At 45.2% G+C, this 465000-nt stretch overlaps 4 protein-coding genes and 5 long non-coding RNA genes across 43 annotated transcripts; 3 read left to right on the top strand and 6 right to left on the bottom strand.

The window, feature by feature from the left end:
• Window positions 1-32462: 32462 nt before the first annotated feature.
• On the bottom strand, window positions 32463-104287 carry LOC311604807. Of its 5 annotated transcripts, none has more exons than XR_014781688.1 (7): window positions 103767-104287; window positions 88877-88953; window positions 86674-86713; window positions 85795-86041; window positions 57680-57763; window positions 49484-49612; window positions 32463-34509 (listed from the first exon to the last, which is right to left on the bottom strand). It is a non-coding gene; the product is annotated as an uncharacterized lncRNA (long non-coding RNA). The 5 variants fall into 5 exon arrangements; XR_014781691.1 differs by having other exon boundaries at window positions 103999-104287; XR_014781692.1 differs by lacking the exon at window positions 32463-34509 and adding an exon at window positions 43876-44124.
• A 25749-nt stretch (window positions 104288-130036) lies between these two features.
• LOC311604808 lies at window positions 130037-132517 on the bottom strand. The gene is made up of 2 exons (XR_014781693.1): window positions 131767-132517; window positions 130037-131119 (listed from the first exon to the last, which is right to left on the bottom strand). It is a non-coding gene; the product is annotated as an uncharacterized lncRNA (long non-coding RNA).
• Window positions 131364-307143, top strand: RREB1 (ras responsive element binding protein 1). 20 transcript variants are annotated; one of them, XM_084794886.1, is made up of 15 exons: window positions 178319-178407; window positions 211720-211810; window positions 217436-217512; window positions 243379-243480; window positions 246621-246725; window positions 247889-248101; window positions 252577-252666; window positions 253624-253787; window positions 274616-274760; window positions 275356-275492; window positions 287783-287972; window positions 289299-292218; window positions 298625-298786; window positions 304249-305052; window positions 306021-307143. In XM_084794886.1, the coding sequence occupies exons 6-15, from the start codon at window positions 247931-247933 to the stop codon at window positions 306497-306499; spliced, it is 5262 nt and encodes a 1753-aa protein (XP_084651012.1). In that variant the 5' UTR covers window positions 178319-178407; window positions 211720-211810; window positions 217436-217512; window positions 243379-243480; window positions 246621-246725; window positions 247889-247930; the 3' UTR covers window positions 306500-307143. The 20 variants fall into 20 exon arrangements, with proteins under 20 accessions (XP_084651004.1, XP_084650997.1, XP_084651002.1 ...); XM_084794870.1 differs by lacking the exon at window positions 178319-178407 and adding an exon at window positions 178422-178702; XM_084794884.1 differs by lacking the exon at window positions 178319-178407 and adding an exon at window positions 178726-179334.
• Window positions 257821-274085, bottom strand: LOC311604809. The gene is made up of 2 exons (XR_014781694.1): window positions 266005-274085; window positions 257821-257884 (listed from the first exon to the last, which is right to left on the bottom strand). It is a non-coding gene; the product is annotated as an uncharacterized lncRNA (long non-coding RNA).
• A 5190-nt stretch (window positions 307144-312333) lies between the features above and the next one.
• LOC311605265 lies at window positions 312334-315638 on the bottom strand. Its single transcript, XR_014781872.1, has 3 exons — window positions 315467-315638; window positions 315198-315245; window positions 312334-312475 (listed from the first exon to the last, which is right to left on the bottom strand). It is a non-coding gene; the product is annotated as an uncharacterized lncRNA (long non-coding RNA).
• A 7300-nt stretch (window positions 315639-322938) lies between these two features.
• LOC311604806 lies at window positions 322939-333542 on the top strand. 2 transcript variants are annotated; one of them, XR_014781687.1, is made up of 3 exons: window positions 323598-324970; window positions 325563-325636; window positions 326029-333542. It is a non-coding gene; the product is annotated as an uncharacterized lncRNA (long non-coding RNA). The 2 variants fall into 2 exon arrangements; XR_014781686.1 differs by having other exon boundaries at window positions 322939-324970; window positions 325563-333542.
• Window positions 333543-336095: 2553 nt separating this feature from the next.
• SSR1 (signal sequence receptor subunit 1) lies at window positions 336096-354691 on the bottom strand. Its single transcript, XM_084794908.1, has 8 exons — window positions 354534-354691; window positions 352539-352651; window positions 348350-348437; window positions 345980-346242; window positions 344402-344478; window positions 343463-343541; window positions 341784-341877; window positions 336096-336853 (listed from the first exon to the last, which is right to left on the bottom strand). Exons 1-8 carry the CDS (start codon window positions 354610-354612, stop codon window positions 336786-336788), a joined length of 861 nt encoding a protein of 286 aa, XP_084651034.1. The 5' UTR covers window positions 354613-354691; the 3' UTR covers window positions 336096-336785.
• A 2447-nt stretch (window positions 354692-357138) lies between these two features.
• On the bottom strand, window positions 357139-396622 carry CAGE1 (cancer antigen 1). Of its 10 annotated transcripts, XM_084794895.1 has the most exons (13): window positions 396456-396575; window positions 392376-392631; window positions 388249-388336; window positions 381309-381829; window positions 378167-379219; window positions 373082-373228; window positions 370850-370960; window positions 369153-369233; window positions 368446-368553; window positions 365191-365295; window positions 363965-364035; window positions 359866-359934; window positions 357825-357958 (listed from the first exon to the last, which is right to left on the bottom strand). In XM_084794895.1, the coding sequence occupies exons 2-13, from the start codon at window positions 392481-392483 to the stop codon at window positions 357874-357876; spliced, it is 2547 nt and encodes an 848-aa protein (XP_084651021.1). In that variant the 5' UTR covers window positions 392484-392631; window positions 396456-396575; the 3' UTR covers window positions 357825-357873. The 10 variants fall into 10 exon arrangements, with proteins under 10 accessions (XP_084651022.1, XP_084651030.1, XP_084651028.1 ...); XM_084794896.1 differs by lacking the exon at window positions 396456-396575 and having other exon boundaries at window positions 357139-357958; window positions 392376-392498; XM_084794904.1 differs by lacking the exon at window positions 392376-392631 and having other exon boundaries at window positions 357141-357958; window positions 396456-396622.
• Window positions 396623-396884: 262 nt separating this feature from the next.
• RIOK1 (RIO kinase 1) lies at window positions 396885-421515 on the top strand. Of its 2 annotated transcripts, XM_084794905.1 has the most exons (18): window positions 396885-397149; window positions 399318-399516; window positions 402953-403043; window positions 404261-404330; window positions 405582-405624; window positions 406924-406980; window positions 407318-407410; window positions 409192-409304; window positions 409388-409468; window positions 410602-410688; window positions 411033-411170; window positions 412173-412276; window positions 412798-412904; window positions 416271-416336; window positions 417001-417120; window positions 418819-418872; window positions 420027-420179; window positions 421091-421515. In XM_084794905.1, exons 1-18 carry the CDS (start codon window positions 397079-397081, stop codon window positions 421199-421201), a joined length of 1758 nt encoding a protein of 585 aa, XP_084651031.1. In that variant the 5' UTR covers window positions 396885-397078; the 3' UTR covers window positions 421202-421515. The 2 variants fall into 2 exon arrangements, with proteins under 2 accessions (XP_084651031.1, XP_084651032.1); XM_084794906.1 differs by lacking the exon at window positions 406924-406980 and having other exon boundaries at window positions 396888-397149.
• The last annotated feature ends 43485 nt before the right edge of the window (window positions 421516-465000 follow it).

Here is a 465000-nt window from a genome sequence, read left to right as displayed (position 1 = left end):
AATATCTTCCGGGCCGGTTTGGGCGAGTAGGGCTCCTTCTCACTGGGCCATCTATAATGCACCTCTCCCTCAGAAGCCCAGGAAGTGATTTATCTACTGACTCCCACCCTGGTTCCTGCAGGCCCCGGGGCTCTTCATCAATCCCTCAGCATCTCCAGGTTTGCACATGCCCGGAATGGCTCAGCAGGCTTTCCAAGTCACCCTACCCGTAGAGTGGAGGAGCCTGGGGCAGAGGAGAACACTGGGGCAGCCCAGTGAGGTATGGCTCAGGCTCTACCTGTGCATAGCTGGTTTCCACAGCAACGCTGGCCTAAGAGAAGCGTTAGCTTTGTTCTCCACAGCATCTAGGCCAATGCACCCCAACCTGAGTGCATAGACCTGCTACAGCAGACCTGTTCCCCACCTCCCCACAGAGTCCCTGGTTCAGTGGGACAAGAGAAGGAGTGAGAATTGGCATGTCTTGTATGTTCTCTACATGGGCATAAAAGCCCTTAAGATTTCTTTTTCTTTTTTTTTTTTTCTTCTTTTTTTTGGGGGGAAGGGGCTTGTTTTTGTTTTTGTTTTTGTTTTTGAGACAGGGTTTCTCTGTGTAGCCTTGTCTGTCCTGGACTCACTTTGTAGACCAGGCTGGCCTTGAACTCACATCGATCTGCCTGCCTCTGCCTCCCGAGTGCTGGGATTAAAAACATGCAGCACCACGCCCGGCCTAAGATATTCTTTACGGTTTATATTTATATGTCCCCTAGAGGCTCTCATGCTAAAGGCTTGGTCCCCAGACTGCAACACCACTGAGAGATGGTAGAACTTTTAAAAGGTTGGGTACAGTGGGAGAAAGGTAAGTCATGGACAATACCGTCAAAGGAGTTATTGGGGCCCTGGCCTCTCTCCTTCTCTTTTCTTTCTTCTTTCCCTCTCTTCCCTTTCACCTTTCTTCCTTTCTCTGTTTTCCCTCCCTCTCACCTCTCTCTCTGTTCTCCCTCCCTCTCACCTCTCTCCCTGGAGGTAACAGCCTTTCTCTGTCTCATGCCTCTGTACTATAACGCCCTGACTCACTACAGACCCAAAGACGTGGAGTCTAATGGCTATGGTCTGAAACCTCTGGGACTCTGAGACAAAATAAACCTTTCTTATTTCTAATTTTATTTTCTCAGGCATGTTGTCACAGCAACAGAAATCTAGTGCTATATGTATCTGCCCTGTATACACTGATCAATAAGAAGAATTTCTTCGAAAGGAGAATATATATATATAAACATATAATAATTATATATTTAAAATAATAAAAATAGAATTGGCATAAAGTCACCACTGAAAGCCAACAAAGAACTGCTCATATAATGGCAATCTACTGAGACATCTCACAGCCCAAAATGAAGAAGCTGATGAGGAAGCTGCTGTCTGTGCCCTAACTAGGTCTCAATCCATAGCCATTCTCAGCTCTTCCCTGGACCAGAAATCCTACAGTCTCTGGAATGGACCATCCGTACGGGACCACCAGAGGTACCATCAGGTAATCAAAGGGCAGGAGAAACAAGAGGGTACTCATTTCCCCCGTTTCTTCCGCCCTCCCACAGTCCACAGGTGCTATGCTCCCATAAGTCAACTTCCTGTGGGAGGCTTTTCCAGCATAGCTCACTTCTTATCAGACTCTGACTGTGTTGCCTTCAGGCCTCAGCGTGGTAAAGGCTGCACTGTTTCTGGTCCCAGGTACCTCAGCATCCCTGGTGCATTCCCCGGTGCTGACGAAAGCTCATCAGCCTTGTTTTCCATTCAGCCTTTTGCCTTCATCCTCCTCCTATCCGGAGTGATAGCAGGTGCCTGAGAAAAAGTAGAGCCAGGTGCTTAACTAGGTTGATGCTTCTGGGGCTTTTAAAATGAAAAATAGCCCTGTCTACACTGAAGATGATACTGAAATTTTAAGACTGACTTATGGGATCAGATGAAATATAAGATGAGTAAACAGATAAGTAACACATAAAAATAAAGCTGGGGCCTCGAGATAGATGATCACAGCAATTAAAATATGTCCAAAGACTGAGAGGAACGTGACGAGGATGGATTTTTCTTCCAAACCATAAAGAATTTGCTATAGGCAAGGGAGAGGCCCTAAAGGTGCTAATTTGTGCTATATAAAACTTTCCCCCATCTGCCTGCGCTCTGGGAACATGGAACCCTGGCAGGAGAAAAGAAAGGGCCGTGAAGCCATGGGCACGGAACCTTTCCGACTCATCTTGGGAAACAGCAGATAAGATCAGCCCAGAAATTGAATAATCCAAGAACACACTGATAACGTAGAGTGTTGCAATCAGTTTAAAGTTCACATCTTGCTTGATTTATGCATCCATAATAAAATCAATCATAAAGCCAGTGGTGGCTGAGTCACCTGACTCTATTCCACAACCCTCCCCCAGCCTGGGCCCAGAGCTCTTCTTTCTGGCCTGTCTCCAGGTGGCACAGGATGCCTTCATGGTGCAAAAAGCATGGGCAGTTAGTTGCCTCAGACCTTATGGAGACTTTTCAAGTATGGTGCTTAAATTAGAGAGTGGGGCTTTCATGAGAATGGCTTGTTTGTTTGTTTTAACCTCAAAGGATTTCTAGAGACCCTCTGTTCTGTTTTGTGTTGTTGTTGTTGTTGTTGTTTTCATTTTTACTGTTTATACTGTGCCCTGTGGTTTTCCAGACTTCCAAGGCTTAGTCCAGAGCCCCTAGTATAAGGCTGAATCCTTCAGAATTCTGGAGCTTCACTGAGAATATTCCAGTGTGTCTAGGGCTTTTTTTTTTTCAGCTGGTCACTTATGTAGGGCACATCAAGGCTTCTGTTCACCACATCGGACTGCTTCTCCAGCCATAACATAAGGTGGGGTATGGGCCTTTAATCTTCTTATCAAGGAGTTAATCCACTTTATTGGCCACAGTGTTTTACTTCAGGTGATGAAATATCATTATCTCCTCCAAAATAATCCATGTACTAGGTGATTCCTACGTTCCTACATTCCTACGTACTAGGTGATATTTAAGGACTTAATCTTATGACTTGTTTCATGTGTCCCGGTATGTGTTTTTCATGCCTAGAATAAAATGCCCGACGCAACCTACTTATAAAGAAGAGAAGTTTATTTAGCTCACAGTTCGGGAGGTTCTAGGATAGGGTGCCTTCCTCAACCCAGTTCCAGCAGGAACCTTGTGGTGATTAGTGAGCGGTGGATGGCAATGTCAGGGAGGGTGTGTCAGAATGAAAAATCACATCGCATTCCAGGATGCAGAAAGTAGAGCCCCATAATTCCTTCTAAGGATACACCCCCCCCCCAATGGTCTAAGCTGAGACACACCCAGCCTGGATTAGCAGTGCATGCCTTTAGTCCCCTCACAAGAACGGAAACGAATATCTCTGTGAATCTGAAGTCAACTCGGCATTGAGTTCCAGGCAGCCAGGACTAGGCAGAGAGAGACCCTGTATCAAAAACAAGACACGAGCTGGGTGTGGTGGCACACACCTGTAATCCCAGCACTGGGGGAGTCAGAGGCAGGAGGATTGCTGTGAGTTTGAGTCCAGCCTGGTCTACAAGTCCAGGACATCCAAGACTACACAGAGAAACCCTGTCTCAAAATAATGAAGAAGGAGGAGGAGGAGGAAGAGGAAGAGGAGGAGGAAGAAGAAGAGGAAGAAGAGGAAGAGGAAGAGGGCTATCCTCCATCACAGCAGGGCAGGCATGGCAGGAAAATGAGGCACCTGGCACATTGTGTCTCTGTCTGAAAACAAACAGTGGTGTCAGGAAGTGATGCCAGACAATAAAGGGTCAAGGTCTGTCCCCAGTGACCCACTTCCTCTTGCTAGGTTCTTTTTGCTAAAGGTTCTATAACCTTCCAAACCAGCACCACTGACTGGGGACCAAGTATTTAAACACATCTATAAGAACACATCACCTTTGACCACATTCTTACTCTGCCCCTGATAACCTCACAGCCACCTCATAACGAAGAGTATACTCATCTGAACTTCAAAAGTCCTGTCGTCTTTAACAACCCTACAACTGTTCTGAAGTCTCATCTCTTCTAAGAAGCACTAAAAAGAGCTAGCCCCTGTAGAGTCAAAACACAAGTTACATACTTCCAACACACAAAGTGGGTCCCACCTCCTACAGGTCCACACCGTTCTCCAGTACTGTCACCCTGGACAGCAAGCTCCCTATATAATAACTTTTGGGGGTTGGGACCACAAGCCACATTCAAGTAGTAGTACCCTGTCTCTGAGGATGAAAATACTGAGCTCAAGAGAGGCCAAGAGATTGCCCAGCATGGTAGAGGAGCATGCATCCAGCTAAGCCAGTTGTTCTCACTTGTTTTTCTATTTATTGTGATTTTTTAAAAAAAAATCTGACAAAAAGCAAGCTGTAGAGGAAAATGGCTTGTTTGGCTTATACTTCCAAGTAACAGTCCATCACTGAGGGATGTCAAGGCAGGAACTCAAGGCAGAAACCTGGGTGCAGGAACTGAAGCAGACTGTTGAGGAATGCTGCTCACTGGCTTATGTTCAGCCAGCTTTCTTATACAGGCAAAGCCTACTGCGTAGGGATGGTGCTACCTACAAGTGAGCTGGGCCGTCCCATATTAATCATCAGTCAGGATAATGACCCAAAGGCATTGTCTTAGACGGTGTTCCATTGGTGTAAAGAGATGCCATGATCATGGCAACTCTTCTAAAAGAAGGCATTCGATTGGGGCTGGCTTACAGTTTCAGAGGTTTAGTCCATTATCGTCATGGCCAGAAGCATGGCGGCCTGCAGGGAGCTACGGTGTGGCAGAGGTAGCTGAGAGCTCTACATCTGGAGCAGCAGGCAACAGGAAGAGAGGCAACGGGCCTGGCTTGAGCATATGAAACCCCAAAGCCCTTCCCCATGCCACACTTCCTCCACCAAGGCCACGCCTCCTAATCCTGGTCAAGTAGCGCCACTCGCCAATGACCAAGCATCCAAATATATGAGCCTATGGTGGCCACTCCTATTCAAACCACCCACAGGTTAAACTGATCTAGGCAACTCTTCTTCGGCTGAGGTTACCTCTTCTCAGGTGACTCTCGATTATGTCAAGTTGACAATGGAGACTAAACAACCCAACAATTCTTTGCAGGGATCTCTTTGTTCCCTGCCCTGGAGCCACTGACATATCTAGAGAGATATTTCATTCTCATAACTGAGACACTAAACATCCTACAGGGACATCTCTACAACACACACCATGACAGAATTAGCATCCAAAGTGACAAGCCAGATGTACCTGCTACTCTGTGCTTTAACCCTTTCCTTGCTTGCAGTAATATCATTCTACTTGGCCAGATGTCTTTGTTGGATTAAGTCCTAAGTGTTTGTTCAGATTTACCCTTGACATACTAGGGTGGGAAACTCTCCCTCACACCCACACCCACTTTTCTTCATCTCTCTTCCTCTCCCTGAGCTTGCAATGAAGGGATGATTAACTTTTTGGCAGAGCGCTCAATCTAAGAGAACAGAGTGGCGAGCTTAAATGTTCTGTGGTGAGCTGCCAGCTGCAAGATTGAGATACACCCAGAGAGCTTTACTGAGCAATTTTTTTTTAAATTACCACGTAAAGCTAAAGAAAGAAAACAAATCACTCAAGATTTTTCTGGCTTTTTCGTATGCAGTGCCATGCCATGCCATTCTGCGGTAGCTGGAGAAAAGTGTAAGGGTAAGGCTACGGTCTTCGATGCCATCTTAATCAATTGCTGTTGCTATAACAAAACACAGAAGACCAAGCTAGTAAGAGAAGCATATTTGAATTGCTAGAGCTAAGGAAAGTGAAGGAGATGGTACCGGTACCTGCCCATCATCTGAGAAGGGCCTGTCTTCAGAGATGGAGGAAGCTGCTAGCTCAGATCTCAACTCCTCTTTTTATAAAGTTACAAATGCAACTGAGGCGGCCCTACCCTCCCGACCTCATCTAAAGCCAATCCCCTCACCAAGGTCCCTCCTCTCCACACCTTCATTATCAGGATTTTTCAACACAGGAGCTTTTGCAGTGCACATTCAAATCATAGCAGAGAGAGGTTCATCCACTTGGGGCAGTGTACTTGATAGCTCTTCTGCCTTGAACTTTGGGTCTCAAGCAGGAAACAGGAAACTCAGACATCAGGTTGTAGGCCACGCAGTGATGTTTCTCTCTGCAGCTAACTTCCTGGGAAAGGGAAAGCTTTTGTTCCCAAATTGAAGTGGTGTTAGCAGACTAAAAAGTTTAAAGATCTTGCCTTATCCCCACACAAAGAAGGTTCCAAAAACTCAAGGTTGCGAATGGAGCCATTTAGTGAAACGCAGAAGAAATCTCACAGGACTCAGAACTTTGAGAGCAGAGATTTACTTGAGATGTGGCCCGAGGCTGATATGATTTTTAAGCCCCTCATGACCAGAAGCATCTTGAAGCACGTCTGTGTTCCCACGGTAGGCACAAGCACCCGAGCCGAGATGCACCCGCGTAAGCTGCCCCCATGTTCCAAGACCAATAGCCTTTCTACCAGCGTTTCGCCTGATCAACCTTTGACGGCATCACCACTAGCACTTCTGGCTCCAGCAGCTCAGCTCAGAACTTAAATACACAGCTTCCAGCAGGCTCCTTGGACCCTCCTTTACCGGGAGCTAAGTCCCGAGGGTCGTGCTAGAACACGGCTCCTTGGCAGATCTGGGAAAGGGCCTGAGATCTCATGAGCCTGACGGGCTTCGGAGCAGGGCTGGCCTTGCTGGTCCTCAGCCCTCTCTCTGAGCACCAAAGATAGAATAAGGAAACCAGTCAGCCTCTGGACCCCACCCCCACCCCGTGACAGTCTCTCTAGCCCCATTTTCTGCCCCACTTCAGAATCTTCTCCAGCTACCGTGAACACTGAGACACAGAATCTGATCGTTCCTCACCTCTGCCCTTCACTGTCAGGGTGAAGTTCAAATTCCCAGTTGGCAAGTGCAGGCTCTGGGAAGCTGGTCTAGGAGATCTCTCCTTTACTTCGCGCCAGCCTGGACATTTGGCTATGAGCAACTTCTGTTGCCAGCCAGCCACCTAAGATCTTTCACACATTTGGTCCATTTCCCTACCCCTAGCTGCTGCCTTCCTCTTCAGCCTGGGATAACACAGACACACACACTCACACGCACTCATATACACATACTCACACATTCTCACATACACACACTCACTCAGACACACACACACACACGACAGTATTTGTTTAATATTCCCCTTACCCTCACTTTTGCCTTCTGTATTTTGTTACCTCTTTCTATGACTAATTTATGTTGAGTGTTAGGGAAAAAAACCCTGTATTTATGGGGGTTGGGCCTACAGGCCATCATGCCCTGGTACTTTAGGGAGGTTTGTGTGCCCCTAGTTGAACACTGAGTCCTCTAGAATAGACACTAGACCTTATTTAGTTAATCCCACTTATTTGCACAGTACCTCCTACAAACTACCAAACAATGTAATTTTAAGAAATTAAAGGTCACATCTATTCCCATCTGGTCATATCTTCTTTTCTTCTTCAAAGGCACCTAAAGTCTTAAGTGTATAGGATTGGATATTTTTTAATTGTTTATGCATGTGAGTGTTCTGACTCTATGTAGAGCTATGCATCACATGCATGCAGTGCCCAAAAAAGCCAGAAGAGGGCATCAGATCCTCTGGAATTGGAGTTTCAGGTGTTTGTGCATGGCCATATGGGTGCTGTGAATTGAACCCAGGTCCTCTGAAAAGTAGACAGTACTCTTAACCACTAAGCTATCTCCCTGACTCCTAGCGTTAAATAATTTCAGCAGTTTAAAAATCATTTTAAGAAGTAATTATACAGAATGTTTGTCATGTTAGACATTATTCTATATACCTGAGTCTTCAGGGATTCACCAGGGCTCACCCCAGTGATGTACTTCTGCCAGCCAGGGCTGATCTCCTAGACAGTCCAGTCTCCCAAAATAGCACCATAAGGGTCACATCAATTCAAAAAAGCCTGTGGGAAATGTTCCAGACTCAAGCCATCCATCAGAGGAATCACAACTCTGATCTGTCCCCCTGTCTTTCTTGGGGCACACCCACATTATAAACAAACAGCCCTTGGATCTATTCACAGTCAATTCACACTGGAGCATGGCCTGCCACTGCCTACAGACTCCTCTCTGCCCTCCTTTTTTTTTTTTTAAGATCTATTTATTTATTTATTATTCATACAGTATTTGCCTGCATGTGTGCCAGCAGACCAGAAAAGGGCACCAGATCTCACTATAGATGGTTGTGAGCCACCATGTGGTTGCTGGGAATTGAACTCAGGACCTTTGGAAGAGCAAGCAGTGAGCAGTGCTCTCAACCACTGAACTATCTCTCCAGCCCCCAGAGATTTCCTTAAGGATCATTGATACGCTAAAGTCTCACCCTGATGAGTGATTCTGTGTGACAGCAAGGCTTGGGGAGGGAGGGACCTGCACAAGGTCAGGGGCAGAGGCAAGGGGTGCCACCTTGCGCCTCATGGACAAATCCATCCTCCAGGTCCTAACTGTACCACCACCTAACTACGGATAAGCTGGTCCACAAATTTCACGAGGTGACTCTGGCCATGGCTGGAGCTTGATCTAGGTGTGGTTACTGCTCTCACGTTCACAGAGAGCGCAGTGAGAACAAATGCATCATCGGTTCATGCCTCCACCCCTAGACTGTTCCTCTAAGAACTTTGAGCGGTTGGAAGTGCTGAAGGGGGCTGAATTCACAATACGCCAGTAGATGCACTGTTCCAGTCCTTCAGCCAAGAGGAGGACCAAGTTCTCCAGCATGCTGCCTGAAGCTTAGGTGGAGAAGGTGGGTGTGAGTCATATTCTCCTCCGCCCAGACACACACACACACACACACACACACACACACACACACACACCCCTTTTTTTTTTTGCCTGGATGGCTACGAAACACCATGCATCCAGCTTCATCCAGGCATCCCAGGAGCATAGTTGTTCTCTGTTAAACAAAGCAAGAATGTTTAGGGGAAACCTTTAAAGAGTCCTTTATCTTCAGCTAAGCCTTGAACTTTAAACCGTGTGTGACAAGAGCACACCAAGAGGCATCTGTCCACCGTTCTAGCTTCTCAAACATGTGTTCAGACACGTGCCTCTCATTTTTCCTTCTTAAGTGATGGGCTTACACTGAGCATGCTCAGGAATGTACCCACCCCTCATGTGCTTTCCCAAATCAAACCGCCATGCCTCTCTCATCTGTGGAGGGCTTGCTTTGGAAATAAATTCCACGCTCTCCATACCTGCTGCAGGCAATAAATCTTTCTCAACCTTTATATGTCTTGGCCATGTTCGTTAGGCTTTGAGCACACAAAGACACAAGCTCTGTGTACTTAGTTACATACCCTGTGATAGTCTGTTCTCCCCCCCCCCCTTTCCCCCTTCCCCCCCCCCCCCCCCCCCCCGTCTCCTCTCACCTCCTTCTCTGGTGAGCCCTACACGTCAGACTCTTTAAACCACACAGAACTGTCTGCGCCAATGAGAGCAGACATCACATGCCCCTGCTTTGCTGTTGGTATTTTCCCTGCATAAGATGTCTTTGCCTTTCCTTCCCTCACCAGCCACCTGGTCACTCTCTAACCATCTTAGGAAAAGAAGGCCAGCTCCCCCTTAAGCCGAAGTGTGTCACACTATCCCTTACCCCACAGCATCTTCTGCACCCCACCTCACAGTGCTGTTCTGTGCTGCTCCACTCTCCTCTCAGGGAGCCTGGCTATTTGGCAGCAGGTTTTGTTTTCCACTCATCTGTGCAGATGCCACCGGGTACATGCAGGCACATATCATGGCCCATATCCTGTTGCAGGCTCCATAACTGAAAATGAAGGTTTGTTCAGCTCATGGTTCTGGAGGCTGAGCTGTTCTGCTCAGCGTCTTCTGAGGGCTATTTTCCTACATCGTAACACAGTGGAAGGCATCAGACGGTCAAAGTGAGAGTGCTATCGCAAGTCTTCTCTACCTAGCAAGCCACCACAGGCTGGGTGTGGGGCACAGGCCTTAGGGGGCAGAGACAAAGGATCTCTGTGAGTTTGAGGCCATCCTGTTGTACATTGTTTGTTCAAGGACAGTCAGGACCACATAGTGAGATCTTGTCTCCAAAAGGAAAAACCAGCATGGATCCTACATTCCCGACTTCCTGTAATCCCAATCATGTCCGCCTCCAAATACAGATATTATTGTGGGGGTGGGAAATACGTTTTCAGCAACTGGACATTTGGAGCACATGCCTAAACCACAACAGACTAATCAGCGCTTATTCAACCGACTGTATTTAAATCCATGGAGACTGTGACTTACATCCGTATGTGACTGACTCACCCCAAAGACACTGGCTTCTTTAAGCCTCTCTCAGCTGCCATCCCCAGGACTAGGCACCCACAACAACAGAGGTTTTGTTTTTGTTTTTAACTAAATCATGGAGATTGTATATACGCATTAGTCATTTTTTAAGTTTTTTGCCTGTATGTATGCATGTGTGCCACATACGTGTAGTGCCAAAGGAGGAGAGAAGAGGATGTTGGATCCTATGAAACTGGAGTTTAAACAGCTGTAAGCCAACATGTGTGTCCTGGGAACTGAGCCCCAGGTCCTCTGCAAGAACAGCAAATGCTCTTAGCCACTGAGCAATCTCTCCAGCTCCATATTCACTAGTCTTTACCCAAATGCCATCCTTTTTAACATTCCATCATGTCATCATGTCCCCTGCTATGTAAGGAGGAGAAAGGTCAGGACCTTTAACCATAGCCTGGAGACAGTAGGAGACATGGTTTCTCTAGACATATGGGGATGCTTCTGGAATGTGACTTTAGAGACAGGAGGGGAAAGGCAAACACTAAAGATGGAGTGCTTGAGTTGCCCCCAAAACTGGTACAGTGAAATCCTAAATCTCATGGGAGGTATGGCCTTTGAAAGCAATTATGTCATAAGGGTGGAGCCCTCATGAATGGACCACTGTCCTTATGAGAGAGTTATCTCTTCTCCATGGGTGTGAAGACAGGAGGCTTGATCCACGAGCCAGAAAGTGGCCCTGATACACACTTAACCACCAATACCTTGATTTGTGAACCTGTCAGCCTCCAGAGCTGTGAGCAATAAATGTCTGTTACAAAAAGTTCGACAATGTAGACCCGCAAAATTGCTCAGTGGGTAGAGATACGAACATCAAAGCCAGATGACCCGAGTTCAATCCTCAGTGCCCACAAGTTGGAAGGAAATAACTGACTCCTGCAAGTTGTTCTTTGGCCTACACACATACACACACACACACACACACACACACACACACACACACACACACACCATATGAATAAAATATTTTAAGCCATTATGACCTAAGGGATTTTCACTATACAGCCCAAATAGACTGAGACAAGAGAGAGCTAGACCTAGAGAGATGATCAGGACTGGTTTACTGTTAAGAGATTTGAACACCTGCATTGAAGTACACACATTTGGGGGTCTGTGGCCTGGAAACAAGATTATGGCAAACAAATACTGAATCAGTTCAGCATGCCACACACAGATATAGGCATAGAAGTGAAGGCAGATGCTCAGAGCAGTGGTCTTCTACGTTCGAGTCAAAACCAATCTGACACCCGAAGCTCTCCTTCTTTACCATTTGAAATAAAAGCACCATGAGGGGGTGTCCATTCATTAAATATACCTCATTTAAAAATACTTCATCTCTTACACAGTAACCATTCACATACAACAATTTCTTCAAATCTATACCCACAACTTCAAATACCCAACACCCTACCCCTACATCACCCATCCTTGTAATGCAGAGAATTAAATTTACAGATAACTGAATCCCTGAGTCAAAAAGGAAGGAAACCATCTGAAACTATGCTTGAAGGAAGAGAAAGGAGCCAGGCGAGGTGGCACACGCCTTTAATCCCAGCACTCGGGAGACAGAGGCAGGCAGATCGCTGTGAGTTCAAGGCCAGCCTGGTCTACAAAGCAAGTCCAGGACAGCCAAGGCTACACAGAGAAACCCTGTCTTGAAAAACCAAGGGGGGCAGAGTAAGGAGGGGAAAAAGAAGGGGAGGAGAAATAGAGGAGAGAGGGGGAGGGAGGGAGAGAAGGAAAGAGGGAAAGGAAGGGAGGGAAGGAGAGAGTGAGTGTGTGAGAGGAGAGAGAGAGAGAGAAAGAGAGAGAGAGAGAGAGAGAGAGAGAGAGAGAGAGAGAGTTCTTAGCAGACATCCCCTCTTGAGAACGATGACTCCAGATGGTGTTTATCAAGCCTGTTGGTGAAGAGGAGTTCCACTGTTTATTGCAAGGAGACAAAAGATCCTTTATCACTGTTTATTGGCCCACTCCTGACACATCAGCGACCAATGTGTACTTTATCATTTTGTTGGATGGATGTTAATGTAAAAACAAAACTCATCAAAGACTAAAGAGCTGACTCTGTCTAAAGCTTTCAAGGCTGGCTTAAAATAGATAACACGCTTTCCCATGCATTTTCCTCCACCACAAATGAGTGAGTAGGACAGCTGATGTTCACCCCTGGATTTATGGTTTATAAGAAATAAAAAGACAGGCCAGGCAATGGTGGTGCACGCCTTTAATCCCAGCACTTGGGAGGCAGAGGCAGGTGGATCGTTGTGAGTTTGAGGCCAGCCTGGTCTACAAAGGGAGTCCAGGACCGTCGAGGCTACACAGAGAAACCCTGTCTCAAAAAAACAAAAACAAAAAAACAAAACAAAACAAAAAACCCTCTGGATCCTTCTATTTCCCCATTTTCCCATACTTCTCTCACCTAGAGTTCCAATAGGAAGTCGTCTCATCTAACCCAATCTCCTGGTAAGTGAGATCTCTCATGGGACATGCTCCTTGGGCTAGTGTCCAACTATAAGTGAGTATATACCATTTCTGCTCCTGGGTTAACTCACTCATTATGATCATTTCTAGTTCCATCCATTTGTCCACAAATTTCAGGATTTCCTCATTTTAAATAGCTGAATGTATTTATAGCCATAGTGTAAATGTACCGCAGTTTCTTTATCCATTCTGTGTCTAGTGAGGGACACTTAGGCTGTTTCCAGGTTCTGGCTATTGTGAATAAGGCTGCTATGAACATGGTTACGCATATATCCTCTACTGCACCAACCAAGGACAATACATGCAGTAAACATCAAGCCCCTACCCAGATCTAGCCAATGGACAGGACATTCTCCACAGTTGAGTGGAGAGCAGGAACTGACTCTCACATGAATTCTGGTGACCCATATTTGACCACATCTCCTTGATGAGGAGGCCCGGTGGCACTCAGAGGAAGGATAGCAGGCTACCAAGATGAGACTTGATAGCCTATGATCATATAGAGGGGGAGGAGGTCCCCCTCAGTCACAGACATAGGGAAGGGGAATAGGGTGAAAGCGGGAGGGAAGGAGGAATGGGGAGATTCAAGGGATGGGATAACAATCGAGATGTAATCTGTTTAATTTTTTAAAATCCTAATTTAAAAAAAGAAAGAAAAAGACAATTATTGCTCACCTTCCTTCTACCATCAAGAAATGTCTTTTGGGGGCACTGGGGTTGGAGCTCAACGATAGACCACATATCTGCACCCCATGACTGAACAATGTATTAGGTATTTGTTTGTTTGTTTGTTTGTTTGTTTGTACTACCTTACCATCCCATACCAGTAAAAATGGCTACATTTATTGGATTAGTCCTTCGTACAACACACAGTGCTGACTCTTTCCCATGGAATGCCTCTGGCAGTGTCCACAGGTTCTGTAAGATCTGTTGTCAGCCACACTTGATGATGAGCAGTTACATGCAGTGGCTTACCCACCCCATGTCTCCTGGCTCTCCCAGGAGCCCCATTACCAGCCTGACTGGATGTCTCCACCTCCTGGTGTTCACATTCCAGCCACCATGTTGTTCTGCACCTCAGGAGAAGAAATAGGATCTCTGTTCTTTCTAGAGACATTTGATGACAATTCATAGTTAAACTGCCCATGTGTCAAACTCTACCGGGTGAACCCAACAGCTGGCCTCTTAACATGAGGATAGAGCATGGCTGTTACTAGCAGTATACCAGAGGACAACAGTTTGCCTGGATCCTGGAGCTTTCTAAACAGTCATGGTTAGAAAACTGAACTCAAAATCCAAGTTCTAGACCAGTCATGGTAGGTCACACCTTTAACCCCAGCACTCAGGAGGCAAAGGCAGGTGGATCGCTGTGATTTTGAGGATAGCCTGTTCTGCATAGTGAGTTTCAGGACAGTCATGGTGAGACCCTGTCTCAAAAACACAGAGGAGAAGAAGAAGGAAGGAACAAAGGGAGGGAAGGAGGGAGGGAGGGGAGAAGAAGAGAAAAGAAGAAAAGAAGAAGAAGAAGAAGAAGAAGAAGAAGAAGAAGAAGGAGAAGGAGAAGGAGAAGGAGAAGGAGAAGGAGAAGGAGAAGGAGAAGGAGAAGGAGAAGGAGAAGGAGAAGGAGAAGAAGAAGATCATTGTCGTCATCCATGCATCTGGTGTTTCTAGATTATTCTTGGGCACATGGAACCTCTAAACATGGTAAACCAGGCAGTTTCTATTTGCCACTGTGAAATTGATATAACTTCATTTTAAAGGATCACCATATTTAAATTTCTGAATAAGTTAAATGTTAAAAGAAAAGATTTTGCTTTTCCTATTAAATATATTCGAAAGATAAGCTAATTAATAGTTGACAAGTTATTAAAATATTATTGCTGTGAAAATATAAATCACGGTAACATGATTTTTCTTAAAATTATATTATGATTTTGAGACAAGGTCTCTCTGTAGCCCTGGCTGTTCTGCAACTCACTCTGCAGACCAGGCTGGCCTCAACCTCCCAGAGATCCACCTGCCTCTGCCTTCCAAGTGCTGTAACTTAAGGCGTGCACCACTCACTATACCTGGTTTCTATTTCATTTCTAATACTTGATTCTGAATATTTCAATTGCTTAGTATCTGTACTTAATAGAATGTGCAAAGTCAAGCCAGTTCCTACCCATGATAGAGATACGTTTACTCTGAACTTAGAAAAAAAGGGACACAGAGAGAGAGAGAGGGAGACAGAAAGAGGGGGAGAGAGAGAGAGAGAGAGAGAGAGAGAGAGAGAGAGAGAGAGAGAGAGAGAGAGACAGAGACAGAGAGAGAGAGAGACAGAGAGAGAGAGAGGGAGACAGAAAGAGGGGGGGAGAGAGAGAGAGAGAGAGAGAGAGACAGAGACAGAGACAGAGACAGAGAGAGACAGAGACAGAGAGAGAGGGGGGAGAGAGAGGTGTGAAAACTTCTTGAAACATTAATGTTGAACTAAGTCGAAGAGGTGGTTCATTGGCTCTTATTCATTTTAAACTATAATTACATGGCTGGAGAGATGGCTCAGCAGTTAAGAGCACTGGATGCTTTTCTAGAGTACCCAGGTTTGAGTGCCAGCACCCTAACAGTAGCTCACAGCCATGCGTATGTCCATGTGTATGTTCTGGAGACCTAACATCCTCTGCTGGCCTCAGTGGGCGCTGCATGCACTCGGTGCACATACGCACACACAAGCAAAACATCCATACACATGAAATAAAAATAAATAAACCTTTTAAACTCTAAGTAGAATTACAGAAGTAGTTTAAATAGTCAAGGCGTGTGCGACCACGCTGCTATTTTCCTCCCCTCCAGATGTATATAATTTCACGCATCTGCGGCCATGCATTGTGCTTCTAATCCTGATGAAGAAAACTTGAACTTGTTTTTCTACACATGATTTGGAAGGCTTTGCTTTTGGCTTTGTTTTTCGTTCTATGTGCAGCAATACCTAATGGCTGGATATTTGTGCATCTGACATTCTTTTTCAGGACAGTTGGATTAAGAATGTGTGCATGTGCCTTTATGTTTCTCAAAACCTTTTCATAGGGTTGCAAATGTGAGCACATGCCTAGAACGCGCAAGGCCCTGGGGTGAACTCTAAAACCCAGGGCTTTTATAGTCCCTGTGTCGTCTCATTCTGGACAGTAGTTCAATGTGGTAGGATGTTCTCGGAGATGCAGGAATTGAAGAGCTGTGATGGGGCCACCAGAAGTCAGCACACTTTCTCTCTAAAGCAACAGATAGATCTTTGCAGGCTGCGTGGACTGTTGCAACCGCTCAGCAACTCCATTCACTGGAAAGACAGCTATAGACAATACGCAAGTGAATGTGCACGCTGGTATTCCAATAAAACTTTATTTGGGGCCCCTGAAATTTGAAGTCAGATTATCATGAATCATAAAATAAGACTTTGTTCTTGATTTTTTTTTTAAACCATTGAGAGCTGTAAAAGTCACACTCAGCTTGTGACAGGATTGGTCCACGCCGAACGGCAGTTTGCCAAGCCTCTGCCTTGAGCACACAGTCTTGAATTAGGAAGGACGGTTAAAGGGCTCTGACTTAATTGCCTCTGCTTTTGGGGGTAGAATCTGATGCCTTCAGAAGTTAGGTCACTTTGCTGTGGTCTGGTGGGACAAGCACCCTGATAGTTTGGTGCACTTTGCACCAAAAGGCTTTACTTAAAATAAAAGCAAATGAGATGCCAATTAAAGAGATAACTGTAAAACCTGCTCGGCAGTCTGCCCAAGACGAGAACAGCCCAGGCTGCTGCTTAGCCGGCCGTGGCTTCTGCAGGCTGCTCTTGGCTCACTTTCAGAGCACTTGAGAAATGGTAACTGGTTATGCAGAACTTGTTCCAAGCAATAGCCAGGGTGACTTTTGCTCTGTTACTTCCTGGCACTATTGCAGTTTAACTCCTCTTCTGCCTGAGCCATGAAATCCACAAAATAAGAAAATCCATCTTTGCCATTTAAATACATAGTTTTTTGGTCTTTTGTTTGTTTGTTTGTTTGTTTGTTTGACAAGAAAGTGTTTTATTAAGTACTTTAGCTTTCTCCAGCATTTTGTAACTGAATTAGATCTCTTTCCCAGACTCACCCAGGTGAGTGAGTTTTATTTTTCCCCATAGAAAGTCCATCTCTTCATTTTCAAGCTGTCATACCCTTTTTATGCCAGCTTGACCCATCTGAAAATAGACCACAGCCATCAAGCCAGCTTTAAGCCAAGCCCAGCAAGTAGCTTTGATGCCTCATTACCAGGAAGACCGTGGCTCTCTCCTTCCTTCTGTGTGCTTGAACTCCGTGTTTTCCTGGCTACTTTCTAGTTTGCTTTCTGTTGCTTGAATATGGATAAAGCTTTGTGAAGGAGGGGGGGCCTGCACAAACTGTTGCACCAATCAAGGACAATGCATGCAGTAAACGTAGACACCCCCCCCCCCCGTTCAGATCTAGCAATGGGGAGAGTGCTTCTGACATGCCTCTGACCCCCCCTCCCGCCCCTGCCTGCCCCCGATTTCATCACTTCCCCTTGGTGGGGAGGCCCAGCAGCACACAGAGGAAGGGGATGCAGGCTATCCAGATGAGACCTGATAGGCTGTGGTCATATGGTGTGGGAGTAGGTCCCCTTCTGTCATAGACCTAGGGAAGGGGAAGAGGGTGGAAGAGGGAGGGAGGGTGGGAACAGGAAGATACAAGTGAGGGGATAACAATCGGGATGTAATCTGAATAAATTAAAATAAAATAAAAAGCTTCATGAGCAGAAGTGACACGGCAGCTGCCCCAGAAGCCACAGCTGAAAAAGGAAATGCAGCCTATCCCCACATGGGACATGCTGTGTCTGAATGAGCGTGTGTATGTGTGCGCATCCATGCACGTGTCGATGCACCTGCAGACGTGTAGAGGAAAGGGAGGGAAAGTCAAATTCTTGTAGAAAGGGGAACAGAATAAGCCAGACAAAAGGGACAGTAAAGCTAGCTGGGCTCAACGTTCCATGTTACCCCACGGGCAAAGGCTAGAACATTCTACATGCTCTTTCTTCTTCTCTGGACCGATTCCTCCAACAACAACACTCAGCAGCTCCTTTCAGGCACGGTCTCTGCCACTGTGACCTGTCTGTCCTCAGTCATCAGCCCCTGTCCCAGCACTCTCATTTGCATTCCTGCTGCCCCATCTCTACAGCTCAGTAGCAAAATGTACCACCCGACTAGGAGTTGAGCTCGGCTTCTTGAGCACCTTCTGACCTCACCTTCTGACCTGGAAGCCTTGGGGCCAGAGCACATGGGAGGAGTGGAAAAGAAATTCAAGAGACTAGTGAAAATGAAGCAGTTTTGGTACACAGGGACACCACTGTGGCATGGGAGGTGGCAAGGCGGGGGTGGGGGGGGCAAAGATGGTCAGCATGCTGATTGGCACAAGGCTGTGATTTTTTTTAAGTACCCCCACCTCTGCCCATCACAAGAAATTCCTGTCCTCTGTTTCTAGGTCAGGGCTCACCCCTGTCTTATTGGTTGACAACACACTGCGATCTTATCTTTTTAAAAATATTTTATTAATTTATTCATATTACATCTCAATTGTTATCCCCTCCCTTGTATCCTCCCATTCCTCCCTCCCTCCGGCTTTTCCCCTACTCCCCTCCCCTATGACTATGACTGAGGGGGACCTCCTCCCCCTGTATATGCTCACAGGGTATCAAGTCTCTTCTTGGTAGACTGCTACCCTTCCTTTGAGTGCCATCAGGCCTCCCGATCCAGGGGACGTGGTCAAATATGGGGCACAAGAGTTTGCGTGAAAGTCAGACCCCACTCTTCACTCATCTGTGGAGAATGTCCTGTCCATTGGCTAGATCTGGGTAGAGGTTCGAAGTTTACTGCCCATACTGTCCTTGTCTGGTGCCATAGTTTGAGCAGGACCCCTGGGCCCAGATCCGCCTCTCATAATGTTCTTCTTGTAGGTTTCTAGGACCCTCTGAATCCTTCTATTTCCCCATTTTTCCTTGCTTCTCTCACCTAAAGTCAGCTGGCAAGAAGGTATGTTTTTCCCAGATCCTAAGTCCTCTCTGAGATGGTTCAGTAGAGCATACTGCATGACTTCTGAGGGGACTTCCAAAAGTACCCAGGAAACTAAAATGAGAAGTAAATTGCAAAAGACAAGAACTGGTCCGCGACTTACTGTCTTCTCCAGGTTCCTCACCCCTGAGGATGGGCAACATTTCAACCATTCCCCCAATCTAATTCCCTGATTTGAAATACATGGTCTGGTACATTTGGTGTTGCTGCTGAATATGTGCATTTCCTCCCAATGTTACTTTCAACATTTACTGAGCATATATTATGTGACAGACAAGGAAGAGATATATACCATATTTTTCGGACCATGAGATGCATTCCCCCTCCCCCCAAAAAAAAGTGGAAGAGGGGGAATTAGGGTGTGCCTTATTGTCCTATTGCTGGTTTCTTTTTTTAAAAACTGGTTTTTCTTGTTTTACTGCTCTAAAAACTGGGCGTGTCTTAGGTCAGGTGCGTCCTATAGTCTGAAAAATACAGTATTCTAAATGGCTCCACCTGGTTGCAATAAGTGGTATAAGGCAGAAAAAAAAAATGTTTTGTTTGGAGGTTGGGAAATCTCCACAGTATAGGGTTTTACTCGGACTTTGAATGGATAGGGAGCACTGAGGAAGGGTGGAAAGGAGGAGGAATCTGGGAGGAGGGACCTTCACCCGGATCCGAACCCTTCGGTACCTTCACAGCATTGCCCACACTTGCTCACAGAGAGCTGGCTGGCAGAGCAGATGAGAAGGGCCAGTCTTTCTGGGATGGGGACTCATTCACAGTGTGCCGAAAGGAGAACCCAGAGCACAAAGACACCACAACTGCTCACCAAAGAAAAGACCATTCATGGCTGACAGGTGTGTGACATTTGCAACCCGGACGTTTGCTTTCAGCAGGCACCCAAACATTCCTACTTGTCCATCAAAAAGAAAACTAACAAAACAAAGAAATTCCACAAGTCTTATCAAATACACACAGGCCATGGTTATTAGGATAATCAAGATTTATTCTTTAGCTCTGAGGCTGAAAAAGAACGAATTCCATATCATTGTCTGTGAACAGTATTGTTCCATCATAAAGCATGCGGGTCTTGAATGAGAAAGAACGATGCAGAGCCAGTCACTGGGCTTCCACCCAAAAGCCAAGCACTAGTGAAGGACCTTGGTCAGATCACAATGAGACTGAAGCTCGGTAACACATTATAACGACTGTAAGTTATTAATATGATGGGATCGTTAGAGTTAACTAAATGCTCAGTGGAGTGTTGTAAAAAGCAAAACAGTCTCTAAGAGCACTCACCGTGCAAGTGGAAGGACTAGAGTCCCAGCATATACTTAACAAGCCAGACATGGTTCCAAGCACACACTTGGTACCCCAGAAAGGAGTGGAGGGAGACAGGATTATTGCATCTTGCAGACTGCCAGCCTATCCGAACACCGCAAGCAACAGGTTCAGTGAGAGACCTTGCCTCAAAGAAAAAAGACAGTGAGTGATACAGAAGGACTTTATGCCCTCCTCTGGTCCCTACACCTATACACAACATACACCACACGTATGCCAGATACACACACTGACAAACACAATAAACTTGAGTCACACAATAATAAGTTGATTAAATAATTGCAAAATATGGTAGGCACTCACAATCCTCCTGCCTCAGCTTTCTGGGATTACAAACACGCACCACCACCCCTTGCCCATTATTCCCTCCTTGGACGAACAGTCATCTCAACAGTATGTTTGAACCTACCATTGATTCCTTCCCATTACAAGTGTTTGCTGGTCACCACGACGCTGCATCCTTGCAAGGCTCCAGAGACCTGACCTGACTGGGGAGGGAGCAGATGAAGAAAATCCAGACATGGGGGATACACAGAAAAGCTGGTATCTGGTGGACGGGGCTCTCTGATGAAGAAGCTACCTCAGCTCAGATGTTCATTATGCTTGTTATATACAGTGGAGCAGGAAGGTGAAGTTATTGCATACAGATAAACAAGGAGGCAGGATTATTATAACATCTGAGCTAGGAGGCAGGGTTAGGAAATCTCAGAAGAAGTATTCTCTGTAGGAGATCAGTTTGCAGGCCACATACATCATAGGGGCGTGGAGCATGGTGGATAGTTTTTGTATAAACTGTCAACATTCACACTTGGAACAGAGGAGGGCATTTTCATCCTGAGCCTCGTGGTGAGAATGCGGAGGGCAGGCTTTGCCAATTGCCCGTGGGTCTGAGACTTTGACACTGAGACATATGACCATGGCCATGTCAAACAACACACATTGGCTCAGGATTTCACATGCTCAGCACGTGCTCCAATCCCCACACGTGATGCATTCGATACAGTAAGCTAAGCACCGGGAGACTCCGGAGAAATGTTTCTTTCTATGGAGTTCACATCCCAGCAGTGTTTCAGAGATCTGAAGTTGTCACACTATCAAAACAATGTACATTAGTGTAATAGTACTGCAATTGCACATGATAGTCCCATGTGGTAAACGCCGAGCTAAGGGTTCAGCTATATCTCAGGCACAACAGTGGGTCAGCCTGAGCTCTGCCCTAACACACACACACAAACACACACACACACACACACACACACACACAAAACATTCTTCTTCTTAACCTTCCTTAGCCAGGAACCAGCTTAGCCTGCTACCCTGTCCTCCTTGGGTTTTATGTCAACTTGACATAAGCTGGAGTCTCCTGAGAAGAAACCACAATAGAGAAAATACTTCTGTAAGACTGGCCCTAAAATAAGTCTATAGAGTATTATTAGCTTGATAATGAGTGATATGGGAGGGTCCAACCCACTGTGGGTGGTCCTGGGTGATGTGGGAGGGTCCAACCCACTGTGGGTGGTCCTGGGTGTATTAGAAAGCAGGCTGAGCAAGCCAGGAAGCAGCATTCCTCCATGGTCTCTGCTTCAGTTCCTGCCTTGAGTTCCTGCCTTGGCTTCCCTCAGTGGACTGCAACTCAGGATGGGTAAGCCAAATAGCCCTTTTCTTCCCAGTTTGCTTTTGGGTATGGTTTTATCCCAGGAATAGAAACTCCAAGACACACCTCCTTCAAAAGCCCTCCATAGAGAAGTTCCTAACCTTCAACTAAACTTCTCAAAGATTTTGCCCAAAGCGTCCTCATGCCCTCCTCTACTGAAGCAAGCCCCTAAGGAGGTCAGCATCTGAAAGTCTAACTAAGCCTTGGAATTAGTCAAAGCAAAGGAGAGTTTATTCTTTAATATTTGGGCATAAACAAACAAACAAAAAAAGCAAACCAGAAATTGGTTGTCTTCCAAGACAGCCAGGAAGCAGATCTTGACCAAAATAGGCTGTCAGAGCTCAGCCACATCCAAGTTCCCCAAAGAATCTCAAATCTTGTGCCCAGTGGGCAAGCTCTGAGCTTCCTGGCAAAGCACTCCTTTGATATAGGACCTAACACTCTTTATGTTTCAGAATCCCTGAACTCATCTCAAACACAGTGGCCTGTGTCGGTGTGTGTGTGTGTGTATGTGTGTGTGTGTGTGTGTGTATGTGTGTGTGTGTGTGTGTATGTGTGTCTGTGTGTATGTCTGTGTGTGTGCATGGATATGTGTATGTGTATGTGTGTGTCTGTGTGTCTCTGTTTGTGTGTCTGTGTGTGTGCATGGATATGTGTATGTGTATGTGTGTGTGTCTGTGTGTATGTATATGTGTGTCTGTGTGTGTGTGTGTGTATGTGTGTGTGTATGCATGGATATGTGTATGTGTGTCTGTGTGTGTGTATGTATGTCTGTGTGTGTGTGTGTATGTGTGTATGTATATGTGTGTCTGTGTGTGTGTGTGTATGTGTGTGTGTATGCATGGATATGTGTATGTGTGTCTGTGTGTGTGTATGTATGTCTGTGTGTGTGTCTGTTTGTGTGTGTGTATGCGTGTGTGTATGCATGGATATGTGTATGTGTGTGCTCATGTGCATGTGGTTTGACATGCTTCTGTTTTGTCCTCACCCATGCTTTTGTGATATTAGTTCTCTGTATTTTACATGGCACAGGTTGTCCCATCTCACCCCTGCTAGCTGCACCCATCATCCCTCTAGGGCTGCTTCCTCCAGCCCATCCCCCCCCCCCAGCACTTCCTTTCAGGTGCACCCCACCCCTCCTTGTTCTCTGTTCTGTGAGTCGACTTTCCACAGTGCAGAACCTTTGCCCACCCACCCCCCTCAGCCTACACAATCCTCCTTCAGTGTTTTCTCCCTCCCACCATCCAGTGGCAATTACAGGTATAGGCGGCCTTTTCTTTGAAGAGAATACTGCTTGTGAGCCATTATAAGCCACCTGGCCCTCTCCGCTCCCAGCCACATGAGTGACACCAGAATGTCTTACCTCACTCCCTGCTTAGCTACAGGGAAACCTCACCCAAGTCTAACCAGGCCCCACTCCATCTAATCACGACCTTTCCAAGGAGTATATCCCCACAGAGGCATCTGCCTCCTAAAAGGGCCCCAAACTTCTGATCTTGCCTGTCCCTTAATTTCTCAGCTGATTTACACCTCCAGTGTCCCTTTAATGTACAACTGGCTATACCACTATTGCTCCAAGCCAGTGCCACATCCTGACCTCTTTAGATCCTCATAAGCCCCTGGAACCAGAGTCAGTACAGAAAGATCCCATACATGGCATCACTTACATACACCCGCCATTACAAAGCTTTCATACTACAAATGTCTGTCATCCCCTCCATCTTACCATGTTGACTCCCACCCTCCCCCTTCTCAGAGAACCTCCCGATGGGGACAAGCCAGAGATGGGATGCTCACCCTCCGGCCACACTTGCTGGCTCCAGGTGATTAGAACCATACGAGCACCCATCTTAAAACTTCCTGAAATACAGCCAGCAAGATGAGTCAGCAGGTAAAGGAGCTTGCTGCCAGGTCTGAAGACCCAAGAGAGCTAACTCTCCCACGTTGTCCTCTGACCTCTACATCTGTCCTGTGACACACCACCTTCTCTCTCTCTCTCTCTCTCTCTCTCTCTCTCTCTCTCTCTCTCTCTCTCTTAATTTTTTTTTAACTCCTAAAAGAGCCCATCTTCCTAGCAAGTACTGAATGCCTCCCAGGAGAGTATTGGGGCCTCGTTGGAGAATATTGAGTGGCTTGCTAGAGACTAGTAAAGGCCTTCCTGGGTATACTGGGTCCATCACTGGAGAACAGTGGACTACATTGAGGTGGAAGACTCCTGGGCACCATGGCAACCCCAATCCAAATACACGCCCAAGTGATAGGCGAGAGGCCTTGGAAAGCAGTATCCTGCCAAGACAGAGGAAGGAGGCTGACATACCCAAGAGGTGAGAGGGCAGGGTCAGGGAGTAAGGAGCTCTTGGAGAGACCTCCAGTTCCCATGATGTCAGCCTCACCTTCCTTCCATGTTCCCTGCGAGTCCCCTGACTCCATCAACAGATCCCACTTCTACCCAGGCTCAGGAGGGTTTAGTTTCTTGCGACCAACCCATTCTCAACTGAGATACCTTTCAACACAGCTGCTGCATTGTCCCCACCACCCACTTTCCATTCTTTTCTTCTGCCGGAATCTGTTTGCCCGTGACTATTGATGCAGTCACACAGCACACAGCCTTGTTCTTCCCTTGAACAAATGCTGCCTGGCGTCGTCCCAAAGACAACAAACGGCAGCTCATGGCTTAATCACACAACAGGTGAGCGGGGCCATGCCAACACTTACACCAATGTGTCTCAGACCCACTGGAATTCCTTGCCTGCTGGAGTTCCCCAGCAACAGTCCTGACCTCGCGGATTTGTGGCATCACCAGAAGTGTGGAGCACCTGCGGCCCCCAGCTGCAGGAGGCAGTCCAGCTGTAAGGGTGGAGATTTACACGGAGGAAGCCCAGGCAAAACTTATGCTGAGGAGCACTCTTCCTCACAAGTCACTTAGACCTTCTACAACAAGATTATGGTTCCCATAGCAACCAATAAACCTAAGAGCCCTCCAGAATGGAGCATTCTGTCTCCTCTGGAACAAGGCTTACCCACCCGCTGAAGCAAGCTCCCTGCTGCCACAAGCCAGCCTTTTTCCCTTTTGCTTTGATTGAGAGTGACCTTCTTCCAAGTTTTAGTATGACTGTCACTAGGACAAACCATCTGTGGTTCTAAACTACTGTGCTGTACTGGAAGTCAGGAAGGTCTAACCACTAACCATTCTAGAATGGTCTGCGCGTTGCTGCTGTTTGGAAATATGATTGTTTCATATGAAGTACTTGAAGTCACAGAGCTCATGAGTCCTTTTGGGAACATTTCCAAACAGGATGGACGTGCTGTGCCCAGTACTCTAACAAATGGCACGTATGTTTTCCCTTTGGGCAAGGCCCACGGCTTTGACAGGCTTTGCGATGCCCTGTCTGTCCTTCCTTGAGGTTTGCTCTTTCAAGGGCTACTGTTTGCAATGGAGACTGGCACTCCACATTAGAAAGACCAAAAGCATGTTCCTTTTGTTCATTTCATTTTTTTAATATTTTAATTTTTCACTTTTAACTGATTTGTTAAGACATAAGAACTGTGCAGACTTATAGGGCGCCATATGCTGTTTGTTACATACATATACTTTGTAATGTTAAAATTGGGATAAGCATATGTAACTACTCAAATATCCCCTCTCCTCCTCCGCCTCCTCCTCCTCCTCCTCCTCCTCCTCTTCCTCTTCCTCCTCTTCTTTTTCCCTCCTCCCTTCTTCTTCTTCTTCTTCTTCTTTTTCTTTTTCTTCTTCTTCTTCTTTTCTCTCTCTCTCTCTCTCTCTCTCTCTCTCTCTCTCTCTCTCTCTCCTGGTGCTGGACATCAAACTCACATCCTGCACTTGCTAGGCTGGGCCTCGGCCCATTTTCTTATGATGAAACTATTCCACGTACTTTTTCTCCCTTTTTGAGAGACTTTATGCAATGCACCATTGATAGCTTTAGCCACCGCCACCTCCACCTTACTCCAACCCCACTGTGGCCCAGGACCCATTGAGCAATGCATGCCCCTTAATGCTGATTGGTTCAGAAGTGGCAGTCACCCCAAGAAGACCACCCCTCACATTCCACCTAATTCAATCAAGCTCTGCTGTTGTTTTGTTCTTTGAGTGGGTTTTTTAAAGTTTTGTTGTTGATACTGTTGCCATGCCTGGTTGGCCTGGAAATCACTATGTAGACCAAGCTGACTTTGAACTCACAGAGCTCTGTCTGTCTTTGTCTCCTGGGTGTTGGCATTAAAGGCATGTACCACAGCCCCCAATGAAGCTGACTTAGTTAATGAAATATTTGTATTTGTTCTTAGGCAATCTCATACTTTATTTGGTGTCATATCCTCCGTCACCATGTCTTACCATCCCATTTTAACCCCTACTTTTCAGCAGTCTTTCTTCTTCTTCCGTGTCTATTTTTTCATGAACATGGGTATAAAGTTATTTATGAGAAAGATGACTCCCCCTTCTCCAGCAGCTATTAACTGCCAATAAACCCTCATCAATGGGTGTGGCTTTATACATACGTAACGGTGCCATTGAAGATTAAAAGGTGCCAGATCCCGTAGTGTTGGAATTACAGTATTTGTGAGCAACATGGGTACTAGGAATTGAACCCCAGTCCTCTGTGAAAACAGCAAGCAGTCTGAATTGCTGAGCCATCTCTCTCTTGCCCTAAAGTTGTTCTTTTGTAAAAACAAATGAACAAACAAAAAACCCAATCCCATTGTAATGGCATTAATCCAGTCGTGACAGTGACCCCATGACCTTCCACTAGACATGATTTTATTGGAGGTGAGTTTCCACCTCACACATAAACTCTGGGGGTGCATTCAAATCATGACACTTGTTATACTTTGTTTTTGAAGGATCACATCACGAACTGCTACCAGAGGAAGAGAGGAAGCCACAGGCACCCTTGGCTTCAGTGGTCCATTGCCCAGGTGCCATCTTGCCTCTCTGCTTACCATCAGCAGCCTTGAGCTATGCAACAATTTATTTTCCTGATTCATAAATAAACTAATTACGCTGTTCATCTTCTATGCTTCACAGACTTTCTTCTGTAACCACAGGGTTGCCTTTGTCAGTTTTGATTACAGACTTCTATAACTAAATAAATTGATGGTCTTTATTATGAAAATATCTATAAGAATCTTTTTAAAAATCATGAGTATGTTAGCTTTCCATTACTAAGCAAATGTTGAAAATAAACAGCCATAAGGAAAAAGAGTTTTACTTTGTAAGTTCTAGAAGTTTCACCCTGTGGTTGATTAGCCATATTGCTCCGATCATAAGGTGAGGATGGAAACATGGTGCAGCAAAGCTTCTCACCTCATGGTCAGGAAGTAAAAAGAGAAAGGAGGGCCAGGGACACACACCCTTGTTCCAAAGACTCTGAAAGCTGTCTCTTACCTTGTCTACAACCTTCCCATAGTGCCACAGTGGAGGTCACCACGTCCTTAATCATGAGCTTCCAAGGTCATTTCAGATACAACTATAGCAAGATGTATACCTTCCTACTACTCTTCAGACACTCCCAACAATAACTTTGTAATTTAGCTTTTTATATCCCAAGACCTCTTAGGAATGTGACTATAGTCCTACCATTAAACCAGTGAACAATAGCACCTGTTAGCCAGAATGGCTGTCTGATTAGGCAAGCTTCAGATGTGCTGGATTCCCAGAGACTGGGTTAGAAGTCTCTTTACAGTCTGCCAGGGCTCCACTGTTGGGTGAAACATCCCCTGCAGATATGGTAGTACTTTATGTTCTAATTCTCTGTGTATTCTGTTGCCACCTGCCCTCTTCCTCAGTGCAAAACACCACAACCTACCCACTCAGAGGGAGGACCTTTGGCAAATGGTTGGCAGTGATTCCCAAGCTATTCCTGGCCCTTCAGTACAAAAAAATAACTAATTGAGGGCCTAAAGAAATGGATCCTCGGTAAGAACCCTGGTTTGATTCCTAATACCCACATTAGGTGGCTCACAACCACCAGTTAGTTTATCTATAGGAGGTCCAATGCCCTCTTCTGGCCTGTGTGTCCACTGCTCACGTGTGGTACACATATAGGCAAACAGACGTGCATGTACACACACACATATAAATATTTTTTAATATTTACTTAGAAAAATAATTTATTAACAAGAAAGCCCAAATGTATTGTTAACTAAATTTGGCTTTTATAAAAGATGCCCTGGGATTGGATTCAGGAGAGAGGTTGTCAAAGATGGATAAGGAGGAAAGTGCAAGAGAGTGGCCTGGGCCAGTGCCCTAGAGGCAGAAAGAAAGATACACCAGACAAATTCTGATTAGTTGGATTACAGGTCATTGAGTTTTTGCATGGAGTAGATAGGAAACCCTACTTCTCTTTCACATGCTTGGGACTAGAAGTTACCAATCACACCGAGAGTGAAACAAATGTATTATATCAGGATATCCTAGGTTGTATATGTAACAAATAGCTCCCACCTCTTTATAGATTAAATAGCAAGTGTATTTGTCTTTCCTTCTTCTGCCCAACGCAGTTTATAACAATCATTTGGGAACACAGACTGATAGAGCTGATCTCAGCACACACTTCCATAGTGATGACCACAGAGGGAAGGAAAGATACTTGGTTCACCACTTAACTGTCTTATCAGTTGGCTTGCCAGCAGGAGACCAGCCCCCAGCAGATAACATTTATCTGCTAAAAATCTAATTTCAGAACCAAAGAACTTCAAGGTTCCATTCCTGGAAATGTAACCAGCCAGGAAGGCTCAGGAGTTCACGGTCATCCTCAGCTGCATAGTGAGTTTGAAACCAGCCTGGAATACATGAGTCCCGTCTTAGTTAAGGTTTTATTGCTATGAAGAGACACTATGATTGAGGCAGCTCTCATAAAGGACACCATTGAATTGTTGCTCGCTTACAGTTTTAGAGGTTTAGTCCATTATCATGATGGTGGGAAGCATGGCAGCATGCAGGCAGACATGGAGCTGGAGAAGGAGCTGAGAGGTCTACAACTTGACCTGCAGGCAGCAGAAGGAGACTGTGACACTGAGAGTAGCTTGAGCTTATATGAGACCTCAAAGCTCACCTCCTCAGTGACATGTTTCCTCCAAAAAGGCCACACCTACTCCAACAAGGCCACACTTCCTAACAGTGTCACTCCCTATTAGCCAAGCATTCAAACCCGTGAGTCTATGGAGGCCATATCTATTCAAATCACCACAAGATATTTTTTTCCAAAAAAACCAAAAGGGAGTTGAGGAAGATGATTCAAAATGTGATGGTTTGAATGACTCCCATAGTCTTATACATTTGAATGCCCAGTCATCATGGAGTGACACTATTTAAGAAGGATGAGGAGGTGTGGTCTTGTTATAGGACACGTGTCACTGGGGTTGGCTTTGGTTTCAAAGGCCCATGCCGGGCCTAGTCTCTCTCTCTCTCTCTCTCCTTCTCTCTCTCTCTCTCTCTCTCTCTCTCTCTCTCTCTCTCTCTCTCTCTTGCTCTCTTTCTCTCCTTCTCTCTCTCTCTCTCCCTCTCTCTCTCTCTCTCCCTCTCCTTCTCTCTCTCTCTCTCTCTCTCTCTCTCTCTCTCTCTCTCTCTCCCTCTCCTTCTCTCTCTCTCTCTCTCTTGCTCTCTTTCTCTCCTTCTCTCTCTCTCCCTCTCCTTCTCTCTCTCTCTCTCTCCTTCTCTCTCTCTCTCTCTCTCTGTCTCTCTCTCTCCTTCTCTCTCTCTCTCTCAGCCTGCAGGTCAGGATGTAGCTCTTAGTTACTCCTCTAGCACCTTGAGAGCTGCCACGCTTCCTACATGAGTAAGAGTTGTCTTAGTCATGGTCTCTTAACAGAAATAGAACAGTGACTAAGACAGCAGGTCAAAGTACTTACCTGGTAAGTCTTACCAGCCTTTCTGTCGCCAGAATCCATGATGGAAAGAGAGAAATGATTCCCTAGAATACACACCTGCCCCCAACATGCACATCATGGTATGTACATGTATGTATGCACACATACAAAGAGTTATAATAATATTAATGGTAAATAATATTAATATAATTAATATTGTGCTAATTAATTTGTAGAATATAATTATATCCTACATAATTATTTGTGTATCACATGACTATATGTTAATTATATGTTATATTAATAATTATATAATGTTACTATTATGTTAAAATTATATTAAGTCTCTATTAATATAATAAATGGTATGGTGTTACTATTTATATGTTATTAATGTTAATAATAAATTTAAAGACAAAAATTAAGAAAGGAGGGAGACTGGGAGGAAAGTTAGGAAGAAAAAAAGAAACATATGGGCCTCATCCTCTCTGTCTAATCATTGCCATGTAAAATGCACACCATTTCTACCATGTTGTCCAATAAAGAGCCTAGAAATAGTATGGGCAGTCAGCAAGATATTTTGTTAGCAAAAAAACAGTATTAGCATTATCTTGGTTTTGTTTGTTTGTTTTTTGTTGGTTTGGTTTTGTTTTGTTTTTTCAAGACAGGGTTTTTCTGTGTAGCCTTGGCTGTCCTGGACTTGCTTTGTAGACGAGGCTGGCCTCGAACTCACAGTGATCTACCTGCCTCTGCCTCCCCACTGTTGGTATTAAAGGTGTACCACCATGCCTAGCTGGGTTTTTTGTTATTGTTTGTTTGTTTGTTTGTTTGTTTGTTTTTAAGGTGGTATACATAGTCATTCCCACTAGTCAACATTTCTGGCTAAATGCTGTATTTAATATTTTCCAACAACTTTATTTTTAAAAATATACTAGCATTTAAGGACACTGTTGGTTGTGGTGTGGGGACACACATCTGTAATCCCAGCGGTTAGAAGGTGGAGACAGGAGGATTATGACTTCAAGGAATCCTCTACTACATGGCAATTTGAGGCCATCCTGAGCCTCCCAAGATCTTGTCTCAATAAACAAAACAAGAAAGCAAACAAAACCAAGACACCCTCTCTGCGTGCCGAGCCCTAGGACAGTTCCAGCTGTGTTTGAAGAGCCATGGATTCTGTTGCTATACTAAGGCGGGTACTTCCACTCTCATCCACTAAGCCCCAGGATCTGTTCCATTCGCCTTCCATTGCTGTGATAAAGCCCATAACCAAAGCAACTTGTGGAGGTATGGACTCGTGTCACCTCACAGGTTACAGTCAACCACAGAGGGAAGTCTGGACAGAAACTCAAGGTAGGAGCCTGGAGACAGGAAGTGAATCAGAAGTTATGGAAAAATGCTGCTCACTGGCTTGCTCTCCAGTCTCAACTTTCTTCTGTTCCCCAAGACTACCTGCCCAGGGGTGGCACCTCCCACAGTGGGCTGGGGCCCCACCCATCAATCATTAATCAAGAAAGAAAAAATGTCCCCACAGACTTGCCTATAGGCCAGTCTGATGGAATCATTTGGTCAACTGAGACGTCTTCTTCTCTGATGACCCTAGTTCATGTCAAGCTGAGAAAAACTAACCTGTGCAGGATCACAAACAAGCTTGTACTTTAGGAGCTACTTACATACTACACTAAAACATCTCATTTTGGAAACTGAATGAAGATTTTTTTTTCTTAGTCACTATTTTTTTTAAACAGCATGCACAAAAACCCATGTACACCCAAGCCAAACCAAATCCCAGCACAGGAAGGGAGTTTGGCCACACAAGCCCACTCCAACTGTGGAGCAATGGGTAGTTGTTAGCAGCAGGGAGAAGAGTCCGTTTTCTTTAAGAATGAACCCTGGGGCCGGGCGTGGTGGCGCACACCTTTAATCCCAGCACTCAGGAGGCAGAGGCAGGTGGATCACTGTGAGTTCAAGGTCAGCCTGGTCTACAAAGTGAGTGCAGGACAGCCAAGGCTACACAGAGAAACCCTGTCTCGGATAGATAGATAGATAGATAGATAGATAGATAGATAGATAATGAACCCTGGTAAATCAAGCAAGTTCTGGAGGAAGACCACCCAGCCAAGACGATTTGGACAGCACAATTTGGTCTTGAAGAGTTTAAAGTAAAAAAAAAAAAAAGGAAGAGGATGAAGAGGAAGGAGAAGAAGAAGAAGAAGAAGAAGAAGAAGAAGAAGAAGAAGAGGAGGAGGAGGAGGAGGAAGAAGAGAAGATGGGGTCTGGGAAGAGTTGGGAGATGAATATGATCAAAAAACATTATGTGAAATTCAGAATTCTCAAAGAAATTTTTTAAAAATCCACTCGGGAAATGAACCCATTCACTATTGGTGGCTCAGATGTGGAGAGATTATGCATCCTGTGATACTAAAAACCTGCCTTTTCCTTGAATTTTATTTAGTCCTTTACTAGGAGTCGTCACTCATTCTATGACATAAGCAGTCCTCCTGTCTTAGTTCACTTCCTTCCACCAAAATCCATGTGATAAAATCCAGCTCCAGAGCCGAAGAATTAGATGGAAGGCTCTGCCTGTAATGGACAGCATTCCACGTGTGTAAGGAGACACGGCTGTGTGTGTGTGTGTTCTGATAGCAACCATCCAGTGATGTTCTGGGTGGCAAGACAAGGTTCCCTACACTACGGTGTCTTATTGCACCTCTCACAGATGGCTGAATCTGATGGTGAAACATTACAACGTCCAAATTGCAAACTCTGTGTTCTACCCCTGAACTACATCTCCACAACATCCAAATTGCAATAATGCTTTCTGCTCTGAGTTTCTATTCCTAAAGATGCAACTCTAAATCTAGAATGAGCTAGTCTCATTCTGCTAGTCAAGATCCATGAGTATCCAAATAAGAGTGGGGGGAGGGGAAGGGGTTTCACTAGTGCACTAGTAAGATCCACCTGCCAGCTACGACCATCTTGGATCTTCTCAGTATGTGGTCTGTGGGTGACTTTTGTGGCTGTTGACAGAGTACACATTATTCTAACTCTGTGAGAGATTATATCATGTTCTATTTAATATTATAGTTTTAAAAGGCACAAGTTGTTTAGTATTATAACTAAACTATTTCAGATTTTCTCTGACCATTAATAGAGACAAGTTCAAACTTCATACGACCACATGGAAATATTTAGTGGGCACACACATAAGTGGCACCCACTAAAATGGGTCAGAAAGGGAAAAGTAAATAGGACTAACTTCTCCCTAATCTGCTGTTTTATTTCAGACTCTAGTCATCCCCAACTGGTCAGATCAAGGACCCCTGGATTTTGGGTGATTGTTGGTGAGTATATCTGTTGGTTTTTATCAAAGGTTTCTTTAGTTGATCAGAAATTGATCAGGTATGCCCCAAGAGTCGTGTTACATTAATGTTCTTCTCATGGGTCTCCTGAGAAGAGCTACAAAAGATGCCAAGCTAACAGGTACATGCAGGGATGCAGACAGATTACATCCGTCAAGGGGAACAGATGAAGGGCTCCTAGGCAAGCCACTCTCTTCAGTGTCTTGGATCTCTTCGGGTTGGACTGAAGTGGGGGGTTTTGTCCAACAAAATCTCTTTATAGGCTCCTGGGTATTTGTTCTACTGCTCCCCAGTCTGACAGTGCCCAGTCAAAGCTCAGCTGCTTCTTACTCCCTATGAAATCAAAAAAATTTAACTCTCCACAGCGGCACATGATGAAATACCCACCTAAGGTCTCCTTACTATGCAGACATTATTCTCCAGACCAGTGGTGCTCTTTGAAGCTCATTGTGAAGGAAAATATATTTGTCTTTCTTTTCCTCCTTTTTTTTTTTTTTTTTTTTTTTGTTCTACCAATAGGCACAGGCTTACTTAACTAATCTATCAAACATGATTTTTCTTCCTTCCTGGATAAACCCAGAAGTCATTTTCCATCTCAGAGCCTAAAGCTTATAGTCCATAAGCCAAGACAACCAGTTCCTGCTCCGCCCACCTCACATGCAGGAGGCATTAAATCAGATGTGAATAGGCCCCTGTGAGCTGTTGGCCCCACGCATACTTCACACTTTATTACTCGGGTTCCATATGGGCAGTGTTGCGTGCCTTTTAACCAAAATGTCTACAAACGTGTAGGTTGCTTTAGTTAGGAGCTAACTTCCTAGTGAAACAAAGACTTCAAGATGGGGCTCAAGATGGCTTCCTGCCTTTGAAAGCTCAGACTGTCACGTGTGATTAAGTTTCCTCATCGCTAGTCCTGGCTCACCTGGAGGAAGCATTAAGATACAAGACCTCTCCAGTCTCCTCCTCTGCTTTGTCTACAATGAGACCCATGGGATGAAAATCCTGTCCCCTCACATAGGCTTCTGACAGGTAGCCCATAATTTAGATAAGTGCCAGTTCAGAAGGGGTTCCATTTGCTTCCTTGAATTAGCAAAATTGAGCTGAGGAAGACTCCTTATGACCCTTCCATCCTTAGTCTACTAGGCAGCTGAAGTGTGGACTTCCCTGACCTTGTTGGCTAGTAGTCTGGATTCCCGACCCTACATCTAACAGTCAGTGAGCGAGGCACATCTGCCTGATCTTCAAGGATAGTGACTGCACAATTTGAACGTGTTCCTCCCATGTGTGTGTTCCAGCCAACCAGCACTTCTGCAGAAGGCAGAGCCGTAGCCTCTGGCCCACGAGAAAGATGAGCACATTTCTACCTTGCAGCAGTTCAGCCAGGAAGAGGTCATGGCACTAAAAAAAATTAATTAATTAATTTTTTAAAATGTGCTTATGGCCCCCTCTCCATCTGGTTTTGAGAGTATACAATTGTCCCTTCAAACCCACAAGTCCCACATCTGTGGCTTCAACCAACCATGGCTCAAAAAAAACATTTGCGGGGGAGGGGGGAGAGAAAGCTGCATCCGTGTTGAACATGTACACACAATTTTTTATCTTGTCAATTCCCAAACAATACAGCAGACAGCTAGCCGTTCACTCGGCTTTATCTTATTTATACTATGTTAGGTAGCCACCATCTCTAGACGATTCAATGTGGAGAGATGCATGCAGGTTCTCTGATGCTACTACACCACATTAGGCAAAGGATGTAAGTGACCATTGATTTTAGCATCCACCAGAGTCCTGAAACCAATCCCCCTAGATAGCAAGGGACAACTATAGTAGACAAAATCCAGGCCCCTTGGCCTGATTGTAGATGACTGTGTTCATTCCTGAATTGGCCTGATTGTAGATGACTGTGTTCATTCCTGAATGTTGGTTTGAGGTTAATAAATAGACCCAGGTTGCTAAAGTGTCAGCACTGAGCAAAGCTCTCCATGGAGCACGACACACACACACACACACACACACACACACACACACACACACACACACACAAAAACAAAAAAACAAAAAACAAAAAAAACAAAAAAAAACGGGTCCTTTCCCAGAAGGGTTTACAGAATAAAACATATATGGCCAGGAGCAATTTTTTCTCATGTGGCCTGCTTTTGAGGTCTTTCTTTTATTGGTATAAACCTCTGAAAAATCCTCCAGATTGAAATATGAATAGGGGAAACCTCTTTATGTAGCAGGAGGCATCTCAGGCTGCCTACAGATAATGTGACAAGCCCAGAGATCCATGACAAGGGGAACCACATGAAGGCACCTGCCAGGCCGGCAAGCACAGCTGCTATTGAAGACTGTCCCTTGCACAGTCCTCTCTGACAGCCACTAAGCCGAGGCAGCCGCCCAGCCTACAGCCCACTTCCAGGCATGTGCCTTCCCTTCCCCAGAGGAGCCTACCTCGGCGGCAGCTCCAGCTTTAGTGAGATTAAATTTGACTCTGTATTCCAAGTGCCCTACATCAACCAAGTCCACATTGCTGTGCTAAAGATTTATCTCATGATCAAATAAGTTAACTATCATACCTGCTAAAAAAGCTCTTTCGGGCCCTTGAAAGAACTCTGTCCCAGCTCAGCCCTGCCTGGAAGGAAATCATCCTCAGCCCCTTCCATCACCACCCATGTTGGAATTGCATCACGCTCAAAGCATGTGCTCGCCAGTCTTAGTTGGTTCGGGCAGGATGAAGTCTCAGACATCAGCTCTCTGACCATTTCATTCCATCCACATGAATTGAGATCAGTCCCATCAGGTGAGGATTATCTTAAATACCTGCTAAAATCTGACCTTAGCAACCCAAAGGGAAACACTTTTCCACACACAGCCTTAACTCTGGCTCAACCCCATGCTCCTGTTCAGGACTCCTTCCCAGAGCTTTCCTTCGTAAATCTCATTTTGTTGCAAATTCAACAAGGTTAAAGGGGTGTGGACAGAGAGGGGAGAAAGATCAGCTTGGAGTTTTGCTGTTGTTTGTTTGTTCATTTTTTATTTTATTTAAGGTCATCAAAGCATACCTAGCCATAAGATATCATATTTCCCCAAAAGCTATTTTTTTTAATACTCTCAGACAAGTACTTCTGCCTCCACAGTGCTCTGCTTTGTGAGCAGCCACACAGCTATGTAAAAATGATCTTGATTTAAAAAAAAAAATTGGACCACAGCATCTACTACACTAAAGGAACACAGCTCAGAGAGAAAAGGAACTAGGTTTGGCCCAGCTGATACACTGGGAGATGTGTAACTCAGCCTTGGAGGTGGGTGAACATTCATCAGAGGGATAGAAGAAAGCAGAGACATAGCAGTAGCTAAATCAAGGGGTAGACATCAACTAGATGTTTAGCATTCAAAAGCTGCATCCTTGGTTTATACTCACAATAACCCAGGAGGTTAGGGACAGCAGCCTCTATTGCTCACAGGAGGAAAGCAAACCTTGGGGAGTTTAGTAATGTGACAGCTGAGGGTCAGGGTTCTGTTACTCACATGGGGCAGAGTCAGGATTCCAGCCCCTGCACTGTTGGCCCCAACACCACTGTCCGTCCTACTTTCCAAGACTGCATGCAGGTCAGGGAAGAAAAACACTGCAAGGCATATTGTAGGGACATCAGCTGAGTGTGACCAGACATGACCAGGAGCAAAAGAATGAGGAAGACACTAAAGAGTGGAGAGACAGAGGAGGAAGACCGAGGAAGGGGCTCTGTGGTTGTTCCTTAAAACGAAGGGGATTAGAGAAAATGCAAGATTATGGGGTCAGAGCTAAGGGAGGCTGGAAATTACAAGAAATGATAACTGAGCCAGGTCACAGTTGCAGAGATGGCGAGTTAGAACTTCAGGCAGAAATCTAGAAAAAAAAAAAAAAAAGCAAGGGGCATTTCTTCCCCCCAGACAGGATGACAAGAGATAAGAAAGAAATTATCTGTTTTAAAAGAAAATCAAAAATGAAAATGTCAGTGGCATGTTGGGACTGCTCTCTCCTCTGTTTCAGAGATGAGGCAGGCAGGGTCAGCCCGGGCTGGAGCAGAGTGGAAAAGATTCAGAGCAGCTGTTACTGGAATCTGATAGTGAGCTAAAAATGGAGTTGAAGGGAGATGCCTGCCGGCACCGGGAGAGTCGAGGCAGAAGCACACAGGGGTCCGGTTACCGCCGGGGGTCCAAGTCCCTTCAACAGGTTTCAGCAGTTTGAGATCAGGAAGACATGAAAGGGATGTCCAAGGAGACTCAGTAGAAGGTCAAAGAGTGAAGAATGAGGGGCTTTTGAGAACGTTGCCAAATCACCTCACCAAGGAATCCAAGTTCCAAGACGGAAGGAGCAGATATGGCGGCGAGCAGGAATCCAAGACACCTCAAACTAGGGAGAAGTCATCAGGAGACTGAACAGGAATGGGTGGGGCTGGGGGAGGGGCCAGGAGATGCGGCTACAGAAGGCACTTCAGGGATGGAAATCCAGAAGACAGAGCCTTCTACAAGCAATAGGGGCCAAGGATGTGGCTAGGCATTGAATGACAGATTCGGAAGATGGGGGGGAGGTCACTAGGGATGAAGAGGCCAAGGAGATGAGGGACCAAAAGAAGGACAAAAAAAAAAAAAAAGGAGTGATCTGATATGAAAGCAGAACAAGATTCATGGGAGGAAAGGGTCACAGAAGACAAAAATAGGGACAGCTGCCAAGCTCTCTCAGGGGAAGTGACTGAACGGTCACAAGACAAACATGGAAGAGGGGCTTCCCTTATGAAAAAGGAAGCCATCTTGATTTCTAGGGAATTGTAAACCATTTCTCCATATCCAGGACAGGTTGGCTCCATTAGTGAGAAAATACCCAAATCTGTGGCTCTCCAAGTCTCTTCCATAATATGACCCAGTATCTGAATGGTCTCACGTGACACAGTCAACCTTGTCGTGCGTGGGTGGATGGCTTTGCTGGAACCCTTCCACTTCAAGCCTTTGTTCTTTCCTTCACAGCCCTGCAGAATCAGCCATCCCCCCTCCCAACCCCCACCTACCCCCCCCCACCCATCCGAGAGGGGGCACCATGTTTAAAACAAAGTCCTCTCCTCCCAGGAGAAGCATCCCCTTGAGGCCCTCGCTGGGGTTCCTTGGCCATGCTGCCCACCTCACCCCACCCCACCCCCCACCCCGAGACCCCGTGGATGTCCTTCTTAAACATGTACTCCTGAGCATCACAAGTGACAAGGACCTAGAGAGCACTGGCTTGTGACAGCCACCCTTTCATTCACCTAAATCCCCACACTATATAGTAGTCGCACTCTTCGTCCCACTTCACATACGAAGAAACCGAGGTGGAGAATGGGAAATAACTGACCAGCAGCGCAAAGCCAAGCACAAGTCATCAGAATGTGCTCAGAACCTCATGCCACCCTTCATCCTTGGCAGCATCAATCAAAGTCACTAGGGAGTTTTCAGCACTCCTGAGCTTGGGACCCCACCCTTAGAAATTCTGATTCGCTTGTACTGCGCGTGATCTGATCATCAGAGCTTTTGGTTTGGTTTGGTTTGGTTTTTCAAGACAGGGTTTCTCTGTGTGGCCTTGGCTGTCTTGGACTTGCTTTGTAAACCAGACTGGCCTCAAACTCACAGCAATCCACCTGCCTCTGCCTCCCGAGGGGTGGGATTAAAGGTGTGCGCCACCACCACCCAACCTGATCATCAGAGCTTTGAAAAGGCATCTAAGGGACACTTCTGAGTAGCAAAGGCACTAATCAGCCCTAGGGTGCTATGATCAGTCCCCAGTGGACTAGAGGGATATGATGGACATTTCCAAGGTTCTCTAGTAGACAATAACACCTGGCAGGTTCAGACACCAGTGACAAGAGCAAGTTTCTCGGGAAGACTAAGTAAATAGCTGTTGAGGTGGTGTGAGTTCCGAGGGTGTCAGAGGGCCTCATTCTCAAAGGAAAGGAAAGAATCCATGAAATCTTGTTCTTATTGGGCACATGGCTCCCTGGTCTTCCTCTGGAAAGGGTATGCTGATTGGAAAGCCCACCTAGCCACAGAGCCATCTCCTCAGGTTAGAGACAACCTCCATAGGGACCAGCATCACTTCTTGGCCTCCTTCCAATAGCTGGAGGAAGACGAAGAGGGTCTTCAAAGTCCACGCTCTCTTCTTATTGACTTTGTACATTATTACAGGGTGAACCCTGAACTGCCAGCTCTGTAGGCTGAGGATGGGGTCTCTGCGGCTTCTGCCTGAGGGGCTTACAGCTCGCTTCTAACTTGAGGGTAGCTGAATTTGGGCTCTTCAGCTGTGCTTCACTTCCCTGCCTTCCCCAACACCCTACCCATCACACACACACACACACACACACAACTTTCATTTGAGATTAACCATAGGCTGTTGCTTTTAAAGCAGGAGGGCATTCCTTTGGTTAAACAGGACAAGAGCAGAATCCTTTCCTAGCACGCGTATAGACAAGCCTGGGTGCCTTCTCCAGCTCTGTAGAAAACTGCCCATAATGGTCCACAGTTGTCATACCAGGACTCAGAAGATGAAGCAAGGAGAGGCTCAGAAAGTTAAGGCCATCCTCAGCTACACAGCTAATTTAAGGCCAGCCTGGGCTACATAAAACACCCAAAACTTCCAGTCCATAACACTTGCTCTTAGCAGTCTAAGCCTCAGCGCCAGGGCACACAATGGTATGAACACATGATCTTGAACTACTGAGCAGAGTGCACTACCTTTGCCTAAGCACCCCTCACCCCCAGCCAGAGTCATCCCTCAGACAAGCTCAGCCAGCCATGGCAACCTGTACATGACTAAAGGGAAACTACCCTCCCCACTGCACCTGCTGTGGTGCTGCTAGAATCCTGGCAGGGGCTGTCCCTCTCCAGCTGTCCATCAAACAGCTCAGTAGCAGCACCAGGCAGGAAGGAAGAGGAATGAAGGGGGGGAGAGGGAGGGGAGGGGGGGTTGGGAGGAATGAGACACGGTGGAGCTAGAAGAGGGCAGTTGCGTGGGTTATTCTCAGATCTCTGGATCTACAAGTTACAGTTCAAAATCATCCCAGCCCAGCTGGAAAGCACATGCAATAATAAAGGCTACTCAGGCAGATGGAAACTGGATTTACATCTCACAACGTGATTAATGGGAGAAGAAGAAGAAGAAGAAGAAGAAGAAGAAGAAGAAGAAGAAGAAGAAGAAGAAGAAGAAGAAGAAGAAGAAGAAGAAGAAGAAGAAGAAAAAGAGAGAAGAAGAAGAAGAAGAAGAAGAAGAAGAGAAGAAGAAGAAGAAGAAGAAGAAGAAGAAGAAAAGAAGAAAAAGAAGAAGAAGCCCCAGACTGAAACCACCTTGACTGTGACCACAGTAGAAATATATTCCTTGCTGACTTATACAAAATCAGAATATTTCAGCAGAAGGGGGATGCCTGATGGAGGCTGATGGCAGCAAGAAGAATGGATACTGTTTCCTTCTATAAGAGGCTCATTTTGCAGCAAGACTTGCTTAGAATAGTTCTAATCTCAAGCTTTGGGAACAATAGAAACAAAACAAAACAAAAACAAAAACAAAAAAACACCCAGCAACTGCTAGTATTCAAACCGGAATGTCCCCAAGGCTCACGTGTTGAAGTTTGGTCATCAGCTTGGCAGTACTGAAAGATAGCGGAGCCTTTAAGAGGTGCAGCCTAGAACATGATGTGGTAGCGGATGCCTGTCACCCCAGCACTCTGGAGGCCGAGGGAAACCCATCTCTGGGTGCTCAAGGCCAACTGGTCTACACAACTACACAACAGTTTTAAACTGGTCAGTGCTAACCTGTCCAAAAAAAAAAAAAAAAAAAAAAAAAAAGAAAAAGAATAAAAGGCAGTGAGGGAATTGTGCAGGTTTCTGCCTCTCATGATGGGGAACATCACAGTTCTACCACATGCTCCCTCCATGGCACACTGCCTTAGCGCAAGCCCAAGAGAAACAGGTCAACTGATTATGGACTAAAAATTCACAAAAGTAAGAACCAAAAATGCACACACACACACACAAAAAAAAAAAACCAAAAAAAAAAGGCCTTTATTCTTTATAAGCTGGTTGTCTCTAGTATTTTATTACAGTAACAAAAATCTTACTTGATGGGGGTGGGGTGAGGGGGGGTGGAAGGGATGGAGGGGTTGGTGGCTTATATCTTCTATGGTTTCAGTTGGAACATACCAGCCTACTATATATTATTTGAAATTTTACTTTATTAAGCCTATGTAACTCCCCCATAGGATAGGGAAAAGATTCATTAAGTTAGAGGGATTCAAGAAAATTTTAGGCTTCTCACTTGAAAATAATTTGAGAGATACAACATGATAATTTAAAAATTCGCTATACTAAGTATTAAAAATTCACTATACTAAGTATTAAAAAGATTGGGTATGTGTGTGTGTGTATATATATATATATATATATTTTTTTTTTAAACCTTACTCAACACTATAGTATGTGCTAGGAATGTTCCAGGTACTGATTTGAGAACAGAGTACTGAGCCATCTTGCTGGTCCCAGGTTAACTACTTTTAAAACATGTGTCTGCTTCTGCTGCTGCTGCCACTACATGTGCAGCCTTTCTGTCCCGTGTCACCTTTTCCCTTACAGATTGAGGAATGCCTCTGCCTGAGAATCCCACAGTCTTCTGGATTGTCCATCAGTTTGTTTTGGTTTGGTTTGGTTTGGTTTGGTTTGGTTGTTTTGTTTTGGGTTTTGTTGTTGTTGTTGTTGTTGGTTGGTTTGGTTTGTTATTGTTGTTGTTATTGTTGTTTTTGAGACAGGGTTTCTCTGTGTAACAGCTCTGGGTGTCCTGGAATTCACTCTATAGACCAGGCTGGCCTCAAACTCACAGAGATCTGCCTGCCTCTTCCTCCCAAGTGCTGGCATGAGAGGCGTGCGCCACCACCGCCCAGCCTGTCCATCAGTCTGAGAGAGCTGGCTGCCCTTTACTCTCTAGAGACTGTTCTCGAGCCAATCAGTCCTCAGTTAAGAGCACTAGCGCGTCTTCCCATAGGATCTGGGGTCAATTCATATAATACACATGGCAGCTGACAACCATCTGCAACTGTACTGCCAGGGCATCCAGGGTCCTCTTCTGGCCTCTACAGGCACCAGGCATGCACATGGTGCACAGACTTATACATCAAATAACTACATAACTTTTTTTAAGGCATGGGGAAACCACAGGCTCCCCGGGACTTAGAAAAGCAGAATGCTCATTTCTTCTTGCTCTGTGGGAGATTCTTACGCACATAAAAGTTGCTGTACCTGCAAATAGACTCACCCCGGTCCCACCAGAGTGTGTCTCAAAGGGGGCTTTGTATCCAAGGAGATGTTTGGGGTGCCCAGAAAGGTTGAGAAAAACCCTTCGACTACTCTTGACATAAGGTTAAATAAGCTGTCCACCTCCTTTTCATACTGTACAGACTCAGTACTTACTATCCTAACTACTCTTTATTATTTTCAGGACAAATTCTGGGGAAAGTTTGCTACTGTCTCTTCCGGATAGGACTTGACTCTTGGCCCAGTTTTCCTTAGTCTTTACTATATAGACCGCTGCTTTATATGCTGCAAATGTACAGCGTTTCCTTTTCCACTTGCTATTGCGTAATTCCAATTTTTCCTGTGTGTGATGGCTACTGTTTGTTGTCAGCTTGACTATATCTGGAAGGAACTACAATCCAGAAATGGAGGGCACACCTGTGGCCTGGATCTTGAGGCAGGGAGACACACCTTTAATCTGGGCCACACCTCCGCTGGAAGTCTATTTAAGGACACATGGAGAAAAGGTAATGGCTCTTGGCCTGCGTGCCCTCCTTGCTGGCATATTCATTCCATCACTGCCAGTGAAGTCTTCTTCTTCTTCTTCTTCTTCTTCTTCTTCTTCTTCTTCTTCTTCTTCTTCTTCTTCTTCTTCTTCTTCTTCTTCTTCTTCAGGATTCCAGCATATACAAAAGACCAGCTGGGACACCCAGCTTTGTGGGAATGAGCCACTACTGGATTCTTGGACGTTCCACGGACAGCTGGCCATTGTTGGATTAGTCGGACTGCAGCCTGTAAGTCATTCCAACAAATTCTGTAAATTCTGCGAGTCTAGAGAACCCTGACTGATATACCGTGTTAACAAAGTCCACCGACAAATCTTTGCTTTCTTTTCTTTTCTTTTTCTTTTTTCCCCCCTATGTAGTCAAGGCTGGCCTCAAACTCCAGATCTTCTGACCCCAACCTCCTGAGTGCTCAGAGTACAGACAGGCGTACACCACCACACTTGGTTCCCATGAATCTCTTTGTGGCTGCCCATGAATGACTGGTCCTAGCTTGCCGTACTGGCCTCCTTCCCTATTTGGGGGGTAATTTTTCATTCTTCATTATTATAGATATAGATTTGATGAATAAGAGCAAATCTTGGCCTCTTCAAATAGTTTCCTAGAGGCACATTACCCCCCAGAAGTTAAGGTATGGTTACTGGAGTCAAGGATCTTAGAAGGACATTTGGGAGCCCAAGATGGCACCATGCAGGGTCACACACATGGGCAGGTGCTGGACACGCTGTCTGCCTTCTGGGAGCACCTCCACCCCGGAAGACCCCAGACACTGTCCTTCATATGCTGTGTAAAAGGACCCCTCTCAGCTTCTTGGCTTCCTATGGGGTTGACCAGGAGGCAGCTCCAGGGAGAGAAGGAAGAGGGAACAGAGAGGCTTCTGTCAGAAGCCCTCAGCATGTAATGGCTATTAATCCATCTCTTCAGGCTTCGGAGCTGGCCCTGATGTTCCCACAACCTTCTCCATGCCTTGTTTTCAAGGACAAGCCATGGAGTAAAAGTTCATGACCTGTTTAGACTGTGCCCTTACTTGCTGCAGGAGCCTGAGCGATAGGCCACAAAGTCATGGGATCACAAGCAGAGAGTCTAGTCACTGGTGATAGGGCCAGGGAGTCTAGCCATTGTGGGAAGGGAAGGGCAATCTTGCCAGAAATATCTGCTAAGCTGGAACCTAAAAGGCAAAAACAAATTAACATGGCCTGTAGGACCCACAGAAGTATAGAGGCAAGAACAAAACATAAGAATGGGAAGGAGAACCTTCTAGAAATTGAGGATGATCAAAGCAAGGGAAGGCAAATGGCTTGGTATAAAAGGAACAGGCTTAAAAAAGAAAAAGAGGAAAAAAAAAAAAAGAATAAAAGGCCAGGACTGGTGGCACATGCCCTTGCCCTTAATCCCAGCAATCTGGAGGCAGAGGCAGGCGGATCACTGTGAGTTCAAAGCCACCTTGGTCTACAAACCAAGTCCAAGACAGCCAAGGCTACACAGTGAAAGCCTGTCTCAAAAAAAAAAAAAAAAAAAAAAAAAAAAAAAGGAGCAGGCTATGGCAAATTCTTCTATAAACTGGGGCATTAAACAGAAGCAATTGCATATATCTGTTAAAGCGATATTCATGAAGACCTAACGACTTATTGCATCTGTTCAATGAAAGGCTAGCACCCTCAGCCAAAGGCAACCCCATTCCTTGTTATCAATCTGAATATGAGGAAGGATCAGTGATGAATAAAGAATTGTGAAAATAAAATAGCTGGTTATCTATGTACATGTTCTGTGACTTCAAATCATTGGAAGTAAATACACTATAAAGATGGCTAAAACTTTCATCAAAAGATGAAATTATTACCATTATTTTCCTTGCATTTCTGTATTTTCCAGATGATATTTTTCTCAATATTTTACTCCTCTTAGAAAGGAACATTATTTTTAAGCATGGACGCTTAAGATAAATTTTACTTTTGAAAGAACGAAGGTACAAGCTCTACCTGGGGAGCATTGCAGTGTATCTCTTTCATTGTCGTGTAGCCTGTTATTGAGAGAGAACCGTCTAACTCTTAATCTTTAAGATGCTTTAAGCCAGGTGCGGGGACACATGTAAGTAGTAACTGGCTGAGGCAGGGGGATTGCTTAAACTCATAAGTTGGAAATTACCTTGGGCAATACAGTAAGACTTTGTCTCAAAAAGAAAAAAAGATGTTTAAAAACCTAAAAAGCTTAAAATATTATTTCAGAAAAAAAAATATATTCCTTCAGTTATCCAAGGATGACAAGAAAGCACACTGGCTCTGACTCCTACGAGCTTGCTCACTCTGGCCTTGACCTTGACTGTGGTTCACATCCACATCACTCCCCAATGCTGAGTGAGGTTTCTGACAGGCTTCCACCCTCCACCCTACCCTTCCCTGCCTACCAGCTCCATGCTGTCACACTGACTGACACTGGCTGGTAACCCAGCTCCTCGCCCTTCCCTCAGAAGTGGCACACTCCATCCTGACTGTAAAGCTCCAGTTTCTGTCTTGCTCTGTCCTGCCCTGCTGTATGCAAATGAGATCTAAAGCTATTCAGAGCCTCTAAGGGGTACATATGGCAGCATACCTAAGCTTGGCATCCATTCAGTACCTGACAATGGTAACAGCTGTTTGTTTTGTTTTGTTTTGTTTTTGTTTTTGTTTGTTTGTTGAGGCAGCTTTTCTCTGTGTGTAGCCTTGCCTGTCCTGGACTCGCTTTGTAGACCAGGCTGGCCTTACACTCACGGAGATCCACCTGCCTCTGCCTCCCGAGTGCTGGGATTAAAGGCATGTGCCACAGCTTTTAAAGTGGGGCTTTTTGGAAGAGATTTGTCTTTTTTTCTTTCTTTCTTTCTTTTCTTTTCTTTTGTTTTGTTTTTGTTTGTTTGTTTGTTTGTTTGTTTCCGAGGCAGGGTTTCTCTGTGTAGCCTTGGCTGTCCTGGACTTGCTTTGTAGACCAGGCTGGCCTCGAACTCACAGCGATCTGTCTGCCTCTGCCTCTGCCTCCCGAGTGCTGGGATTAAAGGCATGCGCCACGATGCCTGGTGAGACTTATCTTAAAAAGAAGAAAAATAATATTAATTTTAAGTAAAGGCAAGCATTCGACATGTGCTGATCTGTGCCTGCAGGAAGATGAGAAGCTGAGGAACAGCCTTGGCTGTGTGGCTAGATCAAGGCCAGCCTGCTCAGGAACTCGGCAGCAGGAAGAAAATAGCAACATGAGAAAGAGTAAACATCTATCCTAGATGTTTAAGTATGATTTTAAAAGCTGTAAAACTGGCTGGGCATGCTGGCACTCACCTTTAATGCCAGCAGTCAGGAGGTAGAAACAGGCAGGTCTCTGTGAGTTTAAGGCCAGTCTAGCATACATAGTGAGGCCTGAGCTAAGACATAGTATAAAATAGCCACATATAACAGGTAAAAGCCTCACAACTGAGTACAATCTCTGAAACCCACATAAAGGTGAAAGGAGAGAATCAACTCAATACACTTGTCCCCTGATCCACACACATTTGCCATGGCATGGACACACCCACACGAGCTCACACACACATACACACACACACACACACACTTTCACATATGCACAGCACTTTAATAAGAATATATAAAAATAATGTTTAAAAACTCTTATGCCAAGCATGATGGCACACGCCCGTAATCCCAGCACTTGGGAAGCACAGGCAAGTGGATCTTTATGAGTTCAAGGCCAGCCTGGTCTACAAAGTGAGTCCAGGACAGCCAAGGTTACACAAAGAAACCCTGCCTCGAAAACAAAAATAAATAATTAAATATATACCAGTAAAACAATAGTTTAAAAAGAAAATGAAAAAATAAACTTACTCGCCAAAGAAAAGAAAAAACGACAAGCCAGGCAGTGGTGGCGCACACCTTTAATCCCAGCACTCGGGAGGCAGAGGCTGGAGGATCTCTGTGAGTTCAAGGCCAGCCTGGTCTACAGATCGAGTCCAGGACAGCCAAGGCTACACAGAGAAACCCTGTCTCAAAAAACAAACCAAAAAAAAAAATGATTAAAATACATTAAAAGTGCTCCTAGGTGGGGAAATGTAGTGAAAGTGTGTGCACCTTCCAAAGCTAATAGCATCTGCTATGAATTCCAGTCAGATACCAGGAAAGTGTTTAGATGTCAACGAGATCACCTTCACACCCCATAGAATAAACATGAGAAGAATCGATAACCTTCTTCAAAACTGAAGTGACGAGAGAGCGTGCCCTCTGCCCATCAGCACTAGAGACAAAAGTCATGGCAAACTGTACCACTGACTGCAGAATGCACAGGGCCTAGAAGCAGGTCCCAGGAAATGTGGAGACGCCGTGTACGGGTAAAGAAGGCGCATACCTTCAAACAAGGAAGAGATTATTTCATGTGCACTTTTGACATAACTCAGAAGAATCTGGGCAGAAGGATCTCATTACGTATCTCCTTTCTCACCTCACATTGAACAATAAATCCCAAGGCCGGGGCTGTGACAGAGCATCTGCCCGTACACAGGAGGCCCAGAGGCCCAGGTCCCAGCACTACTGAAAAGAAAACACAGTAACTCCAACGAAGACTAAGAGTTTTGTTTTTGGTTTTGTTTATTTGGGATTTTTGCTTGGTTTGGTTTGGTTTTTGGTTTTTAGGTTTTTTTTGAGACTAGCTTTCTCTGGTAGCTCCAGCTGTCCTGGAACTCTCTCTGTAGACCAGGCTAGCCTCGAACTCACAGGGATCCTCCTGCCTCTGCCTCCCAAGTGCTGGGATTAAAGGCGTGTGCCACTACCACCACCCAGCTTATGTTTTGATGCTATCAAATATAATTATCTAGGAGTTTTTGATGATATTAAAAATAATTACAGTTTTAAAAGAAAATACAGAGAAGAAAGGGGGCTACTTGAACTAGAGAGTTTGCATCTCTGACATTTTTAACCTTATAAAGCCAGTTATTAAAAGAGAAATGTGAAAGAACTTTGAGGATTAACATGTAGAGGGACAAGTCCCCAGAGAGGATCCGGAGTGACCGAGATGCCCCTCTGGTGCTGGTGGCTGTGGAAACCGCCACCACCTTTTGGTGATAGTTGGGTGCACATAGCAACCTCAGCTCAAGGCACACATTCTATAGATGTCCGGGCTTTGCTGTTTGCATGTACTCTACTTTGCTTACAGCTCTGCTCATGAGAGTAGAGATCTGGGGACAGGTTGGAAGTCTGTCAAATATGCCTGCAGGTGTGGCTAAGTGAGAGAGCACCCACCCAGGGTGTGAAAGCTGCCAGATGCCATCCCCCATACCATGAGAAAAAAGTTCTGAGTCTGTCAAATAAGGGGTGACTAAATTCTCAAAAGCAGTTTTCATATACTATTACGAACCTCGTGAGAGAGTTTTCTCTCTATATTGCTCTAGGAAGATTGTAAGACACTCTACATTGAAAAACAATTTGCAAATTAACAGACACCCACTCAGTGGGCCTCGTAACCAAAACCCTTGGTGGATCCTGAAATTATGGACAGTACTGAGCTTTCTTATATAAAACCTACAAGTGCTCTTTTACTTTTTCAGGATTTTTTTGTTTGTTTGTTTTTAATTTTTGTTTTGTTTTGTTTTTAGCATTTTCAAGATAGGGTTTCTCTGTGTAACAGCCCTGGCTATCCTAGACTCATTTAGTAGACCAGGCTGGCCTTGAACTCACAGAGATCCACCTGCCTCTGCCCCCCAAGTGCTGGGATTACAAGCGTGTGCCACTGTGCCTGGCACTTTTTTAAATTTTTAAAAACATTATATGCATTGAGTTTATCTATGTGTAGGTAGAGTTCATGAGTGCACATGCCTTTGGAGGCCAGAAGAGGGCATCGGATCCCCTGGAGTGGGGTTACAAGCAGCTGGGAGCTGCCAGCTGTGGTGCTGAGCACCTAACTTGGGTCTTCTACAGAACATTACTCCTCTTGAGCATGGCGCCATATCTCCAGCCCCTACTCTCTTATGCACTCATGCCTATTTTAAAATTGACTGTATAGATCAGGCATAATGAGATAAATGATAAAAAAAAATTATGACAATATACTAAAGGTCGTCTCTTTGCATCATTTCTCTCCGGAAACCACTGCTTGTTGCACGTTCACCTTTCATGTCATGGTGAGGGAACAAGTAAGATAAATGAATCATAGGTGTTGTAACACACTATGATGTCACTCTTGGCCTTGTAATGATGTCAGTAGGAGGCTCTTCCTGACAAGGTGATACCTGTTGACCATGGGTGTCAGAAACCACAGAGAACAAACCCCTGAATATGGGAACTATTGTGCTGTGACTCTAAGTCTTTATTCCCATTCATACACAACGTGTTTCTCCGTGTGTGTGTGTGTGTGTGTGTGTGTGTGTGTGTGTGTGTGTGTGCATGTACATCTGAATGTAAGTGGGTACGCTTGTGGGCAGGTATGTGTGGAAGCCAGCGGTTGGCATTACTTTCCACAAAGCCCAGTCTCTAAATGGACTTAGACCCTGCCCCTCCCCACTCCCTTTTTTTTTTAACCTAGTGTAGCCAGAGGATCTCCGGACTTTGCCTCTGGAGGGCTGTGAATACAGGTGAGCTGCCACTCTCACCCACATAGCTTTGTATGTGAGCACGGGGAGCCATCTACTTAGCCCGCACAGTCTGTGTCTGCATAAAACAGAAAAATAAGAGGATTTTCATGCCATTATAATATAACAGAGCCTGGATGGGGAGAAACCAGGAGGAGGGGAGGGAGAGACCCCATGCTTTCTGTTTGTTCCTCTGGTTTGTTGACCTTTTTCTTTTCTTCATTTTTCACAGGGTTTCCCTATGTAGCCTTGACTGTGCTTTGTAGACCAGGCTGGCCTGGAACTTACAGAGATCCACCTGCCTCTACCTCCTGAGTGCTGGGATTAAAGGTGCCACCACACTGGGCCTCTTTTTTTGTTTGTTTGTTTGTTTGTTCGTTTGTTTGTTTTAATTGATCAACAGTACTCACATTTCCTTTTCTTCTCTTCTCTCTGTCTCTCTCTGTCTCTGTCTCTGTCTCTGTCTGTCTCTCTGTCTCTCTCTCTGTCTGTCTCTCTCTCTGTCTCTCTCTGTCTCTCTCTCTCTCTCTCTCTCTCTTTCTCTCTCTCTCTCTCTCTCTTTCCTTTTTCTTTCTTTTTGAAGTCATAGTCTCAATATGTAGATCTCTGAGCGGGGAGATCTCCCACGGCTCTCAAGATCCAGAATGCACTTTCCAGGACGAAGCAGACACAATCATCCCACCAAAGTGAATGTGCTGGACCCCACAAAACTGAACTGCTCAATAGGCCCCCACAAAACTGAGCTGCTCGGTAGGCCCCCACAAGACTGAGCTGCTGGGTAGGCCCCCACAAGACTGAGCTGCTGGGTAGGCCCCCACAAGACTGAGCTGCTGGGTAGGCCCTCACAAAACCTACTCTCTGGCTCCTTGGTCTCATGAGCATCATGAATGAGACATGAATAAAACCAAGCTGTTTTAGGTTGATAGGGAGAATAAGCCTTTCTTGAGCTGATGTGGTCTAGCTGCATTTTCTAAATGACTCCTTAGCTAGTTGGCTGCTTGGGGCCTTGAATGCTGAATCTGAAATGCAGGAAAGGAAGTGACAGAGGGTGATGGAGCAGGGCAGGTGCCAGTTCGAGGGAACATGTGTGGAGCATCATGAAGGCAGGGAGGAGCTGGCAGGAGCCCCACTATAGAGCCACGGCCCCCGGCATTCTGCACAGCCTCCCAGAAAAACCACCTGTTGGCCAGAAAGGCCAACTGCTCGATGTGATGGAATCGCGAGCAGGTGACTTTAAAAAGTGATTGAAAACAAAAGCGGGGAAGTTATTTTCAGGAAGGTGGTTCCAACCTCTGTTTCTCTGCTTTATAAGGTAATACAAAAAAAGAGGACCCCAAAATGCTGTTCTGAAGACAAGAAAGAGTATGAATTTTCAGTGTTTACAGTGACAAAGACCACACAGATGAGAAGGCAAAGTTGAAACTAGGAATCTGAGTGGCTACTCACACGCCTGCGTTTACGTTTATGGTGACACCACGGACAAGAGGCAGTCACTAGGAGGAAGCAACTCGCAGGCAGGCTAACATGAAAGGGTTCAAAGCGGGGGATATACAATAAAATTATTTATCTTTGAAAAAGGAATACCCATTGTGAGCTACACTGCGGATGGTGCTGAGTGAAGCAAGCCAGTCACAAAAGGACAATGCCTGTCACTCATGTGAGGTACCGAGGGTAATCAGATCCATAAAGACAGGAGTGGGGGGGAGAAACTAGTGTTTGCTGGTGTAAGAGTTTCAGTTGGATGTTGAGGAAGTTCTAGAAGGATGAGGTGATGGCCAGCAATATGTGTCCCCAGTCCCATGATACTGTGCATTCTGAGTGGCTAGAACAGTAAATTCACCTTGTGCAGTTTAAAAAAAAAAAAAAGCAGCAGCCAAGGCCATATTTTGAAAATTAGTTTTTTTTCCTGCTTGGTTTTGAGGGGGGTTGTTTTTTGTTTTTGTTTTTGAGGTGTGTGTGTGTGTGTGTGTGTGTGTGTGTGTGTGTGTGTGTATGTGTGTGTGTACATCTGAGTGAGTGTATATACACCACATGCTTGCAGGGACACGCAGAAGCCAGAGCAGGCATCAGATCCCCTGGGGCTGAAATAACAGGAGCTTGTAAGCCACCATATGGGTGCTGGGAATTGAACCAGTGTTTTCTGCAAGAGCCGCCAGTGCTCTTAACCACTGAACCACGTCTCTAGACCCACAAGACTGCATGACTCCTGAAGCCTCTAAGCCTCACTTCAGTGCCCATTTCTTGTGAAGTACTTGCATGCAAAGCAGGCCGCGCATGAAGAAGCAGGACTGATAATCTGGTTCAGGTTTGGCTCAGATGCCAAACTTTTCAGTAAAAATGAAAGGAAGCAAGCACACTCAATTCTTCAACTATTCCCGCTCCCCACCTCACTCCTCCGCCCCCACAACTTTAGAATCCAAAAGTCTGATCTCCCTCTCTATAAACTTATCCTGCGGCCAAAAATACAAACACAGATACTAATTACAGTGTTTTCAGGGCAGCAAGCACATTCTGTATTAAACGAAACTGTGAACACTGGGGAAGACCTTCAACCATCCATCTTTTCCAGCCCTGGGGTATGTGTGTGTGTGTGTGTGTGTGTGTGTGTGTGTGTGTGTGTGTGTGTGTAACTGGGTTTCTAAGGGAACATCCTTGAAAGCAGAAGAGACTGGAAAGGATAAACCGTCTTGGGTGATCCGGAAGGTCAACAGTGAAGTTAAAGATAAACCCAATTCTCTTTTCAGTTCCAGGCCGTGAAAAGCATATGGCAGTGTGTGGTAGTGGCAAACTCTAGACAGCAGAGGTTTAACTCTTAACTCTGCCTGGTACTTAATCATAGAACTTTAAACTGGAACACAGTTCTAAATCTTTTAAGTCCCAATTTCAAATGAGGGAAATATCCCTGGGTATCCAAGAGGGATGCATTCCAGGCCCCTCTTGGAGATCAAAATCCCATGATGCTCAAGTGTCTTATATAAGACGACATTGCATTTGCCCAGAACCTCCCGCACACTTTTAATCACCGCTAGAGAACTTAGACTACCTCACACAGTGTGTGCCTAGACGCTGCGCTGTATTGCTCAGAGGATAAACATTTTTTTAAAAAATCCTGTATATGTTTCACACAGATACAAATAGATTGTTTTGGGTTTTTTGTTTGGTTTGCAAATAGTTTGATTCACAGTTGGTTGAGCCCTCAGAGCCTACCAGGACAAAGAGCTGCATATACACCCTGCCATTTCATAGGGCAGAGTTCAAAACAGGTGGAGGCCAGGAAGAGGCGCTGCACTCTCTCCTGGGTGCCTCTCTGTGCTTTCCCAGAGTCTCACTGAGCATGCAGGGCAGACTGCAATTGGCACTTGTAGTTTTAATTACCCTAGTAATTATAATATTCTGCATGTGGCTTTGGAAAGATTTAATGAGGACAGGTATTGACTGCATCTGCCACAGTCCATAATGGGGTTGCTGCTGCTGTTGTTGTTGTTGTTGTTGTTGTTGTTGTTGTTGTTGTTGTTGCTTTTGTTTTCAATGCCAGGGCCTGGGTCTTCACACTACTCGCCAAGAGCCCTGACACTATGCTAAGGCTCTATTCTCTTTTTTTTTTTTTTTTCTTTCAAGGCAGAGTCTCCCTAAGTTTCCCAGGCTAACCTTGAACTTGAGATCTTCCTGTCTCAGCCTAACAAGGAGCTGGGATTATAGACCTGTTCTTGTGATTTGTTTCAATTGTCTATTCTTACACAATATTATTATTAGATTTTCAGGTCTCAAAACAAAATACTTTAAGGTAGGTCTTCTAGTTTCTACAATCCTACTTGGATCATTTCAGATTTCTGAATTCAAAACCACCTCTGTGTTCAAGAATGCGCATATTCAGTCATGGACAGTAGTCACCCACAGGTGATTTTGTTTTCAGTGCTTAGAATTGAACCCAGAATTTCATCCATGTTAAGCACGTGTTCTTCCACTAAACGCCATCCAACCCCTACAAGTGATATGTTTTCTTCTTTTTCTTTTTGTTTTTTCCAGACAAGGTTTCTCTTGTAGCCTTGGCTGTCCTGGCCTTACTTTGTAAACCAGGCTGGCCTCGAACTCACAGTGATCCACCTGCCCCTGCCTCTGCCTCCTGAGTGCTGGGATTAAAGGTGTCCACCACCACGCCCGGCCCACTTACTCTTTTGTAGCCATAATTCTGTCTTTGTGCTCTTGGGTGGCATAGAAATAAACAAAATTAAGGATAGGGTGAACAGAACCCAAGAATTGCTTCTTGCCTGTCATTGACCCAGAGCTGAGCACAGGCCCATGGGGATGAGACCTCTGAACAACCTGAGGACGTCACTTGGAGTCTTGGTAACAAACTCATGTAGCATGCCAGCAAGACTAGGACCTTTACACTAGCCATGTCACACCATGTCAGGGTGACCCCAGCAAAAGGACTTAGATTTCTTGGGCCTGGGTTTCCTCATCTATTAAGTAAAAAAAGGAAAAGGAAAAAACAACTAACAGAACTTGGAAATGTTAGCAGAAATGAAGCACACTAAACAAAACTTAGCATCTAGCAATTGCTTAATAGACAACATCAAGCTGGGCGCCTTTAATCCCAGCACTTGGGAGGCAGAGGCAGGCAGATCTCTGAGTTCAAGGCTAGCCTGGTCTACAGAGCAAGTTCCAGAGGATACAATTTTTTGTTGTTGTTTTTTTGTTTTGTTTTGTTTTTTGAGACATGATTTCTCTGTTTTCGCCCTGGCTGTCCTGGAACTCACTCTGTAGACCAGGCTAGCCTTGAACTCAGAGACCTGCCTGTCTCTGCCTCTCCCAGTGGGATTAAAGGCATGTTCCACCACCACCAGCTAGAGGATATGATCTTTTTAATAAGGAAAAGGACCAAAGTTTAGCAAAGCCAATATGCTGGTTAGTTTTATGTCAACTTGACACAAGTTAAGGTAATCTGAAAGGAGAGAACCTCAGTTAAGAAAACGACTTCATAAACTCACTGTGAAGCATTTTCTTAATTGGTGATCCATGGGGGATGGGCCAGCCCATTGTGGGTACTGTCATGGTGCTGAGTCCTATAAGAAAGCAGGCCAAGCAAGTCCCTGGGGAGCAAGCCAGTAAGCAGCACTCCTCCATGGCCTCTACATTGGCTCCTGTCTCCAGGTTCCTGCCCTGCTTGAGTTCCTGTCCTGAATTCCTTTAATAACAAACTATGATGTAGAAGTATAAGCCAAATAAGCCTTGTCCTCCCCCAAGTTGGTCATGGTGTTTTATCACAGCAATAGTGAGCCTAACTACGATGTCCAATTAGCCTGTCTAAAACTCCAGATGGAGCAGTGAGCAGAGGCAGGAGGGTTCAAAACCAGTATGTATACTCAAATACACGATTCCATAAGACCTGAGGCAACATCCTATCCCACAAGTATATGTGATGACAATGCCCACTTGGCCTTCATCGATGTCAAATGACCTGCTATATTCCTACATTCCACATGCAAAGCAAAAACTATGTTCAAAAGAGGGTCCTACGCCAGGTGTGGTGGTGCACGCCTTTAATCCCAGCACTTGGAAGGCAGAGTCTGGCAGATGTCTGTGAGTTCGAGGCCAGCCTGATCTACAAAGAGAGTCCAGGACAGCTAAGGCTACACAGAGAAGCCCTGTATCAATCAATCAATCAATCAATCAATCAATCAATCAATAAAAAGAGGGTCCTAAATACATCAGAATCTGGCTGGGTGGTGGTGATGCACACCTTTAATCCCAGCACTGGGATTAAAAACCTGTGCCACCATGGTTTTTGCACATCTTTAGATTTCCAGCACGTCATCCATTTTGTTGTCTTTGATATGCATGAGTCTAATGCTGTGCCAACTTCAGCTTTTATTTCAAACTGAATACATCCCTTTTGTATCTCCAGTTTCAGAATCCTTCAGCTGAAAATACAAATTAAGCAGCCCATCAGTTTCAGTGATTTCATTTGTTTTCTTCACAGTTAGGTTATAAGATCTCTCCCATCCTCTGCTTCTGCTCCTGAAATTGTGCTTGATCTGGAATATTGGCTCCCTTGCTCCCCAGAGACCACAGCAGGTCAACTTTTAGAATGACCTTTTTCTGGTAAGAACGGCACCAACCTTTACCTACGAAACAGTTGTTTCCAATCTAAGACATGGTCCAAATATTTGTTTTCTTTTAGGTTTCATGAGTCACGTTTGCCAGCCATTGTCAAAACTTGTACTTTCCTTTTTTTTTTTTTTTTTTTAGTAGAACTTAAGGAACTGTCTCTGATGACCCGAGCTCACAGTTGGCAGTCTGTGTTCTACCAGTAACACACTGTCCCAAAGAGACAAAGCAATACCAGCCGACTCTGTCAGAAGTCGGAGATGAAGGTCTGCAAACCACGTGGTTTTCCTGCTTTTGTTGGCAGGACAATGACACTGGCTCATTTTTTTCTCATTTCTGGCGGTGATGTCACCTGGCTGCGGCAGAGTTTCAATATTCCTTCTAGGATGTGGCTTTTCCTGAACACATCTTCTCTTCCTCGTGTTTTTTTCTAATGATAGATGGCTCTCACTGCTTCTAATAGCCGTGTCTAAAGCTGCCCTCCAGACTCTGCAGTAAATGCAATGTCTTGTATACATTTTCTACCCTGTCTGGACACATCAATGACTCTTTTGTCATGTGATAATTTTTTAGTTCAGGTAAGGACTCCAGCACACTTTCAAAGGTCGGTTTCTGACATCTAAGCAAAAGAGCCCCCAATTTTGAGTGGTGGTCATTGTTTCATTGTCTTGGTTCAACCACTGAAATGTTTGAACACCTTTAGATTTTTTCCTGAGTTTCTTTTATGAGACTCTGGAACCCTTTGTCCAAAATTTCCATCTTATTTTCACACAGGCTAAGCTAAACTGCAATGGTAAAGTGTCTTCAGTGACTTGACTAATGTGTCTCCTCTCTCCTGAGAACTGTGCTGCCCCATGGGTGGCTCCCCACACTATGCACCTCAGTCCCTGAGACTGTTCCATACTCACTTTGAATTACTTTTACGATTCTATTGAGGCATAGATAATTAACAAATAAAAAACTAGGTGTATTTTAAATATAAATCGTGACACAGTGTTAAGCCGTCCCCTGACAGATTTACCCAATCTGGAAGGAAAATGGTCACAAAAATCTGCATCTGTAGCAAGCAGCTTTAGACCTTTTTCCTGTCTTTTTTTCCCCAGACAACATAAATAATTGTTTACAAAAGATAACCAATTTTTACATATTATTTACATTATAGGTGGTATTGTAAATATGCTAGGGGTGATTAAAAGGGTGTGAGAGTATGTGCCTAGGTATATGCTAACTCTGAGTTTTTATATAAAGGATTTGAGCAACTGAGGATACTGGTACCATTGGATGGTACTGCTGACTATACATTTTACTATAAAGTGATGGCCACATCCAGGCTTCTTAGCACATCGGCCACCTCACAGAGTTATCACTTGGTGGCAGGGTTTAAGATGGTCAAGCACTCAGTAGAGCACTGCTAACTCTGCCACTGTCCTGAGCCTCAGCTCTTCAGAGCTTAGTCAATTTAGGACTGAAATGTTACACCTTTCGCCAGCATCTCTCCGTTTCCTCCCCCTCTGCCTCCAGGAGCTACCCATTTATCTGTTGCCTCTGGGCTTCTGACTTATTTGGATTTCACATATAAGCAATACCATAGAGTATGAGACCAAGGACTTTTAATAACCAAAGCAATCTTGCAGAAAAAAAACAAAGCTGGGGACACCATAATCCTGATTTCAAACTCTATTGAAAAACTGTAGTGGGCCAGGCAGTGGTGGCACATGCCTTTAATCATAAGCACTCAAGAAGCCAGAGGCCCATGAACTCAAGGCCAGCCTGGTCTGCAGAGTGAGTTCCAGGATAGCCAGGGCTACGTAATGAAGCCCTGTCTCAAAAAAACAAAAACAAAAACAAAAACTGCAGTGATCAAAAACAACAAAACATGGTCTGTCATAAAAACAGACATGCCATGTGGATCAATGAAACAAATTACAGAGCTCAGAAATAAACCTGGGATACATACTGTAGCAAAGCTTCAAAAAATACACAAAGCAGTCACTTCAATAAATGGCACAAGGAAAGTATGTGATGACGTACACACCTGTAGTCCCAGCACTCAGGAAGCTGAAGCAGGAGGCATGCCCTGTGTTTGAAGGCAGGGCAGGTTACATAACAAGATCTTCTCCTAAAGAAATGCAAATATGAGTCTTTTTCTTCACAGCCCCAAATTTACCTGGATCACAATTCTTTAGAGGCAATTGGGAATTGGGTTGAGTTTCCATTTGCCTTCAGAACAGCTGAAAAATCAACAGGGCAGTGTTTTCCAAGCCCCCTCCCGCCCCTGGCGGAGAATACTCTGTGATGCTGCAGCCTAGAGGGTGTTAAAGACCATGTCTCCAACCCCTAGCCCTCTCAGGCTGGGAGAGCTGGACAGATGTACACCCTTTAGTAACCAATTGCCCTTCTCATGTGAAGCTGTAGTCACTAGCCTTCGGCTTCTCAGCATGTGACCTAGTTAACTCCCCAGGAAAAGATTCTAGGTGTGGCTTGAGATGGTTACAGATTAGGCGCTTTACCTGCACTTGGAATTGACAAGAACGGGATTCTTTTTTTTTTTTTTTTTTTTTTTTTTTTTTGGTTTTTAGAGACAGGGTTTCTCTGTGTATCCTTGCCTGTCCTGGACTAACTTTGTAGACCAGGCTGGCCTTGAATTTACAGCGATCCGCCTGCCTCTGCCTCCCGAGTGCTGGGATTAAAGGCGTGCGCCACCACGCCCGGCAAGAACGGGATTCTTATTACGTGCAAACAGGCTCCAGCTGCGATCATTATGTGCAAAAGCTCCTCGTCTGTGCAGGTGTGTTCTGCTAGGTGGCTTCACGCTGGACCCCCTCCGCTTTTCTGCTGTGACTTTGGTCAGTCCTTGTCCAAAGCCCGACTAGTCTAGCAGCTGAAGTCTGCAGACGACCCCTTGAGGCCAGTCACCTGCAGGATCTAGAAAGCCAGGCTGGAAGGGTTTAAGACGGTCAGCAACTCTAGACACCATCGGGCCCTCCTTCCTCCTCGGCTGTCACTCTGCCTGCTAGGGGCTTTTGTCCTGTTCAAACCCCTTCACTTACACTCTCTTGTCTAGTCATTTCTGGAAAATACATTTTGTATCCTAGGCCTTCTAGATTCCTGTTAAGCGTATGGGCTCTGCTTTACTTCAGTAAGCGTCTGAGGCGCACCCCTGAGGAGCTGTCACGTCCACAGCACTCCTGAACTGGTACAGGTGGCACCAGACATCACCATGTGCCATTCACCTTGCCTCTTTGGTCTTGGCTTACTGCTATCAGATATTACCCACAAGTAGCCCCTGCAGGGCAGCTGAAGAGTGGGTTTGCTCCCAGTCCCATGGCCATGTTCAGGCTAAGTCTGTAGTATCAGGACGTTAAGTAGGAGGAACAGAGAAAGGATTCCCAGGTAGTGGAGTGCACTCAGGAGGTAGAGGGCATATGCAAACAGGAGCCACGAAAGCAGCAGGAGTCTTAGGGAAGGCTATTACAGCCAGATTTGTTTTTTGGACAGTGATGGACTAACGAAGGCCACAGTAGGCAAAGAAGGGTCCACCGCAGAGGGAAAATAGAGACCAAAGCAGAGAACAGATCTACCCTTGACAAAGCAGTTAGTAGAGGGAGCCACGCCCAGCCTCTCCCACTGTGAAGGGAAAACAACCAAATGTTAAGGCAGTACACACCCTGGGCCATGATCTGTAACGTCCTTGCCTATCTTGTTTTCCTTGTATCTTTCCCATCACCCATGGCAACCTGCCCTCAGCTCTGTTTCTCCATCAACTCAAACCATCAAAGGAACTCAGGCAGGATTCTCTCCAGGGTCTAGGGTCCATCCCAAGCAACAATTTCATACCTGAGTCACATTTGCACCTGTTCACAGAGCATGACATAGTGACCCTCATCAATGGCCAATACAAGCCACAGAATGGAATGCCTTGCTGCAGCTGCCCCAGCCTCAGTACGCCCACTAGCTATTCTCACTATCTAGGAGTTCGCAGGAGGATCAAAGGACCCTGGAGGGCTCTGGGTTTGAATAGCAGTTCTGTCAACCAATAAATAGCGCTGGGTCTGTGATCGGCTGATACCTGCCCTCAGTGTCCCAGTGTCCCCACAAGGCTGAAAGGCTCCATCTATGTTGTTAGAGTTCACACGGCGTAACTATATAATAGATATACAAATCACACCACATGACAGGACCCACGTAGGAGGCTTTATTGTGAGGGGTATACAGAGGTGGTCTCTGGGGAGACACAAGGAAGCAAGAAAGCAAAGATGGGGTGAGCCCCCTTTATAAAGTGACCTGGCGCATGTGCAGAAAGTGCACAAAAAGTAATTCAGGGGGACCTGAATCCTGGAAGCTGACGGTGACATGCATCTGGTGGCAGTGGCATGCTTCTGATGACAGAGACATATATTAGGGTGGTCCTGAGGTTTCCTATTTTCCCATGGTCCTCGGGGCCTTTGGGATGGCTTGTACCACTGCCTAATTACAAACACATGTCTTGCCCATCCTCACCCTTCAGCCCTGACTGAAACACCAAGGCTCCTGCCTTGCCCTTTATCCCCACAAGGCCAGTACACCTGCCCACGGTGGCAAACCATTTCATAGCCGGGGACAGTCACCCCTGCCTCTCAGAAAACCTTCTTCCTTGCTGTATCTCTCATCACCTTGCAGAAGTTTGTCTCTTGCCTTCAAAATTCTAGTTCTCTTCAGTCAGCAAACACCATTACCCAGAGAGCCAGCAACTTCTTCTTTCCCATGGATAACACAGGAGAACATGAGAAATTGGTGTGGGACTCTACCTTGAGTGAATCAGATGGCCACTTTTCCGCTGCGCTAACCTCTAACTTCTTCGCTAACTGCACTTGGATGAGCACCCAGTAGCTCCTCCCACTGGCCTCATTTTCCTTCCAGCAAGCTACAGACAGCTACTAACTCCTGGAGGTTCCTCCAGGCCATCAGTACAAGCATCCCCTAGGGGCCTATGAGAGAAGCAAATTTTCATATCTAAATTTGAGTTGGGGGTTGGAGTCCAGCTCTCTGGCCTTAGCCAGACCCTCAGATGGTTCTGGTGCAAACTCGAGTTCGAGAGCCACTATTGGACACCATCAAATGTCTCTGATCGAAGCCTCACCGTTGCTCCACTGGGAATAAGGCTTCAGGGATCAGAGGGGCCTGCTCAGGCCTCCTCTAGTCTGACTTTAACCATGCTCAGCGGCCCCCTCCCTGCCTGTGCCCCTGAGCTCCCATCCTTGCCCTTACTTCCAAGAAAAACAAAGTCTTCCTCCCTAGAAATGCTTCTGGTGGCTGGCCTACTCCTCTGAGTGTAGGAGCTCCAGGCTTCATCTCTCTCTGGTTTTGTTTGTTTGCTTTGTTTTTCAAGACAGGGTTTTTCTGTGCAGTCTTGGTTGTCCTGGACTAGCTTTGTAGACCAGGCTGGTCCCAAACTCACCTGCCTCTGCCTTGCAGAGTGCTGGGATTACAGGCCAGCTAGATACCACGCCCAGTTTAGGCTTCACCACTTACTGGCATGTGGACCCAGGAAAGTCAGTTAGATGGACAAGAGATAAATCATATCTGCCTCTGTGCTGTGAGGATCAGCCAGCACTGCACTCCGGCACCCGCCCTGCCTGCTCACTGATGTGGGCTTGGACACATCTTTCCACCACTTGATTTGATCTCCTCTCTCCAGACGTCTGCCCACCCCATCCTTGTCCCTTGCCAGTTCCACCAGTGGGTGGTCCCTGCTGCAGCAGGAAGGTACTCCACAATGAGACAGCTATTCTCTCCCCACCCAGCAGTCTTTCTGATGCAGAAATGCCACAGCCTCAGGACCAGCTGGGTTGAGAGCCTGCTGGGAAACTCTGGCAAAAGGTGGTTTACAGGCTGAAGAACTCACTCTCTGCGGCTGGGTAAACAATGGAGGCTTCTTCAAGGAACACTGCCTTAGCCACGAAACAATAGATCAAAGGGAGCCCTGCTCAGCCAAAGGGCTGGCTAAAGGAAGAAGAAAGCTGTTTCTGTTCTAGCTGGGAAGCATCTATACCATGGAAGGACCGGGAACCTGAACAGGCGTTTTCCCTTCGTGATCCTCGATCTGGAAGGAGGTTCAGCCTGGAACTGAAACAGAAGAGAGACTGGACCAGAGAAGATGCGCAGGCGTCTTAGGGAAGCACAGAGGAGTGTGCCACGGGCTGGGTCCTCAAGCTGAACCAAAGAATGAGGAAGTCATCGCCTTGCTGAAGCCGGAGGACAAGTGGAAAATTACTGCCCAGTGCAACCCCTCCCTCACCACACCCCACCCCCACCCCCACACTCCTATAGCCTGCAGGTAGGGTCAAGTCCTAGCAACGAGACTTGAAAATACCCTGACTAGGGAGCAGAGGGGAGGGGAGAGGAGAGGAAGTTAATCAGATTGCAAATTAACACCTGTGATTTTAAAAGAAAAAGTCTGCAACCCCCCACCGTGGAACACTTGGGTCCACCTGCAGGGCCAGAGGATGAGGTCAAGTTTATGGCCCCAAAATTCACTTTATTGAGATTAGGGAACCAACAGGCACCCTTTTAAAAATCTCCAGGCAGAAGTATGGGATGATCCTATTAGACAGCATGCAAATCTTTTTTTTTTTTTTTTTTTTTTTTTTTGCAGCCTGGTAAAAGCCTAGGGTATTCCCGAATCACTCTGAAGGGTAGAAACGGGATGATGTGACATGCTATACTCAAATACATCAGTAGTAAGACCACTAGTAAAATTAAACATGTTTTCTAGTGCAATGACATAGAATTCCTCTTATGTTTACCGCTCTCTCTTTTTCTTGGTGGTGATGCTGGGGTTTTGAGATGCTATCTCTTTACTGTGTCCCTGACTTACTGATGTCATCAGCTTAGGCCCCGGCTCACCATCACCATGGCCCTGTTTTCATGGCCTGACTTGTCTCCCTGACCTTGCTCCTGCTTCCTGGAGTTTTAGAGACTCTGGTTGCTCAACAGATGGAGTCCCCAGATTGCGCTGCAGCAGGGCAGCAGAGGAGTGTAGTCTCCTCACTGTCCAGGGGCTGCTCATCCTGTCATCACTCAGCCAGCACCCTCCCAACACCAGCCACTCTGGCCAGTGCCTTTCAAGGCTTCCCTCCCCCGACACCTCCCTGTTCCTTTTCTGAGTCACACAGCAGGAAATCTACAACTTAACAGTTGAGGGTGAAGAACTCAGTTTCCTACAGAAACACGGTACAGAAACTGGATGCTCTGGTTCACAAACAGAGAGCTTATGACAGTTATTTATGTCAACTTGAGTATATTGAGAAACACCTGGGGGTGGGGGTCAGGAGGCACACTCCGAGTGTGGCTGTGATGGATTTCCAGAAACAATTAGATCACCGGGGCTCTGACTTAATCGATGGACTCATGACACAATGCCATTATTAGGAACTGGTGAAAGATAGTAGGTGGGGCCTACGCGAGAAGTAGGTAAATGAGGGTGTGTTGTTGGGGTTACATCTCACCCCTGATTCCTTTTCTCTGCTCCCTGTCTACCAGGAAGAAGCTCCTGTACTCCATGCCCCTGCTGCCAGGCTGTTTTGACCAACACATGGAGTTGAGCAACTGCCGACTTAAACCCCATGAGGCTGTGCCAAAATGAATCTGTCATTCTTCCTTGTCATAACAGCACAAAACTAACTGGTACGTCGTAGCCTAGGACCAGAATGGAGCCAGGCGGCAATGCTGATGTCTCGCCCTCCTCTCAAGGCTCTAGGAGGCACGATACTCATATGAATAACACATGACTCCAGGATCCCACAGCTCAGTGAAATCTCTGTTCTACATCTCCCCGTACGGTGCACAGGAAAGGGAGGCTACCCAACCCTTTCAAACCAGAGCTCCAAGGATGAAGATGCTAGAAGAGATCTGGCTTATAGAGAAAGCCAAACCGCAAGAAAGGAGGTGAAAATCAAGGTTGGGTGAGGGAGAGGGTGAACCACGTCATAAGATGGACCAAACCTTAGATGAGCATACGGGCAATGCTGGCGCAAATCCATCTGTCAGAATTGGCCAGTGGCAGGGAGGCCAAGCTTTACACCCTTACATGACCAGTCATCACAACGGACAGCCCAGTATGTTCATGACCTCAAGCAAAAGGTCAGCTGTTGGAGCTGTAAGTACCAGATCTCCATGACTACCACACTTGCTCCTAGAAGCCTAGAAGACCCACCCGGGGTTGCCTGTGATGATCAAATGAGCCAAGCGCTGGACATGTGGCATGCTTGGTGCTCACAAGTATGTGCTGTCCTGTTCTCTGTCATGACAGGTAGAGGAAGAGTTAGGAACATTCAGGTTATATTTACTAGCCACCTGCCATAAGTCAGAGCATGTTTTAGAACCAATGTTAGGTATTCAGTAGGTGGCTATGGCAGGCATTATAAAAGTCAAGCAGAAGACAGGGAGGAGCACCCCAGGCCCACAGAGGGAGCACTCAGAAAAGGTCAAAGCCAGAGGGGGGTGAAAGTGAACCAGACCGAGTGAGGAAGGAGGAAAAGTCAAAGAGGGGCTAAACAGAGAAGACAGGACTGTGTGCTGAACCATTAGACTCAGGTCAGGTGACAGAGGGACAAGGCACACATTACCCTGGGCAGGTGACCAGCAAATGTAAAAGTAGAATAAATTCCATGGGAAGAAGGGCCTAATGTTCTTTAAAGAGGAAAAAAAAAAAAGGATGAGTGTTTCTGAAGATTAAAAAAGACAAATATATAGAATTTATATACTATACTGGAAATAAACTTTTTTTAGATCTCAATTTAAGCATGCAAACCACCTGTTGGGCATCACATTATAAGTGGGAAAATGTGAACAGTGACTAGGTAATTGATAACAATTTATAACAATAACAATAAGGAATTGAGGCAAACAGTCTGAAACATCAAAGTGAACTTGAATTGTTCCTCTGAGTTTAGAGAGAGAGATATACGGAAATCCTCATGGATAAGATGGCATAATATCTGAAATCTTCTGAAATAATTATGGGGTGAGGGAGGCATGCAGAATATAGATGAAAACAGACTTCAGAAGCAGAGGCAGGGAGATCAGGAGTTCAAGGTAATCCTTAGCTACATAATGGCTTCTAGGCCAGCCAGGGCTACATAAAATCTTATCTCAAAAGCAAGAGTCAAAACATACCATATCAAAAAAAATCTAAAGGGGTAGTGGACTGCTGGGGAGCTGTCTCAGAGGTTAAAGTGCTGGCTACAAGGGACCCAGGATTGACTCCACGCACCCACATTTCACAGTCACCTGTAACTCCAGATTTTGGAAGATCCAATGTCCTCTTCTAGGCTCCTAAGGCCAAAGACATCCACATGGTCCATAGATATATATGCAGTTGATACACAGACATAAATGCAGGCAAAACAACCATAGCAAAAGGTGGGTTTTGTTTTTTGGTTTGTTTGTTTGTTGTTGTTTGTTTGTTTGTTTGTTTTATTCTTTCAAGACAGTGTTTCTCTTGCAGTCTTGGCTATCCAGAACTCACTTTGAAGTCCAGGCTGGCCTCGAAGTCACAGAGATCCACCTACCTTTGCTGGGATTACAGGCATGCGGCAACATGGTTTGGTTTGGTTTTGTTTTATTTAAGAAAAACTGAAAATGGCAGTTTAGCTATATTCGCATTTGGATTTACACAGAGGAAGTTCCCTTGCTGCGCATGAACCTGTTCGGTGTTTATCGTTTATTTCAAGGGTTAAGTGCCCTGTTGGCTGATTCTCAGCTCCTCTGCTGGCTTTTGTTGGATGTTGCTGACTTTTTATATAGAAACAATGTGGCAGCTGGAGCTACTGCTGCATATAGTGTACTTCCCTGGTACAAGGCACCGATCTTCAGCACAATTCAAAGAAAGAAAGAGAGGGGGGAAAAGAAGGGAAACAGGGAACCAAAGGAACCTTGGCTGTACACACAAGACTGCCCTGTTCTCCCAGGGATGGCTGGCCACTTCCAGGAAGACACTCTTGCAGTTCTGGTGGCCACATGGCTCAGGGGAGGGAGACTGTGGACCTGAAACATCTCAGAAGGCAAGGAACCCTCTGGTCCCAGCATAGCAGCACATATTTCCACATTTCCAAATTCCTGTCCCCTCCTTACTGGAAGCTCAGCCCCAGGCTACACTGTCAAGTACAGCTAACAGGCCTGGGAACATTCCTGCTCTCGCCCATCTTGGCCCCCTTCCTTGTGAGAGATTGCATGAGAACAAGACAGATCGCCCACCTCTAATTCCAGCCCCTTGCACATGACGAAGCACTGTTCTTAAGAAGCTTTTGATCACAGGGCTCAGCTCATGCACGCATCTGGAAGTTTCCCCACATTGGTCTCTCGGACTTGAAGACTGAACCATTCATAAGATTCACACTCCATCTACTTTGCAAGTCAAATGCTTTCACAGCACAGCCCCAGATCGTGCGGCATACTTTTCATTAAGTAGTACAAGAGGGAGGTTTGTGAATCTGATGGCTTTTACTGATACTCTGATACAAGTTCAGAAAGAACTGGAAAGCTGTACACTCGCCCTGAAAGCTCCGTGTGGCAGTGAGGTGCTTTAGCTGTGAGCCCATGAACTATGTTCACACTGTAGCAGCGGGGCAGGGGAGGTAGAGGGAAAAGAGCTGTACACAAACTAGTTTTCTACAGGACAGTAGGTTAGAATATGTTTTACCCAGAGACTGGGTAAACGCAATTAGCTTCTCTTTGCAAATCTGTTCCTGGGGCTTGACTATTAGAGAGAGAGAGAAAGAGATCTTACCCAGAGACTGTAATTTGCATCTGGCAGCATCCCTGAGCACAGCTGTCCTCCCTCCAACACCTGGATGGTGTTTCAAGACGGAAGGAAGCTTGTTTCTCTACCTACCCTGCTGCCCTTCAAAATAGGATGGAGACACTGGAGGAAATCAGACACACAAGAGGAAAGGGTCCTATAAAGGTATGGACTCCCTGAGTTGACATCTTCTTTCCTGTCTGTGAGGCAAACACAAGTAATCCAGGCTGAGAAACCGAACACCCTGAGCAATGGGAGGAGGCCACGTGTCTCCCTTGCTGGTTAACTTCCTTCTGAGGGTCAGTATTTCTTAGGGTCTAAACGAGGAAAAGGTAGGATGGTGAGGGAGGTGGTGACGGGGAATCTCAGGTCAGCTGTAGCACAAGGGAAACAAGCCCATTAGTGTGTAGCGAGCTATTTGCCTTCAAGTCTAAACAAGACCTGAGCTCTGAAGAGGGGGCCACTGCCTGACGAAGAAAGCAAGGTACTCAGGGGAATCTCAATCCTTACAAGAAAATGCACTTCAAAGTACAGGTGAGTGGCCAGTGAATTTGAGAAAAGAGACAGTTCTGGCACAACACATAAACTTTACCTGCAAGCATGCAGGTTATCTGAATTAACAAGAATTAACAAGAAAAAGGAAATGTTGGGTTGAGCCCATCCACTTTCCATGTTGGAAGTTTTGTTGACCTTAAATTTTTTACCATGCAGCTGGATGTGGTGGCGCACATCTTTAATCCCAGCACTTGTGAGGCAGAGGCAGGTGGATTGATGTGAGTTGGAGGCCAACCTGGTCTATAAAGTGAGTCCAGGACAGCCATGGCACAGAGAAACCCTGTCTCGAAACAAAAAAAACAAAAAAAAAAAAATTTTTTTTTACCATGCTCATCCCTGTATATAAATCCAGACATACCTAGGAGACTTTCTAACTAGATGCAACCAGGGAGCACTTGCATGTAAATAAAGTGCACAAAGATACTAGGTCAAATGGTTAACCCTTAAATATACACACAGGTACCAACACACAGAGCTGCCCATACCGGGGACTGTTCACTTGACAATCCCAGGCTGTTCCTAGAGGCAACCACTAACCCCATATTCCAACAATAAAGAGTGGGACACCAAAAACCAAACCAGCTTGCTGGAAATATGCCATGTCTGCAAGACAGGCCACACAGAACAATTCTATCTGAGCACTTCCACATCCATGCTGGATGTACCCTGATCTCGATGGGTGCCATGCTGGATGTACCCTGCTGTGGATGGGTCCCATGCTGGATGTACCCTGCTGTGGATGGGTCCCATGCTGGATGTACCCTGCTGTGGATGGGTCCCATTCTGGATGTACCCTGCTGTGGATGGGTCCCATTCCGGATGTACTCCTGCTCTAAGATACACAGCAACAGAGCTGTGGCTTTGGTTCTGAGAAGGCTCTTTGATGCAGAGAATTCAAAACTGGTTTGCCCAGACTCCTAGTTCAACGGGTGGGAGGAACTGCAAAGCTGGGCCCAGGGCCTGCCATCAGAGCCAACTCACTGCAAAATCCAGTCCTTGGCTTCTCACTCTGTGCTAATATGGGTGTCAGATTAATCCCTACTCTGAGGAGAAGCCGGAACCTCACACTCAGTGTCAACAGCAAGCGACCAATGAAATACCTGTGGGGCTTCCACAGTGATTCCTAAAATTTATTGCTCCTTCATCCCTAAAAGGTCACTCAGGATCATGCCCCACCTCTTGGCCCTGGTTGTCTTGAGTGAATATTCTTCCAGAAAGGGTTCATGTTTCCTAACCCATGGGCTTTTGTTCTATACTGCCCCACCATGCGTGTGTGTGTGTGTGTGTGTGTGTGTGTGTGTGTGTGTGTGTGTGTGTGTGTGTATGTGCACGCGCACTCGTGTGTGATTGTGTCTGTCTGTCTGTCTGTCTCCCTCTCTCTCTCTCTCTCTCTCTCTCTCTCTCTCTCTCTCTCTCACACACACACACACACACACACACACCTGTTTGTTTCTCTGTATAACCTTGGCTGTCCTGGATCTTGCTCTGTAGGTCAGGCTGTCCTCCAACTCAGAGATCTGCCTCCTTCTGCCTCCCTAGTGCTGGGATTAAAAGCACGGGCCACCACTGCCTAGCTACCCTGCATCTCTATTCAAGCTAATTCTGCATGTTTCTCTCCTCTATATCCCTCATAACCTATCCCCACTCATCCCTCATTTTATAAGCCACCACCTCCTCTAGGAAGCCATCTGATCTCTTATGGTTCTATGTTTCCATGTCACCCCATTCCTCCCCTGTCATCGAACCTAAAATAACATCTCATATGGTATTACCTAGTAATTTTTCTGCATCCCCAATCAGACCATGAAATCCACGTGGGCCTGGCCCTAGCAGAGTGCTCAGGTGTTAATTAATAACTGATCAAACGAATATTTGAAATCATTAACACAGCTTTGATTATGGTAGGCCATAATACAAGACACTGCAGATAGATCAAGAAATTAGGTCACTGCCTTGGTATGAGTTATAGTCTGTTCATCAACAGCAATTTTTATGCAAACAGGTTTTTTACATAATCACAGATATGGGGTGACATTTGAGGGGTGTCTGGGCTACATACAACTAGAGCAGGACATCCCTTCAAGGCTTCTGCAGCGCCAGATTCAGGGGTGGCCTTGCAGCTGCTCCTTCATGAGAACAAATAGACATGAAAAAGTCTCTTGGCAAAAGAGAAGTAGCCCTGCCATCTTAAGACAACCTACAAGAAGACCCCAAAGACATTCTGAATAGTGACAAAGCAGAGGGAGAGGGGAGAGAGGTTTTCCTTTTCTCTGTCCTTGGCCTCAAAAGAACTACAAATAAATGCAGCCTCTATCCCTTTGACAATATCCTCTTACATATATGTACACAATTGTATATACACACATATACACAAACACACACACACACACACACACACACACACACACACAAATCACCATCCATATTGGCAGCCTCTAATACCATCACCCTGAACATCATAATCCCCTGACACTGTCAGCCTCTAGCACCATCACCCCATACATGCCATCACTCTCCAAACCATCAGCCCCTCACACCACTACACACACCATCACCTCCTCACATACCACCACCATTGCACATACCATCACCCCTCAACATCATCATCCCCCCCACACCCCACCCCATACACACACACACACACACACACACACACACACACTCATCATCCTGGCTCTCAAAGTTGGTCCAGGATCAGTAGCAACTACGTAACCCAAAGACTTGCTGGAAATGCAAATCCTGGCCCCACCCTAGACACATGGAACCAGAATCTCTGGGGGGTGGGGCTTGGACACCTGCGTTTTCTCAAGCTCTCCAGGTGACTTTGATGCGTGCTCAAAGTTAAGAGCCACTGCCCGCCTCTTTATCTTTATAGCACTTGCTGCAAGCTGAGTTCTCTTGTTTATTTATTAAAACACCTCAGTTCTTTTCCTTCCTCCTGGAGGGATTTCAGTTACATGTAAACAGATACCTATATGCTCTCTGCAATGTCTAGAGTCTCATAAATATCCATCCAGTCATAAACAACTATATCTACTTGTTTTCCCCAGTTTTCAGGAGCTGGCCCTGAACCGTCCAAGAAGGAGTTAAAACCTCCTTGTGAGTCATCTAGGCAAGCTCTGGTTATCTCAGTGAAAGATAAGGCTCCAAGGACAGGAGATGAGACACAACAGTTTGGGGCAACGTTTGCTTAAATCCCAGAGGCTGCAAGGCTCACTTAAAACCATTGTGTGCCCACCGTTCCAGACCTCAGGTACTTGCTATGAGTCCACAGGACGGACATCTCAGGCTCACAGTCAGACCCATGAATCCCATGGGCCAATCTCTCTGTGTTCCTCTCTTCCTCCAACCAATCAGTCATCCAGGAAGCAGAACTCAAGGAGGTAGGAACCAGCTGTCATCAGAATATGTACAATCTGATTTGAAGGTGCCCAGCAGCAGGATTTAACAGTCCTGTCTTCATAGGTTGAAGGAGCAGGAAAGATAGGTTTTAGGAAGAAGCAAAAGAAATGACCATTCTTAAAAGAAAGGTAAGAGCTGCCACTAGCTCCAAGCCACATTCCCTTTGTCATATGTGATCTCACTACAACTGAACACCTAAAATATCTAGATAGGAATTCTGTTTTCTTCACACAAAGAAACTTGAGGCTCAGAGGTCAAACAGTGTCCTTTGACCTCTAATCCAACTCTGACCCTGAAGCCCCCATCCCCAGTTTTTGAGACAGGGTTTCTCTGTGTAACTAGCCCTGGCTGTCCTGGACTCTCTTTGCAGACCGGTCTGGCCTCGGACTCACAGAGATCTGCCTGTCTCCGCCTCCCAAGCGCTGAGATTACAGGTGAGTACCACCATGCCCGGCCCCTGGAGCCTTTCTTTTGTTGTTTTGTATTGTTCTTGTTCTTGTTTTGTGAAAACAAGGTCTCACTATGCAGCCCTGGCTGGTCTGGGACTTCCTATGTAGACCAGACTGCCCTCAAACTCCCAGAGATCCACTTGCCTCTGCCTCCTGAATGTCAAGATTAAAAGCAAATATTGGGCTAGAGAGAAGGCTCTGCAGTTAAGAGCACTTGGCGCTCTTCTGGAAGCCTCAGTACTCACATGGCAGCTCACGGCCTGTTCTAATTCCAGGCCCAGAAGACCAGACATTCTCTTCAGGCCTTCACAGGCACCAGTCACACAAGTGAGTTTTCTCCTTCTGTACACAAATATGAAGGCAAAACACCTCAACACATAAAAGTTAAGAATCAAGGCAAAGCTAGGTGTGGTGGCATGCACGCCTGTGATCCGGGCACTAGGGGAGCTCTGTACAGGCAGGCAGATCTCTGTGAGTTCAAGGCCAGCCTGGTCTACAAAGTGAATCCAAGGACAGACACGGTTTCACAGGGAAACCTTGTCTCAAACAAACAAAAAAGAATCAAGGTAATATAGTAATAGTATAATAGTAATAAAGGCATTTGCCCTGGGCCTTCTTGGCACAGTTCAGATCAAGCCAGGCTGTGGAGCACCCTCACAGCCTTCCCAGACCTCCCAAGAGGGCAGGATGTGAGTCCCTGCCAATGTGACCACTATGTATGGGCTGCCGTGTCATTTCCTCTCCATAATTCTTGTCCCAGCAGCCAACGGCTGGCCGTGTCCTCCGAGCTATCCATCGGGGGCCCCTCTGTTCCATAGAGAAAAGGAAGTCGTTTTCCCGGTGCTCCACCAGCAGGATGGAGAGAGAAGGAGTTCCAAGCAGCTGCAAGAAAAGCTCTCCTAATAGATCTCTGTACCTTTCACATTTCCACCAACTGACAGCCAGAGGAGGTGGCCTACTGCACAAGGCCACACAGGAGGCTGGAACCGTACGTTCACCCCTGTAGAACCCTCCAGCAAGCCCCAGGGGCCTGCAAAGGCCACGGTGCCCTTCCTCTGCACCCCTGCTTCCCACTCCTACAACCCCCTCCCATCCGAAGGCCACCTTCACCTCTGCCCTGAGGCTTCACCACCTGGAGTGTGTTCCCAGATCCACTGGAAAGATGGGGAAGGCCAACTTGTACACCTTTCTCCCTGCCCCACCTCGCCTCTTGCCAAAGTGAAATTAAAAAAAAAAAAAAAAGAAAAAAAAGAAAGAGTGACATGTAGCAGGATTGCATAACCCACAGTGACAAACTTCACACCTGTGTGGAAATAACCAGAGATGGGGTAGGACCTGCTAGTGATAATGGCACTGTCCTAAATGGAGCTTCATGAGATGTCGTTAAAACTAAAAAGATACAGAAATGCTGAAGTGAGTTTGGGTACGTAGGCTAGGGACAACCATCCTGCTAACTTGGAGAGCTTAAAACTTCCATACATTGGAAGAAAGGCATGTGCATCCCTGAGCTAAAGATTCAGGAGATGGAGGAGGAGGAGGAAGCAGCCTGGCAGAGGGGTAAAGGAGGACCACAGGGTAGTGCAGAGAAGAAGGACCCCGGGCAGAAGCAAAGGTGGAAGTACCTGCCGGTGGCAGCCAGGACTCAGCTAGAGCTCCCAGCTCCTGTACAGCGCATGCCTGCATGCTCCGCACCGTGGACGCTGGGCAATCAGTCACCTTATGATTCAGTATGATGAGTAATCAGGCAACTTGGGCAGGAAGGAAAAATCATCTAAGGACAAAAGCTGTTGGGGGGGGAACCAAGAGCGCACACTCAAGGGCACACAGACACATGAGTCAATGACATGACAGCCCATCCAATCACCCCAAATGCTGTCAACCTCTAAGCCTGGAACAGAGGGAAAGCCTAAATGGAGGGCTCAGGTTCTCTGAACTGCACTGCTTTCTCCAGGAGTCACCGGTGTCTCGCTGATGTCCAGGCCTTGTTTATACACCAGAACTAAGCCACAGGCCATGGCACCCCTCACAGCCTGGGCCAGGTGCAGTCAGAGTCTAGGTTACCCTTGCTGGGGGCCCAGATCCCATGACTCCCACGCACGCACGCATGATCCTGGTTGCGACAGTAGGTTAAAGTTCAGAAGCTGCCTGGTGAAAACATCCCAGGGACCAGCTGCACCTTCACCAGTTAGCAGAGAAAACACTTGACAACGCTTCTGAGCTGTCTTCCTTCCAACGGTCTGGCTCGCCAAGGCCCCCAACCAGTCTTTCCAGTACGGAGCCCCAATTGCAACTGGATTAACGGAATCTTAATACTTTTTCCAAAGTAAACAATGACCCGGAGATCTACTGCCCAACATGAGGAGTCACCAGCTAACTTTTTTTTTTTTTTTGAGACAAGGGTTTCTCTGTGTATCCTTGGCTGTCCTAGACCAGGCTGGCCTTGAACTCATAGCAATCCACCTGCCTCTGCCTCCCAACTGCTGGGATTAAAGGCGTACACCACCACACCCAGCCTCATCTAACTACTTTTTAATAAAATAAGCCACTGACCATCTGACGGTTTTAAAGACAAGCTCACAAAAAAATGGCCCCTTCCAGATTTCTCTCAGAATCAGGGTTTAGGATCCACCAAGCAAACCCAAGGCATGTTGACTTACTGAGTCACTCCTGAGCCCCGTGTTGACAGGGAGGAAATGGATTGTGGACTCTTTCTAGGAGACCTGAGCTTTGTCCTCTAGTCAAAACATTCACTGGACCCAGAATATTTAACTAAAGATCCCATAGCAGGGTCCACCAAAACACTCAGAGGGAGGGTTTGTGCCCAAGGTTAACTGATTTAGAGGAAGCAGAAACAAGCCCCCAGAATGAAACCCACGCTTTGCTTTTTTTTTTTTTTTTTTTTTTTTTTTTGGTTTTCAAGACAGGATTTCTTTGTGTAGCCTTGGCTGTCCTGGACTCGCGTTGTAGACCAGGCTGGCCTCGAACTCACGGCGATCTGCCTGCCTCTGCCTCCTCAAGCTGCTTTAATTAAATCTAGCAACAGGCTTCAAAGGCAAAAAGCAAAACTCAGCAAAGGGAACAGAAATAGCTTTGCTGGTGGCTCCAAGGCATCTCAGTGTGGTCACACATTAGGTGGAACTTGAGGAGAGGCTCAGATCCCTTAGAGGAGGGTGTCAAGAGTGGCACAGTGACTATGGGTTATGGACAAAGGACTTAAGTGGAATGGAAAACAGCTGTGGCTCCTTCAAGTCTTCACATACCCTCTCTGCTCCGTCTCCTTCCACACAGTCCCCTGGGCAATCTCACCCACAGCTTCAACTGCTACCTGAATAGCATGACTCCCAGGCCTTATCTCCAGACTCGCCTCTTTAGCCTCAGCTCCATGTTCCAAAACTGCAGTCATTTTCCTCCACAGTCCCAGCTAGCTACCCAAACCACCACCTTCTTCTCTCCTGCCCATGTCTGCTCTGTTCTTCCCTCCTTCTCAGCCTGTGTACCTACCAGAAGGTGATGCCCAAACCAGACAGCCTGGGCTCTCTCTGACTTCCTCTTCCCCACCTACAGCCAAGACCAACCGGTTATAGTGTCTAATCATCTCTTCCTCACTCCGCCATGCGTTCCATCTTAGACCCGGGCCCTTATTATTCCTGGTACCTTTTACCCCGTCTCTCAGACCCTAGCCTTGGCACCTGCTGGGCTTTCATAGCAGGTGGGTCCTGTTAAGACAGCCTTCTGCAGAAGGGATTCTTTGCTAATCAATGCACATGGAAACCCTCTGTCTCAAACAGATCCACGAACAAAAAGAAAGGCTTCAGCTTTTGCCCCAAGGCCTTGAGCTTTTGTTGTGGAGCATTTTAAAATGATGATTTTAAGAGCTCAGCATGTTCTTAGCAAGACCAGTTGAGAAAAGAAGGCACCAGATGGTCCCTGTTGTTAAGTGGCACCACGGTTGAGGGCACCCAGTAACACCTGACTTGGAATACCACCCTTCACCCACCCTCGGGCACCCCGTTTCCCTGCACAGGAGACTTTGAAGAGGAAGCCTACGGTACTTCCAGCCTTCAGCTTAGAGTTCCACTGAGGTCTGGACCACTGGAGGGCAATTAAATAGATGTACGAGCGCGCACACACACACACACACACACACACACACACACCTCTACCTCTCAGTGTCCAGCCTTCTGATCTCCTAGTGATACCAATTCTCCACCCGAGGCAATTTTGTTCCTCAGGGAATATTTGGTGGTATGTGTTGACATTTTTCATGGCCATAACCTGTCGGGGGAGGGGTTGCTAATACTAGCACATAGTGAGTAGAGGTCAGAAAGGCTGTGAACATCCAAACATGATGAAAACAGGACCCACCCACCCCAGGACTGTACAGCCCAAAGAGTTCAGTGCTCAGACTAAACATCCTGATCTCAGCCCTCCCCAGGTATGCCCAACACTTTTCTTTCCTCCATGACAGAAAGGAAAGCAGACATTACCTCCAGTTCCAGGACCTTTTGGTGATTGCATGTCACCGTGACTGTTGAGCCCCTTTCTCAAGCTCCTTAAAGGTCATTGATGTCCCGTTATGAGACTACAGTACCCCAAACCCTAAGCTCTCAGTGATGAATATGTAAGTAAAAGGGCACGCACACACACACACCTGCCTGTAACTGCCACAGGCTTCCTACACTCAAATACACAAGCACATAACCATAATTAAAGTATTTTTAAGCTGGGCACCATGGCACATGCTTTTGCTCCCAGCAGTTGGGCTATAGAGGCAAATGGATCTCTGTGAGTTCAAGGCCAGCCTGGTCTACAAAAGAGTCTAGGACAGGTAGGGATGTTACACAGAGAAAACTTGTCCCCACACAAAAACAAAAACAAACAACAAAAAACCCAAAATACACCTTAAAATCTGACTTTCAGACATGATTGACCTTTGGTTCAGCTTTCTTAATAAAAAGTAGCTAGGGAGGCATAATGCTCACACCTTTAATCTCAGCACTTGGGAGGCAGAGGCAGGGTGATTTTCATCAGTTTGAGGCTAGCCTGGTCTACGTATCAAGTTCCAGGACAGCAAGGCTTACATAGAGAAACCCTATCTTATAACAAACAAACAAACAAACCAACCAACAAACCAGGTGAACAATGTATGAGGTAGCTCAGTAGTAGAGAATTTATCCAGAATGCCTGAGGCCCTGGCTTCAATCCCTGGTACACACACACACACACACACACACACACACACACACACACACACACACACACGTGCATGTGTGCACACATGGGTACATGCCCAATAATAAATGTTATCTTAATTTTTATTGTCAAATTGACACAACCCAGAATCACCTTTGAAAAGGAAACCTCAAGTGAAAAATTGCCTCAGTTGGATTAGGATGAAGCCGTGTATGTCTGTGGGAGATTGTCCTGACTGATGGTTGATGCAGATGGACCCAGATCACTGTGTGCATTCCTAGACAGGTGGCCCTGGGCTGAAGCAGCAAGCTAGCTGAGCAGAAGCCAGAGAGCCAGCAATAAGCAACATTCTTGCCTGACTTTTGCTTCAATTCCTGCTTTAGCTCTTGCCCTAATTTCTCAGTGATGGACTATGGCCTCGAAGTAAGAGCCCAAAACAAACAAAAACAAAAAAACCCTCCCCCCACCCCCAGGTTGCTTTTGAAAAGTTTTTTATCAAGGCAACAGAAAAGCACTAGAACAGAAATTGGTACCAGGACAGTGGCGTGTTGGTGTGAGGGACCAGGCTGTGCTGTTTTGCTAGAATACCGTGGAAATGTTTGAAGCTTTGAACTCGAAAAGCTGTTCGGTTCTCAGAGCTTAGCGAGGTGTGGCCTTACTGGAGGAAGTGTGTCACTGTGGGTGAGCTTTGAGATCTCACATGTTCAAGCCATGCCCAGTGTGGTTTTCCTTCCTGCTGCCTGTGGATCCAGATGTAGACCTCTCAGCTACCTCTCCAGCACCATGTCTGCCTGGACACTTCCAGGCTTCCCGCCATGATGATAATGGACTAAGCTTCTGAAACTGTAACCAGCTACAATGAAATGTTTTCCTTTATAAGAGCTGCTGTGGCCATAATGTCTCTTCACAGCAATAGAAACCCTAAGATAGGGTTTCTTTTGTGAGGGCTTGAAAGCTAAGAATGTTGAGAGAAATGCAGAAAATAGAAGCCTAGCTTGTGATGTTCACAAAAAAACAAGGATTCTACCAGAACCATATTTGTGTGATATTTTGAATTAAGAGTCTGTGGTTGCAAGAATCAGCAGTGATTGACAAGAGACCACCACTGAAGTGAACTTTCTATACTTTACAGGGACATTGGATGCTGGTCAGCTGGGGCTGCAAAATCAGTTGTGATCAATTAAAAATCAGCATCCTTGAAGTATAAATTTCTGTGACTCATTGGGACAGTGAGAAAGTATTTCTCAAGATCGGCGTACAGAAGCTGTGGTCCAAAGGGCCCAAAGCTGTACATCAAAGTGGCAGTAGGCAAATGATGTATAAGCATCTCCCACGTGATGCTGGTTTTCAAGACATGAAGGGGTCATGTAGAACCCCCGAGACTTGCCACCTTGTAGCAGTGTTGGAGCCCCTGCAGAGGCGCCCTAAGAGGCTACTAGAGAAGATCAAACCTTGGTTGCTATATAGACCCTAGGATATTAGAGATGCCAGAGCCATATCTACTAAAGACAGTAGTGGGTGTGGCGTAGAGCCAGTCTGAGTCCACAAATGTATACTATGGATGGCAGAGCTGGAGAGGTGAGACTGCTGGGGTCCTGTGGAGCCCAGAAGATCATGAGTGATCCTCAGATGCCAGACAATGAGCTATGAATTTTATTTACACTACTGATTTGGGGGTTTTGTTTTAGCTTGATTGCTCCTAGGCTCTGGTCCTTTCCTTTTATAATAAGGAGTATGTAATTATTATTGTTGTTGTTGTTGTTGTTGTTGTTGTTATTATTATTATTATTATTATTATTATTATTATTATTATTATTTCATAGGAGCCAATCATCTGTAACTCCAGTTTCTGGGCAATATGGGCACCAGGCATGTATATGATATACATATACATAACAGACAAAATATTGATATGTATAAAATAAAAATAAATCTTTTTGCTGGGCAGTGGTGGCACAAGCCTTTACAGCACTTGGGAGGCAGAGGCGGGCAGATCCCTGTGAGTTCAAGGCTAACCTGGTCTACAGAGCAAGTTCTAGGACAGCCAGAGCTGTTACACAGAGAAACTCTGTCTTGGAAAAAAAAAAATCTTTCTCAAAAAGTTGTACTATATTTTATATTATGGTATTATTGTAATAACATGAGGTCTTGGAGGCAAGAAAGGAAAGGTTATGATTTAACAGTGATATCTTTGTGTATCAAGTTAACATGGAGTAGAGTGAATATGTTTTTATTGTCAGCTTAATAAAATTTAAGAGTCACCTAGGACTGGGCCATGATACTGCACACCTTTAATCAGCACTCTGGCTGCAGAGGCAGGTGGATCTTTGTAAACTCAAGGCCTGCCTGGTCTATAAGAGCAAGTTCCAGGAGAGGTTGGACTACACAAAGAAACTCTGTCTCAAAAAAAAAAAAAAAAAAAAAGGAAGGGGAAGGGGGAAGGGAAGGAGGGGCGGGGGAGGAATCAGTGGGACTAGGGAGCCTCATTGAAGAATTACCTAGATCAGATTAACCTATGGTTCTGTCCATGAAAGACAGTCTAGACTGATGATTAATGGGTGGCTCAGCTTTACTGGGGGCAGCACCAGCCCGAGCAAGCGAGCCTGAGCTGTATAAGAAAGCTAGCTCATCATTAGTCACAGAGCAAGCCAGCGAGCAGCATTCCTCCATGTTTTCTGCTTCTGCTCCCTGTTTTGAGTTTCTGCCTTGATTTCCCTCAATGATGGACTATGGCTTGGAAGAGTACGATGAAATAAACTCTTTCCTCTCCTAAATTGTTTTCAGTCATGGTTTTTGTTACAACAGAAAGCAAATGTAATTTTAAATACCAAAATTTGTAATAATAATAATGATGGTAGTGGTGGTGGTGATAGTGATGGTGATGATGATGATGAAATAATAATAATAATAATAATAATAATAATAATAATAATAATAATAATAATAATAGCCAGTGTAGTACCACATGCCTTTAATCCTAGCACACAGGAAGCAAAGACAGCTAGATTCCTGTGGTTCAGCCTGGTCAATATAGAAGATACCCAAGGCTACATAGAAAGACCCTGTGTCAAAATTAATAAGTAAAACGTTGGCTGGATTGCCAGGCATGATGGTTTATATGTATAATCCTAGTCACTCATGAGGTTGAGGTAAGAGGATTTCATGTTCAAGTCCCAGCTTTGCAGCATAGACTGTCTCAAAATAATCAAATAGCCTGCAACGCTCTCTTCCGTGAAGTGACTTCATATGATTCAGGGAGAACTCAAAGGCAAGCACGTGCATGCAATGAACTTGACCCCGAGTTAGGTGCCCTCTACGTAGGAGGACTGTCCATGTCATCATTCAGCTTCCTCTGTCCTCTGAGGTCTTCTTGTTCTCTAGCCAGCGAGCCCGCCCTGAAGACAGTTGCCAACCATCACCTTAGAAGATAGCCACAGTTCTCATAGACCTTGGGGAAAGCTTTTCAGACCAGGCACTCAAAAACAAACAAACAAACAAACAAAAACCACACACATGCTTTGGGCATTTTTAGTAAAGATCGCAACAAAACAAGGAAACCAGGCAGGCTTCCTCCCACAGGACTTAGCCTGCACTGCCTTGCGGGGCCCATGCCCGTGGCACTATAGGTAACATGCTCTCCCAGGACACTGGCTGGCACAGGGATGACTGGGTCACTTACTGAAAGGACTGGATGGGTGTCTGTAACCTTATCTGCAGGAGGTGTGTGACAGCAGTGCGACCTGGACCACTATGGTGAAAGAACTAATGAAACTTTGTGTGCAGATGTGTCAATTTTAAAGTGTTTCCCCTAAATGGTTTGTGTCCCTCCAAAGTATATTAGGGCCACAGGGAAAAAGGAACATGTTGGAATATACCAGGAAAGGGTTAACCAAAATGAAAAAAAAAAAAGGAATTGAGGCATGGCGGTGCATAGCTGCAATCCCGAAGGTCCAGAGACAGACACAAGAGACTCTTGTCTGCACAGTGAGTCCCAAGCCAACAGAGCCACATAGGAGATTTTGTGTGTGTGTGTCTCAAACAAGAAAAGGAGGGTCAGTCATGGAGACCTTCTGCAACATGGAGGACAGGAGCTACTGGCTGCTGAGCCTGCTGGGGGCCAAGCGAGTGGAAGCTGCTTGGCTGTGGACTGGCTGCAGATGCTAGAATGCTCTGCAGATGCAGGAAGGCTCTGACCCGCAAGCAGCTTTAGAGGAGGAAGTGGCTCGCTTGATGCTCTGTCCCTCCTAGGTATCTGCACTCCTTCAATTCAAGAAGGCATAGCAAAAGGAAACTGCCATGGACAACAATTAAACCCATTTCTCCCAGTGCTATGCTTTAGATCTGTAATGTCCCCCGCCCCCTAAAGACTCACTGTGAAAATTATTGTCTCCCGCCCACAATACTATCAGGAAATGGTGGAAACAAAGAGTGAGGCATTGTTGGTGGCAGTTAGGTCAGTCGAAGCTTGTCTTCAGAATGAACTATGGGAGCCCTTCCCTTTTTCTTTTTTACTTCCTGGCCTTAAGCAAGCAGCATCCTCTTCCTTGTGCTCTGAGGTGGTTTAAATGAGAATAGCCCCCCCCCCCAAGACTTAGTCCCAGACACAAACTGTTTGGGAAGGATTAGGAGGTGTGGTCTTGTAGGAGGAGGTGTCTCCCTGGGCTTGAGCTTTGAGGTGGTTTCAAAAGCCTTTGCCTGGCCCAGTGTCTCTCTCTGCCTGCTGCCCATGGACCGCGATGTAAAGCTCTCAGTTCCCAGTACGATGGTGCAGTTTCAGTACCATCATGCCTGCCTGCTTCTAACTCTATAAAACTGTAAGTGCGTCCCCAGTTAAATGCTTTCTTTTATAAAAATTGCCTGAGTCATGGTGTCTTTTCACAGCAATAAAACAGTAACTAAGACATGTTCCCACCGTAAGGCACCACTGCGTCACCCCAGGCCTGAAAACAATTGAACCAACTGACCATGGCCTGAAACATCTAGAACTAAGAGCCAAAGTGTCAGTCTCTGTCTCTCTGTTTCTCTCTATGTGTCCTCTCCCTCCCTCCCTCCTTCCCTCCCTCCCTCCCCCTCCCCCAGCCCACCCGCCACCCACACCCACCCCTGCTCTGCGCTTATGCATATGTGTTATGCACATACACATGCATGTGTGCATTCCCAGGCCTCCACAAACTGTCAAAAGGAGGACATTGATGTCCTGCTCAGCCATTCTCTGCTTTACTCCCTTGAGACAGGGTCTCTTGCTGAAGCTGGGGGGAGGCTCGTGGCTAGGAACCCCGGTGATCTTCTCATCCCTGCTACCACCCTTGCCAGCCCCTCTGACCCTGCCCTAGGATGACTGGTGCCTGACCATGCCCCGCTTTTTACGTGGGTTCCAGGGATCTGAACATGGGTCAGCAGGCTTGCACAACTAGCGTTCTTACCTCCTGAGCCATCCCCAGCCCACAATCAACCTTTCTTATTTATAAGCCAATTACCTCAAGACTTTGTTACAAATGATGGAGAGCTGACAGATAGCCCAAAATATAAGAAATCCAAGCTCATGAGGATGCATTTCCTGCAAGGACTGATGGGTCTGGGAAGTCCCACTTGTGTGAAAGGGAGCTTGTAGGAATGGAAGCAAAGCTGAGGTGGAGAGAAGATTAGGAAAAAGAGACAGAGAGACAGAGAGAGAGAGAGAGAGAGAGAGAGAGAGAGAGAGAGAGAGAGAACAAAATCAGGGAATCCCAAGAAACTGGGCAACTGTATTTCTAAACACTACATAAGCGCAAAAGAAGATAAACTTAGGGTATTCTGAATGATGCTCCTTTGAAAGGCCACTCGCTGATTTTTAAAATGCTATAGTGATCACAAAAAGGTCAAAATCAAACCCGTATGACACCATAAGAAGAAAATAATCTCTATCACTATGTAGAACCTTTCAAAGAGGAACGGAGAGATGACCTGGTGGTGAAAAGCACATACTGCCTTGTAGGAGTACCCACATCAGTTCCCAGATGCAAGTCAGAAAGCTCACACCCACCTGGAAACACACACACACACACACACACACACATACGCACACGCACACACACACACACACACACACACACACACACACACACACATGCCCCTGCTGAGATCTAGAAACAATCACTGAAAGTAAAAGTTGTCAACAGCCAGGTACCAACACTGGGAGGGTGGTTCCTGGGTCTGGCTGGCTAGACAGTTGGGTTGAATCAGTGAGCTTTATGTTCAGTGAGAGACAATATCTCAAAATATGAGGTAAAGAGTGGCTGAGTTAAACACTGTACAGTGTCCTCCACATGTGTGTGCATGAACATACATATATATACACACACATGTGAACTTATACACAGACATATATGCACATACACACACATGAAAAGAAAGGACAAGAAGACAATCAGGAGGGATAGAAGCCAGTGATTGATAGACTCTATTTGGTTTGGTTTGGTTTTAGTTTTTCCGAGACAGGGTTTCTCTGTGTAGCCTTGACTGTCCTGGACTCACTTTGTAGACCAGGCTAGCCTCTGCCTCCCAAGTGCTGGGATTAAAGATGTGTGCCACTACCGCCTGGCCAGTGACAGACTCTATACATGAACAAAGCCCCGGGTTAAATCCCCATCACTAAGGTGGAGAAATAAAATATAACCAGGTGTCATATGGCTCCGGCCAAGACAACTTTTACAGGGGTGCTGTGTGTGTCACAAAGCACCGCTTTGTGAAACGTGAGCTATCAGATTCTGTCACATTAGGGATGCTAAGTGCAATGACCCTGTGAGACTTGAATTTTGGGGAGGCTGTCACCCAGGATGATCAAGAAGGGAGGCTCTAGAGCTGGCAGTGGTGCCTGGAGCACCAGGGCTGACAAAAGGCTTCCGCTAGAACAATCTGGTCATACAATGGCTACGGGTCACTCATCGTTTCTGAGTACAAAGCTCTCCTGGGAGCTCTCTGAGCTGCTAAACTGTCATTACCAGGTTGTTGCTGGAAGGGATTTTTGTTTGGTTAGTTTTTAGCTTTTTTCTGGAAAAGATATGTTCTCTGTAAGTAAAAGACCCTGCCATATGCAAAAGATGTGGGGGGAGGGGAGCCGGTGCTCTCACCTAATGTCTCTGAAATGCTACTAATTTTTCCAGATTCATTTTTAAAATCTAGATTGGCTGACCAAAAAGAAGTTGTTTGCCTCTGCCTCCAAAGTTCTGGGATTATAGGTACCACTAGGCCTTGGCCCTGTTACCCCTATTTGTGAGCCATGCCATCGCTTTCTTAGAAACTCATTGTGACGTATGTATTTTCTTCCCCACACTACAGATGAAAAAGCGAGAACAGCCGAGGTTCCAGAGCTTGACACCTCTGAGCTTGGTCGTGCACGCCTAAAATCCTAGCACAAAATACAACTACTACAACAAGTGAGCTCAATGCCTCATTAGAAGCCTGGAGAGATGGATCTAAGACAATTGAATGCCTCAGATTCCTGTGTGTAAAACCAAGGGCAGATTGGAAACCTCTTCACAGATATGGCCCACATCCCATGTGTCTTTCATGGCATGTGTAAGTTCTTCCCTCAAGTCACAAACAAACTCAGCACATTTTAAAGACAGACTGACTGCTGTTGAATGTCTGAAGGAATAAATGCTTGTGAAATGCTAGCACACAAGTTGTGTGCTTAGTTATTTCTGGCCTTTCATGAAACTCAATAACATTTATACCATCCCCCCAAGACCAAATAAAGAAGAAACAAGATAGATGTAAGATTTAGAAGATTTAAAAGTAGGAAGCTTTGGCGGTAGAATATTAGAACACGAGTCCGAGGGACTAAGTTCCATCTGTGTGATGTCCTAACTCCTCCGGTCTTGTATGAGCAAGATACTACTAAAGCCATATATGAAATGGCACCACCATACTGAACAGATCCATGGCCAAACACTACTCTGTTATGCAGGCATAGACACCAAGGCTGAGAGAGACTACTGGTCTACCCAGGTCTCGTTCTTGGAAGTGCAGTGTCAGACTCCAGCAGTCCTCACATCCCTTCCTGGAGGACTTGCCAAATACAACAAAGACACAATAGACAGCAAGTTCCCTCTTGCTCATACTCTATTTAGGTTACTCTGCACCTGAACCTTATCTTCTCAGCCCACATAAGCCTATTGTGTTCCACCCCTAGTCTTGTATCTAAAGACAGAGTGTGGCCACTGGTGTCATCAGACTTTCCTTATATTACAAGTAGGTGAAATGGTTCGGTGTGTAAAGGGGCTTGCGATGCAAGGCCAGTGGCTGAGTTTGATCCCAGAACCCACGTAAGGGTAGAAGGAGAGAACTGACTCCACAGAGTCCGTCTCTGACCTCCACATACATGTGCATGTGCACATGTGAGCATGCTTGCTTGCACACACACATTTTGTGTACTCAAAAAGCTGATGTGTTAGTAATTTAATCCCTGATGTGTCAATGTTAAGAGATGGGACATACTAAGATATGTTCAGGTCATGAGGGATCCACATTCATGAATGCATTTACACCATTATAAAAAGAATACTTTTTATACCTTTTTTTGTTTGTTTATTTTTTGAGATAGGGTATCTCTGTGTAACAGCTCTGCTTGTCCTGGAACTCTCTTTGTTTACCAGGCTGGCCTCGAACTCACAGAAATCCACCTGCCTGTACCTCCCAAGTGCTGGGACTAAAGGCATGTGCCACCACGCCCGGCTAATTTTTTTTTATACCTTTATACCTTTATTGTCATTCTCTCTTTTGTTCCTTGTGTGTAGACACAGCATACCTCCATAGTCCATAGCATCCAAGACACCATTTTGAAAGGACAGATCAGTCCTTACCAGCTGCTGGCCCCCCAAAAAGAGACTTTCCAGACTCAAGAAAATTTTGGAAACTTTTCTGCTCTTTATAAGGTACCTAGTCTCAGTATTTTGTTATAGCAACAGAAAGTGGACTAAAACAATATATGAATCACTTTAAATTCCGTGATGTTTGGTTGGGCATGGCGGCACATGCCTTTGACCTCAGCAGTTGGGAAGCAGAGGTAGATGGATCTCTGTGAGGTCAAGGCCAGCTTGATCTGCATAGTGAGTTCCAAGCCAGGCAGGAAAAAAATATTTTTGAGACTCAGTCAAAAAAATGTTTTTCCCATAACGTGTTGAAATGCCCAAGCACAGGTTCAGTCTATACAGGTAAGTAGGCAAGTTCTGAAATCTGGAAGAATTCCTAATCCAGGGGTCAACCACCACCACCACCACCGCCACTACCACCACCACCACCACCTCCACCACCACCACGACCACCACTCTCCACCCACAGCCTCTTAATGCCCTTCTACTGCTGCAGGGCTCATGGAGACAAACACAGGAGGTTTGAGTACTGAGATCTCCCTTTTGGAAAGCATCCAATAAATACATTTAAATTTTTTGTTTAAACTTCCTGGTCTAACAAACTGACACTCTAATTCTAATGATCTCTAATCATAAGAGATTAAGGAACTGCTAAACTAGAGGCATTTCCCGTACAACCTAAAATCCAGAAGCCCTCGTTGCTGGACATAGCGAGAGGTCACCTCTCCCTGCCCCCCTGGAGAGCCTCGAGACTAATATGTAAACGTAAACACACTGTGCACACATGTGCATTTGAAGGCAGGGCAAAGAGCATGTTGTGTGTGCTGAGCTTCTCAACCTCTTTTGCCCTATAAGGCCCGGCATGGACTTTGTGCTCAGGCTATGGATTCTCACTGAGACAAATCAAAAAGTAACTCACAGTTACTGAGTCCTCTCGCAAAGCCGGAAACTTGACATTAGTTATCTTCGGTGTGTGCACCAAATCTTCAAGCTCTGGAGAGAGGATTGTGAAACTTGCCCAAGGTCACACAGCCGGCAAGTGACAAACACTTGAAATCCTAGTTTTTCTGATCCCAAAGTTCAGGGTCTGTTCACCAGACCAGCAGTTGGCAAACTAAAGTCTCTGGGATAAATCTTGTGGGATGCCATTTTAATTTTTCTACTGGCTGTGAAAACAAACAAACAAACAAGCAAACAAACAACGTTTTACTTTTTAAAAATAGGAATATTTTAAAACAAAATAGAAATTACTTATGACTTTCAAAAACTGCATGAATTTTCTTGCCTTTTTTTTTAACTTCAAAGATTCTATCAATAAAACTTTATTGTTATGTGGCCCTCCTGTTTGTTTACATATTGTCTGTGGTTTTTATACTTCTATAGCTGTAACTGAAAGTGTTAAATTTGGCAAAAATCTACTATATTTCACTACATGGACCTTTAGGGAAAGGGTTTGCCATGCTCAGCCCTAGACTTTATGTCCTTTTATGGAATCCTTTGATAGATTAAAAAACAGAAGTCCTCAAAGATTTAACAATTGTGCCCAAGCTAAACACATTGGTCTGCTCCTATCCATGGTTCTACTTTATAGAATTTCAGTCACCAGGTAAAGGCAAAAGACACAAACAATTACACCTCAAAGGACCCCCAGTAAGAAGCAGGACCCTCAGCATTGCTCCACAGGGAGTCTGGCAGCCCCTCAGGCAGGGTAGGGAGTGTGAGGAACGTTAGATGAAAGAACACAAGTCCCACCATCCGTTATAAACTCTGAGACTGAGTTGAGGAGCTAATGACTGACCTTGGAGTACAAGCTGAAACAGCAGATGCCGATGAAGTACCTAAGAAAATATGTCAAATAAAATGCCTTAGAACTTGATTTTTCCCCTCTCGTGTAAAAACAACAGCAACTCAAAATCTTAAAATTAAAAGGAGAAACTTCTTTTTCTTTGAATTTCTTTCTATAACCAAACTCCATTTAGTATTAAAAGGAATCTGAGTCAAATTTGATAGCACACACTTTTAATCCCAACACAGAAGAAGTCGGATCTCTGTGAGTTCAAGACCAGCTTGGTTTACATAGTTAGTTCTAGGACAGAAGAGCTACAACAAAGACCCTGTCTCAAAAATAATTACAATAATTTTTTTTTAAGTAACCGGGCATGGTGGCACACATCTTTAATCCCACTCAGGAGGCAGAGGCAATAAGATCTCTGTGAGTTCGAAGCCAGCCTGGTCTACAAAACTAGTCCAGAATAGCCAGGGCTATTACACAGAAAAACCCTGTCTCAAAAACACCTTTTGTTTGTTTGTTTGTTTGTTTGTTTTTCAAGACAAGGTTTCTCTGTGTAGTCTTGGCTGTCCTAGACTTGTTTTGTAGATCAGGCTGGCCTTGAACTCACAGTGATCTGCCTGCCTCTGCCTCCCAAGTGCTGAGACCATTAAACATTTTGATGAGAGAAAAACAACTAAAGAGAACAATTCAGTGAACAAGAACTGAGATGTTCCTTTGGGAAGACTGTTTACTGGTTTGCTCTATCACAAGCTGGGTGGCTTCTACCACAGAAACTTACTATCTCCTTGTTTATAAAATTGAGATGTAGCTGGGCAGTGGTAGCACACGTTTTTAATCCCAGCACTCGGGAGACAGAGGCAGGTGGATTTTTATGAGTTCAAGGCCAACCTGGGCTACAAAGCGAGTTCAGGACAGCCAAGGCTACACAGAGAAACTTTGTCTCAAAAAACCTAAATAAATAAATAAAGCTGAGGTGTTGGCAGGGTTGCTCCGGAGGGAAAAATGGTTAAATTGAATGATGTCTACTTGAGCAAAGAACCTTTCACATCTCAAGCATCACTCGTGGTGGAGGACGCTGATAGAACTCCACACAAGAAGCCAGCAGCGTTTTTATAGGGCATAGGAGTAACTAGAGAAATCACCTGATTGGCTGGCCACAGCCAGGCATTTGCTATATTGGGGTGTGGTATGATCAGCTGGATGCTTGTGATTGGCTGAAGTACAGCTATTTGTGATTCGCTGAAGCTCAACTGTTTATGATGAAAGTTACACTAAGTTTTGTTATAGTTTCTTACCCGGAGTATAGCACTCAGCGCAATGACCTGCTGGTGCATGCTGCCCATGCCTTTAATCCCAGCAGGACAGACAGGAGGCAGAGGCAGGCAGATCTCTGAGTTCGAGGCCAGCCTGGTCTACAGGGTGAGTTCCAGGACAGCCAGAGGTAGCACAGAGAAACCCTGTCTCAAGAAAAACAACAACAAAGGCCAACTCTTTGAGGGCCTCCTTAGAAGGCAGCTTTATCACGGAAGACACTGGGTGTAGCCTCCCCTCTGATGACAAGTGTTGGGAAATCTAAGCTAGCCATGGAAGCTGCTTTAGCTGCATGCTCCCACTCTGAAATTCACAAGAGTATAACAAGCCGCTGTGCTGCGCTCACGTTCCTTGGAAGGTGGATGACCAACACTCCCTCTGGCTGTGTGGGAACCAGGACAGGAACCCAGACAGATTCTTCTTTGCCTGGCACTTTCTCGGGAGTACCTGTATCGCCCTGAGACGCCAAACTCAGCCTTTCAACACTAAGTACAGGCTTTGAATCCAACCTTCCCTCAAAACCCCTGACCCACCTAAAGATCAGCAAGTCACCCCGTAATCTTTTCAGGAGGCCTGGTGGCTAGGTAGCCTGTAATTTCCTTGACTCGCATTGCCCATTCCCACAAAGCACAGATAGGCTCTGGGCGGGACAATTGCTGGTATTTAGGAGGCTCTGGATTTGCTGGGCTGATGGTTTTCCACAGCCACAGTTGACAGAAGGCTGTCTGGAGAGCCTGTGTTGAACCAGGCCAACATGGGCAGTTTTAAAGGGTTGGAGGCAGATCCTGTAGGCCGAGTTTTGTTCCCCACCCTTTGCCAAGCCCAACCAGGATATCCACAGGGGTCCTAGGCATCTGAAAATGGGGGAAAAAAATCACTAAAAATCTTAACCAATTACCTTTCCTTCATTGTTCTGCTACACAGCACTCACGGATAACACAAGAGACCCTTTTTCTTCCTGCTTGTGAACACTGCCTGAAAATGGTTAGCACAGACACAGATGACTGGTTAGCCTGAGCCACAGGGAGGGAGCCGTAGGATGTTAATGTTGCTTTTTTTTATATGGAGCATTACAGGAGTATTAATAAACACTTATTTTTCAGGGTCAAACACCACAATGTGTACCTATCCCTAAAAGTGTCTGCAAAATAGGCAATAACTGCTTTAAATAGACGGTCCTTGAATGGCTAATAAATAAATAGAAATAAGAAAATTAACAACAGGAAAAGGGAGTTTTGTGTGTGTAGGCTGACAGGGGTGGGAGGAGGCCACAAGGGGGGCTCGTGACTTGTCCTCACTGGTACCCTTAACACAGCAAGGCGGCAGGGCCACTCCAGAGTACTGGCAAGAGCTTAAGGCTGCAGCGCAGACCCTGACTGGAAAGGGAAAGCCAGGGAAATTCCAAATGTTAGACAGGCAATGAAGGTCTGTGTCCCTTTGAACTCTAGTTTGCTGGTCTTCACTCTGCAGCAACTTGTCCAAGGTCGGACAAGGTAAAGGAAGAGAGGACCACCAGACCCCTGTAGTCTAAGGGCATGACGCTTTGGGGAGCTGGAGAACCACTAGACCCCTGCAGCCCAAGGACATGACACTTCAGGGAGCTGGCCTAGAGAACACTGGCCTCACAGCTGGGCAGCCAGTGTTTCCACATCCGCTCTGCTGCTGTGTGACCCGGGATAATTGCTATGTTGTCATGCCCCCGCTCCCCTCAGGATGGTTCTGTTCTCCTCTGCAAACAGAAGCAGCCGCATCTCCTTCCGTGGGATCACAGTAGACTCCGACACGCCATGACACATGGACTGGAACTTGGGAACTTGATATGAAATGCATCAAGGATGATGGGAGTAGGGAGAGGGGAGCTAAGCTACACATGGGGCTCCTGCCTGTAATTTTAGCACTTGGAAGCTGAAGAAAAGATCAAGAATTGAAGGCTATCCTTGGCTACAGAGTAAGTTTGAGTGAGGGTAGCCTGGACTATTTCTTCACGAGACTCAATCTCAAAAAATAGATAGATAGATAGATAGATAGATAGAAAAAAGTATGTTTTCCAAGTGACCCTGTTGACAATGGTTCAATAGTTTAAAAATCTGAAAAAGCCTATGGCTTTCCAAGTCAGTAAACATCTTCATCTTTATGCTACAAATTAATTGCCCATAGAGTAATAATAACACTAAATGTTTAATTTAGACCTTCCTTAGCTATCAACTATCTTTAATACAATCATTTGAATTGTCTCTCGGTACAGAAAACAATAGTGAACCAAAGCTGAAAGGTCCCCAGGGTCCCAAGCCGAGGAACAGCAAGATGTTCCAGTGCTCAGTGACACATTCCATCAACAAAATCACTTGCCTCTAAAAAGAAATTTCTTGGGCTGGAGAAATGTCAGCCACCATAAGCATTGGCTGCTCCTCGTTCAGAGGATCCAGGTTCAATTCTCAGCATGCACACAGCAGTTTAGAACAGTTTCTAACTCCAGCTCCAGGGGATCTGACACCCCCTTCTGGCTTCTGAAGACACTGGGCATAGAAGTGGCGCACAGATGTATGCAGGCAGGCAAAATACCCATACACACACACACACACACACACAAATAAATGAAGAAGAAGAAGAAGAAGAAGAAGAAGAAGAAGAAGAAGAAGAAGAAGAAGAAGAAGAAGAAGAAGAAGAAGAAGAAGAAACAAGAAGAAACTGCTCAATGTTAGTAGGCTGGTATCACAAAGCTGCAGTCCATTGTTGACAAGAACTCATCAAGGCCAGGATCTTCACTAGGCTGTTTGCTTCATCATGTGGGAGGTCCCCAAGAATGGGCCAAACATCCAGATACAGCCTGGACTTCCCACAGTCACTGAGGTTGAAGATGGAGAAACACCCTTCTGGGTTTGTGCTCAGTGCAGCCAAAAGTGATACCAGGCCCAGCCATCACCACAATCTGTAAATCCACACGATGCATTAGTTCTGATCCTCTTCCATTTCCAGATCCCAAAACCCAATATGACCTGCACATATAAACAATAATTCTATCTCTGGAGGACAAAAAACACTCAAGGCATCAAATCCCCAGTAGAACAAAACCAAGTTTCCAGATGTTTTATTGATCTAGTACCAAGTGTGTACACATGTGATACAATTCCACTACAAGTGGAATTTAGGGATTTTTAAAATGTATTACTGTTTTATTGTTATTATGTGTATGAGTATTTTTGTTGCAGGATATTTGATCCGATTGTGAGCCCTGAGATTGTAAAATGTAAAAACTCTTTCTAGGCTGGCTTGTGGAGACACAGGCCTTTAATCCCAGCACTCGGGAGGCTGAGGCAGGCAGATCTCTGTGAGTCCAAGGCCAGCCTGATCTACAGAGTGATTTCAGATCAGCCAGGGCTGCACAGAGAAACCCTGTCTCAAAACAAACAAACAACCTCTTTCTAGTTGTAGAATGGCTCAGCCTCTAGCACATGCCTTTAATCCAAAAGCTTTCTGTAAACATGATTAAATAAAGTTTACCCAGGTCAAGAGATGGAGCAAGTAACCATCTGACAGGGATTAAACAGAAAGGAGGGACTTTGAATTGAAGGATATTTAAGACAGCATGGAGAAGAAGAAAAGGTTTTTGGCTTTTGGCTTTTGGGCTTTTTCCTTCTGGGATGTGTGCTGAGTAGGGTTTTTCCTTTTGGGACATTGGCTTAGTAGGAAGGTCAGCTCCGTGCTTTCTCTGACTCTCCCGGTTAGTAAGTTTTCACCCCAGCATGTGGCTCTTGAGTTTTTATTGGTAAAAATCAAATGATTGGGATTTTACTGTTTTAAAAACAACATCTTTTGCCTTCATGTATGGCTGTTCACCACTTTTAAGCCTGGTGCCCATGGAGGCCACAACTTGGTGATGGATCCCCTGGAACCCAAGTTACAAACAGTTGTGAGCTGCCCTGTGGGTGCTGGGAACAGAACCAGAGACCTCAGAACAGCAATCAGTAACCAGTGCTCTTAACCACTAAGCCATTTCTCTAATCCTGATTTGTATTTCTTTTTTTCTTTCTTTCAAGATTTAGTGTGTGTGTGTGTGTGTGTGTGTGTGTGTGTGTGTGTGTGTGTGTGTGTGTGTGTATGGTGGAGTTACAGATCTCTGTAAGCCCCCATGTGAATGCTGGGAATTAAATTTGGTCCTTTGGGAGAGCAGTGTGCTCTTAACAATTGAGTCATTTCTCCAATACTTAGATTTGTTTTTCAACATAATTTCCACTGTGAAAAGAGAAACAAAGGAAAACTTTCTATGCCTCAATTTCCTTGCGGTAAAACTACAATTATTTTGGGAGTCACATTGATACTTTTTTTTTTCAAGACAGGGTTTCTCTGTGTAGCCTTGGCTATCCTGGACTCTCTTAGTAGACCAGGCTAGCCTCGAACTCACAGAGGCCTCCCAAGTGCTGGGATTAAAGGTGTGTGCCACCACCGCCCAGGCACTTTGACATTCTTTATTAGATTATTTAAAATATTTATACCCACCAGGCATGGTGGCACACATGCCTTTAATCCCAGCACTCAGGAGGCAGAGACAAGGGCAGGTGAGTCTCATGAGTCTTTATTCCAGGAGCTTAGAACAGGAGGAAAATCCACCCAAAACGTAATGGCTTTTACCACAAGTCAGGGCAGAGACTCAAGCAGGAACCTGGACGATAGAATTCTCCAAGAGGCCTTGGAGAAATGCTACCTACTACCTACTTTTCAATGACTTATTCTGCTGTCTTACACAACTCAAGCTCAAGATCACTTGCCCAGGTGTAACACCACACACAATGGGCTGGGCCCTCCTAAGTCAATAATTAATCAAGGAAATGCCCCTACAGACTTACCTACCAGTAAATCTAATGGAAGCAATTCTTTAATCCTTCCACTGACATTCTCTTTTTCCAGATGATTCTGGACTGTTTCAATTTGACAAAAAAAACTAACCAGCACATGTATGTATATGAACGTGTGTAAGTTTATGTATGTGTGTGTATATGTGTATGTGTGCATATATGCATGTGTGTGTATATATGTGTGCATGTGTGTATATATGTTGTGTATATATGAACACAGTATTGGCTTATTGTTTTTAACATAGACTTGAGCTGTCATTCATGTTATAGTATATGTCTGATTTTCTTCCTTTAGACCCATGAATTCTATTGCATGTATTTCTCACGTTTTATTTGTCCATCCATCCTTTAATAGAAGTTTGGGTTGCTTCCGTTTTTCAGCTATTGTGAGTTATGCTGCCATGTGCCTGGGTATGTGGATGTTCAATGGGAATTATAAGAACTGGTGAGTTCAGAGTGTCCAGAAACATAAAGGAGGTGACTTCTCTCTCACCAGTACTGAGAAATCATTTATTTCATGGAATCAGAGATGTTAGAGCAGGAAATGATTATAAAACCATCACTTCTATTTATTTATAGACAAGGAAATAGACATGAAGCAACTGAGCTAGGATGGTTTATAAAATGTGCAGTCTCTTGCACAGGGAGGGGTGTTGTAAAGGACCCCTTCTCCCAGGCAAAATTATCTACATGGCTTATTGTAGAAGAAGTTTTGGGTTGTTTATTTATTTATTTATTTATTTATTATTTTATTTTTTAGGGGGGCAGGGGGTTGACACAGGGTTTCTCTATGTTATCTTGGCTGTCCTGGACTCACTTTGTAGACCAGGCTGACCTCTAACTCACAGCGATCCACCTGCCTCTGCCGCCCGAGTGCTAGGGTTAAAGGTGTCACCATGCCTGGCTAAGTTTTGGTTTCTTTTACAACCCAGTTATGTAATGCTTTTGTTTTAATCCCAAGTGTGGTATATGGGCTGCTTTAGTTTGGCCATAGCTGATAACAGCCTCATGAGGCTCAGAGAGGGGGTGGGCTTTGCCAGCTGAGATAGTTGAACTCTGAGGACTCTGAGAGGAATAAATATCAGAGCCCTGAGACAGAGAGGAGCTTGGAGAAAATGCTTTGAGGAGGAAGAAGGCTGCTGTTGTTTCATCCTACTGATGCATTTGCAGTGTGGTTTGCTGATTAGCTGGACTGTTAGATACCCAGACAACTGAGATTGATATTACCCAAAAAAAACATGATGACCCTAATCAGCAGGAACTACAAGTATAAAGAGGTCTATTTCCCTGTCCCTTCTAATCTTCTTTCTCTCCTACCTAGTACTGGGGGGTTGGAGGGAGGTAGAGGTGTAGGACACTCTAAAATAAAAGATTTTTAAATATGCACTACAGCTAGGGGCAGTAATGCATATCTGTGATCCCAGCACTCAGGGGGGGCAGAGGCAGATGGAGCTCTGTGAGTTTGGGGCTAGCCTGATATATATATTATAGCTTATTATGCCACATACCTCAAATTCCCTGCACTGGAGAGAAATTAACTTAAATGAAGACACTGGTAATATTACCAAGAATCTCCTAGTAAAATATATAAACCTCTGCGGGAAAGCCATTGCTGACCCACAATCCCTTGTCTGGAAAGACTGATTTTCTACAGAATAGGAAGCTTAGAGTGGGTACTGAGGGAGCAGAGCTGTACCGATTGTGGAGGCAGGAGATGTGTCGTGTGTAATCCTGACTGCAGAAGCTCCACAGGAGCATCCTTCATTCAGGGTCCAGGCATCAGGCAGTCACCAGTACCAAATTCAGAGGCTAAAGATGTAAAAAGGTGTGGTGGGGCATGCCTTTAATTCCAACACTTGCAAGGCAGAGGCAAGTGAATCTCTCTGAGTTCAAGGCCAGCCTGATTCATTCCAGGTTGGCAAAGGCTATATAGCGAGACCTTGTCTCAAAGGGATAGATAGATAGATAGATAGATAGATAGATAGATAGACAGACAGATAGATGAAAAAAGATTTAAGAGTAAGGTAAGTGTGTATGGTGGCATATACTAATCATCCTAGCATTTGCTATGCACCATGAACTGCATAACAAGACCTCTGTCCTTCAAAAGGGAAGTAGTGTTGGATGAGGTAACTTTTGTCTTTGATCCCAGCACTCTGGAGATGGGTGGATCTCTGTGAGTTCAAGGCCAGCCTGGTCTACATAGTTAAGTTTCCAGGCTACATAGACCCTGTCTCAAAAAAAAGGGGTGGGGGGGAGGACTGGGGGAAGGGAAAACTCACAGAGGCAATTTAACAGTATATTGTGCTTCATTTCAATGTATGTGCCTTCCATAAGTGACTTTGAGCTGTGACTCAAATCTAGGTGTTAATTTTGCAGGTCTTTCTCCACCATCTAAGGCATACTCATGCTTTTCTTTAGCAAATTTGTTTTCCTTAACAAAGTGAAGAAATAATTTTGCTTCAACGGGTTCAAACTTCCACATCCCATGGAAGGTGGAGGGTGATGGCCATGAGGCTGTTCTGTCAGTGGAATGCAACTTTCTCGGACCAAATAAAGTCCCGTTTTTGATGTAGCACAAGCCCTGGACGAATCCTCCAATCAGGAGCAGCTTCCCGCCAACACTGCCACCACCTGAACTCAATAGCAAGAGTGAGTCTTGACGGGGAGCGTCACTTCCACCTCTGATTCCAGCTGATTCCCACCTATGCTGGGAACAACAGTAAGTTCTGGAAACAGATTAAGACACGAAAAAGGAAAAGGAAAGCATGTGTCTACCGACATACTGACAACACCCACAAACCTTGAGCAATAGTGTGCCATCCCCAAAACCAAGTGAAACTAGAAACCGTCCTGGCTGGGGGATAGCTAGCTCCGTGTAGGGAATGCCTCCCTAGCATTTTCAGAGCTGAGTCCTGTTCCATCCCTGGGATGGAGGGAAGGCAAGGAAAAGGAAGTCACACAAGAAAGTAGTCAGGCAATGAAACATGAAATCTACTTCCGTGTTTACAGAGAAGCCGAGAAGATGTGGGAAATGAGTAATTAAAGCCAGAGGTCTGAGTGATCAAGGGCATTTACGTACTTCAGTTATATGTTTAAGGAACTAGGAAGCATACTCTGATCCAGAAAACAATCAGCGTTGGTTCATATTTTGTTGTTTCCTGTTTTGTTTTCTTTTTTGTTTGTTTGTTTGTTTGTTTTTGAGACAGGGTCACATGTATCTCAGGCCATCCTATTAGAGCCTACACCCTAGCCCACTTTGAAATCCTGATCCTCCTCCATCCAGCTACCATTTGCTAGGATAGGCATGCACCACCACGCCCAACCCTGAAGACAGCCTGTAGGCCCTGCAGGTATGTAGATTCTACTCGCAAAGATCCAATCATCCAAAGATGGAAAATACTTGGGGGGGGAGGAGTTGGGGAGCAAGCTCTTGGAGTAAACGCATGGGCTTTTGTTTCTTTTCATTCTTCCTTAAACAGCACAACAGCAGTGTATATAGCCCTTGCACTTATTGCATTTATAAGTCATCTACAGATTATCTAAATGATAAGGAAAGATATGAATAGATTGTATGCAAATACTATGTCATGCTGGTATGTAAGCTTTATGGATTTGATTGACTATTCATAGATTTTACTGGAGGGGAGGGAATCTTGGCATATTCTCTAGTAATAAAAAGGGTCTTGCTATCGTGTACTATCTGATAAGCATAATCTACAGCAGCAAAACAAGCTGGTACTAAATTAACATAAACAATAAATCAATAAATGTAACTCCTAACACTCCTCCAGTTCCCTTTGCGGTTGTGCTTGGTTTATGTGGCAAGTTAACCAAGTCAACAGCACACACCACAAGAGGCTAGCCTCATGTTGTCTTTCGCCATCTTCCCCGAGGCCTTTTAACCTGTGTCTCCCTGGGCCTAAGAAAGCACACCAGACATTTGAAGTTAATTAACCCTCATGGACAGGGCCTATCATACAATGCTTTTATAGATCCCACTGAGCCAACATTCTAAGAACTTTCCTGGGATTGTTAGATACTGTTAAAGCTCACCTCTCCAGCCTTGAAAGCTCCATTTTACCTTTCCGCTAAATACACTACAACACACACACACAGACACACACATACACACACACAGGCTTGAAGAGATGGCTCAGTGAATAAAGCACTGCTGTGAAAGCTTGGAACCTGAATTTAGAGCCCCCAACACATGCAAAAGTCAGATGCAACAGCGTAAGCCGTGGTGGTTGGTACACACAGCTAGGACTTGCTGAAGGAGGCAGAGGCAGGAGGATCAGGAGTTTCAGGACAGCCTGGGCTATACATTTTTACTCTTTGAGTTCGAGGCTAGCCTGGTCTACAGAGCAAGTTCCAGGACAGCCAGGGCTACACAGACAAACCCTGTCTCAGGGGGTGGGGGTGGAGTGGGAGTGGGTGGGGTGGGGAGTGTCCAACGAGAGAAAGTGCATGTCAGGAGGACTTTGGAGGAGCAGAGTGCTAAAGCTGGTGTGTAGAGCAGCCATTAGAATTGGGCGCTATTGTGCACGCCTGTAATTCTAGCGCTTGGGAGGCAGAGGCAGAGGCAGGTGGATCACTGTGAGTTCGAGGACAGCCTGGTCTACAAAGAGAGTCCAGGACTCTCTTTTCATCTTGGAAGCTGCTAACCTGCACTTTCAGTTCACTCAGGTATTTAAGTTTTATTCCTTCTCAAGTCTTTGATGGGGTTGCAGACTAGATAGTTTAGTCTTACAATTAAGCTTAGTTGTTTGAGGTTAAGATGTTTTTAGATCAAGATAGGTGTTTTAACTTACTAGATATGAGATATGGTAGATATTGATGTTCAGAAACTTGGACCCAACAAGATAGGAAAGATATTTACTTCAAGTTTGCCAAATACAAATAGCCAAATCACTATGAATGTAACATTTATATAACTCATGATTGTCTCTTGGTTCTTCCTGCTGAATGTAGTTTAATTTATTTATGTGTAATAATATAAATGTTTAGGTTAAAAAAGAAACATAATACAGGCCTTTAATCCCAGCACTTGGGGGGCAGAGGCAGGCGGATTGCTGTGAATTCGAGGGTAGCCTGGTCTTCAAAGCTACTCCAGGACAGCCAAGGTTAACATAGAGAGACCCTATCTTGGAAAACAAAACAAAACAAAAACATAATATTAAAAAAAGTTTTTGCAACAGTGGAACTCTTTTTTTTTTTCTTTTTTCTTTTTTTTTTATATGAGAGAAGGCATGAAGATTGACAGATTGAATCAATAGAGTCTTTGTACTGTTCCTGTTTGGTTTGTTTTTTGAGACACAGTCTGGTTATGTAGCTCAAAATGGCCTTGAATTCCTTGCCCTCCTGCTTTGTCCTCTAAGTGTCAGGACTAGAAGCCGGTGCCTTAACCACTCACTGAACATGGATCATAAGTGGCACCATGCACAGGTCGCTATGGGCACCTGAGCTCAAGGTCAAACATATGACTCATCTGACCAACAAAGCTAAGTGCTTGACCAAGATCACTGTCCACTTTAGTAAGGTCTTGCACAATGACAGTCCAGACTAAGGTACTTAGTCAGGACAAAGTAAACAAGGGAGTGTAAAGCAGGGGAGATGGTAACAATGCTTTTGCTTTTAGGTATGCAGTTGAAGAGTGGCAGACCAAAGGAAGGTTCTGTGTGACATCATGTATACACATCAGCCAGTTCCCCCAAATTCTGTGACATCCCATCCTGCCCATAACTTCTACCAAGTGTACAGTGGAAGGGGCTTATTATTTGAGAGGTTTGGGGCAGTGGGCAGTGGTGGGACTGCATACCGTCCTAGGCAGTCATCCACTGGTGTCTACAGGACTTGTTTCAGAACCCTTTGGATCCTCAAGTCTCTTATATAAAAATGGTAATACAGGGGGCTACAATCAGGATGTGAAGAATTTAAACTGCAGAACAAGTAGGTAACTTATATTGCTAATCCCACCATATGGGAGAAGCTGAGACTGGCTGAAACGTGAGTGTCTCAGCATAGACAATGCTTCTTGTGGACTACAGAACCCCTATGAATTACTATTAGATGCTATTCTTCATATGGCATGAATGAAGATTTACAGATGTGTTCTTTTCCTGCTCATACAAAGAGCAGAAGTCCAGCCTTAATTTTTCTATACATCACGCACACCTTTTACACACATAATTTTAGGACTGTATAATGCTTGTGAGAAATTATATGCTTTCAGAACAAAAGAACCAGACACTGACATTGGATCAGACCACACAGGATGCATTCCTCACAGCAAACTGGACATTGACATGCTCTTTGGAGAAAGTAGTTAAAAAGAAAAAAGTGGGAATATAGAAATGTACAGGGAAGATAGAACAAAAAGTAGATGAGTGAATCTACTCCTCAACTTAATGCCTCAATTGTCACTCAGAAAATATTTTTAATTTGCTGATATGGAATTTTATATATAGTTGCAAAATAAGTTCTAGATACAGTGGTATAGAATTCAAATGTAAGATTATTCTTCACATACATTATATATATATATGCATACACACACACACACACACATATATATATATACTCTAATATGACTTATTGCACCCATATAACTCAATTATAACACAAGGTTTACTTCCAATGCTTTGAAAGTGCTATCAAGCTGTTTAGGAGAAATAAGTTACACAAATTGAATGTTAGTAGATTAAATCATGGTCATGTCAATTGCTAGTCTACTTTTATCACAAGAATATACATCTTAGGTACAGCAGATAGATACGACTCTATAGAAAGACAAGGTCTCCAGAAACCCCAGAGACATGCAGAATATGGCATTTTAAAAATGTGTTTATTAATTTAAAGATTCATTGATAATGAGACAGGTTAACTCCTGGCAACATCCAGCCTACCTCAAAGAAGATGATGAGCATCAAAGTACCTCCTTAAGGAGTTGGCTTCAAATGTGGAAAATTAGTCACTGGGCAAAAGGTCCTCATATCTACCACAGATAGAATTCTACCTAAAAATAGGCAAGCTTGGATGCAGGCAGAGTTGATGGCCAAACTCTGCCAAGACAGGGTAAGCAAGTCCTCAGTAGTTCCGGCCTCACAAATATGTCTGTCAGATATATTGGGCCAGAAGGCTGAAGAAGATGCTGTAATGTTATAGAGAGTTTTGGGTCACTATTCAGGTAGAAAACTGTCTCTGTCATCTTTTCATTTGGAAAGCTACTAACCTGCACTCCTGGCATACTCAAAAAATCAAGTTTACTCCTTCTCAAGTCCCTGAGGGAGTTGAAGACCAGGTAGCTTAGTTTTACAATGAAGCTTAATTGTTTAGGGGTTAAGATGTTTTTAGGTCTAGATAGGTGTTCTAAGTTGATAATGACAATATGTGATGGAGATTGATTTACATTAAGAAATTTAGATGCATCAAAATAGGAAAGACATCTTCTTCAAGGCTGTCAAATATCAATAACCAAAACACTAAGAATGTAACATTTATATAATTCCTGATTGTGTCACAGTTCTTCTTGCCATAGGTAATCTATTGTATATATGTGTAATAATATAAATGTATATGTACAAAAATAAAATAATTTTTAAAAGATAATAAATAAATAAATATGAAAAGTTAACAGAGAAATACAATCTGCTGAAGAGAATTAGATCATTTTAGAAAGGATATGTATAATATGAGAAATTAAGGAGTTGGAAAAAATAAAATAAAATATTTTTTTTTAAAAAAACTGGCAATACTTCACAGAACTTACACAAAATTGCCTATGTGCTGTAGATCATCTCTAGATGATTTACACTACCTAAAACAATAAACATGCCATGTAAGGAATTGGCAGAGATCATGCCCCACCCAGGGCACCCAGGAGGCAAATAGGCCATGGTGGCACACACCTTTAATCCCAGCACTTTGGAGGCAGAGGCAAGGGGATCACTGTGAATTCGAGGTCAGCCTGGTCTTTAAAGTGAGTCCAGGACAGCCAAGGCTACACAGAGGAACCCTGTCTCGAAAAACAAAAAAGCAAAAAACAAACAAACAAAAACAAGCAAAACAAGTTGAGATCTAGTCCTAGAACCTATGCTAAAAGCAAACAAGAAACTGGACATGCTAATATGTGCCTGTGTAGTGTGTGTTTTTTTTTTTATCTGTTTTATTGGGCTCCTTAAACCTCCACCTCCCTTCCAACCCTTGTCCACCCCAATCCCTTCCAACACCCCAACACCAGGTAGGAGAGAAAGAAAGTTAGTGGGAAGACGGGGCGTAGTTCTCTTTAACCACTTTCTGCTGGTTAAGGCTGTCGGGTTCCTTGGGTCAAGTCCAATATTTGTTTCAGGCTACCTTCAACTTCGCCTCATCCAACTGCAAGAGCAACTAGAAGCCGCAGCCCCCTTCTTCCTCAGAGCCCACTGCTCTCTCTGGGATCTGACATTTATTCCCTCTCCAGAGTCCTCAGAACTAAACTCTCTACAGCTGACCACTGTCATGCCCCTCTCAGAGGAGCCTGCACAAGGCAAATCGTCTGCTGCTGTGGACAGTCTGAAGCAGCCCCATGTCACACAACTGGGATTAGAACAAAAACATGACTGAGTTTTTAAAAATACACCAAAACTTCCACTACATGCCTATAATTGCAGAACAAGCGAAGCAGAAAGGAAGATCCCCGGGGGGTCTCACTGGTCAACCAGCCTACCCTTGTGAGTCCCGGGCCAGCAAAAGTCTCTGTCTCAAAAACAGAAAAAGAAGAAAAAAAAAAAAAAAGCAAATATCATGAGGAATGACATCTGGCTTCAACACACACACAAATGCATATAAAGATATGTTAATCTTGTTGGTTTGGTTTGGTTTGGTTTGTTACCACCACCACCACCACCACCACCACCGCCACCACCACCACAACCAACACACACACACACACACACACACACACACACACACGGTTTCTCTGTGTAGCCTTCTCTATCCTGGACTCACTTTGTAGACCAGGCTGGCCTGAATTTACAGAGATTCATCTGCCTCTGCCTCTCGAGTGCTGGGATTAAAGCTTTTCTATCACAAAGCTCCCTCCAGCTACAAACCTTCCCCCTTGCTTCTGAACTCCAGCCTCAGAGGCGACACCAGTGGAATCCAGTTTGAACAAGGATGTGTGGCTTAGGATCAGGTGTGTGGAGTTGGGGATGGAGTGAGAGTTGGAAGGTTGTAAATGTGGGCCATGGGGCCTGGAACAAGAAAGGCAACAGGACACTGGTTTCATTAACTTTGCCTCATCTCTTTTCTCATGTGCTCTGTCAGAGTGTATTTCTCCTCAGCCCTAAGAACCAGATCTTTCCAGGCCACAATTTAGTTAACAAATCACTGCCTTAATCCTCGCCTCTGGGGCCTACCAGGCAGTAAGGTGAGCTAGAACGCCAAAGCTTAGCTGAATTCATTCTTAGAATGTGCTTGCCACTTTCATCCAGGAATTTGATTTTTCAAGTTTTCATAGTTACTTCACCCAAATCAGGTTGAGTAGAAACTCCTTTTGGCCAGAATGGTTTTTTCAGACAGCCATTACTAAGCAATTGCATTGTTCTGTTTCACACTATGCAATCTTCACTGAAAGGCACATTGATAAACATCAGCCAGGCCAGTTTCTGGGTACCTCTCTCCCTCCCAGAGGGCAAATCTCCCTGTTGGCTGATCCTCATGGGAACACAGTGATGGCATGGCTCTGCTGGAAAGTTTGCAAGCAGGCCAACCAAAGAAAATCAGAAATGAGGCAACAAGGGGTAGAGGCTGTAGCTTTCTCTTTGGAAGGGTGGTGTCTCCTGCCTGTGCCACAAAGCAGGCCTAGAGTTCCAGGGATAGGAGACTTCTTCTCTCACTATAGCTGCCAATTCCCTTCTTCCTTGTTCACTCAATAGCCAGTAGACATTGGTAGCAGATTTATACTGGGCAAGGAACTCTGCCAAACTTTTGAGATATATAAGCTACTTGGATGGGCCTCCAAGCTCAGGGACGGTGAGCAGTCATTTGCAAAGACGGTTACAAGCCAACATAGAAAAGGCTGGACCCAAGAGAGGCCCAAGTTCTCACTGAGCACATGAGAGCAGGCCCTAAATGGCGCAAGAGGCAGATCACTTATTGCCAGGGAAGACTGCCTGGAACAAGTGGCTCCAACCCCGATAGTCAAAAACCGATTAACTGAGCAGTTACTATGTCCCTGGAACTTCTCTGAATGTTAAGATAGAACAGTAGACCAGACACACAGTCTCCTCAACAGCTCCTCCTACTTCAGAGAGAAGAGGCCCACTCCCATGCACAGTGTATCAGCAAGTGACCAGGTGACCAGGGAGAACTGAGGAGGTGATGGGCCAGGTGAGATGCTAATGAAAACATGGAAGGAAGAGCTTTGAAGGTGAGGATGATTCCGTGTGGTGCATCAAGGTTTTCAGCTGACACTCCAAGCCCCATAGCTTCATCCTAAAGGTTGTAGAGGGGATCTGGTGGAACCGATGTGCTCACAGATTACAAACTCACCCACTGGCCTTTGGATTGTGGGTAGCATTGATTCAATGGAGTCTCTTCATATCAAAGACCAAGTACCTCTCTTTAAAAATTCAAAATATATCCTTGAGTTTCAGAGATCTGAAAACGTATTTAAAAGTCTCCAGATTCTTATACAAGTCCCTCTGGGGGGCATATTTTGCCACACCACGCCGGTTGTGAGGTGGGTCCAGGCACTTGCGTCCCTGGCCTCACTGGTCCCATCTGTAAAAGGAGATGCTCTCTTAAGGCTTACATTTAGGAGAATGCGTGGATCAGAACCATCAGTCTAGCGCTGCGAGGTACTGTACTGCGGCAGTTCGCACTACCCATCGCCCACCCGCCTCCTTCTCCTCCTTCCATCAGCTTCTGTGGCTTTGTAGTAGTCTGGCCCACCTTCTTTACACTTGCCTCTTCTTCCTCTCACGTCCTTAGAGTCCTTCGGAGCCCTCAGAAACCCCATCCATATGCCCTGTCATCAGCTATCGCCTCAATGTAGAGTGGTCCTAAGCCTGTCTCTGAGGCCCGACCTCTTCCCGCCGTGGGACCTCACCCACTCTCCAGCTTTGTCACTCCCTCCCCCTTGTCACACCAGCATCTCAGACCCCACTTGCCCTCTTCCCCAGACCTCGTCCTTCTTTAGAGATGTTCTTTGACAGCATCTTCCTGTGTGCTACCCACATGAAGACCCTTCTCTCTGGAGCAGTCACACCTAGGGAATCAGCTAAGTCCAACCCGAAGCCTCCTCGCCAGCTCCAGAACCATCATATTCATCCCTTACCACCCCCACATCTTATTATGACCATTGTAGCCACGGCAACGCCCTCACAAGGATCTCTTTGCCTCTGGTATTTGTCTGTTATCTCTACTTCCCTTTGCTCAAAGTCTCACCCACCACTGTAAACTGACCCCACACTGCCCAGAGTTGAGAAAAGCCATTCGGCTTAAATCCTCCCCACCTTCCACCCCACCAAGCCTCCTTCCGTGGCTGCTGGCACCCCCGGTTCTCCTATTGGCCAGCCTAACCCCCCTCTTTTGAACTCCATGTTCAAGCTTGTTATCTGTACTCCAGATCTTCCTCTCACCCACACTTGCCCCTCCCCTAAACACGCTAAGCTCCAATTTCCCGTCATTCTTACCGAGGGTCGGTGCCCAAGGCAAAGAGATTCCCACCAGGACTGGAAAATAAATGCGCTAGCTGCCGGCAGCGACCTCCAGACCTTCATTTGGCACCTAAACTATAAGCAGGGACCACAGCCCATCTGAGAAAGCCAGCAGTGAAATAGCAAACACTAAACTCAATGCACGGAGGAAATTAGGCCCTGGGGAAAGAAACACTGCAGGAAAGAGGAGAGTGTTAAATTAAGTATAATTAGTGTCTTGGGAGAGGTGCGCAAGGATGCTAAATCCATGAATGACTGGCTGCTCCAGGGAAGAACCCACCAGAGGGCTGGGAAACGGAGCCCATAATTGCTCAGTGAGAGCTCAGATGATGGAACCAATCGCGGAAGAGTGCCCTGCGCGATGAGTCGAATGAAAGGATGGGTTCATTTGCCCAAAATAAAGTTCAAAAGTTAAGAGATTTGACGTGCTGGTTACAAAGTAAGGGAAGCCTGATGAGATGGCCCAGCAGATAAAGACACCGACCACAGGGATGAACAACCTGAGTTTGATTCCCAGGACCCACATAATAAAAGGAATGAACTGACTCCTGAAAGTCTACACATACCACAGCACCATAACATGCACATATAAATAACATTTAAATTGGTTTTTTGAAGCCGGGCGTGGTGGCACACGCCTTTAATCCCAGTACTCAGGAGGCAGAGGTAGGTGGGTTGTTGAGAGTTCGAAGCCAGTTTGGTCTACAAAGTGAGTCCAGGACACCCAAGGCTACACAGAGAAACCCTGTCTTGAAAAAGCCAATTAATTAATTAATTAACTAATTAAAGTGGTTTTTTTTGAGACAGGATTTCTTTTTGGAGCTCTGGATATCCTGGAACTCACTCTGTAGATCAGGCTAGCCTTGCACTCACAGAGATCCACCTGCCTCTTCCTCCCAAGTGGCGGAACTAAAGGCATGAACTACCACCACCTAGCTCAGTTTTTTGTGTTTTTTTAAAGAAATTAAAGGACGTGAGGGTATGAGCCTCGTGTCACAGCCACTGGCTTACAATAAGCCAGGACCAGGTAAGACCTAGAAGAGAAATATATTTAACAAGAAAGACTCAAGCCTTTTTTAACCTTTCTGAGCCAAGGTAGTTTTGAGATTTGCTATCCAAAAACTACTGGAGAACCCATGGTAAGTAGCTGTCATTTTCATTATTAGAAAAATTAACTAATTTATTAATCTTCCCCATCTGTAGAGGCAAGCTCTGACTCTGTAGCCCTGGTTGGCCTTGAACTTACTACTTTCCTTCTTGCCTTTGCCTCCAAGTGGCTTGCAGGCCTGCACTACCACATCTGGTGAGCATCCTCCAAGTAATACTGTCTGCTTCGTGCAAAACAAATGGATTCCCTTCTCAGTCTTTCAGATCTTCTTCTTTCTCTCTCTTGAGGAAACATCCATAGCCTTTCAACCCCCATCACACAGCCTTTCCACCCACTCAGCAGCCTGCGCTGCTTGCCGGCTGTGGGTGATTCCTCTTGGAAGGCAGTCCAGCACACACCCAGAGCAAAGCTCAGCAAACAAATGATGAGTGTATGAAATCTCAACCAGGCAGCCTCTCTCCCACACCTCCACCCCTCTGGTGTGTGTGTGTGTGTGTGTGTGTGTGTGTGTGTGTAGTCTGATCTAGGGTATCCCTGATGAAATCTCAACCAGGCAGCCTCTCTCCCACACCTCCACCCCTCTGGTGTGTGTGTGTGTGTGTGTGTGTGTGTGTGTGTGTGTGTGTGTGTGTGTGTGTGTGTGTCCTGATCTAGGCACCCCTGGGCTGAAAGGCTCTTCCAGTAAGAGATCTGACTGTGCTCTGCTGGAGGCAGGTCCCCTACAGTTGGCAGAAAAGAGGAGGAAGAAAGTAAGTAGGCGGGCAGCAATAACAGGAAGTAGAATCAATCTCACAGAAGTACTAAGAAGGACCAAGGCGTCTCCCCAGGCCAGAAAAGCCCCAAGAGCAGGCCCTGGTCATAGTGAAAAGGCAGAGCCAGATCCTGAAAAGCAGATTTAGGAACCTAGCTGGGCACTGGCCACATCCCACCAGCCCATGCCCCGTCTGTTCCTCTCTGTCTAAAATGCCCACACCCTAAAAGGAAAGCCTTGGGGAAAAAGAGGTCTGAGCACCAAGCCCAATCAGGAACTTTATGTTCCCAAGATAATCTAGAGGAGGAGGACGAGGAGGAGAAGGACGAGGAGGAGGAGCCCAAAGCAGCTGGACTGCAAGCCAAGGTCAATGCCATGGGGCTGAGTGTCCTCTCCTTAGGGTTAAGTTGCGAGATTGGAAGTTGACAGCGAGAAAGGGCCAAGCAAGAGGTTCACCCGGCTGGCTGCTCAGAGTTCCCGAGGTCCAGGACAATGCTGGAGTTGGGAGATGTAAGTTGGCACCTACACTCAGAGAGGTACCTCTAGCCACTGCAGGCCTTCTGCCATTGTGAGCATTCATGCCTCCCACAGGCCTTCCCTGACCCTTCGCTCAGTGTCATTCTCCTGTCTCCTACCACGAAGCTGGGCCATGTGAAACTTCCAACAGTCTATCCTCTTTGTCCTTAAAGACACAGGCAGTTTCATGTGGTCCAATAAAATGCTTCAACAGAATTCTGAATGCAGACTTTGCCCGTTTCTTTGAAGGTTGTGCCATGCGGGAGATAAAAGAAATACAGACCACAGAGACTGGTGGTTCTGTGAATTTATTTTCTCTTTGCCAAGTAATTCACCACTAGTTTCTTAGAAAGTTCCTCTACAGCCCGTAAGTAAAAATTAGTTTGCAAAATCTTTCGTTACTAAAACAGGGCCCTTCTGTAGTCCGGGCACCATAACTACACAGAAGAAAAAAAAATACTTAAAAAATTGAAAAACAAAAACAGTGCTTTGGCTAAAACCTTCTCTGTTGCTCCCTAACAGAGTAACCAGGACAATCTTAAAAGGAACATACTGTTGGGCTTATTTCAAAAAATTAAGAAATTCTTCTTACAGAGTTTTGGAGGTTTTGTTTGTTTGGTGGTGGTTGTTGTTGTTGTTGTTGTTGTTGTTGGGGTTTGTTGGTGGTTTGGGGCTTTTTTGTTGTTTTTGTTTTGTTTTGTTTGTTTGTTTGTTTTGAGAATGCTTCTCTGTGTAGCCTTGACTGCCCTGGAACTCACTGTGTAGACCAGGCTGGCCTTGAACTCAGGGATCTGTCTGCCTCGGCCTCTTGAGTGCTAGGATTAAAGGTATGTGCCACCATACCAGCTGTTATAGACTAATTTTAACCTGCACTCAGGTGTTTGAAGCAGGAAGATCAAGAACTCAAGGCCAGTCTGGTCTTTATAGCAAGCTCCTGTCTCAAAAAGAAAGGGAGCTGGGACCGTTAATCAGCATTAAGGAAGCAGATGCAGGCGGATCTCAAAATTCAAGGCTAGCCTGGTAACCTCATCTACATAGGGAGTTCCAGGACAGCAAGGCTACACAGAGATACACTGTCCTGGAGAAATACTATTCTGGAAAAAGCAAAAAGGAAAAAAAGGAAAAATAAAAGAAAGAAAGGAAGGAGTGAGTATGTAACTCAATAAGTAAAGTGTTCACTGTGCAACATGCAAACCTGAGCTGGAACTCCTAAAAAAAAAAACCTAAAGCTGGCTATAGTAGTGTGCCTGTCAGCTCAGTCTCCTAGATGGCTGTGGGTTAGTGGGCCACCTTGGCTGGTGTATGAAGAAGCAGTAAATAAGAGAGGGACTCTGTTTCAAACAAGGTAGAAGGCAAAGACCAACACATAAGGTTATCCTCTGACCTTCACACACACACACACACACACACACACACACACACACACACACACACACACGAGCGTCGAGAGGCCGGAGGGGGAACTGCTCAGCACTTCTAAATGCACAGATGCAGGGTCACAGTTCTACAGCACATCTGCCACTCACAGGCAATAGCAAGGCTCTGCTAGGGGAGGAGTCTGACACTATGTGCAAAATGAGGCCAAGCTCCTGGTCCGCAAACTAAGCTCATCAATGTGACAATGAACATCTTAACTGCATATTGGAAGAAAAGATGGGAGCCAGGTGTGGTGGCACACGCCTGCAATCCTAGCACTCAGGAGGCAAAGGCAGGAGGATCTCTATGAGTTCAAGACCAGCCTAGTCTACAAAGTGAGTCTGGGACAGTCAAGGGTACACACAGAAACCCTGTCTTGAAAATTCAAAACAAACAAACAAGAAGAAGAAGAAGGGGAGGAGGAGGAGGAAGAAGAAGAAGAAGAGGAAGAAGAAGAGAAGATGCTGGTCCTGGCAGGGGAATAACGAATGACAAGAGAAATTGGGCAAAATTTTGGAACTGAGACTCTTCAATTAAATGCGATACAGATGTGAGTGAGCCTTGTACATTACACCAGAGCAAGGTGATTTTTTTTTCTGGTTTTAGCAATAATCTATTTGCTATGATACCAGAAGTATAAACAATAAAATGAAAGAATGTTAAAGTATAAAAAAAGTTAAAGTGTTTTGCAAATCAAAGAACACTGTGAAGGCACCGAGAAGGTTGCACACAGGATGGGGGGAAATGTAGGATGGGATATTTGTTTAAAACCAGATATTTTTCATTTTAGCTTTTGTTTTTGTGAGATTAGGGTCTCACTGTGTAGCCCTGTCTGGCTTGGAACTCACTATGCACACCAAGCTGGCCTCGACAGAGTTATGCTTGACTTTGTCTCCCAAGTGCCAGGATTAAGGGTGGGCGTAACCATGCTTCAGCACTAACATGAGCCCTCCCAGGATGCGGCTGCTTCTCAACATCTACGTAGGTTTTGTTTGTGAGCTTGTCTTCCATGGATGCATTTGTTTGTTTTGTTTGTTTTTGAATGATGTGAATAACTAGATGTGAATAAACTGCTTCACAAAACAAATCTTCTGGGGCCGGGCATGGTGGCGCATGCCTTTAATCCCTGCACTCTGGAGGCAGAAGCAGATAGATCACTGTGAGTTCGAGGCCAGCGTGGTCTACAAAGCGAGTCCAGGACAGCCAAGGCTACACAAAGAAACCCTATCTCAACAAAACAAAACAAAACAAAAATCTTCTTAGTGGTGGGGTTGGAAGACTCTGGTGGGCCTAGAAACATATAGACTTGAATTAGATTTCTACTGTTTACAATAATAGCTGTGTGATATTTTATGGATTTCATGGCCTCTGGGCTCCTTGGTTTCTTATTTTCTCCCTCTTTCCACTTCCCTGTCACTCCCACCTTAATTTTCCCTTCGCTTCTTCTCTCCTGCCCCCTCTGTTCACTTCTATTTTCCTTTTCCCTCTCTTGTCTCCTTTATCTCTCCTTCCTTCCCACCTTCTCCTTTTTCCTTTCTGTTGTGTGTGCATGTTTGTTTAAATGTTCTTGATCCTGTGTGTGCATGTGTGACATAAGTTAGACTCCTTCAAGAAATGCCCCCACCAGATTGGCCTGTGTGTACCTCTGTGGTAAATTTTCTTGATTAATTATTAATGTAGGAGGGTCCAGCTCCCTGTGGGCAGTGTCACCCTAAGCTAGTAGTCTTGGGTGCTATAAGAAAGCAGAAAGCACCATACAGTGGGGGTGCACGTCTTTAATCCCAGCACTTGGGAGGCAGAGGCAGGAGGATCTCCATGAGTTCAAGCCTAGCCTGGACTACAAAGTGAGTTCCTGAGTTCCAGGACAGCCAGAGCTGTTACACAGACAAACTCTGTCTTGCGGGCGGGAGGGGGGGGGGAGAAAGAAAGAGGAGAAAGCCAGCAAGCAGCACTCCTACAAGGCTTCTGTATTAGCTCCTGCCTCCAGGTTCCCTCCCTGCCTGAGTCCCTGCCCTGGGTTCCTTCAGTAATAGACCATGATGTGGAACTGGAAGCTGAAATAAGCCCTTCCCTCCCTAGGTTGCTTTGGGTCAAATGTGGGACTGTGCTCAGGCTGCGCCACATGAGGCATTTTATTGGGCTGCACCTGTCTCAAACCTGGGCTGCAGGTTTGAGACACTGGATCACACCGGCCTCTTAACATCCATTGCCCACACAGATGTGAGAGACAGAATTTACAGATAAGAAAGTAAGGTAAAGATTAAGATCACACAACTGAGCAGGGCGGTGGTGGCGCACGCCTTTAATCCTAGCACTCGGGAGGAAAAGGCAGGTGGATCACTGTGAGTTCGAGGCCAGCCTGGTCTACAAACTGAGTCCAGGACAGCCAAGGTAGCATAGAGAAACCCTGTCTCGAAGAAGAAGAAGGAGAAGAAGAAGAAGAAGAAGAAGAAGAAGAAGAAGAAGAAGAAGAAGAAGAAGAAGAAGAAGAAGAAGAAGAAGAAAAGATCACACAACTGAATGATTCAGCAGTGTTTTCAAGGCAAGAACTCTTCCTTAAGGCAGGTATGGTGGGGGATGCCCATAATTCCAACACTCGGGGCACTGAGGCTGGAGGATCAGGAATGTGAAGATCTCCTGGCTATAAAGCAAGATCCTATCTCAAAAGACAAGCTCCACAAATCACAACCCAGGAAACCCTCACTAACAGCACATTCATGTTTGGAGAACATCGCCCTCTGCGCTTGCTGGACAGAAAGAAGCATGCGGCAAAGTACGGTGGCCAGCCCGAGAGCACCCTCAGGAAAGAAGGGCCACCACTGGGTGACAATGTGGAAGAAAGGGAAATCAACACCTCAGCATTTTAAAAAGTGGAAACACAATCATGGTCTATGTGTCTCCAAGATCACATTGAGTTGGGAGGTGATGGTTCATCTCCACAGCCAACTTGACTGGGTTTGGAATCGCCTAGGAGACTCACTTCCGGATGTGGCTGTGAGGGTGTTCTGAGAGAAGTTTAACTGAGGAGAGAAGACCCACCCTGCACACGAGCAGTGAGATCCCTGGGGTGAAAACCTTAAGACTGAATAAAAAAGGAGAAAAGAGAAGTTGAGTGCCACCGTGTGTCACTCTTTCTCATTGTGGATGCAGTGTCACCACCTACCTCGTATTCCAGCCACCATGACAGACCCTGTCCATTCTTAAACTGTGAGCCAAAAGAAAACTACTCTGGGAAATGGAGAGCTGGCTCAGAAGTTCAAAGCGCTTGTTGCTTTTCCAGAGGACCCAGGTTCAATTCCCAGCACCCACATGGAAGCTTACAACTATTGGTAACTTCTGTTCCAGGGGATCCAACACCTTCACACAGATATATGTGCAGTCAAAACACCAATGTACATAGCATAAAATTAAATAAATTAGAAGAAAAAAAGCCTTTTTAAGTCTTTATCTCTGTCTCTGTCTCTGTCTCTGTCTCTCTCTCTCTCTCTCTCTCTCTCTCTCTCTCACACACACACACACACACACACACATACACACACACACACACCTTCTCTTATATTGCTGTTGTCACAGCAACAAGACAAGTAACTAATAGAAATGGCTAAATATAGATACCTAATGGGGATGGAGAAATGGCTCAGTGGTTATAAGCATATTTTGACCCTGCAGAGGACCTTTCTCTCCACTCTTTACCCCTGCAACTGGCTGGCACCAAGCTTCCAGCTATTTCCTTCTCCCAGAATGAAGATTCTGAGGGAAATTCCAATTCCTTGAAGTCTATTGTTTCTAAGGTCTCAAAGTCGAAGGAGAAGCATAAGGGTCTTTGCAGACCAGGCTGGCCTCGAACTCACAGAGATTCACGTGCTTCTGCCTTCTGAGTGCCGGGATTAATGGTGTGTGCCACCATGCCCGGCCCACATAAGAGCCTTTTAAAGCGTCTTTATTCTTGCCAGAATGGTTACAGCTTGATCCTAGACCTATTTCTGGTACTAGCCACTAGCTTGTCCTAAGAACTTGATGGTCCCGCCCCCAGCTCCTGTGTAGAACTTCCTAGGACTTCCACACCTCAAGTCTGGCATCCATGAATCTTAAAGGATTACTGGGAAGGAAGGAAGCAAGGTAATATTTGCAAAGTGACTTTTAAAAATAGAAAAGGCTGTGTCTGGAGTCAGCAAACTAGCAAAGGAGCAAAACTCAGGTCTGATCTTTTGCCTATGCCTGTGGGACAGGACTAGGGGTGAAAGAGGGATCATAGTGGGGGTATCTCCAGCTTCCCTGAAATGACCACAATGCTATTGTTTGATATACAATCTCATGGGCACAACAGATGGACCGTATATATAGTCTGGCAACATTTACACAATGGTCCATGGGTGTAAAGCTCATAATGCTTCTTGACTTTGTCTCCCAAGAGATGAATACACAGATTAACCAGAAATAATAATTTATGTATTATTTTTTAAAATAAACAGAAATAGCTGGGCAGTGGTGGCACACGCCTTTAAACCTAGCACTTGGGAGGTGGATCTCTGAGTTTGAGGCCAGCCTAGTATACAGAGTGAATTCTAGGACAGCCAGGGCTACACAGAGAAACTCTGTCTCAAGAGAGAGAGACAGAGAGACAGGGAGACAAGGAGACAGGGAAGAAGGGAAGGAGGGAATGAGAGAGAGAGAGAGAGAGAGAGAGAGAGAAGGAGAGGGAGAAGGAGAGGGAGAGAAATTGAACAGGTGAGAGGAGATACATAGTAAACACTATAAAGACACAGTGTAGCATGTGAATTTGGACCATTATCAATATGAGGAGAACAGATAGCACTGGGGTCAGGTCATTCAGAGTCTTACAAGCCAAGCTTAAGTGTTGCCCCTAATATAAGAACAATAAGGACCAGTGACATCACATCCTGAGAAGTCATGTGTTATCAGGAGGAAGATTTCACATAGGGAAGCAGTAGACTACATGATGGAAGGGGAGAATTAAAAGACTTAACTCATGAGCCAGACATGGTGACTTACACCTGTATGCCTACCACTCCAGAGGATGAGGAAAGAGGACTGACAAGAATTCTAGCCTGGGTGACATATTAAGTTCCAGTCTAGTATGGTCTACAAATAGATACAATTAATTGGGGCAGGTGTTGTTTGTTTGTTTCTCTGTGTAACAGCCCTGGCGGTCCTAGACTTGCTTTGTAGACTAGGCTGGCCTTGAACTCACAGAGATCCACCTGCCTCTGCCTCCCAATCACTGGGATTAAAGGGTACAATTAATTTTGAAAGAGGACTTACAGAAATAATATCATGGGGAAAGAGAAAGAGAAGAATGAAAGATAAATGTCCCTGGCTTGGACAAAGAAGGTTAGTGGTAAGTATCCCTCACAGGCAGAGGAAAGCAAAGGCTGTGGGAAACAGGGCATGTTACATAGTGTATACTATCTATCTATGGCTTTCTGAAGCAAATAGCCTAAGCTCCTCTCAAAGTGGTGAGCCTCTTGCCTCAGTCTCCTGAGTGGCAGGATTCCAGGAATGCACAGCCATAGCCAAGTATGCATTAGATATTTGGATCATTTGAGTTGGTGTCTATAAGCTGCATGGAGTAGTTGGATTATGTCCCAAAGCTGAAAGGAAAGATGGAGTCGGAAGAGAGACATGGAAAACCATCCCCAGCACATGGAGCTCCCATGGGAAGCCGTGACAAACAAATGAGATATCTGCAAATGAGAGTTTCCTAGAACTAGAGCATATATGTGGTTTTGGATAGTACCAGTCCTGAGGAAACAAGCAAAATACCATTCCAAAGATATGAAGAAAACTAGAAAGTCAGGGATGGAGAGATTGCTTGGCAGATAAGAGTGTGTACTTCCTGCAGGTGACCAGAGTCCATGTCTTGGCACCCACAACCACCTGTTCCTCCAACTCCAGGCGTGGGTAGGGGCTGACACCTCTGGCCTCCACAAACACCTGTACCCATGCGCATGGGCTGCTACACATATACATAAAAAAATAAACATTAAAAAAACTAGGAGACTAAGAGACTGGGTTTATTCAAAAGATGATAGTCAGCAGCAAATGATGCTGAGAATCCAAATGGAAAAAACTAAGACGTGCCCTTTAAATATAGCAACAGGGACATTGCCCAAGACCTTGGCAAGCATGCCAATCTCCAGGATGCTCTTTTGGAGCTGACAGGGCCATTTTCATAGTTTTAGATATACTAGGAAGAATTTCCCCTTTTATGAGTAGAGACTTGGTCACTGGTATCTCTCTCTCTCTCTCTCTCTCTCTCTCTCTCTCTCTCTCTCTCACACACACACACACACACACACACACACACACACACACACACACACACACTCATCTCTTTCTAAGGAGGTGTCCTCTATTGGATTAGCAGAAGCCCAAAGCTTTCCTTAAGTGCATCAGGAAACTGACTGATTCAGCCCAGAGCCAAGGTCACCTGGAAAACCCTTGAAGGCTAAGGAAGCAAAGAACAGGCATCAGCCATTTCTTCTAAGCACAACTAGCTCCGCCCATGTCCTTCTAGAACAGGGAGAAACAAATCCTTTCTTCAGGGAAACATGAAAGGACTTATTTCTAGGACTTTCTCTAGCACAGGCAAAAAGGGCCTTTCTCTGAACTGCAGAGCTTCCGTGTCCAAGTGTGAATCCAGCTGGCTCGCTGCACTCACTTTACCTCCTCATGGCTGTCTCCTCATCTGTCAAAATAGCTGAAAATACAAGTCGCCACAAAGGGTGGAGTAAAGTTCATACCAATTGGTGCTTGGCACACAGGAAGATAGGGGGAGTGTTCTTGTTCGGTGTGTGTCTGTGTATCTGTGTGTTTGTGCTCGCGCACGGGCGTGCTTTTGTTCCTATTACACAATATTATACTGTGAACATTATGATATAATTATCATCAAATATCTTTGAGGAGTGAGTTAATAAGATCCAAGGGTCTCAAGTGGGCATGGTGGCGCACGCCTTTAGTCTCAGCACTCGGGAGGCAGAGGCAGGTGGATTGCTGTGAGTTCAAAGCCAGCCTGGTCTCCAAAGCAAGTCCAGGACGGCCAAGGCTATGCAGAGAAACTCTGTCTGGGGCGGGGGAGGGGGGTGGGGAGACCCAAGGGTCTCCACCAAAATGTACTTATATCAGAGCAAAAAAAGTGTTGTTCCCAAGAATGAAAAAATATCACATGTAGGGGGACAGAAAAGGCTACTAAGTAGGAAGTAAAGAGTACCTGAAGTTTGCACAGTAGTCTGTGGAAAGGCCTGGAGATCCACTCTGAATGGGCCTGATAATAAGTCCTGTAACAGAGCAGCCTGACCGCACAGCAGGGGCAAAAGATAACAGCCCTGTGGCTTTGTTGGCTTTTTTATCCTTTCAGGGGAACTACCTTCATAGGCAACAGAAGTGAGAGGGTAGTTTTAAAAGAACATATATCTCTTGTAAATGCCACAGACCACCTTTCTATCATGCCATCAGTCTGGGGCTAGAGGTGGTGAAGGTTCTGGGACTGGTGACAACAAAAACAAAACAACAAACACCGGACATAATCCAGCAAACCCCAACAAGTTACATGACTTTTCAAACCCAACAAGAGACAAACACAGATCCACCCCCAAAGAGGAAGTGAAGTGTTCACCCTGGCCAAACAAAAAAGTCAACACTTTGAAGGCTGGGGGGTGGGGGGAGCACATAAGGGCAACTGAAATACCTTAAACAGCACAGAGAGCTGTGACCAAAACTGTCTGTGGCTAGCATCTACTATATAACTGGCCCTGGCACTCAGATTTGTAAGCTGCCAGCTTCTGGGATGAACAAAGAGAAATCAAAAGCTCTCATCTTTCCTTTTTTTTTTTTTTTTTTTTTTTTTTTAGACAGGGTTTCTCTGTGTAGCCTTGGCTGTCCTGGATTCACTTTGTAGACCAGGCTGGCTTCGAACTTATAGAGATCTGCCTGTCTCTGCCTCCCAAGTGCTGCCCACCACCACCCAGCTCTCCTCTTTTAAAAGCAAAACTTTACATCAATGACATAATAATGAAGAGGCGAGGAGAGGTACCATCAGTGAGTGGCAGTTAGTAAGATGGCCTGAAGGACCTCAAATGGTATTTATTCAGACCTGTGTTAAGGAGCTGGCCATAAAGATGTAATCTTCCATGTAATGAAGCCCCATGGATTATCTAAAAATAAATAAATAAATAAATATAAACAGGCTGTGGAAGTGCATGCCTATAATCGCAGCACTCTAGGAGGCAGAGGTAGGTGGATCGCTGTCAGTTTGAGGCCAGCCAGCCAGGTCTACAAAGCCAGCACAGCCAAGGCTATACAGAGAATCCCTGTCTCAAAAAAACAAGCAAACAAAACAAGACAAAGCAAAAATCGTAGAGATGAATGAGAAACTGAGGTACAGAGAAATGAAGGAAACGGCCTGAAGCACGGCAGTGTGAGTCAGCAGTGCCATCAGGAAGCCGGGGCTGTGCCTCCCCACTTCCTGGTTTCCTCTATAAATATTAGTGTACATTGCCTTCCTCTCAGACTTGGGTTAGGGGTAGCCGCTGTGTAGCTTAGACCGGGAACTTTTCTAGCAGGGAATGCACAGACTTGAGCTATACTAGGGTGGGACCAGATATCTTGACGTCAGGCCCACGGGTTAGCAGAAACCAGAATAACTCCCCAGATGGGTCTTTCCCTTTCCTGTGCCTGTAAAAGCCATCTCCGCCGATGCGCTAACATCCTTTCTTAGAGGAGTGTCCTCCCAGCTCCCAGGCTCTCAGGCAGTTGCTGCACAAATTAGCAGCTTTCTTTGTCCCCGTAGCTCCAGAATTCAATTGTGCTCCAGTGCGTGCCAAAAGCTCTCAGAGTGTGCCGCGCATGGTAATAAAGTTGGCACGTGCTCTAGCAAAGAATTTTGTTCTGCTTAACGGCCCCCCGGAACATTTGTTTGGTCACCCGTCCCTCTAAAGCAAAATAAGGGAAAGAAAGGGAAGAATAGGCTGCAAACTGCTTACGCGACGCTTCCAAAGCCTAAGTGGAAGTTTCACTAACTTCAAGGAAAAGCGAGAGAGCACCGCACGCCCCAGCTGTTGGAGGACTTTCTACTTCTTGGTGCACCGGATTCTAGAGCAAAGGGCAGCAGCGATCATTCTGGAGGTTATGTCATGGATGGCGTGACATTACCTTCTTCTGCCCACTGGGATCTTATCACCCCTCTGTTCCTGGTCTATTTTGAGACCCAACCGAGCCTGCTACCTGGGACATGGGTAGTGTTAACAAACCAACGTCCAGCTGTCAAGAGGTGAACGTGTTCCGTCTGGAAAAGATCGGCAGGGCAAGCCATCTCTAAGGCAGTTGGCCTTAGGCTTCACAACACTGCTTCTTTGTCATGAAACTCGGAGGGATGCTGTGTGTTTAGAGTTACTTTGCACATTTAGAGGTATACTGTCAATGTGTGACTGGAATCCAACCCAGCAAAGTGGGTGAGGGAAAAAAAAAATACAGATGCATTTTGTTTCTTAGATTTCTTTGGGGATTTTGTTTGCTTGGTTTGATTTGGTTTGTTTGAGACAGGGATTCTCTGTGTAGGCCTGGCTGTCCTGGACTTCCTTTGTAGACCAGGCTGGCCTTTAATCCCAGCACTCAGGGAGGCAGAGGTAGGCAGATCTCTGTGAGTTCCTGACCAGCCTGGTCTACAAAAAACGAGTCCAAGATAGCCAGGGCTACACACAGAAACCCTGTCTCGAAAAACTAACCAACTAACCAACTATCAAAAAAAAAAAAAAAACCCCAAAAGCCAAAAACAAACAAAGGAACTCTCTTCTTAAAGCAGAGTTTGGTTTGGTTTGGTTTGGTTTTTCAAGACAGAGTTTCTCTGTGTAGCCTTGATTGTCTTAGACTGGCTTTGTAGACGAGGCTGGCCTCAAACTCACAGCGATCTGCCTGCTTCTGCCTCCCAAGTACTGAGATTAAAGGCATATGCCACCACTGCCCAGCAAAGCAGAGTTTTGAGACAGCATTCTACACTGGAAAGTCAAGTCCACCCTGTGTTTAAGTCTTCATTCAAGGCCAGACAGTGGTGGCACACACCTGTAATCCCAGCACTCAGGGAGGCAGAGGCAGGTGGATCTCTGAGTTCAAGGCTAGCCTGGTCTACAAAGCGAGTTCACGACAGCCAAGGCTACACAGAGAAATCCTGTCTCGAAAAAACCAAAGGGGGCGGGGGGGGGGGGGGGCAGGGCGGGAAGAAACCCTGTCTCAGAACCAAAAGAAAAAAAAAAGAAAGAAAGAAAAAAAAAAGGCTTCATTTGTGGCCATGATCCCATGGGCAGCAGACAGGCAGGCAGCTTAGCAGCCTAACTGACCTCCTACTGTCCTGTTAGCTTTTCACAAACATGTGCAGCTTCTTGTCCATGACTAGCATCTGTTTTGTTTTGTTTTGAGACAGGGTTTGTCTGTGTAGCTTTGGCTGTCCTGGACTCGCTTTGTAGACCAAGCTGGCCTCGAACTCACAGAGATCTGCCTGCCTCTGCCTCCCAAGTGCTAGAATTACAGGTGAGCACCACTACACCTGTCCAAGGCTAGCTGCTTCAAGAGGCAACTATCTGTTCCTCTGCCCGTCCCTCATGCCCCTGCCGCAGGGCTGGCTGCCTGGTACCGCTGCTTTCTTGCTCCCTCACACCCAAGACTGGAATCCCTTGCTTCTGACCTTGCTGAGACACTCCCCTCCCTCCAACCTCCCAATACCAATGGCTTCCTCACATTTCTCCATTGAGGATGCTGGGCAGAACATCTTGGAAGACCAGAGGGCCTTATTGGTGGTATGAAGTTTTTTGCTTCCTGGGGTTTTTAGAGGGGGCTGGTTCTAGTGGACAGTCTTTGGGGATTTAAGGTGATTGGCTGGGCTTTGTCTCTACCCATGTGAAAAATTATTAGTGCAGGGTAGAGATATAGCTTCTTGTCCCAGCTTACCCAGAATGCCTGAAGCCTTGGGGGGTGGGGGTACACTGAGAAAACAACCATTAAGGTCACCAACAGATGGTAAAATGGCTTAGGATCTTGAAAAGATGGTAGGAAGTGAGAGATAAGTTCCCATCCACGCATGTAAGAGAGGCGGGGCGGTCAAGCCAGAAGGATGCCCTACTTTTCGAGCCACATATGTGTGAAACAGCGAGTTCTTCAGCTTCCACATGGTACTCGTTGAGTTGTGTGCAATAGGCTCTGAATTGACTTCTAAGACAATAATAAACAAAACGTGTCTCCTATGGAAAGGCCATAGGCGCCTTTGCTTTTAAAATAATTTTCTTCTCTTTGTAAGATACTAAGGGCTGGATAAATCTTTAGAAGTCTCCCCTTCTTGATGACCATGTCTAGCTGTGAAAAGGCCAGAATAATTAGGTTAAGTCACATCGAGTCCTGGTACCATCTGTGCACTAAATTTAAGGATGAGCTGGTGCGGTTAAGCCACTTACATGCCCGCTAGTCCCTGGGAAGGGTAAGCAAGAAGTGATAAATGACAGCGAGCTACGGGAACAGCTGTCAGTATCTGGCTTCGGTTTACAGCAATTCTTGCCTTTCCAAAGATAAGAGCAAGCAGGTGCTTACGGCGTTAGACCTGAGCTGGCCAGGAGACCCCTTCTGTGCTGGCCAGGAGACCCCCTCTGTGTTGGCTAAGGTTGTGTCCTGTGTCCTGATGCCACTCTCTGGCTACATGACACCATGTGAATCAGTCAGCCTCTTAACATGACATATCTCTTCATCTGAACAATGGAAACACAATATTTGCTTCACAGAGCTGTAAAAAGAACCAGGACATGTTTCGTACAGAGTGAGAGCTTGGCAAGACTCAAGTAATTACTAGAAGAAGATCATTGATCAAATCATTACTCAAGTAATGAAAACGAGTAACATGAAGAGAGTTTGCTAGTAAACAGGTCTCCCCCTACTAAGCCCATCTTGGGTTATGATTCAGGAGCTCATCCTTTGCACTGGCTCCTCGCTCAGCAAAGATGCCATCTGCTTGCTGGCTTGCTGTAATAACCCAAGAGTAAAGTCCCTTCCAAAAGTAACCCAATGAAAAAAGAATTATAAACAGGGAGCAGAAAATGGGGGCTGGGGGCAAGAATGAATCCTGGGACAGGAACCTTCTGAGGCACTCTGAACAGTAACTGGGGTTCTCACAAGAGCACCACTTTTTAAGCTTCTATGGCTGTAAGAAAAAAAAAAAGCTGTAGCAGATTACTGTATCTTGGGTATTTCCAGTCTGGCAGCACATACAGATTGTGAAAGCTCTTCTGGGTGTTGGGTATTAAAGTAAATGCAGGCATCCTCCAGCATCCCAAGGGGATTGTTCTCAAATTCCCTGCAGAAAGCCAAAGCCTCAAATGCTCATCTTCTATAAAATGGCAATGTATCTGCATAGAATATATTATAAACACACACACACACACACATATATATGCAAATCATCTTTAGAATACTTAAAAACAATGTAAGCGCTGAGTCAATAGGTGTTATACTTTTATATTTGGGTACTAGTAACAAAACTTATTACATGTTCAAAATACAGATTTTAAAATATTATCTCTGTGTGTGTGTGTCTCTCTCTTTCTCCTCTCCCACACCACCCCAGCGTGTTTGTGTGTTTTTATCATGAATATGAGCATTTCCTGCATATGTGCATGTGTACCACGTACATGCCTGGTATCTGCAGATATCAGAAGACGGCACCAGATACCCGGAAACTGGAGTTAGAGCTGGTTATGAGCTACCATGGGGTGCTGGGAACCAGACCTGAGCCCTGAGCAAGAACAGGAACAGCAACCGCTCTTAACTGCGGAGCTGTCTCTCCAGACTCCTAATATATTTTCTATTTGTGGTTAAATGTGCAGACATGGAATCCCTGAACGTGGAGAGTGAATTGAATTAAGTATAAAGAAGTAGCAAAGACTGGAGACCCAGAGCTTCCAAAACAGTTCTGATACCTATGAATGGTCCCTGATGTCATTTCATCCTTCATATCATTGTTGTAGGTCAGATGTTGACTGTCCTATCTCCAGATGTTGAAAGCACTCTAGCTCATGGGGCTTTGGGAAGGTGGTGGGACCTTCTAGAGATGGAGCCTAGAGGGGAAGTTATGGGCACACTTTTGAGGGGGTAGTGAGAGCCAGGGTTAGTTATTTTTCTGGGTGCTGTGAATACAACAAGCAAACAAAATATCTGACCACGGCCACTTGAGGAAGGAAGTGTGGGTTTTAGGATCATGAAGTGAGGATGCAGCCCATCATGGCTAGGGAGGGAGTGATGATGAAAGCAGCTATCACTGTGACCACAGGAGTGAGAGCTGGCAGGTCACACTGAGTCCCACTCAGGGAATGCAGAGAGATGAGAGCTGTTGCTCAGCTCAGTCTGGGGACCCCATTCCATGAGAAGGTACCACCGCATTCTTCCCTCCTCAGTTAATCCTTTCTGGAACCGTCTTCACAGACGCATGCAGAGGTGTATCTCCTAAGTGATTCCAAATACAGTCAACTTGGCCATGAAGACAAGTTATCACCGACTCTAGCTCCTTTCTCTGCCACCTCCCTCTTTGTTTCTCAGCCTCCATGATGTGCGTGGGTCTCATCTACCATCTCCTGCTGGGAGATGCTGTCTCGCCACAGGCCCAAAGCAATCTGGACTCACACATGTTCCGAAACCATGAGCCCAAAGCAAACCTTTTTGCTTTTTAAGTTAGTTCTTTTGGGCATTTTGTCACAATGACGGAAAAGTGACTAGCACATTAATACACTATGCTATCAACTTACAAAAAACGTTATGTTACTTGAAGTGAAGCCACACTGGGAAGGAGGGAAGGCGAATGGCAAGGGTAAGAGAGAACGGTGGGGAGAAGGCGTTGGTTTTACCACATTTAAGAGCTTCTCATCCAGAAATGGTCTGCTTTTATTTGCCCCCTCCACACACAAGGTAACAGTTGAACTTTCAGGTTTTGTCAATTTTGTTTCTTTGGTTTTAGCTTTTGTTTGTTTGCTTTTCTTCCTTTTTTTTTTTTTTTTTTTTTTTGAAGATTTATTTATTATTTATACAGTATTGTGCCCACATGTGTGCCTGCACGGCAGAAGAGGGCACCAGATCTCATTACAGATGGTTGTAAGCCACCATGTGGTTGCTGGGAACTGAACTCATGACCTTTGGAAGAACAGCCAGCGCTCTTAACTCCTAAGCCATCTCTCCAGCCCTGTTTGCTTTTCAAGACAGTGTTTCTCTGTGTCACAGGCCTGGCTGTTCTGGAACTTGCTTTATAGACGAGGCTGGCCTTCAACTCAAAGAGATCCTCCTGTCACCACACCCAGCTAGTTTTTGTTAATTTAGAAGATACATAAGAATAGTGAGAAAACAGGTGTGGTGATGCATTTGTACAATCCCAGCATTTGAGACGTGGAGGCAGGAGGGTCTCTGCTTCAGCTATATAGAGTTCTCAGCTAACCTGGGCTACATGAGGACCTACATGATGGTTAATATTGTGTGTCAATTTGACAGAATATAGACTCCCCCAGTAGACAAATGTCTAGGCATCCCTGTAAAGAATTTTCTAGATTAGCTTAATGAAGGTAGAAAGGCCATCTTGACTATGGGTTGCACTGTTGTATGGGCTGAGGTCCAGGCCTGAACAAAAAGGAAAAAATGAACCCAGAATACTCCACACTAATCTCTCTCTGCTCCTTACTATTGGTGCATTGGGACCAGCTGCCCAAAGCTCCATCACTTCATCCACTACGAAGCTGTGAACTAAAATAAACCCATCCTTCCTGGAGTAGCTTCTTGTCAGATAGTTTGTGGCAACAATGAAAACAGTAACGTAAGTCACCATTTCTAACAAAGAAAAGGTATGATTATATACATTTAGAAACATTTCTAAATAAATTTATTGACTAGTGACACAGCCATCCACTTGCATATGATGCCTTTATTTTATTATTATTGGCCTTGACACATGTAAGACTTTGCAGACACTGCAATAACTCAGGGTCAGGCAAGAGTATTCCCTCACCAAGAAGGAGCCGTAGACTTGGAGCAGAAACACATTGTCTCAGTTTGGGTCACTACTCCTGTGATGAAACACCATGGACAAAGCAACTTAGGAAAGAAAGGCTTTATTTTGCTTAGAGTTCCATAGCAAAAGAGGTGAGGGCAGGAACTCACACAAGGCTGAAACCTGGAGGCAAGGGCTGATGCAGAGACATGTTCCTCACGCCTTGTTCAGCCTGCCTTCTATTTTAGAGACAGGGTTTCCCTGTGTAGCCCTGTTGTCCTGGACTTGTTTTGTAGACCAGGCTGGCCTCAAACTCACAGAGATCCATCTGCCTGTGCCTCTGCCTGTGACTCTGCCTATGCCTGTGCCTGTGCCTCTGCCTCTGCCTCTGCCTACCAAGTGCTGGGATTAAAAGTGTACACCACCACACCCAGCAATCACTCTGTCTTCTTATAGAACCCAGGACCACCAGCCCAGGGATGGCACCACCCACAACAGCCCCTCCCCTAGCAATCACTAGTTTTTAAAAATGCCTACAGCTGCCAGCGGTGGTGGCACACGCCTTTAATCCTAGCACTTGGGAGGTAGAGATAGGTGGATTGCTGTGAGTCTGAGGCCAGCCTGGTCTACAAAGCAAGTCCAGGATAGCCAAGGCTACACAGAGAAACCCTGTCTCAAAAAAAAAAAAACAAAATAAAACAACAACAACAAAAATGCCTACAGCGGGATCTTTCAAAGGCCTTTTTTCTCAATTGAGGTCCCCTCCTTTCAGATGACTCTAGCTCCTGTCAAGTTGACATAAAACCAGCCAGGACACATTTGGAAGCAGAAAGAGGTGCTTGACACATTGCTAATGTGGTTTTGGTGATTTAAGCGAAGTGGGACAAAATGCTTGCCCCTCTGGTGGTAGCCTCTGCTTGTACTCCCAGCCAATCAGGAACCTGAAGCAAGAAGATTGCTGGAGTTCAGGAGTTTAAGACCAAGCTAAGCAATATAAGCAACCTTCATCTAAAACTAATAATAAATGGTTTAATTAAAAAAAAACTTTCATCTAAATATCTGAATCCATGTGGTCAGTCTTTGCTTCTTTTCTGTGTGCTTGGAAATCCCACCCATGTCCCAGTTTTCTGGATCTCTATACCATATCACCAAATATTTACTGAATGATAGGGAGCTCGCTTATAACCCCAACTGTATCTATAACTTAGATTAACTGCACTCATTGTGTTGTCTTTGTGATATTTTGATGATTTCCAGATGCAGATATATCATATGAATTGAAAGGAGGTGGGGATACAACAAACTCATTCAAAATAGAACCAGAACCTCCGCTACCACATGTGTTTTAAATATATTTACCCACACAATTAAGAATACAGTATTATAAACCAGCTTCATAAATCTTAGGATAAAACCAATAACAGAGAAAGGCTTCTTAGCCACAAAGAATTTCTTAATAATATTGATTCCATGATGATACATTTTGAATAGTCCTGAATATTCCAAAGCTTCCTAAAGCAAGACCTGCACGTTCCTTTCTGTGCAAAATGAAGGGGGACATAATACACACACACACACACACACACACACACACACACACACACACATATATATATATATATATATGCATGTGTCCATTTTATTTTGGAAAAATTTTAAACGATGACTTTTAAAATACAAAATAGGTTCAGCATGGTGGTGCATACCTTTAATCCCAGCACTCAAGAGGTGGAGGCAGAGGCAGGTGCATCTCTGTGAATTTGAGGTCAGCCTGGTCTACAAAGTGAGGCCAGGACTACAGGAGAAACAAAAAAATACAAAACAAAACAAAATAAAATAACATACAAAACAGAGCCTAGATATAATGGCACACACCTTTAAACCCAGCACTCTGGAGGCAGAGGCAAGCATCTTGACCTCAAATTCAAGGTCAGCCTTTGTGGGAAGCCGCGCTCACATTCGCCATTACAAGATGGCGCTGACATCCTGTGTCCCATGCTGACAAATAACTAATCTGCGCATGTGCGAAGGGATTTTCCACTTGTTGTGCTCTGCCTCTCCCGTGGCGTCATCTCGCCCGATGAGCAACAGCCAATCAGGGACTGACACATCCTAAGCGGAGGACAGTTTCCTATTTAAGGGATGGGTTTCTGCTGTTTGGTCTCTCTGTCTCCATTTTACTCGCTGTAAGCTTATGCTCTCCCTCTCAAGATGCATTAAAGCTTTACTGCAGAAGGATCCTGTTTGTGTGTGCAGCGTCGTTCTTGCTGGCGAGACGGTAACGCTAGCCACAAGCCTTGTCCTCATAACAAGTTACAGGATAACCACAGCTACACACACTTAATTTATATTTACTCCCTAACTCACCAACAAAAAAGTAGATAATTTTAGTAACAGTCAACACAGCACTCCATTGCAAATATTTCACTGATTAAGACATAAGAACTGGGCCAGGCATGGTGGCACACACCTTTAATCCAGCACTTGGGACGCAGAGGCAGGTGAATCACTGTGAGTTCAAGGCTAGCCTTGTCTACAAAGCAAGTCCAGAACAGCTAAGGCTTCACAGAGAAACCCTGTCTCTCAAAACACACACTCACACACACACACACACACACACACACACACACACACACGCGTGGAGAGAGAAACTTATAAGTTGTCTGTGTGTTTTGTACACAGGATAAATAGGTACAAATGTGTACGTGTGCATATGGAGATCAGCAGTCAATACTGGGTGCCCTCGTCGGTCTCACTCCACCTTACATTTTGAGACAGGACCCCTCACTAATGACCAGCTGGCCAATAAGCTTCAGTGATACATCTGTCTCCACACCTCCCCTCAGTGTGGGGGTTACAGAGGCATACCCACTGTACTCGGCTTTATTTGTTTGGACTTTGAGGCAGAGTCTGCCTGTGTAGCCCTACCTGGCCTGGAACTCACAGAGATGAGATCTGCCTGTCTCTGGATCCTGAGTGTTGCCAGGACTAAAACCCATGTGCTGGTGGTCCAAACTCATGGCAAGCACTTGGACAACTGAGCCATCTCCTATACTTGATCTTCCCCACACCCAACCCCTGCCATCTGCTCCTTTTTTTTTTTTTGGAGACAGCAACTCATTTTGTAGCTCAGGCTATCCTGAAACTCAATGTATAAAGTAGGCTATCCTGGAACTTGTAGCTACCTTCTTGCCTCTGCCTCCTGAGTGCTAGCATTACAGCCTTGTATCACCTTGCCCAGCTTCTATCTTCAACTGTTTTGTTTTGTTTTGTTCAAGATAGGGTTTCTTTGTGAAGTCCTGGCTGTCCTGAACTAGCTATGTAGACCAGGCTAGCCTCAAACTCACAGAGATCCTCCTGCCTCTGCCTCTCCCATGCTGGGATTAAAGGCATGCACCACCACTACCAAGCTCTATTATCAGCTTTTAAGGATAGTAGCTGGGGTTTGGTTTTGGTTTTTGGTTTTGTTATTGTTGTTTTGTTTGGTTGGTTGGTTTTTTTTAAGAGGGTGGGGGTGGGGGATTGTTGTTTTCTTTTGGTTTTAGATTCATTTCATTATTTTATGGGTATGAGTATTTTGTCTGCATCGATGTGTGTGACCCATGTGCCCAAGGAGGCCAAAAGTAGACATCAGATCCCCAGGAACTGGAGTTACAGACAGTTGTGAGCTGCCATGTGGCTGCTTTAAGGAGCTCACAAAGCTGAAATCCCCTTGCAGTTCCTCTTAGGAATATTTCCTTAAATAAATGTTTAGTCATGGAATATTTTACCACTGAGACGGGCCTACGCTCTATACAGCAGTAGAATCCCAACTGCAAGGAGGTGTTCCTCACTGCTACCAGGGGAGCCCCTGAGAACTGATTGCCGGTGGGGAGATCTTGATACTAATTCCAATTAGCCATTGTTTAACTCTACAAAGTAACTTTGAGCAAATGCTTCTTCTATGCATCTGTGCAAAGGCTGGAAAAGGAGTAGGTTAGCTAAAAAAAAAAAAAAAGAGATGGGTGGAGCTTGGCTGGGGAGTGTTTGTTTGGCACACATGAAGCCCTGGGTTTGATTCCCCAGTACAGGGTAAACAGGGAGTAGAGACACCAGAGCCCCGAAGGTGGAAAATAGAGGATCAGAACTTCAAAGTCATTCTGATCTGCATAGCTTAACAGTAGCCTGGGCTACATGAGACCCTGAAATGAAAGAAAAAACAAACAAACAAACAAAGCATATAGGAAGATGTACCTATGACCTGGTCAATATCATACCATTTTACATGTGGATTTAGCGGTATTCAAAGGAAAGAGGCTGGGACCAGTCCTCTTTAGGTACTGAGGAACTGACACAGAGACAACTATAGTCATGGTATTATCTGCAAAGATAAAAACACATCTACCATCTGGTGCATGCCTTTAATCCCAGCACTTATGAGGCAGAGGCAGGCAGATCTCTATGAGCTCAAAGCCAGCCTGGTCTACAAAGTGAGTCTAGGACAGCCAAGGCTACACAGAGAAACCCTGTCTTGAAAAAGAAAGAAAGAAAGAAAGAAAGAAAGAAAGAAAGAAAGAAAAAACAAAACCAAAAATAGTTTAATGGAGCAATACACATTCAGTAGAAACTGTCCTTTGGGGGGCTGATAAGGTTTAGTGGGTGATGGTCCTTACCACTTAAGCCTAGTGAACTGAGTTTGATATCCAGAAACCATCTAAATGTGAAAAGCAAGAACCAGCTCCACAAAGTTGTCCTCTGACCTGTAGCATTTGTGCCCCCCCATCATGCATACATATGGACACACATTCACATCATGTGTGTATACACAATTGTAATAATTTTTTTTATCTTGAAGAAAGTGTCCATTAACCGGGAGCAGTGGCACACGCCTGAAATCCCAGCACTTAGGGAGGCAGAGGCAGGCAGATCTCTGTGAGTTCAAAGCCAGCCTAGTCTACAAATCGAGTCCAGGACAGCCAGGGCTACACAGAGAATCCTGGTCTTGAAAGAAAAACAAAAACAAAATACAACAACAACAACAAAAGGAAGAATGAAAAAAGAAAAAAGAAAGAAAGAAAGAAAAAAGTTGACCACTGCGTCAGGATCTTTCCCTTAAGCTAGCAATATGAAATCTGGTCTTTCATGGAGAAACAACCCAGACTGCATTGCACTGTATTGTTGACATTATTTGAATACTGTGCTTGAACTGTTTACATCCCATCATGCATACAAAATGGCTATTAGTGAGTGTACACTTTGCCATAAGATAGGTTTAGTGTTGGGTGACTTGGCCCAATTCTAGTCTAAGTCTTATGATGTTCTGTAGGGTTGGTGTGTAAAAGGCATCTTTGGAAGACTGTTAAGATGACTCAAGGGATAAAGATGGCTGCTATCAGCTCTGATTACCTGAGTTTGAGTTTGACCCCTGGGACCCACACAGTAAAGAGGATCAACTCCTGATAGCTGCTCCTCAGACTTCCATGTGCATACTGTTGCTCCCCATGTGCGCCACATGCATGCCTGATTCCTCAGAGCTTAGAAGAGTGTGCCAGATCCCCTAGGACTAGAGCTAGCAACATTCGGTGCTGGGAATAGAACCCAGGGCTTCTGCAAGAGCAACGGGTGCTCCTCACTTCTAAGACTACTGTACAGCCCTCTCCCATTTAAACAAGAAATGTAATAAAATAAACAAAGCATCTTTGAGGGCTGGGCAGGGCTTGTCTAGCATGTCTACAAAAACTGCTTTTTTTATTGATAATTTGCAGTTTACAATAGATTTATTGGGAACCAAATCTAAGTAAGTCACTGCCATCTGCAATTAGCTTACTGCCAGTCTTTTTTTTTTTTTTTTTTTTTATTCAGATGATCAGACTCAGGGTGACATATGCTAGGCAAGCATTCTACCACCAATCTACACTCTTGCTTTAATAAGCCAGCCAAATTTAAATAAAGCATTTATTTCACCTTCCCCCAGTTAAAATAAGGCAAGAGGCAGCATAGCATTGATTGTATACGTGAGAATACTGAGAGCCCTGACCTGCCATAAACTCTCACAGCTGCTAGCAGATGACCCTGATGGGAGACGAGTGGGAACAGTTTCTTCAAAAGCCCATTCCCTTCCTACTTATTTTCTTGTAATGGCACTAAATTTACTTTTAATAATTCCTGATGGTACCATTTTTGAAACATAAACATTCCCCGTCATTATGTCCAAATCTTATAGGAGCCCTGAAGCAACAGTTCCTAAAAAGGACTATTAGCCCTAAGCAACAACACACACACACACACACACACACACACACACACACACACACACACACGCATACATGTGTGCATGATCATAAATGTGTACGCACGAATGCACACACATGTGCACACAAGCTGTATTCATGCACGCTACATTTTAAAAAGTGCACAGTATAATCTCAACTGAGAGACCTTTCAGCATTGGGTCCCTTTCAGCATTAAAGGCAGACAGGCCTTGTGATAAAGCTGCTTAACAGGGCGGGGTGGCGCACGCCTTTCACCCCAGCACTTGGGAGGCAGAGGCAGGTGGATCTCTGTGAGTTCAAAGCCAGCCTGGTCTACAAAGTGAATCCAGGACAGCCAAGGCTACACAGAGAAACCCTGTCTCAAAATACCAAAACAAAACAAACAAACAAACAAACAACCCTGCTTTACTTACTGTATAACAAATAAACTGGATTTAAACTGTTTAACTCAGCATTTACCAAACTTCCTTATTTTATTGACCACTAAAAAGGAAAACAAGTGGAATGAAAACTTAGTGCCAGGATGTCAGTAAGCAGAAGACATCAGAGATGCTCAAGTTAAACCTAAGATGTTAAAACCGGCATATCTGCAATGGATGAAACGTGGTAGAAAGGACCTTGGGTACCACTCACCCGCCCGGCCATTATAACTTACGGCTACGCTGAGGATCATTGGAACAACTCAGAAGAACCGCACTGTGGTCCTAGGCATACAAAACAATTTCCAGAGGAACGTGTACAAGTATTTCCCAAACTGAGAAGACTAAGCACTAAACACACAGGGGTAGGGTGCAGATACTGGTCGCCTTCTTCAAGTGGAAAATGAATGGACTATTCTGAGTTAAAGAGTAATTTCCAGGTACACATAAGGAGGAGCTGTTCAGCTGGCCTCAATGAAGATGCAAATCTCTTTAAGTTAAGATGGCATGTAATTAAACCACTCTGCTTTTGCCAAGCCTCTCAGTTTACTTTCACTTGAAATGACCCTTTTCCTTCAGAAGATCCCCACACCCAGAGTGATTCAACTTCATCACACCACCATTAAAATCTCTAGCTAGATGGGCACATAGGCTGAGGCGGAAAGCATCAGTGAGTCAAACCAAGTTTGCTTCCAGGGCCTGCGTGTGGTTGATGGTTTGGGCTCTTCAGGGCACCTTTGCTTGAGTGTGTGGGTATGGTCCAAGCCTCCAGTTTCTACCTTTCTTCCACATGGCTGGACCACCCTACCCCACCTGGGGCAACCTCCCCCAGGACCTGACTTTTATGGACTTTGGGTACCAGCCTAAGCTGGCACAGGATTCTCTGCATGCTCGGTGTAGCCCTCTCAGACACTTCTGATTTCATCTTCCTTCCTGCACCCCCTGGGTTTTCCAAGCTGTCCGGGTGGCTATGTCTGAGCCCATAAGAAGTATCAGATGACCGATGACCGATGACCTCTAAGTCGGCCGCCTTCACTGTAGCTTTTGCACCATAGACCAGACCAGTCGGTCCCCACCACTTCCTTCTTCTTCGCCCCCGTTGGCCTCTAGAAGAAGTGGGCGAGGAGGGAGACAGAGACGCGGTTAGTTGAAGAACTTGTGTGAGCTGGGCACTGCACCCGACTACAAGATGCTGGCTGCTGGGGACCGCCTCGCATGGCCCTCTCCCTGGTTATCCACCCCACACAGTTTCCATGGCTTCGCTGCCTTCCTCCCGCCCCTTTCCTCTTGCGGAGCCCAGTAGCAGTAGCCTGGCGGGCTGTGGGGGACGGTGCGTTTGCCTCAAGGAAGGCCTTGGTGCGCCTAAGTCCGCTCCTTAACATAACTCTGGTGAAGTTCTGTCATTTTCCTCCTCTCTTCCCCAGCACCCCCTATCTGTCGCCCACCCTGGCAATGTGCAGCCCCCGGCCAGGCCTGGTGACGCGGGGGAGGGGCGCGTGGCGCAGGCAAAGTTGCTGAGTTGCGGTGCTAGCTCAGAAGTTGCAGCTGCGACGACGTCTGCTTCCCGCCCCCTTCCTGGACTCGGCGGCTTGGAACGAGTACCCAGCGGTCACCTCCCGCTACCTGCCCTCGCCCTTGCGGCCCTGGCAGGCACCCGGCAGCATCCCCTCCCCGCGCCCAGGAGAAGCCCAGGTTTCCAGTGCAGTCGGGCTGGGGGCGGGGGGGGGGGGGGGAGGGGGCGGGCTCACCCCACCTCTGCGTTCCGCCTTAAGGAGAGGGAGTGGGGGCAGGGTGCCCTCCACCCGCGGGACCCAGAACCCTGCGATGGGGAGCGGGTTTGCAAACAGGAGGCAATGGGCCTTCCCATTCCCTCCCATAAGGGGCTTTGCCCAGGACAAGAGGTGGGAGGTGGGGGTGGGAGGTGGGACGGGGGTGGGAGGGCGGGCAAAGAGGCTGGGCCTGGAGCTGAAGTTGCCAACAGGTGCTCATGAGCTCATGTGACCTGGAGGAAGCACACGTAGGGGTAGCTAGAGAAGCGGGCTGAAGAGAGAGAGAAAGCGCTTTCTCAGGGTTCCCCACAATGCCAGACACCCGATGCACCCGCCAGCTGTGGTCCACGGAGTGCTCGCGGGTGGCTCCTCTGAGCGCTGGCGCCTTTGCGGCCTGCCGGGGAGTAGGAGGAAGAGGAGAGGGAGGGAAGGGATGAGAAAGTGGGTCAGGAATGTGACTGGATGCACACCCCTCCTGTGACCGCCCGAGGCAGCCAGCTCCAGCCTTGGAAAGCGAGTCATTTGCTGTTGTGGCTCCCCAGCATTATAGGTGGACGGGTTACCAGGGATCCCGAGGGATGTGTTTCTCTGCGACCCATTGGGAAGAAAAACTTAGTTGCCTCAGTAACAGGGTTTGGCTTGGATGCAGTCATGCAGTGAATGTTGTAGGTGAGCCTGGCCTTGGAGGAGACTACAGTAGCTCTTAGGGGGCCAGAATGCAAAGCAGAGGAGGAAGAGGAGGAGTTTGCTGTGTTTATTTGTTGTCTGTTTTGACTGTGTCAGAGGGCATCAATTTAGCACAGTTCTGAACAGTACCTGACTAAGCAGACACAAAGGTTTCAAGTTGATACCCTAGAGTTGGGAAGACCAGGGGAGAGACAGTCACAGTTCTGTATTTGGAGAAGGCCTGAGAAACAAACATTAAAGTCTTTTATTAAAAGGAGAAGAAGAAGAAAGGGGTGCGGTGTCCAGCCCTCTCAAAGCAGAAGAAGCTGTTGAGTTTCCCTCCTGGGTGCTGGAGGGAGCAGCTCACACCCCAAGCACGTGATAAGGAAGGAGGAATTGAGATTTGAACGTTATGGGCTTTCGGGTTGAAGGCAGAGGAGACAAGGGGGAAAAAAGGAGAGGAAAGGAGGAGTTGGGGGTGGGGCAAGCTGGGACTGCAAAAGGGAGGCTTATTGTGAGTTAGATTTGGTGTTGTTGTTGTTGGTGGTGGTGGTGGTGGTTTTTTGAGACAGGGTTTCTCTGTGTAGCCCTGCCTTTCTTGGACTCCCTCTGTAGACCAGGCTGGCCTCGAACTCACAGAGATCCACTTGCCTGTGCCTCCTTGAGTGCACCAACTCACCTCCACCCAGCTGTGAGTTGAATTTGTAACATAAACTTTTCTTGAACACTCCCTGGTTTCTGTCCCATTGTACACACACACACACACACACACACACACACACACACACACACACACCTGATTTTGCACTGTAGGCCAGCGTCACAGGGTGGAGGGGCAGTACTGAGGGACCCATGAGCCGAGAAATAAGTAGTCGCTGGAATTCTGACTCGGAGGTCACCACTCAATGTTTGCTTCTTCAGTGCCACCCTCAGAGTTAGGTAACCAGGGACTTGGGAATTAATGTACAGTTCTATTTCTTTCCAAAGAAGCCCACGTGGGTCAGGATGGATCTTGCCTTGGAAGGGTATGCGCTTCAAGGCCTGGGAAACTGAGCTGGATATGATGACACATGCCTGGGAGTTGAAGAAAGATCAGAGTGCAAGGTCATCCTTGCCTACATAGTCACTTTGGGGCCACCTTGTCTCAAGAAGCAAAAAACAAACTGGGAAAATGAATTTACTATAAGTTCAATCATATTCTAAATATGTGAAACAAAGGCTTATTATTTTGTTGTGAAAACTTTTATAGAGATTTCACACACACACACACACACACACACACACACACACACACACACACACGCATATCTGTTGTTGTTATTTGTTTTCAAGACAGGGTTTCTCTGTGTAGCCCTGGCTATTCCGGAACATCCTCTGTAGGCCAGGCTGGCCTCAAGCTCAGAGGTCGGCCTGCCTCTGCTTCCCGAGTGCTGGGATTAAAGGCATGTACCACCATCACTCAACTAGAAAATATTTTTTTAATAAGTACATATGTGACCATCTAATCTACATATACTAAGTACAGAACTGTGTTAAGCACTGTGGGAATGACAGACCAAACAAATGAATGTTCCTTTAAAAAAAAATCAATCCAGTCAGCTGGTGGTGGCACATGCCTTAAATCCCAGCACTTGGGAGGCAGAGGCAGGTGGATTGATGTGAGTTCGAGACCAGCCTGGTCTATAAAGTGAGTCCAGGACAGCCAAGGTTGACACAGAGAAACCCTGTCTCAAAAAACAAAACAAACAAACAAAAAGTCAATCCAGGGCTGGAGAGATGGCTCAGAGGTTAAGAGCACTGACTCCTCTTCCAAAGGTTCTGAGTTCAATTCCCAGCAACCACATGGTGGCTCACAACCACCTATAATGAGATCTGGCGCCTTGTTCTGGCATACAGGTGTACATGCAGGCAAAGCACTGTATACATAATAAATAAATCTTAAAAAAAAAAAAAGTCAATCCAATAAGGTCTCATTGGGATGACAGCGAGAAGTCAAAGGTGAGAAGTTCAGTTGCCTAAGAGTTAAGTTAAAAAGTGTCAGTGACTAAACCAGGCATAAGAAGAGAAGTCAGTAGTTGAACAGCAAAGTGAGAGGTTTAAGTCTGTTTTTCTTCTGGCTTCCATTTCTCTGAAACATTGACAGTGAACCCGGAGCATTACTTATGCATAAAAAGAAAAGATTTGCTTTTTTTGTTTGTTTGTTTGTTTGTTTTAGGGTGGCATTATCACCAGCTAGTGAATGACTATCAGTCGGGGGAGAGATAGACAAAAATTGTTACTGGAAATTCCAGAAGGGATAGAGAACACAGCAAGCTAGCTAGAGGGGCTGTGAAGTGCCAAATGCTGTGTGCCATGTGCCAAGTCCCCCTTGTCAGGGGTGCCCGGAAGGGAGCTAAGAAAGCACACGCATGCCTTTGCACAGGCTTGGGTGTTGTAGGGTGCTAGAAATGTTCTTGCATGGTGGCTGACAGGTGGCAGCCATCAGGAAGTAGTTCGTAGGACGGTCTTACAATTCAAACTTGGACTTTAAATGATAGGCATGATTTTTATAGCTAGAAAGGAAAAGGGCATTCTTTGTGCACTGAGCCTGCGAGCTGAGAGGCCAGAAGTTGCAGAACAGATTGTAGGAATCTAACTGACAGGCTTTGCTGAAAGAGATGGACCAATGAAAAGATTAGGGCCAGACCAATTAGGGACAAGGAATGGCTGGCCAAACTTGGTACTGGGACTTTATCTGCAGAAAATGGGGAATTATGGGAAGGTTTTAAGCAGGAGAATGTAAGCATACCTCAGTTCGTCCTTGGTAGATACTATTATTATTGAGGGTTTATCCAATTCAGAGTCAAACAAGTCCATTTTTCCAATAGCTCAGATGATTGCTAGCAACTTTTAACAGTAAAATAATATATATGGCTAGGCGGTGGTGTGGTGGTGCATCCCTTTAATTCCAGCACTCAGGAGGCAGAGACAGGCAGATCTCTGAGTTTGAGGCCAGCTTGGTCTACAGAGCAAGCTCCAACAGAGCCAGGACTACACACACACACAAACACACACACAAAACTGTCTCAAAACCCAAAAAGATGTGCATCATTAGGCATAATGTCTCATACTTAATAGACTTAAGCACAATTAAACATAACTTGAATGGGTTGAAGGAAACCCAAAGAATTCCACATGACTCTATTTACTTTATCGCAGTGGTCTGGAATGGGCCCTGCCGTATCACCAAGGTAGTTTGTAGGAGATCAATGTTAGATTTGGAGGAGCCAGCCTTAGAGTTGGAGTGGAAGTTTAAGGGCCGTGATTGGACCCAAAGGGACAATGGGCATAACTTTTGTCAAAGGAAATGAGAGTGGAGATGCAACCCAGTGGTTGTATACTTGCTTAGAATATACAAGACCCTTTCAAGATCAATTTTTTTTTTTTATGAAGATAAAAGAACGGCTAGAGAAATGGCTCAGTAGTTAAGAGTGCTTGCTGCTCTTTCAGAGGACCTGATGGTTGCCAGCACCCATGTAGCTTACAACTGTGTACAATTTCAGGCCCAGGGGATCTGACATCCTCTTCCTGGACTCCACAGGTACACATGAACACACATAAATAATACTTTGTTTGTTTTTGTTTTTCGAGACAGGGTTTCTCTGTGTAGCCTTGGCTATCCTGGACTCACTTTGTAGACCAGGCTGGCCTCGAACTCACAGAGATCTGCCTGCCTCTGCCTCCCAGAGTGCTGAGATTACAGGTATGAATCATAAATAATACAATTTTAATAATAAAAAAGAAAATGACAGCTGGGCGTGGTGGCGCAGGCCTGTAATTTCAGCACTTGGGAAGCAGAGGCAGGCATATCGCTGTGAGTGTGAGGCCAACCTGGTCTACAAAGAGAGTCCAGGACAGCTCAAGGCTACACAGAGAAACCCTGTCTTGAAAGAAAAGAAGAAAAGAAAATGACAACATTTTATAGAATGTATATGGGCCGGGCTCAGAGGTCAAAGTACATCTAGATTCTTCATGTGATAGGAAGAGCCACAGAAGCCTGTGCTCAAAGCAAACTGAAAAGTTCTTTTGAGAAACTCGTGTTCAAGGCCGTGTTAGAGCCTGGGTTTAAGTGGTTTAGGGGAATGGGTGAGTCATGGATGTGTGCATCGCTCAACTGGAAGTGATGGCGGGTCCCAGGTGTGACTGAGCACCTGAGTTAGAACCAGTTGGCAAAGACCAGCTTTAGGGAGCATTCTCAGTTAAAATGTGCCTCGGTACAATTTGGAAAAATCTCCCTCCTCAGACCACAAATTAGTCATTTCTGGGGCTTTTTGGAGAACCCAAATGATGGCTCAGCAGTGTTCTAACCAAAGTGCTTTAGCTCAGTGCCTCCTAACCTGCCTCATCAGATTAAGGTGCCCCACCCATAGGCTCTGCATCAAATCATCTTGGGGTAAGCAGTCCATATTTTTAATAAGCCCTTTAGAACATCCTTGCGTGGATCCTTTGAGATAACTTTGGTTTTCACCAGTTTATGGTCCAGCCTCCCGTGACTCTCCTAAGAAAGTTCTAGCTTTCCATGCGTTCTTGTCAAGCCTGTCCTCTGTTTGCGGATTGGACAGACAGTCCTTGACAGACAGTAGTCAAAGCTGTTTTTATCCCAGTGACCTGCTGCCTTTCCGAATTTAGCAGTGGTCTGGAAGAGAGGACGGGATGTGTGCCTCAAGCCCTCTGCCTGGCTGGGGTGGAAGGAGGCAGTATTTCTGAGCCCTGTGTGGTGGGGAGTGACTCAAACTGTGTACATGGCAGCCTGTGGGGATGATGCAATAACCCAGCTTGGGCAGACCACTTCCTGTACCTTTGGATTCACAGACCTAGGGTGTGGCGATTGGCAGTAGTCTCAGGAGTAGACTGTTTGGCTGGAGTCTCAAGGCAGCTCTGTCAGTCTAAGGTGAGGTCAGGCGAGCCACAGGCGGTAAGCCCACAAGGTCTCACAGCATCTACTAGCTTAAAGACAGATACATCCTCAGAAACTTGAACTAAGATTCTGAAAGGCAAAGGCCATAGGTGCAAGAAACACCCACCTACATATCTGTCTCCTGCTCGCTCACTCGCTTTCTTTCTTTCTTTCTTTGGTTTTTCAAGACAGGGTTTCTCTGTGTAGCCCTGGCTGTCCTGGACTCTCTTTGTAGACCAAGCTGGCCTCAAACTCACAGAGACTCACCTGCCTCTGCCTCCCTGAGTGCTGAGATTATAGGCATGCACCACCTCGCCTAGCTGTCTATTTATTTATTATTATCACAAAAAGAAATATATGTTCTGTTGAGGACCAGTCAGACATCTTGTCACAGCCCACTTTCAGTCAGGCTAGTATTGATTACCCAGCTACAAACTGATCATTGGCTCTTCTTTTATAAGATATAAAGAGATCGGCTCATGTGTCGACAGTATGACATGCCTGGTGAAAGAACAAATGAAACCTCCTGTTTAAAATTCACAGTGAAGATTGTAAGTGGCAGGATCTTCCCCCATACTCCATCCTTCTCTGTGTATGTCGGGGTTTGCTGTGTGCACATGAGTGCAGGCACTCATGGAGGTTAGAGGTATCAAGTCCCCTGGGGCTAGAGTTACAGGTGGTTATGAGCCAAACTGAACTCTAGTCCTCTGAGAGAGCAGTGCACACTCCTCTTTTTTGTTGTTTTGTTTTGTTTTTTGTTTTTTCAAGACAAGGCTTCTCTGTGTAGCCTTGACTATCCTGGACTTGCTTTGTAGACCAGGCTGGCCTCAAACTCAGTGATCCACCTGCCTCTGCCTCCCAAGTGCTGGGAGCAGTACACACTCTTTTCTGCCCCCCTCACCCCCCTCCCCATGAGACAGGATTTCTCTGTGTAGCCTTGGCTGTCCTGGACTCGCTTTGTAGACCAGGCTGGCCTCGAACTCACAGCAATCTACCTGCCTCTGCCTCCAGAGTGCTGGGATTAAAGGCGTGTGCCACCACCACCCGGCCTGCAGTATGCACTGTTAACCACTATTCCATCTCTCCAGCCCAATAGTACATTTTAAAATTTGAGATTATTTTTGCAATTGCTTTCTGTTTTCCTATAGCCATTCCTAATGCCCACGAAGCAGATTTGAAGGCCATCACCCCAACAGGTCAGCTTCAGGATTTTCAGTTTGTTTTTCTCCACAGATGAAATGCCCTCTGACAGCTGTGGCAGCTAGGGCCATGTATAGTTAATTTCATGGCTTTCCACCTAAAAGTACTGCTGGCTTTATGAAACTCATGGAATAAGTTGGTTTTACTCAAAACTTTGCTTTTTGCTGATAAGCCTTTAAAAGATTTGTTAAAAACCAGTTTGACACTTTTTTTTTTTTTTTTTTGGCTTTTCAAGACAGGGTTTCTCCATGTTAGCCTTGGCTATCCTGGACTTGCTTTGTAGACCAGGCTGACCTTGAACTCACAGAGATCCTCCTGTCTCTGCCTCCCAGGGGCTGGGATTAAAGGCCTGGGCCACCACACCTGGCTCTGAGTTTGACAGCTTTTTAAATGTAACATGTTTGAAGGCCTAGGCTAGAGAATTCTGAAACAATATCAAGGTTGGAACTCAAGCAGAGCACTTTAAACAACATTCATGAAGTTCACTTTTCTAAACTAGGAGGACTCCCCTTTTCAAAGCCAAGATGTCCTAATGAGATTGGATTAGCAATAGAGTTTTTTGTTTGTTTGTTTGTTTTTTAAATGATAGAATCCAAATCAGGCATAGGTAATGTAGAATTTCACCAAGAACTTGGGAGATGGGTGAGTAAAGATGAATATATGTATATTCAAATCCTCACAGTCCTGGTTCCCTCTTCTTCCCAAATAGGACTTACTAAGACCAATTTAGCAACATATAATATCTATTTCTAAATCCTTGGTGCTATCCTAGTGTAGAAGCCCAGGGCATCAGACGAGAGGCATTCCTCCCACCATCTCTCAGCTTGATAGGGTCTCATGTATACCATTACCTTGGATTTCTGATCTGCCTCTACCTCCTGAGTGCTAGCATCACCGCCACCACAATGGGGATCCGCAATGCTGAGCGTTGAACCCAGGCCTTCCTCCGTGGTAGACGAGCACCTCACCAACTGAGCTATGCGAGGACATAGGCACAAGCAGCCAATGGCTGCTTCACAAAGGGTTAACTAGGGAGTCCCTGTTTGGGGGTTTGGGTTTGTTTGTTTGTTTGTTTGTTTTTGGTTTGTTTTTTTTCTGGTGCTTGGTATGAAAGCCAGGACCTCAGAGATGCTAGCCAATTGCGCTGTGTACCTGATGGTGTCTCTTGACGATTTCATATCACAGTTCTAGAATGTTTGTCTTTCTCAGTGCACAGTAGTTGTAGGCTTCAACCGGACTACCAGAGAGGAGAGAGACAATCGTTCATATTGTCACATTGCAGATACTGAAAAAACAAAAAAAAGGTAAGTTGGAGCCAGTCTTGGTGGCACATGCCTGTAATTCCAGCACTCTGGGAGGCAGGTGGATTGCTGTGAGTTGGAGCCATCCTGGTCTACAAAGCAGGTCCAGGATGGTAAAAGCTACAAAGTGAAACCTTGTCTCGAGGAGGGGGGGGGCAGAAAGTAAGTTGAGACCTGTCTTGGGAGTAGACTTGAGGTTAGCTTTTGTTTTAAATCAGGGGGTGATTGGTTAGTTGGTTTCTGACCTAAAGAAGTGCTTCAGCTTTTAAACCCCAAACTGCAGCCCTGCACACAAGCCTGTTTGCACAGGAAAACTGCATGCTACTACCAAAGTGCAGGGTTCCAGAGCTGGGTTCCTTTTGCCTTGCCAGTCTCGTGTCAGCAAGACTGCTATGCAGTCCTGAAACGTCAGCTTAGCCCTCAGACTCTGTGTGTCTTACTTTTGATTACCTTGGTCCTCAGCCAGCCTCAATGTTTGACACTCTGGGCATGAGCAGTGTTGGTGCCACTTGGTCTTGAGCTGTTAATCATTTTATTATTTCCTGTCATTTTGTCCTATGATTGATGCTCTTGAGCCAGGGGTTGGGGGGGTGGGGTGGGGAGGCAGTGATGAAAATGACTCTGAAAACAGCTTTGGAAAGGAGTAAGTTAAATCGGGACTTGGGTCTTTACCTGAAAACAGAAACAAAAGCAGAGTGTGTTTTAGAAGGCTACGTGGGCCCTAGCATGGAGGCAGCGGATGTGCTCCTGAGTGCCTTGCAGAGTGAAGGGGGCCTTTTCTGGTGTTTTATCAGGGCTGCTTCATTCAGATCTCCAGTTCCGTGGGCAAAGCTCAGGAAGACCTCCTTAGGGTCTCTGGCTCTATGGAAAGTTTGCTGAAAAGGGTCCTCTTCTCTTTAAGTTAGAAATAAAATCTGCTCTTAGATGTAGGCCTAAATCATCTTCCTGGCTTCTCCCCTGCCACACAGTCCACTCTAGAGGGCGGGGTTTAGCTTGGGAACTGCCCATCCTCTGAGCACACACGGATGTAAGAGAAGAAAACAGAGTACCAACTTGTGGATTTTTACCTTTCCTTCTGTCGTGTTGCATTTTCTAGATAAACTACTTTATTGTAGTCAGCTCTCCATAGCATAAACTTTGCAGTTGTAACTGAAGTGGGTAAGCCAGTGGCATCTGTTGCATTCATCGTGTTTGGAAGTGGCAATCCTGCCCATTGTCAACATTTCTTAAAAATCACCCCCAACCGAAGTCCTATGTCCACTAAGTATTAACTCTCTATCATGTGGATCGTGCCCAAGACCTTCTTCTACTCTACTTCCTGTTTCCTGTGCACATTCTGGATATTTCATACCAGTGGGATCATGGTCGTATGTATCCTTTTGAGTCTTGCTATTATTTTTTTAATTTATTATTATGTATACAGTGCTCTGCCTGCATGTACACCTGCAGGTCGGAAGAGGGAATCATATTGCATTATAGATGGTTGTTAGCTACCATGTGGTTGCTGGGAATTGAACTCAGGACCTCTTGAAGAGCAAACAGTCAGTGCTCTTAACCTCTGAGCCATCTCTCCAGGACCTGAGTCTTGCTATTTTACCCAGCATACTTTTTTCAAGATTCATCTCTGCTGTAGCATGGATTAGTGCTCCATTCTTTTTCATGGCCAAATAGGATCCTATTGTCTAGCCTGCCACACAACCACAGTGCGTTTTAGGCACGGAATTGAACTGTTAAGCACTTGACTTTCCCCCTGTTCTATCTTCTGAGAGTAAAGTTTCATGAAGCTGCCCTAGGATGCTCTATCAAGGTGTGACGTCACCCTCCTGGTAACCCTGGTGTGTTTCTTGGAAAGTGACCACACAAGCAGGGTTTTCCAAATGAAACATTTGTTTCAGTAAACAGGTATTTTACCCAGCCACTCAAGGGGAGAATTTTTTAAAACCAGTGTTTATTTTGCCTGCAAACATTTTGTTTCGATCTTTGCAGCTTAACAAGTGGGGAAGACTTAAAGGTGGGGGTGGGGGTGGCGCAGGTTACATGGATGCAGGAGCCTCTGGCTAAGCAGCTGTCTATTTGCTGTCAGGAAATGACTTTAATCACACACCTAGAGACGCAACTAGGGTTTTCTGGATAGTTCTGCGCTTGGTTGCAATCACAATACCAGCACTCAAGAAATAGAAGCAGGAGGAGACAGTCTTGTCTACATGGCAAGATTCAAGCCAGCCAAGCCTACACAATGACATCCCACTTCTCCAACCCCCACCCCAGCCCTTCCAAAACCGCCTTAGGTTTTAAGCTTAGCAAGGACTTTTAACTCTTATGTCAAAACATGAGTAGGAAGGAATTACTAATTTGAAAGTTGGTTTTGGGTTGGAGCTTTGGGCTCAGTGGTAGAGTAGCTTGCCTGGCATGTATGAGACCATAGGTTCCATCCCTAGCACTGAAAAGTAAAAATACTATTATATTTAAAATTGATAGTCCACGACTTAGATGTATGTACCTGTGGTGGTGTGTGACCCCCAGAGACTCATGTGTTTGAATGTACCGTAAGGAGTGGTACTATTAGGAGGTGTGGCCTTGTTGGAGTGGGTATGGCCTTGTTGGAGCAGGAAATGTGTCTCTGTGGAGGCTTTAAGGGCTCCTATGCTCATGCTAGGCCCAATGTTGGGACAGTCTCCTTCCTGCTGCCTGTGGATCAAGATGTAGACCTCTCAGCTCCTTCTCCAGCACCATGGCTGCCTGCATGCTGCCATGCTTCTTCACATGATCATGGACTAAACCTCTAATACCGTAAGCCAGCCCCAATGAAATGTTGTCCTTTATAAAGTTGCCTTGGTCATGGTGTCTCCTGACACCAATAAAACCCAAACTAGCACATACCCTTAAGTGACCGTTCAACTTCATATAAACCACAACCATGAAGTCTGCATTCAGGAATTCATCCCTTGAATCAAATATTCTGGGGGGGGGGGGGTGGGGGGGGGAGCCAACTGCTTGTTTACTAAACATACACAGACTTTTTCCTTTTGTCATTATTGCTTAAAACATAAAATTGCCTCATCTATTCCTGTAATATTTATATTACAGTAGACATGTTAGTGCCTATAGCTCTGATTTGTTGCTTGTCCCCACAATGTCACGCTGCGCTTTACTTTTGACAGGCATTCAAACTGTTCTATGTCGAGAAATGTTAATTCAGAACACGGCTGCTCTGACAAGAGATCACAACCAAAGATCTTCTAGGTCTGTGTGATCCAGCTGGAATACAAACACGCCTTTAATCCAGAAGACAGAGGCAAACAGATCTGAGTTCAAGGCCAGCCTGGTATAGAACAAATATCAGTTAAAGAGAAGCTTAGGTCCTGCTGGGGTGGTACACGCCTTTGATCCCAAAGGAAGGTAAAGTTAGTTTGTAGAAGGAAGCACCATGTTTGAAAGTGATGTCTTAAGTAAGTAGCAGAAAAGGTGACAAATCAGAGATGATTTGACAGAATAGGATTCGCCCAACTCTCATGAGAAGAGAGGGGGCAGGGAAGCCTGGCAGTGGTGGCGCACACTTTTCATCCCAGCACTTGGGAGGCAGAGACAGGCGGATCTCTGTGAGTTCCAGGCAACAAAGTGAGTCCAGGACAACTAAGGCTACACAGGGAAATCGTGTCCCAAAAAACAAACAAACAAACAAACAAACAAACAAAAAGAGGCAGTTTTACAGAGAGAGGTTGAATGAAAGAGCAAGTGAGAAGAGCCGGGCATAGTGGCACACACCTTTAATCCCAGCACTCAGGAAGCAGAGGCAGGTGAATCGATGTGAGTTCAAGGACAGCCTGGTCTGCAAAACAAGTCCAAGACAGCCAAGGCTACACAGAGAGACCCGGGTGGGGGTGGGGGGAGCAATTGAGACACAGGTGAAGGCAGAATGAGCAGAGCAACTCAGAGGCCAAGAGACAAGCCAGATTGAATAAGTCATCTGACAGAGACGTTTGAGCCAGAACAGCTGAGTTCAGCCAGCCAGCCCAGAGCTCAGAAAGAACAAGTAAGGGTGAGCTTAGTAAGCAGTAAATCTCAAAGAGGCTGAAAACATTCTAGGCCTGGGTTAGCAGATGGAGGCAGTAATCCTCCCAGACAACAAGTGTGCCAGGAGAATGAAAGTTACTTTTACAGTTCTATATTTTTGCTCTTATGCAAATGACTATCAATACCTGTCCTAGTTAGGGTTACTATTCCCCTGGTGAAACACCACGTCCAAAAGCAACGCAAGAAAGAGAGGATTTTTTTCACTTACGCTTCCATATCGTAGTCCATCACCTAAGGAAGTCAGGGCAGGACAGACCTGGGACCTGGAAGCAGGAGCTGATGCAGAGGCCACGGAAGGGTGCTCCTTACTTTTTCTGGCTTGCGCCCCCCCCCCCCCCATGCCTTGCTCAGCCTGCTTTCTTATAGATCCCAGGATGACCGGCCCAGGGGTGGCCCCACCCACAGTGGGCTGGGCCCTTTCCATTAATCACTAATTAAGCAAATGCCCTACAGCTGGATATTATGAGGGCATTTTTTCAGTTGGAGTTCCCTCCTTTCAGATAACTCTAGCTGTGTCGAGTTGATATAAAACCAGCCAGCACAAGTCCCTTCTTCTAAATGTCTCTCCTTATTGTTGTGTAGTAGATGTTTCTCTAGAACAGGCGTGGAAGGTGGATTGTTGTGTCATAGGCTGCTTGTCCTTTCATTTGTTTGTTTGGTTGGTTGTTTTGGTTTCTCAAGACAGGGTTTCTCTGTGTAGACCAGACTGACCTCAAACTCTCAGAGACTCTCCTGCATCTGCCCCCCAAGTGTTGGGATTAAAGGCATATTTTAATGATTAAAACAATAAGATGCCGGGCTGGTGAAATGGTTCAGTTGGGCTGGTGAAATGGCTCAGTGGTTAAGGGTACCGCCTGCTCTTCCGGAGGTCCTGAGTTCAATTCCCAGCAACCACATGGTGGCTCACAACCATCTATAATGTTATCTGATGCCCTGTTCTGCCGATAAAGCACTCATATACAATAAATACAATAAATAAATCTAAAAAAATAATAAATAAGATGCCAGGCAACAGAGATTATATGGAGGAGTTTATTGTATGAACATGGGGAGAGGAGGAAGGGGGAGGGTGCCCAAGACAGAGACAGAGAGCTAGGGAGATAGAGACAGCAAGAGAGGAAGAGAAGAAGAGAGAGGAAGGGAATAAGAGGTGAGAGAGAAGGGCAAGGTGGGTCTGTTCTTTCCTACACTGGGCAGGGCCACGCCCAGCGGCAGGTAGGCAATGACATCACAGGTAGGCAGACTGGAGCAGAATCCTAACAGTGTGCACCACCACAGCCTGGCTGGTACTCTTGTATTTTTAAAAGTTGTGCTATTAATTACAAAGTTTTCCAAAGTAAATATTTCCATTTCTATCACTAGCAGTGAATGTGAACTATCTTTCTGACCTTACTGAGTTATAATTGACGTGCAATTATATATATTATATATATATATGTGCATATATGTGATATATAATGTATATATACTTATATGACTTTTCATTATGTGTATATACACAGGAGTGCAGGTGCTTACAGAGAAGACAGCATTTTTGGAGTTTAATCTTATTTGTTAGTAGTGTTGTATGCATGAGCATGTACCACAGGACAGTCTGTAGGCCAGAAGTCAGCTCTCAGGGGTTCTCCCCACTGTTCCAAGAACTGAAGTCAGGTGGCCAGGCTTGTATGGCAAGCCTTTTATGCAATGAGCCAGCTCCCTGACCCACAGTCATCTTAAAAAAAAAAAAAAAAAAAAACTATCCTGAGGCCTAGAGGATGGCTCAGTGGTTAAAAGCACTGGCTGCTCTCCCAGTGGACTCCGGTGCAGTGTGCAGCACCAACACGCAGGTTCATAACCCAGTTTCAGGGGTCTGGTTTACTGTTGTGGCTCAGTGGACACCAAACATGTACAGGACACACAAAAATAGATGCAGGCAAACAACCATACACAGTAAGTTTTAATTAATTAAAAACCTTGATGAGCTGGGCGTGGTGGCGCACGACTTTAATCTTAGCACTTGGGAGGCAGAAGCAGATGGATCACTGTGAGTTCAAGGCCAGCCTGCTCTACAAAGTGAGTCCAGGGCAGCCAAAGCTACACACAGAGAAACCCTGTCTCAAAAATCAAAAAATAGAAAATAAAAATAAAATAAAAACCTGGTGAATAAAATTTTTTCACTACTCTTCATCTTTATCAAAATTTAATACTGCCAGACTTTCTAAACTTTGTGAAAATACTAAAAACTAAGTAGCAGTCCTCTTATTGTTGTTTTAATTACATTTACTTATTTATTCGTATTGGTTTTTTTTGGTTTTTCGAGACCAGGTTTCTCTGTGTTATCTTGGCTGTCCTGGACTCGCTTTGTAGACCAGGCTGGCCTTGAACTCACAGAGATCCACCTTCCTCTGCCTCCCCAGTGCTGGGCTTAAAGGTGTACACCAACATGCCTGGCTGCACACATATTCTTAATTTTAATATTGTTGAGTTTATCAACTTCTTTATGAGAATACTTTGTGTCTTTAAAAAAGCATTTCCACTCAGGAGGCAGGCAGATTAACATGAGATCAAGGCCAGTCTGGTCTATAAAGTAAATCCAAGACAGTCAAGGCTATACAGTAAAATCCTTTCTGGAAAAAAAAACATTGCCTTGGGCTATAGAGATAGTTGAGCTGGTAGAGTCCTTGCCATGCAAACATAAGAACTTGAGTTCTTTTGTTTGTTTGTTTGCTTGCTTGAGACATGGTTTCTCTGTTTTACAGAGCCCTGGGTGCTCTGGACTCACTTTATAGACCAGGCTGGTCTCGAACTCACAGAGATCCTTCTGCCTGTGCCTCCTGAGTGCTGGGATTAAAGGCGCGTGCCACCACGCCCAGCTAGGACTTGAATTCTATCTCTAGAACCAACAGCAGTTCTTTTAATAATTTATTTATTCTTATGTGCATTGGTGTAAGGGTGTCAGATCATATGAAACTGGAGTTACAGATGGTTATAAACTGCCATGTGGGTGCTGGGAATTGAACCCAGGTCCTTTGGAAAAGCAGACAAGTGTTCTTAACCACTGGGCCATCTCTCCAGTGCCCCCAACAACAGTTTTTAAATGTCGGGTGTGATGGCATCCCTGGTTGGGAGACAAGATAGGCAGATCCTTGCAATAACTTTGGCTAGTGTAGCCTAACTGTTGAGCGGTACAGCTCAACTGAGAAAAACCCCCAAAGCAAGTTGGCCTACACCTGAAGCACAACACCCAAGGTTGACTTCTGGCTTCCACATGTACACCCCCCCCAGCCTGCCCCACCCCCACAAATGCATGATTTCTGAAGCTGAGTGTGGTGAAGTTTTCAAGAAATGTCAGCATTTAGGAGACAGACAGCGGATGAGGAATTCACTGTTTGAGGTCAGCCTGAGCTACAAGAGACCCCTGTCTTAGACAGACAGACAGACTAACAGACAGACAGACAGACAAACAGATGAGTCCCTATCCCTAAAGATAAACATGAGGTTACTGTCCTGTGTTCTCTGTCCATCTTTTTGCCCAGTCTCGTCTTATTGCATTTCATGCTTGTGGATCTGATTTTGGTGAGAGTTGACGTTTGTGAACGGACTCTTGTCTGCAGTGCTTGTCATAGCTGATCCTGGAGGTGCTTTTGAGGCGTCATCCTTTTCACACAGCCTGTCACATCACTGCCCTGTTCAATCGTTGCTGTGTCAACCCTCAGTGCTGCAATGACCTGTCACAGCTTTCTGAAGACCCCTGTCCCCTGCTGGGAGGGTGTATTCCTCCACCCAGTCACTCTCCATGTCTGCGTCCTTGGCTTGTTGTTTTTCTCCGTAAACTTCAGCAACAGCTTTAATTCCCTAGCAGAAGTTTTTAGAACTGTTGTTGCAACTACCCTGAATCTGTAGTTATTGGGGGGTAGAAATGACATGTTTGCAATAGGCAGGCACATCAGATGGCACTGTGCAGAGACAGAAGCGTCAGACTTCCTGGGTGCTGACCCTGGATGATTCTGAAGACTTGACTTTACCTCGGTGTGCCTCTGTTCTTCCACTTGTAAACTGGGGACCCTGGGCTGGGAGATATACCCCAGCCATAGACTGCATATTTACTATGCACAAGGCCCTGGGTTTGGTGTCCAGCGTCAAAAAGGAAAAGGAAAATAAGAACCACAGCATAGGAGAAGCTGTTTCCTATCAGCTGATTAGAAGCAAACACACGTGTCTTTCTGAGAGTAATTGAAAGACTTAAGTGAGTTAATGTGTAGTACATGACATGTACAGAGAATCTGCAATGCGAGCTCTTACATGTTTGAACACTGATAGTTTGTGCAACATCGAAGAAGGTTTGGTCATTTCCCTTGTTAAGCTACATCCAGGGGCTGGAAAGATGGCTAGGCAGTTAGGAATACTACTTGTTCTCCTAGCTCAGCGGTTCTCAGCCTTCCTAATGCTTACGACCTTTTAATACAGTTCCTCATGTTGTGGTGACCCCTCCCCAGCCGTGAAATTATTTCTGTTGCTACTTCATAACTGTAATTTTGTGACTGCTGTGAATCATAATGTGAATATCTGTGTTTTCTGGTGGTCTTAGCCCATCCCTGTGAAAGGGTCGTTTGAACTCCAAAGGGGTCACAACCCACAAGGTGAGAACCACCGTTGTAGAGGGCTCCAGCAGTCATGTTGGGTAACTCACAATATAACTCGGCTTCAGGGGACCATCTCCTCCTTCCAGCATTTATAGGTACCTTCGTACACATGGCACATGCACACAGAAAGACACGTAAGGAGGTAAACATTCTAAATAAAAAATAATAAGCCAGGCAGAGGTGGTGCACAAATGCCTTTAATCTTAGCACTCTAGAGGCAGAGACAGGTGGATCTCTGTGACTTCCCAGCCAGCCTGGTCTATAGAGTGAGTTCCAGGACAGCCAGGACTACACAGAGAAACCTTGTCTCAAAAAAAAAAAAAAAAAAAAAAAACCAATAACAGGCCAGGAGTGGTAGCACACATCTTTAATCCCAGCACTTGGGAAGCAGAGGCAGGCAGATCTCTGTGAATTCCAGGCCAGCCTGGTCTATAAAATGAGTCCAGGACAGCCAAGGCTATTATACAGAGAAACTCTGTCTTGAAGAAAACCAAACCAAACAACCAAACAGCCAACCAATAAATAATAATAATAATAATAATAATAATAATAATAATAATAATAACAACAACAACTATAATACATATTTTATATTCTTTTTGTTTTGTTTTGGTTTGGTTTTTGATTTTTAAAGACAGGGTCTCTGTGTAGTCTTGGCTATCATGGACTTACTTTGTAGAGCTGGCTGGCCTCAAACTCACAGCGATCCACCTGCCTCTACCTTCTGAGTGCTGGGATTAAAGGCATGCGCCATCACGCCTGGCTATATTTTATATTCTTATCTATCCCAACATGTGTAGAAAATATTAGCCCATGTATGTGGTGTATATTACTTGGTATTAGTATATAACCTATTCTTACACGTTATGTAATATAAAATAAATATATATTTTTACATATACATTTTTAAATTTTTATTTAGTTTATTTTATGTGCATTGGTACGTAGGTTTCAGATGCCTTGGAACTGGAGTTACAGACAGTTGTGAGCTGCCATGTGGTTGCTGGGAATTGAACCCCGGTCCTTTGGAAGAGCAGACAGTGCTCTTAACCACTGAGCCATCTCTCCAGCCCATATTTTTACGTATACATTTTTGATGCATCAAATGGTACATCAAGCATCTCTGTATATATGATGTGCTTGCAACTGTTTAGTCTATCTTATGAGTTGAGTGTGGTCGTATTTGGGTAACACTAGTCAAACGTGTTCCATGAGCCACTGCTTGGAACGAGCAATAACAGTGGACAGCATGACAGTTCATCAGTACCACTGCTCTGTTCAGACAGGGCTGAACATGGTTTCTCTTTTACCTGACTTGACATTTTACTCAGTTCACATCTTTGTAGACTACTGATTTCTGTTGTTGAAGTTTACCCAAAAATTTGGCAGTCTGATTTGTTCTTTTCTGCTACCTTGGGCTGTTTTCAACCCGTGACTTTTTTCTTACCGGAAGCATTAAGATGCTGCAGTATTTACTGCTAGACTGTCTACAGAATGTGTGGGGTCTTTTTAGGGTCTGTTTCCAATACTCTGTATTTTCCTGAATTTGATATCAGAGGTGCAATCTCTTTTGAATTAGAGTTACCTTATATGCTGACTAGCATCAAGCATAAGTCAGGTCACCTCAGATAAAATACAAATGTCATTCTTTTTCCATTTTGTACTCCTGTCACAGAGGTGTCTGTAGAGCTATAATTATATTTTTTAATGTGTTTTCATACAAAACTTATATAAAAAGTTCTTAGCAATATTATTCACAAAGCAGCCCCAAGAGCCATTATTTGGTAGAAGGGTTTGACAATAAAATGGGGGGGGGGGTGAAACACTGATACATGCTACAACATGGTTGAGCCAGACAAAAGACCACATGTTGTAACTCTAGGAGAGTGTTAGAACATCAAATTTAAGTGGGAGAGTTCATAGAACAGAAAGGAAAGGAAAACATAGATCCGTCCCGTCCCCCCCCCCACTCACCTCACAACTCCTCTGCTTTCAGTTCTTCATTCAGCAAGAACTTTGTCACGTGGCTCTGGTTCACGTAGGTGGCTCAGACTAAAGCTGCCAGGCTGCCTGTGATTTCACTTTGTTGGAGGACACAGAGACTCAAACTGAAACCAGTAAAGAAACCAATGTGTTCTTAATGGTTTCTACCCAAACCATAAATCCCTCCCTTGGAGAGACAGGGGAATCACCCAGAACCTGGCCCAGTTCCTTCAAGATGCTATAAAACAGTATCTGTCAAGTTTTTTTTTTCTTTTCTCAATTAATATTTGTCAATTTACTTATCGCCTGTGCCCAACCTCACTCCAGAAATTCACCTGAAACACAAATTCCTGCGCCTGTTCTAGACCAATGGAACTGGGCAGTGTAAAAGGCAAACAAATTTCAGGCTTTTGAAAGGTTCCTGGAGGTACTGTCTATCAGCCAGGACTTGCTACTGATGATGAAGGTGGTTGTGTTTGCTACTGACGATGAAGGTGGTTGTGTGCTAGGTTCTATGAGTCAGTACTTATTACTTAATGGAAAATGTCATGAGATGGAAACTTAGGGGGCTGACACTCACTTAGATATGTGTGAGGTGAGCGCCTTATGTTTTAGGAGAATGCAGTCTACTGTTTGGGAACTCTTGTACAGAAGAGCCGACAAGGGCCCAGAGATGTTCATGATACTCTTTGTTAGTTACAAAATAAAATGGGTTTTGCCAAAAGGGGACTTAGTTGTTTGTTTGTTTTGATTTTTTGAGACAGGGTTTCCTTGTGTAGCCTTGGCTGTCCTAGAACTAGCTCTGTAGACCAGACTGGCCTTGAACTCACAGAGATCTACCTGCCTCTGTCTCCCAAGTGTTAGAGTCATAGGCATGCACCACCACTGACCAGAAAGAGTCTACTTGTTTTTGTTTGGATTGTTTATGTGGCTGGTGATTAAACCCAGCCCCTCCTGCGTACTCAGCAAGAGTTCTGCCACTGAGCTACATATCTAAAGGGTCTACTTGGGTCATAGTCCTAGCTTAAGAGTTCTGCTAGATGCTTTATGAATTATTCATTGCTTTGGAAAATCCTTACCAAGTGTCTAGTGTTCCTGTGGCTTAGAATGGGCATCTCACAAAAGAGAGGCCTGCACAAAAGCTTGCGGCATATCAGACAAACTAGACACTTCTTTACTCGTGTCCACACATAGATTAGAAGGCTTTGGAGAGTTGGAAAACCACTAGGATCTATTGTTAGGAGGTATTGCCTTCTACTGGGCTGGGTGCTAAGCATTTTTAAGTAGTTCTTCATTTGTTTCTCACAAATGCGTTTCTCATCAAATTCTATTAATAATGAATGCATTTCATGGGAAACCAAGCCCAGAGACATAAGAAGAGCTACACAACTCCTACGTCATAGCTGTGATGTGAAGATGACACTCACTTCTGAGTGTGCCATTTGCTTACTGTAGGTGGGGGTGGCACATGGGGCATGGGGGTGTGTGTGAGTTTGATTTGTGGAGCCCACAGGGTGGAAAGAGAGAAATGACTCTTGTAAGTTGTCCTCTGAATGCAGTATGTGTGCTGTGACGTGTACATGCCCCCCCACACACCACACCACACATCAACACACACACATACACACCACACAAATAAATGGAGAGAAAAATGTTAAAGAGAAAATATTGGAGCTGAAGAGAAGGCTCGGGCAGCAGGTGAGAGCTTGTTGCTCTTACAGAAGACCTGGGTTCACCATTCATATGGTAGCTCACAATTATCCATAACTCCAATTCTAGGGACCCTGACACTTCTGACTTCTGTAGGCACCAGAAAGCCATATGGTGCACAGGCAAGACATCCATATACATAAAATAAAATAAATAAATCATTTTTAAGGCATGATGAAGAAAACATGTGATCAAAAGATTACAAAGAAACAGGTGTATACAGCCATGATGATGATGATGATGGTGGTGGTGGTGATGGTGGTTATCTTGTGACAGAATCTTGCTATGTAGCCCTAGTTTACCTTCCACTCACTGTGCTACTCAGGCAGTAGAGCACGCCTTTCATCCCTGTGCTTGGGAGGCAGAGGCAGGCAGATCTGAGTTCAAGGCCAGCCTGATCTACAGAGCGAGTTCCAGGACAGCTAAGACTACGCAGAGAAACCCTGTCTCAAAAAAACCAACCAAACAAATAAACAAAACAATCCTCTTGCCTCAGCCTCCCAAGTACAGGGATTGTAGGCCTGATCCACCAGGCCGAGCTATGGAGTAGTATCTTTAGATCTGGTCTTGCCAGGGCCTTGGATGCATAAGGATAGGTTCTAACCCCTGCTGTCTCTCTGACCCTCTGACCCAGGGCTTCGAAGGCATTCTTTTCTCTAACCTCAGGAGAGCTTTTTTTTTTTTTTTTTGGTGTTCTGAGACAAGATTTCTCTGTGTAGCCATGTAGCCTTGGCTGTTGTGATTTCTGAGTGTTGGTACTGTGTTGGTTCACAGTTTATAACAGAGTGATAAGAGCAGCGACTTTATAGAGTGACACAGGCTCCCTGTGCGACCTTGATGACTTAATCTCTAAACCTCTCTTCCATAAATGGGGCATCCTGTCTACCCCAAAGGGTACTTGCAAGGGTTAAATGAGATCACGTAGGCCAATCACTCGGCTCAAATTTAAGACAGGGTGTTTAGTACACGAGCCCATTTATCCCTAATCAACTTCCTGATCCAAATCTGTGGATGGTGGTGCCTGTGTGTGATGCTGAGCAGGCGGGAGGCGGAGTGTATCTCACTGTTTAACATGTGGTACACAAGCCAGTAATCCCAGCATGTGGAAGCCCAAAGCAGGAGGGTCATAAGTTCTAGGCCATCAAAGCCAGATTTGCTGGGGGGGAGAATGGGGGTCCTTGAAGAGGACTGGTAGGGGCTCTGGCTGAATAAAGCACCTGCCTAGCTTGCAGAGGGCCCTGGTTTCAATGGCCAACTCTAGTGGTACCTTTCGCTACTTGGAAAATGGATGGGAAACAGCAGGGCCTCAAGCAATGTGGTATGCCTGGAGAATTCCTAGCAGGCCAGAGGCAGACCTAGTCTCCCAGAGAGATGCAGGCATTCCTAAGAGGCTTGGTGGGCAGTTTACACCTCCCTACAAGCGTCACCTCCTTTCCCTGACCTTTTAAATACTTTACAAGATGCAACCAAAAACCAAAGTACTTGGCAGAGTTCAGGGACTCTGTCCCAGTCCTGCACCTCCTATGTACGACCAAGGAGAGTCATTGCCAGCCAGCAGGGAGTCACATAGCCTTGTCAAGTCACTTTCTGACCCCATGGCGGTGGATGCTTTCAGATTCAGTGCAGAGAGGAGACTGCTCAACTCTGAACTCTCTGCTCAAGACTTCAGAGTCTAAGTGTCTGCCTCTGCCATTCGAAGGCCCTTCAACAAGTAGCATCTGTCCTCAGAATACTGAGTGGCCCGTGAGGTGAGCTGGGCTCCTCTCATACTGGAAGCTCTTTCTGTGTTTGAGAACACTGCTCTGGCCCGGGCAGTGGTGGCTCACGCCTTTAATCCCAGCACTCGGGAGGCAGAGGCAGGTGGATCTTCATGAGTTCGAGGCCAGCCTGGACTACAGAGGGAGTTCCAAGACAGCCAGAGCTGTTACACAGAGAAACCCTGTCTCGAAAAACCAGAGAGAGAGAGAGAGAGAGAGAGAACACCACTCTGAGTCTTTTTTAAGTAGAGAATGGAACACAAAGCTCCCAACATTCTGCCACTGAGGTACACTGCCAGGCCTCAGTCCCTCTCCATCCAGGTGACAGGACAGAGGTCAGGTTGAGCACCAAGGACACTGTCCCTAAATTTACCAACACTTTTCAGACTCTGGATTTTTTTTTCATTGTTCTTCTTTTCTTTTTTTTTTTCTTTTTCTTTCTTTCTTTCTTTCTTTCTTTTTTTTTTTTTTTTTTTTTTTTTTTTTAGTTTTTCTCCCGAGACAGGGTTTCTCTGTGTAACAGTCCTGGCTGTCCTGGACTTGCTTTGTAGACCAGGCTGGCCTCGAACTCACAGCAATCCACCTGCCTCTGCCTCCCAAGTTGTAGGTTTTGGACCTTATTACACACAGCCACACTCGTGCTGTTCAAAAATGCAACTTACTTTCCAGCATCCTTGACAGCAGGTTGTGACGCAGCTGCCCCCTCAGCACCAGCACCGCCGCACCTGCTCGGCTTCCCTGCAGGGTCTGAGAGTGAGAAACTGATGTCAAGCAACCTTTCGCTTTCGGTGGGCCTCTTCCTGAATGAGCCCGGGACTTCCATTTTTCTCTAGCTTCCCTCTCATCTCAAGGGCTACATCTAACAGACTGCTTTAAAGGAAAAAAGGGGCGGGGGTGGTGTGACATGTCTTGACATCTCTTTTTCTATGAATCAAAACAACTTTGGTTTAAATTAAATGTCTTCCACTGAACTCTTTTTTTTTTTCATTAGAAAGTGAAAGCGGATGCTAATCCACTAAATATGAACTAGCAAGTCATTACTCAGAGAGAGAGAGAGAGAGAGAGAGAGAGAGGGAGGGAGGGAGGGAGGGAGGGAGGAGGGAGGGAGGGAGGGAGGGAGGGAGGGAGAGAGAGAGAGAGAGAGAGAGAGAGAGAGAGAGAGAGAGAGATGCTTGAATCCTGTCACCTTTCATCTCCCCTCCTTTGTCCAGGATAAAGATGTTATGGCTGCCTTTACAGTGCACTGCATACTCCTGCTAAACTCCTTAGGTAGGAGATGTAATTGGCTTTTCTTTAGAGGGACCGATAGTTACAAAGTCTAGTCTCTTGCAAATCCCCTGGGTACTGAATAATAAAGCCCGCCTAGCTTCCAGACTGCAAGCCTTCTCGCTTTCCTCTGAACAAGGCCAGTCCATTGCTCTTTTTCAGCCCAGCTCCAGGCATTGAAAAAAAAATCCTGTAGGTGGCCAGAGACTAAAGGGGGAGCTTCAGAGAGCCAGCGAAGCTGCTCTTAAAAAGAAAGCAGGCTCGGCCCTTTTCCTATCGCAGAGAATGCCTGAAGAGTTGTATGGTGCTTCAGCGGCACCCCAGCTTAAGGGCAGGTGGCTTCCTTAGGTGTGTCACAAGTGGAAGTGTTCAGCTGCGGCTAAATGGAGTTCTGAAAATAACCCCTGCCGCTGGCGCCCCTGCTACCCGAAGCAAGTGCTCAGATCAGACCTCTCGGGCCTCTCACTGTGATGTGGGGTTACCCTTCACACCTCACAGCAAAGCCCCCCTCCCCCGAGTGTGCTCCTTGGCACATGAAGGAAGTCTTTCCACATCCCAGGAGCCAAACCCCGCGGGAGCTCTGAGGGCAGAGAACTTTGCCCTTGTAAACTGCTTTGGTAAAGAACTCTAAGGCAGGAGGCTGCCATAAGGAAATTGCTCCACATTGTTTTATGGTTCCAGCATTCACCCAGTTTCCTGTAGCGCCCCGCGTTCTTCTGCTTGGATCACAGAAGCCAGCAGCACCCTGCCCTCACCCAGCTGGACCATCCCCACTTTCCCAGACTCCTGGTTGCCTTGTATCACAGGGACATTCTCAGGGGCAGTCTGCGCCTTTGAGTGCCTACTGCAGCTAGCATGGTTTCGGCATCCACAAGGCAGTGGTTTTGCTTGATTTTTTTTTTTTTAATTGAGGTGAGGTATGAATTACTGTAAATTTTACCAGCTTCACTATTTTGAAGTGTAGAGGTCACGGCATGAAGTACACTCCGTTGTGCAACCAGCACCGCCATCCAGCCCCACAATCCTTTTTGTCTTCCCAAACTGAAACTGCCCTGAAACAATACTAACTTCCAATTTCTCCGCCCCTAACCCTTGGCAACCTCCGATCTCCTTCCTCTTTTGAGGAGTCTGACCGCTCTAGGAACCGTATGTAGGTGCAATGGGACAGTATGCATTGCCTGTTTGGGTTTTTTTGTTTTGTTTTGTTTTTGTTTTTGTTTTCGTTTTTTGTTTGGTTTTTGGCTTTTTATTCTTTTGTTTTGGCTTATTTTTTCGAGACAGGGTTTTTCTGTGTAACCCTGCCCGTCCTGAACTCGCTTTGTAGACCAGGCTGGCCTCGAACTCACAGAGATCTGCCTGCTTCTGGCTCCTGAGTGCTGGGATTACAGGCATGCACTGGCTCCATTGCAGCTATTTCACCTAGCAGAGTGTCCTCTGGGTTTATCAATTTGTAGTTTCTGTCAGATCAACACCCCACTTCTTATGTGCGAGTGTACATGTGTGTGTGTCTGTGTGTGTGTGTGTGTGTGTGTGTGTGTGTGTGTGTGTGTGTTGCCTTGACTGTCCTGAACTCGCTTTGTAGACCAGGCTGGCTTCGAACTCACAGAGATCTGCATGCCTCTGCCTCCCAGTTGCTGGGATTAAAGGCATGCACCACCACCGCCCAGCTAGTATGCATTTTTTTTCAATTCATTCATCCATTAAGGACTTTAAGTAAAGTCTGCGTCTTGGCTACTGTGCATAATACTGCTACTATCAGCATAAATGTACAGACACCTTTTCAACACCCAGCTTTCAGTTCTTCAGGGTGTATACCCACGAGTGTCATTGCTAAATCATATGCCAGTTCTATTTTTAATTTTTCAGGGAACTACCAAACTCTTTCCGTTCTGACCAGTGTGGACAAGTAGCAGTTTTTCCACATCCTCAACATGTTACTTCCTGATTGTTCGGACAGCAGGCATCTGAAAAGGCGTCAACTCCAGGATCATTGAGTTTTTCTTGCCTAGTTCCTACTCTTTTAATTACATATTTAGAGTTGTTTTTCTAAAAATGTGATGCTTTTTTTAAAATTGTGTATGTGGTTGTGCAGGTGTGTGTGAGAATGTGGAGGCCAATGGACAACTTTCCAGAGTCAGCTTTTTCTCCTTCTTCCATGAATCATACAGACCATGTTCCTGGGACTGAACTCAGGTCGATAGGCTTGGCAGCAAACACGTTCACCCGCTGAGCCATCTTGCTAGCATGCTGTATAATGCGTTCAGTATCTCTTCTTTCTCTACTTCTTTTGTTTATTTGTTTCAAGGCAGGGTTAGTGCTGAGAATACAGGCATGCACCCCGACACCCCGTTCTTCCTATTGTTCTTTAGTAAAGTTATTTTCATTTACTTTTGTGTTTGTTGTTTTTTTTTTTTTTCAGTATCTCTCAGGCTTAAAAAAAAATTGTATGTGTTTACTTATATGTGTGTATGTATGTGGGTGTAGATGGAGGTCAAAAAAATACCTTGCAGGAGTCAGTTCTCCTACACTGTGGGTTCTGGAGAGCAAACCCAGGTCGTCAGATTCGATGATAATCAGCTTTACTCACTGAGCCCTCTCAGTGATTCCATCAACTGGCTTCAGACTCCCAGTTCTATTGCCTCAGTCTCTCGGGTGTGGGACTAACGGCAGGTACACCTCAGTCCTTTACTAAAATCTTTTTTGCCAGTCTCACTTGTTTCTTTCAGATGCACCCAAGGATTGTCTTTTACATTTTTATATTATCTAGAAATTTTGTTTTATACATTTGAAGTTTTGTTTGGAGTTGCAATCAAGGCCAGCCTGATCTACAGAGCCAATTACAGGACAGTCAGGTGTACATAGAGAGATCCTGTCTCAAAAACCAAAAAAAGAAAATTTTATATATATATTTGGGGGAGTCTTTTTTGTTTTGTTTATCGAGACAGGGTTTTTCTGTGATAGCCTTGGCTGTCCTGGACTGGCTTTTGTAGGCCAGGTTGGCCTCGAACTCACAGTGATCCACCTACCTCCACCTTCTGAGTGCTGGGATTAAAGGTGTGCACCACCATGCCCAGTGAAAATTGTATTTTTTTATTTTTTTAAACTTCTCTTTTTAAAAATATTTTTATTTAATTTTAATGTATGTGCATTGGTGTGAGGGTGTCGGATCTTGGAGTTATAGACAGTTATGAACTTTCATATGGGTGCTGGGAATTGAAGCCAGGTCCTTTCGAAGAGCAGGCAGTGCTCTTAAGCACTGAGTCATCTCTCCAGCCCCCTTTTTTTTTTTTTTTTTTTGTTTTGGTTTTTTAAGACTGGGTTTCTCTGTGTAGCCTTGACTGTTCTAGACTCCCTTTGTAGACCATGCTGGTCTTGAACTCCCAGCAATCTGCCTGCCTCTGCCTCACAAATTCTGGGATTAAAGACACACGCTACCATGCCCCACTTTATTTTTAATTTTTAAAATTTTTATTTATATATATATATATATATATATATATATATATATATATATATGTATGTAATTTTAGTTTAGTGAGTTCCTGTCCTGGAACTCACTCTGTAGAACAGGCTGGCCTTGAACTTTGCAGAGATCTGCCTGCCTCTGGCTCCCAAGTGCTGGGATTAAAGGAATGTACCTCAACACCTGACAGAAAATTGTATATTTTTGATAGTCACTGTTTTCATAATGAAAATAAATTATGTATGTACACATATAAGAGAACGTTATAATTGTCCTCTTTCTTTTTTCTTTCTTTCTTTCTCTCTTTCTTTTCTTTTTGGTATTTTGAGATAGAATCTTTCTGATTGCCCTGTAACTCACTATTTAGACCAGGCTGGTCTCAAACTAACAGGAATTCTCCTGCTTCTGCCTCCCAAATGCTGGGATTAAAGGCATGCACCACTACACCCAGCTCACAAATGACAAGATTTATATATGACTTGTAGATTAATACACACACACATACAATGGCGATAGTAGAGATTAGGTCTTGCTCTGTAGCCGAGGCTAGGCTAGAACTTGCAATCCTCTACCCAAGTTCCCCAAATACTTACATCACAGGTGTGCTCTTCTAGGTCCAATGAGAGTTGGGTTTAAATCTCAGGTCTGCTATTAACCAGATGCATGACCCTAAGAAAATGTGAATGCATTGTTTGATATGCTAGCCTCTAATAAATTGGCTATGGCTATTACTATTAGAGTTCTCTTTAATATATTTCCATTAATTTCTTTTTCTTTTTTTCCATTTTTTGAGACACGGTTTCTCTGTGTGTAGCCTTGGCTGACTTAGACTTATTTTGTAGACCAAGCTGGCCTCCAACTCACATCGATCCACCTGCCTCTGCCTCCCGAGTGCTGGGATTAAAGGTGTGCGCCATCACACCTGGCACTTTCTTAATGTTTTCTAGTCACACAATGATATGACCAATAATTAATGATAACATTACCTTTTTCTCCCAATATTTATATTTTTTAAAAATCAGATTTATTTTTATATTGAATTAACCACAAAAGCCAGCAGTGCAACCCTATGTCATTATGGTAGTTCCACCTTGTAGGAGTATTCTGCTTGAAAAGGAATGTTGTCACTGTTTCCTGTTAAGTACAAATAATGTTGGTTGTACTTCGGGTATTGTATGTTAGATAATGAGTATTTCAGTTATTGTAGAGCGTTTTATAATAGAAATCAGTTATTTGGGGAGATCTATCCAACTTAGACAACTTTATTGACAAACTACAATGTTAATGTTATCCAAATGAAAGGTCCCCCAGCACTCAAGAGGCAGAGGCAGGCGGATCTCTGTGAGTTGAAGGCCAGCCTGATGTATGAAGGGAGACCCAAGGCAGCAAACCCTGTCTTGAACACACACACAGACACACAGACACACACCCACACACACAGACACACACCCACACAGACACAGACACACACACACACACACACACACACACACACACACACACACACACGAGCTACAGTTTACTGAGCCATGGTCTAGGTGCCTTACTTGCATGCTTTCTGTATATCTTCTTTCAATTCTTTTTTTTTTTTTTTTTTTCCTTTTCAAGACATGGTTTCTCTATATTATCTTAGCTGTCCTGGACTTGCTTTGTAGACCAGGCTGGCCTCAAACTCACAGCGACCCGCCTGCCTCTGCCTCCGGGGTTCTGGGATTAAAGGCGTGTGCCACCACGCCCGGCTTCCTTCAATTCTTCTAACACTGCTGTGAGTGGTACCCACAACTCTTCTAGGTGAAGGAACTAACTTCACTAGAGGTAGACACCTGTACCAGCAGCATCCAGTCAGTGTCCGAGCCAGGACAGCTCCACCAGGCTCTCTCCACTGCAGTCTACCCTTGTAGTCTTTGTTTGTTTTTGTTTTTGTTTTTGTTTTTGTTTTCCAAGACAGGGTTTCTCTGTGATAGCTTTGGCTGTCCTGGACTCGCTTGGTAGACCAGGTTGGCCTTGAACTCACAGAGATCCAGCTGCCTCTGCCTCCCAAGTGCTAGCATTAAAGGTATGTGCTGCCACGCCCGGGCCACTTTGTTACCAGTTTTATTTGTCACATTCTCAAAATAATTCCACCAGATTCTTGACTTTAAAGATTGTTACTTGGGCACGTGGTGTGATGGTACACACCTTTAATCCCAGCACTGGAGAGGCAGAGCTAAATCATATTGCTGTGCCTTAGAGAGGAGCCTGCTCTACATACTGCATACCAGGACAGCCAGGGCTATTTAAAGAGACCTTGTCTCAATTAATTAATTAATTAATTAATTAAAATGAAGATAGTCATTTGAGCTGGCGAGGTGGCTCGATGGGTAAAGACACTTATAATCAAGCCCAACAACCTGACTTTCGTCCCTGGGACCCACAGTGTGGAAGGAGAGAGCCAACTTCTGCAAATGTGTTAATCCCATGGAGAGAGAAGAGGACCACTGACGACACATTTTTTGGAGCCAAATTTGAAGCAAGTTTTATTAAATACTGGCGAGGATTATGGGCACTGGGCAGGTCCAAACCCAGGATTCCCAAAGTATGGAGGCAAATTACATTAGTCAGAACTCACAAGGTGATGTACTCTGTACCTTTGTCCAATCAGGGGCAAGCATACATCCAAAGTACTTCCTGCCTCTGTACCTCCCACCTGCACGTGATCAAACACATCCTGTGCAGTTGAGGCAACCAACCTTGTTTACTGAAGTGAAAACAAGTGGCTTGTTCTCAAGCATGAACAGCAGCTTCAGCATTCCAGAAAGTTTTCTGTCCTCGGGCAAGTGGGGTTTACAGGTCAGAATCATTTTTGTTTTATAGATATCTCTCTCTCTCTCTCTCTCTCTCTCTCTCTCTCTCTCTCTCTCTCTCTCTCAGGATTTATTTATTATTTAATAAATATGAGTGTTTTAGCTGCATGTACACCTGCATGACAGGACTTGGCATCAGATGACATTATAGATGGTTGTCAACCACCATGTGGTTGCTGGGAATTGAACTCAGGACCTCTGGAAGAGCAAGTGGTTCTCTTAACCACTGAAGTATCCCTCCAGCCCAAGATATCTTACACACAGTAATTTAAACTTAATACGCAACTTTAGCCTTTACCGTTGTCCTTTGACCTCACACATAGAAGTGAGTTCATGTGTAAACAAAACATAATTAAAATTCAACATAGTTACTCCAGGGGCCAGGAATATAGCCCAGTTGGTAGAGGATTTATTTGCTTACTTGCCTAGCATACATTGAGCCCTTAGTACAGAAAGGGGAGGGGGCTTAACTACTCCACATAACAAGTTTAATATGTTTGGCGGGGTCTGTTGTGGTTGTTGTTGTTGTTGGTGGTGGTTTGTTGGTTTGCTTGTTGTTTTGTTTTTTCTGTTATACAGAGCCCTGGCTGTCCTGGACTCTCTTTGTAGATCAGGCTGGCCTCAAGCCCACAGAGATTTGACTGCCTCTGCAATACATTTTTTTATAACAAAATTATTACAAGCTGATTGTAGAAAAATTGTAAAATAGAGACAACTAGAATTTTTACAAGGCAATCTCTTATAATTCCATTTCTCAGAAATAGGTACTGAAAAATTTGATGCTCATGCCTTTTATCTTTTCCCTTTCTTTTCTGAGGATGGTTGAGACAGGATCTCACTGTGTAACTCTGCCTGTCCTGCAGCTCCATATGTAGACCAGCATGGTCCTGAATTCAGAGAGCTCCGCCTGCCTCTGAGTACTGCTATCAGAGGCATGTGCCGCTGCATCTGGCTTTCACATTGATATATGAACATAGTGTTATGCTTAATACTTGAACCGAAGCAATTGTATATTTATAGCCAGGGTGTTTTTTGTTTTGTTTTTTGTTTGTTTTGTTTTGTTTTTTTTCACTTAAAAACTAAATATGATGAAGGAGAGGGGATGGAGGAAGGATGAGGTGAATCGTCATGGGCTAGGGATAAGGTCACGTGAGCCCAGAGGAGGAATTCTGAAGTTCCTCATGAAAAGAGATGGAGAGCATTAACAAGAGCCTGAGCTGGGCGAGTGAAGAGAGCTGGAACTGGTCTATGCCAGGCCCAGCTGCAGCTGGAGGTGAGCAAGGCACAACAGCTCACTGACATAGAGCAAAGAAGTTCAAGGAGAGGACGGAGTCTCTGGGCCCCAGCACCATCAGGAACCTGGCTGTGGCTTGGCCAGAGACGCAAGAGAAACTTCTCTAGTGCCTGGGCCTGAAGCCCACTCTCATCACAGATGGCTCTTTTCCCATCAACCTCCTGAACACAGCCTTCGGCCTGTTGGGGCTGGGGACAGATGGTCAGCCACCAGGACAAAAGTAATCTGAGCCAGGCGTGGTGGCACACGCCTTTAATCCCAGCACTCGGGAGGCAGAGGCAGGCAGATCGCTGTGAGTTCCGAGGCCAGCCTGGTGTACAAAGTGAGTCCAGGACAGCCAAGGCTACACAGAGAAACCCTGTCTTGGAAAAAACAAAACAAACAAAAAAAGTAATCTGGTGGCCCAACCCTAGGGAAGGTCAACACTTACTGCCTTGATAGTAGATAAAATAAAATGACAATTTTAGCGCCCCCCCAAAAAAGTGTGTGTGTGTGTGTGTGTGTGAGAGAGAGAGAGAGAGAGAGAGAGAGAGAGAGAGAGAGAGAGAGAGAGAGAGAGGTGAAGGGACTAGAAATGTCTCAGAGGTTAACAACACCTGCTGCTCTCCCATAGGACCAGAGTTCAGTTCCCAGCACCCACATTAGGTTGCTTACAACTCCCTCTAACTACAGTTTTAGAGCGCCTGACATTCTCTTTGGGCCTCTGCAGGCACTGCATGCATGAGGTGCATATACACTCAGGCACACATTCATGTACATAAAATAAATACATCTTTAAACATAAACCAGGTGTGGTGCTACACGGGTGCCCGTATTTCCAGGTGGAGACAACAAGGTAAAAGTTTGAGTTCAAGGTCATCCTTGGGCTACATATTGCAAGAGCCTAGGATACATGAGATCTATCACACACACCATGTGTGTGTCTCTGTGTGTGTGTGTGTATGTGTGTGTGTGTGTGTATCTGTGTGTGTGTGTGTATCTGTGTGTGTGTGTGTGTATCTGTGTGTGTGTGTGTATCTGTGTGTGTGTGTGTCTCTGTGTGTGTGTGTGTGTGTGTATCTGTGTGTGTGTGTTTGCAATGGCATGCACACTGAGGTCAGAGGAGAACGTTTAGGCATGGGCTGGGTCCTAGGAATCTGATACAATTAGGTATATTCAGGATGACATGAGGAGTTCTAGAATCAGACTCAGGTCATCAGGCTCCGCAGGGGGCATCTTTACCCACTGAGCCATCCCGTGAGTGCGTATCATGGACTTTGAAGTGTAACGGAGTCTCTTCTCCAGGATCATCTTAGTGGGAGCAGAGTGTCTAAGAATCTTAGAACTCTGATACAGTGGTTGCAGAGTGTAGAACAGCCCCCACACCAGGAAGCTCTTGTTGCCTGTATTAGGGACCTAGAGCTGAAATGTCTACCATGGCCTGGTTTGCTTAAATAACAGAAACTTAATCTTTGCATAGTAACCTGGGTGCTAAAAGATTAAGGGACAAACAAATGGCTCACCCGTTAAAAGCACCTGATGCTCTTGCAAGAGGACCCGGGTTCAATTCCCAGCATCCACATGGTGGCTCACGACCATCTGTAATTCCAGTTCCAGGGGATCTGATGACCTCTTCTGACCTTTTCAGACACCAGACATACCCAACTTACACGGACATACATGCAGAGAAAACACTCACATAAAATAAAATTAATTATAAAAATAAACCTAACACATACACATAGGTATGTAGATATATGCATGCATACATATATACATGCATATATTAAAACAGTTAATTTTTTTTCTTTGCTTTTTCAAGACAGGGTTTCACTGTTGTGGCCTTGGCTGTCCTGGACTCGCTTTTTAGACCAGGCTGGCTTCGAATTCACAGCAATCCGCTTGCCTCTGCCTCCCAAGTGCTGAGACTAAAGGTGTGTGCCACCACCGCCCAGCTAAAACAGTTAATTTCTTGAGGTCCCTCTCTGCTTGATTTCTACATAGGCTTCTCCCTGTGTCTTTACATTTTCTTCTTCAGTACTCTTCCTTATCTTAATCTCGTCCTTAGCTTTTTGCAGAGATAGGGATGGCACTCAGGACCTTGCACATGCTAAGCAAGGATTCCACCACTGATCTATATAACGAGGCCTAATCTGTCTGTCTGTCTGTCTCTCTCTCTGTCTGTCTGTCTGTCTCTCTCTCTCTCTCTCTCTGTGTGTGTGTGTCTCTAAGACAGGGTTTCTCTGTGTAGCCTTGGTTGTCCTGGAACTCACTCTTGCAGACCAGGCAGAGATCCGCCTGCCTCTGTCCCCTGAGTGCTGGGATTAAATGCATGCACCACCACTCCAGCCGAGGGAAAACTTTTAATTGCACTTTTTTATTGCTTTGCTGTACTAGGGTTCCAAGCGAGGACTTCCTGCACACTAGGCAAGGCCTCTTTAGCGATGAGCTACCCCTCCCTGTTGCAATAGTTTTCTGGTATTGTTTTAGTTTTAGTTTTGGTGCTGAGGGTAGAGCCTGTGGTCTCACATGCTAAACAGGTGGTCTGCAACCGAAGTCCAATCCTAATCTACTGGCTTACAAGAGGTCTCATTGAAGAAATAATGGTTTTTAAGTTTTTTGTTTGTTTTTGTCTATTTTTATTGGCATTCGATGTTTTAAACATAACAGAGTCTTTTGTTGTTGTTATTTTTGTTGTTTTGTTTATTCCAAGCAGGGTTTCTTTGTTTTAGCCCTGGCTGTCCTGCACTGTCAACAAATGGGTGTTGTCTCTTCAGTTGTGCAAAGACTTTATTTTTACTTCTTGCTACTCTGCATACTTTAAAATACCTTGCTAGCCTGTGCTGCTTAACTCAGTTGGTAGACTGCTTGCCTAACACACACAGAGCCCTGGCACAGTGGCACCTGCCTACAATCTGTCCTTAGGAAGCTGCTGAGGCAGGTTCCAGGCTAGCCTGGGCTACAGAAAGAACATTTTCTAAACAAACAGTCAAATAAGAAAGATACCACTGTACCGTGAGATGAGCACATGATAAAGTGGTGAATTTACCAAGGCCACCACATCAGCTATATCAGGCTCATTATGACCCCACATGTCCCAATGTGAAGTGACACTCAAGCTCTAGAATGTGTCTCTGTTATCTTCCTAAGAGAGGAAAGAGTCCATGAGGATTCATATGTGGCTATTTTCAGAGTTGGTGGACAGACAGGGTTTTTCTTTTCTTTTTTTTTTTTAAGATTTATTTATTTATTATGTATATAGTGCACATCAGATCTCATTATAAATGGCTGTGAGCCACCATGTGGTTGCTGGGAATTGAACTCAGTACCTCTGGAGGAGTAGTAGTAAGTGCCCTTAACCGCTGAGCCATCTCTCCAGCACCCCAGACAGGGTTTTTCCACAGCCATCTAATAGTACATCTTCAATACTTTTTACAACTGAAAACTCCGGGTCTGATCCTTTGACTGGAGAACACAAGGACCCATCCTGTGAGTAGTTTGACCAATGGCCAGGCAGTCTGGGCAGAGCCATTACAACAGGCAAGGGCAGTCTGTCTGTCTGCGGTAGTAAAGTGGCCTGCCATTTACCAGCATTTGAAGCTGAAACTAAAGAAATGTTGCTTTGGTTTTGACCAGTAGAGATATACACTCTGTGGCAAAGCACTTGCTTGGCAAATACAAGGCCCAGAGTTTGAGACCCAGCACTGGAACAAAAAAAAAAAAGGAAAACTATGCACATTGCTTGCTGAGGAAGTATGTATGTGTTTTACTTATCTGTACTTGGTCTGGTGAATAAAGAGCTCCACCCTACAAAGAAACATGGAATTTTAAGTACAAGTCTTCTGGGCAAAGACTTTCATCTGATAAGGAGGGCAGGGCTTTTGTTTACTTGTTTGTTGTTCATCTTGTCTGAAGGAATGGCTGACCCCTTTCAGTGTCCTGAAAAGTAAGGATTAAAAACTTCTAGGAGCTGGGAGTGTTGGTGCATGCCTTTAATCCCAGCATTCGGAAGGCAGAAGCAGATGAATCACTGTGAGTTCGAGGGCAGCCTGGTCTAGAAAGCAAGTCTAGGACAGCCAAGGCTACACAGAAAAACCCTATCTCAAAAAAACAAAAATAAAATAAAAACTTCTAGGAAGCAGTGAGCTTGTGTTCTGGAGGGAGGATGGGCTCAGAAGTGCCATGCCGTCTCTCACTTCTGAATGTTCAATCTTTGAAGGGTTTGGCATGCTAACAATGCACAGGTCTAAAGCCCAACAGGTGGGTGGGCAGTGTGACTCAGTGGTAGAGCCCTTCCTAGCCCGTGTGAGGCGCGCTGGTTTCCAGGCCCAGCACTACTAAAAGTAAGATGATCACAGCTGGTGCCTGGGCAGTAAGCAGCTTGGCTTTGGAGTCCAGTTTCCTGCTTGCTTTTGACACATTTCTAACAACCTTGGTTTTCCAGTTTCCTAACCGCTGTAGATTGGGAGCAGATCAATTCAAGGGGAAGAGCGGGCTGAGATTGGCAGGCACACAGAGTTCAGAAAGAAGTGACAAGGGTCAGCCAGAGAGAGAGAGAGAGAGAGAGAAAGAGAGAGAGAGAGAGAGAGAGAGAGAGAGAGAGAGAGAGAGAGAGAGAGAGAGAGAGAGTAGGAACAACAAAAAGCAGGCAACACACTCCAGCTAGAAGCGAGTGTGGAGTCCTAGGAAGTGCTGGCCAACGGCTACTGGCCACCTAAAGATGAGCAGTCTCTTCAAGAGGTAGCCACCTGCAGCCTGTGCAGAAATGTTGTTTATAACACAGTGGTGTTAGACCTGGGGTATAGCTCGGGTGACACATGTGCCTAGTATGCACAAGGCTTGGGGCTTAACCCTTGACACCAAACAACAAAAGCTATTGAATGACAGCTCTTAGTACAGGGAGTTATGATCACGTCATTTTGTTCACATATTAGTTTTCTGGTGTTTTAGAAAATGAAGCAAAGCTAACCTATACACAGTGCACTGCAGGGGTGGTACGTGTGTGTGTGGGGGGGTAGTGGTATGTGACTTCTGCTTCTTTTTCTTCTTCTTCTTCTTCTTCTTCTTTTTTTTTTGTTTTGTTTTTGTTTTTGTTTGTTTTTTTTCAAGACAGGGTTTCTCTGTGTGGCCTTGGCTGTTCTGGACTCACTTTGTAGACCAGGCTGGCCTCGAACTCACAGAGGTCTGCCTGCCTCTGCCTCCCAGAGTGTTGGGATTACAAGTGTGTGCCTTGCCACTGTGACCTGCCCTTCCTTTTTCCTTTTTTTTTTTTTTTTTTTGGCAAGCCATATGTAGAGCAGGCTGGTTTGAGACTCAGAGAGATCCATCCACCTGTCTCTGCCTCCTGAGTGCAGGAGTGCATGGTCCAGCTCTGGCAGCTGCTTCCTACTACCCATGAAGGCAGTGTTAGTCAGGAAACTTTGAAACGACATATTTTATCTCACCCTTCCACCTGCCCGCCTGCCGCTATGTTTGTTACTCTTGGCCAAACCCTTCCTCCGACCTCTTCTCAATGTCCTTACTTCTTCCCAGCTCAGTTCCACTCTCCTCTAGGTTGGTTCCGCCTCCAAACGCTTCATCACATCAGTCTGTGGAGAACATGCAAATCCCTCCTTTCATCGTCGAACCCCTCACCTAGAAGTCAGTTCCTAGCCTTTCCTCCTCTTCATTCCTCTCTGAAAAGAAATATATTTGGCTTGTCTTTAGAGAAAGTGTTTTCCTTCAAATCCTTTCCTCAAGAGGGCTGGCTACCCTGGGTCAGAAAGTGTGCTTTTTTTTTTTTTTTTTTTTTTTTTGGTTTTTCAAAGACAGGGTCTCTCAGTGTATCCTTGGCTGTCCTGGACTCACTTTGTAGACCAGGCTGGCCTCGAACTCACAGCGATCCGCCTACCTCTGCCTCCCGAGTGCTGGGATTAAAGGCGTGTGCCACCACTGCCCGGTAGAGAGTGTGCTTTTTTTGTTTTGGTTTGGTTGTTGTTGTTGTTGTTGTTTTGTTTTGTTTCTCTGTGTAGTCTTGGCTGTCCTGGACTCTGTAGACTAGGCTGGCCTCGAATTCAGTGATCCACCTGCCTCTGCCTTCCAGAGTGCTGAGATTAAAGGCATGAGCTACCACACCTGGCCATGGTGTGCTTGAGTGGTTCTGTTCTGTCCCTTGTCCGCGGAGTCTCACTGGCACTGCCCTCAACTGTCTTTCCTCTCGAAGCTAACACAGGTTTATAGCCTCATAGTTCTGCAGGCTACAAGTCCGGGCTCAGGATGTTAGCAGGGTTGATTTTTTCACAGGGTCTCTGTCTTAGTGTTTTCTGTTTCTATAGCTAAGTATCACAGCCCAGACAATGATGATGATAATTTGTTTTGTTTTGTTTTTTTAGTTGGTCAAGACAGGGTCTCTCTGTGTGTACTCCTGGATGTGCTGAAATCATTTCTGTAGACCAGGCTGGCCTTGAACTCACAGCGATCCACCTGCCTCTGCCTCCTGAGTGCTGAGATTAAAGGCGTGCGCCACCACTGCTGCCCTGAGCCTAGATTATTTCTTCCGCCTCCTCTTCTTTTTTCTCCTCTTTCTCATTCTTCCTCCTCCTCTTCTTTGAGATAGTGTTTCATGTAGCCTAGGCTAGCTTTGACCCCCACATATAGCTGAGAATAACATTGGTTTCTCACCCTCCTGCCTCCACCTTCAAAATGTTGAGATTACACTTGTACCACCTTGCCTGGCTCTCAAATTGTAAGTGTTTCTCCCTCTCCTCCTCCTTCTTCACAGAGCCACAATCCAGCCAGGCACGGCAGTGCTTTTCTGTTATTCTCGCACAAAAGAGTCAAAGCAGGAGCACTGCAAGTCAGAGGGTAGCCAGGGCTGCATAGCTGAGATTCTATCCCAGAAAAACCAAACAAGAACAAACAAATATCCACTAATTCTATCCTGACCTTCCTGACCCCATTGAATCCTATTTATCTCCAAAGACTCCATCTCCAAAATCTAGCAACATTTGACTTCAGAGATTAAGTTTTAGCATGAATTTAGGTGGTGACAAATGACTAGATAATAGTGTCCTCCATGGCTTGAAGAAGTCCACCATCTTGTCTTCCTGTATTCTCTCTCTCTCTCTCTCTCTCTCTCTCTCTCTCTCTCTCTCTCTCTCTCTCTCTCTCCCTCCCTCCCTCCCTCCCTCCCTCCCCCAGCCCCCCCTTAAAATGATACCAGTCAGATTGGATCAGGACCCATCATTATGACTCCATTTTACCTCAGTCATTTCTTTCTTTCTTTTTTCTTTTTTCTTTTTTCTTTTTGGTTTTTCAAGACTGAGTCTCTCTATATAGCCTTGGCTGTACTGGACTAGCTTTTTAGACCAGACTGGCCTTGAACTCACAGTGATCTGCCTTCCTCTGCCTCCCAAGTGCTGGGATTAAAGGCATATGCCACCACTCCCGGCCTCTCAGTCATTTTTTAAAAGATTTGATGCAGTGGCATTCTGAGGCATTTGGAGTTAAGGCTTGCAAGTGAATTTTGGGGGACACAGTTGAGCCCACCGTACTTTCTCTGAAATTTACTCATTTCTTTTCTCATCTTTTGAGTGCTACTAGACACTGTCCCCACAACAGCATAAGCTGTAGGTTCTAGGCTGCTGCTGCTGGTGGTGGTGGTAGACACCTGCAGAGGCAGATCTATGAGTTCGAGGCCAGTCTGGTTTACAGAGTGAGTTCCAGGACAGCCAGGGTACACAAAGAAACCTTGTCTTGAAAACCAAAACAATGCTAGGCAGTGGTGGCGCAAGCCTTTAATACCAAGGCTCAGGAAACAGAAACAAGTGGATCTCTGTGAGTTCAAGGCCAGCCTGATCTACAAAGTGAGGACAGGAAAACCAAAAACGAAGAAGAAAAGAAAACAACAACAAAGAAAGAAAGAAAAGGAATGTGGGTTCTGCCAAGTCCTTATCACTAGTCTCTTTGCAGGTGGATTGAAGTCCACAATGTGTCCACGTAAGCCTTCACCATTATTGTGGACATACAGAATATAATACTTGCAGAACAGAAAGAGGTCTATACCTTATGTTTACATGAGAGGAGAACAATAATAAACAAAACTGCTAAAACCAAAAGATGTGCAGTCACTCATTCTTTTTTAAAGAGAGGGTCTCAGACACGCAGTGGTAGCACACACCTTTAATCCCAATGCTAGGGAGGTAGAGACAGATGGATCTCTGTGAGTTTGAGGCCAGCCTGATCCACAGATCCGCTTCTAGGACAGCCAAGGATACACGGAGAAACCCTGGCTAAAATAAATAAATAAATACATACATACATACATACATACATACATACATACATACATACATACATACATGTCTCACTGTGTAGCTGTGGTTGGCCTGGAACTCACTATGCAGACTAGTCTGACTTCGAACTCACAGAGATCTGCCTGCTTCTGCCTTAAGTGCTTGAATTAAAAGTGTGGGCACCATGTACCCTTCCCCCTCCAGTAAAATTCTTGTTAAACAGCTGCACACACAATAACAACCCTTAAGCAAAACTCCAGCCAACAGTATTTTATTGAGATTATAGAAGATAGTCAGCCGGGCGTAGTGGCACACACCTTTAATCCCAGCACTGGGGAGGCAGAGGCAGATGGATCCCTGTGAGTTTGAGGCCAGCCTGGTCTACAAAGCTAGTCCACTACAGCCAAGGCTACACAGAGAAACCCTGTCTGGGGGGGGGGGGATGAGGAGGGAGAAACAAGCCAACAAAAAAAGTAATACATTTACTTCTCCACTGGCTAACAATAGCAGTAATAAGAATACAGGGCCCTCGGGTCGGATCCCCGTTCTACCACCAGTTGTATGATATTGGGCAGTGGACTAATGTCCTTGCTTAAGCTGTAAAATGCGCACAGTCATAGCACCTACCTGACCAGAGTGTGCAGGGAAGGAAGCACGGTTTTAGCTAGATGCTCGCCCTGCCCTGCTCGCTCTTAGACCAGCGCCTGGCACAGAGTGAGTGTCCAGTAAGTGGCGGCTGATGTCTGCAGTGTTGCTCTTTTCCTTTCTCTTTCTTCTCAGCAGAGCTCAAGGCCTTCACTTCCTTTTCTTCTTTAACCCCTTACTCCCTAGGCCTTACCTTTCACTCTCATCTGTCTTCTAGGAGCTCGCCCTTTCCCAGTTCCTAGCCTTTGATGGCTCTGTTTCAGGCTTGACCAGGTTTTCTCTCAGAAGCCTCGACTTCCTTGGCCAGTCTGTTTTAGAGGGCCTTCTTGGCGCTCCACTTCCTTCTCCTCCCGTTTGCAGGCATTTCCCTGGGTTCAGGCTGCTGGTCTCTTATTGTCTATTGTCTCTCTGGGCCTTGGCGCTGAACCCAGCCACCCCCCCCAACCCCACCCCCCATCTTCCACGCATTCCCCTTCCCTAAAATTCATGGCACTAGTGAGCTGACTCCACATCTTTGTAAATTACAACCAAGGGACCAAACCTAACAGATTCTGCCTCCTCCCCTTGGTCCCTCCTGTCCTTGTATCGTTTATGTCATATTGCTGAACAGACACACTGCCGCCACTTTAACACAGCTGTAGTGACTGCCCTTTTGGTATCACACTTCTTGGTTGATGCTCTATAATTTCTTTCTTTCTTTCTCCCATATTCAGTTGGTCAGTTTCTCTTCCTTCTGTGGCCTTTTTTTTTTTTTTTTTAATTTTTTGAGACAGGGTCTCACTATATATCTCTTCCCTGAACTCACAATCCTCTTGCTGTAAGCTCCTGAGTGCTAGGATTCCAAGCATGTGCCACCATGCCCAGCATGTAGCATAATGTCTCTAAATCAGTTTTCTCCCCTCTGCCTCAGCAACAGCGCCTGACTGACTTGGGCTTCTCCTCTTTCGGAGGTGAACTCTTCTACTAACTCGTAATGAGTCTTCCTGTCTCATCTTGTCATCTTCCAGGCCATTCTCCACAGTACATAAGGGAAGCTGGCTTCCCTCCTCTGTATGCTCTTTCCTGGATGAGGCCCAAGTTTGCTTAGCGGTTTGCAGGGCCCCCTGGCTGCTGCTCCAGGCCCATCTCTCTCTCTCCTTGCCTCCCCCTCCTCCTTCCCAGGCTGCAGTCACCAGGGAGGTATGTACAGTTCAGGAGACTGACCTTGTGCTGTGCCTCTGTGCCCTTGTGCTGGCTGCTCCCAGACTTCTCTGTCTGGTATGCCCTGGCTCCTCCTCTCTGCCTGGGAGACATGTAAGAGTCAGCAGAGTGTGCCACCTCATCCAGGCAGCCTTCCCCAGTGTGCACATCCTTTCCTTTATTATCCACTTTGAAGGCATGACCTTATTTACCATTGATTTGTACCTGGAGTCTCAGTTCACCTACTCTGTTACTCTCCACCGCCTTCCCTTGCCCCTCCCTCATTTTTGTTATTCTTATTTTTGGTTGTGTGCCTAGCCTTTAATGGCCGAGCCATCTCTCCAGCCCTTCTTATTTTCTTATTTACCTCAGGCACAAGCTTGGTCCTGAGTCCTTTACCTCCATTTGCCACCTCTCCACTTCTATCAGATGTTTTTCTAACAGGTTTTTTTTTCCCCCTAAGAGATCCCCTGTGTTCCCCACCTTGAGTACCCAAGGTTTTTCATAGATAATACTGAAAATTTCTATATGTGTGATCTTGATTATTTAACTATGCCCCATCACCTGCCAATTCCTGGCTTTTGTTTGTTTGTTCGTTTGTTTTTCAAGACATGGTTTCTCTGGTCATGTCTCTTGCCTTGGCTGTCCTGGACTCTTAGATCAGGCTGGCCTTGAACTCACAGAGTTACTACTGCCTCTGCCTTCCTAAATGCTGGGATTGCAGGTTCTACCATGTCTGGCTCCTGGCACATTTTAATCCATCCATCCTAGAACCTTTAGTACTTTCAGGACAAGGCCCATAATTTGATACAATGCTGCTCTTATGTCTGTTGGTTTTGTTATATTACATATATATATATATCTACTCAATTGACTGCCCTTTTGTTGATAATTTTGGTTTTTTAGGTATATGTGTGTCCATGTGTATGTTCTGAGTATGCTGGTACCCTCAGAAGCCAGAAGAGAGCATCATATCCCTGGAGCTAGAGTTATAAACAGTTGTAAGCTGCCTGATGTGGGTGCTGGGAACTGAAATCTGGTCCTCTGGAAGAGCAGCAAGTGCTTTAAACACTAAACCATCTCTCAGTCCTCCTAATTTTGTTTTGAAATAGGGCCTATATAAGTAGCTCTTGCTGGCTTTGAACTTGTGGTTAATATTCTTGCCTCTGTCTTTTGATCCCTGGGATTAAAAGTATGCACTACCATGACTGGCTAACTCCCATTTCGGGTGTGTGTGTGTGTGGTGTGTGTGTGTGTTCACATATGTGCAGGCATAGACACACCACTTTGGTGCACAAGTGGAGGCCAGAGGTGGGTGTTCTCTTTCCATTGTAGGAGTTTCAAGGTTTGAATGCAGGTCATTAGGCTGAGCAGCAAATGACTTGACCTACTGGTCCATCTCAACAACCCTCAAATTCTTATTTACTTTTAAAGCTATTATCACTAATGCTGCACTGGACATCTGTGTACATATTTTAGCTTTTAGGTATAGGACTTAGTAGAATTTCTGGGTCATATGGTCACTATGTTTTGAAGAACTGACAAATGATTTTCCAAAATGGCTGCACCATTTTCCATTCCTCCAACATCCTTGCCAACACTTACTTTTGTTTTTGTTTTTGTTTTTCGAGACAGGGTTTCTCTGTGTAGCCTTGGCCATCCTGGCCAACACTTACTTATTAGCTGACTTTTTGGTTAGTGTCCTGTTAGTGGCTGTGAAATAGCATCTCATTGATGGTTTCATGACCTCATTCTTCTGTACTTATTATGTGTTTGTTAAATATTTGTTGTATAAAAGATACCAACATTGGATGCCGGGCAGTGGTGACACCCGCCTTTAATCCCAGCACTCGGGAGGCAGAGGTAGGCGGGTCACTGTGAGTTTGAGGCCAGCCTGGTCTACAAAGTGAGTCCAGGACAGCCAAGGCTACACAGAGAAACCCTATCTCAGAGGGGGGGGGCGGAAACCAACATTGGGACAAACCTTAAAACAGGGGCTTTGACTTTCAAGTTTATTAATTAGCTAGGAAGCAGGAATCATTACATTCTAATTCTTTTAGTAGTTTATTGTGTTTTATTTTGGTTTGAGATTGGTAGGGTCTTAGACTATAATCCAGACTGGCCTGGGACTCATGGCAATCCTCTGGAGTGCTGAGATTGTAGACATGAACCACGATGCCCCCATTAGAATAAAAAAGTGTTTTTGTTTTTGTTTTTGTTTTTTTGAGAGGGGTTGTTTTGTTTTGTTTTGGTTTTGGTTTTGAGGGGTTTTTTTGTTGTTGTTGTTTTGTTGTTGTTGTTGTTTTGTTTTGTTTTGTTTTTGGTTTTTCAAGACAAGGTTTCTCTGTGTAGCCTTGGCTTTCCTGGACTCTCTGTAGATCAGGCTGGTCTCAAACTCACAGAGATCTTCCTTTCTCTGCCTCCTGAGTGCTGGTATTAGAGGGGAATTTTCATTGCCAGAATTTATCTGTCATGAGAATCATATGGAACTTTGGACATTTGAAAAGTATTGCACTTGGGAAGTGAAGACAGAAGGATGGTGAGGATGAGGCTGGCCTGGCTTACAAGAGTCAGTGTCAAACAATACAACAAATCTACAACCAAATAAGAACCTTTTGTTTCCCAAGAGACAAGTAAATAAGGTGACATTGTTGGGGTGACTATCTCTGATCCCCCTTCATTTGAAGAAGTTATAAATTAGAAGCCAAAAAATAATTTCTGTGATGACGTTGTAAACTATTCTGTTTAAAAACCAGCATATTTCCTCTTCAGCAGACCAGTCCTCACAATGACTTTGTTTGTTTGTTTGTTTTTTGTTTGTTTTTGTTTTTCGAGACAGGGTCTCAGGCTGGGTGGTGGTGGCACATGCCTTTAATCCCAGCACTCGGGGGCCGAGGCAGGTAGATCACTGTGAGTTCGAGGACGGCCTGGTCTACAAAGTGAGTCCAGGACAGCCAAGGCTACACAGAGAAACTCTGTCTTGTAAAACAACAACAACAAAAAAGGGCCAGGCTGGCCTCAAACTCACAGAGATCTGCCTGCCTCTGCCTCCTGAGTGTTGGGATTAAAGGTTTGTGCCACCACCACCTGGCCTCACAATGACTTTCCATAATAAGGCTTGGAAGACAGGATGGAGGAGGCAGGAGGCTTAGAAGGGTGGAGCTGGCAGGGTGTGTTGGTGCACACCTTTAATCCCAGCACTTGGAAGGCAGAGGCAGGTGTATCTCTGTGAGTTCTGGGCCAGCCTCGTCTACATAAGGTGTTCCAGGCTGGCCAGAGCTAGAGAGACCCTATCTAAAAACAAACAAACAAACAAACAAACAGAACAGAACAGAACAAAAAACAAAAACAAAAAAAATCAAAAGAACAAAAACAAAAAAGAAAAGTGAAGCTGCAGCCGGGTGTGGTGGCGGACGCCTTTAATCCCAGCACTTGGGAGGCAGAGGCAGGCGAATCACTGTGAGTTCAAGGCCAGCCTAGTCTACAAAGTGAGTCCAGGACAGCCAAGGCTACACAGAGAAACCCTGTCTCAAAAAACCTAAAACAAAACAAACAAACAAACAAAAAAGAAAAGTGAAATTGCTACGAGTCGTAGCATATTTGCCTAGCTTGAAGTCCGTGCTAGCATTTCATAAATGCCTAGTGTCATAAATTCAAGGTCATCCTCAGCTAGCAAGTTCAAGGTCATCTTGGAGACCTTGTCTCAAAAAAAAAGGGGGGGGGAGGGGAAGGAAAAAAATACTAATTTCACTAGATAGAGTTTTGCTCAGTAAACAGTAGATAGACCCTGGGAAACCTAACAGGTTCTGAAAACTTATTTTTGATGACTGGAAGTCAAAGAAACAGACAGCTGAATCAGTTCCCTCCCAGTCTGTGGTTTAGCCTACTTATCTCAAGTCATCCAACTGTATTTCTTTAGGTCTAGAGAATTCTATCTTGCCCAGGCTTCATTTGTTCATTCTATCCCCAGATAGACACTCTGCCATCAGCCCCCAAAACTATAGAAACATTACAAGACTTCAAATTAAAGCCCACAATGGGCTTCACAACTGTAGGGTGTTCAAACATTCCAAGAGGAGCCCATGGGGTGGAGCCAGGGCAAAGGTCATAGTAAATAGCCGGTGGCAAGCTTTCTGCATGTATAACATCAACTAAGTTCCAAATGCATAATTCTATAGCTTTTATCTTTAGAACTGTGGTGGTGGTGGTGGTGGTGGTGGTGTGTAAAGGTAGCTATTATTCTTATTTTTCTGAAGAGGTATCCAAAGGCAGAGGACAAATCTCTTTTGGAACCTAAGTAGAAACCGGCTTACTAGTTGGAAACATGTCAGCTGCTTTATGGAGGATGCACAGCTGAGGCCTGGTTTCTCTGGGCTCTGTGATAACTTGGGCCAAGGCAGTGTGGTGGCTTCAGGAGCCCTTGGAGATGGAGAGGGGCTCGCAGCAGGACCCATGCTTTTCAGAGTTGAAACAGGAGCCCTCTGAGAGAAAGAGCTATTGCATGTGGCTTCCCTGACGCCTTGAAGGGAAACGTGGATGACACAGCACCAGCCATTCCGTCGCGGGGTGGGGACAAGGTGGCGGTAGACGCCATCCTTCGGCCCCTTGCGGGCAGAGAGCGTTAGTTGAAGCATCATTGCAGGGCGTAAGAGAAGGCGAAGTGACAAAAGTCTAGAACCCTTGCGTTTCTTAGAAGGGAAGCTCTCTCCAAAGTCGTTGCGCGGCTGGGATGGACCAACCTGGGAGAGAAGCGGCAAGAGGTTGGGGGCGGGGTGAAGCGCCTGCTCTTTAATCTCCGGCCCCATCCTCTACTCGCCCCACCTGGATGCAGGGCGAGGACCGCGTACTGAAAGAGCTGTGCGGGTGGGGCTCCGCTTTCAGATTCTGGGAAGCGGCGCTAGATCTGGGGTCCACCATCACCACACTACTCTCTCTCTCGGGCTTCCCAGGCGTCCCCCCAAGCTCCTTTCCTCATCTCTGTCTCTGTTAAAATAGTGAAACAAACTGTGTTGTAAAGTGATGGAAAGCCGCGGGCAGAGAACCACTAGCAGTGAGGGGTTGGAGGGGAGGGGGCGCGGTGGTCGGAGATAGTGGCCACTAGTGAGCGCTGGGTGGGTCGGAATTGGGCTCAGCTGCAGCCGCTGAGACCCTTCCCCTCCGGAGGCCGGCCCGCCCCTGGCCCTTAGGGAGGGCGTGGGGCAAATTTGGGGCTGCTGTGGGGGGTGAGGTGGGTACTCAACCACCATCCATCCCGGGATAGTGTCAACTGCGGTTGCCCAGCTAAAAGTGGGGCGGGGGTGACAACAGGGACAGCCGGGTACCGCGGTCCTCCCGACTCCCCCAGCTCGAGCCGCCGCGGCTGCTGCGGCAGCTCTGTAACACGTCCCCAGGAGACTCGCAGGAGCAACACGTGATGTGTCTACTTATCAGGGTGAGAGGGGGAGAGCGAGTCTCCGAGCGTGCGGGTGAGGAAGCGGGGCGGGGGGCCGAGGCGGGGGCCGGGAAGACGGCTAGGGCAACGGGGTCGCCAGCTCCTCGCCCACCTCCCTCCCTATGGGAGAAGAGGAGGAGGGGAAGTGACTGCGGAGTTGATGAACTTTGCACATCCAGAAACGCCATTTTGATTCCTTTTCCGGAACAAGTTTGCATCTCTCCTCGGTCTCTCCCGGAGCCCACCGGTCCCCACCGCATCATGCCTGGGAGCCCAGCACCCTGCGGGGCCATAGGTAGGCGTCCAGGGTCCCCGCTTGCGGCACTCGGGAGGCTACGAGATGTCCGAGGCAGTGCCGGAGCGACCTTTTAAAGAACTTTTTGGGGATGGGGAGGGTGAAGTGTGCAGAGCGCGGTGTACTTCTGAAACTCGGCGTTTGGCAGAAAGGACCCTTGCGCCCTAAGCCTCGCTGCATGCGCTAGGTTGGAGCTGTGGGGTAGGGGCAGCGGGGATGAGCTAGGCAGCCCTCTCCCCCCGGGCTGAGCGCCCGGCCGCTCCTCCTCCTCCTCCTCCCCTTCCTCCGCTCCTTTTCCCCTTCCCGAGCCGCCGGCTCTGCCAACCAGCTCCCTGCGCGAGCCGCCGCAGCGCCCCGCCAGCAGGACCTGATGCGCATCCATATTAGCCGTCCGAGCGCAGGAATCCGGCCCGACCCGCGCCACCGAGTTTATTTTTAACCAACACCGCCGGGACTCGGATGGTGCGCACCGCGGCCAGAAACATCTTCCCAGAGCTGCTCTCCATCTTCCGCCCTCTCTCCCCCGACATCCTCCCCCCCATGTGGGAGGGGAAACTTTTCTCCTACATACTTTCTAGTCCCTCACGGGTCGGGAAGCACGGGAGATGACGGAGCCCGACTGCCGCCGCAAGGTATCGGGGGGTGCCCACCCGGGGTGCAGGCGCGGGGGCCGTGCGTTCGGGGCTGCTCGGTGGGAGCATCCGCCGCGCCCTTCTCTGCGGACTTTGATCCTCCCGGGCGGACGGCGCCGGCCGGGAGGGGCGGCAAGCTGCCCCGCGCCCTCTGTGGGCTCCGGGCTGGCGGCAGGGCTGTGGGCGACCACCGTCGCTGGGGAGGAGGGGAGGTGGCGAACCGGGCCGCGCCGACGCGTATTGTTGGTGACTCTTAGGCTGACTGGGTACGAGCTTTGGGGGAGCCCCCGGCGTGGGGCGAGCCTGCATCACGGAGGGGGGGCTCGCGCCCGGCGCCGTCACGAGCACAGGAAGGAGGCCGGGAGCATCCGAGGCGGGGCCGGCGCCCGCCCCACCGCCCAGCTGTGGAGCGCGCTCGGAAACTTTTGTCCGCCACCCGCTGGACCAATTTTTCTGGAGTTCTGGGGCTTCGCTTTCTCCTCACACCCTGAGCGGCACCGCCGAGCGAGGAGGGTGGGGGAAACCGGTAGTGCGCGGCGGCGGGGGGGTACCGACGACGAGGAGAGCCACGGCCCCCCCCCCATCAGGCCCAGCTCCCCGCGCCCCCTCCCAGTTCGCGGTCTCTTAGGAAACTGCGACCTTAATGGTTGCTAAGGAGCAGGGGAGGTCCTTCCCGTCGCCGGCCCCCTCCCAGGGAGGCGGTGTGTTTTCTGTACAGGGCCAGGGTCGCGTCGAGGATGTGACCCGCTCTCCCGCCTCGGGTGAGTTCGGGGCGCGTCGACGGTGCCTGTGGGCAGCGAGCCGAGGTCTGGGGGCATGGGGACCCCATTGGGGTGCGTCTCGGCCGCTTGACAGGCGCCGCGTGCAACTAGCGTCCCTCGTCCGCGGTGCATCGGTGATGGGTTATAAAAGAGGAGGAAAGTTATTTTTCCTTGCTCAGCAGATTTGCCCTCCCTCGCTCCTTACTGGTTAAGAGATAGAACGTGAGCCCAGATCCGGACGAGCAGTTCACATTCCATTACGAAATTCTACACGGCTTCAGAGCCAGCAGGAGCACACATTCGGGGCGCTTCGGAGGGGATTTTCTTCTTTGGGGGATGCTGGTAGTGATGGTGGTGGAGACCGATACAGGGGTGAATAAAAAGCAACTTTTGGGGGGGTGTTGAAAACCTTGCCCTCAGATTTTCATCATTAGACTACTCAAACCCTCGGTCGTGTATTTAGAGTTTAGAGCTAAGCATTTCCCTGTTAAAGTCTGTGGGAAGAAATTTTGCCTGTTGGATGAAGATGTTGGAAGCTGGCAGAGTATTTCAGCAAATGGTTTGTGCAAAGGCTGACTTGCTGCTTGTGCATCCCTGGCTGTTAGTGAGATTGCTTTTTCAGATAATATGGTGGTCTGTGTCTGAGTGCAAGTGTATTGTGCAATAGTTAATTGGAGTGGAAGGTGGAGAAATGAGAACAGCCAAGAAAAGAATGTGTTGATGTCTTTTCCCATCCTCTAGGTTTGATGCTTTCTTGAGTAGGCAGGTATAGTTTCTAAGATAATTTAACCCGGAAGTCTGAGTTGGAGGCTAAAGTCTTGGTTAAAACTCTTAAGAAAATTTTGTGCTCCCTTGAAGAATCCAATCGAGGTTTGTTTTGTTTTGTTTTGTTTTCAGAAAGAGTTTACTATCCTCTTCAAACATCATGTGCAAGGGTGGACTCTTTTTAAAAGGTTGAAGTTGTTTTTTGTCTCGTTTTGTTTTTACCTTTGCCCAGTGGGGTATCGCCTGATGGGTCTCGCTTTGATGTATTTGGTTACACTGGTGAATTAAACATTTGAATGGCTGTAATCATGTTTTAAATGTGCTGGGTAAAAAATGCTTTCTCCAATTTTTACAAAAGAAAGGGAGAGAGGAGTACTCTGATTTAATTGTTCTCCTTTCTCCATTTTGGGTTAATTGACTTGTGCTGTCTCAGTCTTGACAAAGTATTTTTAAGGTAAACTAGTTGTCTTCTCAGTTTTTTTGTTTGTTTGTTTTTTGTTTTTTGTTTAAGAAATGCTTTACTCACTAAGAAATGCTGCTGATACTCAGTGGGTACATGGGATATTATTCTCGGTGTTACCCTGAATACCGATTTATTTCTCAGCAGAAACTCTAGACAGTATAACCCTTACTGTGGACGTGATGGGGAGCAGTTGTCTGACTCAGCTGGTACAGGTGGTGCATCCATTCCTAACCGTTTACATCATCCAACAAGTGACCTTTTGATGGAAGGGGGCCTTTATTTTAGATGTCTTCAGGCGGAACCATCTGAGGGAGCTTATTTGTATCCTGTACAGGTAGGAAGGAGGAAAATGATGCCTAAGTGTATTTATCCTCATCTGATCAGCAGCTGTTTACTGGTTGTCTGCCTTAAGTCAGGCATTAACTAGCAGCTGTTAGCAAACTTCTGCTGTTTTACTTTTCTGTTTTGAACTGCTGTATTGGTTCACTTCCTAGGTCAGTGTAGAAGCCTTTCTTGCTATTGTGTGCTCACTTGCTAACATCACTTAACAGCTTTCAGCTAAGTAAATTTCCTGGTTAATGAAGTTGAAAAATTCTATCCTCTTAGGGTTTTGCATGGCATAGTTAATATAAACTTTTACAAAAAAATTGGCAAAACAGGCTCTCTAGAAGCAGTTAGAAGTGGGTCCTTTTGATGTTTCTATTCATTATCCTTCTGAAAAGTAGGTGGTGCTTAGAAGGTCATAGGATAAGGGTTGCTAAGCAGCTAAACAGAAGGATGCTAAAATTAACTGAAGCGGTTTTTGAAAGGGAGCCCTTCCCTGTTTTACATTATTTACTAGGTTTAATTAATTTCTGAATCCTCCATGTTCTTTGACCCAGGAAGGTAGGATGTTAAAAGTTGGTTCTTGTTTTCTGTTATTATATTCAAATAACCTTTCTTTTGTAAATGTCTTTAATTGAAGTTCAGTATCCTCTTGCCTCTGTGCTGTGGTGTCAAATGGCAGCTTGTCTGGGATGACTTTCTTGTCTATTAAGAGATTGAACTTCCCCGTTGTTATGCGTGCCTAACTTCACCTGCTTTTGCATTAATAACAGACTTTTTAATGTTTGTTTTGGAAACTCTACATAATCCACAAAATGATGTTTTACCTTTGTATCTTATTAGCCATATTTGCATTTGAAAGATAGAAGTGCAATACAATATCAATAGTAACTACAATATAGTCACTCTCCTGATGAGAGGACAATATAGCTCTCTTTCCTCCTAGATGAGATGTATGTGGTTGTGGCTGTTTCTGGCCCATGGTACCTTACTTCCCTGGCTCTGTTTATTCAATCCAGCTCGTAGATAACCCTACGTATTTGGAAGGACTGGACAGATGTTAGGAGGCAAAAAACGTATTGTGGTCTGTGCTTTGCCTTAAGGTGCTTCAAGATTCTTGAAGTTTTTAATGGAGACGAAAGGTACAAGTTGGGTTGAACTGGTGGCTGGAAACTATCACTTCTGTTGAGTGGCAGGCCTGCTGCAAAGCCAGAAGCTTCCCTGCCTCAAGGTTATGTGTGTTTTCCTGACCTATCAAATGGGCCTCGTTGAGTCATATTTTTTATACTCAAATATAATTAAGAGACTGATAGACAGGCGCTCCCTCCCTCTCTCTCTCTCTCTCTCTCTCTCTCTCTCTCTCTCTCTCTCTCTCTCTCTCCTCTCCCTCTCTCTCCCTCCCTCCCTCCCTCCCTCTCTCTCTCTCTCTCTCTCTCTCCAGTTTTTATATTTAGATTGTGATTCTTGAGTAGAAACAAGTCCCTCTTTCAAATGCATGCAGGGGGTGTGTGTCAAAGAGTGATTTCCATGCCCAGGAGTTGGGGGATAGATCAGAGGTAAAAGGTGTACCAGCTGCTGAACCCAGAGGGAGGCATAAGATGTGCTTTCTGAAATGCATCACTTACTTTTAATTTCCCCCACTCCCACATGGTAGGCCGACCAAGGAAAGGGAACCCGACTGCTGGTGTTTTCTTTACTGCCGAGGTAGAAGAATGAGGAAGACGGGGAGGAGCTCTTCCTAGTTAGCAGTTAGACTTGTTGGGCTGTGTCATCCGTCCCGCTTTTCTCTCAAGGTCTCTCTTGTCACGTCCCTTGGGTGCCCAACATGGTCTGAAGGGCAGCTGAGCTTGCCTGGAGATTTCATTTTACCCTGCTTGTTAACAGCTGGGCCGGGGAGGGGGGGGGGTGGTTAGGCAGGAGGGAACAGGGAGCTGTGATCCTGCATCCTGGCCTTGATGGGCTTGCAGGTTGCAGCCCGTCAGTAAAGGTGACTGTGAATAGCTGCTTCAGACAGAGCAGTGGGAGAGGGCGGAGACTGTTTGTTCTGTGTGATTCTAGCAACTAATGCTGGGAGAATTTGAAAACCTCCGTAAAGGCCGGAGCCTGGGGACTGGCTGCTACTGCTGCGATTCACCTGAGGGAGGCTCTGTGAGGGCGGTGGAGCTCACAGGGTGGAGAAAGAGAATGAAAACCCCCACTGGTTTTGTCAGACAGCCAGACTGAAGAGAAAAAGTCTCAGTGGGGGTAATTAGATAAAGCTTTTAAATGCTCTATTTGTTTTTCCCCTGAGCTTGCTTGGTATTTCATCCTTTTACCCCCTTTTCCAAGACTGGGGAAGGATTGTTACAGAAGCGGTTGATGGGCTGGTAGTTGAATTTACTTTTACATTTCCTCTCCCACCCCATCCCCTATTAGAGTGCAGCTTTTTGGACTGTCAGCCTCCTTTTGTGAAGACATTTAGCAAAAATTCTAAGTTTATACTCAGAACAGCACAGATTGACAGCCAGGTCCATCCTGATCTTGGGCTCCTAAGTGGGACAGCTGCTGGCTAGAAACAGCCTGGCCTAGCCACAAAGGAATTAGCATTTAATATACACTGTGGATTTCTCTCTGTATGGTGGGGTTTTAAAATAAGGCCATCCAAAAACGAAACAAACAACAACAACAACAAAAGCTGGGCGTGGTGGCACACACCTTTAATCCCAGCACTTGGGAAGAAGAGGCAGGTGCATCACTATGAGTTCGAGGACAGCCAAGATAACACAGAGAAACCCTGTCTCAAAAAAAACCAAAACAGAACAAAAAAAAAAAAAAAAATAAGGCCAGACTCTTTTGGAAGTAGTTCTCTGCTTCAGTTTGAACGCATAAGGGAATTAAAACAACAAACAAACACAACCCTCCTCCCCCCAACACCAATACTGGTGTGATTATATACGTCTTTTCAACCTCATGGCATTGTTGAAAGGATAAAATTAATGTTCCAGAAAGTCAAAATCTATATATGGAAGGAAGTGGTGTATTTTGAGTTCAGGAAGTTTTGTGGGTATCCACTTCAGATTCCCTTTCCAGAATGCTGTACAGTTCCTTTACTTTTGGCTGAACTTACCTACACGTTTCTCTCAGTAGGGGGACAAAGTGTGTCTGTGGGGAGCAGACACAACCAGAAGATTCTTCTTAGTGGGGTTCACTTAGGGATGGGCTTTAAGAGAAAGGCAAGTACCAACCTTAGGACTTAACTCTTCAAAGGAATGCTTGTCAGCCTTTAAGGACCAGAGACCGAGATGCTAACATGCCTCTTGGAATGCACAGGTCAGCCTCCCTCCACCCCTATGCAATGGACACTTGATTATTCAGCCTCAAGATGTTCAGGACACACCCGAGGTAGAAAAAGTCTTTTTGCCAGTAGTTGAGTGCACGGTACAGCTGTTCTCTACTGAGCATGCTCAAAGCCCCCCAGTTTGATTCCTAGTATCACCAAGGAAAAAGGGGGGGGTGTGTGCAGTAGTTGTGTCCAAATAGACTGGATGTGCACACCGTATCCCACACATTCTGTTTGAAGATGCAAAATTCCCTAAAGGGCTTACTGCCCTTCGCAGTAAGCTCTTTATTATATGCCTGTGAGGGAGCTCGGTTGGCAGGTTCAGAGTTTCACAGACTATTTGAGGGTAGTGTTAAATGTGTTTGAAACCCCTTTTGGTAAATAAGTCCCAGAATTCACCTGCTTCTAAAACAACTGAGTCACTGACAGGAAGCTGCTCCTGTAGGTGCTTAGCTTTCCTATCGCTTCTTCAGCTGCACTTCTGTCAGATCTCCCTCATTTTGTAAGTTATGTGGTGAATACCTCTTTTTTTTTTTTTTTTTTAAGTGTTTGAACTAGCCCCTACTTGCTTGATGCGTTTGGGCACTCATAGTCTCTCTTGATTTTGTTTCTCAAATTTTGTAAAACTCTTACATATCTTTTTTTTTTCCAGGCCAGTTTTTCTCAGCAGGATCTTTGGTCCTGATGTCTCCTCCTGAGGGAGGGTTGGGTTATCCCATGGCAGGACAGGATAGGGAGATAAGGAGAGGGCCCAGGGAAGGAGGCAGAGAGCCGGTGATTGTATGTTCTCAGGACTCAAGATGGAAATGTCTTGAAGTGTCAGAAGAGAGACACAAATATCACTTGCTTTGAACCTTAACCTTTCCCTGCCTGTACCCTGTGCTTCTCACACAGGCAGGAGGCAAGGCCTGGAGTTGAGAGTGAAGGAGCCAGTGTTCCTGAACAGGAAGGACTGATGCTCTGGGCTCCCGGTTGTGTTGTGTGCCTCTGGACCAGTGGACCAGCTGTGCCAAGGGCACTCAGCGCCACAGCTTAGCAGACAAACGCTTTTCAGCAGTGCCTTGCCTGGGAAATGAGTCCTGTTGCCTCCGGCACCCAGGTGTTTTCCTGCCCTCTTCTCTCACCTATGAACGGGGCACCTCCCAGCTCTTTCCTTTTACAGCTTTGATGGAGCTGGCACCTTCGGGCACCTCGCCCTGCAGGTCCTTGTAAAAATTAAAGCCATCTCCCTTCCTTCTAGAAAGGGATCTGAAGAATACAGTGTCCCCAGGCAGCCAGGCCAAAGTACCTCACTGTCTTCCGTGTCTGGCCCCACATTGGGCAGAACCCCTCATGGTGTTGCAAATGCCTCTTAAGTTAATTTCCTGTCACCAGTTCCTCCCTTCTGCCGTTTATGCTGCACTCTCCTCAGAGTGGTGCGTATTTTTGTGTGTGCATGCTTAAAAGCAGCCCTTGGCTCCTTGTGTCTACAGGGAGAAATCCAAGTGTCTTCTTCCCAAGGGCCTCCATCAGCCGCTTCCACATGCATGTCTTAGCTAGCCTCAGCCCTCGCTGGGGGGGGAGGGGGGCGTGCCTTCACCACTGCCCTTCTCAGTAATTTCTCTCTGCTTTCGCACAGGGCTGTTCTTCCTGCTGTGTTCCCCAGCACTTCTCCAGCTAGAGTTCTTATTTTTCCTTCCAAACCCTGTCTTCTGGGGCATATTGGGGCCTCCTTAGAGAACAGCCCCTCCTCTCTCGCTGTTTTCCCACTTCAGGACCATTTTTTTTCCACCCCTAGCATCTAGCCTGATGGTTGCTTAGTTGGTGCCCATGCCTTAGCAAGTGCTGCGTTCTGATAGAAAAACCAAATGTTTTTGGAGAAGAGCCACATGTAATTTGGAACCGAGGCCTAAATAGCGCTGCAAATTCAGCGAAGGAAACAGACGCACACAGTTTCTCCATAGCCCCCACACCAAGGTTTGGTTCTAGGTGCACATTGGTGGAAAAGACTTGGATTTCCAAAATCCTGAAATATAAGTTGGCTCAGGAAAGAAGAAGGAAGGAAGGAAAGAAAGAAAGGAAGGAAGAAGGAAGACAGAAAGAAGAAAGAAAAGACTTTGAATGCACGGTAGCTTTAAAAGCTGTCACACTGGGGCCTTTACTAATTATAACCAGTTTTCATGGCTCCTGGTTTGAAGTTTACATTAAATAGGAGAGATGGGCACCCAGATCAAAGACCAAATCATTTCAGAGCTCCAGTGAGTGGAGTGGGCCCATTTTCTCTGCCTAGTTAGAGTTTTGCTTCATTAGTGGTATGAGTTAATAAGAGTGTTGGTGTGTGTGTAATTCAACACCCCCCGCCTATTATTCCTTGGGCTTAAAACACTAAACCAGAAACATACAGGATATGGATCTTCCCTCATTCCTCGTGTGTGTGTGTGTGTGTGTGTGTGTGTGTGTGTGTGTGTGTGTGTGTGTGTACACGCACACAGGTGCTTGGTAGTGATAGGGCCTAGTAATGACGACCTGTCATTGTTTCAGGGGACTCTCCTTTATGTTGACTGAAACTGCTATGGGACAAAATGCTTCTGAATACCCAAAAATCATCTCAGTCTTAACCTTCATAAAAAGATAATCCACTTTGTTTAGAAACAGATGCTGGGCCATTGGAGTGGGTTTTTTTCAAAATAGCAGCGTGAGGGTTCTTTATAGAGCACGTGCCCAGCTAGCATCCAGGGAGCTCTGTGTTGCACACTCAGAACTCAGAAAGTGGAGACAGGAGGATCAGAAGTTCAAGGTCATCCTCAGCTAAGCTGTGTAGCTAGTTTGTGGCAAGCCTGGAGCACATGACACCCTGTTTCAAGAAAAAACAAACCACAATATAAAACGACTCACATGGGTTTCCTTACTAAATACACACACACACACACACACACACACACACACACACCACACCACCAAAGAGCCAAGCTTTACAAAAACAAAAACTCACAGTATTCTTTATGAGCCTGAAGTCTGAAGGCTTGACTAAAAGGAAACCTCAGGCATGGTAGCTTACTTATCCTCATAATCCTAGGAACTGGGAGGTAGAAGCAGAAAGATGAGGAGTTCAAGGCTATTTTATGTCGAGAGTTCGAGGCCAGCCTGGTATACACAGAAAATTCAAGCATAGTCAGGGCTGCATAGGGAGACCCTGTCTCAAAAAATAAAAATTTTACTTTCTACATCAGAAAGGAAGTAAGAGCCAGGCATGGTAGTGCATGCCTGTAATCCCAGCACTTAGGGAGGCAGAGGCAGGCAGATCTGCAAAGCAAGTACAGAGCAGCCAAGGCTACACAGAGAAACCCTGTCTTGGGAAAGAAAAAGAGGTGGGGACGGAGCAGGAGGGAGGAAGAAAGGTAGGAAGGAAGGAAGGAAGTTAAAATAGAACAGCCAACTGCAACTGCTAGATCTCAGTTTGACCTATAGGTAGCAGGTAAGTAATTACTGAAGACTAAAAGTGCACCTTCTGCCTAGGAATGCTGGGTTCAGAGGGTAAAAAAATTAAGGAAAAAAAAGATTTATTCTTATTTTCTTTGCATGTTTTGCCTGTTTGCATACTTGTGTGAGGGTATCAGATCCCCTGGAACAGACAGTTGTGATCCACCATGGGGTGCTGGGAATTGAACCTGGGTCCTCTGGAAGAGCCAGCTCTCTTTATGGCTGAGCCATCTCTCCAGTCCCGAAAGTAAATTTTTTGATAAGCCATTTTCTCTTTTACTGTAGGGCATTTAATTGTTTGGAGAATGATTTTATGGACATGTTCTGTGAACATCTCAAAGTGGCTCCCATGGAGTGGTTAATTAAATCTGTGTATTTGGCTAAGCACTTGAAGTTTGGAATCCAAAATAATTTACCTCTGTATGCAGTGCTGGGTATTGAGTTTAGGGCAGTGCACACTCTAGGCAAGTACTTCTGCCTCTGAGTTATAGCCTTACCCTGATACATACACACATAGTACTGCATAGTTCTTTTTTTTTTTTTCCCCTTCCTTTTTTCTTTTTTCTTTTTTTTTTGGTGGGAGGCACAAAGCAGGATTTCAGGCTGGTCCTGAGTTTAAAGTTCTATTAATTCTGAGTGCTGGAATTTCAGACATGGGGACCACACCTGGATACCAAGTATAATTTAAAGGATGCTCAGTTTACACTTCTGAATTGGATATTATGCACTAATTAGAAGATGCTGGACAGGTGCTCGGCCACTAAGTTTGTGTCTAAATTATGAAAATCAAGTTTCATTGAGCCAAGTTCAAGAGCTAAGTTAGGCTTCACATCACAGAAGCAGATCCATGCCGTGCCACCACTCCCTGCTGTTTGTTAGGTTCTTAGTAGGAGCAATTGAGTGGCTTTCTTCTTTATCTCCCCTCCTTAATTTCACAATCCTAAAGGGAACAGGGACAATTTGTTGTCTGTGGTCTGAGCTTTTGAATAGCATTCAGATGAGATGAACACATAAACTATTATTGTTGTTGTCGCTTTCCTTTGTTGAGACAGGGTTTCTCTGTGTGTGGCTGTCCTGGGCTGGCTTTGTAGGCTGGGCTGGCCTTGAACTCACAGATCTGCTAGGGTCAAAAGCGTGCTGTGGTGAATGTGAGCCTTCATGCCACCGTGCATGTATGATGGTCCGAGGACAACTTGGGAATCAATTGTCTCTTGAAACAGAGATGGTGATACCTAGGATTGAACCCAGGTTGTTAGGCTTGGTGGCAAGCACCTTCACCTATTGAGCCATCTCACCAGCCCCTTGACACAAAAGTCTTAAGAGCTGCTGCATCTTCATTCATTCATTCCAGTGAGACTCTGTTCAGTTTATGAGCAAAGCGCTCATGGGAAGAAGCTTCAGGTGAAAACCAAGCTAGGATTCTCAGGATTGCTCAGATCACAGTTCCTTTCATGGCACGAAGGCCCGCCGTGGTCACTTGATGCCCTAACTGTCGTAGATCGTTGTCAATATTTTATTTGACAGTAAACTTGTGTGCCTGCTGTGTGTATCCTGGGCTTCTCCATTAGAATCCCCCTGGTGCCAAAGACAAAAATTTAACCTCGGAATTCTGCAAGGGAGGAGAAACTTGCCCCTGTGGATGGGCTGTCTGTCTGTCTGTCTGTCTGTCTCTCTCTGTGCACTTGCTGATGGCAGATGCACCCCCCACCCCCCACCCCTGAGGCGGTCTTCAGGTTTCCAGCATGTTAACTTTTCTCCCTAGCTCACAGAACTCCTTTTGGAACCAGGCAGAGTGTTTTTTCCGCTGAGTTGGTACACACTGGAGGCTGGCACAGAGGTGTGTTCCCTGTGCTCTTGCCACAGAGGGAAGTGCAGCAATCTGACTCCCAGAAAGTTCCATGGGGTTCTGTTGCTGAGCAGAGAGTGTGACTGCCTCTTAGAGAGGACTCCTGCTTCCTGGGGGAGGGGGTGTCTGTCTTAATCAGCCTACTTAGCTACCCCTGGTGCCTAAGTTGGGCCCACCTGTAAGATGGCCTCACTGGGAAGGCTTGCCTGAGCTGAGATTTGGACAGTGCCTGTCTTCTGAAGCTGGTCCAACATTCATTAAAGCCCCACATGAGCACACAAAGCCCCAGAGATGCTTCTTTTTCACCGTCACCGGTCTTTTCACCATCACCAGTCTTTTGGGTTTTCAGGACAGGGATTCTCTGTGCAGCCCTGGCCATACTGGAACAAGGTTTGTAGATACCAGCCTGTCCTCAGACTCAGGTCTCTGCCTCTTGAGCAGTGGGATTAAGCACGCGCACACACACACATGCAAGCACACACACACACCCCGCTTGCCCAGCTCTGTTATCAATCTCGAGTGATAGAACCAGACCATCCTCCCACCCCCACACCCCTAAGGCAGCTCCATTCCTAACTTGAGATCCTATATATTTTTACATCACTGGTCCATAAATCCTGTTACAACTGAAATCATACTTTTTTTCAGGCCTGTATTGGATAAAGAACTGAATAGAGGATGTTGGCCAAAGACCCTCCCCTGCCCACTTTTTTTCTTTTTCTTTTTCTTTTTCTTTCTTTTCTTTTTTTTAAGGAGCTTGAATTCAGTCTCCTACTACCACAAAATACTGACAGTGATAGTGGGGGAAAGGCCCAGTCTTTTTTTTGTTTTTTCGAGACAGGTCTTTCTGTGTAGCCTTGGCTGTCCTGGACTCACTTTGTAGACCAGGCTGGCCTCGAACTCACATTGACCCACTTGCCTCTGCCTCCCAAGTGCTGGGATTAAAGGCGTGCGCCACCATGCCTGGCCTAAAGGCCCACTCTTAACTTCTTACATAGTACCTTAAAAACCTAAAATTTCCCACTTTAAATGTCAAGATTTATTATTTTAAGTCCAATTTTAATTTCCTTTTCCTTCCCTGCCAAGCATCTCCTAAACTGTTTATTCTGAAACAAGGTGTTATGCAGCTCAGGCTAGCCTTGCAGTTAGGTAGCAGGGGAGGTGACCTTGAACTCTTGATCTTCCATCCCTCAAGTCCTAGCTAGGATTATAGGCTAGGTAAGCACAATGTCACAGCCAGCACAGGGACTATTTCAGTTTTTAAAAGAGGCAGGGAAATTTGCCTTTCCCCCACTATGACCTTAGGGTATGTGTGGATTTGGGCATCTAAACTGGCTGTAAAGTCTTTTGTCATGAATATCTGCAGTTGGTGTCAGTAGTTCATTTGGGATCAAGTTTTGGTGATGAACATGTGAACCCACTTTCGGACAGTCCACCCATAGCCATCCATGTATTTTGGTGTCCTTTAACAGACTTGGGGACGCTAGCACACCTTAGGTGTGTCCTGTCCTCTTTCCCTACCCCTTGGGCTATCTGTTGCCTAAGGATAAAATGGAAGATGTTTGTGGAAAAGCTCTTGAGACTGATGAGGTAAGGAGGTGAATGCTTAAGAATTCCAGAAAGCTTTATTCAGAAGTTCCTCGTGATGTAGCCTGAGGGTGACTCTGTCCTTTTGTTAAACCCAAAATCACCTACGTGGTACTGTGCTCCTTGCTAGCCTGGCAGATGTGGTGGTACACGCCTTTAAGCCAAGGACTCCAGAATGCAGAGGCAGGCAGATCTCTAACTTCAAGGACGGCCTGGACTACATAGTGATACCTTGCCTTAAAAAATTACATGCAACAAAAAGACTTATATTCCCCCCCCAAGAAAGTGATATAAAAGTGCATTATAAGTGTGTGTGTGTTAACACCACCAGGCCAGCCTTCTGCCACTAAGCCACACCTCTAGCCCCTGTTTCCAGTGAGTCAAAAGCAGATTTATTTTAGAATTTATTTTAAAACGCTCATTTGAAATACATGTGTTACTGTGGTTCATTGGTGCAGGAGGCCTGGCTTCAGTGTTGATTCGAACAAAGCACACCTTAGCATATGCTCCACAGTTTGTTTCAAACATTGAGAATTAAGTACAGTTTTCTCTGGCTTTGTGTAATTTTGGCAAATCTTTTTTTTTTTTTTTTTTTTTAATTTTTCCTGGGGACAGAGTCTCACTGTGATCTTAAACTCAGATTTTCTTGCCTCTGCCTCCAGAGTACAAGAATTAAAGTGTGTGTGCCGTCACACCTGGCAGAAATTTTATTCTCTAAAGCCATGCCAGTTCATTATCATTTTTGATGAAAATTGGCAAGGAAATATTTACAGAGCTTCAAAATAAGTCCTAAGTAAGCCTGCTATATAAAGCTGAGTTTTGAGATGCCTTCAGTTCGTTTTAACTTAAGTGATTTTCTTTGCAGGAGTAAATTAAGGTGATGAAAAGGATTAATAAGTAACTCGAACAGAGCTGGGTGTGGTGGCTCACGCCTTTAATCCCAGCACCTGGGAGGCAGAGGCAGGCGGCTTGCTGAGTTCCAGGCCAGCCTGGGCTACAGACTAAGTCTAGGACAGGCAAGGCTACACAGAGAGACCCAAAAACCAGACAACTGGTACCTACTTTTTTCTTCTTTGAAGTGGCTCTTGGCGCAGCTGTGGGTGAGTAATGTAGCAGTGTGCATGGCGACTGTCACTGCTCTGCAGTGATCACGTGACCATACCATTTTATATCCAAGAAGAGGAGGAGGGAGTGATGTATGCATGCTGAGAAGGCAATGGTTAGCGCTGGTCAGGTTATATTCAAATCTGTGGGGGAGCAAGGGGGAGGTGGCCCAGTGGGTGAAGAAGGTGAAGCCGAGGAGCATAGTGGCCTGACTTTGCTTGCTGGGAGCAACGTGCTGGATGAGGAGACTGGCTCCTGCAGGTTGTCCTCAGGCCTTCACACATAAACCGTGGCCTGTGCACAGACAGGCATCTACCCATAAACACATACACAGTAAATAAGTAAAACGTAATTTTAAAGGGCTAAGAGTCTCTTGGTTGTTGTTCAGGAGGAACTTGTTTGCGCAGGCTCAGGAAGTCTTGATAGTGGCGGTCGTGTTTCTGGCTTCACTGTGGAAGATTGAGTACAGGAAAACCAGTCTTTTTTTTTTTTGAGGTTATGTGTGTGTATGTGGTGGGGGGGGACAACTGCTCTATATATAACTCAGGCTGGTCTGTACCCCATGATTCTTTGTTTCTATTGCAGAGCTATAGGATAACATTTGTACATCACCAACTAGAAATCTAGTCTTTGATTTATATTTATTTACTCCCCCCCCCCCCCCCCCCGAGACAAAGTTTCCCTGTGTAGCCCTGGCTGTCCTGGACTCAACTTTGTAGACCAGACTGGCCTCGAACTCACAGAGATCTGCCTGTCTCTGCCTCCCCAGTGCTGGCATTAAAGGCGTGCACCACCACACCCGGTTTAAAGATCAAGTCTTAAACAGGAGGAACTAACTACTGTGTGGTTAAATGAATCTGTCTAGAGCACCCCTGGAGAAGGTCAGCAAACAGCGTTCAAGTTCCAAGCCACCAGGAATGAAAAACATCACTGGCCAGGTGCACCTGCCTCTGCTCCAACCTCGACACAGCATAAGTGAAGAAAGTCCCATTTCTCCTCTCTTGTACCCTACTTATTCCATGTAATTCCCACTCTGCCGCAACAACCTAAACTACGTGGTGGTATTAGTCTGTTGTTTAAAAGAACTCTAGGCATGACAGTAGGGGCAGCAGCCAGGCTAATATGTACTGAGAGCATACTGGCTACCATTGTTCCAAATCTTTCCCTTGTGTCATTTCGATCATGCTTTACACTTCTTCGACCCAATGCTGTAGGTCCAGTTGTTATCCCCATGATTCACAGAAGGAACCTGAGCCCTGGAGTAGTAGATTCAGACCCTGACGTGGACTCCAGGGCCTGGCCTACCACTCTGCCAAGCTGCCTCCCATAAAGGTATCCCTGGCTCACCAAATAAATATTCTTTGAAGTTTGTCTTCATATGGAAATGGTGCATATCAGAGGGACTGATGGCCAGGTGTGGTGGTGCACTCCTGTAATCTCAGCAGAGGCAGAGAGGGGAGGCAGAGGCAAGCAGATCTATGTGAGTTCAAGGCCAGCCTGGTCTACAAAGCGAGTCCAGGACAGCCAAGGCTACACTGAGGAAACCCTGTCTCAAAAAACAAACAAACAAAAAAGACCGATGAAGAAGAACAAGTGTGTTGTGATAGGGTTTCTGACTTCTGGAAACATCTCACCCACGAGCTGTTTCCGGCTCATTCTGCCTAGAGTAGGGAGTGAGACCTACCACCACACCTGCTAGATTTGGTTAGACCATCCGTCACTGCCGTGATGGTCAGAAGGAAGGAGAGATTGCACAGATAGTAAGCGAAGCGGCTGCCTTCTAGGGTGCTGCTAGAAAGGGGTTGTAGGAGACACTAAAACAAAGCCTAGGGGCCCATAAATGCGGGAAAGACTTGGGGGGGAGAGGTAGAGTGAACGAAACCCACAGTCAAGCAAGTTTTCATCGTCACTCTGGGAAAGGTGACCTCAGAGAATAGGCGGTATTTCATATAATAGGAGGTAGGAGGGCTTGGTCTAGTGTCTGCCAGCTGGTGGGGTGCTCCCCTGAAGGTCTCCCGTGGACACCCATGTTAACATCCACAGTTCCAGAGTTCTATTTCCAAGACTTGTATGAAGCCACTTTTGCTTTGGGTTTCTGGAGAGCCATCAAAACAGCCCGTCACGTTTGTCATCATCACTTGTGTTTTGGTTTTGGTTTTTTGAGACAGGCATTTTCTGTGGAGCCCATGCTTTCCTGGAACTACCTCTTATGGAGAGACCAGGCTGGCCTTGAATTCAGAGATCCACCCGCCTCTTCCTCCCAAGTGCTGGGATTAAAGGCGTGGGACCAAAGGGATGCCCACCTCATCCAGGTCCATAATCACTTGTTACTTTCTTTCACACTGGAAGGGAATTTGGTCCAGACTGGTATTTCGGTGATCCTCGGGGAGTTCAGTGGTCTGTGGTGTGACATAGGGACAACAGAACTGAGCTAAAGCTTTGTTTTCAGATTTGCCTAGTCAGCCGAGGTTGCCTCAGTTTCCTTGTGGGTTTTCCTGTGCTTTCATTTTGAATTCTTGTAGCGCAGGCTGACCTGGGATTCTTCACCTCCAAGTGCTGGGATCAGAGGCGTGAGCTACCTTGTTGAGCTGTTTTGCTTCCTAAACAGGAGGATTGGAGGATAGTCAGAGAATATCTCATCTCTCTCCATGTGTTGGGACATGGGGCTACCATAGTGTTCTGTTCTCTACGGGGGGGGGGGGGGGGGGGGAGGGGAGAGGCTGGGCAAGCTGTAGAACTGAGCCTGAGTCTGGGAGCCCTCAAACCCTGGAGCCCTCGAAGCTTTGCTTTCTCTGTCTGGTGGGTCTGTGAAGGAGGGGCTGGTTTTAAACTAAGCAACAGAATTTAAGTTTTATGTGCCACTGGCTCAATTATCTGTGGCCTACCGGCATGCTCTGTTACTATAATCTGTGATTTTGCTCACGGCACTTTGGTAATTTCAGTGGAAGTTGAGTGAGAAGGAAATTGGACTCAATGTGGATTGTCCCATACATGTCCTGTGTTGGTCCCCCTGCCTGGACACCTAGTCCAGGCACCAGGCTCTGGGAAGACCAGGATATGTGTATGGTTTCTGACTTAAACTTCCACAGCACCAGGCCACTGGCAAGACCATGTGGCAGAGATGCAAGCGGGAAGTGGCTGGGCAAAGGAGGAAGTGAGGCCTCTGTCATGGAGGACTTACCACGTGGAGAAGGAGGTGGGGACGGAAAAACAAGATGCGCCTCTCAGCTAAAAAGGGCTGTGTGCACACTGAAGCAGGAAGAAAATGTGAAGCTGTTTTGGGGACAGAATAAGACACTTGTGAAAGAGATGCCTGGAGGGTAGGGCGTGTGGGGATTGGGTAGAGTGGAGATGTGAGAAAGGTAGGCTTCTGTTCCTCTCAAGTAAAGTCATGGTAGGACCAGCCTGTGCTCAGAACAATGCTATTGAGGACATTTAAGCAAGAGAGATGGCACCATGTTAAGCAAAGTGCAGTACAGACTCACAACTTGGGATCTTCTTTTATGTAACCTGGCTGGACCTCAGCTCACTGTGTGCCAGGCTAGCACAGACCTTGCAGTAAGCCTCCTGCCTCTGTCTCCTGAGGGTCCAGCTATCTACCACCATGCCCAGCTTGTACCCTCTTTTTTCTTTCTTTTGGAGATAGGGCTTTTCTGTGTAATAGCCCTGGCTGTTCTGGAACTCTCTTTGTAGACCAGGCTGGCCTCGAACTCACAGAGATCCACCTGCCTCTGCCTCCTGAGTGCTAGGATTAAAGGCGTGAGCTACCACCACCCTATGCTTGGTACCCTCCTTAATAGAATAATTTCTTTCTTTTGTTGTGGACTGCCTTTCCAAATGCTGTTAAGTGATAACTGAGTTAGGAGAGCGCTGAGGTGTGAGCCCTAGCACTACAAAGGTTTTTGTTTTTTTTTTTTAAAGGAGGAAAGATCATTGAAAGGTGAGAAATTTTATTTGCAGCAAATAGAACTCAATTAAATACTGTTTAAACTTCCTTTATTGTAGCCTGATAATTGGCACATGTTTAAGTTCAGTAGAGAGCAGAAGTCTTTAAAAGGACACAGATTTTCCCCCTCCCCAAATGTTGCAAGGACGGTGCTGGGCTTGTGGCTGGGAGTTAGAGCATTTTGCCTGATATGCGCAAGGCTTGGAGTGATTCTCAGCACCCACTCTGCCCCCCCCAACCCCCACAAAAGAGAAGCAAAGGAGGTAGATACTGGCAGTCTGACAGGGACCATTTATTCATTGTGGCTCCTGGTCTGTCCATCCTCAAGGATTGACTTGCGCTCACTCTATGAATGAGTGAACAGTGGGCTAGATAATTCACAATCTTGGAAAACAATCTGTTCATAAAACAGATAACCAGCTTCCTGCTCCTCTACACAACAGTTGCCCTCATCCACCTAAGGGCTCTGCCCCTCAGATGCTCCAGACCTCACTCCACTTCCTTCACTCCATGTAGATGAGGCAGCCAGGGAAGGGGGCCATGCCTAGAGCTTTATGGTAGTGTGGTGGGTGTGAAAGAAGTCAGTTAGCAGGCTCCACAGACAATTAGTGGTTTAATAATTATTGTAGACACAGTGTTCCCTTGGACTCTGAAGTTTTCAGAGCCCTCTGTCCCTGGGGAGGAGATAATTTTTTTTTTTAACAGGCCTGACCTTATACATTTCAAAGCCCGTACTCAAAGGCTAAGGGAGCTAACTGAAAGGGCTGGGGGGGAAAAATGTATATAGGCTCCTGTGAATCTGGTGGGTCAGATGGTAGGCAGACCTTCAAGCTACTACTCATTTTTATCACTCAAAACTGATCGATATGCTTCATGATTTTCCATGTTGCTGTCAACCTTTTATCACTTAGTTGTTCTCCTAAGCTGAAGCATGGATTTGGGGGAAGCCTCTGAAAGTGCAGTTCAAGGGTTCCTTTCGTATATGTGACCAGTGGGGTGAGGTGGCAGGACAGAGGTGCCACCATTGGTGACCCATGTGTAAGGTTCATCATTATCTGGTAGGATGTAGCTCCTTCTTTCTCCTTTTCATTTAATAGAAATATTGATTTTAGGTTTATTTTTATGTGTATGATTTCTTTGCCTTCATGTATGTTTGTGTGGTGTTCGCATGCCCGGTGCACATGAAGGTCAGAAGAAAGTATTGGATCTTCTGGAGTTAGAGTTAGAAACCTTTTTAAGCTGCCACATGACTGCATAAGAGCATTCAGCTCTTAACTGCCGAGCTGTCACTCCGGCCCCTTTTGTCTTCCTTTTAAAGGAAGGAAACTGAGGTCTGAAGATGCATGCATTTCTTTCTCCCCGCCCTCTTCTCCCCCACCACCAGTTTTTCCAGACAGGGGTTCTCTTGTCTAGCCTTGCCTGTCCTATACTCTCTTTGTAGACCAAGCTAGCCTTGAACTCACAGAGATTCACCTTCCTCTGCCTCCCGAGTGCTGGGATTAAAGGCATGTGTCACCATGCCCGCTGCAGATGCTTCTATTTCTGTTTTTTGTTTGTTTGTTTTTCAAGACAGGACTTCTCTGTGTAGCCCTGGCTGTCCTGGACTCACTTTGTTGACCAGGCTGGCCTCAAACTCACAGAGATCCGCCTGCCTCTGCCTCCCGAGTGCTGGGATTAAACGTGTGCACCACCACGCCCGGCGCTATGGCCCATTTTCTTATTGTTAGGGATAATCTTTTTTCCCCCCTTCCCTTTTCTGGTGTTTTTTCTTGCTTCCATCCTGAGTGTGACACTCAAGAGTCTCTCAGATGCTAGGATGCTATGTGTGTACTCTTGTGATGAATTACTTACACCCGTAGCCATTTTGTCCTTTTTGCTGTGGATGCTCTCTACATCTTGGTACCCACCCAGAGTGCCTTGCTACTTAACTCGGTTCACGTGTCTTGACGATTGCTTGATGAGAGCATTGCATGCATTTGATTGCCTTCACCTTCAGTTGAAATAGCCTTAATTGAGCAGCTGGAGTGTTTAGGGCATTTGGTTTTGGTTTGGGCAAGTAAAACATGGTGGTTTTTTGCCTCCAGGGAATTTATGTTGTGAAAGGAATCTACAGCGCTTATGGTCCCCGAGCCAAGTTCCCATGGGAAGGCCAGGGTTCAGAGAGGCTCGCTGGGCTGGGTCTGCACTTCCAGGAAAAGCCCAAGCGGGAGCTGAGGTCCCTGCAAGAGAGGGCAGGTTGGTTTTGGGAGTCCAGGGTATAATTTGCTGTTGAAGACGAGGCACTAGAAGATGACAGGGTTGATGGGTTACCTAGAGCCCAGATCAGGTAGGGCAGAGGTTGACGTTTTTATCTCTGGTCATAGGAACCCTGGGATTTGAGCAGAGTAGTGACAGTTTGTCCTACTGGGGCCTTGACAACATCCTTAAGAGGGAGAGTACGTGGTCTGAGCGTCGGTGCTTTGGTGGCCGCCATGACCCAGGGCAGAGAACACGTCCCAGGGCATCTGGTACAGGATGCACTAAGCTGAGTATTAGGATGTTAATTGCCCTGAGCCACTGCACTGGTGCACACACAAGGAAGTCTTGGTGAAAAGCTGAGTCACGTTCTCTGGCTCCATAGCTGCCGATACAGGTGAGCCAACTTTAAGAGGCGTAAGGAAGGTGCGGCCAGGTAGCAAGCAGGCAGCTGGATTCTGGTTAGGCCTCTCCCTGGAAGGCTTGGGCTTCATTTCCCTTCAGTCTGGGCAGCTCTTTCAGGTGGTTTGCGTTTATAATGTTGTCAGCTAAGCTTGTGTATTAGGAAGAGAGCTTTTCTGCGCATGCAGGGTGGAAAGGGCTGCCAGTTGGTTGGGACGACCAGCTTCTGTGGGCCTGCCCTGTTCCCTGAGCCTTTCTATCACTTGATTTCCTTTCTCCATCCTGGTTATGGGGCTGTGGGTTCTGTCTCTCTCCGCTAGGAGGAAAGGACCCCAGTCCTTCCTCACCTGCCCTCAGCAGGGTATAAAGTAAGTCTGGATTTATGGCTTTTTCCTGATGATAACCGCCCCCCCCCACCCCCCAAATCATTTTGATCCTCTCACAACTAACTGGCCTTCCTCTAGCAACCTGCAAAGCAGCAGTAAATCCCTTTGCACTACTCTGCTTTGAGCTCCTCCGCCCTCTGGTAAAGCTGGAAGTGCCTGAAAGAGAGGCAGCAGGAGCCAGAGCCAGGGCCCACATAATCCACACACTCTGGACGTCACCCCGGGTGACTCAGATTCAGTTGCGTTTGTCGTTTCACAACCACCTGCATCTGATCTCCCTCTGGGCAAACTCTTCCTGGCTCCCAGTACTAGGAGCAGAGTGCTCCTCCAGGGATGGCTTCTCCCAGCTTGCTTGCTTGCTTGCTTTCTTTCTTTCTTTCTTTCTTTCTTTCTTTCTTTCTTTCTTAAAGAATCAGGTGTCGTGAGTGTTGATCAAGTCCTGTGCATTTTCTCTGCTGCCTTCCTAACAGCGCTGGCAAGTGTGTGTACTTAACGTTTCAGAGATTCGGGAGATAGGCCTGAGGAGACCGGTTCTAATCGCCATCTTTGTACCAGTCAGCTCATTTCATCTCTACATCCACCTAACGAGGCCATTGTTACTTCCATCTCACACATAGAGACGCTGGGGCCTGGAGAGATGTGGCCCCAGCTCGTGAGGTGGAATTCAAACCCAGGCCAGGGTCCCACGGTGTTCTCAATTCTTGCTCTTCTGTAGTTGTTAATTAAGTAAAAATTGTTTTCTCCTTTGTGCTTGACATAGCCTATTGCTTCCATTGGGTTCATTTTCTTGAATTGTTTTGTATTTGTTTGGATTCTAGCGGCACCCCCTCCCACCTCACCCCCCCCAAATTGTTAAAAGGCAGAAGAAAGTGAGCTAATGTCTATCAAGTATCCAGTAAGTATCAGGCACCCCCCCCCAAAAAGGAGTGAAATCAGAAAGAATTCTTCAACCTTGGAGTGTAAACTCCACAAGGCCTTTTTGTCCTTTTTTAAACCTGTATTTTGTTTTGCTTTTTGATGCATACCAAGTACTGGCACATCGCCGACTGCTCCGTCAGTGGTCGCTGAAGACAGGATGGGGTAAGAAAGGGTTACTTTACCTGCTTGGCAGGTGTAGACAGGAGAACAGGGGATTCGGATTCGGGTGTGTAGCTCACGGCACAGTCAGAAGCAGCCTTTGCTTTTCACGAGGCAGGGTTTCGCTTTGTTTTTGTTTATAAAATGCAGATCCTTTTTTACCCGTGTACACCGAGGGTAACCAGATCTACGCTGTGGGATTACAGAGATGATATAAAACACTATAAATACCCAGTAGCCCACAGCATATAAACAGTGGGCAAACTGAGCTGTATTGGTTGGTCGGCACGCGTCTTTTGGGGGGCAGGATCACCCCACAGATTAGTGCAGCCGGGGAGGCGCTCGTTGGTGGAGCTCTTGGATGCCCATTTAAGTCTAACATCCACGCCTCTGCTTGTCACATGGAGTAAGTGGGGAACGTGGCGGAGTCAGGCCAGCCGAACTTGGGCGAGTAGTTAGGACGCTCCCGGTTTGCTTAATCTCTTTTCTAATCTTTGTTTACAACGATGTAGCACGGTTCACTTACTCTCCTTACACCTTAGCTAGCAGGTGAGGAAAGTGAGGCCCGGCGAGGTGTCCAGGCGTGGACCGTTGTTCTTACACATTCCGTTTCCTTAGACGTCAACGTGCCCTGCCTACCCAGGAGACCCAGCTTCTGCCTCCATCGGCTTTTGCAAACACTCAATGTGCTGGGGCCCCAGTTGCTCATGTTATGGTGTTAGCAAGGAGTTTATATTAATACTCGGCTGCGAGCAGGGCATGGTGGACCACGCTTTAATCCCAGGACTCGGAGGCAGGTGGATCGCTGAGTTCAAGGCCAGCCTGGTCTACAAAATGAATCCAGAACAGCCAAGGCTACACAGAGAAATGCTGTTTCTGAAGACCAAATAAATAAATAAATAAATAAATAAAAAGAAAAGAAGAGAAATCTGCTACCAGCTGGTTAATTAAAATTATACTATGATTGTGAAGATGTTTGTATATTCATAGTAAATAATGAGGCATTTAAGAGATACAAAGAACCGGGAATGGTGGTGCATGCCTTTAATCCCAGCACTCCAGAGTCAGGAGAGGCTGGTGAATCTCTTGAGTTCAAGGCTAGCCTGGTCTACAGATCGATTCCAGGACAGCCAGGACTACAGAGAAACCCTGTCTCAAAACCAAAAACAACAACAAAAGTTAGAAAAAATAATCCTAAGGACCTAAGAATTATTTTTTCCTATGAGATTTAAAAACAAGTTTTAAAGATTTATTTACCCTTATTCTATGTATATGAGTGTTTTGCTTGCATATGGCTGCACCACATACATGCCCAGTACACAAAGAGGTCAGAGAGGGCGTTAGATTCCCCGTAACTGGAGTTACAGACCCTTTGTTGTAAGCTACCGTGCTGGTGCTGGGAATTGAGTCTGGGTCCTCTGTGAGAAAAAAGTGATCTTAACTACTGAACCATCTCTTTAATCCCGTGAGATTTTAAAATTAAAAGAATAACACAAATGGGAAATGAAGTAGTATTCCTGCAAATCTGAAAAGACCGTTAGTGATGCTTTACTGTATATGATGTCTTTCTAGGTGGGTTTTGGTGGTAGAGGCAGAGGTTGAGGAGTGGGGGAAGATCTCATGTAGGCCAGGCTGACCTTAGACTCCCAGAATTGCAGTCATGCACCCTGCAGGTGGGTGTGCGCTGTGCACAGAAGGTAGGACCCAGGGCTTCATGCATGCTACGCAAGCACGCTAACCACTGAACCACACCTCCAGCTCAAGGGGATTTTTTTTTTTAATTGGAGGAACACAATATGAAAGTATTACTGTTTATGGATAAGAAATTCATTTTTAAACATTCCCTTAAGCTATACTATATCTTTTCAAATTCAAGGATATATGACAAGTCTTTTCCGTTATAGACAATGGATGTTGGCATGAAAATCCACTTATTTTAGCCCGGGTGTGGTGGCGCATGCCTTCAATCCCAGCACTCCAGAGGCAGAGGCAGGAGGATCTCTGTAAGTTAGAGGCTGGCCTGGTCTGCAAAGCGAGTCCAGGACTGCCAGGACTACAGGAGATACCCTGTCTTGAAAATTATTTTGATGAGGCATAATCTGAACAATTGGGTTGGGTCATAGGCAAATGTTTAAATTATTTCCCACTTTCTGGGTTCTCATTAAGGGGAGGAAAAATCTTTTCTCATTTAAATGAAGCCAGTCTAGGATGCAGGGGTTTTTTTGTTTTGTTTTGTTTTGTTTTGTTTTAACACAACCAGAAATTTGTTTAATGTAAGAAAATACTGACAGAAAGTGTTTGGTTTTGTGTATCCTGTGACTGGTCATCTTAGTATACTAAACAAGCTGGAAAACAAACTGAACAGTTCAAAAAGTCCCTCTAAAGGGCCAGACTCTAAGATGGAGTTGTAGCAAAGGCCCTGGGCTTGAGCTTTCAAACTGAAAACAAAACACAAGATGTTTTTCTTTTTCTTTTTTAGTTAGGGGAGCAAAAAAGAGCAGGCCAGGCTGTTTGTTTGGGGCTTTTGAAGTGGGGGTGTCACACCTAGGAGCCAAAGTTCTTTTTTGTTTGTCTTTTCTATGTAGTACTGGATGTGACGTGGCAGTTTACCAGTGGCCATGCATCTGTGGGATATTTTACTTTAATCTGTCATGATTTGTGGGCAGTCTTTCATAATCTTTTCAAAATATAAGGGACTCCTTATTAAGTGGTATTAATGTGTGCATGTGTATGTATACACATATTTGCAGGGCTAGGGCTTGGACCTAGGGTGTCACACTTGCTTAAACATAGGCTCTGCTATGCCCCCCAGCCCTGTGGATCGCTCGCTCCCTTTTTGATTTAGCGTCTAAAGTAATGAGTTTCATTTTCATGCGTGCTTTTTGTGGAATCATCTCCCTGGATGTCAAACTAAACTAAACTAAAACTAAAGTTCATGGTGGATGTGGTGGTACACCTTGTAGTCCCAGCAGAGAGTTCAAGGAAGAAGGACCTGAGCCTTAGGGCAGCCTGTGAGATTAAAATATATATATATTTTGAGCACATATATATATATGCTCAAAACCAAAACAGGCCAGCAGTGGTAGCTTGTGCTTTTAATCCTAGCATTCAGGAGGCAGTGACAGGCTGAGAACCCTTCTCAAACCTTCAAGACCAAATAAGATTTTATATTTTTAGAATATGTTGGGAGTTATAATGACAAAAAAAAGAAAGAAAGAAAGAAAGAAAGAGCCATTAATAGCATTTTCGTGGCATTTATTGCCATTAATTGTAGCGGAGCTTTATGTACTTGCAAAGTAATAGTACTTATGCGTAAATTTACTTGGCTAGTAGATAAATTGCTGGAGGGATAATTAAGTGAGTCTCTTGAAACAGCTTCCCAGAGGCTCCTGCCCCAGAGACAGTTCCTGTGTGTGTGTGTGTGTGTGTGTGAATCACTCTAAGGTCTAGTGTGAGGAAAAGAACGGTTAGGTCAGGTCTGAACTGTAAATGGGATCCCTTGCCTCGGTCTAGGAATGGCTACAGAGTGATGACGGAGCGGAGGGCCATTCTTTGACAAGTTAAGAGGATGTGTCTTATTCCCATTGGCACATCAGTAGGGCGTCATTTCCCCAGCAGTTTCCGGTGCAACCCTTGGATCACATTCATTTAGAGCAAAGAATTGAGTTAGGGGAGTGAATTCAATCTGCCAGATCGTCCAAACGTCTCTGCCCCCTTTAGCTATGTATGATTCCTTCAGAAGGCCCTTTTAATTAGCTACTATGGTCTGTTAGCATGAACACTGGGTTTGTTTGTTAGGAGCCCTTAACCCTAACCCACCTGCCCTATTTACGGCTAGTCAATTGTTTTTCATCCGGAAAATGGGCAGACTGTACATCTTGTACCATATTGTTAGGTGACAAAACGATGCCCCCAGGCAATATTTTATTTTATTTTATTTTTCCTTAGCAGTGCATACAAACCTTTGGAAGGAGAGATGGTTTTATCTTTTCACTTAAAAGGAAAAGTACTATAAATCTAGGGAAAATCTCAACCTCCCCAAATCTGCTTTAAGGTGAAGCAACAGAAGGAGGCCTTCTTTTAGAGACCTTTTCTTCATCTTCTTCTGCTTGTGTTCCTCTTTCTAATATGAGACACCCTCCCCCCTCCTCCTCCTCACCACTGACGACACAGTAAGGCCCAGGTGGAGGCGACGACCATCTCATTGCAATGTCCCCTGTTATCTGTGGGGAGGCCATCCCACCGGTCCCGCTCCACCACTTCCCATTTGGAAGAGTCTGGGCCAGATCACAGGCATTCTGTTTACATTTCAGGCGGGTCTGTATGTGCTACAAAAACATTTACTGTGTCTCCATTTCAAGCCTTTATGGCCCTTTCCAAGTTGCTCACGGAACTTTAGGTGGCAGCTTAGCAAAGAAAAGTAGACAGTGAGTGCTTATCAACTGAACTTGAGAAAGGACAGGGTCCAGAAAGCCAGTATCCCTAACTAGTCTGCCAATGGTCAAACACAGACAGGGATAATTTGTGGAAGTTGATCTTGTGAAGGAGGTGGCAGGTGACCAGAGAGGGTCAGCCAGGCCTGGGTTGAAGAACCGGTGGCCATCTGTACAGTGTACTTTTGCCTGGTAAACCCAGCTGTAAGGCAGGCTCCTGTGCCCCAACAAGAGGCTGCTTTGGGTACACAGTGACCTCATGAAGGTCTCAGGGGGAACCCTCCGCACACAGTGTAAGAATTGTGAGGCAATTTTACCAATTGGGCAGAGGTTTGGGTTGGAAGGTGCCTCCACCAGCCTTGGTAGATGTCAGTAATTCGAGTTTCAAAAACAGATAGGAATGAATGGTGATTGATGCCTTAGAGTGTCAGTTTGTTTTGAAGTCTTAAATAATTGCCTAGGAATTTCTTCCCCTCAGTAGCTTACTTTGGGTCCCAATGATTAGAAGTAAGCACATTCTTTGTCAGAGAGAAGTTCTTTAAGAAAGGGGTTATGAAAACACACACACACACACACACACACACACACACACACACACACACACACACACACCAGCTTGGGAATATATACATAATTTTTTTCTGAACAGACCTAGCTTCTTGAAATGAAAGTGATTTTTTTTTCAGGTGTAACAGACCATAAAGTAAATAACAATTCTCTAGAGAAATGGATCTATAAACAAAGCGTAAATATCTTTATTTAAAATGGATTAAGTTCTGAAGCCAGATGCTTTTGTTGTATTCGCAGGTGGCTCATAAAAGTCTGTCACTAATCATATGTGCTGCCCTCAGACTTTCATTAAAAGAGTAGGCACGCACCTCAGACTTGTCCGTGCGGTGGCAGTGAAACAGAAACTAAATACAAATGCTGAGGAGGCTCAAAAGATGCCACACACCTGGCCTCTTCTTCCCTTCTTCCCTTCCCTACATCCTTTGAGATGATCTTCAGAAGATGGAGGGAGCTCTGGCCTTGAGGTCATCATCCTGGATCCGTGGATGGGAGTGGCCAGGCACTGAGCACCCCAAACTGACTCTTCACTTTATAGGCTGTGAGGAGGGGGGCAGTCCTGTCCCCAGGCTTTCCCAGAAAGGCCTGGGAGGAGCAGGGAGGAACCGGGAGAATGTTCTGCGATCCTAGACACTTCCTCCCCACCCCTGGGGTGCAGGGAGGAGGTGGTAGGGAGTTGGAGGGGCCGAAGGCTGTAAACCGCCATTGTATATGCACTGCCCAGGCTACGGCCCAGAAGTTGCTTGCCTGTTGGTTTTGTGTGCTAACATGACTAGGGAGCACACGTCCATGTCTGGATGCCGGCTACACAGGCAAATAAAACGAAGAAGCCAAATGCTGAAAGTTTTGTTGTTTTTCTAAAGAATTGAAACTGGCTTTTCTGGCCCAACGGTGGAGTTACTTGCTTAAGTTACTCCAGGTGGTCACTATGATGATTTGGAAAGGTGCAGTATTAAAGTGAGGCCTGGAAGGCCCCCCTCCCCTCTGTGCTTCCCCCCCCCTGCCCCCCCCCCACCTCCCCCTTTTTTCTTTCCTTCAATGCTGGAAGGAGAGGATGGGAGAAGTCACTTGGCCCTGGCCTGACTCCTCCTCTTCCTCCCTCTGCCCAAAGCTGCAGCCACAGTGTTGACAGTGGCTGCCTGGTGCAAAGTGCTGTGGCCGGATTTTCAAGTATTTTTTTCAGCTTTCTGTATCATCATAGCCAGTGTTCCTTTTGGTTTTGAAGGGCACCCGGCTGGACCGTTTAGCCGCCCTGCCCTCCCCCCCCCCCCACTTTTAGTTTGCCCCCCTCATTTGTGCCCAGTCGGGAGGGTTGATAATGGTAGCTGATTTACTGTCCCGGCAAAGAGGCATTCTTTAGTTAGACTGTTAGACACCCTTTGTGGACTTTTACTCAAAGATGTTAAACACCCAAAGCTTTGAGAGAGAGAGGAAAAAAAGAGAGAGAGAGAGAGAGAGAGAGAGAGAGAGAGAGAAAAGAGTGGGAGTGCTTTCCCGTTTAAGATGCATATTGGTCCATGTTAATTAGGCATTTGCTCTAAGTCTGGAGGTGATAGAAAATACCAGTTAGTGTGGTATTTAACTGACACCAAACTGCTGTCCAAATACTTCAGTTAGACCTCGGCTTCTTTCTTAATTGGTGGGAAGGAAAACACACCCAGAAAAAGGAGGAAACTGTTACTTTCATTGGACATTTAAGTTTTTCAGGCTGAAGAACATGAAGCACACCCGTGCCTTTCTCTTTAATCAAGTGCCCATTTGTGCTTTCTTAAAAACAATAGCCAGACTCTCTCCTAAAAATTGAGCTGCTCAAAATGATTCTGTTAGGTCCTGTTTCTGTTAGAGTCAGCAAATAAAAGCTTAGTGCTTGTCACCCGAAGTCAAAAAGCAATTATTGCTATCTGAGGTCTGTATGGACTTGTGGGGGTTTTTTGTTGTTGTTGTTTAGGTTTTTCTTTTTCTTTTGTTTTTATTTTTGTTTTTGTTTTTCCTGGGCTCGCTTTGTAGACCAGGTTAGCCTTGAATTTAAAGAGATCCACCTGCCTCTGCCTCCAGAGTTCTGGGTTTACAGACACTGTTTTAAAAAATTGTTCTGGAAATTGAGTTTCTTTAGGTTTTTATAGTAAGATTTATCAATGCCAGAAAGAGCACAAGCCATTTAAAGCACCATGTGATATATTCATTTTAAAAACTACAATGGTGGCACATTAGAATAGTGTAATGCATTGGTAGGAATAATTAGATGAAACATACTTTCGCCTTTTTAAAAAATAAAACAACTTCTTGTTTTCTGGAGGGTGATCATCTGTAAGAAGAATGGGCTTTATATTTCTTATAGGTATATAAAACAATTTCAAAATAATGAAAAAGTTTAATTTTTGTTTTGCTTTGTACTGTTTTTAACTTTAAATCTCACTTTGTGTATGGTGTCTAGCCAAAGGCTCACATGTTAGAGAGCACTTCAGTTTTAGTAATGAACTACTTTTTGGTGCATTGAATGAATTTAATACGTTAATACTCCTGTAAGGCCCAGAATTGCTTGGCTGCCCCTTGCCCTGCCTGCCTGGTACTGGCTGAAAAGGTACCATTGTTTGTTCTGCAAACACTGGGTGATGTTTGTTTCCAAGGTGACTGATTCTATTGGTGCTCTTTATGCAAGGGGGGATGGAGAAGAGAGAAAGTTAGATTTAAACACCTGAGAGCATCCTATTTGTGATGTCCATGTATTTTGGATGTGTGTAGGCTGAATTTTATGTTAACTGAGGTTGTTTGAGAAGTGGAAGATGCAATATCAATTAACAGCAGGTTCTGATACTAATTGAATATGTAGTAAATGTGATGGTAAGGAATGTTAGAATCAAATCTACTCAGGCTGAAGTGAACTGTTTACACTGGAAAATTAAAGAGCTAAGGGAAAGATATTTTAGATGATAAAATGATGTTGAGAAATATTAGGCTTTTTCCCTTTCAGTTATAATAACATTAACAAAAGCTGTTCAGATCAATATTTGGCACTATAATTAAAATTGGTTATTGATAAAGTATATGGCCCTTCAAAAAATGAGAGGGCATAATGAAACATAAATTTGTCTCTGTTGTGAGTTTTGTTAGATTCCCCCCCCCCCTTTTTTTCTGACAACTGTGTAAGATCATTGACAGAGACAACAAAGTGTATCAGAAGCATCTTTTCATGGGTGATATATACTGACATAATTCGCTATTTTTTGGACATTTTTATTTTATCATTGAGAATTTTCAGGTTCAAACAGAGAAGAATATTCTTCGTGCCCCTCACCCCCTCCCACCCCCACCCCCTCCCTCCAGTGCATGGATGCAGTTAACAGAACTTTGCCTTTTCACTCCTATCTGGTTTAGTACAGTTCACGCGCAGGTTTCACTAAACATTAACTTCTTTTATCAGGGCTTTGCAGTGTGCTGAATGGTTAGTAAAGAGAGTGTACTGCAAGAGACAGATGAAAATGAGAGTCCAAGGTCAGGCGGCTGTTGAATTTTTTTTTTTTTTTATTTTTTTAATGGTTGAGAATTTAGGGGAAAAGCAAGTCTGTCTGAGGCCTACTAGGGAGCAAGCTATCCTGCTGGCTACCGTTTTATGTGTGGAGACTAACACAGATTAAGTGGCAAGGCAAGCTGACTTGAGGACTTTTTTTTTTTCCACTCGTGAGAAAGCATCCTTCAAGGATAAAAGGTTCTCAAGGCCTTCTCAAAGAAATGAGGCGTAACGTTCATTGTGGTAATTTTGAAGACCCCCTCAGTGTTACAGGGATTTTCTTTATTCCTTTCTAAAGGATGATTCGTGTTTGTCCGCTGCGCATCATTTGTATTTTTGCAGTTAGTATGGTTAACTCGTAAAAACCGAAGGGCTAGAATTCAGTATTGCCAAATATAGAATAAACATGCAAGTTTCACATGTCTTGTGAGTATTCCAGAACTTTGGCTGTCATTTTTTTTTTTAAATAAGAACGTGGTTCTTTCGCTTTTAGCGAAAGGAGTAAAATTTCAACACGGGATAACGAAGGTGTCCTCTTCCTGCCCCTGCGTTTTAAAGCGCCCACAGCGGATAGGTCGCCCACTCGCTTCGCTGCTTGCAGAGCGGTCAGTCGGTTCTGGGTCCCCTCCGACGACTGTGGCGGCAACCTTGAGGTTAAAGTTACCGAAGAAACTGGAAGCCCTCGGTGTAAGCGTTAAACGTGCACGGGCGTCCTCAGACCCAGGTCTGTCCTTGTCAGGACGTGGTCAGCTCACCCCGTGGGTGACCCTAGAGCTCCTAGGCGTATGACTCGCGGGGCATCTCCGGGTTGGGTTCGCCTTCCTAGGGAAGGGCGTGAGGGAGATGAGGCGGGCAGCCATTATGTCAGCCGGGACGGGTAGCACGGTTTGAGGCGCCCCAGCCTCGGAGCCCGGCCCTCTGGGGCCTGTGGGCGACCACCTCAGCTGAGGGACTTGCCGTGCTTGGCCGGGCTCCGAGGGACCTGCACGACGCTCGCCTCGCCTCAGCTTGAGTTCTGTGCACCCTCCCCCACAAGCGGGCCGCAGAGCCGTCAGTCAGGTCAGCGGAGCTGCCGATTGGCTGAGGCGCCGGCGGGGGGCGGGGCGGGGAGCGGGCATCCCTGAGGGGACCTTCTCGAAGACTGGCTTCACAGCCTCAGGATCTCCTCAGACTCTGCCGCCTCAGCCTCTGGCGGCAGCAGCAGCTTGGTGGGAAAAACCAGAGGTCTCGAGTCCATTGAGCCACGAGGCCTTAAAAAAGAATTCTCTCAGAGGCAGCTTAGAAAACGTGGGTGCTCTGAGCAAGATCCTCTTCCTCTTTACGCCTTCCTCCTTCTGGCTAGTTCGTGGGCATTCGAGCTGGTGACCACGTTTTACAGTTTCGGAAGTTTTCAGAGGCCTGTGCTGGCCTGCTCGCATTCTGTAATTTTTTCCCTCTCAGGACTAGTCCCTGTTCGGATCTTGGGTTTCCCTCGATGACCGTGGCTCCCTGGAGGGTGGCGCTGGGCCAGCCAGCTGCAAAGCTGGACCCGCAGGAGGCCCCCGTGGAGCAGGAAGTCAGGGACTTCCATGTGGGGACAGCAGCAGAGTGGCAGCAGCCAGGTGGCTGAGCATGGGAGCACACACACAGCTCAGTAGGCCTTTCCGAATCCCTTGGTCAGAGGGCGAGCTGGGGTCTCTCTAAATCGACTCTCATTCGGAGAATTAGAGGCAGAGGCCCAGAATAGTGACAGCGCAAAGCCAGGCCCTCCCAGCTTTGCATCCTTCGTAAGAAACCCACATGTTGCCGTCACTCTGCTGAAAGTGCGGGGGGGGGGGGGGGGGGAGGGGGGGGGAGGCACCCGTGTCTCATCTGAGTGCTGTTTCAGGTTTCTCTTCCCGGGACCAGTTAGAAAACAGGGGCCTGTTGAGCTGCCTGCTGCTTCTCGATGTTCGGTACTCGATGCACATGCACATCGCTAGTGAGGATACTGTTGCCACTGCTGATGGCCAAAGGTCGCTTGCCACGGAGCCAGCCTGTTTAGGCGTGCTCTGTCTTACGCTGCTAGGACAGTCCACGGGGTCAGCTTTGAAGCTCCCTGGCAGGTCCTACAGTCATGCAACTCAGAACAATGCTGAAGCCAGGGGTCATTGATGCAGCCGCGGGGAAGTGGCTGTCCCATACAGCGCACCAGCGAGGCCTGGCTCATTTCTTTGTCTTACAGTGTGATGCCTGGCCTTCTACACTTTGGGATCTGCCTCCTTTTTACTGTACTGTTTGATGACCAGCTTTCTCGAAACGGATCCACCACCAGGGTGAGGACTTTTCCATGCTACAAAAATACAGCTCCAGAAGATTCTGATTGAGGTAGCTTAGGTCAAAACTAGAAACAGGTAATTTGGAGCATTTGTGTCAAAAACTTCTGGTGAGGTGGGCATGGTAGCATACATCTTTAATCCAAGCATCTCTGAACCCAACACACACACACACACACACACACACACACACACACACACACACACGACATTTGGGGGGTGTTTGTGTTTTTGTGTGTTGGGTTAGAGGAGAGCTTTTTAAGAGGCAATTCTCGGTGCATTCTGGGAACCGAACTCAGGCTTGTAACAGACACCTTTACCCTCCAAGTAATTCTCACAATCCCAGCAACTAAAATTTTTTTGCTTTTGTTTTTCGAGACAGGCTTTCTCTGTGTAGCCTTGGCTGTCCTGGACTCTCTTTGTAGACCAGGCTGGCCTTGAACTCACAGGGATCCACCTGCCTCTGCCTCCCAAGTGCTGTGATTAAAGGCCTGTTTTGTTTTGTTTTTAAAAACACTGACGAAAGGGTTAAGATTGGTAAGCCCTGAATTCTCCTAGCTGCCATTTGCTTGCTGCAAAGCTGAGTTTGCTATTGAACAGTGTAGCGTGGCACCTGTGTTAGAACCATCATGGCCCTCAGCACTGGCAGGTGTAAAGGCCGCTAATTAATTTTTTAAGAACCGGAGCTCTGACAGAATTATCAGGGATGCTGAGAAGCAGGTACCAGATGTTTCTTTTGTTAAAGTCATGCAGAAGAAGTGTTTCAGGTAATCAGGCTATGGACGTTTAATCTCCTAGTCTGATGTTATGGGGCTTAGAGTATTGAGTGTTTTCTTTAAGGAGGGAAGAAGAGGGTGCAGACGCTGGTTTCTAATGTACCTCCCTCCCCCGCTCCCCCAACAGTATTATCTTCAGCGAAGGGGTTGACTCAATTATCATTAGGCCCAGGTCCTGTTAGAAGAGGGTTAAATGGTACTGCGGGTGAGGGGCTCTTTATCTGAGCCTTTTTTTTTTTTTTTTTTTTTTTTTGCCACAGCTGAAGTTGACAGCCTGTGCTTCGAGCTAACTGAATTCAGTCCTTTTTCACTGGGGAACAACAGTAAAGTCAGAGGCTCCTCATGTGGAGCAGACTTTACAGCCCCTCTGCAGCCTTTGCTTTTGCAGTTCATGAATGCACCATTTGTTGTTTTGAGCACAACTGTTAGATACAACTGGTCTTGCAGCCCACTCTGCCTGTGACCAGCGAGCATCAGCAGAGATGTATTCCTCCCCCACCCTTGCTTTTTCTCCCCCTCTCTTATTTTTTGCATGGACCAAGTTTTTCCTCTGAGTACTCCCATTTTGTCCACACTAGAATTTCTTTAACCCAATTTTCATTTTTAAAAAGTGTAATTTTCAGAAATAAGTTAGCCAAAGCTGGTCTGAGAATCCTGAATAAATATTTTACTTGATTAAAGGTCTGTGTGTGTGGTGTACTTTGCACACACATGCTTTTTTATTTGTTTGTTTTCTTTTGTATTTTTGTTTTTCAAGACAGGGTTTCCTTGTGTAGCCCTGGCTGTCCTGGAACTTGCTCTGTAGGTCAGGCTGGCCTCGAACTCAAAGATCTGCCTGCCTCAGCCTTCTGAGTGCTAGGATCAAAGGCCCGCACCACCACCCAGCTGACATATGCTTCTTCATAATGTAAAGACCTTTGTTGTGACTTTGAAATTGAACTCTAAATTGGTTCAAGGTTAAAAAGTTAAATCTTTATACATCTCCTCATCAAATTCTGTCTTAATTCAGAATTTAAGCTGGATTTTTTTGGTGGAGTTGATTTTTTGTTTTTTGTTTTTTGTTTTTGTTTTTGAGACATGGTTTCTCTGTGTGGATTAACTTTGTAGACCAGGCCAGCCTCGAACTTACAACAATCCGCCTGCCTCTGCCTCCTGAGTCCTGGGGTAAAGGTGTGCACCACCACCGCCCGGCTTTAAGATATATCTTAAATATTTTCATAGTTAAAAAAATAAGCATATGAGGTGATAGGTTACTTAGTTTAATTTGACCTTTTTACAATGTGTATATCTATATATATTGTGTATATATTGTAAATAAATACAGCATCTGCCCCCACCTGGTTTTTAGACACAACCCAGAGTCCTTGCTGTGCTAGGCAGTGGCTCCCACTGAGGTGTATGTCCAGCCTGATAAGCTTTGTCAGCCACACCACGATAAAGCATATTAACTTGAAAATAATTTAGGAGAAACTGTCAGTTAAACTGTAGTATGGTATTCTCAAGCATTTCTAGAATTAACTATCTTCTTTTAAGACAAGAGTCTTCAGACGATAGTACTCCTGTGAGAGTTTCCACTTGTTTTCTTCTCACATGCACATTTTTGCCCCTGGTTGGTTGCAGCAGGTGTTTGCATTGAAATTATCCCTCCTTTATGGTTTAAGGTATCTTAGCTAGAGAGTAGTAGCATCTCTTTCTGCTGCACTTTGGGTGTTCACACAGACTGTCCCAACTGCTCTGGGCTCTTAGACATCCTCTAGGATGTCCTTGACGTCCTAGTTGCTGGAGAGAAAGACTGTGTAGTTGAATCTTTGATCTGGTTATTTTTGTTTTGTTTTTTGAGGCCTGAGTCTCACTGTGTAGCCCTGGCTGGCCTGGAGCTTGCTTTGTAGACCAGGCTGGTCCAAGTTCTAGGATTAAAGGCCTGTGCCACCACCCCTGGACATATAGTTAAATCTTATAAGTGTGTGTGTTTGTGTTTGTGTGTGTGTGTTGAATGTTTGCAGACAGTCTTGCTGTGTAGCCCAGGCTGGCCTCCTTCAGACTCCTTTGTTCTGAGCTATTATGGAGACCCTGGGTTATATTTGTGTTTTTGTTAAAAATTGGCATATACAAACACATGTATGAAGAAGGTAGTCAGCTGTAAGATCTTTTTCCCTTCACTGATCTTTTGCAAAGCTGACTCCCAAGCAGCAGGGTAGGTGGGGCAAGCAAGCTCATGTTTAAAGATTCTGGACAGCAGCTTTCTCAGCCCTGACCTCAACTTTTCATCTGTGCCTTTAAGATGCATAAGGCTGCAAATTGTTTTTCCTTTACCATAGGTTGTGTATGTTTAATTATGTGTGTCGTTTGAAATGGCAGCTAAAACACCATGAGGAATTACCAGCAGGTAGAAACTGCTTTTCCTAAGTCAGAACTGCCAGTGTGGCTTAGTTGATGCTTCTGTTGCTAAGGAGGTAGGTTTCTGGTGTGGAGGCTGCCCATTAACCCTGTAAGTGCCTAACGGCAAGCCGAAAAGGTAAAGAAAAATAACCCCTTGTGTGCATGCAAGAAAAGTGGAGTAGGGCAACTTAAACCTGATTTATTCATTCAGAGGCCAAGGAGGAAAGGTGGGAGATGGTGAGGACGCTGTTCAGCCATTTTCGCTGGGGTAGAGGCTCCCGTAGTTGATGGTGAAGGTCTCAGCAATATGATCAGGATAAAGGGTCGGAGTCCAGTGAGGACCAGGGTTAGCTCGTCTCTTTGGTATTTTTCTCTGTAAGGCTGCCTTTAATTGCCCACGTGGCTGTGAGGAGAGGAAGAAGGAAGAAAGGGGTTGCTGTGCTGTTTGCATCCATTTGCCAGAAAGGAGTTAACAGAACATACCACAGAACAGGTTGGGCAAGACTGTTAAAGTCAGTGATGAAGCCTGCCTTCCCCCTTCTTTCTCTTCTTCCTCCCTCCTCCTCTTCCCTCTCCTACTCCCTTTACCACTTTCAGGACTTTAAATCGTCTTTGAGCTGTCGCCCACCCCCACCCCCACCCATCCCTCCCCTGCACCCCCAGTTCACTGTCTGGCTCCCCCTCCCCTCCAGTTAGAACACTACCCTTGATGTGAATAAAATACTTTGTGCAGATGAGGAGCTAGCTTGTCTGCAACAGGCGGGCAGCCTGGCCAGCTGTTTCCCAAGCAGTTGATGGTGCCCTCTGTCATGTAACATAGGCCCTATTCAGCTGCGGCATTCTTGAGTATGCATTTATGCCTCTGTGGGACTGTGGGGTGTACAGCTTGGCAGGGAGGGGGACTGTAGAGGCAGGATGAAGAAGGAAGTGTGTGCATTCAGAGAGTCAGAGAGAGAGCGAGGAGCCACTCAAATGCCACCAAGTTCGGAGACATTGTTGTCTGAAGCATCTTTAACTGCTAGGGTAACTTGGGACCTAGGATGCAGGAGAACTGGCTTCATTGCAGGCCAGTCCGTGTCCTGATATAAGTTCTACATGGTGTTTGCATCCATTCATCCCATAAACATACCATATATAGTCATGCTTGAGCTCACTATAACATCACAAGGGAAGCACTCCTAACACACGGTTCCTTTCTCGCTCCAAAGCAGACGCACAGAGGCTATTTCTGGTGTGTTGTGGCTTGCTGTCTTTGGGGAGGGGGAGAAAAGAGGCTCTTGCTTTCCATATTTACACCGCTTCCAATGTTTCTGATTCTTGTTTGCCTGGCACTCCGAAAGTTAAAAGCATTTTACTGTCACGGGAGGAAAAACAGAATTCACTGTGTGCATCTGTTTTAGAATAAAAGTCTGTTTTCCTTAGCGTCTTTAACGTCACATACGTTTTGTTTTATGGGCCCGGATCTCCCACTGTTCTGAGAGCCTCCTTTCATGTTGTGAGGGTGAGGCGTACCCTGCAACATGTAGTGTTTATTGGTGGCCACGGAGAAGTTCTCCTTCTGTTTCTTTTTCCAACCTTCCTGAACTGTCCTGATTATTTACCACGTGTTGCTTTAAGACGTTCAGCTTCTGTGCAACTGTGCAACTGATGGCAGCCTTCAAACTGGACACAGCTGGGTCAGCTGAGTTGAGGTGACAATGAGAAAGAAAGGCAGTTTCCTTAGCCCATACTTGAATAATGTATTTCAGCTTGGAGTGAACATCAGGGCCTCTGTGGTTCAAATAAGAGTTTGGGGGGGGGGTGTTACTGCACCCCCACCCCCACCCCCACCCCCACCCCCTGCTGCCACTTACACTCCTGCTCCCTGTGTAAATAACTTGAGGGAAAATATGGCTTGCCAAGCTGGGACTTTGGATACTATTAAAGGGACAAGATGGGAGCTTTCTGTTTTGTTTTCTTTCATTAGCCTCGTCAGAATGAATTTATATCTGACTCTGTGACAGTTAATTGTCTTATCTTTCCCCTGTCCCTAGGCTGATAAGACCCTGTGTCTGGTTGCTTCTCTCAAGCCTCACTGAGAAGCTCTTAATATGGTAAAACAAAGTTACCATATTCTTACAACTCCATTCCTTTAGCTTACACAATTGTGTCTTTCCAAGCAGTGCAGGTTGATTAAAGTGTCTTCAAAAGCATCAATAAGATCAGATTTAAGAAAAAAAAAAGTGGTTGGGTAGTCCAGAGTCAGTGGCAGGTGAGCTTTGTGAGTTCAAAGCCAGACTGATGTCCATAGAGAGACCCTGACTCAAAAATAAACAATTCTAAACAGATGTCTGAAGAGATGGCTCAGCAGTCAAGAGTACTGGTCACTCTGTGGAAGACCCATTCCCAGCACCTACATGGCTGCTCAAATTGTCTGCTCCTCCAGCTCTGGAGATCTAACGCCCTCTTCTGGTTTCTTTGTATTTTGCAGACCCATGGTACACTGAAAACAAATTGAAGACAAACAAACAAATTTTAAAAACAACAACAACAAAACCAACTTTTCAAGTATCTGCATTTGTTTCTAAATAATTGATAAGTATTATTAGTAATCTCTAAATGTTAAATCATGTTTAGAAAGAGATACTGGGTACTTCCAGATGACCTGTTATCACCATGGAGACAGCAGTTGATTGGTTAGAACATGGTTGAAGCACATGTACTGGACCACTTATGTGGAGGTCACTTGCTTGGCATTCTCAGGTCCAGAAAGTGAGAGCTAGCGGGGTAAATAGTATATCGGGGTGATTTCTGGTTTTTAAAAACCATACAAATGTTAAGAAACCCTTGTGGTAACACCCCTAACCTTGTTTGTGTAATATGCTAGCATTATATATATATATATATTTCTAACACTGACATAAGGATGGTATAAACTTTCTGTTCCTCTTCAGACAAGCCCCATAGTGTTTTTCATAGGCCAAGTTGTTCCCTTGAATATTTAATTAGAGTTAAAATTGGGTCTTGCTAGTATCCAGGGAAGCTCTGACTCCAGATGGCCACACTGAGGTGGAAAGCATTCTCTTACTGTCTAGTCCTTTTTGACCCTGTCAGGCAAGGGAAACACGCTTGGATTACATGTAAGAAGTAGGAATTAGTTGCCTGTATGTTCGATGCTCAGGGCAGCTGGAAACGTAATTAAAAGCCAGGACTTCCCAAGAAGCGAGTAGCAGGTTTGAGAGCTGACTCTCTGACGTGGGGACGTCACAGAGGAGGGGTGCAGGCCGGAATGGTTTGTAGAAGTGACCCGCAGCCGCTTGTGATGATGTCTTGTCCTATCCGCTGGGTAGGTGGAGCCGCGGGGACAACTGTTAGAGTGGAGTGGTAGAACAGGAGGGGCAGGTCGGGAGGTGTCCAGGCATGGAATGGAATAGCCTCTGGCTGCTGCTTGGAGAGCAGCCTTTCTGAATCATAGGCATAGAGAGCTCCGTTCCGTTGGAGCTGAGAGGTAGAGAGCAGGAAAATGCATGCCCCCAGTCACTACTCTGATGTCCCTCCAGAGCTCTGAAGATGCCACAGAAATGGCTGGGCTATTAGTGACCCCCCCCCCCCCCCAGTCTACCATATCCACTATTTAAAAGCTCTTTCCCCTTATAAAATCCATTTTAAAAAAGAAAAAGAAGAAAAGAAACCTAGACACTACCGATCAGCTTTAAAGTTAAAGTTGTTCTTTTTATACATCAAGCTAGTTATCAAAAGGGAGAGGAGACCCAAGGAGAAAAAAATTTGATCGATTGATTTAAGGTTGTTGGAGGATTAGAATGTTACTTGATTGCTAGTCTTATCCTGGATTTGGAGATTTCAAGGAAAAGTGGACAATGCCGGCCTTTGTCCGAGAATTTCAGCAGTCACATGATCTGTGCAACTAGTCCCAGGAGCAGAAAGTGCTGGCATCCTCTGCATCTCCTCCACTTAGAAGAGAAACTGCCGAGTGGAAAGGATGTTCTGACTTGGGAATTTAGCTGAGAACTGACTTTGGTCCCAGCCTTAATTTTATACAGAGGTTGGCATATCCCAAAGTCATAACACGAATGGGCTGCAATATTTGGGTGTAAGTTGGAGTTTAAGGGGGAGGCAACAACAAGGAGACCAGTAAAGGCAGTCACTTCCAGTCCCTTATTGTACCTAGAAAAGCTGGCCCAGCCAGGTTGGGGCTGGGGCACAGGGGTCATCTTGATAAGCCCTCTCAAATAATTTAGAGATATGGGCAGTTTATTCAAGTCTGAAGCTGCAGACCTCTGAGCATAAGTAAACGGGGATTTGGGTTATATAAAGGATATCATTTATAAACTCTCGGGAATTTGCTTATAGCTAGATTCGCTCGGGATGGGCATTTGTAGAAGTAAAGTGATCAAGTTAGACCACAAGACCACGTAGTATTGCTTTATATGGCTTTGTTTTCTCGATGTTGGATCCCCATATCTCCTTCTTTCACACAGAGAAGCATGTAAGGACTCTGGTTTGATGAGACAGTATGAGTGTTATGAAGTCACTTGGCTGAATGATAAATCATTTAGGAACCTTGTGGGAAAGTCACTAGCAAGACACGATGCTGAGTTTCCTTCAGTTAATAAGACTCTTTTCTAAGTGTACACAATTCCTGTTACTTTTTTTTTTTTTTTTTTTTAGTAATCTGAGGGTATTCCATGTTACTTCCTTCTGAAAATTGAAGAAAGGGTCCTGCTTCAGGGTTCAAGTGAAAATTTATTGATCTTTGTAACACAAGCATAGTTAAAAAGCTAGATTTTCAGGGCTGGGAATATAGCCTAATAAGTGTGAGAGACCAGGTTTGCTTTCCAGCATGGATGGGTGGATGGGGGTGGGCATCTGGAGAGGGCATCTTGCTGTGTCATCCAGATGCAGTGGCTCAAACAGTTCTTGCTTCAGCCTTCTGAGTAGCTAAGACTGCAAGGATGTACCACTGCACCCAACCTAGATTTGGGGAGGTGAGAGGAGAGAAGGGGAGGTGAGACAGGATTTCTCTGTGTAGTCCTGGCTGTCCTGGAACTTACTCTGTGCACTAAGATGGCCTTGAACTCAGATCTGTCTGCCTCTGCCTCCCAAGTACTGGGATTAAAGGCATGCACCACCATCACCCAGTGATTTTCATTATTTTTAAGTAGTTTTTTTTTTTCATGGCTTACAAAGGACATGTAACAAAAAGTAAAAAAGACTCATGAAAAGCAGTCTATTTACAGTAGCTGAAGAGCTGATTAAAAATTAGAGAAATGTAATGTTTAGCATTTAAATTATTTTTAATTCTGATTTTACAGCTGAGTTATAATGCATGACTGAATGTATTACATGAATGTTGACCTTTTTAAAAGGGGGAATTACATAGAAGATGGAATGTTACACACCCAGAGAATGTGCTCAAGGGGGCCTTGATACAGCAGGTTTCCTTCATCTCAGATGTCTAGTTCGCAAGTGCTAGGAAGGGAACAGGGAGCCTAAACTCCTTAGTAAAAATGTTTTGGATGTTTTTGGTGGTGTTGGGTTTTGGGGGGATTAGTTTGGTTTGGTTTTTTATTTTTATTTTTATTTTTTTTTTGAGACAAGGTTTCTCGGTGTAGCCTTGGCTGTCTTGAAACTTAGTCTGTAGATCAGACTGGTCTCAAAGTCAGATCTACCTGCCTCTGCCTCCTGAGTCCTAGGACTAAAGGCCACTACCACCTAGCAGCAAAGGGTGGGGGTGGGGTGTTTTTGTTCCATGTAGAGTGATGTGTCTGTCTAGTAGAAGACTTTGCCTCGTTTGACATGACTGGTAGACTAGGGCCTGCGACGCTGGCCCTCCAGGGAAGTGCTGTTCACAGCTCAGTAGACTTAAAGGCCATGTGTGATTCTGTTAAATATGTTTTCTTTTTATTTCTTTGCAACTTTTTCAATTTTGTGCATTTCATTTTCTTGTTTAAATATGGCCTTGTGGTTCATGCCTCTAATCCCAGCCTTTGGGGAGACTGAGACAAGCAAGATTGAGATTTTGAGGCCAGTCTGGACAGCGTAGTGAGACCTTGTCCTCCTTACCCCTCAGAAATAAAGAGTTCTATGCCCCCCCCCCATTATTGCTATTTGGGCAAAATAAGTTATCAGTCCCCACGCAACCAAATCAAATGGTACCTTTGCGCTCTTGGTCTGTCCTGAAGAAGCAGAATGAAAGTCAAGGGTTCCAGTAAGGAGAGATCAGTACAGCCACCCTTCCCTGCAGGCAGTAGCTTCCAAGATCCCCTGCCAAGGATGCTGAGATTCCATAATCTCTAGATTGTCTATAATCTCTAATACAGTTTGTACAATCTCTCAACACATACAGCAGATCCCAGTTTTCCTTTAGAAACTTTCAGATTGGGATTGGGATTAAGATTATAAACCATAGGTAGAGAAGGCCTCTGTATACTCTGCATCACCGAGCTCTTGCTCCAAATCCTCCGCTGTGTTTACTTTCTTTTCTTTTATTTATTTGTTTGTTTGTTTATTTATTTATTTATTTTGTGTGTTTACTTTTTCATCTTGGAAATACTTGTTAGCATATTTAGCTTTCTTACCAACAGTTGTTTTATGAGCACACTGCAGTGAAGGGTTCTTAGAAGTGACTAGAAGCAGACCTCAAAAGGGAAGATGTAAAAACACTTGCAGATGAAAGTTAGGATAGGGTAGACATCCTGGTTGATTTTTTTTAGGAATAGGCCACTCACCTTTATACATGAGTTTCATAGGTTGGATTTAACTTGGGTATTCTTGTCACGAAGAATGGTGGGCATTGGGTGTTTGTGGGGTTTTGTTTGGTTGTCTGGTTTGGTTGACTGAGACAGGCAGGATCTCATGGTTGTAGCCCTGCAACTCACTATGTAAACCATGCCAGGATGGAGCTCACTGAGAATCACCTGTCTCTGCCTTCTGAGCGCTAAGGACCAAAGGCATATGTGCCACCAAGCCTGGCACAGATAGACATTGGTTAGTTCAAGCTTCACTGAATGAGGTATCACATAAGCCTTGAAATCTAAAACATTTAACTTTACTTACTGATACACAGTCCTCAGTTATAACTCAATCTAGCTCCCTCCCATGCTGATGATTCAGGGATCCAGGCTGCAGTGGTCTTCAAGCCATGCTGCCCTTATACATGCTTACGGGTGGCAGCACGAAGAGCGAGCCAACAGGTCATACAGTCAGCTTTTTAGAAGCTCCAGCCTCGGGCGTGGTGGTGCATGCCTGTAATCCCTGCACTCTGGGAGGCAGAGGCAGGTGGATTGCTGTGAGTCCGAGGCCAGCCTGGTCTACAAAGTGAGTCCAGGACAGCCAGGGCTACACAGGGAAACCCTGTCTTGAAAAACCAAAATAAAGAAGCAAAAGTTCCAGCCTCTAGTGAAATGCATCACTTAGGCTCACAGCCCATTGGCCCTACCTAGCAACATGGCCTGCCTTAATGTCAAGGTAGTGGAACCACCTGCTTTGTCTCCTTGATCATTTCATCTCCTGAAGGTTTCCTTTGAACATAAATAAATGAAGACTTAGGCCTAAAGCCTAAAACATGAGCAAACTATTCACTTTACAGTGGTTCTCAAAAGGGTGGTTCCCCGAATGAGCTACATAAGCATCACCTGGGAACTTGTTGGTAAGGAAGATTCCTGAGGTCCTCAGGTTTCATCAGGAACTGCAGGGCTGGCAGGTTCTGGGGTAGAGTGTTTGCGTGTGTGTGTGTGTGTGTGTGTGTGCGCGCGCGCCCTAGGCTCTTTGATTGATGGTTACCACCATAAACAGAAGAAACTGCCACGGGGCCCTGGAAAACTGTTACACTGAGTTATTGGTAAAGATTAAGAATGACTTAAGTTTTAGCACCAGCTGGACTCACAATTGAGGAATTAAGCCTACAGTACTGATTCACACTTACTAGTGTCTGGGAAACATACTTGGGGTCACAACTATGATATTAGCAAGTGTTGAGGGATTATACTGTGTGTCCCCATCTGTAAGCTCCTACCAAAAGTACGCATCTGTCGCCCACAGCAACCATATGATGTAGCTATTGTTACTGCCTCCTCCCTCTTTTAGCTGAGGAAACTGAGGCTCAGAGGGTGGTGTCACAAGGTCAGGATGCAAGTAGCAAATGCAAGAATGGAACCCAGGCACAGAGAGTGGCATCAGAATCCGCTCCACAACCACAGTGTGTGTACTTTGCAGATCTTTAGGGTGACAGTTTACCAGGCCATATCGTAATTTTTTTTACTTTTTCTTGAATGGATACAATCTGAGAAATAGCAGGAAGTGTGGTGTGACGGTGACAGTTCACATTTTAAGTTGAGCCCCCTCACCACGAGCTTCATTCGTTGGTGGTTTACTTGTGCGGTGGGCCCTTGACGGTGTTGGCCAATCATGGAGGCGCATGGCTAGGCTGCAGTTGCTCAGCCATTTAAAACCGAACAGTAAACAGAACAAGGCTGTTAAGGGTAGAACTAAGGAGTTGGTGGGAAGTGGTTTCTCAGAGCGAGGTGTAGCTCAGTCAACATTACAAGAGCATTTTCTTCAGTTAGCCTATGTGCAATCTCTGGGCTTAGCTGAGAGGCCCTGTCTCATCACCTTCCCTTTTGATTCTTCTCTGGCCTTTCATCTCTCTGCCTTCTTTGAGATGCCCGTGTGAAGCTAGATTCCATCAGCCAGTTTAAAGGTTTCTGCCGAGTCTCCAGTATTAGTAGTGAAAATGTGTTTTTTCTTCCAAGGGATGGGGTAGAATGGGTTCTCAACCTCCTACTTGAGAAGGCTCTTGGAAGGCGTGTATGTGGAGAGAGTCTAATCTTTAGCGTTTTAAGCCGATGAAAATGTTTCCACGCGACATTAAGAACTGCTTACTTCCGTACGTGCTTTTACAATTTGTGACAGGGATTGGAGAGATGGTTTAGCACTTAAGAGCACTAGCTGCTCTTCTAGAGGACCCGAGTTTGGTTCTCAATACCCACTGGCTAGCCTTTGGCCTCCTCAGGCACCAGGCATGTACATAGTACGCACACATGCAGGCATATATTATGTGTGTGTGTGTGTGTGTATGTGTGTGTGTGTGTGTGTATCATATATCATACGCATATTATAAAAATAAACACATCTTTTTTAAAAAGATAAAATGTGATGATCAAGTACATGTTGCTGTTATGTGTTCTTTGCCAGCCCATGAGTTTTCTCTCCGGCTTTGTCTCTTGTCCTCAGCAGTCTGCAGTTGAGATGGCTCCTTAGCAGTGCTGCAGGGGACGGTGCGCTGGCTTTGACTTTAGGCAGAGGATAGAGATCAGGTCGCCTCTTTCAGGTTTCACGTTGTGTGGGAACAACCACTAGGTTCTGTATGGTCTGAACATGATATTTCATTCCCAGATTGCTGAAATTTGTAGTTTTCTGCAAGCTAGAGCATAGCTGAGGTTTTGACATTCAGATGTAAATCTAGGATTTTTCTTTTGAGAAGCAATTGCTCACCCAGTAATTGGATAGAGATGCGAAAGAGCAGAGGTGAGGAGGAGGACGAGGAGACTATTTACGTACGTTGTTTTAAAGCCCCATCCATCATCGCTTTAAATGTTTTGATTTGCTTAGTTTCTCCAGCGATGGTGTAGGTAACAGAAGGCAATCTTGAGTCAACAGTAAACAAAACAAAGAACTAACCGAAAAAAGAGCCTCTGAGTTCGCACTGACTGGCTCACAAGAGTGGTCGAGACGTGGCAGAACCTGTGAGACCCGTCTGGAGCACAGTGCTCTGCTTGGTGGGCCTTGGGCTTCTTTTTGTTGGGCGTGATGGCCCATGAATTTAATTCCAGCTCAGCCAGGACTACATGATGAGACCCTGTCTTATGTGACTTTCTAGCCTGCATTCTACACTGAGCCGTATCTCGGTTAGAGCTACAAAATTCAACCCAGTAACTAAATGTGGGAGTATTTTGGGATGAGCATTTGGAAGGTGTTTTTCTTTTCTGGGAAACCTGATGCCCTTAGTACTTGGATGTGGAACCCACTAGTTTATAGTTAGGAGAATAGCTGCCTGACTGGACTGGGTACCAGCTAAAAGAAAAATAACATGCTTGCCTCTAACTACTGGAGTATAAAATGCAGTGTTTAAAATAAAACATTTTTCTTTTCCTCTGCTGGCCATCAGGAGTGGGACAGGGTGTCATAGACTCCCTGAGTAGGAGGAGGGGAGCCCCTGCTATTTAGGGGGAGGTGGGTGTGCTGGAACTGGTGTGGTGTTCTTTGAGACAGTCTTATTTTGTAACTCTGGCTGGCCTGGAATTCACAGTGTATCTTTGGGTGGCCTAGAAGTAGTGTCCTGTCTCAGGCTCTTGAGTACTGCCAGGATTACCGATTATAGATATGTTTGAGGCACACTGTGTGAGGATGCGTGTTTTGAGGTAGACTCATGTATGTAGCCCACGCTAGACTTATTTCCTATGTGGCTGAGGATGACCTCGAACTTGCTCCATCCTGTTGCTTCTACAGTCCCCGTTGAGAAGTACTGGGGCTGTAGACATGAGCCTTACACCAGGCCCAGGCCCAAAGGCGAGCACCTGGAACACCACCTGTAAAGACTTAAGATAGACCAAGGGCCCCCCCCTCTGTTCAGCTTCATCCTCCCTGGCTACTGAGCTGGTGGTAGGGGGTGGGGGGGGGCAGAGGCAGGGGTCTGTTTATCTATGGCAGCCACTGGGCTGTCTCTCCCTACCCCACCCCCACCCCCCACCCCAGAGTTCCTTTGCTCATTAAACCATCACTTGCCCCATTCTCATCTTCCGACTCTCAGGACTAACTGCCTGTTTTCTGGAGATTACCAATCAGTCAAATATTTGAGTTCCTACAGGGTGCTAAAGATTAAGACTCCAGCAAAGGAGTCTCAGATGAGAGCGCCCTGTCCACTGGCCTTTATGCTTGGGTGAGGGGAGTCTCCCCAGTTCCCTATTTCAGGCTCCCTCCCTCACCACTTCTGTGCTGCCACCTCCTTCTGGGCAGGCCTCCTAGCATTGCTTCACATCCAGAGTCTTGAATAGAATTTAGCCCAACTCTTGTCAACCCAGCTGCAGCCTTTTCTTTCTTTCTTTTTGTTTGTTTGGTTTTGGTTTTTTGAGACAGGGTCTCTCTGTGTTAGCATTGGCTGTACTGGTCTCACTTTGTAGACCAGGCTGGCCTTGAACTCACAGAGATCTTCCTGCCTTGCCTCCTGAGTGCTAGGGTTAAAGGCATGCCTTCCCGTACCAGGCTTTTCAGCTCTTTCTTGGTCACCACCCTAGTGCCTTGGGCCGCACGCCTGCCTGCCTTTCTTTGAAAGCTGTTCTGGTTTGCCTTCTCTAGCCCCCTTGTTCCCTCCCCTTCCTTGTCTCACCTCCCACCCACAGTCACCATGTTCAGACAAGTTTTCTGATCTCTTACTTCACCTTCTCAGACTACGCTGTGCCTATACCCCTCACTACCCCAAGCCCAGCTTTCCCAGTTCCCCATAATTTGCCCCCCCCCGACCCCCCACCCCCGTAATCATCCTTTGGCCTCCAGCAGCACCTGGTGCTTTCTGAGTCTCAGCTCCCCCATCGGTTTCCCCTTTCCTTTTTCACTTGCACACATCTGTCTGCTTCTGATGGACATGAGGACCTACTTAATTCTGTTATCTTCTGCTTGTCCCCCTAGGTGGTCAGTTCCCGAGTGGTCACTCCTCCCTTAATCTAGTAGTGGAGCTTTTGCATGTGGGTATGGGCATGTGTGGGGTGGCATTTTTACCATAAAAAATATTTGCTAAGTATAGTGGCACCCTCCTTTAATTCTAGCACTGAAGGGGCAGAGACAGGTGATCGATCACCTTGAGCTCCAGGTTAGCCAAGACTACACAGTGGGACCTTATCTCAATATATATATATATATAATATTTGAGGCCTTATGTGTATTTTCTCCCCACATCTTTAGAACTGAGAATGCAAGTCCTTTTTGTCCTTCATTTTTTCTTTCTTTCTTTCTTTCTTTCTTTCTTTCTTTCTTTCTTTTTTTTTTTAGACAGGGTCTCTCTGTGTTAACCTTGGCTGTCCTTGAACTCACAGCGATCCACCTGCCTCTGCCTCCCAAGTGCTGGGATTAAAGGCATGCACCATCACACCTAGCTCTTTTTGTCATTATTAAGGTACTTTGGGGGGGGGGAGGTGCTTTGTGAAACAGAGTCTCATTGTGTAGCCCTGCCTGGAACTTGTAAACCAGGCTGGCCTTAAACTCGGAGAGATCCATCTGCCTCTGCCTTGAAAAGTTGGGATAAAGGCGGCATGCACCATTGAGCCAACTCAGGTTTCTTTTTAAAACTCTTTGACAGCCTGAAGGCAAGGGGGAAAAATTCTTTCATCTTCAAAGGGTGTGTGCAAGAAGACGAGGACCAAGCTGGCTCAGCACCGGTGTGTGCTTGTAGTCACGCTGCCCCTTCCTCCTCATTCATGATTCTTGTTTCTTTAGTTGAGATAGTCTTCTGTATAGGCTGCTGATGCACTGCAGTGCCGATAGACACACAACTTTTAGGGCAGCTCAGCTTTTATTCATGGCTTCAGTTTAAAAGGCTCACTAAGACCTCCATGACCTTTTGTTCGCTATAAAAACAAACATCTCCCATAAGCCCACCTTCCGGTCTGTGACCTGAAGGTCCCGGGAGGCTCACTTGCAGAGCCTCCAGAGATGGCTACACTGTACAGGATGGGTGTGTTCCTCTAACAACCACCTGGACTATCAGAATCAACGGGACACGGAGGAACCCAATCGGAGGCAGTGACAGGCCTGAGGCTCACCATTTCTCCTGCCTTTCCAGGAAAATGAGCCACGGCCATGCTTCTATCATGCTTCAGGGGATTTTTAGAAACTGACTTGACTAGTATGTATTGAGTTACTGCCATATGTTCCTGTGGTAGTAAATTAAATTCTATGCTTTATCTCTTTACAAGAAAGGGGAAGGTTAGAAGTTTTTGCTGTTGACACTTACTGTTGAGGTGCCCACCTGAAACTGGTGGCAATAATGATGGAAAAGCCTTAGGTGATAGGGGTGTAGTTCAGTAGATAGAATCCAGGTACTGGAATCCATCCCTAGCACAAGGGGAAAAATACAAAACAAAAAGGTCTTTCTATGTAACATAACCCAAGATGACGTGGAACTCACCACGTATCCGAGGCTGGCCTTGAACTTGGGTTCCTGCTGTCTCAGCACATGCCCCACTGTGTATATTTATTTGTTTATGTTTGGGCATACCACCTTGTGCATGCACATGGAATAACTTCTCTTTTTTTTTTTTTTTTTTAAGGAATTTTTCGTTTTAGTTGTTATGAGTGTTTTGCTTGTATTTGTACCTCGTGTGTACCCGTTATCCTCAGAGGCCAGAAGAGGATGTTGGATCCCCTAGAAGTGGAGTTAGCAATGGCTGTGAGGCACCATGTGGGTGCTAGGCACTGAACCTGAGTTCTCTGCAAGAACAGCAAGTGCTCTGAACAGCTAACTATCTCTCCAGCCCTGAGACAGGATGACTTTTTAAAAGCTGGTTCCCTGCACCATGTCATCCTAGGAATCACAGTCAGGCCTTCCGCTTCAGGCAAGCACCTTTACCCACTGAGGCCAGTCTGCCCTCGCGGTAATTTTAAGCGCTACACAATTAGCAGGGTGTTAGGCTCACTCCAGACTAGCTCCATCAATGCTTAAATGTGCCAACTTGCTTTTTATGGCTGATTTGGTTTTTCAGACCTGATGCTTAAGCGCAGGGCCTCAGGCATGCTTGGCAAGCACTCCTTATCACTAGGCTATACCCTGCTTCCAAGATGCACTTAAAAGTGACCTAGATTTATAAATATTTTCCCAGTGTTTTCACCTACTTTTTTTGTTTGTTTGTGGCGGGATCCGGTTTGAGCAGGATCTGAGCAGATGAGTAGGGTGGGAATGACTCATTCGCCTCTTAAGAAATAGATGTCCCTGTCCTGTGTCCCTCTATACACTGATGTCCCTGTCCTCTATATACCGAAACTCATAAATACTAAGCAAAGTTAACTTCTGGGAACTACCTCCCTTCCCATTCCTACAGGGAAGGCCATGGACTATTTTTGTTACTGCCTCGGGGCTTAAAAACAAAGGACTAGAATCTAGTAACCTAAGATTACTAGAGAAAAAGCACTGTAGACCCACCCTCCCCACGCTTTCAAACTCTGGTCATGACTAGCCATGTAAAGTAGACTCACATGAAACTTTGAGAAGTTAGAGAGGTGACTTAGCAGCTAAGGAGCCTCCTACCAAGCCTGGGGACCAGGGACTTTCTTAATTCTGCTGTCCCATAATTAAAGTCTCATTCCACTGTAGGCCCACACTCCTTTGTCCATGAGGAATTTCCTCCGTCTGTTAACTGCTCTGTCATCACTGTGTCACCTGCTTCAGGCAGTCCGGGGTCATTCTGAACAGTGCCCTGGCCACAGCGCCTCCTCTGGGCTCTCCCTCTGTGATGCTCCATATGTCCGTCCTTTAAACTCCCAGCCTCCCAGCTGGGCTATGTGCCTCAGTCATCCATTTTTAAAAACTGCTGCCAAAAGATTTTTAAAATATGGATATGCTTAGTTCATGGGGCGGGGTGGGGGGAGGGAGAGGGAGGGGGCCCGTCAGGAGGTGTCCACAGCGGCAGGCTGAAGTTCATCCCTTCCCACATGGAACCTTGACCTCAGAGTCATTCTGCCAGCCTCATCTTTGCCATTTCCCCTACTCCACTCTCCCTCTTTTTTCACAATGTGCTGTGTCCTCTGAGGACTCCCAGAGGAACTTTTTTCATGGATCAGAAACAAAGCAAAAGGTTTGTCGTTAGATGGGGGCAGGGCAGCTTGTTTCTTTTGCCAAGTCAGGCTATGAGAACAATCTCAGTCATTTAATGTCCTTATCTCGTTTTAAGGAGAGCTTTTCAACCTTAAAGCAAAAGCAATTTGAAGAATGAATGAATGAGTATAAATCAGCCAACGGTGGGCTCTGCATTTCACTAGAGAAGGGTGAAAATGGTAGTATTTGGGAACTCATGCTTTCTCACATTGTGCTTTTGTTGCAAGCGTTTGGCCAAACCCTGGGTCCTTTCTTCAGGTTGGGCTTGCCTTTGTCCTACCACCCTCATGCTCTCTGCCTCTCGCCTCTGGTAAGCCCCGCAGCTCTGAAGCGTTTGGCTCATGCTCCACTTTGGGCTCTTTCACCTCCTGGTGCTTCTGATATCTGGAGCCTCAGTGGGCTCGGGTTCTCTTCCCATCCAGAATACAGAGACACTGCAGCGCATCTTCAGTAGGCAGCTTACCCCCTGTAGAGAAGGCACACAGTTCTGTGGCTTGGATTGGACACCCTCAAAAAGCACTAAGGACAGGCTTAAAGCACCTCCTGCCTTCACGCCCTCCCCATCCACTGACCTGTAGGGTAGTTGAAGCCAGGGAATGACACTAAGTCCCTCTTTTAAGTTCCTTTGCCTGGTGTGATTTTTGACTATGAATTTGGGTTAGGACCAGAAATACATTATTTTTGCAATTTCCACATAAGATAGGTGGAACTGTGGAATTGCTTGCTTATCTCTGTCCCAAATGCTAGAGGCTGCAGAGATGTCACTACCACAATTATTAGTCACATGTAGAGGGATTTTCTTGCCTCAGCCAGATCATGGAATTAAGGGTTAACTACAGAGAATAAAGAGATGGCACATTTAGGGTTGTTCTGTTTTTATTTTTCGCATTTCTATCTTTACTGGAAACACTTTCTGTGAATAGGCAGCCAGTTTTGTAGTCTGTCAGACCTTTGATTTGGTTTTGTTTGCATTAATTAATTAATTAATTGGGAGAAAGAGTATACATGGATCGTAGTGGTGTGAGGTCAGAGGTCAACCTGAAGGAATCCATTCTCTTTCTGTACTATTTAGGGTAGAGGACCTGACTCAGGTCAGCAGGCTTGGCCTTGGAGGTGGAGCCATCTTGCCTGGCACCCTTGGTTTGGTTTTCTGAAAGTGCTAGAATTATAGACATGTACCAGTATACCAGCTATAGTTTTTTGTTTGTTTTATTTTTTTTTTTAATACTGAATTCCCACTGGGATCATGCCAAGATGTTATCAGCTTCTAATATAGTTGTGGAAATCTGCTGGCTGTGTCCTAGAGTGTTGGCATAGAAAGTGATATTGGACAAGGAAGTGTCCCTTATTCCTTGATTATGGAGGGAATCTTCACATCCCTGGAAAGGTAACTGTTAGCATCTCGGTTTTTATCATTTTCTAGACAAATTATCCACATGATCATTGATTGCTAAGAAAAATGGAACCCTTCTTACCTCGTGTGGTGGGTGGGCAGTGGCTGCCACGTCATGCTCTGCTCCAGGTGAATTCTCCTTGGTCAGTTGGTGCCTGCATAAGTAACAAACACAGCTTTAAGAAGGAAGTGAGTTTTGGCTGCTGTTATCCAACTCTCTGGCTGGGCAGGCAGGCAGGAGTGCTTTTGAAACTGAACCACAGAAGCCCCAGGCACTCCAGCAGTTGAGTGGTTAGGCCCGGGTGGGCTGATTGACAAGGGATCCAGTGCTTTACCCTGTACCACAAGCACATGCTCTTGGGCCCAATGGTTAAAGAATAGTAGCACGTCAGGCTGGGCATGGTAGCACATGCCTTTAATCCCAGCGCTCGGGAGGCCAGGGCAGGCAGACCTCTGAATTCAAGGCCAGCCTGGTCTACAAAGTGAATCCAGGACAGCCAGGACTATTAAACAGAGGAACCCTGTCTCAAAAAACAAAACAAAACAAAACAAAAAATGTCTGAAGATGAGAATAAAGGCTTACACCTGTAGTCCCAGTACCCAAGAGGCTGATGCAGGATGCTCATGAGTTCAAGGACAAACTGGTCTAAATAGCAAGATCTTTCCTTTAAAAAAAAAAAGTATGTAAGCTGTACTTTATTCTAGCTACTATTACAGTTTGTGCACCTTGATGGAGATAGCTATTGTGTTGGCTCTAGACACAGTAAATACATAAGTGACCCCAGGAAGCATGTTCTTTTCTTGAGCATGTCAGGTCTCTCCCACATCAGAGCTCAGGCAGATGAGGTGGCTCAGTGGGTAAAGGCACCTACTGCCAACCCTAATGGCCTTAATTTTATGCCCCAGGACTCACATAGTGGAAGGAGAGAATCAACTCACGGCAAGATGTTGAGTGACCTTCACACATGTGCCACGGGTACATGTGCAGCACACGTGCACAGAAAATATATTAAAATGCAAAAGCAGTTTTAAGTGTGCTATTCCATTGCAAGGTTGTGGAGTTTGGAGCTGATGGTGGATATTGGGTAGGCGTTGCGATGGGCAGGAAAGGCAAGTATTGGGAGCGAGTCACACAGCTCCTCCGGGCTAGCTAGAGGAAGTCTAAGCCCTTGGCTTTGAGTGGTCAGTAGGAGATAAAGTGCGGACTGTTAGGGGCTTGGTCCTTCCTATCACTGGATGGTGAGCTGTGAAGGAAAGATAAAGAGTGGGGGTGTTTTCTTTCTGAACATCAGGAGAATGCCTGTATCACATGCTTGGTTTATGGTTGTGTTACAAAGGGCTCTGCTTGCGATGTAGGACTGTGTTCCACAGACATGTGAAAGCAATTCCATGTCTTTTTGATTGAGAATGTGCAAATCTGCTTCCTACTTGTGTAAATAGACACCGGCTTGGTTATCCAAATCTGTGTGCTAGGGAGCTTCTTTATGCTAAGGTATCTGTCTCTTGGAATTGTCCAGCCATGTCTGGGACCCTCCTGGGTCTCTGAGTGGCACTGGGGGCCAGGGCCTCCCTTTCCTTTTAGCTGTGGGTCCAGTGTTGGCCAAGTGACTTCTTAGATATGAGAGGGAGTTCAAGGAAGGGACCTGTCTCTCTGGGCTTATCTTCCCCTTTCGTTTTCTTTGTGTACTTTGTAACACTTGGTGGGAATTGAGTTCTTTGTAAAGGAGCTGTCTGTTTAGGGTGGGGCCTGTAAGATGTGAACTGGCGTTTAGAAGCCTGGACATGTTCAGCACCTGGTAGGAGATCGACCTAGAGCAAATGAACCTGTGTACTTTTGCCACACAGGCTTCTTTGAGAGCAGGTCAGGAGTGGAGGGCAGCCCTTCACAGCAGCGAGAGCAACCACATCCTAATCCTGCGTGCTCCACCCCTGGCAGTACAGCTGCCCCGAGCTAATCAGCCTCCCAAAGTCAAGGCCAGGGCAGTCAGGACCAGAGCCCCAGGCTTCCTTGAGTACTGCATTGAATCTCCCCTGGCTTGGATTTATCCTGGGCCAGACTAGGCTATTAGTACTCAAAATTTGCCATGATTTTCTGTCACACGGTCTCTTAAGAGGGACAAAAGCCTCGCCTCCCTGTAGTCACATTTGCTTGCCTGTGATTTTTGATTTGTTACTGCGTGTAATCAATGCTCATCAACCACTTCTTCCTCAGAGTGTATGTTTGCCTTCGCACATGGAGTGGTGAATTATTTTCTTAAAGGGAAAATTGGGGAGATGAGGATAGGAAAGACCATCTGTTCCATGCACAGAGGGCAGCCCATCAAGGTCCCTGGGAGCCAGGGCACGTCACTCCCCCTGCACAGTCATTCTCAGCTGACAGTTGGTAATGTCTGATTACCCGCCATGAAATTTTGACCACAGCTGACCACTTTGCCAGTGGGCAAATGAAAGATGTGACTCTCCCTCTCCCACTGCCTTTTAGAAGCAGCCAGGGGAGGAGCAGTTCAAACAACAGTTTTATCTTCCCCCCCCCCAAATCATTTTGGTTTTTCCAAGGAGTGTCATCCTGCAACTGCCCTGAATTCTGGGAATGTGCAGCCCGTTTTGCCCTGGGGTTGCTTAGCTTACACTGGCTCCTCCTCGGGGAAGAGGGGAGATTCCTGATTCTGCTGCGCCCTTTCCCCAGCATATCAGAAAGGCCAGCCTGAGACCTCGGGCTCAGGAAAGAGTTGCAGGATATTGCCCAAAACTCTGCAAACTGCTCCTGAACTTTACCCCAGCTGTCCCCCCACGCTGTAAATGTAACAGGATACTTAGTTCTATTTCAGAGAAGTGCCCAGAACAGTCAGATCACTGCAGCCCAGTCACAGCCCCGGGCAAGTTGCTGGGTGTCAGCTGCACCAGGTTCAGAAGCTGCAGTTGGAGGAGAAGGGGAATACAAGGAAGCAGCCTCCATGGCCCTGTCCTTGCGGGCGCCAGAAGTGTGTACTTCCTTGGTTTAGCAAATGTGGAGCCATGCAGGATTTGTTTCAGCAGTGCACGAAGCCGGATGGGTTTTATTTCCTGCTTGCCATGCAGTGCCGAGAGAGTCGACAGCTGTTCTGCTCTTTGCTGTCAGTGGGATTTCATTTGTGATAAGCCAACTTACTTATTTTTAATTGTCTCACTTGTGGGCTGAGACAGGATTTTTTTTTTTAAACAAAGATCGCCTTATTGGGCTGCTGTCAGAGAAGTTGGTAGGCAATTTAAAGTAGACTCAGCACCAGGGGGAGAGGGGCAGGGGTAAGGGAGAATGTTGAGTGATTAAGCATAATGTCATTAGCTCAGACTGGGGGTGCGTTACTGTTACCCGTGTATTTTAAACAAATATTCTATTTTGTGTGCATTGCTGTTTTGCCTGCATGTATATCTGTGTGAGGGTCAAATCTTGGTGTTATAGACAGCTATGAGTTGCCATGTGGGCATTAGGAATTGAACCCGGGTCCTCTAGAAGAACAATCAGAGCTCTTAACCACTGAACCATCTCTCTAGCCCCCTCCCATGTTTTTAAATAATTCTACTTCACTCTCAGAACTGAACTGAGGCTCAGAAATATGTTACACATCAGCCAGAAAAATCATATAATCTGGTCAGATCTTTAAAAGTTATTTTCTTAGCTGGGCGAGGTAGTGCACACTTTTAATCCCACCATTCAGGAGCCAGAGGCAAGTGGATCAGTGTGACTTCAAGGCCAGCTGGTCTACAAAGCCAGTCTAGGAAAGCCAGGGCTACACAGAGAAACCCTTATTATTTGCATGTGGTTACTTACTCTATTTGATTACACCCAGATGAAGCAAGCTGAAGACTGACCTTACTAGACCCCACGCCATCCAATGGCTGTTCTCTTCCAAAGCTCTAGTTTAAAGCTGGCAAGATGATGCTTTGTGATACAGTTTAAGACCATCTGCCTAGGGAATGGGGCTTCCCACAGTGGACTTGTCACTTAATAGTCAAGACAACCCCCCATAGACCTGCCTACAAGCTAGTCTGATCTGGGTAATTTCTTAATTGAGTTTCTCTTCCCAAATAATTCTAGGCTGTATCAAATTGACAGTTAAAACTAAACATAATACTTTTTGAAAACCTTCACAGACATATTTCATATTGTTTGTAGATGCTTGAACTTACCTAACAGAACAAACTGTGGACAAGGAGGATACATTCAAGTTCTGGGATGGTAGATACCTCTAGAAATGGGAATGGGTTGTAAGGATTGTTAAACTATATTTGTAACATTTGATTCTCAACTGTAAAACGTGTATGATCAATAGTATGTTTTTCAGGACTATTTTTGGAGTCTGTTATTTTGTTTATCTTAGACTTCTTTACAAGTAAAAATAAATTTATTATTTATAAATTTAAAATTAATAAATATTATTTACATATTTCAAAAAATGGCAAGATGGCCCAGCAAAAATAAATGTGCTTGCCTATAAGCATGAAAACCCGAGTTCGAGTCCAAGAACTCACGATCAACAGAGAACCAGCTCCTGCAGGCTGCCTCTGACCTCCATACACTGTAAATACATGTTTTGCTTTGTTTTTAAGAAGCCCAAACCAGAGCTAGCCAGTAAGCAGCCTTCCTCCACTGGTCTGCTTCTGTTCCTACTTCCAGGTTCCTGCCCTGATTTCCTTCAGTGATGAACTGTTACCTATAGAGCCATAAGATGAAATAAACACCCCCACCCCAAACAAAAAGCCCTGGTTTAACGAGTCATGGGTCCCAGCACTAGTTCTTTGTGTCTTCCGCCCTTCTTCATCTTGTCCCGATGGGCCTGCAGCGTTTGCAGCCAGCTCCAGAAATGTCTCCTAATTCTCAGCCTCTCCAACTCTTGTTTTTCTGCTGCCTTCATTCCCCAATCCTTCAGCCTGCTCATTTTCTTCCACAGGGTCTCTCTGTGTAGCTTTGGCTGTCCTGGACTCGCTTTGTAGACCAGGCTGGCCTCGAACTCACAGAAATCCAGCTGCCTCTGCCTCCCGAGTGCTGGGATTAAAGGCGTGCGCCACCACGCCCAGCTGAGGATCTTTTTTTTTTTTCAGTGATCTTTATGGTATCTTGATAAGTACAAGAATCTTGGAGCCACAGAATCGCAGGCTAGAGACCTGTCCCCATCCCACAAGCAGTGTAGCATCCAGCGAACAATAGTCAGTACTGTATAGGATTTGGAGAAGGATTAGATACATAGAAACTGCTTGCTGCATTTCCGGCAGTTTCTGTCTCAGGAAGGACCCCCAGTTGTTCTCTGGAAGTATCATACTTGAATACAAGCAGGCCTCTGGTACACTCATAACCTGAACCCTGTTTTCTGTGACTCACAGCCTTGTCTTTTTCCAGTTTTAAATTCTACAACCCAGGTATATTGTTGAGGCCCCTCCCTAGCCTTTCCTGTACCTGCTGTTACCTGATAAGCCAGAACTGCTGTGGAGGTGGGGTAGGGTGGGGGTCAAATTTAGCCTCCACCCTAAACCAGGTGACCATGCACTGCAGATAGGCGGGGACATTTCTCTCGTGCTCTTCTGTCCACATAGGCACTCCTTCTACAGATGCAGACCACCGTGACCTCTTACCCTCTTTTCCCTCAGCTGTTTAGTAGAGAATGATACAGACTTCTGTTAAGCTAGGCAAGAGAGTGATGAAATACCAGGACCTGGTGGCCAAGCAGAAAAACAATGTTCAGGAAAAGTCTGGACTGCCTGGGGAGAGGGCCAGGGACTTGTTCTTCTCACAGCCTGGTGCCAAGGGCCATCCGTGTTCCCCTCCCAGGGGAGGAGGGTGCTGGGTGACAAATGGCTGCCAGGTGGCAGCTGCATCTTGGCCTTGTGAATTTGGCAGTTGTTTGATCCTGTCTGTACGATGTTCTCCTTGGAGAAGAGCTGCAAGGAGGCGAGGCCTCTCAGTGCTGTGTGCTTGCAGGAGAGCATGTGGTCAGGGAAGGCGCCACCTGTCTCCTTCCCGTGAAGAAGTAAAGAGGCGCAGGGGGACGAGTGACCACTGTGGTGTGGTTCGGTCTGCCACCTACCAGAAAAGCTCCGGTCCCAGCAGTTCACATTTTGTTTCTGTTTCGGATCTTTATGGTGCTAGGGATAGAACCCATAGCCTCGCAGACGCAGACGCTGAACAGGCGCTGAGCTATGGGAGGAGTGTTCTCCATCCCTCTGCCTCCCACCCTCCCTCCCTAGCTGAGTCTTAAAGGAAGAGGCAGACCTCAGTAGATACCGAGTTAGTGCTAAAAGCCGTAAGAGCAATGGTCACGCTCCCTAACTCTTCTCTCTTCCCCTCCACCCTTTGTTGCACATTTCTTGTTGCCCAGAAGGAGCAGGGTTGAAAAGGCAAAGGGGGGTTGTCCAGGCCCACAGAAATCCTGGCTAAAGAGCTTGAGTCTCAAACTAAATTTTAAGGAAGCCCAGGCTTGAAGAACACCATTTGCTGGAGAAGTGGCATTTAGGACCCAGGACTGCATGGTCACCCGTGCATTGCAGTCCAGCCTACCCTGTCTGAAACTTACACCCAATATGTTGTTTCTCTGGAAGGACCCAGAAGCAGGCTTTGTGTAGATGACTTCCTTTTCCTTCTTTTTTTCTTTTTCTTTTTCTTTTTTTTTTTTCTTTTGGTTTTTCAAGACAGGGTTTCTCTGTGTAGCCTTGGCTGTCCTGGACTCGCTTTGTAGACCAGACTGGCCTCGAACTCACAACGATTCACCTGCCTTTGCCTCCCAAGTGCTGGCATTAAAGGCTTGCGCCACCACTGCCGGCTCCTTCTCTTATTTAGTTGTAGTAGGTAAACTCAAAGTTAGGACTGGATCCTGCGGCTCTGCATCAGTGCCTTGGTGCTTGTTCAGAGCTTTGTAGGCCAGTGGCTCTCGGAAAGGTTGTTGGTGTAAATCCTTGTGTTTGACCTGGTTGCTGACCTTCATGAGCTGACTCTCAGGGCTAACTGAGTGGAGTCCCCTACAGATAACTCCCGACTTACAATTTTCAACGTGCACAGGTTTTGTTTTGTTTTTTTCTTACAATAAAAGTTAATACATATTCAGTAGAATGCATACTTGGGATTTTGAGTTTGGGATCATCTCTGATTAGCAGTAGTCTGATCCTTTCTCTCACTGCTGGCCAGAAACCACAGTTTCCATTAAGCCCTACAGTTGTGAGTGGAGACAGCTGATACCCTACAATGTGTTGTGTATGTTACTAAGCTTGGATGTTCAGCCTGTCAGGAGCATGGAGAGTATGAGAGAAAGGAGAGAGACAGACAGACAAGACCGACCGACAGACAGACAGACACAGAGATTGTATGTGAATGTATTATATACACTGTGTACATGCAGGTGCCTTAAAGGCCACAAGAGGGTTTTGGATCCCTTAGAAGTGGTGTTACAGGCATTTGTGAGCCCCACCATGTGGGTGCTGGGAACTGAACCAGCCAATGCTGTTAACTATTGAGCTATCTCTATAGCCCCTGTCCCCCCTACTTCTGATAATCATACTTGGTTCATTTGTTAATTTGTCACAACTATCTGCCCCACAGTCCAGGAGTGTGCACTCTCTTATCCAGTCCGCACAGTTTCTGTGGAAGCAGACAGAACCTGGAAGACTTGCGTCCTCTTGATGGATCACTTGGAACCAGCCACTTCACAGGGCTGAGCCATTAAATAACTCAGGTTGAGCTCCAGGACTTCCTTTTAGCCGCCCTGAACATGGAGGCTTGGGTCCCTTTGCACAGCAAGAGGATGCTTCTCAGCCTTTGAAGGCCAGCCTCATTCCTTTTACCAAGGGTAGAGATGAGGAGGAAAGGTGCATGCTCTTTTCTTGCCCAGATACAGATGAGAAATGAAAGACCAGGCCTTGGGTAATTCAAAGGGCAGAAGTGACTCAAACTAAGATTGTGGGAAATCAGGCTAAGGGAGCACAGCCGTGCTGCCAAGCGCTATGCCAGGAGTCACATTTTGTCCAAAAGTAGCTTAATAAGAGTTCAGAAACAATATCAATTCGATTTGTCCTCGCAGTCACCTAGTATTTATAGGTGACGACCATCACCTAGTATTTCAGGGCCATATAACCTCACTCCTGAGCAGTGTCTCAGAGATATTTGCTTTTTGTTTGTTTGTTTGTTTGTTTTAATATGCTGGCAGACTTAGACATGTGTCTTAGGGTTTGGAATGAAAAGGCCTTGGTCCATGAGGTGTCCTACACACTTAGGGGCAAGAAATTGAGTAGAGTGGTAGCCATGGGTACTGGTGGGTGTCATGGTCAGAAAATGAACTTGAGCTAAAGCATGGACAGCTTTTGAGCGACATGTTAAAGAGTGTGTGTCTCCTGTAACCTTGAGAGAAAAGACGCAGAGAAGACAACTAAAAAGGAAGATTATGCCTCTTTCATCCCTGGATGGCTATCTCACCCTTACCCTTCGTTCTTGTCTCTTAAATTGATCTGTGCAAAAAGCAGGCAGGGGTTCATGGCCCATCTCTTAGCTGTAGCGGAATGTTAATTCAGAACATGGCTGCTCTGACAGATCACATCCAAAGACCTTCTAGATCTGTGTGATCCTGCTGGAATACAAACACGCCTTTAATTCAGGAGACAGAGGCAAACAGATCTGAGTTCAAAGCCAGCCTGGTATATAGAGCAAGTATCAGGTAAAGAAAAGCTTATGTCCAGGCACATATGGTACATGCCTATGAAGGTAAAGTTAGTTTGTAAAAGGAAGCACCCATGTTTGAAAGCAATGTCTAATTGAATGGCAGGTGATAAGCCAGAGATTTGACAGAATAGAATATGGCCAACTCTCATGAGAAGACAGAGGAAAGGGAAGCTACTTAAGAGGCAGTTTTACCAGGGCAGAGAGATGTGTTGCAGAGAGAGGACTCAGGTGAAGATGGAACGGGCCAGAAAATGAGAAGCCAGAAAATTAGAGCAGATTGCTGAGTTAGTTTGAGGCCAAGCAGAGCAATTCTGGGCTGAGAGAGAAGCCCCTTTAAATAAGTCAAGCTGGGAGGAGAGTTTGAGCCAGAACACCTGAGTTGAACCAGCCAACCCAGAGCTCAGTAAGAACAAGTAAAGGTGAGCTTATTAAGCAGTAGGTCTCAGAGACTGAAAACATTCAAGGCCTAGGTTAGATTGTTTGGAGGCTAGAAGCTTCATGGACTAGGCCTAGGTTAGCAGAAGGAAACAGTAAGCCTCCCAGACAACTGAGCCAGGACAATAAAAGATACTTTTACACTTAGCAACCCATCTTTACTCAAGAGGAAGGAATAGAGTTGGCTATATTAGCCCTCCCAGCTCAGTTAGGCAGGGGTTGAATGCTGTTTCATGATGCTCCAGTTTAGCAAAGCCTGTGCCCTTGGGGGTGGGGCCTGGTGACTTTCGTAGCTTGCCACCCTATCCACAGCATAGCCTAGCCCCTAAGCCAAGAAACACATCAACTTCCTGGAATTTAGACAGCCACCATCCGAGCTATCTCAGCCTTCAGAGCACGCACAAGGCCATTCTGGTTTGCAAATGCAAGTTTGCCTTGGGCTTGGGGGTGGGCAGGCTTAGACATGGTAGAACATAGAGTCAGGTTAGAGTCTGTCCCCAGCCTAGTCCACCCTTTAGATGTTTTTGTAGTTTGCCAAGTGCTTGAATCATTTTCATATCTGAACTTCTGCTCTTTCTTCTTTGTATCTGGTCCTGGATTGGCCTGAGCTGGTCAGGTCAGCTCTGTCCACACATCCCCAATGGGCGAACCACCCCTTCTATTTATGGGCATTAGTGCCTTATGCTGTAGCCTTTTCAGTCAAGTATTAGTTGTTGTTGTTTTGTTTCCCTGTGTAGTCCTGGCTGTCCTGGCCTCACTTTGTAGACCAGGCTGGCCTCGAACTCACAGAGATCCACCTGCCTCTGCCTCCAACTTGCTGGGACAAAAGGCTTGCACCACCATGCCGCACCTTAGTCGAGTATTAGAAAGGCCAAAGCCTCTGCCGTCATCCTAGGCATCTCAACTTATTCCATATTTGCTGGGAGCCCGAGGACAGATTTTAGATTTCATCTTGAGAAGCTGGGGTGCTGCCCTTTACTTCTAAACCATCCTTTCTTTAATCTTTCATCTCTCTGTTGCTATCTCCCTGGACCTGGAGACGGTCTCCTTAATCTTGCCTTTCTGGCTTTGCATAGCATTGTCCCTTATCTGAGGGGTGGGGAGTGGAACTGGCCTCCCCTCCCCCCTCCTCCTGCCAGAGGGACCTCTGCCTTCTGTAAGATATCTTGCCTCTTTGACTTTGTGTAAGATTTCTGGGAAGGGAAATGCAGATATTCAACATCCCAGACCCACCCACCCCCAAATGCTGTAGCCAGTCTTTCTCACCTTTTCTAGGACATAACTAGCAGTAACACCCCCACCTCATCCCCCCCCCCCCCTTTTTGTTTTTCTGAAGTGATGACAGAGGTAAGGGGTATCTTAAAATTCCTTTTAAAAACTGCCTTGTACTTTTCCATCCTCCAAGCTTTATGACTCCCTTAGGCCAGTGGAACTCAAAACAAACAGGGAGGCGGCTCTTGTCATTCCGCTGAATTGGATACTGACATTCTCCAAATCATTTACATCCAAGGTCAGAGGATGCTGTTTTCAGAGTCAAGTCTCAGCCTGACCCTTTGCTTAGAGTGTGTCCTTCCCGCTTGGTTCTTTGTGTTTCTGGGGAAGCTGCTCCCGCTTGCTTGCTTTTCTAAGTGTCTCATGGAGAGAGAAGGAAGTGGGCCTAAATTTTAATGGGATTTTTAGGTTCTGGAAATTTTTTAATTCCCGACGCTTGTCTCTGACTCTAAAGCATACTTGACTTTACTTGTTTGGAGATCCTGACAGTTTGCCGAAACACAGGAGGACCTGTCCTCTCTGCACCCTGTTAATACATTTATCCTTGCATTTAAAAAATTGTGTGTGCACTTACTCTTGATTATCTCTTCTTCTTCTTCTTCTTCTTCTTCTTCTTCTTCTTCTTCTTCTTCTTCTTCCTCTTCTTCTTCCTTTTCTTGTTTTTCTTCTTCCTCCTCCTCCTTTCTCTCCTTCCTCTTTCTTCCTTCTTCTTCTTCCTCCTTCCTCTTCCTTCTTCCACTTCTCCTCCTCCTCCTCCCTCTGTGGTTGGCATTGAAGTCAGGGCCTCAGCATGTCAGACATACTCTGCCATGAGAATTATCCAGTTATATTAAAAATGAATACAACCAAGGAAAGTTTAACTTATTTATTTTTGACAGTGGTATAAGTGGAGGGAATGAATCTAAGACCTCAAGAATGCTAGTCCAGTGCTTTACCACTGAGCTTTGTACCTCTACTCTTTTTCTTCTTTACTTTAAGATGGGTTATATAGGTGCAGAACTAAGATCTTTATTGTGCTGCCCCTGGGCAGGCTTCTCCCATTACTTACATTAATAGTGAACAAGACTGTCAAGTATCCGGATATTTCTGTGGAAGGATTTGTGATTTTCTTTACCTGGAAAAGTGCTGTGTTGTGTCAGGTGCCTTCAGGCGTGAGGGTCTCCATGCATGGTTCATTCAGAGCCTTGCCTGTGAGTTGATCCTTGCTTCCCAACACTCTAATATCCAAAGAGCTTTTCTATAAAGAACGACAGAGAATGGAGTCACTGAAGTATAAAAACAGAAAAACTGCTGGAGGAATCTTGGTGTCAAAATTCACCCAGAACTGCTTATGACAGCAAACGGTGATGGGGTGGTCTCACCCACACAGAGTGTCTGAATCTGCTCCGCCATTTTTGTCTCTAGTTGATGATCATGGAGCTGGAGGTGAAGCCCAGGGCTTCACATGCTAGGCAGATGCTTTGCCAATGGTGGTCCATCCATTCCAGTACTATTAGCCACCACCAGGATGCTCAGAGCTCCAGCTGGAGCCACCAGCCTGACCATCACTGGAATGCAGGGTGTGCTTTGGGAGAGGTAACGGGGGTCCTGGCTGTTGAAGGCACATTCGAGTTCAGCAGCACCTGGGGGCATTCTGGCGGGATCAGTTAACAGCCTTGCTTGCAGCTGCAGATAGGGAGTGGGGATTGTAGCGGAAACCATACAGAAGCAGAATTATAAATTTCCTTCTTTTAACCCCCTTGTAATGTTTCCTCCTTTTATTTATTTTTTCTTCAGATTGTTCCAACTCTGTGCTCCAGAAGTGGTGGCTTTGAGGTGTGACCCTGCCCGCATTTGAGCCCAGTCCTTGTCAGCTCCTCAGTAGGCCGAAGAAAACAGGTCAGTTACTCTTCATATAGGTTTCCTTGAGTCACAACAGTGGCGAGTGAGTCTTCTGTGTGCCCTGGCTCCTGTCCTCGCTTTGAATTGTCCTGCTTCTTTTCCAAGTCCATCTGTCCTGTCCCACCCTACGCTCCTCCCCACACCCCAGCCGTTCTTTTCTTCACAAGGTGTAGAACAAAATCGGGTAAAAATTGTAACTGCAGCTTGCTAGCTCTTCTTGATCTGTTGAGTCTCCAGTGTGGGATGAGGAATCGCAGGACGCCTAGGGTTTCCCTCTCTCCTCCTTTCCTCCCCACTTCCAGATCCAAATAGCAGGTTCAAAACTAGAACAGTATACCTGAAGCAGTCAGCCCAATGATGTCGGCCAGTCACTGCTGGGGCTTGGGGGCTTCATCTGGGGTACTATCGATTCTGAATCTGGTTCGGAATGTTTGTCTTAAAACAGAGCTATGATTTTTATTTTAAAGGGGTGTGTGTGTGTAAATGTGTGTGTGTGTGTGTGTGTGTGTGTGTGTGTGTGTACATGTACACACAACCTATGAGCATCAGTTCTCTCCTTTGTCAAGTGGGTCTTAGAGATTGAAGTCAGGTTGTCAGTGCTATTGCCCATAGATCCATCTTGGCAGGTTTATCATTTTTCATTTTCATTTTAAATCTTTAAAAATGAGCTTAAGTTGCCATGCATAGAGCTGTGCCAAGGAGAAGAAATTGTGTGGGAGAGAGAATGGAAATTGTCTAGGCCTGCAACTATTGGATTATACAAACACACACTGCAAATGGATCTTAAACTCATAAAATTAGTGGTGCCTGCCTTTAATCCCAGCACTTGGGAGCCATAGGAGGGCAGATCTCTGAGTTCAACGCCAATCTGGTCTACAGAGTTTCAGGACAGCCAAGGCTACACAGAGAAATCCTGTCTCTAAAAACACAAACAAAAACAAAAACGAACAACAACACAACACTACTAAAACCATCTTTTAGTTCAGTAGGTAGGAGGATCTTTCCCGACAGCCTAGCCCCATATAGTGGTAGCCCGTTCCATGATCCCAAAGAAAAATCCCAGTGCCAGACTCCATCAAGGGCAAGCAGCATGTTGGTGCTTCTGAAACATCCCCTCCGGCTCCCTCTCTTCTGTTAACTGCATTTCAGATATGGAGAGGAAGTAAAAGCGGGCTTCTCCTTTCCAGATAGGAAAGTGCCACAGGTAGCTAGCTAGCTAGACACACCTTTACTGGATTGGTAGCATGCATTTTAGATACAGTTTGAAAGAATCCATCTGCGATATCATGACTGTGGGGCAGTGCTATTGTTGGTAGTTTGTCTCTATTGAGTCGATATGTTTTGTCACTCCCTCCTGAGCTGGGCATGGTGGACCGTAGCCCTCCTATGTGGCTGGGCACAGCAGAGCACACCTTTAATTCTAGCACTAAAACCTGACCTTGCTTCCTGACCTAAACAGCTGCTTACTGTTCATATCAACCTTGAGGATTCCTCAGGTGGTAGGAGGAGACACTTTCACAAAAGAACGGTTAAATCAGGAAGGCCTCATGCCAGGCTGTACTCCTGAATGTCTGTATGTGCCAGTTTTTTAAAAGAGTTACCAGTGTAATCCAGGGTCTGCATAGCTTATTTGAAGAGACAGTAAATATTCTAGCATGAAGGAATCTGAAGGAGGCCAGCCCAGGTTATATCAGAAAGACTATCTCAAACAAACAAACAAACAAAGATAACAGATAAATCTATGTACTTTTAGGATCCAACTAATCCAGGCATGGTGGTACACGCCTTCTATCCCAGCGCTCTTTGAGGTGGAGTCATTGGGCATCCCTGTGAGTTAGAAGCCACAGCCTGGTCTACATAGAGGATTCCAGGACAGCCAGAACTAGATAGAGAGACCCTGTCTACAAACAAACAAAAAGAGCTGTATAGAGAGCTTTAAAAAAAAAAAAAGGTGTTAAGACTAAAGATCATCATCTAAACTTGGTATAAATTGGTAGAAAAATTTGTTTTCTATTTACCAAGATAACAGTTATAGTGACTATTTCTGGTCAACTCTCTTAAACTTTTCTGTAAATTAAAAATAATGAGAATATTTAAAAGAGGTGAATTCATTTATGAACCAAGTGGATATTTATACGTGCTGGTTGGTTAGAGCAGAAACAGATGTATTTGTTAGCAATCTATTTAAAAAATATGGGTGTACACTCTTCTATATATATATACTCTTGTCTTAATTTTTCTCCTCAAAAAAATCAGCGAGAAACTATTAATTTTAAGAACTTTAAGTGATCTGATAGCATGAGGGAAGCTTCATGAGAAGGCAGAGATTCCTGCTTGAGTTTTGTTTCCTGCTGTTTCTGCTCCTCCTGGTTGGATCTCAGGAACCTTCTAAAAGGCCCCACCCCCGAAGACCAAGTAGCCTATGAACTTTTGAGGGAACATATCAGATCATAACAATGTGAGGCACAGTCTGTCTTTTGAGGGAAAGTGTTGGGGATGAAGTTTAAAGCCACTACTGAGTGACTCCCGGATTTTATCTTTTGATATTAAAGTTCAGGGATAAAGTCAGTTTCAATGTATCTTGGGCTGTGAATTTCCTTTTGGCCATTTGTTTCCTGTCTCCCAGGCACCCTCTCGATGTGACCTGGAATTTTCTAGACTCTGAGCTCTCAGGAGATAAGAAATGAAGTGAGTCTATTGGGGATCTGTGAAGAAATGGGCTACAGTATAAAAGAAAATTTGGTGTGAAATAGTGGCCTAGAAAGAGTAAACTACTGTAAAAATCCCTTGGCTGTTGAGACTGTGTGAGGCAGCACAGTTGAGGATGTTAGGTTGAAAACCCACATCATAAAGTTTTATAAGAGAAAAGATGACTTACTTTGTCCTCCTTGTATTTTGTGAGTATCATGATGTGAGATCACAGAAAAGTGGTTCCACGTTTTTCTTACTAAACAAAAAGACTGAATCTGTTTCCTTTTTTGAGAAAGAGGTACACAGCCCAGCCTAGCACGGAATTCAGATTCTCGTACTCAGCCTCCTGTGTCTAAGGTCAGAGGCATGTGCCATTTACTCCCAGCCACTACTGAGTCATTTTCCTCTACAAATTAACTATTTCATGCCCCCTGTTTCTCTTCCAGTGTAAAGGAGTGCTACCAAGAGAAGAAACAGGACCCACAGAGCATTTCCTACTCCATGTGGGTGACAGCTGTGCAAGGGACTATCACTCGGGATAGAAAATGGAGGTAATTAGCTGCAGAATAGTTCTTTTTCCATCTTATGAGATATAGGTTACTTTTTTTATTTAAATGTTGGTTTTAAATTTGGTTATAATTATAGCAGTTTGACTTCTATGGAATTGCTGAACACACATCCCTTTAAGGCACTGCATTATAGCCATGCAGTAGAGGAAACCAAGTTCTTCTTTTTTTTTTTTCAAGATTTATTTATTTATTATGCATACAGTGTACTGCCTGCATAAACCAGATCTCATTATAGATGGTTGTGAGCTACCATGTGGTTGCTGGAAATTGGACTCAGGACCTTTGGAAGAGCCGCCACTGCTCTTAACCTCTGAGCCATCTCTCCAGTCCCTAACAGCTAGTTCTTAAGTCTAGAGCATTTAAATAGAAGAAAACAAGTGCAGAATGTGTGGAAGGTGATGGCCAATGTGTAGCTCTGTTTCCTCCTGTCTTAGCCTTTCCAAACTCTGTTCACACAGATTGGAGAAAGCTGGGCTCCTGGTTGTGTCAGTGTGAGGAGCAAAGTCTGAATCCCCAACACCCACACAAAAGAGCCAGGTGTGGGTGGTACACACACACACACACCCCACCCTCTAACCCAGTGCTCAGGAGGCAGACACAGGATCCTTGGGCAAGTGGGATAGGTAGACCAGCCAAATCAAGTTGTGGGTTCTGTATGAGACACTTCCCCAGTACATACAGGGAGACTGCACATACACATACATGCAATATACACAGAGTAAAAAAAAGAAAGGGTAAGGGAAGCTGCTGCTTCAGATAGCTTGAGTTCTAATGGTGGTGTGCAGGTAGAGAGGAAGCAGATTATATTGACAGAAGAAAACGTAACTGTTTTTAGAACTGGTTGTGGTGGCTCACATCAGTATTCTTAATACTTGAGAGCCTGAAGCAGGAGGAGGAGGGCTGGAGAGTTCTGAGCCATCCTTGGCTACATAGTGAGTTTGTTTGGTCAGCCTGGGCTATATAGCAAGCTCTTGTCTCCCCTGCCTTCTCCCAAAATTGTTTTGAGCTCTCTTCTGGGTATGGGATGAGCTAGGCAAAGGGGTTTGGGGTTTTGGGGCATCTCTGTCTCTCATGGTATCTGTGATTAGCACCACGTGACTGTGACAAGCCTAAACATAAGAACATCTGTCATTTCTGCTTCTCAGTTCTACAGCAGAGACTTCTTAGAAGCATAAGACCCTGTCCCGATGACGTCAAATTCGTCCGTTGGTTTAGAAGGCTCAGACCTGTCTTCCATCAACACCATGATGTCAGCAGTAATGAGTGTAGCGAGTGTCGCTGAGAATGGTGGGAGCCCCCAGGGTGTCAAGTCCCCCATGAAGCCTCCAGGACCAAATCGGATTGGCAGAAGGAACCAGGTAAGGGGCTATGGGTTGGGTGGTAGCCTCTTTCATTTTGTGAGAATGTAGGGGAGAAGTCCCCACAACTCCTAAGTCACATTCGGAATTAAAGGTATACACAAAGGCTGTCATAATTTTTCAGGAGCTGAGTTTTCATGATTTATATCCTTGCATGGAGGAAATATTTTCTGCCATGGTGTCTTTCAGGGAAAGCACCCTTTCTTTGCCCTGTGGTTTGTCTTAAGTACAAGCTTAATGTTTATTGTTTTGTTTTTCCGAGACAGGGCTTCTCTGTGTAGCCTTGGCTGTCCTGGACTCGCTTTGTAGACCAGGCTGGCCTCGAACTCACAAGCTTAGGTTTAAAAGAATGAACCTGACTGCCTCTCTTATGATGTGGTTCCTTTCCTTTTAACACAGCTTTTATCAATTAGGTTTTTTTTCCCCTAATCTAGCTCCTTGACTTCTCTTCTCCACCCCACTCCCCAAGTATCTTCTGATTGGGTGGCAAAAAAGTTCCTATTCAGAGTTCACCTTTCTAGTCTTAAAGGTAGGTGATTAGCCTCCGAGAATCCCATTTAAGATCCATCAAATGGAAAAGGCTTGTGCTCTGGTTGGTTCATAGCAGGACGAGGCCCTGTTTAATGGTCCCAGGGTGAAAAGAGGTTGGAAAGAATGTTGCATAAACAGAAATTGGGAAGAATGAATGCTGCCAGAAAAGCCTCTGTCTCACCTGGTATTGTCTTTTTCAGTTAATGAACAAGTGGGGGCACTTTTGGAAAGTTGTTGCTGTCATAACATCAACATTTTTAACAAGGTAGTAAGGAGGCAGGGGCAAATAATTCTCAGTTCATCTATAAAATCATTTAGTGTATGTTGACTTCCCTGTTAATTTCTTCTTCTGTTTGGTATAACATGGTCACACTAAACCTTGTTTGGAGACAAGGCCTTCTTCTCAGCCTGTCTGGGAGCCAGGGTGGACAAGAGAACAAACCTGTTGGGGCTTTTGTGAAGCAGTAACTGTCCTTATACAGACTTCTCTCCGAGCGCGTCTTTGATGGATTTTGATAAGCCCTCGGGTTTTTAGCCAGTGCATCCTCTAAGAAGTGCCTGCTGCCCCATGTTCCCTGCAGTGTGTAAGTGAGCATGCCACCATTCCTCCCCTCAAGCCTGAGGACTCAGCAGAGCTCTGGAAATGTTTTAGGCTTGAAGCGTTGATAACTTTCTTTCTTTCTTTCTTTCTCTCTCTTTTCCCCTCCCTGCCTTCGTGTGCCTCTCTTCCTGTGGGTGTCTGAGAAAATACTTGGCCCGAGTACAGAAGGAACACTAGCCCTGGGAAGAAAAGGTTTATTTCCACTCTCATATGCCTGTCTGTCCATCTCTCCATCTGTCTACCAGCTCATTTCACAGGACATCTAGCTACTGTGCCAGGTGACAAGCATTCAGGGATGATTAAGAAATGTGAGGTCATTGTCTTCATCCTTTTCTGCTCTACCAAGAATGAATGGCGGATAGGCAGGAACTTTTCCTTAGATAGCACTACACACGGGCATGGCTGCCCCAACGCCGGGCTACGGTCACCAAAGATAACCACCATCCCTTCCATCTCTGGATGCTGAGTAGAGGTTGTTTCCCTGGAGGGAGGAAAAACGGAGTGCACGTGTCATCATTCCTCCTTTGGGGATCTGATAAACTAGCTTTGTTTTTGGAAAGGAGGCCGAGGCTAGAGGTAGCCCACTAAATACGGCACCCAATTTAAGAAAACAAAATATAGCGCATAGACAGCTCAGGGCTTGAGGAAGTGCCCTTCGTACCTGAAAACTGGACAGGGAAAGGAGGAGGGCGCCTTGGGAAAGGTTGTGTCCATGTGACTGTAGCATTCCAGGAGAGATTAGCCCCAGCCGGATGCTGACAAGGGCGCCAGATTGTTTCATTACGGACTGGTTAGTTATCACATTAGCTGCTAATTTTATCTCTCAGCTCAGGAAACTTGTTTCTTTCACCAGCGTGGCTATAATAGCCGGGCTCAGAAGTCTCCAGTGGGTCTTTCCCACCACCACAGTGCTCTTTTACTATTCTGTTCACCTTTCAAAGTTAGTAAATCTGATTCCATTAGACCACCTCAGGTTTGGGGAACTTAGGCTATGGCCTACATGGCAGCATTACCGGTGTCAGGCTTGGCAGAGGTTAATGATCAACCCCAGAATCAATATCAGTCAGCCCTGTGCACCTCTATACATGTGCTTGGTATCTAATTCAAGGTGACCACAAAATGAGTTTATTAAAATATGTCACCTCAAGTGATTGGCCACTTGGATGCCTGGAGGGTTTTTTTGAGACAAGGTCTCTCTGTGTTTCCCAGGCTAGCATGAACTTGTGGACTCAAGCCATCCCCTCACCTTGGCCTTCTCAGGGACTAAAAGGATGAGACAGTGTCTGACTGGGTTTTTAAATGTACACTAATATAATGTACTGTGAATCTTTGCATTATAACCAGTCTACCTAGTATTGTTAATCTGATACAAAAATACCTCAGAGCTTGAGTTTTCCCTCAAGTTTTGACCTGGCTGTGAGTCTTCTTATTGTGCCTCTGAGAGAACTAGATGTGTATGGGTAAATGGGTGAAGCCATATTTTTGTTTTTTAAATGTCTCTGGGATCGTCAACTTCCTTAGGATTAGAGAGAGAGAGAGACAGAGAGAGACAGAGAGAGACAGAGAGAGAGAGAAGGAAAAATGTTAGGTTGGCCTAGTTCTCCAACCTGCTTTCACAGGTTAGAAAAGGTGCTTAGGCGAGACTCAGAGAAGGCAGCCACAAACCAGACATCACATTCACTCCACCCGTCTGCTTTATGGTGCCATTTGTTTTCACGGTCTTTGGGATAACTTTTATTCTCATCACCTCTCATGACCAACCACAAAGGTGTTGGTTTTCTGTGCCTGGGGGTCAGATTTATATTGTATCATGGTTTGGGTCTGGGCCGCTGAGCAGCTAATCTGAGGGTTAAATTGGTGTGGGTTTCTTATTCTCTGTTTGGAGCAACGTCCTTGTCCCTCTGTACTCTAACGTTTCCTTTTCCAGAAAATGGGATCCTTAAAAAGTGGCCATCTCTCTGTGATTATGGAAGGGGGAAACAAAACAAAACTCCAAGCCGGATACTGCTATAGATTCACTGATCAGCATGTGCTCAATAATTGGTATTAGTGGAAAAGCAGAAACAGGGTCAGATGAGTTCAGGTGAAAAGAATCTACGCAGAGATGCCCAAGACTAGAAAGGATGTGTTGGGTGGCCAGAGCATCCAGCCGCTCTTCCTCCCTGGCCTCTGCCTTCACTGAGGACTAACGTCTCCCCCAGATGCTTTCTTGTGGCTGGACTTGCCACAGTGTGAGCTCAAGACTCAACTCTACAGGAATTCTCCATGGAAATGCTCATGGTCATCTCACCAAGTAATTAGTGCTCCCCTCAACCCGGGTACATCAGTGTCTTCCGGAGAGATTTTAAGCCAAACCCCAATCCTAGTATAGCATGTTGGGAGTCAAAGAAGTTTGTATTGCACAGAGCTCCTCGACGATCCTGGTATTTTTTTGGAAACTCAATGGTGCAATATTTGAACACCCTAATTCCTGAGAGCTGCCCAGTCATGAGCACCGTTAGCTTGAGGAACAGACATGTCTGAGTTCTGTGTGAGTAAGGAGGTAATAGTGGGCATTCCTTGTGATTTCCCTTGAATTGTCTGGCAGGAATATATTGCCTGAAGGAAGCATGTCCTGCATGTTTTGAAGAAAAATAAAATGAGCCACCCATCCAAGTAGTGAGCTGGGTTTTTTGTCACCTCTTGTGGATTCTTAAGTTTGACTGGTTTTAATGAGGTCAGAGCTCTTCTTGTTCTTTATTTATGGGCACCACCCACAAGATGCTAGCTCTATGGGCAGAGCCTTGTTATTGCTACTCAGTATTATTGGTGATGCCCTAGGGGTCCTTCTACTGGTAAGGTGGGCCTCTGTTGATTGCATTACCTCTCTCAAGTTCCCGAGGGTGCTTGAGACATGGCCATCCCAGCACATGGAAGGTGGAGGCAAGAGAATCAAGAGTTAAAGGAAGCCTAGGCTACTGAAGGAGTTTGAGGCCAACATGGGCGGCACGAGACAATAACAACCAAACAACAAAAGAAAATAGTGCCTGGAGCTTAGGTGTGAGCTGAGGGAGAAATTTATCCTTTCTAGCTGAGCTGTGGGTGACACGGTGTTTTTCACTCATTAGAGTTTTGAAGCGATTAAAAAGCCCTAATAAGCACTAACTCCATCTTATCACAATGTGGCCAGTGTTATTTTTCCCATTTGTAAATAAGGAAACTGAGGACAGATGGAGGAACGACCTGCACAAATGCCTGGACAGGCAGCTGCTCAGACCCAGCTCTAAGACATGGGTTCGTTACAAAACTAGAAGGTGCCAGTTTACTGTGGTTGGAAGCTCATCCTCTGTTTTAATCTCTTTAGGAAACGAAAGAGGAGAAGTCTTCCTACAACTGTCCCCTATGTGAAAAGATTTGCACCACCCAGCACCAGCTGACCATGCACATCCGTCAGGTTTGCCCCTACTTTTGTATTTTGTTTTAAATTATTCTTCACTAACAGGATGATTTGATTTTTTGTTTGTTTTTTTGTTTGCTTTCGTTTTTGTTTTTCAATATAAGGTTTCCCTGTGTAGCCTTGGCTGTTCTGGACTCACTTTGTAGATCAGGCTGGCCTCGAACTCACAGAGATCTACCTACCTCTGCCTCCTGAGTGCTAGGATTAAAGGCATGCGCCACCATGCCTGGCTCCATAGTGTTTCTTAGCAGGGTCTTGCCATGGAGTCAAGCTGGCTGAAGCCCCAAGTCCTGGTGCCCATTCCTGCCCTTGATTTGATACCAATGCACTTCATGCAGCGGAGGGTTTCCTGGACTTGAGGATCTTTTTTCCTTTATCATACAATGTTTCCTTCTCCCATTATGCCATTGCTGATTTATGACAGACTGCTGGTGACCAGCGAGAACAGTGGAGAATGATGGTGGAATAAAATCATAAAAGGCTGCTAAGTAGTAAGAACCCCAAGTTACTAAGGAAACTTGGATTTGGATAGAATGTTCCTCATCATAATTCTAACAACCAGCCTAAGTCTTCAAACCGGAACAAGGTTTGCGGCCTCCCAGTGTGAGAATCCTACTTACCTCACATATTGGCTGTATAGTTCAGACCCCTTCTGCCCAGAGGAATTGATATATGCGTTCATTTAACCCATAGGCCTGCAATGACTAGCTCTGAATTTTGCAATAGAATTGATTCTCAAAACTAGAACATGGGACTGGAAGATAATACAACAAAATAATTATATGCTCGTATTCTTAATGCCTTTGGCTCTTTTGAAGACAACTTAAAAATAAACTATGGGGGCCAGGGGCTAGGGGAGGAGGTTGAGAAGCTTCACTGGTTTTTACAGAGCTCCAGATCTGTGTTTCTAATGCCGTCTTCTCAAACGACCATTGCACCCATTGCTTTCTGCAGCACAACACAGACACTGGAGGAGCTGACCACTCATGCAGCATCTGTGGGAAGTCTCTGAGCTCTGCCAGCTCCCTGGATCGGCACATGCTGGTGCACTCTGGTGAAAGGCCTTACAAGTGCACAGTGTGTGGGCAGTCTTTCACCACCAATGGGAACATGCACAGGTGGGTGCTGGCCTTCGCTTGGGCAACTCATTGTACCATTGAGCCATTAATAGTAGGCTTGCCTAAAAGCATCAGAATTTTTTTTTCCATCTTTTGCTCCCCATAGAGAAAAACCTGAGATTGTATTATTTGCCTACTCACACCATCTCAGGGTATCAGAGGTATTGGCTAAGCTAAAAAGCACCCTTTGTTTCGTTTCATTTTGTTTTGCTTTGCTTTGTTTTGTTTTTTTTGTTTGTTTGTTTGTTTGTTTGTTGAGACAGAGTTTCTCTGTGTAGCCTTGGTTGGTGTGGACTCTCTTTGTAGACCAGGCTGGCCTCAAACTCACAGAGATCTGCCTGCCTCTGCCTCTGCCTCTGCCTCCTGAGTTCTGGGATTAAAGGGCGTGTACCACCACACCCAGCCCCAAAAGCTTTGGACAAAGCATCATGGATGCTTTTCAGTTTAAACAGTTTGTGCCTACCAGACCTGCCACAAAGCTTTTTGGAGGGAAAATTCTGGAGCCTTTGAATAGTTACATGGCCTGGTTCTGAAGCTTCAGAAAGAGCATAAAATAGGAGGTAAGAACATCTGACAAATAGCAAGAAATGACTTCCAGGAATCATGTTCAGTCCAGGGCAAGACAGAGAGCAGAGGTGATATTATATTAAAATGCTGAGAGGAGAGGCAATGGGAATATAATTTGTGGAGCCATAGCATATGATTCAAGCAGTTAGAGCAGAATCAGCTTTTAAATGCAAACATTTTAAGAACATTTACGGAATGGAGATAGGAGAAGAGACCAGAATATCATTCTCACAGAGTCAGTGATATACCAGAATCCAAGTCTCTTCTGCAGTTTGTAAATTTCTGTTCTAAAGTTCTTTGATATCAGTTTTAAGTAGTTATTGTTGTCCACTGCTGAGCATTGAATTGGGATGAGGATTAGAAAGTATGAGTTTAAAGCCAGGCTTGGTAGCACATGCCTTTAACCCCAGCACTCGGGAGACAGCAACAGGTAGATCTCTGTGAGTTGAAGCCTAGGCTGGTAACAAAGTGAGAACAGGCAAGGCTGCACAGAGAAACTCTGTCTCAGAAGAAGAAGAAGAAGAGGAGAAGGAACAGAAGGAGGAAGAGGAGGAAGGGGAAATGAGTTTAGCAAGTAGTTCCAGGCATATGGTAAGCACTCAATAAATATTACCTGCTGTTATTGTCTGGTGTCTAAGCAATGCTGCAATAATATATAGCTGGTGAATTTTGTCTAAACTTCCAGAAGAGAGATATGCCAAAGTTCTATGAAAGGCCGTGATTTTACTTATTTTATGTGTGTATTTTGCCCATGTGTATGATTTCAGTGTTCTGCTATACCTCTACCTCTTTTTGATTCTGATAGGGTATCGAAGGAAGTGAACACTTTAACTTTTTTAATGTGCCTACACTATTTTGTATTTTGCGTTGTCATTTTACATGAACACAGCAGCTTTTTGCTATATTTCCACCATATTGTCCCGTTCCTATCACTGACTTCCACTTCAAGCCTGTTCCTTTTGTTATTCTGCCTCCTTTGTCCATCTCACATTTGTCATTCTCAGGGGTATCACCTGTGCCTCTCTTAGATGATTTCCTCATCTTCTACTGAGTAGAGCTCTCTGTGGGCAGCTCGAAATTGGCATATGACTGTTGGCCCTCAACGCTGATGGCTGATGGTTCTCCATCGTATAGCTCTTATCCTAACCCCAGTCACTTCTGATTTGAAAAGCTCTGGCTTTGAGAATTCTGTCTGTAATTAAATCATAATGAGACATAGTTGCTATTTTTGGCAAGGGGCATCTCTGGCGGTGCATCAGTGAAACTCTTCCTGTCCCATGTGTCAAACACTGAGTCTGACGGCTTTTTGTCTATGTAAGGAGGGGTAAGGTAGTATCTCAGGAGATTGATAGTTTTGTTAGATGTAGGTTTATGACCTACTTTGAGTATGTGTAAGCTACTTTTCTTTTCTGCTGTGAATTATCTTGCGACCCTTGTCAATTCATAAATGTAAGGGTCTCCTCTGTGATCCGTATACCTAGTCCAATTCCATTATCACAGTGTGTTGGTTTTTTGACTTCCAGATGAGTCTTCAATAAGGAAGTGCGACTCTTTTAACTAAAGTCCTTTTCCAAAAAATGTTTTTTAGTTGTTTTTATTTGTTTTGAAATAAGGTCTCTGTGTAGGCCAGGCTGGTCTCAAACTCACACAATCCACCTGCTTCTGGGCCTTGGGTCCAAGGCATGCACCTCCGTTACGGGATTAAAACATGTTTTGATTAATCTGATTTGTTTGCATTTCTGTCTGTTTGGATAATTCCGGGTTTTTTTTGTTTTCTTATTGTTTTGAGGTGTACTGGGGTCTCATATGCTGGGCAGGTACTCTGTTACTGAGCTGTACCTCCACCCTTTATGGAATTTAGGAACAGATGACTAGTTTCTCCAGAAAGAGCAACCACAATTTGCATGCAGTCTGTAAGTCAGTTTTGGTCTGTTGCCACCTTTTGTTGTTGTTGTTGGTTTTCTTCAGAACTAGGAATCAAGCCCTAGGCCTAGGGAAGCAATCTACCACGGAACTACATCCCAGCCCATCTTAGTAACAGTCTTTCTATCCATGACATAGGCTGCTTTGCCATCACTTGGGCTACCTGTCCTTCTTTCAGCAATGTGTCAGTCAGTTTTAGTCATTGTTGGATGTGGTCCTCTGTTGTTCCTTATAGTGGGTGGTATGCTGGTCACTACTGGTATGCAGATAACAGTTCAAGTTTATATGTTCATCTTGTTTCCTGCAATCTTTCAGGGCTTCTTGCTTCTGAGAGTTATTTAGTAAATTCCTTATTATTTTCTACTGCTAAGATATGATAGATTTATGATAGAGGTGGTTTCTTTTTTCTTTTTCTTTTCTTTTTTCCCCTTTGTTTATTTTCAAGACAGCGTTTCTTTGTGTAGCACTGGCTGCCCTGGAGATCACGGAGATCTGCCTACCTCTGCCTCCCGCGTGCTGGGATTAAAGGTGTGCACCACCATGCCCATCTAAAATGTATAGACATTTATGTCTCTTTTCTTTCTTTCCTTTTTTTTTTTTTTTTTTTTTTTTAGGAAAAAAGCATTCAGCTCTTCCCCATTACAGTCCTTACAGGTTTACTATTATCTTAAATGAAATTTACTGGCTGAAGGAAGTCCATCTCTGTTCCACGTCTGTTGGATGGTTTTTATCATGAGCTTTAGATTTCGTTAATGAATTTTGTCTGCATCTGTGTTAGTTTTCTTTGTTTTTGTTTCTGTCATTCAATCCTGCCCTGTCCTATAGGTTGGATGAGCCTCCTCTTCCTTGGGATATGAGCATTTCAAATATGACAGACTTTGCTTTGTTAATGGGTTGGAGCTGTACTTGTGATAGATGCCAATGTGTGGTTTTCTTGTGCTGTGTGCTTCTCAGGTCAGAATTACTATCAGAAAACCAAGAGGCCTTCTCTTCTCTTTTGGAAAACTCTCTGACAAGCTAGTATTGTTTTTGTAAGTTCACTAGGGCCACCACCTGAGTTTGTTGTTCTTGGTTTGTTTTTGTTGTTGTTGTTGTTTTTGTTGTTGTTGTTTTTTTTTCCATAGTAGCAATCAACCATAAATAAAACAGTTATGTTTTAGGTCTTTTCATATTTCCTTTTTTTTTTTAATTTGGTTTTCCTGTCTACATCCTTGAAGCATTCTGACTCTTTGATCTCATCTCGGTAGTCAATGTATCAGCCATAGAGGCTACCCTTGTACTCTTTCTATTCTGTAAGATCCAAAACGTTTGTAACTAAATTCTTTTCTGTGGAGGCGAGGAGGAGTTTGGATCCCCCTGGAACTGGAGTTACAGGCACTTGTGAGGCAGTGTATCGATGCTGAGGACTATACCCTGAGTGCTGCAGGAGCAGTAAGCACTCCTTGCCTGGAGCCATCTCTCCACCCCTATTTCTGTTGATGTTTTCCAAGAGCCAGCTTCTGCTTTGGTCTATTTTCCTCTTTATTTTTTGCTACTTCCTCAACTTTCTGGCCTAGTCACTATTTCACCCTTCCTCTTTAGGCCCCGTTGTCAAGTATAGGATTAGCCTGTGGGCTTGAACACAGTTTTAGAACAGGCATTAGGAACTGCATTTCTATCTTTTCTTTTTGCTCTTCTTTTTTTTTTTTTTTTTTTTTTTTTTTTTTTTTTTTTTTTGACAATGTCTCTGGCTGTCCTAGGACTGTGTAGGGCAAGCTAGCCTTGGACTCAGAGAGATATGCCTACCTCTGCCTGGGATTAAAGGTTTGTGCCACCGTGCCAAGTGGCCACATAAGTTTTGTATATTGTATTTTCTTTGTCATTTGCCCCCATATTTTCTAATTTACCTCAGGATTGACCCTTTGGTGTATTAGTTACTTAGGAATATGTTGTTCCAGGCTAAAAGATGTGTCTTCCCTGATTTCTCCCTTTTGGATTCAAAGTCATCACACTACATTTATTTTGTCTTTTCTGCCAAGTTTATAAATCGTCGGTTAAAAGAATATAGAATATTTGCTAGTCAACCACAAAGTCATTATCACCTTCATTTGTTGGCAGTGCTGTACTTTTGGAGAAATTTATAAAAAAAAATGTGAAAACACTTACAAAAATGTGTCAGAGTGTAGTTAGATTTATTTGCTTGGGTGGATCCATTCCAGAATTTGAGACTTCAGTGGTGTGCTGCGCTCTCTCCTAACCACATACCTGTGCTACACTGATCAGCAGCCAAAACTGCCCTGGGATGTGCAGGAATTTAAGCAGGAATGAAACCCAAGGTTCTGATAACCCGTGGATGGAAGGAAGCATTTGAGACCAAAGTCCTCTTCCCCATTTCCCTGCTATTGCTTCCTGAGGTCCTGCGGCACCTCCTCGGCTTGAGTAGCACCCAGGAGCTCCTTTGTGGGGTTTCCAGAGTTGATACTAAGCTAGACTGCCAGAGGACCCACACAGTGGCTTCCTTGGGCACCCGTGGCCCTGTCTGAGATTCTCAGGTCCATCTTGGTTTTGTTTTTTGTTTTAAGAAAGGGTCTGGTTGTCATCAAAGCCAGCCTCAAACTTTTTTCTCCTGAGTCAGCCTCCGAAGTTACAGGGTATTATTAGTGTGAGCCACCATACTGACTCTTTTACTTATGACTGGCCATAAGGAGGACTGTGATCTGATTATCCATCTACTCTTGATGAACACAAATGGCACATAACCTCTGATGGAGCCTGATTTCTCTTGGAATGGTTTTCTATATTTCTGTTTCTTTCAGTCTCAGGTGTAGATCATTACATGTACTTAGCAAACTTTTAAATTGTAGATTTCCATTTCTCTGAGGACTTACTTCCGTGAGAGGGCAGGACACAATGTCAGTGAGGACCCTTCCTTCACTTTCTGCACTGAAGGCTGTCTGTATGATGTGCTTCCAGATGAACTCTGACCTTCACAGGATTTTTTTATTGCTAACACTCAGGGGGCCTGACAAACCTCATAACATAAACTCTAAGGACCCAGACTCCAGGCTACTGTTAGATGACACTGAGGGGCCTTTAATGGAGTACTTCACTCTTCTTTGGCCACTAGCTGTTTTATGAAAGTGTTAGTTATTCTTGTTTTTAAGGCTAATCAGTCCTTTATCTATATGATTGCTACATTAGTAAAATAACTTGTTGTGTGTAGTCACACTGACAGTTGTGTGTAGTCGTACTGATGGTTGTTGTGTAGTCACACTGACGGTTGTTGTGTGTAGTCACACTGACAGTTGTTGTGTAGTCACACTGACGGTTGTTGTGTGTAGTCACACTGACGGTTGTTGTGTGTAGTCACACTGACGGTTGCTTCGCAGCACCCTTAGAGCCTGTATCTCTTATACTTTAATTACACTAAGTAAATCTACATGGTTTTGTGTTTTATGTGTGAATGTGTGTGTTCACTCATTCATTCATTCAATTACTCATTGAAGTACATTATCCAGGACTCTAGGGCACATAAAGTCTCCCTGGCCTAGCCTCCCAGGTCCTAACACAACATGTGCACTCCAGGACCCCAGAATAGTCTGCTATCTTAACACTAAAGGTAGAGTGAAGAAACTTTGAGAAAGTTTAGGTAAGAGACTTTTAAAATAATGTATTGTCTTATGTAGTTCCTGTCCTGCAGATTCTCACATTCTTGAAATTTGAAAGTGTGTGTGTGTGTGTGTGTGTGTGTGTGTGTGTGTGTGTGTGTGTGTTTGCGTGTATATGTACATGCTTCTCCATAAGCAAGTGGAGGCCAGAGATTGTCAGGTGCCTTCTTCAGTTGCTCTTTACCCTCTGAAAACAAGTCTTACTGAATCCACTTCACCAACCCAGCTAGGCTCTCTGTCCAGCCAGTGAGCTCTAAAGGCCTGCCTGTCTTTGTCTCCTTAGCACTGGCACCGAGCTGTGTGCTGCTGGGCTTGGCTTTTTCAGTGGATGCTGGCCATCCAAACTCAGGTCCTATTGCTTGTCCAGCAAACAGTTTGTCTACTGAACCTTCTCCCCAGCTCCCTCGAAATTCTTTATTCCAGACCCATAACTTAGTCTGTGAGCAGAATAAGACTCCCATCATGCACAGGAAATAATTCACAGAACCATCAGTGTGGCTCCAGCCTCTCATTTTCCCAAACTCTTTATCAGCTGCTCTCATGTTGAAAATTTGGATTAAACAGTGTGCGCCTTCCAAAACAAACTTAGGAAGCAAAGCCAGAACACACCCTGCAGGTGAGGGGAATGTAGGAAAAAGGGCATGAAGCTCTGCAGTTTGCGAAACGTCTATAAAACGAGTATCCTTTAAAAGACAAGAGCAAAACCCTGCAGACCATAGTTGCCCTTGCAAAACAGGAAACTCAATTCCACTTTGCTCCTCATTTCCCGCACTTTACGCTGTAAGGAATTGCAGAGGTTTATAGGCTTAAGGACATGCTGAAGATCCTGGTGGGTGCTCTCACAGCAGCCTTTTCCATTCCCTCTGTAAAGAGCAGGGGTGTGTTCTCATTTGACTGTCATAGAAAGACGAAAAGGAAAATCCTGGAGCATCGCCTCCTCGGTGCTTTCCCATGGACCTTATTGCCTGGGGTGATGTCATGATTTATTACCATTGCTGGGTATAGAGACCGCGGCGCCTGACGATGCTGCTGGAGAGCAGATACTCTTCAGGAGGCTTATGTGTTCCTGTTATACTTGAAGAAAATCTGAGCCCCATGGAAATGTGACCTGGTCCGTGGTAAGCAAGACTACAGAGGTTCTGGATTTAGCATGCTTCTCTCCTATGCTCGAGCTAAGCCTGCCGCTGGCGAGCGCAGCCAAACCCTACTATCTGGAACAGGTGTCAGCACTGAACAAGAAGAGGCGCAGAGGTGAGGAAGCATCTCCAAGAAGGCAGTCACTTCTTTGCTCTCCGCCCCACTAAGAAGAAGAGCCCTGTCAGAGTCTCCCATGGTCACATAGAGTTTCTGAGGACACTCTGTAACAACGCCTGATATTTGCTGCCTCTCAAGTATGGAGGTAACCATGCAAAGGCTCAGCCAGCCCCAATTCAAAATGTGTCTCTTCCTGTTCACTCTGCCACCATGTGCCCCTGTGGGAAGGAAGGTAACAGGCAAGAAATCAGTTCAGGACAAAAACCTATGGGTCATTCCACCCGAGGACAGATAATGAAGTCTTGTTTCTCTATAAATATCCCCTGCCTGTTGTTGTCTGCGATATGGTCTTGTTTTGCAGCAGGCTGGCCCTAAACATCTGGGCTCTAGTTACCATCCTGCCTTACCTACCCTCCCAAGTATCTGGAGCTATAGACACCGGACCTTGAGATAGTTATAAAGAAGGGGGGGGGGCGGCTATTTTTAAAAAGTCATTTACAATTAAGGTACCTATTTTGAGGAAACAAGATCAGTTAAAAGAAAATTGCTTCAGGAACAACTGGATATCTTAATACCTTTAGTTCTACTTAGAAGGCCATACATTAGTAGTTGGGGACAGTGGCATATGTCTGTAATCCTGGCACTAAGTTGGAAGACCTCAGAGTTGCACACTGGGCTCAGCTACAGAGGGAGACCCTGCCTCAAAGCAAAACAGACAAAAAGATCATAATCGTGAGTGCTACTGTGCATGCAGCTCTCTACTGAGATTACCAAGGAATATGCCTGAGGTTTTAATTATATATACACACAATGGAATATTAGCAGCACTGAATGTATGTAAATGCACACGTGTGCGTGTTGAATGTTCAGTGAGTTTTATGGTGATGGTATTATCAGCAGCATGTATAGTATTCTGTTAAAGTAAACACACCTCTGATACAGTTTAGAGAGCTCCTTTAAGGTTGAAATATTTAATCAGAAGAGAAAAAGCCAAAACCATTTATATATTCTAATCCCTGCTCACTCCCCTTAATCTGCTTTGCATCCTGTTGAGAGTCCACATGATTCAGTGGCCTGTCATTTTCCCTGGACAGTGAACATGAACATTTATAAATCTGTTCATCACAGGACAGTGTCTTAAGTTACTAATTTGTCCCTAATTACATTATTAAGCTTTCAACAAATGCTTGCTTTTTTCTTTCTTTCTTTTTTTCTCTCTCTCTCTCTCTTTTTTTTTTTTTTTTTTTTTTTTTTTTTTTTTTTTTTTTGGTTGTTGTTGTTTTGAGACAGGGTTTCTCTGTGTAACAGCTCTAGCAGTCCTGGAACTCTCTCTGTAGACCAGGCTGGCCTCAAACTCACAGATATCCTCCTGCCTCTGCCTCCCAAGTGCTGGGATTAAAGGCGTGTGCCACCACCACCCTACTAACAAATAGCTTTCTTACTTGACTATGTTTAAAGCTTTCTTGTTTGATCTTATTTAAACATTTCCTGCTTTTGCTGACATCTCAGTGGCCAGGTTTGAGACTTGAGTGCTTTGATAAAGGTGACATTTTCTGGACTGCTTCTGCAGCCTTTATCAAGCTTCCTTCCATTTTGGCTTTCTATTAAAGGCCAAAAATGTCCTCCAGGGTCTGTCGCAGGGTTCAGAGCTATAGCCCACACTAGGTGCTTAGCAACTTGTCCCATATACTTTCCCTTAAGATGTTTAGCCCAACAGTCTCTTCTGCATGCCAGATCATACAGATTTACAAAAAGAAGAAAACGGACTCTGTGCCCTTTAAAATGGGGCAGCAGGCTATATTCTAAGAACCCAAGTCTGGAACAGGGTTCTGAAGAGAAGCTATGTGCCAGATGCCTAAGTCTCCGTTTTAAATTGTGTAACTCCCCATTGCTATCTGAATGCATCTTTTCTGCCTGCTTTGTAATGTTTTCATACTTAGAGTGGGGTGTGGATTTGCATTGAGCTTGGATGATACTCTGTGGCTCTTTTCAGCGCTTTTACTTTGCACTCTAGAAATCTGCAAGTAGGAGAACGCTACTATTATTCTCTGAAAAAGAGTAGGCGCGGGTGACCTATCACTCAATTTTATTATTCAAATAAGATAAAAATGCTGAGAAAACATCAAAGCAGAAAGTTAGCTGGTGTTAATTGAGTCTCTTGGGTAGCTATTTTAGAGATTATATTTTTTTCCTTTCACTTTGGTTTTTCCTTCTCTAATACACTTTTAAAGAGTCACTATAAGCTTTATTTTTGAGAGAATAATTTAAAAGTGTACTTGAGACTGGTGCTTATTTTTTATTTCTTTCTGAAAGACCAGTTGGAGTTGAGTTAGGTCGAAGGGAGGGAAAGAGCTCATAAAACTGTCCATGCACGGGGTGTTAAACAGCAGTCAGGCCGCTTTCTCCGAGTACCGCTTCTCAAATTCATGATTTGGTTCATAATCCTTTATCATTTGCCTGGCTGGATGCTAATATTTTTTTAACAGCTTTTCTTCTGTTCTGGCAGTAGGAATATTTATCTATGTAACTTCTTTTGGAGATGAAATAAATACCAAAGTTTTCTCTTGAATGCAGGCAGTGTGATGTTTTTGACATATTTTGTTGAAATATTTCAAAAGCTTAGTCATACTGGGTGAAACTAGTGGATGGCATCAAAACCCAGAACATCATGCTTGCCCACACTTGAACAGCCCAGCAGTTATGAGAGCTGAGAACTAGGTCACAGCAGGCAAGGGGCAGGTGTGCTGGGAGCAGGATGAGGACTGGGGAGTTGATCGTAGTCTCTTCTGTTGTGCCATTGGCCTCAAGTTCCTAGGATTTGGAACAGGCCATGGGTGTGTGCCCGTTCAGTTTTATAACATGAAAATGAGCAACATGGAGGAGGATTCTGACTTCCAGCACTGGCTCATAGACGGAGGCCTGCAGGGTGCTGGCTGCATCTCCAGGGCAGCACTACCCTGTGCTTTCTACCTCAGCTTTCCACCTTTGTTTAAATATCCAACCTGTCCAACCTGTTTGGGCTGTGCAAGCTGGTGCTAGCAAACACTGAAACGTGCCCACTCATCAACGTTTTTTTCTGATTTGTTAAGAAAGGCAACATCCATTCCCCTCACCCACTTAAATGAACAAAAAGCAGGGAAACTTTGCCTCTGTGTGTGTGGCATACAGTCGCCATCTCTGCTTTGGTGCCTGTGTGTACCAGTGAACTGTTCCTTACTTCTTTCAGGGTTCCAGGATCCTACATGGGGAGGTTATTGGCCTTCAGTGGAGATTTTATATTTTTTTCAGATCAGGTTCTATTTCATAATAGGCTCAGAGTGTCAGTAGTTCATTCTTATGGTTCCGTGTTTATGTAACCCAGCTTGCTCAGGAGAGCTGCTGCCAGCTTTAAAGGTGAGAAAACTGAGGGCCAAGATCATAAGCTGCTCTTCGAAGGGCCCCCTCTGACCTCCAGCTGCCCAATTAGAACAGTATGCCAATCTTCCCTCAGAGCATGGCATTTGATTATGTCATCTCTGGAAAGCAGAGGCCATCTGTGCCCCCACATCTGTCTCATTTAAGATAAAAGGCAGCTGTGACCATCACAGTCCTGGAGACGGAACCCTAGTAGTTTTGGCAGGTGCTGAGTCTTCAAACTCATTTGTTAACATTCTCCTGGTCCAGATTTCTCCTTCAGTTGGTTCTCATCATCCTAAACCGTACAAGATGTCCCCAAGGGGTAGAGACTTTTATTAGTCACCATACTCTTTTCCCTCCACCCACAATAGTGCCCTCCATTTATTTCCCATTGGGCCTGAGGTGACCATCTTGAAGGGCCCAACCTAAGTGCTTCTTGTTCCTCTTCTGGAAGGGCTCGGGAGTGGCAAACATTGATTCATTGTTGGCTTCCTATGAAGATGGTTATCTTTTCCTCCTCCACGAAAGGAAGATGAATGAATGATGAGGTTCTGCCATCTTTCAGGAACCTAAGAAGAACCTCCTGCCAGGCTGAGGTGACAAGTCGTCTCAGTGACTTGAGCATTCCATTCTACCATGAAGCATAGGTTTGGGCTTGGTTTGACACTGTTATTTTAGCCCTTGCCACAGACAGCTTTTCTCTGTGGCGAAGCTGGCAATGACTTCCCACAGAGGTAATGGCTCCGAGCCAATGAGGCCACTCTCAGAGCAGTGACTTCATTTGGGGCATTTGGGGCGCCATCACCTGAGGCTCATCTCAAGGCAAGGCTGCCTATGGGCGTGCACTCTGGACTATAAGGGGAAAGTTAAGGAAAATGAGACAGTTTAGCATGGGGAAGGAACTGCCTTCAAGCCCGTCAGGTGGAAACTGCCTATCAGTCTGTCCTCACAGAGGGAAGATGAATAAAAGTTCTGTTTGACTGGTAGAAAGAGGCATCGTGGTGCACGCCTTTAATCCCAGCACTCAGGGAGGCAGAGGCAGGTAGATCTCTGAGTTCAAGGCCAGCCTGGCCTACAAAGCAAGTCCAGGACAGCCAGGGCTACACAGAGAAACCCTATCTTGAAAACAAATGAACGAACAAAAATCATTGTTTTTTAGGAATAAGTTATGATTGTGTGTGTGTGTGTGTGTGTGTGTGTGTGTGTGTGTGTGTGTGTGTGTGTTGAGGGAAGGTTTATCTTCCAGGCTGGCCTTAAACTCCTGGCCTCAGCAACCTTGGTAGCTAGAACAATAGACATTGATCTCATCTGAACAAGTAAGTTTGTAGGAAAATGTGTGGAAATAATGTATACAAAATGTAGTAACCGAGAACTTACTTTAGGAAACAAGTACGGGCAAAGGGAAACAGGGAGTAGGCGGAGTCAAAGGCCTGGCTGTTAGGAAGGTGTCTGGAGTAAAGACTGAAGTGATGGGCCCCGGCTGCATGCCAGTCCCCCTCCTACTGGCTGTGAGTCAGGACAGCAAGAGACAGCTAGCTGTAGCAGCCACTAACTGCCAAGGAGAAAGATGCCAGCCAGAGGGTGCCAGCCATCTTCTTTTAAAGCCATTTAAAGAAGGGAAAGGAGAGGAACGTAAGAGCCAGTCATTTTTGTGTGTCCAAAAGATAAATGGAACGTGGCTGGGGTGGGGTGGGGTGGAGAAAGAACTTCCGGAGTATTAGAATCACAGCTCAGTTTATGGAAGTGTTCGTACCGGATCTTACGCAGCAGGACCAAGACAGAAAAGGAATTGTCAGCGGATAGACAGAAGAAACATGACGGGAGACCAGAAGTAGTGGTCCAGCCTGCAGGCCTGAGATTCTCAGTTTAGGATTTAGAGAGAAGCCCTAAGATGACAAAGTAGTGCCCAGAAGTATTTGTTAATGAGGAAGTAAGGCTCCCTAACCTGAATAAAGTTGATCTTTTATACTGGCACCGTCAGAGTTCCCTCTACTTTGGGGACAAGTAATCTGAGTGTTGTGGGGGAAAAGAGTGATCATGGAGAACATGGCCTCCACAGGAGCCTCCTGAGCAGGGGACGTAGAACGGAGTGTATTTCAATATTAGGGCTAAGTTTATAAGGTCAGAGGTGTAACCTCCATTGGGCCACGTTGTTCTATGAGAAGACATGACTCTTAACTGGACAGTGGCAGGGTGACCTTACTGTGTGTAGGGCATTTTACCCAAACATCAGAGAGCCCGGGGAGAAGCCAGCCAAGACATTCCCACAGAGAGCCTGCAGACAGAAGGTTTTCGCCTCGCGCCCTGCTGACTTGTAGACTTTTCTGAGAGTGCTAGTGGTTGGGTTAGCACAGCGGCTTACGCATCATCAAATCTTCCTCCACACCCTGGCATGGCTGGTGTGACCTGCCTTCTGGACAGGCATGACTGAACATGAACAACACCATCTAGGAAGAAGAGAGCATTGCCCTAATGGGTGGGGCACACTGAGACTGGCTTACCTACCGTTCCACTCCCCAGCTGTCCTCTGTCTGTCTTCATGCTCCATCCCCCTTTTCCTCACACAGAACTTGACTGACATTGCAAGCATCACTCACAGCTTTCCACCCCAAACTCCTTTCCTAGGTATTTGTTACAAAAACAAACACAGGTCTTTGTAGAAACATGCTTTTCTTCAGTCCAAAGTCTAGAATGTAGAGCTGTGATGCTTCTTAGATTCATTCCCTCCTCCTTGGCTTATCAGAAGGCACTGGCTGTGTGAAGGGCAGGAAAGCTAGCACCAGGTAGATGAGCTGTATCTATTACCAGGTTGCCAGAAACCTGTTTGAACCAGTTGCCTTGAGTAATACAGAGTTGACTCTGTAGAGCTTTCTGAAGTGATGGGATGACCTTTCCTGTAATGTCAGTTGCTCAGAGTATCAAATACTTCAACCCCTCCACTAATATACCTATGAGGAAATTACAACTGAAAAGCTAACAAATACTGGAAAAGACGAGATCTCTCCTGAGCACTACCCTTCTGATGTAAATTAGATATGGGAGACTCAATGAATGCCACTTAAATGGGTAAATCCTTAGTTTGGGTCCCATCTTAACTGTTTAAAAGAATTTTAAGAATGCTACATTCACAGCTCCCTTCAAGAGTTTCTTTCTTTTTTTCTTTTCTTCCAAGAGTTTATACTCAGTATATTGGAAATGGGTCTAAGAGACATTTAACATTTATATCCAAAAACTGTGCATGCCCTGGTCTGATGTTTAACCAAATCTGAAGGCAGTGAAAAAGGCTAAAGCATTTGAGCAGGATCTCATGTTTCATACTTGCATCCTTCTGTCACCTGCAAGGCCTGAGAACGCCTAGATGCATGGGCTGTGCCTCCCAGCCTCCTGTCTGCAGGTCTTGGACTGCGGGTTTGTAGTTGTGAGGTTTCTGGGTGATGTTGATCTGTCTGTGTGTTAGAAGCCAGGACCTAATACCCAAGTTGCATCACCATTCCAAGGCCCCTGCTGTCCACAGTGTCTTGTTTTCTGAAGTCATGACTGCTGCTCAGGGCAGAGAGCTAACGCTTTTGCCAAAATCTAACAATTTGCAGATTACTTAATCTGCCAAAATATCAGCAGAAAGTTCCTGTATTGGGAAAGAGAAGAGATGTCAAGAGTTTGGGGTGGGGAGGGTGCAATTTAGGGACTGAGCTGCGACCTGTCTCCCTCATGTTACTTAAGTCAGTTTTATACAAACTACACAAAGTATGATTCAACCGTGATGTCTGCAGTGTTCTTATGGATAGTTCACCCAGCTACATGATCTTCTCACGACCAGAAGCCTTAGCTCATTGGCAGAGCGCTTGCCTAGCATGCTCTGGGTTTCATTTCCTGCACTGTAGTCAATCAGTCAATAAAATGAGCCTCGGGTTTTAGAAAACAAAAAGGTTTCTGGTTTGAGTTTACTGGTTGAGTTTAGGGTAACCTGGGAGAGCTAAACTGCCTCATTAAGGGCCTTGAATAAAGAGGCTAGGGTGTCTACCATTGAGCCTGAGGAAGTAGGTGAATATCACATTTAATTCTAAGAATAATTAGGAATTCAGAAGAATTTATGCTGGAGAGATGTACTGGATGGTTTTGGGTGTCAACTTGGCACAAGTTGAGGAAGAAGCTTCAGTTGAGAAAATACCTCCATTAAGATCCAGCTCATGAGGCCAGGCGTGGTTGGCGCACAGCTATAATCTCAGCACTCAGGAGGCAGAGGCAGATGGATCACTATGAGTTTGAGGCCAGCCTGGTGTACAAAGTGAGCCCAGGACAGCCAGGGCTACACAGAGAAACCCTGTCTCGAAAAACAAGCAAACAAGATCCACGCACGGTGGGTGGTGCTATCCCTGGCTGGTGTCCGAGTTTTATAAGAAAGCAGGCTGAGCAAGCCACGGGAAGCAAGCCAGTAAGCAGCACTCCTCCGTGGCCCCTGCATCAGCACCTGCCTCCAGGTCTCAGCCCTGCTTGAGTTCCTGTCCTGACTTCCTTCAGTGATAGATTGTGATCTGCAAGCATAAGCTGAATAAATCCTTTCCTCCCCAACTTGCTTTTTGGCCATGGTGTTTCGTCGCAGCAATAGAAACCCTGACTAAAACAAGGGATTATGATGTGCTTTAGAATCCACCCTTGCCCTGGGTAGAGAACGAATCGCGGGAAAAGAGGGAAGATAGTGTGGCTAGCACACAACCGCACTAAGACTCTGTAGTCTATGAGGCAGCCATCTCAATTGCAGGAAGACGGCGTGTCCAGGCATTACGGATTCGGCACAGCATGCTCCTCCACCTCCACATTTGCTGGGGGCAGGCGGTGGGGGTGGGATTGACTTCAGGTGTGAAGGTTAGAGCACAACTTTTGAGTATGGGTTCTTCCACCATGTGAGTTCCCAGTTCAAACTGAGGATGTTAGTTAGCCTTTTCAAGCAAGTCTTCCCGGCATGCTCCTTCCAGAAGATAGGATGAGACAGGAGGACCTCTAGAGTCGTGCAGGCCAGCTAGTCAGGCTGACACAGCAGTGAGCTGCGTTAAACGAGGTGGAAGGTGAGGACCAATACTCAAGGTTATCCTCTGACTCCTACGGGCGTGCTGTTGCACCTGCACGCTCACATATACACACATGCGTGACAAGGGCTGTAAGTGCAGTTAGGATGTGCACATGTTCAAAATCCTGATCTGTGGTACTCTGCTACTTTACAAAAAGATGATTATCAGTCTTCGCTTCTAGTAACACTGTATCATAAGACCGTCACCTTGGTCAGTCTGGAAAATGAAAGATTTCAATTAAGTCACTCAGGAAGAAAGGCGAACGCTTATTATGAGATTGATTGAAGGGCTCTTAGGTATCTTAGTTCACAGCAAACTTAGTGGAAGTTAAGAACGTGTCAGGCCGGCACACTTGCTCAGCAGAACCCAGTCCGTGTACTCCTCTGTCATCACCAGTGGCCAGGCTGTTGCAGTCATGTGCTCTGGAGCCAGTGTGGTACAGGTGTTGATTAGCACATGCTCTGAGATTGGTTAGTGACCTCTGATTCCTCAGACTTGTATGCAGTGTTTGGGCGGGCTGCAGCGGTTTAGTGATGAAGAGAGAGCTTGGGCAAGTGAGATGCTGTAACCCTCCTGTGCTGTTTGAAGAGCTGTCCTACGGAAAATAGTGTAAACTGTCTGTCACTGTGTTGCCTCTGCGGACAGACACTTAAAGCAAGAAAGGAATTCCAGGTTAGTGTGGTGAAGACAGAGCTTCACAGTGAGAACCTCTGGTGAGGCAGAGACATCCCTGCAGCTGGAAGCAGGCAGGCGAAGCTGGAGGATGCACGCTCTCCTTGGATGGAGAGAGACCTCCTGTGCTGAGCGGCCTGTCAGGGGGCTCGGGGCTCCATCGGCCTCCACCGATTGGGAGTACATGGAAATTAGAGAAAATCTAGGAAGAAAACAGACCCTAGCCTTCTAAGGACAGAAAATAAAGAATTCTGTCTTCTCCACCCATCCTTGCTACCATGACCCAAGCTGACAGGAAGAGGCCATTATTGGCCCATTGAGGTGGCTCACTTGTGTCCTGTGAGCCTTTGGAAGGACGTGTACAGCTGGGTTTGTCATCCCTGCCTCTGGACACTAGGGAAGCAGAGCCAGGTGAGACTTGGCTAAAACTCCCCGTCTGGTGACTGACTTGAGTTCTTGAGTCATCCTGCCACTGTTGTCATTGCGGGAATAGCAGAACATATCAGGGACTCCCCATACTGTGGCCAGCAACCAGAGGTTACACCCTAGATGGAAGCTGTACTTGGGTTTTTGTTTTGTTTTGTTTTGTTTTGAGACAGGGTTTATCTGTGTAGCCCTGGCCATCCTGGAACTCACTCTGTAGACCAGGCTGGCCTTGAACTCATAGCCTGCCTCTACCTCCCAAGTGCTGAGATTAAAGGTGTGAGCCACCACCGCCCGCCTGTACGTGGGTTTTGAATATGATGTGCCAGCAGGAGTACAAGAGAAGGGAATTGGATTTCTTTGTCCGTCCAGCCTTTATGTGCCACAGAACCCTTGCTTCGACCTGCTACCTCCACTCTGTGCCCTTAGCACTCCTGCAGCTAAAGTTGTGAAACTACGCTGAAGGTTTCTGCAGTCCTTGACTGAGACAGAAATTAGTGTATTCCGGCTCTGACCTCTGGGCCCCTCTCCTCTGTCCTCCGTTGGAATTTGCCAAGGGTTTGGTATCTGCTATTCTGCCTTGCTCCACAGGAAACCAGAAAGGATATGCCTGTTACAGTCCTGGGTTTCCAGCTGCTGATCCAGAACAGAACTCACTGCCTGTTGTGGCCTTTAGAGGCAGCTGTGCTTAGGAAGACCAGGAGTCAGATTGGTGGTACTGTAGGTCATTCAGGCTGGGAGGCCTGGCCTCCCTGCATCGGAACAACTCCATCTGCAGAATGGACACAACCATCTGTATATGTTCTCACAAGGCCCTCAGTGCTGTTTCCAGACCCTCCTTCCTGTCTGCATTTTCTCTCATAAGTCCCAAGGGCGAGATAATACAGCATTTTTATCTCTGTGTGTGTTTGTATCACAGTTGGGACTATGCAGCGTAAAACGGGCCAGTGTTTACAACCATCGCTCTATAATTTGTACTTTTTTTTTTTTTAACCATCTTCAGGTATATATAGAAAGGAATGTTAATTTGGTGATCTTAATTAAAATTTACAGGAAGATCAGCTTAATACTAGTTGATTATCTCTTACAAATCAGTTTTGATTTGGTTTTTTGTTTTTCGAGATAGCGTCCCTCTGTGTAGCCCTGGCTGTCCTGGCACTCTCTTTGTAGGCCAGGCTGGCCTCGAACTCACAGAAATCCACCTGCCTCTGCCTCCCGAGTGCTGGGATTTAAGGGGTGTGCCACCGTGCCAAACTACAGATCGGATTTTTCAAATCTTTGAATCTTTTTCAAAACATAGCATTTCTTAAATTGAAGTGAATCATACAACAAATGTCAAAAGGAAATTTACCAACTTAACCCTTTTTCGCCTGTAAATGTTGATATTAAAAGAGATAGTTTAGCAAGACTTGATGGCACAAAAGCCCAGTGTAGTGAGCATCTCTGTGATGTTGACGCTAGCCTGTTTCACATAGTGAAGTCCAGGCCAGCCACAGCTGCACAGTATGACCCAGTCTCAATAACAAAGATGGCTTCCTTGACTCACCATCACCATGGTACTTAGAAGAGAGATTTCTGCTTCTTTTAGCTTTCTTACAGCTTAAGGTAGCCAAGGACTAAGTGATACAGCATTCTTCCCTCAGAGTCTGAGCAAGGGCGTATGGGACCATGGCCTGATGGTCTGTGATGCTTGCACATTTTTCTCCTCCTAGATAGTTTAGGTCTTTATGCTCCACCACTCTAATTCCCATGAAGAGAACAGAGGTCAGCCTTGAGCCCCTTTTCCTCAAGGCCTCTATTCTCTGTCCTCAAAAGCCAGGCCGCCTCTTCAGCAGCCTTTTAGCAGATGGCTGTGGTGGCTGTAGTCTAGACAGGAGGTTCTAATTCTAGAGTAAATATGAGACAGGAAGAATGGTCCCATGACATTCTGTAGCATCACTTGGCCACACCCTTATAGGCAAGAGGCTTCCCATTGCTGTAGGGCAGGGGCTGAGTGTAAGAAACAGTGTCCTGACCACCTCAAATCTTAGGCTTGATCAGCCTCCACAGGTGTTCTGCCACTGATTCTCAAACTGCCTGGCCCTTTCGTACTCAGCCTGTCTCCTTTTAGGAAGACCTCTGAGGACCACGTGCTAAGCTGCTTTTCAGAGCGAGGGGACAGCACATGAGAAGATGCTCTTTTCCCATTCTTAAGAACTTCTTGGAACTGGGCCTAATGGTGCCAGCCTATAATCCCAGCTAACTTTGGAGACTGAAATAGAAGGATCACAAATTCAAGGGCTGTGTTGACTGCAGCGTCCAAGACCCGCCGGAGACAGTAAGGCCCTGTCTCAAACAGAAAAAAGAATTGTAACAGGTGTGGGTAAAGTTCCACCGTCGAGCCCTTGCCTAGGTGCAGGAGGCCCTCGCTTCAACCCCAGCCCTGTGAAAATGAACTGTGGACACAGCTGCTTGTCATCTGGGTAGAACTCTGCGATAGAGAGTTCTTACCCAGTAAGCACAAAGCCCTTGGCAGTGGGGATGAGGAAGTCACCCTTTAGAATAATTATTTGTAAAAACCTACACCTACATTCTGCACAGTGGGACTTCCATCCTGATGATAATGATGGTGGTTGTGACTGTGGTTAGCAAAAAAGACAAAACAAAACTAAACCCTTTTATGTTGTAAAATAAGGAGCCTATCTTAGCACCTTTCCTGAGGGTGTTTTTTGGTTTTTTTGGGTTTTTGTTTGGTTTTGTTTGGTTGGTTGGTTTTTGAGACAAGGTCTCTCTGTGTTAGCCTTGGCTGTCTTGTAGACCAGGCTGGCCTTCAACTCAGAGTGATCTGCCTGCTTTGCCTCCCGAGTGCTGGGATTAAAGGAGTGCGCCACCATGCCAGGTCTGAGGGTGTTGCTTTAAAGCCTGATAAAATAAGGTCATTTGGCACTCAGGAAGGATAGCAGGCTACCAAGAAGAGACTTGAAAATGTTTGAGCATATACAGGGGGAGGAAGTCCCCCTCAGTCACAGTCATAGGGGAGGGGAGTAGGGGGAAAGCAGGAGAGAGGGAGGATACAGGGATAGGATAAAAATTGATATGTAATATGAATAATTTAATAAAATATATTTTTAAAAAATAAAGCCATATGCATTGGTCACTCATAAGACTCCCCCTTTGGAATGGGCACATATTACTTTTATTATTGCTTTCTTTTATGCACTCTACTTCTGTAGATAACAGAGTTGTAACATGCAGTGCACTTGTTGTACTGTCCAGATGAGGTTTCAAGATCTCTTACTCCATGGAGGTCTTAAGCACCCTGCACATGTGCTGTGTGGGTACACTTCCAATCCAAGAGCCACAGGTGCCTCCGCAGGGAGAGAAGGACAAGTACAGCTGATAGGTGGAAGGCAGTTTCTAGGGACTAACTAGTACAGAATTGGGGCTTGGTGTAAGATTAGTGGGATGATTTAAGGACCTGGGAGTTCTCTTATCAAATAAAATTGTACGTCCTAAAATATGCTTTCCGTCCAAGTACAGGCATCACCTGATAGTTTGTTCCCATCTTACTAATGACAGTCAAGTTTGCAAATGTCTTCCAACACAAAGCATTGAGCAACACTTCTGGGCTGAGCCTGAAGAGTGATTCAAGGATCTGATGAAGTTTTATACAGACTGAAGGCACCATAGAAATAACTCCTCAACTGTAAAGTTTAGGAGTGTGGTGTTGATCAGTGAGAGACTGCTTGCCTAGACTCCATCTCCACTTGAAAACAATAGTGATGGCTGATGAGGAAATTTTAATACTGTACTGTCTATAATATTTTTTTTTTAATTCTGCAGGTTTTTCTTTGTTGTGGCGGTTGTCAAATCACGTTTTCTCTGTGTGTCTTCCTTCTAGACATATGAAGATTCATGAGAAGGACACGAACAGTACTGCAGCCGCAGCCCCTCCATCCCCTCTGAAGCGTAGACGGTTGTCCTCCAAGAGGAAGCTGAGTCATGATGCTGAGTCAGAGAGAGAAGACCCAACACCAGCTAAAAAGGTCTCCGGGTTTATGGCACATATGTGCTCCATCGCGTGGCTTTTGGCAGAAATACCTCTGACCTTTATGTATCATGGTGCAGAGCCTTGGAAGATATCAATCCTGGGCTTTTTCTGGTCTGCGTTTCCCACACTGTTTTCATTAAGTGTCTTGGGAACGGCGCCTATATGTGCTTCCTCTTTAGAAGCCCCATGTGGTACATGGATGAAGGGAAGAGTTTCCAAAGTAGTTCCCATGCTTCTTACACTGTCTGTGCATCTAAAGTGGAGGCTTCATCAGCGTTACGGACTCTTCTTGTTCTTGTGTTTACTCCGAAGGCTCTGAAGGATGGTAGATGTTCCATGAGGACTTGCTGATTGGATGAGGGAACTGAGGAGTGGGTGGGTACACAGGTTGAGTGTGTGTGTGGTGATAATGTTCCCTGACTAGAGTGGATGGATGGATGCAAAGATGCATGGATGGTCGGTCAGACCTTGGTACTGAGTATAGAACATACTTCTTAGAACGTTCTAGACTAATGTTAGGCCTTCTTCTAAAGTGAAAGCTGTGTGGGCAACAACCACCTTGGTGACGCCACTCTTTGCTCTTTCCTAAGATGGTAGAAGATGGGCAGTCAGGTGATCTGGAGAAGATGACCGGGGAAATCTTTCACTGTCCAGTGTGTTTCAAGGAGTTTGTTTGCAAGTATGGACTGGAGACCCACATGGAGACCCATTCAGATAACCCATTAAGGTAGGAGAAAGTGGGAATTAGAGCCGTGGTCTGGGAAATTACTTGTTACTTTTTTTTTTCTTTTTTTTCCTCCTGGCATATGACATTCTTATTTCTTGTCACTCCAAACGGGGCTCCGGCATTGTTAAGGCACCTAAGGGTTCTTGGGCATATGGATGGGAAAGCCTGTTACATAGTACAGGTGTTCAGTGCTCACTCTGCTCCCCTAACCTATGTTGGGTCTTCAGAAACTGTGTTCCCAATCCTCAGTTCCAAAGAGCTAAAAGTGTGGACAGTGTAGGATTTTTCCAGTAGTGTTAGAGGGGAACACTGCTCTGTCTTCATCTAACCTTTTATCCAGCCAAAATAATTTCTGTATTCTTGATGGACAAATAGGTTCAGAAAATTTCCCTTACAGAATCGCTGCAGTTTATATGTTGCATCTTTATGTTCCATCTACTTTAAACATTAAAAAGGACAAAGAGCTACATAGGAGCCTCTGCTCAAGGACATAGGTGAAGGTTCATGAAAGGGCAAAGGGCAGGCCCCCATGCTGTCATACTTTTAGACAGCATCTTGGGAGTGTAGGATTTGGGTGTCTGTTTCCCTGAATTCCCTTATGTGAGTTTTATGGAAGATTTTCACTGGAGTGCGACAAAGAACTTCTGGAGAGGTTGAAGTGTGAAGCACTGAGATGCTATAAAGAATCAGGATGAGACTTTTCCTATCTGAAGACAGTGGCTAATGGGCTGGCCAGTGTCCACTGTGATTCCACTTCCGGTTTCTGTGAGGAGAAAAGATCGTAGTCCAGAAAGATCCCTTGAGTGTGCTAACTGTAAGCCTGTCTCTGCTCACGTGTGGCTCCTGTTGGCTGCATCAGTTACCTCTTTCTCCCCGTTCATGTTAAAGTGGACCAAGATCTGTAATGCATGTGTTCTCTCTCAGTCCTCTCTGATTCCTAAATGGTTCGCTGAACTTTTTATCTTCCAAGAAATAGCTGTCCTCTTGTCACCGACCACTGGTTCTAAGAAATTCCGAAAGGGTTTTTTTTGTTTTTGTTTTTGTTTTTTGTGTTTTTTTAGACAAGGCTTCTCTACATATCCTCAGCTGTCCAGGAAGTCACCATGTAGACTAGGCTGGCCCTGAAGTCACAGAAATCTGTCTGTCATTGCTCCCAGAGTGCTAGGATTAAAGGCATGCAATACCATGTCTGGCCAGGAACTTCACTTCATAGTTTCATTACCCACAGCATCCCTGAATGTGGAGCTGTGCTGAGTAGCGAGACTCACGTGACTAAGCCCCATAACAAGAGTGCTGAGACAGGAATAGCATGTGGGGTCCTGGGTTCCTCCACATGGGCATTCCTGCCAGACTGAGTCTCTCTGTGTAGCCTCGAACTCACAGAGATCCCCCTGCCTCTGCCCTCCCCTAAGTGCTAGGATTAAAGGTGTGCACCACTGCACCCGGCTCTCGTGTCTATTTTATCTCATTCATATTTTGGTTTGTGATCAGATACTATTGTAGGACCAGCCTCCTTTCACCTTTCTGGGTAATCCCATCCTATAGGAAAGAGACCTGGCTCTCATGATTGCTAGGCAACCTGAGTCTGCACAGCATGTTGTGGCAGCAATGAGGGAAAACCAGTGTCCCTTTCTGAAATGCTGGTCTGGAAAGCCTTTTTCCACACGGCAAATGGAGGTGGGAATCACATGAGGCATGAATCAGTGGTGGGCAGAGCCAGCTTGGCCACGGCGCACAGGTTGGCTTTGAGGTGGCACCTCCGATGTCCTGTCCTGTTAAGGAAGCAGGTTTCCTCACCTACTTAATGATGACATCACTTGGTGAGGGGTTGATTGGAGAAGTTCCTTAGCGTTGGATGGACTTAGTCCCTTCATGCAGCCTTCCATTGCACCAGTCCCACAGCAGTAGCCATGGATGGCTCCTGAGAAGGTGCCTTGGTGGCTTGTGTGCCCAGTGAGCAGACAAGCCCCTGTTTCATGGCTCTATCTAGTAACTGTTGTGAGCCGGGCGGGGTTGCCTTTTGAAAACCGAAAAGAGTTGATTATAGAACATAGTTAATCCCCCTTTCTCCTCTCTGCCTGGCTTCCACATAATAGCCTACTATCAGAGGAAGCCTTGGGGCCAGGCATGGGCTGGAGGGGCCTCTCTGGGGTGGTGTATTGTGACAGTAGCTGATGGGAGAGATGGCTTGTTAACCCAGAACTAAAATAGACACCAACTCCATTTTCAAATCCCAAAGGCAGTGGAGCCACAGTGGGATGCTACCAGTTTAGAACCAGAGTCTGTAATGTAAAACAGCTGTTGGTTTCTTTCTTCTGCCCTCGCCCCACTCTTTCCCCTCCTACCAAAGTTGGCGAGGTGCCTGCGTTCCTTAATAAAGTGTTGGCAGTCCAAACTTGTATATATGCTGAGTCTTTTCTCCTCCACTCTGCTATGTTTCAAAATAATGAAATTCTGGCATCGAACAAAAGGAAGACACAATGCCACTGGTAAGGATTCTCGTTCGTAAGGTCGGGTATTGCATGTGACTCCCTCCTGTCCAGCCCCTGGGCAAGGGGTAATAGGGCAGGGAGGAGAGCTGAACAGAGCACACTGCGTTGTGGCGCTCAGAGCTGACAGCGAGGGACAGTGCAGAGCGCGAGCAGGCATGGAGGGGAGAGTGCCGCTGGTGCTAAATGTCTTGCTTTGTTGTTAGGGTGGAGCAGAGTGGCAGGCTGCCCTGCTGTGGATGAGCAGGAGCACTGTGCAGGCCAGCACTGTTCAGCACAGCCAAGTGGCCCACATGTCATTTGAAATTTCCTAGTTGCCGGATTTTCAGGTGAAAAGTGGCTCGGCCGTGCCATCCCGGCGGTGGAGCACATGCGTGCTTCGTGTTAGGGAGGCCTCGGATTCGCTCTGCACCTTCCCCAAGAAAGAGGTTTTCAAGAAAGCCAAACTAAATGCTGTTGTTGATTAAATCCGTGTAAGTCAAAACAGCATATATCACATAATCTATGCTTAGAATCAGTGTATAATTGTTAGAGGTGCGTTTTTACTTTCTCACTATCTTGTGTTTAGTCACTGAAAGCCGGGCTTAGTGTGCACTCACAGCCCCTCTAAATGGAAACCAATCCCATGCCAGGTGCCTGTCAGCCCACAGAGCAGGTTAAAGACAAGCCAGGGGCCAGTGAAGCTGGATAGTCACCGTGTTGATGAAGGAGCTGCCAAAAGCAAACTTGGCCCAAGTTATTGTATAATCTTAGGCGGCTTCTTGATTAAAGGAGATTGGGTAATAAGTAATTTTAACATTATTTCAGTTAAAATATATCCAACAAATGTTTGAGTCCTCGTTGTGACAGTGCAAGGCAGTGGACCAGTCTCGAGAAAAGCAGGGATGTTTGAGGTGGGACCCAGGGGCTGGTCAGGAAAAAAACAAGGAGGCAAGTTCAAGGCCAAGAACGACATCGTGGCTAAGAGCTTTAGGTCTGACACTGGATGCTGCGGCACTCGGCACTCATCTTTTTCCTTCCAGGTTGTGGTCCTCATTACAGTCACATCGTTGACCTTGGGGCAACTTAAAGTTTAAGCCACTGTCCTCAGATCAGTTAGGAAATAGGCTGTGAGAAGCTAGCGGGGTCTTTGGCAGGAGCCCAGGGCTCCGAGGGGGAAGCCAGAGCAGGCTGCTGCGAGCCAGCCTGTGCTTCCTGGCTATGGGGCCACTTAGTGACAAGTGTCTGCTTCTTGATTGTTATAAGGAATATTCAGCTCCCTTCACTGCTGACCTATCACCTGCAGAGAGACCCTGAGGCTCTTAGTGTGTCATTGGCCCCATATTCTCAACATACTAAACACTGGGCAAAGGTGGACAGAGTATTGGAGTCTTTTGTTAACACTCCAGGGGTCCAAGGATCAGCACATGGGCGCTGGTAGTGGAGGACTGGTAAGGGGAGGGTACCTTGCCGGCCTAGCAATTGGAGGCACCTTAGTTGGACCTTTCACAGCCTCCTCACCACCGCAGAGCAAAGACCAGGTTCACTTGGCTTCAGAGCCTTCTATTCCTGTCTCTTACGAGCCCCTTAGAGTACTCCCTGCCTCACGCCATGCCAGCTTGATTGAACAGGCCTAGCTGGGTGCTGGTCTGTGGTGGACGGCCTGGGCATGTTCCTAGGATGTGGCAAGGGAAGGCTACTGAGCCAGGGCTCTGACACAGGCCAGTCATTGCTGCTCATAACAACTGGGGAGAGATTATTGCAGCTGTGGATGTCAGTTCTCTGCCCCAGGAAGGGCCAGGGAGGGTGGGCTGAGGGAAGAGGAATGCCTGGGTGGGGTGGGGCTCTAGAGGAGGGATTGTTTGCACTTACTCCTTTCTGCCTCTGGAGACAGAGCAGGAAAAATGAAGCATGAAATCCTTTTTTTTTTTTTTTTTTTAATAAAAGGAATGCCATCAAAACTCTACCATGAGCGAGGAATCGGATGTCTCAGGGAATCAGGTTGGCTGAGTGTCCCCCTCCCAGCAGGTATTCCATAGGTTCTGCTCACTGCTGTTGCAGAGAGTGGGGAGTCCTTACGTCAGGGAAAGAGCCCAAGCATTGAGGATGTGCCGTGCATGGGCCAAGAAGGAGCCAGGACTTCAGTAAATGACTGTCTTCTGAGCAAACAGGCTTGTAGACAGCGCTGCTGCCCCAGCCGGCTGCCTGGCACCTCTGTGACCTCAGGCCAGCAGAGGCTCGGTTTCCCCATCTGGAAAATAGATTTGACGATTTGTGAGTATGAAGAAGAGTGGTCTAGGCCTGGAACTGTGACAAATACTGAGCCTTCTGCTTCTGTTTCTTTAGGACATGTTACTTCTTGAAGGGTTTTTATTTATTTTATGTATGTATGTGTTTGTGTGGCAATGTGTTTTCACGTGTGTGAAAGCTGATATCACACTCAGCTTTTATGTGGGTACATGGGTGGGAGGTCTTCGTGTTTGAGCAGCCTGGGCTTCACGGAGCCGACCCTGGCCCACTGTGTCAGGGCTTTAGAATTTTAAGCCCTCCCACATAACAGTTAACGATTTGCTGTGGTCTTTCTTGCCTATCCCATTCCAGTGACACAGGAGTCAAATTCCAGGACTTCTTCTCCCAAGTCCTATGTACTTGACAGAGCATAAAAGCATTTGTCCTTTGCTCTTTATGGTCATAAAGAGCCATTTTTATCTTGTTTTGCTTTTGTAACATTTAGGGCATCGAGCAGCTATTTAAACGGGATTTGAATCCTACCTCCTGAGAGTGTTAATACCCTTACAGAGACTGTCAGACAGGCGGAGTTAGCAGCTCGAAGGGCTGTGATGCCTACAAATAAGAGAACAAACCACACACGCCATTTTTGTATTGTGTTGGGGAAACCTGCAGTTATAAAGTCTCTTAATTTTGATATCTGTCCCTGAAGTGTTTTGAAAATGTTTTCAAAGTTAATTTTCCAAAGTTAACCTTTTATGCTTAAGAGGAGAGAGGGCATCTGTCTTATCCCTCCACTATCCCAGTGTTTGTTTGTTTGTTTGTTTGTTTGTTTGTGACAGGATCTCTTTAGGTAGCCCTGGCTGTTCAAGCCCTGGCCTTGAACTTGCAGAGTTCCACCTGCCTCTGCCTCAGGAATACTGGGATTAAAAGTGGACCACTATGCCCAACTTGCTTTTTTTTTTTTTCTTTTCAAGGTTTGTTTTTCAGTATGTGTGTGCACATGAGTGCCAGTGCCTACAGAGGCCACGAGTCTCAGCACCCCTGGAGATGGACTTACAAGTGGTTGTGGGCCAGCTGGCATGGGTGCTAGGGACCAAACTTAGTTCTTCTGTAAGAATACTACCAGCTCCTAACCACTGAGACATCTATCTCTGCAGCCCTGCTTTTACTTGGAGAGAGGTATTGTTTTTTGTTATTTGTTAGGGATGTTATTGTTTTCTTTTGCGACAGGGTCTTGCCATATACCCCAGACTGGTCTCAAATTCTCCAGAATCTTTTTGCCATAGCCTCCTGATTCCTGCTCTTGTTACGGGCACACAGACTAAGACCACACTGCCCCAAAAGTGTACTTGCTCGGACTGCAAAAGACTGAAGAGGCCATGGGGGAGCATCTGAGTGGATTACCTTTTTAGGTTTTTTTTTTTTTTTTTTTTTTTTTTTTTTGAAACTTTTCTGCTGACTTCAGGATTTTCAACTTGCTCTAGAACATAAGGTCACCAGATGAAAAGAATACTACTGTAGCAGATACGGGGAGAGCTGCTTCCCAATACTGATAGCTACAAAGGCAACAAAGAAAAAACACCTGCCCCTTTTGTTGTTGTTTTGTTTTGTTTTGTTTTGTTTTGTTTTGAGACAGGGTTTCTCTGTGTAGCCTTGGCTGTCCTGGACTTGCTTTGTAGACCAGGCTGGGCTGGAATTCACAGCAATCTGCCTGCCTCTGCCTCCTGAGTGCTGGGATTAAAGGCGTGTGCCACCACGCCTGGCCTTTCTTTTCTTTCTCTCTCTCTTTTTTTTCTTTTCCAAACTCCTTTGGGCTGGATCATTGAGTCCCTGTAGTAGATGCGCACACCATAATAACAGCCCGCTACATTTCTACCTTAGCCTCGCTGTTTTCTCTTAAGAAAAAAAGTTAAGTGAAAGAAGGATGCCTTTTAACAAGGATGCTTGCCATCAGAAGAAGAGATACCTCCGTTCCCTTCCTAATACACATGTGGCATGCAGCAGTTAGCAATTTTGTTAGAGATGGCTTGGCTTTCAACTTGCACTCCTGGACCTCTCTTCACCACTCAAGTACTTGGGATTACAGGTGTGCATCCCCAAAATGTTTCAGTGCTGTTTACTTGTTTGTTTGTTTGTTTGAGACAGGATTTCTGTGTATAGCCTTGGCTGTCCAGTAGACCAGGCTGGCCTTGAGCTCAAGAGATCCACCTGCCTCTACTTCCTGAGTGCTGGGATTAAAGGCATGCGCCACCATGCTCGGCACTCCAATGCTTTTTAAATTTTTAGTGGACCTTTCGTTTATGACTGAGTAGATTTGAGTGTGGACACTAACACTGTTCCCTTCAGTGTCTTTTGAAAACTGAAAGAGCAAGACCTCAACTTGTGTTTCCTTGTCCTGGTGGATCTGCTGGCCCACTCCTTGACTTGAGTAGGTTGAGTGCTAGCTGTCAGGGCTGGCTCTTCTGTAACTTAGTGGCTTGAGGTTGAAACAGAGTGGATTGGAGCTGGGCACACTGGTAATATAATATTTCCAACCTAGCCAGTCACAGACAGAACTGCGATGGTCTTCTACTTGTTGGTGCTTGCAAGAGAAAGGATGCGGACTATGGATATAGGGGGTCCAGAGCCTATATCCATCTTTTTTTCTATGACTGGGATTTGAACCCAGACCTTTACACATGACAAGCAACTGCCCTACACTCAGCTACACCCCCAGACTATAGAACCAATTCTCATAGGACAGTGCCTCCCCGTGCCCTTGACAACTGAAAAAACAAAACAAAACACTTTGCTTCACATGCTAACAGGTACAATCAAAGCATTGCTGGCCTATCCTGCCTGGTCCTGGGAGGAGGTTCCAGTCCACGAGACCCACCCCAGCCCCCTACAGAGCCCCCTATCTGTGCTTCACACCTACCAGGTACCCGTTAGTGATATTACAAGTGGTACTAAGGGAGGCTAGGAGAGAAGAGATAAGCTGCAGGCAGCTTTCCTCTGTTAACACACAGCGCTCCCCTCCTCCCCACTGAGGTCGGACCCCAGATTCAGGGACTGGGGGAAATGCTGGACTCTGTCCTAACATGCAAAATTCAAATTCTCATCTTCTTAGCTATACTGGCCAACACGGTGCTAATTCAGGTGCTTTCTAAGTGAGTCAGTACCTGTGTTCTGCCTTGGGGTGCAGAAGGCTGTTTTCTCTGAGCACCGTGCTTTGTCGGTCAATATATTGGGCATGCCTATAGAACTGAGTACAGGAAAATGGCTGCCATTGTGTTTATCTGTGTGTTCCATATGTCTCCTTAAACTGTCTGTTGGCAATTTTTCCACAGAATTCCCTTACCCCACCCCACCCCCCTCAGCCCGCCGTGGGAAAAACCCTATTTTGAAAAGACAGTTTTGTTTTTGGAAGTGTGAGTTCTTACAGCTTCTTTGGGCTTTACAACAAAAGGTCCACTTTCTCCCAAATACATTTATTTTATTGACAGCAAAGTTGGTTTTCCAACATAGGGTCCTTCTCTGTTGCTGGAAAATCAAAAGACGGCCAATCTGGTGTGCAAAAGTTCTCTCTGGCACATCGTCAGGGTCCTTTACAAAATGAAATTTTCCTATGGCTTCCCCTCACTGTGACTCTTGCGTTTCTGCCTCTTCTAAATATTTTGCAATCATCTTCTTTATGGGTTCCTGGCAGGCTCAGATATTCCACAAACCCGGGTTGAGGACGACAGGGTTCCGGGGACCACCCAGCCAATGGCTGTAGCCTTAATGAAGAGTTGACAAACCCAGGCCAGATCTGTGGATGCCCTGATGATAGCACCAGATGCAGGCTGTGCCTGCTGCCACAGGCTCCACAGAGTTACAGTGACCTCCCTTGTCCTTCAAGCACTTAGAGACAAGGTTGCAAAGCCATGGGTCCCAGCCTGGGGATGGCTGCTAAACCCTTGTCCCTGATAAAGGCCCTACTTTTCTAGGGGACAGTTTTCCTGCCCAGCTTTAGTTAAGACCTATCAATAGGTGCCGAATGTGAGGCAAAGAGGCCCCTTATGCCCAGCCTCGCAATATGTTTATGGTTTTAAAGCAGAGAAGCTTTTTGATTTGGGTTGGTTGATTTAGCGGAGTGTGTCTTGTTGAGGGGGTTTATGGTGGGGATTTTCATTTATTGGGGAAGTGTTGTATTTGCATATTATGTTGAGGGTTTTGATTGGTTTATTTAGAGGGTTGTGTTTGAGGGATTATGTGTGGGTTTGGGTTGTTTGCTTTTTGTTTTTTATCTGCCATTTCAAGCAGCTTGCTCATGAACTACTCTAAATCAGTGGTTCTCAACCTTCCTAATGCTGCAACCCTTTAATACAGTTCCTCAGGCTGTGGTGACCCTCAACCATAAAGTTATTTTGTTGCCACTTCATAATTATAGCTTTGCTACTGTTATGAATCATAGTGTAAATATCTGCTACGGGACTCCCAAAGGGGGCTGCCACCTACGGATTGAGAACACTGCTCTAAACCTTTCCAGAAGGGAAATGAAGTACCTATTGTCTCAGCTACTAGGTGTGTCTCTAGGACCTGGGCCTGAGAGGTATCTGAGCTGGTTAGCTCTCTGGCTCTCTGTTCTCACGCCCTCAAGACAACTTCTGAAACCAGGACCAGTTATCCTGCTGCCCAGGTGAGGTGCAGGGCTCCCAGGTGAGGTGCAGGGCTCCCTGGAGGCCTCTCTTTATCTGACTAACAAGCTCTTCTGCTAAGTATAAGCCTGCTGGCTTCAAACTAGACATGTGGCCAGTCGTGGTGGCACATGCCTTTAATCCCAGCACTCGGGAGGCAGAGGCAGGCGGATTGCTGTGAGTTTGAGGCCAGCCTGGTCTACAAAAGGAGTCTAGGAGAGCCAAGGCTACACAGAAAAACCTTGCCTCAAAAAACAAACTAACTAACTAACAAACTAGACATGTGCTGCAGATAAATGCCCTGTCCCAGGAGGGACTGGTTCCCATTCTTACTTCCTGTATCTACTGTAATTAGAATAAAATGAGCACAGATATAGAGTGCCCAGCAATAGAAAAGATTAATTTAAAATTCTGCAAATACTGCAGAAAATGTCATGAGTTACCACAAGAAAAATGAGCTAGTTATTGAAGATGGCAAGTGGAAATGCCTACTGAAGGCACCAGTGATGGCTCTCCTGCTGCCCTCCATTTTCCCACCTCTTAGGGAAGGCACAGTGTAACTTCTCTCCCCCATATCCCCTGCAGTCGTCTCTGGTTCATGGAGACCAATGCACAGCCATAGGCCTGAGCCACAGCACTGGACTTAGCACTTCCTTCCATTCCCGGGACCCTCCCCACGCCTTTCAGAAGTTCTCATAAGTCTCCTAAGTGTGTAGAAAAGGAGCCCTTTCATATTCCGTGTGCCAAAGGGAATCAGGCTTAGTTTCCATCAGTTGAGGCCTGCCCTACACTAAACACCTGCTGGAGGTCATCATTGTTGAAACTTGAAGTGATAAAAAATATCACCTCACTGGTTGAGGTGAGGTAGCTCCCTTTCTTATGTGTGCGTTAAGGAGCACATAAAGCATATGTGAAAAGCTTAACAGCAATTTAGTAATATCTGGCCAGAGGTCAATTTACCCAATTCTGATATTTCTCTCTTTCTTTTTGGTTTTTTGGTTTTTCAAGACAGAGTTTCTCTAAGTAGCTTGGCTGTCCTGGACTCACTTGTAGACCAAGCTAGCCTCGAACTCACAGCAATCCACCTGCCTCTGCCTCCCAAGTGCTGGGATTACAGGCGTGCACCACCATGCCCGGCTATTTCTCATCTTTTAAAACCAGAATTGCAGGCTGGAGAGATGGCTCAAAGGTTAAGAGCACTGGCTGCTCTTCCACAGGTCCTGAGTTCAATTCCCAGCACTCACATGGTGACTCACCACCATCTATAGTGAGATCTGGTGCCCTCTTCTGGTGTGCATTTACATGCAGATACAACATTATAAACATAATGAAGATTTTTTTTTCAAAAAAAAAAAAATAATTACACTAAGAGGTGGGCTGGTAACCATGTCCGATTAACTTGAACCTAGAAAGCCTAAAGGCTAGAGTCCCATGTCATCAGCCTCCCAAAGGTGCTCTCAGAACTCAAACCTGTTCCAGCCAAAAATAGAGCCCGGCCTAAAGTGCCAGTGTCTATGTCGCTGTCCTACTTACCTGTCCCCTAACCTGTGACTTAGCCCTCTTTGTATTCTGGCAAGGGGTGGATCCTGTAGGGTAAAGTCTCCCCCGGGACATGCCGCACCCACAAGGTGGGAGCTACACCTGGGGAACCCATGAGCAAAGCATGTCCAATCCTTATGTGTTGTGGGTTGTCTGAGCCCACCAGGCCCATGACCACAACTGTCAGAAGCTTAGTCGGCTGCCCTCAAGAAGAGCACTGTCTTTCCAGTGGAACCTGTTATTCCAAATCTTGCTTAGGGGATGTTTCCAGATAAACAGAGGAGAGGCAAGAGGTGGCTATTGGGGACAATGCCACAGTCTGCTGCAGCCGCTAGGGAGTGATGAGCAGAGCTACGCAGACTCTACTAAAGCATTTCATCCACATGGGCTCAGTTGCACCAAGGGTGATTTCATTGTCTTTTCTTTCCAGAAGAGAATGAACAACAAAGTTTCTATTACCAAGTATGTACTGTAAATGGAAACAAGTTGAAGCAGTGGCAGCAAGGACACCACCACCACCACATCCCCACTCCACCCCACCCCCATATCCCTGCCCCACACCCACATCCCTGCCCCACACCCACTGGAAGGTTTATGAGAGTGAGATGTGGTTATACAGGTGAATGGAACTCTCTGCCATCATGTATTTGTGCGCATCTGCCCTGCCTCATTTGATGAATTTCCATTTAAATAGCCACATGGGCTCCAGAGACTAGAAGTCCAGCCTTGGGGGAATGCTTATAATACCATGATTGCAGCATTGGAAATTCCGCTCTCAGTGAAGATCTGGAGATCATGGGGCCCTACCCTACTGGCCTCCTGTCTACTTCCTAGGCAGGGCTTTGCACTTGTGTGGACTCAGTATATGGTTATTTGTCAGATAATAGTGGTGGTAAAGCGAGAATTTAGTACAGTTACTACCAAGTCAGTTGATACTACCAATATAATTAGTTTATCTCTGTTAAGCGCCAGGAGTGCTATATGATTTCTCCAGTGCTGTGTAGACATGTGGTGCTTGTTTTTACAGGGTTTTCCCTTTGTGTCTCTCTCAAATGCCGTGTGCCACCATGCCCAGCACTATAGGCTTTTTTTGTGTTTTGTTTGTTTGTTTGTTTGTTTGTTTATTTATCTTTTGAGACAAAGGTCTCAGTATGGTAGCTTCAGGATCCCACCTGTCTTCCCTTTGGATGATGGTGTCAGACATATATCTTGTACTACCTGCAAAGACTTGATATCCACAATAATTAGAATATATCTTTTTTTTTTTTTTTTAAGGGAAGGGAGAGTGTGTGTAGCTAACTAGCAAGGTGGCTCCTCTACACCTTATTTTTATTTTAGTCAACTGAATTGAAGCAATAGAGCTAACAGACCAGTTGTCGCTCCCTCCTCCTAGATGTGACATTTGCTGTGTTACCTTCCGCACACACCGAGGACTACTGCGCCACAATGCACTTGTCCACAAGCAGCTTCCCAGAGATGCCATGGGAAGACCGTTCATCCAGAACAACCCTTCCATTCCCGCTGGCTTCCATGACTTAGGATTTACTGACTTCTCCTGTAGGAAGTTTCCTCGAATCTCTCAGGTACGCTGATGGAGCTATTCAACCTGCCCCCACCTTGACATGGGGGTGGGGGTGGGGTTTCTATAATGCCCTCCTTTCTTTCTCTCACTGAAACCCAGCGTGGTCCAGTCTGTCCTCCTTGGGGCTTTTGGACTGAGAGGGGTCAATGGCCTTTTCCTTTTGTTGGGTTTTCCATGAGTTTTCGTGTAACTCCAGCTCATTAGTACCTTTTGCCCACTCTTAAGACTTAGAGGTTTAAAATTGTTTATTCACAACCCCTATCAATCCCCTGTTGCAATTTTTAGTATCTGCAACACACCTAGGTATTTTTAGCAGTTTCTGTTAAAATACTTTGGATTCTTTTTTAGTGTGTGTGTGTGAGAGAGAGAGAGAAAGAGAGAGAGACAGAGACAGAGGAGGGGGGGAGGAGAATGTCATATGTATGTCGATGCTCCTGAAGGCCAGAAGTGGGCTTTGGATCCCCTAGAGCCGAAGGTGTGAGTGGTTGTGAGTCATCTGATGGGTGCTGGGAACTGCACTCAGGTCCTCTGGAAGAGCACTCTTAACTACCAAGCTGTTTCTCCAGCCCCTTAGATCATTATGGGTTTGAACAAAAAAAAAATGAGCCAATTTGTTCTACCAGAACTACTTTTTAATTCTTCCCATGTGTAAAATTGAGATAGGAAGTGTCCACCTCGAAGCTCTCGAGGTACACATGTCTCAGATGCAGTGGACTTGACACATGTGTGCATGCGTGGCTCTTCCAGCTGATTGATGGCCCCTCTTCCACCGTCACAGAAGCAACCAGTTCTTATCATTTTGTGAAGAAGGCACCCTGGTTCGCCCTCTTAGATAGTCTGGCAGTGCTCAAGCGGGCAACCCTCCTGCCTCTGTCTGCAGGTGCTAGCTTGTGCTGTCACGCCCAGTATAAGCAAAGGCTTATTTTGAACTCCATTGTGATGTTATTTCACTTTACTTTCGTATATCCCTAGTGAGGGTATCATTGTTCAACCTCTTGACGTTGCTGTCTACAGAGTTCACACGTATGAACTGTGCAGTTGAGTGACAAAAATCTCTCTTAATGTTTTAAGTAAGTTTACACTTTTCTGTTGGACTGCATCCGTAGCTGTCCGTGGCCCCATGTGGCCCACAGGTTATATGCAGACCAGGCGCCTGCTCGCTCCCTGTCACTCTCCTAGTTCCGTCTCAGGTTGACACTCAGAAAGGTTGAGTCTGTATTAATGAAAAAGGCTGCTGGCAAGCCAGACACTTCCTCCCGCCTCTCTTCAGGGCCGTGTTTAAACCCTCATCTTTCTTCCCTTGGTTTTGCTTGTGGGTTTCACTTAGGCCTGGTGTGAAACAAACCTACGAAGGTGCATCAGCGAGCAGCACCGGTTCGTGTGCGACACCTGCGACAAGGCGTTCCCCATGCTGTCTTCACTCATCCTGCACAGGCAGACCCATGTTCCTGCGGATCAGGGGCAGGAGAAGCTCCAGACCAAGACTCTAAGTGATGATACCCTGGACCAGAAGGCCTTCCTGGCCTTGCTGGGCCTGCAGCACACCAAAGACATCAGGCCTGCCCCCAACGAGGAGCTTCTGCCGGACGACAACCAAGCAATACAGCTCCAGGCACTCAAGTGTCAGCTACCTCAGGACCCTGGCTGCGCCAACGTGCTGAGTCTGTCTCCTTTTGAAGCTGCTTCTCTAGGTGGTGCTCTGACGGTCCTCCCAGCTACCAAGGAGAACATGAAGCGCCTGTCCCTGCAGCCCTTCCAGAAGGGCTTCGTCATCCAGCCGGACAGCAGTATTGTGGTTAAGCCTATTTCAGGAGAGTCAGCCATTGAGCTGGCAGATATCCAGCAGATTCTAAAAATGGCAGCTTCAGCTCCTCCGCAGATCAGTCTTCCGCCGCTTTCCAAGGCTCCCGCCACCCCCCTTCAGGCAATTTTCAAGCACATGCCTCCTCTGAAGCCAAAGCCCTTGGTCACACCCCGGACAGTGGTAGCCACCTCTACACCCCCACCTCTCATCAGTGCACAGCAGGCATCCCCGGGGTGTGTCAGCCCTAGCCTTCCTCTACAGTCCCTCAAGTTCCTCAAGGGGCCAGTCGAGGCAGTCCCCAGTGCCCACCTGCTCCAGGCCAAGTCTGGGGTGCAGGGGAACACCACCACCACACAGCTCTTCCTGCAGCAACCTGGAGTGGAGTTGCCAGGCCAGCCTGAGATGAAGACGCAGCTGGAGCAGGACAGCATCATCGAGGCCCTGCTGCCCCTGAACATGGAGGCGAAGATCAAGCAGGAGATCACGGAAGGCGACCTCAAGGCAATCATGGCAGGCCCCAGTGGCAAGAAGGCCCCCGCCATGCGCAAGGTGCTCTACCCCTGCCGCTTTTGCAACCAGGTGTTTGCTTTCTCTGGGGTCCTCCGAGCCCATGTCCGCTCCCACCTGGGCATCTCGCCCTACCAGTGCAACATCTGCGACTACATCGCCGCTGACAAAGCCGCGCTCATCCGCCACCTCCGCACCCACAGCGGGGAACGACCTTACATCTGCAAGATCTGCCACTACCCGTTCACGGTCAAAGCCAACTGTGAGCGGCACCTGCGCAAGAAGCACCTCAAGGCCACCAGGAAGGACATCGAGAAGAACATAGAATATGTGAGCAGCAGCACAGCGGAGCTGGTGGACGCCTTCTGCTCCCCAGAGACTGTATGTAGGCTGTGCGGCGAGGATCTCAAGCACTACCGTGCGCTGCGGATCCACATGCGCACACACTGCAGCCGAGGCCTGGGTGGCTGCCACAAGGGCCGCAAACCCTTCGAGTGCAAGGAGTGCAACGCCGCCTTCGCGACCAAGCGCAACTGCATCCATCACATCCTGAAACAGCACCTGCACGTGCCGGAGCATGACATTGAGAGCTATGTGCTTGCAACAGACGGTGGCCTTGGCCTCACAGATATGGCCACAGAGGCCTCTGCCAGAGAAGAGGGCAGCTGCGTTGCTTTCGGTGAGTGCAAGCCCCTCGCCACTTTCCTGGAGCCCCAAAATGGCTTTCTTCACTCGAGCCCCACTCAGCCCCTGCCTTCCCACATCTCTGTCAAGTTGGAGCCGGCCAGCAGCTTTGCAGTGGACTTCAATGAACCCCTTGACTTTTCGCAGAAAGGCCTGGCACTGGTCCAAGTGAAGCAGGAAAATATGTCGTCCCTGCTGAACTCTTCCTGCTCTGCCCTCTATGACTGCTCCATGGAGCCCATTGACCTGTCCATCCCCAAGAGTGTAAAGAAAGGAGACACGGACACAGCTGTACCCAGTGACAGCAAGAAACCGGAACCAGAAGCCGGGAAAGCCGAGCAGCTCTCTCCCTGCCCACCACCCTGCCCTACCTTGTCAGTGACTGTGGAGCCCAGGGGGAGCCTGGAAAACCCCACAGGCACTGCGGCGGCCGTCACCACAGCTGCCAACCTGGAACCCCCCGCTCAGCCCCTCCAGGGCTCGGTGCAGCTGGCTGTCCCCATCTATTCCTCAGCCCTCATCAGCAATCCAACCGTCTTGGGCAACTCTGCCCTCTTGAACAACCCAGCCTTGCTCAGGCCCTTACGTCCAAAGCCTCCCCTCCTCTTGCCAAAGCCCCCCATGACAGAGGAGCTGCCGCCACTGGCCTCCATTGCTCAGATCATCTCATCTGTGTCCTCGGCCCCTACTCTGCTGAAAACAAAGGTAGCCGACCCTGGACCATCCATCACCAGCAGTAACACTGTGGCCACAGACAGCTTAGGAAGCTCCGTCCCCAAAGCTGCCTCCACCCCCACCGACGTCACAAGCTCTAAAGAACCCAGTGACCCACCCCCTACAGCCAGCAGCCCAGAGGAAGCTGTGCCCACTGAGCAAGGGCCGGCTACCTCATCCAGGAAGAGGGGTAGGAAGAGGGGCACGAGAACCCGACCCCTCGCCAACAGTACTGGTGTGGACTTGGACTCCAGTGGGGAGTTCGCTAGCATCGAGAAGATGCTGGCCACCACAGACACCAACAAGTTCAGTCCGTTTCTGCAGACTGCGGAGGATGACGCTCAGGAGGAGGTGGCTGGAGGCCCTGCAGACCACCACGGGCCCAGTGATGAAGAGCAAGGAAGCCCTGCAGAAGACAGGCTGCTGAGAGCAAAGCGGAACTCTTATGCCAACTGCCTGCAGAAGATCAACTGTCCCCACTGTCCTCGGGTCTTCCCTTGGGCCAGCTCCCTCCAGAGGCACATGCTTACACACACTGGTAAGAAGGCCCTCAGGGCTCACCAAGCGGTGAGTCTTGACAGCAGAGGGGTAGGGGTGGTCCTAATGTTTGGGGCCCTTTTCTCGCATTCCATTCTTCTTCACCTCGGAAGTCACAGGCTGCTACGCCAGCGGTCCGAGCCACCAAGGGTTATTGGTAAACAAACGTATCAGACACAGGCGATGGTGGCCATAGGCTCCCTCACTTCCGCCCCTACATCCTGTGCCTGACAAGTTTCAATATTTTCTAAGTTAAGAATGAAGGCCATACCAGAGAAGCGGGGCTTTACATTAAGGTACCAGAGATGCAGTGGAATGAACTGGTATCCTTAGTGCCACCTTTTTATTTTGAATACTCTGTGGAGTCTTGAGCCTACCATGCACTTAAAAGGAAATACTGCAAAGTGTGATTTGGCCTTACACACACACACACACACACACACACACACACACACCCCTTTGCTGAGGTAGCTACATCTTCCCCTCTTTTTAAATTTTATTTTATTTTAACATTTTTGCCTGGTTTGAATATCTATCATAGATGATTGATAGAGGTTATAAGTTCTATTTATCCTAAAATTGTCAACTGTTGAGGAAAACAACGTAAGTATAATTTGAATGCTTTAAATATCAGAGCTAAATTACCAAGATGATATTCCATAGATATTTTTCAGATGTCAGTTGCTAGAAGTTAAATTTTAGAAGTTGAAGATACAGAGTATTTATTAAATTATTTTATGCCGGGTACTCTGGCACTTTAGTTGCCACATACCTTTCATCATAATTATAATTTTCTGAATATTTCACAGGACTGGTATCATTGATCATTGGGCTATGTACATTGAGTAAGGTCCTCACCCTTTTGGAGTTGCAATTCAAGTATTAACAGATTGTACCAGAAAAAAATTATTCTTACTGTATGTATAATACAGGATTGCTAGATAAAGTATAGATCACCAGCAAGATTTGAATTTCAGACCAACAAGTAACTTTTGTAGTATTTGGGACAGATGAAAACATGACTTGTTGTTGCTCTAGGGGCGTGATCTGTTACTTATAGAAAACAGGTACTTATAGAAAACATGACTTGTTGATCTAAATGAAATTCAAATTTAACTGGACATCTTGTCATTTTTGCTTGCAAACTATAGAAACTCAAGGCATCTAGGAGATTTACAACAGCGTTGTGAAAGGAAAATAGTGGAAAGTGAGTGTGGGCCGTATTCTGTGCCTGGTGGAAACACAGTAGGGAGGGCTGATAGCCCAGCTGTGTCTTTAAGGCGATCCTGGCCTTGTGATTTCTCCCGACCCCTCCCTGCCTTCTTCTCTAGGTGAATGAGAGCTCTTGGTAGACGCTGCAGATCTTCTGTGGATAGGCCATCTCCCAGCAAACCTACAGTCTCTTGAAAGCTGAAGTGCCCATAAATTTCTTTTCCATTTGTGCTGGTGTCTGTAGACACCAAAGATATGTCCCCACTCAGGAGTCTAGTCCCTATGATTGCCTGGGGTTTGGTTGCCAGAAGGCCACCACTGCAGGCTTAGGGGCATCTGAGCCTGTTCAGTACCCAGGACCCACATGGTAGAAGAAAAGAATCAATTCCCAAAAAGTTGTTCTCTAACCTCTACACACATGTCATGGCATGTGCACACGCCCGTGTGCACACACACACACACACACACACACACACACACACACACACACATGCACATGGCTGCGGGGGGAGAATAAAATTAATTTTAAAATAAATAATACATAAATTCTAACTAGTAGCATTGAGCAAAACCCAGTTTCATCTTCAGTTAAGCAAACTGCCTACATCGTGAGAGATGGCGTCTTTCTGTCCTCTAAACTACTTTGTGGAATTATCATCCTGGCATCTGTGCTTTGCCTCACACATTTCTCCAGTCTACCCACTCCCTACAGCGGAGCAAAGGGGCCAGATGCTGGCTGCCAGCACAAACAGGGCTTTAGCCCTTTACCCTGCTTAGGTTCCAGGATCTGCATCTGAGGAGGAAGCTGTTGTCTTTCATGTCCTCTTGTGTGGTTTCTACACACTCAATTCCCTCCCTCCTCCAGCTCTCTCCAACCTGTGGCTCACTCACTGTTCTTTCCCTGAACGCGTTGTACCTCATGAGACAAGGTTGCACTGTTTGTGCCAGTTCCCCTGTTGAGCATCTCAGCCTGCGTCTTTAGGCCACAGGAGGACAGAGGCCAGCAAACACAACTAGTCCCTTTCAGCTTCTGTCCTCATCGCTTCCTCCTTCCCTTTGCTCTGGTTCCGTGTTCCACGGTGACGGGTCAGGATGGTGCAATTACTGAGAACCCCTCCAGCCATAACATCTGGGGTTCCCTAGCTTGCCCACTTTCTCATGGGTGCTTTGAGCTCCTTTGCCAGCTCCTGGGCTCTTCCCTCCCACCTCCTACCCACTGCTAACAGGGTAGCAAGCACTGAGGTTTAAATGCGGGAGATGTCCTAACAGTATAGAAAGCAACTTGCACCAGCTGTGCCTGGCTGCCTTTTACTAAGGTTTAATTTATGCTTATGTACATATGCTTATGTATATGCCTACACATGTGTGTGCAGGTACCTGTTGGATCACCTGAAGCCCAAGCTATGGGTGTTTTTGAGCCAACAAATGTAGGTGCTGAGACCCAAACTCAGATCTTCAAGAACAGCAAGTACTCCTTACCCCTTTGCTAAGTGATAGCTTTGATTGCAAAAGAAGAAGAAGGAAAAAAAAAAAAAGGCACCAAAATAACGACATCTTGGCCCTAGAGTTTGTGGAAAGTTCAGGGACGCTTGAGCTCTTACAGTCTTGTCACCACATAAAATACTCCGTGCGAGTCAGTCACCGGCTAGTTCTAACCTTGATTCTCTTCAGAGAACATTTGCAGCTCGTCTGTTTGGAACTTGACAAACAAGGTCCTGTTGTCCTCAGACAACTCTTGTCCCTTCTGCCTGGCTTTGTCCCCAGTGCCTTCAGACACTGCCTCTCTTCCTTCTCCGACTGCTCTGCATGAATGAATATTGACTGACTGGTGGTTTTAATGTTCACGTTGGGGTGGGGGACATACAGGGCCTGGGTATAAAGTTAGTTCTTTATGATTACAGCCCCTCTCATGGCACACGTGTGCACATACACAATATGAAAACTACCAGTGGCCATCCAAATCATGATACAATAGGTAGAGCCTACTTGGGATTTTCAGATCTACTGTGAAATTATTTTTTTTTTAAAGTCACCAGTTGTTGCATCTCCACAAGGCAAAAAGCATACTGGTGGGGTGTTGTTGTTGTTGTTGTGTGTTTTTGTTTTTGTTTTTACTTAATGTATGTATGTGAGTGCTGTATCTGCATGTTCACCTGCATGCCAGAAGAGGGCATCAGATCCCATTATAGATGGTTGTGAGCCACCATGTGGTTGCTAGGAATTGAACTCAGGACTTCTGGAAGAGCAGCCAGTGCTCTTAACTGCGGAGCCATCTCTCCAGCCCTTGTACTGCTGTTTTAATTTTTTTTTCCCCCCAGTAAACATGTGAGTTTTAAATGATTGTGTTATTTGCCAGTTTGAGTTCCTTCCTATGACTTAATGCTCGGGTACCACCAAACTATCTTTTTTTTTTTTTTTTTTTTTTTTTTAATTACCACCAATATGACTCCTTCATGGAATACAGCCTGGCTGTCCCAACCACCTATAAATGAAAAGCATGTGAAAACTTTAAAATAAATAAATCACTTAATAGATAGGAATCTACCATTTTATTGTGAAATCTAGAATCCCAGCATGATGAGTGAGGGAACTGGCTGGGTAGCTAAGAACAGAGTCCAGATCCCAGCATCCATGCAATAAGTTGGTCATCTTCTGAATGCTTGAGTTCTCATACACACAAAGGCACAAATAAAAATAATAATAACTTTAAAAATCTCAGTAGAGTAGCTTCTAGCCGTTTCCTCCTCCTCCTCTTCTTCTTCTTCTTTTTTTAGCCCCTCCCCCACTTTGGTACTGGTACTTGATTTGTGCTTTAGAATGCTGCCTAGCACATGCTCTGCCACCAGCTGCACCCCAGCTCCTTGTTCCCTGGTTCTCTAACGCCCTCTGGCCAGACCTGAAGAAGCTGCCATCTTGCTTTTTGACAAAGGAAATTTTAAAATATTGTGTTCAGTTGTTAATGAAAAGCAAAAGGAGCCACTTGGAAAATACAGAGCAAAATGTTACAACCAGTTGCTTCAAGTTTTTTGTTTCTGTTTTCTTTCCTTAAATGAGGGTGTTTTCTATGCTTTTAGCAGAAAATTCCTGCAGACCCATGTCAGAGGACTCACCAAGCAATTGATGGTTTCTCAACTAGCGTTCGAAGGTCCCTTGTCTGTACACATGACAGGATTTTCATATGGTCTTTCCAAGGTCTCTAAATATGCTTGGATTGATGCAAACATTCATGTCTCTCTGGTCACCTCAACCCCATACACCTCTTGTGTGCTGGAGTCAGAGCATTTAGGCGTTCGGTTTCGTGGGTGGTTGTTGCTGCCACAGCTCTTTTCAATGCTGTAGTTGAAGCCCAGGGCCTCATCAGCACCAGCTGAGAGCTGTGTCTTTGAGCTGCATCCCTGGTTCATCTTGACTGTCATATGGCTCCCTTGGAGGTCTGGGAGTGTCCTCATAAAGACTGTGTGCTTTCTCTCTCTCTCTCTCTCTCTCTCTCTCTCTCTCTCTCTCTCTCTCTCTCTCTCTCCCTTCTCCCTCAAAAAAAAAAAAAGGTGTGTGCTCTCAGGAGGGGTTAAATGTCCCTTGCCTTTCATTGATTGATTGATTGATTGATTAGTCCTGATGACAGTATGGGTTGCATTGTCATAGGCACCCTGGGCCTTTCTTACCCTGGAAAACAAGAAGCCTTTCCTGGCTGGTCCCAGCAGCAAGCCCTGGGGGGGGGGGGGGGCTCTGCAGTGAGCGGCACAAGCTTTGCCAGGCTTGAAGTATTAATGTAAAGGGAAGGTCCCTGGTTTGTGTTTCTTGGGAGCTATGCCATGTGGCTCTTCCTGTTAGGTAGGGACGGTTGCCTACAGCGCCAGGCAACAACTCTAAGGTTTTTGTTGTTTTTTTTCTTTTTAAGTCCACAACACCTCATCCCTAGTGGAGTCAGGAACTGACACCTGGAATCTGGCAACTGGAGGGGGGCAGCTGGGAGCGAGGCCAGTCCACCATTGCCCTCTCTCCCCTAAAGCTTGGGATGCTGCCCTTTCCCGTTGCCCTTCCAATTTTCCTACCTCTCTTCTTCCTTTTATTTTTCCTTCTTGCCCCTCATCTCTCTTCCTCCTTCCCTTCTCTCTTGTCTCTTTCTCCTTCCCCCTTTTCCTTTTCTCCTCCTCCTCTTTCCTTCCCTTCCCTCCTTTCTCTCGTCCCTCTCTGTTTCTCCCCCCCTTCCTTTGCCTCCATCTTTCCCTGTTCTCCTGTCCTACTTTGTCATGCACGCTCCCCCCCTGAGCCCTTTGCCCTTTCCCCTCCACCGTCAACCCACGCAAGCCCAGGACTAGCCACAGGGGACCTTCCAATGCATTTTGAAGCACAATGTTTACAATGCACAGAGAATCAAATAGAGGAAGAATATAAGCAGGCCAAAGCTGAAACCTCCCCTGGGAGAGGAGGCAGGCCTCTCCTCCCAACGCATCACCCCGTTTGTAGCGGTGGCTTAGGGCTTGGGCCAGCCTAGCATCTGTGCCTCTGTGGAGCAGAACAAATAGCCTGCTGCAGGCACAGCTTAGTGTTGTCACTTAGTACTTAGCCCATACACAGCAAGAATAAGAAAGAGAACCTGGCAGCATGTGGGATGCGTTCTCCTGTCCAGTAAGGGCTAGGTAGCAGTGGCTGCAGACGTTCCTCTGAGGGAGGCCCCAACGACCTTGTCAAGAAGGGGAACACCTGTCACATTGGAGGAAAGGCTCACTCTGATTTCTCAAGATGTGCCTTGAAGGTTGTCAGGGGTTCATGATCTCCCCTGGGGGCCTTGAGCCTGCTTCCCTGTTCCTTCTCCTCACCTTTAGTGCTGCCTGCCAGGTGGTTTCTTCCCCTGGTTGCATAGGCATTGCTTGCCGGGCCTTAAAAATCTTGTGGTGGTGTTAACATTTGTTATTGTCTTGCTTCAAACACATGTATCTTGGTTTCACTAGTAACTTTCTTTTAGTTGTTGGACTGACGGCTCCTTCCATTGCATAAAGGTTAAGGGAAAGTGATTATTTTTGTCGTTGTTTCTTGGTTTTTTATTTTAAGTGTGTTTCTCTTGCTGTCTTAAAAGGAAAGGGTGGAGGGGTGAACAAATGCCAGCAATCCAAGGAGAGTAAATCAAAAAGAAGCTTTTCTTTTTCATTGCAGTAGAAAGCCAGATAAATACATATTTTTTTTTCCTGCTTCAGGTCAGAAACCCTTCCCTTGTCAAAAATGCGACGCCTTCTTTTCTACCAAATCTAACTGTGAACGCCACCAGTTGCGCAAACACGGAGTTACCACCTGCTCCCTGAGAAGAAACGGGCTTATTCCCCCAAAAGAGGGTGATGTTGGATCCCATGATAGCACAGGTAGAGCCTCCCGGTGATGGAGAAACAGTGAGAAGAGGGTGCTCTGCAGGGCTCCGTGGGAGCTGCTGTGTGAGCTGGACCACTGCAGCCGCAGCTTAGGGGACCGGAAGCCTAATCCTTGCCTAGACTGCCTGACACCAAGACCTGTGGAGTTGGGGAGATAGTGTCAGTGCTTAGGGGACTCTGGAGCTGCTAGCGGAGAGACCCAGCACCTTCCTTCCAGAAATTGCCATTGTTCTGATCCTGGAAGGTGGGATGAGCAGGGTGGTTTTTTAGCTCCTAGTATAAATTGCTAAAGGAAACAGGAAGCTCTGAAGTTTGGGGGACCCAGCTTCTTCGGCCTCCTTGAGCTGTACTTGAGCAGCAGGAACTGTGAACCCCAAGCTTTTAGTTGGGGGAGTGGGGCAAGGCGGGACATCTCTATTCAATAACTCTTCCCAGTGTAAACCTGTCCTTGTTTGAAAAAGCGCTCTGCATGCCCTTTCTTAATCACGACTCTGCCTGACCTGGATCCGGGTATTATTCTCCTGTGCTGATGTGTGCTTCCTCCCTCCAACCCTTACAGAGTAATTAACACTGCCCCATTCCTTTTATGCCACCCTCACCCCTTCAGCTTCTGTATTGGCTCGTGACCTCTGTTTAATACACTCCGTAATTCAACTGCTCGAGTACGCTGGTCCCTACCCCTGGAACGCACCATATAAAAACTAAGCTGCTGAGGGCCACGTAGTCCAGCCAGGTAGCAGTACAGGCATTGCAAATGCAGGCTTCAGCTCTGTGGGCGTTGGAAGTTGGCATTTGCCCATTGCTGGAATCTAAGCCACAGATGTGTTTATCTAGGATTGCAGTTGTGTCTTGTGACTTCTCCTCAGACTTGGGTGGGATAGAGTGCTGTGCTGTGTAGTTTGGGAAGCACCCCAGCCCTAGGAGTCATTGTGGACAGAGTGACAGCCATTGATCCCAACCCTTGACCCCCTTGTCCTTACCTCAAGGATGACACATCACAGAGCTGACCCCAGTGGGGAGCCCCCTCTACCCTCCCTACACTTTTCACTCTGCCTGGGTTTTCTAGCTCCACAACTTCGACACCCCGGACTTTCATGTCCACGTAATTCTCCAGATCTATGAGTAAAGAAAGGTATCCTGCCACGGCTGAGTCCCTGTGAGCCCGGCCTCATCTGCTTCCCAAGCTACAGGAACCCTGAGGCACCAGGGCCGCCGTCCTTGCCTCAGACTGTCCGGTTAATGTTTAACCATCATTGCCACAGTACCTATTAGACTGGAACATTCTCTTACAGCCTGCTGTACAGAATGGTCCTGTGATTCTCCCCAAACCAGTTCAAGAAGGAAGGCAGTTGACATGGGGGGGGGGGGGTTGCTTTGGGCTGGAAACCCACGTCCTCAGAAAAGTCCCAGTCTCAGCATGCTGCTTCTCCTGGGGGACGTTCACAGGAGCCTTGCTGATGGCAGAGCTTATGGTCTGAGCTTAGCTTTGGCACAAGCATTAGCCTGTGGGAATATTTATTTTTTAAGTTTACAATTACAGGTTTTCTTTTTCCAAGGCTCTGTGCCAGAAGTTATATAGATTTTCTTAAAGGGACAAAACCTCTGGGAAAAGAAGTCACTGAAAGTTGTGAAACTAGCAAAGAGTGTTGGGTTTAGTTGCCGGCACATCCCATGGTGAGAGAGAGGACAGGGTTAGGAGGGAGAGAAAGCAGAACATGAGACACAGGAGCTAAGGACTCTGAGAAATTTACAAACCCCCGTCTATGTGATGCTAGCTGGAGTGGGGTGGGGTGGGATGGGTAGAGGGACAGGTGTTTCTTTTATTTTCTGGTTTTGACCTTGGAGACAGGATAGCCCAGGCTATCCTCAAACTCTAAGATGACCTTGAACTTCTGATCCTCCTGTTCCTACCTCTGATGTGCTCACAGGAGTATATCACCACACGCAATTTATGTAGTTTTTAGGGGCAAAGCCAGGGCTTTGCAAGCCTCTCAGCTTGGGTAGGCAAGCACTCTACCAACTGACCTATCTCATCAGTCCTGAACAGACTTTAAAGAGACAGGAAATGACAAGGAAGTTCCTCAAGTTTTTGAGGCTTGTTTTATGTGCGTAGGGTAAATTCTTTTAAAATCCCTAAACGTGTTTTGTAATGTCAGTTTGACTTTTCCAACCACATGAGGTCTCCCATGAAAATGAACCCAGATTTTCCCCTAAACCCAGTGCTAAAAATACTGATGGGGGACAGTTTTCCCTTATTCAGTTTTAAATAAAATCAAAACTCTTCCTCTGTTAGGCAGATGTGCCCATCCTGCTCTTGAGGAATGTTCTTGGTCCTTACTCCTGTGAAGAGCCACATCATTGTAGGCATCTGGACAGGACCCTTTACAATATAATCAGAGAGTTTTTTTTATATGTATGAGTGCTCTGTCTGCATGTACGCTTGCATGACAGAGGGCATCAGATGCCATTATAAATGGTTGTGAGCCGGCCACCACGTGGTTGCTAGGAATTGAGCCTCAGGTCCTCTGGACGAGCAACTAGTGCTCTTAACACTGAGCCATATCCCCTAAACATGTTTTTAATCTGTTCCTTGATAGAAGGCACTTTTACCAACCCAGAAGTCCTGTTGTCCACATGGGCTGGTACCCTGAAAGAGTTTCCCAAGCTTAAACACATCGGGCAAAGTGCAGGCAAAGGTACCTCTGTTTGTCTAGTTATGCAGGTCAGTTGCATCCGTCACATTAGCTAAGGGACATTTCATTTCTAGGAAGTAAGAGATCCTTAACTGTGCAAGTCTGCCCTGGTGGAGGAGCTGGGCACACATTATCTACTAGCGTTCATTCTGCCTCCTCCAGTGATTTTCCCAAGTGTCAAGGGCACTAAGTGGGGAGTACTGGGCACAGAGAAACAGTGCGTTGCCCATGAGGAGTGATGAGCTGGGCCACCTACATTTAGAAGTGAAGGTGTGAGGAGAGGGCATAGTAGGACATGTCCTTTCAAGTTGACCACTCTCCTTATGTCTGTGTCAAAAACAGGTCCCAGCCCGCCTGCTAAAACACTCCCCCTAGTGGAAGTCTGGAGTGCAACCAAGCCACCTTTGCTCAAAGCCTGGGCCTCACTGTACACGTGGAGAGTTTATCTACCCTCAGAACAGGGTCACAAATGGAATGACTCTTACTGCATGTACTTGGGTTGGGTTTCAGAATTCATTTTTATTTTCATAAGTTTATCATTTTAAATATATTCTCTCCAGTTCGAACAGCCTATGGGCTGGCTTAGCCCACTCTACTCTAGGGTTGAGATGGGAGAAGCATGACCAGCCTAGGACACATATCACAAGCTCTTGTTTCTAATAAATAAATAGTTTTTGCTGAAAAAAACAATAATAGGAACAGCTTAGGGTATACTATAAAAAAGTAGAATTAGCCAGAAATTAACCTTATTTTTAAACTGGACTTGAGTTCAATCCCTAGTACTATTAAAAAATAAATAAGTCAGCTGGTGGTGGTGGCGGCAGTGGCGCACGCCTTTAGTCCCAGCACTTGTGAGGTGGAGGCAGGTGGATCTCTGTGAGTTTGAGGCCAGCCTGGTCTACAAAGCAAGTTCCAGGACAGCTAGAGCTATTACACAGAGAAACTCTGTCTTGAAAAAAAAAAACAAAACAAAAAAAACCAACCCCCCCACACACACACACAAATAAATAAATAAGTCCAGTAGTCTTGGCTCATGCCTAAAATCCCAGCAATGTGGGAGCAAGACCCCTGGAGCTTCCTGGCTATCCATTCTGGCCAATCAGCAAACATCAGGTTAGTAAGAGACTATGTCTGTAGATAGATAGATAGATAGATAGATAGATAGATAGATAGATAGATAGATAGATAGACAGACAGACAGACAGACACCATGTAGACCTCTGGTTTCCAAACACATGTGCACACAAGCACATACATGCACGTACAGAATTACTCACAAAGTAAGCAATTTAAGCATTCTGTGCTTTTCCCTATATTAGAGTTTAAGCCAGAATCCATTCCGTAGATGCTCTCTGTGGTTCTGGAAGATGAACATAGATGTTTCCCTTAAAGCACAGCCTATACATTAGTATACATCTCTCAGGATTCCTGCCTCTTGTCACAAATTATCTTCATACCATAACAACTTGTTTAATTCTGAAGTCTCTTAATACCCACACAGAAGCCTCTACTGCTGTGAGAATGAAATCAGTAAATTGACATAGGGAGAAATGGGCCCACTTAGTACCATGTCTGAAACAGCTCCTCTCCCCAGCCTAAGACCCGCCCTGATGGCACATGACGTTGCATCTGACTCTGAGAAGGAATGATGGGCATGTGGTAGCCTTCTGGCTTATTCCACACAGCATGAAAGAGTCTCAAGCACTGATCAGTGATGCGCCTAGCATGGGATCTGCTACCCCTGGGGGGGGGGGCGGTCAGAGGAAACACTGAACACCCCTAGTAGTAAATTGAACATAAAGTTCTCAGCCCACTTCCACTTAACAGTTAGTCCTTGTTCAGCCCTCCTAAAGAAAGGGTAATGTTCCCGATACTGTTTGGTATGGGCTTTTTTTTTTCTCATGTATTCTTGTGTCACCCCCACTCACACCCCGACTGTCTTATACCCCAAGCTGCCCTTGAACTCAGTGTGTAGCTCAGCCTGGCCTCAAGCCATACCTACCTGCTTTAGTTCCTGAAGGGCTGAGGTCAAAGGGGTGTACCAATGTGCCTGGCCTTGGTGTCACTGACATTGGCCATGTCACTGAAAGCTGGTGGACTTTTCATGTTTTGTGGTGGGGGGTAGACACATAGAAGCAAGAAGTCACTGTCTGCCAGATGCTCACCCTATAGATACCTGTTCTCTTGCTCGCTCACATTCCCACAGCCCCTCCGAGCTACCTGTCATCCCTCCCCACGTGCTCTTGACCACATTTGCAGTAAAGGTCCTCCCAAGCATCGCTTACAGATGCAGGAGCATCTTTGGCCTCTGGCCTCTACCTGGAGATGTGCCGGTGGACGTGGGGCCATTTCTGTGACACTCCTCCCGGACCACATTGGGAAGAGGGTGGTGGTGTTCTTGTGTGTGTTGCATGTTTGCAAAAGTTCTTTGCACTGGAAAGATAACTTTTACAACTTGGCTTTCTCAACCTCCCTAGTACTGCAAGTCTCTGGAATGCACGCCCTCTCTGTCTGCACTGCCTGAGTCACTCACACCTTCCTGGGGGTGGGGACAGATGAGTGTACATGGGTGTGACAGTGGAGGTCAGGAATTCTGAGGCTTGTGGATGTGAAGGCTTACAACTCCAGATTCAAAAAGTCCTCACTAGGTTTAGTATCCAGGATGTGAGGGTGGGTCCAGCCAAGTCCCAGTAGAGCCCTTGAAAAGGGCATGCTCACTGTCACCTCATCTGAACTCCTTCCCCACTCTGCTTGCTTACACAGACAGCCAGTCAGACACAGACACATTGATCACCCCAGGTGAGGTGCTGGATCTCACAGCACGGGATAAAGAGCAGCCACCATCAGAGGGAGCTGTGGAGCTCAGCCCAGTTACTCAGGACCTCTCTGTTAAAGAGGCCAAAGCAGAGACAGCCCCTCCTGAGAAGGAGGAAGAAAGGGGGACTGAGGAGAACTCGGAGCGAGAGGAAGAGTGTGGCGTGGAAGAGAGCACCAGGGACGCAGATGCCCCAGAGGAAGACACAGCCAGCAACCAGAGCCTGGATCTTGACTTTGCCAGCAAGCTGATGGACTTCAAGCTGGCCGAGAGTGAGGCCGGCACCGTGGACAGCCAAGGCTCAGCCCAGCAAGAGCAGAAGCATAGCTGCAGTACCTGTGGGAAGAACTTCAAGTTCCTGGGCACCCTGAGTCGCCACAGGAAGGCACACAGCTGCCAGGAGCAGAAGGAGGAGAAGGAGGCGCCTTCGGTGGAGAATGAGAGTGCTGGCAGAGCAGTCGAGGGGCCCTCGCCTTCCCCCGAGCCTGAGGAGAAACCTGCTGAATCCCCACTGATAGATCCAACACCAGGAACCAGTGAGGCCTCTGTGGAGAAACAGAATGAAGAGACAGAGGGTCCCTCTGATGGGGAAGGCACAGCTGAGAAGAGGGGTGACAGTGACAAGAGACCAAAGACAGACTCCCCCAAAAGCATGGCCAGTAAGGCGGACAAGAGGAAGAAGGTTTGCAGTGTATGCAACAAGCGCTTTTGGTCCCTGCAGGACCTCACCCGGCACATGAGGTCACACACAGGTATGAGAGACCAGACTCAGTCTGCCAGAAGAGGCAACGGTGGCCTGCAGTGGTCATCGTCAGTGCCAGGGGCTAGAGAATTGGCCAGGATGCAGGGATTGTCCTTTGAGCTGAGGAAACCCGGGGGTCTTACGGAGTTGTCTGCTTAGTCCTGGGAGTGGCACAAGCCTTCTACAGGGCAGGAGGGTGGTCCCTCTGTCACTCAGCCCCAGTCTTGTCCTATAGATAGGGAGGGTGGGTACCCTGTCCACAAGCTTCTAGAACAAGAAGAGTGGGTATATGTCCATCCAGGGTAGTCCTCAGCCAGGTCCTGAGAGGGACACATGGATACGCCGGGAAAGGCAGGTGCTTGCCTGGCCCATGTTGTGAAAGACCCCCAAAGAAGGTTCTGTTATTTGGACAGGGGCCAGGGGAATCTGGTTAGAACCATGAAACCAAAAAGAGCTTCCTGATCCTTCCACCATCCCTCCAAAGAGAACTCACCATCATGGCGTCCCATGCACAGCAGCTTTGGCAGAGCCAGCTGGGCCCTGCACTGAGGTGTGGCGTGCTGGTACCTTGTCCTAGCCAGATATGTTCTCGGCTGTTGGAAACTTGATATGTAAGCTGTCAGGAAAAGCCAAACTGTACGTCCTTGGGCTTTGATTAGGTAGCTGTTGCTGGCCTTGTAGAGCCTGGATGAGGACAGATAATTCTTCCTGCGGGACTTTACTTCTGGAGTTCTTTTAAGATCAATTTGTAGGGGGATATATGTCAGCCTGTAGAAGACCTATGCTGAGAGGTACAGGGGAAAGAATGGGACCCTTAGCCTTGCCAGTTATATATAAGAAGGCTCTCCTGAGCAGTAAGGAGTGGGTCCTGTGCCTGTTTACTTAGTTCTGGATGCTGGATTCATGTAGAGTGGGGGAGGTGGGAACCAGTGGCCTTCATGTTAATGGACATCTTTTTCTCCTTCTCCCGTTGCTCAGGAGAAAGGCCATACAAGTGTCAGACCTGTGAGCGAACCTTCACCTTAAAGCACAGCCTAGTTCGACACCAGAGGATCCACCAGAAAGCGAGGCACAGCAAGCACCACGGGAAGGACAGCGACAAGGACGAGCGGGCTGAGGAGGACAGTGAGGATGAGTCCACCCACAGTGCTAACAACCCTGTCTCAGAGAATGAGGCGGAATCCGCTCCCAGCACCAGCAACCATGTGGCCGTCACCAGGAGCCGGAAAGAGAGCTTGGCCAATTCTGGGAAGGATTGTAGCCAGGAAGAGAAGGCTGCAGCAGAGCAGGCAGCTGAGCCCAGCCACAGCGTCCCCAAGGAGCAGGTGTCTCCAGGTGACACAGACCCCCAGAGCCCAGCAGCCATTGTGCAAGACTTGTTGGAGCTGTGTGGCAAGAGGCCTGCTCCAGTCCTGGCGGCCTCCGACAGTGCCTCGCAGCTCTTGGGGATAGAGTGACAGCCTTCCCCGTCCCGTCAGCACACAGAGAAAGCTAGCAGAGCATCCCGAATATAGATTTCACAAAGTTTTCTCAGTGTCCTTCAGCTGTCTGGAGAGAGAGAGAGGAAAGAGGGCAAAAGAGAGACAAGCAGGCGTGCGGCCAACCAGCTCGTGCCATACTAGCCTTACCCAGTGCGCAAGCACCCGGCCCCCCGGTGTGGCCGGCTCCAGTGCCTTAACTACTTACGGGTCCTCCCATGTCGCTGTGGGTGTGTCCCTCCCAAAATGACTATTTTAATGAATTTTTCAGAGGACCTCTTCGTTTAAGCATTAACATTACCTTTCGTATTGGTGTGTTTGAGCTTGTTTTTGTGAATCTGTGATAGTACTGTTTGTTCTGTGAGCTGGAAGCAGAAGAAGAAAACCTTCCCCCTTGGATCCCTGTAGCCAATAACTGGAAGAAAATGATGTGAATTTCATGTACATGACCAGAGGGAAGAGGGTGTGGGGCTGGTTTCTAAGCTAGCCCCTTTTTTCTCTGGTTCACCTGGTGGAGGAGCTGTGGTCTGGCCTTTGCTGTGACCGCTGTGGTATGGCTGAGGCAGGGTCCCAGTGTGGTGTCGGCCAAAGCCAGGAAAGAGTTCAGCTTCAACCTCATGTTCCCACTCTCTCCGTGTTAGCAATGGTTACTGTTCAGATTCTTAATTCTCAGAGAAGAGTGGCCTCCCCAGCATCGTAACCTATGGAGGGCATGCCTGGACAGCATATATTCATTTTCCCTTCTCCCCATTCGGTATATGTTATTAATGTTATTATTAATATTATTATTATTATTAGTTCATCAGTTTGCTGGGCTCTGCATTCAGCAGAAACAAATGGGCAATATTTGCCCTGGGAGACCTGGTCCCCACATACCGTGTGCCTGGAGCTTTTGTTGGCACACCAGTGATGGCTCTTCTACTGTACTCAAGACAAGCCTTTCTACCATGACTGTAGAATCCAGCAGGGGCCAGGAGTGGTCCTCCAAGCATGGCCAAGGAGTGGCTCAGAGGAAAGAGCAAGGATGCAGGAGTGGTGGGAAGCAGGCATCCGAGACATACCTGGGGCTTGCAAGGCATCCCAGCCATCCTGCTAAGCTGGGCCCAAGCATCCCCCCAGCTGCGCTACTGTCATTTGGAAAGCAATGAGATACTACTGCCGGTGATGAGCTAGACCACACGTGCAAAGGTTTAGACGAGAGGGTTGCCGTCACCTTCCTGCAGGGTGGGTTTGTTGCCTGGAGAGAGAAGTGCTTTCAACCCCCTAACTGGCCCAAGCCCCTGGCGCACAAAAGCAGGACTCCTTTTATTTCTGAGCATTCTGCACAGGCAGTAGAGTTCCCTCGTCAGCAAAGAGAGACCTCTCCTCCTGTAGCTGAGCTCTCTTCAGCACCCTGTCCTTTAGCTAAGGCCAGAGAACGCCTGAGCCACACTGCTACTAGAGCCCCTGTGCTTGTCCCTTGCCTGCACAGCTTCCGGGCTTCTCTAGGGGAGGCCAAGGCCTTCCTCTGCTCCGCGGCTTCCCCTCGCCCTGGGGCTCCACATGCTCCTCTGTTGAGACGGGCATACCCTTTTGTCCACCAGCTTCTAGTGGCTAAAATCCAACCACCCTGACTTCAATGGAAGATAGGTATTCTAGAGATAATGAAAAGTGATATATTTACATATGGAAAATGTTGAGGTATATATGATTTTTTTAAACTGTATTAGGGATGTATGAACCAGTTTAAATTTGAGATTTTATTTACTGTAGAGCGAGAAATCAGAACCAGTGACCCCATGGTCTTCTAAGTTAAAGCCAGCTCCTACATCCCTTAGTTGTTTTTTATTATTATTATTACATTGTTATTGTTATTTTTGTTGTTATTATTTGGGATTTCTTGTGTTTTGTTTTCCTTTGCAACTCTCCACACTAAACTCATAATATTGTGGGGAGAAGCCATGACTGAACTCTACGCTGCGGTAAGATGTAGCAGGGATTGGCTCCCAGCAGCGGCCGTAGCCAGGGCTGCGACTGGCAATAATCACTATTGATTTAAAGCTTTATTTAGTCTGGTCTGTTCCTTCATAGTCAATAAGGTCTTGCCACATTTTATTAGAGATTGAGAGATGTATTATTTGTTTGTTGTCCTGCCCGCCTTCCTCCCCCAATATTAAACTGTGAAATTTGTGATTTGTTTAAACGCTGGGTGAATCATAGTGTAGTTTGCATGTCCAGCTAATTTGTTTCTATACATTTTGTTTGATTCTCTTTCTCCTCAGGGCTTTTACAAATATATATATTATATATGTGTATATATATATATGGATCTTCTGAAAAAAATTTGAGGTGCAAATTTTCTCTTTTTGTTGTTGTTGTTTTGTTTTTGTTCTTTTTTTGTTTTTCTCTTTAATGGACACAATGCTGAGATTCAATCACTACATGAAATACCTGGCTGTGAAAACAAAACAAAAAGGCCCCACGGCGCTGTTTTCCAAGCAGCTCTGGGGAAGCTCCGTGAATAAGATGCCGGTTTCAGACAGATCATCCCGCATTTGTCTCTTTCCTCTCCTCTCTTTCTTCAAGAAGGAAGTTGACCCTGATGATTTCAGCCCATGCATTAAACAGAAACAACAGTAACTGTCTAGAATTCATATTTTTCTAAAGGGAACTTAAAAACTGCTGCTACATGTCATGTACAAAACCGGTTTATGCCACATGAACAGAATCACAAGTTTGGTTTTGGTACTTTTTGTTTCTCTTTGTACTCAGTTGTATAGAACTTCCAAATTCAGAATGAAAAGAAAGCTGTTCTGTATCAAACCATCTAAGCAATAAATGTTATATTTAAAAAAAAAATGGTGCATGACCAATCCGTGAGTTCCTCCTGTCCTGTGTCCAAGCCTGCAGCCCCCTTGGGCCAGGTCTTAGGTTCATGGGGTTGTCAAGGGCTGATGCCCTTAGAAGCCTGGGCACCCTGGGCATCTTAAAAAGAGATGGCCCATCCCATAAAGTGCCTGCCACAAACGCCTGAGGACCTGAGTTCAGACCCCCGGAACCCACGTAAAAGCTGTGTGTGTGAAGTGGCATGTGTCTGACTCCAGCATGGGCAGCTGGGGGGCAGGGCAGGGCCGGGTAAAGACAAACAGGCTCTGGGAACTCTCTAGGCAACTAGACCAGCCAGTCTGGCCATCGCAGATTCAATGAGAGGTCCTGCTTCAAGAAATAAGGCGGGAGGCTGGCTCGGTGGCACTTACCATCAAACCTGACAGCCTGCGATTGATCCTTGGGACCCACGTGGTAGAAAAAGAGATGATGATCCCAGCACTCGGGAGGCAGAGGCAGGTGGATCGCTGTGAGTTCGAGGCCAGCCTGGTCTACAAAGTGAGTCCAGGACAGCCAAGGCTACACAGAGAAACCCTGTCTCGAAAAAACCAAAAAAAAGAAAGAAAGAAAAAGAGATGATGGCTGAAGCTGGCGAGGCCCACACGGCTCTTCTTGACTCCTGTTTAGCTGCAGCTGAACTAGCGGGTCCGTTTCCTGTGGACTAGTAACTCCTAAGGAAAACGCTTGGCCTTTTCTTCCCTCATGCAGTTGTAAGGGACCGAGTGTAGAGTGGTGGTTTTCAACCGGGGGCGGGGGGGGGGGGTCGCCCAACACCATCAGAAAACACATACTTGATGATTCATAACAGTAGCAATGAAGATAATTGGCTGGGGGTTACAGCAATGTGAGGAGCTGTATTAAAGGGACAGGCATTAGGAAGGTGGAGAATTTAGGTAAGCTGACTCGAGTGAGCCTAGCAGTGGGACAACTTGGGGAGGAAAATCTGTTCATCTCACAGGTGACAGTGCACACTCAAGAGAAGCCAGGGGCTCACGGCAGGACCTGAAATAGAAGCTATGGAGGAATGTCACTGCTGGCTTGCTTTCAACTACCCTTCTTATGTATATAGCTCAGGACTACCTAGCTTGGGATAATACTGGCCACAGTGGACTGAGCCCTCCTACATCAACCAGAAATCAAGAACACCCCCACCCCCAAACATGCTCATGGGTCTACCTGATGGAAACAGCTCAACTGAGGAGCCCTCTTCCTAAACATGTTAGGTTGACAGCCAAGATTAGACCAGTGGTGAGGCAAAGCATCACGGTGGTTGCTTATAAAGACTCCCGCTCAGCCAGGTGTGGTGGTGCACCCCTTTAATCCCAGGAGGCAGAGGCAAGCGGAGCTCTGTGAGTTCAAGGCCAACCTGGTCTACAGAGTGAGTCCAGAACAGCCAAGTAAGGCTACACAGAGAAACACTTGTCTCGAAAACCTAAAAATAAATAAAGACTCCTGCCCACTGCTAGCAGCTAGGAAGCAAAGACAAGACCAGGAAGAGGTTTGGATATCCCAATCTCCCTGTAGGGCGTATCTGCCTTCCACCAGGTCTCACACCTTAAAGATTCCACCACCTCCCAACCATGTAGGCTCACAGCCTAGCTTTCAAAGCATGGGCCTATGAGGGACATTTACCCAAACCTCACCAATGTCCTGAATCCACAAGGTGACCATCAGCCTCTCTACAGTTCTGAGAATTTGGTCTCAGCCTAGGCTGCCCTAATGCATCCACTATCTACTGTGGAAGCCTCTGTCCTTCCTGGAATTAACTTTAAGGGGACTTAAATCTGGCCACTAGTCAAGTTAGGGAGCAGAGGTAGTGCTCAGTGATGGAACACTTACCCAACACCCCCAAAATGTAGGCTTCGACCTTTTCCAAACCTACTTTATTAGGGGTTCTTAATTCTTACACCTCCCTTCCAAGCCACCTACCCTGGAGAAAGGAGGTTAATGGGAACAGGAGAAGTAAATCTTTTTGGACTCAGTTGGTTTTCAGAGATCCACAGAATATGGCATTTAATGATGAGGGCTTTCCTGACAGAGAGAGACATCCGCTCCTGGCCGCATCTCCCTATGCATCATTGAAGATGGGGGCATCAAGAGACAACGGTAACAAAATGGCCACTGGACTAAGAAACTGCTCTTATCTCTACTGATGACAGGCTGACTGTCCGCAATGATCAACAGTGATGCTGAAAAGTTGACTGTCCAGCTTTAAAGAGACTAGATGGACCAGACTGTCAGATTTCCTGTTTCAAGGCACCTTGCGATTCAAAGCTCCATCATGCCCAGAACTCTCCTGCGGCCTTGATGTTTATGGGAAGTCCTCACTTTGGGAGATGGGAGGGAGATATGTCTTACCATCCCCCACACCGCCTGGTCTCCATCAGATCCTCATCCATAGGAAACCTGGCCTGTGTAGACCACCCAGGACAGGCCTTACTGCTGGCTGATAACCCAGGGTGTGGTTGAGGACCAATAGCATCTGTATTCCTTGGGAGCTGGTTAGAATAAGAACTTCAGGCCTACCCAGATTTGCTGGATTAACAGCGCTGTTTGAACATGAAAACCCAGGGGATTCCTAAGTATATTAAAATTAGTGAGGCCCAGGCCTAGAGCCTAAAGTTTGATTCAGAAGATATATCCAGCTTCACAGAACTCTTTTTTTTTTTTTGATTTTTTTTTGTTTGTTTTTGTTTTTGTTTTTGTTTTTCGAGACAGGGTTTCTCTGTGTAGCCTTGACTGTCCTGGACTCGCTTTGTAGACCAGGCTGGCCTCAAACTCACAGCGATCCGCCTGTCTCTGCCTCCCGAGTGCTGGGATTAAAGGCATGCGCCACCACGCCCGGCGACACAGAACTCTTATTAGACTCCATCTATATTAGCCAGTTTTCCATTACTATAACAAAATATCAATTTTATAAATTATAAAACTTTTAGTCAAATTATAAGGAAGAAAGAGGCTGGAGAGATGGAAGCACGTGTTGCTCTTGCAGACGACCTGGATTTTATCCTCTTCTCCACCACGCGGTGCTGGCTCACATATAACTCCAGTTCCCGGGGATCTGATGCGCTCTTCTGAACTCCACAGGTACTAAGTGTGTACATGGAACACAGACATACGTGCAGGCAAAAACCTCAGAAATATAAAATAAACAAATCCGGAACATGACAAAATCTGGCATGGGAGCCTAGCCAGGCATGATGGTACAGCACCCGGGAGGCTGAGGGGGGAGGGTCTCAGGTTCAAGGCCAGCCTGGGCTTATTCTTTAACAAGACGCTCTCAACAAAAACAAGAAGTGAAGTTTGTGTTCATAGTTTCAGAGGTTTCCAGCTGTGGTCAGTTGTCCCATTTGCCAGCTGTGGCTGCCTCACAGCAACCGGGAAGCAAAGAGAAAGGGGAGGACCTGCATCCCGGTAGCCTCTTTATTATTTATTTATTTATTTATTTATTTATTTATAATTATATATACAGTGCTGTGCCCTGCATGTACACCTGCAGGCCAGAAGAGGGCACCAGATCTCATTATAGACAGTTGTAAGTCACCATGTGGTTGCTGGGAATTGAACTCAGGACCTTTGGTATGGCAGTCAGTGCACTTAACCTCTGAGCCATCTCTCTAGGGCCCCCAGAAACCTCTTTAAGGGCACACACATCCCCAAGGATCTCACTTCCTCCGACTGGCCCTACCCCTTAAGAATGTTTTCAGTAGTGTCATGTGCTAGGAACCAAGCCTTCACCCCAGAAGCCTTGGGGAGAAACTCCAGACACGGATGATGGCAGCGTTTGAGGTGGAGGAGAAGAAAATCGGGACATAGATTTAGAGGCCCGCTCTGAGCCATGCCCCTGCCTCAGCAGCTGCAGACCTAGCTACAGCTTCAGCACACAACTCACCCTGGAGTCCTGGGGGGGGGCGGGGGGAGGTCCACCGATTACTTTTTTGTGGCTGTGATAAAACACCATCACCAAGGCCTTGTTCTAGAGGGGTAAGGAGCCCATCATGGCGGAGAAGCACGGAAGCACTCAGCAGACCTGGTGGACGAAGCAACAGCTGAGAGCTCACATAACTGAACTACAAGCTTGAAGCAGAGAATGCTCTCAAACCTGTCTCCCCCACCCCCTCAAAGGACAAACCTCCGCCAGTAGCAAGGCCACACCCCTGAAACTTCCCCAGACTGCCAAGTGTTCAATTGCTGCAGCTTATGGGGGACATTCCCATTACAGCCACTGTATGGTCCTGACATTTGCTATACCCGCAGCCGCCTGCCAGCCTCTCTTGGTGCCAATACACAGGCCCCAAGCAGCTGGGGCCTCTCCCTTGCCGTGACCAACTCTCAAGGAGGCCGGGAAGGCTGGGTTTATTTTAAACCTATAATTGAAGGTTGCTCGTTATACGACAACAAAACCAAACCGTGCCCTCCAAACCTTAGGCTGCCAAACTCGGTGTCCTAAATAAGGAGCAAGCTGTCACTCCTTCCTCGTTTTACTTTCAGGAGAAGAGAGCTGAAGCCAAGTGGGGAAGTGACCTGCCAGGCTTCGGCTGCGGGCCTGGCCAGAGTCTTGCCTGCCTCCCACAGGAATTGACAAATGGTCATGGCTGAGGCCCAGACTCCCAGATGAGGAGGGTGGGGTGCAAAGCTGCTCACTGGCTCTCCCTTCCCACAAGGTACCCCACACGGCTCCCTCACATGGATGTTAGACCTGTTTGCTCCACATGAAAAAATTAAAGCCAGGAGTGGTGGCGCACGCCTTTAATTCCCAGCACTCGGGAGGCAGAGGCGGGCGGATCGCTGTGAGTTCCAGGCCAGCCTGGTCTACAAAGTGAGTCCAGGACAGCCAAGGCTAACACAGAGAGACCATGTCTCGAAAAACCAAAAAAAAAAAAAAAAAAAAAAAAAAAAAAAAAAAATTAAGGAGCTTCAGGGAAAATGGGAAGTGGGGGGGGGAGGGAATCAATGAAAACTGAATGCAACCCGGTGTGGCAGTACGCGGCTTTAATTGAAGCACTGAAGAGGTAGAGGCAGCAGCTCTCTGTGAGTTTTCAGGACCAGCCTGGTCTACATAGAGGATTCCAGAACAATCGGTGCTATGTAGAGAGACCCTGTCTCAATACAAATAGCAAATCTGAATGCGACTCTCTTCCTTTCCTGCCTTTCTGTGCACACTGCATAGCGCTATAACAGATTGACGCAACACCCCACCCCACTCTGCTGTCAGATTTTCCCCTTAGACTTTGCACATGATGCCTTCAGCCTCAGTCCAGTGAGCTGAGCAGGGAAGTGACAAGAGCCTTGTTAGGATGAAACTGCCTAGCAGACACAAGGCCCATGCACAGGGTGAGGTATCCACGTCCATGACAGGAGGACCGATGCCCATCATAAGGACAGCAGCTGGAAACAAGGAGGGAGCAGCACATGGCTCCAGTGAACTTTGGAGGCAGTGGTGATGTGGCACCTTCCAAGTACCCCAAGGTCGCTGGTGAGGCCTTGGTTCTCTCGCTGCACTATGAGAGACATATGACTGACAGTTGGCAGGGCTGTGCCAGTGATGGCTCACGTCGGCATGGACCATCCAGATCTGGCTTTGCCCTCCTCCCAGGAGCCTCAGCGGGGCCACACACCCACACCCAGACATTAGAAGGCAATTCCCTCAGTTGCCGTTGGAAATCCCATTTCAGACCTGCTGACCCAGGATTTCAGGCAAGGGAACCTAGCCGTGAGTTAGGCTAAATTCTCATGGTTCTGAAGCTTGGAAAAGTCTGCCAACCACAGCTCCAGAAGCCGAAAACCGTGCAGGACTCTACCCCTGAGATACCTGTCTGTCTTGATAGAGATCTTCTCCAAGGCTCTAATGGATATCAACCTAGGAAGATGATCAAAGCTTCCTTATAAAATGGCATTATAGGGACTGGAATTATTGCTCAGTGGTTACAAACACTAGCTGCTGCTCTTTCAGAGGACCAGGGTTCAATTCCTAACATCCACATGGTGGCTCACAACACAGACAGTATTCTAAAACATTTTTTGCCCATCTGCTGCTGATTACATGTGGGGATGTAGGCCACAGGGATTCAGGATGAGTACCTGTAGTTGCAGATTCTATACAAACCTTCCACACTTGTGGCATTGCTTTGCTGGAACAGCTCTCTGAGATCTGGCAATAATCAGCTCTTCCATACAGTCTGGCGTCTTCCCCGGCCCACACAGCTACTCTCTGTGTTGGCACAGCGGAGCCACCCACCCAGGATCAACTCCCATCCTCCTTATCTCACTCATTAAAGTCCTGATTCTTCTCAGGTGAGTGGATCTCCATGAGTTCAAGGCCAGCCTGGTTTACACAGAGAGTTCAGATAAACCCTGTCTCTAAATTATTTTCTTAAGGCCTTGATTCTCTGGGATTTGTATCCTGCTGGGGAAAAGTTGGAGTGAACTGTGACCTTGACTGTGAGAGGAGAGAGGAGAGAAGGGATGGATGAGTCACAGGGGAGATGTGGAAAATGACATCATCCGGGCGTGGTGGCGCACGCCTTTAATCTCAGAGGCAGAGGCAGGAGGATCTCTGTGAGCTCAAGGCCAGCCTGGTCTACAAAGTGAGTCCAGGACAGCCAGGGTGACATAGAGAAACCTTGTCTTGAAAAAAAAAAAAGGATGAAAACGTGTGTGTGTGTGTGTGTGTGTGTGTACCTCAGTGTGTGTGGGTATGTGTGCCTATTTGTTCAAGTATGGAGTGCAGTGACTGACATGTCTCCATCTGTTGGCCTCCTTACTTTCTTTGAGACAGGGTCTCTCACTAAAAAGCTCAGATGCTCAAATTGACTAGACTGGCTGGCTGGTGAGCCAGTGACCATAGAATTATAGGATCAGGGCGCCACACCCAGTTTTTTTTCCAAGGATACCGAGGATCTGAACTCAGGTTCTCGCATAGCAACATTTCACCACTGAGCCATCTCCCCAGACCCCAACCTGGACATTCTTAACTGGCACGCTAAGTACATCATGCTAAAATAGTTCTGTTATGGGTGGGCAACCTTTTAAAAAATTATGTCTGGGTAAGTACACACATGCACTGGCTCTCTCTCTCTCTCTCTCTCTCTCTCTCTCTCTCTCTCTCTCTCTCTCTCTCTCTCTCTCTCAGTATAGTGAGGGAAGGTGTGTGTGTGTGTGTGTGTGTGTGTGTGTGTGTGTGTGTGTGTGCAGATTGGCTTCTTGTAGGAAAGCTTAAAAATGACCTCCAGAGATGAGCAGAAGCCTGGCAGGTGACAAGAAGCAAAAGGCCCTGGGCCTACCTGTGAGATGCTGGAACTCCCAGGAATGAGGCCAGCAGGAGACGGAGAACTGGGCTGGGGACTGGAGGTATGGTGGGTAAGCCCGCCCAGTCCTTCACTCCCCAGCACATTTTACAAAGCACCAACACCTGCAGATGCTGAGCGAGGCTAAAGGAGAAAGTAAAGGGAGCAGACAGACTGACCTCTCGGCAGGTCAGGAGGGACGAGCAGCAGCAAGTGATGCTGATGCAAGAAGGGTAGATATGCTATCCACTGAGGTGGCAAACACAGGCAGTGAGGACAGTCAGCGGCAGGAGGAGGGACTTGTAGACCAAGCTCATAGGGAAAGTCATCTGGAAGGACTTCAGGAGTCAGGCGCAGAAGGCTTGAGCATCTGCACGGCTGGGAGCAGCCACGGGAGGCTCTTGAGCACAGCAGTTAGCACAGGGCCAAACTGAGCTCTAGTAATTGTTCATCCTAGCTACACCAATCAGTGTTCTCTAGACAACGCAGGCCTTATGGTTGGAGTAACCCAACAGTGGCTATCTTACATTGGAAAGGCAGAGAGGCCAGTCGTTGCTCCAATGGTGAGGCTGGATGCCTCCACACTCCTAATCTGTCTCTGAAGGCCTGGGGGATTTCTAGAGGGCCACTGGTCTTCAGTTCACACCAGAAGCCCCAACAACCTGGCTCTAATATCAGCAAAGGGATCAGCAGTAGCAGCGATAGGGTAGATGACCTGGGCATCAAGAGCGACAGCAAACAGGCGAATACGAAGAGCCTTCTTCCACATCCTTTTATCTGCGCGGCCATCAGAAGGTGCTGCCCACACCTAGAGCGAGTCCTCCCACGTCAAATCATGAAGAGAATCCCCCAGCAGATTCCCAGCAGCCTGCCTTGTAGTTGATCCTGGATCCAGTCAAACTGACAACCAAGATTAGCCATTCTGCCATCAGCTGAGGCAAGAGGGAGCAACGCTGGACTGGAACAGTGCTAAGAGGAGCAAGGGCAAGCTCAAACTCATCACTGCTTGGCTGAAAGGAAAAAAAAAAAAGATGAGGGGTAAGTCAATGCATCAATGTTGTAATTTGGGGCCTGGGAAAGATGAGGCAATGATAAGCCGAGGAAGCCTACAGTGGCCCTGACTTGATGGATCATGAGATTGCAGGTTCTGTCTTGTTTGAGGTACCTCAGTGAGCCTTGGTTAGCAAGTACGGAGAATCCAGATCAGACCAGCTCTGACACAAATGAGAACACATGTCAGCCTCTATCCTGACAGTGGCCTTGTGTGCAGGCAGATCCAGATGCTCTGGGGCTAGCTCCAGAGCCTTGCTGCCACACTCCTGCCCTGCTTTCCTCCCTTCCTTGTCATCCTTGCAGGTCCCCAGTATGGCATCAATGGTGGCCCCACCAGGTCACTTTGATACTGAGTTTGATACTGAGCAAACCTAGGAGCTTGTCCTGCTAAAAGGCCAGGGTCTTTTCTTCCTGGCCAGTATGAGCCTGGGTCCCATGTGAGGCCACAAGTCATTTGTGTGGTAAATGAGCAGATGTCTATCACTACCTGAAATGACCATAGAGGCGGGAAGAATTGTCACCTCTCCCAGTCTCCAGATTATAACATTGGTATGTTGACTGAGCATTAATCTTAATCGTTTTTCTTTCCCTAAGAGATGGGTCCCAGGACTCAGTCCCAGAAGAGTGGACCCCAGGATGTGTCCTTGAGAAGTGGTCCAAAGGAGGTAAACCCCAGCAGGTGGTCCCTAGGAATTGGGCCCCGGGAAAGTGATTGCCAGGAGTTGACCCTCAGGAGGAAGTCACTATCCAGAAGTGTTCCCTGGGAAGGTTATCAGTAGGAGGGTGGTCCCCAAGAAAACTTGGCAGTGGAACCAGGAAGGAGACAACTCTACTAAGCCACTTGGCCATGGTGGGCATCCGCAGCAATGGGCTAGCTCATTAGTGACGTGTCTTTGGTATGATGAAAGTGCTCTAGGTGGGGCGATTGAGCCTAGGGAGCTCTGGAGAGCCACAGCCAGGAGTAAGGTAGTTTAAAGTGGACTTGGAAGGAGAAGGAAGAAGAGGAAGAAAGCGGCAAAGAGAAAGAAGAATGAAACCAAGGTGGGGCAGGGCGGAGAAGACTTTGAAAGAGTCACTACATCAGGTACAGCAGGAGCTGAGGGTGGGATGATAAGGACCAGAGAGCTGTGCGAGAACCATCACCCAAGGGGGGGGGGGCAGTGTGTGGTCCCTGAGCCAGCCTCCGAGGGTAGGGGCTGACACCAGCCTCCGAGGGTAGGGGCTGACACCAGCCTCCGAGGGTAGGGGCTGACACCAGCCTCCGAGGGTAGGGGCTGACACCAGGCTCCGAGGGTAGGGGCTGACACCAGCCTCCGAGGGTAGGGGCTGACACCAGCCTCCGAGGGTAGGGGCTGACACCAGCCTCCGAGGGTAGGGGCTGACACCAGCCTCCGAGGGTAGGGGCTGACACCAGCCTCCGAGGGTAGGGGCTGACACCAGGCTCCGAGGGTAGGGGCTGACACCAGGCTCCGAGGGTAGGGGCTGACACCAGCCTCCGAGGGTAGGGGCTGACACCAGCCTCCGAGGGTAGGGGCTGACACCAGGCTCCGAGGGTAGGGGCTGACACCAGGCTCCGAGGGTAGGGGCTGACACCAGCCTCCGAGGGTAGGGGCTGACACCAGCCTCCAAGGGTAGGGGCTGACACCAGGCTCCAGGAGGAGGTAAAGAAGTGAAGCTGGGGAGTTTGACAAGGAAGGAGAAGAGAGATTAAACTGTCACCTGCGGTGGGGTGCAGGGAACTGGGGAGTCTTCCGAGACTAGAGGACAGGAGCTTGTGGGAGGGGCAGATAAAAGAGACTCAGAGAGGACAGAATTGTTACTGAGGCAAGTGAAGAGAGAGAGGGATATTGGTTGCTATGGCCACAAGGGAGAGAGGAAGGGACGGCATTGCAGTGACGAGGAGACCTACAGAAAACAGGTGTCTGCCTCCCCCAGAGAGGGGGACACGGGAAGAAAATGGAGGAACAAAGGTCTGTCAGTGGGATTAAAAAAAAGGATGCCACTGTTGGTGGATTCAGGGATATGAGTGGTTATTTGCAAAGCGCCAGCTGGGGCCAGGACCAGTTTAGGAACCCAGGACAGTGTAGTGCCAGAGAGGCCCCTGAAAAGCTGGAGGGACAGCTACAAGGGGCATGACCTTGTAGGTATGAAAACGAGCTTAGCATCAAGAAACAAAAGGCAGCTGTTCGGTGTGTGCGCCAGTCATGGGGGGGGGGGGGCGGGTTAGGAGAGTCTACAGGCAGTGATAGTAAAGACCGGAGCTGGCTGGAGGGAGCAGTGGGATTGAATAGGTCCTTTGGAAGCAAAACAAGAAGTAGACTAAGGAAAAATATCCCCAACCCAACTCTGAAGGCGTGGCCCTGGAGTGCAGGTCTCCTGTGACAGCAGCACAGTTGTGCACTCTGGGGCTGTCCCACCATGCGGTGAATTTTATCAGCCTGTAAGTTGGTCAGGAGCCACAGCTGCTGCCAGAATCCCAGGAAGGCCAGCTACCTGCAAGGGGGTGGCCAGCCAGCCTTGAACTCTGAGAGGCAGCTGTGTGAGGCTTCACCTGAGCCGCCCCCCCCCCCCCACCAAAGGATCTGAAATAGCTTTATTCAGGGTTACCTTAGGGCACAAAGAACAAAGGAGCCCATTTCTTGCCTGTAGAAAGCGGAAACAAAGGCACACACCTTGAAGGCGCCATAGAGGGGATTCTTTGCTTACTTGCTTTCCTTCTTTCTCAGCCCTCCCCCCCCACACACACCCTCCCCATAGGCTTCTACTTTTTCCAAACCTACTTTATCTGAGGTTAATGCTTACACCTCCCTTCCAACCCACCTACCCTAGATAGGAGAGAAAGGAGGTTTATGGGAACAGGAAAAGTAGACCTTTTTGCACTCCGTTCCTGGGAGGGATTCCCCTGGTGTAGTTGGCAGGATTTCAGCAGACCAGCAATTCCACCAAAACTACTGCAGGAACCTGGAACAGCAGCAGCAGGGACCCAGAGCCCTGAAGCATCATTTTTTTGGATGGTTCTCTCTAGGAGCATCTCAAAGTGGACTGATGAACAGCCAAACAATAGCAAGACCCAAAAAGCCCCAGCCTCCTGTTTTGGGCTCATATATGTATCGCCACTCAGAGTCTGCACTAAGATGTGTTTCAGCTGGCAAAAACCAAACCCTACACGAGGGGGTTCATCTTCTAGTGGATAAACATCACCTGTTCTCTCACAAGTCGCACACTTGGGATCAAAACAAAAATGTGTGTACATCCACACACCTCTCCCCGACCTTTCTTTTTTTGGTTTTTTGAGACAGGGCTTCTCTGTATAGCCCTGGCTGTCCTGGAACTTACTTTGTAGACCAGGCTGGCCTCTTACAGAGATCCACCAGACACTGCCTCCCGAGTGCTAGCATTAAAGGTGTGTATCCACCATGCCCTGCTTATGGAGGGAGATTCTAAGGGTCAGGGTGCCTGAAAGACACCTTGTCACTATAAAAGAGCACCAGACTACCAGGGTCCTGCAAAGTAGGGTGACAGGACAAAGAGGCTGGCTCACATCCAAAGAATCTACAGAAATCCCCCTCAGGCAGGCTTCACTCCTGTGTCCTCCATGACTTTCCTTTTATTTATTTTATTTTATATTTTATTTATTTTATATTATATTTTTTATTTATTATTTTATTTTATTTTTTATTATTTTATTTATTTTATATTTTTTAAATTTTATTTTATTTTATTTTATTATTTTATACAAGGTTTCTCTACGTAGCCTTGGCTGTCCTGGACTCACTTTTTAGACTGAACTCACAGAGATCCACCTGCTTCTGCCTTCCGAGTGCTGGGATTAAAGGCATGCGCCACCCCCCCCCCACCCCCCCCCCCCCCCCCGGCCCAGCATCCATGCCTTTTCAATGGAGACTGACACCTTAAATCTTCTTCCCAAGCCTGGCCCCACCCACCTTGCCTTCTGCTGCACCTGATGCTCTTGGATGACCACACCTGTGGTCAAGCTGGCCTGGGAATTTAATCAGTGACCCGTGTGGGGCTCACAGAGCACGTGTCTGTAGCTCTGACCCTCCTTCCCAAGCTTTTTCCTCCAAGACTAGTGGTCCTCTCCCTGTGGCCACACATTTGTCACCTGGGGAGCATCCAGATCCCCAGAACAGTGACGGTGTGGGGCCTCCCCAGGCCAACTGGTCAGCGCCTGTGGGATGGGGTCACGCAGTAAGAGCTTTCTAAGGTGTGGTGTCAGCTAAGACCCTCCTACCTAAAGGAACCATGGGGCGGAAGATCGTAAGACGCTGATAGGAATTGGAGCCACGTAACGGGCTTCAAATCCCAGCCTCATTATTATATTCAAGCCGTTCAGGTCCTCTAGACTTTAATTATCTTTATCTCTAAAATGGGTATAAAATGTCCTTTCCCCAGCACTTGAGCATCGGAGCTCAAGCAAGCATGTGCCCACGGGCTTATAAGTTTAAGAGACAGATCTCCAACGTCCGATCTCCAGGGACATACGGGGATAATGTGGTCCTTTCAAACACAATGACCTGGGGCCGGGGCCACCATGATGATTTGTGGATGTGGGCATCTGCCATCAAGCCTGAAGAGATTGATTTCAGGAATCCACATAGTAGAAGGAAAAGAAAACAGGATTCCCACCAAATTATCCTTTGTCCACCCCCCAACACTGTGGGGAAAACGTCAACTCCAGTTTGTGGTGTGACCTCCTCTTGAGATGTTGCATGCTGACGCCCCCTGTCGGCCATTCTTGGAACTGCACCCCATCCGATGGCGTTCTGCACCTCTCCATAGGTGGTGTGAACCCTTCACCTCCGACTCAGAGAGGGAAGGTACCCAACACAGCGTTCAAGGATCACTGACCAGTGGGGATCTGTTTTGTGTCCCACAGTCCTCTGTATCATCACACTATCTGCTGGGTCCTGAGTTCAAATTTCAGTGTTTATTTGTTCATTTAGTTGAGTCGTGCTATGTAGCCTACTTTGGCCTCTAACTTCTGGGCTCAAGCATTACCTGGGACATCCGGTGGCACCACCCTTTCTTCTGAGTTTAATTTTTGTTTGTTTGTTTATCCTTTGAGATCTGTGTAGCCTTGGCTGTCCTGGACTCACTTTGGAGACCAGGCTGGCCTTGAACTCACAGCGACCCGCCTGCCTCTGCCTTCCAGTGCTGGGATTAAAGGTGTGCGCCACCACGCCCGGCCTGAGTTTAATTTTTTACTAGCACTAGAGTATGGCTCCTCAAGAACCAGTTCAGAATCAAAAAACAAAACAAAGCGGAAGGGCTCTCTGTATGTTCAAGATCTTGGAAGATGCGCATATGTTCATTTGAATCCAAGATAAAGTGGTTCATGAAGTTAGGAAGGGCAAATGGGGTGCCAGCAGCCTTGCTGAGATGCAGCAGCACCCCACCTCCCCAGAGATTCTTTCAGATTTTTTCCCGTTTTTTTTTTTGTTTGTTTGTTTGCTTTTTGTTTTGTTTTTGTTGTTTGGTACAGACTCATGAGCCAGACCCCTGAGACTCCAGAGTTTGACTTAGACTGGTGGGGTAGGAGGAGGAAGGACGGGGAGGGGGAGGGGGAGGGGGAGGAGAGGGGCTGTTCCCAGGGGATTCCAATGCAGTGGTTCAGTGGATTCGCTTTATCTGTATGTGACTGTGTGAACAAAGGTGAGCCTGTGTCGTGGGCCAGATGCAAGGCTGCTTCCTGCGGCCTTCACTTGCTCTTACATTCCCACCTGAAGTTTCAAATGTGCTTTTGCCACAAGTCCCACAGCACAGTCATTGGATACACCTGGGAAGACCAGGGTGATTGCCTTCACCTTTTGACTTTGACCCCGCCCCTAGGTCTGGCCCCCAGCAAGATTCATACATGTCTATAAGCCTTTCACATCAATTTATTTTCATCCAATTTGATTCAAAGCAACTCAACTCAATTTACATCAGCACAATTCAAGCTCACAGTGAGCATCCACACACAGAAACCATCCTCTGATGGACAGCCGGGGGAATCCACCTGCCTCCGTATAACTCACATTGGCATGAAGCGTGGGTGCCTGGCTCACCTCCTCTAGAGGGCTGTAGACTGGGGGTGGGGGTGGGGGACACTCGGCCGTTTATTTATTTGGTTTTTCAAGACAGGGTTTTTGTGTAGCCTTGGCTGTCCTGGAGTCACTCTGTAGACCAGGCTGGCCTCACAGAGATCCACCTGTCCCTGCCTCCTGAGGGCTGGGATTAAAGGCATGGGCCACCATGCGTGGCATACACTTGATGCTTTATGAGAACACTCACTAGCAAACATTTCCTCACATGGTCATGGAAACTTCTGAGGTGTGTTCAATCAAGGGAGGTATGCTAGCTTGCTCCCTCACAGAATCCTCTGTCTCCTGCCATCTTTGTCATGAGGCCATAGATGACGTGGGGACATGAGAGCCTGCTAACCCAAGTAGCCCTAGAACTTGGCCTGAGGTTCCTCCATTCCTGGCTAGTTAGACTCTTCCCCTCCTACACACTAGCTGTAAGAGACACAGGGTTTCCTGGGAACACACCCCATAAAGACAAAGCAGCTGTTACTCAGCCACAAAGCCCTAGTGACACAACCATCTCCAGCGGTGACTTCATAGAAGACCCAGATGAGGGTCCGTTGAGCAGCTGGTGCTCTCCTACACTTCACAAACAGCAAGCTGGGGCAGAGATGACATCCAGGCCACAGGCACCACTGGCCTAGGCAACTTCCTGAAGCAGTTGAAGCAAGCACATCTTGCACCTGAGACCACAGGATGGCTGAGCGGCAGGGTCCTGTTCCCTCAGTGTGCCTCTTTCTTTCTGCGCCTGAAAAGAGCAAAAGGAGACAGTGACCTGAGACTGAATGCTGAATGCTCTCCCAGTCACTGCCCCAGTGTCTGAGGCTTGCAGGACAGGACAATGGGGCCTGGGGCCATCTTATTACAGGGGTGGCTTTCTGTCACTGTGTGGCTCCAAACACTTCACCCATCAGAGAGCGAGGGATTCTCCCCACCAGGCTCGTCATCCTATGAAGAGCCGAAAAGAAAGTCTAAGCTGGGAGTTCAAAGGCATTAAAATTGGCCAGAATGTGAGTCCCTCCCAGAAAGAAGGCCAAACAATGGTGCCTCTTCACCTGGATTTCATCAAATTTTCCTGCTCCAGGAGGGACATGGTGTGAACACAAAAGTTTCACCATGCCACAGAGTAAAACACAGAGACCACACAGGACTCTGGAGAGGTATGGAGCGCCCGGCCAGTCTCATATTCCTTCATCCAGTTAACACACTTGAGCGCCTGCTGTATGCCAGCCTGCGGACTAGGAGGTGGAGTTGCTGTTCTCAGGAGCAAGACCTGACCCTCACGGTCAATGGCAGCACACACGCCTTGAGGACTCAGTAGGAAGGTGGCTCAGTGCATAAAAGGCTTGCTATGCAAGTGTGAGGCCCAGGGTTTGGGTCCCCAGAACCCACATAATGCTTGGGGACCTCAGAAGGAACTAGAGTGGCAGGGGACCACCACGTCCACGTGAGGACACTAACATATGCTGTATAAGCATGCAGCAGCCAGGTGCATCTGTGCACATTTGTGCAGGTCCAGCAGCAAGCAGTGGGGCCGGCTGCATGCACAAGAGGAAGATCTGAGATTATTTGGAGATGGATGAAATGAGGGAGGCCGGAGGACTTTGAAACAGGTCATGGTTTGGAGAAAAAAACCGCAGTGCTTTTAGTGGTAGACATGATGCTTATGCAAAGAAGGTTACATAGGCTAGGCATGTGGATTTAGCAATCTCCATTGGATTAACTCTAGCTACCATTATCTCCATTTGACAGGTGAAGACACAGGCAAGACAAGTCAGGGGAGTAAGGCACGGTTATCCAGGCCCTAAGTGTGTGGATGGATTCAGGTAAGGGTTCATCCCATTAGCTCAACCATACTGTACTGTCACCCAATGAGTGGGAACAACTGCTCTGCTCCTCTCACACCACCACGTGCATAAGTAACGCCCTGCAACAGGCAAAGCGGAGGAGGGTCAGCTTTCTTTGTTCCAGCTTGTTTCTGTTGGGGAGACAAATGCGCTGAGTGTCGTGGGTTGGTCTGTGTGTGGCGTGTGTGTGTGTGTGTGTGTGTGTGTGTGTGTGTGTGTGAAATTCCATTAACCATCCAAGTCTTTTCCGTTCTGTTGTGATGTGTAGCTTGGAGTGGGGTGTGTCACAGGCATGCTGTGCCAAGGGCCAACTGGATTAAGTTGCATGTTTAGGAGTGAACTCCTCCCAAGCGGCTCCAGCTTTCTTTCAGGTTGGCTGGGAGGCCCTGGGAACCAGCAGTTCAGACACCGCCATACCCTCCATAGGCAGCAGAGGGCAGCAAAAGCACTTCTGTGCAGACTGGCTTCAAAGGGAGTCTGTGATAACTCCCGCATTAAAATGTTTTAAAATTTTGTATTTTTATTTGTGTGTGTGTGCGCGCGCGTGTGTGCAGCAGCGCCATAGTGTATATATGATCAGAGGGCAACTTAGTGGAGTCAGTTCTTTCCTTCCACCATGTAAGTGCCCCAGCCCAGCTCAGGCTTGGTGGCAAATGCCTTTATTTGCGGAGCCATTTTGCCTGTTGCTGTACTTTCTTATCTGGAAGATCCCTATGGTGGTGGATAGCATCTCTTTAAAGTTATGAAGAAAAAGGCCGGGTGTGGTGGTCCACACCTTTAATCCCAGCACTCAAGAGGCAGAGACAGGTGGGTTGCTATGAGTTCAAGGCCAGCCTGGTCTACAAAGTGAGTCCACAACAGGCAAGGCTACACAGAGAAACCCTCATTTAGAAATGTGTACATTTTCATTTTTTTCACTAAAACAAAATTTATTATGTGTGTGTGTGCACGCAAGTACCACTTATGTAAAGGTCAGAGGTTAAACTTTGGAAAGTTGGTTCTCTGCTTCTCCTTGGATGCTAGCTTGTGCAGCAGGCACTTTTATCAGCTGAGCCATCTCACCGGCCCTAACTAGGTTTTCTGAGACCAGGACTCAGTCTGTGTAGCCCAGGCTGTCCTTCAAATATCAGGCAAGCCGCCCGCCTCAGGCTCGGCCTCTCATCCATGACCAGCTGGTATGTAGTTTAAAGTATTAGTGAGACCACTTGTTAACTGTCAGTGGTGACCACTGCTCTGGCAGAAGGCAGCATTCCTGGTCTCTCTCCTTCCAAAGCAGTCATGGCTAGTGGGCAGCTTGTGTAGTCTGTGAGAGGCTAATGGCTTTTGCTTGGCACTATTTGGTAATGCCTGGTCATTATGCCTGAAGAAAGTATCCAGTTACAAGTCAGTTTAGCAACAAGCCTTTCACATTGAAGCTTCAGCTGTTGTTTTCATGCCTTTTTAGATCTACCTGATGGCACGTCACAGGAACCATTTATCAGCAATCACTGCACTTTGGCTGCCATTTCCTCTGGTTTGGTTGGCCCTTACAAACAAGAGCTAAGCAGCAGTCTACACAACAGACACCGCCAGCTCTTTGCATAGACTCAAGGGCAGCAGCTGCCTGAAGCAGTCTGCCTGTCAATCCCTAACAGGGCATGCAAACTCCTCCTCCCCTCTTTTCAGTGGGCAGTGTCCAGGAGGTAGTTTGGTTTTGGAGGGGGAAATACCAAGCAGTCACATGATTGCTTGGGACACAGACTGGTTTCTGTATCTTTTGTGGAAGTTTCCTGTCAAATTATCTTTTTTTTTTTTTTTTTAAAGATTTACTATGCATACAATATTCTGCCTGCACGTAATGCCTGCAGGCCAGGAGAGGGCACAAGATCTCGTTATAGATGGTTGTGAGCCACCATGAGGTTGCTGGGAATTGAACTCAAAACCTTTGGAAGAGCAGCCAGTGCTCTTAACCTCTGAGCCATCTCTCCAGCCCCTTCAAATTGTCTTACACTTTTAACTTAACGTCCTTATTTGCAAATGTATCACAGTGTGACCAAGTAAAGAATTCCTATCAGACACCTACCATTCAGGTACTGTTTGAAGACTCCATCTGGTGACTTGGTGTTGGCTGGGCTGAGTTTGCAATGTCAGACCACGTACATTTGAGGCAACTGATCTACCATTGAGCTACAACCATAGTCTTTGAACAGTTCTGGTCCTAAAGCTCACATTTCACAAGAGTGAAACAACCTAAGGACCAGGGGGTAAGAAGGCAACAAAGCAACATGTGCCACGAGCAGTCAGGGGCAGCGTCCTGAGGTAACTGGCAAGGCCCCCCACTGCTGGGGCCTGGAAGACGGAGAGAGGGTGTGCCAGTGAGAGCAAGGCAGGGGTGCTCTGATCTAGACCTGCACACCCTGCAGGCCACAGTGGATTTTCAGCTGGACAGAGTCAAGATCCTGCCTTGGGTGGGACAGAGATGCATCACTGAACACCAGGGCTGGACCAGCTCACAGGGGGTTTATGTGAATAATGATCTGACCTCCAAACAGGAAGCATGTTAACACATTGGCTCTCTCTTTTTTTGGGAGGGGGGGAGGGGCTATAGAAAGCTGTCTGCAACTGCTTTGAGGATCACACTCATCTTTGGAGGCCCAGAAAAATTCAACATTCATATTTATTGCTTTTATTATAAAATATAAGCACTTTACAAACATTTTGAAAAGGAAAGAATAACTTACCACCCTAGCACACAGTCTGTGTCAGCATTTCAATGTCTCTCAAATCTAGCATTTAAAGACTAATCTGAAATGTAATACTATTCCAAGTATTTAAAAGAAAACATGAAAATACTGGTTCTTATAGGCCTTGTTCTAACTCTTCAGAGCATTTTTTTTCCATCATAGAAAAGACTAAAATCATTAGTAATAAAGCTACATTCTCCAGAGTTTGCAGCCTCTAATCAAGTGACCTTTCTGTAAGGAACACACACAGTGAGACTTCACAGAGTGCAGCTCGGAGAGACACCTAGGTGCTGCTGCCTCAGTGGGTACCCAGATGACGGATGTTTAACTGGCTGCTTTGTGTATGTGTGATTGTTGGAAACCTAAATTCTTAGCATAGGTGGGAGTAGGAGGGAGGGTCTTAGAATCCTCAAATGCCTTTTATGACCATGGTCTGCAAACTCAACAGCCCCAAAACACATGTGAAATGTGTGCGTGTGTGTGCACATACTCACATGTGCAGTGCTGGGGATGGACCCCAGGGCCTCACACACACCAAACTAGCTCTCTACTACTTAGTTCCACCCCGAGCTCTTTTCAGACAAGGCCTCACGCTGCCCAGGCTGGTCTTGAGCGGCTGGATTAAAGGCCTACGTCATCCAGCTTAGTGTGGAATTCATTATTGATTCCCTTGGTTCTACACTACTGTTATTTGAAATGGCAACACTTTTTTATGTAGTGAGTATATTACCATTAAAAAAACATAACTCTGAGCAAACATATGATGAAATTTCTCTTTCCTTTTAGGACAGGATCTTACTACATAGACCAGGGTGGCCTTGATCTCTCAAGAGATCCATCTACCTGTACTTCCCAAGTGCTGGGATTAAAGGCATGTGAGCTACCATGCCTGAACTATTTTTCTTTTTTCTTCTGTTTGGTACTTTAGATGCCTTTATGTGTCTCATCTCTCAAACCAACCTGTGACATGGGCTGGTACTTGAGGAAGTTTTCATATTGTACAGATGCTTTCCCAATCAGTTGGGGAAGTGCTAAATTACAAGAGCAGATCCAAGCTTCCTGAAGGGAATCGAGAAATAGAAAAGACTAACATGCCACAGGCAGTTAGAGTGGCCCAGGAGAAAGTAACTTAGACCAGAAAACCCAGGACTGAAGCAAGCAACCACACATGTGAGAAATGCCGAAGCTCCAAAGCCAGCCATCACTCGACAGCTGACTTAGGGTTGTGAAGCTTCTGGGCTCGTAGGGTGCCACAAGATCCTAGAGGAGCAGGCTTTGCTGGCAAGCCTGGTGAACAAACAAACAAACAAACAAACAAACCAAGGTAGCCAGGCACCCAGGGGCCATTCTGACAAAGGAGAAAACACAGACCTAGGAGAAGCAGGAGCGCCTGCAGGACTTCAGATCAGACTCTCAAGAAGCAAAGAAAAGAGGCAGAGATGGAGAGGCAGGGGTTCAGCTACAAGGCTCAGCAGCTAAGTGTTCTATGTGGCCTGCTGTCAGCATCCTGGTGTTGGACAGGGCAAGTGCTTGGTCAGGGCTATCCCTTGAAACCCTACCTAGGCTATCAGACCATGTGTGAAAACACAGCATGGTGACCACTGGCTCATTCTTCTCTGTGGCTCCTGAGATTCAAGGACTTCTAGGCAAGGTTTCAATATAAAGTGTGTGTGTCTGTGCGCGCGCGATGGCTAACTTCAACAAAAAAAAAAGGAGCCAAGAATGTTCTCATGCTGACGCCATTGTGATCCTCAGTCCCTGGGGTAGCTACAGCCTCAATTTCAAGCCCAGCAGCCTAAAGCCTGCATCAGGTCTCAGTCCCTGCTACAGCGCCTAGCATGGAGGCCTGACAAGCAAGTATCAGTATGAATGAACAGGCAGAAGAGGTGGTGAAGGTAAAATGCAAGACCACCTAAAGCAGACACATGCAACTCTAACAAGCTGCTCAGGAGAGTCAAGGGGATGGAAGCCCGACCCCTGTATTCCAGGAGCTGACTGCTTCAACCTCCCACTGGGGTGACAGTAAACAGTGCTAATAACTCACTCAGAAGCCAAGCAACAAGTTTAAGATGGTTGATTAATTTGATTTCAAAAAAAGCATCCCTCACAAGCCAGAGAGACTGTTTCTGGGTGAACAAACTGGATCTGATGATCAAAGGCTTCTCTCTTTTTTGACACAGGGTTTCTCTGCATGGCCCTGGCTGTCCTCACAATGGTCCGCCTGCCTTTGCCTCCCAAGTGCTGGGATCACAGGCGTGCACCACTGCATCCACACGGTGCTGAAAGAAAGTCTAAGATGTAAGTTCAGAATGTTCTGACAGCCAAAAGCTTCTGGAAATATAGCCACTCCAAATGTTCTGACAGCCACCAGTCTGCAAGCTAACAGGTTAGCAAACCTGCCCAGGCAGCCTTGGCTCATCACTAACCCACCAGGCTAGGCACACTGCATGCCCTTTTAGCCCTTTCCATCTTTTCCTTTCCTTTTGTACTGGGGACTGAAACTAGGGCCTCACCCATGCTAATCAAATGCCACCCAGCCACACACCCTTTGCATCTCATTTTTAGTCTTCATTCAAGAAAGACCCCTCCTTGCATACTTGGTGGACTGTATTACTTCACATCCAAGTCCAAGCAGCACACTGTCTCGCTTCCCTGGCTTTATGGGTAGCATTACAGTACCGCACATTCACAGGAAGAGCTACCAGTCACGGCAGGTTGTGTTTCAGATGCGCTGAGAGCACTTGACTCCAGAAAACCTTAAGCATGCTGGGGGCAGATGGCAACCTGTCAGAGAGGAAAGCAAAGCTGCCTCTAGCTGAGACACTGGACCCAAACCCTATGGCCATGTGACTTCTCCACCCCCCTTTTCTAAGTAAGCAGCTATCCTGACAAACCATATGACACTGCTGTACCAACCAGAGGTTTGCAGTTAACAGAGCCAAACAATTAAAAAGCATCCTTCAAGTTTGCACTCAGCTCATCAAGAACCAGAGGCTGCAGACAAACCTTTGGTCAGCACCCACAGCTTAACACCTAGGGGTCTCCTAGTTTCCAAGTGGGCAGATCACACTGTACCAGCTCTCCATTCAGCTTCTTGGCTAACGAGCTCATCACTAGGAATATTTATTTATTTTACAAGGAATTACTTATTTTTAGCCATGTATATGACTGTGTACGGGCACAGTTCTGAGTCACCCGACATGGATGCTAGAACTGAACTCAGGGTCCTCTGCAAGAGCAGTAAGTGCTCTTAACCACTGAGCCATCACTCCAGCCCCACCAAAGGATTTATGAACCACACCAGTCACCTGGCAAGTGAAAGGGGACTGCATTTTCTTTTCTTATGAGGTGTGTAACGGCCAGAAGGACAGCCGTGGGCTCATGATGTCCTCCACCTTTGAGACAGGGCTGGCCAGCAAGCCCCAGGGAGCCTTTTGTTCCCTCTACTTCCCCAGTACATGCCACCAGACCTGGCATTTTCACATGGGCTCTGGAGATCAGTCCCAAGCCCTCGTACTTGCAAGGCCATTGTCAACTGAGCTGCTCCCAGTCTTTGTTGTCTGTTTTCTCGAGACGGTCTCACTCTGTAGTTCTGGCTGGCCTACAGCTCACTAAGTAGATCAGGCTGGCCACACACTCAAGAGATCCACCTGCCTCTGCCCTGTGCTTCTTTATGCAGTCACAGGTTTCTGCCTGTGAGCTAGGGACAGTGAGTTCACAAAACTCAAGGCTCACAACCCAGCAGAGGGAGATATGCTAATAGGAGGAGCAAATGTCACAGGCCCCTACAGAAGACTATAAACAGGAAAGCAAAGGGACAAAACAGACACAAATTACCTGTGCCTTGAAGACTAGAGAGCTATTCTTTGGGCTTTCCAGGCATACTAGATTTTCTTTGCAATGTCTTACTGTGCCCAAAAGAAAATCCAAATTGAATACAAACTAGATCAGAAGTCTTGTAACCTCAGACCTGTCCGACCTACCTGCATAATACAAGCAGATATTCCATCTGTAACCTTAATATGGGTATTTCAGCTAAAAAATCTAATCAAACAATACAAATGTACTGTTTTTGTTTTTGTTTATTATTTATGCAGCATTCTGCCAGAATATGTGCCTGGACTCCACAAGAGGGCACCAGATCTCATTATAGATGGTTGTGAGGCACGATGTGGTTGCTGGGAATTGAATTCAGGACCTTTGGAAGAACAGACAATGCTCTTAACCTCTGAGCCATTTCCCTAGCCCTAAACGTACTGCTTTTGTTTTTTTGCAATAGACTTACAATGGAGGCAGACCAGCCTTTCTTATGATCCTTCTACCTTAGCCTCTCCAGTGCTGGGATTACAGGCATGTACCATCACACACGGACAGATGGTTTTAAAGAATATGACTGTTAGCTGGGCATGGTGGCACATGCCGTCTTTAATCCCAGCACTTGGGAGGCAGATGCAGGCAGATCACTATGAGTTCGAGGCCAGCCTGGTCTACAAGGATAGTCAAGGCTACACAGAGAAACCCTATCTTTAAAAACAAACAAAAAGTATATGACTGTTTTCTAGAGATCCATATAAAGCATATTAATGAAGATTAAATGGGGGTATTATGGTTAAATTATAAAACTTAAATCTCCAGTTCAAGTAATTCTACACACATACACACTCACACAGTATAGAAATACATTTTGCAGTGCCTATGAGCTAAGTGGCAAGTGTGTTCAATGTGTGCACATCTGTATATTTAGTACCAAAAATGATTTCAACTTCCTGCTGTTGGCTTCTGGAAAATGAATATTTATAAGCTGCCCAAAATGCTTGGCTTTACAAAATGTCTGAGATGTTGTATGTAGTTAAGGAATGAACATGACAGTTTCTAATAAAGACATCTCTGAAGCATATTTAACAGCCTCCAATGACTTTCATTTCAATGGCTTTCTTCAATGTACAAAGAGAGACCAGTGCACCTGTCCCAGTGAGCCATTTTAAAGTTCATAAACAGGAGGGCCCCCAACAGAACACAGCTCCTGACTCATGTCTAACAAACAAGCTCCTCTTCCTTCTAAAGACAACTGCAGGGTACCCAGTTTCAGTTTATGTCCTTGCATTCTAAGATCTAGAAAAGATCCCTAGAACTTCAGATATAATCACAGGTCTAGGTTTTGTGTAAATAAAAAATCAACCGAAACATGCAAATATCAACAAAATTAGTGCCCTGAAGCAACTATTGCTTAGCTATCTGCAAATAACTGCTAAGTCGTGCTCACTCCTCTCAGGAAGTTCTCTGCTGACTTATTTACTCCAGGACCAATTAGCACAATCATGAAACCTAGCATCACATGCACACTACTAACAAAAAACATGACCATTAGGTTGCTTCTCACTAAGCTGGGGGAGGGAGGATTCACTTAAGAAATATAGACCAAGGTTACTGACTAGTACTATGGTTGTAAATGCCATCCATCATTGAGTAAGTACTTCAACTGTAGAGAGAAAGTCTTAATTTAAGCTAACATACAATTTTGGAACTCAAAAATCAAGGGTCTAGTCTATCAAAATCTTGCTGAGAGCATATGTATTGCTCCGAGTTAAACTGAAATTGTTTTGTACCATAGTGAAGGAATTAAAGACCATCCTGAGCATGGCTGCTAAGACCCCATCTAAAAACAGATAAAATTCATGACTCAAATGCACTACCCAGCACATTTTCCTTTATACCAAGAGTATAGCCACCTTTGCACTACCGAAGATGAACGCTGCATATTCCTGCATGTAACACCTACTATTCCTCCGCAGTATCAGCAGGACCATTTGGATGCTCTATTCCTCACCGCTCCCTAACAACTCTAGACTGATAAACTAGACAGCAGCCCTTTACTCCCTATCAAGGCTCCGTATTCTGATGTCACTGTTACTTCTTGTTTCTGCCTGATCCTTTCCCCTTAGCCGTTTACAATGAGTTTCACTTTTCCTTTGCAAACTCCTCAGGCCAAATTTTACTGGACAGTTCCCAGTCCCTAACTGCAGCACATGATGCAAATGACGACGCTATACAACCAGAGTGAGATCCATGCTTTATGACGCACTGTTCCCACACGTCTGGGCAACAGGGTTTAATACACATGATCCTCAAATTCATTTAACAGATTATGAAACCAACTTGTTCAAAAGATAAATGCTGAAACCAAGGCTGATGATGCAAATGACTATATTGAAACAAAGAAAAGCTTCATCTAAGTATTTACATTTAAAAGACATTTAAAAGTAGACTACGTTTTAAGTGTGCTTGAACAAACCATGTGTGGAATTGAATTCCATTCATTATGGAGCTAGTTTCTGCTAAATACTTACTGATGCTACAGTAGACGCCTGGCACCTGAAGACTCAAGTTTTCAACAGTTCTCAATCTACACTAAAAATACATTCTACACTCCCGAGGCTCTAATCTGGGCCTCAGAAATGAAAGAGCTGGTATTAAAGGCAATTACTCAGAAATGCGAATGTAGTAGCTGTAAGTGTGGTTGCTGCAACTGCCCATGCTTCATCAGGTGATTAGTCAAACTCTACAGGCCATTTAAAGGTTTTAATTACTTATACCTTACTGTAATGTGTTACAGTAGCTTACCAAACTTAGATATTCACAGAGGGTTCTGGAAAATGTTTCTTGAGAATGAGAAGGGTCTCCTATATTGCATCAAGTCAAAATCCATACAGTTTCACAGGCCTCGAAGAACCTTTTCAAAATAAACTGATTATACAGCTCAATTAAAAACCCACACACATTATATTACAGGTATAAAATGTTTACAATCCAGCAATTCAAATACAGGCAATTTGACATTTCAGCCCCTTTTGGCAAAGTGATTAACAATTACAGAAGACCTTCCATCATCACTGGCTTTGGCTTACAAGTTGAACAGCTTGCAAATTTTGTTTCCGTGTGTATTTTGTTTTGTTTTCCTTTAGGTGTGTGTGGAAGAGATTGGACCACAAGAACACAGAGAGTGAAGAGGCCAGGAATAAGAGAGCCACTGAAATGACCATTTTCTTATAATACACACAGGGAGAATATGGCTTAAATACAGAGGGGGACCTCTTAGCATTCACACTCGCCAATCTTAATTCCCTAGTTCAGGTAAAAGTAACTAAAGGGATTTTACCAAACCCAACTTAATTTTGGTCTTGAAATCTACTACCCATCCCCCACCCCTCACACACAGGGTTTCTCTGTGTAGCCTTGGCTGTCCTGGACTCACTTTGTAGACCAGGCTGGCCTTGAACTCACAGAGATCTACCTGTTTCTTTCTGCCTCCCTAGTGCTGGGATTAAAGGCGCATGCCACAGCACCCAGCTGGTCTTGAAATTTTAAATGCTTGAATTTTAGGAATTTTTCACATTAACAAAGACAGAAAGTAGATCAAAAGCCCCAAAAGATCAGGATAAAAGATAAACCTTGTAACTACTTTAAAACTTTCCAAGTAAGATTTCTGTAGATTAGGAGTAATTAAAATGGATCTCTACCCCTAAAATGTGATCCCCTTGGTCTATAGACCACAACAATTTTTCTTAAGATTATTTCTACTAAGAACAATATGCTCCGCTTAAAGCCAACAACAAACAAGCGAGAAAAGTCACTCCAGTGCTCTCCTAGGGCACACAGAACAATAGACCACACAGTGACCCAGTTTGCACAAACATACTGTTTTTGTTTAAAAAAAGAAAAAAGAAAAAAAACTGGAACAGAATTAGGATTTATATACTACCGTCAGTAAAACTGTCAGGTTTCACAATTGTGTTGCTAGAAATTCCAACATTCCTTGACTCCATGGCAAGTTCCTGAAGGCGTGCACACAGTGAACAGCAGCAAATACCCACATGCCTCTGCTGCTCCCCCGGCAGCCACTCCCGCTGTGCCTTTAGAATACCGCTGTACAGACAGCAAGCAAAAGGCTGGTTTATGCCATCAGTTTGGATTTGATCAATTCCAAGAAATAAATTATCTCTTCAAAACAATTCACAGCAGAGCACCTAAAACCACATTGCAGACAAATATTAATTGAGCTTGAGGGCAAATTTCAGAAAATATCACAATGGAAGCAGCAACAGCATTTTGCTGAGTATTCTAAAGGCAGGTTTCAGGTAGTTTAACAATGATTCTGGTAAGACAACTGCTCACAGACATTCACACCCACACGGTTTAATGGTTAAAAAAAAACCCAAATTTGTTACTTTAGAAAAACGAATGCAGTGCACTTTCAGCAATATTATCGCCACAGACTCTAACTGCTCAGTCCACACATAAGCAGTAGTTGCCTTCTATGGTGATATGGCTTCGCTGCACTAATTTCCATGAGGCCGAAAAACATTAGGGCAGGGGAAGCACAGACTGAACTGTTGCACAAAGAACATTTACTCATCAGATCCCACCGATCTCTTCTGTGCCCGCTTCCTGGGCACCCTTCTTGGAGAAGCTTTATCTGAAAGAAAAGAGCAAGTATGAAGCTAAGTAACTCAAGAGGGTTTGCCTTCTCAGGCAACAGTAATCTACACACACACACACACACACACACACACACACACACAGAGAGAGAGAGAGAGAGAGAGACAGACAGACAGACAGACAGACAGACAGAGACACACAGACAGACAGAGAACTTAGCTCTTGGTTTTTAAAGTAACTAAAGATATGCTGCAAGGATAACATCAACTAAAATAAAAATTTCATGTTTAATGTAGGAAACGGTGGCTGTGTTGCTGCAAACACCATGCACATTCTATGGCATGCTTTTAAGTACAAAAGTAAGAACTTTAATCCCAGCACTTGGGACGTGGGAAGCAGGAGGATTAGGAGGCCAAAACTAGCAAGGGCAACTATGAGACTCTGCTTCAAAAACAAACACAAACATTTAACAGAGATGACACATTTGGAGCATATTTATGCACTAATACAAAGTTTAGTATTTGTGGGTCTCTAAGTTTTGGCAACTGTACAAATGTCACTGAAAGAAGCAAGCAAAGGACATTAGTACATCAGTGCTAAAACCACCCAAGGACACAGCCTCTCTTTGGAATTTAACAGACATAGATGTATGTTGAGTTTCTTCTACTCTATAAAAGAAATGATCTGTATGTTTCTTTTAGAAACAGTGGTCAAAGACGGGCATAGTGGTGTATGCCTGTGATCTCAGCCCTCGGGAGCTAAGTTTGAGCCAGCTAGGTCTATAATTTGGGCTATAACTAGTCAAAGTGTTTCAAAAAAAAAGAAGAAGTATGACATATCTTCTCTGTATTGTCTAGGTGCATTCTACACAATGTAAAAAGAACTTTTATTCTCCTGAGGTAATTGTTGTCTTGAAGGATTATAGCCTCTGTCTGCTAACCTAAGCCTAGAATGTTTTCGGCCCCTGAGACTTATTGCTTAATAAGCTCACCCTTTCTTGTTCTTTGTGAGCTCTGCTGGCTGGTTCAACTCAGCTATTCTGGCTCAAACTCCTCTCCAAGCTGACTATTCTCTCGGCCTCTGAATCTCTGCTTGGCCTCAAACTAACTCCAGCAATCTGCTCTAATCTTCTGGCTCATTTGGTCTTCACCTGAGCGCTCACTCTGCAACCTGTCTCTCTATTACTGTCCCGGTAAAACTGACTCCTGTCTCTCTGCATTGCTCCTTCAGTAAGTAGCTCCCCTTTCCTCTCTTCTCATGAGAGCTGAGCATATCCTGTTCTGCCAAATCTGATTCATCACTTTCTTTCTTTTTTTTTTTTTTTTTTGTTTTTTGTTTTTTGTTTTTTGAGACAGGGTTTCTCTGCGTAGCCTTGACTGTCCTGGACTCACTTTGTAGTTCATGCTGGCCTCGAACTCACAGCGATCCGCCTGCCTCTGCCTCCTGAGTGCTGGGATTAAAGGCATGCGCCACCACGCCCGGCTCATCACTTTCTTTTTCTGCCACTCAATTAGACATTACTTTCGAACATGGGTGCTTTCTTTTACAAACTAACTTACCTTCATTGTTTGGGATTAAAGGCATGTACCTAATCTTTTTTTTTACCTGAAACTTGCTCTCTATCAGGCTTGCTTTGAACTCAGATCTGCTTGCCCAGGCTCTGTCTCTTGGATAGAAAGCAGTTTGTATTCCAGCTGGATCACACAAACCTAAAAGGTCTTTAGATATGATCTCTAGCTACACCAGCCATGTTCTGAATTAAAATCCTTCTATAACACACCAGGAAGAATAGCTCATTGTGAAAGTTATCATTAAAAAATAAAAAAGGGAAAGGTATGCAGCCTGACTGCTAAGGCAGGAGAGTCATCTGAACCCATATGCAAGGCCAGGCTGGGCACTATGATCTCCCCATTACCACCAAATGATCTCTGCATATTAAGAAGTAAAAACCAGAAAAAGATACTTTCACCAAGGTATGAGGTTTATTTACAAGCTTTTTTGTTTGTTTTTTGAGACAGGGTTTCTTTTTTGTTTGTTTTTTGAGACAAGGTATAGCCTTGGCTGTCTAGGACTCACTATGTAGACCAGGCTGGCCTTGAACTCACAGCAATCTGCCTGTCTCTGCCTCCCAAGTGCTGGGATTAAAGGCGTGCGCCACCACTGCCTGGCTATTTATGAAATGAAAAAGAATATGCCTAATATGCTTTTTCCTCAAGTCACTAGGTTAGGATGTACTTTATAGTAAACATTTATCAAGAATATTTAAAGACTAAGAATGCTCTTAAGTCTGTGTAAATGTCTCCAGTTGACCAACCTCCAAAAAGTCTAAAAAAATAATTAACAAGCTGTACATATAATCTCTGCAGATTCAAAAAGCGCCTCCTAATTTAACAGCCATCATCGTAAGTATTAGTGACAGTGTGTGAGTATGAAATCCCACTTGTAGCAAGGTAAGGGGCCTCCTTCGGAGGATTCTTGATATGTGTTTCAGTGCCTGAGTGGCTGCATTCAGAAGCCAGTCCTGCTGACCCTCCCAGTGATGAGCTGCTTGGGTTAGGCAGCAGACAAACACAGCAGTGTGCAGGACTGGAGGAATCTGGCTTTGGGAGAAGTAGTATCAAATACCTTAACAGCAGAAAAAGCACTGTGTTTAAACAAAAAGTAATCACAGATGTGCATCATGATTTTTTAAGCTAGCAAAGACAAAAATTTACCATTACTCCCTATAAAAAAGAGAGTGGAACAAAACAGACAAAACTTAAAGAAAAAAACCCAACTTCAAACCAGAGTAAACTGGGTCGAGGCCTCTAATCCCAGCACTAGGGAGGCAGAGGCAGGAGGATCTCTGTGAGTTTGAAGCCAGCCTGAACTACAGAGCAAGTTCCAGGACAGCCAGAGCTATTACAGAGAAACCCTGTCTCAGAGGGGAGGAGCAGGGGCTGCTAAACAAAGCCAAGCCAAATGGTAGGACACCTGCCCCAGGGTAATCCTCTTAGTTTTTAGTAACTAAGATCAGTCTTGCTTCCCTGCCTCAAGACAGCATCACGTTCTAGGCTCTTGCCTCACCTAGGAGCTCATGGAAATCAACTTCTGCTCATTGTTTATTTTTCTTTTGTTTTGTTTTAGTTTTTTGAGACAGGGTCTTTCTGTGTTAACCTTGTCTGTCCTGGACTCACTTCATAGACCAGGCTGGCCTCAAACTCACAGCGATCCACCTGCCTCTGCCTCCCGAGTGCTGGGATTAAAGGCACGCGTCACCACGCCTGGCTGTTGTTTGGTTTTAAGGGGAAAATCTCACTAGAGCCCAGGCTAGAGCTCAGGAGGACCCTGAAGTGTGATTCTCCTGCCTCGACCTCTTTGGTCCTGAAATTAAGGCATTTACCACCATACCTCGCTTGAATTGTTTTTTAAATTAATGACACACAGAAGTATGTGATCATTTGTGTGTGTGCTAAAGCTGTATGTGTGCGTGTTGCATGTGCACTTAGGTAGAGACCAGAAGACAACTTCGGGTATTGTTCCTCAGGAGAGATCAACCTTGATTTTAGAGGGTTTCTCACTGGCCTTGGCTTTTACCAGAAGGCTGAGCTGGCCAGCAAACTCAAGACAGCTACCTGTTTCTGCCGCCACCCCCTCCCCCCATTCCACCCCTCGCCAAAGCCCTAGGTTCTGGGATCACAGTAATGGTCTCTATGTTTGTGCAACACACACACATCACCAACTGAATTATCCTCCCAACCCACTTAATGGCGTTTACATAACAAGTTTTCTTTTTAATTACAGCTCAAGGTTTTATATATATTTAAAACATTATTGAGCAAAGACCCTAGTTCTTTTCTGTTGAGGAAAAAAAAAAATCAGCTGACCTTTAAGTTCATAGGTTAAAAAAATACTTAAAATGTAAAATATCAGAAAATCTAATTCATCGAAGCTTGAAAAGCCTCAAAATGCCCTACCCTATATTGAGGGAAACTGTTCTGAAAGCACACGAGCCCTAGGCAAGAAAAGTGAGCCATAGACACTATGATCCCCGTGTACACACAGCATTTACAGAGAAAGAAGTATGTACAGAAAACAGCTTTAATATAGAAGTACAAATTATCTATATAAAATGGGATTAGAAGGACAGAATTTCATATTTTTATACAATTTAAGATTCCTACAACGAGGCTATTTTGATTCCCCCCCAACCCCAATTTTCCTCCCTCCCTTCTTTCTTTCTTTTTTAATATGTGTGGTTGTTTTGTCTGTACAATGTCTGTGCACTACATGTGTACACTGCCCATGGAGCCCAGAAGAAGGGGTTGGATCCTCTAGGACTGGAGTTGCAAATGGCTGTAGGCTGTCACGTGGCACTGGGAATCAAACCTGGTCCTCTGAAAAAGCAGCCACCTCTCTTAACCCAAGTCACCTTCCCAGACCCACAAGTGTTTTTATAAAAGTCCTCACCAAAGGGGAATATTTTTCTATATTCCTTAGTTTTTAAGACTTCTCATTAAAAGAAAACACAATATATTAAGTAATATTTTAGATTCAGTCTTTCAAAAGTAGTTCGTAGTAGTTCATACAGTGTTAATACAGTGCTATTAATTACACTTGCTTTATGCATGCACTATGCAAGAGCCCCCCAAACTGTAGCAGAGAGCACTGAAGAAATTAATCACCTCACCTCTTCTACTGTGCACTGAAGCAACAGGAAGAAAAAAGACAGGAAAGATTAGGAAGAGAAGTCAGACATTTACAAATAATCTGCATGCTTGACCATGTGTAAATTAAATCCTAAAAACACTGCAGACACAACAAATCATTAAATGCTTCACTAACAATCATACTACATTCTACACAAGTAATGGAAACAATCAATGGTAAATAATAGTACTGACCAAACATTTTTGACTGAGAGTATTTAATTTTGATTTAGACAGAACTTTTCACCAAGTCTGTACCAAGTCTGTAAGGCTACTTACTGATCTGGTTCAAGGTTTCCTGAGGAATCCAGCTCATGTCAACATCATTCTGACTCGATGTACCCATTTCTACTTTCTGAATGGGTCTCTTGCGCTATAAAGAAAATAAAAAACAATTTTCAAAAGACATATCACTGCATTGTTTATTTTGTTGTTTTTTTTTCAAGACGGTTACTCTATGTAGCTCTGGCTGTTCTGGAACTTGCTCTGTAGACCAGGTTGGCCTTGAACTCAGAGATCTACTTGCCTCTGCCTCACAAGTGCTAGGATTAAAGGCGTATGCCACCACCACTTGGCTATGTATTCTAATTTTAAAAACATTGCTCAACATACATAATTTGAGTAACAGACAAGTTACATTCTTTTCCTGCTTTAAAATACCCCAACTGTCTTCTTAGTGAGTAAAGATGCTTGCCACCAAGCCTAGACTTGCATTTGATCCCAGGGTCCCAAAGGGTAGAAGGAAATAATCAACTCCAAGCTGACCTCTGACCTCCTCACATGTGCCAAAACATATAAATGTGAATGCATGATATGCATGCCATAATAGGAAATTTCTTTAAAAGTAAAAGTCTTCATATAAGCCAACAACATTGAATTCACCTAAGACAGTGAACATTTCAAAGCACGGTGGTGTGTACATATAATCCCTGTACACTGCAGGGAAAGGCAGAGTATCAGGAGTTCAAGGCCAGGCTTGAGCTGTCCTGTCTCAAAAACAAACAAATGAGCGGAGGGGGGAAGGATCTGATTTTGAGACTTTCTCTGTAGCCTATCTGCTGCAATACAGAAATAAAACTCATTTAATTCCATTTTCTTTAGTCTTGCTCTGAGATTTAAAAACTGAAATCTGTGCAGGAGCTGTGCATAGTGATACACACCTTTCATCCCAGCACTCAGGAGGAAGAGGCAGATGAATCTTCTTGAGTTGAGTCCAGCCTGATCTACATGGCAAACTCCAGGAGAGCTAGATCTATAGACTACATACTAAACTTTGTGGGGGAAGGTTGGTAAAAGTTTGTAATCCCAGACACAGGAGGATCATGAAAGGCCAGACTGTACAGCAAAACCCTGTCTCAAAAACCAAGCAAGGGCAAGCCAGTGGTGATGATGAATACCCTTAATCCCGGCATCCCAGGCAGAGCCAGGCAGATTGCTGTGACTTCGAGGCCAGCCTGGTCTACAAAGCGAGTGCAGAACAGCCAGGGCTACACAGAGAACCCTGTCTTGAAAAACTAAAAACCAAAACCAAAATGAATAAAATCTCAAGGGTCTTAATTATAGCTCAGTGTAGGATGCTTGCCTAGCAGGTAGAAACTGATATCTAACTAAACAGTTACATGGTCCATAAATTCTGAATACACAAAAAAGTAGCCCCCCCACTCTGAATTATAACCCAAATAAATTGGTTTATTACAGAAAATACAACCTATTCATGAGAAAAAGGAACTTGAACAACAAAATATTTCTGAACTCAAGAAATATCAATACATTAAGATGTAAAGATCACTTCAAGAAAGGGTAAACACATTTCAACACATTTCAGCAAATTCAAGTCACCTATCTCTGAGCATTGTTTTTAAAAGGTACAACAAAGGTCTGAGTCCACAAATCTACAAGAGGAGTGAGGAGGCTGTAACGTCTGACTGCGGCTTTCAGAGCTGTTCATTCATAATTACCTTTCTAGATTCTAGGAGTTGATGAAGGCCAACAACAACTAGAAGTCCAAGACCAGCAAGGAACATATACATAAAAATTCTGGCATAGGAAAAGAAAACAGAGCTGATGTTAGTTCATAAGTACCATACCTTAAAACAAAATCCTAACACATGCTACAACAGCTTTCCAAATAACTTGTAGGAAAAAGAAATATATCATTTTAATTAATTCCAGGCAACGACCTTTACAAATTTCCTTTTATTTAGTTAAGAACAGTCAATAAAAAATTCTACCATCGGTGCTGGAGAGGTGGCTCAGAGGTTAAAAGCACTGACTTGCTCTTCCGGAGGTCCTGAGTTCAACTCCCAGCAACCACATGGTGCCTCACAACCATCTATAATGTGATCTGATGTCCTCTTCTGGCATGCAGGTATATACATAATAAAGAAATCTTTTTAAAAAATTCTACCATCTAAAATGTGTTTTATTTCAAACTCAGTTTAAGACAATTTCAGTAGTTTTGTTCACCTCGGATTTATATCAGTTTTCATAACTGCACTTATAAATCCTTTCAAGTGAGTCACACTTAGGTTCACAGATAATTCTGTACTCAGAGAAGACATTTTTCAAGAAGAAAAACCTTCTAATTTATGTAACTATCTTAGAAGCATGTAAACTAGATAGGTTAAGGCTCAACTTAAAGCACGGGGCAGAAAAGATTTTGGGAAAAGAAAAAGTCAGCTACTGCATTTGTAAAAACATTTTTTCAGTTTCACCCATCTCTCCTGACATGTATTAATAGGCACAAGAACCACATAATGTATGGACTCTGTGGTCAGTATTTCACCAAATCCGTAGAGACCACGACACTCTGACCATGTTTAGACACTCTGCAATCTGAGCACAGCACCTTCCAGCTCAGTCTGTGAGCTCCACATCTACAGTGCAGCTTTACTTACGTTTCTCCGTCTAACCCGTCCTCTCTCTCAATAACTGTGACTGTCTGATTGAAGACAGCATCTTGGAATACATTGCCCTGTTTAAGAAACATGTTAAAATTCACACATGAGATGTGCTGAAAGAATGAAAATTACAAGTGTTCTTAAAACTGTTATCCCAGTAGCCTTAACTTTCCCACCATTACTCTTAAGACAGCAAAGCCACATGTAATTATACTGTTCATAACCTTATAATGTTATTTCTCCTATAAAATAAAAATGTCTAGATGCTTGCCAAGATCACCCTCTGCTCTCTGCAGGGAGGTGGTGGTTTCAGGAGCCAGGACAGCAGTGAAAGTCACAGAGCCCACGAAGCTGCTTAGGAGCTCCAGCTTCCACTGCAGCCCCGCTAACAAGGCCCGCAGGAGCCACAGGAGCAGATTACGTAAGGACAAGCCCGGACCAAGTCAGGTCTTTGCGCTAAGCTCAAACTGGACTAGAAACCAATTCCACTTTAACGAAAGAACCAGTGGCTTCTAGTACCAAAGTATTTTTTTCCATTATCATCTTAAAACAATTTTGACAATTTAGCAAAACTTTAGTTTTCCAATACAGAGCTGTTCTTTTTTTTTTTTTAATATTTTTATTTAATTTTAATTTATGTGCATTGGTGTGAGGGTGTCAGATCTTGGATTTACAGACAGCTGTGAGCTGCCACGTGGGTGCTGGATTATTGAATCTAGGACCTTTGGAAGAGCAGACAGTGCTCTTAATCACTGAGCCAGCTCTCCAGCCCCACACAGCCGTTCTTATACGATGGTAGTCCTTTGAAACTGAAACTGACCTCAGTTCAAGCCTACTTGAAAAGGACGAAATGAAAAGCACACTGAAATGAAATAACTATCTATTTAAATGTCACACTGAAGACAGAATGAAGAAAAGCTTTTCCTCTGTACTAACTTACAGGAAAGCGTATCACAAGGCAGGGCCTGGCAGAGGAGACAAGGTTAACATTAGGTGAGGGAGAGGTGAACCCACTCCTCAAAGGAAGTTCTTGGGAAAGGGAATGGTATAAACACACCCTCATATGGTAGGGAATATATGAGTTGTCACTTGGGGTCTACTCCCTGCAGTAGTAGACTCCTCTCAGGCATATGTGAAATTAACACACAAACCTTGCTGTTAAAACTGTACTTAAAGCTGGGTTGTATTTTGCCTATACAAGATCAAAAGAGTAACAAAGTCTTTAGAAGCATTTAAATGAGCGAAAGGTCTACAGCAAAATGGGACAGAACAAATGCCTCACTATTCAACAGCATCTCTACCATACATTTACTTGCCCTTGCCAAGATCCAGTTCAAGTCACTTTCCTCACACATACACAGCACCTAGTGACACACAGCACAGGTACACACTCCTTGTACTATGCTACTGTTGATTTTTGGCCATCTCTCTCCGCCCCTAGTAAATGTAGCTAATGTCAGATAGGCAATATCTTTTGTATTCCTGGTGCCTATTACAGTTTGAATCACGTATTCGACAATGGCACTGTCCCCTGTGGTCTCTAACAAAAACAAAACACAACTCAAAAGGTCTTACATTCAAATCTTTGTAGTTCAGATTGATGACCAGACCGAAGGGCCGTCCCCCCATGGGTTCTGCAGGAATGAAGGAATACTCAAAAGTCGCCTGTCTTTGGGGCGGCACTATAGTGTTCAGAGGAAGAGCTGTGAAATTCTGGATGTAAAACTGGTAGTCCTGAGGATAACGGAATGAAGCGTCTAGCGATTCAACAATAAAATCTTCTGTCCCCTTGTTTGTAAAGCCTACCAGGAACTTCACGATATTGTTTGCTGGAAAATCTAAGACACAAAATAGGAAGGATAGGGGTGGGGTTAGAGCACATTCCGAGTTCAACATGAAGCACAGACTGCTTTCAGAATTCTCTTCACCAGAGCAGTGGGACTGCACACAAGCTCTGACTAATCAGAGCTGTCGTCTAAACTCAGTCTTTTGTCTGTTCTCTGGGTTCTAACTTAGGAGATAAACTGCGTATTACAATTTCAGCCAAATCATATCCAGATTAAGAGGCTAAGAAAACTGTGGCAGCAAGATTATCATACAAAGAGGTTTATACAATTCAGCATGTCACTACTACAAAAATAAATGGGGAGGAAAGACAAACTCAAATTCCCTTTTCTTAAGTGCTGAGAATAGAACGGGCTTTGTACATTCTAGGGATGGGAAAACTTCTGAGTCTAACACTTTTTAAGGCATAAAATTGGAATATATAGAAAACAGAACACTGACGACCAAGAACAGCTTCTGACCTTGTCTTCCGTAACACCGCACAGCAGTCTAATGGCTGAGGTTCACTGAGTACCACACAGGCTATGCACAGACAGATCTGGGTGTGAATCTTGTCTCTGCAATCTGTTTTATGTTCTGGGTAACCACAGAACAAGTTTCTTAATCCCTCTAAACTCAAGATCAGCAGTAACTAAACCATGCACAAAGCTCAATAAACAAACGGACTCAAGAATTTGAGTAGCCCTAACTGCAAGATTGGAAATGTTCCAAAGTCTAAACCTTTGTAGGAAAACAAGATGTTACAAGTGGAAAATCCAAGTCTCAAGTGATGAGGTATACACAAAATAAACAAACTCCATCCTCAAAATAGCTCATTATATATATGCAAATATTCTAAAATTGAAAAAAAAAAAAAAACCCAAACCACTTCGGTTCTATGCATTTGGGGCAAAAACTACACAGCATTAATTTTGTTTTCTTTTTTTGGTTTTTCGAGACAGGGTTTCTCTGTGTAGCATTGGCTGTCCTGGACTCCCTTTGTAGACCAGGCTGGCCTTGGACTCAGAGATCCGCCTGCCTCTGCCTCCTGAGTGTTGAGATTAAAGGCATGTCCAGCTAACTTTCTTTTTTAAGTTAATGCTATACTATAACCAAGCCCCAATTGTAGACATTAATATTTCACATTTAAACATTCAAAAATACCACCAGACAGGCCTGATAATACAAGCCTGTAATCTCAGCACATGGGAGCCTGAGGCAGAAGGATCTTGCGTTCAATGCCTTTTACAAGTTATCACGTGTGTGAGTGTGGATGCGCACACACAGAGTAGAGGACCACTTCTGGGAGTCAGTTCTCTCCTTTACTTGCTGAGGAAAGGGCTCTCTTGTTTCTGCAGTGTTGCCTACTGCAGGCTAGCTGCCTCACATCCTCCATCAACCACCTTAACTGGCTTTTCGTGATTGCTGGCTCTTTAACACAGGTTCTAGGAATTAAACTCAAGTTGTCAAAACAAAACAAAATATTATGGACACTGATACAGCCTGGAAATGGTTTTAAGAATGGTACTTGGGGCTGCCAAAATGGCTGAGTGGGTAAAAGTGCAAGCGTATATGCCTAAAAATCTGAGTCCGATCCCCAGAACCCACAATGGCAAGCCTTTTCCAAGCTGTCTTCAAGCCTCCACATGCTCCCAGTGGCACATGTGTACACACATAGACACAAAATCTTTTTTTTCAAGACAGGGTTTCTCTGTATAGCCTAGGTCATCCTGGACTCTCTTTGTAGATCAGGCTGGCCGCAAACTCATAGCTATCTGCCTGCCTCTGCTCCCAAGTGCTAGGATAAAGGCATGCACCACTCCTGGCTCATACTTTTTAAAAAAAGTATCTTTGAGAGAATGTTTAATTTCTAGTAAACCAAATTAACGTTTAGTTTTCCTGGCCAGGCGTGGTGGCGCACGCCTTTAATCCCAGCACTCGGGAGGCAGAGGTAGGCGGATTGCTGTGAGTTCAAGGCCAGCCTGGTCTACAAAGCGAGTCTAGGATAGCCAAGACTACACAGAGAAACCCTGTCTTGAAAAAAAATATATAGTTTTCCGTTTAAATACCAACATTACTGTACATGTATATAAGATAAGAATTAAAACAATTCTGCATTACCTTCTCCTTTTACAAACAGGATGGTTGTGTCTGCACTTGGTGAAGCTTCCGGTTCACCAGACACATCTTCTTCTTCCTTATCTTCTGCCTAAGGGAAAGAGCATTAAAAACAGACCTGTAAGAAAGGTGAAAACTCACTGCAGTACAGACTTGACCAGACTGGGATAAAATACTGCTTTGTTGGTGCTAGTGGTATGAATTTGTTTTGTTAAGGAGGGCATGAACACAGTCCCTCATGATCACAACGTATACAGTGCAGGAGTCAGGACATCCGAATGCAATGGATGAGCCTCTCCCTGGTAAAGCCACCTCGTGGATCACAGCATCTCCGGCCAAGTATACTGGTGCTATATGGTGTTATATATTTTACACACTTATAAACACACACACATACACATGCACATACATGTGCATGCATGCACACACACCTACAAAGACAGAGATTCCCCAAATCTGAAAAATCTGCAAGGTGGGATATGACTTTTGCAAGCTGAGGCAGGATTGTGTAGGAATTTGAAGCCAGCTTGGACAATAAAGTGAACACTTGTCTCCAAAATACAAGATGCAAGTAGGCAAATATACCTGAGACACGGAGGCTAAAAATATTTTGTAAGGATAAAGTAGAAAATATATTTGAGGAAAAAGAGAGAAAGAAAGCAAAACCACAGCTAAGATTTGATTAATGAACTTCAGAATAGACAAAAGACTGTGATATCGAACAGTTCAACCCACTGGAGCTATGTAACAGCAGACAAGCCTTTATCAGGGTAGGACACACTGGTTAAGTGCCAGACTCCACTGTACACATACAAAATTGGAGGTTGTGCTAGCCTACAAAGTGGTGGAAATATAATGCGGACCTCTCAAGGCTGGGGCTGGAAAGGAGAACTGAAAGCCATCACTATAAGGCTGTGGTGCTTAAAAATCAACGTTCACCAACACTATGGAGCAAACAGGAAAACACAGCAGAGAACCCCAGCAGCAAGAAGGCAGGGAAGACAAAGGGGGCAGGGTGCCACAGAAGCCACTGCAAAGGGATTCAAATAACAGAAAATGGCAAAAAGGGCCTGACCTATATAAGCAGGAAAATGGCAAGGAGATTGCTGGTGACCTTAGCAACTTCCATCACTCACACACAGCAGATCCTGGCAGGCAATGGATATGAAGCTCAAGTAGAGAAAAACTACAGATTACTCTCTCAGGAAGTACCTAGTACAAGCAAAGGTTTAAAATGGAGTAGTAACTGACTGAAGGTGGAAAGACAGCACGCCTGCATGTGTGCAGCTCCAGACCTGAATGCCAGCGAGGACCAAAAAGTTACAAAAGCAAAGACTCCTGTACGACCCACAGGGTAAGATGGGGATCCCTAGAGCACGCACACCTCACGGCTAGGAGAAGGGGATTCCCTAGAGTATGCACACCTCACGGTGTTGATTCTGATAGAGTTCATTGCTGAAAGCACTCACTTTCTAACACCACAGCCAACACTGCTGCCAGAGGACTGACACAGGGCTTAAGGCAAAAACACTGTTTAGAGAGCTGCTGTGAACACAGAAAGTAAGATAGTAACTCACAGCAACCTAGTCCGTGTATCTCAGACCACCTCCATAAGCAGGGAGAGCAGGTAGCATGGGTGGCCTACCTGCAGCAAGACAAGTGCAGTGGCCAGAGGCCAGACACGAAAGGACTACAGTACAAATCTATTTGAAAGAGGACACTTAGTGTTAGTACAGGTTAATTTAAAAAAAAAAAAAAAATCAAGGTGATGGCAAACTACACCTTAACCTCTAGTTTTTTTGAGACAAAGTTTCTCTGTGTAGCCTTGACTGTCCTGGACTCGCTTTGTAGACCAGGCTGGCCTCGAACTTACAGAGATCTGTCTGCCTCTGCCTCCTGAGTGCTGGGATTAAAGGTGTACACCACCACCGCGCCGCTAACCTCTAGCTTTAGAAATGTAATCAAGGATGTTCATGTGTGTGAATCTCAAGACAACTCAGGATTCTGCCATAATCTCCCAATTCCTCCATGTCTTGACAGCTGAGTATAAATTGCTGATACAAAGATTTGGGCAACGGTTACACCCCAAGCTCCAGCTCTTGGTTCTGGAGTAACTTTCATAGTGGCTGTGGCTCTAAGAGCCCAACTTTCATCAACAGCCTACACATGACACATAACAGAGGACACTGTTTCTTTTTTCAGTCCATCCTGACTGTTTATTTTTCTAATGAGAAAAGTTTGAACCAAGTTAAAAAATAATAATTTATTTTTATTTATGTGCCTGTATGTTATGTCTGTGGGTGTCAGATCTTGGAGTTGGATGCTGGGAATTGAATCCAGTCGTTCCTGCCCCTTCCCGCCGCCCCCCAGGGTTTCTCTGTGTAGCCTTGGCTGTCCTGGAACTCACTCTGTAGACCAGGCTGGCCTTGAAATCAAAGATCCACCTATATCTGCCTCCCAAGTGTTGGGATTACAGGAGTGTGCCGCTACCACCTAGCCAGCTAAGGTCTCTTAAAGGTGGAGGAGCCAGAAAAGTATACAAACTAAGGGTATTCTGCTCAGATAAAACACTACGCCGATATATCAAAATGTTAACTCAAAAAACAAAAATTAAAAAAAAAGGCAACAAAAGAGCAAACCACCTGAGCCGGGCGGTGGTAGCGCATGCCTTTAATCTCAGCACTCAGGAGGCAGAGGCAGGCGGATCGCTGTGAGTTCGAGGCCAGCCTGGTCTACAAAGTGAGTCCAGGACAGCCAAGGCCACATAGAGAAACCCTTTCTCGAAAAACTAAAAAAAAAAAAAAAAAAAAAAAAAAAAGAGCAAACCACCAACTTAAGTGGTAGGCACATTCATAAAAATGAGAACACACTTTAAAAAAAAATCTGTGGAGGACAGACCACAGTACTCCTGGGCAGGAAATAAAAGCAGCAAATTAGCAGAAAGCATGTTGCAATGACACCAATTTAAGCAGCAACAGCAGCTCCTGCTGCTTTTCCTCCTCTTCCTCGTTTCTCTGTGTAGCCCTGGCTATCCTGTACTTGCTTATATAGACTAGGCTGGCCTTGAAGTCACAGAGATCCTCCTGCCTCCCACATGCTGGGATTAAAGACATGTGTGCCACCACGCCCAACTTCTTCTTTTTTTAACTTTATGTGTATGGATGTTTTGCCTGCATGTATATGGACCACATGCACAGTGTCCACGGAAGCCAGAACAGGGCAGCAGATCCCCTGGAGCTGGAATTACAGATGTCTGTGAGCAGCTATATGGGTGGGTGGGAGACCCAGGTTCTCTGGAAGAGCATCCCGCATCTTAACTCACTGTCATTATTAGAGTACAAATTTCAGAGCTAACTTCTAAGAGATCTTCTCTAACCCTTACTATTCATATTTTAATCCCCTGCTCAGTACTCATCACCCTCAAGAACATGAGCTTAGGAAAGCAGAGAAAAAAATCTCAACTGTTCAATCTAGTGCCCTGAACAGTGTGCTACGTGGTAGAGGTAGCCCATGAGAGTCAATGGCAGGCTACTGGATGAAAGCAAACACCAAAAAGAAAAGACAGACCCAGAAAGCGAAGCACCATAGGCTCCAACGTTAACAGCCTCGGGCCTGGTGCTAGGCCATCTCCTGTTCTTCTCCGACACTCACAGGTAAGTGGTCTTAACTTGTTCAGTGCATCATGTTTTCCCTACTCCTGAAAACCCTTGGGGCCCATTCGCAATGACTTGCCCGTAGGCCACTTCAACCCAGGGGCATGCTAAGAGCACATGCTGTTTTTGTAGAAGACCCATATCTGAAAGGTCACAACTGTTTCTAAGTCTAGCTCCAGGGGACCCAATGACCCTGGCTTCCTCATGCATTTGCACACACGTCCAAGTACCCACACAGAAAACCATACATGCATATAACTTAAAAAATAATTACCAAGGGCCGGGCATTTTGGTGCACACCTGTAATCTTAGCACTTGGGAGGCAGATGCAGGTGGATCGCTGTGAGTTCGAGGCCAGCCTTGTCTACAACGCAAGTCTAGGACAGCCCAGACTACACAGAGAAACCCTGTCTTGAAAGAAAAAAAAAAAAACCCCAAAACCCAAAAACCAAATTTGTCTATGAAATTATACATTCTTGAGCTGAGTGTCTAGCTCAGAATATGTCATATATATTCTAAACATATTATATAGCACTAACCAAATCTGTGGGTTCATCTTCTTCTACTTCAGCTTCATCATCTTCATCTTCAATTATTGAATCTTCTACTGTTTCCTCATCTTCTGTAAGATCTTGAGCCACAGCTAATGACCCTGAAAATAAAATGAAAAATGAGCAGTTAAGCTTCATCAGTGTCTTTAAACATCAGGTCTAGACAAGAAAAGGTTTCACTTACAGTAACACAGTCTGTATTACTATGGCAGTTGAACCACGCACGCCACTGCATAAAAATATTTATATTATTTTACTAGTAGTCTTAACTACTGCATGATAATTTTAATGGAATATTTTTAATATTAAAAAGCACACATCACACACACACACACACACACACACACACACACACACCCCACGAACGCCAAATGGCTCAGTGGGTAAGGGCACTTGCTGCCAAGCATGACACACTGCAAATTATCCTCTAGACTCTGAAAATGCAGTACAAGACGCAGACAGACAGTGACAAAGACACAGACACACACACTAAATGTAATAGCTTCATAGTTAGTAGCAATGGACTTCAGGCAGATTTTCAGACAGGTTTAAAATATTTTTAAAAAGCATAAACATATGCTAATCTATAAATCACAGTTGTACAGACAAAAATTTCTCAACAAGTCATACTACATCAATTCCGGGCAAAACTCTCCAAAAACCTTTCAAACTTCTCGCAGTTCTTTCCACTTCTCAGAGAGTGCTGATGTGGCAATTCAGTAGGGAAGGAAAATGTGGGAAGAGCCACACGTGCCATACCCAAGACAAACAATGTCACTAAGAGCATGCATTTAAGAGAAACCCTGTCTCAAAAAGATCAAAAACAAAAAACCATGCATTTAAGTCTTTTCACTTTCCTGAGTTAAAACGGTCATTCATAGTTAGACGTCATTTTCAAACGCCAGGTTTTTTTGGTGGTGGGGGGTGGGGAGAGTTTTGTTTTCAAAGAAAGAAAACCCCAAGGGGCTGCATGCACTTCAGTTCTCAGCCTGCAAGCTTTGCACGCTAGAATCTCTGGGTTCATCTCCACCACCTCATTCCGGGGTGTGGTGACAGACACCTGAAACCCAGCACTCCGGGGGTAAAGGCACAGGGATCACAAGTTCAAGGTCATGCTAGGCTACAGAAACTTTGAAGCCAAGCAGGGCTACCTATATGAGACTCTGTTTCAACATCAGCCCTGTGTTCCAACCGCATCCCAAACCAAAATCCCTAACAGTCATAACTCAAAGTCATACTAGCCACTAAATAGAAGCCAATCACTTCTGTTTGGCTAAACAGCTCATGAACACGGATGGTCATTTCTTACGCCCTCGGCCACAGAAACTTACGACCACTCAAACTAATTCTTTTTGTAAATTAGAAGAATCAAAGTTCATGAGGGGCAGAGGATAAAGTCTGAACGTTTTCACATTCTGTCAAGTTTTTTAATCCCAGGCTAATCGCTGGAATGAATAAACTTAAAAAACTCCAAGTAACTTTTCCCCAGCACATTTCCAACCAGCAAAAAACTAGTTGGAAAAAGGGAGAGGGGAAGGAGGGTAAAACTCGAAAAGGAACAAGGCGGCCATCCCGCCAAGGCTGTTCCGTGGCAGCTGACGAGCAGCAGAAGGGGGCGTTTTGTGACATCGAGCCTCGCTGTCCGGAGACCGCGAAAGGCGAGAGAGGGGACGAAGCAAAGATGGTCCAAGGGGCCGAGGTGGAAAATCGGCTCTGGACGAATGAATGGAGGCGCGCCGGCGTGGGGCTAGCGACACGTCAGCGCAGAGGCCGGGGGCCGGGGGGCGGGCGGCTCGCGCGGGTGGAGAGGTGAGGCAGGTCCCCGCGTGGGTCCCTCGGACGGAGGACTACGGGCCCGCCGCGCTCGCAGAGGGTGCTAAGCCGGGGCGGGCCCTGGGGGGGCTGCACGGTACCCGAAAGCCTGGCCAGGGAGGGATCCCAGGGGCTCGGTAGCGGTGCCCAGCCATCCCCTACGCCCCTCACCTCCGGGACCACCGCGAAGCAGCACGGCGGCGGGGAAGGCCAGCAGGAACAGCAGCAGCATGCGGGGGAGGAGTCTCATGGCGCGGCCGGTCAGCGTCCAGTGCGCGTCCGCTAGGGCTCTGGGCAGCTCGGGCAGTAATGGCGTTACTCTTCATCCGGGGCCCTCAGGAGGGGCGGGGCACGCACGCGCGCGCCAGCCGTCGCCCCTCCCCGCCAGAGCCGACGTGGCCTCTAGGCGCCGAGGGGCGGAGCCTGGGGTCCGCGAGATCACGTGGCCCGCGGTGGGGCCTCGGGGCTCCCGCGAGAACCATGCTGAGCAGGTCTTTCCCCCGCCAGAAGCTTAGCTCCTTCAGTGGCTACCTTGAGGGACCACCCTTCGTAAGTAACGGTGACGTAAGGGACGTAAACTTTATGCATGTGTGGCAGTTGAAATGCAGAAAGGAAAGGATGTGGGTAACGACACACACACGCACGCGCGCGCGCACACACACAAACACACACACATATATATATATGTGGGTAACCACACATCACCCAGGAGTGATGCCTCACGCTTTAATCCCCGCGCACGAGAGATTGCCTCCCCTTTATGTTCTCTTGGGTCCCCTGTCTGTTAACACACCATGACGCTCTTAGAAAACAGTCCGACACCAGAGAACTTTGTTTTGAGACAGGGCCAGCTTGTGTAGCCCAGGTTGCCCTTAAGCCTTGGACCCTCCTGCCTCAGCCTCCCAGGTGTTAGTACTACACGTGTGTGCCCTCGTGCCCAGCTTGTAAATTCTTGTTGAATCTACGAGAGGTGCTTTTGCTATCATTACACCCTTCCTCAAATTTGAAATCCACTTTTCACTGTAGGTCTAATAAAATATCAGAACTGTTGTGTTTATTGTGTATGAACTGTTGTTTAACTGTTCTTTAGTGTAGCAAGGACCAGGAAAGAATTTTTTTTTTCTTGCTGTATACCTCAGGGGGTCGGGGGGTGGGGTGGGGCATGGGAAAGGCTACAGAAAACCAGGCTGTGCTGGCCAGCTCCTCAGCTGGAGAGCCTCCGTTCCTTCCCTAGCTCACACTACAGAAGAACAGCCACCAACTTGATCACTGCAAAACCCATCACTTCACCTCTGTCTGTCCCCTCGGGCTTTGCCCTCCTTTGTCTTACAGTAAAATATTTATAGGCCTATCAAAAACCAGTCATCCTGTGCGGTTTGGATCCCATCTCTTGTGTAAACACGTGATTCTGGGCCATCCCTCTGCGCGCCACAGTGACTGTTTCTCAGTCTCTCCCATCAGCACATGCTACCTCCCCTGCCCCCTGTCAAACCCAAGGCTCCGAGGCCTCTCCCTTCGGTGAAACTTCTCTTTCATTCTAGGCTGTAGGCTTCCACCTCTGTGGCCCCTGCTCTGTAGGACTACTAAGGAATAATATTAAGCCTCTGAGAATGGATACACAACCTGGGAGTGTCGTCCCCACCCGCCTGCACTGGTTCCATATGAGGGCTTTCAGGACACTCCCTGGCAGGATGAGGCCCTGGTGAGAGGCTGCAGGAAGAGAGTCGTCAGATGCAGTTTGGAGGCCAGAGCTAAGTGCGAGAACTCCTGGACAGAACGGGGCCAGTGGCAGTAGAGGATGAAAATGGAGGCCTGGAAGAAATAGCCGGGGGATGGTAGAATGAGCTGCAGGGTCAGACTAGGAGGGGGTGGGGGTGGGGGTTGTGGGGGGAGGGGGAGGGGGCCTTGTGGGAGGAAGTATGTCACTGTAGAGGTGACCTTTCAGGGCTGGGTATGGGAGGGGCTCCTAGGGTACAGCCAAAGCTTGGTACCACAGCCAACCTTTGTTTAGTCCCTGAGCCACTTAGACCCCAGGTGAGAGGCAAACCTTTAGCCTCTGGCTCCTGCTTATCTCACAGCCTGGATATCAGGATTTACAGCCTGTCCCTAGGCTGTGCTGGTCACTCCTCTCCAAGGCCACACGCCATCAAGAATTCCTTGCTCTTTCCTTTAGCTCCAGTCCCAGCACATGGCTTCTCAACACGTTTCTTCAACGTCCTCTCTGCAAACTCACGGCAGTCCTCCTGCCTCAACCATCAGAGTGCTTGAATTATAGGCATGCACCACCACACCTGGCCGTGAGCTCTCACTGTTGCTGCCTTAAAGCGATCACCATCCATCAGAACTCTGTTCAGCATCTGGAACCCTCTCCTCATGTCCACAGCTAACCAGTTACCGTATACTCTTCACTTTACCCAGGAGATCACTGTGCGGCCTCATCTTCCCTTGTGTCCACAGTCACTGTTTCAGTTGTCAGCCAGTTTCCCTTGCCCGAAAAAGTAGCTTTACTATGAGTCTATGGGGGCCACTCCTATTTAAACCACCACTGCCACATTCCTATTTTTCTTTAAAATGAGTTAGCTGAGTTGCTGAGGATGTCAATGTCAACTGACCCAGTGCTGTCTGGGCCTCCCCTCCCCTTGTACTGCACCTGTCCAAAGCCCGCCAGGTCATCCACTCAGCCAGGTAATGAGACCCCTTCCGAAGACCAGGGCTGTCTGAACCCCTGTGGGAGGTAATGGTGGACCTCCTTGTCCAAGTGTTCTAAGTCTCAAGCAAGCAACACATTTCTGTTTCCAGGTTCACATAGGACCTGCCTTATAGCATTCTCAAGTTCACATAGGACCTGCCTTATAGCATTCTCAAGTTCACATAGGACCTGCCTTATAGCATTCTCAAGTTCACATAGGACCTGCCTTATAGCGTTCTCAGGGTGACTATAGACAGCAGTGTGATAGGGTGACTTACGTGGCACGTCTCTTGGAAAGGTGTGCATTCCACACATGTCCTCGCACATGACTGATTTAGGTGTAACACTGACTTTGGGAGATGAAACGCTTTGCACATTTCCACCAACAGGCCTTGTTGATCAACACCTATGCTTTCAGCTTTGTTTGGGGATTTGACAAAGGGATGGATTGAGCGGGGCAGGGCAAATGGGAAACCAAGCAGGATATAACTTCAGTAGGTCACAGGTTTGGTGTGTAAGCACAGGGACCTGATTCACATTTCCAAATCCACATTTTTAGATCTGAGTAGTGCTGTATGCTCGCAGTCTTGGTGCTGTGGGGATGGAGGCAGGAGGGTCCCTGAGCTCACTGGCCTATCAGCCTAGCCTATTTGGTTAGTGCTAGGCCAGTGAGAAACCCTGTATCAAAACCAACGTGGATTATTCCTGGAGAGGAACACCCAAGTTTGTCCTCCACCTTAGATATTCAAGCACATATACACATGCACACATACAAATAGGTTAATTTCAGGACTGAATATTTAATCATGTATTACTGTCAGTTCACATGGAAATAGAGCATTCTTTATAGTGGCCATCAAGATGCCCTACCAAGGTCATGGACTTTGGGTGATTTTCTAATCTTGGTCTGTAAGAAAGAAAGAAAATGATGTAAAAATAGGGACCAAAGACTAAAATAGTGATTATGGTGAAAAATACACCATTACTTGGCATATTTGCCTGTCACTGTCAAGAATTTGTCATTTATATCAAACTATGAGACCCTAAAAAGATGAAACTTTTCAACACATTGTGTGTGGACCATCCTTAGTGCAGACCATCCCTAGTGCAGACCATCCTTAGTGGGAGCCATCCTCAGTGTGGGTCATCCTCAGTGTGGACCATCCTAGGTGTGGGTTATCCTCAGTGTGGACCATCCTCAATGCAAGTGATTAAAATACTACACCACAGTCTTCTTAACATTTAATAGGCTCCTAGTTTAGTTAAGTGAAGATTCAGCTTTGAAATTAAACCTACAAAATCTTCTTGCAAATGATGAAGCAAAAAGTAGACACCTGGGGGTGGAGATGGATGGCTTATTGACTAAGAGCTCTCGCTGCTCTGGCAGAGGACCAGTGTCCCAGCACCCATGTCATGTGGCTTACCACAACCTGTAACTCTAGCTCCAAGGTGTGCAAAGCCTCTGACCTCTGTGGTCACCTGCACTCATATGTATATACCCACACACAGACACATACGTACGTGAAATAAGAACATTTTTAAAAGTTAGACATCTGGGATTGTTTCTCAACCCCAGAGTTCCAGTGTTTCCACTGCCAGAGACAACTGGGCAGATCAGCACCATAATTTTGAGGAGATGTAGAGGAAGTTCAAGCTGAACTTGTGATGGGTACACTGACGCTAGCAGGTCAATCAAGGCTTCAGGCTTAGTCATGGCTGAAGCCTGCAGGGGCTCTGGAGTTTTCACACAAATGGACTCACCAGCTAGGAGCACCTTGTGACCTCTTTCCCTTGTTTCAAAGTCAACAAATCCATATACATAAGCCTCAAATTCAGTGTAAAAGTAAATGTGTGAGTAAACAAATGTCTCAATTGGTAAATGTATAAAGATTATATAAAAAATTTAAAATAATTCTAGAAATAAACTCCATAGTTTGCTTCTACAACTCAGAGAAAATCCATGCTGTTTTAGAAATCAAAACTCCTGAACAGATTTAATCTAGTATTTGCAAAGAGATCATATGAAATCACTATGATTTTTCCTACCTTTCCAATTTTAGTGTATGCACTGCTGAAGCTAGAACACCAGTGTCCTTACAGTCAGCCCACAAGATTGCGTGCATACAGCCCTCGGCTACATGACTGGCTGAGGCTCTTCTAACATTACAGATTTTAGGATTTCATGTGAGTGGAGGGAGTTGGTTTGAAAACAAGCATCTCAGCTCAGAACCCTTGTGGTATCCGGCTTACAGCTCCTGTGAGGGCTGTAGTTCAGAACTAGGGCGCACTTAGTGGAAGGATTTTGTATTGCTTGTTTGTTTTTTTAGTTTTTCAAAACAAGGTTTCTCTGTGTAACCTTGGCTGTCCTGGACTTGCTTTGTAGACCAGACTGGCCTTGAACTCACAGAGATTCACCTGCCTCTGCCTCCTAAGTGCTGGGATTAAAGGCGTGTGCCGCCATGCCTGGCTAGGATTTTGTGTTGCAATCTGTGCTGCATGGCAAAACATAGTTTAAAAAAAAAACCCAGATGTGAGACCATCTCAAAAATAAGATAAAAAACAAAACCTGTTTTTGACACAGGATCTCGCTAAACTTTGCAGCTAGCCTCCAGGATAGCTAGGTGTTTTAGGTATGTGCCAATGTGCAAGGTCTACAAGAAAACTGTGATCAAGCAACTATTTTATACTGGGAAAGTACAAAAGTTCATATTTATCTTTTTTATCTTAAATAAAAATATAAGGGGAGAAAAAATTAAACATTATTTATATATATATTTTAAAGATATTTTTTCTTTGAATGGAAGGAAAACTTACCTTGGTCTTCTGCCTTTCTCTCTGGGCATTCTAATTAAATCTTCCAAATGTCTATTTCTCTCTTCCAAACTAAAGGAAAAAACGATTGTGTTTTACACAAAAATGGACTTTTCTAGATGAATATTTTGCACATTCTTTGGAGACTGTCTTAGTTACTCTTCTATTGCTGTGAAGAGACTCTATGACAAAAGCACTTAATTGGGGGCTTGCTTATAGTTTTAGAAGGTCAGTTCATTATCATCATGGCATGTAGGAAGCATGCAGGCGTGGCACTGGAGCAGTAGCTGAGAGTTTTACATCCTTATCCATAAACAGCAGGCAGAGACAGAGACTGAGACTGGACCTAGCAATGACTTTTGAAACATCCAAGTTTCAAAATACCAGTGACATGCTTTCTCCAACAAGGGCACACCTCCTCCTACAAGGGCACACCTCCCAGTCTTTCCCAAACAGTTCCACCAACAGTGAACCAAGCATTCAAACACATGAGCCTGTAAGAACCATTATTATTCAAACCACCACAGGAACTCTGAGTAGATACTATAAGAATTATTTCCTAAGATTTTTATCTATAATAAAATTACCCTGTTACATATTTTATGATCAGATTTTCTCATAACTAACACTAAATCAAAGCTAATCATATGCTATCTGTCCATCACACAATATAGGAATCTTGAGTATTTTCCTGGCTACTCAGAACTTGGTCAAATTTTCCCTTTATATGTTCTGGGGCTAAAGATTATATATGGTGCACTGTAATACAGCCATAGCAGTGTGTGTTAACAGAGCCCCTCATCTGGGGCTGCATTACCACAGGTAAATGCCTAGTGGTGTCACTGGTCACAGCATTCTGATGGCCTGTTAGAGATGTGCCTGTTTTCTGTTTTTCTGCATTTCGAAGGAGAGAGAGAGAAGATTCAAGCAAATGAGACATTTAGAATCTCAAATACACTCTTCAGGACACATAGTCAACATGTTGAAAACAAACACTGCTAAAAGCTTCAAGGGGGTTGGGAAATACCAACTCACCTACAAAGGCAAACAGCACATGAAACCTCTCAAAGGAAATTGGGGGGGGGGGGAGAAATAGAATAGTATGTTTCACATCCTAAAAGCAAGTAACTTCCAAATAAGATTGTTATATACAGCAAGTTGTCTTTTAAAATGGTAGAGAAATACAGATTACTTCAAGAGAAACACAAACTAAAACAATTCAGGGCTACCAAACCAGCATTGCAAAGGATACTTATAGGAACCCTAAATATAGAGGAAGAGTCTGAACCAAGGAACACAGTAACTCGCAAGCCCCTCATATGACTAGGAGAGAGAGAGAAGAACAACTAACCATCCAATTAACCAGGGAAACAACCAACTGAATTACAGGAGTCAGCACATAGCTCTAATAAAAACCCTAAGTTAAGTGGTTTAAACTGTCCAATTAGCTAATTACAAGACACTGACTAGCTGACTGGGTTAAAAAAGAAGATCCAATTTTCTTTTGTCTCTAGAAAATGCATCTCAATGGCAAAACAAAAAACAAACTAACAAACAAAAAAACCAAAGCCGGTCACAGGGGCTGGAGAGATGGCTCAGGTTAAGAGGTCCTGAGTTCAATCCCTAGCACCCACATGGTGCCTCACAACCATCTATAATGTGATCTGATGCCCTCTTCTGGCCTTCAGGTGTACATGCAGGCAGAGCACTGTATACATAATAACAAACAAACAAACAAACAAACAAATCTTTAGTTAAAAAGTCACAGACTGAAAGTGACAGGATGGATATCAATCTATCAAGTAAATGAAAGTCAAACCCCTGGCAGAGCTCAGGGAACACCAAAGTTAGGAATAATGTAAGATGTCAGTGAACAAAAGTTCTTCTAAGCTTCAACCTGAGTACTATCCCAGAAGCCACAGTGGAAAGAGATAACTCCCAAAAGCTGTCTCACACACACACACACACACACGCGCGCGCGCGCGCGCGCGCGCATGTGTGTGTGCAAGCCTATACACTTAGAGGAATATGAAACAAACAATCTTGAGAAAACAAAAACCCAAACAAAATGCTAAGAATGTAAAGCAAATGTGTTTGCCTGGTCATGATGTAGCTCACTTCCATCCTCATTTTGTGCTCTTAGACCCATGACTGCCATTTACTACCATCATTTAGGCTGTTAGAACATTTTCTGTACCTGAATTTCTTTTTCTAAAGTTAGTCATTTTTGGAAAGTGACAAGAACACAGGACGATCTCTGTATTTACATTGTATCATAGAAACAATTTAAGTCATTTCTTGTCTTCCCTCTCCCTAACTTGGATCTGATATAAACCCTGACACACCAAACTCCCAGCCACCGCTGGTATTTTGTAAAGCCAAAGTTCAGGTTGGGTTTGGAATGGTAACAGGAAGGCATGGCTCTCAGCCCCCATCTGCTGGTCACTGTCTGCTGGATTCCTGCCTCCAGCTTTTATGCATGTCCAGTGGACTATGATAGGCCTTAGTTGTAGGGCTCACAAGCCAGCTAGGCTCCTCCCTTCTTGGGAAAAGTGTGAAAAGCTGGGGTCTGGGGGATACCCTGAGTTATTTCTAGCAGATCTGTTGTTTGGGATTGCAAAATAATGTTGGTATGGTTGGTTTTAGTTTTTTGAGACAGGATTTCTCTGTGTAGCCTTGGCTGTTTTGGAACTTCATCTGTAGATCAGGTTGGCTTCAAACGCAAAGATCTGTCCACTGTGCCCCTAAGTGCTGGGATTAAGGCATGCCACCATTCCTGGCTGCAAAATGACTCCTGAAGTATAAGGTGAGGCAGTCCCATGAGAAGGTTAGATCATACTTCTGACACTGTATATTGCAGTAGTGACAAGGCCAGTTCATTGGAGCTGCTGTGTCTACCCACAGTTGCCCCATCAGAGCTGGAAGGTTCCTCACCTGTGTGGGCTTTCCAGCATGGACAGCTGTTCTTCCCCTCCCTGGTTAGGGGTCTTCTGGCAGGTAGAACCAGGTGTCATGAATTCCTGGTGGTGGAGCTGTGGGCAGGTGATGCCCTGGCAGGAAATGGGTAGCTGTGGGGTGGCTCCCTGGGACAACAGTCACTGGTGCTCAGCAGTTCCTCTTCCCCATGTGGGACTAAACCTGCTACACAGTTGTCGCTGCAAGGGGAAGTCGTGTGAGCTGGTTCCCATTGCTGAGCTGTGGTCCAGCTTCCACTTGGGCCCATAGGTGCCCACAAACTGTGCAAGAGTGCAAGAGTACTGCCCTATTAATTCTGGGGCACAGGGTGGCCTTCACCAAAGCTGATGACCAACTGACTGCTATGCTCGCTATCAAGGCTCTCAGCACCTACTTGCCCATTGTGCCCCTCCCTGCTGCCAGGAGTCTACTGTGTGGTGGTTGTCTGTCCACTGGGTGGGGGTGGTGCCAACAAGCACAAAGCACAGGCCTGCTCTGTGGGTCAGCTGCACTGGCAGTGTGGAAACTCTACCCAGAAGAGGAGAATGGAGCCGAAGGATGCAGTGACAGCCACTGATTCCGGTGGAGAATTCTAGTTGGAGAGAATAAAGCCTTGAACTCCTGGATCTCTTCTGGAGCCAGCGGCCCATTCATCAACACAGCTCTATTGCCTTTCAGGTCTGGGGCCACGATCTTTTTGTAAGAGCTCTTCCAGTGACTGGACGGTGAGGAGGGCAGAAAAAGCCTCACTCACAGCCTGAAGCCCAAGGCCCGGGAAGATTTTAAAACATAAAGGAAACCCAAGACCAGAAGTTCCAAATTGCCTAAGATTCTTTTCCTTTGGATTAAATGTAAAGTACTGATGCCTTTAAAGAAAGTCTTGTATGCCAAATTTCTCCAGAAAGCTGAAAACCCTTGAATACAGCAGAAGGCAAGGCTGGGCTCTCACTCAGCATGTCCCCCAGAGGAAAGAAGCAATAAAGCAGCTTATTCTGAACCAGGGACATAGTTTTAGGCTATCCTAAACTACACACAGCCTTATTTTCCTATTTCTAAGAGTCAAAGAAAAAGGTCTTAGATAGGCCAGAGAATAAAATGAAACAGTAAATACTCACAAAAATTTAAAAAATTAGTTTTATCAACTTACTGTGCAATCTGAGAATGAGATATCTCAAGTCTTTGGTCAGCACATTTGATAATTTCTTCATATGATGTTACCTTGAGAAAATAAAAGTATTTGTATTTATTTTCTCCTTTTAAAAAGTCTTTACAAGTTGAAGTTTAATTAGTTGACTACAATAAATGAAAATGTTACAACAGACAAAGCATCCTTTTCCTTTTTGCGTATGAACAGCAGTAGACTTAGGCACACTCATCAGGCTGGAAATGTGAGTCCAGAGGCTAGACAGCTCCAGTGAGTGCACTACAGTCAACTGTCTTCCACACTAAGGGGTCAGCTAAGGATTATAGCCTCGCTCATTAAAGTTAATGCAGTTTTTTTGTTTGCTTTTTGTTTTTGTTTTTTAAATATAGAATCAGGCAGTAGATTTGACATTCCAAGACCAGACTGGGCTACATATGGAGACAGTGTCTTAAAAGACCAAAATGAAAACAAAAAGTAAAGTAAAACACAAAGTTGGCAAGATACTTAATTACCTTGAAGGTAAAGTAGTGCAATTAAGACTGTAAAGTGCCTGGAGCAGTGCCCTGGCCCCTTTCCAGCTCTCCAGCTAATGGGGGCACTTATGTGCATTGCCAGGGAGAAGGGACCAGTCTAATGTGGCTTGGCAAACCTCAGATCCCTTTAGTACTGGAGTTCTGTTCTGATGTGATGTTTTTGCTGAGTTTTATTGTTGTTGTTTGATTTGGGTTTTGTTTGTTTGTTTGTTTGTTTGTTTGTTGAGACAGGGTTTTTTCTCTGTGTAGTCTTGACTGTCCTGGACTCGATTTGTAGACCTGGCTGTTCTTGAACTCACCAAAATCCACCTTCCTCTGCCTCCTCGAGTACTGGGATTAAAGGTGTACACCACCATGCCTGGCTGTTGGATTTGATTTTTATGTTGAGGACCAAACCCAGGGCACATTCTGGGCAGCAATTCTGCCAACTGACCTGGATGCCCACCCTGGCATAATTTTTTTTAAAAGATGTATTTATTTATTTAGTATTATGTATACAATGCTCTGTCTGCACATACACTTGCAGGCCAGAAGAGGGCATCAGATCACATTATAGATGGTTTTGATGCACCACGTGATAGCTGGGAATTGAACTCAAGACCTCTCTAAGAGCAGTCAGTGCTCTAACCTCTGAGCCATCTCTCCAGCCCCTGACATCATTTTTGAAGTTTTTTTTCCCTGTAAGAAAACTTGTACCTTATTTATTAGGCTGCCTACATGTCTCCGGTATTTGTCGTTCTCCTCAATAAGTCTGCTGTAGTGGTCTTCTTTGCTTTCCAGAAGGCCTCCCAGCTTTGTGATCTATGGAGAAACATCAGGGAAAGTGTGACCTGAAAACCACCATGAAACAGATAAAAAAAAAATTGAAAGCAAGCTATGTTTTATTCCAATATTCGCTGAAATTGAGGTCTTATAAAGTGAGTCCTCACACAGGTGCCAGATCTGGAGGTAGACTGCATAGAGCACACAAGCAAGAATTAGAATAGATTTTAAAAAATCAATTCTGTTATTTTCTATTATGAAATATCTTTGTAAATAACCAGTCATGTTAGTACCTACAAACAATAATCACATCTAATTTTTATTCCTGCCTACCACATAGATAATGCATGCAGAGACATGTCCGAGTGTGAGTTAAAGCAGGGATGTCTGTGGTGATGCATGCCGAGGTCTGAGACACACCCTCCCTTGCAAAAGGTTCAGCTTAATGTACTTCATCGTCCATTGTTCATTTTTTTGCAAGAATACTATTGGAATTTAAATTTTATGCAGGTTGGCAAGATAGTTTAGTGGGTAAATGCACCTGTAGCCATAGCTGATGGTCTGAGGTCCATCTGCCAGACTCGTACGGAAAGGGAGAAGCAACTCATAGCTGTCCTCTGACCACCATGAGTGCCATCACACTTTGCATGCCAATATGGTTACACACGAGCGCGCACACACACATACACACACACTCAAATGTAATAAAAGTTTTAAATAAAAACTTGTTTTTTCTTGGAATGGCATGTAGGTTCATCAGAAAGCTTATTAACAATTTTCTCTGAAAGTTACTTTAATTTTCAAAGCAGCCATAGAAGAAAAACTACAAAACACTATCCACTAAATAGCAGTGCAAAAGTGATTTTCAGTCTTCTCAACCTTAAGTACACTTCTGTGTCTGTAGAGAAGGACGTATGAAGCGGTGGTAGAGTGGTGTTGCCATAGAAACTGCACCGTCCCTTCCTCTCCATCCTCCTCTCTGCACCCTTCCTTCCTTCCTTCCTTCCTTCCTTCCTTCCTTCCTTCCTTCCTTCCTTCCTTCCTATTCCAGGGATGGGAAAAAATCTAGAGTGGGACAGATGAGCTCTACTTCCAGGCTACTTTATTTTATATTTATTTTACTATTTTTTTTAATTGTGAGGCAGGGTCTCCCTAAGTTGACCATAGTCATGAACTCCTTCCCCAGCCTCCCAGGTTCTGGGATTATAGGCATTTATCTCCCCCTTTCTTTCTTTCATTTATTTATTTATTTTGGTTTTTCGAGACAGGGTTTCTCTGTGTATCCTTGGCTGTCCTGGACTCCCTTTGTAGACCAGGCTGGCCTCGAACTCACAGTGATCCGCCTACCTCTGCCTCCTGAGTGCTGGAATTAAAGGCGTGCACCACCACGCCCGGCTTTCTTTCTTTCTTTCTTTCTTTTTAATCTCCACTTTTCTTCCTTTTGAAGGTGAATGGCTATGTAATTAACATGTTTCTGCTTTTAAGTTATTTAGAAAGACAAGGGTAGACTTCTGTGCTGTATCAGAGACATCATCAGACCTTTTCATTATTGTGAGACCTATAGGACACACACAAAAGCTATAGTGATAAAGTTATGACAGTTCACATTCCCATCTCCAGAGACCTTTAAAAAACTTTGATTATCAATCAAGTCATACATATTTATGCAGCTAAATGAATGGAACAGGGGGATATTATAGTAAAGGAAACAAATCAGACCCAGGAAGATAAACACTGCATGTTCTGTTTCAGAGGTAGATGCATCTAAACAGTCGACGTGAATGTGCAGTATTGATACCTAGAGGGTGGGCAGGCTAGGGGAGAGACAGGCTAGCAGGGCATTGGGGAACAGGTGTCAAGACACAGATAGTAGGAACAAGATCTAATGTTCACAGTATCATGTGACATAGACTATAAATAACCAGAAGGGGGAGTGCTCAAGATTCCAAACACAAGGTTATAGTAAGAAGAGATTGATTTGATTAATACACATTGTATATGCACATTAAAATATAGTATGGGAAAAGGAAAAATATACTGTACCAACCCATTTTTTAAAATTCTCTGTAGCTCTCTAAACACCAAAATCAAGCCAGGCATGGTGGCATGCGCCTTTAATCCCAGCACTTGGGACAGAGGCAGGCAGATCAATGCAAAAGAGCCTGGTCTACAAAAGAGAGTCCAGGACAGCCAAGGTCACACAGAGAAACCCTGTCTCAAAACAAACAAACAAACACTCTATAGCTGTCTTAACACCAAAATCATGTTTTCATTTTCTTCTATTTTCCTACATTGCTTTGTTTCACCTGAGGTAAACTAAGAGTTATTTCCAACCATTGTTATTGAATGCAGCTATTATAGTGGAATACACAAAAACATAAGTGTGCCTTATCCACAGTGAAAAGTAGCACATATTTTGGAGAGCTGTGTGTGGTGTATACCTGTTAGCTCAGACCTTCAGAAGCTGGGGTGGGGCACTGTGAAATGAAGGCTGGCTTGAACCAGACAGTAAGTTCCTATCTCGAAAGAATAAATATGGGGATGGAGAGATGGCCGAGCAGTTCAGAGTGTTTTTGTTGCTCTTTTAGAGGACTCAAGTTTGGTTCTCAGCATCTCACATCAGGAAGCTCATAGTCAACTATAATTCTAGCTCCGGGTGATATGACACCCACTTCTGGCCTGAGGGCACTGGCATAGATTACATACACACAAATAAATCACATTTCTTAAAATAAATGTTTAATTTTTGGCTTTTGCATTTTGAGATACATATTTTACTAATCTAAAAACAAATCAAATTGAGCAACATTCATTTATAATCATTTTAAAAATTCATATTTATTTCATCCATCTTATGATGCATGGATGTCTGTATGCTACTTGCATGCCTGGTGTCTGCAGAGGCAAGAGGAGGGCATTGGGATTCTTGGAACTGGATTTACAGAGTTGTGAGCTGCCCTGTAGGTGCTGGGAATTGAACCTGGGTCCTCTGGAATTGCAGCTTAAACAATGAGCCATTTCTCTTGCTTGATATGTAAGTATAAAATGCTTCCATACTTTTGCTGGTAATAATGCCACAGTGCTGGTGTTAATATTTTAATGAACAATACTTTGGAGGTTGATAACTTCTTAAAATTTAATGGATGGCATTGGGTACAAAAAGGACCATAAGGCAATGGCCTGTCTTACCAAAAAATCAAGCTCCTCATTTAGATTGTGGTATTTATCCAGTTTGTCTGCCAGTAACACAGGTGCATCTCTGCCATTCCTGGCTTCTTCTGCATCAAAATCTGTGACCTGAGATTAAATACGTTTGTACATATTTCAGTACTTACCCACTCCTATCATTTCACAGTATCATTTTAACTTGAGAATCAAAGAAAGGGGTCTGGAGAGAAGGCTCAGCAGTTAAGAGCATTTGCTGATCCTACAGAAGACCCAGGTTCAGTTCCCATGTGGCTACACCAACGTCTGTAATTCCAGTCCCATGGGATCTGATGCCTACTTCTGGCCCCCTCAAGCATTACATACATGTATGTGCTGCACACACGTGCAGGCAAAACATTCATATACAGTGATTTTTTAAGACTCAAAGAGAAGATTGAATGATATGAGGCTGGAGTCATAGAAGTACAGAAATCTCTGGAAGGTGGTGCCTCGCTCCTTTAATCCCAGCACTCAGGAGGCATAAGCAGGCAGATCTCTGTGAGTTCGAGGCCAGCTTGGTCTATAGAGTAAGTTCCAGGACAGCTAAGGCCACACAAAGAGACACTATCTTAAAATACAGAAGGAAAAAATGTACAGAACTTAGAGCTGGAAGGACTTTAGTAAATTTGCTGAGAATATAAATATCTGCAGTGTACCTGCATGTTGAAAACAAAGCATGCTAAACTCACCTCAATGGTGTGATCTTGAAGTGCTTTTTCATTAGCAATTAACTCTTTAAGAGTTGCAATTCTGTTTTTATGTTTCAATAACTAGAAGAAAAGCATTTTATATTTTAGAGGGAAAGAAATAAAGTTGCCTACTAAAACATTTATGATAAAGTCATCCAATCATGCAAAGTCTACTCTTTAATGCCTAAATGATGTAATGACCTCAACCACTTTCCTGATAAAAAAGACTTCCTACAGCAGCCTAAGATTGCTGTGCTTATTAGCAAGACCAGCTGGCAAGTCGCCGAGAACCCCAAATTGTTTGCTTCTGTGGTCCCTGCTATGACTGACCGTGGGCCACAGCATATTGTTCAGACTGAACACCTGCCTGCTTTCTGCTGGGTGGAACTGTGGTACCTGAATCCCCCAGTAAAAATTCTATATGGACAAACAGTTTTACTGAACTTCTCTGGCGGATGGCCCTTCACCCTGTCATCACTCTTTAGTGCTGGGGAATTGATGCACAGACTCTGTGACTCCCCCAGGACATGTGGGAACCTGTTTCCTTCTGATACAGCCCCACTGTGCCTTTCCCTACCTGCCTTCTGATGTAAGACATCGTAGTTAGGAATACAGCTGGATGCTGAATCCCATCTGATCCCTGGAGTTCGTAGCAGAAGGCGAGAACCAACTCCTGAAAATAGTCTTCTGAAATTCACACATATACTGTGGTCCACGTGTGCTCTCCTCCCCACCCCCAGTTAGTAAGTACAATTTAATTTAAATTTTTGGAAAAGGCAATGGAGAAAATCTAGGTACCGCTGTTCTGAACCTTCTACCCAACGAAGAAATAAAGGATTTTATTTTAAATGCATCCAAGCAACAAAATGAAGCCACTATAAGGTGTGTCAAGAGAATCTCTTCTTTAGCAATCAGTAATCCCATGTGAAATTTAAAAAAATTGTAAAACTTTAAATTTTATTATACTTATTTATTTTGTATGTCTGTGCATGTTTTATGGGTGCTTGTGTGGCAGTCAGAGGAAAACTTCTCAAAGTTTGTTCTTTTTTTCTACCATGTGGGTCCCAGGGGTCAAATTCAAGTCACTGGGCATGGTGGGGTGTGTCCCTAGCTACCAAGCCATCTTATCAGCCCTTGTGAATGAAAGTTTCCAATACAGATTTAAGTTGTAAGTCAGTCAAATGTGAAACCAGGTGCCGTGGTGCACGCCTGTAATCCCAGCACTGTAGGAGGCAGAGGCAGGTGGATCGCTGTGAGTTCAAGGCCAGCCTGCTCTACAAAGCGAGTCCAGAACAGCCAAGGCTACACAGAGAAACCCTGAATCAAAAAACAAAAAACAAGGAGCCAGGCATGGTGGTGCACAGCTTTAATCCCAGCACTTGGGAGGCAGAGGCAGGCGGATCACTGAATTCGAGGCCAGCCTGGTCTACAAAGTGAATCCAGGACAGCCAAGATAACATAGAGAAACCTTGTCTCGAAAAACAAAACAAAACAAAAAAACAAAACAACAAAACAACCAACCAACCAACAAAGTTAAATGTTGGATATTGTATGTACTTCTAAGAGGCATAAGAAAGTAGTCTGGTCTCCAAACACTTCTTAAACAAATACACAGCTTTAGGAGTAACTGATCTGTGGTATTTTAGCTGTTTCTTCCCACCAAACTGAATCAAGTTTTAGAATAAAAACCACAGTACCTCTTTATCTAAATCTTTCTTTTTAATCTGAAAGTTCTTCAATTTTTGCAGCATTACATCATTGGCTTTCTTACTGTCTTGGCAGTGTTCAGCATCAGCAATGGTGATATCCTAAGGATAATGGTTTGAGAAACTAGATTGAAGGATTTCTACTGAAGCTAAAATGAAGGAAACCTCTTTTGAGACATAAGAGGTGAAAGAGATAAACCATATTGAGCCCCGTGCTTCAAATGTTCCTCATTATCTAAGAGTTAATTTGCAAGTCTGCTTGTGGATTCACAGGTGCACAAGCATTGCTGTTAAGAGTGGGAAGTGTACTGCTAACCCTCATCTATGATAAATGCATGCTTACACATTCATATGCACATTGATCCTTAGCCCGGCCAGTTTATGTGTCCAACCTTTCTATAAATTGGTACCCCTAGCAGTAGAACTGTCAGATATCTATGCAACTACTGTACATAAGCAAGTGTTGGAAGGATGGCATGAGAAAGCTAGTAACCAAGAAGGGTCTTGCCACATTTAATTCAAACCTTTAAAAACAGTTGCGGATTTGTGGGCCATAGCTTTGTGATCTATGATCTTATGATCTGCACACAAAAGACAGCGTGCCATCTGGCACTCAACAGATACTAATGTTCAACAGCCTTTAGCTAGACGAGACAAAGGTTTTTTGTCTTATATTAAAAACATGGAGGCTAGGCATGGTGGTGCACATCTTTAGTCCCAGCACTTGGGAGGCCAAGGTAGGCGGATCACAGTGAGTTTGAGGCCAGCCTGGTCCACAAAGTGAGTCCAGGAAAACAAAAAACAAAAAACAAAACAAAAAAAGAAAAGAAAAGAAAGAAAATTGAGCCTACAAGTCTGCCTTTAGTGATTGGTCACATTAATGAGTTGTTTGCCTAGTTAAAAAAATAGTTTGGGGCAGACATCTGTATACATGAATAGAAGGAAAATGAAGCAATGGTTAGAGAGGGGCTCAGGGGTTAAGAGCTGCCCTTCCAGCCGGCTGTGGTGGCACACACCTATAATCCCAGCACTCTGGGAGGCAGAGGCAAGTGGACTGCTGTGAGTTCGAGGCCAGCCTGTGTGAGTTTGAAGCCAGCCTGGTCTACAAAGTGAATCCAGGACAGCCAAGGTAACATAGAGTTCCACAGGACTGAGGTTCGATTCCCAGCGTCCACATAGAGGCTCAGAACTGCTTGTAATTTCAGATCCAGAGGATCTTTCTTCTGGCCTCTGTGGGCACCAGACATAAGTGCAGGGAAAACACCCATATATCCATAAATTAAATACTTTTATTTATTAAATATTAATTAATTAATTAATTTTTCTGTGTAGCCTTGGCTGTTCTGGACTCACTTTGTAGACCAGCCTGGCCTCAAACTTACAGCCATCCACCTGCCTCTGCCTCCCGAGTGCTGGGATTAAAGGCATGTGCCACCATGCCTGGCCAATTTTCTTAACAATCATATTTTATTATGTACTTATTAACCGAGAGTACCACACTTATAATCTGACTAAGCTAAGCAATAGGAATAGGAGATTAAAGAATACAATAATGAAACCACGATTCTCCTGGCGCAATCAGGATTTCTTCTGCTGGAACCTGTAGCAACCATGACCCGGAACCTCAGCTGAGGCAGGAGCCCTGAAGCCTTCCCTTGAGCCGTTCTCTCTAGGAAACTATCCCAAGTCTCCAAAGGCCCCACCTCCTGTTTTTGGCTCACATTTATATCTCCTCTCAGAATTTATTCAAGGATGTTTTTTAGCTGGTTAGCAACCAATCTCCCACATATGGTAAAATGATCTTTAGTTTCTACCAACATACAAAATACAATTTAAGTTTCCATTAACATACCACATATAATACATAAAGCAAAAGTTGAAAAAGGAAAATAAATCTTAAATTTCTATCAATCTACACAGACTGATTCAGAATATAAGACTCTGGCAGGCAGATGCCCCAGATGGCTAGTCACTATCTTTACTCCATATCGCGTTATCATACGTCTGCCTGCATGCACCTGTTAGGACTGGCTGTCAATGAGAAACAGTGCAGAGCACGGGGACCAGGGCAGGGCTGGGTGGCTGGACGGCTTCTTCTGTCTTGTCTTCTCCCGTAGCTTAATTCTGTGACCTTTCACAGCCTCTCTCAGTTCACTCTAACTGAAGGATATGATTTTTTTTTTAATTTTGTTTAATTTTTTGTTTTTGCTTTTGTTTTTTTACCTGATATGTGAGAAGTCCTATTGTCAGGGCCAAAAGACTGTGAATTCTAGAGGCCAGTGGAGACGCTCTCTTCATAGGTTGGAGTTCCAGGTGTTCTTTACAAGATGAGCAATCCAGGAACAAATTAGAATGTGCCCCCTTTGTATCCTATATGTACACAATTCAGATTCATCACAATAAAGTCAAAGGACCCAAGCTAGCTTTTAAATAAAATGCTGATAAAACACTATGCTTAAAAGCTCTGAGCAATGATTCTAAAGTGTTTTTCTTTGGGAACCCTTTATACTCTTAAAAGTTATCCAGAAAAACAAAGCACACTTAAAAAAAAATATTGAGCACCATATTTGTTACATTAGAAATTGAGCCGGGTGTGGTGGCGCACGCCTTTAATCTTAGCACTCGGGAGGCAGAGGCAGGTGGATCGCTGTGAGTTCGAGGCCAGCCTGGACTACAAAGCGAGTCTAGGACAGCCAAGACTACACAGAGAAACCCTGTCTCGAAAAACAAAAAACAAAACAAAACAAAAACAAAAACAAAAACAAAAAAAAAGAAAAAAAGAAATTGAAACAATATTGTAGAGTACGTGTTCACTAATTTATTTGGCTAACAACCCATTATGTCTCAACATAAAGAGACCTATTATTAAGATTCTGTTTTCCAAATAAAAAGATTAGCTTTTCAGTTTTTGCCATTTTTGGTGGGGGTGGGGGGCAGAGGGTGGTACTCAGGATTGGGCTCAGGTTCCTACTTCTACTTAGCACCCTGGATCATTCGCAACTAATTTTAATTTTATAGTTAAAAGGCAATGGGATTTTCATCTTTGATCCACACATCTTGTGGTGGTTTGAATAAAAATGCCCCTCAGAGTGAATGCTTAGTCGTCAGAGAGTGGAACTCTGTGAGAGGATTAGAAGGATTAGTGGATGTTGCTTTGTTGGAGCAAGTGTGTCACTGAGGGAGGTAGGATTTGAGGTTTCAAAAGCTTACTTCAGGTCCAGAGTCTCCCCCTCTGCCTACAGATCAAGATGTAGCTCTGAGCTACTGCTTCAGCGCGTGTGTGTGTGTGTGCGTGTGAGCCACCATGCTCCCCACCATGATGCTAATGAGCTAAACTTCTGAAACTGTAAGCATGCCCCAAAGTAAATGTTCCTCCTAAGAGAGGCTGTGGTCACGGTGTCTCTTCATAGCAACAGAACAGTGACTACTTCTCTAGTCAGGAGGGCAGTTACGTTACCACAGTACCTATATATGTGGAAGAACAATGGGAAAATCAATAATGTCTCTCAAAGGAGGTCTCAAAATTGGAATTTCCACATGCCACAGGCAAATTCTTTACCAATTATCTGCCCCTGCTCATCTTTAAAAATTTTAAGATAGTGTTGCCAAGGCTGGTTTTGGATTTAGGGTCATTTTGCTTCAGAAACCAAGTGTCTGAGAGTATAAACATGTGCACTGTACCCAGCAACAGCGATGTCTTTGTACCGTGCTGTTAGCTTAGTTACAGGCACACATAGTACACTCCATGAGTTCCAGAGTCTGAACCATGGAGTGTTCCATTTAAGAATACTCTTCATATCTGTTAAATGAATTAAAATATCCTTATTTGTTACATTGTGTGTGCAACACATGTGGAGGTCATAGAAGAATTTTAGGGAGTCAGATCTTTGCTTCTACCATGTGGATACCAGTAATTGAACCCAGGTTCTCAAGCTTGATAGCAAGTGTTTTGACCCATGAAGCCTTCTTGCCAGTCCCAAAACAACCTTATTTTTCTTTCTTTTTTGGTTTTGTTTTGTTTTTCGAGACAGGGTTTCTCTGTGTAGCCTTGGCTGTCCTAGACTCACTTTGTAGACCAGGCTGGCCTCGAACTCACAGTGATCCGCCTGCCTCTGCCTCTTGAGGGCTGGGATTAAAGTCGTGTGCCATCATGCCCAGCAAAGTTTTTTGTTTTTGTTTTTTTAAGATTTATTTATTATGTACAGGCTGTTCTGCCTACATGTAACCTTGCACAGAAGACAGCACCAGATCTCATTACAGATGGTTGTGAGCCACCATGTGATTGCTGGGAATTGAACTCAGTACCTTTGGAAGTGCAGCCAGTGCTCTTAACCTCTGAGCCATGTCTCCAGGGACAACCTTATTTCTTAATCAGCTTGTGTACTATAAAAGGTGCTACCAGGCAAGGTATGGTGGCTTATACTTTTAATCCAAGAAGCCACAGGAAGATTGCCACAAGTCTGAAACCAGCCTAGGTTCCATAATAAAACCCTGTCTCAACAAACAAATAACAAACAAACAAACAAACAAACAAAAAAACTAAAGGAAGAGAGAGAAGGGAGGGAGTAAGTTAGGGGGGTAAGGAGCGAGGGAGGGGGAGAAGGAAGGAGTAGCAGATACAGATCCAAAGACCAAGGCCATCATAGCCAGTAATTGCCACTTGTTTTCCACTGAGAACAGTAAATACTTCCTGGAGCCCTCATCACAAAAGTTCTGATGCTCTGCTCCTGAATGACTCTATTGAATTACCAAAAAGGACCCAGATATAAAAAGCAGAAGAAATAGCTACACTACACCAGTAACATCTTAATATTATTATAAAGTACTTTAGATATTACAGAGGCTGTCAGAGCACTATTTGAGAAAAAGGACCTAGAATAAAGAAAGACCAAAAACAAGTGTAGTAGTAGTAGTAGTAGTAGTTCTTCTTCCTTCTTCTTCTTCTTCCTTCTTCTTCTTCTTCCTTCTTCTTCTTCTTCTTCTTCTTCTTCTTCTTCTTCTTCTTCTTCTTCTTCTTCTTCTTCTATCTTCTCCTTCCTCTATCTTATCCTCTTCTTCTTCTCTCCTCCTCCCCCTTCCTTATTATCTTCTTCTCCTCCAAACCTACACAGGGTTTCTCTGTATAGCCCAGGCTGTCTGGAACTCGCTCTGTAGACCAAGCTGGCCTTGAACTCGTGGAGATTCACTTCCCTCTGCCTCTCGAGTGCTAGAATTAAAGGCGTGTGCCACCACTGCCCAGCTAGAACTTGACTTCTTAACAAGAAAACTAAGGGGAAAAAAATCTATGTCATGTTAAACTCTGTAGTCAAACATTCTGGAAAGGTACTATGGGTTGGGAGGAACTAATCTGCTAAAGTCAGCCACTCTGGGAAGTGTGGCCCCTGGAAGAGCATCATCTATTTTCTCTGGGATCTTGCTAGAACTGCATGCTCTCAAGCACAAGTCTGCATGTCAACAAACCCTGCACATGTCAGAGTTTGAGAATCACTAATCTAGGTAATACTTCGAGAGCTTTTTAGAGTTTTGGTTTTTGGTTTTGGTTTTTTAAGACACAGTTTCTCTGCATAACAGCCTTGGCTGTCCTGGACTCACTCTGTAGATCAGGTTGGCCTGGAACTCACAGAGATACACCTGCCTCTGCCTCCCGACTGCTGGGATTAAAGGCATGTACTGCCACACCAGCTGTTTTTGGCTTTTTGAAAAACTAAGATAGCAACAGTAGTTTCCAAAAAATAAAAACTCGATTCACTTTCAAATAACACTTATAATGATTATGAAAATGACTCCATGATGCCTTCAGTCCAAGTTTGGCTTTTTGGTTTTTTGGTTTTTTTGTTTTGTTTTGTTTTGTTTTGATTTTTCAAAACAACGTTTCTCTGTGTAGTCTTGGCTGTCCTGGACTCACTTTATAGACCAGGCTGGCCTTGAACTCATAGCGATCTGTGTGCCTCTGCCTCCAAGTGCTGGGTTAAAGGCATGCGCCACCATGCCCAGCTTCTGTCCTAGTTAGTGCAGCATGAGAAATAAACATAGCTGGGCAGTGGCACATCCCTGTAATGTCCTACTTTGAAGGTAGGGGCAGGAAATAGGCTGTCAGCCTGGTCGACATAGCAAGACGATCTAAAAACTAACCAACTAACAATCTTCAAAGTAAAATAAACCTGTCCAGTTTTCTAGCTCAAACTGGCTTGCTTTCTTCAGCAAGTTGTCCATTAGCACATATCACCACAGCTGCCAAGTCAGCCTGCTTCACCTAGGCAGCACAGTGGCTCATACTTGCAGATCTAACACTCAGGCACTAGCATCTTGATTTCAAGACCAGCCTCCACTGCATAGTATCAGGCTAGTCTGGGCTGAATAGAAAGACCCTGTCACAAACAAACAAGCCAACCAAAATAGACACTCAATTTGCTTAAAATTCACATACTTGAAGAAATATAATAAATATGCCAAAAAAAAAAAAAACAAAAACAAAACCCAAGCCGGGCGTGGTGGCACATGCCTTTAATCCCAGCACTTGGGAGGCAGAGGCAGATGGATTGTTGTGAGTTCGAGGCCAGCCTGGTCCAGGACAGCCAAGGCTAACACAGAGAGAGTCTGTCTTGAAAACCAAACCAAAACAAAACAAAACAAAAATAAATAAAATAAAATAAAATAAATATGCCCTAACTTTTGAAAATTACTCCTTCCTGGAAGTGCTTTTAGGTACTTTGCTAAAACAAACAAACAAAACAAAGCTTTAGATGATGTTTTTAAAATGCAGTTTCTCCAAATGTGTTAATAAAAGGTTCTAATGCTGTCTTCAATGCTTTATAATCCCACAAGTAATATGTACTATAGCATATATTTTACTTTGTAAGAAAAAGAGTAATTTTATTTGTTTATTGTTAAATTGAATTTGGAACCACACTTCAAAAATTCTCTGGCACCCAGCTAAAATAAACTAGACATGACCCACAATCCTGAAACAAAATCAAACCAAACCAAACCAAATACCTCCTCCCCACCAAAAAAGAAAGAAATCCTCTTTCAAAGGAGTCTTCTAGACATTGGTCATGGGTACCCATAAAATTCCCAGGTTAATTATTTTTATTAAAATCACAAGCCAAGAATTACTGTTCTGTAAAGTGAGTGCTCAGCAACTAGTAGAAACTTATCTAAATCTGTAGTGCATTCCCCTTCTGTTTCTTTTAAGAATAATTCTTCCTACAAATAAACACTATATCCAAGTATCAAGTCTAAATGTCCATCACTAGGCTACTTGAAACTTTGGGGATCATGTTAGACACTCAGCATCTGCATCAATACCTGAGTGACATCTGGCTCCATCACTTCCTCCACCTGCTCCTTTGACTGAATTATCTCAAAGTTAGGGGTGCAAGTTGGTGCCTCCCCCTCTGCAGCCTGCTGCTGGAGCTCTGCGCTCTCCTGCTTCAGCTCGTCTACCTGCTGCTGGAGCTTTGCGGTTTTTGCCCTCTCACTCTCACAGGTGAGCAGTAAGCTCTTCACTTGAGCGGCCAGCTTCTCCACTCTTGACTTCAATTTCCGTCTTTCTTTTAGGTTTTCCTTTTCCCGCCTCTGGGACTCCTCCTGAAAAGACAAGAACTCTTGCTCTCGGATCTCCTTCTCCCTCTTCAACAAGTCCAAAGCAGAACTGGTGGCTTTCTCCAGCTCTCCTTTGTGTCGCTGCAGCCTCTGCAGCTCTTCGTCTTTCTTGCTTAAGGTCTTCTCTACCTCCAGGCACTGACTGACCAATCTATTTTTCTGCTGTATCTCAGCAATGTACCTTTCCTGTAAACGAACGAAATGGACCTTGATCTTTTTAACCTGGAGCTGTAGGGTCTCCTTGTCTTTCTTGGATTCCTGAAGGTGCCTTTTGGTATTAGCCGACACCTCTTGCAGATCCTGAAATTTCTTGTTGATGTCATTCTTCTCTAGGATGACATTGTATTTGTCATCAATTAACTCTTCGATGTTCTCCTTTAGCTTATTTATGATGTCTACCAACACTTGCTGTTTGGTGACCTTTGTCTGTAATTCTTTAACTCTGTTTTCTAGGTGCAAGTTCCTACCACGGAGGTCTTGGATCTGCATTTCTTGTTTTTTGTTAGTCTGTTTTAACTTCTGTAAGGCTTCGTTTAAAGCCATGTCCTCTTCCAGAGGCTCCAAGCTTTCAAAGCCTAGCTCCCCATCAGGCATCATGCAGTTGCCCTGAGGTCTACTCTTGAAGATGCCGTGGGGAGACCAAGGTGAGGTAGTGGCTACGATGTCTATACCGTCTTCTGGGACTTCCTCCTGGTGACTAACGGACATCTCAGAAATCTCCCCAGAATTCTGTATTTCTTTTGAAGAAACTTCAGGCTGTAAGTTATAATAAATAAAATAAATATGAATGAGTAGACTTCTGAGTATAACTCCCAACAGCAGGGCAGAACACAAGCAGTAAGCATGAGCTAGACATGTGTATCATATTATATAGATAAAAGAAAAATATCTGGACTCATCATCTTCCATGATGTGAACTTCCCAGTCACATATAAGGTGTTTTTTATTTCAAAGAATTAAACAAATGTATTAATTATCCTATAGATTATAAGGTCGTTTGAATAAAAATCTCTAATAATATCCAAATTCAGACCATTACTTCACCCATTCTGCTTCTTATGAATATTAGAATGGCAGAAATACTTCATGATTGGCTTTATGCCCACAATACATGTTTGTAGTGGGTGTGTATGTAACAAAAGACTACATAATTGCAATGACATTAACCCCCCCTCATAAGAAATGTCTGTAGGGGTAGTATAGTACCAAATTAGAGATGCTGAGCCCCTGCACTTTTAGTGGCTTTCCATTGCCCTGGGATAAAGTCAGTTATCTAGGCAAGGCTTCCAAGGTCCCACTAACTGCTCTTGATAGCTTCACGTACCACCCTGCCATCATTGTCTGCCATGCCTCCTGCTCCTGGTGGCATGTGATTCCTGGACACTGGGCTTTCTTGATGGTCTAGTAAATATCATAGACCACTCAGGTGCAGGGTGTCCATAGATACCACTCCATGTTCATGGAATGCTTATCACCCCACGGTTGCCCAGTGGGCCTCTCTTCACCTGTCAGAGCTCAGTCCAAAGACTACTTTGAGGAAACCTTCCCAGACTCTCTGCCTGGAGATGTCCCTCACCAGAGGCAACCATTCCAGCCTGTGTAGTCCTAAGATTCAAGTGCACATTGATCTGGGAGACTACTTGTTAATATCTACCTACCTTGCTAAGATGTTATTTTCATGATGACAAGAGCCATTTTTTCTTTTTTGTTTGTTTGTTTGTTTTGTGGGGTTTTTTTTTTTGAGACAGGGTTTCTCTGTGTTATCTTGGTTGTCCCAAACTAGCTTTGTTGACCAGGCTGGCCTCAAACTCACAGTGATCCGCCTGCCTCTGCCTCCCGAGTGCTGGGATGAAAGGCGTGCATCACCACGACCCATTGCATAGCTTGTCCTAGTAACACAATAGATTCCCCCCCCCCTTTGGTTTTTTGAGACAGGATTTCTCTGTGTAGCCTTGGCTGTCCTGGACTTGCTTTGTAGACCAGGCTGGCCTTGAACTCAGAGAGATCCACCTGCCTCTCCTCCTGGGTGCTGGGATTAAAGTTGTGTACCACCATGCCAGGCTCACAATAGATTCTCAAGAGTACCTATTGACTACTGAGAAAAAATATATAGTAAATGTAATGGAAAAGGGAAACCCAGATTAATCTTTGAAATGCTGGTTTCTATAAATCAACATGGGTAAGCTAAGATCTCTTTCAAATACTGCTATTTCTTTTCAAACAAATGGGGGGAAACACCTCATAATCACAGATAGATGAGCAATACCTTTTCTTATGAAACTTCCATTTAAAAAGTCATTCTTCTTTGCTGTAGTTGTCTAGAGAATTCATAGGATATACATTGTTGATGTTAGGATATCAAACATGTGACCACAACCAGTAAAACCTAAGGCATGTAAATATTTGTTTGACTGAAGTCCAACAAAATAGAAACATCTTCAGCTTGTTTTGTCATGTAATTTAGTAAATACCTCTGTACAATGTCCCTTTCTCAACTTTTCCCTCAGAGGCCAGCTCTTAAGCTGGTTGGGTGCAACTCACATAAAAATGGGTCATACTTAAGGCCCCATGTTGATACTGTGCCATATAAATATTGAGGAGTTCAAGACAGTTATATCCTTAGAGAGAAAAAAAAAATTTGGTAGGGCTAATCTCTGAGTATGGCCTGACTGTATTAGGAAAATTTGTATCTAATTGGTTCAGATCCCCATGGAAGCAATGTCTCTTGTACTAATCTGATGATTTAATGCTGCTTGAAGAAGTCTCAGATCATGTGTGTTCAGTTAAAGCACCCTGCATCCTTTAACATGCCACAGCCTTCAATGGCACCAACCGTCACTCTTACCTCCTCTGCATTATCATCAGCTTTCAAGTGGAGGAGGTCTAAGCTGTTCTCTTTATCAAATGCATTTTCACCACTGCTGCAGACATTTTCTTTACCCAGAAAGCTTTGAGGATGACTCATGTTGAAGGCGACATCTACAATAGCACTTCTCACCAATGGCTTTTCCATGAATGGCTGTGTCTCTCCTCTGTAGTAGTTTAGAGACGGACTTCTAGGAGATGTCCTGACGTGCTCACGAACAAGTTGATCTTTATTTTTGAAAATGCTAGTTTCCTTTGGACTGTCTTCCTGAAGTGGATCTGACTTTTCGCTGATATCTGCTGGATCCTTGTATGTCTGGCTTTGCAGCTCTAGCTTCTCAGAGTCAGAAAAGGCCTCCCTCAGGTCTTGAAATGTCATTTCATCATTAAATGCTTCTATCCAGTGAAATTTGCAAGTGGGTTCAAATTGTCTCAAGGAAGAAATTCTAGTGTTAGCTGGTTGATTCTGTATACTCTCTGCATAATTACCAAGGTTGATATCTTATTAGAAAAAGAAAGAAGACAAGGAGTTACCATAAACTTACACAATAACTGTTAGACTTATACTTAAAAATAAATGTTGAAATCTTTTAATAATTACATGTATTCTTAAATGAAATAACTTTTTATTTTTTCATTTAAATTATTTTAGTATCCTTGGATTTTAAAGAAAAAAAAACAGTCTTATGCCAAAAAGAGGCAAGATTCATGATTGCAATAAATGTATGAACAAAATATATAAGCCCTCTTAAGTAATTAGTTCAAAACAGCATCAAACTTATGATCCTCCTGCTTTTACCTCCAAGTTCTAGGATTACAGGTGTGTGCACCGTGCTTGACGTAGGTTTGATGCCTAGCACCCTTATGAAGGCACACAACTGTCTAGCCCCAGGCTAAGGGAATCGGACGCCCTCTTCTGGGCTCTGCGGACACTGCTGGACCTGGTGTACAGAGACACGTGGACAAAAAGTCATACATACAAAACAATAAAATGTTACAGGATCTTTGATCCCAACATGATCCCTGAGATTGTGAACTGTAAAAACCTGTCTTTTGTTTGGCGTGGTTGGTCCCTAATACACACTTTTAATCCAAGAGCTTTCTGTACACAGGATTTAATAAAGTTAACCTGAGGTCAAGAGGCTGAGCAAGAAACCAGCTGATAGGGTTAAAGAGTAGGAGGGACTTTGAGTTGAGGTGTATTTAAAACAGCATGTAGAAGTAAAAGGGTCTTTGGCGTTTCTTTGGGATTGGGATTCTACTCTTGAGCTCCTCAGCTCCTTGGCCTTTGGCTTTTGGGTTTTGAGCTGGTAACCCTTTGGCCTTGGGTTTTTTGGCCTTTTCCTCCTGGGCTGTCAGCTGAGCTGGTGAGCCTTTTGGGCCTTCTCCATTGGGACGTGAGCTGAGTAGGAAGTTCAGCGCTATGCTTTCTCTGCCTCTCTGAGCTAGCAGGTTTGTTGCTACAACATCTGGCTCCTGAGTTTTATTGGTAAAATAGAATGATTGGGGATTTTCTTTTTTTCCTTATTTTATTTTATTTTTTTATTTTTTGGTTTTTCGAGACAGAGTTTCTCTGTGTAGCCTTGGCTGTCCTAGATTCACTTTGTAGACCAGGCTGGCCTCGAGCTCACAGTGATCCGCCTGCCTCTGGCTCTGGAGTGCTGGGATTAAAGGCGTGCACCACCATGCCCAGCCTCGATCAGGGATTTTCAATTAAAACAACAATAAAACATATTTTTTTCTTTGAAGAAGGATTTTTAAAGCATAGGATTACATAATTGCAAACACATAAATGTGTTTAGCTTTTAAAAGTTGACAGTGCCAGCTGGGCATGTGCAGAGCATTTGAGGAAGACACCCAAAGTCAAGCTCTAGTATACACATGTGTGTGTGTGTGCGCGCGCGCGCACACGCACACACACACACACACACACACACACACACACACACAGACACAGCCTGCAGGGTGACAGAAAAGGCAGCTGTAGAATAAAAGATGGTATAAATACATTTTCTTATCCTTCTGTTAACTTACAAGTTCAGCTGTATAAAACAACATGTAGTCTACATAACTAATAACTTGCCAGCTCTCTGAATATCTGCATGTGCTGAAAGGAAAATACAGTGCTTGGTATTATCTTTAACAATCATACTGACTCCTTAGGTAGGCACTGCTGGATGCCATACAGAATTTCTCAAACCCTGGAATCCTACAGGACACCACCTCCATCCCTGTTTCCTATACATAGTGCTTATTTTTATCACAGCAACTTCAGAAACCTAGCTTTTCAAGTAAGATAGCATTAAAAAAAAGTTGCTGAAATGGTGAAGTACTTTGAACTAGAAAATGAAGTCTGAATTATATACAGCATTCAAGATAGCCTCAAATTTCAAAATATCATACAATATCCTAGGTAAACTATGGTAACTACAAACTATACCATTTTTATAAATACAGTATGACTGTATCTTTTTAAAAGCCTTTTAGGACTAAGGGGGTGGCTCAGTGGTAAACACTTGCCTTGCAAACACAAGGACCTGAGTCCACTACCAAGGACTCACATGAAACTGCTGGGTACAGTGTTGCATGCAATGGCATGTGCTTATAACCCTATCCCTGGGAAGGCAGGAACAACAGCGTGTGTGGGGCTTACTGGAATGCCAGTCTAGTCTGACTGGGGAGTTCAGAACAACGTGAAAGACACCCTGTCTCAAAGAGGGCAGACAGCCTTCCTGAGTCCAACACCTATGACTGACCCCTGGCCTACACACGGATACATGCATATACTTGCTTCCAAATGCTTGTTTGCTTATTTATTTATTTGGTTTTTCCAAGTAAGGTTTCTCTATGTAGTCCCTGCTATTCTGGACTCACTTTGTAGACCAAGCTGGCCTGGAACTCACAGAGATCTGCCTGCTTCTGCCTCCCAGAGTGCTGAGATTTACAGGCAGGCACCACTGTGCCTGGCTTCCAAATACACACTTTAAAGGGCAGTTTTTAAAAGTAATGGAGAATTTACTTAGCACGTTAGAGCCACTAGGCTTGACCTCCAGCACTGTAACACAAAACCCTCCAGTTTTCATATTATTCCAGATTTTTCTTTTGAGAATCAGCCATATAGATCATATAAATCTAACTCATTCTGCTGACAGGTAACTTTTTTCCATTTTTACTGACCACATAACTTGTCCTAACTGGACATCCTGGCACACCGCATGTCTAATCTCCAGGTGGATAGAAATGGAATAGCTGGAATCTAGAAAATACTCATCTTAAGCTTTGTTAAGACATTGTAGCCGGGTGTGGTGGTGCACGCTTTTGATCCCAGAACGTGGGAGGCAGAGGCAGGTGGATGCCTGTGAGCTTGAGGACAGCCTGGTCGACAAATGGTGTCCAGTTACACTGAGAAACCCTGGCTCAAAAAACCAAAAAAAAAAAAAGATATTGTAAAATCACTCTCCTAAGCAGTTCTACCAGGAACAGAAAGAAAAAAAAACTTTGGTTTTTGTTTTTTGATACAGGGTTTTTCTTGTAGTCGTAGCTGTACTGAACCAGGCTGGCCTCGATCTCACAGAGGTCTGCCTGCCTCTGCCTCCCAAGTTCTGGGATTAAAGGCATCTGCCAACATGCCAAGCGTGAAAAAATATCTTTTTGTTTTTATTTTTGTTTTTTCAAGACAAGGTCTCTCTGTGTAGTCTTGGCTGTCCTGGAGTCACTTTATAGACCAGGCTGGCCTCAAACTCACAGCGATCTGCCTGCCTCTGCCTCCGAGTGCTGGGATTACAGGCGTGCACCACCATGACTGGCTATGTAAAAACATATCTTAGGCTGTGTGTTGCAATGGGAACACACTGAGCACTAAGCAGAAAGCATGTATTGCTCTCCTGACTGCAGATGCAATGCACTGTCTGCCTCAAGTTCCCGCTGCTTTCAGCTTCCTACTAGACTTTGAACTGTGCTCTAAGTAAACCCTTTCTCCTTTAAGTGACTTTTGTTAGGGCTGGGTTTGTTCATTTATTTATTCTTGTTTTTTGAGACAGAGTCTCACTGTGTAAATCTTGACTGGCCTGGAACTGGACACACACACACACACACACACACACACACACACACACAGACACATACACACACTGTCCTTCAGGGGAGAGACTTGAGGACAAAGTGACTCTCCCAGCTTGTTGAAGAGCTTGGGGCCTCCAGGACAATCAGAGAAGCAGCTCCTGATGTGCAAAGCCTTAGTCATGTCACTCCTAGAGGAGACACATACTGTCTAGAGTTTCTATTGAGTTTGCGTTCTTTTTCCTGCTGGAATTCCTTACTTTGGGATGTCAGTCTACTGCTAGCTATATACGCTGTGGATATCTTCTCTGGGGTTTCTTTCCACCTGGTTGATTATACTTTGATCACATATTAGTTTCTAATTTTTAAAATTATTTGTTTTATTTATTATGTATACAGTGTTCTGCTTATATGTACACAACAGAATAGGGCACCAGATCTCATTATAGATGGTTGTGAGCCACCATGTGGTTGCTGGGAATTGAACTCAGGACCTCTGTAAGAGCAGGCAGTGTTCTTAAACTCTCAGTCATCTCTCCAGCTCCTAGTTTCTAATTTTGATAATGTTAAATGTATCGATTATGGTTTATGTTTAAGTGTCAAAAACATTTCTCTTTCCTACTGTCATGAAGGCATTTAAAATATTTTTATTTTAAGATAGGCATGGTGGCACACGCCTTTAAACCTTTGATCCCAGCACTCGGGAGGCAGAGGATGGTGGATCTCTGTGAGTTTGAGGCCAGCCTGGTCTACAAAGCCAGTCTAGGACAGTCAAGGCTACACAGAAAAACCCTGTCTCGAAAAAGAAAAGATTTATTTATTTATTATGTATACAGTGTTCTGCCTGCATTTGTGCCTGAATGCCAGAAGAGGGCACCAGATCTCATTGTAGATGGTTGTGAGCCACCGTGCGGTTACTGAGAATTGAACTCAGGACCTTTGGAAGAGCAGCTCTTGCTCTTAATCTCTGAGCCACCTCTTCAGCCCCCAATAGTTAATGATTTTAAGAAGATTTTATTTATGTTTCATTTATGGGTATGTGTGTGCATACATGAGTTTATGTGCATACAGGTGCCTATGGATACCACAAGAGAGTGTTGGATCTCCTAGAACAGGAGTTCCTGGCAGTTGTGAACCCTGATGTCTTGCTATGAGCCAAACCCAAGTCCTCTGGAAGAGCAGTAAGTGCTCCTAATTGCTGAGCTATCTCTCTAGACCTAAAAATTTATTTTGAAAAGAAGTTACTGTTAGTACAATTGATCAATCAATTCTTCTAAACTTTTATATTGGTTCAAGGAGTTTGTAAGGTCTTATCAATGTCCAATTTAGAAAAATCATGTTTACAAAAAATCTCATATTTAATTAAGAAATTATTACTATTGTGTATGTGTATTATATATGCAGGAAGGCATGCCACACAACACATGAGTGCGGTTAGAGGACAACTTTGTGGAATTCATTCTCTTCTTTCTTTCTTTATGTGAGTCTTCAGGAGTGAACTCACACCACTAGGCTCGCATAGCAAGCACCTTTATCCACTGAGCCATCTCACTAGCCCTAGTTTTCCATTCTAATCCTTACACTACTTGTGTTTCTTATACCTGTATATACTAAATTCTATAAAAGGTGTGTCTTTTTTCTTTTGTTGAAAGTACTATTTTTTAAAATTTTTTATTTTGTTGTTGTTGCTGTTTTTATTTTTTTATTTTTTTGGTTTTTTGAGGCAGGGTTTCTCTGTGTGACCTGGACTGTCCTGGACTCGCTTTGTAGACCAGGCTGGCCTTGAACTCACAGCGATCTGCCTGCCTCTGCCTCCCGAGTGCTGGGATTAAAGGCGTGCGCCACCACCGCCTGGCTACAAAAGTACTATTCTTTATAATTATTAAAAACAGTAATTTCTATATACTGTTTGGGCTTGTAGTGTTAAATATGGTTAGTGTGTCTTATGACTAACTCTTGTTGGTTTTTTTTTTCTGGTTTTTTAAGGTTTTGTTTGTTTTGAGACTGGCTTTCTCTGTGTAGCCTTGGATGTCCTGGACTTGCTTTGTAGACCAGGCTGGCCTCAAATGCACAGAGAGCCACCTGCTTATGACTAATTCTTTTGTTTGTTTGGAATTTTGTTGTTGTTTGTTTGCTTGTTTTGCTTTTTCGAGACAGGGTTTCTCTGTGTAGCCTTTGCTGTCCTGGACTCACTTTGTAGACCAGGGTGGCCTCGAACTCACAGAGATCTGCCTGCCTCTGCCTCCAGATTAAAGGCATGTGCCACCACCGCCTGGTGACCATGGCAACTCTTATAAAGGACATTTAATTGGGGCTGGCTTACAGTTTTAGAGGTTTAGTCCATTATCATCATGGTGGGAAGCATGGTGGCCTGCAGGCAGACATGGCGCTAGAGAAGGAGCTGAGAGGTCTATATCTGTATCAGCAAACAGCAGGAAGTGAAAACTGAGCCATTAGGCATAGCTTAAGCATTTGAGGCCTCAAAGCCCACCACCAGTGAGCACTTCCTTAAACAAAGCCACACCTACTCCAACAAGGCCAGGACTCCTATAGTGCCACTCCCTGTGGGCCTATGATGGTCATTTCATTCAGACCACCACTGTGGTATTCTAGTGTTTGAGATGGCTTGAATCCCAGCTCACTGACTAAAGATCCACAGCCTTGGTCAATCAGATCCTTAATGCAAAATGAAAATAAAAAGCACTTTCATTTGAGAAAAAGAAATCACCATCATTTCATAGGATTACCTGTGGGTGTACAATAATAACATGTACAAAGTGCTTATCCCACCCAGTACCTGGATATTAGTGTTATTATCACAGAACACAGTTTTCTGTATATTTCTGCAAAGGGATACTTACCGCCTAACAAACTGTCCTGTGTGCTGTAAATATCTTCAGAGAGTGTGTGTGCAGACTCATCTCCCCATTTTACATTCTTTGTTTCAATCTGTATGATAATGTAAAAAGCATCATTAACACTCCATGAAAACATCAGCTGCTTCTAAGGGGTATACAATCTGCTATGTTGGTTTTTATGAGATTTTTTTTTTTGTTTCATAGGCAAAACATGCATGTACTACATTTTCCCGCTGCATATTAAGCTCTGTCTGTAAATCACTGTTAGAAGAGTCACATTAAATGACACATAGCCTGTTACTTGGTATTTTTAAAGTGATATTATGTATCTGTAATCACGGGGCCATATGAGACTGTTCATGCCTCTAGTTGCTCAGGGTCGGCAGGGGGCTTTCAGAGACAGGGTTTCACTACATTGTACTTTCAGACTTTCCTGAAACTCATCATGTAGACCCTCGCCTTCAACACGCGGTCATTCTCCTACCTCGTGCTCTCCAGTGCTGGGGCATACCCGCAAGCAACCTCACCCAGCCCGGTGATCATTTTTATCTGTTATATCCTTTGGGGAGGCATACGCATACCATGGGGAGTGTGGCGGTCAGAGGGCAACTTTGGGAAGCTGATTCCTTCCTCCCACCTTGTTTTTGAGTAAGGATCTCTCCTGCTTTTTCTGCTAGGTGAGTCCCCTAGGTTACCCAGACTGTGAGTTTCTGGGCAATTCTCCTGCCTCGGCTTCCCATCTCCCAGCAGGGGTGCTGGGATTCCAGGTGTGCACGTGGCACCAGCAAATGTGGCTTTTTACCTGGGCCTTGGGGAACTGAGCCCAGGTCACCAGCTTGGGCAGCATCATCTTTACCTGCTGAGCTACCTTGCCAGCCTCAGCTCAGACAATTCTTTAATGTTTATTAAATCTCATCTAAAAAGAACTAGGGTAGGGGTTGGGTTTTTATTGCTGTTATTGTTTTGTTTGTTTTGTTTACATTGAAGATAAGAGTTCTAATAGTGAGATGACACCGGATTACACTAAATAATTTATAAACATGCGTTGTTCTCTAGTATTCTTAATGTTATGTAAGATAAAAGTGAATATTAAATTAGCATTAAAATAAGATAGCATAATGAATGTTTAATTTTTTTGAGGAAAAAACTTGGTCTTATCATAAATAGTATCTCCAATATGTGAATGCCTTACTACATAGAGGCAGGCAGTGAGCAATGGAGTGAAAGTCTGTCTCAAAAAGCCAAAGACTATACAGTGTCTTAAAGAAAGTCTCTTACTGCTGTCAACCTCTATTCAATAATACTTTTTCAGAGTTGCCCCATGTACAATTAAAACTTGAACTGCAGCTTACAATAGCTTGTTACTTGGACCATTCCTCCGAGTTTACTCAAAATTGCTAAGAACCAAACAGGATCACTGTCACGCCTCCACGTTGTATTTCACACAGTCCTCTTGGGATCTTGATTATCACAAAGTTTCACTAATAGTTTTGAGCTGCAGTTTTCTCTTGTATTATTATTCTTTTTTAAATTCCTTTTCTTCTTAAACTTTGTGTGTATGGGTCTTTTGCCCAGATGAGTGTCTTGTGTCTCTCATGAGAGTTCAGTGCCTGTGAACACCAGCAGGTGGTGTTGGAACCCCTGAAACTGGTTACAAATGGTTATGAGCCATCATGTGGCTGTTAGGAATTGAACCCAGGGCCTCTAGAACAGCGTCTCTTAATAGCTGAGACATCTTTCCAGTCTCTTTGAGACAGAGTCTCACGATGTAGCTCTGGCTGGCCTTAAACTCACAGGGATCCACCTGCCTCTGCCTCTAGAGTGCTGGGATTAAAGGCGTGGGCCATCATGCTCAGATATTAATATTCTTTAAATTATGTATATATGTGGGTGGGGGTGGGGTGGATAGGGGGCTGTCCACATGAGTGCAGTGCCTGAGGAGGCTAGCAGGGGCAGTTGTGAGCTGCCAGAATGCCAAGGACAGAACTCAGGTCCTCTGCAAGAGCAGTACTCAGTGTAAAGTCTGAGCCCGTCTCTTCAGTCCTGATCTTACTATTCTCAACTAAACATTTATTTTGTCCCCATGGTCCACAAGTTTATCATAACAAATAAAATGCTCAGGATAGCTCTTTATATAATTTAAACCATTAATTTATCTAAATATAGAACTATAGCATCTTGGACTCTGATTAACACTAGATTATGACTCAAATTTTTTGAAAGTATATATATATATACATACACATATACACACATACACACACATATATCTCCAAGCCTGGAAGTGCAGGAGGTAGAGGCAAGTGGATTTCTGAAAGTTCCAAGCCAGCATGATTCACATAGTGAGTTCCAGGCTGGCCAGAGCTACATAATCAGATCTTGTTTCAAAGGAAAAGAATATAAGAAAAAAAAACATATAAAATAACCCTGGGAGCTAGAGATGATTCAGTGGTTAAGCTCATTGACAGCTCTTCCAGAGGACCCAGACTTGATCCCCAGCACTCACACAGTGAATGGCTCACAACTGCCTGTAACTACAGTCCTATGGGATCAGCCGTCCTCTTCTGGCTTCTGTGGTTGTTGCATGCACGTGGTGCATAGACATACATGCAGGCAACAGACCCATGCACATAAAGTAAACAAAAATTTTAAAAAAATCCTGAACATTATATAAAAAGAGATTATGTGAACATTATATAAATGTTATATAAAAAGCCCCTTCCTAGTACATTTAAAAGCCAATGTGACTATTTTTCTGTTTCTTTTCCTTAAAAAAACAAACAAACAAACAAACCGAAGGGCTGGAAAGATGCCTTAGTAACTGGTTAAGAGCTCTTGCTGCTCTCCCAGAGGATCCACGTTCGGTTCCTACTACCCACACTGGCCAGCTCACAGCTACGTTTAACTCCAGTTCCAGGGGACTTGGTGTCCTTCTCTGGCCTCCATGGGGCATTATACTTGCACACAGACACATACACATACATAATAAAATAGATCTTTAAAAGTATTTTATTGAGACAGGGCTTTGCTATGTAGCCCAGGCTGACTTCAAATTTAAGGTCCTCCTGAGTCCACACCTATGATGTTAGGATTACAGGTTATGTACCACCACTCCTGGCCAGTGTGACTACTTCTCTGTCAGCAAGTATGTATTTTCAGCATATAAAGGCCACATCTATAAAATAATTTATCTACTGTATTTCATAACAACTATCCCCCACTCAAAAATTGTTTCTAATCCAATTAGAAATTATGCATTCTATGGATAAATCTTTTTAATTTATGGATTCTTTTAATCCATTAATTAATTAATTAATTAATTAATTTTTGGTTTTTTGAGACAAGGTTTCTCTATGTAGCCTTGGATGTCCTGAACTCACTTTGTAGACCAGGTTGGCCTTGAACTCACAGTGATCCACCTGCCTCTGCCTCCTGAGTACTGGGATTAAAGGCGTGCACCACCATGCTTGGCTTAATCCATTAATTTATGGATAATTCTTTTACAATTATATTTAGTTCTCTTTGTGTGTATGAGTGTGGACATCTGTGTGCTGAGGCACTCATGTGATGGTCACAGGGCAGCTGGCAGCGAGTCGGTTCTCTTCTACTGGTTAGCCTGGAGATCAAAGTCAGGTCATCAGGCTTGGTGGCAATTGATAATTCTTTGAGTATCTTTTTAAAATATTTTCTAGAGATAGACTTTTAAATTACAGTTTATCTTAGATCCCTAACATTAAACAAGCCCTAAGGAAGCTTTTGCCAGTTTATACTCTGGACCACATGAAATTTTCATTATTTGTCCTTTTCTTTTTTTTTTTAAGAACTTATGGTACAACTTAACACATTTCTACTATCTTCCTATACTCTTGCTAACAGCTACAAAACAACATTCCTGATGATCGTGAGACATCATGATGTCTTATTTCATGAGAACCCTAGGAGTTCTCATGAAAATACAGGGTGGATGCTCTCAATGCCACGCATGACAGCTGGTCATTTTCAGACAAACACAGTAGAAATGCACTGTGTACACTGGAGATCTTTTACTATCCCTCATAACTTTGAAAAAAAATGTTCATATGAGAGCAGTCTGGGCTATCTCCTCAAACTTACTACTGTAGAGTGCACACCTGAGGCAAGTCTGCCGCGATGGAGCTGGCTTCTAAACAGGAGGGTGAGTCTGGGTAGGAGACATCTGGAGAAGGACCATTGGCATCTATTGTTTCCGACTCTGACATACTTTCTAAATTTTCATGGAAGTGTCCACTTCAAAACACACAGGATCTGAAGATGGCAATTACTGTTCCTTTTTGTTGTGCGCTGCCAGGGACGATGACCAAAACTTTTGAGAGTCCTTATCTCTAACTGCTGAGTGATGGAAGGCCTCTTTAAAACAAGCAAACAGAAGAGAAAGACACATTTTTAGTGTCAATCTGTATTGCAAAGACTTTCCGTATCCCTTTTCACAATAGGAAAGCTGCCAAGGGGGCTGGAGAAGTTGCTCAGTGGATAAACGCACTGGCTGCTCCTCTTGAGGACCTGGGTTCAATTCCCAGCACCCACATGGTGCTGCAGCTCCAGTCCTGTGGGACCTGGCTCAATACTACACTTATTTCTTAATCAAATCCAACGTTGTACAGTTTTTCCTACATCACACCTGTTGGGTTGAATTTTTGTTTGTTTGTTTTTAAGAGAGGGTCTTGCTATGTAGCCTGGCCGTCCTTAAATTCCTGGCAATCCTGCCTCAGGCTTCTGACTGCTGCCACCATGACATTCAGCCTGTTTCTGTTTTCATTTTGGTCTACTTTCACCATCCTGGGCAAGAGTCTGAAAAACTGGAGGCATCGTAGCAGGGCTCTGTCATCACCCACAGTCAACTGTCTTCCCAGCGAGCCTGTTTTTCCTATTTGTCCCTATCCATGCTTTCACTCCACTTCCTGCCAGGAGACAGGGTAAGCAGGTCCAACCACAGAGTCCACAGACTCCAGATTCTTCTATTTGTCCGTGGAGGCATTTCATACCCTACCCTCACATTATTTACCCAACACTGCCTCCTGTTCCGGCAGCTCAGGCTCCTTTCCCTACCAAGGAATGCGTTCTACCACCGCAGCCATCTGCCTGAGCCTGTGCACCTAGAAACTCTCCTAGTTTGCTTTCTGTTGCTATGACAAAAAACCATAACCAAAAACAACTTGGAAGGGTTTATGGCTTATACTTCTGGTTCACAGCCCATCACTGAGGGAAGCAGAGCAGGACCTCAAGTAGGGACCGGGAGGAACACTGCTTACTGGTTTGCTCAGCTACTTCTAAGAAAACGTCCCACAGAAATGCCCAAGGACCAGTGAGAGGGAGGCAACCCCCCACGGGAGGTTTCCTTCCCCCAGGCGACTCCACTAGTTTGTATCAAGCTGATAAAAACCAGTACACCATCTACCTGGTTTTAGTCTCTATGTTACATTAGTCTTTGCACTGCTCTTTCATAATTCATCACCATTTGTTTACTGTTTAGTCTTAACCAATACTCCAAGAGTGTCTCTCATTTTCCATATACACATTATAATTGTCTGGCAATTAGTTTTCAATACTTCCTACTGCAAACTGGCCAGTGTTTCCTATGTCAGCCCTCTTCTTTCTCTAGCCCCACTAACTTTCCTATTTATTTTTAATTATGTGTATGTATTTGTATCTCTTTAGGTAGGTGCTTGTGATTGAAGGTGTCCTTGGAGGCGAGTGGTTTCAGATCTCCTAGAGCTGGAGTCACAGGAAGAGCTGAGCCACCTGGCCGGGGTGCTGGGAACCCAACTCAGGCCCTATGTTTTATAGTCTTTTCTTTTTAAATCAACTGAAATAGATTAGACCAGGAATTTTAGACTTTCTCCACTCACTCTGTAAAACTTACATGTATACAACGTAGGCATACAAATAAAACACTGATAACAAATTGAAGAAATTTATTTTAAAACAATTCTTTGGTATACATATAATTTTACCACTTGTGAAATAGGAAAGCAAATTTACATATTAACTAGATGGTCATCTGACATAGCATTCAAAGATATGCAACTTTTAAGTTTATATGCCAAGAAATGACATCAGGAAAATATTAAGTCTGTTTTCTGTAATGAAATGATTATTTCTATAAGACCAGAAAACTGCATGTACAGTAAAAACACTGCAGGTTATAACATGTGAGTCTCAAGTCTTAAGGTATTTCAGGCAGTCTGTTGCTGTGGGTTGGAATAGTGGCACAAGCAGTGCAAGCTGTGTGATGTTATCACAGATGAATATTGCCAGAGGATTTTCAGAATCATTACACATTTTATTATGAATCAAATTTTGGGTGTTGAGAATTCATCATTACTCCCATTATGGGGCCATGATCCTCAGTTAAGGAACTATGGCCAGGGCTGGAGAGATGGCTCAGAGGTTAAAAGCACTGACTGCAGCCGGGCGTGGTGGAGCACACCTTTAATCCCAGCACTGGGGAGGCAGAGGCAGGTGGATCACTGTGAGTTCGAGGCCAGCCTGGTCTACAAGAGCAAGTCCAGGACAGCCAAGGCTACACAGAGAGACCCTCTCTCGAAAATTAAACAAACAAACAAACAAACAAACAAACAAACAGAACTGACTGCTCTTCCAGAAGTCTGAGTTCAATTCCCAGCAACCACACGGTGGCTCACAACCATCTACAATGTGATCTGACGCCCTCTTCTGGCCTGCAGGCATACTTGCAGGCAGAGGACTGGGTACATAATAAACAATTTTTAAAAAAACAAAACCAACTATAGTCTACAGTTAAACACCGACCGAAAAACATCCTGCATTCTAGTAACTTAATATCAAACTGTCTCAGTCTACAGTTAGTACCTATCTGCCTGGATGACTTTGTTATTTATTTAACTTACTGAAGAAAATTTCAAATTGAAAAGTATAAAAGTATAATAAAAAGCAAGTAGGCAAAGAGGCGCAATCTTAAGTTCATCTTTCCCACCTTGCAGATAATAAATGTTACCTGTGGGATGATGACAGCGATGTGAAAATCCTTAAATCATCTTCCATGGACCTGTGATTTACTTTAAAATTTTTATGTGTGTGTGTTGCGTATATAAACGCCATGTACGTGAGGGATCCCCCGGGACTGGAGTCACAGTATTTATGAGTGGCCCAACTGGGTACAGGGAACCAAACCCCCATGAACTCCCATGCTCTTAACCACTGAGCCTTCTGTTCAGTTGCATTTTTCAAAGTTTGTTCATGCCTCCTATGGCTCAGCATAAGCTGCCATAGTGTCGGGCGTGGTGGCACACACCTTTAATTCCAGCACTGGGGAGGCAGAGGCAGGCAGATCTCTGTGAGTTTGAGGCCAGCCTGGGCTATAAAGGGAGTCCAGGACAGCCAGGGGTACACAGAGAAACCCCATCTTGAAAAACCAAAAAAGAAAAAAAAAAGTACATATAAGCTGCCGTAGTACTTAAAACAAACACCCGACCCCAGCAAACCGAAGGCTTCATTTCCATATTTCACTTCGGTCCCTAGCAAATGTATGGTTTTGTTGTTGATGAAGAAAGGGTTTCTCCGTGTAGCTTTGGCTGTCCTGGAAGTTGCCTGCCTCTGCCTCCCAAGCGCAGGAATTAAATAAAAGGCGTGCGCTATCACCGCACGGCTTACGTTAAAATTTCAAAACACTTAAATGTTTGGTTAGCTATTAGATCTAAAGCCGTTTTGTTGCTGTTGGTTTTGTTTTCGAAACAGGGTTTCTCTGTGTAAACCTGGCTTGTCATAGAACTCGCAAGGATTGGCCTGCCTCTGCTTCCCAGGTACTGGGGTTAAAGGCGTGCGCCTCCACCGCCCGGCTTGAGCGAAAGCCATTTTATAATAAGTAATAAGGGCTCGTGAGATCTCGGCTGAACGGAGAAAAGCGCTGACGACCCGAGTTCAGTTCCGGGAGCCCTTGGCAAAAGGAGCGAAGACTCTCAAAAATTATTCTCTGAAATTCACACGTGCATTTGCGTAGACACGCGCGCGTGATAATACATAACATTTTTTAAAAAGCAGTGAGAGATGTCACTCACAAGAGTTCCTGCCAACGTAAAAATCTGAGTTTAGTACTTTAGTGGAATAACGCCAACTTTAAAGAACAAACGATTACTGGTCTCATTCGCATCTCAGAAAAACGCACCAACATTTCTAGGGAGCAAAAATGTGCTCACTTCCATGATCCATAGAGCTTCTGTGACCCAGGCTAAGGACTCCGAGTTTCCTCCCGGCACGGCGCCCCGCCGGAAGGAGAACACCTTCCAACCGCCCCCACCGAGGGCTGGCTCCAACTGGCCCCGTCGCTGAGCGCTCGAACGTCCCAGTGTGACGTCGCTGGCCGCACTGGGTCAGAGGACGCAAGTCTTCAGGGGCAGCCAGGGGATAACGGGCCTGACTTTCTGAGAATGGAAACACCATGGCGGAGCAAGAACGAAAAGGCTGGAGAAAAACGGACACCACACATCCTACTCAAGCACATCTTCAAACAACGCAACACGCCCACTTCACACCGCGAATTGGCCTCTCTCGGCTACCGTAATACGCATGCTCCCTGAGGACACTACCGCGTGGGGGTGGTACGGCTGGTGGCATACTTCCGGCGTTGGGCTTCCGGTCTGTCCGTGGCTGGGTCTGCCGAAGCCGTGTGTCCTCCGCGGCGCCTGGTTGTTTCCTTGGGCCCGGCGGCTGCGAAGCGATTTGTAAGGCGGGAACCACGGAGACGCGGTTGGGTTCGATAGGTAAAAAAGCCGTCTCTTCCGCTCGCTGCCTGAGAGGCGCGGGGCACAACCCAGGCATCATGGACTGCCGTCGGGATAGGTTGACCGCGGTGGTCCCGGGGCAGTTTGACGACGCCGAGTCCTCGGACAGGTAGGCGGTGGAGGCTGCACGCGGCCTGCTCAGGTTCCTCCAGCTCCATTCCGCCCCGGGAGCTGACACCTGGCTGCCTTGGACGTTTCTCGGGCTCTGTCCTCATGGCTGAACATTCGTGAAAACTACTTGTCTGGGAAGTCTGGGTTCCCAGAATGACTAGCAAAGAAGCAGAGTTGAGGATAATTGAAAAACGTAGGGCCTTTCTTCTACAAACAGGGTTCCACACACTCAGCAAAAATTTGACCTCCGCGGGAGATAGTGATGAAAAAGACAAATCAAGTCTCTGCTGTCTGTTTGGAAAGAAGGGCAGACCAAGAGGCCAGCGCCTAGAGCACAGTGGACAGAATTGAGGCCGGGCTCCTTTCTGCCTTGATTGACACAAGCCTTGCTTTCTGCTAGGGGAAATTGGTATTGATAATTAGGCAAATTATTTGCGTTAACATGAAATGGTGAGTGGTACAAAGGAAATATGAGTAAGCAATAACACCTATAGTAAATAGAGGATAGTAGGGACTAGCAAGAGGAATTAGAGAGGTTTCCAGTCTAGTGCTTACAGATCATCTCCCAGAAGACCTTATTGAAGAGTTGAAGTGGGAAGAAGAAACAAGCCTGCTTTGCTAGTCAGTGTGTACTGGGAATGATTGTGCCAATAAGCCACTGTCCCCAAACACACAGGACACTGGGAGACTACACCATCCTCTGATGGATGTGAATTTGCTGCCACGCCAAAGAAACTTGGCACTCTTCCAGAGACATTTTTATATGTCACACCTGGGCTGGGGGTGGGGCATACTAGTGGCATCTAGTAGGGAGGTAGAGGCCAGTGGTGCTGCCTGTACAAGAGATTCTCACAGCAAAGGATTGGCTAGTTGAGACTGAGGACACCAGGATCATTTGCATAGTTGTAACTCTAACAGACCACCCTAGACTATTAGATTGGTAAGTGAAAGGGTAATTTATGTCTTATACTTATGAAATCCTGGTAACCTGCAGTTATTTTATGATTACCTCTCTTCTTTGTACTCATACCCATGGGCATTTAAAGCCCTGTGAGCTGTAGCCAATTAATCATTCGAATTGATTACTGAATTTCTTTCTTTCTTTTAAAAATGGATGGGCCAGGTGTGGTGGCGTATATCTTTAATCCCAGCACTCTGGAAATAGGTAGCAGATCTCTGTTATTTTAAGACCAGTGCTCTCTACATAGTGCGTTCCAGGCTAGCCAGAGCCATACAGTGCGACGCTGTCTCAAAAACAAAACAAGAACAAAAGGAGAGGTGGGTGGGAGGGAAGGGCTAGGGATTTAGTGCTAGGGTAGAGTGCTTGCCTAGAAAGGGCAAGGCTCTGAGTTCAGCCCTCAAAACTAGAAGAAAAAAATGGCTATTTTCATGGTCAGGTGAAGTGGCACACATCTTTAATCTCGGAATTTGGGAGGCAAGAGGCAGGTGGATCTCTGCATTCAAGCCCAGCCTGGTCTACATAGCAGGTTCCAGGCCAGCCGTGGCTACATAGTGAGACCTTGTCTTTTTGTTTGTTAGTTTTGTCCTGTTTTCTCTGTGTAACAGCCTTGGCGTCCTGAACTCAGCCTTGTAGACCAGGCTGGCTTCAAATTACTCACAGAGGACCACCTGCCTCTGCCTCCCTGAGTGCTGGGATCACAGCTGGTTTCACTCTCTTTGCTCTAGACCTCCTCTTCTGAGAGTCTCCTCTTCTGTTGGCCTGTCCTTGGCCTACTTCACGGTGTAGTGTTGGGCCTCTCTTCACCATTGCTTCCTTTTATAAACAAGAGTGACTTGAAGTTATTTGTCTTGCCACAGCTCCTGGTATTACAGTAAAGTCAAAGAAAGGTAGATTTTGACACACAGACCACTGTAAAGTAGGTTCATGATTTAACAGAGTGTGGTCTTCTGCACTGATAAGAGTCAGTTCATTTACTAAAGAGGATAATGTAAATTCTAGCTTGACGTGAGGCAAAAGCAAAACCAACACCCAGTGACACTAGTGTGAGGACATGGAGAGTAAAACATTACCGCAATCTGGAGAACAAGAGAACTTGATATTAAGATGTGGCAGATTGGGAAATGTAACAGACTCTTTAGGTATGTGTACATATGTGTTTTCTCTTTAGAGGATATATAAGCATGCCAGAACATTCTTATTTCTAGTGAAAACATAGAAGTGAAATCAGTCCAAGCAAAAGATGATATTCTACTTAAAAACCTTCAGAGTGATGTGACAGAGGTAAAGGGCGAAGAGGAGATTGAGGAGGAAGACGACTATGATGATGGCATTGACTGGTACTGGGATGACGGGACTGGAAAACTCATCAAGAGCTGTACCTGGAACGGAGGCAGGAACCCTCAGGTATGTAAGGAATTCTGTAACTCTGTGTTATCTGCTTTGTGTGTGTGTGAGCATATGCAAATGCATGTGTGCCTGTGGAAAAGGCAGAAGTGGGGACCCGTCCTTTGGAGCTGGACTTACAGATGTTTTATGGACCCCCGTATTTTTTTTTTCCCAAGACAGGGTCTCTCTGTGTAGCCCTGGCTGTCCTAGACTCTCTTTGTAGACCAGGCTGGCCTCGAACTCAGAGATCCACCTGCCTCTGACTCCCGAGTGCTGGGATTAAAGGCGTATAGCACCACCATGCCCAGCTTGACCCCCAGATTTTTTTACATGGGTGTTGGGATCCAATTCCAGTTCTCACACCTGCTGAGCCAGCTCCACCTTCTCTTTGGAGACATCTCAGGGAACCCAGAGCGCGTGCTGAGCTAGCCACTGCCAGTGACTTCCAGAGACCTTGCTCTCTCAGCTGTTACAGCGCTGGGGTCATGGTATACCGCTGAGCTGCCTTTTCATGCAGGTGCTGAGGACTGAACACCGATCCTCAGGCTTAAAAGACAATAATTTAAGGACTGAGCCATCCATGTAGTATTTTTTTTAAAGACTTTGTGGTTATATAAGTTCTATTGTTTTGTAGCCCCAGCTTTTATTGATTTTTCTTTGTACTTTTCATATTTCTCATAATTTTCTGTATTTGGATTCTTTCAATAATCAATAAATGTTAAGAGTTCCTGGAGTGGCATAGGATGCATGACTTTTAAAATGTGCAAAGGAGAAGCCATGACTGAGCAGTTACCTGCAGACCATTGAAGGAACAAAAAGGAGGCTGGGACTATAGCTCAATGGTAAAGCATTTGGCTAGAGTACAAAAGGTTCTGGGGGTTCATCCCTGGCTCCCCAGCACAGCAGGAAAAAAAATGTTGGAACTCATTGGTAATTTAAGAAGTGTAACTGGTAAAGTTCTTTAGCCTCAGCTACTTGTAGAGCAGAGGCAGGAGGATTACAAGTTTAGGGCCAGCCTGGAATACAAAGTAAGTTTTGATAACTCCTCCACTGAGTCACTGGTGAGACTGGGTAACTGAGCATGGATCGTGATATAATGTATGTGTAGGTAATAACTGCTGCTTTTGGTTGCTGGTTGTCATAGCAAACGTTATATTAGGGATGCAGTGCACCGTTGGAGTACTTGCCTACCGTGCATGTCTGCCCCAGCCTGCAGGATTGGACTAAAACTTGGAGGAGATCCACCTGTTGAAATGCAAGACACAAAGAAGGAGAGCAAGTCTGAAGTATTGATCAAGCTCTCAAACTTTATTAGTCAGGCAGCAGTATTTATAAGTCAGAAGGCAGGGAAGCCTATTGCTATAGCAACCCAGCTGCAGGCTTTTCTCAAAACACAGGGAATTCCAGGCAGGGTCATAACGTCCTGCCACACAGGGTATCTGGCTCCTTCTTTGTCTAGTCTAACTGCTAAACCATAACAGGGTTGCTCCATCTCTATCTGTCTTTAGTCTAACTGCCAACCCACAACAGGGTCACCTAGTTTCTGGTGAAAGGCAAGCTCTGGGAAAAACAGAGACTTAAAGGTACAGACTCTGACAAGATGGCTGAATATTGGCCATATGGCCTATTGTTCCCAACACATGTAAGCACTACAAAAGTCAAATCAGCTATTTAAACATGTATGTGATATGAAACAGGGTTGATTTATACTTATTGTGGGGCTAGGAATCAAACCGAGGGCCTTGCACATACTAGGCAAGTACTGTACTGATCTATATCCTAAAGCCAAAAGTTATTTTTAAAGTTGAAGGGGCTGAAGAGATGGCTCAGTGGTTTGGAGCACTTTTTGCTCTTTCAAAAGACTTGGGTTCAATTCCCAGCACCTACATGGCAGCTCACAACCGCCTGTAACTCCAGCTCCAGGGGATCCAGTGCCCTCCTAGGCGTCTGTGGGCACCAGACACCACATGGTGCACATTCATACGTGCAGGCAAAACATTCATACATATATGGTGAGATAACTAAATCTAAAGAAAATTTACATTAAATTTAATAGAAAATCCTTTTAAGTTCTTTACACATAAAACAACCATGTCTCAGCTTCATGCTGAGATAAAATAAGACTGAATCAGCAGTTGAAATCTTTTCTCTCCTAGAGACAGGGTTTCTCTGTATCCCTGTTCGTCCTGGAATTTGCTCTGTACAACAGGTTGACCTTGAACTCAGAGTTTCACCTGACTGCTGGGATTAAAGACGTGCACCACTATTGCCTGACTGAGAGCCCTTTTTAAATATTTATTTGGTTTTTTGAGATAGGGTTTCTTTCTTCATGTAGCCATGGCTGTCCTGGAATCACTCTGTAGACCAGGCTGGCCTTGAACTCAGATATCTGCCTCCCTAAGTGCCAGGATTGCAGGCGTACACTGCTGCACCGGGCGAAAGCCCCCTTTAAAAATCTTAGCTGTGCTCTTTGTGGGTTTTGTTATTGATTTTGCTTCCTTTGCTGTTACTTAAGGTTGAACAGAACATCAGTGTAAGTGCCTATAAGTACCCTTCCCCATTTCCTTTCTTGAGGTGTCAGGATTAAAATGAAATATTTAGAATGAATTTAATGATAGGCTTCGGTTAAATGAATATTCTCAAGTATCAAATCTACGAGCCAATCAAATTTTAAAAAAATCTAACTTATTCTTAATAATAAAAATACATTGACAAGAAGTAAATAACATGCGGTCTATATTCTAGTCAGTAGTCTTAGCTTTCTCTTTGAAATGCTTTTATTTTTTCTATTTTGTGTGTGTGTGTGTGTGTGTGTGTGTGTGTGTGTGTGTGTGTGTGTTTTGCCAGCATATGTATCTGTGCACCATGTGCATACAGTTCATGAAATGCCCCAGGAGATCAAAAGAAAGTTTTGAGTCCATAGGAATGGAGTTACAGACGGCTGTGAGCTGCCATTCGGGTATTGAGAGTCAAACCCAGTTCTTTAAAAAAAAAAAAAAAGTCTTAGAAAAATTGTTTCTTTTTAGTATAAAGCTCCTGTAGGTAATGGTGCTTTACTAAGTGAGCTGGCAGGGGATGCCTCAGCAGGGGGGTGCACTTGGTGGGAAGCTTAACAACCCGAGTTCAATTCCTGCGACCATGGGGGTGGCAGGAGAAAATTAGCTCTTACAAGTTGTCCTCTGAGCCGGCTGTGGTGGCACACACCTGTAATTCCAGCCCGCAGGAGGCAGAGGCAGGTGGAACTCTGAGTTCGAGGATAGCTTGGCCTACAAAGTGAGTTCAGGACAGTCAAGGCTACACAGAGGAAAAAAAAAAAGTTGTCCTCTGACTTCCACATGTGTGGTGCCCCTTCTCCCCAAAATATACTTTTGAAGAAAAAAAAGAATGTTATTGTGAGCCTTAGGCTTAGGCTTGAATTTACAATTAATCCTTTGTAAAAACTAATTTCTTGTAGGCAAATCGACAGACGTCTAACTACAACTCAGCCAAAATGTCTACTCCAATTGACAAGTCCTTGCGAAAATTTGAAAATAAAATCAACCTAAGTAAGTTTTTAAAAAATACATTGCCTAACTGGGCTGTGAAGAAACTCTTCCATAGGTACTTTCCTCCTCCTCCTTCCTCTCTTCCCTCCTCCTCTTTCTCCTTCCCCTCCTTTTTCTTATTCTTCTTCCTCCCCCTCCTCCTCCTCCTCCTCCTTCACATGCCTCCCTGGAGTGCTTGGATTACAGGTGTGCACTACCAGGCCCCAGTATTTTAGGTACTTCTGTTGGCTAAAGAAGTGAATCTAAAAATAAATAAATAAATAAATAAATAAATAAATAAATAAATAAAAGAAGTCAATGTTTGACTCAGTAATAGAGCTGAAAGAAAAAAATAACTTTTAGCAACTAACATTAGTTTAATTCACACTTTCTTAGTTCTTTTATCTTTTCATCTGTTGTGGGAATATGAAGTTTCAGATACTCATTCCAATTCTTATCTGTTCTGCATTGCATTTTGTATTAGACCAGCCTAAAAATGCTGTTTTGTTTGGATAGAGACTTTATGATGGTGTTAATGGTTTAGTTAAAAGCTAGCCCTAAAAAAAAAAAAAAAAAATCCAGCCCTAGTTTGAATTATACTGCTTTAAAAATGAGTGGTGGTGCACGCCTATAATCAGCACTCTTGCAGGCAGAGGCAGACAGACCTCTGTGAGTTCAAGCCAGTCTGGTCTACAGAGCAAGACCAGGACAGCAAAGGCTATACAGAGAAACCCTGTCTTGAAAAACAAAACAAACAAAAATGCAGCGCTACCATTTTTTGCTTGCACCATTTTGATTCTATAAACTTACCCAGTGTCTCTCATGTAAACTGTCTATAAATATCAAATTTATATACATAAATATTTCATAGTCATGATGATATATCTCTAACTCAAAAAGAAACTGAAGCTTGCACAATTAAACTTTGAATTGAGACAATTATGCTATTTATATTATGTAAAATATTAAGTATCTGAGATTTAATATGTAGATCCAATATTTTTAAGTTTTGTCTATGTCTAGAATTTTAGAATTCTGGCTCAAAAATCACACTATAGTGCTGAAAATGCACATTATGAAAAAAATAAGTCAATTTATTGCTTACCTCATAAGTAAAATATATTCTAATTCTATTAAGGAAATAAAGAAAAAAGTAGAGGGGGAAGTATCCTGTTTGGAGACTATTAATGTCTTTTTCTCTTTTGTATTGTTTACATTTTTTGTTTTTGTATTTTTAGATAAACTGAATGTCACTGATTCTGTCATAAATAAAGTCACCGTAAAGTGTAGACAAAAAGAAGCAGAATCGTAAGTAATGTTTTCAGTATAAAGCATGGTTGGTGGAGACTAATTTCTTGACTGGGTAGCATAATTGTTCTGCAAAGGATATTTATGTGCTTTTGTTTATTAGCTTAAAGTGTGGTGTACTTTTGTAAATCAAAATATTAAATAAGTCTGAAGCAGTAAAAGCACAATTATGAAGTTCACCAATGTGTTTTCATCAGGATGAGTGTGTGTAGATTCAGTTGAGACTAAGGTCTGGCTGACTTCTCTCATGTATGGTACCCGAGATCATGGCAGTATAGAACTAGCAGTGTTAGAACTGAACAGTAAAGTCAGTTTTTCTCTGGTTTGTTGCTGTGTTCACAGAGGAAACTGCTTTCTGAGAGACACTTATGTCACCTGCTGTCCCACTGATCTGTGTGACTCCTTATATTTGAGCCCACTGTAGTTAGGTTAGTGTGGTGGGTTGATTTAGGTAGTGTGTGAGCTGACGTGAGTTAAAGAACAGCACAGACACTCATTATTTCCCTTGTCACTGTACTCCAGTTGCTCTCTTATTTAATGCCTCAGGGACATAGACTTTGACCTTCAACTATCCCCCTTCCCTCTTCCTCTCTCCCTTTCCTTCGTATGCATATGTGAAATATATATTAAATATATAACATTATGTGTGCACACATACATATTTGTATATGTAGTGTGTGTCTGTGTCTGTGTATACCTTCCTAACACGCGTGTCCAACCTGCAGGTTCATATATAAGTACATGTGATTGAGGACAGTTATGATTGTGACACAACAGAAAATTGTAAACTTACTTAAAGCATGAGATTGATTGCTTTTGTTGTTCCGTGGTTGCAGAGCTCTTGAGTGTGAGCTTTGTAGCTGGCATGTCCTGTGGAAATCCAGAAGGTGTTGGTGAGAAGGCGCAGTGAAGTGCTGGCCATGCAGGCTGGCAAGCAGAGCATGAGCCCTGAGGGTAGAAGGAGAGCAGCTCCCAGAAGTTGTCTTTTGACCTCTACATGCAGGGCGGCATGTATATTTCGTTCACACACAAGAATAATACATGAAAAAGATTCACAAAAGATTGGACATGCCTGCTAAAGAGAATTAATTTGCATGCTCAGAGAAATGGAGTTTCACTAAGTGAAGAGTCTGTATTAAATTGTGATCTCTTATGAAAAACTTAAGAATTATTGAGAATCACGTATAGAAGTCTCAACCTTTCTCCTCACTGAGTTTTGAATATGTCTGTTACTCTTCTTTGTTCCCTTAGGTATCGCATAAAAGATAAGGCTGACAGAGCAACTGTCGAACAGGTACGCTTGAAGTATGCTGCACAGTCTACTTTGAAATTAGCATTTCTTTTCTCTTTGAATTGTGCCTTGGTTTTAGCTTCCTTACTTGGTGATAATCTCATCTAAAATTACTCCTGAGTAAACACTGTTTCGAGTTCAGTTGTTTGGCATTTTGCTGTATAATACAACCTCTAGCAGGTAAGGAAGAGCCATAACCTTCTCATAGTAACCCCCACAACCCTCGAAGCTACTGTGCAGTGCTTCCCTCTTCTCAGAGACTGGGAAGGCAAAGACATTTAAGCAGAGTCTGTAGGAATGTTATTCTTTTTCCCATTAAAGAGATTGAATATCTGACATAAAACAGGTTGAGTAGCTGCCATGTATCTGGGGCATGTATAGATGAGGGGAAAGGGAAAAAAGGATAATACCGTCAAATTTCTAACTAGAGACCTCTTTAGAAATGAGATGTACTGTGCTCTTTGGAGGGGGTAGAGCTAGAGAGCTAGCCCCTAGTTTCTTACGGGCAGCAGAATATATGATTGAAGTTTACTCTGCCGCCCCCTCTGTCTCTCTCTCTCTGTCTCCGTGTGTGTGTGTGTGTGTGTATGTGTGTGTGTGTGTGTGTTTTTGTTTGTGTCTCTCTCTCTCTCTCTCTCTCTCTTTTTCTTTCTCTCTCTCTCCCTCTCCCTGTCTCTCTCTCTCTCTCCCTGTCTCTGTATGTGTGTGTCTGTGAGTGTGAGTTCCTAGCTGGTCTGGAACTTGCTGGGTGGATCAGAATGGCCTCATGCCTCCTGAGTGCTGAGATTAAAGGGTATGATCCAGATTTTTGATGTGAAGAAAATGAAAAGAAGGTTTAGATTATTATTATTATTGCTGTTTACCTGGGCTCCCCTCTACCCATATGTCTTTGTACAATTCCACATTTTGAAATAGTAATGGCTTGACTATTACTATAGCTCCTAGGCGTAAGACTTAAGGGGGTAGAAGCTGACCTGCATCCAGCTTGTACAGCTGGAGAATCATTGGACATGAAAGCACTATTTATAGTGATAACTTACTGTATGTTGTACTGGTTGGGTTTTTTGTTCACTGAGTACAAAATAGAGTCACCTGGGAAAAGGGAATCTCCAGAGAGGAATTGCCTCCATCAGATTGGCTTTGTAGGCAAGTCTGTGTGCCAGCGCTGTGGGTGGTGCCACCCTGGACCTGGGTAGTATAAGAAAGAACTGGGTACTCCTGGGTTGTATAGGAAAACAAGTTGAGCAGTCCATGGGAGCAAGCCAGTCAGTCAGCCTCTTTCCTCCATGGTTTTTGCCTCAGCTCCTACGTCAAGCTTCTGTCCTGATTTCCCTCAGCCGAGTACTGTTTTCCAGAAGAGTAAGATGAGATAACCCTTTTTCTCCACATGTTGTTTTGGTCATGGTGTTTATCACAGGAACAGAAACCAAACTAACGTGTGTGTGCATGAAGGGGAAGGCAGTACCTGTACAGTGTGGAGGTGCTAGGACAGCTTTGTGGGGTTCGCTCACTCTATCCACCTTTCCCTGAGTGGGTCCTGGGGATATCAGGCTTGGGTCACGAGGTCTGTGTGGCAAGCACTTTCATTCACTGAGCTATCTTAATCACTCTGGGTATATATTTTTATTGTCCTATAATTTGTTTTGTCTGAATTGTTTTCATGATTGTACTTCTTTTAAAAAACATTTCTTTTTAGGTTTTAGATACCAGAACAAAGATGATTTTATTCAAGATGTTGCATAAAGAAGACATATCAGAAATACATGGCTGCATTAGCACTGGAAAAGAAGTGAGCTTTTGTTGAGATGACAGTGTTTTCATGTTAGTTTCCTTATTTCAAATACAAGGAAAACTAAGGCACTTTATAACTTATGCCTTTAAAAAGAAAAGAAAGCTGGACATTGCGACATATACCTTTAATCCCACTACGCAGGAGACAGTGGCAGGTAGATCTCTGTGAGTTCCAGGCTAGCATGGTCTACTTAGCAAATTCCAAGCTAATCAGAGCTACATAGGAAAGCCTTGTCTCAAAATGAATGAAATCTGGCTGTGGTGGCAGTACATGCCTTTAAGCCCAGCACTCTTGAGGCAGAGGCAGAAAGATGTCGAAATTCAAGGCCAGCCTGGTCTACAAAGCAAGGACAGTTAGGGCTACACAGAGAAACCCTGTTGTAAAAGTATTTTTTATTCGTCCTATTCAGTTGTTGTCTCGGGGGCTTACTGCCTCTGTCTGCTAACCTAGGCCTACTCCTAGAAGCTTCCAGCCTCCATACAATCCAGCCTAGGCCTAGAATGTTTTAGCCTCTGAGACTCACTGCTTACTAAGCTCACCCTTTCTTCTTACTGAGCTCTGGGATGGCTGGTTCAACTCAGCTGCTCTGGCTCAAACTTCTCCCAGCTGACTTCAGTTTGTCTCAAAAAAGAAAGAAAGAAATTGTATTGCAGAGTCTGTGTGCTGAGCAGTGAGCTTACATTTTCAGATCACTGTGGTCCTGAGTCCCAATTTAAAATTACTGCTAATGAGTGAAGGTTATTGATTTCATTTCTATAAGCCCGTCTTTCTTGTTTCTTTATTTGTAGATATAGAAAAGGATAAGTGTGACTTTTTTTTTTTTTTAAAAGTTGGGGTTTCTCAGTCACCCTGGCTGTCCTGGAATTCACTCTGTAGGCCAGGCTGGTCTGGAACTCAAGAGATCTGCCTGTCTCTGCCTCCCAAGTGCTGGGATTAAAGGCTAAGTGTGACTTTAAAAAACAATATATTAGGTACTTTTCTCCTGCTGTGCTAAAGTACATAAGCAAAAACAGCTAAAGGAAGAACATTTATTTTAACTGAAGGTTCCAGAGGGTTAGTGTTCACAGTGGCAGGGAGGAGGCCTGGCAGCAGGAAACAGGAAGCAGAGAGTGAACTGGTAGCAGGCCCAGGCTGTTAGCTCTCAAGCCTGCCTCCAGTGACATACTTCCTCCAGCAAAGCTATACCCCCTAAATGTTCCTTAAGCTCCCCAAAGAGCACCACCAACTGGGGACCAGGGCTGTCAATCCGTGAGCCTCTGGAGGACATTTCTCATTCAAACCATCACAATTAGCAACTCATTTTCTGTGGAAATTAATTAGATGTAAGAAAATATTCATCAGAGATACATGTATAAAGCCAGTTACATTTAATTTGGAGTTTTCTGCCTACATGTATACCTGCAGGCCAGAAGAGGGCACCAGATCTTATTATAGATAGTTGGGAGCCACCATGTGGTTGGCTGGGAATTGAACTCAGGACCTTTGGAAGAAAAAAGATCAGTGTCCTTAACCTCTGAGCCATCTCTCCAACCCCAGCTGGGATAATCTTATGAGGCCACTCTGGCATATGGGGCCCGTAACTGACCAGAACTTTACAGGGTGGTATATGAATATATGCTGGAGGTATATTTATTGTAGCCCAATGCCTCATTTTAATTCACACCCTCAAGAGATGACAGTGACATAGGTGTCTCAATTTACTTTTGAGGTTAGAATCAACCGGAAACTGACACTAGTTTTTTAACGTGTTTCATTTCCTTTGCTTTTGCTTAAAACAGGCTAATGTATACTATGCTAGTACAGCCAGTGGAGAGAGCAGAGCGATCAAAATATACAAGACTTCTATTTTGGTGTTCAAAGATCGTGATAAGTATGTAACTGGGGAATTCAGGTGAGCTTAAATTCTTGAATTCCTTTTTCCTCAAGTGCTAAAGTTGTAAAATGCAGTGATTGACAAATCTTTGCTTGTTCTAGATTTCGTCGTGGCTATTGTAAAGGAAACCCTAGAAAAATGGTGAAGACGTGGGCAGAAAAGGAAATGAGGAATTTATCCAGGTGACTGGTGGTGTGTATATGTGTCTATGTAGGTTGCAGTACATATGTTTAACTGTGTCTGGGTATTTATGCCCCACCCTTTCCAAGCAGAGGGGGACAGGTGCTGAACTAAGTGTAAGAAATTTGCTATTCTGAAGAGTCTGAAGCCATGTGAAAACATGTAGTATTTGTTCTGAGAAAGATAAGGCTGTTTTACAAGATTTTAGATAGTCAGTGACATGGTGATGATAACGCTGTCATTTTAAAAAGTTACAGGGGATCTGGGCAGTGGTGGCATATGCCTTTAATCCCAGCACTTGGGAAACAGAGGCAGGCAGATCTCTGAGTTTCAGGACAGCCTGGGCTAACCAGAAAAAAAAAATATACACACACACACATATATACATATATACACATACATACATACATAGATAGATATATGTATGTGTGTGTTTGTTTGTTTATTTATTTATTTATTTATTTATTACAGGGTTTTAGATAGATTTTCTCAGGCCCTAAGCTCTGGCTGATCACTCGCTTTTTCTACTCAGTCCAGTTTCAGGACAGCCAGGGCTAAGCAGAAAAACCAATATTTGTTTGTTTGTTTATTACAGGGTTTTAGATAGGTTTTGTCAGGCCCTAAGCTCTGGCTGATCACTTGCTTTTCCTACTTAGTCCAGTTTAGGGCACAACGTGTAATCATTTTGCCATAACTACTGTAAAGAAAGGATACTTACCTAGTTTTCTCAAAGTTTTTGGATTTTTTTCCTTCCTCTTTCCACTTTTCATGTGCTATCCATAGGTATAATTTGCTATTAAGCTGGTACCATTTCCTTTGGAAGTCTTGAAATCTTCCTGTGTCACCTGGGTGTGGTGGCACTCACCCATAATGCCAGCACTCAGGAGGCAGAGACTGGTAAATTGCTTTGTGTTTGAGGCCAGCCTTGTCTACAAAGCGAGTCCAGAACAGTCAAGGCTACACAGAGAAACCCTGTCTTGAACAAACAAACAAACAAACCAAAATGAAAAAACCACTGGTTTATGAAATAGCAATGTAGGAGAGGATCTGGTGCTGTTTCTAACAGTAGTATTCATGCCATGGCCTGTAGCTGCTGTAATTTGTTATATGTCTTTTGATTTTCCAATTGTCACAGGCTAAGAACAGCAGACATACCATGTCCAAAGCCAATCAGATTAAAAAGTCATGTTCTTCTCATGGGCTTCATTGGCAAAGATGACATGTAAGTATATGGACTGTCAAAAGGATTTCATGAAGTCCTATGAAATGTGCACTAGGTGGTTATTTCCCATTGTTTCCTTCACAGTTTTTTCCCGCTATGTTAGTGCATAACTGCTATGATTTACCATTGTGAAGTTTCATAGTGCTTCAGAATAACAAAAGTAACCTTGCTTTTGAGGGGTGTCTAATTTATTAAAGTGCTGGGAAAGTACCTGTAGTTGTCAGCATTTGGAGTGGCATTCATATTCTCTTGTCAGCTCACATGATGAATTATAGAAGAGAGATGCATGTAAGGCAAGAAAACTTGATCTTGATGATTTTATTTTCATTTCCTTTTTACTCAAGGCCTGCACCGCTTTTGAAAAATGTCCAGTTGTCAGAATCTAAGGCCCGGGAGTTGTACCTGCAGGTCATTCAGTACATGAGGAAAATGTATCAGGACGCTAGGCTTGTCCATGCGGATCTCAGTGAATTCAACATGCTGTGAGTGTAGTTTGTCTCCTGGAAACTTCCCACAAGTTATTTCATGTTAAATTATTTCAAAACAATAAAATCTCAGTCTACAAAGTCATACTGTATTCTGTTGTCTTCCCAGTGTAAGAGTTAAGATGTGGTCACTGCCTTCAATGACCTTAGCCACAGAACAGACGCCTTTGGAGGACTGAGTTTGTGGCTTGGTTAGTAGAACAGTTGCCTAGACTACATTTTATGAGGTTTTGCGTTCCATCCCCAGCACAAGGTGTCAGGGGAGAGAGTTCATTGTAGCTGACTTAATAGGCTTTGAAATTTTCTGTTTTTCATCTTTCCAATAGTCAGGATAGCCATGTCTCATCTGCTATAGTCATTTATGAATTACTTGAGGTTGATTTTATTTTTTCAAGCCAGATATGGAAGTGAGTGCCTCAGCACTTAGGGAAGTGAGGCAAGAAGAGTGCGAGTTTGAGGCTAGCCTGTGCTACAAAGAGAGAACTTACCCAAAACAAAGAACAAAATAGACTGTTGTTGCTTTGTTTATTTTGTTTAGACAGGGTCTCTACATAGCTTGGCGGTACTGGAGCTCACTCTGTAGATCAGGCTGGCCTTGAACTCACAGAGATCCACTTGTCTCTGCCTTCCAAGTGCTGAGATCAAAGACATGTGCCGCTACATTCAGCTAAACATGTGTAGCCCGGGCTGGCCTCAGACTCTGGCCTGATCCTCCCACCTCTGCCTCCTTCAGCAGATACTACCAGTGTGTGCCACCACAGCCAGCTTCAGAATAGATTTTTGGTTTTTTTGCTTTTCAGCACAGGGTTTCTCTGTGTAGCCTTGGCTGTCCTGGACTCATTTTGTAGACCAGGCTAGCCTCAAACTCACAGAGATCCACCTTCCTCTGCCTCTGGTGGGATTACAGGCAAGTGGCACTGCGCCCTGCTTCAGAATATATTTTTTAAAAAACCAAGAGCCTAGTGATAACCTGTAACCTCTGTGCTTGTTGCCCACAAGGTACCATGGTGGAGATGTGTACATCATTGATGTTTCTCAGTCTGTGGAGCATGACCACCCACATGCATTGGAGTTCTTGAGAAAAGACTGTGCCAATGTCAATGGTGAGTAGAAAGTGGAATTTCCTGACAGGCTCTGTGCATGCATGCATGGGGTAAGTTAGCATTTCCTCTACCAGAGTCCTAACACCTGTGGATGTCAAACAACCCTTTTACAAGGGCTTAATATCAGATATCCTGCATATCAGATATTTACATGATGATTCATAACAGTAAAATTATAGTTATGAAGTAGCAATGAAATGATTTATAGTTGGTCATTACAATGTGAGGAACTGTATTAAAGGGTCACAGCATTAGGAAGGTTGAGAACCACTGAGATAAGGTCTTGTCACTTGGAGTGGCAATGGAGTCTGACATAGGAATGCTACACCTGCCTCTCGTGTGGAAGGGCCTGCATTTGATCCCTGGCACTGACCAGCAAATCTTGCCTCTGAATTGCTCAGTACAGTGCTACGTAAGCCATTGGTTGGAGATAGTGCATTGTTATTTCTTGCTCTGTTCATTAGTTGGGCTCTTACCCGGTCCCCCTGTGGAGCTGCCATCAATGTTTTTCCTTCTGACAGATTTCTTTTTCAAACATGCTGTTGCTGTGATGACTGTGCGGGAGCTCTTCGAGTTTGTCACAGATCCTTCCATCACTGTTGAGAACATGGATGCTTATCTGGAAAAGGTACAGGCTGAGGAGAGGAATATGCATGGCTTGCCTTTGTGTGGCACATCTGAGAGATTCGGTTGCTTAGTTAGTCATTGTTCATCTTGATAACGTCTTAGCACTTGTCATTTCACAGTGAAATTTAAAAAAGAGCAAAGAAGCCAGGGAAACCAGGTTTCTTGACTTTACTCACCTAGTAAGATTATAGAGACTTTCCTGTCTTGACTCACACACAGTGTTCCTTCCTGACACACTCCATACTGTGGAGTGAGAAAACTGTTGGGTCTGGTAAAACATGCATGATGTTAAGGACTAAGCATTAAATGAATTTAAATTATTGTGCAAACCACTAATTTTCTTTCTTCAGAACCTTTTCTTTAATCATCAATCATCAAAGACTGAAACTGGGCTTACTAGTCCCCACAGCTCCTGGAAACTACCACCCTGGCGTCGTTCAGCTACTCTTGGTTCTGCTATTAAGTGCTTTAAAAAAAAAATTCTTTATATGTATACATATGTGTTTGTGTGACTATAGCTGTGTGTGTGCAGATGTCCAAGGAGGCCAAAAGTAGTTATTGGATCCTTTGGAGCTTGAGTTATGAGCCACCTGAAGTGGGTGTAAGGAGCCAAGCTCGGGGAAAAAGCAATGCAGAGGCAGTAGAAAACACCCAACTCACAGCTCGTGGGAAGTGAGCAACCGGGCCTCACAACATGACACATGCCTGTGCATTGCTTGCTGTGGTTGTAGTAGTTGTTGAGTGCACCCTTTGGTCCCCAAACAGAAGTTTGATTGATTGATTGATTTGGTTTTTCAAGACAGGGTCTCTCTGTGTAGCCTTGGATGTCCTGGACCCACTTTGTAGACCAGGCTGGCCTCAAACTCAAACCATCCGCCTGTCTCTGCCTCCCGAGTGCTGGGATTACAGGCGTGTGCCACCATGCCTGGCCCAGAAGTTTTATATTTGATGTAACCCATGTATGTGTGTTTACCCTTGTCATCTCTGAGTCAGGATTCTCACATTTCCCCTTTCCCCTGAAGTGCCATTCCACCTCGGCCCTGTTCATCTTGCTCTGCCTGGCCAGCGTTAAAACTCAGGTCAGACAGTTGTCTCAAGGGGAGATTCAGGAGAAACTGCTTCCAGAGACAGAATTTCTCTTTGTTAACAACAGCCCTGGCTCTCCTAGACTCTGTAGACCAAACTGGCCTCCAACTCACAGAGATCCACCCACCGAGTGCTGGGATTAAAGACATGTACCACCACACCCGGCAATAATAATTTTTTGAGACAGTGTTCTCTGTATCCCAGGCTGCCTCAAACTCAGTATAGCCAAGGAGGAACTTGAACTTGTGATCCTCCTGCTTCTGTCTCCTGGGTTCTAAAAGTATAACTGTATCCAGTTTATGCAGTGCTTTGGATCAAACCAGCGGTTTGGTGCATGCTGTGCCAGCATTCGTGCAATTGAACACATCTCCAGCCCATAGATTTGTTTGTTTGGTTTGGTCTCTGTGAGGTTTTTGTTTCTTTGAGATAGGGTTTTACTTGTAGCCCAGGCTGACCTGACCTTAGCTCTTCCTGCTGTTGTCTCATAAGTGCCGCGGTCATAGCTGTGCGCTACCATTTTTGGCAAATTATGAACTCTTGAGGGAGAAATTTTATTTGTATATTGTTAGTACCTGATTATGTACTAGGCAATTAGACCTGTCTTAAGGTTTTATTGTTGTTAAGAAACATGACAGGTCTGGAGAGATGGCTCAGAGAGGTTAAGAGCACTGGCTGCTTTTCCCAAAGGTCCTGAGTTCAATTCCCAGCTTGGTGGCTCATAACCATCTATACAGAGATCTGGTGCCCTCTTCTGGTGTACAGGTGTACATGGCAGGCAGAACACTGTATACATAATAAATAAATAAATAAATAAATAAATAAATAAAATTTTAAACCCTTAAAAAAAAGAAAAACATGACCATAGCAACACTTATAAAGGAAAACATTTAATTGAGGCTGGCTTCCAGTTCAGAGGTTTAGTCCATCATCATCATGGGGATGGGGAGGAAGCATGGCAGCACAGGCAGACGTACTGGAAAAGGAGCTGAGAATTCTGCATTTGGATTCGCAGGCAGCAGGAAGAGAGAGTGAGCCACTGGGCCTGGCTTGAGCTTCTGAAACCTCAAAGCAACACCCCCAGTGACACACTTCGTAAAACAAGACCACATCTATTCCAACAAGGCCACATGTCCTAACCCTTTCAAGTAATGCTGCTCCTTCTGAGTCTGTATGGGCCATTTTTTATTCAAACTGCCATTTCCATGATTTGACTAACTATCAAAGTATTTTTATGCCTAACCCATTAGTATTGATTCTAGTGTCTGTATTTTAAAAAATAAAACAGAAAATAAATGTTCTATTTCTAAAAGATATATTTTTATTTTAATTATGTGTGCATGTGGGTATGTGCATGTGTGTGTAGATGCTTGTATAAGCCAGAGGCATTGGGTTTCCCTGGAGCTGGTGTAACAGGCAATTATAAGCTCCCCAACATGGGTACTAGGAATTGAACTCTGGCCCTCTGGAAGAACAGTGAATGCTTTGGCCCTCTCCTTGTATGTATTTTGACTAGAGAACTGTTTTACTAAGTCATAAGAACCCATATAGAGTCTTTGTCACCTTTCTTCCACTCACTGCCCAAGGGACTTTCTTAGTGATTTATATTGTGTTGGCATTAGGGCCAAATTTACCTTCCTTGTGATTCATTCACTGACTTTTCAAGTATCAAGAAATGGTTCATTGAGCCAGGTGTGGTGGCGCATGCCTTAAATCCCAGCACTTAAGAGGCAGATCTCTGTGAGTTTGGGGCCAGCCTGGTCTACAAAGAGAGTCCAGGACAGCCAGGGCTCTTTGTAACAGAGAAACCCTATCTTGAAAAGCAAAAAAAAAAAAAAAAAAGAAAACAAAAACAAAAAAAGAAATGGTTCATTATTGAGTCTCAGTTTTATTGTGATAAAGATTTTTGCTAATAGTTTTAAGGAGCTAGAGAGACGGCTTAAAGGTTAAGAGCACTGGCTGCTCTTCCAATGGTCCTGAGTTCAATTCCCAGCAACTACATGGTGGCTCACAGCCATCTGTAATGTGATCTGATGCCCTCTTCTGGCTTGCAGGTGTACATGCAGGCAGAACATTGTATACATAATAAATAAATCTAAAAAAAAAATTGAGATGAATGTATTCTATTTCTTTTTAAATGACTGACAAGTCTTTAGTAGAAAGCCAACTTACATTTCTAGGCTCACTCTAGGTACTTTTCAGAAGTGTGAAAATGTGACACCTTTGAAGATCAAAAAAAAAGTTTATTTCAAAATAGAAAATGTGTCTTTTTTTTTTCCCAAAGGCTATGGAAATAGCTTCTCAAAGGACCAAGGAAGAAAAGACTAGCCAAGATCATGTGGATGAAGAGGTGAGTTTAAGCCGGGTGTGGTGGTGCACGCCTTTAATCCCTGCACTCGGGAGAGGTAGGCGGATCACTGTGAGTTTGAGGCCAGCCTGGTCTACAAAGTGAGTTCAGGACAGCCAAGGCTACACAGAGAAACCCTGTCTCGGAAAAAAAAAAAAAAAAAAAAAAAAGAGGTAAGTTTATTACGTATTCACAGACTTGGGGATACTTGTGGCTTTTGCTATGGAACTCTGTGGTGTTGTGTTGTGTATTTTGAGACAGGGTCTTATAGAAACCAGGTTGTCCTAGAACTTGATTTGTAGTGCAGGTTGGCCTCAAACTTAGCATCCATTCTGATTCACCTGCCTGATGGGTAGAATTACATTCCCAACCATTTCTTGTGTTACAGGGCTTTTCATGATTTTGTTTTGTTGGTAAAGCATGAAGTTGATTTTATAGACACATGGTATACAGTTTACGTTCAATTAGATTGTTGCACTGAGCAACCTCTTAGTATGTTAGTCTTACTATATTGCTTTTAGCTTATCACAACGCAGATATGACTCCAGTGTGTACACAGGTTGACTGGAAATCAGCATTGGTAATGGTAATACAGATTTCTGCGTGATGAACTGAGGGGATGGGAGGAGTATAGGAATAATAGCTTAATTTTTCTTTCTCCTATTAGGTGTTCAAACAAGCATATATTCCCAGGACCTTAAATGAAGTAAAACATTACGAGAGAGACGTGGATATAATGATGAGGTTGAAGGAGGACGACATGGCTCTGAACACGCAGCAAGATAACGTGAGTGGCTTGGGTTGTCTGCAGAACTGGCTGCACCAAAGGAGACTGTCCCAAGCTTGTCCTGGCTTGGTGCTAGTGAGATGATCAGCTCTCTTTGTGTAAACATGTTGTTGGCTGTAAGGGGAATAGTTCCTGCATTTAAGAGAGAGTTAATGTATTTGCATATGTCCAGAGAACTATAATTAGTAAAAAGGCAGATCCACAAGGAAGTCTAGGATAAAAATGTTTGTAGTAGATTGATAAGCTGTGCTTCATTTCCATATATATTTGAAGAAATATTTAAAATATTTATATTATTTTTAATTATGTGCATGGTGGTAGTATGTGCACATGAGTAAATGTGAGTGTCCTTGAAAGCCAGCGGTGTTAGGTCCCCGTGGAGGTTGTAAGCCTTTCGCACAGGTGCTGGGAACCAAACTTGGGTCCTGTGCATAAACAGAACAAGTTCTTAGCCACAGCACATCTCACCAGTTCCCTTGGATTTTTGTTGTTCTGTTAATGGGCCATAGAGTATAAACACTTTAGGGTTTGCTGCCACATAGCAAAGCTTAGCTGTTTATGTAAGTTTTCATATAAAGAGCAAAGAAATGTTCTCCAGGTTTTCATGCATGAAACAAAAGCATTAAAAGAAATTTCTGTGTGTGTTAGACGTGTACATCAGCAGGCATGCCACGGGGCCTGTAGGAAGGCCAGAGGACAGCTTTGTCAGGTCACTTCTCTCCATGGCAGGTGCCTTTATCTGCTGATATATATAGCTCTCTGGCCTAAAAAGCGCTTTAAAAAAAATAGATTTATTATTTATATATGTCTGTATGATTGCATGTATATATCTGTATGTGTGCCCTCAGGCCAGGAGAGGGTATTGGTTTCCTTGGAGCTTTTTTTTCCAATATATTTTATTAATTTATTCATACTACATCTCAATTGTTATCCCATCCCTTGTATCCTCCCATTCCTCCCTCCCTCCCATATTCCCCTTACTCCCCTCCCCTATGACTGACTGAAGGGGACTCCTTCCCCTGTATATGTTCATAGGGTATCAAGTCTCTTCTTGGTAGCAAAAACCTTGGAGCTTTCTAAGCCACTGAATATAGGTGCTGAGATCCTAACTCATGATTGAGCAGCATTCACTCTTAATCACTGAGCCATCTTTCCAGCCCCTTGAAAGTACTGTTGCTGATAACTACAGCTCTTGCTGAGAGTTGACTAGAGGTGTTTGTGGAGTGGATAACATTTCACTGAACCAAGTTCAAAGTTAGTATGTGCTGTCACCTGGTGGGTTGCAAAGCTCATATGAAAACTATTAGGTTTTAATTGTCCGGGCCTATGGAGGGTGCATACCTGGGACACAAGAATAATACATGCTACATTCTGTGTTACTGTATGATATGTTTTAAGTATAGTCTCAGAATCACAAGTGACAGTGTTTCATACAGTGTTTAATGATGCAGTATGTGTGGGCTGGAGAGTTGGCTCAGAGAAAAGAGCACTGACTGCTCTTCTAGAGGTCCTGAGTTGAGTTCCCAGCAACTACATGGTGCCTCTCAACCATCTATAATGTGATCTGATGCCCTCTTTTGCCCTACAGGTGTACATGCAGGCAAAGTACTGTATACACAATAATAAATAAATTTTTAAAAATGTATGTACATATCACTGTCAATTTTTATATGTATTCTTTTTCTTTTTGCTTACAAGATTCTCTACCAGACTGTCACGGGATTGAAAAAGGATTTGTCAGGAGTCCAGCAGGTATAAAGAACATATGTTATTATTGCTTTTAACAGGATTTATTCTGCAAATATTTTACTGTATTTGTGTGTGTGTGTGTGTGTGTGTGTGTGTGTGTGTGTGTGTGTGTGTACTCAACAAGTATGTCACAGCACATGTGTGGTGGTCAGAAGACAACTTTGGGGAGTTGGTTTTCTCCACTTCACAGCTCTTTGAGATCCAACGTAGCTTGTCGGGCTTCCTGATGGCTGATGAGCCATCTTGCCAACCTGTGGAAACTCTTCTTGAAAGATACAAAACTTACTATAAAGTAAATTAAATTTGGAAATATACCTATTCTGTCTCTGAATTCTTTTGTTAAAAGTGAAATATTTGTTGCTAATCCTAGTCTTGATTGATGGGAAGTATTAATGATAGCCATACACTTTTTTGGTAGTTTTTAAATCAGTTTTGAAAAATGTCAGGACTAGAGAGAGGGCTCAGCCGTTAAGAACTCTTGCTGCTCTTTCAGAAGACCTGAGGTCAGTGATCGTCACCCACCTACTTGTAAGACAAGAAAGTGCAAAGTTTAAGGTCAGCCTGGACTATGTAATGAGATCCTGTCTCAAAGAAGACAAAAAAAAAAAGTTAAATAAATATGGTAAATTTCAGGGAAAATATAATTTTCTTTTGGTTGACTGTTTGTTTTGATTAGATTAACTTATTGTTAATAATGTGGTTCACAGAAAAATAGTTGTGAAGTCACCCAAATGGATCATCATCATCATCATCACCTCTGTATTTCACATTCTTGCCAAATCCCAGCTCTACCATCTGGCATGCTGAAAGCAGCAGCAGAGCTGTGCTGTTGATTTAGGCCACCCATGTAGCCCCAGCAGTCAGGCATGCATGCCAGGAGAGTGTAAATGGAGCCCAGCACATCTGCAGATGACAGCATCATGTTGCACTGTCAGATGATTGGACGCCCCTGCTGATTCCTTGGTTTGTGTGTGATCTGAGTCCTCCTGGAGTGAATGAATGTCTTCCATCTTTCTCCCTAATGCTGATTCTGGTATTTTGGTGCCTGACTTTACAGTGTATCTTGTATACTGATAGAAAATGCTGGCATTAACATGTTGACTAACAAATAGGTAAGTAATTGGCTTCAAGTAATATGATTCTATAATAATTTCAAGGTCCCCGCGCTCCTAGAAAATGAAGTTCAAGAAGAGACTGGTTTTGACTCAGAAGATGCTGGAAGCTCTGAGTGCTCTGCCACAGACTCTGAAGAACAAGGAGATCACGGCCGATGCAGAAACCACAGTGCTGCCCCTGACCTTGACAAAAAGGTTAGCCGAGGTCTTTATGCCCCTGAGTGGGGTGACACTGCTGCCCCTGACCTTGACAAGAAGGTTAGCCGAGGTCTTTATGCCCCTGAGTGGGGTGACTCGGAAATCAGTACTTCTTCTCGTTGCAGTTCCCATAACTCAATGTCAGCTTGACTTTGGAGTAAGCTAGAGGCTGCTATCAGGAGATTCGTTAGTGTGTCCCAGATGACACACTATGTCTGGTAGAAGCAAATACTCATTTCTTTCTAACCTTTATTTATCTTAAGATATGGAACTTGTAAACATCAAGTAACATATACAGGGATATTGATTTGACTGTCTACATTTCAGCAGAGTTCATGGCCCAGGGTGCAGCTCAGTAGTGGCCTGGGGCAGAAGGATAGCCTGCATAAAATGGCAGGTGCCTACTGTCCCAGCGTTGGAAACTGAAGTGTGTGTTAGGTGTGATTGTTGAAGCCTCTGGACTTTAAGAACAGTCTGGGTAATAAATTGAGACCCTCTTGAGAGCGGGAAGAAGGCAGGGATATGGGGGAGAGAGAAAGAGATGGGAAAGATGTGAGATGGAGGGAGCCTCAAAGAAGAGTTGTACCCCCAGATTGTACTCACCAATCTGTTACTGTTACTGTTTGTTTGGTTTTTTTAAAAGATTTATTTATTACTTATAAAGTGCTACATCTGCAGGCCAGAAGAGATCATCAGATCACATAGATGGTTGTGAGCCACCATGTGATTGCTAGGAATTGAACTCAGGACCTCTGGAAGAGCAGTCAGTGCTCTCTACCCCTGTTACTGTTATTTTTAAAGCAAATACATATACTTTTATCCATTTAACATGAATTTTAATTTAGTTTTAATAATAGTTTAGATACTCTGAATAAGAGTTGTTGAGATGGGTTGCTTGTGTTTTACAGGAAAGAAAAAAGATGGTCAAAGAAGCTCAGAGAGAGAAGAGGAAAAATAAAATTCCTAAACATGTGAAAAAGAGAAAGGAAAAAACAGCCAAGGCCAAAAAAGGCAAATAGAAGGGAGACATCCCTCAGCTGCTTTTTAACCCTGCAGTAGAAGCTGTAGCTGGGGGATGCTGCTCTCTTTACCATCTCACGGTCGGGGAAGACTGGGGTGCGATTGTGTGACTGCTTCGAAAGACCAAAGCCCATAATGTCGGGATCCAGTCCTGCCTCTTGTTCTAACAGATTTATTAAGGTACTATTTTAGTGAATAACTTTATATGTTTTATTTTTATATTTTTATCTTGCAAACATTTTTTCAGAAGCATCATAAATGTTTGTGATGAACACAGCCTTTCTAAAGATGAGCATAAAGGCAAGTGAACAAACTTGGGACCATTTGTTTTCTTTGTGTATGCCAAAGACACATCTGAAATCAACCGATGACCAACTGTGGCATATACCCTGGAGAAGAGAAATCATCTGGCCTTTATGTTGCCGTTCATAGCAGCTCTGTTCCTGTGTGTTCTGGGCTTGTTTGCCATGGATCCTGCTTCATCTTTAGGTGCCTTCCCAGCCTCCCCTCTCAAACTGTTATGCCATTTCACACCCAGCCATTTGGCATGTTCATTTGTTCATCAGCTATTTCGGTATTTTAGGTACTGGGATATAGCAATGAACAAAACAAAACTTCCTTTGGCTAGTTAGCATCCTAGTAAGGAAATGAAGCATTAAACAAAATAATTAGCACTTTTAAGAGATTATAAATTAATATCTATATAGAAATAATGCTGAATAAAGAGAATGCCTAGGGAGACAAAGGTTTGCAATTTAAAATAGATTCCTTAGGCCACATAGTGAGATACTTGACACAATGTTGAAGTTGAGTCGCACTGAGCTTTCTGGCATTGCAGTGGCTGAAAGGAAGGAGTCTTGAGTTCTCATCAGCCTAGACTACGTATGCAGATGAGGATATGAGCACAGAGCCGGGTCAGGTACATTGAGAAGGAAGAATATCCCATGCAAAGCGCACAGCCCGGGGACGGCTGCCTGCAGTGATCCGAAATGGAGTGGAGCAGCAGAATCAAGGTGGGAGTCACACACGAGATCTGACAGCGCACAGCTTACAGAGTTTACAGCAGAGGAGAGACAGGACCGGCCTTGTACTTTGAAAGCGTCGCTCTGGCATCTGGAGAATTGAAGCAAAAGTGGAAGCTGACTGTTGTGCCTGTTGTCAGCCCAGATGGAGGCTGCTGAGGCCTGGCCTAGAACGGTAAAAGTGCATGCGAAGTTGCTCACGGCAATAGGTGAGCTAGAACGTAACAGTGAGAGACGCAAGAAGCTACCGAGACCACTGCAGTGACTGTGATGCAACATGGGGCTGGAGTAGACTTGCTTTGGAGAGATTACAGGACACACATTGAAGAAAATCCCAAGTTTTTTTTTCTTTAAACCTTGCCATTTTATGTTAGAAATGGCTGTTTTAATCATGGCACCAGGTATTCTTGTGCAACACCCCCAGAATTTTCACGTAGACTGCAGCAGCTTCCTGTCTCATGGGCTACAGTGGAGACCACCTAAACGCTGATCCTAAGTCACAACACGCTCATTTCTGCTTTAAAGTTCAAAATGTAGGGCTGGAGAGATGGCTCAGAGTCTGAGTTCAGTTCCCAGCAACCACATGGTAGCTCATGACCATCTATAAGGAGGTATGGTGCCCTCTGGTGGCCTGCTGGCTCACATGCAGGCAGAATATACATAATAAATACATACTGAAAAAAAAGTTCAAAATGTGAAATGTGATTTCAGTGAAACACAAAAGTAGTCCTAAAAAGCCCAGTCTACACAATATTGGCAGCAAACTCATCATCTCTGTGCATATTTCAGTATCTTTCAGATCTTCTGATTCACTTAAGCAACTTTATGTATAGTTGTTATTTTATCTCTAAAAAGTGCCTTCTGTTGTCTCAGCATCAAGGTTAAACCATGTGGACTCAAAGCTGCATGAAAGCAGAATTGTGCCTGCTGGTATTACCCTAGGTGGCCTAAACTGGCATCACTCAAAAAACCTTGTTATCGTTTAGATCCTAAATATCCCCCAAAGGCCTTGCATTAAAGATTTTGTCCCAAGTTGATAGTGGGATTGCTGAGTAAGGGAAGACCTGGGGGGGGGGGTGCTAGGGATTAGATCACTGGGGGGTTCCTTTTTTTTTTTTTTAAGATTTTTATTATTATTATGTATACAGGGTTATGCCTGCATGCCAGAAGAGGGTACCAGATCCCATTACAGATGGTTATGAGCGACCATGTGGTTTCTGGGAATTGAACTCAGGACCCCTGGAAGAACAGCCACGCTCTTAACCTCTGAGCCATCTCTCCAGCCCTGGGGTTGTGTTCTTCCTGGAATATTGAATCCTGGTGCTTTCCTCTGCTTCCTGGCCACAATAGCTTTCTTTCATCACCATCTTAATGTTTTGGTCACCACAGGCTTCACAAGTCAAAATGAACATTTCTGTTCTTGGTTTGTTTTCCTTCCTGTCGTCTACTTTTAGCTCAGGCACCTTGCACTACAGGTGTGCACTGTGACTGTTAAACTGTTTCTGTCCTGTGCTTTAACACATGCCCTTTGCATTAGAAAATTCAGACTCTACTTATGGACAAAACTAGGGAATTTGTATGTTCAAAAATGCTGATAGCATCCACTTTCTTCATTTTAAAACAGTGTTGACCAGTCCTGGTGACATACTACTTTAATGCCAAGACTGACGAGGCAGAGGCAAGTAGGTCTCCATGTGTTCAAGGCCAGACTGGTCCACAGAGCAAGTTCAGGCCAGCCAGGGTTACATAGTGAGACTCTGTCTAAATAAAGTCACTGACTCAGTGAAGCTGGCCTTGCCCTCTTGCTTTAGTACAGCCGTCTATCTCCATGAGCTCCCGCACTCTTTACTGTTCTATGCTACTGTCCTTCAGCTCCCGTAATGACAACGTAACTTGTATATTGAATTTACTTATGTATATCGACTCCAGGCTCAGATCAGAACGTAAGTCTGCAAGGGCAGGGATTTGTCTTCTTGTTCTGTACCCCAGTACCTGACTTTTGCTGAGCTAGGCACCTCTTGTGTTTAAATGATGACGATGATCTGTTTCTAAGTAAAGGAGAGGAGATCACACATGCCTCTTATTCATAACTATGGAAATGAGGAATTGGATGTGTCACTCTGCACTCCCAGGCTTGTAATAGGTTTATCTGACTACTGCGTAAAGTTCTCAAACAAAAAATGAGTTACTTAATCCCAGTACATACACAGGCAGAAAAGGGGCAGCCTAGCCCATTTTCAGATGCCTTGGCATGTAACATTGTCAAGGCTTTCTGAGAGGTGGAAGGCCAACTCTATAGTCTTAAGCTCCCTCGCTCATGCTGATATGCTGCTGTGACACTGGGAAGTCACTTTCCTTTGGGGAAGAAGTCTTCATGTGTAAATAGTGGGACTTGGCCCAAATAATTACAAAAATGTCATCTAAAATTCATTCACTTGCAGTTTTTCATGAAGCCCAGACTGGCTTCAAACTCCCTTCAAGCATCCACATAGTCAAGGATGACCTTGAACTTCTGATCCTTATGCCTTTGTTTCCCAAGTGTCACCACAACCTGTTGTTACCTAGAGGTGGTGGGACCTGGGAGAATGGAGCCAATAATGAAGCAGACTAGCATTCCATGTAAAAATAGCCAACTTCTTGAGGCCAGCCTGGTCTGCAGAGTGAGTCTAGGACAGCCAAGGCTACAGAGAGAAACCCTATCTCAGAAAAAAAAAAAAAGAGAGAGAAAGAAAATAGTCAACTTCATACTCCTGAGGGCTAAGAGGAGTCACATGAGTACAGTGTAGAATCACAAGGGCAAGCCATGCATCTTTGTGTGTGTGTGTTGTGGCAAGTTACATGAGGCAAAAACGTGTTTCCATAGAGGCATATAAACAAGTAACAGTAGCCAATTGGGAATAATCTGACATAAAAGCTCTTATCTGCTACGCCAGAGGGAGCACAAAAACATTCCAAGAATACTTCTGTGCTTTTGAAGAAACTGAAATCACAAAACTCTTGCTTTCTTGGAGTTTTCTCAGAAGCACTCAAAATCTCATATGACTTCATCCTTGGACCATGCTCACCCTGTGTTATGTAGTGCTGGAGATCAACCCCAGAGCTTCTGCCGGCTGTGCAAACACTGGATGAACTGAGACCATTCCTGGCCCAAAGTGGTTATGATCAGCCAGGCATGGTAGCACACACCTGTAATCCGAGCACTTGGGAGGCAGAGGCAGGCAGTGAGTCAGCCTGCTCCACAAAGCGAATCCAGGACAGCCAAGGCTACACACAGAAACCCTGTCTTGAAAAACTTTTAAAAAGAGTATCAGATCAATGTGAATTTTTCTTTTGTTTCTGAGAAAGTCTCAGTGTGTCAACATTGTTGGCCTTGAGCTCATGAAGACCAGATCAGTGTATTTTAAAAATACTATTTTAAACACCAAAGCCAGGGTGGAATCATTCATTTCTTGTTTATTAGAACTAAAATAAATGGGTATAAAGTGCACCCATGTCAGGTTTGCTATTACATGAGTCAGGCAGGCTCTACTATGCTGTTTTGCCATGGGAATACTGTTAATAGTCCTTGTCTCATTTTGTTCCACTAGAGGGAGACGTGCCCTCGAGTTCTAATGTCAACCAGCACTGTTGGCAGCTGCTGAGCTAAGTAGGAAAGCTGTACTACACCGATGTTGAAGTAGCTGAGTTCTTTTCCAAGAGACTAACTGATCTTCTAAGTTAGCCCCTACTTGGAAACCCCGACACACTTGCACCTCAGTATACACTTTGCAGAAGTCATAGCTAATCAGAGTCAAGTCAGGTTTGGTAAAGCATACCTCAAGCTCAGCATGTTGGGGACAGAAGTAGGACAGCCACATGTTGGTGGTCAGCCAAGTCAGACCTTGTCTCATAACCACAACAGAAGTGGTTTTTCACGTGGAAATGATGCACTTTTAGGTGTTTACAGACACAAACCCCTGCCGGGCCCTAGATTCATGGGGTAGCATGCTGCTCACCTGCTCACACTTCATCTCTGGGCCTCATCGTCCTTTCTCGCCTGTCAAGTGAAGACTGGAGAGTGGCTAAGAGGCTGCACTGTTCAGTGTGTGGAAGACACCCAGAAAACAGCAATGATGTAACAGCGACTTGTTAGCATAGAGTACATGTCAAAAAGGTATTTCCCAAATGCTGGGCTGGGTATATTTCTACTAACACTGCAATTCCATGTGTGTGGGGTAGGCTGGAAGTCTGCAACAGGGCCTGCTGGGCCAACCTGACAACCTAGTTTATTCCCTGGATCCCACACTGGAAGGAAAGAATTGACTCCGAAAAATTGCCCTCTTGACAGTTACGCATTTTCATGGCTGCCTCCTTCCAGTAAACACACAGCAATAATTTTTCAGTAAGTTCTGTACATGGGCATTTTGTATGTACATGAGCAGGAAGAAAGGCTTTTCTTCAAAAATCTGTATAAACCAATTCTCTAATTTTCAATCCTATTAAGGAATTTTAATTACTAAAGACTAAAGGTGGCAAAATGGTTAGATTGCCTTTAATAGCTATTTAAATACAGACAGGTTCTATGTACAATATATAAAAGGAAATGGGCTTCTTAATAAACAGGACAGAAATTACAGATTTGAATATCTGTTATCTAAAATACTTGGGGCCAGAAATGTTGGGTTTTTGTTTTTGCAGATTTTTTTGCCATAGGCGTTAATGGTTGAGCATCCCTAACTCAAAATTGGAAAAATTTGGTCATTATGTCATTGTTCAAATACTTTCAGATTTTGGAGCATTTGAAATTTGGGGGGCATGCACATTGTTTTTTGCATCTTCAGGAGTACTTTGTTACCTTATCGATTTGCTCAGATTTTTTCTGCCAAAGGCTATTAGGGAAGACAGGCTGGAGAGATGGTTCAGGGGTTAGGAGCACTGACTGCTCTTCCAAAGGTCATGAGTTCAAATCCCAGCAACCACATGTTGGTTCACAGCCATCTATAATGAGATCTGTATACATAATAAATAAATTTAAAAAAATAAATGATAGGTTTGGGGGTCAGTTGTATTAGGTTTTTGTCAACTCTACACAAAATTAAACATATCCAGGAAGAAGGACTCTTTTTTTGTTTTGTTTTTTGTTTTCTGAGACAGGGTCTCTCTGTATAGCCTTGACTGTCCTGGACTCATGTTGTAGACCAGGCTGGCCTCGAACTCACAGCAATCTGCCTGCTTCTGCCTCCCAAGTGCTGGGATTAAAGGCGTGCGCCACCGCGCCTGGTGGAAGAAGGAATCTTAAAAGAGGAAATACCTCCGTAAGATTGGCCTGTAGGCAATCCTGTGGGTAATTTTTCTTTTTTTTTTTTTAGTGATTGATGTGGATGGGCCTAGGCCATTGTGGGTGGTAATACCCCTGGCCAGGAGTACCTGGGACTTACAAGAAAGCAGGTTGAGAAAGCCATGAGGTACACACCACTAAGAAGCATTCCTCCGTGCCCTTTCCCTTAGTTACTGCTCCAGGTTCCAGCCCTGACTTCCTCCTACGATGGAGTGCACTGTGGAAGTGTACACTGAAACAAACCCTTTCCTCCCCCAGTTGCTTTTGGTCATGATGGTTTATCACAGTAACAGGAAGTCCCTTTGACCCAGCACTGGGGTCACAGGTGAGCTGCTGTACCCATCTTTTTATGTAATCTTTGGGGATCCAAATTTGGTTCCTTATCTACTAACTGAACCATCTCCTGACTCTTTTTCCTTTTGAAGAGATGGTGTTTCACTATGTTACCCAGGTTAGTTCTGAACTCTTGGCCTCAAAGAATCCTTGTCCAGCCAGACTAGCAGGTTTGACTTAGGAAAACCCAATTTCTACCAGTTCCAGTGGTGCCTGCCTTTAATTCCGCTTATAGAAGGCAGAGGCTGCTTGATCTCTGAGTTTGAGGACAGGCTGGTCTACATAGAGAGTTGTAGGATAGCCAGAGCTACATGGAGAGACCCTGTCTCACCATCCCTCCACCCCCCCCCCTACACACACACCCAGGGGTGGGGGTGGAAACAACTGCTAGTACACGATCTGTTCTATTTTTTTTTATAACAGCATATACTCGACCTTTAAAATTTTCTAAGTGGTTTTTATTAAAGCAACATATTTAGTTCTGTCAATACAGAGAGGAAAGGCATTACTGTAACAGAAACCTAATAAGCTGCCCGGTTGCTGTGACTCAGAAGAAGGAAGCAACATTTGACGTTTCCCACCTGGTCACAGCTCTTCTCCATAATGAGATTGGCCAGGTGGTGATTAAGGCCCTTCAGGTAGTGAGCGGGATGAACTCTGGCAGGTGCAGCCTTCTGAACGCGGCACGCAAAGGTCAAAGAGACGCCAGGAAAGTTCAAGGCATGACACTTGAGAGACACCGCTGATGTTGACTGCTGACATCTCTAAAGAAGTCTGATGCAATTCCCCCCTGCAGTGTCATTTCCAACATTAAGTGTGAGATGGAGCTCAGTTGGTGATCTTGCCTAGCATGTAGGGGAGCCCTGGGTTTGCTCTCTAGCACTGATAAGCCAGGCATGGTGGGGTATACCTGTAATCCCAGCCTGGAGACCTGGTGGCACACAGAGGAAGGGGAAGCAGGCTATCTGGATGAGACCTGATAGACTGTGATTATATGGTGGGGGAGGAGGTCTCGTTCTGTTGGAGGACTAGGGGAGGGGAATAGGGCAGAAGAGGGAGGGAGGGTGGGAACAGGAAGATAAAAATGAGGGGATAACAATTGGGATGTAATCTGAACAAGTTATAATACTTTTTTTTAATTCAAGGTTATCCTTGGCTCCTTAGAGAGTTCAAGGCTGTTTAAGAATGCATACATCTCCCTGGGTGGGGGAGAAGTGAATAAATGTTCAAGAGCACAATTTGTGTGGGTGGCAGGAGAGATGGCTCAGCAGTTAAGAGCACTGTCTACTCTTCCAGAGGACCCAGGTTCAATTCCCAGTACCCACGTGACAGCTCACAACTGTCTATTACTCCAGTTCCAAGGGATCTGACACCCTCACACAGACATACATGCAGGCAAAAACACCAAACCACATAAAATACACATAAAACTTCCAAAAAGGCTGGGTGTGGTGGTGCATGCCTATAATCCCAGCACTCTAGTGGAAGCCAGTCTGTTCTACAGAGTGAGTTCCAGAACAACTAAGACTACATAGAGAATCCTGTTTTGAAAAATGACCACCACCAAAAAAACAAAACAAAACAAAACAAAACAAAAAAACCAAAAAAACAAAACAACAACAACAAAAAAACCCACCACACACACACAATTTGGTACTTAAAAACAACACTCCTGGGTTGATCTTAGAGGAATTATTGGGAGTAGATGGTGAATATTATCAAAGTACATTTAATATGTGCTTGATAGTTTTGTGTCATCTGAGAGGAGGGAACCTTAACTAGAGAAATGCCTCTCAGAATCAGGGATGCTTTTCTTTACTGGTTTCTAGTGCTGGGGTTGAGCCCAGGACATCATGCGTGCTAGGAAGTGTTCAGCCACAATTGCCTGGGCCAGCTCCATCAGTCACTAAGAAAATGCCCTATAGGCATCCCCACTGATGAGCTTTGAGGTAGTCTTGCTATAGAGCCCAGCCCAGTCTTTTGATTGTCCTGCCTCAGCCTCCCTGGTGCTGGGATCCCAGGTGTGCATCACCACACCCAGGCAGGACTCCCATTTCAATTAGATGGCTCATTCTCATTCAGCAAATCTTGACGTGGTGAAGGGACATGGAATGCTGGAAGGGGTGTGTCAGGAAGTGAGGAGAAGCAGAAAGAAGAGGGTGGAGATGCGAAAAAAAGCCAAAGCTACTGACTCCACAGTTTTCCTTGGGAGCAGGCCAGCCCTGGCTTAACACAGCAGGAAGATCTGGGTCTCTGCCATGCCCTTCTCCTCATGTTAGAGTCATTCGCGCTTGGGGCTGGAGGCTTCCTCGTGCTGCTTGGAACAGATGTGGCCCACACCTAGCAGTTCCAGGTGGCCTTCCAACGTACGTTCATGCCGAGAGTGGACCATGGGGCAGAGTCAAGCATGTGGTTCTGGGTTTGGGGACCCCAAGTTTCTCTAGCTCTAGCAGGTCACTAATTAGGACCCTGTAGGAAAACAGACCTTGTCTGGGGTACTTGGTCTCTTTGCTTCTGTTTGCTCCAGCTTGGCAGCCTGTGGAGATCACAGCTTCCCTCTTCCCTGTGGTGAGGGTATCCCCTCCCTGTGCTTAACCCCACCCCTCTACCTTGTGGTTAGGGTCCTTTTCCCTATGGCTTCATGCTGCCTTGTATTTTATAAACATCTGTGGTCGTCCCTCAGTTCCCATGGTGGGGGCGGGGTTGATTCAAGACTCCAGAAGGACATTCAGATAGATAGTTTACATCCCTTTAATAAAATTGTATATTTGCACAGAACCTTCCTCTCCTGTGCACTTCCATCTCTGCATAACTTACAACTTCTAATACCATGGAAGTGCTATATAAATATTGTAAGGCCACTTATTTATGGAATAATTAGAAGAAAAATGTCTGTACATGTCCGGTGTAAATGCACCTGTTATAGGCCTAACAATAGCATCTATATCAGACATCAGATGAACAATGCTGAAAGAATGAGGCCTGTTGAGATTAGAGGTGCGCACACCACCAGACCCAGCTTTCTTCTACTTTTAAGATATGTCACTTACTGGGCATATAGGGAAGACACATCTGTTATTTTCTCTTTGTAATTTTGTTTTTTTGTGGCAGGGTCTCCCGTAGCCTCAAATTCTCAGTGTGGCAGAGTCTAACCTTGAACTCCTGACTGTCCCTGCCTCTACCTCCCAGGTGCTGGGGTTCTAGGTGTGTTTGTGCCACTATGTCTGTTTCTGATATTCTTTTGTGAATATATTCTCTTCTATTAGTCTCAATATGATACAGCTTTAAAGTGTGTTTAATTTTTTATTATTTGAGAATTTCATAAAAGCATTCCCTCCTCTCTGATCCCACCCACCAATTTCCGTCTCAACTTCAAGTGCTCTTTGTAAAACCCAAACAGCTGAGTCCTAGTGCACTCAGTGCTGCCAGCACAGCGTAGGGCATCTACTGGAGCTCGGCAGCCTCTCCATCCCCAGCAGCCATCAACTGCTAACAGCTCCCCGTGAGTACAGGGAGTTTTTCTGGTTGGGTTTTTAAGTTTTTCATTTTAAATTTTATTTATTTTAGTTATTTTTCGTTTTCCAAGACACGGTTTCTCTGTGTAGCCCTAGTTGTCCTGGAACTCACTCTGTAGACTTAGAGATCTGCCTGCCTCTGCCTCCTGAGTGCTAGGATTAAAGGTGTGCACCACCATACCAGGCCCAGCCTTTCCCTTTTTTTCTTTCTTTCTTTCTTTCTTTCTTTCTTTCTTTCTCTCTTTCTTTCTTCCTTTCCCCTTCCCTTCCATTTCTTTCTCTCTCTCTCTCTTCCTCTCTTTCTGTTGGTTGCGTGCTTACTTGATTGATTGATTGATTCCTCTCTTTCTTCCTTTCTCTCTTTTCCATCCTTCCTTTTCTGTTTTTGTTTGTTTGGTTGGTTTTGGTGGCACTGGGGTCTATACTTAGGGCTTCACATGTGTTAGGCAAGCACTGTACCACCAAGCTCTAGTTCCCATCCTTTAAAAAAATCAAAATTTTTATTTATTTAAAAATTTTTATATGTTAATCTTTTGCCTGCATGTATGTGTCTGTGTGTGCCGTGTGTATGCTTGGTGTCCTGAGAGGTCAGACAGGATATCATATTTCCTGGAATTACAGATAATTGTTTATTACCATGAGGGTTCTAGGACTGAACCCAGTTCCTTTGCAAGAGCAGCAAGCACTTTTTACTGTTGAGCCATTTCTCCAGCCCCTAAACATTTTTTTAAAATAAACTCTTAAAAATTATAAATCCAGCCGGGCGGTGGTGGCGCACGCCTTTAATCTCAGCACTCGGGAGACAGAAGCAGGTGGATCGCTGTGAGTTCGAGGCCAGCCTGGTCTACAAAGCAAGTCCAGGACAGCCAAGGCTACACAGAGAGACCTGTCTTGAAACCCCCCTCTGCCCCCAAAATTGTAAAACCTGCTATATTGACTCAGCTGTTTGAGGCCCAGGTAGTTCACTCCTCTTTCTTATGCTAGAATAGATTTTAACATTTTTTGTTTTGTTTGTTTGTTGCTGCAGCATCTGATCTGCTTCCAGTTGCTTCCCTTTCAGTTTCATTAACTGACATTAGAAACCTTGTCAGAGGTATGCCAAGCAATATTGGCCCACTCCAAATTCAGAATTGGGATGAAGCCCCAAATTGGGACCTTTAGGAACCTTGTCATGTGTGTGGGCTGAGGACCCCACTGCAGGGTGATAGGAATGCCCCCCCAATAGAATTTGTCTTCCAAGTCCCTAGTCTGTCTTTGCTTTCTCCTAGCCAGGTTGGTGTGTGTGTATGTGTGTGTGTCTGTGTCTGTGTGTCTGTGTGTGCCCCTACATAGAGATCTCCTCAAAGACCATGACAAGAGTGGAGAGTGGAATTTACCTCCTCACTCTGCTGAATGTGAGCATTTCTCCCAGCCGCCTTCTCTGTCAGTAGCATCTTTTTGCTCTGCCTGGTGACCCCCAGCCTGAAGACCCATTGTCCTGTCCTCCCCTCAGTATAGGTTTGGCTTCTGTGGCCGTGGGGCAGGGCTAATCCCAGATCCAACCTCTTCTCCCCCAGCTTGCTGTCCTCTTTAACTAGCAAGCCACTCCTGCCTGGTGTCTCCATCCTGAGTCCCTGAGGACTCTGCAGTATAAACCACACCCTTCTCAGCATCCTTCAATTGTGTTAGCATCAGCTGAGTCCTGTACTGCCGAATTATCTGTTTCTAGAATTTGAGGCTTTCTCCCTGTCCTTATAGCAGTCTGTTTTGTTTTTAGCATTTCTGTGGAGAAATTGGACCTGCTCGCCGCTCATCTTTACCCAGAACTGCATCTGAACAGAATTGTTCAGATGCAAACACTGCAGAAATGACTAGAAATATTTTTATTTTGTTGCTGAGTGCTCCTAGGAGAAAGGAAATTTCAAAATCTAATCAGATAAATGTCTAATTCTTTTATCTCTGTCCAGAAGGCAAGTGACGTAGTTTTCAGTCATCTGTACCTTTTTCTGACTAGTCTCTTCTCACACACACAATGAGGAAGCTTTGAGGACCACAGGAATCACCATTTATGACAACGGAAAACCAAGAGTCACTCAGGACAGGGTCACTTGACTTGGAAAAGAATTTCCAGAAGAATTTTATGATTGACATTGTTTCTAATTCCCAGTACATAGCGTGGGGCTGGGTGTAACTTGGTGACGTAGTATGTGCTTAGCATGCACAAAGCCCTGGGTTTAATCCCTAGCACCAGGAATAAATAAACAGTTGTTGGCACATGCTGATACTTAAAGCCAAAGGGGTCTGTAATTGGTCTGCTGTCTTATGGGCAGTTGTCATCATTTACAGCCATCCCTTGTTTGGCCTTTCCCTTAGGACTCCATCATTTTGGGAGTTCTAGGAAAAAGAACTCAGAAATAATGGTGTGTGAGAATATAAAAAGTTTCTGGGATTTCAGGAGTTTTAAAACTTTCAGAAACTTCAAGGATAGCCTGGTCTACAAAGCAGGTCTAGGACAGCCAAGGCTACACAAAGAAACTCTTTCTCAAAAAAACAAAACAAACAAAAAAACTTTAGAAACTATAACGTTTTCTAACTATATTGCTCTCTCTAAAATTCTGTGAAAATGGTTAATTTTCTCAAGTTTATTGCTATCCAAAAATATATCCATTTATAGTCAGCCCTATGAGAAAAGCCAAAGTAAAGCTATTTAAGAAGTCTCTTAGGAGACTGTTGCTTAGTGGAAGAGAGAGGCATCTTTTTAAAACCCCACAATATAAGCTTGTAGCTCAGTGGGACAGTGTGTGCCCATCATGTGGGAGGCATTAAGCCCAACCACCGGCTCTGAAGACAAAGGAGAAGAAAAGGTGGTTCGGACAAGGTTTCCAAGCTATAGAGGAGGAGGCCCAAAGAGGAGGGAGTTGGTTTTCCCCAAGGACACCAGATAGGTGTCTGCAAGAGAGGGCATCCAGACAGCAGCTTCCTGTCTGCAGAGAAGGGACGCTCCTGTAAAGGAATGAAGCCATTCTGTCTGCCTAAAGAGGAGGGTGTGTGCTGGGCCTAAGAGCCTATGATGGAATTTGAAGGTGAGTCTTCAGGCAAGTGAATTTGAAAAGAGTGGGGCTAACTGCAGTAGCCACCCTGGAGATCCTGATTTAGAAATTGGGATTTCTAACTGTGTGCTTTTTTAAAAGCCCGCAAGTATGTGGACTTGGTGTAGAAACCACTGTTTCAGGCAGTGTGGTTCTGGCCAAAGGATCCCAGGAATGAGAGAGTGCAATCAGACTAATGCGGAGTCAGCCCAGTAGCCAGACTGTGAAGTTGGGTGGGGAGACCAAGCTGAAACAAGGGGAAAGTGTTGAGCGGCTCCTGATGGGGAGACTGTAGGCGGGAACAAGGTGGGGACAGTGAGAGGGAAAGAATGGGCCTGTGGTTTGTTTCATTGTCCCCTCCTCTCATCAAAGTGGCCATAAAGAAGGAAGGACAATCTCCTGGAGGAGACTGGGTCTCCGGCTTAGACGCAGGGTAAACAGTGGCTCAACCCATCTGATAGCGGATAAACAGAACTTTGGCTTTAGAGAAAGTGCGTATGGCACTTTGGGCATCATGAACAGGCGGGTGTGTAAATGGGTATGAAGAGTTGAAGATTTAGGACTCCGTGGTTGAGAAGGTACTTGACACCAGACAAATAAGTGACCCGGAGAGAAGGTGAGGATTGAAGGTGAGGTCAACCTCAAAGCAGGAGAAGGGCAAACACTCGGTAGATGAAAGTGATGGAGTCAGAAAGTTGCAAAAGCTACAAAGCAAACAAGGAAGAAGAAGTGCAGGCAGACAGACAGGAAGAAAACAAGAAAAGAAAAGATTATTTCCCAAGCATGCACCTATAATCTCAGTACTTAGAAGTGGGAGGCAGGAGGATGGAGATTCTGCGGCTAGCCTGGGCTACATAGCGAGATCCTGTCTTACACAATAAAGCCAGCGAGAAGGAAAGGGGGCAAAAAGGAAAGGCCTAGTGCCCCTCAGACAGTGAGGACACCTTAAACAAGCAGAGTTTGTGGTCAAGCAGGCCTGGCAGCCTTCACCTCTGAGGGTTGCCTCCCATCCTGCCCTGTGCCTAGCTTCAGGCCCCAGAAAAAAGGGGAGGAGAGTCAAAGTGTGCCTCTCCCTTAATTATTTGTAATCTTGACGATTTCATTGGTGCTCAGCAGCATCTGGAGCCCAAGCCCCACCCCCTAGACAAAGGTAGGAAGGTGCTCTGGGCTTGGGTGTGGCTCCAGTAGGAGTAATTGCTGAGCAAGCTTTAGTGTCCCTGAGAGCCAGTTGGAGAAGCCGGGCCACCTCACCCTTCAGGCAGACGCCTGCTCAATTCTGCCTTTCTTACACATTTCTTCTGAGTTTTGCAGCACACACCCAGTACTCAAAGATTATTCTAGATGCTGCAAAAAAGAACGAAGACATTTAATAAAGAGAAAAGGAGGAGGAGGGGGGTTCCCTCATTCTGTATTCTCTACTGTTTGTATGTTTTTGTTTTCCATTAGAAGGAGACATCACACATATGCTAAAGGTGGTCAGAGACCCCTACTACCAGGTAAGGTATAGCTCATATGCCCCCTCCCTTCCCAAGCCAGCGAGATTTGATCATTTTCACCTGAAGAGCTCAGGTCTCCTTATGGATACAATGAAGCTGTCCAGCATTCCTGGGAAGTGGGGAAGTTGGAGGGTTCTTTGTGAAGAAGTAACAAGGCTCTGTGACTACCTTCATTCACACTTATTCACTCAGCAGATATTTTTATTGACTGCGTACTCTGTACAAACCAGTGCTTATGAAACTACCCTGCCCACAGGAACAGTGTATCCAACTCTGGGGCAAGCTGAAACATGCATGCTCCACTTAAAACATGCTTGCAAGAACAAGGCCGGCACCCTTGCTTGCCAAATGAAACACAGAAGAGCTTATGTTCCCCAAGCCTGCTCACCTGGGTCTGTGTGACCTCCGAAAGCTCTGAGCAAAAGTCGCAGCAGATGGGGCTGGAGAGATGGCTCAGAGGCTAAGAACGCTGTCTGCTCTTCCATAGGTCCTGAGTTCAATTCCCAGCAACCCCATGGTGGCTCACAAACATCTGAATGTGATCGGATGCCCTCTTCTGGTGTGCATTATAATATACATTAAACAAATAAATCTTAAAAAAAAAAAAAAGTCGCAGCAGAGCACTAGTGGCATGTGCTAGCTCAGTCTCTCTCCCTAGGAAGCTGGAAGCTCTCAGCAACAGAGCTGGAACTAGTTTCCTTCTGCCACCTCCAACCCTGGGCCACCTCCTCCCCTGCAGCCCACTTCACTTCCGGCTCTATTTCCTGTGAGCCACCATCACTAGCTGTGTCACTGTGAAGTTCCCTGGCTAGGCACCTGGAGGGGACTTTGTAAATGTCTGTTAAATAAGGAATTGAAGAACACTCTGGACAAAGAGTAGGGAGTATGGACCCAGAATGCACTTGGGGTGCTCAGAGGAAGTGGTCATAACCTGCTAGACTGGAATCTGGTGTGTGGGAGGGTCCTGGGAAGACAAACAGAGCCTGATTATGGCACATCCTATGTCCTTAAAAGTAGACTTTGTCCTGCAGGCACCAGGGGACATGGAATGCAGGTGGAACTGCCAAGGTAGAAAAGCCTTAGGCTGAATCTGGGTCAGGGTACAGGGTGGATTAGGTAAAGCAAGGCGAGAAGAGGGGACCGCTCCAGTGAGAGCCAGTATCTTACTCAGAGTGGAGATGCTGAAGATGCATCAAGAAAAGATAGTGTCTGTTCTACTAAAGGACGTTCTGATAAGGTAGAATGTGGGTGTTGTGGCTCACACCCATAATTTCAGCACTTGAGAGGCTGAGGCAGGAGGATTGCAGCCTGTTTGATGCCAGCCTGGGCTACAGCGGGAGACTTTATTTCTAAACAAACAAACAAACACTCCCAAACAAACAAACAAAATTTTATGATGGGCATGATGGTGAATGCCTTTAATCCCAGCACTCAGGAGGCAAAGGCAGGTAGATCATTGGGAGTTTGAGGCCAGCCCTACCTATATAGTGAGCTCCAGGGCAGCCCGGGCTCCATCATCAGACTTTCTTTAAAAAATAAAAAAGAAATTTGAACAAGTTTCATTTGGGCTGTAGCTGAATAGCCTCATTTTCTAAGCAAGGCTTGGCCTGTGCATCTGACCTTTCGCTCCGGGGATGCCACTCTCTTGATAAGCCTGTTCTGCAGTGTGGGCAGGAGTCTCTCCGGAGATGGAGGAGACAGAAGAGTCAGAGCTCTCATGGGGTATTGAGGATTCACTTTAGTTTATAAGCTCTCCAGGAGGACACAGACATGGTGTGTACATGTGCATATATGTACATGTGTATTCATTTATTTATGTGTATGCACTTGTGTGCTTGAGTGCACAGCATATACCCATATGTAGGTGCATGTGTTTTGCACACATGGGCATATTTTGTGTGGGTGTGTGTGCATTTGTACATGCATTTGTATCTGTACAAGTATATACATACCTATGCATATATGTCCATGTGTGCATATGTGTTTATGCATGCATTTTTGTGCACCGTGTGCCAGTGGCTTCTCCAGATCTTATCTGGAGATAAATAAACACTGTCCGGCACCCTGCTGAAGTTAATCTCTACTAAGACAGCCTCCTTAAACCCAGTAAGCCTGGATTTGAAAAATAGCTCAGCTTTACATTTACCCCAGACAGGACGGTGGTGGAGGTGCAGACCAGTTTCAACAAACCTCTTGCCTTGCAGGCAAAGAGCTAATGGCAAAAATGACTATTCAAGCAAAGCCTGGGTGTGTCAGCTTTTTAATTTTTTCCATAGTGACTTAACTCAGGAGTGATGATTATATGTCTTGGTGAATGGGAAAAATAAAAATGAATTTGAAGGGAGCAAACAAAGGTATTCTGGAGGGAGAACAGCAGAGCCCTGTGCTGTTTTGGGAAACACTAGAGTATAGCTGCAGACAAGGAGGCAAGGGAGCTGGGTTAGCTCTGCATTCGGTGTGTGCTTAGCATTTGTGAAGCCCTAGGTTCCATCCCAGGTACCACAGCAAGTAAGTAAATAAAAAGAAAACAAAGGGACAGAGAAGAAGTGACAAGATGGAGCAGCAACAGGGAGAAGTAAAAAGTACACAGAAAGGAAATCATCAGTTTAAATGAAAATTAGACTTTTTTCAGTAAGACAAGAATGGATTCTGTGTCTTTAAATACGTACAGAAGCCTGTGGCAGACAGGAAATGAAGAGCAGCCTTTACTCTGAGCATGAAGACGACTTGAAATGCCCGTGAGTCTAAGCCCCGGGCCCCTCTACTTTCATCCCCTCCTTTTCCCTCTCCATTTCTTACTGTTGTTTGAGACAGGCTATTACTATGACATTCAGGATAGTCTGGGCACAGAAACCTGGACAAGCGCCTCCTTCTTGCTTCTCAGGCGCAGGGATTACAGGTTTGTGTCACACACTCAGCCTGGAAATTCTGTGTTTCTGAAACAAGATTTCCAATAGTCAAAATATAGAAACAACCCAAGCATCCATCCTCGCTTGTGGATAAACATAGTTTACTGCGTGGTTCCGTTTTTAGAAAGCGTCCATATGGGCAAATCCATTGACTCAGATTAGAATGGCTGCCTAGTATGAGAGGGGCAGGAGGATGGGGCGTTTCCCTTGGGGTGATGAGCTGACGTGAGACGGCGCTGTTGGGATGGTGGTGCGTACATGCTAACAGGCACTGGACTGTAACTTCAGGGTGGTTTTTTTTTTTCAAGACAGGGTTTCTCTGTGTAGCCTTGGCTGTCTTGGACTCACTTTGTAGACCAGGCTGGCCTTGAACTCACAGTGATCTGTCTGCCTCTGCCTCCCAAGTGCTGGGATTAAAGGCCTGCGCCACCACACCGGACTTTAGGGTGAATTTTATGTGTAATTGTGTATTCACAAATAAAATATGCATTTCTATGACTACAATGTTCAGTTGGACCTTACTCACTTTGTTTTTGTTTATTTTCCTTCCTGGAAATACTATTATAATCACATGTATTAAATCAAAACTCTCTTTTCCCTTCCCTAGCTACTCCATGCCTATCTCCAAAAGTAAGGAAACCAGTTTGCCGTGCATAGTCAGAGATTTTTTGTGTACACAAGTAAATACATGTACATATGGAGATATTCTGTACCCCTTTTAAGTGAGTAGTGACTTTCACTTGTTTCTGTGCTTTGCTGATCTCCTTATGTGACATACACTCACATCCCAAATAACCGAATAACCATGTCAGCCAACAACAGACCCATAGACAGTGGTGGGCTCATCAGAATAAATCACTATTAAAGGCCTTCCTTCTCCCATTGACCTACTACACACACACACACACACACACACACACACACACACACACACACACTCCAAAAAGACAGAGTAAAGAAAGAGTCACAACCACCAGCTGTCTTGTGGTAAACAAAGAGCTAAGTGGGAGGTCTGGGCCTGACACCAAGTGTTTGGGTTTTTCTGGTGTTGAGGGGACTGGGTTTTCCCAGGGTCTGGAGCTAGATCTAGGAGCTCTATTAACATAGGAACTTGTTACTAAGATGCGCTGGTCCTTTCTTTGGACCTCATACATGAAGATCCCATGTATATGTAATATTAATGAAATGTGTGTAGTTTTATTAACCAGCAAGTGGGTTCCTAGATCTACTTAAGTGGAGAGAAAAATGGAAGCAGCCCATGAGCTGTGATCTAGGCAGCCTTCCTTGGTTTGGGGTCTCAGCTGGGGATACACAGAACTAGCATTATGACTAGAGGGCCATAGGAATCAGAAGCCAGAAGCCGGGCATCTTAGTATGCTTGGCAGTTTAAAAAATGATAGATATTTTGTAACAGGAAACAAAAAAAACAGGTGCTCTGGCAATGTACTCAGTAAGTGTTTATTTACCCAGATCTGGAGTCAGTCCCCACCACCTCATAAACCCAGGAGTGGTGATCCCAGCACTTAGGAGGTAGAGAGGGGGAGAATTGGAAGCTTAAGGACATTCTTGGCTGTATAATATGGCGTTTGAGGCCGTCCTGTGCTACATGAGTCCCTGCCACTAACAACATAAAAAGACTTGATTGCTGCTCAGTGATGGAAGCCTGATAACTTGAGTTTAGTCCCAGTCCTCAAAACCTAAACAAAGACAGGAGAGAATTGACTCCTTAAAGTTGCCCACTGACTTCTACATGCATGCTGTGATGTGTACACACACATACATACACACACACACACACACACACACACACACACACAATAATAATAATAACGTTAAGAAAAAAGATCACAGTCTCTTTAAAAATCTTAGTTTTTCAAGATGAAAGAGTTCTGTGGAGCCAGGTGTGATAGTGCACAGCTTTAATCCCAGCACTCAGGAGGTAGAGGTGGATTGCTGTGAGTTCGAGGCCAGCCTGGTCTACAAAGCAAATCCAGGACAGCCAAGACTACACAGAAAAACCCTGTCTCGAAAAACCAAAAAAAAAAAAAAAAAAAAAACCCAAAAAAACCAAAAAAAACAACAAAAAAGGAGCTCTGTGGATAGCGGGTAATGCAACTACACCTAATGCTAACTACTCACAAAAATGATTAAAGTAGTAAAATGTATATGGATAGCACAATAAAGAACATACTGCTGAACACAGTGACACCTACAGAAGGCTGAAGCAGGAGACTAAAAAGTTTGAGGCCAGCCAGGGTTTCATGGTAAGTCACTGTCTCAAAAAAGGAAAAGGAAAAAAAAAAAAAAAGCAAATAAGAAAGAATAAACAAATGATAAAGAAAAGGCTACAAGCTTGGAGAAGAGAGGATACTTGTTAAATTTCTACATCTCCATCCCTTTGTCTTGCATGGAAAGAGCAGGTTGGTGATCAGAGAACAGACCAACGATTTCTTTGTTGATTTCCTGTGCCCCAGTTTCCCACAGGGCACCCAGGTGAGACCCAGCTGCATCCTGCAGAACCAGGGAATGGAGCTCAGGGCACAGCCTAAAGTGGCAGAGAGAGCTGTCTCTCTTTGGAGACCTTTGTCCTCTCCACAGATCCACTCCGGAAGAGAGCGGGAGAGCAATGGGCTTATCATCCTCTGGAATGTAGGCAAAGGGCTCTGGAGGATATCAGCCTTGGAGGATAAAGTGAGTACAGTGCTGGGGGGAAACAGCCATCATCTTTAGAGCTTGTCCATACCTGTCCCTTAGAAAGGTCCAAGGAGGATGGTTTTCCAACAGTTTGCAGCAAAAAAAGAATGAAATATGATATTTAACTAAAACAGCTTGAAAAGTGATATAAATCAGTAATTTGTAGAAGATGATGTTGAAGCCACTGCTAGACTTTGTCCTAGAGAAAAATCAAATGAAGATAGTACCGAACACATACTGAAATGTTTCCCAGTGTTAAACAACAACAAAAAACTAAACTAAAATGCAATGAAGTAATGCATGTTAAGGTTGTAGGATGGCAGTATGACCTAACTCCAGGAAACAGCAAAAGTATACAAATCTAAGCTGGCTGGAGTGGGCCATGCATATCTAAACTACCACTCTGGAGCCTGAGGAAGAGAAAGGAAATTCTTGACCAATCTGGGCTAATAAATCAGTTTTTTCCTGGGGCCAGGGCGATCATAGGGAGGTGGGCTGCAAGGGTCAGGTGACAGCCAAAAGGAGCAGAAACTTCTCCAGAAAAGGCATAGCTACTATATCAGCCCATGGCGACAGGTTCACAGCTGTAAGTACACTTCATAGCTTCGTCAGGCGGGTAAGGCAGAGCCCTTGTGCCCAGCAGTGACCATGGATATCAAGTTTATATTTGATGTTTATATTTGACAGCATAAATCTGGAAAAGTAGTTAACTGAAAGAAAAAAAAAGGAAGGAATGGGGGAAAGTAGAGAAGGAGAGGCAGTGAAGAAAGGGATGGTGGAAGAAGGGAGGGAGGGGGGAAGGGAGGGAGGGAGGGAGGAAGGGAGGAGAGAAGAGATGGTGTCTTACTTCCTATTTCTGTGATAAACACCAGGACCAAAAGCAACTGGGGAGGGCAGAGTTTATTTCAGCGTACAGTTCCACATCACAGTCCATCGCTGAGGGAAGTCAGGCCAGGAACTCAAACAGGCCAGAGACCTGGAGACAGGAGCTGATGCAGAGGCCATGGAAGAGTGCTGCTTACTGGCTCGCTTACCCTGCTTCATTATCGCACCCAGGATCCCCTGCTCATGGGTGACAGTGCCTACACTGAGCAGGGCTCCCCCATATCAATCATCAACAAAGAAAATGCATCACAAGTTTCCTCATAGGCCAATCTAGTAGGGGCATCTTCTCAATTGAGGCTTCCTCTTCCAAATGACTCCAGTTTGTGTAAAGTTAATAAAAAAAAACCTAGTCACACAGAGGGATGCTGTTTCCTCCCCTTCCCACCAGATGACCAGAAAGAAAAGTTCTCACTATTGTAAGATTGGAGATTTGGACACATAGGGACCACACCTGCTGCTAAGTGCATGTGTAAGTTGGTTCATACTGAAAGAGATAATGGTGTATGTGACTGATAAAGACAATCTTCCTTATGTCCCTACAACCTCACTCCTAGATTTAAAAAATCTTTAGGATCCTGGCAGTGGTGGCACACACCTTTAATCCTAGCAGAGGCAGAGGCAGGTGGATCTCTGAGTTCAAGGCCAGCCTGGTCTACAGAGGGAGTTCCAGGAGGGCTATGACTATGCAGAGAAACCCTGTCTTGAAAAACAGAGAACAGCCAGGTATGGTGGCACATGCCTTTACTCCCAGCACTCAGGAGGCAGAGGAAGGCAGATCGCTGTGAGTTTGAGGCGAGCCTGGTCCACAAATGGAATCTAGAACATCCAAGGCTACACAGAGAAACCTTGTCTCAAAAAAACAAAACAAGGACAATGAAAAAATCTTCAGGAGTTGTGAATATACATACACAACTTGGTTTGTGGAGCCATCATTTGTGACAGTGAAAAATTTAAACTATTTATTTATTTATTTTGGTTTTCCAAGACAGGGTCTAAAGGTGTGCACCACTACGCCTGGCTCTTATTTATTTTTAAAGGTCTATTTTATTATTTACTTATATGTATGTCTGTATCTCTGTGAGTGAAGAGCCAGTAGAGGCCAGAACAGGCTGTTGAATTCCCTGGAACTGGAGTTTCAGGTGGTTGTGAGCTAACATGTAGGTGCTGGGAATTGAACTCACTCAGGTCCTCAACAAGAGCAGCCAGTGCTCTTAACTGCTGAGCCATCTCTCCAGCCACCAATTTAAATGTGTTAAATACTCACATACAGGACTATAGGTAAGCAAATAAATTATTTTTGTTCATACAGTGGAATAAGTGAGAAAGCACAAAGTAAATATTTCAACGGGGATGATTCTCACACGGTGATCATAGCTACACCTGAGTTCAGGGGCACAGAACTCAAAATCTCTAGATTCTGTTGTATAAAACAAACCTGAGCCCAGGACTCATCTAGAAGTGAGCATGGCTGATCAATGCCTATAATCCTTGTACTTCAGAGGCTGAGGCAAGAGGACTGCCCTGGGCTTGAAGATAGCCAGAGCAATCCTGACATCCTGTCCCCCGCCCAAAAGAAAATAAAAGAGAGAGAGAGAGAGAGAGAGAGAGAGAGAGAGAGAGAGAGAGAGAGAGAGAGAGAGAGAAGAAGAAGAAGAAGAAGAAGGAGGAGGAGGAGGAGGAGGAGGAGGAGAAGAAGAAGAAGAAGAGGAAGAAACAGCAGCAACATCAAAAAAGGGGGGAAAATCTACCCAAACCTAGACCCTAGCTGGGGCTGCTGAATCCCTCTGGGGTCAACATTCACTGCCTTTCTCTGTGATGCAGGTGCTTATCCTTGAGATGGGTGGGCTTTCTTCAGAGAAGCTCAGAGCCTGATAAATCTGGTAACACTAAATTTTGGCTAAGGTATCCAAAATAGCAGACAAGTCTATGCAAGACATTTGCCTAAATTTAGCCACAGACACCTGAGTGAGTGAGCAAAGCTATTTGGTAAGGATTTCCTGGGAGAAGGTCCTGGCATCTGTGCTGGTCAGACACGCAAGGGCTCCTTCTGTCTGTTGCGTTCTCCTCCTCTCTTTTATCCGAAAGCACGGTTGTCTAGATTACTTCAGCTTTATAGTAAGCTTCAAAATCCAGCAAAAAAGACAACTGTGCAGTCTCTAAAATTGTTAGCTTTGTTTTCACTGTGTCCCCCCCCCCCCCACCTCTATAACTTTTAAGGTCAGCTTAACAAATTCTAATTTTTTTTCCAACTCGGTTAAGATTTCTGAAGGCCGGGGAGGTGACTCAGTGTATGAGAGTGCTTGCTGTGCAAGCACAAGGACGCGAGCTCACAGACCCAGCTCACGTGTAAAAAGCTGGGCATCGCTGCGCATGCCTGTTAACACCAGCACTGGGGGACAGACGCAAGCACAGCCTGAGAGCTCGCTGGACAAAACAGTCAGCTTTAGTGAGGAATCCTGCCTCAGGATGAAAAAGGTGGAAAGTAATAGAAGGGGACACCTAATGTCCTGCTTCAGCCTTGGTATATATGTGCATATATAGTCACGTGCATGCATCACATACACACTTATATGTGCATGCACACACATGCATGCTCTCACGCACCACACACAGAAAGAAAATAGGGTTCTAGTTAGTCACCTGGAAAGAGGCAACCTCAACTGAGAAAAATGCCTCACTCAGATTGGCCTGTAGGCAAGTCTGGGGGGGGGGCATATTCTTGATTAATAATTGCTGTAGGAGGAGCCTGGCCACTGTAGGTGGCAGCAGCCCTGCACAGGTGGTCCTGGGTTGTATAAAGTAGACAAGTTGGGCAAGCCATGGTGAGCCATACAGTAGGCAGCTGTGCTGGATAGTTTTACATCAACCTGACACAAGCTGAAGTCCTCTGAGATGAAGGAACCTCAAAAGAATGCCTCTATAAGATCAGGCTGTAGGCAAACCTGTAGGACGTTTTATTGATTAGTGACTGATGGGGGAGGGCTAGTTCATTGTGGATGTGGCCAACCCTGGCCTAGTGGCCCTGGATTCTATAAGAAAGCAGGCGGAGCAAGCCATGAAGAGTAAGCCAGTGAGCAGCACCCTTCCATGGCCTCTGCATCAGCTCTTGCCTCCAGGTTCCTGCCCTGTTTTGAATTCCTGTCCTGACTTCTTTTGATAGTGAACAATAATATGGAAGTGTAAGCCAAATAAACCCCCTTATCCCCAGGTTGCTTTGGTCATGAACTACAGGGCTTCCATCCTCTCTCCTTAGCGTGCCCCTCCCTACCCCAAGCCCAGCTGAGAGTGATCAAGAGAGCACCAAAGGGGAAATTTAGAATTATGCTGCTCAACCCAGCATAGGTGTGCCAGAAACTCACTTCAGATGTAATGGGTTCCAGCCAGAGCGAATCGTGCATTGGAGAATTCAAAAGTATGACTATTCACTATGTATGGCAGTTCTTTGAGATGTACCCCATAGGCTCATGTGGTTGAACAGTTGTTCTCCAGTTGGTGGCACTGCTCAGGGAAGTTCTGGAACCGTTAAGAGGTGCAGCCTTGCTGGAGGAAGCATGTCACAGAGCAGGTTATGAGGGTTAATAACTTCACCCCACTTCTTGTTCACTCTCAGATCCCTGTGGATGAAAATGTGACCAGCCAGCGGTAAGCCAAACAAAACAAAACAAGCAAAAAGATCCCTTCTTCTCAAATTGCTTTTGTTCATAGTATATTTTATCACAGCAACAGAGAAAATAGCTAATATAGTATGTTCAAAGAAATCACAAAGACAGTAAACTCCTAGATGAATCCCAAGTTAACTCGCAAAAACCCAGCTGAATGAAAAAAGAAAGTCATAGGCCCTAGAAAGAAATCTCAACAAATTTTAAAGATTTATTTTATTTTTATTGTTTAAAGACTTATTCATGTTTAAAGACTTATTTGTGGCTAGGTATGTCTTTAATCCCAGCACTCGGGAGGCAGAGGCAGGAGGATTGCTGTGAGTTCGAGGCCAGCCTGGTCTACAAAGTGAGTCTAGGACAGCCAAGGCTACACAGAGAAACCCTATCTAAAAAAACAAACAAACAAACAAAATCCAAACAAACGAAACACACTTATTTGTGTATATGAGTGCTTTGTCTGAATGTGCATCTGCGTACCAGAAGAGGGTGCTGAAATAGCTGTCAGTCACCTTGTGAGTGCTGGGAATTGAATTTGGGACCAGCTGCCTTGACATGGGTGCTGGGACCTGAACTTGGGTCATTTTAAACTCAGAGCCATAATGCCAATCCCCAGGGAACAATTTTTGTCTTATAATCACCACAACGCCAGCCCCTTCCTCCTTTCTTCAATGGCTGAGTAGTAAGGAGTATTGCATTCATTAGTGACATATGTATCACATATACATCACGTACCTCTTATCTTTCCCTCTGTCTGCTTACCTCTGTATTTTCTCAACAAAGAGTGTACATGGGTCTGTTTCTATGTTTACATCCTGTTTATGCTAAAGCTTATCAGACACTTGACCTTGTCGCATCTGCAGGGCATTAGGCATGCTTGGCCGTTAGTAATTTTACTACGCATTCCAAGCTAGACAAACACTCTACCACCCGAGCGACACCCTCAGCACCCTGGGATTGTGTTTTAATTGAAGAAAACAATTCTTTCTTTATTCCCTCTTTGGTGCCAGAGATTGGACTTAGGACCTTAAAAGTGCTAAGCGTGTGCTCTACCTCTGGGCATCATTGCCAGCCCTTAGCTCATTTTTGGATTGCTCATTGTTAATATAGTGAAAAACAACGTTTATGTACCAGCTTTATGTCCCATGACTATGCTGGTCTGCCAGTTACTTTTAGGAATTTTAAATGTATTCCTTAGGGTTACCCATCTGCAGGGTCAAGTAGTCTTTGGGTACAGTTTTTCTTCTTTCCTTCTAAATCTGTGTTTTTGAAAATGTATTTTCCCTACATTATTTTCAAGTCGAGGGCTTCTAGTGATGTGTTGAGTGGGCACATGGAGAGCAGACATGCTTGGCTTATCCACTGTGAAAGAAAAAGCATTAAGTATTTCACTATTTTATTTACATCTACACGCTTCTATTTATTTATACATTAATTATTTTAGATTTGTTTATTCTATGTATGAGTGTTTTGCCAAAATGTCTGCATGTGCAGCACACACATGCCTGGCACCTGAGAAGGCTTGGGGAGGGTGTCAAATCCCCTGGACTAGAGCTACAGTTAAACGTTGTTATAGTTCCACAGTGTGGGTACTGGGAACCAAACCGAGTCCTCTGCAAGAGCAGTAAGTGCTCTTAAGTGCTCTTAAGTGCTCTTAAGACGACTCTTGTGTTGGACTGCCACACATTTTAAAATACTGCTTCTCACTATCTTTCCCAGACAGATCTTAACTTGTAGAGAAGCATCGCTTTTTTCGTCTGGCCTCAGCCTCCCATAGCTGGGACAACAGACAGGAAGGCATGTATCAGCACACCCAGCTTTACCTTATTTCTTTGTTACTTTGGGACTGGGTTTATTTATCTTGGGCTGACCTTGAGCTCACTAGGTATCCTGAGGATGATTTTCAAAGTCTGATCCTCCTGCTTCAACCTCCAGGTGCTGGGCTTACAGGTCTGAAGTCCTGGCCCTGGCATGGATCTTGTGTTTCTTCAAGTCTTTTAACTTTACTTCACCTGGGTTGCATTTTACAGTTAGATGCTATACCAGCGTTTGTTTTTCTGCCTGAAACAAAACCACTATCCTTTCTAGTTTAATGTCGTGTGTGTGTGTGTGTGTGTGTGTGTGTGTGTGTGTGTGTGTGTGTGTCCCTTTGAGTTTTATCAAGATTGCCTGCAGGAGCACAAATCATGGGCTATTTACTTAAGCATGTGTGAACTTAGAGATAGCTATAACACTGAAGGAAATAACTTCTCCTTGCCAGCAGCCATTAAGTGCCTCAGTAGAGGTAGGCCTCGTGAGTCCAACCCCCATCTGTAATAGAGTGTTGGTGGGTTCCATCGTGTGCAAGTGACCACAGCTGCTCTGAGTTCATGCCCACAATAACTATGTCATGTACAGGAAACACCATTTCATAGCACTCCCCTCTCTACCCCCTGGCTCTTACATTGTACCCATTTTCTGATTTGTTTCCAGAGCATTGGAGGGGTAATGTTGAGTTTAGGGATGATCACTCAACAGTGACTTATTCTCCACACTTTGACAAGCTAGGAGTATCTGCATTAACTGCCATCGTGGTGACAAAGAGGAGCTTCTTTATAAAGCTGAGAACAGCACTAATCTACGGGTATAAACATAAATACTTAAAAGGCAGTTTGACAAGGTGTTTACTTAGCAAAACAACAATAGTAAGTTCCTGCCAGGTGTGGTGGCACACACCTTTAATCTCAGCACTCTGGAGGCAGAGGCAGGTGGATCTCTGAGTTCAAGGCCATCCTGGTCTACAAAGTGAGTCTAGGAAAGCCAGGGCTGTTACACAGCGAAACTCTATCTCAAAAAGCCTAAAAAAAAAAAAAGACTCCTCCTTACAGTCAATGACCTTCCTAGCTATAAACTTTACCAAGTTTTCAGTACCAGACATGAATTCTCTCCTTGGAACAGACCTCCCTCAAATCCCAGCAGAAGGGGGTTGGCTACCGCCATAACAGTCATGTCACTATTGGACCAGTGGGCACATCATGCTTGGCAGGTTGGTATTATAGTTACTTCCTCAGATGAAGGAGTGAATACACAGCTTGGGCTGAGCCTGGAGCATTTCCTTTTCTGTTCTAACTATCACTTGGCCTAGGCTTGGAAGCCTCTATACAATCTAACCTTCCAAGCTGATTGATTCAATCCAGCTTCTCTTGGCTTCTGAAGGACTTGCTTTACCTCGTCTCATATTAGCTTTGGCAATATGTTCTAATTTTTTGGTTCCTTCTCATTCTCTTGCTCGTTCTGTCTTCACTTCTGTCTAGCTTGTTCTCTCTGCAACCTATTTCTGTAAAATTGTCCTGATATCACCTTCTCTCTCTCTCTCTCTCTCTCTCTCTCTCTCTCTCTCTCTCTCTGTGTGTGTGTGTGTGTGTGTGTGTGTGTGTGTCTCTGTCTGTCTGTCTCTGTCTCTCTCTGCTCTTAAGTAGCTTCTCTTTTCTGTATAGTTTTGGTTTTTGGTTTTTCAAAACAGGGTTTCTCTGTGTAACCCTCATTGTCTTGGGCTCACTTGTAGACCAGGCTGGCCTAGAACTCACAATGATCTACCTACCTCTGCCTCCCAAGTGCTGGCAGTAAAGGTATGTGCCACCATGCCCAGCTGTTTTTTTTTCCTGTGCAGTTCCTTTTTTATATATTTTATTAATTTAATCATATTACATCTTAATTGTTATCCCATCCCTTGTATCCTCCCATTCCTCCCTCCATTCTGCTTTCCCCCTACTCCCCTCCCCTATGTCTGTGACTGAGGGGGACCTCCTCCCCCTGTATATGCTCATAGGGTATCAGGTCTCTTCTTGGTATCCTGTGCAGTTCTTATGTGAATTGGGAGTATTCTATCTCTGACTCATTCTCTTAAGTCTTTCTCTGATTTGTCACTTTGTCTGCCCCTCCAATAGATGTCATTGTTTGGCATATAAGGTGTGTACTAAGGGTGTGTCTGCATTCCAGCCAGAACATACTGTTATACAGAGCATGTCTGCATCTCGTCCAGATCACATAGACCTTGAAGGTCTTTGGATGTGATCCCTTGCCAGAGCAGCCATGTTGCTGGATTAAAATTTCTCTATACAGCTGGATGTGGTGGTACACACCTTTAGTCTCAGCACTCGGAAGGTAGAGGCAAGCAGATCCCTGTGAGTTTGAGCCAGCTTGGTCTACAAAGTGAGTCCAGGACAGCCAAGGCTACACAGAGAAACCCTGTCAAAAAATTCCTCTACACGACAGGGTTTGTAACTGGGTAAGACTGTTGATGCCTTTTCTCTCCTAGTAGCTCGTAGAGCACCTTGCAGCATTCAGCAAACAGGAAGTGTCCATGCCAGCTCCATCTCAATTTCTCTTTGTTCTGCAACTGAATATACTGTAGGTCTCACCTCTTGTCTTAAGGTTTCTATTGCTGTGGAGAGACACCATGACCACAGCAACTCTTAGAAAGAAAAACATTTAATTGGGGCTGACTTACAGTTTAGAGGTTTAGTGTATTACCGTCATGGCGGGGAGCATGGCAGCACGTGGGCAGACCTGGTGCTGGAGAAGGAGCTGAGAGTGCTACATCTTGATCCTTAAGGCTTGTGAGCTTCTGACTTGAGCTTCTGAGACCTCAAAGCCACCTTCACAGGGACGCATTTCTTCCGGCAAGGCCACATTTACTACAAGGTAACACCTCCTAATAGTGCCGCTTCCTATGGGCCTATGAGGGAGCATTTTCTTTCAAACTACAAGACCTCTAATTATGGTAGGTAACCAAGAGCAATGGCCTGTGTTGTTTTGGGGTTCTCTGGGGCCTCCCTGACCAATAGCCCATAGGGAGTTATCACATACCTGACACTGTGGTTTTCATTTAATGACTCATGGCTTTTGAAGCAGCATGATCCGCCCATACAGAGTACCTCTATCCAAGCTCTTTATAATTACATCTTTAAAAAGCTTACAAAACAGTATTCTGCCATATGGCACACATCCTTAGTTTTTGTTAACTCACTCTACCCCTTTGTCACCTCCATCTTTATGCTCCCACCCCGACTCAAACATTTACACACCCACTATGCTTCCCCTGTGTATCAGTCATTCTTAGGGTTGGCAGTATGCCACCTGGGAGCTTTTTGCCAATGAATGCGTTTTCTTACAGATTAATGAGAGCAGAACCCCTGGAATGTGAGGCCAAATATTCGTGGAAAGGCTGCCGGTTAAGTTGAGCCCAAGTTGCTGGCCAAGGGATTATGAGTAAGTAAAACAGTGCTTAAGTTTTAGAGTGATTTATAATACAGTAATAGGTAACCACTATCCTAGAGTTAGAACCACTTTGCTAACTCCCCTTCCCTCTTCTCCCCTTCCCTCTTCTCCCCTCCCCTCTTCTCTCCTCCCCTCTCCTCTTTCCACTTCTGCCGTCTCCTTTCTTACTCTTTCCCCCCTCCCCTCCTTTCCACTCCTCTCCTCCCCATCTCCTCCAGTTTCATCCCACCTCCTTCCGTGTTCTTTTCTCTTTTCTCCCTTTCCTCCTCTTTCCCTTCCTTTCCCTTCTCTTCTCTTTCCCTCCAACTTGCTTTCTCTCTCCCTGACTGTGGCTCAAACACAAGGCTTCACACATGCTGAGCACATTCTAGAAGGAAATTGAAGGACCACGGTTTCTCCGAGATACATTCCTGCTGCGATGCTGCTTCATCACAGGCCCAAAGCCACACGGCCAACCAATCAGAGGCTGAAACTTCCAAAATGGTGTGCCAGAATAGACCTTGCCCTCTTACAAATTGATTTGCTTAGATGTTTGCTATAGTAACAGAAAGCTGACAGTAATAGTAACTGATGCATGGGTTAGCAATTTGATCTGGCAGGAATGCTGGGAGGATTCACTGAGAACATACTGAAAGCAGGCGTTGTTATTGAACTTGGGGGACAGAACCTGCACCCCAAGTCAGGTCTGGCTACCTGTCTTCAGTAATCCAACCCAAAGAGGGAAGCAAGTCTCCAGCCTGCCTCTTCCTCCTCCTTCACATTCTTCCTGTTGCCCCACTTACTCGTCCCCAGTACTTTCTCAGCCATACTTCCTCAGTCTGGGCTCCGGATGCCTGAAGAGCCATGACAGAATGTTGGTGTCACTCACTGCCCATCAGGGAGCAACCACTGCTAATTGCCTCACGATAAATACCCTATTTGACTGTAATAAATGGGTTGTTTTTTGAAAACTGGGAATGAGCGGTGTCAAGGGTGACTATTTTCATGCCAGTGGCTTTCTGGTTGAGCTGTAAGACTCCTGGTTCTGTGGCTTTTGAGATCGCTCACTTTCCCTTCATCAGATTTACAATCCAATAACCTGGTTTAGGGTGCACATTTGAAGGTGAAGGGGAGCTAGCTGCACAGTAGCTTCCACTCTCGCTTGCAGAAGAGGATGTAATGCAGAAATGGTCCTGCATTCCTGATATCACGCCTGCTGATTCCGCTCTGCTCCCACAGCAGTGTTTCCCTAGAAGCCGTCACCTCAAGCTCCCCAAACGACCACATCCTTTCCCATAGCTTAACACATTCCTGATTCTGTAGCCAAGAAGCCACTCACACTTACACTGGCAGAAAGAGAAAGGCCTGTTCACTCAGAACCTCACTCTCCTCCTGGGCAGCCTCTCTGTCCTTACACATGTCCCAGCCCTATTCACTTCTGTCTCTGTTGTCAGTCTGTCTGGATCCCTTGCTTACCACTGAGTCTCACATGCTGTCCTGTGAGTGCCGGAGCTCTCAGATTCGCTTGGAATTACAAAGAACCCCAAAGAGACATCAGGGCAGTGAGAAAGGAAAAAAAAAAAAAAAAAAAAACAGCACATTTCAATTTCAAAACCTACTGCAAAACTAAACTTGCTAGTCTAAACTGTACTGGAGAGATGGCTCCGACGTTAAGAGCACTTGCTGCTCTTCCAGAGGATCCTGGTTCAATTCCCAGAACCCACACGGCCCCGGCCATGTAGCTCCAGCTCCAGGTGAGATGACAGGGTCTTCTGGCCTCCACAGGTACGTTACCCATAAGCACACACCCCTACACAGATACACATATGTACACATAAACAAACCTGAAGAAAAATGGTTTTTTAAAAAATCCAAAACTTTGTGGTAATGGCATTAGTATAGACACATAGACCAATGTACTAGAAGTGTCTGGAAATAAAACCACTTCAACAAGTGGGCCAAGCTCATCCAATGAGGGAAAGAGGCATCTCTTCAACATTGTTCTGGGGGGAATAGGATTTCCACATGAATGGGCCCCTGCCTTTCACCACGTGTAAAATGTAATTCTGATGGATCAAGGAAGGACCTAACAAAAGCATCAAAATGATAAAACCCGGAAGAAAACAGAAGATTCAAGCATAGGCTTGGATGTGGCTCGGGAGCCCTAGACATGGTACCAAAGCATGAGCCACAAATGTGAAAATAGAACAGACCTCAGAGCTCAGATCTGTGTACATCAAAGGGCACCACCAGGGAAGTAAAAAGGGAATCCAGACAATGGCAGGATGATTTGCAGACTACATATCTGAGAAAGATTTAATATCCAGGGTATATAAAGAACTCCAATCGCTCAACAAGAGAATACATAACACCATTTGTGGATTGGCGAGCAGGGCGTGGTGGTGCGCACCTGCCGTCTTAACACTTGGGAGGTGGAGGCAGGGTCCGGGGAGTTCAAGTTTTAGAAAGCATGGGTTTCTTATTAACCCCTAGTCTCTTCAAACTCCTCTGTAGCTTTGCTTGGATGGTTTTAAACCTTCCACTGGATCAGAAAAGGATTTTCATGGACGTCCACCCTTAAACTGATGAGTAGGTGCCTGCCAACTGGATATGTCCTCAAAACCAAAACAAAATACCCTCCTAAATGAAATGAGCTTCTCCAAAATCATAAATGAAAGGGTGTGGTGCAATATTTCCTTTGCTTAAAAGTTAAGAGAGGGCCTTTAAATGGCACTTCTGCATAGCATCTTTGGGTGCATTTGACAAGACAGCACCTTCATTTAGTATTGTTTTCTCTTGGTTCCTTTGTTCTAAGCCGTATTCTGCAGCTACCCCATCCAGCTGGTCCCAAATGCTCATTGCTAGGAGACAGTGCCTAAGGGGAAATAGATTCAATTAGCATCCCATCCTTAATTATAAAGCAAATTACATATTTCACATGTATAATTATTTATTTTGTGGCACCATGCCATCATATAGATAAACAAAGACTTTAAGAAAATTTACTAGCTTTTCTGGGAGTGTCTCCCCAAAATGGGAGTGTCCCATTTTTCCCGGAGTGTAATTTTCAGCCTAGGCAATTACTAGATGAGGACAATCGTACAAGTAGATTGCTAGCCTATTGGCATACAACAAGCTCAGAAATTCCCCTCGTTAATTTTTTCTTCTTATGTAAAATTGCAATATAAATATATATGTGTGTATATATGTATATGTGTGTATATATGTTCGGCATACCAGCATGTGTTTTTTTTTTTTTTTCCTTTCTCACTGCCCTGATGTCTCTTTGGGGTTCTTTGTAATTCCAAGCGAATCTGAGAGTTTGTTACATTTTTACAAAACAAAGAAATACCTAAACAACCACAGCTACCTCCTCCTTCCCCAGGGATCACCATTTTTATCATTATGCATGTGAGGACACCTCCACCTGCAGCTCTTGCCCAGGATCCTATTATGCATGGAGGTAAAACTTTATTCAGGTGTGTTAGGAGTGCAAGGAGAAAGCAGGTGAGGTTGGGACTTCAGGGTCATTTCTTTCTTTTAAAAAATTTCAATGACATTTTCCCTCTCTCCCTCTCTTCCTTTCTCCCACCCCTGTCTGTGCATGCATGCACTCCACAGGCTATGTTTAGCGGTCAGATGACCACACCTTTTAGGAGTAGGGTCTCTCCTTCTACCATGGAGGTCCTGGGAATTGAACTCAGGTCATCAGGCTTGGCAGCAGGTGCCTATTATACCCAGTGAGTCATCTTGCTGGCCTTTGAGGGCCATTTCAATGAGTTGAAATGTGTGTGCTTATATTGTATATCTGTCCTCTTTGCCAACTAATCCCATTTCCTTCCTTAAGGGGAAAATCCTTCCTCATGGATCTTTGGAGGTGTTGGCTATTTCTCATCATGAACTTACCAAATGCCTAGTATGTCCTGGATCAGGCAGTATAATGAATGTAAAATTTCCAAGAGTTTAGAAGTTTATGGGGGAGTTTGTACGGTAAGTATCTGCATGGGGAGATGCTGTATTATTAAATATTATTTTTTTTCTCAAACAATATATAAAGTCCAGGGTGATGCTGCCATGTGAGAACAGCAATCATCAGGGTACATGAGAGACAGTACGGAAATCCACAGCTGCTTCCCTGAGGTAGGTAACAAGAGAAGACATTCTAGGGGCTCAAAGGGGATGCTAAAGAGGGATGGCAGCCAAGTCTAAGACTTTGCGGGAGTGAGCAGACTACATCTGTGAAGTTTCTAGAATCTCAGTCTCACTTTAACCAACCCAGTCTTGCTGGAAAAGAGAGGCCCCAGCTGCAGAGCCAAGGTGGAGCCTGGTGTGGAGAGCCATGAATCAAAAGGAGTTGTCTGCAGTTGTTGGTGCTGCAGGATTTACAGGCTCACCTCACCAGAGCTCTGCTGGCCACAGTCTTTCCAGTTCCCAGAGGATCCATTGTTCCCAAGGGGAAGGTGGAATGTGGCTCTCACCACATGTCAGCAGGGACGGGAGCTGAGAACAAGCGTCAGGCACACCCGAGTCTCCAGCTTTTGTTCTGTAGCCACCACCCTAGCTGAGGCCCTGGTCACTCTCCACTGGAATGATTGAAATAGCCTCTTGTCTGACCTCCCTGCCCTTTGACTCACCTCTGCCCTAAACCACAGGGCAACCCATGGCAGCCTAATGGATCCACAACCATGTCAACACAGTGTTGTCCATTACTCAAGGGCTGTCCAGCTTGGACACAGGACTTTTTTCTCTAGAGCCATCACAAGGGTTTCCATGTTTCTTCTCAACCCTTACTTTCTTCATAGTGCTGGGGCTTGCACCAGGGCCTTGAATTCAAGTTTAGGAAGAAAATGTTCTGGGCCAGGCGTGGTGGCGCACGCCTTTAATCCTAGCACTTGGGAGGCAGAGGCAGGCAGATCGCTGTGAGTTCAAGGCCAGCCTGGTCTACAAAGTGAGGCCAGGACAGCCAAGGCTACACAGAGAAACCTCCCTCAAAAAAGAAAAAAAAAGTAAATGCTCTGCCGGGAAGCTTACCTCCCACCCTGAGTTTGCCCATTCTAAGCACCCTCCAAATTCCCTCTACACCCACAAACAAAGCAATTCCATTTGTTTGTTCATTCGCGTTTCAGTGATTTCCTGACCATCTAATGGTTCTTGGACGTAAGAGGCTACTATTAGGCTGAACGGTGTCCCAATCCCCAAATTCCTGTTGGAGTCCTAACTCCAGTACTGCATAATGTGACTGGATTTGGGGTAGCAGCTTTGTAGAGATAATTAGGCTAAAATGAGGTCATCTGCCATGGACCATTTCTGATAGAACTAGCCTTCATAGAAAGATTAGGTCACAGGCACACACAGAGGTGACCATGTAGAAGCCAGGGTGCAGACAACATCTTCCAGACAAGATGAGAGGCCTCAGGAGAAATCAGCCCTTCTCGCTTGCAGGAGTGTGAGAGGGTACACATGAGTGGATCCGGCCCCAGTGCAGTACTTTGTTTTGGCAATGCTGGGAGGTTACCACAGACCCTTTGCCAAGCTTATCCTATAGTAACATATATGTGCACATTGGTTTCCTATAAAAGTAAGATATATTTTGTAATACAACTTTGAATTTCATTTTTATTTTTTGGTTCTGGTGAATTGAACTCAGGGCCTCACGTATGTTGGGTATACCCACTGTTCTGTTGAGTTGCGCCCCCAGCCTCAACAACTGAAGTTTTAAATTTAGCTGTATTTATATGTATCTTCCATCCTAGTACACATGCTGTCTCCTGCAGTCCTTTTAGTGTGTGCACAACATTTCGTGTTCTTCTTCCATCTACTTTTCAGTAGGTATATATGCATATGTTTGTGTGGTATATCCATCTGTGTGTGTGTGTGTGTGTGTGTGTGTGTGTGTGTGTAGTGTGTTTGTATGTGTATGGGTACATAGGTAGGTTGAGTTCGTGTCAACTACCTTCCTCCATTGCTCTCCAACTTGTATGTTGAGGCAGGGTCTCACATTTGGTCTTGCTTCCACATTCTGGGACTACAGGCATGCTTCCCTGGCCCCTCTACACATATGTGGGTGCTGGAGGTCTGAACTCTGACCTTCATGTCTCCGAGGCACATACTTTATCCACTAAGGTATATCCCCCACCAGTTCTCCATTTTTTAAACAGAAAAGGCCCCAATGTCAATTTTCCTAAATCACAGAGACGCTATACAATGAGAACACACTGTATTTAAAGATCCTTGCTACCTTCAGAAGGCAAAGATGGGCTAGAGTACACTTCCTCTAGTGTACTCTAGGACTGCGTATGCCACCTTTGGGTGTCCTATATGCTAAAGATGAAAACCAAACGCCAAAGAGTTTCTTGACTCTGTCAAGGTTGTTCCAGGAGTAAATGCTCAGCTCAGGGCAGACCCACACCCCAGGCTTATTTCCACTATGTTGCTGTGCCACTGACACAGGGAAACCACGAGTGTCTTCCCTGACTCACTTCCTTAAACCATACACAGTTACTTTCTAGCAACAAGGAATCGGGAAATGTGGAAGTAACCATGATGTTGGAGACAGCTGGTCTACCCTCAGCTTTTTGTTGTTACTCTTTTCTCTTCTGAGACAGAGTCTTTTTAGACTGCCCTGGCTAGCCTTATAGCTCCAATCCTCCTGTTTCAGTCTCCTCCACGCCAAGGCTGCAAGTTTATGCCACCAAGTCTAGCTTGCCTTCACCTTATAAATGAAGCTAAGAACCAGAATTTTGTCTCCAAGAATAAAATCGTACAAGACCCTCTGGATCTGCCTTCACCCTGAACAACCAAATCTGTATTTTTTTTCCTTCTTTTTTTTTTTTTCAAGACAGAGTTTCTTTGTGTACCCTTGGCTGTCCTAGACTCACTTTGTAGAGCAGGCTGGCCTCAAACTCACAGAGATCCACCTGCCTCTGACTCCCTGAGTGCTGGGATCACAGGCATGCATCACTACACCTGGCTCTAAATCTGTCTTTTAAAAACAGACATCCAATTGAATCCATCTCCTCCATCAGTTGCTGCAAGAACTTCCTGTTTGTTATACTTGCATTCAAGCCCAGACATCTCATTAAACCCTGAGGCTCCAATGGTGACCTAGGCCTGGTAGCTTCTGTTGCTCCCTTCAGTCACTCAAGTTTTGCTATTCTGTCCTTTTCCCTGTTTTCAGTTTGCTTTTTGAGACAGAGTCTCATGTATCCCAGGCTAACCTCAAACTTGTTATGTAGTAGAGGATGACTGAACTTCTGATCCTCCTGCCTCCGCCTCTTCAGTGCTGGCATTATAGCTATATGCCACTTTGCCCACTCTTGTGTGGTTCTGGGAATTAACCCCGAGAACCCATGTATGTAAGGCAAACATTCCACCATCTGAGCTTTGTCCCCAGTTCCTCTCTGTTTGTTAATAGCTAAGTGTTTATTGAGAAATTGTTTAGTGTAAAACATGCTGGCAGGTGCTAGTGAGAGAGACGTAGGTGGAGCCTTCAGTAAGCGCTATCAAGCCAGCCTTCCATAGCCAAAGGCTGTACATCTGTGGGTTCTAATCCACTGACTCTACCAGCAACAGAGCAACAATATGTTTTAAAGTTGTACCAATACTAACATGTGCTCACTTTTCTTGTCCCTATTACTGGAATAGAAAAGTAGAACTGGGATTTACATAGCATTTATATTACTACATTCAGCGCTGTAAGTAGCGGGAAACTGAAGGTTGCTAAGCTTAGAACCCAGTGCAACTTTAAAAAAAAAAGGAAGAAGAAGAAGAAAAGAAAAGAAAGAAAGAAAGAAAGAAAGAAAGAAAAGAAGGCTGGGAGTGGTGGTGCATGACTTTAATACCAGCACTTAGGAAGCAGAGGCGGGTGGATTGCTGTGAGTTTGAGGCCAGCCTGGTCTATAAAGTGAGTCCAGGACAGCCAGGGGTACACAGAGAAACCCTGTTTTGTAAAAAAAAAAAAAGAAAAGAAAAGAAAAGAAAAAAGAAAAAAGGCATCTAGGGGTCTATGTGTAGGTCCTTTGTAAACTTTTAAAGTTTACTGTATTTATAACATGATATTAATTTGAGATGATGGAGACAAATAAAAAAGGAAAGGAAATAGCTTACAGTGATGTGTTTGTGTGTCAAAATGACAAAAGTGGACTTGTAATGGCTGTTCTTGGGTGTCAACTTAACACACCCAGGAAGAGAGAAGCTCAGTTGAGGAGTGGCAGGCCTGTGGGGCATTTTCTTGAGTGCTAATTGGTGGAGAATGGCCTAGCCCACTCTGGGCAGTGCCACCCTAGACAGGGGGTCCTGGATTGTATAAGGAAGCAGCATTCCTCTGTGGCTTCTGTTTCAGTTCCTGCCTGGGCTCCCCTTGATGATGGACTGTCATCTGTAAGATGAAATAAACCCATTCCTCTCTACATTGCTTTTGGTCAGTGTTTTATCACAGCAACAGAGAGCAAACTAGGACAGAGGTACTGGGCTTTTTTTCTGTGTCGAAGTAGGTAGCAGCAACAGGCAATTAGGAAGCTTTTAAGCCAAGATAAAAACTAAATAAATAACATTTCTTATACTTCTGTCTTTGTCTCTTTGTGTCTCCCCATGCACATACACATACAGGCACATGGACTGAAAATCTCTAATAAAAAAAACTCCAAATCTGAAACATTTTGAGTGCTAATACGATACTATAAACAGAAAATTCCACACCCAGCCTCATGTGATGGTTATATTCACAGGAGAGATATATAAAATTACCTTCGGGTTATGTAGACAAGGTGTACGTAGCATATGAATTAGTTTAACGTTGAGGTTTGGGATCTACCTCCAAGATTCCTTAGTATACATGTTCTGACACCCCGAAAATCTGAAAGAAGTCCAAAATCAGATCCACTTCTTTTTCCTGGCGTAAAGGATGAGGATGACTCAACGTGTACCAATGTTGGGAGTGCTGAGGGTTTTATTTTCCAAGCCCTTTTCAGAAGTGAGGTAACTGTGCCTCAGAAACACTAGAGAGCTTCCCGAGGCACCCACACAGTGAGCAGTGTGCACACCTGAAGCTGCTGGCCTCAGCCAATGTGTGAAGTCCTGTTCCTGGTCCCTGGGTGAGGAGGACCTGAGCAACAGCCAGGAAAGGGAGGCTGAGTAAAAGGGGCAGAGAGGAGAGAGGCCATCACAGGCAGATCTGAGCACACTTGAATGCCATCTGAGGAGATAGAAGGGACAGAGAAAATTCTGAAGTTTCTGGCATGATCTCCTAAAAGTTGGTGACTATCCTTGAGTGCAGGCATTGCTGTGATACAAGGCAACAGGGGACGAGTGTCCCTGAGTAAGACAGAGATGTGGGGCCCCTGGATAGGGGCATCAGAAAGGCTCTGAGGGAGCCTGGTCACTTAAATAGAGTTTGACTGAGGATGCATGAGCTCTCGTCAGGCAACGCTGCAGTGGAGAAGATCTGGAGAGAATAAACAGAAATGATGTCTCTTTTTCAGCGCCACAACAAATGCCTGGGAGAAACAACTTATAGAAAGGAAAGGTTTCTCTTGGCTCACAGTTTTGGAGGTTTTAGATCTTGACAAAATGGCACCATTGGCTTGAGCCTTTCTCTGATGAGGTAGCCCATCATGACAGGGATGTATGCTGGAGCAAAACCCACTCACACCATGAGTCAGAGAACAAAAAAGGGGAAGAAGGAGGAGGAGGAGGAGGAGAAGAGGGGCCTGAGGGAGTCCCACGGTCTGTTTTGAGGGCATGCCTCCAGTGACATGAGATGCTTTAAAAGCCAGTAACCAAGCCCTTAACAGATGAGCCTATGAGGAACATTCCAGATAAAACTCTAGTAGGAAGTTTGCAGCTGTGATCAGGGAACAGTAACAAGAGGTCCAGTTACTGGCCCGCTCCTCTCTTGACTTGAATGGCAGAAAGAAGGGGAAGCCCTGGTGGGGCTTGCTAGTAGAAAGCCATCAGGGCTAACCTTGGCTAAATTAGAATCAATGGTGGGAAGGGACAGTGCAATTATCTATTAGTTGATCAATCTTGTGTCTGTAGGATGAGAATGGCCCAGAAGGCTGAGGATTTGGTAAGAGCCTCGCTAGCTGGGGGTGGGATGGGGCCATCTCGTGAGGTTACAACGGAAATCCTGGCAGTGAATGACGGGCCCTGAGAGCAGAGGGAAGAGGCAGGCAGGAAGGCTTCTGAGCACATGGCAGGTGCAATAGCTTGGTTACGGCTGAGAGGGGTGACATGCTAACGGAGAGAGGCTGTGGGAGGGAACGAGGCTGTGGAGAGCTTCAGAAGCTGGATGGAGGAATGCCAAAGGAGGAGGAGGAACGACCTAGAAATCACTCCAAATGCCGGCCAGTTAGGACGCTGCTATTTCTTTAATATTTTGGTCAAAGGGTAGATAATCAAATTTTGCCTTTTTCTCTACTTCCTGTCACTGTAATTTATGTGTGATCTTTGTGTGTGTGTGTGTGTGTGTGTGTGTGTGTGTGTGTGTGTGATCTTTTTTAAAAGGGCTTTTCTACATACAGATGGTCCTTGACTTCTGATGGTGATATGGTTCAATTTAGGGCATTTTGGTTTTATGGTGACATGAGTTTAGCGGAAGCAAGACTTGAGATTTTGCGTATGAATCTTTTTTGGCTATGGCTCTCTCTTGCCCCACTGTGCAGTTCAGACTGGCTGTGAACTCACTATGTAGCCCAGGCTGGCCTTGAACTCATGGCTCCTCTGCTTCCATTTCCCAAGTACTGCCACCATACCTGGCTCAGAGGATACAGCTAATGCCAGTGCAGCCAGGATGCTCTATGAGGCTCCTAGATTTCACTCCAGTTTTCCACCCTCTTGCCTCGAGGGTGGGAAGGCCCCTTGGGGTTTTGTCTGGACTCTCCTTTTTCAGAGTTTAACAGCTTTGACTTCACTGGCTCCTTGTTGGCTTCACCCCAGGGTACCTGCTTTTACAGTTGGCTTTTGGATCAGGACAAAGTGGTGACCTGTCCAGGGCCTGGTTTTTCCATTATCTTGGTCAGGGACATTAGGGATCATGACAGTCCTCCAATCAGACCAAGAACACAAGGGCAGGTAAAGGAACTATGATCAGACCTAGGGATGTGATGCAGTTGTGCGCTCTGGCAGAGCACCGCGTCATACAGGGCAGAGTCACGCACGGAGCATGGGGCGAGGCTGCTGGGGGAAGAGAGGAAGTGGTCTGCCTCACAGGCACCCATGACACAGTGTGGCGATGGGGAGGTCTGGAGCTAAGTGTGGTCCCTGGGAAAGAGGAAAGGATGCTGGTGGCCACTGACACATTTTGCTCATTGTCCTCAGGCGGGTCTGGCCAGAGTAACTGCAAGGGTCACAGAGGATTGGAGCAAACGCAATCCCAGCTCCTCCCTGGAGGCGTTTGGCGTTTTTCTTTTCTCTTTCCCTCAGCTTGATGGCTGCTCCTAGCGACTGCTCTGGTCTCACTGGTCCAGGTGACGTGAGTATACAGAGGCAGACACCTCGATGTCCCACGCAGGCTTGCTGCCCTCTGTGAGATGGAGACTGGCTCCCTGTCATTCTGAGAGTCCAGTTTTGTGGTCCACTCAGAATGGTTAGGATTCCCACTCCCTCCTGCTTCCTCTCCGGGCTGGCTTTCTTGTCTATTAACTACCTAGCCGTGCTTTCTCTTCCTTTTTTCTCCAATAAAAGTTCCAAGCCAGGGCTTGAGAGATGGCTCAGAGGTTAAGAGCTCAGAGGAACAAAGTTCGGTTCCCTGTACCCATCTTGGTGGCTCACAACTGCCTGGAACTCCAGCTTCAGTTGATCTAATGATAGTAGGCATACACACACACACACACACACACACACACACACACACACACACACACACACAGCATTCACACACACACATACAGTATAGTCCTCTGCACACAAATAAAAATAAAACAAACCCTTAAAAAAAGGTCCTAAGCCACAGCATTGACTTCAGCCATTCAAGTACAAAGTGGGAGAGGGGGGGTTTGGTGGAAATCACCATGGGAAAGAAGAACATCAAAATTGATTGGATTTTGTTTAAACTCATGTTTACAAGAAAGTAAGTCTGATAATGTATCTTCTTCTTCTTCTTTTTAAAGATTTATTTATTTATTATATATACAGTGTTCTGCCTGCATGTGTGCCTGTATGCCAGAAGAGGGCATCAGAACTTGTTATAGATGGTTATGAGCCACCATGTGGTTGCTAGGAATTGAACTCAGGACCTCTGGAAGAGCAGCCAGTGCTCTTAACCTCTGAGCCATCTCTCCCCACATCCTTCCTTTTTCTTTTCTTTTCTTTTTTGGGTTTTTTTTTTGAGACAGGGTTTCTCTGTGTAATAGCCCTGACTGTCCTGGACTTGCTCTATAGACCAGGCTGACCTCAAACTCACAGAGATCCGCCTCCTCTGCCTCCGAGTGCTGGGATTAAAGGTGTGCACCACCATTCAAGGCTCTGATAATGTATCTTTCAGGATGGCTTTTCACGCACTATGTTTTCTTTAAACTGTTGAGTGAAGTCCTCCAGATATCCACTATTTCCTTGAGCACAACCAGATCTGTAGTTGATGACATTGCAAATTCATGGTTGTGTCCAAGAAAGCATTGCTCAATATTCACCCTAAACAATTGTAAGGCTGACGATGGGCAACCTCCTTCCCGCCGGAACCTGTTTCCTGTGTGGCTGTTTGTCTTTCATGTCATCTGGCCATTGCAACACCACCCTTCTAATTTTTATTTATTTATTTTTTTGTCATGTGTAGCCACACATGGTGAATGTGTTGGTGTGTGTGGGTGTGCACCATGGCAAGCATGTGGAGGCCAGAAGACCACTTTGTGGAGTCTTTTTTCTTCTTCCACTTTTATGTGGGTGCTGGGTGTTCAATTCAGGTCACAGCAAGCACCTTTACCCATCCAGGCAACTCACTGGCCCTCATGGGTTTTTTTTTCTTTTTAACATAATCTTGTTAAGCAGCATGCACTTTAGATCAATGACATCAATGTTCAAGACTTGGATTCTAAATTCTGTGGCTAATGAATACTGGGACCCTGGGTAAAGGCGTTTGCCTTCACGGGCCCTGATATTCTTGTCTATGAATGAAGGGAATGAGGAGTTTGTAGAAGATCAACAATTGCTAACAGGCCTTGTAGCTGTCAGTTCTAAGTAGGAGAAGGAGATACAGGCCCCGCTGGTGTTTGCCAGCATCTGAAATGTAAATCGTTTTACACTACCAAATTCAAAGACAGTGTCTAGTAACTCTCCTTGTTTCCTAAAAAAATTTTTTTATGGTTTTTCAAGACAGGGTTTCTCTGTGTAGCCTTGGTTGTCCTGGGCTAACTTTGTAGGCCAGGCTGACCTAGAAATCATAGTGATCTGCCTGCCTCTGCCTCCTGAGTGCTGGGATGTTTCCTAAAATGTTAATCAATGGACTTTGTCCGGGTAGCACTGAATAGAAATAACAATACACATACCTTAAGCCTGAAATTGTTATATTATTTTAAGACATGATCTCATGTAGCTCAGGCTGGCCTCAAATTCACTATAGCCAAAGATGACTGTCTGCCTCCATTTCCACCACCATACTTGGTTTTGTCAGTGCTGAGGATGAAACCCAGGGCTTTATTCTGGTAGGCCAGCATTCTACCAGATGACCCACCT

This window comes from Acomys minous (genome assembly GCF_964271855.1).
Source record: "Acomys minous genome assembly, chromosome: 9".
In the NCBI taxonomy this organism is placed as follows: Eukaryota; Metazoa; Chordata; class Mammalia; order Rodentia; family Muridae; genus Acomys; species Acomys minous.
Note: the sequence above shows the minus strand (reverse complement) of the source record. Positions and strands in the feature narration are given on the sequence as shown.

Bases quoted from the DNA above. Each gene is read 5' to 3' on its own strand.
- RREB1 (XM_084794878.1), top strand. From the start codon at position 247,931: ATGACGTCAAATTCGTCCGTTGGTTTAGAAGGCTCAGACCTGTCTTCC. The intron at 248,102-252,576 runs GTAAGGGGCTAT...TAATCTCTTTAG, and splicing joins GGATTGGCAGAAGGAACCAG to GAAACGAAAGAGGAGAAGTC. The intron at 274,761-275,355 runs GTCTCCGGGTTT...CTCTTTCCTAAG, and splicing joins ACCCAACACCAGCTAAAAAG to ATGGTAGAAGATGGGCAGTC.
- SSR1 (XM_084794908.1), bottom strand. From the start codon at position 354,612: ATGAGACTCCTCCCCCGCATGCTGCTGCTGTTCCTGCTGGCCTTCCCC. The intron at 346,243-348,349 runs GTAATGCAGAAT...TTTGTGTCTTAG, and splicing joins CCTGTTTGTAAAAGGAGAAG to ATTTTCCAGCAAACAATATC. The intron at 344,479-345,979 runs GTAAGACCTTTT...TTTCTTAAACAG, and splicing joins TGAACTACAAAGATTTGAAT to GGCAATGTATTCCAAGATGC.
- CAGE1 (XM_084794895.1), bottom strand. From the start codon at position 392,483: ATGTCAGAGTCGGAAACAATAGATGCCAATGGTCCTTCTCCAGATGTC. The intron at 381,830-388,248 runs GTAAGTATCCCT...TTTTCTAATAAG, and splicing joins ACAGGACAGTTTGTTAGGCG to ATATCAACCTTGGTAATTAT. The intron at 370,961-373,081 runs GTAAAAAAACAA...CATTATCCTTAG, and splicing joins TAGGACTTCTCACATATCAG to GATATCACCATTGCTGATGC.
- RIOK1 (XM_084794905.1), top strand. From the start codon at position 397,079: ATGGACTGCCGTCGGGATAGGTTGACCGCGGTGGTCCCGGGGCAGTTT. The intron at 407,411-409,191 runs GTGAGCTTTTGT...TGCTTAAAACAG, and splicing joins GCATTAGCACTGGAAAAGAA to GCTAATGTATACTATGCTAG. The intron at 420,180-421,090 runs GTTAGCCGAGGT...TGTGTTTTACAG, and splicing joins CCCCTGACCTTGACAAAAAG to GAAAGAAAAAAGATGGTCAA.